Source organism: Chiloscyllium punctatum, chromosome 40 (assembly GCF_047496795.1).
Source record: "Chiloscyllium punctatum isolate Juve2018m chromosome 40, sChiPun1.3, whole genome shotgun sequence".
Lineage (NCBI taxonomy): Eukaryota > Metazoa > Chordata > Chondrichthyes > Orectolobiformes > Hemiscylliidae > Chiloscyllium > Chiloscyllium punctatum.
The window spans coordinates 35,363,181-35,906,586 of NC_092778.1; the positions used below are offsets into that span (position 1 = coordinate 35,363,181).

The following is a 543,406-nucleotide window of genomic DNA, read 5'->3' on the forward strand; positions in this document are numbered from 1 at the left end:
TGCACATCCTTTCTCAATCTTTTACACAATCACTAATCTCCACACCATTGTATGCCTGTTCTGTCAATTTGTTACCATCCTTAATTTGTTATTCATAGATGGTGCATCCTTCTGGTAGAGCAATTCTCCTACAATGGAAAACATCTTTGAGAATGATGAAGTGTCTCCTAAAGGTCAGTCATTGCAATTCCACTGTCTCACCTTTTAAACTATTTTCACAGTTCATATTGGCATACTGAATTTTTCATCTTAGTGTCTTTTAAGGCAGTAGTTATGGACCCACATTTCTCACACTTGTGTCCGTAGTTAATCTTAACTCATTACACATTGAGATCCAAGGTAGCCTGGTCATTACTAAGTTCTAGAACAGATTTAAGAAACTCTGTCACACAGGGTGGGGTTATGAATGCATCCTTCAGGTTTCCTTTGCCAATTTGATTGTTTTCAATCAACGCAAAAGCTAGTCTTTAATGATTATTGTAGTACCCTTCTTGGAAGCTCTGATTATTTCTTTACACATACTCTGTCCTACTGTGTAATGATAGTACTACTTCTCCTAATGACGAGGAGCAAATCACTGTAGATGCTGTAATCTACTAAAAACAAAAAATGCTGGAGATCACAGTGGATCAGAGCTCTGAAGAGTCATCTAGACTCAACGTTAGCTTTCTTTCTTTCCATGGATGCTACTTGACTGACTGTGATCCCCACCAATGACCATTTCCTTTGGTAGGTCCTAACTCCATCAAAACTGATTCTATTACTTGATCTTCTAAACCAAAATAATTTCTTGTTTTGATTTTTTTTTGTTATTGCTGGGGCTAACCTACCATGTTTTTCTTCTGTCCTTCATAAATGTCAAAAGCCCTTAAATTCAAGTTGCAGCATTGTCAACATTGCAGCTGTGTCATTGTCATATAATGTTGTAATAATTTTTTTGTAATAATGTTGTAATAATTAGTTTGTGCTAGCAATTCATTCCCACCTTAAGAATTTTGTGAGCATTCTGATGAAGAACCTTTAATTCAGACTCTATGATGTTATTTACTCTCGTCTTTATCAATATCATTACCTTGCACTACTGCCTTGTCCTTTCCTCTTTAATTTTCTACAACTTTCATATGTACCATCCTTCCCACTATATTAAAGCTCTTTTTACAGAATTAGACCAAGTAAGACACTTTTGATTATTCATTTTTATATAAAATGGGAGCAGAAGTAGATCACATGGCTTCTTGAACCTGTCCTAGTATTCAACAAGATTGTTGCTGATCAATTTGTGTTTTGAATTCCATATCCCTATCTACCCGCATTAACTTTTGGCTTCACTACCTTGAAAAAAAATCCATCTACCTACCTCTACGTTGAATATTTAACACTCTCTGCTTCCACCACATTCTTAAAGGTTGCATAGTAGCAAGCAGAGCTACCTCACGTGCCAGGGATCCAGGTTTACTGACCGTGTGGAGTTTGCACGTTCTCCACATGTCTGTGTGGGTTTCCTCCGGGTGCTCCAGTTTCCTTCCACAGTCAAAAGATGTGCAGGTTAGGTGGATTAGCCATGCTAAATTACATGTAAGTGTCCAGGGATATGCAGACTAGGTGGACTAGCCTTGGGAAATGAAGGGATATAGTCTCCTTCCGCACTAGGGATTCTATGAAAACGGAGAATTCCAAAGTGTCTCAAACCTCGGAAAGAAAAAATTTACTCCTCATTCTCTGCTCCAAATAGAGTGGCCCCAAGTTCTGGATTCGCAGGAAGAAATTTCTATCTTGTCAAGCCCATTCAGAATCTTGTACACTTCAATCAAGTCACTCCTTGCTTTTCTAAAGTCTGGTCTGACCAATCTTTCCTCAGAAGAAAATTGACTTTTCCAACGTCAACTTTGTAAACTGTCTCCAGTGCAGTTGTATCATTCCTTAAACAAGGAGACCAAAGCTGCACACATTTTGAGATCGTCTCATGAGTGTCTTGTTTACTGAAGCATAACATTCTTATTTGTATGTTCAATTCCTTTCACCCTATTCTTGATAATATTCTATACCTATGTACTAACATTTTGATATTCGTGCATTAAAATACCTAAATCCCTTTGCACCTCTGATTTTTACATCATTTACCATTTAATACTCTGCACTCATGACTGCTTTCCATTCTTCCTGCCAAAGTGAACAACTTTACATTCTCCCACATTATATTCTGTCTTCCAGACATTTTCCCCCAATCGCTCAACCTATCCAGATTCTTCTGCATTCTGCTTCCTACCCATCATCATATGCAAATTGAATTGCCATGCCTATTTCCCCACCAACCCCCAAATCTAAGTCTGCCATATCAGCACGGAAACCGACCCTTTGGTCCAACTCGTTCACGCCAACCAAGTTTCCTGAACTAAACTAGTCCCACTTGCCTGCGTCTGCCCAATATCGCTTTAAATATTTTCTATTCAAGTACCAATCCAAATCTTTTAAATGTTGTAACTGCACCTGCATCCACCATTTCCTCTGGCATTCGCGTTTTATCTTTTCAATCAAAAATAGCATCAGAATAAGACTTATAAACCGGAGGTTGTCTGCTCCATCCATTTCGTTTCTTATTTTTCTGCTTTTTTTTTACTACTACTTACCCCGGATATTGCTGATGCCTGCCAAGGATGGTAAAACCAGCGCAGACTCTCAGCCTCCAACACCTTGAAGTGAAGCCAGTGCAGACTCCTTGCCTTGAGGTGACACCATTGGTCTGGCGATATGGAAGGTGGTAGAGTGTATTTGAACCCTGGGTGGGAAGGGATTATTGGGCAAAAACCAAAAGAACTGCAGATACTGGAAATGTGAAACAAAAACAAATTGCTGGAAAATCTCAGCAGGTCTGACAGCATCTGTGGAGAAAAATCAGAGTTAACGTTTCGAGACCAGTAACCCTTCTTCAGAACTTCTGGCAAATGCTGCCAGACCTGATATTTTTCAGCAACTTCTGTTTTTATTAGGGATTATCAATTCTGGCAGGTTAGAATGTGATGACAAGATCAGGGGAAACAGGGTTGGGGTTATAGTTAGGGATCAGTGCTGTCTTGGGGGTTCTGTTTAGTAGTTATCCAGACGTTAAAGTAGGTTTTTAATCCGCTAATCTTTTAATTATCAAGCTTGGGTGAGTTGGAGCCCTCTAAATTGTCTGTCTGAATTTGTTACGCTACCAAAGTCCGGAAGGTTTGAGTTATAAGAATAGGCTGGGACTTTTTTCACTGGAACATAGGAGGTTAAAGGATGACCTTAGAAGTTTATAAAATCATGAAGGGCATAGATAAGAGTGAATAGCAAAGGTCCTTTCCTAGAGTGGTTAAGTTCAAAACTAGGAGGCATACTTTTAAGGTGAGAAGAAAGTTTTAAAAAGGGCATGAGGGGAGAACAGTGATTTGCCAGAGGAAGTGGTGGATGAAATACAGTTACAACATTCAAAAGGCATTTGGATAGATTACAAATGAGAAGGTTTTGGTGGAATATGGGCCAAATCCAGATAGATGGGGACTAGTTTAGTTTGGGAACATGATCGGTACAGATTATTTGGTCTACTTCCAAACTTAATGACTATTACAAGCAAGGGAATTACCTATTGGTATTGTCAATTTCCTGAGCAATTCTCTTGGAGTCAACTTGATCCTGGTGTGCAACTCCAGTATACACTGCTCTTTCTGCTCATTGGAGTATCTGAGCCATATTTTGAGGGGTGGAAAAATTTGCTTTAATGGTTACTGAAATATTTGTTTTGATCTTTCATCTTGCTACCATTAGATGGCGCATTTTAACCATGAAGCTGCTCAAACTCCTGAGATACTTTATGACAAATTCTCTCCTGAGAAATACTTTATGACAAATTACACTACCTTCGATGTGAATCATAGAAACAACTTGGCCTGTTCCAATTCTAATTTCTAACCTGTGAGTAGTTTTCCCTAAATAAAGCTTTTTTTTTGGAAAGCATGAGAAGAAAAGCTCTTGGCAAAATTAACAAATCCAAGCCAACAGTTAGGAGAATGTTAACATTTTAAAATAAACCTTTTAGAAGTATTAGGTGGTTACCAACAACCAATTTAATAGATTAATTATAGCATGCTCGTCAAAGTTATCATTTTGCAGTAATAGTGATTCGTAAGCATCCCTTTAACGTTCATGAACGTTTTTAGTAAATATCATGGATTCGTGATAGATAAAGGTAATTATAGTTTGTGTTAGAAGCAGTCTTGGTGTAAATATTATCATTGTGCAATTTGCATTATTAATATATCATTCAAATATCTGTAACATGGTGTTAAAAGACTTACCATAGAGCATTAATAAATAGAAACAGTGTAATTGTACAGTCTCATTGTATCCGTGGAGAGAGAAAGAGTTATCGTTTCGAATCCAAAGACAACTCCGGAACTATCACATTAAAATAAAATAAATATCCGCAGATACTGAACATGTGAAACAAAATCAAAAGGTCTGGTAATGTCTGTGGAGACAGAAAGAGTCTGAAGTCTAGCACCCATTCAGAACTGATTGTAGTGAGGAAAAGGTGGTATATGTGCTGATGATGGGGGCGATGGAAGGAATAAGCAGAAATATGAAACTGGGAGAGATATTAATAAAACACAACTGTAGTGTTGGACATCTGAAACAAAAATTAGAAGTGGATGTTCTGAAAAAGGGTTACTGGGATCGAGTTAAATATCACACACCAGGCTATAGGTTTATTTAGAAACACAAGTTTTCAGAGCGCTGCTCCTTCATCAGGTGCTGGTCAACATGCGGTGCATGCCGGGAGGTGTAGTGGTCTTGGGCGGTGAGGGGTGGAAGCAATGTATGCCGGGAAGTGGGGATGCGGTGCATGCCGGGAGGTGTGGCGTCCAACTCCAGGCAGGTTGGGGCTGGCAATGCGGTGCATGCCGGGAGGAGTGGCGGCGGTAGTGATGCGGTGCATGCCGGGAGGAGTGGCGGCGGTAGTGATGCGGTGCATGCCGGGAGGAGTGGCGGAGGGTGGGGTCGCGATGCGGTGCATGCCAGGAGGTGTGGCGACGGGGGCGGTGGAGAATGCGGTGGGAGGTCGCTGACAATGGCGGCGGTGAGTGGTTCGTTGCCGGAGCTCTCGGAAAACTTTAACGGTTCCCTGTGCCGGAAATGTTCTGGTTTGGAGCGCGCGGCTACTGCCGCTAAGTGGGTCCGTCTGAATGTCGGCGGCACCCGGTTCCTGAGCACCCGCCAGACTCTCTGCCGCGACCCCAAGTCATTCCTGTATCGACTGTGTCAAGCCGACCCCGACCTGGATTCTGACAAGGTACTGGGGAAGAAAGGGATGGACTGAGACTATGGGGATGGTGGGTGAGGAAGACCCTGAATTTTGGGCAGAGATTGGTCCCAGATAGAATATACTGATTTTAAAAAAGACATTCCTTAAACTTTCACCTAAAATGAGGGGTGTTTCAGTAATCTGGGGATTTATAAATGCTGTTAAAATCCCAAAACACCACCAACAATGAAGAAATTTTGATTGTGCTTATGTGCACCGGTTTTTGTATTCCTGTCAATTGTTACTGTGTTGTATGTGCAAACGATTCGTTGCAACTTGTGAGATCAGCCATCACTCCATGTCAATAAGGGAATTCAATTTCTAATTCAGAACGTAGGAATTCTTAATGTGTGTGATTGATGGAAAATAATTTTTAGGAAAGGGCGTACCTGCAGGATTAATATTGTCTGTAGACATTGAGAACCCTCTCTCTTGACGAGCCACAACATTAATCAATTGTTTAGTTTTTGATGTTATCAGTTTGCACTTTAAGGTATCTAGCATGACTACAAGCCATACAAAATACACAATTGAAAGAAATTTAGTTTAAAATGCTCCAGAATTTACCAAAAGTTTATTTCTCATAAAACATTCCCACTTTCTCCCACCAGATATTAACTGTGTGTAGTTTTCTACTGTTGTGCATGAGTTTGTGCTGGATATTACTTTTATCACTCATTTCAGTGAATATGGTGAATTGCCTTGGCTGGTATTGCAGTACAGCCCACTTACTGTAGTTTGTTTTGATTTGGGGCTTGAGCAAGCACGCTGCTGGAGAGATTCTGTAATCTGTCACAATCCTGTGCTATTTTAGCATGCAGACTAAGAAGGTTTGTCTTGAATGTAATAATCTGTAAAAATGCATTCAAGTCAGCAATTTCATTTTGCATGATGACTTCCCTAGAGAATAGATATCCATATAGCCAGGACTATCCTGAGCTCAGTCCCTGCCCTGTACTGTACTTAGTTACTGATAACAAATGAGATGTTGCAATTATCTTTGCTGCAGCAGAATATTCTGCAGCATCTGTATAGGATGGTATGAGCTGAACTGGGAAGACTGGACTTAGTTCTGATATCTGACAGCAATGACCATTTATTACTCACTTTTCAGATGCAAGTCAAGGGCCATGTTGGTACTGTACTCCATGATAAGTTGATATCTTTCACATGCAATAGTGGTAATTATTCTGAGTTTACATATTTAATGTAATTTGCGTTTAACTGAATTTGGTTGAATTTCACGACTGCATTTTTGGTGTGTCTGGAAGCATGTCATTTTACCATGTTAAAGGAGCGGTATAGTTGATTGCAGTGCTCAGTATCTTGTAAATCAATCCTGAGCACAGCTACACTTGAAGCTATTTTTCCATTGATTTTGTTTTATTGTGGATTGTGCATTGAATACTTGTCTGCTGACCAATCTTTCACACTCTGGAATGATGTCTGTGCTGTCTCCTGATAAACTTCTGTAACCTGAGATGCTATGAAACAGATTTTTTTAGGGGTGCATTTGTATTAGCAGCTAAATGATGAGAAGTTGAGATGAGCCATCGTTACAGATGTTTGAACCGATGTTCCATAAACACCAATGTTTACAATCTTTCAATCGACAATCTTTCAGTCTCATCTCTGCTTTTCTCCCTGTCGGTAGTAATTATGTTGTATTGCATCCAATAGTGCAGGTAGACGCGAGCTTGTAGAAGCTGAATTTCTGGGTCCATTTACCCATGATCTCGAGAGACCAGTGAAACCGTAATGCGAAAGGTAAAATATAGCTGGAATATTAGTCAACCTAATGGGTGGCACAGTGGTTAGCACTGCTGCCTCGCAGCGTCAGAGACCCGCCTCAGGCAACTGACTGTGGATTTTGAACGTTCTCCCCGTGTCTACGTGGGTTTCCTCCAGGTGCTCCCTCCCACAGTCCAAAAATGTGCAGGTTAGGTGAGTTGGCCGTGCTAAATTGCCCTTAGTGTTAGGTGAAGGGGTAAATGTAGGGGAATGGGTCTGGGTGGGTTGCGCTTCGGCGGGTCGGTGTGGACTTGTTGGGCCGAAGGGCCTGTTTCCACACTGGGTAATCTTAATAAAGTAGATGACAGCCATTTATTCTGGTTCATTGGTCAACCCATTGCCTCAAACAATCAGAGTCAACCTGGCAATTAGCTGTCAATCATTATTAACTGCCATATTCTTCATAAAACTGATGAAGGGCTTTTACCCAAAACATTTTCCTGCTCCTCGGATGCTGCCTGACCTGTGCTTTTCCCGCACCACCCTAATCCATATTCTTCATGGCGTTGCATCTACAAATCAGAGTCCACTTGCCAACCAAATCAGCGCACTTTTCAGATAGTATAAATGTTGCTTTCCCTTTGCATTAGTATTCGTACAAATTGTTCTCACATGGGACAAAAACTTTCGTCAAAATGTCTTCATTTTTAGCAATACTAAGGGTGAAATTAGTGATCATTAGCTATATGTAACTTCCTTAACAATCTAACCTACATTTTATAAGTAGTGTCATCTTACTCCTGCCTCAGTCGAAGCAAAACGCTCAGACAGTATAGTTTTGCCTCCATCTTTATTCCGGGCCCTGGAGGGAGAGAGAACGATCACCCATGTGCACAGAGACATAAGTTCTCGGTCTTCTCTAGAACAGTTTCTTAATAAATTATATAGTCATTTACAGGGAGGAGCATCCAGATAAGGCAAAGTACATATTGATTGGATGACCATTACAATCGGTGAGTGTCAATAGCAAAGATTAAGCCATCTGGTGTTACACAATGAATGCTCTTAACCTTAAATGACTTCATGTCATAAATACTTTTCACCTTGTTAAACTGACCTTATATACTGAATGCGTCCAATATTGTTAAATGGCTCTACAAAATGAATGCTTTTCCACCTTGTTAACCCATTACCATTGCCTCCGAAACCCCATTGTTAACTGCAAGTTATCTAATCTGAGTCATACTCAGCTGAACCTCTTGTTTCTCAAACCTTAACTCTTTCCCTACCTGCTCACACCCAATACACATTCTCATTAATTATTCACTTCAGTTGTGTGGACTTCTCAAATCAAGTTTTATAACCATCACAATGCGTTGAGCTGTTTCAGTCATCCTCGTGTTGTTATGTTTAATTAGTTTGATTTCCATTTGAAAACTCTAATCAGATGGGAACAGAAGCCCACAGAATATGGCATTTTACCCACCCAAATTTTACCTTTAATTTCATTCATTTGTCGAGTGACAATACATCTATCCCGTTAAGCGCTGTAGTTTCAACTGATGTTTGTAGCTGTCCTTATGTCAGAGAGGCTGCCAAGTTTTTCAGCATGGTTGATATATTGCATGTGCTTACACAATGAACACCATTTTGATTTCTGAAGAGTGAAATTCCCGCAAGTTTTAAAACAAAAAGTGCTTTCATCAAAAGATCTTTTGCTGATGCAAGGCAAGTAAATTTGTGATAACTCATCAAGACGCCTGACTGAAATTTCATTGCTAGTATTACCTGTTGTACTGGAACTTGTGTTCTAAACACTATGCCAAACAAGAAATGTATCAGATAACACCTTTGTTTAATGCTAAGAAGGAAATGGGAAACCTGAAGCAAGAGAGTTAAGCTAAAGGTGGCACAGTGGTTAGCACTGCTGCCACACAGTGCCATGGTCCCAGGTTCAATTCCAGCCTCGGGAGACTGTCTGTATGGAGTTTGCACATTCTCCCAGTGTCTGTGTGGGTTTTCTCCAGGTGCTCTGGTTTCCTCCCATAGTCACAAAGATGTGCAGGTCAGGTGAGTTGGCCATAGTGTTAGGTGCATTAGTCAGAGGGAAATGGGTCTGGGTGGGTTACTCTTCAGAGGGTTGGTGTGGACTGGTTAAGCCGAAGGGCCTGTTTCCACACTGTAGGGAATCTAATCAAAAGCTAAGTCCGAAAGATGAAATGGCAACTCAATGATTTTGGGGAGGAGCACAAAGCATTGCCGTGTAGTGATAGAAATGATGAAGCACTGGAGAATTACTAAGACAGAATTTATCGTATTTGAGTTACAAGCCCACTCTGCTGCCATCCTGTACATGCTTAATGTCAATCTGCTGAGTGAACTATCTGATTGTGAGTCAGTTGTATGTTTTAGAACATATTGATGTTTCATTCCTAAAACTAAATGCTTGCAACAAATATTTTCTTTATTTGAAAAGTTTAAAGTTTGCTTGGTCTATTTGTTTCCATACTTAATGTGATGTTTGAAGTCACATGTTTAATTTATTTTGTTAAAGCGACATTACCAAGCTCATACATTCTGATTAGTAGCCAAGCTGCAACACTGCAGGAGGCATCTATTTAATGGAAAACATATACAGGCCAGCTAGAATTCAGGTGGTTTGACAATGTTCAATGAATGTCATTTACCAGTCATTGAAGCAGGGGTATAATTGCAATGCGCAATAAGAATAAAAGGAGAAAGGGACAATAAACTTCATCGCTTATAACCAGGTTTGCATTTTGGATGAGTTGATCCTTTGGAATGTAGGAGACCAAGGATATTATATCAACAGTAAACGGTCTTTTAGAATTTCTGCCTGTGTTGTAGTTGGTCCTTATAGGATCACTACCCATGCATTTTCTTGAGCAACATTATGGATGAGAGGAAAAATTCAGTTTGGAAATAACTTTTTTTTTTGTCTCTGAGAGTTCATGCAAGTGCTTCACTGAAATCATTCTTGATGTAGTCATTGAGGACTACAGTAGAGAAAAAAAGGCCCTTCTGTCCGTTGAGCCTGCGCCAGTCAAAAACAACCATTTAACTATTCTAATTCTATTTTATGGCAGTGGCTCAGAGCCTTGCATGCCTTGGCAACACAGGTAGACATCTAAGTGCTACTTGAATGTTATGAGGGTTTCTGCTTCTACCACTCTTAGAGGCAGTGAGTTCCAGATTCCCTTCACCTTAAACCTGTGCCTCCCCCACCCACCTTGATTTCTCCACCAAGGGGAACAAATTTGCTTCCTGTCCACACTGTCTGTGCCCCTTTATAATTTAATGCCTTTCAATCATGTCCCCACACTCTGTCCTACTCCCAGGGAATCAATGTCACTCTATCCAATCTCTCTTCAAAACTAAAACTCTCCACACACAGGTAACATCTTGGTAAATCCTCTTTGAACCTTTTCTGGTGCAATCACATCTTTCCTAGAATGTAGATTTCAGAACTGCACACAATACGCTTGCTGTGACCTAACTCAATTTTGTACAGTTTAAGCATAGCCTCCTTGCACTTAAATTCTCTGCCTTAGCTAATAAAGGCAAGTTTATCTCATGCCTTCTTATCCACTTTATCTACCTGCAATCTTAAGGGACCTCTGGACATGAATACCGTAGTACTTCTGATCCTCAGTATTTCCCAAGATCTTATTCCCTTTCATGTTTGTCTTGCTCAGGTTTTCTTTTACAGGATTAAAAATAATGTTTGTTTAATCTGGAGAGTACATGAAGCAGCATGTGCTATAGGACTATAAATGGGTATCTGAATTTGAATGCATGCAGCAAGCAGGAAATCCTGCCCCTCTGTGAGCTGTGGAGTCCACAAATTCCTTCCTCAATCCCTTTTTTTCTTTGCTGATGAAGAAGTTGCAATAGAAACCAACCATATTTACAAAAAAAAAACTTTCTTAGACTTTGTGGAAGGTTGGGAAGATGTAGTTTAAGAGCAAGACATAGAACAAGTCAGTTATAAAAAAAAAAATCAGTTCTGTTGTGGCGAACATTTAGAACAGATTGGATTAGGAAAAGAAAAATGTTTTGGCTGCTGGAAATACTTGGGAAAGACCGCATCTGCAGAGAGAGAGAAAAGCATTAATGTTTCGGCCTTTGGATTCAGCACTGATGTCAGTACTTTGAGATCATAACTACTATATAACTACTTTTTTGACAGCAAGTTGATGTCATAATTCTCTCTTTTATTTCCACCATAAATCTTTGTATGACATCATTGTCAGCCCTTTTGGTCATTGAAGTAATTTCTGCCTTTTGCAGATCTTACCATCATTCTTCCTCTCTCTTTCCACTTCTGTTCGTTCTTAAAGTTGTTTCTCCTTTATATTTTGCCTGTTAAGGGAGAATTATCACTAGACTATTAGCAAACGTAGTAGGACCCGGGTTTGAATTTCACCATGGCAATTGGTGGAATTGGTATTCAAGAAGAAATATCCGGAATTAAAAATCTGGTGACCATGACTGTTGGAAAAACCCATCTAAATCACAAATGCCCTTCAGGAAAGGGAATCTCTGGTAGTCTGGCCTATATGTGACTGCAGACCCACAGAAATGTGATTGACTCTCAGTTGTCCTCTGAAATGACCTGGCAAGCCAATCAGATGTATCAATCAAGTTGAAATCTAAACAGAGAAACCAGATGGACCACCTAGCATCAATCTAGGCACCAGTAAAGACAATGGTGGAAACAGCACTGTTGACCCTGCAAAAGTCCTCCTTACCAACTCATGGTGACAAAATTTGGAAGAGCTGTCTCTCAGGCTAATCAAGCAACAGCCTGACGTAGTCATAGACACAGAATCATGCTTCACAGAAAACTTTGCAGACAATGGCATCATCGTTGAATATATTCTTTCCCACCAGCGGAGGCGGTAGCACAGTGGTATACAGTCAGGAAGGAGTTTCTCCGCATTGACTCGATCTCTTGTGGCTTCAGGTTAAACGTGGGCAAGGAAGCCACCTGCTGATTACCACATACTGTCCTCACTTTGCTGAAGAGCCAGTATACCCGTATGTTGAGCAGCACTTGGCAGTACTGAGAGTGGCAAGAGTGCAGAACGAACTCTGGGGCATTTCAATGTCCACTACCAAGAGTGTCTTGGCAGCAGCACCACTGATCAAGCTGGTCAAGTCCTAAAATATATTGCTGCAATACTGGTTCTGCAGCAAGTGGTGAGGGAACCATCAAGAGGGAAAAACATATTTGACCTCATCCTAACCAATCTGCTGAATGCAGATGCACCTGTGCATGAAAGTATCAGAAAGAGTGACCACCGCACAGTCCTTGTGGAGACGAAATCCCACCGTCACATTGAGAATACCCTCCGTCATGTTGTGTGGACCACATTAGGGCAAATGTTGTGCAGATCTAGCAGGTCAAGACTGGACATCCAGGAAGCACGCTGGGCTATCAGCAGCAGCAGAACTATATGCCAGCACAATCTGCAACCCCATGGCCTAACATATTCCCACTCAGCCATTGCCATCCAGCCAGGGAATCAGCCAATGCTCAATGAAGAGTGCAGGACGACATGTCAGAAGCAACACCAAGCAAACATATTTGTATTTCAATCAGCATAAGCAGCAAGTGACCCCACAACAAATGGATCACATCTAAGTTCTGCTTCAACCAGTTGTGAATTGTGGACATTTGAACAACTTACTTGGTGGAGGCGACTCCACTGGTATCCACATCCTCAGTTAGGGAATAGCACAGCGCTTCAGTGCAAAAGGTAAGACTGAAGCATTTGCATTTTCAGCCAAAAATGCTGATCCATCTTAGCCTCCTTAAGTGGTCCCCAGCATCACAGATACCAATCTTCAGCCAATTTGATTTACTCCACTTGATGTCAAGATACAGTTGGCGGCACTAGCTAGTGCAAAGGCTCTGACCCTGACAACATTCTGACAATAGTCCTGAACACTTGTGCTTCAGATCTTGCAACTCTTTTGGTCAAGCTATTTCAGTGCAGTTTCAACACTGGCATCTGCCCAACAATGTGGAAAATTGCCCAGGTATGTCCTGTACACAAAAAGACAGACACATCCAACCTGGCCAAGTAACTGCCAGATCAACCTACTCTTGATGATCAATAAAGTAATGGAAGGCATCAGCAACAGTGCTATCAAGCAGCACCTGTCAGCAATTACCTGCTCAGTGATGCCCTGTTTGGGTTCTGCCAGGGCCACTCACCTCCTAGCCTCCTTGCATTCTTGGTTCAAACATGGACAAAAGAGTTGAATTCCAGCGATTGAGGTGAGAGTGATAGCCCTTGAATTAAGGCTACATTTGACAGTGTGGCATCAAGGAGGCCTAGCAAAACTGTAATCAGTAGGTATTGGGACAGACTGTCCATTGGTTGGAGTCAGACCTGGCACACAGTAAAATGGTTGTAGTTTTTGGAGGTCAATCATTTCAGTTCCAGGACATCTCTGCAGGAGTTCCTCAGGGTAGTCCCATAGGCCCAACTATCTTCAGTTCATCATAACCTTCCCTCCATCGTAAGGTCAGAAGTAGGGATGTTTGAAGTGTAATCAATTCAGGTGTGGGGAGGCGATGGCCTAGTGGTATTACTGCTTGACTATTATTCCAGAAACCCAGAATAATGTTCTGTGGACCTGTGTTTGAATCCAGACATGGCAGATGTAGAATTTGAATTCAATTTTTTAAAAATCTGCAATTAAGAGCTGACTGATAGCCGTGAGAGTGTTGTCAATTGTCAGAAAAACCTGTCTGGTTCACTAATGTTCTTTAGAGAAGGAAATCTGCCATCTTTACCTGGTCTGGCCTACATGTGAATCCACAGACACTGCAATGTGGTTGACTCACAAGTGCCCTCTGAATGGCTTAGCAAGCATCAATTTCTAGAAAGCCACGACAAAGAAATGAAACCTGACAGACTACCTGGAATCGACCTTGAAATCGGAAAAGACAACAGCATAAACCACCCTGTTAACCTTGCAGAGTCCTCCTTACCAACATCTGGGGGCTAGTGCCGAAACTGGGAGAGCAGTCTCCGACTAGTCACGCAACAGTCTGACGTAGTCATTCTTATGGAATCATACCTTGACAGATAACACCCCACACACCATCATTACCATCCTTAGATATGTCCTGTCCCACTGGCAGGACAGACTCAGCAGACCCAGTGGCGGCACTGTGGTATACAGTCCAGAAGGAGTTTCCCTGCGAGTCCTTGACATCAACTCAGGACCCCTTGGAGTCTCATGGCTTCAGGTTAAACATGGGTAAGGAAGTGACTTGTTACCACATATTGTCCTCCTTCAGCTGATGAATCAGTACTCCATGTTGAACAACACTTGGAGCAAGCACTGAACGTGGTAGGGGTGCAAAATGTACTGTGGTTGGGGATTTCAATGTCCACCACCAAGAATGGCTAGGCAACAGCATTACTGATCGAGCTAGTCGGGTCCTAGAGGATATAACTGCTAGACTGAGTCTGCAGCAGGTGGTGAGGAGAAAACATACCTGACCTCATCTTAACTAATCTGCTAGCTGCAGAAATATCAGTCCATGACAGTATAGGTAAGAGTGACCATTGCACTGTCCTTGTGGAGATAAAGTCCTGCCTCCACTGTCACCATGCTAAGTGGGACAGACTTCAAACCAATCTAGCAGCTCAAGACTGGGCATGCATGAGGTACTGTGGGCTATCAACAATCTGCAACCTCATGGCCTTGCATCTCCCTCACTTAACCATTATCAACAAGCTAGGGGATTATCCCTGGTTCAATGGAAAGTGGAGGAGGGCATGCCAAGAGCAGCATCAGGCATACCTAAAAATGAGGTGTCAACTTGGTGAAGCCACCAAACAACAGGATTACTTGTGTGCTGAACGGCATAAACAGCAAGTGATAGACAAACCTAAGCGATTTCATAACCAACGGATCAGATCTAAGCTCTGCCATCCTTCCACATCCAATGTGAATGGTGGTAGACAATTAAACAACTCACTGGAGGAGGAGGTACCACAAATATCCCCACCTTCAAAGATGGAGGAGCTCAGCATATCAGGGCAACAGATAAGGCTGATGCATTTGCAGCAATTTTCAGTCAGAAGTATCGAGTGGATGATCCATCTCTAGCTCCTTCAGTGGTCCCCAGCATCACAGATATTATTCTCCAGCCAATTTGATTCACTCCATGTGATATCAAGAAACGTCTAGAGGCAATGGATACTGCAAAGGCAATGAGCCCTGATAACATTCTGGCAATAATACTGAAGGCGTGTGTTCCAGAACTTGCCGACCCCCTAGCCAAGCTCTTCCAGTACAGTTACAACACTGGCATTTACCTGACAATGTGGAAAATTGCCCTGGTATGTCCTATACACAAAGCGGGACAAATCCAATCCGGCCAATTATCACCTAATCCGTCTTCTCTCCATTATTAGTAAAGTGAAGGGGTCATCAATAGTGCTATCAAGCAGCACTTACCTGCTCAGTGACACCCAGTGCAGGTTCTGCCAGGGTCACTCAGTTCCTGATCTCATTGCAGCCTTGATTCAAATGTGGACAAATTAGCTGAATTCCAGAAATAAGATGATAGTGACAGCCCTTGACATCACGGCTGCATTTGATTGAGTATGTCATCAAGGAGCCCTGGCAAAACTGGAATAAGTGGGTAACGGGGGCAAGCTCTCCACTGGTTAGTGTCATACCTGGTACAAAGGAACGTGGCTGTAGTTGTGGACAGTCAGTTATCTCAGCTCCAGGACATCACTGCAGGGGTCCCTCAGGATTGTGACCTAGGCCCAACAATCTTCAGCTGCTTCATCAATGACCCTCCCTCTGTCAGAAGGTCAAATGTGGGGATGTCCATTGTACAATCATTAATGTTCAGCACCATTCGTGATTCCTCAGATACTGAAGCAGTTCATGCCCAACTTGTCAGATTTGGGCTGACAAGTGGCAAGTAACATTCATGCCACACAAATGCCAGACAATGGCCATCACCAATAAGGGACACTCTAACTACCACCCCTTGACATTCAATGGTATTGCCATCACTGAATCTCCCACTGTCCATGTCCTTGTGGTTACCATTGACCAGAAACTCAACTGGACTCAACACATAAACGCAGTGGCTACAAGAGCAGGTCAGATTCCGGGTATACTGTGGCTAGTATCTCACCTTGTGACCTCTCAAAGTCTATCCCCCATCTCCATGACACAAGTCAGGAGTGTGATGGAATCCTCCCCACTTGTCTGGATAAGTGCAGCTCCAATAACACTAAAGAACAAAGCAACCTGCTTCATTGGCACCATACCTACAAACATTCATTCCCTCCACCACCAGTGCTCAGTAACAGCAGTGTGCACTATTTAAAAGATACCCTGCAGAAATTCACCAAAGATCCTGAGACTGCACCTTCCAAACCCCACAACCACTTCCACCTTGAAGGACAAGGGCAGCAGGAACTTGGGAACACTACCACCTGCACGTTCACCTCCAAACCACTCACCACCCTGACTTGGAAATGTACCACTGTTACTTTACAGTTGTTGGGTTAAAATCCTGAAATTCCCCCTCTCCCGCCATTGTGGGTCAACCCACAGCAAGTGGACTGCAGCGATTCAAGAAGGCAGCTCACTATCACCTTCTCGAGGGCAAACAAAGATGGGCTATCAGTGCTGGTCTGCCAGCGATGCCTAAGTCCCACAAATGAATTTTTAAAAAATGGTCAGCACCATTCGCAATTCATCTGATAATGAAGCAGCCCATGTTAAAATACAGCCAGATCTGGACAATGTCCAGCCTTAAGCTGCAAAGTGTCGAGTAACATTGCCTGGACTTGCATGGCATGACCAAACCACCAAAAGACAATCTAACCACTGCCCCATGACATTCAATGGTGTTACCATCGCGAGGCTAGGAATATTGTGGTGAGTAACTCTCAACCTGACTCACCAAAAACTGTTCGTTATCTCCAAGACACAAGTCGGGAGTATGATGGGATCTGCAAGCTGCACGTCAGAAATTCACCAAAGATGCTTACAATCTTCCAAACCCATCACCACTTCCGTGTAGAATGACTAGAACAGCAGACATGGGATCACCACCACTACCATCTCACCAGCCTCCAAGTCACTTTCTATTCTGACTTGGAAATATATCACTGTTCCTTCAGTGTTGATGGGTCACAATCCTCGAAATCCCTCCCTAAGGGCATTGTGGATCAACCTACAGAAGGCAGCGTACCAATACCAAAAATGGACAGGTGATAAATGCTGGCTATTCAGTGACACCTGTGTCCCACAAGTGAATTTAATTAAACATTCTGACAAAGATTCATCAGGCCAAAGTGTTCTGTTTCTATTTGCAGAGTATCGCTAATGTTTCCTGCCTTGGAATAAGGAAGCTGTAAGTTGTGAATACAATAAGCTAGCTATCTGTCTACTACACTGGCTTGAAATTAACTTGCAAGCATGTTTAACTTCCTAGACATCTGGTTCCTTATTACGGCACAGTTGGAAATCCATGTAGGAAATACTATAAGTCCTTGCAATCTTTATTTAACAATTACCAATTTTTGATCCTTTTGTCACACATAAAGAGTAAGTCAAATGTGACTTTCCATATAAAAGGAAAGCTTCAATTCCAGATCATGACATTGAGCATGTGTATCAGGTATGAGCAGGTAGGGAAAGAGTTAATTTTTGAGTTGTATGAAACTAGGTTCAGCCGAGCATGACTCAGATCAGTTAACAATGGGTTAACAAGGTGGAAAAGCATTCATTATGTAGAGCCATTTGCCGGTATTGGAAGCATTCAGTATTATACGGTTAGTTTAACAAGGTGAAAAGTATTAATTACGTGAAGCTAGTTAAGGTTAAGAGCATTCATTGTGTAACACCAGATGGCTTAATCTTTGCTATTGACGCTCACTGATTGTAACGGTCACCAAATCAATATGTATGTTGCCTTATCTGGATGCTCCTCCATGTAAGCGTTTTGCTTCAACTGGGATGGGAAAATGGGATGACAACATAATTTGACTTAAGTCCTGGGAAGTGTTATAAGTGAGTTGCACTTATTGCTCTGTTAAAGGTTCCTTACCCTATGGTGAAAATTGTCTTCTGGAATATGATTCATCACTACCAACTATTTGGTGAATTGAACGTGTGGTAGAAATAATACACTTGAAGCTTGTGGCAAAGCAAGTGAGTAATGTGTAGAACTGGTACTAGTTCAAGCCTCTGATTAATATTCCTTCCTGATTGTAGGAGATTTTGGATCAAAGTTCAAATCATTTCATAATTTTTCAAAACTTACTTTTTCTTTTTATTTTGATGGTTGCCAACTGAAATCCTTCACTGCTAAGCGTAAGGAGAGCTAGGTCTGGAACTTTAGCAAGACAGGGTGAAGCTTAATTGAGGGCTACAGTATCCAGAAGAATGTAGACAAAATAATTATGCATCTTTGAAGCCCAGTGATTAACCAACCAGCTTCTGACATGATTTGTTCAGATTATATGCAGGCATAATTTTGACTATGCAGTTTTCAAATTAACACTCTTATTTCTGAAATGCAAAGTATTGTTTTTATGATGTGTAAAGAATGACCTCTGAACATCGTTATTCAATTTGGTCAGATAAGTGTTTGCCACCCTTTTTTGAAATGTTGTAACTGAGCTCTGTAATGGGTACATGCAGCTACATGTTAATGGGTATTTTGTGAGTATTATTCAGCTGTGAAAGACATCCGCCAGTGTAGTTAGGTTACAGCATCTGAAGAGAAATAGGCCACTTAAAGGCTACAGCCGTTAATTAGAGCTAAAGAGCTGAAAGACATAACAGGATTTTAATAAAATCAAAGCAGTGCAGGAGAGAAGTGAAGAAATGAGATAACATTGACCATGTACTTTGGTACAGCGCTTAAATGAAGAAATAGGTGGATTTTCCTTTGGGCAGTAGAAATAACAATATTTTCATTTGAAAATAAAAATGTGTAAATAGTTATTGCAGTGGCAAATAGGAAGAAGCTGAAAGTTATGCATGGAACACCTGTAAATTTAGTGCTCGGTTGAAATGTCAAAATGCTCACTTATTAAAAGGTTTGGGCTGGGAGAATGGATTCAGATTTGAAATTGAGGACACCAGGATTTCTCTGCCAGCAGTGTTCTGTTATGATTGTCTACCTCAGTGTCCCACAGACAGAGTTGTCTTCTACTGTAGAACAAATAGAGCCCTGAGTTTAAGGTCCTAAATTGCTGAAGTCAGTGCCCAGTTGGGGGCTGTATAAATGGAAATATAAAACGCTGTAGCTGGAACTTTTGTTAGCCTCTGGGTGACTGAAAATTGGGAAACAAACAATAGGACCGTGGACAGTGTGAAAGTTTCCCAACATAGCTGAGATTCTACTGAGTAGTGAACATGATGTGCTTAATTTAAAGGAAATACATCTCACAGTTTTTGCAGTACTTAATGGTGCTTTAGGAGATGAATGTAAAGGTCTTGCATTACCTTTTGTAAGGGTAGGTTGGTAGATGAAACAATTTGCAGTTGTTTGGTGCTAAATGTTTGTTATAAATATTGGATTTTATTTGGGAAATGTGAAGGCTGATGGATGGAAGATGAGAATGGAAATGAATCTGCTGAGGGATTCTCGAGTTATTGACTGTATGTTAACAAGGATGGATTACTGGTAGGAGTAATTGAAGACTAAAGAGTATTGGATATTGAAGAATATTGGTTGATGTGAAGTCTTTGATATTAGAATGACTATTCAGGCTTGAGGATTGTGAAGTGGTGCTTAATTCAATTCTGTGTCTAAGTATATTTGTGTGCATTTACCTTAATAGTAAGCTTGAGACATTTCAGGTTCTGCAAATCCAATATACAGCGTTAACCTGATTTTAACAACTTTTGGTTTTGCAGTTGGGATATTCTTGCATCTGGGAAGCCATTGTGAAATATTCCTGATGGCCCAGTGAAATGAGGATTAACCAAGACTGTTAAAAGCTGCTACTTGCCTGGTTAGGAGTGTGGTGGGAATTTTTTAGCCATTGAGTAGAATCTTGCTGAAACATTTTGGGCAACAATTGGGAGTCAGGCTACATGAGGCTTTGAATTTTACATATAAAATAGCTTACATTTTAGGAAAGACCTGTTTTCTGTGACTTTTTTTAGAGAAGTGTTAGCATTTTTTAGTTTAATTCCTCTTTGTAATCAGTTAGCTGATTTGTATCTTGCTGCTTTGTCATAGATTTTGCTTTTGAAGTTTCTTGCTATTCTTATGGCCTTGCTGTGTTAGTTTTGGCATTCTTTTCTCACTCAGTGGTGTCAAGTATTGATGCTTTGATGACCATCCCCATTTAACTAGTGACTTCTGTTGCGTGCATTTGAGAGAATTCTGGGTGAGATCCAAATAAAGTTTACTTTGGATACCTTCCGTAGTTAAATCCTGTCGCTGACTCCATTTGTTTTCATGAATGTTACTTGTAGTATTGGGGAGTATCAGTGTGTAAATGTTTTCACTCAGCTTTTAATAAAGGTTATTAGTATGATCAGCGAGGTAGATATTGTGTTTTTAAAATGTACATATCTAGTTAATTCCTGAAAATAGACTATTTCATCTGAGATGTGGCACATACAAAGATTAGAGAACTTGTAGTTCATTTCTATTTTATGGTATTTGTCTAAGTGGATGCATCCAGATACGCTTGGTCTGCTAAAAAGTGCAGATCACTGGTTTGTTGCAACAAGTATATTCATTGGATTAGTGGTGCTGGAAGAGCACAGCAGTTCAGGCAGCATCCAAGGAGCAGCGAAATCGACGTTTTGGGCAAAAGGGCTTTTGCCCGAAACGTCGATTTCACTGCTCCTTGGATGCTGCCTGAACTGCTGTGCTCTTCCAGCACCACTAATCCAGTATTTGCTTTCCAGCATCTGCAGTTATTGTTTTTACCAAGTATATTCATTGTACCAGCAGTCTGGCTTCCTTAACCTGAAAGAGTTCTTGGTCAGTAATTTGTATCACATTCGTCAGATCTTTTGATCAACTAACCTGGGAGTCAAAACCAAAACTTAGTTAGATACGAACATTCATATTCCGTGGTGAAGGTGCTCCAGGGAGGGAGTTACAGAACTTTGGCCCAACACTGAAGAAGGAAGTCATATGTTTCCAAGCTGAAATTATATATGTATTGGATAACTTGGTTCCCAAGAATCTGCTGTCTTTTGTCCATTTTAGTGGTAGAGATTATGGACTTGGACAATGCAAACAAAGCCTTGGCAAATTGCTGAAGGGAATCTTGTAGATGGAAAGCACTACAGCCACTATACTATATTCTGCTGGAGGAAATGAATGCTTAAAGTGGTGGGTCAGTGCTAATCAAATGGGCTGTTTTGTTCTGGGTATTGTCAAACTTATGTGCTATTGGAGCTGCAGACAAGTGGGAGATTATTTCATCATGCTGCTGGCATGCTTAAAGATGGTGGGACAAGGAAGTGGGATACTCTGTACAGATTTCTATTCTCAGCCTTTTTAGACAAAAGTGTTTGTAACTAGTCCGCAATGCTAAGCCCTGGTGTGTTAATAGTAATTCAATGTTAATTCAGTTGAATGTTATTTGTTGGGACAGCATTTCCTGGAATTTGTGACACACTATATCACATATTTATCAGCCCAACCTTAGTGTCTGGATCTTATTGCACATGAGCAAATAAAGGTGAAAACCTAGTGATGATATTGATAGACTATTAATGTCCAGGGTAATGCTCTGGACGAGGTTCAATTCCCGCTATGGCAAATGATGGAATTTGAATTCAATTCAAAAGAAATTTGGTTCACTCATGCCCTTTAGGAAAGGAAACTGCCATCTTGACTGGTCTGGCCTACATGTGACCCCAGACACTTAATGTGGTTGACTCTTAACTGTTCTCAGTGCAATTAGGCATGGGCACTAAATGCTGGCCAAGGCAGCGGTGTCCACATCCTGGGATAGAGGACCCAGGAATAAAAAGGACCATTTAATTATTTGAGAGGTTGCAAATGGAATTCAAAGCAGTAATCATCAAAGTTGTTTTTTCAAGCAGCTGAAGTTGATTACGTCCAGTACACCGTCATGCGGAACTCTTAAAGAACTGTGCTGGGTATGAAGTGATTAGCACTCAACACCCTCCATCATTGCGCTATGAATGATTCCAACCAGTGGAACTTCCCCCAGTTCTTATTGACTTCAGTTTTATAAGGGCTCCTTAATGCCGAATTCTGCGAACTGCAGTCATGACACCAAGGACGATTTGGATTGTTTGTCTATTTTTGGATCTAGTTTATAATGAGCTCATGTAATAAGGAGCCGCACTGTTCTGGCACGCCACAAATTGCACATCAATGTGTAGGTTTTTGCTGAGTACATGCTGCTTGATAACACTCAACAGCCCCTTCAATCACTCTTCTGATGATTCAGAGTAGAGTGATAGATGGAATTAAGAAGATTAAATTGATCCTGCTTTCTGCAGAAAGGGTGTGAGTGCCAGCTTCCTTGGTTAGGTTCCAATTTTTGCGCTGTATTGGAACAATTCAAACATATTTGGTATCTGAGGTGCCATCCCTGCTTAATGAATGATTGTTGGTCCCTATACGTTTTGCTTTTTTTTTTGTTACATTGGACCATTCATTCTCTAGAATTTAGCAGAAGAACTTTACAGCCTAATGTGCTGCTACCAAACCATGCAAACTGAGAAAGTCCAGAATTGTTAGCTGATCTCAAAATTGGAGGGCAATGCAGCAAAATCCTGTTCAGTGCCACGAGGAAGAGAAAAATCAGGTTGACTTTGATTAACTGTCATATTGAGTACTGTGAGAGGGTAACTGACAGATGGATTTGGTTCAGTAGTAGTACTACTCTTCCCTAAGGCCTCTTAAGAACATTAGAAATGGGAGCAGGAGTAGGCCAACAAACATTTACTTTTTCTTCATTTTCCTGTTCTCATCACAAAAACCATTGATTATCCGTGTTTCATTCTTGATGACTGAGCAGCCATAGGCAGTACTCAAAAGAAGTACAAAAGTATCCAACTTTGAGTGTTGAAATTTCGTAGTATTTCAGTACTAAACAATTGGCCACCTCATCTTCTAGATTTTGCATGACAAAAGATATAGCTTTGCACCATCCACCCTGTCAAGCCTTCTCCAGAATTTTGTCCATATCACTGAGATTGCATCTCATTCTTCTAACTTCTGAGAACTTGAGCCCATTCTCTTCAATATCTCATCAGAAATGCTTCTCTTTCAAGAAATCAATATTGTGAGCCTTTATGTATCCTCTTTAGGTAAAGAGACCAAAACTACGCACTACTCCATTTGAGGTCTCAAAACATTCCTTTCTAATTGCACCAGATTTATTTTCCATTGTATCATATACCAATTAAAATGATGCAATACTTGCTTTTCTAATTACTTTCTGTACTTCCATGCTGAGTTTGTGCTTTATGTGCAAGAACTACGAAATGTCTCTGAGTGCCAATATTTTAGTTGCTCACAGTTAGCTAAAGGAAAGTGGCTTATTTCATATTAAATCTACATTATATTCTACCACCATGTTCTTGTCCCCACTAATTTCCTTCAGAGCTGACTTGTTCCTGAATATTGTGTCATAGCAAACTTGAATGTTGTTGTTTCCCCCAATTTAAGTCATAGATTCATACAGCATGCCCTTCCGTCTGACCATAGAGTCATAGAGATGTACAGATGGAAACAGACCCTTCGGTCCAACCCGTCCATACTGACCAGATATCCCAACCCAGTCTCGTCCCACCTGCCAGCACCTGGCCCATATCCCTCCAAATCCTTCCTATTCATATACCCATCCAAATTCCTCTTAAATGTTGCAATTGTACCAGCCTCTACCACATCCTCTGGCCACTGTTGGAATATTGCATGCAATTCTGGTCTCCTTCCTATCGGAGAGATGTTGTGAAACTTGAAAGGTTTCAGAAAAGATTTACAAGGATGTTGCCAGGGTTGGAGGATCTGAGCTACAGGGGAAACAGACTGGGGCTGTTTTCCCTGGAGCATCGGAGGCTGAGGGGTGACCTTATAGAGGTTTACAAAATTGAGGGGCATGGATAGGACAAAAAGACAAAGTCTTTTTCCTGGGGTCAGGGAGTCCAGAACTAGAGGGCATAGGTTTAGGGTGAGAGGACAAAGATATAAAAGAGACCTAAGGGGCAACTTTTTCACACAGAGGGTGGTACGTGCACTCCAAGGTCTCTTTGTTCAGCAACACTCCCTAGGACCTTACCATTAAGTGTATAAGTCCTGCTAAGATTTGCTTTCCCAAAATGCAGCACCTCACATTTATCCGAATTAAATTCCATCTGCCACTTCTCAGCCCATTGGCCCATCTGGTCCAGATCCTGTTGTAATTTGAGGTAACCCTCTTCGATGTCCACTACACCTCCAATTTTGGTGTCATCTGCAAATCTACTAACTGTACCTCTTATGCTCGCATCCAAATCATTTATGTAAATGACAAAAAGTAGAGGGCCCAGCACTGATCCTTGTGGCACTCCACTGGCCACAGGCCTCCATGACAATCCTATTCCCTAACTATACTAGTCCCACCTCCCTACGCTTGGCCATAACACTCAATTTTTCCTATTCATGAACTTATCCAAATGTTTTTTTAAAATGTTGTAACTGTACCGACACCCACCACTTCCTCTGGCAGTTCATTCCACACACAAACCACATTCTGTTCATAAAAATTAGCTCCTCATGCGCTTTTTAAATCTATCTTCTCTTCCCTAAAAAAAACCCCCTAATTTTGAACCCCTCTACCCTAGGGAAAATACCCTTGTCATTCACCTTACCTATGCCAGTATTACTGGAATTACAGGCCAGTTAGTCTTACTTCTGTGGTAGGCAAAGTAATGGAAAGGGTACTGAGGGATAGGATTTACGCGTATCTGGAAAGACACTGCTTGATTAGGGACAGCCAGCACGGATTTGTGAAGGGTAGGTCTTGCCTTACAAGTCTTATTGAATTCTTCGAGGAGGTGACCAAGCATGTGGATGAGGGTAGAGCAGTGGATGTAGTGTACATGGATTTTAGTAAGGCATTTGATAAGGTAGGCTTATGCGGAAAGTCAGGAGGCATGGGATAGAGGGAAATTTGGCCAATTGGATAGAAAACTGGCTAACCGGTCGAAGGCAGAGAATGGTGGTAGATGGTAAATATTCAGCCTGGAGCCCAGTTACAAGTGGAGTTCTGCAGGGATCAGTTATGGGTCCTCTGCTGTTTGTAATTTTTATTAATGACTTAGATGAGGGAGTCGAAGGGTGGGTCAGTAAATTTGCAGATGATACGAAGATAGGTGGAGTTGTGGACAGTGAGGAGGGCATTGGGTCATTTGCAAAGGGACTTAGATATGATGCAGAGCTGGGCTGAGGAGTGGCAGATGGAGTTCAACCCTGCCAAGTGTGAGGTTGTCCATTTTGGAAGAACAAATAAGAATGCGGAATACAGGGTTAATGGTAGGGTTCTTAGTCAGGTGGAGGAACAGAGGGATCTTGGGGTCTATGTACATAGATCTTTGAAGGTTGCCTGTCAGGTGGATAGAGTTTGTAAGAAGGCCTATGGAGTATTATCGTTCATTAGCAGAGGGATTGAATTCAAGAGTCGTGAAGTGATGTTGCAGCTGTACAGGACTTTGGTTAGGCCACAGTTGGAGTACTGTGTGCAGTTCTGGTCGCCTCACTTTAGGAAAGATGTGGAAGTTTTGGAGAGGGTGCAGAGAAGATTTACCAGGATGTTGCCTGGAATGGAGAGTAGGTCGTACGAGGATAGGTTGAGAGTTCTCGGCCTTTTCTCGTTGGAACGGCGAAGAATGAGGGGTGACTTGATAGAGGTTTATAAGATGATCAGAGGAATAGATAGTGTAGACAGTCAGAAACTTTTTCCCCGGGTACAACAGAGTGTTACAAGGGGACATAAATTTAAGGTGAAGGGTGGAAGGTATAGGGGAGATGTCAGGGGTGGGTTCTTTACCCAGAGAGTGGTGGGGGCATGGAATGCGCTGCCCGTGGGAGTGGTAGAGTCAGAATCATTGGCGACCTTTAAGCGGCATTTGGATTGGTACATGGATGGGTGCTTAATCTAGGTTAGAAGTTCGGCACAACATCGTGGGCCGAAGGGCCTGTTCTGTGCTGTATTGTTCTATGTTCTATGTTCTATGCCCCTCATGATTTTATAAATCTCAGTAAGGTCACCCTTCAACCGCCTACCTTCCTTTGAAAAAAAAGCCTTTCTAGTCTGTTTTTATATTTCAAATCTTCCATTCCTGGCAACGTTCTGGTGAATCTTTTCTGAACCCTTTACAGTGTGATCAGAACTGCACACAGTATTCCACTAGAGGCCTCACCCACTTCCTGGACAGCCCTAACCTGACGTCCCAGCTCCTATACGCAAAGATGTGAGCATTGAAGGCAAGCATTGCTGCCTTAACCACTATCGGTGACGCAAATTTCAAAGAGTTAGGTACCTGAACCCTTAGATCTCTGTTCTCCAAACACTACATAGGGCTCTACCATTAATTGTATAAGTCCTATACTTGTTTGTATTACCAAAGTGCCATACTTCGCATTAATCCACATTAAACTCCATCTGCCACTCCTCAGCCCAATGGCCCAATTGATCAAGCCACTTTTGTAATCTTCGATAAATATCTTCACTGTTTGTTATACCACCAATTTTGGTGACATCTGCAAACTTGCTAACCATGCCTCCGATATTCTCATCCAAATCATTTATATAAATGACAAACAAAAGTGAACCCAGTTCTGAACCTTGTGGAAAATCGCTGGTCACAGGCTTCCAGTCTGAAAAAGAATCCTTCACCAACACCCCATGTCTCCTACCAGAAAGCCAGTTTGCATCCAACGTGATCTAACTTTACTAATTAGTTGTTGATATAGATTGTAAATTTTGTTTTCATTGCTTGACCTGGCAATCCATTACGTATTTTGCATGCTTTGCTTTTATATCGGTTCTATAATTTCCTTAATTAAAGTGTGCCCCATCCTATTTGAAAGTTTATTTTACACAGTTGACCGATGCTATGCTGTATCTGTTTGGTTTGGTATGGTTTTTTTTCATGTTAATTCACATCTTTGTTTATTTAAATATCTAACATCCAAATTTCTTCTTTCATTTCTCGTGATTCAGTTCTCTGTACTAGAGATCATAAGCTAATGAGCTTTAATGCTGTGCAAGATTCTTCACCCATCACCTTAAATTGTAGTCACCTCTCATTGGCAGTTATCTGGTGCTCTGTTGTAAGCTGAACATAGGTGAGTGGTTTTATCTACATACTATTAGGAATTATATAGGAATCAGGTGGACATGATGCCATGCTCTACTGGCATCATACTTTCCCCTGAAAGCATGAATTCAGGTTGGAGATAATGCATTGCTTTTTGATTTCATCAAAGTAGAAAAAAATCAAAGTCAAAAAATTGTCAGATCAAGTAAAGGTAGAATCCAGATGTGAAAATATTACTTTGTTTAAAGATTAAAATGTAAAGTCTGAGTAACTTGTCTCCGTACAGCATGAAAGGAACACAATGTGGTAAAAGATGCTGCATCCATTGTAAAGATTGGCAATCATTGACACAGTGGCTGAGTCGTTAGCACTGCTGCATCAGAGTGCCATGAGCCTAGGTTTGTTACCAGTCTTGGGTGTTTGTGTGAAATTTTCATGTTTTTGCTGGGTGCTCTGATATCCTGCCACAGTCCAAAGTTTGCAGGTTAGGTAGATTGGCTATGCTAAAAGTTGTGGACCGAAGGGACTGTGTTCATGCTTTACATTGCTATGTGTCCAGGGATGTGTGGGCTAGTGGATTAGCCATAGTAAACGTGGGCCTCGGGAGTGACTGATTCTGGGTAGGATGCTCTTCGGTGTGTCAGTGGGGTTTGATAGGCAGAATCCTTACACACTGTAGGGATTCTGTTCCTATTAAGATAAGGGCAGTATTTGATAACCAGAAAGTTTCTCATCTTCAGTTTATTAAGGAAACCATTTCCTATTTAAATGCTGAATATTTTGGTTAAAAAAAATTGACTGCAGCTACTATTGGGAGATTAGCAACTTGTGGCAAGAGGTATAAAACCAGTCGGAGAACATGTGGGTGCACTGGTTACAAAGGCCCAACAAAGTCCTCTCTTCCTCAGGCAGCTGAGGAAATTTGGCATGATGGCGAATACCCTTGACAGCTTTTATAGGTGCGCCATCGAGAGCATTCTGTCTGGATGTATCACTACCTGGTGTGGCAACTACACCATTCAAGATCGGAGACCGTTACAGAGAAATCCGGCCCAGACAATCACACAGGCCAACCTCCCATCTATAGAATCCATCTACCAGGCCCGCTGTCAAGGAAAGGCCGCCAGCATTCTCCCACCCTGGCAATGTTTTTCTATAACCTATACCATTGGGGAGAAGGTACAGAAGCCTGAACACACACCAGCCAGTTTCGTAACAGTTTCTACCCTGTTGTTAGAATACTGAATGGGCTCTCAAACTTTTATCATTCGCCTATAACTGTGTTTTTGTTTTTGCCGCTGTTTACCTATTATTTACTTATCTATGCTATTTAACTGTGATCTGCCTGTATTGTTCACAAGACAAAGCTTTTCACTGTGCCTTGATACACGTGACAATAAATTCAATTCAATTACATCAGTAATAATGATTAGCCAAGTGACAATGATATGCATTATTCAGCATCATCAAGACCAACAGTTTATCTGCATCCACATTCCCCATCCCCTCTAGTGACCATGTAGATACCCTTGCAAAAGGAAGTAAAGAAAGTGTCATATTCTTGAGCCCAACGGATCTGAGACTCCAGCTTTATCATCAGTCTGCGTTAGCTGATCTTAACTGATGCAGCATATGGGAATTCTGTATTTGACATTGATAGTCTGGGTTAGAGATGGAAAATCAGAGCTTCTGCAGGATCATTATCTCCTACCTTCACACAGCTTTTGTGGAAAGACCCATCAGATCCAAGCTATGATGTAAACTGAACAGGCCAGATGATTCTGTTCTTGGATTATCCCATGGATAAAGGTTTGTGTTCCATAGGCAATTCAGCTTGGTTAATGTTACTATTTAACTTTTACTAGTTGAGCTATTATTATTATTATTCAGTTGTTCCCAAATATTTCATCTTATTTCTCAAGCCTTTTTGCAAAAGCGGTGGTCTGAAGTTGGAATCTGATGTTGGTATCAAGAATTTAGTATCTTTCATCCATTTGATGCAAACGTTGCTATTTAACTCTGATTCAATGAATGGCATCATGCATAATGCTAAATATTGATGTTGTACTTCATGTCATCTAAAATTTATGTTTTAACTGTGTATATTCTTGCTATGTCTAGTTGCTGTCCCATTTCCTCCATCAGTTGAAGCAAAACGTTCAGAGACACAATATAGTTTTAGCTCGTGCATCTTTATTTCAAGCCCTAGAGGGAGAGAGAACGATTGCCCATGTGCACAGAGACATGAGTTTTCGGTCTTTGAAATAGCAGTTTCTTGATGAATTATGTAGTAATTTTACAAGGTGGCGCATCCAGATATGGAACATACATATTGACTGGGTAACTGTTACAGTCCTGATGAAGGGCCTCTGTCCGAAACGTCGATTTTTTTTTCCTGCTCCTCGGATGCTGCCTGACCTGCAGTGCTTTTCCAGCACCACTCTAGTCTTGACTCTGATCTCCAGCATCTGCAGTCCTTACTTTCACTTGACTGTTAGAATCAGTGAGTGTCAATAGTAGAGATTAAGCCATCTGCTGTTACACAATGAATGTTTTTAACCTTAACTGGCTTCACATAATGAATACTTCTCACTTTAAACTGACCTTACATACTGAATATTTCCAATATTGTTAAGTGACTCTACATAATGCTTTCCACCTTGTTAACCCATTACCCTTGCCTCCAACATCCCATTGTTAATTGCAAGTTCTTATCAGATCTGAGTCATGATCAGCTGAACCTCTTGTTTCACAAAACTCAAAAGTTAACTCTTTCCCTACATGCTTATACCCTATACACATTCTCATTCCCTCCTTTTATCGTTTTATGATAACCATGCAGATGGCACTACCAGCTTTCATAAGACTCTGACAATCAGTATTTAAGCAAGTTATTGACACACAGTATACAATGATTATAACAACAACAATTATTAGTCCATTTCAGTAAATAGAATTAGAAGAATCCTCCCACATGGTAGTTTACTCTTAGGCCATTAGTGACCGCTCCATCCCCTCCCTAAGTTGAGTGGAAACAGGTTCAGTTCTCTAATTTCCTTCAGTAACATCCAACCTGAAAACAAAATCCAGTCTATCCTTCTGCATGACTCCACAGAGAAATCTGAATTCTTGGATAAGGGCAGTTAAATACTTAACAAAGCTGAGAATTCTATCCTTGCGGGGTTGCTTCAGATGGAGGATACCAACGCTTTGAGTGTGCAGTGCTGCAGCTACAACTGCAGATTATGTGAATGCAGCATTCTTTGCTGCTTTCTGCTGTAAAATGTAACAAAGCCAACTGGCTGTTATAATAGCTTAGTCAGTGAACCTTCATATCCCTTAAATAATCGAAAGGCAAGTTAACGCACACGTGGTTTTAATGTCCACAGGAAGACCACTGGGGGAAAAAAAGCGAACCGACCTCCCCTTCACTGTTGTTAGTTTCTTCACTTTTTCATGCTCATGACTGAGGAGCTGATTGAATCCATTGGATCAGGTTGTGGAGAGGCGGGTGGTGGCCCGAAGGCATGCTTTACCTGTGAATGGAGAAACTCTAGAGAAGATGTTAACTTGTGAAAGTATCTTTGCATTTCCTCTCTCATTCCTTCCTTGCCAAGTTGGTTATCAGTATGAAGACAGTCACACATTTAACTACACTAAATTGTATCTGCCTATTTCAACATTCTCAGTTGTCTTGAAGTCTGTTACTCTGTTCACTATTTATGACATTATCAAGTTTTATACAATTCATAAACTTCTAAATTGTACTGCCTAAATAATTCAATCAATTATAAAAACAGTCAATCTTCTAAATTGTACTGCCTAAACAATTCAGTCAATTATAAACAGCCAGTGGTCCTAAATTCAAACCTTTAGGGGATTCCATTCAGGTTATTCAGAATTTATTTTCTTTTAACAAATTAGCCAAGTATCAATGTGAAAGCTGTCCGGAAAAGCATTTCAAAAGTCTTGATATGTGCTTTAGCAATTGAAAAGGCAGTTTTTCAGTTCAGGTTCAAATCTCAAATATTCGTGGGAAACAAATGCTGAATATTTTAAAATATGTTCTCCAAATGAAACTTCCCAAATAAAACAGTCAGAATTATAGTGGCAACTTTGGTAGAGATCAACAGTCTTTGAATTTGCAATATGAAGAAGGCCAATGAAGTCTTAACAATGATTAACAGAACTGAAACAGCTCACCCTCAAGTTCTGATATTCTCTAACCAATCTTAACAAAACATCAGACTAAAAATGCACTCTTCTTTTTGTGAACACTCTGCATTAAAAGCACAGCAGCAAAGATATTTTAATATAATACTCTCATATGGCTGAAGAATGACTACTGAAACCTATCACCCTCACCTTAACCTCCTTCCACCTATCGCATTCCCAACGCCCCTCCCCCAAGTCTCTCCTCCCTATCTTTTATCTTCGCCTGCTTGGCACACCCTCCTCATTCCTGAAGAAGGGCTTATGCCCGAAACGTCAATTCTCCTCCTTTGATACTGCCTGACCTGCTGCGCTTTTCCAGCAACACATTTTAAAGCATGACTACTGACCTAACTCTCTCTCTTTATGAACAGACGCTATAGAATTTGAAACAAATCAGGGGCTCAAGGCACTCGATCAATTTCTTTTAAGGTTACAAGTTTGACGATTTTAAAAATAACATAATGTGGTACAATTTCAATGTAAAAACAAAATCTGCCCCACTACATAGCCCACAAAACACATTGAGTTCTGATTCAAATAAGGCAAAACAGTTACTTAAAAGGATTTTATGAACCAGTATTTTAACAAACCTTTTTCAACCTAAGTATTAGTACACCCTTAATTTCAGCGTTTCTAGTGCTTTTTGCATCCTCTCACTGAAATTACACTTAGAAAAAGAGAAAGCCCTTTGCAGCAGACCACATGGCACTGCAATCCAAGCCACTGTCTTCCCCAAAGCAAAGACTCGCAGAGCCTCAAACTTTGCCATTAGAAGACTTTAACCCCTTTCTCACTTTACTCCTCAGGGGGGCTCGAACCTCACTCAGAAGCGGAGGGCTCGAGCACCTGCATGTCAACACACTTGTGAAACTGTCTCACTTGACTGAACTAATTACCGTTCAAGGAATCCTTAGCATTGAGAGCAATCGAGTTAGGGGACTGTCTCCGGCACAGGGGAATATCGGGAGGGACCAAAGTTTAAAATCTTACCTTGTGGACCCGTCCATCTCAAGACACCGAAGTCCTAGGTGACCGCTGACACCGTCAGATCATAACTATATTTGTTTGGCTCCTGCTGACTACGCCAGTATTGTCCTCCCATTTCGTGCCCTCAGTCAAAGCAAAAAGCTCAGAGAGACAGTATAGCTTTACCTCCTCCATCATTATTCCGGACCCTGGCTGGAGAGAGAATGATCAACCATGTGCACAGAGACGTGGGTTCTTGGTCTTCTCTGGGATAGCAATTTCTTGATGAATTACAAAGTCATTTTACAGGGAGGCGCATCTAGGTAAGGCAACATGCATATTGATTGGGTGACTGTCACAATCAGCGAGTGTCAGGAGTAAAGATTAAGCCATCTGTTACACAATGAATGCTCTTAACCTTAACTGGCTTCACATAATGAATACTTTTCACTTTGTTAAACTGACCTTGCGTAACAAATGTTTCCAGTACTGCTAAATAGCTCTACATAATGAATGCTTTTCCACCTTGTTAACCCATTACCTCTGCCTCCAGCATCCCATTGTTAATTGCAAGACCTTAACTGATTTGCAACATGCTCAGCTGAACCTCTTGTTTCACAAAACTCAAAACTTAACTCTTTCCCTACTTGCTTATACCCTATACACATTCTCGGAGGTTCACCTCTTTCTCCTCCCCAGGTCAAATAAATCCATGTGATGTTGTCAATGCCAGCTAAGCCCATCCCTAATTACTCTTGAGGTGAGCTGCTGCCTTGAACTACAGTAATCTACAAGGGATTGGTACACCTTCCATATTGTTAGGGAGGGAATTTGGGATTTTGACCCAACAGTGAAGGATCGGTGGTATAGTTTAAAATCTAGTGATTTTGAGAGCCATTTTTAAATCGCCTCTCAGCCACCTTCACTCCAAGAAGGATTAGTCCCAACCTCTTCAGTCTATCCACATAATTGAAGTTAAATTAAGCAGAAGATAAATCCAGAATTTGGCGGAGAGCGCACAACTAAAATTTTTCAATTAAGATTCCTCTACCAGGGCAGATGTAGCATTTTTCAATTTTCTAAACAAAAGCTGAAGTTGAATATAAATTAAGCTGTTCTTTGGATAATGAACTCTAATGAGTATCTGAAGTTTTGAAAAAGTCATTAGACTCAAAATATTAATTGTTTTCTCTACACAAATGCTGCCAGACCTGCTGAGTTTCTCTAGCAATTTCTGTTTTCATAGAATTTCTACAGTGCAGGTAGAGGCCATTTAACCCCTCCGAAGACCATCCCACCCTATCCCCATAATCTCTGATGGGATTTATACTCTGTGGCTAATCCACCTAATCTCCAGATCCTGGACACTAAGTAATTTGTTGATGGCAATTGTATTTCAGGTCTTCAGCATCTGCAGTATTTTGTTTTATTATAGATACAAAATGAAATACAAACTTAATGCTTTTGCTACCTTGGGAAGCTAGACCTTTGTTGCATTGTGAAGTGTTATATCACTAAGATGCCCTGCTCACGTGTTGGCAAAGGAAATCTTTCAAAGTCAATCTCAAAGCCTCTGTTAGTGTGCGTTCATGTTAATAGAACACACCCAGTGTTAAGGTTTGTTTGTATTATAGGGTAGGTTAGTAGTTAATAGACAGTTGTTGTATTGATTGTATTTTTCAATAATTTTACATGTTTGTAAGTTTAAAAGATTTGCTAATAAATTTACAAAAAAAAATGCAACAGGAGCAGATGCCTAATTAGAATCAAAATGACAATTTTTCAAAACTTCTGTCAAGATCAGTCAACAAGAGTAGCTACAAAGAGAGAATGGCAAAAGAGCTCAAGATGAAGCAGCAGCTCAAACCAACAATCTACCGCTAGCACCACTCATAATCAATGTCCTGACTGTCAGAGATCTAGCGATGCTAATTTAGGACTCCTAAGTCATTTGTGAACCCACAACCGATAATATCATCTCACTTCTATCTAATCATTCATCTTCAAAAAAGAATCATCCTCAGCAAGGGACATAGTAGTCTGTGTTTTAATGTGGGTAAATGCAGCAGCCAGTCTGTACTCGCAGTTTGAAGTTCCACAAACCTCATTGAGATTAATGTTCTTAGTAGTTGATGTATATCTGTTGGGACACTTGAGATTTTTCATGATCTTCAAATAATGCCATGAGATTGTTTGCAACAACCTGAGGATACAGATGGGGCCTCAGTTTAATACCTCACCCAAAATGTATATTTTATGTTGTCTTACCGATGTTGATCTCTCACTGGACAAGATATCTTGAATTTATAATCTGCAGTGTATGCATTTTAGTTATTCAGAGAATTAACTCAGAATATTTATAATGATGCTCAAACCGCACTAAAACACTAGCCCATCCCTTGTCACTTCTTGCAGCCGTTCCTCTGATGTTTCTCTCATGACCTTTTTAAGCACATCTTTCTAACTTTGGTTATGCCTCAGTGGGGTTGCACACAGGGAATCCAGCCCCACTGTTTTCAGAGCAGTTATCAAAATTTATAAATATTATAAAAAGTCGCAGCCTTTTAGAGTTGAAAAATGTGCTGGGAAAACACAGTTGGCCAGGCAGCATCCGAGGAGCAGGAGAATTGACGTTTCTCCTCCTCGGATGCTGCCTGGCCTGCTGTTTTTCCAGCACCACATTTTCTAACTCTGGTCTCCAGCATCTGCAGTCTTCACTTTCTCCCAGTTGATCGCAGCCTTTCAGACCCAACTTGACAAAAACAGCATGGTTTTCCTACTTATCAAAAATGGCTATTTATGCAAATAGAGATTCTAGCTAGAGGTAAACCATTATGAGCCATTGACATATACTTTAACTCGTTAAAATTCTAACTGCCATATACTACTCCTCCTGCATACACATGCAGTCAGAACCCAGAAGCATGGGTGTTATGGATTGAGGGAAACTGTGGGAAGACAATCCAATTGTTCCTGTCCTCAGGATTCATTCCGATGATCCTTTTTGGGTTGTGGATTTGCTGCTTTTTGATCTTTCTGCTCTACTGCAGACCATCTAATATATCCAGACTGTCCAGACCTTCAGCTTTTGGTTCTGTCATTTCCCAATTCTAGAATGAAGGACTTCAAGAGCAGCTTTACTACATGATCTTGATTTAACTGTCAATGGATTTTCCTGTTGGCTAACCCCAGTTTATAAGAGTTAACATATGGTGCAGTGAGTGTAGAATTTATACAAGAATGAGTTTGCAATACACTGATCAAAATATCAACGGAAATACAGCTGCAGCTTTGTGATGTGCTACAGTTTCCAAGCAATGCTCTCTGTTTCAATGTTTGTATCTATTATATGCTCAGAATCCATACCACTAACTTTTATTCTCAAGGAATAGTATCAAATAAGTCCCACGTACAGTTGTATGCCTGTTAACATACTTTGTACTGCAACCACTGGTATACACGGATATAAAAACAACTGAAGTTCGGAGAAGAACTTGTATTTAGCAAACAAAACTCATCCTATTTAGCTCCGTCAGCAGCAGATGCTTTAATGATTAGCTAATGTGCTATTTTAAATAAGTTGAGATAATAAACATTTTAAGGAGTGAAGAATCAACTAAAATGCTTTCCTTCAATATGTACTGCTCACTTGCTGATGTACAATGCACTGTTCATTAAATGCACGTTGAATTTCGCAATGTGGATAGTCCCATCATTAGACAGGTTTAATGTTGCTCTACATTATTCATGTTGGTTATATTACAGCTGGAAGTCTGTGGCAATTTCTTCTGCTGACTAGAGGCTAGAATTAAACCTGTGTAGTGTATTATCGGATGGAGTAAACACTGTTTGCATAATTCACAATTTTCCCATATTCCCAAAATTCAACCAGTTGATGTTTACCATTTTCTCAAGTGCATGTAATTTGGTAATGTGGATGTGCGGACATTTTGGAAAAAGAGCTGTTGAACAATTGCTCAGGAATGATTTTTTAAAACTATAATATCTGGTTGTATATCTGAAGCAGCTGAGACTTGTGCTTAATAATTGATGTTAAAGTCAGCAATTCTCTTGTTGCATAATTAATCAACCCAACTGAGTCTGAGCCATCATTTTTTTTTCCCTAAGGATGCAACTCACTATGCTACAGTACTTTACAAGGGCATGATAAACGGTTGCAGCGATAATTTCCTTTCCTCTAGGTTTCTTTACCGTGGAGGCTATATATCTTGTTTTGCTGAAACCCATCACCTGCTTCCTTTGCTACATATGGTGAACATAACAAAGTTAATTCTTTGAAGCATTCTTTAAAGGGTGTATATCCCATTCACCAGGAGATCGAATAGATGATGGACTATTTGAAAAATGAAATCCTCCAGTTTAAACTGGTTTTATTTCCTATTTATTTCCCTACCCCCCCAATTTTAATCTGTTTTCAAAAACAAAATGCAGACAAATGCCTGGAAAATTGCAGCTTTGATTTTTACAAAAGAAAACCTGAAAACGTGGAGTCCTGATAATAGAATAACTTAATATAGCATTTTGTTCGGTCTAGTCATTTTCTACAAAATGCTAATATTCAAATAAAGATTATTTCTAACCATGCATTTATTCTTTTGAGCAGTTGAAAGTTTTACTGTATGGAAAGTGTGATGTAAATGAGCTGAGCTTGGTTTCCGTGTGACTGACCACAGATACAGGATGTGAATTTTATACTTACACCTGTTGTATCTTGCATGCATTTGCAGCAATGGTCCAGTTCAGTCTGCAGAGTTTTCTTTTACACTGCTCCTCATTTTTTTGCTCAGCATTCTGACTTAATAGGTGTGTTTTTCATATTAACAAAATAATAACTGATTTGAAAAACAAAACTACTGTGTTAAGATGCATACTGAGTTGCTGCCATTCTTGCAAATGTTGGGATTTTAAAAAAATAATTTTGTAACTTCTGATCACTGTTAACCAGAGGAGATTGAAATCCTGTGTCCAGTTTATTCCTCACCTGGAAAGAGAATTAGTTACGTGGATGAACTACTGTCTCCTACCTTTTGGCTTTCTCATTATTTGTAATACTTAACTAAAAAACGTAACCTTGCCTTTAAGCCCCCACCTTGCAGCTATCTGTGTGTGTAGTCTGTAAAGGTCATTAACTCGCATTCAGCTGTTAAGCATGTTGCAATATCCTTCACAATTAACAAAACATCACTGCCCCAGAAACTGAAGATGCCCAAGGGATAAAAATAATTTGGAAAGATACTAGTCCCTCTGCAATAACTAACAGTCATCCAGATGGATTCAGCCTGCCTCTAATGCCCTAAAATGTACAAGACAAAAAAACATTCTCTGTATACATGATTCTCGCATGGCGCTGTTTCTGCTCAGTTGTATCTGGAGTACATCGTAATTTTCATTAAACTTTCCCTGCTGAGCCAGGAAGTAGAGTTGAAATGTGTTACCACCTTAACTTTACCTTATGTGTCCTCTCTAAAGGTGTTGACAGACCTGAATATTTCTGTTGAATTTCTTTGATACCTTTTGGGAATTTGTCTTTTGGGGAGGAAGACCTGGGTGTTATTATGACATGAGGGGTTTTCAGGCTGTCTCAATTCTAGGAATGGTTTGGTTCAGAAATATACCTACATGTTTCTAGATAGCCTACAGATTACCCACAGTGTGGAAACAGGCCCTTCGGACCAACAAGTCCACACCGACCCTCCAAAGAGAAAACCATCCCCCTCTATTTACCCCTGACTAATCCACCTAACACTATGGGCAATTTAGCATGGCCAATTCACCTAACCTGCACATCTTTTGGACTGTGGGAGGAAACCGAAGCACCCGGAGGAAACCCACGCAGACACTGGGAGAATGTGCAAACTCCACGCAGACAGTTGCCTGAGGCGGGAATTGAACCAGGGTCCCTGACACTGTGAGGCAGCAGTGCTAACCACTGAGCCACCATGCCCCCCCCCACTTCCCCCAGTAAGTGACATAAGGATTGTGTGCAGTCATTCAAAGTACAAACTCCATCATTGCAAATGACCTAAGCTCCCTTGGACTTTGAACCAGGTGAAAAAAACCCACTAATAACTCCTATTGTGAACATGCATAAATGTGAGACTGATAGTCATAATGTCCTCCTGTTCTCACTATGATTGAATAGTCTGCCAGCAGGCATAAATGTGGCTTCTGTGTGTGAATTATTCCAGTGAGATGATATTTATCTGTCAGCAATTGTTGGACCACAGCTTAGCGAAAGCCAATACTCAGGAGAAGAGATAAAAACTGGCAAAAAGGGCTACCGAATAAAAATGTTACTGTTGCTGACCATGCAGGGATAAGTCGAATGAATCTTTGTTACACTCCCTCTGAAGTTACACAATTCCTTAAGAAAACCAACTTCAGCACACTGCGTGATATATGTATGCTCTCAGCAAAGCCCCACTTAGTTCTGCAAGACATCCTTTCTGTAAACCTAATTACAGGGATTGGAGTATAACGTACAGTCAACCTTAATTGCTTGCTGCATCTGTATATTAACATTTGTGATGTGTGTACAGTGGTATTGAAATCCCTCAGAGTACCTAATCATGTGACTCTTCTCTGTGCTACCACAAACAATAGAATGTTTTCGTTGTTTTGAGTCCGCCCACAGTCTGAAGCAGTTAATTTGGAAAGGCATTTGGTTAGGGATAGTCAACATGGCTTTCTGCGTGGGAAATCATGTCTCACAAACTTGATTGAGTTTTTTTGAAGAAGTAACAAAGAAGATTAATGAGGGCAGAGCAGTAGATGTGATCTGTATGGACTGATCTGTAAGGCATTCAACAAGGTTCCCCATGGGAGACTGATTAGAAAGGTTAGATCTCATGAAGTACAGGGAGAACTAGCCATTTGGACACAGAACTGGCTCAAAGGTAGAAGACAGAGGGTGATGATGGAGGGTTGTTTTTCAGACTGGAGGCCTGTGACCAGTGGAGTGCCACAAGGATCGGTGCTGCGTCCTCTACTTTTTGTCATTTTACATAAATGACTTGGATGTGAGCATAAGAGGTACCGTTAGTAAGTTTGCAGATGACACCAAAATTGGAGGTGTAGTGGACAACGAAGAAGGTTACCTCAGATTACAACAGGATCTGGACCAGATGGGCCAATGGGCTGAGAAGTGGCAGATGGAGTTTATTTCAGATAAATGCGAGGTGCTGCATTTTGGGAAAGTAAATCTTAGCAGGACTTATACACTTAACAGTAAGGTCCTAGGGAGTGTTGCTGAACAAAGAGACCTTGGAGTGCAGGTTCATAGCTCCTTGAAAGTGGAGTCGCAGTTAGATAGGATAGTGAAGAAGGCGTTTGGTATGGTTTCCTTGGTCAGTATTGAGTACAGGACTTGGGAGGTATGTTGTGGCTGTACAGGACATTGGTTAGGCCACTGTTGGAATATTGCGTGCAATTCTGGTCTCCTTCCTATCAGAAAGATGTTGTGAAACTTGAAAGGGTTCAGAAAAGATTTACAAGAATGTTGCCAGGGTTGGAGGATTTGAGCTATAGGGAGAGGCTGAACAGGCTGTGGCAGTTTTCCCTGGAGTGTCGGAGGCTGAGGGTTGACCTTATAGAGGTTTACAAAATTGAGGGGCATGGATCAGATAAATAGACAATGTATTTTTCCTAGGTTGGGGGAGTCCAGAACTAGAGAGCATAGGTTTAGGGTGAGAGCAGAAAAATATAAAAGAGACCCGAAGTGGCAACTTTTTCACGCAGGGGGTGGTACGTGTATGGAATGAGCTGCCAGAGGATGTGGTGGAGGCTGGTACAATTGCAACATTTAAGAGGCATTTGGATGGGTATATGAATAGGAAGGTTTTAGAGGGATATGGGCCAGGTGGTGGCAGGTGTGACTAGATTGGGTTGGGATATCTGGTCGGCATGGACAGGTTGGACCGAAGGATCTGTTTCCATGCTGTACATCTCTAACTCTAATGCTGAGAATGCATTGATACAATTGGATAGTTTCTCTGAGACCTCAGGCACTGAGATCAGTTTTGTGGCTTTTGTTTGAATTGCTTGTTTCTCTTGTGTCCAGTTCTGGCCAGTGACATACCATTTCATGAAGCTGAAACATTTATAAGGCAATTGGAGATTTAGTTTGGTAGGGGTTAGGCCATATTTAGTTGTTTCCATGTCACTTTGGCTTTTTCTTTCTCTATCGCTTTCTTTCCCTGTCAATTTTGGTATTCAAAAGCTTGTTCGTCTGAAATTTGAATCAATTTCCTTTTTCTTTGCTGATTTTACATGATGTGTCTCCAGCATTTTCTGCTTTTGATTCTCTCTCTCATTCTTCTGATTAACAATAAAGCTGACAACAGATTGCTGGGCTGTCCTTCTATGTTATCTGTTTCATAAATACCTTGAAATCTCCTAAAGCAGCTTTCCCTTCTTATGAAGCAAGTGACCTTATTTATTTGAAATGATATGATGAAGAAACAAAAGGTGAAACGAGTACTTGGAGTTTCAACCATTTAAATCTGTATAGCTCTTCCACTTCATTAATTAAAAATTGAGTCATCCTAAGCGCATTTCAATCAATCCCATTGCTTTACCTCTACTGGTTTAGAAAAAGAAAAAAGCATATGTCAGGTTTAGACAGGAGAGATCGAGAAAGTCCTTAAGTATACTCCTACTGCCTTTATACTTTAAGAGGGAAATCAGGAGGGCAACAAGGGGACATAGCTTTGGAAAATAGAATTAAGGACAATCCAAAGGGTTTTTATAAATACATTAAGGACAATAGGGTAACTCGGAAGAGAATTGGAAGTGCAGGGAAGTTCACCCCAGGAAGTTCACTCAAAGATCAGCAGGTCAGGCAGCATCAAAGGAACAAGAGAATTGACTTTTCAGGCATAAGCCCTTCTTCAGGAAGAAGGGTTTATGCCTGAAACGTCGAATCTCATGTTCCATTGATGCTGCCTGACCTGCGCTTTTCCAGCAACACATTTTTAAGCTCTGATCTCCAGCATCTGCAGTCCTAACTTTCTCCCAGTCAAAGATCAGCAAGGCAGCCTATCTGTGGAGCCACAGGAGATGGATGAAATACTAAACAAGTATTTTGCATCAGTGTTTATTGTGGATAAGGTCATGGAAGACATAGAATGTCGGGAAATAGGTGGTGACATCTTGAAAAATGTCCATACTACAGAGGAGGTGCTGCTGGATGTTTTGAAATGCATAAAAATGGATAAATCCCCTGGACCTGATCAGGTGTACCCCAGAACTCTCTGAGAAGCCAGGGAAGTGATTGCTGGGCCTCTTACTGAGATAGTTGTATCATCAATAGTCACAGGTGAGGTGCCAAGTGACAGGAGGTTGACTAACATGGTACCACTATTTCAGAAAGGTAGTAAGGAAAAACCAGGGAACTATAGACAGATTTGCCTAATGTTGGTGGTGGGCATGTTATTGGAGGGAATCCAGAGGAACAAGAAAGGCAAGGACTAATTAGGGATAGTCACCATGGCTTTGTGCATGGGAAATAATGTCTCATGAACTTGATGGAGTTTTTTTTGAAGAAATAACAGAGGGTTGAGGGCAGATTGGGGTGGACGTGATCTATATGGACTTCAGTAAGGTGATTGACAAGGTTCCCCATGGGAGACTAGTTAGCAAGGTTAGATCTCATTGAATACAAGGAGAACTAGCTATTGGGATACAGAACTGTGCCACAAGGGTCCACCACTATTTGTAATTCATGTAAATGATTTGGATGTGAACATAGGAGGTATAGTTAAAGTTTGCAGATGACAGCAAAATTGGATGTATAGTGGACAGCGAAGAAGATTACCTCGGATTACAATGGGATCTTGATCAGATGGGCCAATGGACTGAAGAGTGGCAGATGGAGTTAATTTAGATAAATGTGAGGTGCTGCATTTTGAAAGGCAAATCAGAGCAAGACTTTAATGATAAGGTCCCAGGGAGTGTTGCTGAACAAAGAGACCTTGGAGTGCAGGTTAAAATTTCTTGAGAGTCGCAGGTAGGTATGATAATGAAGACATTTGATATGTTTTCCTTTATTGGTCAGAGCGTCTTCCCCAGATTTGTGTGTTCGAATGTTGATTTTTGTTTTCTCGCCAGTTACACTTTACCATTAAATAGCAATTAGCATTCTTTAATAACTTTATTTGGGGCACTGGCATTTTGGTTTTAAATATAAAATACTACCTTCAAGAGGAAAAGAAGAATGTTGCTCAAACTTGGATGCACAGTTGTTTGCTTGAAGCAATATTTCTGTTGCTAAATTTCTACCTGTGTCTCCTTGAGGTACTTACTTTTTTTCTTGGTTTTTAGTTTCCCGTTTGGTCCATTTCTGATATCTGACTCATAATGAAAGGTTATGAGAAATTCTTTTTTTTATGGATGTACAGTAGATGCAAATTTGGAAAAGAAAATTAAAAGACCATGAGCAAAGGATCATATTCAAAAAAATGGCACAGCTTTGTCAGCTGGAACTGAAAGAATGTTCAGGAATAGGCCTAGGATTTGTAACTAACAAAAGTCTGAAACTGTTGTGGTTCACATGCACGTGCTTTCTAATTTTTGGGCAGTGGGGAAGGTAAAGAAAAGTGAAAACAAACCCTTTAGATTCCACTCTAATCATTGATTTGGTTGCAGCTTTTCAACCAGAAATGTCAGCTATTCTGCTGTGGTATAATTTCACAAATGTATTGCCGTTAGGCAAGAACCTCTTAGACTACTTTAAGAAGTTTAGTGATGAAGTTATGCTGCACTGATTTGGCATGCTTCATAAATAAAACTTAACTTATTATAATTACTTTTTGGGTATTTTTATATATGTTTAGATGTCCTGTGCAACTTTTAATGTTTTTATTTTATTGATTATGTGAGTGTGTCACACACTTCCAGTGCATTGTTGTTTGCCCGAATGTAGTTTCTCTAAGGCTGCAAGACCTATGTTATAATTTAAACTCTAGCCTTCCTGATGGTGACCTTTTGTGGAATCTGACGGACTCATTATGGGGCTATTGAATGTAAAACTTTTTTTTTAGTATTTGTATTTTAATATACAAGTTAATGGTGGAATGCTGAAGGGATCGCTACTCAGCTGTTCACAGCCTAGCATAATAATTTAGATGAAAGGCAGATCTTAGCTTTGTTTTGTCAGAAAAATTAAGCAGTAAAGTAACTGAGAAGGCAAGAGAATCTGCAAGAAGTTATATCCAGGTTAATTGGGTGGGCAAGAAATGGCAGCTCTGAATGTAGAATAATGTGGGATTGTCTTTGGAAGAAGAGAAAAACAATTTTTTTTATGGTTTAAAACTATTAAATGTTCATCCTTGGGGATTTTCAAAGTTATTGTTAACATTTATGAACAGTAAATAAGTCGGAAAACAACTAGTATGTTTGTCTTTATTATAATGAAATTGAAATACAAGGATAAGGGCTTTTTGATGCAACGACAGAAAGGTTTGAAGCTATATCTACAGTACTCTGCAGTTTTAGTCTCAGTTACTTAAAGAAGGGTGTTGTTACCTTGAGATATGGTGTGGCTGACAAAAACATTCCTGGGATGAGAGTTTGATGCGGTTGGGTCTATACTGATTGCTTCTCATTTTTCTAAACTCCAATGTCATAGAAACAAATATTATTTATAGGATAGATACCCAAAAGGTGTTTCCCCCTTAACTGGAAAGTATAGAAGTAACGGCATAATCAAAAGGGGTAAATCATTTAAGACTGAGTTAAGAAATATCTTCACTCAGGTTTCTGAACCCGGCCTCCAAAGGCTTCATTGTTCAGTATTTCAAAACAGCGATGTAATCTTATCTAAGGAAATCAACATATGGTGATTGGGTAAGGAAGTTGAGGAAGACCAGCCATCATTTAAATATTGAAGCAGATTCTTAAAAAAAATCGATATCCTTTCTATAGTGTGGAGTTTAATACTTTGAAGTACTCAAGCTGTGGTCATATTGGGGTTTTTCAACAATACAAAGACCAAATGAGATTCATGAATATCGGTCTATAATCTCTTGAGGTAAAGTCTGGAATGTGGTCGCAGAGCAAGATTTAGCTTTCTTTTAATCTTCAATATTTAGCACTACAATACATTTCAGTTGCAAAACTTATGTTTTCAGCAAAATAAGAGAAATTGCTAAAGAAACTGACAGCATCTGTGTGGAGAGAGTTAATGTTTTGAGGCCATTGACCCTTCAAAATTAGTGTATAAATTCTAGATGGACTTGCTTTTTTATGTGCTTTGAACACGCTGTCGGGCAGTCCACTGTGAACAACTCAACAGCAGTGGAACTTCAGCTGTTGGGACAAAGAATCAGTGTAAATGTATTTTAATGTTGGGCTTTAATTTTTTGATGCTGGCCTTTATAGATCTTTATAGATATAAAGTCTTCAATCTTATTCTTCACCATTATCAACATCTCATTTATTCTTCCTACCCAATTTCCCTATCCACTTTCATGTTCAAAGCCATCAACACTTATAAAGTGCTCGAGATGTTCTTTGATGTAGGAGGATACTTGCCTTTGTGATACCTTTCATGTTTGTTGAATGTCCCAAAGGATTCAATAGCCCATTAATTAGCACTGAAGTGGTTGTCATTGTTCTTATAGTGGAATGTTCAATTGCTGCAATTAAATATATGGCTTGGACATTTCGAGTAAATATTGGCCAAAGAACCAGGAGACTGTGTCCTGTTTTCCTGCTAATTCTATTATAGGGTTATTTTAACGTGCACCTGAGGGCAAAGGGGACCCACAATTTAATAATGTGTCCAAGAAAGAGCACCTCTGGCATTGCTCAATTTCCTCAACACTGCACTGAACAGTAATTCTAGAATGGAGCCTGAGCCCACATCCTTCAACTTATAGGGCATAAGTATTACTAACACAGTTGATCTGGCATTTAGAAATTACATTGCTATAACTGTTAGATTACTGCTATGGGAGATTGTTTGCACTCAGTGTAATGCTGGCTCCAGGAGATTAACTTGTAAACCCTGATAGAGCTCAAAATGGAATTTCATATTGCTGCCAGCACACCAATTCCCTGACTGTCCTGCTCAGGGCCACTTTCCTGTAAGTGGAGTAGAAGGGTGGTGGCAAAGTTATCGACCCATAAGTGCCACGTCATCAGTTGAGCCTAATGATGAACAGCAACTTGGAAATTTAATTGGGTCTTTAGGTGCTTAAAGGCTTCAAGGAACCATACCACCAACTCTTGATAGGAAGAGAGGGCTGCTGTCCAAACAGGTTAGTGGGTCCGCTTGTGTGGCTTAACTAGCCACAGGCTGCCCTACTATTGGGTTTCCCCTCCAAAATAGTATCCCATTGCTCAGGGATACAGGCCTCCTCATGGCACCTACTCTCAGTAATGGGCCTGAAGAATCATAAGTGTGCCTGCATAGATCCCTGAAAGTTGCCACCCAGGTTGATAGTGTTTTTAAGAAGGCATAGGGTGTGTTAGCTTTTATTGGTAAAGGGATTGAGTTTTGGAGCCACGAGGTCATGTTGCAGCTGTGCAAAACTCTGGCGTGGCCGCATTTGGGGAATTGTATGCAGTTGGGCTCACCGTGTTATAGGAAAGATGTGGAAGTGTTGGAAAGGGTTCAGAGGAGATTTACTAGAATGATGCCTGGTAAGGAAGGGAGTTCTTATGAGGAAAGGCTGAGGGACTTTAAGGCTGTTTTTAAAGCAAATTGAGAGGTGACTTAATTGAGACATATAATCAGAAGGCTAGATAGAGTAGATAGTGAGAGCCTTTTTCCTTGGATGGTGATGGAGAGCATGAGGGGACATAGCTGTAAATTGAGGGGTGATAGATATTTTATAGACAATTTAAATTGTCATTGGATGATAATGGAATAGTGTAGGTTAGATGAGCTTCAGATTGGTTTCACAGATCTGCGTGACATCAAGGGCCAAAGGGCATTTACAGTGCTGTAATGTTCTATGTTATACCCATTAATAACAGTTGTCCATCCCCATCCCATAACTGAGGGCAGCTGACCACCACCAGCAAACCCTCCCTCCCCCATCCCACCCCCACTCAATTTTATTGGTGCTAAAGCCCATAGTGAATATTCTGCCTCGTAAGTTTTAAATCTAATAGGCGGTGGGTTTATAGCATCCTACCAGCATTCGACGTACAAGCATACGTATATTCTGTACAAAATAAGAGTAGACGTAAAACATTCAGTCCCTCAAGTCTACTTTACCATTCAATGAGATCATGGCTAATCTGTTTTTTTTTAATTCCACATTCCCAACCACCCCATAAAACTTAAATTTGTGTTAGGCAAGGATATCCGTGTATCTCAGCCTTTTCAATAAATAGAGCCTATATTAGTAAACCATTATGTGGTTGTGATCTGTTTGAAAATATATGGAAAATTGGTGAAACCCATTAAGACAAAAATTGGTTAGGTTCAGCAAATTAATGTTTGTAAGTATTTGCAAATGTGATTTCTTGCTTTCTAATCAGACTATTGTATTTGACATTGCAGGATGAGACTGGTGCCTATCTAATTGACCGAGACCCTACCTACTTTGGACCCGTGCTTAATTACCTGCGACATGGGAAACTGGTTATTAATAAAGATTTAGCAGAGGAAGGCAAGATCTATTTAATTTTTGTTTATATTTATTGCATCCTTGGATTATAGATAAATAAAATCCCTACAGTGTGGAACCCATCCAGACCCCATCACAGATTTTGTTGCAGACTTGGTCCAAATTTGGATGAATGAGCTGAACTTCAAAGTTGAGAGTATCTGTCCTTGACACCCCAAGGCAGCATTTAAATGGAATGGCATCAAAGACCCCTGGAAAAATTGAAATTGATGGGAATCAAGTGGGGAAACTTTCCATGGTCAAAGTAATACCTGCACAAATACAAATGTCTGTGCTTGTTCGGGGCTAATCATTTCAACTCCAAGACCATACTATGAGGAATTCTTAAAGTAGTGTCCCAGGCTTAACCATATTCAGCTGTTTCACCAGTGACTTTCCTTCCATCTAAGGTCAGATGTGGGAATTATAGTTGATGATTACATATTGTTTAGTAACATTTGAGACTTCTCAGGTACTATGTCTGCTTGCATCCATCAGGTTATGGACAACATTCAGATTTAAATTGGTAAGCAGCATGTGATTTTTATGTCAGCCAAATGCAAGGCAATGACTGTCTCCCCTTGACATTCAGTAGCTTTACCATTGTTGAATCCCCTACCATCATCTTCCTGAGAGGGGCATTAGTGACCAGAAACTTAACTGGTCCGGCAGTAATAATAATACAGGCTGCAGAGCAGGCTTGGAATTCTGCAGTAACTAACTCACTCCCTAACTGTCCAAAGTTTTTCCATTAACTACAAGGCACAGGTCTGGAATGTGATTGAGTAGCCTCCACTTGACTGGATGAGTCCAACTCCAACAACAATTAAGAGGCTCAACAAAATCTAAACTAAAGCAACCAGTTTTATTGGCACCCATCCACCATTTTAAGCACTCTGTCACTGGCATGTATACTGTCTGCATGATACGGTGCAGCAACTCATCAAGGCTGTTCTGCTCCACCAAAACCCAACATCTCTAACACTCAAAAGAACAAAGACAACATATGCTTGCAAACATCAACAGTTTGTTCCCCTTCAACATGCCCACCATCATGACTAAGAACTATATAGTCACTCCTTCAGTCATGGTGGAGGAAACTCTTAAAATTCTTTTCTACAGAACTGGATGTACCTACACCAAGAAAGTGGCTCAGCACTACCTTCTTAAAGGAAGAATTGGATAACAAATGCTGTCACATTCTAGGAACAAATAAAGACTTGCAAATCATTGATTTCATGGTTGAAAGGAATGCTGTTTAATCTGTGTGATATTATAGAGTGAATGTAGTTGATGGTAGTTTGTCCCTTTTCAGGTGTGCTGGAGGAAGCAGAATTTTACAACATTACATCACTAATAAAGTTAGTGAAAGACAGAATAAGAGAGAGAGACACCAAAACATCACAGGTGAGTGGAGAGAGACCATGTGCAAATATGAAACATTGTCTTGGGGAATTAATGAATTGAGGTTGGAAGCAAGAACTTAGTGCTGAAAAGAAATTGCGCTGTTTTCAGCAATCAAGACGTTTGCTCAATTTCTGGGTAGATCTTTAGATCTCATTCACTCAGTGGCATTCCCTCTTGAAAGCTGTCATTTTCCCTCACAATATTGATCATGCGATCTCCTTTAGCTGCTTTGGAAAGCAGTGGTTTCATGAGGACTATTGGAAGAGGAGTAGGGCATTCAACTTGCCTTTGACCTTTTCGCTATGTGCCATTACATTCTCAGACTCAGTGAGGAGACAGTCCCCAAGTCTATCCCAATTAGATGGAGAATCAAACCCATTTGATTTAAATCAGTTAGCATAATTCCAATCTACATTCCACCTAGCCAGCTGAACTAAATGGTCTGATATAGCTTGATATTCTTAGCTTCCAAATATCAATCAATCTTTGTCTTTTATAAGTTGTTTGAGTTGTTCCACCCGCCTTTAGACTTTTGGCAAGGGTTTCAAATTTCCAAAACTGAGTTGTGTGGAAATACTGCCTCCTGATTTTACATCTAAATGGCTTAGTTCTAATTCCAAGATTATGTTCCAGGCTTCTGGAGCTTCCACTGAAGGAATGAATTTGTCTACTTTTTATGTAAAATCCTTCAATCATTTTAAACGTACCTACCATTTTATAAACTTAAAAGTAGCATAACCAGTTTTAATTTACCCATCTGTCTGCTTTAATCCTCATGCCATAGTATCATTCTGGTTGATCTATGTATCTTCCTGAAATACAGTATCTAAAACTGAATTCAGTGTTCCAAATTAGAGTATGAAAAAGACTTGTAGAATTACATTCTCCCTTGGTATTCCAACCTTTTTGAGATAAATGCAATCATTCTGTTAGCATTGCTTTTTCTACCCATTCGTTAGATTTTAATGATTTGTATCCATGGAAACTACAATTCCTCTGTTCCTCCGCTGCTTCTGCTCTCTTGGCATGATTGCAAGCCCTTCAGTGTCATTTTGTGCCTCTAGCTATTAATACCACTGGACTTACAATGGCAAGGTTAGACAAAGAAACAGTATTCTGAAAGCTTGTGATTTCAAATAAACATGTTGGACTAACCTGGTGTCGTGTGACATCTGACCTTGTCCACGCCAGTACAACACCGGCACCTCCACCTCATGGCTACCACTGATAATGGCAGTTAACATTCTCATGACTCAAGTTGCTGTCAGTGATCATCTCCAACAAGAGACAACCAAGCCATCTTCATTTAATGAGCATTGCATTTCCACTGCTGAATCCACCACCATCAATATCCTGACCAAAAACTTTATGAAACAAGCTATATAAATACCATGACTATAAGAGCAGATCACCTATTAATTCTGCAGAAACAAGCATTTTCCTGTCTTCCCCAAGCTAGTCCACTATTCCACAGACACATGTCAGAGGTGTGATGGGAAGCTCTTCGTGTGCCTGGGTGGATACAACCCCAACAAAAGCCAAGATGCTCAATACCATGTCCATTCAGCACCTTAAATATTCAATCCCTCTCCCAGTGCACAAAATCAGCAATGTGTAATGTTGACAAAATAAAAGCAAATTACTGCAGATGCTGGAATCTGAAACCAAAAGAGAAAATGCTGGAAAATCTCAGCAGGTCTGGCAGTATCTGTAAGGAGAGAAAAGAACGGATGTTTCGAGTCTAACTGACCTCAGCTTTGACACAAGGTCAGTTAGACTCGCAACGTCAGCTCTTTTCTCTTTACAGATGCTGCCAGATCTGCTGAGATTTTCCAGCATTTTCTCTTTTGGTGTAACATTGACAAGATAGATTACATTATCTGCAAGTTGGCTCAGTGGTTAACACTGTTGCCCCTCAGTGCCAGAGACCCGGATTCAATTCTAGCCTCTGGTGACTCTGTGTGGAGTTTGCCCGTGTCTACATGGGTTTTCTCTGGGTGCTCCGGTTTCTTCCCATAGTCCAAAAAATGAGCAGGTTAGGTGAACTGGCTATGCTAAATTACCCATTGTGTTCAGGCATGTGTAGGTTAGATGCATTAGTCAGGGGTAAATATAAGGTAAGGGGAATGGGTCTGGGTTGGTTACTGTTCAGAGGGTCAGTGTGGACTTGTTGGGCCAAAGGGCCTGTTTCCACCCTGTAGGGATTCTACATAAACTCATCAAGACTCCCTCGATGCACCTTCTATCATGTGGGCTCTACCAGAAGATGATGCAAATGACTCCAAATCGCATGCCATCCTGAACTGTATCATTGTTCCTTCAGTGATGCTGGTGCAAAGTCCTGAACTCCCATAACAAAATTGGTGTAACTATACCAGATGGGCTATAGCAAGTTAAAGATGCCAGCTCAACACTTCCTCCTCAAGAGCAAATGGAGTAGTCTACAAATCCTAGCCTTGCCTATGCAGTCATCCCATGAATGAAAAAAATTGTGCATTTTTGTTGATCTTTTGTATATCAGCAAGTAATTCCCCAAATGTCTGTATAAAAATGAAGAATAATTCAACCACATAGAAAGATTTGTTGTTACTAGTGGTCCATGATGATTTAGCTGATTGGACTTGAAATATCTTTCAATTTCCATATATTCTTAATTAATGTTGAAAAAGTGAAACTTTGCACCAACTACTGGTATGAATAAAAGTAGGAGTAGACTATATTTCAGTGTGCATGTGCTAGGCTCAAATAGCCTGCTGACACTCATTATCTCATCTTCAAGTTGAAGAATGGTCACTTAGGCAAGGTGTCAGAAGATCACCATTGCAGTAGAATTGTACCACATGGAGAGGCATTAAGAGCATGAAACCGGAAGAGGAAATTGGAAGTGTGACAGGATTATGTGGAATTTGTTTGTTCATTCATGGGATGTATGTGCTGATGGATGACCAGGAATCTTACCCCTAGATACCCTTGAATTAAGTGGCTTACTAGGCCACCTCAGAAAGAGTGTAAACCACATTGCTGTGGGTCTGGAGTCACATGTAGGCCTGACTAGGTGAGGGTGGCAGACTTCCTTCCCTGAAGAACATTAGTGAGCCTGATCTGTTTTTCCTGACAATCAGCAATGGTTTCACTGTGATCAGTAGATTCTTAACTCCTGACTATTTTTACTAGATTCAAATTCCACAATCTTTCATGGTAGGATCCAAACCTGGTTCCCCAGAACAGAGTTTCTGGATTAGTAGTCTAGTGATTAATACCACAAGACCATTGCCTCCCCACAATCAAATTTCCAATGGTTTGTTCAAAAAAACAGTTTTGTTCTAAGTTATAGCCACGGAAAGACATGCTGAAAGGATTGTTAAATGTGTACCAATCCTCTCCATTTGCAGAGTGTTTACAGCATTATTAACAATACCTAACTGCTAAGCAAATGTGAAAATTGCAGCAATGGTTAACTATATTTGAAAAGTGCTGCAACAAATGTTTGTAAAAATACAGGCTGTTGTCAAAGATCTGAAAGAAACCAGCAAAGTTCTGAGTGCACAGATGGTGAGAATGTTGATAACAGTATGCTACTTTTGTTATCAAAAGGAAAAGCAACTGAGCTGCCAAGCCAGGCCTGCAGGTCAGTAATAACTGTAAATTCAACTCTGCATTGCTAGTTTAAAAGAAAATGTGTTCTGCAACTTCCTGCATGGTTTGGCTCATTTAGTATGACCAAGGACCGGAGTTCAATCTGTCTCTATTGAGTTAGCTGATCATGGATGCACACAGTAAAAATTGCTGGAATTTGTTTATTTTCCTGCATTAGGCAGAGGAAAATCAGCAAGGATTTCCTGTTCCTTTTTAATCTATCCAGAAACTCATGATGGAAATGCATGTATGTGGGGCAGGGACAGGTTGAGCTGTGAACGCTATTCTAAAATCATTTGTTTAGTATTACATGATAACTGACTAGTTGACAAGGTGCCAAAACAAAGAGTTTCTGATAGAGATGGGAAAAGCCTACCTAAAAATAAGTGCCTTTTAAGAAAATTCAGTATTGTTGTTTGGGTGAAGTATGATTATTTTTAAATTGAAATATATGCTTTTTATTTTTATTTGTGTATAATGGGATATTGCTTTCAGTGAAGACATATACACTGTATTCCAGTTTAATAATTTACAAACTCTGAAGTATAACTTATATAAAAAAAGAACCTTTTGTGTCTCTTCAGCTGCATTTTTAAATTCTATCTCAAGCTCTGATATGATTTTCTATCATTAGAAAAATCCTCAACAGTGGTTCATTATTTTCTTTAATGGATCTTTGATTTGATTCCTTTTACCTTGTAACCTTCAGATTCCAATGAAGCATGTGTATCGAGTATTGCAGTGCCAGGAAGAGGAGCTCACCCAGATGGTGTCTACAATGTCTGATGGATGGAGGTTCGAACAGGTAAAGATGTTAAAGCAGTCACTTAGATTTTTAGATCTGTCCAGCACTAGATTACGCTTAGGAATAATGTAAGAATTCCTTCTTTGTTCTTTGTGCACTACTTCATTAGAAACAAGTGTATTTCATCAATTTGAAGGCAGCATTGATCATTGGCCAAACCAAATTCAAATCCAAAAAAATGTGACTTACCTAATCAAATTCTCATTTCTGCATTTATGTATCCTCAATCAATGGATATTTTAAAACTGAAGCAATGTGTAAAATGTTAAAACAACTGGAAATGTACCTGACCAAAAGATGCATAAGCATTTAGTGATGTAAATTTCAAATGCTTAACGAATGCACTATTGCTGCAGGCTGTGACATTTCAGTATAATTCCTTCCAAATGTTTTCTTTGTTAGCCTAGGGATATGAGTAGTTTTTCATTCCAAGGGAATATTCTCTCCCAAAATAATTGTTTTTGCATGCTATACAGCAATACGCATAACTGGGCACCGTATTTATAATTCTGGCAATAGCTACATTTTATTCCCTGAATAAAAACGCCCCTATCATTTTAAAATTGCAAAAGGTCCACACTGTACTGCCAATTAAGAATAACATTGATGTTGCTGCACTGCTCCATTGTATCCTCTTAGAGGATGAAATTGTATCATAAATTTATAAATTGACTTTATAAAGTGGATCATTTTGTCAACATTTTCCATGATAGATTTGTAAACCTATAGTTACAATAGCATGATAGTAGAGAAGGGGTGAGTGTTTAGCTCAGTTGGCTAGACTGCTGGTTTGCAATGCAGAGTAATACCAAAAGCATGAGTTCATTTCCTGTACCATTTGGTATCACCATGAAAGTCCTGCCATCTCAACCTTGCATCTCACCTATGGCAAGGTGACACTCAGATTAAACTCACTGAGTTGTGTCTCTCTATTGTGAGAGTAGCTTAGATCCTCTGGGACTATGGCAATTTCACTTTAACCGGCAGAAAGATGGGCTTACATGATGAATTTAAGTAAATAATTTCCATTTAAATGTCAATATAGATATTTATGATAAACATAAAGTCAGAATGTTTAAATGTAAACAGACAAACTATCTCTGCTCTTTAAAATTCTTATAACATCACAGCTGAACCCTAGTTTGGCCTGAATGGGTAATTACAAATGAAGTTGTTCATTAATAGTTGCTGCATTTTGCTCAAGGGCAGAAAAACTGGTGGAACCTTCAAGAATCTCAGTTGTTAGGGTGCAGAAGAATAACATTTGGCCCATTGTGTTTGCACTGGTTCTGTCACCGAGTGCCAGTATCCTGACTTTTCCTGCACACCATTTATATACCAAAAAAATCCAATTTTAATCCCCCTTTACCCCCGCCAACAGCATGCACGCGCAGACACCCGTGTTCAGTGTTTTGAGGTCCTTACATGTAACATGATAAGAAATTGATTAATATATAAATATAGATCCATTGTCTTCATTTTTCAGAGGTTCTGGTAAGTTGGAGCATATCAGATAGATATAGCTTTTTTTGAACTTACAACATAATAAGGTTTTCATTTACATGATGTCAGATCCTATTTCTCAAGCAGGAGAGATCGTGGCATAGTGGTAATGTTGCTGGACCAGTAATCCAGAGGTCCAGGCTGTTGCTGTAGGCGCATGGATTGTCATCCATGGTGGAATTTAATTCATTTTAATAAATTTGAAAAACAAAGTTAGTTTTAATGATGGTGACCATGTTAACTTTGATCAATTGCTGTAAAAACCCATCTGATTTCTCTAATATCTTTCAGGGAAAGAAATCTACCATCCTTACATGCTCTGAACTACATGTGATTCCAGACTCTCAGGAATCTGATTAACTCTTAACTGGCCTATGAAATGATATAGTAAGCCACTCAATTCAGGGGCAACTAGGGGCAACATGCTGGCTATGCCAGTAAAGCCCACATCACATGAAAGAATAAAGAAACGCTTCAGATATTGACACAATAGTTTCTTGTTACTTTGAAGTGACCATTCTGTATGCAAAGCATTAGGCAATAAGAGCCAAAGATACTGAAGCAGGATTAAGCTATTCAGCTCAACAAGTCTGTTCTGTAGATTTGATCATGACTGATCTGTTTCTCAACTCATTCTCCTGCTTTCTCCCCTTAGCCCTTGATCCCTAACTAATCAAGAACCTGTATCTGTCTTAAATACACTCGATGACTAGGCCTCAATAACCTCTACAGCAATGAATTCCACAGAGAAATCACACTCTGGCTGAAGAAATTCTTCTGCATCTCTGTTTAGAAGGGTCATCAGTTCCCCAGGTCCTAGTCTCTCCTATATGGTGGCAACGTCTTCTCCATGTCCACACTATCTCAGTATTCTGTAAGTTTCAATTAGATACCTCATTGTTCTAATACAGGAAGCCAGAGCCCTAAATACCCAGTACCCACAACCACTCCCCTAATGACACACACTTCGTTCCCATGATCACTCTTGTAAGCTTCTTCTGGAATGCTTCCGATGCCAGCACATCTCTCTTTAGATAAGGGGTCCAAAATGCTCTCAGTATTTCAAATGTTGTCTGACCAAATTCTTGTACAGCCTCAGTAGTGCATCTCTGCTCTTGTTTTCTAGCCCTCTTGAAATGAATGTCAACATTGCATTTGACTTTCTAACCATCAATGGAACCTGCATGTTAACTTTGAGAATCCTGAACTAGAACTCTCAGGTCCCTTTGCACTTCAGATTTCTAAAGCCTTTCCCTGTTTAGAAAATACCCCTATATTCTTCCTACCAAAATTATACCCTTACATTTTCCCAGATTGTACTCTTTCTTTGCCCACTCTCCTAGACTGCCCATGTCCTGCTGCAACCTCCCGCTTTCCTCAGCACTACCTATCCCTCAGCACACCTTTTGTGTCATCTGTAAACTTAGAACAATGCCCTCAGTTCCTTTGTCCAAATTGTGACTGTATAACATGAATAATTATAATGTCAACACTGACCCCTGCAGAACTCTACTAGTAACAGGTTGTCTTATCGAAAAGGGCGCCTTTATCTCTCTTCTCTTTATCCTGTACCAATCAGTCAAGCCTCTATCCTTGCATTTACCTTGCCCCTAATGCCATGACTTCTTATATAGCAGCCTCCTGTGCAGCACCTTGGCAAAGGTCTTCTGGAAATCCAAATACATAAGAACAAGTAGACTATCTGGCCCTTTTGAGGCTGTTCCCGCCATTCAATAAGGTCATGGCTGATCTTTTCATGGCTGCAACTCCACTTACCTGCCTTCTCGCTATAACCATTAATTCCTTTATTATTCAAAAAAATCTATCTTAGCTTTGAAAATGTTTATTGAATAGTATCAACTACGTCACTGGGCAAGGAATACCATAGATTCACAACCCTCTTGAAGTTCCTTCTCAATTCACTCCTAAACCTGCTCCCCCTAATTTTGAGGCTATGCCCTCTTGTCCTAGTTTCACCTGCCAGTGGAAACATCCTCTCTCTGTCTACCTTTATCTATTCCCTTCATAATTTCATATGTTTCTATAAGGTTCCCCCTCATCCTTTTGATTTCCAATGAATATAATCCCAGTCTACTCAGTCTCTCCTCATAAGCCAACCCCCTCAACTCCGGAATCAACATAGTGAACCACTTCTGCAGCCAGTATATCCTTTTTCAAGTAAGGAGACCAAAACTTTATGCAGTACCCCAGATGTGGCCTCACAGCTGCAACATGACCTCCCTGCTTTTAAACTCAATCCCTTTAGCAATGAAGAACAAAATTCCATTTGCCTTCCTAATTACTTGTTGTACCTGCAGACCAACCTTCTGTGATTCATGCACAAGGATACCCAGGTCCCTCTGCATAGCAGCGTACTGCAACTTTTTACCATTCAAGTAATAGTCCTTTTTACTACTGCTCCTACCAAAATGGATGACTTCACAGTTATTAATATTGTATTCCATCTGTCAGACTTTTGCCCCACTCACTTCAAGTATCTATGTTCCTCTGCGAAATTTCACAGTCCTCTGTCCATTTTGCTGTGCCACTCATCTTAGTGTCATCTGCAAACTTTGACACACTAGCTGTGATCCCCAACTCCAAATCATCGATGTAAATTGTGAATAATTGCGGTCCCAACACTGATCCCTGAGGCACACCACTAGTTACTGATTGCCAACCAGAATTGCACTCATTTATCCCCACTCTTTGCTTCCTGTTAGTCAACCAATCGTGTATCCATGCTAATACTTTACCAGTAATTCCATGCATCTTTATCATATGTAGCAGCCTCTTGTGCGGCACCTTGACAAAGGCCTTTTGGAAATCTAGGTACTCCACATCTACTGGGTCCCGATTGTCTACCATACTCATAATGACTTAAAATTACAAAAGGTTGATTAAGCATCGGCCCATGCTGCGTCTGTCCAACGGAACAATTTTTATCTGGATGCCTTGCAACTTCTTCCTTGATAATAGACTCTAGCATTTTACCTCCTACAGAAGTTTAGCTAACCAGCCTATAATTCCCCATCTTTTGTCTACCACCCTTTGCTGTTTTCCAATCTCTTTGAACTACCCCCAGAGTCTGGCAAATTTTGGAAAATTGCCACAAGTGCTTTTGCTATTTCTCCCACCAAATAGACCAAATCCACTGGCTGTCCTTTATCTAACTTGTTACCATCTCAAAGCATTTGAATAGATTTATCAGGCATGATCTCCTCTCGATGAATCAGCATTGATTTTGTCCTGTTTTACCATACGCTTCAAAGTACTCTACAATCACGCCCTTAATAATGGATTCTAAAACCTTACCAAAGACTGAAGTTAGGCTAACCTGCCTGTAATTTCCTGACCTCTGCCTCTATCTCTCCCTATCTTTTTTAAAGGGTACTGTTACATTAGCCATTTTCCAGTCCTCTGCAACCTACCCTGACTTTGGTGATTCTTGAAAGATCACTGCCAATGCCTCTGCAATTCCCTTAGCTGTCACCTTCAGAACTCTGGGATGTAGTCCATCCAGTCCGGGTGATTTATCCGCCTTCAGACCTTTCAGCTTCCCCAGCACCTTCTCCTTAGTGATGTCCACTGCACTCACCTATTCCCCCAATTCTTTTGAAGTTCTGATATGTTGCTGGTGTCTTCCAGTGTGAAAGCTGATGTAAAGTTTCCATTCATACGTTCCATTTCTTTGTCCCCATTACTACTCCAGCCTCATTTTCCAACAGTAAATGTGTCCCCACTCTTGCCTCTCTTACCTTGTAGGTATTTTAAAAAAAACTCTTATAATCTTTTATATCGCTAGCCAGCTTCCTCCCATCTTCTACCCTCCCTTATTGCTCTTTTAATTTTGAAAGGCTTCATGCTAATCTTTACCACATTGTACGCTTTATCGTTTGCTTTTATGTTGTCCCTAAGTTCCCTTGTCATCATGGTTGCTTCATCCTCTCCTTAGTATGTTTCTTCTTTCTTGGAATGAATTTCTGCTATGCCTCCTGAATTGCCCCCAGAAATTCCTGACATTAATGCTCAACTTCCCTGCTAGGCTTTCCTTCCAATCAACTCTAGCCACCTCCCCCCTCATTTTTGTAATAACCTTTACTCAATCGTAATGCCATTCATCTTATTCAATCTTCTCCCCCTTCAAACTGCAAGATGAATTGTCATATTATAGTCACTTCTCCCTAGCGTTCCTTCACCTTCAGTTCCTTTAATCTGTCTGATCACTAAATCCAGAATTGCCTGTTCTCTAGTGGATTCTACCACAAGCTGCTCCAAAAACATGTTCCACAAATTCCTTTTCTTGAGATCTACTACCAACCTGATTTTACCAACTCACCTGCATATTGAAGTCTCATGATTATTGTAATAGTGCCTTTCTTACATGTCTTTTCTATCTCCTGATTTATTTTCTTCCCTACATCCTGACTACTGCTAGGAGACCCTTACGCAGTTCCCATCATCGTCTTTTTCCCTTGTGACTCCTCATTTCTACCCCCACAGATTCTATACCTTCCAACTCTGTCACTTCTTGCTACTGATTTAATTTTGTTTCTTATTAGTAAGGCAACCCCATCTACCTGTTCTTTTTAATAGGACCTGTATCCTCGGATATTTAGTTCCCAGCCCTGAACCCCTTGCAGCCATGTCTCTGTGATACCTAAAACATCTTAACTGCCAATTTTAATCTGTGCTACCAGCTCATCCAACATGTTTTGTATGTTGCGGGCATGTAAGTATAACACCCTCAGTCCTGTGTTGACTGCCCCATTTCACGTGGTTGTCCCCTTATCTGTTGTGCGTAAAGTTAGATCTTGACCCTTTCCCCACACTGTCGTATTACTTGTTCTGGGAACTTTTTTACCTCAGGTGAGCTCTTCAATTAGAAGAGTGCCAACTCTCTCTTCTTTTTTTGTAATCTTCCATGGAATGTACTCCCAAACCCTACCCCCCACCTCCCAACCCACCAAAACCCCCGATCTGAACAATTTAGTTTAAAGCCCTACCTGCAGCCCTAGTTATGCAATTCGCCAGAACTCTAGTCCCAGCATGATTCAGGGGAAGCCCATCCCAACAGAACAGTTTTGTCCTTTCCCAGTATTGTTGTCAATGTCCCATAAAGTCAAACTCAATTCTCCCTCACCAATCCTTGAGCCACGTGTTTACCTCTTTAACCTTGTTGACAGTATCAATTTACTTATGTCTCAGATAGTGATCCAGACATTACTACCTATTTCATTCTGCTTTTCAATTTAGCCCCTAACCTGACATTAGCTTGTCAAAGAAGAGAAGTCCCCTTTTCTGAGAGCACAAGTACATTCCCTGTTGGTTCATTGTTTGTTTCTGTTTACATTTCTCGACCCTGACCCCTTGCACCAAAGATGATTGTTTGACCCCTTTGTTCACCCAACTCCATTAATTCTTCCTTGGAACTGCTGTTTTCTGTTTGCTAGTATCTCTTGTACAATCCTTTTTGACAGAGTATGTATATACCCAAAGTGTGGTGTTTTGTGAACTGTAGAATTGGTTTTCTCTTGTTCAAAAATTTGATATGGCAGAATTGCTATTAAAGATCAAAGTCAATATTTTTGTGCCATAGAAGAGATCTTAGATGGTCCATTTGAAAAGCAATAATTTAATTAAATTCGTTTTCCATCTTAATCTTTTATATTGGGAGTTTTTAGTCTTACAAGTATTGTAGTACATCTCCCAGAAAGTGGCTATCCTTGATTTATGCTATTGTTTTCTCCTTGTACAATTTTCATCTAATGTACTGAACTAAAATGAGTTTACGGATTCCTACCAATTTTTGAGAGTTTCCTCTCTTCTGAGGATTATCCATATAAGGGCAGTTTTCATAGCTGCTGTGCATATTTGGAAGCCTACTCGTAATTGGCCATTCTTCAAACAAGTCAAGACCATGGTTTTCACAGGCTCTTCAGTTCTGTGAGACATCACAGTCATACTTATCCTGTTCTTGCCATAATATCCTTTCCAACAGAGTGTCAATGGACAACTAATGTAAATTTTACTAATTACGTTTTTCTTTCACTCAATAATCCAAGGATATCAAGGCTAATTTAACACTGCAGCCCTGACTAATGTGCTAACCTGAAGGCAAACCAGGAGTTGATCCTGAGTTAATTGGTAGCTTTCAACTTGTGTATGCTTTGAATGTGGGTCCATCATTCATCTCCTTTTCCAACCTGAACTTGCACTCTACCTGTTTAAGCAGATGTAGATAATATAATTGATGCATCGTCTTTTGAATGTTCTTCTGTAACTGGGTACTAGCTCTTTGTGTAGGATCACATTGATGGATGATTCTTTTCATTCCTCTGACCCATAAAAATGCCTGCTCCCTCAGTCAACTGTTATCCTATACGATGACTGCTACCAATGAACAAGTAATGGGTAGGCATCTGTGAATCATTCTGGAGTACAAGATTCTAGGACCTCATCAGAAAATAGGGATTGTTTGCTGATCAATATTTCTGTTATATATTTTGAATAATTGCCACACTCATTGTTGAAAACAACTAGTGAAAATATATTTGAAATGTTATACAAATCATTTTAAAATGTGTTTAATTTCCACTTTTTGTGAATTTGAAGTGTAAAAATTCCTTTAGCATACGTAGTATTACAAACTCTCTGCTCTGGTTGTTACAGCTGGTCAGTATAGGTTCCCCGTATGGCTATGGGCGGGATCATCAATCAGAGTTTCTGCTGATAGTGTCGCGGGAAGTGAAGGGGGAGGAGACCAGTTTCCACAACAGCACCAGCGAGGTCTGTCCCAATATACCCTCCACACTCACCCTAATAATGCACGGCCACTTTTTCCCTGCTTGTTACCATCGCTTGCTTTACATTACATCTTCCCATTCTTTGAAAGATTTTTCATGTGTTTCAATTCTGTGGTTGCTGCTATTGTGTGTTTGTGTGTATGTATGAATGTTATATAATGTACACACAGCACCTTTATGTACTGCAACTGATGGCACTGCTTACAACGTTGTTTTAGCTTCTCTAATGTACTTTTTTTTTACAGATTTCTTAAAGATATGTAGACCTAAAATACAAATTATGCAATCATATTTGAAAATTAATCTGTATAATGTTACATGCTGCTTTTTGATAATCTTCATTTTGCACAGTAATGATACCTGCATCAGGCTTGGTTTAAAAACTTAGCTATGAAGACAACTCTTAACTGTGTCCTTGCACGATGGTTGCTTTTCCATTGAGTTATATCTTAAGATTTGAGGGTAGCCAATTTTTTTTAAAGAAGAACTATTTTGCAAACCTTGTTGAGTTGGCCTTGAGCAACAAAGCTGAAGCCCTGGTATAAAAACAGAAAGTACTGAAACACTCAGATTGGGCTTCATCTCTGAAGTGTCATGTCAGATTAATGATTCCGGTCGATGACATTTTCTTCCTACACAAATTTCTGCCAAACCACTGTGTGTTTCCAGCATTTTCTGTTCATATTGAGTTCCGCTCCTTCAGTATTTTGCTCTTTTGTTTTAATGTAACACTGGTGCCTGGAGTGCAGAGTGGGTTTGATGGGGAGAGATTCTCTGTATTCAGACTTGTTCCAAAGTACTCCCTGAATATTTAATGCAAAGCACAGGCCTGCTGAGAACTCTTGAAAAAGGTAATTCCTGCTAATTTAGCTCCTATTTCAAAGTAGACTTTGGGACCCAACAGTACAAAATGTCCTGTGTTGCTGTCTTCTGATACAACAGACGATGCACTTTACATCTGTGGGATAACATTAGATTTTAAATCCCCAGGACAATAGCTAGACCAGGACTCCTGGGTACAATTCCTTGTCTCCACTCATTTATCTGATCTCTGTCAAGGTAACATTTTGACAGAGAGGGAAATCAAAACAGCACCTTGCTTCTGATCTATGATAGTATGCCCTTTTGGAAATGATTTGTTGAGGATGGAATCAGTCACACTGTTTATTCTCTGCGGATAAACAATATTGCTCAATCCTTATCCTTATTCACTCAGCTTGTGAGATTACCTGATAAAAGTAGTGGAATTTTTTTATACCTACAAAAGAGAGAGAAAATTTTTAAAAAAAGGCCTATGGTTAGCTTGGGTAGGACTCTCCAGCCATTCGATTCCCCGGCACTTGGTCTCATCATCATATTTTTACTCACTTTAAAACCTGAATTTGAGAGATCTTATAGGATAAAAATCAGCTGATGAAAAGACTTGAAACTTTTCTGGCTAGGTTATCACACAAGGCATCAAGTCACCAAAAGGAACATCCTGGATGTAACTACTGCCACAGTATGGAGAGAGAAATGATCAGGATCTGTCACTCATCATTCAGTTGCACTCCATTCTATTGTCTGTATACTCAGTATTGGTGTTGGTGTGAAATATCACTCTCATTGTCTGAGTGCAGGGCCAAGTAATAAATTGATACTTGAATATTTACTTAATTCCTGGAAGTTGAGCAGAAAAATAGCTGTATCCTTTTTGAAAGGCTCTTCCATAACTTGCATAGATATTTTCCTCATGAAATTTAATCAGTTCTTGGAAGAGAACATGTTTACACTTATTGTAGCCCTTCTATTTTATGTAATGATTAATAGAATGAAGTTTCCAAGATAAAAGAAGTGAAAAGGAAGGAAAAAATATACAGCAATGTATAATAGTTTGTCATTGCCATTGCAGTAAATCTTCTTATATTTAATATGCATAAAATCTAATTCAGAAAGTGTTTCTCAATTTATTTGCACCATTGAAGAACAATTGCTCATAAAATATATCACCACATGAGCTTGAACTGAAGCAAAAGCAAGTTTCAAAAATAGCTGGATGTTTGAGGCCAACAATAAACAAAGACTCAGCAATTATAACCTCGGCAAGACTGAGGCCACTGGGCAAAAGATTTAAGACCTAAATTTAGGGCTGTTTACCACAGGACAATTGAAGCTTCATAATTCAGTACAATAGAGTCTGTAACAGACTGCGGCTTGCATGAAATGTTTGTAAAGTATAAAGTACCAATTTATCAAATGCTAGACTAATGAGAATAAACTGGGGATGAGATAACATTTCCAAATCTAAATAGATCATGTGTCTTCAAATATATACTTGGCAAAAGATGCTTGCACTTCAGAACTGGTAAAAGCTAATTGCCCTGAAGCATTAAATTTTTCCTCGCTCCACAGATGCCACCTCAACTGAGTATTTCCAAAATTTTCTTTTTATTTTAGACTTCCAGTATCTATAGTATTTTGCTTTTCGCATTGGTGGAAATGTAGAAAAGTTGTTACTTGCAAGGTTTGTGATGTGAAGTGTAGCATATGGAATTGTTGATGAAGTTGATTGTCAACTAGTACTCATGTTATTATCTTTTGACAAATTATGGAACCAAACCTGGACAGTTCAAGTTGGTATTGAATTTAATGTTCAGTCTGTCTTATGATATTGCTAAACGATCCAAACTCTCCAATAAGAACACAGCAATGAAGGGAATCTGTGGAACATGCAATGGGCAATCATTGATTTTCTTCTTGAAAATAATTATTCAAATGCTTTATCTGATGTTGGCCATGTCTATTTTTGAGAGTCATATGCCCTACAGCATCCTCAAGGCTATTCCTTGAGACTTAACTTTATCCCAACCTTTATTGTTCAGCCCTTATTCAACAGGAGGTTATTTGAAATTGAAGAACTCAATGTAGAGTCCTCCAGGCTGTAGGCTGCCCAGGTGGAAGATGAGGGAAAGCTCAGCAGGTCGAGAAGTATCTGTGGAGAGAAATTAGAGTCAGTGTTTCAGGTCCAGTGACCCTTCCTCAGATGCTGAGCTTTTCTAGCAATTTCTGTTTTTGTTTCTGATTGCTAGTATCCACAATTTTTTTGGTTTCCATTATAATGTGACTTTTAGGTGACTTTTATCACTTAGGTGCTCTTCTAATCACTCCCTAAAATTAATATTTCCATTGACGGATTTTCTATTTTCTCAAATATACTGTTTGATTCTTGTATAACTATTGCCCCACATTTACCTGTAAGATATTAAAGGTATCATTACAGCTGCTGGTTTTCAGATTTTTGATACTTGATGCTCACCTAAATACATTTTTAGGGTTACCGGTATACTTAAATTCAAGTAATTCCTATCCCAGACAAGCCTATCCTTTAAGATCAAAACTGATGTTATTACTGGTCAAGTAAAATCTCAATGAAATTTAGCTTGCTTGATCATAAGTTTTTTTTTTGCAGTATGGTTACAGAGGTGGTCTTTCACTGAAGATATTGACATGAGGCTTCTTTTTTTTACTAAAAAGAATGCAAAATTATTAAGCAAAAACAAAGAGATATAAGACCACTTGGCACAAACAGGGAAAATAAAAAATTAACCCTTTTTACAGTGAAGTATCACTCCCATCTCGTTCACTTCTTACTAGAATGATTATTTCCAATTCGTTTGCTTGAGAATGCTGAAGCAACTCAAGACTTCCTTTCAGCCTGAATGCCACTTAGAATTCTGCATTTGAAGAGAAGAACAAGAACAAGAACAATTGCTGTTCTGGATGACTTATTTTAACTGAAACCTGATGATGGCCTGCTCTGTTTTTATGAATGTTATAAAAATTCAACTTTGCAAAATTTCATCAGTTAATTCCCAGATTGCTGATCAATTCATTTAACTTGAGTCGCATTCCTTTTTGGAAAAACTGTTTGAATACTATTCAAAATTGCTTTCTGACTTCTGCAAAAAAAAGGATGTCACCTTCATAGAAGTGAAGACAAATCTACTTTTTCTCCACTCTTGAATCCAGGTTCCCAAATAAAATACTGCAACCTAATAACAGTATAAATTAGATACTACAGATATGAGTAAGAACTAATTCCTGCATGTTGAGAAGTTTAAAAACAAAAAAAAATCTCAAAAGAGCATCTCCTTTCCCTCTGATAACTACTTCAACTCATCAAACACCCAAGAGTTCATTCTTGTGATGTTATCTTGAGCTTAAATGGTCTGAGAGGCAAACTGAGGATTCTATATTCATCCTGGGTGTGAAATAGTATAATTCCTGAAATTTAGCATATTTAAATTTGAATTGAAACCACCCCAGGAATAACATCAGTTATGGAGTTAGAAAGTTGAATGCTTGATCCACATGTAAAGAGAAGGCAGTTTTGCATTCAAATAGAGGGCTTCCAATTTGAAACACCAGTTTGCTCCAAGGGTGGGCTGGATCTGAACATGAGCAAGGTAGAAATCCATTTTATGCTGATGGATGAATAAAGATGAGAAAAGGCACTGGTAGAGCATTAACACCAGTGTGGACTGTTGCGTTCATAATGGAATCTTTCTCCTGAATGTACTGTTCTCTTTCCTACCTCAGTGATATAGTTGTACTCGTGTGTTAAGAATCCCGGCACTTTTTCTTTGCAGTCAGACTTCACCTTGCACCTTAATGAGCAGTTGCACGATTGATATTTGGTTAATGTGGCCTTAATAAACACCTGCTTCATGAAATCTGCTTGGATTCATACATTTAGCAGAAAATGACCAGGCAATTATCTCAGCATTTTTGATCTATGTGGACCTATTTAGCCATCAAAAATGGTCTTGGCTGTTTAGTTTTGCTATTTTTATCCTCATCATTAGGAAAGGGGTGGGTTGTCTGTAGCATCATTAAAAAATATGTCGAATGACATGCACTTGTAGGAAAGCTAGTAATCAGCACAAAAAATTATTGATATCATCTGTACTTTAAAGCATGCCCTGTTTTGGAAACTCTGCCACTGGCGAAGCACGTTCATTAACATTTCACAACACAGCCTTTCATTGAGACCCAGTGTTAACACAACAAGGTTATCCAACACTACTAAAATTATTTCCAGACAGGCTGATAAGCATAGCTAGGATTTGAGTTTAGTATTATGAGGTGACCTAAATAATCTGGTTAAGAATGAAAAGTATTTTGTTTTTGGTGGTTGTTTTTGTGCTCTCCAGTTACTGATCCTTGGCAGAGAGTTGCAACAGCTGGATATACACAGTGGGCTGGTGAGGCATGTCTAGGCATGTGTTGGTTTAAAATAAGACACTAGTATCTTTTTTCATAAGAGTTGTGTTTGAACTTTTCTTTTGGCAGCACAACCAGTTAAGACTTGTGAACTTTCATTACAATGTGCCCTATTCACATCCAGTCTTTGAATATTAGAACTAGGAACAACAGTAGACTATTGGTCTCCCAAGCTACCCTGCCATTCAGCAAGATCTTAGCTGATCATATGTTGGCTTCGCCTCCACTGTCCTGTTTGTTCCTCATAACCTTGGATTTCCCCTATTTTAAAAATGTCTTATTTCAGCAGTGAATATATTCTATACTCAGCTTCCACAGTTCTCTGGAGTAAACCATTCTGAAGATTTTGACACTTCACTGAAGTGTCTCCAATGCATATGTATTTCTTCATAATGTGGAGGAGATGGCATTGTAGTTTTGTGACTGTAGTAATCCCAGACCCAAGTAATATTCTGGGTCCTAGTTTCAAATCCCACCATACCGCAATTCAGTGAGAAAAGTGTATAATTGAAACTCTAATGATGACCATGAATCCATTATCAATTGTGGATGCCCATCTGGTTCATTAATGTCCTTTAGGGGGTAAAACATACTGCCATCCTCAGACCCACAGTAATGAGGTTGACTCTTAACTGCCCTCTGGCCAAATGTTCAGGTCAATAATTGCTTGCCTGAGCTGGCCTACATGTGACTCCAGACTCTCCATATCATTGACTCTTAAATTGTTCTCTGAAATATATCAATAATTTAAAAATCTCAAAGGAACAAAACCAGAAGCATGGCAGACTTCGCCCTTATGATCTTGCAAATTCCTCCTTACCAACATCTGAGGACTAATGTCAAGATTGGGAGAATTGTATCACAGACTAGTCAAGCTGACATAGTTATGCTCAGGGAATACTATCTTGCACACAGTCTCAGAAAACACTATAGCCATCTTGTGCATGTACTGTCCTACCAGCAGGACAGATTCTGCGGAGTTAACAGCATGGTGGTAAATATTAGATGGGAGTTTCTCTAGGAGTCTCAACATCAACTTTGGATCCAATGGAGTTTCATGGCATCAGGTCAGACATAGGGCAAGGAAACCTCATGCTGATCTTCTCTGCACATACTGCTGCCTCCAACCCCACTAACCCTTTAGCTTAAGGGCTTATAAATAACCCTAGTTGCTTGACTTTCCAGAACGCAAGTCCCCTAGCATTTTGCAAGTAAAGTCACTCTCAACTGAAAAGCGCTGTCTTTCCCCTATACTGGTTCCAGTCTTTTTATTAAAACCCATTTTTCCCACACCAGTCTTTGAACTTTGCATTCACTCTCTGATCTTATTTACCCTATGCCAATTTGTTCTTCACTCCACTCCAGTAGTAATCCAGACATGATTACTTTTGTGGTTGGCCTTTTTAACTTAACCTGTAAATTCTCATTCTCCCGCAAAAGAGCATCGTCTATGATCTTGCTTTGTCTTTGGCCTGTTCATACAGAGCAGAATCTGCAGGTTCAGTCTCCAACTGTACTGTTAACTGATTTCAGCTGGAGTGACAGACACTAATTGCCCTCAGTATCTTCATCAAAGTAGAATTTAAGGATTTTTGTCAATAATTGGGTCACCATATGTATGTACTGTGGGCATGGCAGTCTTGGACTTCATCATTTACCTTCTATGAAGAATAGTGTGTCAACAATGAATCTGGCTCACGTGAGTAACAAGCAAAAGTGAGTACTACAGATGTCGGAGATTAGAGTCCACATTAGAGTGGTGCTGGAAAAGCATAGCAGGTCAAGCAGCATTTGAGGGGCAAGAAAATCGACATTTCGGGCAGGAGCCCTTCACCAGGAATATCACTTTTCCAGCTCCTTGGATGCTGCCTGACCTGCTATGCTTTTCCAGCACCATTCTAATCTTGACTCTCATGAGTAATGGCACTTGTGTTGGTTGCTCGTGGACTATAAACCACAAAGACTTTGTAGTTTTCAAACACTATTGATTTTTGATATTGAAATGCATCCTGACCAGGCCACAAGTTATCCTTTCCTGTGCTAACCTGGTCACTCTACATGAATGGTAACAATCCGCTTCTGTTATCAGGTTGTTTCAATTTAATGTTCCCAATATTTTAACTAAGCTTCAATCTTCTTTTTTCTTTAAAAAAAATGCAAGTGATGTTGACAAGATTGCATTTCTTGTGCCCCTTAAACCAACATTGGCACCATCTTATAAGAATATTCTTGATCTGCAAAGGGGCCCTGGAATGAGACTTTGTATTGTGAGCATTGTGTTTGTGTATGTCTTCTTGCTGCAGGCAGTTGCTTGTTTTGGTTTTGAAGGTCGGATCAGAGCCAAGTGTTAGTGTCGTCGATGTAAAATCAAGCAGGAGCTGCTTCTTATTTACAGGCTGTACCTGTTTACAGTAGCTTTTATTCCTGGTTACCAGAAGATCTTCCCTTGAGACCTTGTTACAAAAATATTTCAGGTGCCAGTACTTTATTTTCCCTTTTCTTTTACAGGGAATAAAATAATTAAATAACTGTTTTAAAACATCCACTGTTGGATTGTTTTCGTTGCTCACTCTGGAAAAGCAGAGTTTCCGCTAAGATGCTCTAGCATGAACAGATGGTGTTGGTGTTTTTCTGTGCAGACACTATGGTCAATCTTGTGGGATGAGACTGAGAGATGGATTTGCTCCATAATTTTTATGAGCAGAGAAATTAATTCAAATAATGAACAGGAAAAGACAGAGTCCACCCAGTCAATGCCAAACAGTTGTGATGCCAATGTATCGCAGTATAGACCAGCCTGACCCAGACCTCCCAGAACTACAGAATAACCTCAATTATCCACACAAAACGGGCAGGGAGTATTTTGTTCGGATAACTGAGTTTGGATAACTGGTCGGATAATAGGTAGTGTTTTTACGGGACCTTGAAATCTCTTCTGATAATCTGAAATTCGGAAAATTGATGCTTGGCTAATTGAGGTTGTTCGAAGAGGCAAAATAAACAAAACTCAGGTCATTAAGGCGGGGAAAATTTTCCACTGACCCCTGTGTGCAGCTGTTAGTCCAAATCTCGGGTTCTGATGAATATTCTACAATATCTGTTTTTGTTTGAGGAGTCCTGTGACAGATTCAACACTTTCTTGAAATAATTCATCAAATTGAGCTTTTGATTGCTGGCCAAGCAACTGTATCTGTGAGGGTAAGTCAGCCAGGGGAACATCTGATGGTGTGTGAGCAAATTACTGTTGACGCTGGAAATCTGAAATAGAAATAAAATTACAAACCAATCAAGTTTGGTGTTTTGTGAAGAAAGAAAGTGATAACCTTTCATATCAATAACCCATTGTCTGAACTGCTTGGAGATGTAACACCTTTTTAAATGAGGCAGGGCAAATGGGAGGAGAGAACAAAAAGGAAGGTCCAACAATTTATGTTGCATGAGAAGAGGGTGCTGGTTGTTTAGTGAGTTTGGTAGAAGTGTTATTATGGAGAATGGAAATTAGGAAATGAGTTGATTACTGTAAAGCAAACCAACTCAGGAATGGGACTAAATCTGCTATCTTTAATCCTGAAAAATGCTTTCTGTACATCCTGACTACCTTGAAAGCATAAAATATCACAAAAATTTGAGCAAGAGGTGAAGCAAACTGTTTCATGTTACAACTATGCCGGAGCAATCAGAGTGGTGTTTGCCGGTAAAGTCTGCTACCGTCGAGCAAAAAATGTTGTGTACCACACAAATGAGTAATGTATACATGAATTTCAGCATCAATGTGGTGACAGGTATGTAGGCCATACATTCTAACACATGGTGGATCACATCAAGCAACACAAGTACTGACTGCATCCACCACCTTTATAAAATTCAAGTGTCTAACTAATCTGATTTATGCTAAGAGTTATGCAAACAACTAATTCTGATTATTGTTTGAGCTCATTAATGTGCTAGAAGCTACATATATTCACACACAAAGTCTTTTGCAAACAGAGCATGTCATCATTGTGCATTTATCACCCAAACAAAAGCTTGGTGGGTCACCCATTTGCTTGTGCACACTACTTGGTAATGCTTTGGTCCAATTAGAATTCCTCTGCCTCATTTGAATTTGAATTTGGTGATTAACTGTTCCTTGTTGTGGTTCTGTTCGCCGAGCTGGGAATTTGTCTTGCAAACGTTTCGTCCCCTGTCTAGGTGACATCCTCAGTGCTTGGGAGCCTCCTGTGAAGCGCTTCTGTGCTGTTTCCTCCGGCATTTATAGTGGCCTGTCTCTGCCATTTCCGGTTGTCAGTTCGAGCTGTCCGCTGTAGTGGCTGGTATATTGGGTCCAAGTCGATGTGTTTGTTGATGAGTGCCATGCCTCTAGGAATTCCCTGGCTGTTCTCTGTTTGGCTTGCCCTATAATGGTAGTGTTGTCCCAGTCGAATTCATGTTGCTTAACTGTTCCTTGGTGCATTCTCCATGGCAAGACCTTTGCCAATCAGAGTCTTTGCTAACAAATCAGCAACCTCTTCTCGTGCAGTAGAAATTGTTGTTCACTTTTGACTGTTCTGATGAGTGCAACACAGAAAGCTTTGGCAGCATCTCTCTCTTCAGCAATGCATAATTCCTGTACAGTACAACTATAACACCTAAAAGGGAAAGTCTGTGATCTGATGGGAAAGCATGAGAGATTAAACAATGATTCAAAGTAAAAAGCTATGGTAATGGAACATGAAAGAAAGAAAAGATGGGTCGAGAGGAGGTATAACCAGGAAAACCAGAATAATCACTAATAACTGCATTACAAAAATAGAAAGTAGAAAAAAAGCAAGGGAAAAAATGGGGTAAAGGTGATGAGATTGTTGAACTCAATGTCCAATCCTGCAAGGTTTTAAAATACTTAGTGGAAAGATGCGATGCCGTTCCTTTTGCTCATTGTTCAGATGCTGTGTATGTATAGTGGAAGCACTTGGTTAAGATATCAAAAATGATCACTGGCCAGCTCCTTTGTAATGGTTTGGATTTGGACTGATGAATACACTGCTGATCATTTGTAACCAGGGAAGTGCACATAGAAATTAAGTGAAAATTGCACTGGAATCATTTGGATGCTCTTGAAATAGTGGCAAGTTATGCAAGATAATGGACAAATTAAGTGATCACAATCCCTAACTTTTGTGGAGCTGAAAGGAAGATTGGGTTAAAATATTCATTAGTGGGTTCCATTCCGAATTTAATGAATAATAAATCAATGGCTGAATTATCTACTTGATATTTCCCCAAATTCCATGTACTTTTGGAAGCAGATGGCATTTGGTTCAATTATGAACCAAATTTGTGGCAAAAGCTTGAGTTGAGATCTTCATAAACTAGCACTGTAACTTGACATTGCCTGAGTAGGATGTTAGTGTCTGGCGTGGGGTCTTGTCTCATCTTCCTATCTCCTGGCGACTGTCAGCACCACTGGCAGTCACTGCAGTATTTGGTTCCAGGCTCCTGTATCTTTACCCTGCAGAGGATGTTCACAGGATCACTGCTGTGGTTCTGATTTAATCGCATTCACATCTGAGTCTTGCTCAGTTTCTTTTTGCCTGCTGCCACAGTTGTAACACTTTTTGATGTGGCAGTCACCAAACCATAAGCCATCTCAGTCTTTATCTGTAATATTATTCACTGTCTGGCCACACCACCGATCTTGCTTTTCTAAATTTAAAAATTAATGTATTTAATATATTTTGAAAAAGTGCTTGTTCATGTGCAGGTATATTTAATGTATTTAGCATTCACTTTCCTGCCTTTGTCCTGTAAAGCCACCGATAGCTTGAAGTTATTCAGCTAAGGAGGTACTGGACTCCAGTGTCTCATGTCGGACAACTTCCATTTTCCCCAAGCACTGAAATATGAGATGACAGAGATCGGAATGGTGGAAACAAAAAAGAGGTCCATATGAAAGGAAAGGGAAGGGAAGGGATCAAGATGCTGCAGGGTATGATGGAAGGAGTTAAATAAGGGAAATGAGAGAGACAGCAGGAATAAGTTAGGAAGGATGTGAAAGGAGTATTTTCAGCATTATCATTGCCCTTAGAGGCTGAAATCTTTTTTATCCTCCCAAGATTGACTTGGATTATTGCTTGTATGTAATGTCTGGTTGATTGTATCTATTTTATGCCATTATAATGATCAACCTTAAACTATAAATGAATTCTCCCTTTGCTCCTGAACTTCAAGACTTTGTTGAAACTAAATTGGTTGTGCCCATCCTAATTTGTTTCAGCCAGAGGCAGTAATTCATTCACACTTGCTGTTAAGTGTGCATTTTAAGAGTGATTTGTTGATTATAATCTGTGTCTGTTAAAACTTTCAGCACGTGGCATCTTGAGAAGCATGACCATATACCACCAAACATTATCCTTCCTTTTGCCTTTCTGTTGCTTATGCTGTGTATCACTCATACTGTAGGATGTTTTTATAATTACCTAAACTGATGTAAATTGAATTCAATTATTGATGCTTTTATGGAGCAGAGGGTATTGGGATTGGTGTCAGTTGGCAACTTGACATTATTACCCCGTTTCCCTGATTGCATGATAATTTGGGAACATGTCTTGATTGTTGACCTCTGTGAATGAATGTTGATTAATCAAATCATCTTATTCCCCTATCCAGTTAGTCAGTATTGGCTCTTCCTATAACTATGGAAATGAAGACCAGGCTGAATTTCTTTGTGTTGTCTCCAGGGAGTTGCATAATGCTCCATATGGCACAAACACGGAACCCAGCGAAAAAGCCAAGGTGAGTGAAATTGTACAAATTAACCCTCATTTATGGACTGAAAGTGCTTGTTTTCTGTGGTTCTGATCTCTGGCATTAATCCAGCACAAAGTATGACAAAAGTCATTTTGAAGAGTCCAAACAGAAATGAATTTGTGGAGTGTCAAATGGTCTTTGTCAGCAGTCCGTCATTGTATGCAGCATTCTCATATGTGCACAGGAGTGACTATTGTTTCTGTAAAATTAGATAAGGAGAGCACATTACAGTGCGGGCTGCATATGGGAATATATCATGCAAACATTGGGTGCAAAAAGTGATGTGCGCCAACACTCATTATGATAAGCAGAATAGATATTTAAATCTCTCTCTCAAGGTTACCATATACAACTGATTGGGCATTTCACATAATTTAAGTATGTAATAGATTTAACACTTGAAAAGAGGGGAAGAAGAGTAGAAGAAAGGGTCTGTGATAAGGTGAAGGGCAGGATAGATTGCATGATAAAATATTTTATGATTCAAAGCAAGAGGAAGTGGTATTGAGACAAGTAAAGGATCTCAAGTTGTCAAAAGGTGACGTGAATCATCTGGTAACTGCTATCTCAGCACAAAGTAAAGTAAAAATTTTGAAGAGGGGAAAGAAAAGTTTAAAAAGGCGGCAAAAAAACAGAAAACAATATGAGCAGAGATTATGATCTAAAATTAAATTCAGTGTTAAGCTCAGAAGGCTTTTCTTGAGCTTGTATATAGTTTTAATGGAATACTGACAAGTCAAAGTCAGAAACAGTGTGGGAGCAAGATGGAGACTTAAAATTACATCACTGAAGCTTGGGGGTAATACTGTGGACTGAGGTGTTTCACAAAGTGGTTATCCAGTGTGTGTTTGATCTTTCCTTTGTAGAGATCGCCACATTGTAAGCAACTAATGCAATATACTGACAAGGAGTCATAGAGCTGCACAGCATGGAAATAGATCCTTCAGCCCTACTCGTCCATGCCGAACAGATATCCTGGATTAATCTAGTCCCATTTGCCAGCATTTGGCCCATATCCCTCTAAACCCTTCCTTTTCATATAGCCATCCAGGTGCCTTCTAAATGTTATAATTGTACCAAGTTCCATCACTTCCTCTGGCAGCTCAGTCCATACACACACCGCCCTCTATATGAAAACTTTGCCCCTTAGGTTCCTTTTAAATCTATGCCTTCTAGATTTTGAATTCCCCAACCCAGAAAACACCTTCTCTATTTGTCCTATTCATGCCCCTCATGATTTTATAAGCCTCTGTGAGGTCACCCCTCAGCCTCCAACGCTCCAGGGAAAACAGCCCCAGCCTATTCAGCCCCTCCCTATAGCTCAAGCCCTCCAACCATGGCAATATGCTTGTAAATTTTTCTGAACCCTTTCAAGTTTCACAACATCCTTCCTGTAGCAGTAAGACCAGAATTCAATGCAGTATTCCAAAGGTGACTTAACCAATGTCCTGTGGAGCTGCAACATGACCTCCCAAGTCCTTCACTCATTTGCTCTGGCCAATAAAGGCAAGCATGCCAAACACCGGCTTCACAATCCTACGTATCTACAACGCCACTTTTAAGGAATATTAACCTGCGCTCCAAGGTCTCTTTGTTCAGCAGCACTCTCCAGGACCTTATCGTTAAGTGTATAAGTCCTGCCCTGATTGCCTTTCCGAAATGCAGCACTTCGCATTTATCTAAATTAAACTCCATCTGCCCTTCCTTGGGCAATTGGCTCATGTGATCAAGAAATTGAAAAAGTAAAAGTAAATTGCTGTTTCACCAGGATGGAATGGATCATTGAAAATGAGGAAGTTCAAGGTTTTGCATGTCATATGCTTGCATAAAAATAAATCTTTGTTCCCTTAAGTGAAAACTGAAACACTGAACTCGCTCCTTTGGGAGTCGACACTGTGTCTATATTGGAAGTCCTCCCAAATATCACCTTGGATCTCCATTTTCACAAGGCGAAGAAGATTGAAGTAAAAACAAATATTGGATTTCAAATTCATGAAAACAGTAAAACAAATTGTATAACTTTTTATTAATGGCCTTTCTCCATCTATTTCTGCTGAACCCTTTTTTTAGTGCTGACAGGATACTTGACTATAGTTTGAAAGTTTAAATTTCCTACAACATTCTTTTTCCTTCCTGTTTATATTTTTGCTGCATGTTGAATCCAGAGCGAAGATGAAGAAACGGATTGCGAAATGAATGATTCAGATTAATTTGAAATAAAATGTACTGGTGAGCATTGGCTACCTGTAGAAACCCATGAACCCTCTTATTTTCCCCATTTGCCCCTCACCCTTGTAGAACTGTAAACTGTGACCCTGCACTGGACCAGCCTGGATGCCCATGTGCCTGGTAGAATGATATTGTGCTATGTGTTGTCCTTGTGTTGAATGCTCTGCTGTGCTGCAGTCAGAGATGATTGGTATAGTCCACCACGGAGACCCAAGCTTCAATTTTGAGGACATCTACAAAATACATGCACTAAAAATCCAATTTCTTGTACCTTGTCCTGTTGCCATTTGTATATATCTACATAGTCCCTTTGCTGGGTGCTAAGATATTGATAATCAGAAACATGCTCCCACCTGTTTAGTTTACGTTAAGTTGTGTTTTGAGTTTATTGCTTACTGTGCATCTGATTTTCAGAATACAAGGTGGGAGGGAGGGGAGAACTGTTGCTGTTTTACTAATAACATGAGCAGATTGAAAACTCTGCTGCAATCCATCCTCAATTTGTATCATCAAAGCCTTTTGCCATTCCATGTCGTCTCTGATCCAATACAAGCAAGACTAGTCAGTCCTCGATCTTGCTGTGCTGCTGAATGAAACCTTGAGCAGATCGCCTAGGTATTGCCTCTGACACAAGGGAGGCTTTGGCAATTCATTTCAGCTCGTGTTGCTCTCAATAACTTGATTCCATTCTCAATTTTTAACTTAACGATATTAAGACTATTAATATTAGGATAGGTATATAGTCATTCCTTGCCTTGCTGGTCTGCTATTACCACTTTAATCATTTTACCTTCATTCTTTACTGATACTTCTTTATGACTAGCCCCATGGATCCAAAATCCTAAAAAATCACCGATGCTGTAAGTCAGAAACAAAAGCAGAAACTGTTGGAAAAATGCAACAGGTCTGTCTGGCAGCCTCTGGAGAGAAGGTAGAGTTAATGTTTTGAGTTCAGTGACCCTTCAGAAACCACAAAATCCTCTAATGTTTCTCTGCGGAAAAAGTTTTTAGATTGTTAGTTTCTTGGCTGTTGAAAGCTTGTCCCTGACTCCCAACATTATATTTATTCAGTATACAAATGTAAAAGGGGAATGGTTCTCATCTGACCAAGTTATAAACGCACTGCAGAGACGGTAAGTGGAGGTCAATGTCACTGCTGTCACGAAACACAATGTGAAGCATCTATTTCTCAGAATTGTACATTGTTACATGTGTGGACTAAGGTCCACTGTGCTGCACGATCCACATCCAGGCTTCATCCCTGGTCCTGTCTCTTATTATTGAACTTGATCTTACTGCCCCTAAAATTTTGATCAGCCTGTCCTACTGGAAAGGAGTATTCTTCCGTTAGTGAACATTGTCAGTGCAGGACTGGGCTTGGCTGTGATGCTTTCACAATTGGACTGCTTGATGGTACTTAATATTCCACCTTATCTTTGAGGAAAAAAACCTCCTGGCTAAGGCATTGGGAAAACCATACCACAGTGAAAAATTAACATCTTCAGGAGGGGCAGTTTGAATTTGTCTGCCTCTTTGGAATGAGTTTAAATGAGTTATTTCAGGATTGCAGACACTGTCCAAAATCTTATGCAATCTTAAGTACAAGCTATGCTTTAGTGCCAGTCAACAGCATCATAATTTAGCAGCCGCATTTTTTTAATTAAGTTGAATAAATTTCATAGAATTAGTCTGAGTGCTGATACCATTGTTGCTGTTCTGTGAAGCTGTATTCTTCATCACTTGAATGCAAAACCTAGAGGAACCCTGATCATTTAGATGTGCTGCTGGAAGTAGTACCTCTTAGCCAGTGTAATACATGCAACTTCATGCAACAGTTATTGTACTGATTAGAACATTTTAATATTTTTAATAATGCAGAGGTGTAAGGGAGCCAGACTATGGGATAAGCCACTTTCCTATCATCCCTTAATGTCTGTAAATGCTTTCCATGTTTGATTTGAGCCCAGTCCTCCTGTCAAGTAATGTGCACACATGCATTAGGGATTCCAATCACATTCAGGAGCAGAAACCTTAAATGATTGATTTCTCCTTGAGAGTATTAGAAAACAGCTATGCTGTGGCATACTTTCCCTCGTGTGCCTTCCAAGGCAGGAAGTTTTAAAAAAAGTGTTGTCTACTTAGTTGCTTTTGCTAATCTACTGACCAGACAGTTAGGCTAGATATCCAAACAGAATTTCAGTGTTGAATTTGTTATATTATGGGTGTGCTATCAAGGTGATGCTATCAAGGTGATGCATCTGTGTACATCATAGATTTTGCTGTCTTGTTGAGGTGAGGTGCCTGAAATCTTTGGTAGTTAGCTTTTTTATCAAGATGGCGTATCTGTGAACTGTGGTGCATTATGAGCTGTTTTGTCAAGGTGCTGCAGCCGAGTTCTATGGTATTGTATAGTCTGTGCACAGAGGTTATATATGGATCTTATAGCGGGGATTACAGTAACATATATGTTTACTTTCTCTTACAGATTCTGCAAGAACGAGGATCACGGATGTGATGTCAGTTCTGTATTGACCTATCAAGAAATTTTAAGTTATTTTACTTTCTGGAGAAATGCAAGAGGGAGCAGCCAGAACATTTCCTGCAAAGCCTTTGAACCTTGATCTCCCTCTCTGCCTCCACTGTACAAAGACTGAGTTTTCGTACTGACAGTGAACATTTCAAGAGTTTAGAAACCTTAATGCATCATAAAGACATCTGTATATCGAAGCATGTCTAGCTAGGGGCAACAGTATCACTTCGGCGATGGAGTACAACTGGTCAACAGCCTACTTTGGCAATGTTTTGCTCCTTGGATTAAACCAATAAATGCCTATTTGTAAAATAATTAGGTTAAAATAATATTTTGCAAAAAAGCCTGGAACTTGAACTGAGTGTAAAGCTGACGTATCAGTTTATTGATTTATGGAGTAAAGGCTGTGTCACATTCAACAGATGCGCTTCCACATGGCTCTGATTAAGCTAATTCCTTCAGAAATGTATGTAGGCTGCAAGAGGAAGCGCACACAGTGGCTGGGTAATCACCTCTCACTGTACTTCAAAATCAGCTGCTTCAGTTTGCTAAATGTTCTGTGGATGCTGGAGATGGACCCAAACAGTTCCAACTGACATTTCATGTTCTATTAAGAAAGATAGCCATCAGTGTCTACTGAAAGCAGCTTATCTTGAAGATCATAGGGAAAATGTACAAGGAACTGCCAAATTCTGACAGAATATTTTTAAAAGGTCGCATGGTGTAATGCTTTTTATTTTAATAATTGCTGTTTTCAACACTTGAGAAGTGGTTTGTACACTTTTGGATTCTCTCTGTCTATCACACACTCGCGCGCGCGCGCACACACACACACACACATTTTTAGGGTTTTTGTGTACTATTAAAGACCTATAGTTCAAGCTGTTAAATCTTTCCAGTATGTTTTAAACGTTTATATATCTATAAAAAAAAACTTTCTGAAGCCAACGCTTGGACTTGTTGCAATTCTGGCTGTTTTCAGAACAACATTTCAATTGATTGTACCTAAGTACAGTGAAATGCAAGCATTACAAGCACATCATAGTAAGTAAGGACATAGAGATCATAGGGTGAAAAGAACTTGGACAGAGTGAGGCTTGCGGGTTAGACTGCCCAGGATATACGTGAGGCAAGAACAACATTAACAAGATCAAGATTATTTGAAGTTAGAGTGTCCAATTCATCAGTCTAATAATGGCAGGGAAGAAGCTGTTCTTGAACCTGTTGGTGCTGTGTTCAAGCTTCTGTATGTTCTGCCTGACAGCATTTCTCATTGTTATAACTACTGATTTCTATTGCGCTTTTTAGTGTGTTTCACCCTTTCCTCAGGGACATTGTCCGTTATTGGCCAATTAAACAAAAATCACCTCAGTGAAACAATTTAGCCAGAAAACCATTTAAATTGAGCTGTTTGTGCTGAATATGGCACTCCTTTTCCCAATCCAGTAGGAGAGTTTAAGGGTTCTAAATCTCTCTCCCTTCATAAAGGTCAATTTTTCTGTTTCATTTGGTGTTTTCATCAGACATGGAAAATGTCTATGGTGTCAGTTAGTACTCATACCCTCTGGAAAACCTTAATGCCTAACATGGCCTCAACTAGGGTGACAATATAGACCTTGCAAGTAATCTCCACATTCCTGAATAATTGATGTAGGCTCAGTCAAAATTTCCACTTTGATGCACTATCCATTGACTCCAGCTGGAATGTACATGAATGGGCAATAGAAGTGAGAACAGGTTCAGTTTACGCTGTAGCCACATTTTGTTGTGAACGAGTCTCTTTTAACAATCCACCTGTAAACTTAGAAAATAAAATTAGACACCTGGGTGTCAGTGATGGGTAGCTGTAGAATTGAGCAAACAAAATAACAGCCAAGTGCCACTGCTTTGTACCTGTGTGAGCTGAACAAACAACATTTATATGTTCAGCCCCACACAGGATTTCCCATGTTTACACAGATCTGCACACTAGTTCTGCTCCTGTGTACATAGCACAACATACTGTTCACTTTGTGTATATCCAGTCTTTCACACCATTTCACCTTGTTTACACAGTCCACAAGCTGCTTTCCCTTGTGGTTATGCAGACCACGCGCTGCTTTTCCTTATGTTTACACAGTCCACGCGCTGCTTTCCCTTGTGTTTATACAGTCCACACGTCACTTTCCCTTCTGTTTACACAGTCCACGTACTGCTTTCCCTTGCATTTGCGCAGTCCACATGCCGCTTTCCCTTACATTTGCGCAGTCCATGCAATTTTTGCTTGTACTTAGTCTGCTGTTAAAACCAAAAGATTGGGGGTATTAAACAAATTTAAAATTATGTTGAACAGAACAAGGTCGCAAACTGACTTTATTCCAGTGTTCATATAAGATTGCATGTGGGAGATTTAGAACAAATATCAAGAGAAACTTCTGAGTTGAGACTGTAAAAGTCACTTTCAGGATTAGTGGTCAGTGCAGAAACTAAGATTGAGAGATGGAACAGAAAGGGAGGAGGAATATAGATAAAGGTGGATAAATGTGTTTACTTCCACAAAAAGTGTTAAAACACTGATATGTGTTTGTTGGATTGAACGGTCTGTTTCTGTGTTGTAACTTTAATGTATTTCTGTACATTTGTAGTTGGTGTATAAATGGTTAAACGCGTTGTTCTGATTTGTTTGTAGTAGGAGAAAGGAATTTAATAATAGTGAATTTACACCTTCTAGACTTTCCTTTGATTAGTCTCTAACTGCCCCATACAACTGTCCCAGGTTTTCCACCTGAACTGTGCAAACAAAGCGAATCTGAGCCAGAAAGGCATTGGTGGGCCAAATTAGACCCAGCACCTGAACTAAAAAAAACTAATGTATCTCTTGGAGTTTGTTTGCTTCTGTCAAAAGGTCTGCAAATACTTGTGGATGACGACTGGCAATTGGGATGAGGTATTTGTCTGATACCTTTGAAATTGCACATCAGCATACACTACTACCATCAATACATTAGAACAGAAAAATTGCATTTTACTGGTCCACTTCAGGTCAAGGCTATGAACAGCACAGTGTATGATCACTAAGTAGTCCAAGATTAGATGCAATGAGACAGAATCTTTTAAGGTCATGCCTATGTTCTGGGGGTGTCTGGTCCTTATGACAATTATAAAATCAGTTAATTTTGGGAATTTATTCCGGACACATTTATCAAAACATACTAATTTGGATTCCTAAGAGAGAGCTTTGGGAAGTGTTGTCAATTAAGCTGTGGTTTTCTGATCATTCTTCCAAACCAATTCAATTTTTGTTGTGATAAATCTGCAAAGGCTGAAAGCTTTTTTTTGTATATTGTTGCATTGGTTGAACACAATAAAAGCCAGTTCCTCACTGACTGCAATGATCTAAGACTTGTGTACATTGTTTGGTCATGTTGAAATGCTCGAAATCCCTTTCACACAATTCTGCAATTATCTTTCTATTCCTGCTTTCCATATCCAACAAGTAGGAAGTGAATCTGGCTTGGATTATGAATTATCTGAAGCATTGCAGTGCCTGAATTGAGCCTAACTCCACAATATTCTAAGGGTCATCGAACCCAAAATGTTAACTTTGATTTCTCTTCACAGATTCTGCCGGACCTGCTGAGTTTTTTTCCAGCAACTTCTGATTTTGGGCCCGGTAATAGAGTTACTAAGAGCATCAATTAAGCAGTGCCTATAATTGCCCAAGTAAATTTGGCCTAGCACGATGATTAAAGTCTGACTGCCAGCTTTGAATACAATGAGGGAAAATGTGAGGTTATGCACTTTGACAAGAAGTATATTGTTTAAATAGGGAAAGACTGCAGGAAGCTACAGCACAGAAAGATCTAGGAACTCTTGTGCATCCATCACAAAAAGTTAGCATTCAAGTTCAATAGGTAGGACAAATGGAATGTTGGCCTTTATTTCAAAGGAATGAAATATAAAAATACGGAGATCTTGCTCAAAACTATACAAGGCACTAGTCAGAACACAGCTGGAAAACTTTAAACAGTTCTGGGTCCCTTATCTAAGGAAAGATATGCTGGCATTGGAGACAGTCCAGAAAAGGTTCACTAGGCTGTTTCCCAAGTATGGAAGCCATCTTCGGAGGAGAGGTTGAGTAGGATGGGCCCGTACTCGTTGGAATTTAGTAGAATGAGAGATGACCTTATTGAAACAAACAAATTGTTAGGGAACTTGACAAGTTGTATATGGAGTGGTTGTTCCCGTGGTTTGAAAGTTTTGACCAAGACACCATAATCTCAGAGTAAGTGGTTACCCATTAAATAAAGATGAGAAATTTCTTCTCTGAGAGTAATTAAATTCTTTACCTAAGAGAATGGAGAGGCTGGGTTGTTAAGTATATTCAAGGCTGAGATGGTCAAATTTTTAATCGGTAGGGGAATCGAGGCTTGTGAGGAGAAGGTGGGAAAGTGGAGTTAAAGGTAGTCAGATCAGCTATGATTTCATTGAATTGCAGAGCAGATTTGGCAGGCTGAATGATCTGCTTCAATGCCTTATAGTTCTCTGCTGAATTAATAGGCTGGTGGGTGTAATGGATGAGAAGCGGCTAGTCTCTCCTTTTAAGAGACTAAGTTGAGGAACAGCTCTGGCTGCAATGGTTTCCTCGTGAGCTTCTAACACTCCATTTAGTCTCTCTGTTGTCTGTTGGAGGACAGTAACAAGATAAAGAAAAGGGATGAAGGTTAAAGAGTAATTTGAGTTTATATCCCAGAGTTGGCTCCATATTTCTGCCTAGGATTTAATTGTAAAAAACCTAGTAAAACTGCATTGAAACTGTCATCCTCTCTGGTCTATGTTTTTTTTAGTAACTTCATTGTGCCTCATCCTTAACCTCATCAGTAATTTGCTCATAAGTGGCTTGCCTGCCCAAGATAAAACCAACACTTCCATATATTGGCCAGTATGTTACTTCTGGTCTTGTGATTTGAGAGAAAATGAATACCTGGTTATGGAACTCCATTACTAAGTGGGAAGATTTCAGTTTCAAACTTTTCCATACCAGTTGTTCTCACTGAGTTGTGAATCCTCTGGAATTGTTGAAAGCTGTATGGAATGGGTAAGGATTCAATTGGGCTAAGCAGTGCCTGTTTTTGTGGTTATCTGTTCATACTTGATGTAAAGACCAGCAATTGGTGTCAGGAATTGGAAGTCAGCTTTTTTTTTCATTGGGCTTCCATTCAAGTAGAAAACATCCCAACCAGAAACAAATTTTCAGTTAAGATTTGGGATGGGCAATTGAATTCAGGGCACCTGGAAATAGGAACTGCTTCTCTCTTTCAAAGAACCAGAGTGAGTTAATTTGAAGTGAGTTATAATGGGTGGATTGGAATGTTAAATAAGCTTAGTTACTGTTGCATTAGTGGGAAACAGAATTACATGAAATGTTTTCTATTTTGTAAATTCATCCAAATCTTATGAACAATTGAGTTTAATAGCTATTGTATATGGGAAAATGATATCTGTGCCCCCCCCCCCCCCCCGACTCTTCCTTGTTTCGTGACCCAATGCATTGAATAGACAAGTATTATTTTCTTGGAGTTTCAGCAACTAAGAGAAAGTGAGGGCTGCAGATGCTAAAGAGTCAGAGTCAAAGTGTGGCGCTGGAAAAGCACAGCAGGTCAGGCAGCATCCATGAAGCAGGAGAATTGGCATTTTGGGCATAAGCCCTTCAGGAATGTCTTGAAGTTTTGTCTAGCTTGCTCCTAAACTACTTCCACGGATTTGGTGTATAGGTTGCAGTTCTTTCTTGCCTGTGAGAATGCGAAGAAAATTAGGATTGCAGAGAGTACACATCTTGATTCAGTACAGATTTGTTCAGTCTTGAGACACAGCAGGTCAGGCTAAACTCAAAAATTATGCCCCAGCAGAAAAGACAATTTACCTACAATCGAGTGCAGACTATGTACTCCTGCAGATGTTATTTTTCTTAAATTTCCTATCTGAATCAACATCTGTCGGCCTAATTTCCTAATCTATCCAAAGCCTATGTTTTTATTTACTTTTCCTTTTTAATTGATCAACCCTAAATGAATGAGCAATTTAGGATTGTTATACAATTCCAGACTGAACAATGTGTTGATTGCCATGTGTTATGACTCCATGAATCTCAAATGCCTAACCCTACCACACCATTGACCATCTTGTAGAGATGTGTTTAATTACAACATTTAAAAGACACTTGGCAGTTACATGGATAGGAAAGGTTTTGAGGGATATGGGCCAAACACAGGCAAATGGGACTAGTTCAGTTCAGGACAGCCAGTTAGCAAGGACGAATTGTGCTGAAGGGTCTGTTTCTGTGCTATATGACTCTGTCTCCCAAATGACACTCAAACGTTTTGCTAAAGTTCAAATAGAATAGTAGTAAGTTTGCAGAGGACACCAAAAGTGGAGGTGTAGTGGTCAGCGAAGAAGGTTACCCCTGAGTACAATGGGATCTTGTTTTGACAGGCCAATGGGCTGAGGAGTGACAGATGGTATTTAATTTAGATAAATGTGAGGTGCTGTATTTTGGAAAGGCAAGTCAGGGCAGTACTTATACATTTATAGTAAGGTTCTGGGAAATGTTGCTGAACAAAAACAGCTTGGAGTGCAGGTTCATAGTTCGTTGAAAGTGGAAGTCACAGATAGATAGTGAAGAAGGCATTTAGTAGGCTTGCCTTTATTGGTCAGTGCATTGCATATTGGAGTTGGGAGGTCATGTTGTAACTGAACAGGACATTGGTTAGGCCATTTTTGGAATACAGCATGCAATTCTGGTCTCCCTGCTATAGGAAGGATTATGTGAAACTTGAAAGGATTCAGAAAAGATTTACAAGAATATTGCCAGAGTTGGAGGGTTTGAGCTACAGGGAGAGGCTGAATAGACTGGGGTTATATTCCCTGGAGCATCAGGGACTGAGGAGTGACCTTAGAGATTTATAAAATGATGAGGGTCATGGATGGGGTAAATAGACAAAGTCTTTTCCCAGGGATGCGGGAATCCAAAACTAGAGGGCATAGGTTTAAGGTTCGAGGAGAAAGATTTATAAAGGATCTAAGGAGCAACTTTTTCCACACAGAGGGTGGTGAGTGTATGGAATGAGCTTCTAGCGGAAGAGGTGGAGGCTGGTGCAATTACAACATTTAAAAGGCATCTAGATGGGTAAGTGAATAGAAAGAGTTTAAGACAAATATGGGCCAAATGCTGGCAAATGGGACTAGATTTATTTAGGATATCTGGCTGGCATGGACGAGTTGGACCAAAAGATTTGCTTGTTTCCATGCTGTACATCCTCACGACTCTATAATATATCAATCTGGAGCCTTTTCCACTTAACCTTTTACTTGCCCTCAAAAACTTTCCCAAATCCATATGTGCACTTAAAATTTTATTATTCGTAAGTGGTTCTTTACTCCTCCTTCAAGACCTTGTTGCTACAGGGATTGTACTAAAGCCCTATTTGTAGTTGTGCATTGGCCTTATCCTGTCTTCGTTCATGCACATGTCTAAGTTTGCTAGTCACTTATAACGTAGAACAGTGCAGCACAGACAGGTCGTTCAGTCCTCAATGTTGTGCCAGCATACATACCCTTCATTGCACTAACTTCTATATGCCTATCTAGGAGTTGCTTAAATGTCCCTAATGTATCTGACTCTACTACCATTGCTGGCAGTGCATTCCACACACCCACAACTCTCTGTGTGAAGAGTCTACCTCTGACACCTCCCCTACCTTAAAATTGTACACACTCGTGATGGACATTTCCGCCATGGGAAAAAGACTCTGGCTATCCACTCTACCAATGCCTCTCAACATCTTGCAGACCTCAATCCAGTCACCTCTCATCCTTCTTTGCTCCCATGAGAAAAGCCCTAGCTCCCTCAACCTTTCTTCATAAGCCATGCCCTCCAATCTAGGCAGCATCCTGGTAAATCTCCTCTGCACCCTCTCTAAAGCTTCCACATCTTTCCTACAATGAAGCATCCAGAACTGAACACAATATTCCAAGTGTGGTCTAACCAGGGCTCTATAGAGCTGCAGCATAACCTTGCGGCTGTTAAACTCAATAACCTGGCTAATTAAAGCCAACACACCATATGCCTTTGTAACAAACCTATCAACCTAGGTGGCAACTTCGACAGATTTATGGACTTGGACACCAAGATCCATTTGGTCCTCTACACTACAAGAATCCTGCCTTTAACCCTGTATTCTACATTCAAATTTGACCTTCCAAAGTGAATGACTTCACACTTTTCCAGGTGGAACTCCATCTGCCACTTATCAGCACAGTTCTGCATCCTGACAATGTCTCTTTGCAACCTACAACAGCCCTCCACAACTCCTCCAACATTCGTGTCATCAGCAAACTTACTAACCCACCCGTCTACTTTATCATCTAAGTCATTCATAAAAATTACAAAGAGCAAAGGTCCCTGTGGAACACCACTGGTCACTGAGCTTCAGGCTGAGTACTTTTTGTCTACCACCACACACTGTCTTCTATGGGCCAGCCAATTCCATATCCAGACAGACAGGTTTCCCTGTATCCCATGCCTCCTTACTTTCTGAAAGAGCCTGCCATGGGGGACCTTATCAATTGCCATGCTAAAATTCACGTACGCCACATCCACTGCTCTACCTTCATCAACATGATTTGTCATATCCTCAAAGAATTCAGTAAGATTTATGAGGCATGACCTGCCCCTCTCAAAGCCATGCTGACTATCTCTAATCAAATCATGGTTTTCCAACTAACCATAAATCCTGTCTCCCAGAATCCTCTCCAATACTTTGCCCAACACTGATGTAAGACTGACTGGTCTATAATTCCCAGGATTATCCCCATTCCCGTTCTTGAACAAGGGAATAACATTTGCCACCTTCCAATCATCTGGTACTACTCCAGTGGACAGTGAGGACACAAAAATCATCGCTAAAGGCACAGCAATCTCTTCCCTCGCTTCCTGTAGTAACCCTGGGTTTAATCCCGTCTGGTCCAGGGGATTTATCCATCCTTACATTTTAAAACATTTTCAGCACATCCTTCTTCCTAACATCAACCTGTTCTAGCATATCAGTCTGTTTCATGCTGTCCTCTGAAATGTCAAGGTCCCTCTCAGTAGTGAATAGTGAAGCAAAGTATCCATCCCTGCCAGCTCTAACTCCAAGTGCAAGTTCCCTCCACTATCCCAAATGGGTCATATCCTCACTCCAACCATCCTCTTGTTCCTTACATAAGTGTAGAACGCCTTAGGGTTTTCCTTAATCCTACCTGCTCAAGCTTTTTCATACCCCCTTCTAACTCTCCTAAGTCTATTCTTCAGTTCCTTCCTGGCTACCTTGTATACATCTTGGGGTTTCAGTCCTGCTAGACTTGGGGGCTTGAACTTTGACCCTTATCACCTTATTAAACTTGGAATTTCTCACCTTAACATTTCATCATCGAGACCAAGAATTCTAACTGTGCTTTGTTGAAGGTGACATGACATGTGGTAGAACAACCATGCTCTTCAGCCATATCTTCAGATTAAAGTGCCTGGTTACAAATGAATATGTTTATAATACTCTCCTCTTAAGTGTTTCTATTACTGTGACCAGTGGGAGATGTATTGCTGTCCCTAACCCTCTGGTACTTTGCATAGATGATTTTCTTATATACAATGAGAGTAAATCTGATCACCAATCAAACAGGAGGATTAGATTAGATTCCCTACAGTGTGGAAACAGGCCCTTCAGTCCAACAAGTCCATACTGACCCTCCAAAGAGGAACCCACCCAGACCCATTTCCCTCTGACTGATGCACCTAACGCTATGGACAATTTAACATGGCCAATTCACCTGACCTGCACACCTTTGGATTGTGGGAGGAAACCGGAGCACCCGGAGGAAACCCGTGCAGACACGGGGAGGACTACAGATGCTGGAGATCTGAGTCGGAAGTGGGGTGCTGAAAAGCACAGCAGGTTGGGCAGCATCCGAGGAGCATGAGAATCGATGTTTCAAGCAACAGCCAGAGGAGCTGCATGGTCTTCACCTAAATATTGTATTAAAGCTTCAACATCTTTACCTGTCTGCCCTCTGGTGGCCGTCAGAAGTATACCTCAGCCCAGAGCTCACAATGTGACTACATAACTATAATTTGAATCAGATTCTAAGTTTATCTAGAGTCATAGAGATGTACAGCTTGGAAACAGACCCTACGGTCCAACCTGTCCATGCTGACCAGATATCCCAACCCAATCTAATCCCACCTGCCAGCACCCGGCCCATATCCCTCCAAACCCTTCCTTTTCATATACCTATCCAAATGCCTCTTAAATGTTGCAATTGTACCAGCCAATAGACATTTTCTTTGAATGGCTGCTGAACTGAGATTTGAGTAAACAAGATCTTATATTTCTACAGTACTTTATACAATCTCAGGATGTCCCTAAATGCTTTGTATCCAATAAGGCAGTGTTGTAATGTGGCAGCTATTCAGTGGAAAGTCAGCATCTATCAACACTGCAGGCATTTGTGACAGGATTATCCTGTTCTAGGATTCATTAAAAAAAACTCAACAAAAGGCACAAGAATAGGTAACGTAAAGGAGATAGTAGGAAGGATGACGTCTTGGTTTTAAGGGTAAGGAGAGGGGTGCACAGGTCATAACTGGAGCAGTTTAGGTTACTTATCCCATCAGGCCTGATGGATCATTTGCTGATGTGTTGTGGCCTTAAATCGATGTCCTGCCTGCCTTCACAACCCATGATGTTCAAAAGCCAATCTCAGTACATTCAACAGCACAGCCTCCACGGATCTATCTGGAAATGAATTTCAAAAGCCAATGACCCTCTGTGAGAAGCAGTTCCTCATCTTGTCTTGAGGTCATGACCCCGCTCCAGTCCAGAAGTAGAGCAAAGAATATTGGTGTACTTTGGTGTTGAAACCCTGAAGGAGAATAGAAATGGATATGTTAAGGAAAAGGCAAATGATTTGTGGGTATCTGCGCTGTAGGTCAGTAACCGCTGGGGCAATGGGTTTGGAATGGAATATGTAATGTTGGGTCAACTAAAATTGATGTTACTATATATTATTGTACACTTTCATTATGGGGTTCACTAGTGCAGGAAAAAGAGGCCTGATAGAGGTCTTTAAAATTAACGAAGTCAAAAACTACACGGCAGTGGGTTACAGTCCAACGTTTGGGGCCCCACTGCTTCCTCAGGTGAAACTGAAAATTAACAAACAGTGAAATTCACAATTAAACTTGGAGGAACTGTTGGGCGAAGTTCACAGCACAGAATCAGATAAGTTAATTGTTGTTTGAAGTCTGTCCAAGAGAAAGGCTGCAGTAGTGAGTATAGTGGATTCTTCGCAGCTACACTGGCACCACCTTTTCCTCCGCTTCATCGATGACTGTATCGGCGCTACCTCGTGCTCCCACGAGGAGGTTGAATAGTTCATCCACTTTACTAACACCTTCCATCCCGACCTCAAATTTACCTGGATCATCTCAGACTCCTCCCTCCCCTTCCTAGACCTCTCCATTTCTATCTCGGATGACCGACTCAACGCGGATGTTTACGATAAACCAACCGAATCCCACAGCTACCTAGATTACACCTTCTCCCACCCTACCCCCTGTAAAAACGCCATCCCATATTCCCAATTCCTTCGCCTTCGCCGCATCTGCTCCCAGGAGGACCAATTCCAAAACCGTACAACCGAGATGGCCTCCTTCTTCAAAGACCGCAATTTCCCCTCAGACATGATCGGCGATGCTCTCCACTGCATCTCCTCCACTTCCCGCTCCTCTGCCATTGAAACCCGCCCCTCCAATCGCCACCAGGACAGAACCCCACTGGTCCTCACCTACCACCCCACCAACCTCCAGATACATTATATCATCCTTCGTCATTTCCGCCACCTCCAAACAGACCCCACCACCAAGGATATATTTCCCTCCCCACCCCTATCAGCGTTCCGGAAAGACCACTCCCTCCGTGACTCCCTCGTCAGATCCACACCCCACCACCAACCCAACCTCCACTCCCGGCACCCTCCCCTGCAACCGCAAGAAATGCAAAACTTGCGCCCACACCTCCCCCCTCACTCCCCTCCAAGGCCCCAAGGGATCCTTCCATATCCGTCAGAAATTCACCTGCACCTCCAGACACATCATTTACTGCATCCGCTGCACCCGATGTGGCCTCCTATACATTGGGGAGACAGGCCGCCTACTCGCGGAACGTTACAGAGAACACCTCTGGGACACCCGCACCAACCAACCCAACCGCCTCGTGGCTGAACACTTTAACCCCCCCTCCCACCCCACCAAGGACATGCAGGTCCTTGGCCTCCTCCATCGCTAGACCATGGCAACACAACGCCTGGAGGAAGAGCACCTCATCTTCCGCCTCGGAACCCTCCAACCACAAGGGATGAATGCAGATTTCTCCAGCTTTCTCATTTCCCCTCCCCCCACCTTTTCTCAGTCCCAACCCTCGGACTCAGCACCACCTTCTTGACCTGCAATCTTCTTCCCGACCTCTCTGCCCCCACCCCCTCTCCGGCCTATCACCCTCACCTTAACCTCCTTCCACCTATCATATTCCCAACGCCTCTCCCCCAAGTCCCTCCTCCCTACCTTTTATCTTAGCCTGCTTGGCACACCCTCCTCATTCCTGAAGAAGGGCTTATGCCCGAAACGTCAATTCTCCTGTTCCTTTGATGCTGCCTGACCTGCTGCGCTTTTCCAGCAACACATTTTTAAACTCTAAATAGTGGATTCTTTCTTGATTATATGTTTTTGGAGATAAGTCTCTTGATTAAACTTAAACTATAAGCCATAGCTATTCATTCAACCTGGGGCAGTGTTTGTAGAGGAATAAGACGGTGTTATTTTCTGGGTCTGTAGATTGTGAAGGAGCAAAAATGGCCTTTGCAGTGATATGTACTTCTTGTCAGATTTGTGAGTTTAAAGAGAGTTTAAGGGTTACTGCAGATTATATCTGCCATAAATGCTGTTGGATGAGAATCTTATCAGATCGAGTGGATCGGTTGGAAAGACGGATAGAAACGATGAGAAATTTGTAACAGCAACAGTATGTGATGGATGGCAGTTATAGGAAGGGGCGGGAAGTCTCAGATACAGTAACATAGATGGGTTAACTCCAGGAAGAGTGAGAGAGGTCAGCAACTAGGGCAGGAGTCTTTTGTGGATATACACATTTCAAACAGGTATGCTGTGTTGGAAAATGTAGGGGGTGATGGATTCTCAGGGGAATGTAGCACAAACAGCCAAGTTTCTGGTATTGAGACTGGCTCTAATGCAACGAGGGGTACGTCGGCTTCCAAGAGATCAATTGTGTTAGGGGATTCTGTAGTCAGAGGTACAGACAGATGTTTCTGGGGCCAGCAGAGAAAAAGCAGAATGGTATGTTGTTTCCCTGGTGCCAGGATCAAGGATGTCTCAGAGAGGGTGCAGAATGTTCTCACGGGGGAGAGGGGCCAGCAAGAGGTCATTGTCCACATTGGAACCAACGACACTGGAAAGAAAAAGGTTGAGATTCTGAAGGGAGATTACAGAGAGTTAGGCAAAAATTTAAAAAGGAGGTCCTCAAGGGTAGTAATATCTGGATTATTCCCAGTGCTACGAGCCAGTGAGGGCAGGAATAAGAGGACAGAGTAGACGAATGCATGGCTGAGGAGATGGTGTATGGGAGAAGGAGTCACATTTTTGGATCATTGGAATCTCTTTTGGGGAAGAAGTGACCTGTACAAGGACGGATTGCACCTAAATTGTAAGGGGACTAATATACTGGCAGGGAGGATTTGGTAGAACTGCTTGGGAGGATTTAAACTAGTAAGGTGGGGGTGGGTGGGGGTGGGTGGGACCCAGGGAGATAGTGAGGAAAGAGATCGATCGGAGACTGGTACAGCTGAGAACAGAAGTGAGTCAAACAGTTAGGGTAACCAGGGACAAGGTAGGACTAATAAGTTAAACTGCATTTATTTCAATGCAAGGGGCCTAACAGGGAAGGCAGATGAACTCAGGGCATGGTTAGGAACATGGGACTGGGATATCATAGCAATTAGGGAAACATGGCTCAGGGATGGGCAGGACTGGCAGCTTAATGTTCCAGGATACAAATGCTACAGGAAGGATAGAAAGGGAGGCAAGAGAGGAGGGGGAGTGGCGTTTTTGATAAGGGATAGCATTACAGCTGTGCTGAGGGAGGATATTTCCGGAAATACATCCAGGGAAATTATTTGGGTGGAACTGAGAAATAAGAAAGAGATGATCACCTTATTGGGATGGTATTATAGACCCTCCAATAGTCAGTGGGAAATTGAGAAGCAAACTTGTAAGGAGATCTCAGCTATCTGTAATACTAATAGGGTAGTTATGTTTGGGGATTTTAACTTTCCAAACATCGACTGGGACTGCCATAGTGTTAAGGGTTTAGATGGAGAGGAATTTCTCAAGTGTGTACAAGACAATTTTCTGATTCAGTATGTGGATGTACACCTACTAGAGACAGTGCAAAACTTGACCTATTCTTAGGAAATAAGACAGGGCAGGTGACTGAAGTGTCAGTGGGGGAGCACTTTGGGGCCAGCGACCATAATTCTATTTGTTTTAAAATAGTAATGGAAAAGAATAGACCAGATCTAAAAGTTGAAGTTCTAAATTGGAGAAAGGCCAATTTTGACCGTATTAGGCAAGAACTTTCGAAAGCTGATTGGAGGCAGATGTTCACAGGTAATGGGACGGCTGGAAAATGGGAAGCCTTCAGAAATGAGATAACAAGAATCCAGAGAAAGTATATTCCTGTCAGGGCGAAATGGAAGGCTGGTAGATATAGGGAATGCTGGATGACTAAAGAAATTGAGGGTTTGGTTAAGGAAAAGAAGGAAGCATAGGTCAGGTATAGACAGGATAGATCGAGTGAATCCTTAGAAGAGTATAAAGGAAGTAGGAGTATACTTAAGAGGGAAATCAGGAGGACAAAATGGGGACATGAAATAGCTTTGGCAAATAATTTTAAGGAGAATCCAAAGAGTTTTTACAAATATATTAAGGACAAAAGGGTAACTAGGGAGAGAACAGGGCCCTCAAAGATCAGCAAGGCAGCCTTTGTGTGGAGCCACAGAAAATGGGGGAGATACTGAGTGAATAGTTTGCATCAGTATTTACTGTGGAAAAGGATATTGAAGCTATAGACTGTAGGGAAATAGATGGTGACATCTTGCAAAATGTCCAGATTACAGAGGAGGAAGTGCATGAAACGTTTAAAAGTGGATAAATCCCCAGGACCTGATCAGGTGTAACCGAGAACTCTGTGGGAAGCTAGAGAAGTGATTGCTGGGCCTCTTGCTGAGATATTTGTATCATCGATAGTCACAGGTGAGGTGCCGGAAGACTGGAGGTTAGCAAACGTGGTGCCACTGTTTAAGAAAGGTGGTAAAGACAAGCCAGGGGACTATAGACCAGTGAGCCTGACCTCAGCGGTGGGCAAGTTGTTGGAGGGAATCCTGAGGGACAGGATGTACATGTATTTGGAAAGGCAAGGACTGATTCAGGATAGTCAACATGGCTTTGTGCGTGGGAAATCATGTCTCACAAAATTGATTGAGTTTTTTGAAGAAGTAACAAAGAGGACTGATGAGGGCAGAGCAGTAGATGTGATCTATGTGGACTTCAGTAAGGCGTTCGAGACTGATTAGCAAGGTTAGGTCTCATGGAACACAGGGAGAACTAGCCAGGGAGAAGACAGAGGGTGGTGCTGGAGGGTTGTTTTTCACTGTGACCAGTGGAGTGCCACAAGGATCGGTGCTGGGCCCTCTACTTTTTGTCATTTACATAAATGGTTTGGATGCGAGCATATGAGGTACAGTTAGTAAGTTTGCATACCTCTTTTAGGTATGTGAAAGGGGAAAAAATGGTTCAGACTAAAATCGGGCCCTTGAAGACTGAAACAGGGGAATATATTACGGGGAACAAAGAAATGGCAGAAGAGTTGAATTGGCACTTCAGATCTGTGTTCACTGGGGAAGACACAAGCAATATCCCAGAGATAACAGTAGCTGAAGGACCTGAACTGAAGGGAATTTATATTTGCCAGGAATTGGTGTTGGAGAGATTGTTAGGTCTGAAGGCTGATAAGTCCCCGGGGCCTGATGGTCTACATCCCAGGGTACTGAAGGCTCTAGAAATCGTGGATGCGTTTGTGATTATTTTCCAGAGTTCGATAGATTCAGGATCAGTTCCTGCGGATTGGAGGGTGGCTAATGTTGTACCACCTTTTAAGAAAGAAGCGAGAGAGAAAGCAGGAAATTATAGACCAGTTAGTCTGACCTCAGTGGTGAGAAAGATGCTGGAGTCAATTATAAAGGATGAAATTGCGATACATCTGGATAGCAGTAACAGGATAGGTCAGAGTCAGCATGGATTTATGAAGGGGAAATCATGCTTGACTAATCTTCTAGAATTTTTTGAGGATGTAACTCTGAAGATGGACAAGGGAGATCCAGTGGATGTAGTGTACCTGGACTTTCAGAAAGCCTTTGATAAAGTCCCACATAGGAGGTTAGTGAGCAAGATTAGGGCACATGGTATTGGGGGTAAAGTACTGACTTGGATTGAAAATTGGTTGGCTGACAGGAAACAAAGACTAGTGATAAACGGCTCCCTTTCAGAATGGCAGGCGGTGACCAGTGGGGTACCGCAGGTATCAGCGCTGGGACCGCAGCTTTTTACAATATATATTAATGATATAGAAGATGGTATTAATAGTAACATTAGCAATTTTGCTGACGATACAAAGCTAGGTGGCAGGGTGAAATGTGACGAGAATGTTAGGAGATTACAGAGTGACCTGGACAGGTTAGGTGAGTGGACAGATACATGACAGATGCAGTCTAATGTGGATAAATGTGTGGTTATCCACTTTGGTGGCAAGAACAGGAAGGCAGATTACTACCTAAATGGAGTCAAGTTAGGTAAAGAGGCAGTACAAAGAGATCTGGGTGTTCTTTACACCAGTCAATGAAGGCAAGGTACAGCAGGTAGTGAAGAAAGCTAATAGCAATTGAGTATAGAAGCTAAGAGGTTCTTCTGCAGCTGTACAGGGCCCTGGTGAGACCGCACATGGAATATTGTGTGCAGTTCTGGTCTCCAAATTTGTGGAAAGACATTCTGGCTATTGAGGGAATGCAGCATAGGTTCACGAGGTCAATTCCTGGAATAGCGGGACTATCTTATGTTGAAAGATTGGAGCGACTGGGCTTGTATACCCTTGAGTTTAGAACACTGAGAGGGGATCTGATTGAGATGTATAAGATTATTAAAGGATTGGACACTCTGGAGGCAGGAAACATGTTTCCGCTGATGGGTGAGTCCCAAACCAGAGGACACAGCTTAAAAATAAGGGGTAGGCCATTTAGGACAGAGATGAGGAGAAATTTCTTCACCCAGAGAGTGGTGGCTGTGTGGAATGCTCTGCCCAGAAGGCAGTGGAGGCCCAGTCTCTGGATTCGTTTAAGAAAGAGTTGGATAGAGCTCTCAAGGATAGTGGAGTCAAGGGTTATGGAGATAAGGCAGGAACAGGATACTGATTGAGGATGATCAGCCATGATCATAATGAATGGAGGTGCAGGTTCGAAGGGCAGAATAGCCTACTCCTGCACCTATTGTCTATTGTCTATGACACCAAAATTGGAGGTGTAGTGGACAGCGAAGAGGGTTACCTCAGATTACAATAGCATCTGGACCAGATGGTCCAATGGGCTGAGAAGTGGCAGATAAATGCGAGGTGCTGCATTTTGGGAAAGCAAATTTTAGCAGGACTTATATACATAATGGTAAGGTCCTAGGGAGTGTTGCTGAACAAAGAGACCTTGGAGACCTTGAACCATGCAGGTTCATAGCTCCTTGAAAGTGGAGTCGCAGTTAGATAGGATAGTGAATAAGGCGTTTGGAATACGTTCCCTTATTGGTCAAAGTATTGAGTACAGGAGTTGGGAGGTAATGTTGCGGCTGTACAGGACACTGGTTAGGCCATTGTTGGAATATTGCGTGCAATTCTGGTCTCCTTCCTATCGGAAAGATGTTGTGAAACTTGAAAGGGTACAGAAAAGATTTACAAGGATGTTGCCAGGGTTGGAGGATCTGAGCTACAGGGTGAGGCTGAACAGACTGGGGCTGTTTTCCCTGGAGCATCGGAGGCTGAGAGGTGACCTTATAGAGCTTTACAAAATTATGAGGGGCATGGATAGGATAAATAGACAAAGTCTTTTCCCTGGGGTCGGGGAGTCCAGAACTAGAGGGCATAGGTTTAGGGTGAGAGGGGAAAGATATAAAAGAGACCTAAGGGGCAACTTTTTCACTCAGAGGGTGGTACGTGTATGGAATGAGCTGCCAGAGGATGTGGTGGAGGCTGGTACAATTGCAACATTTATGAGACATTTGGATGGGTATATGAATAGGAAGGGTTTGGAGGGGTATGGGCCGGGTGCTGGCAGGTGGGACGAGATTGGGTTGGGATATCTGATTGGCATGGAAGGGTTGGACCAAAGGGTCTTTTTCCATGCTGTACATCTCTATGATTCTATGTTTTCACTTTGATGTTTTGGAACAAGTCGGTATGAAGTTAATGGATCGAATGACGAATTTAATTAAGTGTCTTTGTACACCCCAGAAGGGGAGAAACTAGATACCCTGGACTGAAATGAGGGCAGTATGCTCTGGTATTTGGAATTTGTCTGATGAACACTGGCACCAGGAAGCACTGGTTATGATATGACTGCAGCGGGAAGTTTTATGCGATTCTCCATGTTTTCCGGGGTGAGGAATGGGCGGGATGTTTGTGCTGCTGAGATTCTATGTGGCTATATCAGGAGGAAATGGAACTCGCTGATTGATGTGTTTAGGACGCAGCTACACATCGGTGTAGCTCTGTCTTTTCTCACCTTGCTAGGGTAAATTGGGAGTTCGCTCCTGTGAAGATTAAAACGGATCACAGATTCACTGAACCGAATGGCCTCTTCCTATGCTGCAGTCTATGATACAAACGTCTCAGAAATATGTCAAATTGTTATTTAAAAAAAACTGAATCACCATTAAGTCGGGCTGGGAATGCCTGTGTCTTCAATCCTTAGGGGAGGGGGATGAGTAACAAGCTCTGGGCCAAACTGGACATTAAACAGCTGGGAGTCAACCTGTGCACAGCAAGATCCCAGAAAGGACCGGAAGCTGGGGCCAGAGTTGACCACCATGTCGACTTGCGCCATGCCTGTACGATATTGTTTGGCAAGGATTCGACCTTCCTATTTTTTTCCGATTCCTGTGCAGCCGCAGGTCCACATAGATGAGGCTGCAATGGCAGCGGGAAGGCTCAGGGTAACGATAACCCCTCCCCCGAGCGGAGACCTCATTCTGGGCAGGCGGCGCGCCGGACATCTCCCCGCGGGGTCCTTCGGGTCCGTTTGAAGTGCAGCTCGAGCCGGGCGAACCGGAGCCGCGGGAAAGACAACAAGAGGTACACCCGGGGGGGTACACCCGGGGGGTGGGGAAGTGGGGGTACACCCGGGAGGGGTGGGTAAGTGGAGGTACACCCGGGAGAGTGGGGGTACACCCGGGAGGGGTGGGTAAGTGGGGGTACACCCGGGAGAGTGGGGGTACACCCGGGAGGGGTGGGTAAGTGGGGGTACACCCGGGAGAGTGGGGGTACACCCGGGAGAGTGGGGGTACACCCGGGGGGTGGGGAAGTGGGGGTACACCCGGGGGGTGGGGAAGTGGGGGTACACCCGGGAGAGTGGGGGTACACCCGGGGGGGTGGGGAAGTGGAGGTACACCCGGGAGAGTGGGGGTACACCGGGGGGGGGGGGAGTGGGGGTACACCCGGGAGAGTGGGGGTACACCCGGGGGGTGGGTGAGTGGGGGAACACCCGGGGGGGTGAGTGGGGGTACACACGGGGCAACAACAAGAGGTACACCTGGGGGTGAGTGGGGGTACACCTGGGGGTGAGTGGGGGTACACCTGGGACAACAAAAAGAGGTACACCTGGGGGGAGTGTGGGTACACCCGGGGAGTGGGGGTACACCTGTGGCAACAGCAAGAGGTACACCCGGGGGGGGTGGATTTTCACCCGGATGGAGTGAGGGTACACAGCCTGGGGCAACAACAAGATGTACAGCCGGGGGAGTGGGGGTACACAGCCCGGGGGTGGGGGGAGGTACAGCACAGGAGGTGTGTATGGAGGTGGGGGGAGGTACAGCTCAGGGGGTATGTGTGGGGGTGGGGAGAGGCACAGCCTGGGAGATGGGGGTGGGGGAAATGCAGCCCAGGGAGGTGGGGGTAGGTACAGCCAGGGGGGGTGTGTCGGGGTGAGGGGAGGTACAGCTCAGGGTGGGGTTGGGAGTAGGTATAGCCTAAGGGGTGGGGGTGTGGGCACATTACAGCCCGGGAGGAGGGGTGAAGAGAGGGGTGGGTACAGCCTGGTTGTTGCGAGGAAGAGAGAGGGGCACAGCCTAGGGGTGGGGGAGGGGTGAGAAAGAGAGAGAGAGAGATACAACCTTGGGTGGGTGGGAGTTCTCCCCTGGGGGCTGTACCCTTCCCTTGGGATGTGGGAGAGAGGTACATCTCAGGAGAGGGGGTGAGGGTACATCTTGGGAGATAGAGGGATACAGCTGAGCGGAGGAGGGAGTGAGGGCTACAGCCTGAGGAGGCATGGCTACATCCTGAGGGGGTGGTGGGGAGAGAGAGAGAGAGAGAGGAGGAGGGAGATCTACACCCCAGGGGTACAGCCTAGAGTGGAAAGGCACAGTCTTGATTGGGGCAGGAAGGGGAAAGAGATGAACAGTGTAGAGTGGGAAAGAGGAGGAAAACATGAAATGGTTGGGGGTGGGAAGAAGAGTGGAAAGATACTTGAGATGGGGCTAACCCTGGCTACGGGAAGGGATGGAGGTACATGGGAATGGGTGTGCATTAGAGACGAGGTGCACTTCAGGAGAGGCGACCTGGAAGAAAGGGTACACCCCTGAGAGTGAGTGTGCAAGAGAGAGAGAGCTAACACTGGTGTCTGTGGGATGGAGCAAGTGAGGTGTGGGGCTTGGTGGATATTCATGGTGAAGCATATAACATTGTTGTTTGGGAAGGGAAGAATTGCAGGTAACATGGGCTAGGGTGGGCAGAATAATAGACAACACCCAGGAGTGGGCGTACAATTGATGGCACTAAGGTCCTGGGGAGGGTGCAGCAAGTAAACCCCCAGCCATGGCCTCTACTCCCAGGCTAGGGTGGAGAATAGGGCGACAACATGTATAATACTGCCCCTAGCCCAGGACAGCAGCTGGTATAATCCCAGACTGCAGTGGGCAGCTCATTGACATTAACCTGCCCCACCAGAAACTCATTAAGGTTTACCATCTTAGGCTGTTGGTGACAGACTTGCGTCAGTCTCTCTGGAGTGAGTGGGCTGAGGCTCCCCTTACTGTTTCCCTGCTCCTGACATCTGTGTACAGTTGGAATCCATTTAGATTTAATTGATGAATTAATTTATTAATTATAACTTGCTCCAGAATATTAAACAGTGGAGTCGTTGCAGTCTGGCAACTTTCATGATTACTTACATTTCTGTGGTGATGAAGCCAGTTTTACTTAACCTGAGTATGATAACTGGAGCCAGACCAGTAGCTTCCAATTCCCAGCAGTGGGCAGTCGTTTTGCCACCTTTGAATCCAACTGATTGGTTGCTAGATCACTTCAGAAGGCAGTTAGGGTCAGCTTTCTGTGTGGGTTTGCAATCGCGTGAAGGTTCAACCAGATAAAGACTTCATATGTGTTTCCAGTCTGCTCCACATTGCATCTAAGGAAAGCTTTTTTAATCTACTCTTGGGAAATGCGCACTTTGGCATTTATTGGCACTTTGGCATCCCTTGGTCGCCATTGAAAAGGTGATGGTGAGATGTGTTCTTGACATGCTGCTGTCCATGGCTGTAGGTAGACCCAAAATGCCATAAGGAGGGAATTCAAATAGTTTGACCCAACACCGAGAAAGGGTGATATATTTTGAAATCAAGATGGCGATGCACCTGTGGAGAGAAAGCAGAATTAATGTCAAGTCCAGGAATCAATCTGTTTTCAAAAGGTGTAGCTGGTTGGAAATTTGCTTGCCGAACTGATGGTTTTGTTCTCAGACATTTCATCACCATGCTAGGTAATATCATCAGAGAGCCTCTGGTGAAGCTCTGGCTTCACTGGAGGCTCACTGATGGTGTTATCTAGCATGATGACGAAAAGTCTGAGAACAAACCTACCAGCTCAGCGAGCAAACTCACAACCTGAATCTCAACCTGAACTACAAGTCTTCTCAAATCGCAAAGTGTAACTGGATTTGACACATTAACTGCTTTCTCTCCACAGGTGCTACCAGACCTACTGAGGTTTTCCAGCAATTTCTGTTTTTGCTACAAGTCATCCAGAGGTTTGAACGGTTAATTTGATTGTCTAAATCCGTGTGAAAGTGAGATGAGCATAGTTCAATATTTTTCTGGGAACTCTGCTCAATTGCGGCTGAAGACTGTGACAAAGCTAACAAACTACTGTTTAACCAGTAGGACCTGTAACAATCACCAGTTAGGAAGTTTTTTTTTCTATAATCACAGTCACTGATGGATTTTTGTTTGCCCTGCTATTCTTGCTTCTTTCTATGAGTGCAGGCAATCTCTTGTGAGCATTTGAAGGTTGTTTCGCGAGAGGAAGTTGTCACAGCCAAGCCTTGCCCAGATCTCTGAAACCTATCCATGGTGCAGTAGAATTGAGGGAATGTGGAGTAGGGCATGTTCGGGTATGAGAAACAATAATATTTATGCTGATAACCAGATGACTATCTGACCGTTTTCTGCTGATAATCTTCAGAAACTTCATTAGACTTTATAAAATGCCTCAACAGGGAAATCTTGCTTTCAATCTGTAGTATAGGTAGAAAGGCTGTGTCTGCTGTTTATGGTCTGCTTTTCTCTGTTCTTAAGGGCTCGAAGATGTCAGGGATTGCCTTGAATCGCCTCTCACAGGAAAGAAAGGCATGGAGGAAAGACCATCCATTTGTACGTATGTTTATGGTGTTACTGCTGTCTAGGGTAGCAGGCTAGAAATCCGGAGTCATCATAAAAATTGAAGATTTTCAAAGATTTTGAGTTCCTAATTTACCTGCCCCAGGTTGACTGAGAAACCAAGTCTGTGTTTTCTATTTAGGAAGGATGACATTTATTTATTACAAATAAATGGTTTCTCGCTACAGGTAAACAGTTATGAACCATTGACATGAAATTCCACTAGTTAAAACTCTGATCCCCTTGTAAACTACCTCATTATACACACATACAGACAAGAAACAAAAACATGAGTGTGATGGGCAGAGGGAAAGATTGGGAAAGCAATTAAATGGTTCCTATTTGTAGAGATGGATCTTTTAGCTTGGGACAGGATTCCCTGCTATTTGATTCTCAGTCTCCAGATGCTTTCTTTTGCTTGCAGAAAGTACCATGTGACTGATTCACATTTATAAAATCTCTAATTTACCGATTAGGAGTCAGAGCTTCTAGCAACTGATGAGGGGGAAAATGACTATCCTCAGGTTGAGATGATTCTTGCTGCAGAGCAAAAGCAGCTTTCTTTTTCCTCCAGAGGTTTGATGATTTCACACCCCCAAGCTACTTTGCAGCTAATCACAGAGTTGATGGGAAGAAGTCCTTTGTCATCAATAATCCCTCACTAATTCACAGAACAATTTTGTTTGCAGGTGAATTTGTACACATCCCTTGGCTGCATCTTGTCTGCAAACCAGGCTTCTACTACTGCTTGAATAGCAGCTGTGTAAGCAGTACTTGCAATGAGTGTCAGGTTGCTTTTAAAATATGCAGCAATCGTATAAATCTGTCTACAATAAAGAATACAGAAAATTTTTTTAAATTATGATCTTTATAAAGGCATATTACATTCTCACAGTGCTTAATTTCTGCCCCATAACACTTGATGTAGGTTTACTTTTACAATTTGCAGATCTTTTTTGTGAGAAGGATGAGAGACCTTGGATTCATACAGAGGGTGATCACATGATGTTAATGTTACTGGTCTAAGCTCAAGCTTGTTCCCCAGAGGCATGTGCTAACATCGCAGCAGGGCAAATGGAGAAATGTTAAATTCAATTAATTCATAAATCTAGAAATAATCTGTACTATATAGGCTGTAGTATTTCAGAAAGGTTATTCACCACCATCTTCACAGAGAATTGGAAATTGACAACAAATACTGCTTTTGCCAGTGACACTTAAATTCCAAGAATTAATTGAGAATAGAAAGCACACCCTAAGAACATCCTACAGTAGTTCACTGTCAAATTCATTCTTGAGGTGCATTTAGGAGGGTTGGGTGTGAAGATGTAAGGGATCAAGTGCCCTCGTACACAGATATTTGACAGGTCAAAGAGACTCGGTGATAATTAATGGGTCATTGTTCTTGTGTGTGAATGGACTAGTATTTAAGGGGCCAATATCTGTGGTACACAAGATGGAAAGATCTTTTGAGGAGACTGTGTTCATAGCATTACCATATTTTGTATGGCCTAATACTTTTTGACTGTTTTGTAGGGATTTGTGGCTGTACCTGTGAAGAATCCAGATGGTACAATGAACCTGATGAATTGGGAGTGTGCTATTCCAGGCAAAAAAGGGGTGAGTAAACTATCTGAAACTACATTGCACATAATCATTTCAGTCAATTTTAAAATAAATCTGCTTTGCCTTTCACTCTAACAGACAACTTGGGAAGGAGGCTTATTTAAACTCCGGGTGCTTTTTAAGGATGACTATCCATCTTCACCACCAAAGTGTAAGTATCGACAATAGACAGGCATTTTTGTGTGAAAGCAAAAATATGAAATATTATGTTCTTGGTACCTGTAAGTCAAGGCACTGGTACTAGTGCACAGTGTGGACCAATCATAATACATTACTGTCACCACATTATCTGGAGAAATTCAATTTAAACTATTAATTGTGTTGTAGCAGTGAGAACTTAGCAATTTGTTTTATTTGTAGATGAGATTTTAAATACCACTGACAAGGTCACAATTCATTGCTGAACTTTAATTGCCCTTGAAAAGATGATGGTAAGCCACCTTTTTGAACCATTGTATCCATGTGTTGTTGTGAACCTGTAGTGCTGGTACAGTGGGAATTTCAGGACTTAGGCCAGTCAATACTGAAGGAGCAGTGATGTATTTCCAAGTTGGTATGGTATGTGTCCCAACAGGAGTGTGTGTTTTGTAGTCCTATACATTTGATGGTGTGGTCCTTCTAGGTGTAATATAATGTGTTTAGAAGGAGACATAACGCTTTGCTGTAGTCCATCTTTTCATTGGTACACACTATTGCTAGTTGTTTATGTCCTTCTGTATATAGGCGCAAACTCTTTCAGAATTTTTCACGAATGGTACTGAGGACCACAAGCATCGTCGAACATCTCCACTTCTTGCCTTATGTCAGAAAAGTCATTGAAACAGTGAAGATGTTTGCATCTAGAATGCATTCGTGGATGTAGACCTTCAGTTATGTAGCTTTAAGAAATTAGATTGTTCTCCGTGGACAAGATTAAAAAGAGACATAATAGAAGTATTCAAAATTATTAGGGCCTGGTCAGTAGATTGGGCGAAAACATTCTTATTGGTAGAAGATTTGAGAATGATGGAACTCAATTGTAAAGAAATTATTTAAGAAAATTGGCAAAAGAATTAATGACAACGTGAGGAAAGTTTTTTTTTCATATAGATGGCCAAGATTTAAAATAGACTGCCTGAGAGTGGAAGGGAATTGGATCATTATCTGAAAAGGAAAACTTTGGAGGGTTATGAGAAGGGGGGGTGAGGGGGGAGCAGGGGAATGCATTGTTTCTTCAGAGGGCCAGCATAAACACAATAGGCAGTATGTCCATCTTTTGTGTTCTAACTATTCTCTGACCCTGAGGAACTCCTGGAACAATGACCTGAAACTGAGATGATTGATCCTCAACAACCTCCTTTGTTCTAGATATTAGAAAATATCTCAAACAATTTCACTTTTGGATTATTTTAATTTGTAATTTTCAACTGTGAATGAAACAAAAGACCGTATAACAGTACAGTTCAATGCTAATGGTGGCAAACCTCTTGTTCATGCCTCAAGTGCATTGCATCTGAATTAACACAACTGCAATGCGTGTGTGAGTTTAATGATTGACCTGTGTATGCATGTGATGGCCAATCTGCTTTAGTTAAGTTACTCTATCACTGCAAAACCTTTCAAATTTTTCTCTTTGTTTAAGGCAAATTTGAGCCACCAATATTCCACCCAAATGTATATCCGTCAGGGACTGTCTGTCTGTCAATTCTAGAAGAGGAGAAGGATTGGAGGCCAGCAATCACTATCAAACAGGTCAGCGTGATGTGAAAAAGGATGTGGCATAGGGTTTAATTACAACTCCACAGAGAACATTTCCACTAATAGTAACTGGGTAATTTAGAAAATTGATTTATCTCCTACTGGTGGGATTGAGGGATAATCGAGGGCACTTAAGTGAGTGTCCAGTCTAAATTCTGAGGTTTGAGATGAAGTGTGCACATTTATGAAACCCTGCAATGTTATGGCAGATTACTTTCTCAAACCTCAGTCAATTGATCGCAATGCAGTTCTCTTTTAAATGATTGTCATGGTTTAGGAATTTATTTTCCTGTTACAAGCTCTCCTTTATTTCCTGGGACCAACTTTGTTTTTGGGGCGCCACTGATGTCTTTCCAACTGGATGTTCTTCTCCATGTTAGTGAGTTATCTGCTTTTGGAGAAGGGTTGGAGTAGGACCTACTATATATGCTAATGTAAAAGTCAGATGTTGGGCCAGTTTTAAGGCCATGGTTAATGTTCTTGAGGGATTGAAATGCATGCATTCTTTGGCCCCTAAGAAAGGCCAAATAAAGTGAAATAAAGTAAAAACCAACAACACAAAAAATTAGTATGAACTCTGTAACACTTATTTTACGCTAACGTTTTATTACACGATAAACGACATATAAATTTTATATACTTACCATAGGAAATTCACTACAAGCTCTTCACTTAAATCCTTTCTGAATCATAGAAAAATTCATCCTAGTAGCATCTTTGTAAAACAATCATGCATCTTTCTCCTCTTTGTCATCATTGGTAGTACCAGGAATTTCAACTTAATTATCTTCAACATTATCAAGCACATTCAATGTCCCATATTTTAGAAGTTGATTTTGCAATATCTAGATCAAGTTTATTCCATGCATGTATGACCTATTGATACAATGTTTCTAGCCACAGTGCTTTCATTTCATTTTGAAAATGTTTGTCTTTCTTTAACCTGCCATCTTCCAGTTGTTTCACATCTTTCAGGAAACTGACCTTGAGGTTTATTTGTACACACGTGATCTTGGTCTCAAGTTCCATACTTTGATCCATTTCTTCCGAGCAACAACATCCAACAGGTCTTTCTGCTGAACGTAAATGACAACACTTACCTGCTTTTAAAATTGCCAACTGTAATTTTGTGCCATCCTGCATACACGAAAGCCACTTTAAACAAGTTTTCTTGTAGCCAGCTATCTTCACAAAGTGTTTTTTTTTAAACCAGTATTTGTTTTGTCTTGTTGGTTGGCATGTTAATGTTCATCAGTGTTTCACTCATATTTCCACTGAAGGTCAATTGATGCATGTTGGATGACAAAACCTTTTTCTTTCATTTTTTTTTAACTAAATCTAAACCTGAAAACTAAATCATACCTTTTCATGGATCTTCTGAGTCACACCTTGAATTCTAAAATGTCATTTTTCTTAAATTCTAAGGACATCCAGTTGGATCAATCTGCAGCTAATGTGACCATTTAGCAAATGCCTTTTATCTATTCTGCCACTTTTCTCTCTAGTTTACATTGAGCTGTGTTTTTGCTACTCTTTCATGAAAGCAATCTGATAGATCATGTGATACATGTTAGTCTTATTGATTGACTGGAAGATTGCCACTAGAATTGGCAGAGAAAAATCTGAAGATTCCACTGTGTGCCTTTAAGTGAATAAACCGTAATGAGTACATTAAGCAATTAAGAATATCAATGTAGTTTGATCCCTGATAAACTAGGTAAATGAAAAATTACATTTTTAGATTAGATTAGATTACTTACAGTGTGGAAACAGGCCCTTCAGCCCAACAAGTCCACACCGACCCGCCGAAGCGCAACCCACCCATACCCCTAACCTAACACTACGGGCAATTTAGCGTGACCAATTCACCTGACCTGCACATCTTTGGACTGTGGGAGGAAACCGGAGCACCGGGAGGAAACCGGAGCACCCGGAGGAAACCCACGCAGACACTGGGAGAATGTGCAAACTCCACACAGTCAGTCACCTGAGGCGGGAATGAACCCAGGTCTCTGGTGCTGTGAGGCAGCAGTGCTAACCACTGTGCCACCAGTCAGAGTCAATATTTGCGTTAGTATATATGGTAATGATATCTTTGCCCAGCATTCATTTGTTAACTGGTGTCCCAGATGGCGTTAAGTGGCTTTGGATTTCTCATGTTGTCCTTTTCCCTGCCTACACTGCGCATACCTGTATTTCTGCCTTGCTCAGATCAGCTAACAGTATAATTCTGATGTTTTCATGATCTGCATGGCTGTACATTTAGAGATGCTTCTCAAAAGAACATTGAGTTCTTCCAGTGTTTGTTCAACTTTTCTCCTTCATAGCAAGTAACCGTTCACATGTAAAACATCTTTCAGCTTCAGAGATGTGATCCTTTCTCGTCCCATCAATTGCTGTGAAAAACTAGATGATAGGATTAAGAACGTTAACAGTAGTTAGCATTTTCCCAAGCTGATGTTCAAGAAGGAAACACCCATTTCTTTTTGGTTTTTTTCGACATTGACATTCTGAGGTAGTGCAGTGTCTGAACTGAGAAGTTTGCACAAGGTGTTCACACTTTTTCATTTACTCTTATTGCCCAGATATTATTAGGTATTCAAGAACTTTTAAATGAACCAAATGTTCAGGACCCAGCTCAAGCAGAAGCCTACACAATCTACTGGTAAGCCTCAGCTACATGTGCTTTTTCTTTAAGGGAGCAAAGATTTGACATGCAAGATTCTGAAATGCTCTTAGCTAATTGTACTTGCACTAGTATTTCATGTCTTGTGTTTGTTAATTCTAATGAAAAATCAACCTGCATGCAGTTTAAGAACTCTCACTTTTAAACATCTTAGCTGCTGCAGCAGAATATTCCAATCACTCCATTGAGCTGTCTGCAGTGAATATTTAGTCCATTCATTCCCATTACACTTAATGGTAAGGTCCTCAGGAGTGTTGCTGAGCAAAGAGACCTTGGAGTGCAGGTTCATAGCTCCCTGAAAGTGGAGTCCCAGGTAGATAGGATAATGAAGTAGGTGTTTGGTATGCTTTCCTTTGTTGGGCAGAGTATTGAGTATAGGAGTTGGGAGGTCATGTTGCGACTGTACAGGACATTGGTTAGGCCACTTTTGGAATATTAGGTGCAGTTCTCGTCTCCTTCCTATCAGAAAGGTGTTGTGAAACTTGAAAGGGTTCAGAAAAGATCTACAAGGATGTTGCCAGGGTTGCAGGATTTGAGCTATTGGGAGAGGTTGAATAGGCTAGGGCTGTTTTCCCTGGAGCATCGAAGGCTGAGGGATGACCTTATAGAGGTTTATAAAATCATGAGGGGCATGGATAGGATAAATAGACAAGGTTTCTTCCCCTGGTGTGGGGGAGTCCTGAACTAGAGGGCATAGGTTTAGGATGGGAGGGGAAAGATATAAAAGAGACCTAAGGGGCAATATTTTCATACAGAGGGTGGTACGTGTATGAAATGAGCTGCCAGAGGAAGTGGTGGGGACTAGTACAACTGCAACATTTAAAAGGCATCAGGGTGGGTGTATGAATAGGAAGGGTTTGGAAGGACATGGACTGGGTGCTGGCAGGTGGGACTAGATTGGGTTGGGATATATGGTCAGCATGGACGAGTTAGACCCAAGGGTATGTTTCCGTGCTGTACATCTCTATGAATATTCCAGTGTGAATATAAGATGCTGTTGTATAAATGCACAGCTGTTCATGCAGCAAACAATCTGGATTTCTTCTCGCTGTGTTCAAAGAGAGTGTGAGTGAAGCTGATAGCAATTTGAGTATGAAATGTGGATGAAAGGTTAACATCTGAGGCAAGAGTCTGAGCCTATGTCCAGTGACTCACTGGCATGTTCATTGTTCTTTCTATGTTTCTAGCAGATTTTGGTGGTTTTCAACTGTGGGTTATTGTAATGTTTCCAACAATTAACAGAATAGGATTTGATTCATTTCAAGGTTAAATAATGGCATAGTGAATTATGTGTTCTTTTAATTGGATTTCTCATTGAGGACTCAATAAGATGAAAAAATCTTAGATAATTTGTTTGAGAAGAACCTGAGAGATGTGGGAAAGCAGCCAGCATCACTTATCCATTAGTAAATGGTTAGGGTTTCTAAACAAAATGAGGCCTTTTTATGCCTTTGTTAACAATTGTCTCTTGGTTGAGTTTCATTCACTTAACAGGGTCTTTTCTTGTCCCATTCTGTAGATTACTTTACTTTGCACATTAGTGGTCAGCCATGAACATTTGGTGGGTAACATTGTATTCTTTTCACAGCCAAAACCGAGTGGAGTACGACAAGAGGATTCGTGCACAGGCCCGACGATTTACACCAACATAAATGTGAACTAGGGTGGGTTATGGCATGGACAACAGCAGATGCCAGGGAAATTGCTCAGCAAGACCTTTTTTTTAAAACAAAAGTGACCAGGTTTTAAATTGGGCCTTAGTTTTATAAAGCCCCAGTATATTCTTTCCACCAGGAATCATCTGATGACTGACACATTGTTTATTTCCTCCAGTCCCAGAGTTTTGATTTGTTTTTTTCCTGTTGTTGCCCCCTGTTGTGGAAATGAACCTGGTCATTTGACAAGCCAGGGACTTGCTGACCTGACTTGATCCAAAATTCCTTCAGGATCCTGGCCAACAATTTGTATTTTTGATGGTATATGATAAAATATAAAGATGAAATAGACTTGCTTTTATTTTAATAAGGAAGAAGCTAATATTCTGAGTGCTGTAAAAAGTTAAACTTTTATACTTATCATAATACGCAAGCACATACAGTAATACCATCTTCATTTAATATTGTCGGTGTTTAAAGAGAGGAATATTGTTTATGTTGTGTTGTTTACTCAGAATTTGAAGGTTCATTTAAGCATCCTGGGCTTATTTTATGCTTCACCAGGAAGTGAGCTGGACTCCCATCTGACAGTCTGTTCTGCCTTCTCTCTATTTACACAATCTTGTATCCATATGTGTCTTAGAAATATAATAAAGGATTCATCCAAAATGTTCTTTTGTATCTGCTGATGTGTGCTCCTTTCATGTACTGGGTTACCTGTGGTCCCTGCTACACCTATGCCTGACAACTCTCAGGCTCTGTACCTGGCCAACATTACTCCCAGGGCTTCTGCTTCCTTTGTTGCCGATTATTGAATTGGGCAGGAATATGGAACCCAGTTAAAGTGCCTTGACCTAATAATTCATGCTTTTCTTAGAACACAGAAACAAATTGAACATGGCTGACAATGAAAATGGTCATTTGAGTAGGGTTACGAAAAAGAATGTAAAAATGGGAGTAGCATAACAACAGGGGCTAGGTATTTTTCTTTAACTGTGAGTTTGATTTCTGCCCTTGCGAGAGTTAGAGAAAATTGGAGAGGGAAAGGATTGAGATGGTGACCTCCATATTAAAACAACATAGGTAGAAGTGGTAATGATGTTTGCTCAAAAATATTTAAAGAACTAAGATTGAAAACAATTCAAAACATCACAGGTCTAGCTTGCAGCATGAATCTCACAAAGTGGTATTGGAATAAACTGATTAGAAGGTTAAATGTGTGTCTCAGTAGTGTGAGAGTTTCAATTCATGGGACACTGGTAATAGGTCTGCAGAAAGAAAGAACTACTTTATCTCAGTGGGATCCATTCAGACTGAACCAGGATTAATGTATTGGAAAATTGAAACTAGGTCAGTAGATAGGGCTCTGATGTACTGAGGGTAGGAAGCAGAATTTTTATTAACACAGAAAAATGCCCTTTGGCCCATCATGTCTGCACCAGTCATCCACCATCTACATATTCTAATTCCATTTTCCAGTAAATGATCCGTAGCCTGTAGACTTTTTAAATTTAATCCATTCAGAAATGTTATTACACACTACTGGAGTGGTTGGGATTTGAACCCAAGGCTTCTGATCCAGAGGTAGGGATGCAGTCACTGCATTACAGAATCCCCAGACTGTTTGCTGTGGCATTTTTAAGTGCTCATCTAAAAAGTACTTGAGTGTTCCTGTGTCTACCACCCTTTTAGGAAGTGAGTTCCAGATTCCAAATGATTGAAAATATTTAAAGGATTAATTCATAATTAACAACGATTCTATAATTCCCTTTAAAGAGTAAATAACATCTGGCTAAATGCTCCAACTATAGCTAAAAGAAAACTGGTTTTCACGACAACTGATTGTCTTGAAGTACTTTACAGCCAAGTAAGTATTTTTGAAGTGCACTGTCTCTTATAATGCTAATTTTGCATTAGGCAAATCCTCACAAACGTAGACAACTCTCTGCTTACGTTGTGTGAGGACCTAGGACATAAAATGCGGAACCTCAAAGGTTATATTCTCAGGATTGTTAACATAGCCACATGAAAATTGTTATAGTGTACATGAAGTTATAGTGCTGGTATTGTTGGGAACACATTTTCCTTAATAGCTGTGAAGGAAAGATTGGGATAATATCTAGGTTGCCAGCATGTTTACCACATGAATCCTTGAAACGGAAGTTAAAGTGTATTGTAGGTCACCCATTGTTTACAAAACGTTACATGTCTATATGGAAAGAATACAAGACAAAGCTTTTAAGAAAGATGAACACAGAATGTGGAACATTACAGCGCAGTACAGGCTCTCAATGTTGCGCCAACTTGTGAAACCAATCTAAAACCCATCTAACCTACGCTGTTTCATTACCATCCATATCCAGCTACAAAGATGTGTCTCAGCTTAAATATTATAGGAATTTGATAAAGAGAAATCTTAGGATTTCTATCTGTCTCTCATCCGAACCCCAGTCTGATTTGAAGATCTCATCAATTCTACAGCTATCAGCATTTCCATTTCGTCAGCAAGAAATTTAGTAGATCATGATGTCTTCCCATTTTTCGTCTTTGACTTTGAACTGTTGACCTATGGTGGGATGTTTTCCTTTCCGTTTTAAAAAAAATCATCTCTGCTGAGTTGTATTGTCTTGTCTGCTGTGTGTGTATGTGTGTGTTCAGGATTAAAGGGGTAAATTTGAATTGTGCACAGTAACTAACTAATATTGCCACTTATTGTGTATATGTATAAGTAAGTTTTGAGTTAATTACTCAAAGTCTAATGAATATTTCTTTTATTCTTGATTGTAGTACAAAAGAGTCAATTGGACTATTTGGTGATTAAATAAAATATTTAGACTCTTGGTGCAGCTCATGGAGTACTGCGCAATACTACCAGAACATTCTGCCAAGAGTTGTGACAATACATGGCTCAAGGTCTGGTGTGGGGGAACTGAGACCAATACAGGGGAAAGTGGGAAATATGTCAAAGAACAGAGACAGACTAAGAGAAGAAAATAGTAATATGGGAAATGCAGTTCAGAGAATGACCAGGTGGGACAGAGAAGAAAACATTAGAATATAGATCCCAGCATTGTTCAAGCATAGACTGCCTTAATGATATCACTCCCACTTTCCCCTGTACTGGCCTCAGTTCCCCATGAATTAGAGATACACCAACAAGCAAGACTAGATAGTTCAAGATAACAAAAAGACAAAACTAAAGGCTGAATGCATATACCATTCTTTACAAAGTAACTAAATGATATAACACACCAAAAAAAAATCTAATTGCCATTATAGAGACATGGCTGCAGATTGAAAAGTACTAGCTCCTGAATAATAAGAGAAGTATCTGACATTCAAAAAACATAGGAAGCTAGGTAAAGTTGGAAGAGTTGCATTAATAGATTGGAAGATGGCATTTGCACAACAGTTACAGATGGTTTAGGAAATCAGGCTGTCGAATCAATTTGGGTAGAGATGAGGGATTAATGGATGAGTAAGTTTTGGTGTTCTACTGACTGTCAAACAGTAACAAGGTAGGATAAAGTGAAGAAAATAAAGAACATTGACCACAGTTTTCCTCTATTAAACGTTTAGAGTAGGAAAGAAAGTTAGATACAGATGTAAAAATGAATGGCAAGATTTTATACAGGTTGTTCGAAGAGAATAAGAGTGAGCGTTGGCCCTCTGATGATCTTTGAGCATGGAAGAAGCAGGTATGATAAAGTAGATGTGGTGTATTTGGATTTCTAGAAGGCATTCATTAAGGTACCCTGGTACAGGGGATAGTGTGTTAGCATGGATTGAGGATCAGTTAACACACAAGACAGTTGGGATGAATAGGTCTTTATCGTGTTGGAAAAATTTAACTGGTGGAGTGCCACAAGAATTAGTCTGACCAACTCAATTATTTACTATTTAATGACTTGGAGGAAGGGACAGAGTGTAACATATCCAAATTTGCTGCTGATATAAATATAAGTGAGACAGCATATTGTTATAATGGATAGCAAGCCAAACCAAATCAGTATCATGATTACTGAATTCCAAACACAGTCAAATAAACATTCAGTGACATCTAAATTATTCAATTGTACCTAACCAGACTTTACAAATGGCAGATCTTGGACACCAAGTTCATAACTTTAAAAATTACTCATTATTAAGAATGTAATTTTAGTCATAGACATGTACAGCACAGAAACAGACCCTTTGGTCTAACTCATCCATGCCGACCAGATATCCTAACCTAATCTAGTTCCATTTTCTAGCAGTTGGCCCATATCCCTCTAAACCCTTCCTATTCATATACCCAACCAGATGTTTTTTAAATGCTGTAATTGTACCAGCCTCCACCACTTCCTCTGGCAGCTCATTCCATATGCGCACCACCCTCTGCATGAAAATGTTGCCCCTTAAGTCCCTTTTATATCTTTCCCCTCTCATTCTAAATCTGTGCCCTCTAGTTCTGAGCTCTCCAACACCAAGGAAAAGAACCTGTCTATTTATCCTTTCCATGCTCCTCATGATTTCATAAACCTCTATAAGGTCACTTCTCAGCCTCCGACGCTCCAGGAAAAACAGCCTATTCAGCCCCTTCCTATTGCTCAAATCCTCTAACCCTGACAACATCCTTGCAAATCTTTTCTGAACCCTTTCAAATTTTACAACGTCCTTCATATAAGAAGGGGACCAGAATTGCATGCAGTATTCCAAAAGTGGCCTAATCTGTCCCGTACAGGCGCAACGTGACCTCCCAACTCCTATACTCAATGCTCTGACCCATAAAGGAAAGCATACCAAGCATGTTCTTCACTATCCTATCTACCTGCAATTCTACATTCAAGAAACTATGAACCCACACTTTATTCGGAAGCTCTCCCCAAGACCTTACCATTAAGTGTTTAAGTCCTGCTCTTATTTGCTTTTCCGAAATGCAGTACCTCACATTTATCTAAATTAAACTCCATCTGCCACTCCTCAGCCCATTGGCCCTTCTAATCATTGAGGTATTTTCATTTAGCTTGTGTATACGAGGCTACAAGGACAAGTTACCAAACAGGAGTTAGGAAACCAGTTTTAAGGGGAAACTCCATCCTGACCCAAATGGATTAGCACAGATTGAAGTTATTATAAAAGTTTTGATAGGAAATAACTTAATCTTAACTTTTCCAGTATACCCACCTGATATGAATCATTACACTGCTTTATTTCATTTCAAATCTTGACTCGCCAAGCGTTTGTTCAAGTGTGCCTTTCTCCATGCCAGCACACAAATAAACTGCAATCTAATTAACTAGGAAAAAGTGAGGACTGCAGATACTGGAGATCACAATAAGAGTATGGTGCTGGAAAAGCACAGCAGGTCAGGCAGCATCCGAGCAGCAGGAGAATCAAGGTTTCAGGCAAAAGCCTTCATCAGGAATTCCTACAGTCTACAATCTAAGCACAATATTCTTTGATCGTAAGCCCCCAGTCAGACATTGACAGGCAGGCATAGTTAAGGGTTAAATTAGAAAAGAAGACAATCATAATTTGCTGGTTTGATTATCATTTCAATAATGAATACCAGGCCTTCATGAAATTTTTAGATAATTCTTACAGGCACATAGGACTATTTTTCTTGCTTGAATTCTAAAGTTACTGGTCAATGCAAACATCTTTCAAGAAGCTGAAGACTGACATTTCCTTACAGACTGGATTTTTTTCTTAGAACTTCCAACCAGTCAGTAACCTGAGAAGAACTAGAGAGGATAAAATCAAAAAAATATCCTTTCCAGAAGCATCTGCAAAAATAAAACTGTCTCCTGCTCAAAACCCAGTCACAGCCAGTGAACTCTTTTATTTCTGTTTTTTTTTCAACATTTTCTGAGGTTGGCTAGCCAGCTCTGGTCCTGTCTTGATTGGCCAATTCAATATCCAACTAGCTGTCAGTCCCTGAGCATAACAACATCTTGGTGTTAAAATGTCTACAGTGTATTCAGAGCATTAATTAACATGCATTATCTTTCCAGACTAGTTACCAACAGCAAACATCTGTCTTTTGTTCTCAGCTATTTTTCAAAACAAGCTGCTGTCTAAAGTTTAATGTTTAACTTTCAACTCAAAATTTCAAACTAAAAATCAGGAAAATAGAAGAAAATTAGTGATGATCTCAACAAGTTGTGAAGAGGATTTAAGAATTTGCAAGGGAACATAAATAGATTGAATGGACAAAAACTTAGCAGATGGAATTTAATGCAGGAAAGTGTGAATTTTGGTAGGATGAATCGAAAGCTAGATGATTAGTTAAATGGAGAGACTCCAAAAATGTACAGCTTGGGGGGGGGGGGGGAAGGGGGGGAGGGGATCCAAGATGGCGACAATTTAGGAGAATCGCGTTGCAGAGCTCCGCACCACAACACAAGTGGGACGAACTTCTAACCCGCCCAACCTGGACCATCGTGATATCCTGGGAATCTGGAAAGGTTGTAGAGTCCCAGGAAATTGTTAAAAGTCAACTTACTGGCATTTTCACCATCAGAGATGCCGTATAAAGGAGGAGGAGCATCCAAGGCCGGGCCCACGACCCAGCCTACAGAATTCTTGGACTCAATTATTTACCAGGCCCTGGTGAAGGAGCTTGCAAAATCTCACAAGATGTTGGCAAAGCAGATAGAGGAGAAGCTGGCCCTGGTCTTTATCATGCTGCAGAAGCATGAACAGCAGCTGGGAGGCCTGGAAAAAAGGACAGATGAGGTAGAACACAGAGTCGCAGTGGTGGAAGCTGATACCAGTTCCTCCAAGGATAGGATCCAAGCCCTGGAGACACATCCTTAATTTGCGTGACCAAGTGGTCGCTCTCAAGAACAGGGGCAGGACGAAAAAATATTCTGATTGTCGGTCTGCCGGAGGGTAAGGAAGGTGAGCAGCCAGCGGAATTTATTGAGAACTGGTTGCCGAAATTCCTTAACTTGGAGGCTGGAATGAGAGGCTTGAAGGTCGAGAGGGCTTACCAGGTCATGGTGCAGAGGTTAGATCTGGGTTAACATCCTCGTCCTCTCTTGGTGCGGTTTCATCATTATAGAATAAAGGAGAGAATCGTGGAAGCTTTCAGAATCCAGGGGAAGGATCCGAAGGCCCTAACTTAAGAGGGCTCTAAGATCATGTTCTTCCAGGACTTCTCAGCAGCAGTGATCCAAAAAAGAAAATTCTATGACGGTGTCAAGAGAAGACTGATGGAGCTTGGGATCCAGTATTTTCTGAGGTATCCAACGGTGCTTCGGATCACCTTAGATAGATCCGTACAGCTCTTTGACAGGTCGGAGAAGGCAAGAGACATTGTGGACAAATTAACTAAATCTGAACAATTTAGTACGTACAATTAGTAGTGTTGTTTGGGTTTTACTTTGTTTTTTTCTTTAAAAAACAGAGAGGTCTGGTTGGGGCTTTCTTTTCCTTTTTTTATTGGTATTATCTTGGTTTAAACTATGTTTGGCAACGGTTGAGATGTGTACTTTCAATTTCTAAGCTAAGTAATACCAAAGGATAGGTGGGGTATTTACCCCTTTTTTTTAAGAAAAAAGTTTCTTTATTCACATTGTAATTCCATGGTGTATTTTCTTTCTTTTCTGCTTGTGTTTACTGTGTGGCTCTAGCTAAGAGGAGGGAAAATGGTTGGGATGACTAGATGCCTACTTAGGGGCAGTTTATACCTGGTTCAAGTATTTAAATGCCCAGGCTGCAGTCTTGGCAGTAGGATGGAAAATTGGGTTTTGGGATGGGTAATTGCCCCTTTTGGGCGTGGGATGAGTTCCCCTATTCAATACCGTTGGCGCTTTATATGTTGGTTTGCTTTTTGGTTTTTGTTATATATAATCTTTGATAGCTTTGTACGTTTGTTAAGTGTAGTGGTTTTAGTTTCTGTAGTTTTATGTTCAATGAATCTTGTGTTACTAAGACTTGGCGACTTGTGGTTCGGGTTCCTCCTCTCTGGAATTTAAATCTTACTGCAGAAGATTATGGCTAATGACTTGATTAAATGGTTTACCTGGAACATCAAGAAGAGTCACTCACCAATTAAGAGGAAGAAGGTACTTTCAAGTCTTAGGACGGAGAAGGTGGATATTGCTTTGTTACAGGAGGCACACTTGGATGATAGGGAGCATTTGAAACTACAGCGGAATGGCTTTGATCGGGTCATCTTTTAATACCAGAAGTAGGAGAGTAGCTATATTGGTTAGGAGGAATCTCCCATTTCAGTTACTAGAATGTGTTAAAGACACACATGGGACGTTTGTATTTCTCAAAGCCCTGATAAAGGGAAGAATATGTTGTTTTAAATGTTTATTGCTCTCTGGCCCATCCCCTCAAATTTCTGGTAGATGCGTTCTCTAAACTGATCAGTCTTGAGTCCCAGCATATCATTATAGTGGGAGATTTTAACTGTCTCATGGCTCTCACAGTAGACAGGTTGTCCAAAGGCCCTGATAATCTCTGTGCAAACTAAACAATTAGTGGATGTGTGTGTAGAGTTAGGGTTGTTGGACGTCTGGAGGCATCTCCACCCTACAGGCAGGGATTTTATTTTTTTTCCAGTTCACACAGACGTGACACCAGGATTGATATTTTTCTGACCCCTGTAGCAACCCTGGACTTGGTGGCATCTTGTATGATTAGTAATATTACCATCTCTGATCATGCTCCAGTGTACCTGTTGGTTAAGATTAAGGACATTACAGTGGATCTGAGGCACTGGCAAATGGATCCCTTTATCCTCAAGCATAATAAGTTTGTGGAGTACTTCTGTAGGGAATTTTGGGCATTCCTAGACATTAACTCAGACTCGGTTCATGCAGGTCCTGGGCTTCCTCCATCACCCTCCCTTACTACCCTATGTCTGGAGGAAGAACACATCATCTTCCACCTTGGGACCCTCCAACTCCGTGGCATCAATGTGGATTTCACCAGTTTCCTTATTTCCTCTCCCCCACCTTCCCCCTGTTCTAACCTTCCAGCTCAGCACCACCCTCATGACTTGTCCTACCTGCCCATCTTCTTTCCCACCTATCCACTCCATCCTCCTCTCTGACCTAACACCATTACCCCCCACCTCCATCCACCTATTGCACTCTCAGCTACCTTGCCCCCAGCCCCAACCCCCTCCCCTTTATCTCTCAACCTCCGAGGCTCTCAGTCTCATTCCAGATGAAGGGCTTTTGCCTGAAATGTCGATTTCCCTGCTCCTTGAATGTTGGCTGACCTGCTGTGCTTTTCCAGCACCACACCTTTGACTGTAATCTCCAGCATCTGCAGTTCTCACTTTCACACAGTTAGTAGCCCGTCCGTCCTTTAGGAAACTGCCAAAGGCTATGCTAGGGAATTAGTTATTTCCTACTCTGCCAGTAGGAAGCAGCAGAAGGGTGAGCAGCAACATCTCCTTGAAGCGTGGTTGAAGGCAGCCAAGAAGGTTTACTTTGACAGGCCCTCATTGGTCAAGATACAGAGGATTTACGGTGCTGCGGTCTGCATTGAATTCCATGCTCACGCAGACAGCAAAGAAGGAGCTTACTTTCACAAAACAAAGGATGTATGAGCATGGTGACAGGCCAGGCAAATCTTGCATATCTTGCCAGGAAAAGGAGCGCCCCTCAAGCCATTACGGCAATTAAGGAAGGGTCAGAGAATCTAACATGTGACTCCAAAAAGATTAATGCGGCATTCCAGAGATTTTACTCTAAGTTATACCAATCTGAGAGTCGTGAGGAGGGGCGGGCCAAAATGGAGTCCTTTTTTCGAGGATCTGGAGCTCCCAGGCATGACCCTCGAACAAGAGTCTTTTCTCAATGCCCCTTATCAGAGCAAGAGGTGCAAGTGGTTGTGAAGCAGCTTCAGAGTGGAAAAGTGCCCAGTCCTGATGGACTTCACAGCGAATTCTAAAGGAATTTATAAACATATTGTTTGGCCCTATGCTCAACATGTTCAATCACTCATACAGCCATGATTGTCTCCCGCCATCTCTGAGAGAGGCCAATATTTCACTTATTCTTAAAAAAGGGAAGGCCCTGGAGGACTGTGCTTCATACAGGCCATTTCACTTTTAAATGTGGACTTTAAAATCCTTGCTAAGATTCTTGTGTTAAGGCTGGAGACTGTGTTACCTTCTATTGTAAAAGAGGACCAGACGAGCTTCATAAAGGGCCACAGATTCTCCAATAATGTTAGGAGGCTGTTTAATATAATTCAAGCATGTCAACAGCAGTCAATACAGGGATTGGTGATTTCTCTAGATGCAGAGAAGGCATTTGACCGAGTTGAGTGGCCGTACCTTTTTTTATACTCTGGAGTGGTTTGGCTTGGGCGAAGTCTTTATAAGATGGGTAAAAGTTCTCTACAGTGACCCTCTCGCTGTGGTCATCACCAATGCGGTGCAATCAAGCAATTTTAACATTTTTAGGGCCAGCTGGTAGGGCTGTCCCCTTTCACCACTGCGTTTTACATTGGTGATTGAACCATTGGCAGAGGTCATTCATAGAAATCCCAATATATCAGCTCCAGAAGTGGGGTCAAAATTACATAAGATTTCATTGTGCGCGGACGATGTCCTAATTTTTTTTGGCAAATCCAGCAGTTTTGGTGCTTCGTCTTATACAATGTATCAGTGTGTTTGGTGCCTTTTCGGGGTACAATTTTAATCTTGCAAAATCAGAGGCTATGCCTATGGGTGGTCTTACGAAGGAGCTGGGTCTTGAGGGCGAATATTGATTCCCCTTTAAATGGTCACAGGGGAGTTTTGTGTATTTGGGCATATTCATTACTCCAGTTCTGGATCAGTTTCTCAAAGCTAATTTTGTTCAATTATTTGACAAAATCATACAAGACAGTAAAGATGGGAGGCGCTTCCGGTCTCATGGTTAGGTTGAATAACACCCCTGATTTTCGATAAGCAAACATTCAAGAGACTGAATGGCTGGTTCAGCTCTTTTATTTGGCATTGTAAGTGGCCCCTTATTAAATTAGCTAAACTGCCTCACAGATTGGGGAGAGTGAATCTCCCGGACATTAAAAGCTGCCAATGAAGCTCGCTTTTATCCTACGTGAGTGAGTGGGGATGTTCTTTCAGTATGGTTACATATCGAAACCGCCCAGGCAAGGTAACCCCTTACTAGCTTGCTGTTTTTGGACAAAATGAGGACAGTTAGGGAATATTGCCATAACCTAAAAGTTATCAATACTTTTAAAGCATGGAGGGCAATTTGGCAGAGGGAAGGCAATATTGGCAAAACATCTTCTCTTACACCTATAGTGGGTGTGCCAGATTTTCAATCAGGGATGTTAGATTCAGGATTTAAACATTGGGCAGCTCGAGGTGTGTCTTGCATGGGCGACTTATTTGAGGGAGACACAATGATGTCCTTTGATCAGTTAGCACTGAAATATGAGCTATCTAAAAGGGACTTCTTTCATTTTTTTCAAGTTAGGGATTTTATTCAAAAGAAGACTACACTTTTGACTGATCCCTATAAATCTGAGAGAGAGAGGAGGGTGCTCAATGCTAAGAGTACACTTTCTGTCAGCTCTTTATATCATCAATTGGGGGGTGCCCCCTCAGATGAGCTCGATCGATTCTGCAGGATGCGGGAAAGAGAGCTAGGCATTGAGATTTTCTCAGAGGCATGGGGAGATATTTGGGAAAATGTAAGAAAGATGTTAATTTGCAATAGGACCCATGGTTTACAGTTGAAGATTCTCCACAGGGTACACTTGGCTCTGGACCATTTGTCAAAATTTAAACTAGGGGTATCTTCAACATGTCTCAAGTGCAAGGTCGGTAAGGGCACTGTTACCCATTGTCTCTGGTCCTGTGGTAGGCTTCAAACATACTGGAGCACTGTGGTGGGTGCAGTGGAGGGGATTTTGGGTGTAAGGGTGGAGAAGGACCTGATCTCTCTTCTTGGCCTGTCCAGTGTGTCTCCTGAAGATGCGCATAAGAAAAACCTTTTCAGCATCCTCATTTTCTGCGCAACAAAGAATATCTTGCTACGTTGGGTATCCAAAATTCCACTGGGCCTGTTGGGTTGGCGGAAGATTTTTATGGAGCATATTCCCTTGGATTTTCTCACAAGTATGGTACACCACACAACTGTGAATTTCTATAAGACATTGAGTCATAGAGATGTACAGCATGGAGACAGACCCTTCGGTCCAACCCGTCCATGCTGACCAGATATCCCAACCCAATCTAACCCCACCTGCTAGCACCTGGCCCATATCCCTCCAAACCCTTCCAATTCATATACCCATCCAAGTGCCTCTTAAATGTTGCAATTGTACCAGCCTCCACCACATCCTCTGGCAGCTCTTTCCATACACGTACCATCCTATGCATGAAAAAGTTGCCCCTTAGGTCTCTTTTATATCTTTCCCCTCTCACCCTAAACCTATGCCCTCTAGTTCTGGACACCCCCACCCCAAGGAAAAGCTTTGTCTATTTACCCTATCCATGCCCCTTATAATTTTGTAAAACCCTATAAGGTCACCCCTCAGCCTCCGATGCTCCAGGGAAAACAGCCCCAGCCTGTTCAGCCTCTCCCTGTAGCTCAGATCCTCCAACCCTGGCAACATCCTTGTAAATCTTTTCTGAACTCTTTCAAGTTTCACAACATCTTTCCGATAGGAAGGAGACCAGAATTGCATGCAATATTCCAACAGTGGCCTAACCAATGTCCTGTACAGCCACAACATACCTCCCAACTCCTGTACTCAATACTCTGACAAATAAAAGAAAGCATACCAAACGCTTTCTTCACTATCCTATCTACCTGCGACTCCGCTTTCAAGGAGCTATGAACCTGCACTCCAAGATCTCTTTGTTCAGCAACACTCCCTAGGAACTTACCATTACGTGTATAAGTCCTGCTAAGATTTGCTTTCCCAAAATGCAGCACCTCGCATTTATCTGAATTAAACTCTATCTGCCACATCTCAGCCCATTGGCCCATCTGGTCCAGATCCTGTTGTAATCTGAGGTAACCCTCTTTGTTGTCCACTACACCTCCAATTTTGGTGTCATCTGCAAACTTACTAACTGTACCTCTTATGCTCGCATCCAAATCATTTATGTAAATGACAAAAAGTAGAGGGCCCAGCACTCTTGTGGCACTCCACTGGTCACAGGCCTCCAGTCTGAAAAACAACCCTCCACCACCACCCTCTGTCTTCTACCTTTGAGCCACGGACTACCTGGACACAGATTTATCTACCACACTAATAAGGGCTTTTATGTAGCTGTAACAATTGTGCTTTACTAGTCCAATACCCAGGGAAGACGTATAAGTGTTTTGTTTCGCTGAGTTGAGTTATTACTATTTATTAGTTTGTTATTTATTTAGTTAAATAGTTAATTTTTTTTTCTTTAACATATATTTTTCTATATATAATTATACATTTGCACGTGAGGGCGGGTTGGGTTTTTTTCAACTTTTTTTAATGTTCTTCTTATTGTTTTGAATTGTATTGTTTTGTATTTATTGTAATATTAAAAAGATCCAATTTTCAATATATTTTTTAAAAATGTACAGCACATAGTGATTTGGGTATTCTTGTGCATGAAGCACAAAAAGCTAGTGTGCAGGTACAGCAAATAATTCAGAATGCAAATGGAATTTGGGTCTTTATTGCAAGTAGGTTGGAGTTTAGAAATAAGGAAGTCTTGTTACAACTGAACAATAGGTGTGGTCATGGAGAGTTTGCACCAATTGTACTTTGTAAAATTTTGGTCCCTATATTTAAGAAAGGATACACTAGCTTTGGAGATAATTTAAAAGAGATTCACAAGGCTGATTCCTGGGTTGACATATCAAAAATAGCTAAGCAGGTTAGGTCTTTATTCGTTTGAGTTTACAAGCATGAGGGTTCATCTTATTGAAATACACAACATTCTGAGGGGTCTTGACAGGGTAGATGTTGAGATTATGTTTTCTGTAATGGGAATCTTGAACTGTGGACAAAGTTACAGATTAAGGGAACACTCATGTCAAACTAAGATGAAAAGGAATTTATTATTAGAACTTAGTATTTAGCCCGTAAAATGTCACGACTCAAGAAAGGAAAACAGAAGAAAGAAGGCAGCTATAGACCAGATAGCTTGGCACTGAAGTAAAGAAAGTACTACAACCTCGTGCAGGAGACATAATGATAGGCATTTAATGTATAATAATATTATTGAGCAGATTTATGAAAAAGAAATTGTATTTATCACATGGTACAGATTGTGGAGAAACCAAAAGTATGCAGTAAGTTGTAGCATATTTGGATTTTCAAGAAGCATTCAAAAAGGTGTCACACAAAGTTATTTACACAAATCAGGGTCCAGTAGATCATACGGCAATATATTATTATTAAGTTTGGATTGACCAATGGACAGAAAACAGAACAATACTTGGACAGAAATTGCTGGAGAATCTCAGTAGGTCTGGCAGCATCTTTGGAGAGAAAACAGTTAATGTTTTGAGTCCAATGATCTTTCTTCACAACTCCATTCTGATCTGTGCCTTTGTACACAAGGGACAAAGGATTAACACGCAGTTACAGAAAACAAATAGGAAAGCAAATACTATCTGGATGTAGGTTTGCTTGCTGAGCTAGAAGGATCACTTTCAGACCTTTCATCACAATACTAGGTAACATCATCAGTGAGCCTCCAGATGAAGCACTGGTGGTATGGTCCATTTTTTATTTTCTGTTTAGGTTTCCTTGGGTTGGTGGCATCATTTCCTGTGGTGATGCCATTTCCTGTTCTTTTTCTCAGGGGGTGGAAAATAGGATCCAAGTTAATGTGTTTGTTGATAGAGTTCTGGTTGGAATGCCATGCTTCCAGGAATTCTTGCGTGTGTCTGCTTGGGTTGTCCTAGGATGGATGTGTTGTCCCAGTTGAGGTGGTATCCTTCCTCATCTGTATGTAAGGATATCACTGAGAGTGGGTCATGTCATTTTGTGGCATTTTGAACATCATTTTGATGTTCATGTATCCTGGTGGCTAGTTTTCTGCCTGTTTGTCCAATGTAGTGTTTGTTACAGTTCTTGTAAGGTATTTTGTAAATGACATTAGTTTTGCTTGTTGTCTGTATAGGGTCCTTCAAGTTCATTAGCTGGTGTTTTGGTGTGTTGGTGGGGTTGTGGGCTATGATGATGCCGAGAGGTCTGAGTAGTACGGCAGTCATTTCTGAGATGTCTTTGATGTAGTGGAGAGTTGCTAAGGTTTCTGGATGTGTTTTGTCTGCTTGTTTGGGTTTGTTGGTGAGAAATGAGCGGACTGTTGGGTACCCGTTCTTTTTTAATACACTGTATAGGTGATTTTCCTCTGCTCTTTGTAGTTCCTCTGTGCTGCAGTATGTGGTGGCTCGTTGAAATAATGTTCTAATGCAGCTTTATTTGTGGATATTGGGACGATTGTTTCTGTAGTTCAGTATTTGGCCCGTATGTGTTGTTTTCCTGTCGACGCTGGTTTGAAGTTCCCCATTGGCTGTTCGCTCTACTGCGGTGTCTAGGAATGGCCGTTTGCTTTCCTCCTCTTTAATGAATTTTATGCCAGTAAGGATATTATTGGTGGTCTTGAAGGTTCCCTCTAGTTTGTTTCCTTTAGTGATGACAAAGCTGTCATCCACATAGTGGACCCAAAGTTTGGGTTGGTTGGTTGGTAGACCTGTTTGTTTGAAACTATGCATTACTGCCTCTGCTAAGAACTCTGATATTGGTGATCCCATGGGTGTTTCGTTGGTTTGTCTGGAGGTTTTGTTGTTGAAGGTATCTTTCACTAATATCCTTACATACAGATAAGGAAGGGCACCACTTTGACTGGGACAACACATCCATCCTAGGACAAGTCAAACAGAGACACGTGCGAGAATTCCTAGCAGTATGGCATTCCAACTGGTACTCCATCAACAACACATTAACATGGATCCCATTTACCACCCCCTGAGAAAAAGAACGGAAAATGACATTACCACAGGAAATTACATCACCAACCCAAGAAAACCTAAACACATAAATAAGGAGTGGGCCTTACCACCAGTGAGCTTCATCCAGAGGCTCACTGATGATGTTACCTAGTATGGTGATGAAAAACCTGAAACTGAACCGTCCAGCTCAGCGAGCAAACCTTCATCCAGAACCTCAACCTGAGCTACAAATCATCTCAAAATCACTAACACCTATGGGCGCAATACACTAAAACTGGTTCAAAAATGGGAAACTAATATCATCCAACAGAGAGCCACCCATGAACAGTTGTACTTACTGCACGAATACTGCAGTTGTACTTACCTAAGGAAACAGGTACTACCTAAAAGTCTTAAATACAAATCTCCCCCTAACACCTCACTAGCCAGAAGAATAGCAGAGCAAAATGGCTGCAGAATGCTTAGTGAGATGATTAATGATCACCACAACAGACTCCGTAAATACAACTCGGAAAATTTGCGCCAAAAACACTTTACTCACTAATGCAACAGGCCATGAATGGACAGACACAGTACAACAAGCCATAGACATTAGGCAGCAACAAACAGAAAATGGAAAAAAACTAACCCTGCAGAAAAAACTAGACAAACTTACACAAAATAACAACACAGGCAATATAGAATCATGGATAAAAACATATCTGACCGACCCATAACAGACACTGAAAAAGCCGTCTTAGTAAGAGGATTAAACTTCCAGGATGCGGACGAGAAAGACATCTTAGCAGCTTTCGAAACAATACTGAAAGACAACAAACTCACAGAAGAAACTGATCAAACCATCAGACAGACAGTCATACCAACATTGAGCAGGAAGAAGGAAGGAAACTCACTCAATATACAAGAAAGGAATGCACTAGAAGGACTAAAAAAAGATAAAAACATTGTTATTCTACCCGCAGACAAAGGACGCTTGACATTCATTTTAAATCAAACAGACCACATTGAGAAAGCGAATGCACTGCTTGCAGATACCAACACTTACCACCAAGTGGCGATAAACCAGACCCCACAACTAGAGAAACTAATCACATCCCTACTAAAAAAACTTCAGAAATCTGGAGAAATAAATAAGATCAACTTTCTGAAAATGAAACCAGTTGGATCCAACACAGCACACTTCTATGGATTACCTATTATTCACAAACCAGGAGCCCCCCTCAGGCCCATCGTCTCGCTATCAGGAACACCAACTTACAGATTATTCAAGGAGTTACACCAAAGACTAAAACACTTAGTAGAAAACTCACGCTACTCCATCCACTCCACCTAAGAATTTCTGAAGACCGTCAAAGACACCAAGATAGAAGAGGATGAAATAATGGTCTCCTTTGACGTAACAGCCCTGTTCACATCTATCAACATCAACCTGGACAAGGAAACACTGACTACACTATTAGAAGAACCAAAGACACATACACCAAACTTCATCAGCAAGGACAATATCGTCAAGCTTGTAGACCTATGCCTTACCACCCACTAGAATCTTTACATACAACTGAGGAAGGACACTACTTCGACTGGGACAATACATCCATCCTAGGATAAGCCAGAGACATTCGCGAGAATTCCTAGAAGCATGGCATTCCAACCGGAACTATATCAACAAACACATTAACTTGGTTCCCATTTACCACCCTCTGAGAAAAAGAACAGAAAATGACATCACCACAGAAATAACATCACCACAGGAAATGATGTCACCAACCCAAGGAAACCTAAACACAGAAATAAAAAGTGGACCATACCACAGTGCTTCATCCGCAGGCTCACTAATGATGGTGATGAAACATCTGAAACTGAACTTTCCAGCTCAGTGAGCAAACCTAAATCCAGAACTGAGCTACAAATCTTCTCAACACTCGCTAAGCAAATGGTATATTAGCTTTTAGTATGCTGAAGTATGAAAGTAAAAATGTATTTTTTACTTTCATACTTCATGACCTCAGTGTGATCATTCCTGGAATACTGTGAATAGTTTTAGTCTCTTAACCAAATGAAGGACATTCTTGCCCTAGAAGGTGTAATGAAGGTTCAATAGGTTGGATTCTGAGATGTAGGGATTTTGCAATGAGGCAGATTAGATTTACATTCTTTACAGATTTGAAAAACAAGTGGCGGCCTTACGGAGAAATAAAGGTCTAGATTTCCCATGGACCAGATAGTCTTTATGCCAGCGTAAATGGGAGTTGAACTATAGGAACCCTGCCGAATCCTCATTCTAGCAGAATCCGAAGGAATTACCTGGGAACTTGAAGGTTCCATTGGACAATTTTTCTACATCTGTAATAAAAACCGAAAGAACTGCGGATACCATAAATCAGAAACAAAAACGCAATTTGCTGGAAAAGCTCAGCAGATTACTCTTCACAGATCCTGCCAGACCTGCTGGTTTGTTTCTACATCTGTAAATCTGCAAAAGTTTTTATTTAAATAGGAGAATTCAGAAGGTTCCAATGAAATTAAGTGAAATAGTTACTCAGAAAACAAAGATTATTAACTGCATAGTTTAACTCCTGAGTGATTATTCAACTGACCCTATATTTACCTCTTACAACCCCAATTATGCCTCCACCAGACTCCTTTTACACCCACTCTGCTGTGCACTGGCTCTCCTTTCAACCCACCCCACACCAAAACACTCCGTCCCACACTACTGGGCGTGGTCCCCGTTTCTCCATCTTACACCCAATGCCCCTTCCTCTGCTACTATACCCAGCTTCCCCCTCACTAGACCCAACCTTCCTCTTGGGACCCAACACCCAACCTCCCACCCCACACTTAATACGATCTACAATCTTTCCTGACCGACCCTAAAGCCTACATCACTAACCTGGCTCCAGTGCCACTTTGCATTCCATTCCCATCCCTCTTGGCATCCTACTCCAGAGTCACCCTACTGTCCTGGCATCCTACACCCAACCCAGCTGGCACCCTACTAACCTGGTACTCTGACATCCTACCTACTTAATACCCCACTTAGCACCCTATGCAGCAGGCACTCTCCTCTCCTACTCCTTAATATCACACTGACATTGCTGTTGTTGTCTGAATCTTTAAATTTCAGAATATGGTAGCTGACTGCTATGAAATGAGGATGTGGTTTGACATTTCCCAATGGTTCTGTGCTTCAAAAGAATTGTCAGAATGGAAGTATGGGTCCATGTTACTAAACAAACCCTGATCAGAAACTCCACCTCAACAAGGAGCTCCCTCATTTCATAAAAAAGAAAGAGCAGAATGGAAATATGCATGAGATTGCCACTCCTTAGAAAATGTGGTCCAAAATTCTGAAGAGGTTTGATAGGGGAGATGTTGGAAGGATATTTCTCCCGCGTGAGGAACCTAAAACTAAGGACCACAGTTTCAGAATACGGATTCGGTTATTTCGGATTGAACTGAGCAGAAATCTCTTCATTGAAAGCCTCTAGCATTCTCTATCGCAAGGAAATCTAGGTGTTCAGTTGTTGAATAAGTCAGAGATTGATAGATATTTTGTATAATTGATTAAATCAAGGAAGATGGGGATAGAATGGGAAGATGCATGTCAAGGTAGAAGATCAGCCATGATCTTATTGAATGGCGGAGAAAGGTGAGTGATTTGAGAAATCAATTCCCTTCTTTTTTTGTTGTTCTCATGAGAGATTTAAACTTGGCAACACTTATATGAAAGACACCCACAGCCAGGCAATATCCAGGAAACTCTTACACCAAGAAATAAATCCAGGGATCACTTATGATAAAATGGGAAACAAGGTGTCTCAGAGTAGACAATGGTCATGGTGACAAAATAAAGCCAGCTCCAGTAATGGCATAACCATGAAAAATGATAAAGATGTGACAGTGGCAATTGTACAGATCAAGCAACATCTCTTCACTTTCAAGCGACATCTTATCACTTTATCTGTGGCCAATATCTAGTTCGTGGTGCAAGCATTTTAGTATACACTGTATAAGTTTTCATAATTGAAGTTTAACGGTAGAAGATGAGATAAATGCAATTGAAATACCTTGAAACCTAGTTGTGCTAAAAGGTTTCATGTTATTTTAAGAGGTTAACAGTTAAGAGGTAAAGTAATTAAAATGCTAGTCTTTAGTGATTGCCAGAACACCTAAAACATATGGCAGTTCAAAGGGTTATTCATAGAGTCATAGAGATGTACAACATGGAAACAGACGCTTCAGTCCAACCTGTCCATGCCGACCAGATATCCCAACCCAATCCAGTCCCACCTGTCAGCACCCGGCCCATATCCCTCCAAACCCTTCCTATTCTTATACCTATCCAGATGCATTTTAAGTTTTGCAATTGTACCAGCCTCCACCACTTCGTCTGGCAGCTCATTCCATACACGTACCTCCGTCTGTGTGAAAAAGTTGCCCCTTAGGTCTCTTTTATATCTTTCCCCTCTCACCCGAAACCTATGCTCTCTAGTTCTGGACATCCCCACCCCAGGGAAAAGACTTTGTCTATTTATCCTATCCATGCCCCTCATAATTTTGTAAACCTCTATAAGGTCACCCATCAGCCTCCGATGCTGCAGGGAAATCAGCCCCAGTCTGTTCAGCCTCTCCCTATTGCTCAAATCCTCCAACCCTGGCAACATCCTTGTAAATCTTTTCTGAATCCTTTCAAGTTTCACAACATCTTTCCGATAGGAAGGAGATCAGAATTGCACGCGATATTCCAACATTGGCCTAACCAATGTCCTGTACAGCCACAACATGACCTCCCAACTACTGTACTCAATACTCTGACCAATAAAAGAAAGCATACCAAACGCCTTCTTCACTATCCTATCTACCTGTGACTCCACTTTCAAGGAGCTATGAACCTGCACTCCAAGATCTCTTTGTTCAGCTACACTCCCTAAGATCTTACCATTAAGTGTATAAGTCCTGCTAAAATTTACTTTCCCAAAATGCAGCACCTCGCATTTATCTGAATTAAACTCCATCTGCCACTTCTTGACTCATTGGCCCATCTGATCAAGATCCTGTTGTAATCTGACGTAACCTTCTTCGCTGTCCACTGCACCTCCAATTTTGGTGTCATCTGCAAACTTACTAACTGTACCTCTTATGCTCACATCCAAATCATTTATGTAAATGACAAAAAGTACCAATCCTTGTGGCGCTGCACTGGTCACAGGCCTCCAGTCTGAAAAATAACCCTCCACCACCACTCTCTGTCTTCTACCTTTGAGCCAGTTCTGTATCCAAATGGCTAGTTCTCCCTGTATTCCGTGAGACCTAATCTTGCTAAGCAGTCTCCCATGGGGAACCTTGTCAAACGCCTTACTGAAGTCAATATAGATCACATCTACTGCTCTGTCCTCATCAATCCTATTTGTTACTTCTTCAAAAAAACTCAATCAAGTTTGTGAGACATGATTTCCCACGCACAAAGCCATGTTCACTGTCCCTAATCAGTACATGTACACCTGTCCCTCAAGATTCCCTCCAACAATTTGCCCACCATCATCGTCAGGCTCACTGGTCTATAGTTCCCTGCTTGTCCTTACCACCCTTCTTAAACAGTGGCATCACGTTTGCCAACCTCCAGTGTTCAGGCACCTCACCTGTGACTATTGATGATACAAATATCTCAGCAAGAGGCCCAGCAATCACTTCTCTAGCTTCCCACACAGTTCTAGAGTACATCTGATCAGGTCCTGGGGATTTATCCACCTTTATGCGTTTCAAGACATCCAGCACTTCCTCTTCTGTAATATGTACATTTTGCAAGGTGTCACCATCTATTTCTCTGCTTTCTATATCTTCCATATCCTATTCCATGGTAAATACTGATGCAAAATACTTGTTTAGTATCTCTCCCATTTTCTGTGGCTCCACACAAAGGCCGCCTCGCTGATCTTTGAGGGGCCCTATTCTCTCCCTCATTACCCTTTTGTCCTTAATGTATTTGTACCCTTTGGATTCTCCTTAACTCTATTTGCCAAAGCTATTTCATATCCCCTTGTTGCCCTCCTGATTTCCCTCATAAGTATAGTCCTACTGCCTTTATACTCTTCTAAGGATTCACTCAGTCTAGCCTGCCTATTCCTTACGTATACTTCCTTCTTTTTCTTAACCAGACCCTCAATTTCTTTAGTCATCCAACATTCCCTATACCTACCAGCCTTTCCTTTCACCCTGACAGGAATATACTTTCTCTGGACTCTCGTTATCTCATTTCTGAAGGCTTCCCATTTTCCAACCGTCCCTTTACCTGCGAACATCTGCCCCCAATCAGCTTTTGAAAGTTCTTGCCTAATACCATCAAAACTTGCCTTTCTCCAATTTAGAACTTCAACTTTTAGATTTGGTCTATCATTTTCCTTCACTGTTTTAAATCTAATAGAATTATGGTCGCTGGCCCCAAAGTGCTCCCCACTGATACTTCAGTCACCTGCCCTGCCTTATTTCCCAAGAATAGGTCAAGTTTTGCACCGTCTCTAGTAGGTACATCCACATACTGAATCAGAAAATTGTCTTGTACACAGTTAACAAATTCCTCTCCATCTAAACACTTAACACTATGGCAGCCCCAGTTGATGTTTGGAAAGTTAAAATCCTCTACCATAACCACCCTATTATTCTTACAGATAGCTGAGATCTCCTTACAAGTTTGTTTCTCAATTTCCCTCTGACTATTAGGGGGGTCTATAATATGATCCCAATAAGGTGATCATTCCTTTCTTATTTCTCAGTTTCACCCAAATAACTTCCCTGGATGTATTTCCAGGAATATCCTCCCTCAGCACAGCTGTAATGCTATCCCTTATCAAAAATACCACTCCCCCTCCTCTCTTGCCTCCCTTTCTATCCTTCCTGTAGCATTTGTATCCTGGAACATTAAGCTGCCAATCCTGCCCATCCCTGAGCCATGTTTCCCTAATTGCTGTGATATCCCAGTCCCATGTTCCTAACCATGCCCTGAGTTCATCTGCCTTCCCTGTTAGGCCCCTTGCATTGAAATAAATGCAGTTTAATTTATTAGTCCTACCTTGTCCCTGCCTACCCTGACTGTTTGACTCGCTTCTGTTCTCAAATGTACCAGTCTCAGATTGATGTCTTTCTTCACTATCTTCTAGGATCCCACCCCCCATCTTACTCGTTTAAATCCTCTTAAGCAGCTCTAGCAAATCTCCCTGCCAGTATATTAGTTGTTTAATAGAAGCAGAATAGAAGAGATAGGGCTATGAAATCAGTTTGTTTAGCTGGAGACATGTTATCTGCAAAGCTTGTCATAATGGCAGTCCACTCCACCCTCTCCTCCTTGACCTATCACCTTCATCTCCTCCCCCACTCACCCATTGTACTCTATGCTACTCTCTCCCCACCCCCACCGTCCTCTAGCTTATCTCTCCATGCTTCAGGCTCACTGCCTTTATTCCTGATGAAAAGGCTTTTGCCCGAAACGTTGATTTCGCTGCTCGTTGGATGCTGCCTGAACTGCTGTGCTCTTCCAGCACCACTAATCCAGAATAATGGCAGTCCAGAGCAAGTTAGAGCTGAACTATCTTACAAACTTTCAGAAAATCCTAAAGATCAGGTTAAGGACAGGCCAGAATAGGTTACATCATCATGACAATGGTGGATCTCTGCTTTCTTTTATTTGGGTGTGTTTGCTAGAAGTTAGTTGCAGTTTGGATGTGGGAGAGTGCTGAAATAGAAAATACATTTTACTGTGAGCAGATTCAAGACAGTTAAGGATCAGGAGAAATCCTGAGGAGTGGTGCCTTCATGTTGTGGAAGAAGGAAAGGGGTAAATGGGAAGATGGAAAGGGCTTCATTGGGAGCCATTTTTTGTAGCTCAGAGTGAGGTAAAGAAAGCTGACAAGCAGCAATCGTTTAATCACTTAACTTAATGAGAGAAGTTAAAGTTTAATGAGATTCAGCAGCAGTTCAATAAAGTGAGCTGATTGGTAAAAGCTGAAACTATGTGGTTAGAGACTTTGGAGCAGTCTCAGGAGTCAGACAAAGTTGGTTTGGAGATAAGAGATTGAATTACCAAAGAAGGGAGCAACCATTGAGGAGTTTGAGTCAGGGAAACTCTTTTTAAAGGGAAGCTAAGTATCAACCACATTGCTAAGGATGCTAAAAAGAGTAGGAGGGCTAATTTGGGAACAAGAGGGGTTTACACATGGAGGCAAGAGTCATGGCTAGGTACTAAATGAATACTTTGCTTTTGTCTTTGCCTATAAGACAGAAACTAGTCAGGCCATTGTGACAGAGGAAGAAACTCAGTTATTAGAAGGATTTTAAAATGTTAAGGAGGAAGAACTGGGTAAGTTGTCAGCACTTAAAGTAGATATGATGCTGGGACCAGATGAAATATATCTGAGGATATTTAAGGAAATTAGTTTGGAAATTGCAGAGTGACAGCAATGATCTTTAAATCTTCTCCAGAATCAATGTTGGACGATTGCCAAATTACAAACGTTGAGTTCTTGTTCCAAAAAAAGTTGTAAATAAAGGCTCAGCAATTGGAGAACCAACCTGTTCAACTCTGGTGGTGGGGACATTTCTAAGAACAGTTATTCAGGATAAAATTAATAGTCACGTGGAAGAATATATATTATGGTAGAATTTGTGAAGGGAAAATTGTATCTAACCAACTTATTGGAGATTTTTGAAGATATAACAAAGAGGGTTAACAAGGGCAAGACGATTGATGTGATGTACATAGACTCCAAAATGTGCTTCATACAGCAGCACACAACCACGTTTTTGAAAAAAAGAGATAGGTCATGGAATAAAAAGAACAATAGCAATACAGATATAAAATTTACTGAGCAATAGGAAACAAAGTAAAGGAAAAATGGATATTTTTCAGGTTAGAGGAATATTTGTAGTCATATTCCCCAGAGGTTGATATTAAAACCCATGTTCTTTCTGATATATATTAATAATATAGATCTTGCTGTCCAGCATAAATTTCAAAGTTTGCAGGTGACTCAAAATTTGGAAGAAATGTAAACTGTGAGGATAATGTAAAACTTCAACTGGTGGACTGGTGTAGTATAGAATAGAATATAGAATATTCTTTATTGTCACATGTACTCAAGTACAGGAGTGCAGTGAAAAGCTTACAATGTTACCTTTCATGGTGCCATCTTAGGTACAAAGAAGTTAGATGCAAATCTTAGAAACAAAAAGAGGAATTAAAAAAGAAAATCAGTTGCATTATCTTAAAATGAAACATAATTGAAAAGAAACAAATTACAGATTAAAATCAATGAGGTAAACCCCGCACTGCCCAGTTTTACCTCCTTCCCAAGATCCACAAGCCTGACCACCCTGGCCGACCCATTGTCTCAGCATGCTCCTGTCCCACTGAACTCATCTCTACCTACCTTGACACTGTCCTATCCCCCCTAGTCCAGGAACTCCCCACATACGTTCGAGACACCACCCACGCCCTCCATCTCCTCCAAGACTTCAGTTTCCCTGGCCCCCCAATGCCTCATCTTCACCATAGATATCCAATCCCTCTACATCTCCATCCGCCATGACCAGGGCCTCCAAGCCCTCCGTTTTTTCCTCTCCAGACGTCCCCAACAGTACCCTTCCACCGACACTCTCATTCGTTTGGCCGAACTGGTCCTCACCCTTAACAATTTCTCCTTTGAATCCTCCCACTTCCTCCAGACCAAAGGGGTAGCCATGGGCACACGTATGGGCCCCAGCTATGCCTGTCTCTTTGTTGGCTACGTAGAGCAGTTGATCTTCCATAATTACACCGGCACCATTCCCCACCTCTTCCTCTGCTACATTAATGACTGCATTGGCGCCACCTCATGCTCCCGCGAGGAGGTTGAGCAATTCATCAACTTCACCAACACATTCCACCCTGACCTTAAATTTACCTGGACCATCTCTGACACCTCCCTCCCCTTCCTGGACCTCTCCATCTCCATTAATGACGACCGACTTGACACTGACATTTTTTACAAACCCACCGACTCCCACAGCTACCTGGATTACACCTCTTCCCACCCTACCTCTTGCAAGAATGCCATCCCGTATTCCCAATTCCTCCGCCTCCGCCAGATCTACTCCCAGGAGGACCAGTTCCACCACAGAACACACCAGATGGCCTCCTTCTTTAGAGACCGCAATTTCCCTTCTCACGTGGTTAAAGGTGCCCTCCAATGCATCTTGTCTACATCCCGCACCTCCGCCCTCAGACCCCACCCCTCCAACCGTAACAAGGACAGAACGCCCCTGGTGCTCACCTTCCACCCTACCAACCTTCGCATAAACCAAATCATCCGCCGACATTTCCGCCACCTCCAAAAAGACCCAACCACCAGGGATATATTTCCCTCCCTACCCCTTTCCGCCTTCTGCAAAGACCGTTCCCTCCGTGACTACCTGGTCAGGTCCACGCCCCCCTACAACCCACCCTCCCGTCCTGGCACTTTCCCCTGCCACCGCAGGAACTGTAAAACCTGCGCCCACACCTCCTCCCTCACCTCTATCCAAGGCCCTAAAGGAGCATTCCACATCCATCAAAGTTTTACTTGCACATCCACTAATATCATTTATTGTATCCGTTGCTCCCGATGTGGTCTCCTCTACATTGAGGAGACTGGGCGCATCCTAGCAGAGCACTTTAGAAAACATCTCCGGGACACCCGCACCAATCAACCACACCGCCCTGTGGCCCAACATTTCAACTCCCCCTCCCACTCTGCCGAGGACATGGAGGTCGTGGGCCTCCTTCACCGCCGCTCCCTCACCACCAGACGCCTGGAGGAAGAACGCCTCATCTTCCGCCTCGGAACACTTCAACCCCAGGCATCAATGTGGACTTCAACAGTTTCCTCATTTCCCCTTCCCCCACCTCACCCTAGTTCTAAACTTCCAGCTCAGCACTGTCCCCATGACTTGTCCGGACTTGTCCTACCTGCCTATCTCCTTTCCCACCTATCCACTCCACCCTCTCCTCCCTGACCTATCACCTTCATCCCCTCCCCCACTCACCCATTGTACACTATGCTACTTTCTCCCTACCCCCACCCTCCTCTAGCTTATCTCTCCACGCTTCAGGCTCACTGCCTTTATTCCTGATGAAGGGCTTTTGCCCGAAACGTCGATTTCGAAGCTACTTGGATGCTGCCTGAACTGCTGTGCTCTTCCAGCACCACTAATCCAGAAATTACAGATTAAGCCTATATTACAGTGGCTCAACGTAGGGGTTTCCACACATGGTCTGACCAGCCTCATGCCAGACTGCGGTCCAACAACTGTCTTCACTCCGTTCCAGGCCTCCAGCCCACTCTGCTCCAGCTCAGTTGCTCTGTGCCACTCCAGCCCTCCAAACCTTTTTGCTCTGGCTCTCAGCCAATCCAGCCCTCCAGCCTGTTCCACTCCACGTAACTCCAAGCCTCCAGCCTGCTCCACTCCACATAACTCCAAGCCTCCAGCCTGCTCCATTCCACATAACTCCCAAGCGTCCAGCCTGCTCCACTCCACGTAACTCCAAGCCTTCAGCCTGCTCCATTCCACGTAACTCCCAAGCCTCCAGCCTGCCCCACTCCACGTAGCTCCAAGCCTCCAGCCTGCTCCACTCCACGTAACTCCAAGCCTCCAGCCTGCTCCATTCCACGTAACTCCAAGCCTCCAGCCTCCTCTACTCCACGTAACTCCAAGCCTCCAACCTGCTCTACTCCACGTAACTCCAAGCCTCCAGCCTGCTCCACTCCACGTAACTCCAAGCCTTCAGCCTGCTCCATTCCACGTAACTCCCAAGCCTCCAGCCTGCCCCACTCCACGTAACTCCAAGCCTCCAGCCTGCTCCACTCCACGTAACTCCAAGCCTCCAGCCTGCTCCATTCCACGTAACTCCAAGCCTCCAGCCTGCCCCACTCCACGTAACTCCAAGCCTCCAGCCTGCCCCACTCCATGTAACTCCAAGCCTCCAGCCTGCCCCACTCCATGTAACTCCAAGCCTCCAGCCTGCTCCATTCTAGTTCTCAGCTGCTCTAAGGTAAGTTTTCTTATCAGAAAATAAAACACTTTAAAATTTTAGAAAAAAGGAAAGAGAGAAAGAAAAGAGATAAAAGCGGATGGATTGATGAATCCTGGCCTGAAGAGCCCAAAATCTGCCTACTCCACTGCTGCCATCTTAAATAGCAGGTGAAGTTCAGTGCAAAGAAGTGTGTGGTGGTGTACTTTGGGAGAAAAACAGTATAAAATAAGGGGTCAATTCTAAAGGGTGTGACATATTGACTGGTGGAATCTGTCTTGACCATTTGAGCATTTAAAATATATTCTATAGGACATACAAGTATAGTTTCAACTTAACAAAATAGGTATTAGCTAATTTCTCGTTAATTTCTAAGGGCTATGCCTTGATCAATCAGAGTCAAACTGTTTTAAATTGTGGAAAAAAAATTAGGTTTTCCACTTTGGTGGGAAGAACAGATGTGCAGAGTACTTCTTAAATGGTAAGAGGTTGCAAAACACAGATGTACAAAGACACCTTGTCAATAATTCACTAAAGGCAAGCATGTAGGTACAGGAAGGTATTAGGAAGGCTAATGGAATGTTACCCTTTATTGAAAGGCAATTTGAGTATAAGAAGAGTGAAGTCTTGCTTCAGTTGTATGGAAGCTTGTTTAGACTATAACTGAAGTATTGTTTGCACTTTTGGCCTCTCTATCTTGCGTAAGATATTATTGCCTTTGAGAGAGTGCAACGAAGGTTCACAAATTTCTTTTCCTGGGATGGCACAACTGTCCTATGAAGAGAGATTAGTCAAACCGGGCCAGTATTCTGTAGAGTTTTGAAGAATGACAGGTGATCTAATTGAATCTTTCAAGTTACTAAAGGGATAGACAGGGTAGATGCAGATAAAATGTTTCTTGGGGTATAGTTAAAAAGAAGGGCAATACCACTGAGGTCTGGGATGAGAAGTAATTTCTTTTACAAGACATTTGTGAGGCTTTGGAATTCTCTACCAGAGATGGCTGTGAAAGTTAAGGCTTTCAGTATTTTTAAGGTAGATATTATAGATTTCTGATTACCAGTTATGGTATAGGGATGGGGTGAGTAAAAGGCATTGAAGTGTCCAATCTGTCATGATCATGTTGAATGATAGGGTAGGCTAGATGGGTTGATTTTCAGAAGAAATTCATTCTCTTCTTCAGGCACCAAAGGCATCAAGACAGCATCATCCGCCATGTCTATCTCCGATTCCAATGTCTCTTCAATGCTTAATGGAGAGAGAGAGAACCCACAGGTTCCAGCAGCATTTCCAACTGTTCGGGGCAACTGGGCATGTTTCGCTTGCACATTGTTTACAACTTTGCAGCTTTCATATACCTCACATGCTTGTTCAGGACTGTCTCACTTACCTGAACTTTATACAACACTGGACCCATGCAGAAGCATTCCCTTGGTTCTTACACGAAACTCCTTTTCCTATGCTTGGTTTAAATTTAAACAGATCTTAGCAATTAACCATCAGTCATCAGCTAACCAGTGAATTTCCCTGACAACACCTCTACCAATCAGCACTCCCTTTTCGTACAGTACAAAATGTTGTTTCCCTCAAGTTAATATTCTTGCAAAGTATTCTGATAAGTATAAGATAACAAGCTTTGTCAAAATGTATTTTATCAGAAATAACTTTAGGAGTACAGGAGATTAAAGAGGGCAGATTCTGACCAGAGTGTTGAGTGTCTCAGTCTCTGACCCATTTTGACTTTGTAGCCTCTGTTAGCTCTCAATTTTCTCATACTCAACATTTATTCTAGGATGACAAAGATGTTAAAAGTTACAAAAGGTTGGAATGAATATAAAAAAGTAGACTGTTTCTAATAGTTGAGGTCAAGGAACTTTAGAGAGCAAGATTAAATATTTTAGACTTAGAACAGTGGACTGCGAGAAATGCATTTAGTCAGACACTTGTGGCAATGGAATTCACTTCCAGAGTTAGAAAAGTATGCTCATGACTTTATTTAGGTCTAGTCTTAATCCATCAATCCAAATATTGATGCTATGATATAACCGGAGAGATTCCAGATATTAGGAACAACAGTAACAGGGAATGGAATTTAAATATATAGTGCCAATATAGTTATTCTTAAACCATTACTCATTTAGTAACTATTGCTGAATGTAGCCCATACGAAAGACCAGGATTTCAAATTCAGAGACAAATGTAGGAAATGTATTTCATACATCTAAACAAAATATGAACTCAATAGGCAGTGAAAATGGGGCAATTGAATACTTTCAAGGTAGATGTAGGTAGATTCTTGTTAGCTAAGAGAAACAAAGGACATCATGGGTAAACAGGAATATCACCTTCAAAATATATACAGATCAGCCGTAATATTATTGAATGGTAGAAGAGACTCAAGAAGCCATATGGCCTATTTCTGTTCCTATTTCATGTGGCTGAGTTGGTCACTGAAATCAGCTAATGTAATAGCTAAATAGACACTAAATATCACCTGATCTCACTATATTCTCCAAACAGATTTTAAATTACTTGTATTACAAGTGCTGGGTCAAGAAAGGGACAAACACAGGGTTTTTGTGTCCTCATCTGAATAGTGTAATGAGAAATACATGTGAAGTGACTGCTTGGGCAACAGAGTAGAGACTGACCATGGGAAATATATCCCAGTAGCAGCAGCAGTTTAAGAATGAGAAGGTAGAACTTTGAACTCTCCGGCCTCAGAATCTATTGTGGCTAGAAGCATCTTGTTTTGTCTTTCTGATGTATTCTCTACATGCATAATAACTACCCACCTTAAGGTGTCAGTGTTGTACATTGTACATTTCGATGCTCGCTTTCTCACTTCCAGTTCACTATCCCCATACCCAGACCATCCAGCTGAATGTGCAACTTCCAGAATATTTTTGACTCCAATGTACAGCTACATATTATTCCAATATCCTTCATGTTTTCAAGACTGATTTTTTGTTTCTAATGAACGGATCTAAATGTGGGTGACCCTTTTAGGGGTAAGATGACAGCCTTGTGCTATTATTGCCAGACAATTAATCCAGAGTTTAGATCAGAGTGGTGCTGGAAAAGCACAGCAGGTCAGGCAGCATTCGAGGAGCAGGAAAATTGACGTTTCGGGCAAAAGCCCTTCATTAGGAATGAAGGCAGGGAGCCTCCAGGGTGGAGAGATAAATGGGAGGGGGGTGAGGCTGGGTAGAAGGTAGCAAAGAGTACAATAGGTGGATGGGGGTGGGGATGAAGGTGATAGGTCAGAGAGAAGGGTGGGAGAAGATAGCAAAGAGTACAATGAGTGGATGGGGATGGGTGTGAAGGTGATAGGTCAGAGAGTAGGGTGCAGCAGATAGGTGGGAAGGAAGATTGGCAAGATGGGCAGGTCATGAGGATGGTGCTGAGCTGGAAGGTTGGAACTGGGGTAAGGTTGGGGGAAGGGAAATGAGGAAACTGATGAACTCCACATTGATGCCCTGGGGTTGAAGTGTTCCAAGGCGGAAGATGAGGTGTTCTTTGCAGTCAGTTAATCCAGAGAACCAGGTAATGTTCTGAGGACCTGGATTTGATTCTTGCCATGGCAGATTCTGGAATTTGAATTCAATATTAATCTGGAAATTAGAGTCAAAGGATGACCATGAACCATTGTTGATTATCAGAAAAGCAAAATCTGGTTCACTTATGTCCTTTAGGGAAGGAAATCTGCCATCCTTAATTGGTGTCGCTGACGTGATGGCACAGTGGCTCAGTGGAGCTGCCTCACAGTGCCAGGCACCCAGCTTCAATTCCAGCCCCATGCAAGTGTCTGTGTGGAGTTTGCATGTTCTCCCCGTGTCTATGTGGGTTTCCTCTTGGCACTCTGGTTTCCTTCCACAGTCCAAAGGTTAGGTGGGTTGTCCATGGGAAATCAAGCATCACAGGAATGGGATTGGGGGTAGGTCTGGGTGCTTTCTGGAGGGTCAATATGGACTCTGGGCCAAATGTCCTGCTTCCACACGGTAGGGATTCTCTGATGTGACTCCACACCCATATAAGATAACCCCACAGAGGCGGTAACCCATCTCTAAGTCACCCTTTATTTACACGTGAAATGTCCTTGACTTTAATTTGGCTTCCTCAGAGCTAGCTCTCAGAGTGTCAGGATGTCTGGCACTTCCATTTATATCTGCTAGCCTGGGTTCCCTGATTGGATCAGATTAACAGTCCCATTTCTCTGAGGTCCATCTGGCTGATGTTGTTACATTCAATACATCCCTCCCCCACTGAGTCCGAGGTCATAGACCAGTTCTTTTTCTTGTAGCTCCTCCTGGGGCATTTTAGCACTGGGTCAGGTTCTTCGAATTTTGCCTCAGATACAGGCAGGCTGTAACATACAGTAGCTCGCCTCTTACGCCCGGAGCGTCTTGGAAGAAATTCATTCTCTTCTTCAGGCACCAAAGGCATCAAGGCAGCACCATCCGCCATGTCCATCTCTGATTCCAATGTCTCTTCAATGCTTAATGGAACAAGAAAACCCACAGGTTCCACCAGCCTTTCTGACTGTTCCGAGCAACTAGGCATGTTTCGCTTGCAAATTGTTTACAATTTTGCAGCTTTCATATACCTCACGTGCTTGTTCAGGACTGTCTCACTTACCCGAATTTTATATGTCACTGGACCTAACCATGCGTCAATCATGCCTCTTACCCATGCAGAGCCATTTCCTTGGTTCCTACACCAAACTTCTTCCACTAAAGTAAACTGTCTCTCTAGCTTAGCGGAGTCTTGTAACGAGCATCGATGTTCTTCATACTGTTTCATGCCCCCCAGGTCCAGAAAGGACAGATATAACCTGGCGCAAAGCCTTCTCCCCATTAGTAACTCTGCTTGAACTATCCCTCTAGTTGCATGAAAGATGGTGCCATAATCAGATAGGAACCAGGGCAGTTTAGTATTGAGTGAAGTTGTAATCTGTTTCTTTAAACATGCCTTCAAAGTTTGGACTGCTCTTTCTGCCAGACCATTAGATGGTAGATCCCATGGAGCTGTGCTTATATATCGAATACCATTTGACTTTTAAAATACTCAAATTCCCTGCAGGTAAACAATGGCCCGTTACCTGTGACCAACACTTTCAGGTGTATGTGTATTGCAAAAGATATGCACAGTTTTTCTATCGTCATCCCCAAGTTTGGTGAATGAACTCTGTGCGCATACAGCCACTTTGAGTGGGCTGCCACAATGACTGAAAACATTGATCCCATAAAAGGAACTGCATGTTTGTCATTTAACCAAGAGCAGGGTTTACCCAGCCTTTCCTATTAATGTGGTGGAGCTGCTGTTCCTATTAGCACCCTGGGCACGGCTCCATCAAAATGGCTACTTTTGCATTGAATCCTGGCCACCAAATATAATTTCTTGCCAAAATGTTCATTTTGGAAACCCCTGGATTACCCTGGTGGAGTTCGACCAGTTCTATCTCAGGACAATCACTCTTGCTCCCCATAATAATATGGCGTCTTCTACTGTGATCTGGTGTCTCCAGGTCCAGAAAGGTTTTTCCTTTGGTTTTCCCCATCACCACCAACTGTTTCAGTTTTGCCAAGGCTGTATCTTTCTGCATCCAAAGTCTGATATTGTCAGCTGTGATTGGAAGTGTATCAAAAAACTTTAAAACCATTATGGCCTCTTCTAGTGGCGGTACCACCAGTGGGGGTGTAACTTCATTCACGAATTCACCTCCTAGACCAACTTGTAATTATACACACTTAGTAATTGAGTCCACTGCTGAATTCAGCCTGAAGCTAGAGGTGGCACTACCTTGACCTCTTTAAGTAGACCTAGCAGGGGTTTGTGGTCTGTTATTATTATAAATTTACATCTGTAAAGATATTGATGGAACTTCCTGACTCCAAATATGACCACCAGACTTTTCTTCCTTATCTGGGTATATTTACACTCGACATTTGCCAAAGTCTTGGATGCATATGCTGTTCATCTTTCCTTTCCTATAAGCTAATACTACCCCAAAATTGTACAGGGAGGCATCACATGTCAGTGCCAGATCTTAGTGGATCATTGTGTGCCAAAATCTGAGACATTGATAGCTGTTTCTTCATTTCCCTGAAAGCTATGGCTTGGCTACATGACTGTTTCCAAGGCTGACCGTCTTTTAGGAGTTTATGCAAAGGTGCCAGGATGGAGACCAGGCTAGATGTGGGAGCCAGGACACCTTTGATTGTCCTCACTTTATCTTCCTACAGATATAACCTGATCTTGTTGACTTTAGCCCATTTGGATGTTGCCAACCGTATAACTGTTCAAAACCACATGTAGGTGGACTTTCCAGTGTATGCACACTCCTGGATACTAGCCAATGAGTTCTCTTACTTAGTTTAGGTCTAGTTGGACCTTTTTGCTGTCTCGAATTAACATATCAGCAGCAACTATAATAGTTTGCCGGCCTAGCTGCTGAAGAAAATTTGAATCATTTGGCTTTGTTTTAGGGTTTTACTGTGGGCCAACCTAGAGTCCCTCTATTCAGGACATGTCCTGAGTGAGGCTATGCAATTGCCTTCACCACACACTGCAGCACAGAGCAACTATGCAGAGCAGAGGAAAATCAAAAAGAACGGGTACCCAATGAACACAGTGCACAGATTTCTCAGCAACAAACCCAAACAAGCAGACAAAATACGTCCAGAAACCCTAGTCACTCTCCCCTACATCAAAGACATCTGGTAAATGACTGCCAGACTAGTCAGACCCCTTGGCATCATGATAGCCAACAAACCCACCAACACACTAAAACAGCAGCTAATGAACTTGAAAGACCCTATACAGACAACAAGCAAAACTAATGTTATTTACAAAATACCATGCAAGGACTGTAACAAACACTACATTGGACAAACAGGCAGAAAACTAGCCACCAGGATACATGAACATCAACTAGCCACAAAACGACATTAGGATCTTTTTGATTTTCCTCTGCTCTGCATAGTTGCTCTGTGCTGCAGCGTGTGGTGAAGGCAATTGCATAGTCTCACTCAGGACATGTCCTGAATAGAGGGACTCTAGGTTGGCCCACAGTAAAACCCTAAAACAAAGCCAAATGATTCAAATTTTCTTCAGCAGCTAGGCCGGCAAACTATTATAGTTGCTGCTGATATGTTAATTCGAGACAGCAAAAAAGTCCAACTAGACCTAAACTAAGTAAGAGACCTCATAGGCTAGTATCCAGATGAGGAAGGATACCACTTTGACTGGGACAACACAACCATTCTTGGACAAGCCAAGCAGAGACACGCACGAGAATTCCTAGAAGCATGGCATTCCAACCGGGACTCTTTCGACATACACATCGAGTTAGACCACATCTACCAACCCTTGAGAAAAAGAACAGGAAATGGCATCACCACAGGAAATGATGTCACCATAGGAAATGACATTACCAACCCAAAGAAACCCAAACATATAAGTAGAAAGCAAGACTTATCAACAGTGCTTCACCCGGAGCCCACTGAAGATGTTACCTAGTAGAGTGACGAAACGTCTGGAAATGAACCTTCCTGTTCAGTGAGCAAACCTACATCTACAAAGCTTGTTAGGAGTGAATTTACCAAAGCAATAGTGACTTATTTTGGTTACGGTTGGGACAAGGCCAAGTAACGTTACATCCAGAACCTCAACCTGAGCTACAAATCTTCTCAAAACTAACAAGCCTTATGCCCAGATTGACATTTGTAGCCCAAAAGTTCAGTCAAATAGTGCACAATGTTCTTCCCAGGTTTGACAGAAAATAACCAAATAATTTATGTATGCCATGTAATTACATACACCTTCTATTACTTTATTGGTTAATCATTAAAACATTGCTCATGCATCTTTTTCATTCAACATGATTTTTCACTAATAAATTCCATTTGGTGTTACAAAAAATGATATTCCTTTAGCTCTATCAATAGATGGGACATGCAACATAGTGGCTCAGTGTTTAGCACCTGAGTTCCATTCCACCATAGGGCAACAGTCTGTATGGAGTGTGGGGCTCCTCTGGGTGCTCCACTTTCCTCCCACAGTCCAAAAATATGCAGGTTCGATGGATTGGCCATGCTAAATTACCCAAAGTATCCAGGGATGTGTAGGTTGAGTGGATTAGATATGGGAAATGCAGGGTTACAGGAATATTGGGGGCAGGGGAGGGGGGGGGAGCAGATCTGGGTGGGATACTCTTCAGTGGGGCAATGTGAACTTGATGGGTGGAATGGCCTGCTTCCACACTGTAGGAATTGTGATTCTATGCCAATATCCTTTTAGCAAGTTAATTATGATGATGAAACATAGATACCCAAGTTATTCAATGCAGTTCTCCAATCTCAGAATAGGATATGAGTCCACTTTGATTACTGTGTTGCCTGTATTGTGGTAAAAACAATAACTGCAGATGCTGGAAACCTGATGAAGGGCTCTTGCCTGAAACGTCGATTTCGCTGCTCGTTGGATGCTGCCTGAACTGCTGTGCTCTTCCAGCACCACTAATACAGAATCCTTGTGACCTATTGGTTTCGGCACCATCACAATAGGTGATGCTGCTGTAACTCAGTTCTTAATGTCTTTGTCCATTATGAACTTAAACTCTTACCTCACTTGATCTAATTTCTCTATTTTTTGGGCAGTTTTGTTTTACAGGCCTTCTCACAAGAAAATCACAAACAGCCAAAAATAATTTATCTGTCTTATCCACATAAATTGATTTATCACTCTGTAATTGTCTTTGCAAGTCATTTTGATAGATTTCTCAAAGATAAAGCATTAAACTACCTAACCTTTTAAGCACTTCCAAATTATCGAATGTGACTGCTAGAAGGTCAACTTTTGAATTTTCAATTTCTGATTCATTGTTCAGATAATGTTGTTTCACTCCCCACTTCTTTCACTGCCTTAAATATATTTTTTCTCTATTCTCCCTGTTATAACATCTCTTTAACATGTTAACATGATACACTTACTAATCTTTCTCCTGTCTGCAGTACTCACTACATAATATACTTCATTGAGTTACTTTTTGCTTCGATAAGATACAATTAACTTTGCTTTTAATGGTTTCCGAGAACCAGGTAATGACATTAACACCTCGTCTTCAGCAGCAAAAGTTTGAGTTTTAGCCCTCTTATCAGCTCTAGCTTTTTATTGTTTGTTCAGCATTCTTCCAATGCTGTTAGGCCAACACAAGTGCTTTTGACATTTTCTCTTTGAAATTTGAATAATGCTGGAAGCTTTGGCCTAACAATTTTACTGTCATCATGTTACACATGTTAGTTCAAAAGGACTAAATCCTGTGGAGTCATTATGAGCATCTCAAATGGCAAATAGTAACAAAACAATTCCCTTATCCCAATCATTTGGACTTTCCTCTGAATAAGCACAAATCATTGTCATCAATGTTTGATGCTACCTTTTCGATGTAGCTTGAGATTTTGGGTAATAGGCATGAAATGTAAGTTGTTTTATTCTAATCCTAATTGTCAATTCTTTGAATATTTGTGATGTAAAATTTGAACTTTAATCTGATGATATTTCCTTTTGGTAACAATAACTTGTAAAAAATTGAACTAACCTTTCTAGCACTATTTTTGTGCTAGTGTTTGCTAAAGGTGCTACTTCAAGAAATCTTATGCAAACATCCGTAATTGTTTGAAGATATTGGTTCCCATTCCTAATTTTAGGTAGATGCCCCACACAATCTGTTAAGACTGCTAAACTGCTCTTAAGAAGCTGGTATGGAACTAAAATTGCAAGTTTAACATGTATGACTTATGGCATATCTGGCAAAAGTTTACCACATCTTTATGCAATCCAGGCCAACAAAAATCTTTTAATACCTTAACCTGTGTTTTCCTAATACAAAATGATTTGCCATTGGAATTTCTTGAGCTGCTCATAAAATATATATATGATACTCAGATGGGACTACCACACGATGGAGCCCATTCCTCATTGGTTAGTATTTGAAATGGTCTCCATTTCCTTAGTAGTACTTGTCTTTCGTGTAATTATGCCATCATATTATTTTTGATTCAATGTCTAAGTGAGCTGTTTGATATAACTCTTCCAATACAGAATCAATTTGTTGCATTTCAATTAAATATGTCCGGCTAAACATATCAGCCTTATTCTCTTTACGTTCATCCTTTTTAGTTAAATTTTCAGAAAATTTATCCAATAATTGAATTTCAAATTCATCTGTCTCAAATCACAGACTCATCGTCTTTCTATTTAATTCTGTGTGCCTGAGATCTAGTCACAATACAGTCAGAAAACAATCCAGAATGTCCCTCCTGTAACATTTTAATCTATTGTACCTTCACTGGTTATTTCACCACCTTAGTGAGGATAATATTCTTGAACTTGTCAGATTATCTCCCACAAAAATCAATTCCTTCCATGGGTATTTGTTTCATTATGTGCACCACAACTTCTCTATTTACTAAATCACTCTTGAAAATTCAACATTATGCATTGAAACTAATTTGTAACTTCCATGTATGCCCCAATTAATATTTTCTCCTTCATTAAACCCTCAGGCAGACAAACAGAATCATCAGCCAGGAACAGTGACTGACATGCTCCAACGTCTCTCAACATCTTTATCAATTTACCTTCTTAATTCAAAGCATAATGAAATACCTGCCCTTTGAAACAAAATGTTCAGAACTTCCAGCAGTCTGATTCTCCTTGTCAATATTTAAAGAAGAATTCTCATCTCTTCCTTCTTAATACATTCTAACGAAATATGTTCTCTTTGTACTACCACTACAGATTTATCAATACAACAGAGGTTTATTACACAAAAGGAATGATAAGAGGCCTAGGAATTACAGAGACAAAGAAGGATGCCAATGAGCACATTAAGGACATTCTGGTTGCCTGTCTGTAGTCAGTATCCTTCCTTCATTCTATCCATATTGCCCTGTAAATTTATTTCACTTATTGGTCAATCTAACTTCTTGTGAAATTATTTATCATCTCTGTTTTCATCACCCTCAGATTTAGCAAGTTCCAGATCATTACCACTTACTAACCATTTACTATTAGTATGTTGATTGAAGAATTTTGAGTTTTCCTATATGTTACGTTACTTTGTTCTCATATTCTCTCCTAACTTTCCTTCCCAACATATGAAATTTTGCTAGATTCTTGCTTGTAGAATCCATGGGACATGCAGCAAACATATTTAGTTTTTATTTCAGCATGTTGTGTATCTTCTTCAAAATGGATATGAATCTATTTCTATTTTGTTATGTTCATTCTTATCTTTTACTCTGAGGTCATTTCTTTATCGTGTCTCACTACAGATTACCAAGTCTAAAATAGCCTGTTCACAATTGTTTCCAGAACATATTGCTGGAAGAAACTATCCTAGATATGCTCTTTGAATTCATCCTCTGGGGTGTCTTTGCCAATTTGATTTATCCAAACTATATGAAGATTAAAATCTCCCATAAATAGCATGGCCCCTTCCTTATAAGTCCTGTTAACAAATGTGATGTCATTTATTTCTCTGTGCTACAGTAATGCTACAGTCTGAGTGTCTATAAACCACTCCCACCAGTGATATCCCTGTATTGGATATCTTATTATAGTCATTTATTTATATTTATACTATTGCTTAACCCATTTTGTTACACTTTCTACATGCATTAAACTAAAGGGCCTTTAATTCTGTTTTTCACCATTTCCCCTACTCTGAACTTATTTAATGAAGCACTGTTATGTCTATACTGTCTCTCTCTTCCCTAACTTAGGTTAACATTATGTGCAATGCTACCCTCCATTCCTGCACTATTTCCCTTTCACTGTCCAAATCTCCCTTCAAGACCCTTCCACAGCCCTAGATATATGATTTACCAGTGCTCTAGTCATTCCCAATGGTACATCTCTCTCTCTTGTCTAATACTTGTCCAGTGCTCCATGAATCAAAACCCAAACCAATATTTGAGCCATGCATTCAACCGTTTGATCTTATCTACACATTTCCAATTCACTTTTGGCTCAGGTTGTAATCCTGATATTATTACCTTTGTGATTCTGTCTTTTAGTTTAGCTGCTTCTATTCCCTCATTGGAAATTCTTTCTTAGTCAGACCCACATTTCTGTGACCCTGTGGATTATAACACCTGGATCTTTGCCTTCCCACTCCAAGTTCCCCAACTATTATGAGTTTATTGGTTCTACACTTCTCAGCAATTTCCCTAAATATTTATTCATCTCTCTCTCTTTCGGACTGCTCAGTGGTTTATATTATTTGTCCATTTGTGTGACTTTCTTTTTCTGTTTTTCCATTCAACCCATATGACCTAATTTGATTATTCTTCTAGCATATCGTCCCTCCTCGTAGCTGTGATTAGTTGTGCATGTCTCTTTTTGCCCTTTTTGCAAAGTGCTGAAAACAAGCTCAGTTGCATAAATCTGTGAGCTGTAATTAGGAGCCATGAGGATGAGATGGACTGAACATTGTGCATTAATGCAGAGTACAGTGCCAGATAGATCCATGAAGCTGTTGGTTACCAAGGTGACAGGCTGAAGACGAGACACAGCATAAGCATCAGAGCAAAGTATTTCATGTTTTTCTCAATCAAATTTTCAGGCAGAGTAAATTTGCATCAAAAAGGAAATGTTCATTTTCATAAACTCATCAATCACATCATTAACAGAAAATCATCAAGTATCACATGATGTGCATTTTCCAAAGCTAATCAGCTATTTTAATGTCAACTCCAACCTGGGCTGTAAGAATCCAAAAGAATGCCTTTGGTTGTAGTTGTGTTTCCTGATAATGAAAATAGAAAGAAATGGCACAAATCTGCTTTCAATGCGCTTTACTGAAATTTCAATATTTTTTCTACAATGTCCAAGTACTAATACACTGTACATTAACAAACTTACATTGAACACACAGAATAACAGTGCACAGAACACTACACTGTACCCAATGGGCAGCACAGTGGCTCTTTGGTTAGCACTGCTGCCTCACAGCACCAGGGACCCGAGTTTGATTTCCACCTCGGGCAACTGTCTGTGTGGAGTTTGCACATTCTCCCCGTGTTTGCATGGGTTTCCTGTGGGTGCTCTGGTTTCCTCCCACAATCCAAAGATGTGCAGGTTAGGTGAATTGGCTATGTTAAATTGCCCATAATGTTAGGTGTGTTTGTCGGGGTAAGTACAGGGTAGGGGAATGGGTCTGGGTGTGTTAATCTTTGGAGGGTTGGTGTTGGGCCAAAGGACCTATTTCCGTACTGTAGGGAATCTTAAAAAAAAACTGGGTGCATACTCTGTGTTTGACACACTGTACACCATCTCCTGAAATTCAATGCATGAAATAGACTTTGGTTTTGACATGTGATATATCAAGACACTGTGCACTGACAAACCTTGGACACTACACATTGATGCACTGTATACCACTACACTGTAGATAATTTGTGCCAATACACTGTGCATACTCTACACACCATCCAACAGTGCAGGGTGCACATGTGTTGCCACACGCTGTACTCATTACTTAACAATATACCGACTTACAACATACATTGGCACACTGCATATTACATGTTGACACAACACCAACACACTAAACGCATTGTATACTGGCATATTGTATTCATTATACACTGGTACACTGTACACAATATTCCAACTCACTGAACACAGTAAATACTCACACACTGTATACACTGACACACTGTATATCAGCACTTCAGTTTTTTCAGTGCTTTTGCTGATAGTAACATATAGAAAGTAACCTTTCCATCAAACTTCCAGATTTACCAATCCTATTTACCAACGTCCTGAAAATATCCTACTTCAATGCTCATATAAGGTTTTGTTTAATCAATTCTGAAAGACCATTTAATTGATCCCTCTCTCCTTTCCATTCAATGCTCCTTCAATGCCTATCAGTTACCAATCGTTCTAAGATTATTGATATAACACTGCCACCATTATCTAGCCAAATTCAAAATTTGCTTTTGAAATTGTTCAGTTAAAACAAGTAAAATTAATTGGCTTCCCTTATTAGTCAAAGATACACTTTGATGGCAATTCAAAGACATCACAAGAAGCAAATTTTACCCCTTCCATCTCCGCTCCCTTACACAAGTGAATATTATGCAACACTGTGAAACCAGTCTTTCATCTCTGACAGGATCTCAGTGACAGGATACGTGAAGCAGCGAGCAATTATTTGAACTGATATTTGAATCAAAATGCAAAAGCAGTTCATTCTTGTTCAGATATTCAATTTTTTTGAAATAATGAGACTCACTCAGTCCTTTGTTGCTCATGATAATTAAGGCTATTTTAGGGATATCATGGCAATCAACCAAGAATTTGTACATTATAGGATTTTTTTTTTCTTTGACTGACTGAAAATCCTCCCTAGCCAGCCTAGGCAAGCAGCAGGTAAAAGAAATTTGGGTGTGTTGTTTTAACAGTGGGACACCTCTACCATGTGAAGTGAAGCTAATATTGCACTAACTGGAAAAAAATCAAACAACTCAAATCTGAAGAAGAAATAAAACAGTATACAACCACAACCTAATGGTTTAGTCCTCTATTAGTCTCAGTCATGGAACTCAAATTTTTCCAACATCATCATCTTTTAGGAGAGAGATTTCTAGCATTCCATGACCTTCATGTGCTTCCGGATGACCCTTCTGACTGGACTAGCTGTAATTTAGAATTATAACCCCTCCTCACCCCATTCTTGATATTCTTGTTCCTTTTTCCATCAACTCTGTCAAATCTTTTTAACTTTTTGCACACCCCACCATTCTAAACTCAAGGAAATACAAACTAACTTCATGCAATCTCTCCTCATGATTTCGCCATTTAAACCTCTGTATTGTTCTAGTGAATCCACACTGCACCCCCTGAAAGACCAATATATTCTTTCTGAAATGTGGTGCCTCAAACTACATGCAATGCTCTGGATGGGGTCTAACTAATTCCATTTCATCTTCCTTGAATCCCAGCTACCCTGAGGTGAAAGTTAGCATTTCATTAGCTTTTTTAATTGTGTTTTTCTTGTCCTTGCGCACCATCTTTTAATGATTTCTGTTTTTGGACACCTGAATATTTTTATTTTGCCATAGTTACTACTCTTTTACCATTTAGAATAGATTGCAATTACTGTATGTGAAGTAGTTTCCCTTTGCACTTATACATCTTAAATTGTAGTCCTCACTTAACTTGTTATTGTCATTTTTCAATTTTATGTTCTATTTGTCCTTCTTACTGTCCTCCTCATCCAGTTTATTATACATTTAACTCATGTTGTACTTGCACAGAGAGTATTAACTGGAACAGTGTAATGGGGAACTTTACTCTTTATCTAAACAATGCCGTACCTACTTGTTGCCAACAAATGGCGCCAGCCTTTAAAGATTAATTTTTCTCAGCACTGACACCTATTTGGTGAACATATAAATTCACTCAAGAATGTAAATAAATAATTTCTTAAAAGATGCTTTTTAAATTTTAATTAATAATTATGCTTTTTCCGCTCCAATAAAGATCACAACGGTGACATTTGCACTAAAAGATCAAGCTGTGGTAACTGAGTAAGGAGATGTTAAATTATGCAGGTAACAGAATAATTAAAACATTAGCATTTACAAAGATGAGAATAGGGAAGGTCATTCCACAGTTTTAAGCATGTATTCTGATATTTAAACTATAACTTGTAATAATGCAGCCATTAATTATTGTACCTGGAACGGATGCCTGCAGTGGCTGCGTTAATCTGAGCTTGGATGTCTTCACTTTTGTCATTAACTCTCCACTTTCCTTGGTAGATGTGTACTTTATGTTTCATTTTAATTCCAATAGGCATCCTTCAGCATTAGCTTCTCACTGAGTTACAGTTACACAGTTTGAGGGATACAAATTGACTAGTTGTCCTCTGACACTCAACCCTTACTACAGCACAGTTTTACTGACTATCCTCTGGTACTGTCACTTTTCTGAGTCCAATCAGGTCCAATGTGGCTGCTACCAAATTTGCCAAACTGACATATATTGGAGGAATTAGCTATAGGAAAGATGGGAAGCTTGTGGTGTGAGTTTGGTGTCAAAGACTAAGGAGTTCTCCAACTGTGCCAAACATCTTTTAAAGCTCAACCAACTTCAAACCAAAATTAGAGCAAGTGCACATTTACATCACTTTGGTTTGATTAGAATAGATTAGATTACTTACAGTGTGGAAACAGGCCCTTCGGCCCAACAAGTCCACACCAAACCTCCAAAGAGCAACTCACCCAGACCATTCCCCTACATTTTGCCCCTTCACCTAACACTACGGGCAATTTAGCACAGCCAATTCACCTAACCTGTGCATTTTTGGAAATGTGGGAGGAAACCGGAGCACCTGGAGGAAACCCACGCGGACACAGGGAGAATGTACAATCTCCACACAGACAGTTGCCTGAGGCAGGAGCTGAACCCGGGACTCTGGCACTGTGAGGTAGCAGAGCTAACCACTGAGCCACCGCGCCGCCCTATGGAATCTTACTAGCTACAAACTTCTTGCCATCTAATATTAAGAACAATGTTAAGTTGAATTCAGCTGAATTATGTTGTTTTTTTTTCTGTACATTTTCCATTAAGAAGGGCTCTAGAGTTACGCTTTTGTTTAATTTTTGAGTGGTCTCATGTATTGGAGTCTGGATGTTTGTCATATTTTACTGAGATTTTATACCCTTGTGGTGAACAATTTGGTGTAATAAAAAAGAATTGAGAAAACAACTGTGCTATTGCTCAACAAAGGGGTCCAATAATGTAAGATAAAAGTATTAAAATCTTGAATGTCAGTAAGTCAAATGACTCACTGCCGGATGCTGGTTTTAGGGTACTCTTGCAGTTGCTTTGAAATTAAAGTAATAGTGAGTTTAGTTTGCAGTTTGTTTTAGGGATTTAGGGGAGAGATGCTACATGATGGGGAAGAAATCTCCCAGTGACTGCACAGAGATTGACTTATAGGAAACTAGTGGCAGTCATACCAGCCTGAAACTGAGCAAAGACCCTTAATAAGTAGACAATGGGTGTTGTCAGAAGGTTTGGGTGTTTGTTGGGATACTAGGGTGGGGGAGGGGGTGTTTGTGGTGGGGTGAAGGTGTTCGCAGATCAAAGTTCTTTGAATTTGAGAGAGATCTGTACATCCTTAAAGAACCAAGTATATGGAGGTACTGGAAATGGAAACAGGAAAGTTATCAAGATTTTTCCAACAGCAGAAGATGAATTATTATGGATTACTTGAAATATTTGTCTAAGGCTAAACTGAAGGAGTTAGCAGATAAATTGAAGGTAAAGGTAAAAGCAGGATCTTGTAATGATGTTTTGGCTAAAGTGATTGTCTAGACTTAAAGGAGAAGAAACTGAAATTAGAATAATGCAGCCGGAATAATCTAATATTCAGTTGTAAATTTTCAAAAAAACATAAAGGGGAAAAGAAAAATAATTTTTTTTTAAAAACTTGAATTATTAGAAAATAAAGAAGAGAATGGAACGAGGCCAGAAGACAAAGGAGCAAACGTAGATTATTCATTCTTTCAAGTCTTCTCTGCCATAAGATCATGGCTGATCCCTGAACTTTTGTCTTGCTCCTTTTTACTCATAAAGTCTAGGTAGCATATCTACACACAGTATACATGCATCCACTGTCTAATACTTCACAGTTAAAATGGTCTGCCACCAATACTTTTATCATTAGGCTGAAATTTCTTATAAGTAATACAATTCCCTCTCTTTGATCGTATCTTCATCTTCTTCTAGTCTTTCTCCTTCAAAGCCTCTGTTTTGTATTTGGTCTTGAATATATTAATGTAGTGTTTGGGATGATTCATACCATAGCGGTACCTTGAATCACACCTGAAACATTGACTGATTAAGCCCTGAGCATTTCTAGGGTTTATACATTTATTGTAAATCCAAATTTTCTTCACGACTTGAAATCTTCTATTACATTTCTGTCCTCTGTTCTATCAGTGACAGTTGTCCTTTTGCCTGTGACCTAGGTGACCTTGCTAATTTGTTAACAATATGCCTGAATTTTCTATCGTATCACTGCCCAGATTGTACTTGACTGCTTTCCGAGGACATTTTTTGTGCTTCTGACTTTCGTACAATGATGCATGTTTATCTACAAGTTTAACCTCTGTAAAAACTAGAAGTCTGAGAAGAAAGAAATACACAAATAAATGAAAAAAACAGAGAGAAAAAAAAGAGAAGTAGAAAATGGAAATGTGAAAGTTTGAACTCTAGAGAGAGAAGAACTGACACAACAGGCTTGGCCATAAACCAGTTTAGAGTAAAGGAAGGAAGAAACAATGGCAGTTTATGATTCCACTGAGGAATTTGATTTAATCTAAAATGTTGTTTAATGTCTAATTTTACAGAGAATGCGATTGAAAATTATTGTAACTCAATTAAAAGATAGCAGTGAAGTAGCCAAAAGATACCTAGATCTCAAAGTTACAGAGGGTCCTGATAAGTACAGCTATAAGTCAGAAGAGTTTGCAAATTATAAATGAACAATACTCAATGCTTGTGAACTTGTCCCTGAAAAATATCAGTTAAAAATTTAGTGCTATAAAACACAGACCTACTGTTATATAATTTGCAAGAGAGAAAGAGATGTTGTGAGATCAGTGGTTTTGATCAGAGAAGTTGGAAAACATTTTGAGAAAGTGAAAGAATTTGTGACATTGAGCAACTCCAAAATAGTATTCCATTAAGACTTAAGTAGATGTGTATCAAGTTTCAAAGATCCCAAAAGTGACAGTTCAGGCAGATACCGTTGATATTTCAAACAGACAGTTACATGTGGAAAAATGGTCATATGGGAATCCACAGGAGATTGGAGAAACAGAAAACCTGGAGATGGAAAAGATATTAGTTTAGAGAACAAACAAAAATACACAAAGAAAAGAAGAAAGGCTAGAACCTAAAAGTCATTTAAAGAAATAATAAAAATCTGTTTTAATAAGAATGGTCATACTAAAGCTAATTGCAGGAGATTAACTGAAAGACCAATTTCAGTGGTAGGAATTTATATGTAGTTTCCCATCTTTCCACTCACTGGATAGAAATTAGATTGCAAGAATTCCCAACATGAAAATCAGAGCAGTTACCTGGTGACTACGGCGTGCCACTTGTTTCTCCAGACCCCCATCTAGAACACTAATTACCAACATCTCAGGACACTCCATGGGCAGTGATCTTAAGACCAGACTCACAATACTTCCAATACATTTACAGTACACTTCTGCCCTTCAGTCCTGTACTTTTCAGTGCTCTGGCACCTTTCATTGCAATACTGCTACTAGGACATTTTCATGTAGAAATGGAGCAACCATCTGACAAATTGGACCAGGATGCATATCCACCAAGTGGATAGAGAACAAAGCAAGATTGTGCAGCAGAAATTTAGAGAGTTAGGTAGTAGATTACAGAGTAAGACTACTAAGGTTGTCTGGATTACTTCCAGTGCCACGTGCTACTGAGTACAGGAATAAGAAGATAGTCCAATGAACATGTGGATAAAGGGATGCCATAGGAGGGAAGAATTTAGATTTTTGGATCATTGGGACAATTTCTGTTATAGATAGGACCTGTACAAACTGGGTGGGTTGCACCTGGTTCAGAATGGATCCAACATCTTGTGCTGCTGCAGTGGTATTAAAATGATCTTGCAAGTATAGATGCAAAGTCAGGAACAAGGTCCAATCAGATATAGAAGAAATGCTCAGTCTAGTAGGTGGAGAAGACGGGCAGGGTAAGGCACATGGGAGGTCTGGAAAGCTAAATTGTATACTTTAATGCAAGGAGCTTGACTGGTAAGGCAGATAAACTTAGAGCATTAATTAGCACATGGGAATATGATAGTTTTGCAATCACTAAGACATGGTTAAAGGAAGAACTGAACTGGCAACTCAACATTCCATGTTATACAAGTTTCAGGCCTGACGTGAGGGACGTAGGAAAGCTGGGGCATTGTGTAATTGATAAAGGAAGTCACCACTGCAGTAATGAGGGAGGATATTCTAGGAAGGTCTTCAAATGAGGCCATCAGTGTCAAGCTTAGAAATAAAAAGGGGGCAATTACCGAGCTGGGATTATACTCCAGGCCTCCCAGCAGTCAGAGGAATGGATCTTTAGGACAATCACAGAGAAGTGTGAGAACATTAGAGTGGTAGGGATAGGGGGCTTCAACTTTGCTAATATTAACTCGGATCACCTTAGTGTGAAAGGATTAGAGGGATGGAGTTTTAAAGCACGCCCAGGAGAACTTTGTGTGTCAGTACCTAGATAGTCCTACTACAAACGGGATGGCAATAAACTTAATCCTGGGGAATGAAGCCAGGCAAGTAGTTGAAGTTTCAGTCTGCAAATTTCAAAGTCATTATAGAAAAGGATAAGGATAGTGCAGAAGTCAAATATCAAAATTTGGGAATGCCAGTTTCAATATAATTAGATAAGGATCCGGCAAACATAGAGTGTGAGCAGCTACTTGCAATGGTATGCCACAAGGATCGGTGCTGGGACCACTGCTTTTTGTCATTTACATAAATGATTTGGATGTGAATATAGAGGTATCAGTACTAAGTTTGCAGATGACACCAAAATTGATGGTGCAGTGGACAACAAAGAAGGTTACCTCAGAGTACAACGGGATCGTGATCAGATGGATGAAAAATGGCAGATGGAGTATAATCTAGATAAATGTGAGTTGCTATATTTTAATAGGGCAAATCAGGGCAGGACTTGTACACCGATTGTAAGGTCCTGGGGAGTGTTGCCAAGCAAAGAGATCTTGGAGTGCAGGTTCCTTGTTCCTTGAAAGTGGAGTCACAGGTAGACAACGTTGTAAAAGAAGATGTTAGGTACGCTTGCCTTTATTGGTCAGTGCGTTATGTATCGGAGATGGGAGGTCATGTTGTAGCTGTACAGGACATTGGTTAGGCCACTTTTGGAATACTGCATTCAATCCTGGTCTCCATGCTAGAGGAAAGATGTTGTTAAACTTGAAAGGGTGCAGAAAAAATTGACACAGATCTTGCCAGGGTTGGAGGGTTTGAGCTATAGGGAGAGCTGAATTGGCTGGGGCTATTTCACTGGAGTGTCAGAAGCTGAGGGGTGACCTTATAGAGGTTTATGAAATCGTGAGGGGTGTGGAAAGGCTGAATAGTCAAGGTCTTTCCCCAGGGTAGATGAGTCCAAAACTAGAGGGCACAGGTTTAAGAGGAGAAGGGAAAGATTTAAAAGGGAGCTTAGGGGCAACTTTTTCATGCAGATGGTGGTGCGTCTATGAAATGAGTTGCCAGAGAAAAGATGGAGACTGGTACAATTACAACACTTAAAAGGCATCTGGATGGGTACATGAATAGGAAGGGTTTAGAGGGATGTTAGCCAAGCTCACAAATTGAACTAGATTAATTTAGGGTATCTGATCAGCATGGTCGAGTTGGACCAAAGGGCCTGTTTCTGTGCTGTACATCTCTATGACTCTTAAGTCTGCATTTGATAAGTGAGAGTCTTTTAAAAGTAGCATAGTGAGAATTCAGTGCCAATGTGTACCTCTAAGCGTGAAGGGCAATAGCAGTTATTGCAGGAAACCCGAGATATCAGGGATATTAAAAGTTTGATAAAGGAAAAGAAGGAAGCATAAGTCAAGTGCAATGCATTAAAGACAGAACATACCCCTCAAAAGTATAGTGTTGAGGTTGCTTAAAAAGGAAATTAAGAGGGCAAAGTAACAAAATATCCTTGGTAGATATGGGGTCAAGGAAAATCTAGAGGTTTTTTATAGATACAGTAGAAGGATCATTACGAAAAAGTGAGACCTATTGAAAACCAAAGGGGCAACCTGTGCATGGATCCAATGGACATGGGTGAGCTCTTTAGTGAATTCTTATCATCTGTATTCACAGAGGAGAAAAACATTGTAGCCATGGATATCACTTGGGATGGTGAGGTTATAGGATATGTTAAGATTAATAAAGAAAAAGTATTTGATGTTTTAGCAGGCAAACATCCACGGGGTTTATCCACTGGAAAAGCTGCTGAAGCACAGGATTAATCAATACTTGGTAAAGCAGGGATTGACCAGAGATTCTCAGCGTGGAATTGTTAGAGGGTGATTCTGTCTGACCAAGCTAATTGAGTTTTTTGAAAAGGTGACTAAATATATTGATGAGGGCAGTGTAGTTGGTGTGGTTTACATGAACAACAGTATCACCTTTTTGAAGGCTGGTCCAAAAGGTGAGAGCCCATGGGATCCAAAGCAAATTGCAAACTGGATCTAAAATCGGTTTACAAATAGGAGGCAAAAGGTGATGGTGGAGAGTTGTTTTTGTAATTGGAAATCTGTGGCCAGCAGTGTACCATAGGGTTCAATGCTGGGACCGTTGCTGTTTGTTATCTACATTAACACCTGGATATGAATGTTGCAAAAACTCACCTAGGTTTAATTAGTAAGTTTGCAGATGACACAAAAATTGATGGGTGGTGTTGATAGGAAAGAGGATGATCTCAGACTACAGTCTGATATTGATCAGCTGCTAAATTGGGCACAGCAAAGGCAGATGGATTTAATCCCATTAAGTGTGAGGTGATGCATTTTGGTAGGTCTTGTCAGGGAAGGATATGTACAATGAATGAGAGGTTAGGGTGGTGCTGGAAAAGCACAGCAGGTCAGGCAGCATTCGAGGAACAGGAAAATCGACGTTTTGGGCATAAGCCCTTCATTAGCAATGAGGCTGCGAAACTCGGGGGTGGAGAGACAACTGGAAGGGGGTTGGGGTTAGGGAGAAGGTAGCTGAGAGTGCAATAGGTGGATGGAGGTGGGGTAAAGGTGATAGGTCAGAGAGGAGGGTGGAGCGGATAGGTGGGAAGGAAGATTGACAGGTGGGACAGGTCATGAGGATGGTGCTGAGCTGAAAGGTTGGAACTGGTTGGAACTCCAGCATCTGCAGTACCCACTTCTGCCTAATGAGTGGGAGGTCCCTAGGAGTACTGAGGAGTATTTAAAAGTATGTGGATGACTACTTAAAATGCTGGTGCGTAGTAGGCTATGGATCAGGTACAAGTAAATGGGATTAGTGTAGTTTGATGTTTTTTGGTTTCTATAGACATGGTAGGCCCGAAGGGTTTGTTTCTATGCTGTATGATGCTATAACTTCCCCCTACAGTGGTAATGATGTATGTTTGGGGCAGTGGAGCAAGAAAACTTGCTAGGCCTTTGATTAGATCCCCTACGGTATGGAAACAGGCCATTTGGCCCAACAAGTCCACACCGCCCCTCTGAAGAGTAACCCACCCAGACCAATTCCCCTACCTTATATTTGCCCCTGACTAATGCGCCTAACACTATGGGCAAGTTAGCATGACCAATTCATGTGACCTGCACATGTTTGGATTGTGGGAGGAAACCAGAGCCCCCAGAGGAAACCCATGCAGACACTCCACGCAGACAATCACCCGAGGCAGAAATTGAACCCAGGTCTCTGGCACTGTGAGACAGCAGTGCTAACTGCTGAGCCAACGTGCCACCTGATGGAGTGAAGCCCTCCATGAATCTCACCAAAAATGACACTTAGCCAATTTCTGGTAAATTTCAGCCTAAGGGCTTTCTTGTATTTTCCAGTCCCGAAGAAAATTTGAGACATTGTGCACCATATAGACATGAGTGGTTGCTGTCAGAAATTCATTCTAATTTCAGATTCTACTGGTTTCTTTGACAGCTTTGTCAGAGAAAGGTGAGAAATTCGAATGCTTGGAGGAGTGTCAGAGCAACTTTGACAGCTTGAAAGGTTTACTGATGACCAGACCTGTTCTAGTAGCATCGAATTATGCTAATCTAGGTGTTGATGATTGTGTGATAGGTGCTGGTGCCATTGATGGAGGTCACATGGGTAGCCAGTTACTTTTCGCATAAGTTAAATTTACTTTGATTTCTGCATCAGGGGAAAACACTTTTCAGTATATGCTCAAATGACTCATTTAACCAATTTAAGCACCTAGATCAGATTACCCCTCAGTACTCTAAACTCAAAGGATGACATGCTGCATTTATGCTGCCTCTTGTTCTCACAACCAGCCCCTTTAAATCCTGGTATCCAGCTGAATGCTCAGTGCACCTGCTCTCAGGCCATTGTTTCCTAAGGTGCAGTGATCAGGACTGAATAACTGATAGACTGCAAGTTTAGGGTTTGAGAAAATTCTTCACACAGGGAAATTGCTGTATGGAGTGAGGCAGAAACCTTTGTACTCTTTTCCTTAAACTGACAGAAGAAAGTCAGGAATATAGTTTCACAAAACATAAATCGCATTCGCTCAGATTTCTTCAGAGGGAAAATTAAAATGTACAGAATAAAATTAAACATAAATCTGATCCATTCCATGTAATTTACATTTCTTAAAAAGACTGAGAGGTTTCTGAATCTATCTTAGCAATTAATCAGTCGTTGATACTACTCAAGCCTCCCGTCCCCAATAAAATTGAGCTTGAGACTTTATAAAGATGTTCTTTTGGGGTACAGGATTCACTGACACTTAATCAGCTGCTTCCATATAGGTAGAGGCCAATCAGAATGCAATTACCAGATTAATGCATCCTCATGCTTAGTCCATCCAAACTTCTGCCTTTGGTCCTGTGTTCTTGTCTCTGATTCTGATCCCGAAGGATCCCATTCTCTTTACCTTCCTATTTGCACCAGAGCCATCAGCAGCCTCCTCGTTCCCCAGCATTCTCCTCATAAACTTCCATCCTCTTAGCCCTGCCCATGGTTTGTTTTCAATCATTTAATTTATTTTTTATCCATTTCTCTGCATTTCTAAAGCATTTGAACTTCCTGTGGTGTACAATTCAAACTCTGTTATTGACTTCTCACTGGGGTACAGTTCCTCTGGCATTTCTCTTGCATTGGCTCCTGTCAATGACAGAGTTCTATTGTAGATACTTTGGTCCTGACTCATGATGTTGGTCTAGTTCCTCTGACAGCAACTTCCCAGCAAAGGTACAGTTCTACTGTCCGTACACTAGCACCGACTCCTCTCTGGAGTAGAGTTCAATAAACTCCTCTCTAGAGCTAACTCCTCACCACAATATAGTTCCACTGGCTGTTCTCTGGCCCTGACTACTTGTTTTCTTTTATTATTTCTTGGAATGTGAGTGTTGTTGACAAGACAATCATTTATTGTCAGACGGTGGTAACAAGTTTCTTGTACACTGCAATCTGGGTACTCCCACTCGGCTGTTAACAAATCAGTTCCAGAATTTTGACTCAGCAACAGTGACAGAATGGCAAAAAATAATTTCAAAGCAGAATGGTGTGTGGCTTTGAGGCGAGCTTACAGGTGGTGATGTTCCTCTGCACCTGCTACGCTTGTCCTTCTTGATGGTGGAGATTGCAGGTTTGGAAAGTGCTGTCGAAGGCAAGTTGCTGCAGTACATGTTGCATGCACTACTGCCATTGTAGGTTTGTGGTGAAGGAAGTGAAAGTTCATGATGATACTGGGGGTTCCAATGAAACAGGCTGCTTTGGCCTAGATTTATTGAGTATTTATGGACCTGCACCCAACCAAGTATATGGAGAGTACTCCACCACACTCCCGACTTGCACCTTGTAGATGTTGAAAGATTTTTAAGAATCAGGAGGTGAGTTACTCAGCTCAGAATTCCAAGTCTCTGACCTGCCTTGTAGCCACAGTATTTATATGACTGGTTTAGTTAAATTTCTGGTCAACCAAGATGTTAACAGTAGATGGAAATGCATTGTAATGTAAAGGTGTAAAGGCTAAATCTCTGTTGTTGGAAATGGTCATTGTGATGCATACTTGCCACCGAGTATGCCCAAGCCTGAATGTTGTCCAGTTCTTGTTGCATATAGACACAATTGCTTCAATATCTGAGGTGTTGTGAATGGTACTGAACAATGATGGAGGGAAGGTCATTGATGAAACAACTGAAGGTGACTAGATATAGGACACTACCCTGTGGAACTCCTGCAGTTGTGTCCTACCACTGAGATGACTGGCTTCCAACAGCTACAGCATTCATGCCATAAAGTGTCTTCTTCATGATTCCTTTTGATTTCAATTTTACCAGGCTCCTGATCCCATCCCTGGACAACTGCTGTTGTGAAAGTCAGTGGTTCTCACTTGCACTCCACCTTGTGAGTTCACCATTTTTATACATTTTGGAATAAACCTGTGTTGAGATCAAAAGTCCATGGGCCCCAGTGGAACCCAAACTGAGTATCAATGAGCAGATGATTATTGTGTAAATGTGCTCTAATATTAGTGCCAATATTACTTTGCTGACAATAGAGAGGAGTTTGATGGGGCAGTAGTCAGCAAGGTATCCATCCTATTTAATCCTAAGGGTACGTACAGGTCCACCAGATGAAGGGCTTTTGCTCGAACCATTGATTTTCCTGCTCCTCGGATGCTGCCTGACCTGCTGTGCTTTTCCAGCACCACTCTAATCTTGACGGATCCATCAGAGTCTAATCTGTTAACCTAGCATCACCATAACATTCAGTTTCACAGAGATTTTGATTATCTGTTTATCCTTATTGTTGGAAGGTTTTAATCTCACACTTCAATACTCCCTGTGCCTCCAATAAATATTTTAAGATGAAATAAGCACGTACCATGGAGACCAGGACAATAAAAAGTCAAATGTAAATGCATCAATAACAGTACCCAAGTGTTAATTCGAGCATAAGACAACTGCAACCAGATATCTCGATTCTGATTTGAAAAAAACAAATTTGTTCAGAAACAAGTAACTTAAAGTTAGATTCTGTAGGAACTAGCCTGAATCCTGCTTGGTAAATCACATGGAGTTCTCTGAACAATGCACCTAGATGCTTGCCTGTTAAAGGTGGAAAGTCAGATGATGTTCCTTAGTCTCCATGATCTCCATGTTATCAGACTTAGAAATCATCACCTTACAATCACAAAAAGCAGTGGCCCTGAATATATGCCAGTTTCAAAGTCAAGGACCTCCAATTTTAGTCAGTGATATGAAATTGGCTCTAGTTAATACTTTCGGGCAGGAGGTGGCCTTTGGCCCCATTATCCACAATATCGACTCCAGCCTAACTACAGTATTCCTGGATCGGGTGGGACTGAAACCATTTTGTTAATTCAGCCTTCTCACCATAGTATTTCTTTCAGCACATTGAGGCCATTCCCCCCACCCCACCCCCAGTGTTCCCTCTGTCAATTGAGTTCCTCTTCACAATATTATCTTCTATCCACCAAGATCTCTCTCCAGAAATTCCACTTGAACATTTGAACCTCCCATCCACGATCCTTTCTGTCCATCCAGCTATTCTCCATCCACAGTATTCCCTTCAATAGGCACTGATATACCCAGGTAAACAAAAACAGAGTTGGTGGCAGTGATGGCTTAGGAATTTCATATAGCCCTCAAATAAAATGGAACCACAAACTAGCTTGGCAGGAGAAGGGAACCAGGGCAGGGTGTAACATTAAAAAGCAAAAACTAGGATTACCAAGAATTGGGGGAGACAGTAGCATTAGTGTAAGATATAGTAAAGCATTAGGTTGATCAGAGTAAGAGAGAATGCAGTAAGGTCTAAACCAGATTTGTTGCGCATTTATGTATTTTTGTGGAGTACAGTGTACAGTTCTGGTCACCCTGCTTTAGGGAGTATATTAATTAACTGGCTGTGACAGGCTGCTCCTTTCTTGAGGTATTTTAGGTTTTGGAGGTGATTTCCTCAAATTCCAGGAGCAGCAATTATTGTTTCTTAAGCTGTTGCATTGTTCTGTAAGTTTGAAAAAAAAGTCAAAACAACAGCACTTTTAAAAGGGAGAGGGACAGCAAAGGCAGCACATGGTAAGGTCAGAGCAGGAGAGAGAGAGAGAGAGAGAGAGAGGGAGAGAGAGAAAGAAATCCACACTGCTAACTGATGTAGCAGTGACCCTGCTCAGTTACTGCCTTTGCTGTATTGCTGGATAGCGAAGTGCATCTGGGAAAATTAACAACCAGTGAAATTCACAACTAATCTTGGAGGAACCTGTTTGGGAGAGGTCACAGCTCAGAAACAGATAAGTGAATATTTTTAAGTATGGCCTGCAGAAAGTCTGCAGTAGTGAATTGACTCTGTTCTTTCTTGATTATGTGTTCTATTGAGATATATCTCTTGATTAAACTTAAAAATATAATATGTGGATTCAATATGTGGATGTACCTACTAGACAAGGTGCAAAACTTGACCTACTCTTGGGAAATAAGGTAGGGCAGGTGACTGAGGTGTCAGTGTGGGAGCACTTTGGGGCCAGTGGCCATAATTCTATTAGATTTAAAATAGTAATCTAAAAGTTGAAGTTCTAAACTGGAGGAAAGCTAATTTTGACAGTATTAGGCAAGAACTTTCAAAAGCTGATTGGGGGCAGATGTTCGCAGGTAAAGGGACAGCTGGAAAATGGTGAGCCTTCAGAAATGAGATAACGAGAATCCAGAGAAAATATATTCCTGTCAGGATGAAAGGAAAGGCTGGTAGGTTTAAGGAATCTGGATGACTAAAGAAATTGAGAGTTTAGTTAAGAAAAATAAGGAAGCAGATGTCAGGTATGGACAAGATAGATCAAATGAATCCTTAGGAGTACGCTTAAGAGTGAAATCAGTAGGGCAAAAAGGGGACATGAAATAGCTTTGACAAATAGACTTAAAGAAAATCCATGGGGTTTTTACAAATACATTAAGGACAAAAAGATACCAAGGAAGAGAATAGGATCCCTCAAAGATCAGCAACCCGGCCTTTGTATGGAGCCACAGGAGATATGGGAGATACTAAATGAGTATTTTGCATCAGTGTTTACTGTGGAAATGGACATGGAAAGTATAGAGTGTTGGGAAATAGATATTGATATCTTGAAAAATGTCCATATTACAGAGGAGGAAGTGCTAGATGTCTTGAAACACATTAAAGTGGAAAAATCCCCAGGACCTGATCAGGTGTACCCTAGAAGTCTGTGAGAAGCTAGGGAAGTGATTGTTGGGCCTTTTGCTGAGATATTTGAATCATCGATAGTCACAGGTGAGGTGCTGGAAGACTGGAGGTTGGCTAACGTGGTGCCACTGTTTAAGAAGTGTAGTAAGGACAAGCCAGAGAGTTATAGACCAGTGAGCCTGACGTCGGTGGTGAGCAAGTTGTTGGAGGGAATCCTGGGGGACAGGATTTACATGTATTTGGAAAGGCAAGGACTGATTAGGGATAGTTAAAATTGGCTATGTGTGTGGGAAATCATTTGTCACGAACTTGATTGAGTTTTTTGAAGAAGTAACAAAGAGGATTGATGAGGGCAGAGTCGTGGTTGTGATCTGTATGGACTTCATTAAGGTGTTCAACAAGGTTCCCCGTGGGAGACTGGTTAGCAAGGTTAGATCTCATGGAACAGAGGGAGAACTAGTTATTTGGATACAGAACTGGCTCAAAGGTAGAGGGTTGTTTTTCAGACTGGAAGCCTGTGACCAGTGGAGTGCCACAAGGATAAGTGCTGGGTCCACTAGTTTTAGTCATTTATATAAACGATTTGGATGTGACCATAAGAGGTACAGTTAGTAAGTTTGCAGTTGACACCAAAATTGGAGGTGTAATGGATAGCGAAGAAGGTTACCTCAGATTACAACAGGATCTTGATCAGATGGGCCAATGGGCTGAGAAGTGGCAGATGGAGTTTAATTCAGATAAATGCGAGGTGCTGCATTTTGGGAAATCAAATCTTAGCAGTACTTATACACTTAAAGTTAAAGTCCTGGGGACTGTTGCTGAACAAGGAGACCTTGGAGTGCAGGTTCATAGCTTCTTGAAAGTGGAGATCGCAGGTAGATAGGATAGTGAAGAAGGCGTTTGGTATGCTTTCCTTTATTGGTCAGAGTACTGAGTACAGGAGTTGGGAGATCATGTTGCGGCTGTATAAGACATTGGTTAGGCCACTGTTGGAATATTGCATGCAATTCTGGTCTCCTTCCTATTGAAAGGATATTGTGAAACTTGAAAGGGTTCAGAAAATATTTACAAGGATGTTGCCAGGGTTGGAGGATTTGAGCTATAGGGAGAAGCTGAACAGGCTGGGGCTGTTTTCCCTCGAGCATCAGAGACTGAGAGGTGACCTTACAGAGGTTTATAAAATCATGAGGGGCATGGATATGATAAATAGACAAAGTTTTTTCCCTGGGATAGGGGAGTCCAGAACTAGAGGGCATAGATTTAGGGTGAGAGGGGAAAGATATAAAAGAGACCTGAGGAGCAATATTTTCACTCAGAGATTGGTACATGTATGGAATGAGCTGCCAGAGGAAGTGGTGGGGGCTAGTACGATTGCAACATTTAAAAGGCATTTAGATGGGTATATGAATAGGAAGGGTTTGGAGGGATATGGGCAGGTGGGACTAGATTGGTTTGGGATATCTGGTCATCATGGACGAGTTGGACCAAAGGGTCTGTTTCTGTGCTGTATATCTCTATGACTCTACGACTCTAAAATGTGGAAACGATGTAGATGAATAAATTTAAAGAAAAATTATGGAAAGGTATAGTTGTATAAGCTAAGAGTCTGAAAGACTTAAAGATCATGTTGCAGTGAGCTCCATCCCACCAGGTGATGCAACGTAGGGTTTGAGTGAAATTACTGCCCTGAATTCTGCATGAGTAGCAAAGGAAAGAGGATGTATTCTGTACAGCTTTTGAGAGTCCTTTGTAATTATCACTGACCTTGTGAAGTAAACTATACCTATTGCTATCATGCAATAAATTACTTTATTGTGTAAGACAAATGCCTTTTCTGTTTAGATTCTTCAGTGGTGTATCAACTACTATTGATAATTAGACAGGCCCTGGACTCAGCATGGAGAAAGGATTAGTAGCAGTGGACTACACTAACCAGATTGCCACATGCTGAAATATGATGTTGCTATTGTGTAGAATACCCTTGTTATGACATGGTGATCAGAGTGGGCAGATAAAATCCATTTTATTCTGAAGAAGGTAGAATATTTTAATCAAAAGTAAATTTACCATTTTAAAAGCATTACCATTTTAAGAAGACATTCAAAACAGCACAAAAGCCAGCAAGGGAATCAAAAAAAGAGAGTTCTGGCCTCTCAAAAACAAGCATTGTTGCCATCATTAACAGGCTCCATGAGGCACATCTGCAAAGGACAGTGACAGAACCAGAAAAGTAATTAACACCAGGCTGCAGATTCAGTGAGGCTTCAGAATTCATTTAAGATGGGAAAAAAAAACAAATTTAAGGCAATTTGGACAGAGTCTACAAGAAAAGGGAAAACCAGAAGAAATTTAAGATTTCAATGGACAGGAACTCAGTAATTAAACTGCAAATTCAATGGGAACATTTATTAAGGCTGTAGCTAGAAATTCTATTTAAATCTCTGTGCAGTAGAAAGTGGACTATTAACAGCAGAAAAATGGCCATGATGAAAGGGGAAAGCACAGCCTGGTTGCAGAAGATGCGAAAACCCGAAAACAAAATTCAGGAAGCCATTATTTTGATCATGCAAAAAAGGTGAGAAAATCCAATCGGCAGTACAGAAATATAGTATTATTGTAAAACAAAATTTAGAAGCTTAAAAGCAGTAAATTACAACAGAACAACCAACTAATAGAATATAAAAGCTATTTTGAAGAATATAATACATTGTATTGCTGTAGCAATGTTTTAAAAAGTCTGGGAGACAAATAAATTACTGCCCCATTGCCATGAGTACAGAATCTAGCAAATTTATGGCAACAGAATTTAAAACTGTATTGATGAATGCAAGAATGCAAGCTTAAAGAACAGTATTACACACAGTATTGAAATGCTACAGATTTAAAACATCTTTACAGTGGCAAAAATTAAAAAGCAAATTGAAAAGAAATGGAAAAAGAACTGATATCACCATAAAAATGCAACTCCGAAATGGACTATACAAGAGACAAGATTGGACATCTTAGAGGTATGAATTCTCAACATACAAAATTGTTTCAAAATTAAACATCTGAAAATGAACAAATTATTATATACAAGTTACAAAGAAGAGTCATACTGGACTCAAAACACTAACTCTATTCTTCTATCTCCACGGATGTTACCAGACTGTTGAGTTTCTCCAGCTTTCTCTGTGTTCTTACAATAATGTGTTTAGTAAGATCTAAATCAGATGATGTCATTAATCATTGAACTATTAAAGAGAGCATAGATACTTTTGACAATATCATTAAATGTTGAAAACAAATATAATTCTTGAATGAGCATGATTCAACAGAAGAGTCCAGCTTCCATGGGAAATAACATATTTGAAATCAGAATTCTTAAGGAAAAAGCAATCGCAAGAGCTTTTAATGAAAAATTGGCAGATTCCTTCCAATCCAAGTAGATTTAACTTTGGAGAAAGCTATTCAAAAAGTGCTAGAGGAGGAACCAGAAAGACACTCAAACAAAGGAGAAGAACAATCCCACCTCAAGAGAACAACGGAACCAAATCACTTAGCTAGTCTCTTCCACTCTCTTTCACCCTATTCCATTGGGCAGAATATACAAAAGTTTGAAAACACATACCAAAGATTTAACAACAGCTTCTTCCATGCTGTTATCATACTTATGAACAAACATCTCATATATTATGGTTGATCCTTCTCTGCACTTTCTCTGTACCTGTAAAACCTCTGTACCTCTGTACCTGCATTCTGTTCTGTTACCCTGATGTACTTATGTAAGGTATGATTTGTCTGTTTAACACATAATACAATATTTCTCATTATATCTCATATACTTGTGATAAAATTAAATCAAATCAAATCAAATCAAAAGAGGCATGTGAGAAGCCAACACAGTAAGGCAAAAAGCAGATGCTAAGAGTAAATGTCAGTGCTGTGGAACATTAAAGTATCACTGTCACAGTCATTTCCCAACCATGACAAAGGAATGCTATATTTGTGGAACTGAAGACGTGCAGAAGTAAGAAACAGTTTCAGAACAATGAAAGTACCGATAGTCACGGTGGAGCCAGTGCTATCGTGGTATTGTCACTGTACTAATAATCCAGAGATCTAGCAAAACCATCAGGGATTTGTGTTTAAATCCCATCATAACAGAACAGTGAAATTTGAGTTCAATTAATGAATCTGCAATTAAATCTAATCTAATGAATGCCCTGAAACCTTTTGGCAATCATTGTAAAAAAACCATCTGCTCATTAATGGTCTTTAGGGATGGAAAGTCTGTCCGTTCTCACCTACATGTCTTACCTATTCATGCCTCCAGATTCACAGCGATGTAGTTGACTTTGAAATGGACTAGCAAGCCAGGCAGGTGTATCAAATTGCTACAAAATCTGATAAAAGAAACAAAACTATATGTACTACCTGGCTGGGACAAAATCCTGGAATTCCTTCCCAAACAGCACTATCAGTGCACCTATACCTCACATGCAGCAGCATTTTAAGAAGGCAGGTGATAACTACATTCTCGAGGGCAATTAGGGATGGGCAATAAATGATGGCCTAGTCAACAATGCCCACATTTGTGAATGAATTAAAAAGAAGTGGAAAGAGAACTAGACATTAGAACACCCATCACTGTTAGAGGGGCACAAATTTGACAATATATCTCCATTAGAAAAGTTAAAAGAGGCAATCCTAATGGAATTCGTGATTTAATTGACTTGAGTTTCAGAGAGCTTGCAAAATGTCAATGGACAGTTTGTCAGTTTTAAGCTTGATACAAGAATGATTATCTTTATTCTGTCAGATCAAATATCCTGAAGAAATGGAGGTTAAAGAGACGAAACTACATGATTCAGGTGAAACAACTCCTAAGGTTAAATAAATACTACAAGTAACACTACAACATAAACAGTATTTGAGAGTTGAAAATGTGCTCACAATCAACACTTCACATTTGTGAGCGTACAAGCATGTCTTGGCCTCAATACCTTGAGGTTGTAGAAGGAGTTCAACTAACATCAAGTGAACAGCTGATTCAGAAATGGACCTTTGTTAATCAAGCAGCCAGGGAGAAACCAGCAGAAGATTATGTGGGCTTCTGACACTAATGGCAGAAGATTTTCATATTGCGTCCGAGCTAATGTTATTATAGGACCATCAGATCCCAGATTGAAACTTGGCTTGGTAGATCATATTTTGATTTGATATGGTTTTAACAAAATGGTCTCTCACTGGAACATGGGCACCCAATGATGCAAAATTTTGCTTTAGCAATAAAACTGGAGTTTATTATTGAAAGAAATAAAGATAAAATAGAATAAACCAAGCCATTTATTTACAAAATAAATTCAAATAATTTTAAGCACTTACTAAAAGTGTATCCCCTTATCCCAACGCACTCTTTTATAAATTGAAAAGAAACAAAACCACATTTGAATAGTACCCAAAGCACGCCCCTGGTTACAGTACCCATAACACAATCCGTACAATACTCACATTAGAGTTCTTGTGTTCAACACCCTAGTAAGTTTAAATTATACAGTCAGAGAGTCATTGAGATGTACAACATGGAAACAGAACCTTTGGTCCAACTCGTGCATGACAACCATTTATCCCAACCCAATCTAGTCCCACCTGCCAGCACCCGGCCCGTATTTCTCCAAACCCTTGCTATTCATATACCCATCCAAATGCCTTTTAAATGTTGTAATCGTACTAGCCTCCACCACCTCCTCTGGCAGATCATTCCATTCACGTACCACCCTCTGTGTGAAAAGTTGCCCCTTAGGTCTGTTTTATATCTTTCCCCTCTCACCCTAAACCTATACCCTCTAGTTCTGGACTCCCCCACCCCAGGGAAGAGACTTTGTCTATTTATTCTATCCATGCCCCTCATGATTTTCTAAACCTCTATAAGGTCAACCCTCAGCCTCCGAAAACAGCCCTAGCCGATTCAACATCTCCCACGAGCTCAAATCCTCCAACCCTGGCAACATCCTTGTAAATATTTTCTGAACCCTTTCAAGTTTCACAACATCCTTCCGATAGGAAGGAGACCAGAATTGCACGCGATATTCCAACTGTGGCCTAACCAATGTCCTGTACAGCTGCAACATGATCTCCCAACTCCTGTACTAAATACTCTGACCAATAAAGGAAAGTATACCAAACACCTTCTTCACTATCCTATCTACCTGCGACTCCAGTTTCAAGGAACTATTAACCTGCACTCAAAGGTCTCTTTGTTCAGCAACACCCCCTCGGACCTTACTATTAAATGTATAAGTCCTGCTAAGATTTGCTTTCCCAAAATGCAGCACCTCGCATTTATCTGAATTAAACTCCATTTGCTAATTCTTAGCCCATTGGCCCATCTGATCAAGATCCCATTGTACTCTGAGGTAATCTTCTTCACTGGATTAGTGGTGCTGGAAGAGCACAGCAGTTCAGGCAGCATCCAACGAGCAGCGAAATCGACGTTTCGGGCAAAAGCCCTTCATCAGGAATAAAGGCAGTGAGCCTGAAGCGTGGAGAGATAAGCTAGAGGAGGGTGGGGGTGGGGAGAAAGTAGCATAGAGTACAATGGGTGAGTAGGGGAGGGGATGAAGATGATAGGTCAAGGAGGAGAGGATGGAGTGGATAGGTGGAAAAGAAGATAGGCAGGTTGGACAAGTCCGGACAAGTCAAGGAGACAGTTACTGAGCTGGAAGTTTGAAACCAGGATGAGGTGGGGGAAGGGGAAATGAGGAAGCTGTTGAAGTCCACATTGATGCCCTGGGGTTGAAGTGTTCTGACGCGGAAGATGAGGCGTTCTTCCTCCAGGCGTCTGGTGGTGAGGGAGCGGCGGTGAAGGAGGCCCACAACCTCCATGTCCTCGGCAGAGTGGGAGGGGGAGTTGAAATGTTGGGCCACGGGGCGGTTTGGTTGATTGGTGCGGGTGTCTCGGAGATGTTCCCTAAAGCGCTCTGCTAGGAGGCGCCCAGTCTCCCCAATGTAGAGGAGACCACATCGGGAGCAACGGATACAATAAATGATATTAGTGGATGTGCAGGTGAAACTTTGATGGATGTGGAAGGCTCCTTTAGGGCCTTGGATAGAGGTGAGGGAGGAGGTGTGGGCTCAGGTTTTACAGTTCCTGCGGTGGCAGGGGAAAGTGCCAGAATGGGAGGGTGGGTCGTAGGGGGGTGTGGACCTGACCAGGTAGTCACGGAGGGAACGGTCTTTGCGGAAGGCGGAAAGGGGTGGGGAGGGAAATATATCCCTGGTGGTGGGATCTTTTTAGAGGTGGCGGAAATGTCAGCAGATGATTTGGTTGATGCGAAGGTTTGTAGGGTGTACCTCCGCCCTCAGACCCCACCCCTCCAACCGTAACAAGGACAGAACGCCCCTGGTGCTCACCTTCCACCCTACAAACCTTCGCATCAACCAAATCATCTGCCGACATTTCCGCCACCTCCAAAAAGACCCCACCACCAGGGATATATTTCCCTCCCTACCCCTTTCCGCCTTCCGCAAAGACCGTTCCCTCCGTGACTACCTGGTCAGGTCCACACCCCCCTACGACCCACCCTCCCATTCTGGCACTTTCCCCTGCCACTGCAGGAACTGTAAAACCTGTGCCCACACCTCCTCCCTCACCTCTATCCAAGGCCCTAAAGGAGCCTTCCACATCCATCAAAGTTTCACCTGCACATCCACTAATATCATTTATTGTATCCGTTGCTCCCGATGTGGTCTCCTCTACATTGGGGAGACTGGGCGCCTCCTAGCAGAGCGCTTTAGGGAACATCTCCGAGACACCCGCACCAATCAACCAAACCGCCCCGTGGCCCAACATTTCAACTCCCCCTCCCACTCTGCCGAGGACATGGAGGTCGTGGGCCTCCTTCACCGCCGCTCCCTCACCACCAGACGCCTGGAGGAAGAACGCCTCATCTTCCGCCTCGGAACACTTCAACCCCAGGGCATCAATGTGGACTTCAACAGCTTCCTCATTTCCCCTTCCCCCACCTCATCCTGGTTTCAAACTTCCAGCTCAGTAACTGTCTCCTTGACTTGTCCGGACTTGTCCAACCTGCCTATTCTTCTTTTCCACCTATCCACTCCACCCTCTCCTCCTTGACCTATCACCTTCATCTCCTCCCCCACTCACCCATTGTACTCTATGCTACTTTCTCCCCACCCCCACCCTCCTCTAACTTATCTCTCCACGCTTCAGGCTCACTGCCTTTATTCCTGATGAAGGGCTTTTGCCTGAAACGTCGATTTCGCTGCTCGTTGGATGCTGCCTGAACTGCTGTGCTCTTCCAGCACCACTAATCCAGTATTTGGTTTTCAGTATCTGCAGTCATTGTTTTTACCTTTTTAATCTTCTTCACTGTCCACTACAACCCCAATTTTGGTGTTATCTGCAAACTTAATACCTATACCCCTTGTGCTCACATCCAAATCGTTTATATAAAATGATGAAAAATAGTGGAGCCAGCATCGATCCTTGTGGCACTCCACTGGTCACAAGCCTTCAGTCTGAAAAACAACCCTCCACCACCACCCTCTGTCTTCTACCTTTGAGCCAGTTCTGTATCCAAATGGCTAGTTCTCTCTGTATTCCATGAGATGTAACCTTGCTGACCAGTGTCCCATGGGGAACCTTGTCGACCGTCTTACTGAAGTCCATATAGATCATGTTCACCACTCCGCCCTCATCAATCCTCTTTGTTACTTCTTCAAAAAACTCAATCAAGTTTGTGAGATATAATTTCCCACACACAAAGCCATGTTGACTATCCCTAATCAGTCTTTGCCTTTCCAAATACATGTAATTCCGGTCCCTCAGGATTCCCTCCAACAAATTGCCCACAACCGACATCAGGCTTACTGGTCTATAGTTCCCTGGCTTTTCCTTACCATCTTTCTTAAATAGTGGTACCATGTTAGCCAACCTCCAGTCTTCCAGCACCTCACCTGTGATCATCAATGATACAAATATCTTAGCATGAGGCCCAGCAATCACTTCAGAGTTCGAGGGTACATCTGATCAGGTCCTGGGGATTTATCCACCTTTATGCGTTTCAAGACATCCAATACTTCCACCTATGTAATATGGACATTTTTCAAGATATCACCATCTATTTCCTTACATTCTATATCTTTCATGACCTTTTGCACAATAAACACTGATGCAAAATACTCATTTCCTATCTTCCCCATCTCCTGCGGCTCCACACAAAGGCTGCCTTGCTGATCTTTGAGGGGCCCTATTGGCTCCCTAGTTACCCTTTTGTCCTTAATATATTTGTAAAAACCCCATGGATTCTCCTTAACCCTATTTGCCAAATCTATCTTAAGTCCCCTTTTTGCTCTCTACTTGTAACTTTTAGACTGGAGCTGCAGATAGCATCTCCCTGGATCCATTGTACACCTACGCTTAAATGTACCCAGCTTTAAGTAACCTCTTCAGGGTTTTATTGGATCACTTGGTCTGTGATTAGCACTAATTCTTCCACATAGGGTAACCTGGTTCACTATATACCCTTCCCCTTCCAGGAGCACTGGTTTATACAGCCATCCTATTTCAAAGACTTTACAGGAGTGCCCAAAAATCACAGTAAAACTGAAACCAAAATTCTCCCTCTCTAAGCTATGGTTGTTCCCTTAATGTTAAAGAAACAAGTTCTGGAAGTTTCTAACAAACTACAAGGCCTTATCATTTACCTTGCCGGGTCATAAAACAATCTAAGATAAACAGAAAAAACATTAGTGGTGCACAAAAATCTATTCATGCTCTAAAGCTAGGCCTCATAACTGTTTTAGAAAAAGTCACTATGGCTACAGAAATACTGACAAGTGAGTTGTTAACTACAAATGCATGGAAGACCCACAGGTTGTTAACTCAAAAACCCCAAACCTCAACTTCTAATAAATTATGTTAAGTATGCATATATATATATAATTCCATAATTTGCATGACAGCTAACAGCAAGAAAGAAGTCACAGATTTTATGATACTAACAGAAATGTTCAATCCCCTGTCATCTAAAACAGAACAGTTAATGAGAGTTACAAAAATATTCTGAGTGAGTGGCAGTAATCCAATGATGTGACTGATGTTGAGAAAAAAAAATAGTTTTCTAATCAAATAACCACAGAAGCTGACTGAAGACATTCAACCTGATTTGTTGATTAGTTGTCAATAAGTTTAAGTAAAAATCTTGTATACATCACGCCACCTGAATCAGCAGATTAAAGGTGATTCAGCAAAATGGAGATAAGCTTCATGCTACTCCACAGAAGTCAATTCAACAACCACAGATTCAGGACACAATATGACAATGTTCAGACAGTAATACTGAAGACTTGTCCTCTAGAACTTGCCACACCACTGGCTAAACTGTTCCAGTACAGCTACAGCATTGTCATGTGGAAAAGCACCAGGTATATCCTCTGTGCAAAACACAGATCAAATACCACCTGGCCAATTACTGTCATTCTACTTTTAATCATTAGTAAATTATGGTAACTGTGCGAGCAGACAGTACTTGTTTCTGCTCACCGATGCACAGACTAGATTCCACTGAGCAAAACTGAGGACTGCAGAGGCTAGATTAGAATGGTGCTGAAAAAGTACAACAGGTCAGGCAGCATCCAAGGAGCAGGAAAATCGACATTTCGGGCAAAAGCCCATCATGGATTCCGCTGATGCCACTCAGCTTCTCACTCTTTAAGAGGAACATGCAAGCTTTGCAGAGGGTGTAAGAAAAGAATGTTTTCAGATATGAGAGACTTCAATTTGAGAAGCAAAGCTTGAAAGAAGGTTTGAGAGAATGGCACAAAGTCACACGAGTTTGGATAACGTAGAGAGGAAGTGTTCCCATTGGTGGAAGGAGCAAACTGTTTTTAAGGTTCAAGAACAAAGATAACATGAGGGAAAACATCTTTACTCAGTTAGTGGTTATAACCTGGAATACATTGCCTGAGAGTGTACAGACAGTGGATCTATTCATGGCTTTCAGAAGACAATTGGATAATTATCTGAGAGAGAATCAATTGCAGTGTTTGTGGAAAGGACAAGTGAGGTAGAATTAGCCGAGTTGCTCTTGCAAATCCATTTGGAACACGATGGACTGAATGACATTATCTTATGCTGTAACTATTTTATTATTTTACTCTGGCTATGACTAATTCAGTGTCTGCACTGATTCATAGCCTCCTGATGTTTGCAAATGTGTATCAATAAATCAATTTCCTCATATAGTGTACCTTGGTTTATTTTTATCCAATCCAGATATAGAATGTCCCATTTCTTCTTTATTTCAATACTCAGTCCTTTTTTTTGTTAAAATGTACCACTTGAATTTACTCTAGTATGGAATGTAGAGGAAATAGAGAAAACACAAAAATATTACACAAATTATCATATTGCACAGGAGCTTGTCCATTGGTGTCCTTCAGCTCAACATGTTGTGTTCGCTGCTCCCTGTCTGGTTCTTCTTCCCAAAGGCATTCCTTCATTGGAACAATTCAGTTGTGAATACAGAGAGGCTATCACAGTTGAACAGTGTTAATCCTCCCATCTCTGCTACTCATGCATAATCCAGTTAAATCAAGAGTGAATAAGAAGCTCAAGAATTATAAAGTCTGGGAGTCTTTGCTAATTGTTCTCAGCTGAAGGGCCATGGGTGAAGAACAACTAATTCTGCATAGATCTGAATTTGAAGCTGAGATGTGTGAACTCTGGGGAGTTGCGTGTCAGAGCAGCTGATAGAGGTGACGTGAGAGCTATTGGTGTGCTTGGCATTTGAATTTTTGAGATGAGCTCTGATTAAAATCACTGACACAAGCAAAGAGTACTCGTCTCATATGTAGTTTCATTTCAGTGTTTTTCCAATTATTTCCTGCAACATTGAATTCTGCCTTCCTCAGACAGCCCATGCCCAGCTCTCACCCACGCACAGTCTCATAGGTGCTGTAACGACCTCAACTCTGATCTCATTTACCAGAAAGTAAGATGAAAGGAATGTATCTTGAAGAAAAGTCCTCTGATGCCCTTTCTGTTCAGACAGCTCAACAAAACAAGAGAACATCAAAACTGCTGCTGTCAGGGTTTAACCTTCCCAACTGATGTGGAAAACCATACAGTTAGTACAACATTAACCATATTCCACAGAGTCAGTAAAAGGATTTTAAATATATTTTAAAAGTACAAAGCCCTATTTTTCTGTGAAATATACTCCACTGAGTTGATACGGGATATGTGTAACTGAATCTTTGATATGTGACTCTTTAGGTTCACATTTTTCACAATATCTTGTTTTCTTGTCAAAACTAATAACCACTGGAAACTTTCATCGATGTTGTGATGGTGATCAGTGAAGAAGCATTGCTAATTTTGCTCCTCTCCTACCCAAAGTTCCACAGCATTTATTCTCAGAGGCCTGCTCATTGATCTGGAACAAGACATCTGTTAACTTACCACAGATGGGGGAATCAAAGCTGTGACCTTGTGAGCTACTCTTTGCCTCGTGCTCTTTATCACTCAATCTTAATCAAGAGGAGGTGAAAACAAGTTACTTGCAGTTTCTACACATGCATTGTAGAGCACAGTCAATGTAGCTAGATGTGGCCATTCCCGTGGCACATTCCTACAAAGATTAAAGACTTTGTACATGCAATCAAACAGAATACCAAATGCTACATCTTAAACTTGCTGTGAAGAGAGGTTGAGTGATACCCCTTCACCGGGGTGCACAATGAATCTTGAAGATAATTAAAGGATTTGAAAGAGAAGAAAGAGAGAAATTATTTTTCTCATTAGGAGGCCTAGAATAAAGGGACATAACCTTAAAATTCATTGGAGTTTAGAAGATTAAGGGGAGATCTAATAGAAACTTACAAGATAATACATGGCTTGGAAAGGGTGGACGCTAGGAAATTGTTTCCGTTAGGCGAGGAGACTAGGACCTGTGGACACAGCCTTAGAATTAGAGGGGGTAAATTCAGAACAGAAATGCAGAGACATTTCTTCAGCCAGAGAGTGGTGGGCCTGTAGAATTCATTGCCGCAGAGTGCAGTGGAGGCCGGGACGCTAAATGTCTTCAAGGCAGAGATTGATAAATTCTTGATGTCACAAGGAATTAAGGGCTACGGGGAGAATGCAGGTAAGTGGAGTTGAAATGCCCATCAGCCATGATTGAATGGCGGAGTGGACTCGATGGGCTGAATGGCCTTACTTCCACTCCTATGTCTTATGGTTTTATGGTCTTAAAATGAAAACAAGGCCATTTATGAGCAAAATTAAGAAGTACTGTTTTACATAAAGGGAAAGGAAATTCAAAACTCTCTTTTCCCAGATATTTACGAAGCTGGGGGTCCATTGAAAATTTTAAGATCATGAATGATAGTTTTTAACTTGTTAAGTGTAATAAAGGATCTGAAATAGAGGTAGAGTCATAGATATGTCCAGCATGGAAACAGACTCTTCGGACCATTTTACCCATGCTGACCACATATTTGAAATTGATCTAGTCCCATTTGCCAGCATTTGGCCCATATTCCTCTAAACCTTTTCTGTTCAAATACTCAACCAGATGCCTTTTAAATGTTGTAGTTGTACCAGCCTCACCTGGCAGCTCATTCCATACATGCACCATCCTCTGCATGAAAAAGTTACCCCTTAAGTCCCTTTTAAATCTTTCTCCTCTCACCTTAAACCTATGCCCTCTAGAATCCCTACTCTGGGAAAAAGACCTTGACTATTTACCCTATCCATGCCCCTCATGATTTTATAAACCTCTATAAGATTAACCCTCAGTTTAGACTCTCCTGGGAAACTAGCCCTGCCTATTTAAAACTCCCTAAAGCTCAAATTCTCCAACCGAGCAACATCCTTGGAAATCTTTTCTGAACTCTTTCAAGTTTAACAACATCTTTCCTATTGCAGGGAGAACAGAATTGAATACAGTATTCCAAGCATGGCCTAACCAATGTCCTGTACAGCCACAACATGATATCCCAACTCCTATACTCAATGCATTGATTAATAAAGGCAGGCATACCAAACCCCTTCTTCAGTACCTTGTCTACCTGTGACTCCAATTTCAAGGAACAATGAACCTGCACCCAAGGTCTCTTTGTCAGCAGTACTCCCCAGAACTCTACCATTAAGTGGATAAGTCCTGCCCTACCAAAATGCAACACCTCATATTTATGTAAATTAAACTCCATCTGCTACTCCTTGGCCCATCAGCCCATCTGATCAATGTCTCATTGTATTCTGAGGTGACCTTCTTTACTATTCACTAGACCACCAATTTTGGTGTTATTTGCAAACTTACTAACCATATCTTCTATATTCACATCCAAATCATTTATATCAATGACAAAAAACAGTGCACCCAACAATAATCCTTGCAGCACACCACTGGTCACAGGCCTCCAGTCTGAGAAACAACCCTCCACCATCACCACCCTCTGTCTCCCACCTTCCAGCCAATTTTGTATCCAATTGGCTCACTGCCCCTTGATACCATGTGATCCAACTTTGTTAACCAGTCTACCACGCAGAACCTTGTCAAACTGGAGTCCACATAGAGAATGTCCACTGCTCTGCCTTCATCAATCTTCTTTGTCACTTCTTCAGAAAACTCAATCAAGTTAGGTAAATGAAGTTAAGATGCAAAGTAATGATCTAATTGAATGCAGAGCAATCTTGAGGGGCTGAGTGATTAAATCCTGCTTCTATATTCCTGGATGTATTTACTAAGTTTCTCTGAATATATATGTGAGCTTGCAATCAGGTGCTTGAGGAACATTTGTTAATTAGACTTTAAAACACTAGTGAGGGATGGTGATGGGCAGATCTGGTTGGTTTCTGACCTATGGTTAGATTCTGACCTACTCCTCGGTGCTGGAAAAGCAAAGCGGGTAGGCAGCACCGAGGAGTAGGAAAAATCGACGTTTCAGGCAAAAGCCCTTAATCAGGAATGAGGAATTCCTGGTGAAGGGCTTTTGCTCGAAACATCGATTTTTCCTACCCCTCAGATGCTGCCTGACCTGCTGTGCTTTTCCAGCACCACTCTAATCTTGACTCTCATCTCCAGCATCTGCAGTACCCACTTATGCCTGGTTTTTGTACTAGACAACTAGATGCTCCTTTACTGTTTGGTCTCTCTTTTCTCACCACACATTATTGAATTTCCATCATTTACAGCTCCCATCTACCTGACCTTCTGTTGTAACCATGTTACAGTTTGAATTTTGTTTTTGAGTTCCTTGCTCTTTCAGTCTGAGATTGGTGAGTAATCATCACAACAACACTCCTCAATCCAAGTGTTAATAAACTTGTAAAGCAGCCCATCCATGACAGAGGCTCTGGCCATTTGTAGCTAGGCAACCACAGATAGCACATACTGATGTCACTCACAGACCTGCTTAAGCCAGCATAGGCTGATGAGGTTTTTATGTTCCAACTCCCACTGTGTAACAGGAAGAGCCACTGGGTCTGGAGCTGAAGTGCAGAAAGTAGCTAAAGAAAAAAATGTTTGAGTAAAATATCAGCATCTGGCAAGAATGCAGTATGATAGAGCATTGATGCTTTTGGTCCTAGATTCTCCAGTCCACCTACTTCCTCAGCTGTGCTGCTTTGGGGATGATGAGCAGGATGTAGGTACCCTGAAGAATCTTTACTGCAGGTTGTTGTAGCCCTGACTGATAGATGTTTTCCTTCTTCTGACTGCTTCACCTGCAGAATTTCAGCTTAATGACTGGGTGTCAGGTGTATACAGCTCTTTGTGAATCAGCATGAATGAGTCCAATCCTGGTCACATTCAATTTCCTGTGCTCGCCAGTCAATGTCCTACATTGTGCAGTAGGAGGCATTGGATCGAGTTTTGGCTCAAGCCTTCAGGGTTATTTTTTGCCTCTTACTGACCAACAGGGACTGAAGAAAATGGTTTCACCTGATTGTCTGTTGGGCTGAGTTCAGCTCACGCAGCCTCAGATTAGGGGCTTTAAGAGCTTGTACAGTTCCATATTTTGACCTCAGAAAGCAGTTCTATCAAAGTTGTAAATAGATAACTCCCTGAAGCTTCATAGTGGAAAAGTACAGTTTTCAATTGAGAAATCCAATAAATATTCATTACCAGCTTTATATTGTGTGCTGGCCAAGAGTTCGTATGCAGAAGGTTACTGAGTTTTATTAATATGCAAATAAGACTGATGGAAACTAATACATTTCACAGAAGCTATGTTCTGCTTCCATAAGCCTAATTAACGACACCAATTGTAACAGAAAATCTGCTTTCTTTCCTTAAAAACAGGAATTTGAAATCCAAACAATAGAAAACACTGATATATCCATTATGAAGGAGTCTTAGTGCAGGTACAGCACAGAAATAAAACAAAGAACTTCAGATGCTGGAAATGTGAAACAAGAAAGGAAATTGCTGGACAGACTCAGCAATTCTGTGGAGAGAGAGAATAAGAGTTATCATTTCAAGTTCAGTGACCCTTCATCAGAACTGCAGACTGTTCTCAGTGTTTTAAGGGATGAGAATGTAAGGAAGAGAACGGGGGTTTAGGGATGGAGGTGGGTGGTCATGGTGGAAATCAATTGTTTTCTCAAAATATTGCAATAAATTAATATGTAGATGCACAAGAGGCCAGAATTGAAGGAGAAAAGATGTCTTAAAGCATTGTGCCATTGGAAATCATTGCAGACATGGGAGAAGTAAGATAATGGAGGAATTGGATATCAAGAATGTGTAATTTTAAGTTTGACACATTGCTGTACTACAATCTGATTTGATCAGTGAACACACAGGGTCATGGGTTAGCAGCATTGAAGTGAGTTAAGATAAAGGCAGCAATATGCTGCTGACACAAAGAGAATGCAATAGCATAACAAGGTCCTAGTCTATGGAACAATTAGCATCATATTCCTGTCCCACATAGTAAGAGAGAGATGGCAGTATTACAGTAGTAACAATCAATGTACCACAGCATCACAGAATCTCAGTGCAATCTGACAGCAATCTCAATCTTGGATCCTATCACCTATGCTGGTTCTTTGATAAAGTTCACACACTAAACTTTTCTCCAAAACCTTCCAAACAGATCATCTACAAGGAAGTATCCAGTTGTGTTTTCAGTGTTCCTGTAGTCAATCATAACTTCAGTTAATATATTCCAAATCTTAACAACCCTCAGTTCTTCTATTAATTATTTTAAATCTATAACCCCTGGTTAAGGACCCAATTATCAGAGGAAACTCTTCTCCTTACTCTCTCTACCAAGTTCATAATTTTGAATAATTCTATCAAATCACCATTTAATCATCACTGCCCTAAGGAGAACAATCCCAATTGTCCAATCTCAGCACAAAACTGAGTCCTGTCATCCAGGTATAATCCTGACAAATCTTTGCTTCAAGATCTTTACATCCTTCCTAAAGTGCAGTGCCTTGAACTGACACAATACAGTAGATGACGCAGTTAACCAGTGATTTGTAAAGACTTAGTTTGTGTCATTTTTATAGTGAACGCCTTATTTTTAAAGCTAAGCATGCTTTATACTTTCTTAATCACATTCTCAACCGGCCTGGCCATCTTCAAGAATTTGTGAATATTGATGTGGATTATGCCTCTGGCAGGATATATTTACCTGAGGTGGTAGTGTGATATTCCTCATAACATAATAAACCAGGTGGACACTATATGTCAATGACAAGGTATTTTATTAAAGCTGGCTATTTTATACAATCGTTATGTTCACAGATAAATGAGTGTCTTGGCTAGTATTATGCTACAAGTTATTGTGCTATATGAAGAACATGCTTGCAGCAGTGTTTCATGCTTCAAGTGATCCCTAAGTGAATAACGTCTGAGATGCTTAGACCCACAAGTCATAACCTATGATACAGTAATGATACCGTGAACATATCTCTGACAGACTGTCTCTTAAACATCTATAGCATCAGTTAATAGCATCAATTACATCACACTAATCTGTTCCACCAACGTGGGAAAGGTTTGAATTTTATGAATTGAATGACACTGAGATATGTGTATACTGGATGTTCTGCCACTGCTGGATCATTAGTGTTTATCAGGTAGAAGATTTTGGGATCCAAGATGAGCTTGTGTATTGACACTGCAGTGTGATTTTGTCAATGCACAGAATTGGTCATATGTTACAACCTTTGAATGAGTTTCTTGTTGGCTAAACCAAGGATCATCACTTGCTGAGGCATATATCTTCCAGAATGTATGGTGGTAATCTGTTGGCATGTGCCTTTCTGTCACTTTTGCGGTATATCAACTTGCATTTTCAAAACATATGACATTAATACTTGCAAAAGCTTCTGATCACCTTATGCCATCAGCATGACGTGTGTGGTTAACAATGTTTACAGCTTGGTCATGCACTCACTTGGTCAATTGGACATCATCAATACATTTGCATTTAAATATCTTCTTAACAGTTTCCTTGCTCTGGTATTGTACCATCTTGTTAATCAGCTGTGTTTTTTTCTGGGATCTGGAATGATCTTTAAAACTAGATGTTCTGCACATGTATTCATAATGTCCCTTCCTGCCATGTGCTTTACAGAGATAAAGAAAAGCTGGACAGCACTTGGTTAGGTGCAACAAACCAGACTTTTTGCTGTGTTTTATTGGTTTGATGTGCTATGCTGACTATCGCAATAGTGTTGGTTGCAGCTAAAACATGCAATTTAGTTGGCCTGTCACAATGACTTCATACTTATGTTCATCTCAATGACTGCATGAACAGTATGGCCCTTCCTGTTGCCCAGCAGAGAATTATTACAGCTGACTATTTTATGTTATTGTTACATTCACTGACAAGTCACAGTAGACTAGTATTAGGCCATTTGGTTACAGGGGAAGAACATGCTTCGAATGATCCCCAGTAAATGATATCAAGACCATGATGACCTCAGGCCATATGCTATGATGCAATAATTATATCTTGACCATGTCTCTTCAAGGTATATTAACATACCATGTCTCTTGATGTATCCTAACATACCAATTATGAGATAAAACACAATATGAACCTTCAAGTTTCTCAGCTGTTGCATCACCTTAAACAGTATAATTTAGATTATAAGATGTTTCCACATTGTTTCATCAAAGCCTGCATAACTTCAGACTTACCAGCAAACAATTCCATCAGTTGTGTTTATTCATTATACCAGTTTGTATGCCTTCCTGGAGTCTGTTTCTGTCCTCTAGTTTACTAAGTTATCAAGTTTTGTATCATCTGCAAACTTTGAAATGATATTCTTATATCTAAGACCAAATAATTTATATAAAAGCAAGAAAAGCAATTGTTCTACTATTGACCCCAGGAAACTTCAATGTTCCCTTCACTCAGTCAGAAATATATTCAATTATTGCTATTCCCTGCCTCTGATCCCTCAGTCAATATAGTACTCAAAATATGATTATCCCTTTAATGCCATGTGCTTCAACTTTACAAACAAATCTGCTGTGTAATACTTTATCAACTGCCTTTCAAAAGTTAATATGCATTGTCCTTACAGAACAATCTTCATGAAAATGTTGTTATTTTATCAAATAAGTTAATCAAAGTAGTCAATCAAAATTTTCCTTTAACCATTTTATTACTAACCATGTTTCTTAAGTCAAAACTATTTCTGTTCTTGCAACTCGTCTCTTATAATTTCCCCATGATTGAAATTAGACTCATTGGCCTGTAGTTGCTGAACACTGTTGTTGAATGTTTGTCATCGTCTGGTACCTTCCTAATATCGAAATAGCAGTGATCTGAACTTCTACAATTTCCAATCTACCTTTACTCAGCAATGTAGTATCTAAACCAAATAGACAGAGTGACCTCCTGATTTAGAATGGTGCCAGCCTATTGAGCACTTTCCTCCGATCTATTTTTATCCAAGTTCATTATTCCTTCCTCCTCTAATGCAACTTTAATTACTTTCTCCTCTTCTGTGAAAAATGTCTTCTTAAACATTTAAAATGCATTGACTTTCCAGAATCTATCTGATGACTTCTGACTGAAAGGGGGCCTGGTAAGTTGAGTAGTTGCAGTCAACGAGGTAAAAACAATGACTGCAGATGCTGGAAACCAGATTCTGGATTAGTGGTGCTGGAAGAGCACAGCAGTTCAGGCAGTGTCTAATGCTTTTTACTCTGACAAAGCAGATCATGTCTAAAGTTTCAGACTCACCATAGTTCCCTTGCTGCCTTTCTATATCTTCTTCATGTCCATCAGCTTGCCTGATGTTCAAATTTGGTCCTAAACACACACACACACACACAGACACACACGGATGCACATGCACGTGCACGCACACGCATGTACACACACATACACACACACGCATGTATGCACACATGCACACACATGCAAGCTCACACACACACTCAAACACACACGTACGCACGCACACAAAAACCGCATGCACACACAATTAATAGAGCATTTTATTAACTGCAAAAATATTATTCTGTTCTGTTCCCAGCTCTCTCAAAATTTGAGATATCTTTAATTTAAAATAATTGATCAGGATTCTTGCTCCAGGATCCTCCCTAATCTTTACAGCTGAATAGTGACAGAAACAGACTCTGCAAACCTACCCTCATGGAATGAAGCATTTGGGATAAACTTACAGAACTTACTCAGTGTCCAGTTTGGCAATGCTTTTATTTATTTCCCTATTTCGTTTCAAAGGAGTTTGTTACTGAGTTACATTATGACTGTGATTTGCACTTAACTTCGGTTCACAAGGAATTAAATCCCATGTGTGAAAGCTGATTTATTTAATATGCTGTAATTGTAGATTAAGAACTTATCAAAAGTCTGTATTGTGACATGCTATAATAGTTTTCAGACAATCAGAAGACAGGCCCCTTGCTGAGATATTTGGATCATCGATAGTCACAGGTGACATGCTGGAAGACTGGCGTTTGGCTAATGTGATGTCACTATTTAAGAAAGGTGAGAAGGAAAAGACCAGTGAGGCTGACAGTCGATGGTAGGCAAGTTAATGGAGGGAATCCTGAGGGATAGGATGTACATGTATTTGGATAGGCAAGGACTGATTAGAGATAGTCAATATAGCTTTGTGCATGGGAAAGCATGTCTCACTAACTTGATTAAAATTTTTGAAAAAGCAACAAAGAGGATTGACGAGGGCAGAGGCGGTGGGTGTGATCTATATGGACTTCAGTAAGGCGTTCGACAAGATTCTTCATAGTGGATTGGTTAACAAAGTTAGAGCTCATGGAATACAGGGAGAACTTGCCATTTGGATACAGAACTGGCTCAGAGGTAGAAGACAGAGGGTGGGGGCGATGATTTGCTTTTCAGACTGGAGGCCTGTGACCAGTGGAGTGCCACAAGGATCGGTGCTAGCCCCACTGCTTCTCGTCATTTATATAAATGATTTGGATGTGAGCATAGGAGGTGTAGTTAGTAAGTTTACAGATGACACCAAAATTGGAGGTGTAGTGGACAGCGAAGAAGGTTACCTCAGAGGACAACAGGATCTTGATCAGATGGGCCAATGGGCTGAGAAGTGGCAGATGGAGTTTAATTTAGATAAATGCGAGGTGCTGCATTTTGGAAAGGCAAATCTTAGCTGGACTTATACCCTCAATGGTAAGGTCCTATGGAGTGTTGCTGAACAAAGAGACCTTGGAGTGCAGGTTCATAATCCTTGCAAGTGGAGTCACAGGTAGAAAGGATAGTGATGAAGATGTTTGGTATGCTTTCCCTTTATTGGTCAGACCATTAAGTATTGGAGTTGGGAGGTCATGTTGTGGATGTCCAGGACATTGGTTAGGCCACTTTTGGAATATTGTGTGCAATTCTGGTCTCCCACCTATAAGAAGGATATTTTGAAACTTGAAAGGGTTCAGAAAAGATTTACAAGGATGTTGCCAGGATATTGGAGAGTTTGAACTATAGGGAAAGGCTGAATAGGCTTGGGCTGTTTTTCCTGGAACATTGGAGGCTGAGGGGTGACTTTATAGGGGTTTGTAAAATCATGAAGGATATGGATAAGGTAAATAGACAAGGTCTTTACCCTGGGTTGGGGAGTCCAGAACTGTAGGGCATAGGTTTAGGGTGAGACGAGAAAGATTTATAAGGAACTTAAGGGGCACCTTTTTCACGCAAAGTGTGGTGCACGTATGGAATGAGCTGCCAGAGGAAGTGATGGAAGCTGGTATAATTACAACATTTAAAAGGCATCTGGATCAGTACATGAATAAGAAGGCTTTAGAGGGATATGGACCAAATGGGTCAAGATCATATTAAATATCGGTATGGGTGAGTTGGACCGAAGGGTCTGTTTCCATGCTTTACATCTCTATGACTCTGTGAATTAGCATGCTTTGAAGTTGTTTGCATATGCAAAGAATACTCACCCAAGGTATCTGGCAAGGGAATCAACCAACCAGATAATGTCTTTAAAAGCAAAATAAAGCAGTTGCTAGAGATCTGAAATAAAAACAGAAAGTGCCAAAGAGGTCTGGCAGCATCTGTGGAGACAGAAAGACAATTAAAGGCTCAAGTCCAAGTACTCTTCTTTGATGAATGTATTTGCTGTGTGCTGCTCACTTTTCCCACAAGATTCTCCCTCAAGTTTGTGGTTTTGCTTAGTAACTTAAGCAACCAATGCTTGGCACTCTGTGGGTGAGTGTGGTCAGTGGTCAATTTATTTTTTCTGTATTCTATTTGCTGCCTGAGTCAATCTGGGGTAGCTTCAGTCTAGAACAGTGTTAATTTTAGGGGGTTTGTGACCGCATTTACATGTTTATTGCAATTTTCTGATATTTTATTAAGAAGCAGCAGTTTCAATGCAGTAAATTAATTATTTAGGCAAAGAAAAAAAGTATACAACCCATGACAGATGAGAACGTTTGACTGATCCCAGAGCCATTCTGCAGAATGGAGGAGTAGATGCAGCATGCTGCCAAATCCCAGTAGTCCTACGCCCTCTTGTGGTGGTCTCTTGTAGTCGTTAGTGGACTCAGTGCCAGCAGTCTTTGTTTTCCCCTTGGGCTGATGCAGGAGGAACACTTGGTCTCTCCCTAAGGAAAATCTTGCCAACTTGGATATTCTTGCCCCTCTCTTCTTCATATCCCTGTATATATACTTTATTCTGGGGGCTGGCCATCAATGTAATGTCAGTCACATGTCTAACCCCTCTTGGCTGATGGTCATGGGACAGCTACTTGATGTCAGATAACCATTGTCCCTTTGCCAACCACTATCTGAATGTTAGTTTTCTTTCCTTCTGGGACCAAGAATCTTCTTATATCTTCCTCACTAATGCAATGGACTGTTCTTCTCCATTCCAGGCAATGCAGCAACAAATGTCAGAATACACTGATACTGGGGTATCTTTAATGCGAATCAGAACCTCAAAGGTTCTTATGACCTCTTCTCTATTTTCATATAGAGATTTATTTATATTGACAGAAGACTGGTTACTCATGTGACACAATTGGAGGAAGTCTCATACAAACATGAAATACTGAATTAACACAGGTTTAATTCTCAACGATAGTTCAAACAAAGAACTCTTACTCTCTTAAGTTTGTGCAGTCAATTCCACGAACACAGCGCATTGTAAAATAGGTTCAGTTCGCAACTAAAGTTGAATCAGTTGAAAATTAATATTACTCTATGGTCAGTCAAAACTGCAAACGTGAATGAGAATCCCATGAAAAAGGAAGTAGGCACACAGAAATTCCATTGTCCGTTTAATTATGCAACTTGCTGGTCACCTTGAAACAAACAAATTTTTACATCAAGGATACAAACAACTGATGAGCACTAGTGTTAGACATATTTCTTGATAAAGTTAAACTGCATAAAAACAGAAAATACTGAAAAAAACTCTGATCTGGCAGTCTCTGTAGGGAGAGAAGCAGGGTTCACGTTTTGAGTTTATTAGGTCTCATCTTCAGAACTGAAGGGTGATACTCTATAAAGATAAGGGAGTAAATTGGAGATGGACATGAGTCCGCAGTTGCAACAATGAGCCCATTGCTGAAAGGATATATGAGGCTCTGTGACTTCATGTGGAAGGGCACCTCAATCCATATTCTTGAGTGCTCTTTTTCCAGATAGTTACCCACTCAGCTATCTCAGCCTGAATTTTTAACATTTTCTCTGGTTTATTTCCCACTATGATCTCTTTTGCCATCTCCCTTTCATTCAATCATTGTCCTCACTAATGCAGTGGACTGTGCTTCTCCATTCCAGGCAGTGCAGCAACAAATGTCAAAACCACCGCACTCTCTGTCCTACTTTTGTCTCCATGGAAACTGATCAAACTCTAACTGGAATCGCTCCATATAGATCTTCCAATATTCATTGTAGACTGGTCTGCTGAGTTATGGGTATTCATTCAATGCCCTCAAATAGACCTTAGTCATTCAGCTTTGTGGCCTCGCCATCCCATCTCATGATCACTTCAGCCCAGTTCCTGCCTTGTCCTCAACAATGAGTCTGCTCTGGTCACTGTTCTAATTAATGCAGACTGAAACAATGTCAACATCTCCTTCCTTACAGCTTACAACAGGGTTGGGAACCTTTTTCTTCAAAGGTTCTCCACCTTCTCCACCCTCTCCACCTTTTCCTTTTCACTGCAATCCATCTCCATGTGGCTGCATTCTCATGTTTTGCCCTTCTGACTTGAAATTATTCCCTCCATCCCTCCAATCCTCCACCCAGTCATTTTTGTAAAACACAGCCCTTTTTCCCAAACACAGCCTTTATCTAACCTTGGCTGTTTGCAGTATAGAGATAGTGATGGGTGATGGAGATTGTAATCAGTCCTGTCAAATCCTGGCTGCTGGTGATGGCCTCCTTATGGTTGGGGCAAAAATAATAAAGATCTCAAACAACACATGCCTCTTGTTTCCATTTTCTTTCTCTCTCTCTCTTTTTTCTGTGTGCATACCTGTTTTTCCACCTCCATTTTCCTTTTTCTCTGCCTTGAACTGTTTTTCTCTTTGTTACTCTGTACTTCTGTTTGTTTTCCTCTATCAGTTGCTGTTTCCTTTTTCTGTTTCTGTGCTTCTCTCTGGCTGTCTTCCTTTCCCTCTGTTTCTCCTTCTTTCTCAGTTTCCCTTTCTTTCTCTGTTCCTTCCTGTCTGAGCAACATGTTCATTTGTTTCAATCAGCGCTTTCCTCTCACTGTTCTGTACAAGCCCTCATTTTAAATGGCCTGCAGTCTGCAATTGTTCCAGAAGCTTAAATACTAATGCAACAACCTGTCTGCTCACTAAAATCACTTGTCTTCATCTAACCTTTAGATAATAGTTTCTTCTGTGATTGTGGATCATTCATTTCCTGGTATGCAGGCTTATTTTTATCATAAACAATTGTTTGTCCAATTTCTTTTAATTGATGGTGCTTTTTACTCAATTGATTGTAAAATTTCAGGTGTATTGTCTGCTGGAGAAATCAACTAGACTGTAATTTCCATCGGGAATTGATTGTTTGCCTGACCTATAATGAAGTGGGAGTGTTGCTGGCAGCGATCCAGTTAATCACAGTCCTTAATCCTAACAGCTTTGTTGCTGGTCCAATGCCTAGAACATTGCACTTGCCACCATTTCAATTTGAAACTGTGTTCCATATTTACTGTGACTCTTGATCCTGGCTTGGATCCTTGAATGTGGTTCATCATTGTTCTTGACTCTGTCTGGGCTCACTACAACCTTTGATCTTTTAATATTGTCCTTAAACCTACTTCTTTCGTCACATTTTTGTTATCTATCCTAATATCACCTCCTGGAATTTTTTTAATCTGTAACTCTCTTGTGAAGTGTCTTATGATGTTTGTTCTACTTGAAGATGCTATATAAAGACAAATGGTTGTTGTTCATCCTGGCTAAATTTTCATAGTTCTACTCTGGCTAAAATAAAAACAAGGTGCTGGAGAAACTTTGGCTGAATTGGGTGCTCTCAGAATTCTGAATTGGAAATCCTACACAATAGCTTGGGTCCAGGCTCAAGTTGAGGTCTAAGGGAGTGCTATACTGCTGAGACAGCATACTGAAAAGTGCTGCACTGTTTCATTGGTAGTAGTAAGAGAGACTACACTGTTGGAGGGGCAGTACTGAAGGTAGGCCATACTGTCAGATGAGCAGGACTGAGGGAAAACTGCACTATCAGTGGAACCTTTCATTGTTAAAGGTTTCACATTTAGAGGAAAATGTAAACCAGAACTCCATTGGCCGTTTCTTGGATGTAAAATATTCCACAGTTCAAAGATTGACAGGAGTTCTCCACAATTCTTTAAGCAATATTAATCCCTGAACCAGCATCGCTACATGGTATGGACAGTAAACTTGTCTGTAACTTTCTCAGTTTAAACTAAAATCTACACCAATTAAAATTAGCTGTACAGAGACAAACCTGCTGTTCTGTCTGAGGATGGCAGCACTTATGTTTCCACATGAGCCACTCCACCAGTGTCCTTTCAGCTGCTTGTCAGTCAGTATTCTAGACTACTTCTCTAGGCCATTGCCCAAGACCACCTGCAGTGTTCGCCACTGAATGTGATCAGCCTTCCACCAACCGAACTGCAGTCACTGGGGTAGCATGGCACAACAGCAGTAAAGGCACACATAAAACAGCCAGTAAGGAAGTGCACACATACTGACCAATTTACTTTTGTGTGCATGAAAGTATGACTTAATTGATAACTTTCAATTAGATTCTGAACTTTTTCTCTCCTATCTTCCACTATGCCATTTCTGAGCTCATCTTGTCTATGATATCCATCTTCTGTTCCCTTGATCCAATGCTCACTGAATTGCTCATCACCCACCTTCTCTTTCTTGCCTCCATGTTAGCCACTATTGTAAACCAATCTTTATCTTTAAGTTCTCTGTCTCTCTTTGACCTTTAAATAAGGCCCCCTCCTCAATAAAAACTCCTTTACCCACTGTCCTTGCAAGCTAATCTTCCATCTCTCACCTCCCTTTCCTCTCTAAACTCCTTGGATGTATTGTTACCTCCCAAATGAACTCCTATCTTTTCTGAAAGTCCATGTTTGATTCCTCTAAGCAGATTTCTACTTCAGCTCATTGGAAAATCACAAATTTCATCTTGTGTGACCATGACAAAAGTAAACTTTCCCTCCTGTCCTTTTCAATCTGTTTATGGCCTTTGACACAACTGATCGCATGTCCTCCTTTGCCTCTCTGCTCTGACCCAGCAGGCTTGGGCTACTCTCACTATTATCAATTTAATTATAGACAGAGTATCATTATATATGTGTCCTTCTCCTATTTCTTATCTACATGTTCTTTTGAATACTATGTAGAATGCTGGTCACTCTTCTATTGGAAGGCTATTGTTAAACTTGAGAGGGAGCAGAAATGATTTACAAGGATGTTGCCAATACTGGAGGGTTTGAGCTATAGAGAGAGGCTGAATTGACTGGGTCTTTTTCCCCCTGGAGCATTGGAGGCTGAGAGGTGTCCTCATAGAGGTTTATAAAATCATGAGGGGCATGGATGGTAACATTTCCATGCAGAGGATGGTGTGAGTACAGTATAATCTGGCAGAGCAAGTGGAGGAGGGGAAGGTGTGTCTGTGTTTGTGGGGGGGAGCTGCTCCCTCCAAAATGTCAGGTAGAACTCTTGTCTCCACCCACAGATTGTGACACCAATAAAATGGGCCAGCCAATGCCACATGACCATTATCCCCTTCACGACCATTGCATTATCATCTCTGTAATTTCCTCCAGCATCTTCAAGATATCGGCACTCCTCTAATTCTAGACTCTGGGGCATCCCAGTTTTCATCGCTACATCATTGGTTGCCATGCCTCTGGTTTCCTAGGCCCCAGATTCTGAAATTCCCTCTTTACACCTCTCAGTTTCTCTTGCTCATGTGCTTCCTCTGAGACATTCCTTAAAACATATCTCTTCAACCAAATTTTTATTAACAGACCTAATATCTCAAGTGGTCCAGAGATATTTCTTGTTTATAATGCTCTCATTCTTGGGACATTTCATGATACTAAAGATGCCTAAGTTGTTGTTGGATTTTATTTTTGCTTAAAGGTTAAGATGAAGGTATGATGGTCATTCTAGCAGGGAAGGTAAGGAAACATAAATGAGGAATTTGATTTCAGTTACTGGTTTTGTGGTTGAATTAGTTCTTCGTATCTAACCTGAGTAGAAAGGGACTGTCTGGGGTGCAGCTGCCCTTTGATATTCTCTTTATCTTCATGGTCCTGCTCCTCAGCTTCTTACTTCATAGATAATGACAGAGGTTTTGCCTTTGCAATGGCAATGTTGTACAGACTCAACAGATCACAACAAATCCTGAGACCCACACTGGCAAACTGCAAGGTTGCTCCAGAGCAGTCATGACAATAGAATTACTGTTGGCAGCATTTCAATGGTACACTCTTGTCACCTTTATTGGGTCAACATGGCTCTCGTCATATGCATCATGAACAGAAGTACATGGATTGTGATTGCAAGTCACCATCCATATGGTCAGCAAATAGCCCTTGTCTGGTCAGGCAGCATCTGACGAGCAGAAAAACAGACATTTTGGGCAAAAGCCCTTCATCAGGAATGAGTCATTCCTGATGAAGGGCTTTTGCCCAAAACGTCGATTTTCCTGCTCCTCGGATGCTGCATGACCTGTTGTGCTTTTCCAGTACCACTCGAATCTTGACTCTGATCTCCAGCATCTGCAGTACTCACTTTCACCCAAATAGCCCTTACCATCTAGTAGTCATGTTCTAGTTAGCTCCAGTGACACAAATGCAGCTGGCACAGTGGTTTCCTGAAGAATGAAGGCATTATGTCTGCTACCAGAATACCAAGCATTGACATGCAAGATTCATAACTGTGGTCACGCACCATTGAGGGAATAGAATCTCTTGGTTCTGCAGAATGACAGAATTGACATGTGGCAGCTGCCATGAGATTGCTACACAGTCAATTACACCCTGCACCATGGGAAAACTGCAATCCTGATGAAGCAACATAATTGTTCTGCAAGCTGGCACGTCATGAAATTTCTACTCATTACATAAACAGTGACTTCACTATTACAGCAGTGCACCACAAACTATGAAATGTAACAAATGTCTCCAACAGCAGTCTGAAACAATCACATAAAAGTTGATGTCCACAGTCACCTTCACAGCCACTGACAGCTCTTTCCCTGCTGCAAAGCTGGAGTTGTAGCTGCAGCAGGTAGGTTTCAGTGAGGGCGTCCAATTGAACTACAGACATCTTGCATATTGTTTGTCACTGAGGTTTGGGCAGGAGGATTGGTCCCTAAATATCTGGAATGGAAATAGGACCAGGCTGAAAGCCCTTGCCCCAACCCATCTTCCTCCTCTTCTTCCAGCTGCTTAACCTAGCCCATATAGCCTCTCTGCTTTCTCCCACCCATGCTCTCCTCCAAAAGAAAGGATTCCCAGGCTGCCATGTCTGGAAGCAACCGGTTTCAGCATAGGTCTTTAAAACATAAAATAAAGTATTTCAGCACCAGCTAGACCACACAGTGAAGACTATTGAAGCTTAAGTTAGAAAAGCTCCAACAATGTGCAGAATTACACCTGCAGCCAACTGAAATTTTCAAGAAACTCTGTTATATTACCCTAATTAAAGAAACAAAGAGGATTGATGAGGACAGAGCAATAGATGTGATCTATATGGACTTCAGTAAGGCGTTCGACAAGGTTCCCCATGGGAGACTGATTAGCAAGGTTAGATCTCAGGCATACAGGGAGAACTGGCCACTTAGATACAGAACTGGCTCAAAGATAGAAGGTGGTGGTGGAGGGTTGTTCTTCAGACTGGAGGCCTGTGACCAGTGGTGTGCCACAAGGATCGGTGCTGGGCCCACTACTTTTCTTCATTTATATAAATGATTTGGATGTGAACATAAGAGGTATAGTTAGTAAATTTACAGATGACACCAAAATTGGAGGTGTGGTGGACAGCGAAGAAGGTTACCTCAGATTACAATGGGATCTGGACCAGATGGGCCAATGGGCTGAGAAGTGGCAGATGGAGTTTAATTTAGATAAATGTGAGGTGCTGCATTTTGGGAAAGCAAATCTTAGCAGGACTTATGCACTTAACAGTAAGGTCCTAGGGAGTGTTGCTGAACAAAGAGACCTTGGAGTGCAGGTTCATAGCTCCTTGAAAGTGGAGTTGCAGGTAGATAGGATAGTGAAGAATGCTTTTGGTATGCTTTCCTTTACTGGTCAGAGTATTGAGTACAGGAAGGTAAAAACAATGACTGCAGATGCTGAAAACCAAATACTGGATTAGTGGTGCTGGAAGAGCACAGCAGTTCAGGCAGCATCCAACGAGCAGCGAAATCGACGTTTCGGGCAAAAGCCCTTCATCATTTGCCCGAAACGTCGATTTCGCTGCTCGTTGGATGCTGCCTGAACTGCTGTGCTCTTCCAGCACCACTAATCCAGTATTGAGTACAGGAGTTGGGAGGTCATGTTGCGGATGTACAGGACATTGGTTCAGCTACTGTTGGAATACTGCGTGCAATTCTGGTCTCCTTCCTATCGGAAAGATGTTGTGAAACTTGAAAGGGTTCAGAAAATATTTATAAGGATGTTGCCAGGTTTGGAGGATCTGAGCTACAGGGAGAGGCTGAACAGACTGGGGCTGTATTACCTGGAGCGTCGGAGGCTGAGGGGTGACCTTATAGAGGTTTACAAAATTATGAGGGGCATGGATAGGATAAATAGACAAAGTCTTTGCCCTAGAGGGAACTAGAGGGCATAGGTTTAGGGTGAGAGGGGAAAGATATAAAAGGGACCCAAGGAGCAACTTTTTCACGCAGAGGGTGGTACGTGTATGGAATGAGCTGCCAGAAGGAGTGGTGGAGGCTAGTGCAACTGCAACATTTAAGAGGCATTTGGATGGGTATATGAATTGGGAGGGTTTGGAGGGATATGGGCCAGGTGCTGGCAGGTGGGCCTAGATTGGGTTGGGATAATTGGTCGGCATGGACGGGTTGGACCGAAGGGTCTGTTTCCAAGCTGTACCTCTCTATGACTCTAAATTAATCTCTAAGCACTCCATGGTCCTTTCACAAAGTATTGAATGGGGTATTAATCCTAGAATTGAACTTATGCTTAACTATAGGAAATTAAAATGGATTATAGGCTGGAGCATGGCATTCACAAACAGCAATACTGAGTCTGGGACTTTGCTGTGTGTAAATTGGTGAGAGATGTGATTATGGTGCTGTACAAATGCAAATTCTCTCTTACCTAACCCAATGTATTTAATCTATAATCCTAATGCAAATACAAAGCAGATGAAGTATAATGTGGATTAGTGTGAGGATATTCACTTTGGTAGCAAAAGCAGGAAGGCACATTATTACCCGAATGATTGGGAAAGGTGGAAGTGCATAATAACGAGATGCAATGAGACTTGGGTGTCTTTGTACACCAGTCACTGCAAGTAAGCACGCAGATTCAGCAGGTAGTTAAGGCCTTCACAGCAAGACGGTTTGAGGATAGGAGCAGGGACACCTTGCTAGAATTTTACAAGGCCTTGGTGAAATCACATCTGTAATATTATGTGTACTTTATGGAAGGAATGCAACAAGGGTTTACCAGATTGATTCCTACGATAGCAGGAATGATGTCTGAGAGAGACTGAATCTGTTAGGATTGTATTAATTGGAGTTTAAAAGAATAAGATAATAAAGACAGACAATAAGATGTAGGGGCAAAAATAGGCCATCTGGCCCATTGGGTCAGCTCTGCCATTTGATCATGGCTGATAGGTTTCTCAATCACATTCTCCTGGCTTCTTCCCATAACCTTTGGCCTCCTCACTAATTAAGAACCTATCTATCTCTGTCTTAAATACACTCAATGACCTGGCCTCCTTAGCCTTCTGTGGCAATGAGTTCCACAGATTCAACACCCTCTAACCAGAGAATTTCCCCTTCATCTCAGTTCTAAAGGATCATCCCTTCACTCTGAGGCTGTGCCCTCAGGTCCTGTCTGTCCTACTAATAGAAACATTATCTTCACATCCATGCTATTGTTATGAAGTTAAAGGTGTGTTCTGTACTTTAAGAGAGAGTGAATGCTATTCTGAAATGAGAGCTTACAAACACCTGTGTATATGACTAGATGGCAGCCGCAGAGTGTACTGGAAAATTGAAAATATGTAACATTTGGCAGTGAAATGGATACCTGAGTTGATTGCTGTTTTGACAACAATTCACATTTAACCAATCAGTTTAAATTATGCCCTAGGATACTAAAACCCATTCAAGTTTGAATTCATTGTTTTGCAAATTTCGAACCAATGAGATGGTCCGATTTTGTGGGTATAAAAATGTGAAACTATTGAAAATTGGAGAGAGAGAAACTGCTATTGTGACAGAAATACCTGGAGATCTACATCTTGCTTTCCAAGAAATTAGGAAACATTCTCTATCAAAGGTACCTTTTCATATGAAGCATACTTGCAGTAAAAAGAAAGAAGATAACCTAGGGCGATCTACAATTGGAAGAGTGAAATCACAGTAGGTGACAGCAGCTGTGTGGTTTTAAAATTAAATTGATGTAATTTTAATAAGTGTCTTATTAAAATTAAAATTCGATTGTTATCGAATTGGAGGCAGATAATAAGCAGTTAAGAGAACGGGGTGTCTAGAATTGTGAATAGTTGTTTAATGTTCACTTTTAGAGCAAAAAAAATGTTATTTTCATTAAGTAGTGGAATTTGTGAGTTCTCTGTCACTCATATTTTAACAGATTACAAGGCATGGTGAGCTTTTCTGGATGTTTCATTTAATTAACAAAGGGATTCACCTCTGTGTCATAACCTCTGTGTTGGGTGGCACGGTGACACAGTGGTTAGCACTGCTGCCTCACAGCGCCAGAGACCCGGGTTCATTTCCCGCCTCAGGCGGAGTGGAGTTTGTGGAGTTTGCACATTCTCCCCGTGTCTGCGTGAGTTTCCTCCGGGTGCTCCAGTTTCCTCCCACAGTCCAAAGATGTGCAGGTCAGGTGAATTGGCCATGCTAAATTGCCTGCAGTATTAGGTTAGGGGTAGATGTAGGGGTATGGGTGGGTTGCGCTTCGGCAGGGCGGTGTGGACTTGTTGAGCCGAAGGGCCTGTTTCCACACTGTAAGTAATCTAATCTAAAACTATCCAAGCCTCTTAGTATTCTGTAAGTTTTAATATATCCCCCCTCATCCTTCTAAACTCCATGGAGTACAGACCCAGAGTCCTCAACTGCTCCTCATATGATAAGCTGTTCATTCCCAGAGTATTCTTGTAAACCACACTGCCGGCTATTCAACCACAAACCACAACACCAAGTCATTGGAAATACTTCTCCCTTCCTTGCAGGAGAAGGTGGCTCACAATGAGAGGCAGCAAGAACTCTGGTTATGAAAGGGGAGTGACATAACTATATGTTCTAACTCCAATGGAAGAAATGGATATGACCATTACTCAAAGAACCATGGTTGAGCCCAAGGGCAAAAATGGGGTGAAACCATTGAGGATCATGCTCTAGCCTCTTCCTCACATCCCATTTCCCACCTCATCCCATACTCTGTCCTCACTTACACATTACAGATAGTGTGAACGCACCTCCTGCTTTCCTATTACAATCAAACCTTGTGATTTTCTCTTTTCAGATCCCAAAAACTGCAACTGACCAAGACAATAGTGGAGCAGGAGGAAGACATATTCTCATCTAATTTCAAATTTGTACCAGCATCTCAGGTACTGACATTGTGTGTATCTTAGGAGATAACATAAAGTCAGACAATTGATAGAGATAGCATAGTTACTACCTAGCTGGAGGCTGAGTTTGCACACTGATTCTGTTGAAGGTGAGGACTTTGGACTGAGATAGAGAAGAAGACTTATGGGTGTAAACAATAAACTTCTTGGCATATTATCAGGTTTATCAGAAGACCTGCATTCAATATCAGGGTCCATGGAAGGTCCAGAATCAAACTGCTTCAGAGTTTTGCATAGAGCTTGGAATCTAAATAATCCAGCATGGGAATAGTGATCTATTCTGTTACTATATTTATAGATGTAGCAATGATGCAGCATCTGATAGCCCATATCTCACTCCCACTGCAGTGCAAGCAATTTCCACCAGATATCTGGGGAGATACAATAGAAATTCAAACTGAAGTCACACAAATTCAATCTGTTGTCATTAGGGCCTGTGCACAGCAGCTTGAAATTAAGTTTGCAAGGTGTCCAGGAGACTATCCTCCAAGAGATGACTAGGATGTCTGTAGCACTGTCTCAGAGAGCTGCAGCGGTTCCATGTAGCATTAAACTTTCACCTTTGCCAGTCCATCAGTGCCCTTGTTGTTCCCTCTCAACTAGCCAGCCCAACTGCTGCTGCACAGGCTGAGATGATATAGGCTGAAGCCAGGCCTTCTAGGTCCAGAGCTACTTGAGATAATTTCCAAAACAATCTAGAGTCTCCCTCAGTGGCTGTCAGCAGTCTTCCATAAGGTGTGCTGCAGCCACTCAGGTAGCAATGCCAGGGTCTAGCATGATAAGGAGGGAATGTGCAGGGTGTTTAGTTTGCACATTCAATGAATTTTTTTTTTGTGTTGTCATCAAAAGGAGATAACTTGCATCAGAGGGCAGCTGGCAAGTGTGGGACTGTTGACAATTGCGGGATTGGGGTTGTGGTTACTGGCCTTGCATTTGAGTTACCTCAGGACAGCATTCCATTGTCTTGCTCCTCTTCTGCCTTCTCCTTTATCATACTCTCCACTGCCTGATCATCCTTCTCATGTGTTGGCTTCTTTGCTTCATTTCTGATAGCTGGTAACAAATATTGTTCCACTGCGATGATGAGATTTGCAGCATGCAGTAAACTAGCACTTAGTTTGAGACCCTCTCCTCCAGAATGGCCCAGGCTGTATTGTTTATGCAAATAAATACTGTGCTCTTTCACATTTCTTCTGCAATATGGTTTTGTTGTATGCATACAGCCAACCTTAACTGTGAACCAATGGCATGAGCCAAGTTCTCACCCAAAGCCACTTTTTGGTTCAATATGATGGAAGAAATACAACAGAAGACCACCATCAATTGAAGGCATCATGATTCATTTTAGAATACTAGACTCCTTCCAGGAATTTTGGGAAAAGATATGCTCCCACAAGTCACACACCAGCTGGAAATTGAACAGGTGAAATTCTTTTTGGCTCAGGTAGGTGGCAGAGTTGACATGTTGACATACACTTCCTGCAGCTGTTTGGAAGTTTAAATAATTATGAAAAGCACCAAATCTCTGTAGAACTATAGCAACAATTGAAATACATTAACCAGCAACCTGAAAGTAGTTGATTCTTTAAATGGTACTTTAGGAGTGAAAGGGGATTTGTGTTCCATAACCCATGTTCAGCTGTGTGAGGTTACGCGAAGGCATTGGCTGGAGCTTCAAACTCCCGTCTAGCTGACTTTGACATCATGTTCTGCCTGCTTGGCACACTTGGCATGTGTGCCAACATTTTTACGAAGAAGGAACTGGAATGCTTATCACCAGACGTGTGCGCACAAATCAAAGACACCATCTTGCAACTCCAAGGACACTGCAGCACACAGGGCAGAGGTGCTATTAAGCCCATTTTCACATCCCCAGTCTTGAGTTTTTACACTATTGTTAACTTTCATATATGTCTCTCAGAATCCCCTTATCAATATATACACTGTTGTTTCTTTTAAAGTTTTGTTGTTTAATATATATTTACTCTCTTTAATCTTCCTCAAAAACTCACTTTTCCCAGCACTAAATTTATCTGGCATCAACCTAACCTACTAACCTGACCTGAAATCTTTTTTTCGTCATTAGCACCTCCCAACCTGCACCCTCCTCCCAACCTCCAGGTTCTGTGTTGTCTGCAAACTCTGATAGTTAGCCTTTATACCTGAGTGGGTGCACCTTCCACCAACAAAGTTGTCTGGCAAAGTGTATACCAATTATTAACTTCAATACATACTAGTTTGGGAAGGTTGTGATAATTGTTGATTTGAGACATGATTGCAACAAATGTGGAAAATATAACAAAGAACTGTGGAATGCTGGAGGTCTGAAACTATCAGAACTGAGGAAGGGTCACTGGACTTGAAATATTGCCTCTATTTCTTTTTCCACAGATGCTGCCAAACCTACTGAGTTTCTCCAACCATTTCTGGTTTTTTTTAGCAATAGTGCAGAAATGTAATACATACACGTTTATGGCTGGACTGCAATATTTGAATTGTAATAAGTGTTGGGGAGAACAGATTTTGTTGTAAATACTGAAATGAAATCAAAGTATTTCAAGTGCTAGAGATCTGAAATCAAAACTCAAAGTGCTGGAGAAACTCAGCAGGACTGGTAGCACATCTGGAGAGAAAATAAGTTAACGTTTTGAGTTTCAGTATGGATCATCTCTGATTTATGTTGGACTGGAAACATTACCTCATTCTTTCTCCACAGATGCTGCCAGAGCTGCTGAGTTTCTCCAGCACTTTCAGATTTTATAATAAACGCTTGTATGGACAGGACCGTAGTAAACATACAAATTTCTTCCAGGGCCAAACGAAGGTAATTGCTGAGAAGCCATCATCTCGGGTTGGAGAGTCTAGAATATGAATCAAGATAAGGGGCCAGTGATGTTGACAAGGACCGAGAGAAGTCTTTCACGCAGTGGTTTGTGAACATTTGGATTCTCTACCCTAGATTTCTCACTCCTTGAATATTGAAATCGATATAGTTCGGGCCAGTTTGGGCAGTAGCGGATATGGGAACGTGATGGAAAATTGAGTTTAGATGATCAACTTTAATGATTGGTGGAGCAGGACCTGTTATAAGGGACATATGTCCCTTGGGAGTTCCGCGAGCTCCTGAACACTGGTTTAGGTTGGACTGCAAGGAATGCAGGTTAGGACGGGATTGTAATCATTGCTGGTTTGGACAGAAATCATAACGGCAGCTTGTGGGCTGGTCTGTATTAATTGTGTGGTGAATTAGGAAAGAAGATTGATAGCAGTCTTGGGCTGTGTGTCTGTAATTTTGAGTCGGGAAATTTTAGCTCCCCGCCTCCAGGCGACAGATTGATCAACCCAGTTGTGTTCTGATTGGGCTGTTTCAGGTCAGTAGGTGGTTCACCATGCCCAGCGTGATTTTGCCCGGAGCTGTCAATGTGCAGCGGGCAAGGAGCAGCAGCAACAGGTAAGGGTACCCGGGGTAAGGAGCGGCAGGAATAGGTAAGGGTACCCGAGGCAGAGGCAGTCAGTGTCACTGCCTCTGGTTTTCTGTGTCGCTTTGTTTCTGCTTCTATAGTAGAGGCTGTCCGTCCCATACTCTCTCTCTCTCTCTCTCTCACTCTCCTTTTCTCTGTCTCTCACCCTTCTCCCCAGTTCCCTGCCTCTGCCTGCCTCACTGTTTTGGCTGCATACCCCTCACTCTCCTCCCCACACTCTTTCCCTCCCCCATTCCTGTCCAGTCTGGGGCACAGTCTGTTTCTCATGTCCGAAGGCTGTGGGAGATAACTACGCCGATTTCACTCACTAATGTCCAAAACCGAGGCGGAAACAAGGTCCAATTCCTGACGTCGGTGCCTCTGCCTGTCTCTGCGCCTTGTTTTCTCGTTCTCTCTGTAGTTTCCTATTTCCCTCTCTCCGTCTCCGCCAGTTTGTTTTTTTTTGTGTAAATGCCTTTCTCACTGCAATATGATGTGGATTTGCTCACCCCCCGCCCCCCCCCCCCGCAATCTGCCGGTTCAAGTGCCGTTTACAGTGCTGAGGACAGTTAACCCGCTCTGTTCCAACTCCGTTCCCAGGTCCATTTCACTGCATCTGCAGTTTGTCAGTGTTTTCCGTTCGCACCCTTTCCCCTCTAACAAGGTGTTATTCCCACTGTGTGCCCCATTGGTTTATTTCTGTCCCCACCTTGCTCTGGTTAGTTTTACTCGCCTGTTTCGGTTGTCTGACTGCATCCTGTTTGGTTTGGTTTGTTTTTTGGTCTCCATCCCCACATGACGTGCTGCCTTTACTTTTTAACTGAACCTGCGGGCGGAGAAGCGAAGACAGCGAGTGGCGGGCGGGCGGCGGTGAGAAATGGGGAAAATCAACCGATATATCACCCCCCCCCCCACGCACACCCCAACCCCGCCCACTGAGGGGGTCTGGGGACCGAATTGGTCAACCGGGGGGCGGGGGGATGTGGTGGTGTTGGGGACGGGGGGGATGAGGTGCTGGTGCTGTCCTGGGCTCGGGGGATGGGGGTGAGGGGGAACTGATCTGGGGGGAATGAGGTGGTAGTGGTGGAGGGGGGATGTGGTGGTGATTGGGGGGGGGGAACCTGGGGTGAGGGTGTGGGGTGGGGCTAAGGTGGTGGGCGTGAATCTGGGGGGAAAGATGGGGTTGGTGAACCTGGGGTGGGGGTGTGAGGTGGTGGTCGTGGTGGGGAGGGATGTGATGGTGGGTGAGGGAGAACCTGGGCTGGGGAGGGGATAATGAGTAGCTGCTAGGTGCCAATCTGAGTGACTCCAAGCTTACATCCATGTGTTTGGTTAGAGCTTTCCTCAGGAGCTGTTTAATCTTTACCACTACCCCAACCCAGCCCAAACCGGGATTATTCTGTTAAGGAGTTGATTGATAGAAACTTCTCCCGCTAACTGTTTGGGGGATTTGGAGGGTGGAGGGGGGGGGGGTGGGGGGGTAGGATAGGAAGGTGGGGAGGTGTGGTTTGGAGTGTTACTTCTCCAAGAGTTGAAGCTGTTGGGCACTGGAACTGATTCCACCCCCACCCCGAGATCAGAGATTCAGGCGCAATTCGTCATTTTCAAACCAAGATCGGTGGGGGGAGGGGGGCGGGGGGTGCAGGTGGCTGCTGCCCGATGTTATACTCAGCTGTGGAGCCAAAACAGAGGCATGGAACAGCCATGTCCTCATGACATGGCGGATAGGCTGGAGGGAAGGGACTGAACGGCCTCCTGTTCGTGTGAAGGTGACAGTCTTCGTGCGTCCTGCTTTCTGTCTCCCGGTTGTTTTATTTGCATTTGTTGACCCTTTCCCAGCTCTAACCTGTGCTCCTGCTGTAGCTCTGTCCTGAGACCGGGCTGGCGTTTCCATCAGGGAATCCTTGGGTAACTCCAGGCCCAACAGACAGCTTCCTGCATTATATCAACTGCACGGAGCGGGGAACCTCGGTGCGGGACGGCAAGTAACAACATTAAAATAAACACATTCGAATATTTTAATCGGTTAAAACAGAAACAAATGATCAGGGTGAGGCATTTCACATAAAATGATTGGGAATTAATTATTTGGTGGTGATTGGAAACACACAGCGCCCTTGAACATAGTCCGCCTCGGCCGGAGTCCACTGTAGTCCCAGTCAGCCACTGTTCCCTCATTCAACCTGACAGTGCAGGCGAGACCCCCCTCACTTCTCCCCTATTCACACTGACTCCGCTTTCGGCCGTGCTCCATACCCTTGTGCCTTGTCCACTTGCAGTGCATTACCTTTCCTCTCTCGGGAAACTGTTCTCCCCCAGCAACTTCCTTCTTCATTCCGCTGGGTTAGTCTGACCCAGTCTCCAGTGAGACTCTCTGATGGTGTGCTACATTGGAACCGTGTCTCACCGAATCGGAACAGGAAATCCGAGATGTTTTACCTTTTCAAATCAATTCGGAGTGGTTACAATGAACACGTTGACGAGTCAATCTTCCAGACGTTTTCTTGCTGCTCACTGTTCCTCTGTCCTGCCTCAGTTCCCATTTCAACCTTACCGAGAAAAAAGGCCAGCTGTCAGAGAGCTGGACACTGGAATACCGCCTGTTAGTGAATTGTTCAACAGCTGGTCAACGGGTAGCCGCCGTCAGAGAGTGAAATACTTGCTGCAATTGAGAATTTCTTCCGCCTGTACAAATTCTGAAGAATATGGGAGGGTATTGTAAGATATTTTAAGAGACCGTGTAGTTTGGTAATCCGGAATATCCGAATCCAAAACATCCTGCACCTCTGTTTTGATGGTACTTTTGTTGTAAGTTTGAAATGCAATGCAGAAAGCGTGCGGTGTTTTAACCATATTCTGGTACAGCGGGGTGGTTCTCCTGGTTATGTATTGCTGGAACATGTTAGGGGTGGATGAAGCAGGTATTCAATTTCCGAGGCTCTCCTTAACGAGCGGGATAGTCAAGAATGAGAAAAGGCAGGGTATCAGAAAATGAGCCTGAGCAGCTTTGTAATGAAGCAGTAAACGCGCAGCCAGCTCATACAGACAGCTGTATATTGCAGCTTCCCTTTCTCGTTGTCATTTACTGCCAGTGTGTTCAGATAGATTTCTGAACAATGAACAGTGTTTTGCAAAAATGTTTTTTGCATCAACATTTCTCACCAAGAATCCCTACCAACTGCAACCTCATCAGGAACTCTCGGTCTCAGATATTCTACATAGAATCCCACCACCACCAAACGTTTGATTGTTTTATTTAATTTCAGACTGTAACACCTTCCCGGGCAATTGTTATTCTGTAGTACGGAGGCAGTCTTGTTTATAGCTGTCAGTACACTGGGTAAATTGTGGCGGATTTACAAAGTACGACTAGCCCCGCGTGTGCACTCCCCCCACACACATACTCGCCGCTTGGACTGACAGCTAAAGGCGCTATAGCACTGCAACCCGTAATCTGGGCAGCGGTAAATGTCACATGGGCTGTCAACAAAAACGAAATGCTCTGAGGGTGCTTTGAATGGACAATGTTGTGAGGGGCTTAAACAAACAGATTAAGAAAAGTGATATTTTTCTTCGAACTTCCAACGGAAGTTTTCATTCTGAGCTCCAATTCAGCCAGCTCTGAGAGTGAGAGACAGGAGGTGGTGTAATCTTTCCGGGACTGACACAGAGGGCTGATCTGGTTGGTGGGTGGTGGGTGGAAGGGGGGCGGGGGCAAGAGGGACTCGGCATCCTTCAAGTACAAAGGTGTGGGGGCGAGTTTACACCCGAAATATCTCCCTACACGTCATTTCGCGTCACTGTTGATATTTTGTTGAAAAGAAATGAAACCGTCGTCAAGGGAATTAATTGAGGTGAAAAATGATGCGGAAAATCTTCCTGACACCCGGAGCCCGCCCCAGACACAGGGTTAATGATACCCCTTCTCAAAACAGCGTACAAACACAGGCTGCAGCATCTTTATTGGAGAGGGCGTGACGGGATTAGTCCTGCCCGCAAATCTATGAACCCACCCCCCCAGGTTTTAATGGTGTTAATCTTGTCAATTGGGAGAATGTATTTAATGTCACTACAGGGCACCTTAGCCAGGCGGTGGATCAGACACTCAGCTCCAGAGGGGATGTTCAACCAGAGCGTTGTGAGAACATGCAAAGCTTCGCGCAGAGATTGGTTCAGTCAGAAATCATAGTATCTGTTAAGGGAAAGTTGGATGCAAACGTGAAGCTGCTGTTTATAGGAAAATAAGTGTCTAACACATCAGTGAGCGTTCTCCGTCTCAGAGGGTCAAATTCGCATCAGAATTCTTCATTACCCAATTACCTGGACAATACTTCATTTCAGATCTGAATTCTCTTGCAATAATCCTCTGTGTCGTTACAGAACCCAAGGATACTGTTGAAAAGGAGCAATTGACTGAGGTAAGAATTATTAACAGATCGTGTCCCCACCTCCTCGCCAAATTTGTCCCACGTTGTAAGTTTCAGAACATCTATTCTAACCCTGTCTGCTTGGCAGGAAGAAGCAGTCAGGGAGTTAAAGTGGTGGTTTGAGCTCACCACTGCTTTCCCAGCACACCCTCCAACAAGTCCATCACAAGGAGGGCATTCACTTCGATTTCCAAGTTCATCTCCCCACTGCATTTTGCGGAGAGATGGTGCTGTCAATGGACGAGTAATTCAGAAACACAGAGTCTAATCTCGGGACAGGGGGTCAGAACATCAACATGACAGCTGGTCAAATTTAAAATTTAATGAATAAAAGTTTGTAGTGGGAAGCAAGTCTCAGCAATCAGGAAACTACCATTAATTATTGTAAATAAAACATCTGCTTCATCAAAGCCTTTTAGGGAAGGAAACCTAATGTCTGTACATGGTCTGGTCCATATGTGACTCTAAATCCCCAGTGATGAGCTTGATTCTTAAACGACCTCTGAAATTTCTTAGCAAGCCATTTAGTTCAAGAGCAATTACAGATCAACAAGAAATGCTGGCCTTGTTAGTGACACCATGTAGCATACATTTAAAAATTCTATATTCTCTATGATATTGTTTTGAGCTTTTGCCTGAGTTAAGTGAATAACACACTTGTCTCTCAATCACAAGGTTTGAGTTCAAGTCCCACTTCAGGACTTCAGTACTTAAATCTAGACTAACAATCCAATGCAATAACAAAGGTGCACTGCACCATCAGAGGTGTTAGCTTTTAGGTAAGAAGTTAGACCAAAGCCTTCTCATAAAAAATGGAGAAGATCTCATGGTACTATTTTGAAGAAATGCAGAGAAATTATCCCTGGTATCTTGGCCAATACATGTTCTTCAATCAATATCACAAAATGTATATATTTTATAATATATCCTGCAGTTTGTGTGTAAATTAGTGCGAGTTTCCTACATTGCAATAGAGACTACATTTCAGAAGTATCTTCCTGGCTGTAAAGCACTATGAGATGTCTAATGGTTGTGAAAAGTACTATAAAAGTGTTTTTTTGTTTTTTCTGGGTTTGGTTTTATCCTTTTTATTCATGCAACAACCCTATAGTTTTCACTTTACAAAAAAAATCTCTAACTCTGTAAGTCTCATATTTGAACACATTCCGTTATAGATTCGTTGCTATTTGATAACCTTTCTGTTCAGTTAGTTTGGATTGGATCTTTTCTTATCTCAATGAACTCTGCTATTTCCTAACCTGACATTTGACAACTATGATTGAACACAGAGTTTATTTACTGCCTTGCTCCCTGTCTGATTTCCTCTTAGCTGTATCCTCCTCCCTAGTCTCTAAGTGCAGCTTCAGCACTTTCAGGCTGCTATCTGTCTTTGTGGGCTGACCTCTCTCCTTAGCTTACAATCGCTGGGCCATTCCTGACTGGATTGCATTGAGCCTCTCTCCATGGGATCCTCTCTCTGGCCATTTGCCTCTGGTGATGTTCTCTCTCTTTCAAATGAAGTTTTTGGGGAAACAAACATTGCCAAAGTCAACATGATAACCAGAGCTTTATCTGCATAGGCTTGATCCCAGACTAAAACTATTTGAGGGTCCTCTGACAGCCCCTTCCAAACCCATGAATTCCACCAACTCTACGTACTAGGGCAGCAGATATATGGGAACACCACCACCTTTAGGTTTATCTCCAAATCACACTTTATTTAACAGAAATATATTTCCTTCACTGTCACCAAATCAAAATCCTGAAACTTCCTCCCTATTAGCATTGCGATTGTACTTACAATGGTTCAGGAAGAGAGCTTATACTATAAGATATAGGAGCAGAAATTAGGCCATTCAGCCCATTGAGTCTGCTCTGCCATTCACTCAGGCTAATAAGTTTCTCAACCCTATTTTCCTGCTTTCTCCCCATAACCTTTCATCCCTTGATACTTAAGAACCTATCTATCTTAGTCTTAAATACACTCAATGATCTGGCCTCCACAGCCTTCTGTGGCAATGAATTCCATAGATTCACCGCTCTCTGGCTGAAGATGTTTCTCCTTATCTCTGTTCCAAAAGGTCATCCCTTTACTCTAAGGCTATGCCCTCGGGTCCTAGTCTCTCCTACCAATGGAAACATCTTCCCACCATCCACCCTGTCCGGCCATTCAGTATTCTGTATGTTTCAATTAGATCCCCCCTTCCATCCTTCTAAACCCCATAGATCATAAACCCAGAGTCCTCAAACATTACTCATGTGTTCAGCTTTTCATTCCTGGGACTTTTCTCGTGAACCTCCTTTGAACATGCTCCAGGGCTAGTACATCCTTCCTGAGATATGGGGGGCCCAAACCTGTACACAATATTCCAAATGTGGTCTGACCAGAGCTGTATAGAGCCTCAGAAGTACATCCCCGCTTTTGTATTCAAGTTCTCTCAAAATAAATGCCATCATTACATTTGCCTTCCTAACTACTGACTCAACCTGCAAATTTACCATGAGATAATCTTGGATTAGAACTCCCAATTCTCTTTGCACTTCAGATTTCTGAATTTTCTTCCCATTTAGAAAATAGTCCATGCCTCTATTCTTCCTACCAAAGTGTATGACCTCACACTTTACCACATTGTACTCCATCTGCCACTTCTTTGCCCACTCTCCTAACCTGTCTAAATCCTTCTGCAGCCTCCCCGCCTCCTCAATGCTGCCTGTCCCTCTACCTATCTTTGTATCATCTGCAAACTTAGCCAGAATGCCCTTAATTCCTTCATTTGGATCATTAATATCTAAAGTTAGAAACTGTGCTCCCAACACTCAGCCTTGTGGAACACCAATTGTCACCTGCTGCCATCCTGAGAAGGACCCTTTTATCCCCACTCTCTGCATTCTGCCAGACAGCCTACGCTTCTATCTATGTTAGCACCTTGCCTGTGACACCATGGACCTTTAACTTACACAGTAGCCTCCTGTGCGGCACTTTGTCAAAGGTCTTCTTGAAGTCCAGGTAGATAACATGTTTTGCCTATCCTTTGGTCTAATCTGCTCATTACTTCCTCAAAGAATTCTAGCAGCTTTGTCAGGCATGGCCTACCCTTGATGAAACCATGCTAACTTTGCCCTAGAACATAGAACATAGAACAATACAGCACAGAACAGGCCCTTCGGCCCACGATGTTGTGCCGAACTTCTAACCTAGATTAAGCACCCATCCTAGATTAAGCCCTGTTTTACCATATACTTCCAAGCATTCAGAAATCTCATTCTTCACAATGGATTCAGGGTAGGTTAATCGGTCTGTAATTTTCTGTCTTTTGCCTTACTCCTTTTAAACAGGGAGGTCATGTTAGCAATTTTCCAGTCCTCTGGGACCCTCTCTGATTCTATTGATTCCTGAAAGATCACCACTAACACCTCTCATATCTCTTCAGCTATCCCCCTTGGAACTCTCGGGTGTAGTCCATTTGGTCCAGGTGACGTATCCACTTTCAGGCCATTTTACTAGCACTTTCTCCTTGGTGATAGCCACCATACTCAGCTCTGCACCCTCACTCTCTTGAATTTTTGGGATATTTCAAGGACATCCCAAATATTGGATAGGTAATGTCAACAATACTTCACTTCTCAATGTAAAATATTTGAAAAAGTTATTTGGATTCTTGCTCTGAAGGTTTGCAGAGTGCAGGTCTGCAAGGTTCAGAGTCTTTTGAGTTACTTGTGAACTGTCTAAGCCTTCTGGGCACAGAGGAGGTAACAGTATCATTGCTTTATACATTCTGAAATTGACCTTGATTTTTCAAACCTATCCATTCCAAGTACATTTGTAGTTGGTAAAAGATTGATTCATCAGATCTGAACTTGTAATCAGGTAAGTACATTGCTGCACTGTACTCAAAAATGCATTTTACTCCACACTTGTTATAAAATTAGTCTTCTGTTTCTTAATCGTCTTTTAAAAATTTACACTGCATTTTAGTCCACACATTTTAAAAAATTCCACATTAAAACCATTGATCTGATTTTTAATCTATTGTCTTTTTTCTTAATCTGTGCTCAGTTTGAAAAAAGAGTTCTATGCTCTTATTAATCTAGGTTTTCTATTTATGTTCAGGAAAAGACTCGGCTGCTACCTCATCCAATTATTGCCTGAACCTTCAGGAAAGTCGTTATCGATCCTTGGATTAAGCAACTTGTTTGAGGCAAGTTTTTGAGAGATTGTCCTTTAGTGATTGCCCTTACTTAACAAGGTCCAAAGGCAGACAATAATTAATGATATCACTGACAAACCTGCTGGAATTGAAATCTTATGATACCCCAGAAGAACAGCAAGACAGATAACAAATTTGTGCCTGTCTGTTAGAGGGGTGTATAAACACCATGTTCTGAGGAAGGGTCATGGGACCCAAAACGTTAACTCTGATTTCTCTTCACAGATGCTGCCAAATCTGCTAAGCTTTTCCAGCAATTTCTTTTTCTCATATATCCACTTCACGGCTGTGAATCGATTTTGTCCACTGGTACAGTTTAATTGAAGGTAGTTGTGGCAGTTTATTGAGCAATCTCAGCATTTGGGGCATAATCCTTTCTCCCACCACCACTGGGACAATCCTGTTCTAAGGGGTGGGGGAATTACAAAGCCCATCAAATCTGTACTGAATTAATGATCTCTGGCCTAATTCAATGTACCCAGCTTTAATGCTTTTGGTTAATTAAAATCTAACAATCTTAGTTTTAGATTTAATAACTGCACAGCATCAAATTAAGTTTGTAGATAAGAGATCCACATTTCTATAACTCTTTTTGTGAAGAGATGTTTCCTAACTTCATTCTTTAAAGGATTAGTTGCAATTGCTCATAGATTTGGATCAGGGAGCACAGTGGCAAATGCAAGTTAATATGGGCAAGTATGACATAAAACATAGCGAGTGTAACAATGTGAGAGTAAAGACTCAGTGGGAAGAAACTGAAAGAGAAAGGAACAGATTCCAGAAGAACTCCATTTACTCGATGCCATTAAACAGTATATTAGAGATGCACGGTGGACCTTTCGGCACCTCCAAAGATAAATCAATCTTAGGAGAGTCAGTGAAGGTAGTAAATAGCTTGTTTCCTTTAGGCATTGACTGACTTGCAGAAAGTTTACAGCATGTTCTGCATTTTATTTTGGATTTTCAGTTCTGTCTGCATGTAAAGATGCTGATTAATGAAGAGTTAAAAGGCTGGGGTTAACCTCAAGGCTAATTCCAGGAATTTAATACATCCTGCCCTATCAGTCTGCTCTTGATCATCAGCAAAGTGATGGAAGGAATCATCTACAATGCTACAAAGCGGCACTTGGTCAGTAATAACCTATTCGCTGATGATCAGTTTGGGTTCTTCCAGGATCACTCAGCTCTTACCCTCATGATAGCCTTGGTCTAAACATAGGAAAAAAGAGCTGAAATCCAGAGGTGAGGTGACAGTGATTGGCCTTGACATCAAGGAAGCATTTGACCAAGTGTGACATCAAGAAACCCTAGCAAGACTGGAGTCAATAGGGGTCTCTCTCTATTAATTTCAATCTTACCTAGCACAAGGAGAGTTATAGAGTCATAGGGTCATACAGTACAGAAATAGACCCTTTGGTCTAACATGTCCATGTCGAGCAAGTTTCCCAAACTAAACAAGTTCCACTTGCCTGCATTTGGTCCATATCTCTCTAAACCCTTCCTATTCATGTACCTGTTCAAGTGTCTTTTAAGTTTGTACCTACATCTATCACTTCCTCTGACAGTTCATTCCACATATGAACCACCCACTGTGTGAAAAAAGCTGCCCCTCCGATCTTTCTTCACTCACCTTAAAAATGGTCCCCAGTATTGAATTCACCAACCCGAGGGAAAAGACCTTTGCTTTCAACTTATCAATGCACCTCATGATTTTATAAACCTCTTTAAGGTCCACCCTTCAACCTCTTATGTCCCTGTGAAAAAAGTCCCAGCCTATCTAGCCTCTCCTTATAACTCAAATCCTCCAGTCCCAATAACATCCTGGTAAATTTCCTTGTCCCAGGATATCACTGCAGTAGTTCTTCAGGGTAGATTTTTTTTAATTAATCTGTTCAAAGATGTTATTACATATCTTTGGAGCAAGTTGATCTTAAAGTTGGTCCTCCTGGTTCAAAGGTAGGGATATTACCACTGCACCACAACCGTGCTTATATGAGTTCTTCAGGATAGTGTTCTGCTCAACCAACTTTAGTTTCTTCATCAATGACTTTCCTTCCACCACAAGGTCAGAAGTAGGGATTGTCACTGATGATTGCACAATCTTCAGCACCATCCTCAAATACTGAAGCAATCCATGTCCATATTTAGCAAGACCTGGACAACATTCCAGCTTGGGCTGATAAGTGGCATGTAACATTCACCCCACATGATTTTCAGAACCTAACAACCTTCCCATGATATTCAATAGCATTACTATCACGCCCACAATCAACATCCTGTTGTTTACAGTTGACCAGAACTGAATTGGGTTAGCTATTTAAATACAAAGTCTACAAGAGCAGGTTAGAGGTTGGGTATTCTATGGTGAATAACTCGTCTTCTGTCTCCCCAATACCTATCCACCATCTGCAAGGCACGTGTCAGAACAGTGATGTAATATCCTCCACTGGCCTGGTGGGTGAGCCCAAGCAAGACTTAAGAAGCTCGACATCAATCAAGACAAAGCAGTCTGCTTGATTGGTACGCCATCTGCACTGTTGGGAGGACAGTACTGAGAGATGTTGAAGCGGCTATACTGAGGGATGCTACACTGTTGAGGAGATGCTAAGGAGGCATTGTACTATTGCAGAAGCAGTACTCAGGGTGTGCTAGGCTGTCAAATAGGCAGTATCAAGGGAATTCTGCACTGTTGGATGGGCAAATTGTGTGGCATGAATACTTGCCTCTTATCAGCCCAAGCCTGAATGTTGTCCAGGTCTGCTAAATTCAACATTCAATATTCACTCCTTTCACAACTGATTCACTGACAAAGACAGCAGTGTGCACCATCAACAAGATGTATTCCATTACCAAGGCATCTTTGACAGAAACCTCCAAACCTGCAACCTATACCACCTAGGTTGACGAGAGCAACAGACACAATCGAATACCACTAACTGCAGGTTCCCCTCTAAATCTTTCATCTGACTTGAAAATGTAGCTAGTGGATCAAAATCGTGAAACTACCTTCCTGACAGCACTATGGTTATAACTACACTACAGGATTTCAGTGATGATTCGGAGGTGCTGGTGTTGGACTGGGGCGTACAAAGTTAAAAATCACATAACACCAGGTTATAGTCCAACAGGTTTATTTGGAAGCACTGGCTTTCAGACTGCTGCTCCTTCATCGGGTGGTTGTGGAGTATAAGATCGTAGGATCGTAGGGTTTCAGTGATTCAACAAGACAGCTCACACAATCTTCTCAAGGGCAAATACAACTAGCCAATGACAGCCACATTCCATGAATGAATAATGAAAAACAAACAGACAGAGATTCCAGAATAGTACTGAATTGCTGGAGTGGCAGTACTGAGGAAGTGCTGCAATATTAGAGAGACAGAACTGAGGAAGCATTGCACTATGAGAAATTCAGTACAGTAGCAGAACTTCATATTTGAGAGGACAGTAGTCAGATGGTGCTGCATTGTTGGATGGGTACAGCAGAGGACACTTCTGGAGTGCTGTACTGAGGGATCAATGCATGATTGGAGTTGTTGTCTTTCAAAAGGAGTGTTGAGCCTTAGTGATTGCGATGCTGGATTGCCAACACTAACCTGCTTGGATTCTGGCTCTAAACTGACATTTTACAAGTTGGGAAATAAATGGAGGAATGGTTATATTGTTAATCTGTTTTGTTTAGAAGGTCTCTGCAGTCTCTCAATCTACTCCATGCTACTTTTAGTTAAAGTTAGTCTACACATATTCTGGGAGAGGATACTTTATACAAATTGCCACGGCAGCAGGTGGGACTGACTGGGCATGGAGCAACCTGACAACAGGAAGGAAAGCAACCACTGCCACAAGATCGCATCGCAAACATTAGTGCTCTTTGTATTTTGAGCATTTCATAACAAAGGTCAGTACTATCAGCGAATATTGCCCATGCTAAGATTTGCATGAATTTGTTTGCGGACTAGATACAAGGTAAAGGTTAAGCCTTGTGTTCAACATAGCGATAAACCGAGTGGAAGATAATCCATATATCTGTGTCATGCACATAGGGAGAAGTTCCATCTATCCATGCAGTGAATTCCAGGAAAGGTGCTCTCTCTCAGTATAGCGTATACTAGGAGAGGTACAGTGATTGGTATTGTATACCAAGAATGGTTCTGTGTGCCTGTATTGTGTACATTATGAAATATTCTGTGTACCTGTGTAGTGTCACAGCAGGAAATAGTTCTGTTTACCTGTGCAGTGTACACTAAGAGAGGTTCTGTGCAACGGTGTAATATGCAGCAGGAAATGTTCTGTGCAGCTGTGTAGTGTACAGCCGGAAAGATTTTGTGTGTCTATGCAATGTATGCCAGGAGAGGTTCTGTATACCTGTGCAGTGAATACCAGGAGAGGTTCTCCATTCCTGTGCAGTGTAAATCAGGAGATGTCTGTGTATATCTGTGTGTACACCAGAAGAGATTCTTTGGACCAGGGTAATGTAAATCAGCAGAGGTTCTGTATATCTGTGCAGTGTACACCAGGAAAGATTCTGTATACATGCAAAACATACACCAGGAAGAAAGTTTGTTTGCAGTACAGTGAGCAAGTAGGAAAGCTAAATGCACTTTGTATTTTTATTGCAAGGGTAATTGAATGCTAGTGTAGGAAGGTTATGCAGTTATAAAGGGAATGGAATGTCCATATCTGGAGTATTGTTTATAATATTGGGCACCATACTTGGGGAAAAATGTTAATGTTTTAGAAGTAGTTCAGATAAGGTTTGCAATATTAAAACCAGAAATGGGCAGATTGCTTATGAGCAAAGGCTAAACTGGCCTGTATCCTCCTGAGTTTAGATGATTTGGAGGTACCTTAATTAAAATATATAAGATCCTGAGGGGACTTGAGTGGGTGGATATTGAAAGCATGTTTCCTTTTGGGGGAGAATCAAGATCTAGGGTTACACTATAAATGTAAGGCATGCCCATTTAAAATAGAAATGCTGAAACAATTTTTCTCTGGGATTTGAGAGTCATAGAGTCACACAGCACGGAAACACACCCTTTGGTCCAACTCATCCATCCGCCAAGATTCTCCAACTAAACTAGTTCCACTTCCCTGCATTTGGTCCATATCCCTCTAAACCTTTCCTATTCACATACCGGTCCAAATGTCTTTTAAATGTTGTAACTGTATCTGCACCAATCCTTCCTCTGGCAGTTCATTCCACATGCAAACCATCCTCTGTGTGAAAAAGTTGCCTCTCCAGTCTCTTTTAAATATTTCTCCTCTCACCTTGAAAATATGTTCCCTAAATTTGAACTCCCTCAACCCTAGGGAAAATACTTTTGCTATTCACCTTATCTATGCCCTTCATGATTGTACAAATCTCTATAAGGCCATCCTTCAACCTCCTATGCTTCAGTGAAAAGAAAGTCCTAGCCTATCCAGCCTCTCCCTATAACTCAAACCCTGCAACCCTGGCAACATCCTGGTAATTCTTTCCTCAAAATGCAGTGGATGCAGGATATTTAAATATATTTAAGGCTACAATAGTTAAGTTGTTGATTACCAAGAGGATGAAAGATTATTGGGGATAGCAGGAATGTAGAGTTGAGGTTAAAATCAAATCAGCTATTGAATAGCACAGCAATGTTGAAGGGCTGAGTGGCCTTCTCTTGTTCCTTGTTCATGTGGTTATAAGTATCAAGAAAGGTACTGTATCTCTGTGTAGTAGTTGGATTGGAGAAGTTAATGCAAATACCATTTATATATTTTTAAATAAAAAAAGAGGAACAAATTTTACAGAGCCCAAAAATATATACCATTTGGATTTGTTACTCTGCTCCATTAGTGCAATATCAAATGAGATATCCTGAGAGTTAGACCCTTGATTTTGATCCTCAAGCCTCAGAACTCACAGATTATGTTTGTTTGGGAGTGGACACACTATGAACCTTCAATGCATGGCAAGTGCTGCAGATTACTAATCCAGTCTGTAACGACACAGTGGGTGGGTCACAGCTGTACATCTTACTAATTACTCGGTGTGGTGTCAAGGGCACTCAACCAATTTTGATTTCTTAACTATTTTTATTTCAGTTATTCTGCCTTCAGGTTTGCATCATTTCCTGCAGTTCACTGAATCCTCCCACTGTTGAGGCGGTTTGCAATTGTAATGCATCAGTTGCAGAGCTGCCAGTCTGTCCGAAGGACCACAGCTCGACCTGTGACTCCAGTAAAGAAAGCATATTCTACAGCCGATGAACTCAGGTAAGGGAAATCCATAACCCAGGCATCACAGCCTTTTCCACAGCACAAAGTTCGTTTGTTATTGATTATTAATTGTAGGAATTAGGAAACCCTCAGAGATTGACACTCTGTGAATTACAATATCATTGTTAGGCACGGAGTTCCTGCATGCAGAGAATTAACCAGAGAAAGTCCATATTCACTCACAGCAGTTATACAGCTTCGAGGTCACCAGTTTCTAATCCCAAAGGCAGAGAATTGGAAAATCAACCTTTAATCATTCTTTGGTGAAGTGGATCTGCAGCCTGTATCCCAGACTCTGGGTGTGAGGAAGGGGAAGGGCACAGTGCACCTTTACAGTGCCCTGCCTGTCCAACCCAGGGTTGGTGGGGTTGTGTAGGTGGGAAAGGGTTTGTGTCTGCAACATCTTTGTTATGCTCAGGAGATGGAAGAGGACTAAAGGGACCCACCAGTTCATTTTCTCTTGATGAATTTAGTGTTCACCAGGTTTGGAGCCAAGAATAAAAGTTGGTAGGCAGGCTTGTGTACCAGGCCAAAAGTTGCTTTTCAAAAACCTGGTTCATTTTAACAGTAAAAACAGTCATTGGACTGGCTGCAGATGTGCTAGCAGCTGTACCTAAATAAAGACAGTCCATGCTGCAATGATCCGTCCATTAAGCATCCAGAGTGGGCCAGAGCAAAATTTCTCAACACATTCCGCATAGTATTTCCCAATCTCTGCCTCTCTGGACAGCCTTTCATTTCATTTTCTGACAGAAATTTATCAAGCTCCTTTTTTTAAAAATAATTGATTGGCATAACAGTAATTATTTCTGTCAACTGTCAATTCTCTGTTGGGTTGGAGTTGAGTTGTGAATTCTGGGTATATTTTCACTATGAATCAGAGTGTCCTTCCTGGGCTTTATGTAAAGATGCTTTAAATAAATGCCTACTGTTATTGTATATGACTTCACCTGCCAATAAAATAGCTTCCTGATGCACAACTATCCTTCATGGGAGGGAGCCATCTGACCTTTCTGTAACTCCAGATCCAGATGAAATGATTAAACATTAGGGATGAGCAATAAATGGATTGTCAATTGTTATTAAATAAACAGAACTTGAGGTCATTCAGCGTTTTATTGTTATTTGACCAGGAATCATTGTGATTGAAATTCCCAGTAGTGTTAAGTGTCTGGTTTGGATAGCTCAGGTGGCTGGAAAGCTAGTTTGCAATGTAGAATAATGCCTTAAACATGTGTACAATTCCTATAACCATGAAGTGCTCTCCCTTTTAATCTCTCCTCTCACTTGAGGTGTGGTGACCCTCAGATTAAACCACCACCAGTTGACTCTCTGTAATGAGGGAGTAGCCTGTGGTCCAGTAGGATGATAGTTACTTCATGTCCCATGAGGAAAACATATATCATGAAAAATCATCTACACCTCAAGATTTTAAAGACAGGAATCACATTCTCCCTTGATCTTCAGTTAGCACCAGTTCAGTTGTATAAATATCTATTAATACGTTTGTACTAAACTCAATGAATTCCAACCTCTTTCTTCAACTTAGTTAAACTATTTGTAACTCTTAACAGTTATTTGCATTTTAGCTACAACACTGAAAAGTCAGTGTTCTGGTTTCTCAATACTGAGCTCTCTGTACTCATCCCTGCCATCCCCCATGTACTTCCTTTGCAATTCAGCTATTCTTTCCTCATCACCCACAGTAATACTTCTTGTTTTTCAAATTCCCTTTTTTCTCACTTTCATGTTAGACCTGAGAGATAAATGGATTGAATATATACTCAATGAGATCTTACACATCAATGGAATGAACTAGGGTAACTCCAATTCTGGAACAAAAACCTAGAAATGAACAGTGTGAGATATCAGGTGGATTGGAATGGGAAGCCAATCTGATTCACGATGGGACAGGAAACCAGCAGGATTGGGAATGGACAAAGGGAATATAATGCCAGGAATTAGGAAAAAATATACTAGACACTCAGAACAGTTACCAGACTTTGGGAAAGTTATATACACAGGGACTGCATCTGCATTTATGGGTGGCACAGTGGCTCAATGGACAGCGTGGTGGCTCAGTGGTTAGCACTGCTACCTTTCAGCGCCAGGGACCCAGGTTTGATTGCAGCCTCATGTCACTGTCTGTGTGGAGTTTGCACATTCTTCCTGTGACTGTGAGTTTCCCCCCACAGTTCAAAGATATCAGGTTAGGTGGATTGGCCATGCTAAATATCCCCTAGTGTCCAGGGATGTGCAAGTTAAGTGGATTAGCCAGGTGGAATGCAGGGTTACAGGATAGAGTAGGTCTGGGTGGGATGTTTTTGGAGGGGTGATGTGGACTCAATGGGCCGAATAGCCTGTTCCCAATCTACATGGCATGATGGCACAGTGGTTAGCACTGCTGCCTCACAGCGCCAGAGACCTGGGTTCAATTCCCGCCTCAGGCGACTGACTGTGTGGAGTTTGCACGTTCTCCCCGTGTCTGCGTGGGTTTCCTCCGGGTGCTCCGGTTTCCTCCCACACTCCAAAGATGTGCAGGTCAGGTGAATTGGCCATGCTAAATTGCCCGTAGTGTTAGGTAAGGGGTAGATGTAGATGTAGATGTAGGGGTATGGGTGGGTTATGCTTCGGTGGGGCGGTGTGGACTTGTTGGGCCGAAGGGCCTGTTTCCATACTGTAAGTAATCTAATCTACAGGGATTCTATTCTTGTACTGTAAGATTCTGTGGGACACCCCTAAGTTTTTGGACAATTAGTATTCTGGGATAGAATGAGTGTCTGGAAATCTGGTATTTGTAATAATAAGTAGAAGAAATTAATGGAATTTCTGAGCCAGGCTCCATCAAAACCAAAGATGGACTAAGAGACTTGTGACTGTCACTGATACAGTGACCTGAATCATTGGAAACAGTCATGTGAAGGAGAAAAAACTTTATCATAGGCGACAAAGATCACAAATTCAACAGTGGACAGGATTCTGAGACAGAGACACCAAAAGAACTGAGATTGATGTGACAATTGGGAGCCATGATATAGATTAGATTAGACTTACAGTGTGGAAACAGGCCCTTCGGCCCAACAAGTCCACACCGACCCGCCGAAGCGCAGCCCACCCATTGCCCTTACATTTACCCCTTAACTAACACTATGGGCAATTTAGCATGGTCAATTCACCTGACCCTGCACATCTTTGTGACTGTGGGAGGAAACCGGAGCACCCGGAGGAAACCCACGCAGACACGGGGAGAACATGCAAACTCCACACAGTTAGTCGCCTGAGGCGGGAAGTGAACCCGGGTCTCTGATGCTGTGAGGCAGCAGTGCTAACCACTGTGCCACCGTGCCGCCCACTAGTTAGAGAATCAAAAGACAATTTGACGTGGTAGATGAACATAATCAAACACTTAGGGGACAAATGTTCAGAAGAGATCGAGTAGACAGAATCCAGCCACAACTAGTTGTTTTACAGCACCATTGGGAAGTTTCACAATCTAAATTTTTATACCATTGGGCAGATGACCAAAACCTATCAAAGCGGTAGGCTTTACTGAGCATTCTTAAAGAAGGAAAGAGAGATAGAGAGACTGAAAAATTTGGGTGTGGGGTTAATATAATTGTGGAGCTTTGGGCGAGATAGCATTACTAGGGACACCAGGGTAGAGTGATAACAAAAGGCCAAATTAGAGAATGAAGAGATCTAAAAGGGTTGTGCAGCTGGAGGAGATATCAGAAGTCATAAAAGTTGAAGCCATGACCTTATTTGAAAATAACAAGAGAATTTTAAAAATGAGGCATTGTTTATTGGAATCCATGCAGACCAGCAAGTGCAGGGAGTGATATGTGAACAGACCATGGTATAGAGAGATTTCGGGAATGATTCTGCCTGCAGTATCCAAATTTTATCACTCACATAAAACAAAGAACTGCGGATATTGGAGATTTGAAACAAAAAAGTGAAATTGCTGGAGTTCTAAAGAAAGGTCACTGGACTCAAAACAGTAACTCTGATTTCTCTCCACATATGATGCCAGATCTGCTGAGTTTCTCACACAATTTCTGCTTTCCTTTGTTCTGAATTCCATCCTGTTCACTCTGTCCCCATGTTTCTGTCTTTGTCTTTCTCTCCATTTTTGTCTTTTTTCACTTTATTCTCTTCTCTTTCTTTGTCTTTTTCTCCCTCCCATTTGCCCCCCTCCACTTCCCTGTGTCTCTTTTCTTTCTTCCTCTGTACCTGTTTCTGTCTCTCTCCCCCGCCTCTGTTTTTCTCTTTTGCTATCTCCAGCAGCAGCAATTAAATTGATTTTCTACCTGCAAATCTTTGCTGACTTTATTGTTGAGAATTTATTTAAAACTCATGTCTGCTTTTGAATGACTGTCTCTTGCAAATCCTGAGTCTGACCATCAGGATGAGCTATAAGTGATGGTCTCCTAGCAACAGATCAAGGTCCATGGCGATGGAAATTTTCCAAAGCAGAATCCCCATCGACCTGTATCAGCTGCACCCTCTTTGCTGCTCAGCCCCTCCACTCTGTCTGTACCAACACATTGTTTGTATTAAGTAATTATACACCCCCAATGTCCGTGTGCCTAGTGAACCTCAGGTACTATCAGACAATAACAGCCCATTTCTTTAATGAGCAAGGTGGGTCAGAATTCATTATAGGGAGGGAGAAGACTGTCTCTATATGAGGTTTGGAATTCAGTATGGGGAGCTGTATCTGTATGTGGGGAGCTATGGCTATATGGAGGAAACTGTGTCTTTGAGGAAGGATGGTCAGTATTCAGTACAGGAGGGGGGAGGCTGGCTATAAAGGGGTGGAGGAGCTGTGTCTATCGTATGGAGGAGCTGTGTCTATGTGGGGTGCTGCGTCAGTATGGGAGAAGCTGTGTATGTATGTGTAGAGGTCTATGTCTATATGGATTGTGTGTCTATATGGGGATAGTCAGTATTCAGTAGGGGGGGAAGCTATGGGAGCTGTGTCTATGTGGGGGAGGTCTGTATACAGTATGGGAGATGTGTCAATATTGGGGGGCAGGCTGTGGCAATATGGGAGTGGTCATCATTAATTAAGGGGAGCTGTGTCAATATGGGGACAGGTTATGGTTATATGAGGGTGGTCAGTATTCCATATGCGGGGCTGTGTAATATGGGAGTAGGCTGTGGCTACATGTTGGTGCTGTGTCTATATTGGGTTTGTTTCTCTATCTGGGCCTGCTAAGTTGGTAGGGGTGATCAGAATTTAGTATGAGTGGCTGTATCAATATGAATTTCAGTATTCAGTACTTTAGGCTGGGGTATTTAGTATGGGAGTGCTGTGCCTATGTGAGGGGACCTGTCAGTAATTTAAGTACATTGGGGTAGTGTCTAAACAGTGGTGGTGGATGTGTCTATTTGAGGTGTCAGTATTCAGTATATGGGAGCTACATGTATATATAGGGAGAGTTGGTTTTCAGTATAGGTGGATATTTGTCTAAAACAATGGTCTTGAGTCTAAATGGGGTTGGGATCAGTATTCAGCATGGGGAGGCTGTGCCTATGTGGGGTGTGTGGCTATTTGAGTGGACTTGTGTCTATTTTGGGGGATGAAGTTGGGAGGAGTGTTGATATTGGGATATGTGTCCATATGGGGGGATCTGTGTTGATATTGAGGGGGATGTATCTGTATGGGGAGGGTGTCGATATAAGGGGGCTCAATATTCAGAACCAATACGTATTGTGTTGTATTGGGGTCCCTCAAGCTGGAGCGTGTTGCTGAAGCCCATTCCACCTCAGACAGTTTAAAAAAATCAATTCTCTCTCTTCAACAGGACTGTAGAAGAAGGTGATGGGGACTTTTTTGAAAAACTGATTGCCATTCAGCAGAAGCAGGAAAATATGCAGCATCATGACTATACACAGGTACACTGCTGTCATTGTCCCTCATATAGCCCCAGAATACCTGAGGAAAGCATTCAGTGGCCTATCTCAACTCACTGATCTCCCCTCCCAGGGCCTCCATTGTCACAGTTCCCCAGGATGGCTGCTCTCTGATCACATTGTGCCCAGGGGCACAGCAACACTGCATCGGCATGAGGGGGTGGGGGGTGGTGGTGGGGTGGGGGTAGCTGATTCTGTATAAGATGCTAGGAGTCAAAGAGTGGTCAGAGCCAGCATGTGGTCAGTCATTGTAGCCAGTGCCTGTGGCCAGTGACTGAGATTGATGTTTGAGGTAAATGCCCACACACAGTGTCTGTGATCAGCACCCAGACCATAGACCTCTAGCAGCATGTTTGAATTCTCAGTGAAATGTTATTGCATTATGTTCCTGTTCATCACAGCATCTGGGAGATTTAAGTGAGTCCCTCCCTCCTCAAGCAACTGGGCACAAAGACAAGCTGGAGATACCACATGGAGAGGTAACATTCATCTTCATCTTCAAGGAATGATGGGGTGAGATCGAAGGTTTAGGGTGGCTGGTGACCAGGGGTTATGGGATGGTTGTTGGGGAAGGGTTGACAGTCGGAGTGCATTATTTGGTGACCACTGTTAATGGGGTGATGTGATGTACGAGCATTTGACAATCGGACGACAACAATTCAATATTCACAATAATAATGCTGCTTCTGCCTCTGTAGTTGCTGTTGCTGTGTGAGAATGTGCTGTACACAGTTATCCACCGAACTGGTGTCCCCTCTACAACACATATCACAGACCAAGATGAGATGCTTCGCTATCTGCGGAAGGTAATTCATCAGTCCCATACTGTAACTCCAGGGATATGGACAATCCTGTATTGTAAGCCCCAAATTACAGACAGTCCTAGAGGTATGGGCAGTCTCATGTTGTGACTCTGGCGGTAGAGGTAGTGTGTCACACTCAATGTCAGAGTACAAACAGTACCACTTTGTCACCCTAGAGATATAGACAGTGCTGAGCTATAACCCAGCAGTACAGACAGTCCCATGATTTATTTGCAGTGCCACAGGCAACCCCACACTAGCCAGGAAAATAGTGTCACTTGTAACCGCAGGGGTTAGGTAGTCTCACAATATAACATCAAAGGTACAGGCAACTTCCCTCTGTAGCCCCGGAGAGAAAGGTACAGCCCAGAGTTACAGGTATTCTTACACGGTAACTCCAGAGTTATGTGCAGATTTCATACTTATCCAGGATTATTCCAGGAAACACTCCAACTGCAGAATCTATGGGCAGAATCTTTTCAGGATCTGAATGATGTGGGTTAAGGTAAGAAATGTGGCAAAATTACATACAACATCCACTGAGGTCTACCTCAATGTTGGGAACAACTTGTTGTGTCTTTCAACTAAGGCAAAGCTAGATTCTTGCTAGGCGGTGGTGAGTTGCCTATTAAGGGGATATTATTTGGTGCTTGCAACAGGCTATTCAAAATGTGGACACCATATCTGTGTTTACAGAGCAAGGGGTGTATGGGCTAATTATCCAAACTTGCAATATATTCATCCTTTTCATAGATGCCTACATATCAGCATCCTCTTGGAAGAACAATTTTCCAGAATTGGACAGATTGGCAGTTCAGAAACATTACGCCTTTGGGTCAGGAAATAGGATAACACTAGCAAGGGTTTCTGCTCCTGACTCCTGCAAGGAAATGCAAGGACAGCAATCTCAGTGGAAATATATAATGGTACACGATTGTAATGCCCTTGTATTTGAAGATGCTTACTGTCCTCCTGAAGAGTGACTGTCTGTAAGGGGCAGTGAAGCTGCGCTCAACATGAGTATATTCAGAGTGAGAGAGGCTGATGTGATTTTATATTTTACAGGTCTTCAGGCTTGATGAGAATGAATTTGAGGCTGTGATGCACCGAGTGAAAGAAGCAAAGGTAAAGATATCACTAAGTATTAGAACTCAACAAATTCAGTGTGCTGGCACAGTAAACCTGCTACTCCAATACAATCAGGAAACTAGTTACCAATAAACCTTGACCAAATGATCTATAGTAAACCTGTTCTGTGATGTTTACAGGAAATTAAGCCAGTTTGTCTGCCGCAAAGCTAGCTTCCTAACTTAAAACAATACATATCCTCGATTTGTACCCTCCTGATTAACACCCTCTGAATTTACAACCCCTGAATTACACCCTGATTTACTCACCTCAATTTACATCTTTCGATTTTCACCCCCAATTTCAACCCATGATCGACACCTTGCTGATTGAGCTCTCACATCCCTAACTTGAACTCTTTGACTTACACTCTGCAATTTATACCCTCTGATTTAACCTCCAAATTCTTCACCCTGATTTACACAGCCAGTTTATGACCCTAGTTTTTCACCCCTGACTTATACCCTGTCCTGATTTGCACCCCCAAATTTACATCCCAATTTACTCCTAGCTCATTTACAACTTTGACTTAGATCTCTCAAGTTCAATGTGGATTTCATCAGTTTCCTCATTTCCTCTCCCCCACCTTATCCCCATTCCAACCTTCCAGCTCAGCACCGCCCTCATGACTTGTCCCATCTGTCCGTCTTCCTTCCCACCTATCCGCTCCACCCTCCCCTCCAACCTATCACCTTTACCTCCACCTCTGTCCACCTACTGCACTCTCAGCTACCTTGCCCCTGGCCTCATCCCCCTTCCATTTATCTCTTCACCCCCGTGGCTCCCAGCCTTATTTGTGATGAATGGCTTTTGCCTGAAACGTCGATTTTTACTGCTTCTTCGATGCTGTCTGACATGCTGTGCTTTTCCAGCACCATACTCTCGACCCTGTGAATTTACACCCCAAAATACACTCCATTATACATTCCCAATTTACACCCCTACTGATTTGCATATCCAAATACATCCATTGACTTGCAACTTGCCCTTTACAACTTCCCTCATTCAATTGTCTTTGTAGTCAGCACTGTTCTTGATGCCAACATGTGCATTGCAGCAATCCTAATTTGGTTATTTTTGACCCCCAACCTGCTGTATATCTTTATGGTTCTTGCTCAAATGGGCAGCATGGTGGCTCAGTGGTTATCATGGCTGCCTCACAATACCAGGGACTCGGGTTCGATTCCAGCCTCGGACAACTGTCTGTGTGGAGTTTGCACCTTCTCCCCGTGACTGCATGGGTTTCCTCTGGGTACTTCTATTTCTTCCCATAATTCAAGAATGTGCAGGGTAGATGAATAGGCCATGTTAAATTGCCTATAGTGTTGGGTGTATTAGTCAGGGGTAAACATCTGGGTGAGTTACTCTTCAGAAGGTCAGTGTGAACTTGTTGGGCTGAAGGGCCTGTTTCCACACTGCAGAGAGTCGAATCAAAATAGAGAAATTTAGGCAACGGTTATAAACTGTTCATGTCAAACAGCAGCGAGCTGGAGCGGATATATATTTCAAGCTTCCAATTCACAACTGAATTTCTTTCAATACTAAATTTGCTTTTCATCTGTAGCAAAGTGTGTCACATTAATGTGCGATGCCAGGGAGTATGATGCCCATGTGTTGGCATGCACGCTCAGTAATGCTCAGGTGTGATGCTGCTGGCAATGTCAATATCCGATTATGATGGACACCGATGGGTCTAGACTTTTGAAACAAGTGCAAAGGAAGAGCCTGCTTGTTGCAGTTTCTGAAATTAAGGGTAAAGAAAATCATTTATGAATTTTTTTTTCCTGCTTTCTTTTCCTGACTTGGAGTAATGTAAAACTAGAATTACACAAATCTCAGCTCAAAAGAAGCCAATTTGCCCATTGTGCCAGTACAAGTGCTTCCTCAACATTAGAGCTCTCTGTTCTGATCCAGTTTCCCTGCCAAATTGCTAAGCCTTACATATTTTTTGTTTATGAGTGATTCCCTCTGTAACTGACTTGGCTTCTATCACCTCCTGTGGAAATCTTAACCACTTGCTGTGTAAAAAGGTTATTCCTTATGCTTTCGCTGGCCGTTTTGTTCATCACCTGAAATCTGTATCCTCTGGTACTCTATTTTCTTGCCTAATTTTTTGAGAATTTTAAATTTCTTGACACTAAATTTCATCTCCAATGATTCTGACCAATTTACCAATCTTTCCAAATGCTCCTACAAACTAAACTAGATCGCTTTCCTCATTGCTTACTTGATTGCTTTGTTTTGTATCATCTGGAAATTTCGTATACCCAATTCCAGGTAATTAATACAAATCTGATTTAAAAAAATTTAAGTAATGAGAACATTTCAGAAACGTTTCAGATGGGCAGCAGGATCCCACAGCAGTAACATAGGTCTTCAGAAAGCTCTAAACATGAGATATTAGCCGTGTTGTCTGCCTACTAATAGGCCTTTTGTGTACAGGTATTAGCTTCTGCTTTTACCAACAGTCAAATTAAACTGTTGGAAAGCACAATTTATTTTAATTGACAGTTTGGTTTGTACGCTTACTATTAATTTCCTCTCATGCAGATGTTGAGGAGGTTATGTTGCCATTTTCCTGCAGTCAGTATTAAACCCCATGCTCAACTAATACTACTTTTATAATGTCACCCACAGGTGCCCTCCTGGACCCTGAAAGTAATTGTTGTGGAGGCAAGAAACCTACTGGCCAAAGATGCCAATGGTGAGGAATCCAAAGTTTCCTATCTAGAATTAATCTTGTGAAGTGACACTTGTCCTCTATGTTCATATGTCTCCTGCAATTCTACATTAACCTTCAAGAGGAATGAGTTACTGAGCCTGTACAGTGAGGGAGCTCACATGTGGATCAATTTCTCACTTCCTATGTATTGGTTTATGATTGGGATTGAAAGTGGGGACATGGCTGTTTTTTACACAGCAAGGACCATCGAACAAAGGGTCCACATAAATGCCACGATTACTCAGTGTATTAACATGGCTTTTTCACCCCTGCTTTCTTTTCCTCATTGATTAACATCCTACACATGTTCAGTTCCATCCAGCATGATCTGCATGGCAGTAATCAGCTCAGGCATTGACTGTTAGCAGGTTATGGTGAAAGCACCTATGAAGTTGGGGTAAGGTTTAAAACTTTGCAGCATTAACAATGCGTTGCATGTTCCATAGTTTATCATCACACAGAATCCAGACTGAGGAAACATGTGGCTGGAGTGAGCACAGTAAACCACTCAGTACATTTCTCCATGTGAGCCTTTAGCCTCACACCAGCTTCTTTCAACGCACTTTAGCTGAATGAGTGCTAAACATTGCCTGATAGGTTTAAGTGGCGAATTGGGACGCCACAAATAATTTGCTGTCTGATTCTGTGGGTCACTGTAGGTTTCAGCGATCCCTACTGTATGCTGGGAATCACAATGGGTCAGACCACTCGGGAAACAGAAGAGAAGAAGGAGCGGAAATTCAGCTTTAGGAAGAAAAAGGATAGGATGGAAAAGAAGTCGAGCCTCAGAGAAGTACTTCCTGCCAAGTACATTCAGGCCACAGATGTCAAATCAAGCACTCTGAATCCAGTGTGGAATGAGAGCTACATGTTGTGAGTATTATGAATGCTGCATGTCAGCTACCCTATTGACAGAGAAATAGCAAGTGAATGTTATATTTCAATACTCAGGCATACCACCCTGTCAGAGGGTTAGGGAGTACCACACTGTCACCACACTATCAGAGGGTCAGTACTCGAGGAGTACCACACTGTCAGAGGGTCAGTACTCAGGGAATACAACACGGTCAGAGGGTCAGTACTCAGGGAGTACCACACTGTCACCACATGGTCAGAGGGTCAGTATTCGGGGAATACAACACTATCAGAGAGTCAGTACTCGGGGAATACCACATTGTCAGAAGGTCAGTACTCAGGGAGTACCACACTATCAGGGGGGTCAGTATTCAGGGAGTACCACATTGTCAGAGGGTCAGTACTCAGGGAGTATCGCACTATCTGAGGTTTAGTACTCAAGGATTACCACACTGTCAGAGGGTCAGTATTCAATGAGTAACACACAGTCAGAGGGTCAGTACTCAGGGAGCATCACACTGTCAGAGGGTCAGTACTTAGGCAGGGGTTGGGGAGTATTACACTGCCAGGCCTATGGTACTGAGGGAGGGCTCCATTGCTGGAGAGGTTGACCTCAGGTAATGATGCACTGTTAGAAAATCAGGTTAGAGGGAGCGCTGCTGTGACGGAATGGAAGTGCTATGGGATTGCTCTATGTTGGGCAGTTGGTACTGAGACATTGCTGAAATGTCAGAGGATTAGTAGTGAGGGAACTTTGCACTTTTAGTGGGCAGTATGGAGGGAATGCTGCATTTGTAGAAGGAAAATATTGAGGAAGTACTGTGCTATTGGGGGAGTGCTGCACTATTGAAGGGACAGTCTGATTTATTGCTGCACTTTTGAGGTGTCTGCGATGTCAGGTAGATGTAAGACCTCATGGTTCACTCGGTTGAAGAAGAACAGCTGAGTTATTGGTATCCAAGCAAATACTTACCCATCATTCGACATCAGTAACTCAGAAGGCATTGTGACAGTAGAAACAGAGTTAACGTTTTATGTGAAATATCAACTATTTCTTTTTTTGCGGATGTTGCCTGATCTGTTAGATTTTTCCAGCATTTTTTTCAGAGTCCACAGTATATTACTTTTTAATTTAGGAGGGCATTGAAATCATGCTATGCTCAAATTGGCTGCCACATTTCTGATACTACATGGCTGACTCAAGTATAAAAGCACATTGTAAAATGCTTTGGGATTTCTGAAGTCATGAAATATCTTCTGACACCCTTTACGTTGTTAATGAATATTGAATTGTTGAATATTCCCTGTTTCACAGTGATCTGGATGACCTTCATAGTGATCAGCTCCACCTTGATATTTGGTGAGTGTTACTGCCTCAGCCCTTATTCATTTTTGCACTTTTTATGTTCTCTTTTCAAATACTGACTCCTTTCTCTTCCTCTATCTTTACATTTCTCTCACTGTATCTCTATATTGCTGGGTCTCTCTATTTGTCTCATCTCCTGTTTTTAAATTTCTTTTTCCATTTCAAGCTGTTTTAACTGTAATTGAATTATCACTAACTCAAGTGATATATCAATTGTGCACTTAGTCCCTCTTGTACTTCCACCAGTCCCAAATGCTGTGTGAAAACGTTAATTATCTCTGCCTCACTACCTTTTGCAAGAAATTCTATATTTAACTCTTTTGCTAATTCTATGGCCTTAGCCTTTGTTAAAACTTGTGAAACAGTCAGGTTTATTTTCTTTATCCACTGGAAAGTTTTAGCTACTTCTAATGTCATATTATTTTAAAGTGTGCTGCCTGGTATCTGTCCTGTTATCAGTTGCCAATTAATTTCCTTCCACATCCAATCTCACGTTTTCACATCCAAAGATCCCAGGAACTTTTTTTCACAACATTGTGAGAATAGTGCACTGGAAATCAAGCCTCAGTCTTCCACAAGTTGTTGCAAGCATGAAATATGACAAATTTAATCACTAGGATGGTTAATATTTGACTGTGACAACTATCTAAGTTAAATTCACCCCTGGTTTTAGGAATTAACAAGAATTTAATACTTCTTTATCACAGCAAACTTATTCTTAACATGTGGCAAAAACAGATTATTCATTACTAATATCCAAATTTAAACCAAGCCCTCTTTAAATCCAAATGTACACACATGCATTCACATATAGGTTGGACAGATAGATGAGACAAAGTCTTTTTAGGAACATCATAAGTTGAACACATGCGCAAAGAGGCACAAAGTCAGTGGATTAAAGTCCAAGCCAAAGGTATGGACTGAGGACACTTCTTTTCTTTGTGTATTTTTTTGTGAATGTTACATTGCCAACCATAGTGATCCTCAATTCAGTAGCTGGTCAGTTAGACCTAGGCCTTGGTTTGAATTAGAAGTTTCCTTTATTTTTACTAAGTCTTTGAGTTACTTATTTTCCAATTTGAAAGATAGAGAGTAATTTCATTTGCTGCAGGATTTGTGGAAGCCTGTATCTCAATTGATCCCTCTTTTCTCAGTTCAGAGACAAACTATCACTAACAATCAATCCAAACCCTATGGCTGGACAGTAAAATCCAGCTTCCTCAAAATATGTCTTTTTGAAGCAATAAGTGACCACACAGTTCCACTTTCCTCTGAGATATAAAAATAGTTCATTCTCTGCAACAAAGCAGGTCAAACTTCCATTTTTGAGTTTATATTTCCATTACTCAGTGTGAGTACAGAACATCATGTGTACACAATGTGATGTGGTTTCTGAGTAACACATTGGAACGATGTGGCCTCAATATTTCCTATATGTATTAGCCCTTGTAACAGTTATCACAAAGATTGGGTGTTGAAGTTAACAAACAACACTAACCATTTACACCTCTATGGATCTCAGATTTACAGGTCATTCTGCTTTAAAGCGATAGTTGTGTCCCTCAGCAACCTTGTGCTTTAGAACATCGCGCTCTAGAAAACTGCACTGTAGAAGGTTGCTATAGAAAATTGCTCTACCCATTCAATAGAAACTTTGCATTATCCAAACAGCATCCATACATTATAGCCAATTCATGTTAATGTTAATGAAATACATGTTATACCAAAACAACTTGTACAGATGGTCTGGATTCTGCGCTTACTGACTATATAGAGCAAAGGTATAGTGACTGCATGTGAGCTGCTAAATTATTGCTGCTACTGAAAGTGAGGCAGATACCTTTTCTCATGGAACAGTATGTCATATTGCCATCTAACTGTCTTAATGCTACAGGCGTGTCTAGTTCAGGATCTGTGGAATAAAGCAACATCCCTTCTTTGTCTTTTAAAGATTGTGAACCATTTCCAATCAATATACAAGTATGCATATAAATATATTATCTTAATGTGGAGAGATAATGTTTTGGCAGATGTGCAACATTCTGTAGTTATACAGTTATCATGACATGGCTGTGTAGTTCCACTCTGCAGTGTGCTGACTGTTGTCACAATGGGAAAATGTACAATTTGTCATACATATCTGGTACTAATGTAAAACTTGAATATATCAGATTTGTCATCCTGAATAGTGAGAAGCTGATGATATGCATCTTGTATGTGTCACAGGATCCGACTATTGGTTATTAAGTGTAAAATGGCCTAGGATGTACGCAATGTCATAATACCCTTCCATAAATCATGTGTTCATATGACATTCTCAAACTCTTTTTCCCAACTTGAACCAGGACAAAGAATAAGAGTTTGAGAAAGTGATCTGAGCACATGATTTATGGAAAGGTATTATGACATTGTGTCCAGCCTAGGTCATTTGATGTTTGATAACCAATGGTGAGGTCCTGTGACCCATACAAGATGCAGATCATCAGATTCCTACCGCACACGATGACAAATCTGATATTATGCCAGTATCATACGAGTGAATGCTCTTTGATCATGCTCTAGTACCATTATCTGTCATCTTCCCAGCAATATGATGGTGCATGTATGATCAGATAGTGAGAGTGTGTGAGGGAGGAACTGTATGGATCTGTTTGACAAGCATGAAAACTGATGATGACGGTCAGCGATTGCTTTGAGGACAAGTATGTAGATTTAATATAGCTTTCTGAAAATCTTAAAATGCAGAATTTTTCAATTTTGACTTTATAATTGATTATCATAGACTCTATTGTATGTACAGTGCATTCTGCACTGAGGGTAGTGAAGAGGAGGTAATACTTTGAACACTGTCTTAGTGACTGAGACAAACCTCCCTTTATTCTAGATTTGGATGTTTTGCTGACCCTATTGATGACCTCAAGCTGTGTTAGAGGCTCTGGGAGGCTGGTAGCCCACAGCATTGATTTCAAACTTGCTTCCGTTATCCTTTAGTGCATAAATAGTACATCCTTTATGTGGTAGGTTTGCCCACAAGTGAGTTTTGAAGAACTTAATGTGTAGAGGCAACAGTCAGTTCCATAAGGCTTTCAGCTAAAACAGTTTCAGTGAAATCACATTCCATAACTATTGACACTTGCCTACAAACTGGTTGGTTATTTCACCTGGTTGTCGTGAATTCATGTTGTATTAGCTCAACATTTAAGCTGATCTTCTAAAAGCTGGAAAATGTTAGCATCTTTGCAGTCATCATTAGAAATATCAGAAGAATTGACTTTCCTTAATCATTTGTTTCACAAAACAATAACGTTTTTGGCTACCTTCAAGCTATTTATTATTCCTTGAAGAAAATGCTTATTCTTTGTTTAAATAACTGAAACTCTGATATGATGTCTGTGGATTGTCAAACCAGGCTTGAAATGTTTGTTTTTCATTTTTCGATATATATGCTCTTTAAAATGTCAGTATAAAAATCCTTAATGCAGTGTAATGCTTTCATTAGTGTCTCCTTTGTTATATTTTATTGTTGCTTTAAGAGTGGCAGGTATGTGCCTGTGCTTGGATCTCCTTCCAGAATAGAAGTTTTTCACATATGTCATCTTTTGTGACTTTCACACTGCTTGAGAGAAGTGCTCTTCGCTCCCTAATTCCAAGCCTCCTATTACTATCCTTTTATTGTTTCATGCCTATAGGAGACTCATATGTTTCATTTTATGTTAGGTGCCAATCTCTTTACATTCTCTGCCTGGCTTCTCTTATTTCTTTTCTCACTTCTTCTTTGAACTTCCTCATTTTTACTTACATTATTCACCTGATATCTGATACAACTTACCCTTTATGTTTTTCATTATCCAGAAACTCTGACTTTGTTTGTTTGTCTTTTCACCTTTATAAGAATTTATGAGGAGAAAGTGAGGACTGCAGATGCTGGAGATCAGAGCTGAAAATGTATTGCTGGAAAAGCACAGCAGGTCAGGCAGCATCCAAGGAGGAGAATCGACGTTTCGGGCATGAGCCCTTCTTCCGGAATCATTCCTGAAGAAGGGCTTATGCCCGAAACGTCGATTCTCCTGCTCCTTGGATGCTGCCTGACCTGCTGCGCTTTTCCAGCAACACATTTTCAGCTCTTTATAAGAATTTATGCCAATTATACTATCCTCTCTTTAAAGGCAGCCAGTTTTCCAGTTACAGTTTTGCCTCTATGTTCCAGATTCCAGTTTATCTGAGCCAGATCGAATCTCACCTTATTGAAATTCACTCTCCTCCAAATAACTGTTTGCCCATGTCCTTTTTCAAAGCTAACTTAAGTCTCAAGGTGTCTATCCTCCAAGTGTTCCCTGACTGACACGCGGTCCATTTGATTCACCAAAAGTGCATGCAGCTATGTCTCCTCTACCATTGAAACATACTGATGTAAAATTTCAAGAAATCTTTCCTCTCTTTGCCCTTGTGAGTAAAATCTGTGAGCAAGAAAGGAGTAATTGAGCACAGTGAGGGCACAGCCTGACCTTCTGAGCTTCCATTACCTTTGGCTGCCTTGGCCCTCTCCCTGCTTCACACGTAAGCCCAGGGTTATAAGATTAGACTCCCTACAGTATGGAAACAGGCTCTTCAGCCCCATAAGTCCACACTGACCCACCAAAGAGTAACCCACTCAGACCTATACCGACCCCTGACTAATGTACCTAACACTATGGGCAATTTAGCAATTCACCTGACCTGTACATCGTTGGATTGTGGGAGGAAACCCACACAGACAATGTGCAAACTCCACACAGACAGTTGTTGATGGTGGGAATTGAACCCGGGTCCCTGGCACTGTGAGGTGATAGTGCTAACCACTGAGCCACATTCCACCCCAGACATGAGCAGCCATTTCAAAGAATACTTTAGAATATGCCGATAAGAGTACACAGAGTTATGAATGGACATTTAAAAGAATATTTGAAAATACCCAGAATAGATGCATTCAATTAAAACAAAAAAGTTCTGAGGGGAGGATCTACCATTCATGGTTAACTGAAAAAGTTAAAAGTTGAATGAAAGTTAAAGACAAGCACATAATTGTGCAAAGATGGTTAACAGGTCAGAAGATTTGACAAAATATAAAAGCAACAAAGGAAGTCTAAAAGATGAATGAGGGAAGAGAAGTTGGAGTATGAGAAAAAGCTAGTTAGGAGTACAAAAATGGAGCTTCTGTTGACATATAAAAAAGAAGAAAAACTGAACCAAGTGAGTATTAGTTCTTTAAAATTGAGCCTAGAAAATTAATCATGGAAAATAAGGTGATGGCAGGTAAATTGAACAAATAATTTCCATTGGTCTTCACTATAGAAAATACAAGTAACATTCCAGATGTAGCTGTAAATTAGAGGGAGGAACTGAAGAAAATAGCAGTCACCAGAGAGGATACTGAGCAAATGGTTAGAGCTATGAGTTGACTTATCTTGATGGAGGTCATCTAAGGGTTTGAAAAGAAATGATTAATGACAGCGGTTTTAAGTTTGGAAAAGTCTCTGGATTCTGAGAATGTTCCATTAGATCTGGAAATAGCAAAGGCCAACATTTTTACTCAAAAAGGGAGAGAGAAAGTAGGAAATGACAGGCCAGTCAGGTTTACATGCATCATAAGAAAGACGTCAGAAGCTAGTTTATTAAAGACATTTTAACAGGGTTTACAAGAGGTTCAAGATAATAAGGCAGAGTGTACATAGTTTAATGAACAGGAAATCATGTTTAAGCAACATTTTGGAGTTCTTTGGCGAATTAATGTATGATGTGGGTAATGGATATAGATAGATTTCCAGAAGAAATTTGAAAAGGTGCCACAGAAAAGGTTATCCTGGAAAATAAGTGCTCTAACTATGGGCTTAACATATTAACAGAAATAGTTTGGCTAGTTAACAAGAAACAGAGAAGGCATGAATGGATCAGTTTCTGGTTGGCAAAATGCAAGAATTGGTGCATCACATTGATCAGTAATTGAATGCGCTGATTTTTTTTACCTTTTATATAAACGACTTGGATGAAAGTGACTAAAAGTATAGATGCTAAATTTGTTAATGACACAAAGACAGGTAGGAAAGTAACTTATGAAATGGAGATAAAGAGGCCACAAAGGATATAAATAGGTTAAGTGAGTAAGCAAACATCTGACAAATGGAGTATAATGTGCAAAACTGAGAAATTGTCAATTTTCTCAGGAAAGATAACTTTTTTTTATTTAAACAGTGCGAGGTTGCAGAACTCTGCCATGCAGAGAGATGTGAATGTCCTAGTGCATGAGTTATGTAAGGTTAATATACTGCTACAGCAAGCAGCTAGAGGTGTTAATACAATATTATTATTTATTGCAAAGGGAATGCAATAGAAAAGTAAGGAAGTCATGCTTCAGTTATATAGAGCACTGATGAGACCGCACCTGGAGTACTGTGTGGAGAATTTGTCTCCTTATTTCAGGAAGGATGTGGAAGCAGTTTAGAAAAGTTTATTGACTAATACCAGAAACGGGCAGGTTGTTTTATGAAGAATGGTTGGACAGGCTAGGCTAATATCTATTAATGTTTAGAAGAGTAAGAAGTGACTTAATTGAAACATGTGATCCTGAGGGGTCTTGACCAATGGATGTGGAGGTGAAGTTTCCTGTTGCGGGAGAATCTAAAATGAATAGTCACTGTTTAAAATGTAAGGGGTTTCTTATTTAAGACAGGCATGAAGAGTTTTTTTTCTCAGAGGGTCATAAGTCTTTGGAACTCTTCATTGAAAGGTGGTGGAAACAGAGTCTTGAAACCATTTTATGGCGGATCGAGATAGATTTTTGTTAAGTAAAATGTGAATGTTAATCAATGGGAGTCCGGATTGTGCTTCAGTGAAATTAGCCACAATCATATCGAATGGTGGAGCAAGTTCAATTGGCCTCTTCCTGCTCCTAATTCCTATCTTTATGTGTAAGTGATCTGATAAAGTGACCCTAATCTGTTTGAACTGAAGACTGCAGTAAGAACCAGGAATCCTGGCCTTCAACAATCCAGAGCAGCCAGCAACTGGTGAATCCAGTGCCAGGGTCAATTGTGCACTGTACAAGAGGTCTGTATCACTGTACACAAGTATCACTATCTAATAACTGTCATTGCATCACTTCCCAGGGACCATGATGATGAAGTCTCGGTGGTAGAGGCTTGCAAAAATCTAAATCAGATCAGTGGGCTTAAAGGAATGGGAAGGTAAGTCAATAACCTGCTTGGATTGGCTAATCGAGTCCATCAAACCCTCAGGGGGCAGGAAAATATCAACTTTATGCAATATCTAACCTCATGGGAGCATTTTATGGCATAATGGAGAGGATTGATTCCATACTGTTCCTAATCTGGGCGTGCTTGATAGAATAGTGGAAAGGGAGCTTTACTATGTATCTTACCCATGCTGCCCTTGCCTTTGGAGTATTTCTTGTGACAGTAGGATGGAAATCCCTACTGTTCAGAGTATTCCAGAGTATAGTTAAAATTTATACTCCATGTTTATTTGCTAAGGTACATCAGTGTTTAACTGTTATGATCAAACATAAAGATGCAGATAAATAAAAAAGGAAATGTTTAATTTAGGTTTAGATGAACCTTCCATTTAAGCATTTACTGTTATCTTTCTAACTCTGTATTGCAAATTACCTTTCTTTTGTAAATGTTAGCATTGATACCAGCTCTACTGTTGCTAAGAAAAACTTCAGATTCTCAGATAGAGACTGATAGCAATGATACCAGGAAGTGAGGAGCTTTCCCTTAATGGCCCTCACCCCAGCTGCTTTCAAGCCATACTGTCCATGCTCCCCCCCCAACCTTTTCCCCAATAATCAGGGGGACCTCAATCAGGCCTTCTTTTCTCTACAGAAACCACCCAAGCTTATCCAGTCTCTCTTCAAAGCTACACTGCTCCATCCCAGGCAATATCCTGGTGAATCTTCTCTACACTGCCTAATTAATTTAAACCACCCTGTATTTAATATTCCCTTTCTCAGATCTAATCCATTTTGCTGATTGTTATTCTGATTGTAAAGATACTTCAAACAGATCGTGAAGTCTGCTCGAACTAATGGCGCCATGGGATCACAGGAAGAAAACGATGATTTCCTCGGTTGCCTGGATATTCCAATTAGTGTAAGTTTGACATTCAAAAGAAGGAACGGGGCCGGGATGCCAGCGAGTTTAAAAGCAATCTTCTTTCCCAAACATCACCGTTACCATGGTCTCTGGGATGTTTCAACTGATGCAGATGCATACAAGACAAAAATAGACAGCAGCCAGTACACTCACTACAATTGCACTTCTCCATACATCTCATAAAAGCAAAATGCATACACTATCAAACCATTTTAACTTTCCGAAGTTACTCAATCTACATATAATTATTGTTAGTGATATATATATATATATATATATAATATATATATATATAAACGATGTAGATGAGCATGTGGGAAGGATGATAAATAAGTTTTCAAATGACACGAACATTGGACAGGTGATTGACAGTTAGGAATGAAGTCCTAGATTACAGGAGGATATAGACAATTGGTCAAATGGGCAGGTCAGTGGCCACTGGAATTTAACCCTGATATATGTGAGATGATGCACTTTGAGTACTCCTTTGTCTTATTACTTCTTCCAATGAATGGCAGGACATGAGGAAGCTCAGAGGAACAGAGGGATCTTGGGGCACTTGTCCATAGATACCTGAAGGTACCAGAACAGATGAATAGGGTAGATAAGAAGATCTATGGGACACTCGGCTTTATCAGCTATGGCATACAATATAAGAGCAGGGAGGTTAATGTTAGAACTGTACAAAACTTTGGTTAGACCACAGCTGGAGTATGCTGTGCAATTCTGGTCACTGCACCATCGGAATGCGTGATTGCACTGGAGATGGTGCAGAGAAGATTGACTAGGATGTTGCCTGGGATGCGGCAGTTCAGCTATGAAGAGAGGCTGGGTAAGCTTGGGTTTTTTCTATGGAGCAGACAAAGCCTGATTAAGGTGTATAAGATTATAAGGGACAAGGACAGGGTGGATAGAAAGCAGCTGTTCCCCTTAGTTGAAGGATTGGTTACAAGGGGGCATCATTTTAAGGTGAAAGGCAGAAGATTGGAGGGGATTTAAGGAAATGTTTTTTTCATTCAGAGGGTGGTGGGAATTTAGAATGCAATTCCTGGGAGGCTAGTTGAGGCAGGAAACCTCACAACTTTTAAAAAGTACTTGGATGAGCATTGGAAATGTCGACCAAATTCTGGAAAGTGGGGCTAGTATAGATTTAGAGGAATATTTTTTGTCAGTGCAGACTCAATAGGCCAAAGACCCTCTTCAGTATTTTATGTTTCTATGATTCATTTAGAAAAAAGCTTTCATTCATTCGCAGAGCTGAGTTAACTTGTCGGTTCCCTGCTGTAAATCTCTGTACATGCATTGTTTTTAAATCATGCAGATCTCCTAATGGTGCACACATTGTCATTGATTGTTCATCTCTATCTGCTGAATTGCCAGAGTAATGTTCCCTATCTGGGGAGTGTTATTCCCATGGTGAATGTTGTCACTGTAATGACTGTTATTCCTGATCCCCATTTCTGCCACAGGGGAATGCTGGACCTCTGGGACTGATGGCCCTTCTGTACTATGTGTGGGCATTCTGGTCAGCTGATTGCAGTGAGGGCACAATTGCTTTATGTAGATTTCTGCAGTTGCAGTGATACACCTGGTTATTCATGTTCACTCTGTTGGATGAAGATGACAATAGCTCTGCTCAATTCCAAATATGCTGTGTGAGTTGACTTTTGTTGAAAGTCCTCTGACTGGCTTTCCAGTGGTCAGCTTTGGCAATGACTTGGCAGTTTTATCAAGTAAAATTTGGATTTCTGTTATTTCACCATGAATTGATCACTCGCGCTTGCTCTACTTCTGGTTTCAATAGTTTTTTCGCTATTGGAGAGATAGCATTGGGTGTGACAGGATATTAGATTTTGGATTGGACTCTCAAGAATTAGTCTGTACAAATTTCTGCTGCATTGCTTATTTTCCTTCAGATCCGTTTGGTGATTTTCACTGATTCAGCTTTTCCATTTGGCCTGAGATAGTGTATGGATGATATATAATTTTGAATCTGTCAATTCTTTATAAATTCTTCACTTGTAAATTGAGGACAAATGTCACTTTTCTAGATTTTTTTTCAGTGCTACCCTGCTGCTGCTAATCCAATCTGTAGGAATTTGAGGGCATCTGGAACTTTCCTTGACAGTTGATCTCATACTTTAATCCACTGCAAGATGATATTTACCAGGATGATATCTGAGACTTGGAAAGATACCTTTGGTAATCTTTCAGAATTTATTCAGCTGTCAATGGCTTAGTGGCCAGCAAAAAGCTGCAGATTTCTTCTGGTATGCTGACAGATACAGTTTCAGGCTTGCTTCAGCTGAGATGTCTGGATTTTGCTTGATGTTCATCTTCATTCTTCCCAATGATTTGTCCTCTTTAGGTTAGTATTGTTCCATCATATAGCCTCAACCTCACTTTTTGAGGGCTTCATTTTTGGGCCATAGTCTTACATCATTTTGCATAGATTGGCAACGCCCATTATTTTGCACAAAGCTGTCTTGATGCTCTCCCTCTATAGTCATCATTCAGTAGTCTCATAACTTTCCAATATATTGTTCTAATTCCACCGAGAATGTGTCTCAATGTAATATCTGTTCTCCCATTAACACACTCTAGCTGATGATTGACAATCTCTGAGCTTCTTTGAGAGTAAGTTTATCCTCTTTGCGCAGACATGCTGTCACTGCACAAACATATATGCCTAAGACAATCCTGTCTCTGATGAAGTCATCTTTCAGTTATCCAAACTCACAGGATCCAGATAGATGTGTCTGTTTGGTCACATGCTGATCAACCACTCCTCTTGAATTTTGATGATAAAAAAAATTTATAAGTATCATATGGGGTTCAAAGCCTTCAACATAACTTCTGTGTGGCTTATCTGCTCCTCAGGAAGGTCTGAGCTAGAATATATCTTGACACTCTCTTTCACCAACACACATAGCGGAGTTGCTAATCTGATTTGTTCATTCTTATTTCACTCGGTAGCTTTTTCATATCTTTCCTGCTGAGAATGGGAAAAAGTAATCCCAATACTTTTTCGTATTTCTTTTGTATCTCCTTTCATTTCTATAGCAGCAGGGAGCAGAAATGCATAGCGATTTTGACTCAGCCAGTAATTCAAAGTTGCAGACTGCCTTTTTGAAACTTCTTCCTTGTTATTTCTTTTAGTAGCTGGCCCTCCCTTCAGCTTTCAAGCAATATCCTGTTACTCCCTGAGAGACTATAAATCTATCCATTCAGCTTGATTATAGTCACTGATGGAATACCACAATCTTTGGAGTGAGAATTGCAAAGATTTTAAACCACTTAAGTGAAGAATTTCTCTCAATTATTGTCCTAAATAATTGAAGACTCATCATGAGACTATATAACATGTGTTCTAGATTCCCAAGTTCTGCGGCAGCAATCTCTGCAAATACCTTAAGAATCTTCAATGTTTCAATGAAACAATTTCTCATTTTTTTCCAAACTCCTTCTAAACTTAGACAGTTTGGTTCAGTCTACTCAGCCTCTCACCTTTGGACAATCCTCTCATCCCAGAAAACAATCTGGTGAACCTTCACTGTACTGCCCTCGAGGCAAGCATATCTTTCTTAGAGTTGGAGTCTTTTTCCTAAACTGGAAATGTCAATTATGAGGGACATACGTTTAAGGTAAAAGAGGGGAAGTTTAAAGGAGATGTGAGAGGCACTGTATATGGTAAGTGCCTGGAATGTGCTGCAAGAGAAAGTGGTAGAAGCAGACTGTACTGTTCTTTGTCTCTGGAAACTGAAACAATATTTCGGATATGGACCACCAAAGTGCTATTAAATTGTCGCAATATTTTCTTATTCTTGTATTCCAATCGCCTTGCAATAGAGGTCAAAAGTGATTTGCCTTCCTAAACTATTACTTTGGTTGCAAGAAAAATTTCTCTGTTCCTTGTAGAAGGCACTCTAAATATTAACAATTAAAAGTATCATGCCTTTAAAAAATCCATTTTCCATTTTTACTACTAAAACACGTAACCTTACACTCCCCCACATTTAACACAATTTGCCAGCTTGTCTACTCAGTTAAACCCACCTATACTATTTTATAGCTGGCATGTCTCCTCAATGCTACATTTTCACACAGCTTTGTTTCAACTGTAAATTTAGATGCATTACTCGTGTTGTCTGTCTCTAAGTCATTAATATAGACTGACAAAAGCTGACCACCCTGCACCAACCCAGTTACAGCCTTGATGCCATCTTGCACACTAACCTTGTACATGACATTTTATAAATCATAGAATCCCTACAGTGCAGAAAGAGGCCATTCAGCCCATCAAATCTCTGATGAACATCCCACCCAGACCCCCATCCTATCTCCACAATCCAACATGGCTGTTTTTATCATAGCTAACTCACCTAACCTGCACAGTATAAGGCAATTTTTAAGCATTGCTAATCCACCTCACTTACACATTTTTGGACTGTAGGAGGAAATCAAAGAGCCCATATGTTGGGAGAACATTGTAAACTTCATACAGACAGCCACCCTAGGCTGGAATTGAACCCAGGTCCCTGGTACTACGAGGCAGCAGTGCTAACCACTGAGCCATTGTGCTGCCCCTTATCTGATGTGTTTTGCAAATCCAATATATTACATCTGCTGGTTCCCCTTTATTTGCTTAACAAGTTAACAAGTTTAATCTCAAAACACCAATAAATTTGTCAAATATTATTCATATTTTATGAAACTATGTTAAGATTTTTAAATGCATCCTTCAGACTTCCTTAATAATATTAACAAAGTAATTTTGGAAAATCATCAACATGCATTTGTTATCTCTTCAGCTATTTTTTTTAGAATTCTTGATGTAAACCATCAGGTCTTAGCGATTTCCTAGCTTTTATTTCCATAGGTTTCTCCATGACACTTTTGTCTGCTGCCATAATTATCTTGAGTTCCTCAGTCTTATTAGCTCCTTATTTATCCCCTAGTTTGGATGACAATTGCGGGGAAACCAGATTTCATATCGGTGAGGTGCTAACTGATTTTTAAGTTGAGAGGGTTAGGGAGTGTCAGGTAACCCAACTCCAGAAAATCCACCCAGCGACTCTGTAATATCAATTAGATCTAAACCAATTTATACCATGGGTTCATCTATGTTATTATCAATGCTTCATATGTTCAACGAAAGAGCATAGTTCTTTTTTTAACTATTCTAATACTTCCAATCTGACTGCATGCTTGGTTAGCTCAGTTGGCTGGGTTGCTGGTTTACAATACAGATTGATTCCTGCATTGACTGAGGTTACCATGAAGGGCTTTCCAGTTCAATCTCTTCCCCATGCCTGAGCTGTGGTGACCCTCAGGTAAAACCACCACCAGTTACCTCTCTCTGGTGACAGAGTAAACTATGGCAGCTGTATATTTGGTCTTTATCCTAAGGCCAGACTGTGACTCAGGCTTCATCTGAGGCTCCAGGCTGCAGTTGGTATTTCTCAGATGACCATTTATGGTACCTTGTAGTACATGTTAGCTCTGCCAGTATGTGGTACTGGGTAAGGGATATTTGAGGTAGTTAACTACCACCAATCCTACTTTGTGTTAGGCCTAACCAGTGATTAGTGACATACCAGCCTAGAATATCTGCAAATGAGGCACTATTCTTGGGTAACAAGAATATTTATGGTATTTATTTATAAGTACAACTACATTTTGTCAGGTGTACATACTCAGACTTTAGGGAGTTGTTACAGATACATATGCTTCCTCCAAAAGCTGGACTAGAACTTCTGGTCTCCACCTACAGACTGTGTATAATATCAGTAGAATGGGTGGAGCCAATGTAACATGAACATTAACCTTTTCAGAACCATTACCTAATGCAAATGTTTGAATTCTTTCCGTTCCATTGTCAGGACATTCCAGTCGGAGGAATCAATGACTGGTTTAAACTGGAGCCTCGAAAAAGCTCTTCTCGAGTACAAGGAGACTGTCACCTCATCTTAACACTGATCATGTCACAGGTAATGGGCTGACCAAGACACAAAGTTACATTAAGGGAGGTAGAGATAGAGGGTTTACCTTGAGTTATTGAGGTATTGTCAAGTGTTCTTAATAAGCCCATTCAAATAAGCTAATACAGAATCCTGACAGCATTCAGTTAGTAAACCTACTGCCTCGCAGTGAGAACAGGAAATTGCACTGTCTATAATCACACATCAAACAGAGTTACTTGTCTGAAGTATGAGATTGCCGATTGAAAAGTTCCCCAAGTGTCAAAGGAGGGACCTGTACCTCAGTAAGAGTCAGCACCTTTAGGAAAGGAGGGGATCTGTACCATAGTTTGAACTAACGCCTTCAGAAGAAGAGGAACCTGTACCCTACTGAGAGTCAGCACCTTCAGGAGATAAGGGAACATACATCCCAGTGACAGTTAGCATCAGAAGAAGAGAGGAAAGTAGAATAAAATGAGTTATGAAGACTGCTGTCACAGTTACCTGTTTTACAGAGAGATACGGAGCTGTGTAAGAGGATGTGTGGTATGAGAATCCATGAATTGTTGCTGAGGCAACTGTTGGAGATTGAGCACTCCGATTTCCAGGTAGGTATTACTTCATTACAATAGAGTAGAACAGTTGGAGCTGTGACTGGCTTAGGTGGATATTGTATACCAAAATACTTGGTATCTTTGACACTCCTATCCTTTAGTATTTGTAGTTAAATCCTTTGTGCAATCATCACGTGTAAAAATCCTTGGTTGTATCACATAAGATTTATAATCAAAGCATTATAGTTGACGGGTGGGTGTTGAGTGAGTTGATATCTCTTATTTGTTACTTTGTGCCCTTAACTGTGGAGACAGGGCCAATGGAGAAGGTGTGAGTCACAGGGGAACAAACTTAACTGTGGTTCCCTTGACCTGGAGAAGTCTCCTGCCACTCACTGACTTCATTCACATCTGTAGAATGGACACAGGGTGAGGGGCCAGACAGTTACTGGGACCCGGGAACTGCATGGGAACTCCGCTGGCTCAGACTGGCACCATCATAATGGTGTAAAACATCCTTGCCCCCAGAGTAACCTTGAGACAGCTCAGAACTAATTTTGTTACTTCTCCTTCACCACAGGATGACCAAAACAGCTGGTCTGGCAAACTCAGCAAACATGCTGTGACCATTCTTGCCCACCATGCCATGCAATTTGACCTTTCATTTCTCCAGAAAGCAGCTGTGTGAGTACAATCCCTATATTAACTTCCACCCTGTTGGCATTCAGAAATGTTTAACAAATAGCTTAGCAGCATAAACAGTTGAGGAACAATGGAAGATGTTTAATAAACTATTTCTTGGCTCACAGTAAAGATATATTCCAGTGAGAAAGAAGGATTCCAAAAAGGAGATCAGCTAACCATGGTTAACCAGGCAAGTTAAAGATAGTATCGACTTAAAAGATGACCAAAATGTACTAAAGAGAAGATAAACTTTGAGGGGAAACTTGCAAGTTTGAACCACTTCAGACAGCAAGAGCTTCTTTTAAATATATAAACATGAAGAGAGAAGCCAGAGTGACGGTCCCTTCGAGAATGAGTTTGGGGAAATAATAGTGGGGAACCGGGAAATGGCAGAGAGGTTGAATAAATCCTTTACATTTGTCTTCATAGTGGAAGACACTAATAGCATTCCAAAAGTACCAAATAATCAAGGGCAAAAGGAGAAGAGAAAATAAATACAATAATTATCACTAGAGAAAAAGTGCGAGGGAAATTAATGAGGTTAAAGGCTGGTAAGTCCCTCAACCAGAAGGGCTGCATCTGAGGGTATTCAAAGAAGCAGCCATATGCTCTGGTGGATGCTCTGGTAGTAATCTTCCAAGAATCCTTAGATTCTGAAAAGGTCCCAGAGAATTGGAAAACATCTTATTGTATCCAAGCCTCCTTATCCACTGTTAAGGCTGTTGTTACTCCTCTCTCTCTCCATGTCTTCTAATATTTCATAGTCCTCCACCCTGATATATACCTGTATCATCTTATTTCATTGTGAAGGACAATGCAAATTATTCATTGATGACCATGGGTCCATGTCTTCCAGTTTCACACAGGTTACTTCTATGTCTCAAATGGGCCATACCCTTTCCCTAGATATTCCCTTGCTTTTTATATATTTAAAGAAAAACCTTTGAGTTTTCCTTCCTACCTGCCCATGCTTTCTCATGCATTTCCTTTATTTTCCTAATTTCTTTTTTATCATACCCTCTTTAGCCTTCACCTACATCCTTTAATATTCCTTTAGGGACTTTGCATATTAAGCCCTCAGTACCTGTCATAAGCTTGCCTTTTTTTTTATTCTAACCTTTATATTCTTTAACAAGCATTCTTTTATCTTGGTTCCACTTTTTTTCTTCATGGGAACATTTTTGCTCTTTCCTTGTTAACTATCACCTACTGTTCTGACACAGTTTTATCTGCAAATAGTTGCTCCCAGTCCCCTTAGGCTGAATCGTATCTTAGTAAAATTAGCCTTTCCCCAATTTATTACTAGTATTCCCAGCTTATCCTGATCCTGTTCCATAACTATCCTAAATCTAACAGAGTTATGGCTACTATCTCCAAAATGCTCCCCTACTGAAGTGTCTTCCTGGGTTCATTTCCAAATATTAGGACCCGAACTGCATGCCCCACTCCACCTCCTCCTCCCTTGTTTGACTTTCTATGTACTGGCTGAAAAAGGTTCTCCTGGATGCCATTTAAGAATTTTGTTCCCTCTCCACCTTGCACACTAAAACCAGTCCAGTTAACATTTGGGTTGATAAACCCCTCCCCCCCCCCTCAACTATTACTGTCTTACTATTCTTACTCTTGTCTGAAATTTGATAACATATTTGATCGTCTTGAGATTTGACAAAGGGCCAGTTAGACTTGAAACATCAGCTCTTTTCTCTCCTTACAGATGCTGCCAGACCTGTTGAGATTTTCCAGCAGTTTCTCTTTTGGTTTTGATCCTCTGTCTTTCCCTACTGTTTGTTTGGGCACTATAGTACACACACAATAGTATGTGTGACCTTTTGTGTATTTTACTTCTCATGATATGGCCTCATTTGATGATTCTTTCAAGGTATCATCATTCCTTACTGCTATAATTAATTCCTTGATCAATTTTGTGTCTCCTTCTCCTTTGCTATGCCATTGTATCTTGATTGATTGGTCTGTAATCAGAAATATTGAATTGACAATCTTGCCCATCTTTCAGTCAAGTCTCAGGCATGGCTGTGATATTATATACTCATGTGCCTATCTGTGCCCTCAATCTGTTTATCTTAATTTTCAGGCTCCTTTGCATTGAATTACATGTAGACTTACTTCTATCTTATTTAGTCTGATTCCTCTGCCTTTGGACTTACGTGTATTTCAACTTCTAATTTGATTTCAACTTTTTCACATAGAATCATAGAGGCTGATAAACAGTTTGCAAATAAGATGCACTCAAATGTTCCCCCTCTAACCGACTGGTCCCCTTTTTCTGCCTGGGACTTTCCCTCTTCGACCTTCCGTGACACTCCACTCCCCTGGTATTCCCAATACTTCATAATTCCCCCATAGCACCTTCCCATGCAATCTTTGAAGGTGTAAGAGTTACTTTTTAACCCCTTCCATTCTCGCTATCTGAAGCCACAAGCACACATTCAAGGCGAAGCAGTGATTTACATGTATTTGTTTTAATCTAGTCCACTGCTCACAGGGAGGTCTCCTCCACATAGGCAACATCAAGCACAGGCTCGGTGACTGCTTTGTGTAACATCTGCGCTCTGTCTGTAAAGATGATTTTAATCTTCCTTGTCATGCTCATATTTCCACCTTCAGCCTGCTACAATGTTCCAACAAAGACCAGGGAGCTGGAGTAAGAGCATCTCACTTTTTGCTTAAGCAGTTTACAGCCTTCAGGGGTCAATATTATGCTCAATTGTATGATCTGTGTCCTCCATTTTAGCAACACTGCTATCCACTCCCACAGCAATACCCTTGCTTCCACTTCCAACCAATGTCTTGTTTATGTGGGCGTGCTCTCAACAAAGCTAAGTAATTTGAATTATCCATAACATGAATATCTATTTTATATAAATATGCCTCCTTTACTGCCCTTTTGCTCTAGGCATTCTGAAGATCTGTTACACTCACGGCTTCTCCCCTTTTGTCAACAACATTAATACCATCATTTTCCAGCATTGCTCAGTTCTGAAGAAGAGTCATGGGACTTGAAACGTTAACTCTGTTTCACTCTCCACAGATACTAGCAATCCTGCTGACTTTCTCCAGCAGGTTCTGTTTACATTTCAGATATAATATGAATGAAGGGGTTAAATTAGTTTTAGTTAGTTAAAGATTCAGTCATATTGAAAAAAATGAGACATACAGAAAGTCAAAGCTAGTAGTGTATAAACTGCTGTATCAGCAGGATAGTGCTGGCCTTGGGTGGAATACGGACAATGACTATGTAAACGGCACAACAGTAAATATAAACAAAAACAGAAATTGCTGAAAATTCTCAGCAGGTCTGACAGCATTGGTGGAGAGAAATTAGAGTTACCGTTTTGAGTCCAGAATTTTTCTGAGGAAGGGTCACTGGACTGAAATGTTAACTCTGATTTCTCTCCACAGATGCTGCCAGGCCTGTAAAAATTTTCAGCAATTTCTGTTTTTGTTCCTGAGTTCGAGCATCAGCAGTCCTTCCAGTTTTTTTTATTCAGTAAAAAACATAAGACACCAAGATGAAGAAACTAGGAAATGGAACATGTAATGTTTTGTATAAAATTTGGAGGTGTAAGGAGCCAGGCAGAGTTGCTTTTACATTGTTATAACACACAAAGACAGACAGCCAAATCAAATCAGCCTCCCTATCCCTGTATTTGCAACACAATAAAATTAAAACTTTCAATGATTGATTCCAGTATTGATTCCAGTAGTTCCTAACCTGACCTTTTGAATAAACAGTACCAGACCTTTGTGAATAACTGCTACTAGATAGCAGCTTAAACATAGGAATTAACAATTTATTAACATTACAGAAACTTCAGCAGAGCAAAGTTAAACAAGATAATCAAATTAATGTCTATGATTTAAATGCAATCTTCTTTGATTCTAGACTTCGCTCACACAAAGACAGATAGACAAACAGATTATAGTTAAGAGAGAAATCAAAAGAAAAATAAATTAGACATATCTGGCCAGCTAACTGAAGCAATGTCCACAATCAGTAATATCACAGACACGTGGGATTGTATCTTGCTTGGTATCTGAGGACACTGGCCATTGCAGATAGCTTCAAGTCTGAAGAATATTTATGTAGTACTTACAACTGAGAGTCTATTCTCTGATCTTTCAATAAATTGATAATGGAAGGATAACCAGAGAGCAATCAGATCTCCTTCTTTTAGCTTTACAAATCTTCTGACAAAACACACAGTTCAAAGCCAATTCAAGCTTTTGTTTCTCTTTCAACATTTTCTTTGTTAGTCTGATTGGCACCCGTTAACATTCAAACATCTGCCATCTGTTTGGGCATAATAACTCTCTCGTCAAAAAATTTAAAAATTACTTTTAACAAAAATCAGTTAGCAATTAACCTTCAGGCCTGGCTTCATAAACAAATATCAGTTTGTTTCTTCTGCTCTTTTCTTTAAAAAAAAGATTGATGCTCACAGTCCAAAACTCACCTTCAGTTCTCAGTTCACTGCTTCACGCCAAAAATGATAAAAATAAAAAAAGGTCAGTGAGGGTTCTAAGAACACTTCACAATGATAAGACTAGCCTTCCTTGCATATGCGTGAAAACAAATAATCATTTGACCCATCTCCTGAGTCTTCTATCAATTTTTCAAGTTGTACAATTATAATGATATAGAGGCAGATATAAGGTTCTTATAACATCCCAACAAACATCTTACATGTATATACTGAAAGATTAGGAGGAAATGAACAGGAGCTGCTTCAAATAAAGCATTTATTTCTTCTCCTTGCAGTGAGTGGCAGGCATACAGCAAGCACCACCAGCTCCACTTCATGGACAGTGCTTTCCTTCTTCAACTCCTTGAGGAACTGGACCAGATGTTCCACCCTGGTGTCCTTACCAAAGATCAGGTAAAACATTCATGTCAAAGCGCTTTTCCTCTGGAAACTATTACTCCCCTCACCCCCAGTTCTGTTCACTCCCTGGAAGGTGGTGACTTTTAATTCAGACTCCAAGTGTTGGGCATTCTTCAGTATTTCATACAAGTTGCAAACTTTCAACTGTGAATCTAAACAGTGGCTTTGACAAGCTGTGTGTCTGTGAAATAAAGCACAAGATTTGACAATTTTATGTCACTAACTATTTTTGACTGTTTTCGATCTGCATGTGTCTGTGTATGTGTGCATGTGTGTGAATCATGTAAATGTGTGCCGTAAGAATGCATGTGCACATATCTCCCTCACACACGCTTCCACTTTGAATATGGAAATATTACTGATCAAGATGTGCACCACGTGGTAGCTTTTATGTTCAGATTTCAAACTTTCTATGATTTTGTAATGTTATTCCAGTTCATGTATTTTTCAAATTACGTTTAGTTTGCGTTTGGGCGGTGAGAAATTTTGGTAAATAAAATAGGAACAGGAGAAGATCATTTAGCCCCACAAAATTACCCCTGTTCCTTGATATTCTTCTAGGTAACAAACAAAAATGTATCAAATTCAGATTTAAACTTATAAATTGACAGTGGTGTATGGATAATATAAGTGGATACTAATCTAGAACCCTGAGCTAATATTTTTGACACATGAGTCAAAATCCCACCACAACAGATAGTTACATTTGATGCCAATAGTAATCAGGAATTAAAAGCTAGCCTGATGGTGACAGGGTAGCCATTGTCCTAAAAACCCATCTGCTTCAGTCGCATCCTTACCCGCTCTGGCCTACATGTGATTCCAGACCCATAGCAATCTGGTTGATCGTAACTGCCCTCTGAAATGACCCAGAGAAGCATTCAATTCAAGGGCAATAAATGCCAGCCTGGGAAGTGACACCAACAGCCTACAAACAAATAAACAAAAAAACATGTACTATAATGGGCAGAATGCTGCTCACTATACAACGGCACCCATCTTCACCTCAAGTCATATCCATTTATTCCCAGCAAACACAATCTGCAGCAGTCTCTGATAGCAGAGGCCACGTCTCACAGATTAATGTCTCCTTTGTCATTGTTACTATAGTTATTTCATTCCCTTAACTTTGTTTTGTTGCAGGAGGAGTTCCTGAGTGACAGTTTTGTCCTCTTTATTGACTACAACTGGGAGCTGCTCCAGAGAATGAAGCAAGTCTTTCCCTTTAATTGTCCAACGGCATTACGACAGCTGGAACTGATGCTGAGGTAATACAGACGGAGGTGAGCCAGGCCAAACTGGGTGAGGCTAGACCAGTGTAGACACAGAGCCAGGTCAAACCAGACCAGATTGAGCAAGGCCATACTACATCAAGTTAAGCCAGGCAAAGCCAGAAAGAATCGGGCCAAGACCAGACTAAGCTTGGATAAGCCAACCTGAGCCAGGCAAGGACAGAGTCAGCTGAGTGAGACAAAACTGAACTACACTGAACTGGGCTAGACTGGGACAACTGACTCTCATTCAGGACATGAGTATGTTGGTCCATGTGCATCACACAGGAGAGTCTCCCAATTGTTCTCAAATGCATTGACTGTTATTGGACTTTAGTTCCATTTTATCAGATGTCGAATCAGACCTAAACTTTGAGTTTGTGCAAATTATTCCAACTCTCGGGAGGGTCTCACATCTGAACCAAATGCTTTATCTTCTGTCTCTTCACTGAATAGTGATCAGGAGAAAGAAATGTGGCAAATTGTACTGTTACCTCCTGAACTCAAGCATTGCCATTAATTATCTCCAACCCATTGTCAATCATCTCAACCGGCACAAACTGACGATTGAACCAAAGCTCATCCTGGTCTGAGTGCCTTAGCTACTATTGAGATACTATTGAGGAAGCTGCTGCAGGTGCTGATAAGGTGCCAACTCGAAGATTATTGCAGAATATAAAAGCTTATGGCGTGGAGGGTAAAATACTGATATTGATAGAAGATTGGTTAGCTAACAGGAAACAGTGAGTGGTATAAATGGGTCATTTCCTGTTTGGCAAGATGTAACAAGTGAATGTGCCACAGGGATCAGTCGTAGGGCCTCAGCATTTTTACAATTTATATAAATGACCTAAGGTGTGATAATTGAATTTGCTGATGTCATAAAGATAGGAGGAAAACTAAGTTATGAAAAGCATACAAAGGGTTATGGAAACATTAAGTGAATGGGCAAAGATCAGGAGTATAATTGGGAAAATCTATAATTGCCCATTTTTGGCAGGAAGAATAGAAAATAAACATGATATAAATGGTTAGAGGATGCAGAGCTCAGAGGTGCAGACGGTTTTGCATAAATTACAAAAGACAAGTATGCAGGTACAGTAAGTAGTGAGGAAAGCTAATTGAATGTTACTGTGTATTACAGGGGAAATTGAATATAAAAATAAAGTTATGCTTCAGTTGTACCAGACATTTCTAAGACTACATTTGGGGTATTGTGTACAGCTTTGGTCTTCTGATTTCAAGAAGAATATTAATTATTTAGAAAAGTTCAGAGTTTAGGAAAGAAAGAAATAACTTGATTGAAACATATTGGATTGTGAGGAGAAAGTGAGGACTGCAGATGCTGGAGATCAGAGTCGAGAGTGTGGTGCTGGAAAAGCACAGCATGTCAGGCAGCATCCAAGGATCGATATTTTGGATATAAGCCCAAAATGAGGTCATCAGGAATGAGGTCAGGAATATAAGATTGTGAGGGCTTTTTGACACTCTTGTGGGAGAATGTAGAACTAGGGGCCTTGATTAAAAGTAAGTAATTGTCCATTTAAGACAGATGTTGAAAAATGTTTCTCTCACAGATGGTCATGAATCTTTGGAACTTTCTTCCTCAAAAGGCAATAGAAGCAGAGTTTTTTTTGAATATTGTAAAGGAAGCAGTTCATAAACAATGGAGTGAAAGGTTATGGGGGTAGGCAGGAATGAAATCAGATCTGCCATTACCTTATTGAATAGCAGAACAAGTTTTGGAGGGCAAATGGCCCATTCCTGCTTCTAGTTTGTATACTGTATTCATATGTTTGTAATGTTAATGTAGGGAACACTGTTCAGTAAAGAATATCTTTGGAACTAAGAATTCTCTTTATCTGTATGTTTCTGTTTTTGTCTCTATTTCTGTCTCTGTCACTGCCTTCTGTATTTCTTGTGTTCCTTATCTTTTTACCCCTACCCCTCCTCCATCACTTGCTCTTATTGTCTCCCATCTTATCCTGCCTGACACTGCCTCTCCTGGGTCCTCTGTCTCCCCTTCTCTTTTCCTGTATTTCTTCCAATTCCTGTCCTCCTCTTTCGGTTTCCTCTCCGTCTCTGTGTAACTCCTAATTTTTATTTCTCCCAAATTATCTTTCTCTCTCTCTCTCTCTCTCTCTCCCTCTCTCTCGTCTGCTTTTTTCTGTCTGCGTTTGATTTAATATTTTTCAGGTGTTTATCGAAGATTTATTCCATGGAAGCCTTTAATGTGGTCTGTCCTTTACACAACCAGCTCCATGTGGAGATTGTTGCCATAGTGAAGGTACAGTGAGGGCTTCATTGTCAATATTCAGGAATCATGCCAGAATCTGATGATAATTTGCATTGATGACCTTGAAGAGAGCATTTTTAAAAAAAATACATGTTAATGTGGGGGAGGGCAAATTTGTTTGATCTAGTGAATCTCAATTTCCCAATGAGATTTGAGAAAGCAGATGAGGAGACACTTCTCCATTTACTAAACTCAGTTGGGTGAGACTGGGTGACAAAAATAATTGGTTGAATACACTGAAACAGCAGTTTATTATAAAGGTAGAAAAGCTTCAGTTGAAGGATGGCCAATAGATTTGCTTTGTAACATTACTTAAATTGATTGATAAATCAGAACAGAATTGTCTCAGAGGAGGTCAAGATCATATCAAAACAATTCACTTGGACTGCTTAGAGGAAATGAATTTAATGTGAACAAATGCAGAATATATGGAATATATGGAAGAAAATAAATGACACATGGAATCCTTGAGGAAATAGAAGTTATTGAAGTTCACAGGCACTATTGAACTTCTCACTCACCATCTCTATTACAAAGAAATAAAACACATTGCAGAATTTGTGCAAACCCCATGCAACCGTCATCTGTTGATTTACATGTCACCATCCACAAAACCTCTCTGAATGACACAACTTCCTGACTTGGAAATATATGACCATTCCTTCACTGCTGGGTTAAAATCAGGAACTCCCTTCCTTGGGAGTTCACACACCAGGTGGAAGGCAGCAGTCAGCAGTTTCAGAAGTCGGATCACTTCAACACTCAAGGACAATTGGAGTTGAGGAAAAAGTTGCCAGTGATGCTCACATCCCTTGAAAGAATTTTTAAAAATTAAATACAGGTCAGACCTTGTGTGGAGGCTCACAGAGTCCCAAGGTCTCTTGGACAACTGAATTGAGCAAACTAACATGATACCAATGTGTGTGTTGGACCTGAAACAAATTATTGTAGCGTTTCAAGTCTTAATGAACAAGAGTAAATTACTCATTGGGTTCAGTATAATCAGAAGATTTTCACTGAGATTCAAAAATACCTTTAGTAACTTTGTGCTAAGTGCTACTGAATAGGAACATAGAAGCAAGATTGGGTCATTCAGTCCCTGAAACCTACTCTGCCATTCTAGATCACAGCTGATCATCAACCTCTACACCAAATTCCTGCACTCTTCCCCATGTCCATTAATATCATTATTAGCTAGAAATCTATCAATATCTGTTTTGAACTTAATACCTTCTGGAGTAGAGTTCAAAAGATTCACCAGTCTTTGAGTGAAGTTCTTCCTCATCCTCAGCGCAGGTGATTCATCCTTTATTCTGGGACTGCCTCCTCTGGTTCTTGACCCACAGCTAGGGAAAACATCTTTTACGGTATCTATTTTTTATCCCTTTAAGAATTTTGTATATTTCTATGTGATTGCCTCTTGGTTCATTTTAGAGGAATGAGTGACATTATTTTAAGAGGCATTGTGTCAAGCAGCTTTGCATCAAAAGACATTCTGTTGAGTAGCATTGTGGTTTGATATTTCAATGTGTGATATTGTGTTGATTTTCACTGTTACTGTTACAGAAATTCATATTTGACTGGTATAAGAAAATGTGTGACACCTTCAAACCAAACCTTAAGGTATATCTGACTGAATAATGTAATCTGTGCAGATTAGCAGAAGTATTTGACTTTGCCATATTAGCATTGTTCTTGCTGTCTGTTTTGTTCATTACTGAGTTCATGATCCATTGTGCAATATAATCAATGTGAAAACAAGCAACACTCAGTTCTCAAGTTGAGTCACAAATCAGCTGAACTGAGCTGAATAGTTATAGGAGCAATTGCCTGTGTATGAATAACGAAAGAGAAAATTATTTTATATTTCTCTTCACGATTAAAATGATTTGGGAGGGGATATGGTTAGTGAAAAGTTGTGTTTTGGGACGTAATTTAAAGTAGTAGATGAGATGCCAATCAAGCAGGCTGCTTTGTCCTGTTATGGTAAGTTGGGTTTGGGGATGTTGTTAAAGTTGAGCTGGGTTTGAGGGAGATTTGTGATGATGAGTTGGATTAGGGGGTATTGTCAATGACTCTGTGTGAGGGGAGTACAGAGACTGTAAACTGAGTTTAGGCAATGTCGTTGTTGATGTGTTGAATTCAGAGACACTTGATGCATATTTGGGTTTAGGGGTTTTACTGACAATGAGTTTGGTTTGGGTGGGTTTGTTGACAGTGAGTTGGGTTCGGAGACATTGGTGGTCAGTTAAGTCTCTGAGGGAGGTGTTGTTAACAATGAGTTGGGATTTAGATATTGTTGACCGTGAATTGGGTTTTGGCGTGCTATTGACTGTGAATTGGGTTTAGTAATGAGAAGTTATCATAACTGATCTCAGGCCGACTTTACTTTGCAGTCTGGACTGACTAAGCAAATGAGACTGGTACAACTAGTCGATGCAGTTTGTACAGAGCTACATAAAGATCGAGAAAATTACAACCAAATATTTGTCAGGTATTTGACTTGTTTTTGATCTTACATTTTACTAATACAGTTATTTTGTTCAAATAGATTAAGGATATTGGTGCTGGTGAATAAAACTTTTCATTGCTCTGGAAATCAAATCTCCAATAACATTCCCAGGGCAGGTACAGGAAGAGACAAACACAGCGTATAGCTAGCTCAGCATTGTCCAATCAAACACTTTGGGTCAGTTACAGTAAAGCACCTCTATACATTTGCTTATAAAATGTTTCATGAGATCTATAAACACTCACTATGTTTTTAAAACACTTTCCAATGGATGTAGTATTGTTAGCATGGCCAGTATTTATTTCCTAATTGCCCTTGAGAAGGTTACAGTTAGTCACCTTCTTAAAATACTGTGGTCTGTTTGAGTTATGTAAACCCACAGTGATGTTACAAAGTCGGTTCCAGAATTTTGATTTAGAAAGAATGAATGACTGGTGATAACATGTCAAGCCAGAGTGGTGTATAGCTTAGAGGGAATCTACAGATGTGCTTTTCCCATGCATCTACTACCTTTGTCCTTCTAGATGGTTTAGCAAGTTCCTGTAGATTGGCAGCAGTGTGTACAATGTGTTTCCAATGCTGGAGGGAGGAAATGTTTAAAGTGGTGGATGGGGTGCCAATCAAGCAGGCTGCTTTGTTCTGGTTGGTATTCATATGCCTCACTGGGGTAGTCTACTGGAAATCAAACCTACTATTTCTGGAATCATCATACAAGATAAAGATTGTAAAAAGCATGTGGAATTCCCTAATTTATCTGTCTTTTAGATCCACATCTAGAGAAAGTATAGACCAAGTTTTCTGACCTTAACAAGAATGACAATTTATTACAAATAAATAGATTCTCGACAAACAATTATAAAACATCAGCATATATCTCTACTAGTTGAAACTCCAACCCCTTTAAACTCCCTTTCCACATGCATACAGACAGAAACAAAAACATTGAAGGAGGTTAAGAAAATCAGGCAGTTCAGTGATCCCTGTCTGCAGGGTTTATAGAGAATATCCTTTCATTAATCAGAATACTGCTTCTTGATGTTCCTTCTCCAGATACTTCCACTTGTTTACAGGAGGCACAGGATGACCACTTCCCACTTACAAAACATCTTTGATATACCAATTAAAGTTATAGCTTACAGGGACTGGAAAGGGAAATAAACTGGTTATCTTCGGGTTTGAATGCTTTTTACTATAGAGAAAAGAGACAGCTCTACCTTTGCAAAGATCTGGTTGTTTTTGCCAAAACATTCATACCTCCAAGCTGTTCTGGTACTCGGGAGCTAATTACCTAGTTGTTGGCAGGTAGAAGGCAACCTTCATCGATTATGGTCACCAGTCCATTGACGTGTTAGCTGCTTGTTGCCAGCTAAGCTTCAGTTATATACATCCCTTGATCCATCTGCAAACTAGACTTTTGTTACTGCTTGAACATCAGCTGTGTAAACAGTACTTGCAATGAGTGTCAGGTTACTCACTTTCAAGAAGTGCAGCAATCCTTTCACTTTCCTTGATATTTGAAACAGTTATCAATCCAAACTTGGATGTTGTCCAGGTCTTGCTGCATATATATGCATGCAGGCTGCCTCAGTATCCGAAGAGTCATGAATGGTGCTGAAATTGTGCAATCATTAGTAAATATGTCCACTTATGGAAGGAAATCTTTGATGAAGCTGCTGAAAATTATTGGTCCTAGGGCACTGTCCTGAGGAAACGTTTTCTGAGGTACACAAGATCTGGGTTGCTCACTCACTTGATAGCCCCAATGGGAGTCATCATTCAGGTTTATGTGCATTTCAATTTGTAACTCATTGCAGGGGACAGAAGAGAGAATGTGAGAAGGTTGACAGGGCAGAGCTTGCATTTGTGGAAGATTGACCAAGCCTTTGGCTGTACAAATTCTTGTGTTTTTGTCATGGAAAATTGAGCTCAATGTTAAGTATCCTGCCACCCCACCATCACCCTCCTACCCAACATCTTGCAATGAGGTGGTGTAAGTCAAAGGGCCATATCAGTATATTCTGTCGGTTGTATTCCCCCTGTTGTGTGTTGTCACTTCACTGAGCAGTTGCTTTTCACCTGCTTGGAATGATTTCTATCTTTTTCCAGTGTTTTGAAGATTGATTATTTCAGCATCACCTACCAACAGCTGGAGAAACTGGTAAGGAGATTATTTGTTTGACTCTTTAAGAGTGAGTTATCAGAGCACCCTCCCTGCCAAATACAAATGCCAAAGATTCAATTCCAAAAACATCAAGCCTCCTTTATTTTTGAGAATCTCCATATCCACTTCAATCTCACCACGTGTAAAACTCTAACCCCTGAGGATAAGCCTGTGCTGCCTCCTCACCCAACCCCTTTGCCCTAGCCCCAACCTCATGCTCAATGTCCTGCCAACACTGGAACTCATTGTGTGCTGACTCAGGGCAATAATCATGTTCAACAGCTCCTCCTGGAAAATGGGGACAAAGGCTCTCCCTCATCAACCTTTGAATGACCAGCTTCATTGCAGCACCTCATCAGAACCTCTTAGTTGCTGATAGGTCTCTCCCTCATTGCAGAGTCCTCAATGTGATCGGAGGAGCGAAGTCAAGGCTGTATGTAGGATTACCTGCTTAAAATGGAGCTAATTGGAATTGCCTTTTCCCTTTCTCCTGAACCCTTAAACTGTTTCCTTAAGACTATCTGCTTGGTGCAGGTCGCAGATGATATTCTCACGCTGATGGAGGAACTGGGGACAACCATGGAACAGGAGAGGTCAAGAATGACGCAGGAGATGGGGGAGACTCTATTTGAGCTGTACCTGTCACTCAAAGAGCTGAAACGATTCAAGGAATACCTTCAATTAAAGTGAGTCAACAGAAGCTAGAACTACTCACCCTAAAGTAGCCCCAGGAGATAGAGTTCGAAATCAGACACTGAGGAGGAATTATTGGGAGTGACTGGTGAAGTTGAAATGATGGGTTATGTAGCAAGGGAGAGAGGGATGGAGGCGATAAGAAATTAAGACAGTTCTGGTGCATAGTGGCAGTTACTTCAACCTCAGAATATAAGAGTTAGGACTGGAGAAATTTGAAGGTGTGGATAGGGCTGGGTGGTGACTTAAGCAATTCTCTGTAAAAACACTTGGATTCTGAAAACAACCTCCTGGATTGTCCCGAGCAAAGAACAAAATTTTATAGCACAGAAAGCGGCCAGTCTTTCTGTGTCTTTATGTCTTTATTTGGTAGAGCTGTTTAGAGCCAATTATCCCTTTCCATTGCATTTGTTCTGATGATGCCAACTTTGATAAAGGGGCCTCGAAATGTCTACCTTCTTCCTCAACTGAGGATTCCCCAGCACAGTATTTGACAGGGCCCTCAGCGGGTGCGACGTATTTCCTGCACTTCAGCCCTCAGCTCCTCTGTTCTCTCCCATAACAGTGATAGGGTTGCCCATGTCCTCAATACCATTCCACTAGCATTCACACCCAGAGGATCATTAGCTGCCATTTCCATAAACTCCAGCAGGATATCACCACTAGACACATATTCCCCTTCCCTCCTTGTCACCCTTTCACAAGGATATCCTATTCCACTCCTGCTTCACTCCCAATAACCCCCACAGGCCCATGGCACTTTCCCCTACTTGTTTAATTTCTTCCTCCTCAGTATCCAAGGGCCCGGACATACCTGCCAGGTGAAACAGTGCTTTACCTGCAATTCACTCAATCTATTTTACTGCATTCGCTGCTCACAATGTGGTGTCCTTTGACTGCTTTGCAAAACACCTACATTCTGTCTGCAAAAAAGACCTTGAACTTCCATTTGCCTGATGCTTCAACACATCACCCTGTTCTCTGGCCTACATCTCAATCTCAAGCTTGCTGCAACACTCCAGCAAAGCTCAGCACAAGCTGGAAGATAAGCACTCATTTTCCACTTAGTAACTCTCCTGCCTTCTGAACTCTATATCGAGTTCAACAATGTTAGGACTTAAGACACCTTCTCCTTTACCCCAACCCCTACCAGGTCGTGTTATCACATTGTCTGCTATTACACACAACCTATTGTAAGCCATGATTTGGAGGAACCGCTGTTGGACTGGGGTGGACAAAGTTAAAAATAACACAACACCAGGTTGCAGTCCAACAGGTTTATTTGGAAGCACTAGCTTTTGGAGCATTGCTCCTTCATCAGGTGGTTGATGAAGGTTCATTAACCGCCTGATGAAGGAGCGGCGCTCTGAAAGCTCGTTCTCCTGGCCAGATCATTATCCACTCCTTTGTCTGTCCAATTGTCCTTCTCTCTTCTTGGGCTCTATCTCCATCTATCGTTTACTCCTTACCCCTTTCCCCTGCCCTATCCTCTACATAAAAATCAACAAGGATCACAGGACCCAAAACAGTAACTTTGATTTCTCTCCACAGATGCTCCCAGACCTGTTGAGTTTTTCCAGCAATTCCTGTTTATATTGATTTTCAGCATCCGCAGTTCTTTTGGTTTTTATCTCACTCTTTTTTGCTTTCCCCTATAGCCCTGTATTATTTTTCCTTGCAAGTATTTATCCAATTTCTTTCTGAGTGTAACAGTCGAATTTGCATCCATCATCTCTTCAGGCAATGCATTCCAGATCAGAACAACTCACTGTGTAAAGCAATATTTTTTCTGAGAAACATAAAAAATAATTACAGGAGTAGGCTATTTGGCCCTTTGAGCTTGCCCCACCATTCAACATGATTATAGCTGATCACCAAACTCAGTATTCTGTCCTTGCTTTCACCCTACATCATCCTTTGATTGCTTTCACCTGAGGAACTAAATACATCTCCTGCCTGAAAACGTTGAATGTTTTGGCCTCAACTACTTTCTATGGCAGAGAATTCCACAGGCTCCCTATTCTCTGGGTGAAGAAATTTCTCTGCATCTCTGTCCTAAATGGCCTACCTCTCCAGGGGCTTCAGTACAAAATTTAGGCTGAAAGTCCAGTGCTGAGGGAGGGCACGTTGCACTTTTTGAGCAGATACTAAATGCAGGCTCTGTTTTCCTTCATAATAGTAGGGATTGGTCTAACTCAGGATTCCATCAAGCATGGAATGATCTAGCACAATGAATTTCATAAAACAAGGAATGGTCTGACACAATGGATTCTTTGAGCAGTGAGTGGTCTAACACATTGAATCCTATGGCCAGGGAGTGGTCTAACACACCTGAGCCCCCTGCAACTCTAAATATGTTTTGTTTCCCATCCCCTCCAGAGACTCGCAACTTCTGGCACTCACAAATTTCCACGATTGGTTTCAGATGTCCATTAACAAGTGGCTCCAAATTGTTTATGAGAAGTCTTGTGAACGTATTACGAGGGCAGTGTCAGTGGATCAGGTAAATGACCTGAGCAATCTCTGTTGCTAGTTAAGCATGTTCACATGCTGCAGGCGTATTCTTCTTGATGTCCTCTTCTATTTAGGCTAGTCAGTAACTGTATCTATATTGTCAGTAATTGGTACAGAGAAGGGATGAGGCGGAATACTTGAGTTAATTTTACTCAAGAAAGTCTCTTGTAATTAAATGTATGGGGAGGTTTTACAGGGGATGTTGAATGATCTTTTCTCAGAATGGTATCTCTAAGTTGACAATGGTGGTGAATGTTTGTGCATTTTCTTTTACCTCCAGTTTGAACCTGTTGACACATTGTCTAAACACAGCAGCTCAGCTGTCGATGTAGTGACTTGCTTCACTCAGATCAAGAGCTTCTGGTTGCAGCTGGCTTGGCCTGACCCAATGGGGGCATTTGTCTTTGTAACAAAAATTACTGATGTGAGTATCAGCATAATCCTCACAACTACTGCAGGTTTCTGGAAATATATTGTTCCTCAATGCAGCCTCAGCAAGTGTATTGGCCCTGTTCTCATCTTATTTCCATGGTCTCTGTGATCAATGAAGAGGCTTGTGAGTGAGTGGAAATCAGAGGTAGGGCATTGAGCTTCTGGCTAGAGAGCCAGATTAACACAGAGCATGGAAACAGACCCTTCAGTCCAACTAGTCTATGTCCACCATGTTTCCAAACTGAACTGGTCTCACTTACTTGTGCTTGCCATATCTACTCCAAACCTTTTCTAGTCATGTACTTATCCAAATGTTTTTTAAATGTTGTAACTGTACTTGCATCAACAACTTTCTCTTGTAGTTTGTTCCACATATGAACCACTGTCTATGTTTAAAATAAAAGTTTCCCCTTATGTTTTTTTTAAATATTTCTCCTCTCACCTGTAAATTATGTCCCCTTGTTTTAAATTCTGCCACCCTAGGGAAAAGACCATTGCTATTCAACTTATCAATGCACCTCATGATTTTATAAACCTCTATAAGGTCACCCCTCAACTTTCCACTCGAGTGAAAGAAGTCCCAGAATGTCCAGCCGATCTTTATAACTCAAACCCTCTAGTCCCAGCAAAATCGTAGTAAAGCTTTTCGGAACCCTCTCTAATTTAATAATATCTTTCCAATAGCAGGGTGACCAGACTGTACACAGTACTTTAGAAGAGGCCTCACCAATGTCCTTACAACTCAACATAACATCCCAACTCCGATATTCAAAGATCTGAGCAATGAAGACAAGTGGGCTAAATGCCTTATTAACCACCCTGTCTACCTGGCACACAAATTTCAAAAAAACTATGTACCTGAACCCCCAGATGTCTCTATACAGCAACACTAACAAGGACTCTACCGTTAATTGTATAAGCCCTGCCCTTGTTTGATTTATTAAAATGCAATACCTCACATTTATCCAAATTAAACTCCATCTGCCACTCCTCAGTCCACTGACCCAATTGACCAAGATCTCTTTCTAATCTTAGACAACCTTCTTCACTGCCCACCATACCACAACATAGTTCCAGAATGTATCACTCTCAGACCTTAAGGATGGTGTATGGCTACTTTTCATTTCAATTGTTCTCGTGTGAACATCTGTTCCATTCTCATTTCATGGCTCATTTGTGCCTCTCACCCCTGGATACTTGGCGTGACGTTAACCTGCATGGAACCTTCATTTCAATTTGTCTTTTCCTCCAACATAAAGTGGACCAGGATATTTTCAGTCTTAGGTGCACTATATTTAGCCAAATTATGTTAATGTTCAATTTATTAAAATTTCAGATTGTGTGATGAATATGTTTGTCGTTGGCACTGCAGGAGTAATTGCAGTATTCAGTTTAAATGTTCTGCAGTTTTTATTCGCAGGACCAATAGATATTTCAATGGTTTCTTGTAGGATATTTGTAATGCAGCTGTGATGTACTCAGAAAAGGTGAGACAAAAAGCAGACAGTCAAAAGAAAATTACACAACAGGTGAGTCCTGAGGAATCCCGTGAACTGTAGATACTACAGCCAATTGTGTCACAGAATCCAGATAGATTCCCATTGTGTTAAACTTCTCCCTGTTCATTCCTATTGTACAGAATTCCAGTGCACCGAATCTCTTCCTATTCAGTCCTAATATGAAGTATTCCAATGAACTAAATATCTTCCCATTCATTTATATATAGTTCCTATATGTCAAATATCATTCTATTTACTCTCATTGAAAGTCCCAAAGTACCAACTCCAAAGTGTGCATCTTTTGTCATGGACTGGTTCTGTGAGCAGAACTAATCTGATTGACAAGCTTGATTTTCATCAGATAGATAGAATTCCAGGGCAGGCTGGACTGAAGGTCTGATCTATAACCCCATGGAAAGAGGGGCTATGCTCCTGGGAGTGGTTTGATCTCAGACCTAACTGGAGGTTCTAATCCACTGCAAGTCTAATCCCAGCACAAGGGTCGTCTAAATTTCAATCTCGAGGGTTTATGTTCAATAAGGAGCCAGGAGTAAGCATTTTAATCTGCAAAAAGTACTGTTTAAGGCACTAATCTTCATTTTAAGGCTGGCCTGAGCCCCCTTCAATTGCTGGGCTTCCTGAGACCTGGGAAGTGTAACCAGGATTAAATCTGTAAGACAGAGGCTGCCACTTGCATTAAGCTATTCAGATTTACAATTTGTCTCCCCAGAAAGGAACAGCCATTGTTCCCTACTCCTGCCTCCACTGCTAAACTTGGACATCAGCAAAATGAATCCTCAGATTTTCTTGGATGTTAAAATTCAACATCACGTGTCAACACTACTTTGATCAGAGAACAGTTCTTTATTTCATCTTTCAAGTGTTGTTTGAAAACATCCTTTAAGTATTGGATAAGCATTTGTTTGGCTGCCGGATTAAGTTGTGGTAGACAAGCAGGAGGCCTGGAAGAACACAAGCCAGGCAGCATCGGGGGTGGAGAAGTTAATGTTTCGGGTATAACCCTTCTTCAGGACTGGGGATGGGTGTAAGGGCAGCTGCAGAAAAAGTGGAGGGAGTATAGTGAGGTAGGGATAGGTGAACACAGGTTGAGGGTTGGAGGAACAACACCTCATCTTCTGCCTGGGCAATCTATAGCTGGGAGGACTCAACATTGAGTTCTCCAATTTCAAATAACCTCCCTTCCCGTCCCCTGACCCCCTTCCAACCCCTCCCACCTCCTCTCCCTTCCAAGGTTAGTAAATTATTTGGAACACTGCAGTTCTGCCCATTGGTACATTAGGAATGAGACTGAACAAGATTCACTGCCATCAGCCATAACGTTAGACTAAAAACTGGCGATTCCATTCCATCACCGCCAGAGGGAGGGTAAAAAAAGTCACTGCAGACATACCAGGTGTCTCTAAGGTTCATCACATCCCTTGGAAAATTGACATGAATGGAATGGCATCATTTCAGATATTCCAAAGTCATGCCTGTGACAAAACTCATGTTCATTTCACCAATTCTGATCAATAATGTTATTTAACATCATTGCTATTGTTCTCCCACCCTGTTATGGTGGTTTTCCTTCTACCCCTCAGCTGTGCATTGCCTTGAATAACATTCAGCATGTACACTCATACACCTGGAATCTGCCGAAGGAATTAGACTGGCAGGGAGTGGAAGCTTCCATGGAGCAGCTCTGTGGGCTGGAAGGGAAGCAGCAGGTACAGAGAGCCCTGGGCACCCAACTACAAAGCATTGACGCAGGCATGCAGAGGCAGTCTAATTATATGATCAATCAGCTCGTCGAAAAGGTAATTACAACGTCTAATGATGGGTTAGTGCACAGCAATGGACTACGAGCTCCGTCTGAATTGGCAAACCTCTGGGCAAGACTGATATTAATTGGGGGGGGATAAAGTTATCTGTTTTCTCTGACGGAGATCAGTTTGCTTCAGTGGGATTCAGCTTGTTCCAGGAATGGGCCTGCATCTACACAACTCAATGATGTGAATGATTTTCAGGAAGTCGGAAGCACATTAGTAGCAAATGTATGCAATTCCAAGCCTCCAGTCTAATACTATGCTGTTTCCTGGGTTTGGCTTTTTACAGATGGTCACTGACTTGCGAAAATACATTCAGCACATCAGTCTATCACCAGACTCCATCCAGCCTGATGAGGTAGGTGTCTTGGAGAAGGTTTTGTACAAGGATTTGGGAATCATCACAAGACACTCTCTCTAGCACTTGGTACTGAGAAGGATAAAATCTGTAGCAAGATCTCAGTGAATTTAAACAGTGCAAGGCTAGAGAAGAATAACTAGGACAGCTCTGGTTTGATTTACGACCTGTATTGATCTCATAAGAAGTCAAAGGATCTCTATTTCCCTGGGCCCAAATGGGAGAATGGCACATGATTCTAATGGGTTTTGCTAATGTGTTTGTCATTTTTGGATGAGAGTATCACGGTGATACCCGTACTCTTGAATAGCTGTGTTGCATATGGTTACAGCTACACGTAAAACGTATGTGACCAGTTGAATTGAGACATGTGATACCACTTGCTGAAATAGTACAATGCTCCAGGATTAGACAATACCTCCAGGGAGGAATGACACAGATTGGGAACATTCTGAGAAATATTGTTACAAGGAAACTTTTTTTGACAGTGTATACCACATCTGTTCAATAACAACTGTTTCTGTGTTGCAGGCTGTCTGTCCTCTTATGAAATTCTTAGATGACAATCTAATAATCCTGAGCGAATGGCTTGTGATGGAGAATCTCAGAAAGTAAGTCAGGACAAGTCAAAGTTCACTGAAATTCAATCTAGCGACAGAAGGATGGATAAAGTGCAAAAGAAATCTCTGGCTTCAAATGGAACTAAGATTACAGATCTACTAAGATTACTAAAGTAGGCCTGATGTAGTCGAGAGTTGCATGGTATAATTGAATACGATCAACATTTCATTTGGCCTTAAGTTCTGTCTCTTGTAGAACTTGTGCTAAACTCCAACCTGGACTGAAAGACTCCTCACTATTTTGGCTTGTGTTTTAGCTGTATGTACCCAGCACTGCACTTGCCTTGAAAATATTTGATGCAACAGTGTAGAGTTAGCTTTATTCTTAAACTAATTTGTGCTTTACCTGTCTAGAAGTATCTGAATTACTAATTTAGAGAGAGAGCTTTACACTGTATCTAACCCTTGCTGTATTTGCCTTGGGGGAATTTAATTGGACAATGTAGAGATGGCCTTACCCCATACCTAAACTTTGATGTACAAATATCATTAACTCTCCTCAAAATTAAAAAAAACCCTGAACTCACTTTCATTCTCCTATCTCAGCTCTAACTTCCATTTTTTTTTGAAGAATTCCATGCACAGGTCCCGCCAGTTAGGTTTCCATCCCTACCCACGTTTACCAGAATTGCTCTTATGCAAGTCATGATAATACCTTATGTATCAGTGACAAAGGTAAATTATCCCTCCTCATCCTCATCACCTTTTCTGCAGCCTTTGAAACAGCTGGCAACCAACTGGGTCATCTAACCGGGTAACGCTGCTTTCACATGCTTCGATTCTTAGTCACCTAATTGTAACTTGTAATGGTTTCTCATTCTGTTCTTGCACTGTTATGTCTGGTGTCCCTCAAAAATTAATCCATAGCTCCCTCCTATTTCTCATCTACATGCAGCCCCTCAACACCATCATCAGAAAAGTGTTGGATTTGACTTTCATGTTAACAACACCCAGTTATATCTTGCGAGCAGCTCATTTGACTCTTGCTCAACTTATCACATCTCTTATCTGACAGAAGTAGTGGATGAGCATAAACTCCTCAAATTAAATACTGGCAAGACCAAAGCTGTTGTTTGCTTCAAACTCTATTCCTTCACTACCTACTCCTTCACTCTCTCTGACCATTGTCAAAGCTGAGCCAGACTGTTTGCAAACATGGCACCCTATTTTTGTTCCTGGGTAGAAACACAGAAATGGGATGGTTAGTAGCAAGGTGACCCTGAAACAAGAGCAGAAGCTGCTGGCTGTGCCTCCGTATACTGGCGCTGTACTTCATTTTAATGGAAAAAAGAATGAAACCACAACATCCCTCCTGCTCTCATCCTCAAATTCCCTCTCTTCCCCACTCCCATCCATTGCCATCCCATTCCACACTCTATGATATTCTGTGCCCTCGACACATTCCCCAGCCGATCATACCTCCAAACCCTCTGTGCCTCTACGCCTTCCAAATTGACTTTCATATTCTCAATGCCCCTGTGTTCACCATCCTGACTCTATATAACCCTAATGGTAATCTGCACCCCTGTATTCACAATTTTGGCCCTTGAAGATATCTAATGCTAACTTAGTGCCAACTCATGCAAGCCCATATCCTCCCACTACCTTTTGCTCTTTCACCAATCATGGCAACTAGTATCTATCATGGGCACACCTCAAGACTCATGCACAGAGGATAAAAATGAAAGTGTGTATTACAGATTCTACTTTACTGAAAAAAACACTCATTCATAAGAACACATTTAATACTTTTACGTTTCTTCACCTCAATAAAGCCTTGTAAAAACAAATATTTCATTCAAATTGCAAAAAAACTGTGGTATTCAAAGTTAAAAATCACACAACACCACGTTATAGTCCAACAGGTTTATTTGGAAGCACACTAGCTTTCGATTTTTAACTTTGTACACCCCAGTCCAACACCGGCATCTCCAAACTGTGGTATTCAAAAGTTCACATCTGCAAAACCATTTGAAATTGAAGACATCCCACTGTAATAATTAATCCTTGTAAAGTCAGTAATGCAGCTCAAATCCAGTAATGGAAACCTCAGGCTTATGATAGTTCCCTTGATCATTCTCTGGCAGTTCTATACATTTCTTTTACCAATTTGAGAAGTCTTTGATGGCTTGAAATATGTTTATTGGTTTGACAGTTCCAAAGGGCTTATGGACCTTTTTAGGCAGACTCATCTACTACTATTAGCAATCCCAAAGGGTAACCAATACAAACTACCTCCCTGCCCAACCCCCTCCCCCCCCCCCCCCCATCAAAGGATACCTGAAATCACCTCCTCACCCCAAGGTGTCCTGGGACCATATCTGCAGGAATATCTCAGCTCTCAAAAGGGATAACCTGAATAACCAATATAAATTTATTGAAAAAGACCTGCTTTCATTTGTTTTGCTCTGCATAGTCTTATTCCATACAGCAAGGATAACAACAAGAGATTTGAATAGAGAGTGATGATCATTTAAATGGCCAGCTGTTTCAGTGAACCATGTCTCTGGTGACTTGGGTACAAACCTTCTCTGCGAAAGGTGTAAATGGTGCATTTGGAGATGGGATTTCCGCTTGTCAGGGATATTTGCAGGAAGTAAGAGGCTTTCAGTTGTGATGACCATCTGAGTCTTGATGTCACATTTGACCCCTGAGATAAGCTTCCAGCAATGTTAATAAGACCATAAGACCATAAGACATAAGACCATAAGACATAGGAGTGGAAGTAAGGCCATTCGGCCCATCGAGTCCACTCCGCCATTCAATCATGGCTGATGCGCATTTCAGCTCCACTTACCAGCATTTTCCCCATAGCCCTTAATTCCTCTAGACAACAAGAACCTATCAATCTCGGCCTTGAAGACATTTAGCGTCCTGGCTTCCACAGGCAATGAATTCCACAGGCCCACCACTCTCTGGCTGAAGAAATGTCTCCGCATTTCTGTTCTGAAATGACCCCCTCTAATTCTAAGGCTGTGTCCACGGGTCCTAGTCTCCTCGCCTAACAGAAACAATTTCCTAGCATCCACCTTTTCAAAGCCAAGTATTATTTTGTACGTCTCTATTAGATCTCCCCTTAATCTTCTAAACTCCAACAAATACAATCCCAGTATCCTCAGCTGTTCCTCATATGCTAGACCTGTCATTCCAGGGATCATCCGTGTGAATCTCCGCTGGACACGTTCCAGTGCCAGTATGTCCTTCCTGAGGTGTGGGGACCAAAACTGGACACAGTACTCCAAATGGGGCCTAACCAGAGCTTTATAAAGTCTTAGTAGTACATCTCTGCTTTTATATTCCAACCCTCTTGAGATAAGAGACAACATTGCATTCGCTTTCTTAATCACAGACTCAACCTGCATGTTTACCTTTAGAGAATCCTCGACTAGCACTCCCAGATCCCTTTGTGCTTTGGCTTTATTAATTTTCTCACCATTTAGAAAGTAGTCCATGCTTTTATTCTTTTTGCCAAAGTGCAAGACCTCGCACTTGCTCACGTTAAATTCCATCAGTCATTTCCTGGACCACTCTCCAACCTGTCTAGATCCTTCTGTAGCCTCCCCACTTCCTCAGTACTACCTGCCTGTCCACCTAACTTCGTATCATCGGCAAACTTCGCTAGAATGCCCCCGGTTCCCTCATCCAAATCATTAATATATAATGCGAACAGCTGTGGCCCCAGCACCGAACCCTGCAGGACACCGCTCGTCACTGGCTGCCATTCTGAAAAAGAACCTTTTATCCCAACTCTCTGCCTTCTGTTAGACAGCCAATCCTCAATCCATCCCAGCAACTCACCTCGAACACCATGGGCCCTCACCTTGCTCAGCAGCCTCCCGTGTGGCACCTTATCAAAGGCCTTTTGAAAGTCTAGATAGACCACATCCACTGGGTTTCCCTGGTCTAACCTACTTGTTACCTCTTCAAAAAATTCCAACAGGTTTGTCAGGCATGACCTCCCTTTACTAAATCCATGTTGATTTGTTCTAATCAGACTCTGCTCTTCCAAGAATTTAGAAACCTCATCCTTAATGATGGATTCTAGACTTTTACCAACAACCGAGGTTAAGCTGATTGGCCTATAATTTTCCATCTTTTGCCTTGATCCTTTCTTGAACAAGGGGGTTACTACAGCCATCTTCCAATCATCCGGGACCTTTCCTGACTCCAGTGACTCTTGAAAGATCTCAACCAATGCCTCTGCTATTTCCTCAACAACCTCTCTCAGAACTCTAGGGTGTATCCCATCGGGGCCAGGAGATTTATCAACTTTAAGAATTTTAAACTTTTCTAGCACTATCTCTTTCGTAATGGCAACCATACTCAACTCAGCCCCGTGACACCCTTTAATTTTTGGGATATTACTCATGTCTTCCACTGTGAAAACTGACGCAAAGTACTTGTTAAGTTCTCCTGCTATTTCCTTATCTCCCATCACTAGGCTCCCTGCATCAGTTTGAAGTGGCCCAATGTCTACTTTTGCCTGTCGTTTGTTTCTTATGTACTGAAAGAAACTTTTACTATTATTTCTAATATTACTGGCTAGCCTACCTTCATATTTGATCCTCTCATTTCTTATTACACTCTTTGTTATCCTCTGTTTGCTTTTGTATCCTTCCCAATCTTCTGATTTCCCACTGTTCTTAGCCACTTTATAGGATCTCTCTTTTTCTTTAATACATTTCCTGACTTCCTTTGTCAGCCAAGGTTGTCTAATTCCTCCCCGGTTAATCTTTCTTTTCTTGGGAATGAACCTCTGTACAGTGTCCTCAATTATACCTACAAACTCCTGCCAATTTTGCTCTAGTGTCTTCCCGGTTAGCCTCTGCTTCCAGTCTATTTTAGTCAGTTCCTCTCTCATGCCTTCATAATTACCTTTATTCAACTGTAACACCATTACATCAGATTTTGCCTTCTCCCTTTCAAACTCCAGACTGAACTCTACCATATTATGGTCGATACTTCCTAAAGGTTCCCTTACTTTAAGATCTTTTATAGAGTCTGGTTCATTGCAAAGCACTAGGTCCAGAATAGCCTGCTCTCTTGTGGGCTCACTACACTGTGTTAATGTGTCCTCACTACACTGCCACTTTCTAGCTCTGCATCATCAATGGACCATATCCTGGTCTCAGCTTATCTGCTGCTAAATTTTCACCCTTTGTTAACCCTAAACTTGACCATTCCAGTGCATTCCCAAACAGCCTCTGCAATTCTATCCTCTTTAAGGTTATTCAGAACTTTGCTTAGTCCTAATATAACAGAAAATTCTGTAAATTCTCAGCATTCCCTAGCAGCATCTGTAGAGGGAAAAACATGAGGTTGTGATCTTTAATTAGAACTCCATTGTATTCTTTAGCCATCTACCTTAGTATCATCTTATACATTCAGTCATATTTTTCCTTTCAACATTTCTGTGAAGTATTGCAGGATGTAAATATGTAAATATCAAGATACTGTATAAATATGCAATGTACCTTCCCAGCGAATATTTGATGGGTCAGCTTAGAGGGAAACTTACACCATGTCTAACTCAAGTTGTATCTCCCTGGGAGTGTTGAACGGCACAGTAAATAGTTAGCTTTCCTTTGCATCCATAATGCACATGTCTCAGGAATATTTATTGGAACAGCATAGATTGACCTTGTCTTTAAGCTGCTCCTTTGCTTAAAGTTTCTGATTGAGTCTGTGGAGAAGCTTAAAACTCATGCTGAACCTGGTTTGTCACTGTTGCATGAAGTGTTAGCATTGCAGGCATCTTCAAGGGAAGAGAATTCTTTTTGATAATTTCAGAATTAAAATTACATTATGTGTCACTTTACTCTTGCAGCTCAGTGTCCACATTCTCCCCTGACTTCCCTTGCAATAATTCTTCTATTTTTCCTCAAGGATACTGAGTGCGTTGTGGACACTCTTGTTGGATTTGATCACTGAGGCATTGGCTATAAATACTGGAATGTCTACTGAATTCTACGAGCGATTTCACTTCACTCTGGAGGTTAGAACAAAGGGGCAAGGGGCATGGTTACCAGTCACCACATCATTACACTTTGTGCTCATAATTCCAATGCATTGCCTGATTTAATTCATTCTATCACATCCTACAATAAAAGCAAAATACTGTAAATGCAGGCGATCTGTAACAAACACAGAGAATGTTGGAGAAATTCATCAGGTCTGGCAGGATCTGTGGAGAGAGAAACAGAGTTAATGTTTTGAGTCTGGTATGACTTCTTCAAAAGTGAAACATTAACTCAGTTTCTCTTTCCATAGATGTTGCCAGACCTGCTGAGATTTTCCAGCATTCACTATCTCTAGCACATCCTATCCCTGTCTCCATTTGTGGAGACTTAACATTGAACTGTGGAGAAGGAACAATTTAAATATAATTGGTGATCTCCCCATCAGTAATCTCTTCCTTCTTGTGCAGGCTCTTCCAGACTCCTATGTCATGTCTCCCTGGGAGAGGCCTCGCAATCTCCTCATGCAGCATTTAATCCCATATCTTCATCCTCACTTGCTGCTTTATCTAAAAACCTTCTCACACAAAACTTCCATCACTGACTGTTGGTGTAACCCAAAGGAAGTTGGTTGTGCTAGTTAAGTCATCATTTAGCTAGTTACCCATTATTCTGCTGATGCTTTCCATTTGATTTTGTGGCTTATGTCCTATTGTACCAAATCTTCAGAAACCACAAAACGTAAAGCAAAACTTTGCACGTTGAGAAATAAGAGAATTTATATTGATACAATCCTACATCAAGGTTTCCATTCTCCTATTCCCAGTCTCTCCTTTTCTATATAAGGAGTGCCTGCAGAGCCGCGATATGTTGTCATTTACCCTAAACATCTCAAAGATCTTTCCTGTTGTTCAACAGGGCATATGTTGAGTAACCACAATCTGTAATATTTTGAAAAGGGTAGAATGTTGATCAGTACACTGTGAGAACTCTAGCTTTCCTTATAATAGTCCTTTTGGGCCTTAACACCAATTTGAACTTGCTTTAACATCTATGGCATCTTGAAAGCACAACACTTGCTCAGACTTACAATAGTCTAGTATCAGCCTAGACTATAGGCTTAATTGGGGCAGGAGTGTCACCAACTAAGTTAAAGAGAGTGGCTCAGGAAACAATCAAGAACCCAGACCCTCCAGCAAAGCATTTAAAATTTGCACTATTGAAGCTTGTTCTTAACATCTTACATTTACTGAATGAGTTGATTAAAATTTCCAAGGAGTCAAAGGCATTAGGTTCTTCTAAATAATTTGATCACAACCTCAGTAGTAGTCCCCAACTGCTGTGTAAACTGGTTGATGTGATGTTTGGGTGCTTTGCATTTCTAGAATGTTGAATTTGTCTCTTTTTAGGCTCTTGTGGTGTTTTTCCATGCAGAAGGACAGGGATTGCCACTTGACAGCCTACAGAATGATAAATATAAGGTAAAAAGAACTGATTTCACACTCAGCACTAACCGATCTCTGGGATCTCCTAGAAAGTATTTAACCAAAATCTGAAAAATTATGGGGACATCAAATGAAATGTTCAATTTTACCAAGGTGAACAGCAAAAGATTATTTTCAGTGAGTCATTAGCAGGAGGAACCTCAGGATTTGTGCTGGAAGTGTAAGTGTTTAACAGGAAGGATGACTGGAATAGGGGAGCCATTCCCACCATATGCTGAAAGCTGAGCCAGTCGCAGAGGTAATCAGAGAATCACTCCCCAGAGGAAAAATATTAAGGTATTAGGAGAAAATACTGAGAAACAGGACCAGAGTACAGAGCCCTGATGTGAAGGAAGAACCAGTGTTGGTACACTGGGCCAAATGCTCTCTTCTGTGCTGAAATTTCTGTTATGTTACCAGGTTTAAGAAAGCATCATTCTGTTCTTCCTAATGGCCCTCTGTAATATTTTCCCACTCTCCTTTGCTCCTTCTCCCTTTGATTCTTTCTCCTCTTCCTACGCAACAGGTTGCAGAATTTTCTTGGTGTCTCACCCATTAGAATTTATTTTCCAAATCCCACTGGTTTCTTAGTCAAAGTTTTGAGGTTGTCATTAAACTTCTGCCCCCACTTGGCATCTGCACCAGTCCTCTGAAGTACTTCACAATGTACACAAAGACAAGGTGCTATACATTAGTGTACAATCTTGAATATTTATGGATCTTCTTATCAAAGCATTGTGGTACTTTGGAATTCTGTGTAGCAGACAGTGTAAACCCTATCTTTTTGATGATTGATTTCACAGGCTCTGAAGGAAGAGCTGCGTCTAAATAAATGCTCAACGCAAGAGCTGGTTGAATACTCTTACCAGGCCAAAATCCGTCAACAGGTACTGTGTCCACTGTAACCAATTCCAAATAATAATGTTTACTTGTTTGTTTCTGGTCAGTGTTACGTTGATCATTATTCGTTCCGGGAAATGGACAGCCTCATTTCAGGAAAATAATTTCAGCAAACACTACCAGTGCAGGTACACCACGGGTTAGATATAAAGTTGCCTCCACACTGTCCTATCAAATACCATTTGGGCTGGTATAGCACAGGTTAGATATTAAGTAAAGTTCCCTCCAATTATTCAAGCATGATACCTTTAGTCCCACCGCCAGTTGTGTTCCATGCTCTGCACATTGTATAATTTTCGTATTTATTACAACAATCATCCTGAGCCTCTCTGAGCATGTTTAGCTGTGAGGTGAAGTTGATTTTTGTTTTCTGTTCACTGTGTGCCACAGCAAGATGGACTGTAGAATTTGGAGATACAGATTTAATAAGCCAAAGTCACAGATATACAGCATGAATTCCTGAACTTGGGAAAAAGATGAAGGAAATAATAAATTCACTTTATTCAAGGTAACTATGCTTTCAATCTCAGAAATCCACTGACCCAGGCCTGTATGGGATGCTGTGCATCAAATGTCACTATGACGCTGCTGAATCCAAACTGTGCATAGAGGTCTTACATGCTACAAACCTGATTGCCTTGGATGCAAATGGTGAGACTGCAATATTTATCAGCTCCTGCACTTCATCTATCGCATGCTATATCCAAATCAGGTTTAAAATAAAGTCAGCATCAGTACAGAAATACATAGATTAATGTGTTGCACTTTAAACATTATACAATATGAATGTGTTTAAAGGTTTAATCAAAGAAAGGAAAAGAGAGTATAAAAGAATTAGACTTATGTAGTCACTCAGTACTATTTGTGGGACCTTGCTATGCACAATTTACCTGCTTTGGAGTGCTTTGCTGGGGTCTAGGAACCACAGATTCTGTCATAGTGCATTGGACCCCAACTTAAATATTCACACAAGGCTCCTGTTTATTTTAGGATTGCTCATATTGAGTTGTATGATCAAGTTAAAACCATAGAATATGATTGTAAACTGCACATCTCAAATATATACTAAAGAACTGTCCACACATATGGCAAGCTACAGCATTAAATTCTACAATTCCCTCAGTTATCTGCAGTCTGTTCTTGGTTAGGATGAAGTGAATTATGTAAGGAGCTCACCAATTTTTAAAATTCTGTGTTAACAGGTCTCAGTGATCCTTTTGTCATCATCAAACTTGCTCCGCTCCACTTCTTCCCAGGGTCAAAGAGTCAGCAAACACAAGTCAAGAATAAAACGCTACATCCGATCTTCGATGAACTGTTCATCTTGTCAGTACTTTTGTTTCATTACCTTAATTCCCTGATTTAATTCCCTCCTGATATTCTTTATATATCTTCTTCATTTTTTATTACTAAACTATCTTGGGGACATTTCACAATTTGGCAGATGCTGATATGGTGGTAATGTGATTGCACTAGTAATTCTGAAGTCCAAATTAATGCATTTAAAGAAGTTCAATCCCATCACAATGGAATTTAAAATTAATAAATTCTGAAATAGGAAGCTAGTGTCAGCAACATTGACCATGAAACTACTGGACCATCATAAAAATCCATCTGGTTCACTAAGGTCTTTTAGGGAGTGAAATCTGATGTCCTTACCTAGTCTGGCCTATATGTGGCTGCAGATCCAAAGCAATGTGGTCAATTCTTAAATGTCCTCCAAAATGGCCCAGGAAGCTGTGGTTGCATCAAACTGCTATGGACAAGTTTAAAACAAAAGCAGATGGACCACCTGGCATCACTCTAGGCACTGGAAATCGCAAAGGAGTTCTGTGCTGAATCAGTCCAACCAAGTTCTCGTCATTGACATCTGGTGGCTTGTGCCAAAATTGGGAGAGCTGGCTACAGTCTAGTAAAGAAGTAGCCTGACACAATCATACTCACCAAATCATGTACACCAGTCTCTTAAGGTATCAGTACAGGTGGACAAAGTGGTTAAGGAAGTCTAGGATATACTTGACTTTATTAGTAATGATATTGTATTTAAGAGCAGGGAGGTTATGCTGGAAGTGTTTAGATCATTGGTCAGGCCACAACTACATTATTGTGCACACATTAGGAGGATGTGATTGCACTGGAGAGGGTGCAGTGGAGATTTACCAGGATGTTGCCTGGGTTGGAGAGTTTTAGTTACAAAAAAGGATTTGGTTTTCCTTCCAGAACAGGAGACTGAGAAGAGACATGACTGAGATGTATAAAGTTATGAAGGGCAATAATAGGGTAGACAGCAAGAAACTTCTCCCCTTGATGGAGGGATCAATGACCAGGGGGCATAGAATGAGGGTAAGAGCAGGTTCAGAGAGGATATGAGGAAATATTTTTTCACCCAGAGGGTGATGGGAATCTGGAACTCACTGTCCTGTAAGAATAATAGAGATGGAAACTTTCAACATTTAAGAAGGATTTAGATGTGCATTTGCAATGCCAAGGCACAGAAGAATATAAGGCAAGAGCTGGAAAATGGGATTCGAATAATTAGATGGGTGTTTTGACTGCACCAGATGTGATGGGCCAAAGGGCCTTTTATTATGCTGTAGATCTTTATGACTCTATAAATCATAGTTAACAGTTAATGTTCCAGACAACTCCATCAGTGTCCCTTAGTATGTCAAGTTTCACCAACAGGACAAACTCTCAAAGTTGGTGGCAAATTCGAATACATTCAGAAGCGAATCCTCAACATTTACTATGGATCCCATGAAATTTCATGGCATCGTGTTAAATGTGAGCAAAGACTCCTCCTGCAGATAGCCAGGAAAAGTCAAAATGAACATAGGCCCCTTAGGAAAAGGATCTGCGGAGTTATGGGGAAAAGGAGATATTTTGCATCAGTCTTCATGGTGGAAGATACTTCAAATATTAAGGAATATGGGGGAAGCATTAAGTTCCATCGCTATCACTAAAGAAGTAATATTATATAATCCAATGGGGCTAAAGGCTGATCAGTCTCTTGGCCCTTGTGGCATGTGCCTGGGGGCACTGAAAGAAGCAACGATAGAGATAGTGGATGCATTGGTTGTAATTTTCCAAAAGCCCTTGGATTATGGAGAGGTAATGGAGGATTAGAAAGCTGCCAATGTGACACTCCTATTCAAAAAGGGAGGGAATCAAAAAGCAGGTAACTTTATTACAATTTTGATTTGATTTGTTATTCACATGTACCAAGATACAGTGAAAAGTATTGTTTTGCGTACTATCCAGACGAATCATTCCTCACATAAGAACAACAGGGTAATACAACAGATTAGTATGACATCTATTGTTGGAAAAATTTGGGTATCAATTACTAAGGAATTCATTACAGAACATTTTGAAAATCAGAATCTAATCGCGCAGAAATGGTATGGCTTCATGAAAGGAAAACTCTCTGATGAATTTATTATTATTTTTCGAGGAAGCCTCAACCAGTGTGGACAGAGGAGAACCAATAGATGTGCTATATTTGGACTTCCAGAAGGGGTTTGACAAGATACCATCAAAAAGTTGTCATAAAATAAGAGTCTGGGGAGGTTAAGGTAGTATATTAGTGTGGATAGAGAATTGGCTAAGAGGCAGGAAACAGCAAGTGAGGAAAAAGAGTTCTTTTTCAAATTAGTAACCAGTGGGGTTTCATAGAGTTTAGTGCTGGGATTGCAACTGTTTACAATATATATTAATGACTTGAAGGAAGTGAATGTATTGCAGCTAAATTTGCAGACAACACAAAAATAGGTGGAAAATTGCGAATGAGATATAAATAGATATTGATTGTTTAACTAAGTGGGCAAAGAGTTGACAAATGGAATATAATGTAGGAAAATGTGAAGTTGTTCATTTTGGAAGGGAGAACAAAAGAATAGTATTATTTAAGTGGATAAAAGTTGCACAAAGCTGAAACACAAAGGAACTTAGAGTCATAGAGATGTATAGCATGGAAACAGACCCTTTGATCCAACTGGTCCTTGCCGACCAGATGTGCTAAATTAATCTAGTCCCATTTGCCAGCACTTAGTCCATATCTCTCTAAACCCTTCCTATTCATGTATCCATCCAGATGCTTTTTAAATGTTATAATTGTACCAGCCTCCACTAATTCCTCTGGCAACTCATTCATAGACACACCACCCTCTGCATGAAGTTGCCCCTTAGGTCCCTTTTAAACATTTCCCCCCTCACCCTAAACCTATGCCCTCCAGTTCTGGACTCCCCCAACCCAGGGAAAAGACCATGTCTATTTACCTTATCCATGCCTAATTGTGCACAAAAACAGAAAACTAGCACACAGATAATCAGGAAGGCTAATGGAATATTGGCCCTTATTTCTAGAGTAAGGAAGTCAGAATGCAACTGGACATGGTGCTGGTGAGACCACATCTGAGTACTGTGAGCAGTTTATTTTCCTTATTTGAAGAAAGATATCATTACATTGGATGCGTTTCAGATAAGGTTGACGAGAATGATCCCAGGTAGGGAGGGATCGTCTTATAAACAAAGGCTAAACATGTTGGAACTCACTGGAGTTTAGAAGATTAAGAGGTGATTTCACTGAAACATATGGGATTCTTAATAGGCTTGACAGGATAAATGCTGAGAGGATGTTTCCCCTAATGGGAGAGTCGAGGAAAAGGGCATAGTCTCAGAACTAAGACTGTGATGAGGAGTTGAGAGTCTTTGGAACTCCTTGCCACAAAAAGTTCTGGGGACATAATCCTTGTGATTGGTTTGAGTTATTGTTGTCACATGAACCAAAATACAGTGAAAAGTGTTGCTTTGCATGGTTGTGACATGCAAAGTGCATCAGGGCAGCAGAACAGAGTGCAGAATACTGTGCCACAGCTGGTGAGAAAGAGATCAACATTAACATCTGAAAGGTCCATTCTAAAGTCTGATAACAGCAGGGAAGAAGCTGTTCTTGGAACTGCTCGTATGTGTATTCAAACTTTTTTATCTTCTGCCCGACAGAAGATAACCAGGATGGGAGGGGTCTTTGTGTTGGTTGCTTTCCCTAGGCAGCGGAAAGTACAGCTGGAGTCAGTGGAGGGAAGGTGGGTTTGTATGATGGACTAGGCTGTGCTCACGAATCTCTGTAGTTTCTTGGGATCTTGGAAAGAGCAGTTGCTAAACCAGTGGTGCATCAATAAAAATTGGTAAGAGTCCTTGTGGACATGCTGAATTTCCTTAGCTTCTTGAAGAAGTAGACATTGTTATGCTTTCTTGACCATCACATCGATGTGGGTGAACCAGGATAGATTGTTGGTGATCATTACTCCCAGGATCTTGACGCTCTTGACCATCTCCACCTTAGCGCCATTGATGCTGACAGGGGTACCTTTACTCTGCTTTCTGAAGTCAATGACCAGCTCCTTCATTTTGCTAATGTTGGTGAAGAGATTGTTGTCTTCACGCCATGTTGCTAATCACTCAATCTCTTTCCTACGTTCGGTCTTATTGTTTGAGAGCTGACCTACAATGGTGGTGGTGTCAGCAAACTTGTAAATGGAGGTGGGGCAGAATTTGGCCACGTAGTCGTGAGTGTATAAGGAGTATCGTAGGAGGCTTAGTATGCAGCCTTGCGGGGCACTGGTTTTGAAGATTATTGTGGAGGAGGTGTTGTGAGCTATCCTTACTGATTGTGGTCTGCGGGTCAGGAAGTCGAGGATCCAGTTACAGAGGGGGAAGCCAAGACCACGGTCTTGGAGTTTAGAGGTGAGTTTGTTTGGAATTATGGTGTTGAAGGCAGAGCTGCAATCAATACGTAGGAGAAAATATAATGACGCCATGGGACAAACTGTTTCATTCCTGATGAAGGGCTTATGCCCAAAATGCCAACTTTCCTGCTCCTTGGATGCCGCCTGACCTGCTGTGCTTTTTCAGCACCACACTTTTCATCAATAAGTAGGAACCTTACGTAGGCATCCTTGCTATCCAGATCTCCAGGGATGAGTGAAGGGGCAAGGAGATGACATCTGCTGTGGACCTGCTATGCTGGGAGTCAAAATGCAAAGGATCTGGAAAACTTGGTAGACTAGAGTTGATGTGAGCCACTAATAACCTCTTGAAGCACTTCATAATTATGTAGGTCAGAGCGATTGGGCAGTAGTCATGGAGGCACTCTGAATGATTTTTCTTTGGCACTGGGATGATGATGGTCTTCTTGAAGCAGGTGGGGACTTCAAATCATAGTAAGGAGAGGTTAAAGATGTCTGCAAATACTCCCAAGCAGGATCTGAATGCATGGCTGGAGACTCCACGCAGGTCATTCACTTTCCATTGGTTCACTCTCAAGAAGGCCAGTCCGTGGCGGTTGTCATGCATCCAAGGCTGATGGGTCAGGTCATATAATGTTGCTGACATTCTGTTCAAAGTGATCATAGAATGCATTGAGCTCATCAGGATACTGTTGCCAGCAATTCTGTTTGACTTTTTTTTGTAGCCTGTTATATTATGCAAGCCTTACCACAAATGATGAGTATCCATGTGGTTGATCAGGGTCTTAAACTTAAGTTTGCTATGACCTCCTGGCCTTACTAAGGTCATATCTGGATTTCCTAGAAAGGTCAGGGTTGCCTGACTTTCAGATATTCTAGGTCTAAGGAGCAGTAACCCACCAGGATCACCAAGTCTGAACACCAGGAGGTATTGATTAGGAGGCAGATCCCACCTCCTGTCGCCTTGCCTGAGGACGAGTGATCCATGCAGTGAACTGAAAAACCCTCAGGTTATCGGACACAGTCAGGTGTAGCAGAGTGAGCCTTGTCTCTGTAAAACAGAGCACACAGCTGTTTCTCAATTCCCTTTGTAATATTTTGTACGTATTTAAGACTGAGATAGATTCTTGAACAACAGGGAAAACAAAGGTTATGGGGAAAATGTGGCAACGTGGATCTTGGGAATGTCAGAGCAGGCTCAAGGGGCTGAATGGCCTACTCCTGCATCTGTTTCTTATTGTGTTATGGTCTTACCTCATCCTTCCTCAACTAAACAATCAGTTCTATGGGACAGATCAGCCATGCAGAACCTGCAGCAGGTGGGCAGAGACCCAATTAGAGGGATAACTCTACTTGACCTGTTACAGATACATCTGACTACAATAGTATGGATAATAGATTAACCACTAGACAGGGACAAAGTTTGTAGTCCCAGTCGGTTGATCTCACACCTGTTCCAGGCTCTGTCAGTTAAGTGATCTCTTACAACCCTCCTGGTCTTCAGTAGTTTACTGATTGCTCACACTATGTATCGCATTCGCCTTTGTTAACATATATATGTTGCATTGCAATTTGCTTTATCTCTTTCAGCACTGTAACACAAGAGCAGTGCAGTAACAACACTGCCTGCGTTCACTTCACAGTCATGGACCACGACTGGCTCTCCACCAATGACTTTGCAGGAGAGGCTGTGTTGCAGCTGCAGGAAGTTCCTGGGTTCAATAAACCTGCTATTGCTGGAGGAATAAAAAATGTTTCCCCAGTATTTCTGAAACTGACGCATCCTGAACCCAGCGGTAAGAAAAACTTCACTACCCATCCATTGTAAAATGTTTAAAATTTCCATCTGCATGAAATTCAAGTTCATTATTCTTTCTTAAAAAAAAGCCCATCTTTAAATTTGACACTGACCAGTGGTGATGATGTAGTTTAAAACATATATTACAACCCAAGATGCTGATAGCGTTTCATTGGAAATGTTGATACAGGGATAAGCATTGAAGAGGGTTCATTTTTAGCAGTTTGTCCCATGGCGTCATTATATTTGCTAATTAACCCATTCAAAGATGCTACTGCATACTTCTGGAGCAGGTGGATCTTGAACATGGGCCTCTTAGCTCAGAGGTAGGGAGTCCATTATAACTTTGCCAACAACCCTGTTTATATTAAAATTATACCAGTGATACAGGAAAAGCAACTCTCAGGAGAATTCCCAGCCTGATTTTAAAATGAGGATTGGATGTATGTATGCACTGGTCCGAATAACACTGACTGCTAACCTGCTTCACCTGAAGACTACACATAACTTCATAGGCTGTGTGCAGTTCTATGTAAGATTTGCTAATAGATAATTAAGGGGGTTTAGTCACCAAAACATAGAAATGATCTGAATCTGGCCCAAATGCCAATTTCAGCTCTTTATTTAAAAATTTAACTTCTTCCCCTGTGGGTTGCAGCTTATCATCACTTACTCAACCCCACCCCTCAAAGATAATCACCATTCTCCAATGGCTTTTATTATACCGCTGTGGGCACTATCATCGGATGATTTGACAATGGAGGGGGGGGTTAAAGCTGAATCAGATTCCGCCCTTAGTAATGCCCGTACCCTCTAACAGGATTTACTGGACAACATCCACGAGTAAGAATTCTGACTGGTTTTTGTTCCCCATACTTACCAAGATCAGAAGTATCTTGGAGTCACATTTGTAATATTCCTGCCCTTACAACGCAGTTACCACCTCTTGCAATACACAAAATCTGAGGATACACAGTGCTGTCAATTACAGGTGTTTATTTTTGCAGTGATGAAACCAATCATGAAGATGCTGGAGGGCCGGGCCGCTGATAGAGAAGCACAGGACTTTGTTAAGATGATGAAGGAGCTGGAGGTGTCTCCGGATTAAATTCAAGCCAACTTGGAATAAGTGACTGCAATATGCGACTATACATAAACATTCAGAATTTCAGAATGTCAAGTGTTGGAGTGGTACTTTGTTGTGATGATAGTAAAGCTATGCAGGAGCTCCTCAGCATTGGAACATTATTGATCTGGCGCTGTGGCTTCTCACTGTCACCATTGTGGAAATACTGAAGTTGTGTTATAGTTCCTCAAACTTGTGCAATTCTGGAACTAATGTGGAGCTCCTTAAATTTGTGATGATATTGGTTCAATGCTGTAGCTTCGTTGTCGTGGTGATACTGATCCAGTGCTGAAGCTGCTCACTGTTGTGTGATTCACACCCTGTGCCGGACGTTTCACTGTGGTGACATAGATCCTGTATCAACTCACCTAACCATCATTGTGATATGGATCTTGTGCTGCAGTAGTCACTCTTGTCCCACAAATTTTTCATAATCCTATTTTTTGTGTTTTTTTTAAATTAAGTTTTATGACCCCTGTCTTTGCTCTTCTAAGTATTACAAAGAAATATTGTATAGTTGTGATAATTTTGTCTGTCAATTTTTTGTAATTGTAACTTTGAAAACATTTAAAAGAATAACACCAAGTGAGATGTTCTCTTGTTTTGTTTTCCCAATGAGACTTAAAACCAAGGTCTCAGCTGTTCAGTCTAGTCTCATGACCATATCTTTAGAATAGTAACTTTTCCCACTGCCTGGGCCAACATTTATCTTTTAACTAACTGGTCATTCAGTGCACTGCTCAAGGAGTCTTCATGTGTGCTAAAATGGCCACATAAGCAACTATACTTTCAATAGTACATTGTACATGAGGTGCTGCAAGGTATTTTTGAAGATGTGCTATTTAAAAGATCAGACTTTCTTTATATATTTTAGCATGACTAACACTTTGGAGGATGTTCCACAACATCTTTGTTGGAACCACTTTCATTTCCTCCAAATATAAGATATCAGAATATGTAAATATTGAATTTGGATGACTGGGATTAGACTGGGTGAGATATTAGAAAACATGAATGGAATAATCATTAAAAAGAATATAACCTGGTCATTATCTTGGATTATGGGATCCTCTCATGTGCCACATTATAACAATGATTACACTTCAGAAGTATTCCAGTGAATGTTATTCCCTTTGGATTATCCTGTGTCTGAAAGGTAAATATCCAAGTTTAAATATCCATTAAGCATTGCATTCTATACAGATCCTATTTTATTTTTTCTTTAAGAAAGAAGGCCCATGAGCAGGGAAGATGATTGCTTCCCCTTTGCATTCAGCTTCAAACCTTTGCATTGCTGATGGTTTTTACTGTTGGTTCCTCCTCTCTGCATGCTGTGTAGTCTCCTTTTAGACCAGGAACATCTGCTGTATTCTCCTCATCAGATTCACTATCTTCATCTTCCCCCTCAGAATCATCATCACTATCACTAATATCTCCTTCAGTCTCCACAACTCTGAAATAAATTATAAAGAGAATTGTGAAAGCCTCAAATTCTGCAATGAAAATATAAAATCATGGAAAATGCAATAGGTCAGGGACTATCGTAAGATTAATATTACCTGTTGTTGTTTTATTTAACCTGTGCTGTACATATCTTCAGTGTGTTTGATGGGACAGAAAACTCCTTCTCTGTACTGAAGCCTATAGTTAATCGGGCAGTGTACAATATTTGAATTCTTCATCCTCCAGGTCAATTTAATGTTTCTCTTTGAGATAAATGCAGTTTTTGAGGAATTAAGTGGTGAAAATGTGCTGCTAAGATTTTACAGGAAAGAAAACAATCGACAAATTCCTAATTGACACTGGTCTGATGTTATTAAAAATTGAAGGACGAATTGAAGTGAGACAACTTTGCACTTGTTCCCAACATATCCTGGTCTATTCTTATCCATTAAAATTTTTAAACTGTAAGGTTAAAGGCCTGGAGTTTGAGGATTAGAATATACAAAATTTGCCTGACATTGTACTACACTTGCTGCAGAAAACAGAATCCAATTTCTACACAAATTTGAAAGTATTTGTGATCACCTACACATTAAACAAAATCATTGACATAGGATTGCTTGAGGTGCATGAGTATAAAAGGAAAAGTTTAATTCATGTTGCCAACTAGAAGGCAAGATGCAAGCTTTAAATAGCTTTATCAAGTAAACTGAAACTCACTGATAACTTCTGCTGCACCAGAACAATGGTTGTACCTGTATCTAGTCAGGTGATTAACACTATAGATAGATGAACTCAGCAACCCTTGCACCACAGACCTTGAGAGCATGACGTGATGAACCATCTCCACCAATCCATCTAGTTAAGAGAACTAACTCACGAACCTCACTTTTCTAACAAATAGGCTTCACCAGTTTTGCATTGAAAAACGCGATTGAATAGTTCCATCAATTTAATTTCACGCTGAATAAGTTGTCTTCGAAGAAAACTCAATTTCCAAATTTTAAACTCTCATTTTGTAAAGTGTTACAAAGCCACTGGAAACCTGCTGTCCATGCCATCATAGCACCACCAATAGGAGATTAGTAGCACTGCAGCACAAGAACGATTTTGTTTACTAAATTTTTCCCAGGACGTGAAACGCTTGTGTTTCTAAACCCATTATGGTATAAAGCATTCTACTGGAGAAAACAGCCCAAGCTATAGCAGATGAAATAGAGTTGAGAAAATTTATGATTGAAATGGTCAGATTTGAGGACGAGGCAAAATCAAAAGGTAAAGAGAGAGTTCTCCAGAGGTAAGAGATAAACCCGTGGAAAAATATATCTGATTGTGGAGCCAGTGAGGGGAGGAAGTGCAGCAGTTTTGCCTGGAAGTCTGATCGGTGTATTAGGCTGTAGATTGTACTGAGTAAGCAGGGTAAGGCCATGGGAATAGCAAATGTGGTCAAGAATGTTAAATTAGATGAACTGTCAAATCTACATCCATCTGTCCACAACCACATTTGAGCTTTTCCCAAACAAGTATCCATCCCACATGCAGCAGAAACAGGCTTCAGTAAACTCATAAATAATATTCTGTGACTGTGCCCTCTCCAAAAACTTTGACGTATTTGATCTTGCCAACTTTCTGGAATAACAGTTCCCACTGTTCAGCTTGGTAGGGCTCCCCACATTTGTTTTACTGACCAAATTTTTACCAAACCATCTTCACCAACTATCTCTCTTCCCACATATATTCACACGTAAAGCGGCAACACCTAACTCTACTTCTCTCAGCTCCTTCACTATCTCAGTTTCGTCACATTGCTTGTCATATATCAAGTCTTGGATGAACCATAACTTCCTCCAACTTCCTTGGCAAGTCTGGAAGAATTGTTTTCAGTCCCCAAACAATTCTGTACCATCAGCTGTCTGTGCTCAAATTCACTGCCTAAACCCCTCACCTCCGAAACCCATCAAAACCCATGACTTTGAACATGCTCTTGACCACCTCTGTTGTTTTTCTATCAAGATGCTGAAGTAGTTGGTGACCATTATCTACACAAAAGCTGCTTTTTGTGGTTGGTGACCTGGAAATATGTGTACATAAATTGCTGAAGGTGGGCAAGCAGGTTAAGAAAGCAGTTTAAAAAGTTATAGCTAATCTTAGGCTTTATAATTATGAGAATAGAAGACAAAAGCAAGAAAGCTACAATGAATCTTTGTAAAACATTACTTCAGCCTCAATTGGAGTACTGCCTACAATTCCAGACATCTGACTTTAGGAAGGATGTGAATGCTTTAGAGAGGATGAAGAAAAAGAAATAGAAATTGTTCCAAGGATGAGAGGATTCAGCTATGTGCATACATTGGAGAAGCTGGAATTGGATTTGGTCTCCTCAGTGAAGACAGGATTGACAGGAGGTTGGTCAAAATCATGAGAGTGCTAAAGAAAGTGAACCCAGAAAAATGATTCTTATTGGTTGAATGGTGAGAACCAGAGGACACCAATAGAAGGTAAATGGCAAAGGAACCAAAGGAAGACATGAGGAAAAGCTTTTTTTTCAACGCTGCAAATGATTAGGATCTAGAACACACTGCCTCAGAGTGTGTTGATGGCAGATTCAACTGTGACTTTAAAAAGATTAGATATATATTTGAAAAGAAAAAAATTGCAAGATTATAGAAAAAAGGTAAAGAAGCGGGACTAGCTGAGTTGATCTTGTAGAGAGCCAAAAAAACTAGCCGAAAGGCCTCCTGCCCCACTGTAAAATAAAAGCAGAAAATGCTGGAAATACTAAGTTAGCATTCATGGAAGGAACAGAATTAACATCTCAGATCAATGACTCTTTTTGAGAACATAAGTCTGATGGAAGGCCATTAATCTGAAACATTAACTGTTTCTCTTCATATATGCTCCCTGACTTGCTGAATATTTGCACTATTTGTTGTTTTGATTTCAGATTTCCAGCATCTGTAGTATTTTACTTTTGTATGATTCTGCAAGACTTTCAAATTCAACAGGATATTCACGTCACTGTAAACATCAAATACACAATAAAGCTGCCAAGCAGGTTAGTGGGACTGAGGCTGGACAGTTATTAGCAGGAGCTGAATAAGGCGGCTTTGGTTTTCTCAATATTTATTGGCAAAAACATAACAAAATAAAAATGAACTATGAGATTTTACCTTCCAAGGTTGGGTCTATTGGGATTACAGAATTCTTTCCCCGAATCAACATCAAATGGATCTGAAAAATTAATTCTTCTGCAATTAGAAGACAACTAAGAACTTCAACACTTTACTCACTTTACATTTAGACCATTCTCCCTAAATTAACTGCTCTCATCAAGTTCCATGTTACATGCAGGCTTTCTGATCTTAACCATAAGCCAAGCGACATCATCTAGAACATAATCAAGCTTGAATACACTGTCAATGTTCAGTCCAAGTTGAAAAAGGAAGGGCCTCTTGAGAAAGGGCACCTGACAAGGAGCAAATACCTTAAGGATAAATTACGTGCAAGATGAGATTTTACCCTCCTGCTCCTCTGGTTCTCCATCTGAAGCCAGCCACTCCTGTTCAGCCTGTAGCACCTCTGCTTCGCTCCTGCACGCACGATACTTCTCCAGCAATGCTTGGTTTAGATTCAAAAACGTTTTCCCCCATTTGAATTTCTTTAGTAGAACCTCAGCCAGCTCTGGAAACCCTATTAGAAAAAGACACTGGGGTTAACATGGATGAACCTCTACCACTCCAGATTTCTTCAAATCCATGCCGAAGGTTGCTGCCTCACCTTAGGGCTGACGAAGGAGCTGGTGTTTGACTGGGGTGGACCAAGTTAAAAATCTCACAACACCAGGATATAGCCCAATAAGTTTATTTGGAAGCGCTAGCTTTCACAGCGCTGCTCCTTCATCAGGTGGATGTGGCCACCTGATGAAGAAGCAAATTTCTGAAAGCTAGTGCTTCCAAATAAACCTGTTAAACTATATCCTGGTGTTGTGAATTTTTAAACTTTGTCCACCTTAGGGTCGTTACTCTGTTCTGGCCCCACCCACCCTCAATAATAACACTCAAAAAAAAAAGCAGAAAATGAGATTAGATTAGATTAAGCTGTTATTTTTTTTCCACAGTCTAACAGTTTACTCTTCCCATCTGCACTTACTTATAAAATACAAAAGGCAGGAGGGTGTAAGGGTATTACTGGATTCCATGAAATGAAAAGTCAGTATAATTCAGTGACAATAGGAGGGAACTTTTCAAAATAAAGAAGTCATGACTGCATAACACATCCTGTTCTCAATTACCACAAACTTACCAACAATACAGAAAGTGGCAGCAAATGCCTCAACACAGGAAAGCTTGCAGGGTCGTCCATAATTCACTGGGTTAGCAGCAATGAGGTAAGGTAATAGTCTGGGATATCTTCCCTTCATTTTTGTGAATGGAGTGTCATCTAGTTTAGCCCAGGAGCAATCGATGACAGCCACACCACCTTGTGCCACAATCTCTCTGGAGAGAAAGCATGTACCCATTCAAAAACATCAAAAGAACATTGCTTTCATTCCTTACTTATCAACTTCTTGTCACTAGGAATAATCCTCAACAGAAGGACTCAAATAGAAGCAGCTTCTAGTCAGGGAGAAAGGGATTTTACTCTTTATCTAATACAAGGTGTACCTGTTGTGGGAGTGTTCGCTAGGACTGTGCAGACTCTATATTATTTTATTCTACATTTGTACCTGCACAACCTGTGCTGTGTTATTAAAAAAATTAACGAATTAGAATTTATTCATAAACAGAGAAAACATTTCTCAATTGAACATATTATTACATATTTCTAGTTAACACAGTCTTTCCTCATTTCTTAATCCAGATTCTTATTTTTAACGTTTATTTTACTCAACATTTTGCTTACCTGTCCATAGGGGAGACGTATCTGGTTCCCATGGGAGTGAGAACTAATCCACTGAACCTTTCACTGATACGCAAGTTGCGGACAAACCCTTTGCGAGCAAGCTTCCTGCCTGTACATCGCTTTGTGTCACAGTGCCCTAGTTCCCACATGGCCAGTGGACACGGGAACTGAAATGTGGGACACGACCCATCCTCAGAGACTCCATTATCAACAGCTGCAAATCAACCATTCCCACAGGTTATAGAACAAACAAATGTAAGCTCAATCAACAGTTAAGATGGTGTATCAAACTGAAGGTCATTTACAGGAATCTGAAAACTGCCCACATTGGGTAAATATTAACAGTAGGTTCAGAGTTTTTAACTTCCAGTCTTGTTAACGTACTGATAGTGTTCCACTGTCCTAGTGAGTTTTTGACCAGGAAGTAAGAAAGCAAGCAACCTAGAGTTCAGACTGAGAGAGAGAGAGAGAGAGAGAGAGAGAGAGAGAGAGTGTGACAAAGAGAGAGGGAGAATGAAATAGCCTCCCACTTACAGTAACAGACTTAGGCAGTTTACTCCTTCTAGGGCAACAATCACCCACCTTGTACAGCCTCATGAACATCTTCAGTGAATGACTCCAAGGAGCACCCTTTCTGCTGATGACGAGCATCCTTCCATTTTGGAGCTGCTCGCTTACTATTCTGTGTCTGTTTCTTCCGCCTCATTTGAACAAGGGTTAATGTGAAGCTGTTAATGATTTAGTCCATGGTGCCTGACAAAAACAATTATAGCCAGACAAGAATTATCAGCATCATTGTGTTATTTCAAATACAAACAACTTTGATAACACTACCAACATTTCCAGAAGAGGAAGCCTTGTATGTGCTAGTTCTTCACTGGAGCAGAACCAAACTAATCCTACTAAATGGAGGAGAAAGTGAGGACTGCAGATGCTGGAGATCAGAGCTGAAAATATGTTGCTAGAAAAGAGCAGCAGGTCAGGCAGCATCCAAGGAACAGGAGAATCGACGTTTCGGGCATGAGCCTGAACAAGGGCTTATGCCCGAAACGTTGATTCTCCTGTTCCTTGGATGCTGCCTGACCTGCTGCGCTTTTCCAGCAACACATTTTCAGCTCTAATCCTACTAAATACCACTCTTATCCCAAATTAATGCCACTGGGCCACTCTCACCCAAACTAATGCTAGTGCCTCACTCTTTGACAGCCCTGATCTCATGAAAAACCAATCCAGTGGACCCATTCTCAATTTAAACTAATCCAACAGCCGCGCCCTCTCTTTTGAACCCTATATCTGTGTTTGGAAGGTTCCACTTACCTAAATGCTATTTTCAACGTAAAGTTTGGCTTTCTTTTAGAATGAAGATATTCCTTTGCTTTGATGACTGCAGGATGTTTGGGTAGAAACTTTCTCAAAATGCCTTCAATCAATAAGATTAATTGATTTTTGATTGCATCAAAGGTGGCTGTGGTAATGTCATTTGTGCCAACATTTTCCACAACTGAAATATTTTTGTGATGAATTCACCACATTAGATTTATGCACATTTCCTTTGTCCCAAATGCTATATTTTTGCAATTAAAATTAATAAAACTGCTTAGTTGCTGAATAAAATTTTATTTTCTCATGCAAACAATTAAAATAATAAAGATTTCCCTAACTTATCTGTTGGGGTGTTCAATTCCAAACAATGATTTTCACTCTTAATGTTTTCAAATGTCACACTATCATCTTTTTTCTGACGAATTCTCTTAACTTGCATATTGATAAATTTTGCTATCAAACAAATAAACTGAAGCTGTAAATAACTACCAGAAGCCTTAACTCTGCTGCCCAGCTAAGTAGTTACAGATTTTTCCTCTGAGGTATCAAATTTGCTTTGGGTGTCAGGTAATTGGCTTCTTTTCACATCTGCTTGATCCCCTTCACTGCTACTGTGCTTTTAGTGCTGACACCGCATTTTCTTTTCCTTTCAAAGTTTGTCCCCTTATTTGTAGCTGTAAAAGGCTTTTATTAACTTACAGTTGTCTTCACTTGTTTCCCTGCAAGAGCTTTCTGGTCAGAGATTTTTCCTTCACAGCAGCTGTTCAGTTCTATGGTCCTTCTGACTGCTAGCTGGTCTAAAAGACATTTTGGAAAAGTGATTTTTCAAGGTCTTCTCTTCAAATAATTTCAGTTCTGTGTTTTGATCTTCACTATCGCCACGATTTTCTAGGCAGTGGATCTGGTGGCTGCCACCAACTTTTGTTGTGTGGTTCTATGCGAGAGTTTGTATTCAAGACAGGCTGACCGAAAAGGCAAGATTGTCAGGTTAGATTTTTATAGAACTATTTAACTGCATATCCATACTAAATACAACTATACATGATAACATGAGATATGCCAGGCTCTAACCTTACTGTTATATTGTTAAGACTATTTTCAACATATGCTTCAATCGACTTGGCAGCTCAGTGCTGCCTCACAGCACCAGGGACCCAGGTTCGACTCAGAACCTTGAGCGACTGTCTGTGTGGAATTCGCATGCTCTCCCCAAGTCTGTGGAGGTTTCTGCCAGGTACTCCGGTTTCCTCCCACAGTCCAAACATGTGCAGGTTAGGTGCATTAGCCATGGGAAATGCAAAGTTACAGGGATAGGGTCGGGGGATGGGATGTTCTTTGGAGGGTCGGTGTGGACCTGCTGGGCCAAATGGCCTGCTTCCACACTGTAAGGATTCTATGATTACCTGATCCTATGATCTCTCACACACCCATCTGCTATCTTCTAGCTATCATTTTATTTCTGCCTACACCTTGCTATTTATGCCCAGTGGCAGGGCGGTTCTGTGACATCACAGTTTGCTCCAGGGTCCTAAAATCTATGCACATCACCATAAACCCAAATTCATTCCATTACCTTACTGTCACCTCAAAAATTGCAGCACACTATTCTCATCAAAAACTAACCAATTCATCCTAACTAATCCCAATGCCCCATTCTCTACCCTAACATCTGTCTCCTCCTGTTTGGAATTTATATTTAAAATTTGTCTTTAATATTCCCCACAGGAATATTTTCAGATTTGCATTTCCTAGGGTCCGAGTCTACTCTTGGACCCGCATGCTTCTCTCCTCATTACCAGCCAAGCCTCAGGGCTGTCCTTTGTCAAATGACAGTGAGAAGGGTGGAGCCACAGAGAGAGGAAAGGGGCTGAACAAGAGCTTCCACTCAGGAAGCAGAGACAGAGATCTGCCTTCCCAGAAACCTTTCAAGGTTAATTTCCTACCCGATGCCGAGTGACAGATGACCGCATCAATACCTCTCACCATTCATCATGAGCTTATATCACATTACACAACTGGATACCATCACAATTTTCCATCTATTTCACCAAATCTCACTGACCATCAAAAAACGGATTCACCTTTCTTCTCTATTATAATTTTCTATACAATCAAAACGAATGACATCACACTTCCTCACATTATACTCATCTGTCACTCAGTTGCCTGATTACTTGGCCTGTATAAAAGTCTTTGTTGCCTCTTGTAAGTTGGGGTAAATTGTAACTGCAGGGTATATAATAGCTGAGGAATCTTTAAAAAGTGTGCTAAGGGATTGACAGTACTGAGATGAAGAGAAATTGCTTCAGTTAAAAGATTTGAGGAGAAAGTGAGGACTATAGATGCTGGAGATCAGAGCTGAAAATGTGTTGCTGGAAAAGTGCAGCAGGTCAGGCAGCATCCAAGGAGCAGGAGAATCGACGTTTCGGGCATCAGCCCTTCTTCAGGAATCTAGCTATTCCTGAAGAAAAACGTCGATTCTCCTGTTCCTCGGATGGTGCCTGACCTGCTGCGCTTTTCCAGCAACACATTTTCAACTCAGTTAAAGGATTCTCTACTAGAGAGCCTCATGGCTTTAGACTTGTTACATCCTGCCAACTTGGAAAATCTCCTGGATATCTCTACTGTTCACTTCCTGTTAAATAATACATTATTACTCTTGATTCCCATTAGCGCCGATCATGTACACCAACTTTTCACATGGCACCTTCTTCGAACCCAAGTACATTATACAACTAATGGTCTTATAACCCAAATTAACAGTAACACCCCTTTAAACATCCAAATACATTTGTCAAATTCAATTTTCTTTTTGTAAATCCACATTGACTTTGTCTGGTCATACTGTGAATTTCTAACTACACTGTTAAGACTTCCTTTAAAACATATCCCACTATTTTCAGTAGAATGGTGCCAGACAGCTCTCATTCTTTTTCCTGATTTCCTCTCTTCTTGAATAGTTGCTAAATTGCCAGCTTCCAAACTGCTGGCACTGTTCTAGCATCTAAAGCACTTTGGAAAATCGTAGCCAGCGCATCAAAATCTGTGCAGGGTTCTCATTAATCCCTTCAACGAACTGCGAGAAGAGGGATAGGCTCAAGGCCTGGAGCCAGACCAAGGAGTGAACTCCAGGAGTAGGCCCTTCAGGCAGGGGCTGGCACCGTCTCCAGTGAATGAGGCCCCGAACTCACGGGCTTCGCTCCGATCGGATCCACTCCTTTGGAAAACTGTGAAACCGAACCTTCACTCCGTGTACCAGGAGGGGACGCGCGGTTCCGGGTTACCCGGATACGGTGGGGTAGTTCCGGTTCCGGGTTACTTGGGGAATTGCGCTGTGGTGGTGGTGGTCGGGAGGGAGAGAGCGAGCGCGAGCGGTCACCATGGCGATGGCCGGCTCATGGCTCCTCGCGCTCTGGCTGCCGGGTGAGTGTCTGCCGCCCCCTCCGGGGACAAACAGCCACTTGGTTGGTCACGGGATGCTGCACAGCTGACCCTGGTGCGGCCGGAGTGATAGCATCCCCTTCCACCGCGGGGAACACTGAGGGCAGCTTCGACTCCTCACCCCGCCCTCAACGACGATTCACCAACTCTAGGGTCTTCCTTCCCCTCGAGCTTAGGCCTACAGGACATTTTGATCAATGTCATATTTTGATATGAGTTATTTTGATCAATGTCATAACTCCATTCTTTCAGATAATAACTGGCTGTATTTGTGCTTCTTTTGCAGTTTTCATCGTCTCAGCTGGTAAAATGAAAATTGTGGATGAGCCAAACACTTATGGGTAAATACAAGCGTAGCTCAACTTAAAGGCTTAGTTAGGGCAGCAGTGAATAAGAACACGAGAAGACTTCGTGTAAAATTAATGCTACTAAAGAGTGACAAATCCCCAGCATTAGATGCTTTCCATCCCAGGATTTTAAAAGAAGTGGATGACCAGAACAACTCATACCTTACAATTAAATGATTATTACTATTTTCAAGAGAAAACCCAACCATTGACATTATTGTTGAATTCCCCCACTGTCAACATCTTAGCAGTTACTTTTGAGAGGAAATCGAATTGTACCAGTGATAAAATTATTGTGGCTACAAGGGTAGATCAGAGGCTGGGAATTCTGTAGTGAGTAACCATCCGATAAGTCCTGCAAGCATACCCAGGATTTACAAGGTTTAAGGTAGGAATGTGATCAGGATAGCTGCAAAACATTCAAAAAGACAGAGACCATCCAGGACGATGCAGTCTAGTTGATTAGAGTCTGATCCACCAATCTAAAATTTATTTCCTTCAGCACTGACAGCAGCATGTACCATCATCAACAAAGCTCTTTCACCTTTCCAACCTATGATATCTGTCATTGATAGGGACAAGGATATGAGATGCATTTAAACACCTCTGTCTGCAACTTCCCATCTAATATATACACCATCCTAACTTGGAACGATTTCACTGATTCTTCACTGTTCCTGAGTCAAAATCCTGGAACTCTCTAATATTACTGAAGGTGACTAGAAATTGAAGTTTTTAAAAATCTTGCACTCATTAGAACCAAGATGCAGGAAACAGATTTGACACACCGTTTTATTTTATTTTTTTCTCAGAGTGAACAGCACGTCTGACACTCGCTTTTTTTCCTCCTTTTTTTAACCCCACACTACCACCTAATTTTTGCCCCAGCACCCATGTTGTGTGTGGACACACCATTTTATATTGCATGGGAGAGGGTGCTGATTGTTTGGGCCATCGCTGGCATGGAAATATAGCAACAACAATTACCTTTCAATCTTGATTTTCATTTGGATAGATTCTAATTGTCAGTCTGCTGCCACAGGAATGACTATTACCATGACGCCTAATTTTGAAGAAATAATGTATTTACAAATTCCTTTTGCTGACGTAATTCATTTTTGGTGTAATTCAGCAGAGTCTGAATGATAATACATGATTTTCAATAGTTGAATCACTTCTAATGATGTGTTTACTTTTCTGATGCTTACAAACATGGGCTGGTTGACTTTGAACAATCAATGGGACCAGTTGTTTGATAAAGTTTACATATCCTGACATCATACTGGTACTGAAGCCCATATTTCACATTACTCATTAATGTGGTAAGCAAATTAATGTCTATTTGGCTTGACAGCAGCATTTGGTTGGTGGAGAAAAGCTGCTGACAAACCTGAAATACATTTATATGTTAATGCTGACCCAACCAATCAGAACTCTCTCAGCCTAGTTTTGATAGTTTCACAAGAAAAGCTTCAACTTCTAAATTCCTTTCAACAATGTTTAAGTTCTCTAACAGCACTTGGTGTACACTACTTAGAGTGCCATGGTTCAAAGAGGTGGCTCAGCATAATCTTCTCAACGATGATTAGTAAATATTGGCATTGCCAGGGAATATGATCTTTCAAAGTACTTTTGATTCAGATCTCATTCCTTTAGATGGAAAATTGTGTATGTCACTCTGCTATTGAAGAAAGGATAACAGGCCAGTTGTTTTAACATCAATTGTCTGGAAATTACTGGAGTTTACAATTAAGATATCGATAATTAAGGAGGGATTAATTAACAGCATGAAAATTTACAGGTGATTGAGAAAGATAGGTCATGCCTGATGAGCCAGATCTTTTTTTGAAGAGGTGACCAAAGTTGCAGAGAGGAGAATACAAATGTATTTTATAAATGTCTTTCCTAGGAGATGGCCTGGTGGTTTTATTGCTGGACTTTTAATCCATAGGCCCACATAATGTTCTGGGGAGGGGTCCAAAACTCACCATGACAGATGGTGGAATTTGAATTCAATATACAAAAATTTGGAATTAAGAGTCCAATGGTGACCATATCTCCATTGTTGATTGTAGTGAACCAGAAAGGTTTTGCCTAATATCCTTTAGGGAAGGAAACTGCCATCCTTACTGGTCTGGCCTACATGTGACTCCAGGCCCACAGCAATGTGGTTGACTCTTAATTGCCTTCTGGGAAATTAGGGACAGGCAAAAATGAAAAAAAAAACGTACTCAGAAAAATAAAATACATCTTAATTTTTATTTTCAGGCTAAACAATCCTTTCCTGTCCCAAGTAAACAGACTTCAGCCGAAAATCAATCCTGCTGCGATTTCAGGTAAACAATATTGATGGGAGTCTTCCCTGCTGGATTGGGGGCTCAGTTATTTACCTGACAATGGCTGGTGACTGTGAGTGTTTCCAGAGAAGAGGCTGATGTATACATGATTTTGTATTGGGGTGGGAATGGATTTGTGACTCTGCTTGTTTGTGACTGAGTTTCAGCATCAGGGGGGACTAAGTGATTCTGCCTATGCAAGGAGCTGGGTTTCTGATTACAGGACTGAAGTACTGAGTTTGCCAGTGGGAGAATGAGGCGGATGTGTAAGTGATTGCCCACAAGAATTGTAACTTTGCTGAGGGGAGGAGTTAATGGAAGTGTGTTTGTTGGAGTGCCTTGTTCCAGTCAGGAATTGACTATGCTTTATTTTAATCTAGGCCCAGCTCATCTGCACAGACTTGCTGGGAAATGCTTCAGCATGACAGAGTCTGTGTGAGTATCAATTTAAGTTATTGCTGTAAATATAGTGTAAGAGGGTGGATTTTATTGGTGTTTTATGTAAAAGATTTTTAGTGATAAGGGAATCTGTTATCTAAAGGGAATTATATTTGTAAACAGTTGGTGTGACACATGTTGAAAGAAGGCTTTGGGTAATATAATGAGGCCAAAGTTAAAATCAGAAGAAATATTTTTATGCAGCAAGTTGTTATAAACTGGACCATTCTACACGAAAGAATGATGAAAACGAATACATTAGCCTTTAAAAAGGCAGCTGGTACATAGAATATATAGGACAAAAACAAATCATTATGTTCCATTCAAAACTCTCCCCACACTTCTTCATTTGTCTTATCAATATTATATTCCTTTCTCCGCCATATGCTCATCTGGTTTCCCCTTAAATGGATCAATAACTAGTCACCTCAATTACTACCTGTGATAGTGAGTTTTGCATTCTTGTTGCACTCTTGATAAACACTTTTCTTCTGAATTCCTGACTTGATTTCTCAATGACTGTACTATTTTGGGGAAATATCATGAACCCAAGCCTTTGCAGTGCCCACTGGTCACAAAAGGAGGCTCATTTTATATCAGTAGCCTTGGGTTTTGCTTTTCATCACATGAAAGAAAGACTAATGTAGTCATTAAAGTTTTCAATAATTTTGAAGACTCTTATTACATATAACGCTGCAAGGTCATTAATAGCATTTCTTTAAAAGCCTTCTCGCTGTCACTATTCCTCCCTATTTGGTATTCTCTGCAAATTTAGAAATTGTATTGATTTCAAAATCTAAACCAGAAATATGAATCTTAAATTCTGCACAGTGGTCCTAGCATTAGTTGTTGAGGGACCTCATTTCTCTAGTGTAAATAGATACCCTTTGCCCACTTATCTCTGTCAGTTGGTATACATTTTGCTACTTGGCCTAGCACCCTAGGGTCTGACCATATTCATTAGTCTATCATTTTGTACTTTTATTGAAAGTCTTTTGGGAATTTAGATTACACCTGCAACATCACATTTATCTGCTTGAAGAAGAAAATTTTAATAGGACAAGAGCAGGTGTGAAACTAACTGGGCAGTATTTAAAAGATCTAAAGTAATCATAATGAGCAATAAACCACCTAGACTGTCTCATTCCATTGTTCTTATTATATCTTGTCCTTTTTCTTTGCAGATACAAGTATGAGTTCTGCCCCTTCCATAATGTCACTCAACACGAACAGACATTCCGCTGGAATGCTTACAGCGGGATTCTAGGGTATATCCACCATTGGGAGTTGAGTGGGAAGTTGGCTGGCTGTGTGTGTGTGTGTTGTGGGGTGGGGGAGAACACAAGATAAGAGGGGCTGGGAGGTAGAGTGAGCTGCTTGCAGTGTGGAGGAGTATGCACGGAAGTACCACAACAAAGATTACTGCACAGAATAAGAGCTCATGGTGTAAGTAACATAATAGAATCGATAGAGGATTAGTTAGCAAACAGGAAATAGGTATAAATGGATCATTTTCAGGTTGGCAAAATGTGACATAGGAACATAGGAAGAGTAGGCTATTCAGCCTCTTAAGTCTGTTCCACCATTCTAAATCAAATGCAGCATCATAGGGAGTAGTGCTGGGGGCTCAAATATTCAATTTATTATCAACTTCTTGGTTGAATTAAGTGTATGATTGCAAAATTTGTTGACAACACAAGGATAGGCAGAAAAGTAAATTGTGAAGGGAACATATTGAGTTGCACAGGAAGACGTGAGGGGGCAAAGATTTGGCAGATGGGCAAGTGTAATGTTGGAAAATGAAAAGTTGTATACTTTGGCAGGAAGAATAGAAAAGCAGCATATTATTTAAATGGAGAGAGATTGCAGAGAGGCTGGTGTGGCACGGAGAGATTAATGTGTTTTGAGAAGATTTGTAGTTCAGGTTGAGGTTCTGGATGTAGGTTTGCTCACTGAACTGGAAGGTTCATTTCCAGACGTTTCGTCACCCTACTAGGTAACATCTTCATTGGGCCTCTGGACGAAGCACTGCTGATGATTCCTGCTTTCTATTTATATGTTTGGGTTTTTTTGGGTTGGTGATGTCATTTCCGGTTCTTTTTCTCAGGGAGTGGTAGATGAGGTCTAACTCGTTGTGCTTGTTGATAGAGTTCCGGTTCGAATGCTATGCTTCTAGGAATGCTTGTGCGTGTCTCTATTTGGCTTGTCCAAGGATGGATGTGTTGTCCCAGTCGAAGTGGTGTCCTTCCTTATCTGTATGGAAAGAGACCAGTGAGAGAGGGTCATGTCGTCATGACCCTCTCTCACTAGTATCTTATACAGGTCTTATATGGGACAGTCTTCTACACTCTAAAGAAAAAGATCCTAGCTTGTCCAACCTCTCCCTTTAACTCAGATTACTGAGTCCTGGCAAAATCCTTGTAAATTTCTTCTGCACTCTTTCCAGTTTGATAACATCCTTCCAATAACAAGGAGACCAAAACTGAACACCGTACTCCAATAGTGGCCTCACCAACATCCTGTGTAACTGCAACATAATCAAATGCAATAGGAATAGAATATAAAGATGGGGGTGTTTTGCTGTAGTTGTAGTGTTGGTGAGGCCTTATCTGGAGTACTTTATATAATTTTGATCTCCACATCTAAGAAAGTGTGTTAATACATTACAGGCAGTTTAGAGGAGGTTTGTTTGATTGATACCCGAGACGTGGCGTTCTGTGGCTCGCCGTGATCATTTAGTGGTTAGTACTCTGTGTTGTGGCTACAGCAACCTCGGATCGAATCCGAGTCATGGTAATAATTGATCTTTCTGTTCCGGTATTTGTCAGTGGGCGACACAGTGGTTAGCACTGCTGCCTCACAGCGCCAGAGGTCCGGGTTCAATTCCCATCTTGGGCAACTGTCTCTGTGGAGTTTGCACATTCTCCCCGTGTCTGCATGGGTTTCCTCCGGGTGCTCTGGTTTCCTCCCACAGTCCAAAAATGTGCAGGTTAGGTGAATTGGCCATGGTGAAGGGGTAAATGTAGGGGAATGGGTCTGGGTGGGTTGCTCTTCAGAGGGTCGGTGCGGGCTTGTTGAGCCAAAGGGCCTGTTCCACACTGTAAGTAATCCAATCTAATCTAAACAGACTGATTATCTTCAATTGAACAGGATGGCCCCTATAAATTTTGTTTTACATCAATCAGCTCAGACATATTATGACTGACCTCTGGAGCAGGTGGAATTTAAATCTGGGCTTTCCAGACCAGAGATAGGGACACTGCTATGGTAGCACAAGACCCTTTTTAGGCTGGGTCTGTGTGCATCAGAATCAAGATTAAGCAGTGATCTTATTGAGACATGAGACACTGATCTTGAGAGGACTTGACAAGGGGGATGCTAACTGTAGATTTTCATTTATGGGTTGAGACGAGAATTGAATTACATTACTTTAAATCAAAGGATCTTCCATTAAAGACAGAAATTGGGAGATATCTTATCTCTGAAGGTCTTTGGAATCATTCTCTCCAGTGGTGGAGGCAGATTCATTAATATTTTTAAGACAGAGAAAACAGATTCTTAATTAAAAAGAGTATCAAAGATTATCAGAAGTAGGTGGGGAATATGGAGTTTAGGCCACAATCAAGTCAACAGTAACAAATACAATGCTGGAATAATTCAGCAGTTCTGGCAGTTGAGAAAGAAACAGTTAATGTTTCGAGTTCAGTCATTCTTTGGACTTATATTCTTCTTCAGCCATGATCTCAATCAGTGGTTAAACAGGCTGAAATGGTGAATGGTGTACTCCTGTTTCTAATTTTTGTGTTCCTATGAACACTTGCCCCATTTCACAAAGTGGATAATTTAAGTACTACTCTCAACTGAAACATTTCTGCCCTATACAGAATAATGCCCATTTAAAGAGCTCTTGTTCACAAAAGAAGGACTCCAAGGATTTTTTTTAAAAAACTAAATTGGGCGGCACGGTTGCTCAGTGGTTAGCACTGCTGCCTCACAGCACCATGGTCCCAGGTTTGATTCCAGCTTCAGGTAACTGACTGTGTGGAGTTTGCACATTCTGTCCCTGTCTGCATGGGTTTCCTCCGGGTGCTCCAGTTTCCTCCCACAGTGCAAAGATGTGCAGGTCAGGTGAATTGACTATGCTAAATTGCCCATAGTGCTAGTTGCATTAGTCAGAGGGAAATGGGTCGGTGTGGACTGGTTGGGCTGAAGGGCCTGTTTCTACACTGTAGGTAATCTAATCTAATCTAAATATATACTAAGTCTGTAGCGAAGTCCAGCAATTTATGGAAGGGGAAGAGTAAAAATAAAACTTTAGGTTTCAATACCGGTAGATTCAAGAAATGCACCAAGGACATACTGTGCATAGGGATGCACAATAGGCTGGGGGAATATAGAGATATCAAATTTGAATAGTATTTTGAATTCCACAAACCAGCTGTTGGATTAGTTTGTCACTCCTACAATCTGATGAAATGTTCACATTTGTTGGGATAAGGATGGAAAATAGGGTCACTCTTTAAAGTGCAGAACAATGTTGGACTGAATTAGGATTAGGGTGTGATGAAATAGAGTTGAATCTGAGAGTTTCTGTTTTGTAGAATATGGCAGGAATGGGAGATTGAGAACAACACATTTGTGGGAATGTGGATGAAGGAAGGAGATTCCTGTGGCACCAAGAACAGACAGACCAAGGTACGCATTCCCTGTTTTCCTGTGCCCAGGCTCTTGACTCATTGGTAGCATCTTTGACGTTCTTCCCGTGTAAACCTAAACAATATTTTACTAGGGGTACTGTGCAGTAATCGGAAGCTGGAACCCAATGAATTTCCACACTCTACTGCCAAGTTAATTACAACTTTTCCTCAAGATCAGTTGTAATAAAAAGTGTTAGAGAGACTCATGTGGTTTCAGATTTACAACATTCACAGTATCTTTCTTGCGGGATTTATGCTGCGAGTCATTTGGCAAGTAACGACTTTTTCCCCTGACAACTCTCGTAAGGGGATACTAGTCTATGCCTCATTATCTCATTGACCAATTCCTGGGTCACTCTGGCAAACTGAACCATGTAATACCCATGTGGAAACTCATCTCTTTTCCACAGGTTCTTCTTAAATGTGGACCCAGCCACAAATTGATCCATGTTTCCGAGCCCCACACTTGTATCTACTGGCTCAGTTTCGAGACGCCCCTGGTATGCCACCCCTATTCTTTACTGGGTGAGTAAGGAAAATGCAGCCATTTGCAGCGAGAATGAGGCTGTTAGGTGAAAGAATATCAGCCTTCCACATGAAAAGCAGCTCCTGCATATCCATATGATCTGTACGAAACAGTGCTTGGAGGCAATTGGGGCTACTATCAACCTTAACTCACACTGGGTTTGCAAACTTGGAAACATTTTTGAGAGGAGGAATGAACTTTATTGTTGAAGAGTATTTTGGGCAGGGCAAGCGTTTGGAATAATTTGAGGGGGTTGGGATTTCTGGGCTTTTTGAGTGGAAGAGCACTTACTTGGTTTGGGTTGAGGGCTGCAGGGGGAAATGGGTTGTACCATTTCTGCTCAGACTTATTTATTTTTGCAGTTTATCCAAGTCTGAAGCAAGAGTTGCAGAATCAGTGGAACCAGGCAGAACAATCACTCTATGATGGCCTTATTACTCAGCAAGTAAGTTTGATGAAGCCTGGGCTATTTTGATAAATTATGTGAATTTGCTGTTCATTGTTGAGGGGCATTGCAGAATTCAAAAACCAGCCTCAGGTGAGGGTTGCTTTGCACCTCTTATTTTCGAGTGAAGAGAACACTGTCCAGATGTTGGATCAATATAGCCTCTGATCAAGTTAATTTTTGTTCTGTATATTTCAGGGTTATAGGAAGTTACTGCGAGCGATATTTGAAAACGCAGGTTACCTAAAACCCACCGGAGAAAAGCAGACTCGACCAGAGATAGAAGAGCAGAACCAGTCGCAGGAGACCACCTTGAGCAGGTGTAATGAGGTAAAAGAAAATTGATGCTTGCTGAGGGGTAATGGAAGGTACGTGATGGGTTGTGATGTATTTATTGCTTTAAATGGAGGCAGCTGTCATTTATTTTATTTGGAAAGTGAAAATTTATTCCAAACTTTACTTCACACCTACGATTACTTTTTTCAGTTAAAGCAAAGCACGAGTGGAGTGGTCTGTTCTCTACTTTTGTATCACATTGATGCCTCCTATATTCATTCAATGCAATTTTTTTTTAAAGCTGGAATTTCCAGGCTAGTTATTCTAGGATCTGTCATAATGTTACTTATTTTGTTCACTATGTGTGTCTTCTCAATTCAGGAGCGAAATAAACTCTCCGCAGAGATCCAACGACTGAAGGATTTACTGACCCATCACAACATATCTTTTTTAAAGCCAACTGGTCAGTATCATTGCTGAGCTGTTTGCAAAGCTTTTCCTTCCTCACTACCAGCTGAACTGTCCCAGTGATACAAGTGGTCATAATTGAGCTTAATCATACTATTTTCCTGAATTCCTACTGGTGTCTGAGCAGCTGGTTTTGCTGTTAAATTTGCAGAATATTTTCAGTGCCTGGTCCACTGATGTTAATTTCCTGCAGCTGTGTCCTGTCCCTCAAATTAACAGATAGGTTTGAAAGGCTGCACTTTGTTTCTGGATATCTTACCTTAGCCCAAGCTCCAGCTGAACCCTTGGTCTTATTTCTTTCCTTTTTCTGACTGGACTATGACAAGGAATTTGAGAGGATTGAGAAGGAAGATGAAGAGTTACCGTAGGGGATGATTTTTGCTTCCTCTACTTGTGGTTTTCAAATGTCTTGTGTTGTCCTTTCAGAGAGTGAAAATAACCCCACCATCACTGGTCAAACTCCGAGAAGCCAAAAGTTGCGTGGAGATCTGGGGCTCCGAGATGACGGAGTGTGAGCAGTATGCAGTGGATGGTCTGGCATGGACCACAACATGAATTGTTTATTCTTGACCAAGCCCTTTCAGAAATATTGTTATAAAATGCCTTTGTCACTGGAATATTTCTCATGTAAATCCTGCTTACATTAAATGTGAAATTGTGAGTTTTTTTAAAATTCCTATTCTGACTGTATAAAGTATTGTATTAAATAGAGGATCTGCACCAGTTTTAAGAGTTGAATAAATATGGAATTGATTTTTAAATTTCTAGATATAAACTGTTATTCCCTGATTAGAGCAGCAAAAAGAAATGTAATAGAACATAGAAAAGTACAGGCCCTTTGGCCCTCGATGTTGTGCCGATCCAAGCCCACCTAACCTACACTAGCCCACTATCCTCCATATGCCTATCTAATGCCCGTTTAAATGTCCAAAAAGAGGGAGAGTCCACCACTGCTACTGGCAGGGCATTCCATGAACTCATGACTCGCTGAGTAAAGAATCCACCCCTAACATCTGTCCTATACCTACCACCCCTTAATTTAAAGCTATGCCCCTTCGTAATAGCTGACTCCATACGTGGAAAAAGGTTCTCACGGTCAACCCTATCTAAATCCCTAATCATCTTGTACACCTCTATCAAGTCACCCCTAAAACCTCCTTTTGTCCAATGAAAACAGCCAAGGGCCTCAGCCTTTCCTCATACGATCTTCCTACCATACCAGGCAACATCCTGGTAAACTTCCTCTGCACCCGTTCCAATGCCTCCACATCCTTCCTATAGTATGGCGACCAAAACTGCACACAATACTCCAGATGCTACCGCACCAGAGTCTTATACAACTGCAACATGACCTCAGGACTCCGGAACTCAATTCCTCTACCAATAAAAGCCAGTACGCCATATGCCTTCTTCACTGCACTATTTACCTGGGTGGCAACTTTCAGAGATCTGTGTACATGGACACCAAGATCCCTCTGCTCATCCACACTACCAAGTATCCAACTATTAGCCCAGTACCCCATTTTTTTGTTACTCATACCAAAGTGAATCACCTCACACTTACCCACATTGAACTCAATTTGCCACTTTTCTGCCCAGCTCTGCAGCTTATCTATATCCCGCTGTAACCTGACACATCCTTCCTCACTGTCAACAACTCCACCGACTTTCGTATCATCCGCAAACTTGCTCACCCAACCTTCTAGTCCCTCTTCCAGGTCATTTATAAAAATGACAAACAGCAATGGTCCCAAAACAGATCCTTGCGGAACACCACTAGTAACTGCACTCCAAGATGAACCTTTACCATCAACTACTATCCTCTATCTTCTTCCAGCCAGCCAATTCCTAATCCAAACCTCCAACTCACCCTCAATGCCATACCTCCGTATTTTGTGCAGTAGCCTATCATGGGGGACCTTATCAAACGCCTTACTAAAATCCATATACACCACATTTACCGCTTTCCCCTTGTCCACCTCCTTAGTCACCTTCTCAAAGAATTCAATAAGGTTTGTGAGGCACAATGTGCCCTTCACAAAACCATGCTGACTATCCTTGATCAGATTATTCCTATCCAGATGTTCATAAATCTTCTCCCTTACAATTCTCTCTAAGACTTTGCCCACAACAGAAGTGAGGCTCACCGGCCTATAGTTACTAGGGTTATTCCCTACTCCCCTTCTTGAACAAGGGAATCACATTTGCTATCCTCCAGGTCTTCTGGCCCTATTCCTGTAGACAACAAGGACATAAAAATCAAGGCCAATGGCTCTGCAATCTCCTCCCTTGCTTCCCAGAGAATCCTAGGATAAATGCCATCAGGCCCAGGGGACTTATCTATTTTCACCCTTTGCAGAATTTCCAACACATCTTCCCTACATACCTCAAAGCCGTCCATTCTAATTAATTGTGACTCAGTATTCACATCAGCAACAATGTCCTGTTCCTGAGTGAATACTGACGAAAAGTATTCATTCAGTGTCTCCCCAATCTCTTCAGCCTCCACATGCAACTTCCCACTACTATCCTTGACTGGACCTATTCCTACCCTAGTCATTCTTTTATTCCTGACATACCTATAGAAAGCCTTAGGGTTTTCCCTAATCCAACCAACTAAGGACTTTTCATGTCCCCTCCTTGCTGTTCTTAGCTCTCTCTTCAGATCCTGGCTACCTTATAACTCTCGATCGCCCCAATTGAACCTTCACGCCTCATCTTTACATAGGCCGCCCTCTTCCCTTTAACAAGAGATTCCAATTCCTTAATAAACCACGGCTCCCTCACACGACCCTTTCCTCCCTGCCTGACAGGTACATAGTTATCAAGGACACTCAATAGTTGCTCCTTGAACAAGAAACCCAAGTAAATGTAGATTGATAAGACAGCAAATTAATCCAAATTCAGTAGCAGTGGGAAAGTACATAATAATTGGTCATCAGGGAGATGCTAGTCAAAGATAGGTAGGAAATATCTGATTTTTGAATTGAAAGAATGTCTGGTGTGGATTCTCCTACAACTGCACATCTTGAATCAACAGATTAGAAATTTAAGGTCACTTCACTAAACTGTCGGACTTGAGCATGTTACTTTAATTGGCCTAATGCACTGGTTGTATGGATCTACTAGAGCCTCCAGCCTACTCCCCCCCCAGAAGTCAACACCCAGGGCTTCTCTGTTAAAAAGCTAAGTAATTTAGCAGCCACGACAACTACATCCAGATTAGAGCTGGACGTATAGCATAGCGGACAGTGAAGAAGATTATCTAAGATGACAAAGAGATCAATTGGGCCAATGGGTTGAGGAGTGGCAGATGGAGTTCAATTTAGATAAATGCACTTCAGTAAAGCAAACACTGACATGACTTATTGATAAGGCCCTGGGTAGTGTTGTGGAATAGAGAAACTGCAGCTTCCAGGTACATTGTTCTTTTGAAGTTGCATCACAAATCAACAGGGTGGTTAAGGTGGTTTAACATGCTTGCCTTTATTGTTCAGACTATTAAGTATAGGAGTTGAGACATCATACTGAGGTTGTCCAAGATGTTGGTGAGGCCACTTTTGGAGTACTGTGTACAATTCTGGTCATTATGCTGGAGAGGGTTCAGAAAGGTTTTACTAGGACACTACCAGGACTTGAGTTAAGGAGAGGCTGGGACTTCTTCCACTGAACCGTAAGAGGTAAGGGGTGACCTTCTAGAGGTTTATGAGGGGCACTAGGTAAGGTGAATAGAAAAGGTCTTTTCCCTAAGGTGGAAGAGTTCAAAACTAGGGGGCATATTTTTAAAGTGAAAGGAGAAAGATTTAAAAAGGATCAGAAGAGCAACTTTTTCTCACACTGTCAGAGGTAGTGGTAGACGCAGGTACAGTTACAATTAAATGATGTTTAAACAGGTACATGAATAGGAAGCGTTTAGAGGGATATGGGTCAAATGCAGGCAAGTGGGACTAGTTTAGTTTGGGAAACTTGGTCTGCATGGATGAGTTGGCCAAAGGGTCTGTTTTTGTGCTGTGTGACTCGTGGCTGCAGCACACGAATGACAGTGTGATTGATTGTTGCTACTATCAGGAGTGCAGAACCAGCACTACCTACAACATTCAAACAGAAACTGCAGATCTCAGAGGTTGAATTTTCTCTTAGGCTGCCAGAGATTCACTTCTGATATGAAATTATACATTTCACTAAAGATGGGCAATAAATGCGAACCAACTAGCAATGCTTACTGTATGCAAGTTTTGGTGATATTTGATTAACAACCGATGAAATACAAAACTGCATTTCTGGTCACTGGCTTTGGGTGAAACGATAACCTCCAATCTGTCAAACAAAATAGACATTATGTTGAAGCCTGCTTTTCACAATCTGAATCACTTTCTCCAAAGCTCCATTCTACTGCCCGTGACAAAAATGATGAGCTCCATTCTACTGCCCGTGACACAAATGATGACAGACTGTTATAGCAAGATGGTTACCTCTAATGTGACAGATGGCTTAAATATAGATAAACTTTGCATTAAAAATATGTTTGTGGTGCATTGTTCTCAGTTGAGGGCAAGTAACTATAGCTGAGATTGTCCTTACCTCTAAAGCCTTCATTAAATTTGCAAAGGTTTCCAGTAGGATAGAGGTTGATAAAGAGAACACAGATTTCAGATTAGCAAAGCACCAGAGTCAAAATGAGGATTTTTAAAAAAAAACACCGTTAATGATATGAAGGGCATTAAAAAAATGTTCATCAGAAGGGAATTAAACAAATACTTGCTGACTGTTTCTCATGAATACCGAGGAAAAGAACTGGTACTACTGTACTTAGAAGGCTCTTTCAAAGACTGAGTAATTACTGTATTACAGACAGCGGGTAGCAGAACACTGCTGCCCTCTTGTGGTTGGAGACAAGTTCTACACAGCCCAATTGAGTTCCTCAGCCAAGACCAAAACAGAATCTATTCATTCATTTCATTGTGTGAATGTGCTAAATGCAAACTGCTAGATTGGTTTGCTGAATTATCAGAATGAAAGGATTTTTTTTGATATGCTGCAAGTGGTATTTTAATGTTATTCTTTAGATCAGAAACTTGCCCCATGAGGGAGCTACAACTCTTGCCATAGCTTTCTGATGTAAATATCTCAAATTCACAAAAACTAGAGTCAAACTAACTTTTTCATAACTGTCAAGATGGACTGAATGAAACTATTAGCTTATGCCAAAGTATGGAAAATGTGCGTTTGACTTGGGTCACAAAGAGAAGCCATTGTAAACATTCAACCATATGGTGCCCAAAATATGTACATCCAACAAATCAGCAATGCATAAAAATCCCTCAGGCAAATCCCTCAATACCATTGCAGAGCATTGCAGTTCAAAGAGATGATGAAAATTGTGATGTAGTTTCAGTTGTAAAGGGCTGTAGGTGAGAAGAAATGACGTCTTGGTGAAAAAGGAAAACAATATATAATGGAATATTTTGAGGATCAAAAATTATTTTAATTCCCATATTGATAATAAAAATAATTCCATGAATTCTGTAAACCACTGCATAAATGCTATAGTGTAAAAATCTTAAGTGTTAACAATTTAAACAATGAACTAGAGTAAAATGATTATGCATTTATAAATACCTTCTAAAAGAACATTCCATTCAGATCACCATTCTGTTTGTATACACTCACCTAGACCGCATACAACAGGCTTTCATAAATTAATACACAAAATGAAAAAAGTTCCCATAATATTCAATTAAGGTCTTGCTTTGACCACACAGAAAATTAATATCAAGACAATATTTCAGTTATATTTAAACACGAGTTAAGATAGGAGCTATTCCACATCAATACATAAAACACGGAGTTGGGATATGTTACTGTTGTAATACATTTTTTTTGCCAGTAATGTCACTCAACTCTTGCATCTCCTGTGATTTTTCTTGAATGTCAAAATTCCTAGGAGTACACAGTGGATGAAGTACTCGATTACAGGTCTGAAATAACTATTCACTGGTTTGGCTGTATGCTACCCGTGCGATGAAATTTGAAATTAGTCAAATTTATATGCCATGATAAAATAATGCTGCAAGACACAAACATGATTATAAATGGGATAAAATGGGCAGAGTCATATTGGATTTGTGCTGCATTTGAAGTGATGTGCACAGCAACTGGCTGCAGGATTTTCCAACAGCCCCTCATTACTGTTGCCCAGTCATAACACTATTCCCTTTCAGTGAGCTTCCAAAAAAACAGATAAATAAATGCAGCTCAACATCCATACAATACTTCACAAACTCCCATTACAGATTGTTCCTTATACCCTGAGAAAGGAGTTTTACTTCCTGTTTCACTGCTCTTCCGAGGCTGAGGAACTTGCATATAAAGAACCTGAAAGTGTGTTCATATAGAAACAGTCCCCATTAAGGGAATTTTTAAAATAAATTATTAAGATCTTAACACTATTAGAATGATTTGTGTCAGTGTTTTGAAGAAGTTCAATCACAGGCCCTTGGTCATCATGCATTACACTACATTCACCTTCTGACAATGATGACACACCATCACATGCTGAATCCCAGCAGTAAAAAGTTAGAGGTAAAATAAAAGCTAAAATCTTTGCAATTTACTGATGGTTCACAATATTAAGATACAAGTTGTCTAGGCTCGTGTGCCCAATACAGTACCAGTGTTGGGTGGAAAGATCAGGGCCAGAAGTTAATTTCTTGCATGTGACCTTTGGTGAAGTCTAGCATTTTTTGTTCATAAGCTTGATCAGATTTAAGTTTGCTTTATAATCCATGAACGAAATAGTTTGGTACTAACAGCCACAGAAATTTAATGCTTGATTGTATACAGTAGCAAGTTATTTCTGTTGTGAATCACTAGCTAATATAATCACAGTTTTTGTGCCTTGAAGCACTCACTGACAACAAACTGTCACTCTGAAAGAGAATTCAGGTTTATCATACACCTAAGCGCAGTAACTCCACTGAGAGCTCAGGGTGCCTGAGTACAGGCTCTCCAGCAGAGTTAAGAACAGAATGACACTGAACTTCAACAAAAGAAGCAGAACAAAGGTCCAAATACATGGGTGAGAAATGTCAATGGCATTAAGAGGCGCTGTGGTATTCAGTATATCAGGAATGGTTAACTAAATCTGTTGTATTGCTCATCCATTAATTGTGAAAAATCAGTTTGTTAGTGGAACTGTCTCTTGCAAACGACACCAGCCAGATCTTTAAATCTCCATTAATTCTTGCTTCAAGAGAGCTCATAATGATGGAGACATCTGTTAAACAACTCTTCCGAATTCAGAATTCTGTTCCATTCTAGAAACAAGAAACCTAACACTTTTGTTAACTGTAATAGAGGGAAATAGTTTGTATACAAACACACCTTCAGTAACTTCACACACCTGGGGAGAGATTAATTTCCACTTCTACAGCAATGACAAGCTATTCACTATGGGAATTCCATCAATTCACTCGTTAGCATACTGCATGTAACCGCACCACCTTCCTGATCATGAATGATTGGACTTTACTTTTTGTCAATTTATTACAAAAGATGCCCAGTGATCTTTAGGTTTCTTTCCCTTTCAAATATGTTTGTAATACTGTTGAACTACAACTAATTATTCTGTAAAATGATTTGTGGGGGTAAATATTTGGCATTTAATTGTTTGAATGATCTTTAAGGCAGTTTTGGCACTTTAAGTTACTTTAAAAATGGTCTTTGCTGATCTTGATCATTTACACTTTCCTACTGTTTTGGCACCATTTATGATAAGCATTTTCTTTGAGTTATTATGTGCATATTTAACAGTTAATGTCTACTAGAAAGTATGTGGACAATAAAATCTATGGTTTAATCTATAAGTATATTTACTTTTCACTAATAGCATTGTGGAAACCTGATAAATGGGAGAAACGTTGAAAAAATACTGATTTACTGTGTAGTTTAAGAAGGAAACAGCTGTACCAAATTGTAGTTAATTGAGATATTTTTGTGTTCCATTTGTATGCACTGCAAATTTCTAGTTAAGTGCTCTGGTATCTTGATTTGTCCAGGTGTGTGTGTGTTTGTGTGCATGGCAGAGACAAGAGAGCAAGAATGCCAGTAAAATGGTGCCAAGCAGTGCAACAGTCAGAAATGCAGTGTTCCTGTGGGACACTGTGAGGCACTAAGCTCACAGTGCGGGCATTCACAATCCCAAATAATTCATTCAATGACTTAGAACAACTGGAAAAAAAGTGCACCAATAGAGGGACAAAGGTCTTGTTCCAATATAATTTCACTTCTATAAAAATAAAAAGAATAAATAAAAATAAATGCCAGAAGTGAGCCAACGTTGGGACCATGCCTTCCCTTGCACAATGATTCGTTTGTGGTAAACTCCATTCCTCTAATTTTGACCATCCATTCCAAAGTCACATGATAAATATAAACAAGAGAGACAGACAGAACAGCAGAGATAGAATGAGAGATGAATACTTGTTTGCGATAACGGGTGCAATAAACACAATGGTTATTTGAGCTCAAAGCAGGTATTGACTGTGTTTGTACTGTGGTAAGGAATCTGCAGTCTGTATTTGAAAACTCCAGCAGCTAAGACTTCCCCAAGTTGGAGGAGTTAGACTGAGAAATCTGACTGTTTACACACAAAGTTTATTGTTGCAGTGATAATAACAGTGCCAGTGCAAACACACCCTCAAAAAACAAAAATATTTGATTCAGGTAGGACGACTGAGGCTTGTAGCTCTGACGTCTCCAAAAAAAGGTAAATTTACCTCCACAAGAAGATTCATGCAGAATACTGATGGGAATACAGCCAAATCCTAAGCAGCCAATTCATGGTAGCACAACTTTTGAAGCATAGGCCAATAAAAATAGACTTCCAGGTGGCAGATCTTTAATTCTGGAGATTTTAAACAGATTTGAGACTGACTGACTGTTGCTAAAGAGCTCATGATCTGTTAAAAGTAATGGTCTACAATTTTCAAAACAGGAGGGGGAGGAGAGTAACAGGGTTGCCAACAAACTGAATTTTTAAGTTCAGCAAAATACTTCAAAAACTTTGGCATTTGGATCTAAAGGAACAGTACTTGGAAGAAGTGATTGCAAGTTCTTCCTCAAATTGAGAATTGATTATATTTTGACAACTTTGTTCTGATGTGACAATGAACCGTTCAGTCAGATTTACATTTGGTTTTGTTTCTATGTCAATAGTTTGCACTCAGAGATTTCATTGATTACTAATGCCTGGCTGGGTTGCCAGGCTTTTGTAAAGGGTTGAGCTGTGATTAACTTAGCAAATGTACATTTAGTGCTGCACATCATCCTATAGGGCCACATCCTAGCTCATAGTTGTGAATGGTGATTTTCTTTTCAAAACTAATGTTATTCCATGATGATTATGGCAGAGTACAGTACATGCAGTAAAGAACGGGCTAGTTTTCTTAACAGTTCTTCAATGCCAACAGTAGTGCACAAGCATTAATATGTAATAGGCTTACCATTAACGTGACAAATTTCAATAGAACAAAAACCTATAAAATTTTTATAAGCAATTTAACTGAGCATTGATGCATATGGCCACTATACTTAAAAAAAACAATACCAAGCAAAATCTTACTTCACAATAACCTTGAACAGAAGTAAACCTTGAAATCTGGACTGCTTTTATGTTGTATATTTTTCCCCAATACAATGTACTTTATAACTGTAGAACTTCATACATTCCACATTCTTTTTAAAGAAATGTTAGCAGTCTGTGATCAAAGAGCATTTCATGTAATAAGCGTGATTTTTATACAAAAAAGTGGAATCTCTTTACCCTTACTGAGAACACAACACAATTAAAATTTCTAATTTTGGTCACTGTTTCAGTAATTCTGCCTATAACTAGCTACCGTTTAGTATTTACATGTCTTGTTAAAACTACAGATAATAATAAATTGCTATACAGAGAAGTTCTTTGGCAAAGACAACATGTGGTCTAGAAGTCCATTATAACTCCTCAGCAAAGTGCAGAATTTTCTTTTGTGTTAAGTGCAGATCACAGTCAGAATGTTTATTCAGAGGCATTTTGCAATTTGTTGTGTTATTAAAATTGACGGGCAAACAGAGATCTGACATCCCAAAGACAAGAATTTCATACTGAAAATGCTGGCTTTTTTATGATTAAATGCAGTCTCTACCACAGCGAGCTTGAGCATAAATTACTCAGTTTACTGCATTAAGTGTGAATGCATCCCTATAGTACTGGACAATGGCAGTATGCGTTACTCATTGTGAAGTTGGTCCTTAACCGTTGCATTAACTTCTTCATCCTACAGAGTTATAGACATTAGACTTCCACATAACAATGGCCCCAACCTTTATTACGTGTTTATAAACTTAAGACATTACAAGTTTGAAAAGAAGCATTTAAAGTAGGAAATCAGTTCAGATTAACTTTGATTTGGCCATACTAATCCGAATATAGCAATGGTGATGTAAGCTTGGAAAGAGTTTTCTAACATCCAACAAATATGAGCTCATATTCTGATTAAATGATCTAAAAAAAAAAATAAATTTCTGCTCTTGATTAGATTGGGTTTCTGCTACAGAAGGAACAAGAGTGTGGGGCAAGTTTACACACAGTATTAAGGTTTGTTGCAACTGCACTGTTCATGAAATTAACTCATTTCCATGCTTAAATGGACACTTCTAATGCAACATTTCAAATACTGTTTGCATCAAGTAAATGTTCCAATTAGGATCAGAAATATTCCTCATTTGTACATGGACTTTGTAATGGTGAGGCTCACTATAAATTTAAGATACATTCAGATTTGCACCAATTGGCTGATGACAGCACTTACATGATTTATTACTGTTTCATTCACTCTAAACAGTTCAATGTAAATGAACCAGTTTTTTTTTCTGTATTTTTGAAAGTAAACTAGTTTCTTTAAACAGCAGGTATCTTTCCATCTCTAACTGGTGCTTCCACACTTTGATGGTGATGCTATTAATGGACTTCTGATACAGAATGACAAGAAGTGAAGATAAATTGTTTCAATTAACACAGTAATAGGTCAATTTTTCATTCTTAATCATAACCTGTACATATTATGCTGTTCAGTCAAGTGAAAATTGTAAGAAAGGGAGAGCACAGGTTACACTCTCTGGTGCTGACTATATTCTAAATCAGACAGAACAAGAAACTGGCAATTTCAACATCTATTTTCAATACGAGTTCATCCTGAATTTTATGCACCTAACTTCTTTACAGTAAGAGAGCTGGTCTAAGATTTGCATTAATTATATATTTAAATATATATGTGTGTATATATAATCAGTGCAAAGATTTCTCAAAGTACCTTTGCCTGTCTGACAGAAGTTGTCATTGCAATTTAGGTTGAGGCAAGGCAGAAGGCACTTGGTAACAGTGGCCAGAAATTAGACATTGTCATTTTAAATGATTACAAGGCTAGGAGTTGCACCAACTGAAGAAAAAATATTCATTAAAACTTCGATGATACTAGCTACAAAAATCTCCAACCACATGCTGGTCAACGCAGCTTGTTCCAGAGAAGAAACAAAAAATAAGCCTGGTTCATTTTATTATATAAAATAGCAAACTTTTCTTCGGACTGCTTGTTTGCTCAGATTAGCATTATGTGCCATTATGAAATTGCTGCTGGTTATTCTTTTAAGCATTAAAAGTTTGCACTTAATTTATAAATTGAAAAATGTAAAAATCCTAGCAAGTTGCACAATACTAATATTTATAATTGTACTTAATTAGAATAGGAAATCTAACAATATTCACTGTACTATGATTTAACAGTAAGAATCTGAATACCAAATATCTATTAACAGGTTTCACAGTACACATACAAAGCTTTATATTATCACATGTTCTGGAAAAAAAAACTACAAAGCAGCTTGAAAGCAATTTATTATAACCTCTAAACAAAAAAAAAAACCCAGGTTAACAAAGTGCGTTACAGGAAATTAAACCTCTTCACATAACCTAGTAATTTTTTTCCTTTTTAATTTTATATGTAAAATACTAGAACATAAAAATGCTAAAGCTGCAGTGCTCTGCATGCAATATTCATTGGAAATACACAGCAAGTTGATCCTACACCATGATTCTGAAGTGCCTTGAGTTTACTTCAATTTTATTTCTGAATGCATGCGGTAAGGAACCAGCTGTAAACACAGGGCATATGCAAGTGATGGAAATGCAGCAACATTGTGAAGCACGTCAGTCAGATTAAACCGTATGGCTAACGTGCTCAAGAATGGACTAAATAAGTCACTAATAAACTGGTTTACCAAGATGCATGTGGCAAGTTTTCCCCAAGGGAAAGAGCTTATACATATTAAAAAAAAGTTTAAGAAAAAAGTACAGACAAATGTTGTATTTTGTAGGGTAGGATATACTCACTGCGTAATTTAAAATATTTCCGACATGAGGGGGGCACTACAGCTTTGAATTGTTAGGATAGTGTAGTCGTTCTTCAAAAGGCTAGTCCCATGTACCTAGAATATATTCATCACCAATTCATTACTTTAGTTTTGCAATAGGGACATTCAATTTTGTTAGGTGCACAGTGCTCACAGAGGACATAATGCTGGCAAGGCTGAAGTAAAATAGAACGGTCCCGCTCCTGGCATACAATGCATTTCTTCGACTGGAGCTGATAAATTACCTGTTTTGAATGGAAACGTAATATGTGATCTGTATGTAATAATTTCTTTTGTCAAATTTGTAACAATCCCAACATTTGTACTCAAGTACTTTTACATATAGTTCAACCTGACTAGGTTTTAAAAGTCACAATCAAGGTTTTTACACTGTGTACACAAGACTACCTTTGATACCTTCAATGAATAGTCTATACAATGACATGGTAGTAGATCTGAATTTCCCAGCACACAGAGACTGAGGGATGTTAGGAAAAAGAGGTAGGGGGATTGCTCTATCAAGATAGTTTACTAATACATTCCTGCCTCAGGGAACTTTAAAAAAAGGATTAGGAACTGTCCAGCTCCTCACTCTACAGAGACAGCTGGCCAATTTGTCCAATGGAGGCACCATTAAATCATATTCCAATGACAATGCTATATTCTTGTCACTGGAGAGGTTTTCTGTTAGCGGAGGCCACCAGCTTACTCAAGGTGATCTTCAAGTGGCAGACAGAGGGTTATCAGAGACAGAGCCTCTTGTGACCAATGTCAGAGCTGCAGGTGATAGGATGAAAGTCTGTGAATAGGCCTGTATTATGGCCACTTGTATTATGGCCAACAACCAAGGATACCTCACATGCAGCTGTGGGTCTCCTTTGGCAGTGATCAGATCTGGTGGATTGATGACCCAATATTGCTGCATTTACAAGAAGTCATTTGATTTCAGCTAAATGATCAGCAAACCACCTGGGAGGATAATTGCTAAAGAGTTTTATGACCAGTGAGAGAAAAAAAGGGGCCATAAGAAAATTTAATCTGGAGAAGGGTGGCCCACATAACAGAGGTGCTGTTAATAAAACTTCCAGTCTCAAGGCAGCTTTCTCTCTGGGTCAGACACATCAGTATTACCAATGGACTTATCTCTAGGTCTAAATTCTGGAATTCCTTGCACTGTGGGTGTCCCTAAACTCCAAGAGCTGCAGAGGTTTACGGCAGCAGCTCATCACCAGCTTCTCCAGGGCAATTAAGGATGGGTAATAGATACTGGCCAAGTAGACAATGCTCATACCCCATTAACAAACTTTTAAAATTTTAAACAGTAGAACCAGGCATCATTTTGTACTTGATTTTTGTAGCTGATTTTCATGTTTACATGTCAAGACTGTAAATTGTAATGTTATTCAATCACTGAAGGCACACATACTATTAATTACTGTAAATGGAGTGGAAAATGTAAGAATCCCAGACTGAGTTCCTTTTCTACTTCAGGTTTGAAATGGTCAATTTAATTGGCTCAGTATAGATCACTGATGAAACCAGATTGTCATTTATTCTTGGAACGTGAATGATGGTGACATGGCCTGTGTTTATTGCTGGAGGGAATTTTGAGATTTTTGACCTAATGACTGTGAAGGAACTGAGAGATTGTTCAAGTTGGGATGGTGCATGACTTGGAGGTGAACCTGCATTTGGTCTTGTTCACATGCTACTGTTGTCCTTCTTCTTGGTGATTTAAGTTACAAAGTTATCGATGGTGTTGTAGCAGGAAGCTTGGGAAGTGTTACAGTGCCTATTATACGTGGTACACACTGCTGCCTTTGTGCTGTTGATGGAGGGAATGAATACTTGGGTGGTGGTAGGGTACTAATCAAATGAGCTGATTTGACATAGATAGTGTCAAGCTTCTCCAGTGATGTTGCAGCTGCACTCATCCAGTTAAGGGAAGAGTATTCCATCACACTGTTTGTACCTTATAGATAATGAGACAGGTTTTGAGGAAAGTTATTGCAGAATTCCAAGGTGAGATACTGCAGAATTCCAAGCCTCTGACCTGGTCTTGTAGCCAAATGTATTTATGTAGCTTAGTCCATGCAATGATAACCCCCAAGATGTTGGCCAGGATTAAACAATGGTAAGTAATTCCACTGAAATTCATGGGGAGATGATCAGAATTTTTTTTTCTTGGACATGGTCATTGCCTAGTACTGTATGACATAACTGCTGTACATCAGCCCATACTAAATGTTGTTTTAATATTCTTGAGTGTATATAGGGTATATTCTACAGCAGACTGTGTTCACACACAGTTGAAAAATTCAACAAAACTTTAAATGGGGTGAAGGTAATGGTAAATTTTAAAAATTCTCTGCTCGTTTCCTACATGCAAAACCCAATTTCCAACTCACCCCATCTACAAGGTCCAAATCTGCACGCAATTGACTTTGTATAGAATGAAGCTTTGGTAGTGGAAGCTTGTCTATATCTCCATAGTTTCTTAGAAGGGGAAAATTTGGAGATCGATATAAAGCATCAAAGTCCTCCTGTAGCTTTTTAAGCTGTTTATCCACTTCTTCCTTTTGTTGTAATACTACTTGCCGATCAGTATCCGCCACTTTTGCTCTCTCTTTGGCCTCTTGAGCTTCCTTCTGCCATGCATCACATGCCTGATCACAGAACATTGTAAATGTGCACAGGAAGAAACATTTAATTAATTCATTTCCAAACTGACACAGCAACAACTGAATCAATAAAAAAGCAGCCACTTACAATGCACTCCTAGTCTTGTCAAACGATCAATACATAGAAACACACAAAATAGGAGCAGTTGTAGGCCATTTGACCCAATGACCCTGTTCCACCATTCATTAGGATTATGGTTGATAGTGACAATACTCCGTTCCAGAAATCCCCATCCTTAGATCCCTTCAGCACCAAATAAAATATCCAACTCCTTCATCAAATCATACAATGATTGGCCTCAACTGTTTTCTGCGATGGTGAACACACAGGCTCATCACTCTCTGGTGAAGAAACTTCTCATCTCAGTCCAAATGGTTTACTCCCATACTCAGACTGACAGCATTGGCTGTGGATTCTGACCATCGGGAACATCCTTCCTGTATCTATCCTGCCCAATCCTGATAGAAATTTGTAGGTTTCTATGAAAACCTCACCCCCACCTCCCAGATTCTTCTGATTCAACTTCTCAAACATCAGTCTCCCATTCCAGAAATCAGGTTGGTAAACTTTTGCTGCATCTTGCTGGACAGCAAGGACATCTTTTGTCAGATAAGGAGACCTGATCTACACAATATTCCAGGTCTGGTCTGACCAAGGCCCTACATAATTGCAGCAAGACATCCCCTGCTCCTATTATTAAATCCTCTTGATATGAAGGCGAACATACCATTTAACTTTGTTAATTGCCCGCTGTACCTGCATGCTTATTTGCAACAACTAGTGTACAAGGACGCCCAGGTCTCATTGTACATCTCCCTATCAATTTATAGTCATTTGGATGATAATTCTTGCTACCAAAGGGGATAACCTAACATTTGTCCACATGATTCTGCAGCCGTCAAGTATTTGCTCACTCACTTGGCTTCTTCAAATTGCACTGGAGCATTTCTGCTTCCTGCTCGCAGCTCACCTGCCCACTCAGCTTTCTGCCATCTGCAAATTTGGCAATATTACATTCAGTTCCCTCATCCAAATCATTGACATACATTACGAATATCTGGGCTCCTTGCACTGCTCCCTTCAGTACCCCATTGGTTGCTGTCTGCCATTCAGAAAAAGACCTGTTTATTTCTCCTGTGTTTCGTATTGGCGAACCAGTTTTCTACCTATTTCAATACGAGACCTCCCATTCTATGTGGTTTAATTTTACATATTAAACTCTGACAGAGGGCTTTGTCAAAAACCTTTCTACAAGTTCAAATAAACCACATCTGTCATCAACTCCACAAGTCACATTGTTGAAAAATTCCATTAGATTTGTCAAACATGATTTCCTTTTGTAAACACATGCTGACTCTGTCCAATCCTGCCAATATTTTCCGTTAAATCTTTTTAACGGACTCAAACTTTTTCCCACTACTGATGTCAGACTGAATGGTCTATAATTCCCAGTTTTCTCTAAATCCTCTTTTAAATAAAATTAACTTGAGCTAACTTCCAATCTGTAGGAACCGTTCAGAGTTTACAGAGTCTTGGAAAATGACCATATACTCTGGGTTGGCGATTAACTGCCCATCAAGCCCAATTTCCCTTCTAATCGCCTTCAGTTTCTCCCTCTTACTAAAACCTGTGCTCCCCACATTCCTGATATTTTGTCTCCTCCCTTGTGAGCACAGAATCTAAGCATGCATTTAGCTGGTCAGCCGATTCTTCATTCCCTATTATGAAGTCCCTGTTTCGGACTGTAAAGCAGCGACATGATCTTTATCAAACTTTGTCTTCAAATACTAATGGAAACCTTTATACAGTCAGTTTTTATCTTCCCTACAAACTTAATCTTGTAATTTATTTTCTGTTTATTAATCAATCCCTTTGCTCTCCTTTGCTGAATTCTAAATTGCACCCACTTCTCAGATCTGTGTTTTTTCTGGCTACATCGTATGCCTCGTCCTTGGATCTGATGCTCTCTTTAATTTCCCTTGTTTGGCCACCTTTCCAGTTTTATTTTTGTGCAAGACAGGAAAGAACAATTCTTGCAGTTCACCCATGCATCCTTTGAATGTTTGCCATTGCTTTTCCACCATCATTCCTTTAAATAATGTTCCCCAATCCATCATAGCTAACATGCATCTCATACCACCACAGTTTGCTCAGTTTAGATTCAGGACCTTGGTCTCAACAATCAACTACCTCACTCTCCACCTTGACGAAGAATTCTATTATGGTCGCTCACCCTCAAGGGGCCTCGCACAACTCAATTACCAATTATTTCTTTCTCATTTCACAATACCCAGTCTGTGATGACCTGTTCACCAGTTGGCTCCTCAATGTATTGGTTTAGAAAACCATCCCATATACACTCCAGGAGTTCCTCTTCGATAGTATTATTAATTTGAATTGCTAAATCACCTATTATTACAGATTTTCCTTAAATGCACATCTCAAATTTCCTGTTCAATGCCATTCCCAACAATGCCCCTACAGTTTGAGGGGGCTCTATGCACAACTCCCACTAATGTTTTTTGCCCCTTGTTATTTCTCAGCTCTACCCACACAGATTCCACATTGTCATAGCGAATATCTTTCCTCACTACTGCATTAATTTTCTCTATAATCAGCAATGCAGCTCTACTGCCTTTTTTCTTTTCATCCGTCTTTCCTGAATACCCTGGATGTTCAGTTCCCATCCCTGGTGATATATGAGTCATGTCTCCATAATCCCAACTATATCATACCTGTTTCCCATCTATTTGTGCAATCAATTCATTCACTTTTTTGTGAATAATCTGCATATAAAAGGTACAGAGCCTTAAGGCCTGTCTTTTTGATTGTTCAATTCTCATTATTTTTCCACTGTGGCCTGATTGTTCTTGGCTCTTGATTTCTCTACCTATCTCTTTACCTATTCCCCTTTCTGTCTTTTGTTCTTGCCCTTGATTCCCCTTTTTTGGACTCCACACAATGACAACTACCCTCCCTGCCATTTTAGTTTAAAGCCTCCCCATTCACTCTTAAAAATACACCTCTAGAGCATCAATCCGGTCCTGCCTAGGTGTAACCCATCTTATTTGTGCTAGGCCCACCTCCCCCAGAATCAGTCCCAATTCCCTTCAGTAAAGTCTTTGACAAGGTCCCTCATGGCAGACTGGTCCAAAAAGTGAAGTCTCACGGTATCGGGGTGAGCTGGTAAGATGGATACAGAACTGGCTTAGTCATAGGAGACAGAAGGCAGTGGTAGAAGGATACTTTTCAGAATGGAGGGTTGTGAATAACGGTGGTCCATAGGAATTAGTGCGAAGACGCCTGCTGTTCGTGATCTACATAAATGATTTGGAGGAAAACATAGCTGGTTGAATTAATAAGTATGTGGACGATACAAAGATTGGTGGAGTTGTGGATATTGAGGAAGATTGTCAGAGGATACAACAGGATATCGATCAGTTGAAAGCACGGGCAGATAAATGGCAGATGGAGTTTAATCTGGACAAATGTGAGCTGATGTATTTTGAATGGTCAAAAACAGTTGGAAATTATACAGTGAAGGGCAGAACCCTTAGGAGTATTGATATGCCGAGGGATCTGGGTGTACAGATCTGCAGATCACTGAAGGTGGCAGCACAGGCAGATAAAGGTAGTAAAAAAGAAAGGCTTATGGCATGTTTGCCTTCACTGGAAGGGGCACTGAGCATAAGGGTAAACGAGTTATGCTGCAACTTTAGTGAGGGAAACGTCGATTTCGAAGCTACTTGGATGCTGCCTGAACTGCTGTGCTCTTCCAGCACCACTAATCCAGAACCCAACTTAGAACAGTTTAAGAGATATGAGAGAACTGAGGTTTTCACACAAAAAAGAGTGGTGAGTGCCTGGAACACATTGACAGAGGTGTTGGTGGAAGCAGACACAATGGCAGCATTCAAACAGCACCTGGACAAATACATGAATAGGAAAGGAATGGAGTGGTAAAAATCCTGAAAGTGAAGTTAGTTTTAGAATGAAAGGGCAAAGTGTGTCGGTGAAAGCTTGGAGGGCTGGAGGGCCTGTTCCTGTACTGCACTGTTCTTTGAATCTGAAACCATCCCCTTCACATCTCTTCAGTTAAGTATTCATTTGATAGATCCTGCTTTTTCTTCTGACTGGTACATGGCACCAATCCAAAGAACACTACCTTCAACACCCTATTTTTCAATGTGCATCCCAACTCCCTATATTCTGCTTTCAGGACCTCATCCCTTTTTTTAAAAACCTATGGCATTTGTAATAATATGTACCACAACAAATATCTATTCCACCTTCCCGCTCTGTAGCCATTCCAAGACCTCCTTGACCCTAGAACCAGGGAGCCAACATGCAATTCATGATAGAAATATTGCTGAATGCCAAGCAATTACATGGCAAGTACATGGTAGACATTTGGAAATGTTCAAAATCAGATAAAAATCAATTTCTTTGGTAACTGTCACATTAGTTGGAATGGACTTTTGCTTAGCCATGATCCTTTGCTTGCAATGATTTGTTACAGTGGATTCAGAGTAGGGTGTCATGTGCAGTAGGTGATATGTAATAGGACCAGCACACTTCCAAAAGTAATTGATCATCAGTAACCTAACTAAACTCGGAAAATGAAGAGGTCACTTGTCTATTATATCATCCTTACAAAGCAGTCAATTATAGGTGAAGCCACTTTTACACAAAAATCCCAAACTGACATTAACAGTGTCTGAACTTCAGTCTGCTTTCTTGATTTGGACAGATCGAAATTCTTTAAGCTCAGTGGATCCACAATTTATAGGTTTTTCAGTAACTATTCCTCATATTCACAGTGGGGCCATTATTACCTATAACCTTTTAATATTTCACATACATTTCTTTGACACTCACCTGCTTCACTTGCTGCCATGAATCTTCCCATTGTTTGATCTTTCGCTTAGCCTCCTCGAGTTCTCTTCGCACTCTGGCCAGCTCACTGTTGCTGGAGCCAGCAGTGGTTGTTGTGGCACTACTACTGAATACTGGAGATGGGCTCGGAGAGAAATTCCCACTAACAAAATGATCCCAGATACTGCCAGAAACACCATTCAAACCTAATTGATGCAAAACAGATGACAAGAAGTGTCTAATTAAGTATGGTGATCAAAATGGGCTTCTCATATCAGTTATTACTGCCCAACATACAAAATCCAGGTCCTAAAGCAAATATATGGCAGCAATTGTATAGAATTCCTGATTCCACTTTGCCTCAATTAGTTTATCTAAATTCTTTCCCTTATTTCTTCACTTTAAAGTTACTTTTCACGTCCTGTTCTTGATACATCTTTTCTGAAGTTATCTTCTCAATTTTTTCAGAACGTGTTTTGTCATTGATTTTGACTTCAGGAAAGAGGATGGATACGTCAGCTTAAATGCAGCATACTTTGCCAAGTCTGATTGCTCACAGCTTTGACAAGTTGAAACTGGATCATTTCTAAACGTTTTAGGTAATCTAAAAGAGTAGAAATTGCCACAACTGTTAAAAATTATAGCACAGTGGGCAAGATTATCAAGTAGAGCGCTTTAGGGAACATCTCTGGGACACCTGCACCAATCAAACACACCGCCCTGAGGCCCAACATTTCAACTCCCCCTCCGCCAAGGACATGGAGGTCCTGGGCCTCTTTCACTGCCGCTCTCTCACCACCAGACGCCTGAAGGAAGAACGCCTCATCTTCCGCCTCGGAACACTTCAACCCCAGGGCATCAATGTGGACTTCAACAGTTTCCTCATTTCCCCTTCCCCCCCCCCCACCTCACCCCAGTTCTAAACTTCCAGATCAGCATTGTCCCCATGACTTGTCCATCTTCTTTTCTACCTATCCACTCCACCCTCCCCCCTCACCTATCACCTTCATCCCCTCCCCATTCACCTATTGTACTCTATGCTACTTTCTCCCCACCCCCACCCTCCTCTCACTTATCTCTCCATCTTTCACCCTTCTGCCTGTATTCCTGATGAAGGGCTTTTGCCCGAAATGTCGATTTTACTGCTCCTCGGATGCTGCCTAAATTGCTGTGCTTTTCCAGCACCACTCTAATCCAAGATTATCAAGAAACAATCTATTGATTCAACAACCAATTTGCAATGCATTCACAATAACATGCTCAAATTTGTTTTTACATTATTTGTTCATGGGATGTGACCATCTTTTGGGAGGCAAAGCAGGTTTCATTACTCAACTCCAATTGCTTGGCAAAGTTCATGGTGAGAATGAGGACTGCAGATGCTGGAGATCAGAGCTGAAAATGTGTTGCTGGAAAAGCGCAGGTCAGACAGCATCCAAGGAGCAGGAGAATCGGCGTTTTGGGCATTAGCCCTTCTTCAGGAATGAGGAAGGTGTGCCAAGCAGGCTAAGATAAAAGGTAGGGAGGAGGGGCTTGGGGGAGGGGCGTTGGAAATGCGATAGGAGGAAGGAGGTTAAGATGAGGGTGATAGGCCGGAGAAGGGGTGGGGGTGGAGAGGTCGGGAAGAAGATTGCAGGTCAAGAAGGCGGTGCGGAGTCCGAGGGTTGGGACTGAGATAAGGTGGGAGGAGGGGAAATGAAGAAGCTGGAGAAATCTGCGTTCATCCCTTGTGGTTGGAGGGTTCCTAGGCGGAAGATGAGGTGCTCTTCCTCCAGGCATCGTGTTGCCACGGTCGACACCTGGAGGAAGAGCGCCTCATCTTCCGCCTAGGAACCCTCCAACCACAAGAGATGAACGCAGATTTCTCCAGCTTCCTCATTTCCCCTCTTCCCACCTTATCTCAGTCCCAACCCTCGGACTCAGCACCGCCTTCTTGACCTTCAATCTTCTTCCCGACCTCTCCGCCCCCACCGTCTCTCCAGCCTATCACCCTCACCTTAACCTCCTTCCACCTATTGCATTCCCAACGCCCCTCCCCCAAGTCCCTCCTCCCTTTGATCTTAGCCTGCTTGGTACACCTTCCTCATTCCTGAAGAAAGTTCATGGTGAGCCATCTTCTTCAACTGCTGGAGCAAAGTGCTATTAGGTAAGGCAGGTGCTGGATTTTGATGAACACAAATAAAGAATGGCAGGTCTTTCAATCCCTCACAGAAGATGCTGATTTTTGCTGATGTCTGGTCCCACTGGTGCTCAAATTCCAAGATTTCAATGGGACTTCTCGTGTTCACACAGTAATATACCGAAGAGTTCTTTCATTCACTATAATGATGATATATCTAAAGTTTAGCCAAAATATTCTGTACCAGTGCAAGTTCTGATTTTTTAAGACTATAAATTGCTTTAGCCACATTTATAATAGTACCAGGGATGTGGAACTTAAAGAGAAAAATCCGAAGAATTAGTTAAGGGTAATTTTCAATGACATATTCAAGATCACAAGGGCATTGATTAGGTAAATAAGCAGAAACTATTTTTGGTGGCAGAAGGATTGGTAACCAGAGGCACACACAGAACAACAAGGAGGTAACAGATTTGTAGACAGAGCAAAAAAATTGATTTGCAAGGATTAAAATATCAATGTGTAAAAGTTAGTACATGTAGCAGTCTCAAGACGTCTATGGTTTTCATGAACAATCTTCATTTAAAATTTTGAGCTCGTCATCTCAATAATTAGTTTGCTTGCACACTTCCAAAATAAAGAGCTTAAAAAGCATCTTCTGTTCCTGCCAGAGGTATAGCCAAGGCTTAGATTTTTGTTTTAAGCAAAGTTATTAATATAACAAAGTGAAGAGAGTTAGGGTTTTGTATTTTGAGAAAATTGAAAATTCAAAACATGCTCTCCAACAGATAAGGAATAAGTTATAGATGTATTTATTTCAGCTCTTTTAAAACATGCCGAGAGGTTATTAAATTTCAGCTCCAGGAATAAGTAGAGAGAGAGAGAGAGAATATAGATCTCTGTCCTCATGAGATATGACAATTGTCTTGTGAAATGCCCTGTTGGGTCTCTCCACAGTTTATTTCTCTTTAGCACACTATTTTTTTCTTGGTAGTTCTTGCAACACCATACTGTCAGAGTTAAGTAGCATTTGTAGTGTCAAGACGTAAAATACTAGAAATTTGGAATAAAAACAGAAAATCCTGGACGTATCAGGAAGTCAGGCAGCAACTGTGAAGGAAAATGAAAATGAAAACACTGACACCAGACCAAAATGGAATGCTGCCAACAGAAAAGGAGTAACTGCTGAGTCCAAGTAGCATGATTTAGTAATAGGAAGAACACTTATTATCTCAGAGAGAAGAATAGTATGACTGCTCTAATTCTCAAGTGCAAATCCTCTGCAATGTGGGAACTGCAGATTACTTCCCATGTTCTAGACAACCATATGTCAGCCATGATCTTACTAAATTGCACAGTACGCTTGAGGGGCAAAATGACCTACTCCCTCCTTGTATATGTATGTGCACCAAGGGACAGCAGCTACAGCACATGCATGAAGTTATGTTGCACAGATAGCAGCCTTACGGGTGCGGTCATTCCATAGCTTAACAATGCATGACAAGAGAGGGGAATTGGTAATCATCAGGCAGAAAAGGAGGGTGTGATTATCCGTAATACAATTTGGCTGCTGCGCATGCAAAGTCTTGGCCAGTAACGTCACCCCTCTATTTAAGAAAGGAAGCAGAGAAAAAGACTGGAAATTATAGACCAGTCAGCCTGATGCTAGTGGTGGGGAAATGCAAAAGTCAATTATAAAAAATTAATAGCTGAGGATTTGGAAAACAGGCAGGATCAGATAGAGTCAGCTTGGGTTTATGAAAGGGAAATCATAATTGACATATCTACTAGAATTCTTCAAGAATGTAACTAAAAGTTGGGGAAGAAACAGGGAGGAGGAGGAGGAGGAGTCAGTGGATACGACTTATTTGGGCTTTAGGAGAGTTTTTGACAAAGTCCCACGTAAGAGGTTAATATGCAAACTTAAAGCACATGGTACTGGGGGCAGTGCATGGAGATGGACAGAAAACAAGGTGGCAGACAGGAAACAAAGAATAGGAATAATCAGGTCTTTTTGTGAATGGCAGGCTGTGATTTCTGGAGTACCGCAGGGATCAGTGCCAGGAGTACAGATATTCACAATATATGTGGGACCTATTTTGAGTCTATTTGGCTAAAGCTAAGGAACCATATAAGTTATTATGTTGTCTGGTGCAGTCAAGAGGCCACCAGCTAGTGGAAAAGACAGAAACAAAAGTAAAAGGAATTTACAAAGAGGTACAAGAATTATTCAATAATTACAATGGAGGACATAAATTATCTGCGCGTAGATTGGGGTAATAGTAGTGTAAAAGGACAGCGAAGTGCTCAGGACAATCTTCTATAGCAGAACGTTTCCAGTCTAATGATAGTGGTCTAGCAATAAGTCATCTCTTGGGAATGAGGCAGGCTGAATGAAGAACAGCAAGGAGAATAGTTAGGGGACAGTGATTATTGTTTAATAAGGTTTAGGTTGGCTATAAAAAGAAATAATCGAGTGTAATTAATAGGAAAGCCAATTTCAGTTTGCATGAAGCTGACAGATAAGTTAGAATCAAAGGTTTGTAAATAAAACTGTAAATGAACAATGGATATATGGTTCTGGCATTTCTCCTTAGAGGAGAAAAGACAGGGCAAACAAATCAAGAATTCCACTGGTGTCAGAAGAGTTAGTGATTCAAGTGAAGAAAAAGGTATAGACAGGATTGATGTCAAGCAGATGAGACAACCAAGAACCAGGGTGAATATAGAAAGTTTAGAGGGGAATTAGAAAAGCACATCTGGTAAGAGACTGGCAAGTTAATATAAAAAGGGAATCCAAAAGTATTGTTTAAGCACATCAATAGTAAAAGTGTGCAGTAAAATCAGTGGTGGGAATCATTAGAGATCAAGGAGGAGATATACACATTGAGTTAGGAGCATGACTCAGATATTAAATGAATACGTTGCATCTGCTTTGGCCAAGAAAAGTATTGAGCAGGTCAGGACAAAAAAAAGATGATTGTTCAGGTACCTGAATACTTAAAAATAGATAAGGAGGCATCATTGGATAGGGTGTCTGTACTTAGAAGTTGGTAAGGTGCAAGGACTGGAGGAGATACACTCCAGGATATGGAGACAAGTGAAAATGGAAATTGTAGAAGCACTGGCCATTATTTTCCAATCTTCCTTAGACTTAGGGTAGTGCCAGAATCCCAGAGAATTGTGAATTTATCCCCTGATGTAAAGATGATGCCACCTCACAAAGCCTAGTCATTTTAACCTCTATGGTGGGGAAGCTTCTGGAAACAATAATTTAGTACAAAATGAATAGCTGCTTGGACCAGTGTGGGTTAATTATGGAAAGCCAGCATCTTATTTATTTTGGGCAAATTGTACTCAACTAACTAATTGTAGGTCATTAATGAGAGTGCAGAGGGAGTTAATGAGTGCATTGGGTGATGATATGTGGACATGGCCTTCCAAAGCACATCCGTTAAACAGCCATAATTCTGAACAATGTTAGAACTCATGAAATAAAAGGGACAGTAGCAACATGTAGTTAATTTCGTATACATGATAGGGAACTTCTTGTGGATATTTTTTGAATTGGAAAAGGTTTGCAATAGCGTTCTCCATGCTCAGTACTAGGTCCCCAAGAATGAGCTGTATTATAGCCAAATTTGTTTATGACACGATGACAGGTTGGAAAGCAAGTTATGAACAGGAAAGAGTCTGCAAAGGGATATACACAGGTTAAATGTGTTGGAAAAGATATGGCGGATGTGAGAGTAATATGGCCTGGGAACTTAACCACTTTGGTAAAAATAATACAAAAGTGGAATAGGATTTGAGAGAGAATACTGCAGTACAAAGATAAATAGATATCCGGACACAAGAATGCAACATTAGCATGCAAATCTAATAAGCATTTATTGAAAGGGGAGGTGTATAAAATCAGAAGTCTTGTGTCAAGTGTACAAGCTATTGCTGAGGCCACACCTTGAATATGGTGTATAGTTTTGATCTCCTTAAGGAAAGACGTAATAAAATTGAAAGTAGTTTAGAGAAAACGCATCAGGGGTTGCAATAAGCGTTTGAGTAGGTTGAAAATATCTTTATGGAATTGAGAAGAATGAAAGGCGATCTTACTGAAACAGAAGTTTCTGAGGGTGCTTGATAGGTTGCTTCTTGTGGGGTAGTCCAAAATATAGGAGTATAAGAATAAGGAACCCTCATTTAAACTAGAGATGAGGAAGAATTTCTTCTTCTGAAGGCTGTTAATCTTTGTAATTCTCTTCCCTAATGAGCAACAGTTTTGAATACATTCAAAGTTGAATTAGTTAGCTTTCGACTGACAAATCAGTCAAGGGTTATGTGGACAGGCAGGAAAATGGAGTTAAGATCACAAATCAGATCAGCTTTGATTTCATTGAATGGCAAAGCAAGCTGAAAGGGTCAAATGGCTTATCCCTGCCCCTACGTGTATATTAGATTAGATTAGATTAGATTAGATTAGATTACTTACAGTGTGGAAACAGGCCCTTCGGCCCAACAAGTCCACACCGCCCCGCCGAAGCGTAACCCACCCATACCCCTACATCTACATTTACCCCTTACCTAACACTATGGGCAATTTTAGCATGGCCAATTCACCTGGCCTGCACATCTTTGGAGTGTGGGAGGAAACCGGAGCACCCGGAGGAAACCCACGCAGACACGGGGAGAACGTGCAAACTCCACACAGTCAGTCGCCTGAGGCGGGAATTGAACCCGGGTCTCAGGCGCTGTGAGGCAGCAGTGCTAACCACTGTGCCACCGTGCCGCCCACCTTATGCCTTCTATTCTTATGCCTTCTACTCTTCTAGATATATAATGAGAAACACCAGTGAAAACCTTTCATATATTTAAAATGATACACAAGTCAGAAAGTCTTTTCTACAGTTCTCAGGAAAATTCATTATCTCAATTAATTTGTGCTGCCACGACAAGCAGTCAACCTTGTGTCTCCATTAACCCCATGTGCCGCCATGATGTTTAAGGCATTCTTTCCAGGCACAAGCCCAATTTGCAAGGACAATGTTGATTTGAGGTTAGTTCCTGCTGTTTCATCATTATAAACTATTCAGTATGTCACAAGGACTATTTAAAAGTCCTTGAAAGACAAATTATAGAAATATTACTTCAAAATGTCCTCAGTTCAACTGCAGATTTTCTAAAAAATTATATTAAAAGCTACTTAAATCAAAATGTGCAACATATCTGGGAAAGTTTTCCAAGACTTACCTAAGGAACTATGAGAGGAGGCTGATGTACCCAGAAGAGCATGCTCAGACTTTGATGACTGCTGGGACTGTTGTTGTGGAGCCATGCTCGTTGAAAGAAAAGACTGAGAAAGGGAACCAAGTGGAGAAGCAGATAAGGAAGAAGAAGAATGCAAGGATGAAGAGCGAGCAAGTGATCCTGGAATATTTACAGGTGCTGAACTGCCCAATAACCTCTGACCTGTGAAAATAAAAATAAATTACTTTAAAAAAATACATTCTTACACGAGAAGGCATGATGCATTCCAAAGGTTTATCTTCCTTTAATTTTGGGGCACTAACAGTTGAAGACTTCAAATTTGTATCACTGCTTCCTCCATCCTATACTGTTTTGCTGTTCTCAATCTAACCTATAAATGAGAGAACAGGGCAGGATTTCCTTGTGGAAACAAATCTGTAGCCAAGACAGCTACGAGGAGGATGTATACCAATGGGATTCAGAAAAAGGAAAAGACTGCTGAAAGGATACACTAAGTGTGTCAGAGAAAAAGCAATTTTGACTTCATAACTTGCTGAAGGATTTATAGTTTTGGGATCCATACCAGACTTGTCACCATATACTCTCAGCCAACATGCTACTGCAGTAATGACAGGCTGCTCCACTGACACGGAGGGACACATTGTTTGGATATTGTGCACGGATTTACTTTTGGACTTCCCCATGAAATATAGTGATTACATTTCCAAAGTAAGTCCTGGGGAACACTTGAGAATGTCCTAAACATGTGAATTTTCTTGGATTGATAGAGCACCTTTCTTAAAAGCTCTTTGGAATTTAAATTTTATTTAAAGCTTGTTATTTTAAGGGTAGGCAATGGCCTAGTGATATTACTGTTAGATTTGTAAACTAGAAACTCAGCTAATATTATGGCTGGGGGGGGGGGGGGGGGGGGGGGAATCAAATCCCACCACGTGGTGAAGATGCTGGAATTTGAATTCAATAAAAAAAAATCTGGAATTAGAATCTATTGATTACTATAAAACTATTGTCGACTGTCAGAAAAAACCCATCTGGTTTACTAATGTCATCCAAGGAAGCAAGTTTGCTAACCTCACCGGGTCTGGCCTATATGTGCCTCCAGACCCACAGCAATGTGGTTGATTCTCAATGGCTGAACAATTCACTCATTTGTATCGATTATTATAAGTCTTAAAGAAACGAAACTGGACAAATCACCTGGAATTGACCTAGGCACCGAAAAACAACCCTATCAACCTTGCAAAATGCATACTAACATCGGAGGGGCTAGTGCCAAAACTGGGATAGCTGTCCCAGACTAGTTGAGCAACAGTCTGACAGTCATACACACAGAATCATTCAATGCCCCAGACTGAATCATCACCATCCACTGACAGAAATGGCAGCACAGTGGCCTACAGTCAGAAAGGAGTTGTCCTGGGAATTAATATCGACTCTAGACCACAAGACCACCCATGGCTTCAGGTTAAACACAAACAAGGGAACCTTCTACTGATTACCATGTATCGTCCTCCCTTGGTTGATGAATTGATGCTCAATGTTTAACAACATGTGGAGGGAGCACTGGGGATGGCAATGGCACCAAATACACTCTGGGTGGGGGATTTCAATGTCCATTACCAAGAGTGGCTTAGCAGCTGCAAGACTGATCAAGCTGGTTAGATCCTAAATGACAAAGCTGCTAAAGTGAGTCTGCAACAGGTGTTAAGGGACCCAATTAGAGGGAGAAACATACTTGACTTCATCATTACCAATTTGCTTGCTGCAGATGTATCTTCCATAACAGTATTGGTAAAAGTGACCAACACACAGTCCTTGTGGAGACAAAGTCCTAGCTTCATATTGAGAATAACCTCGATCATGTTGCGTGGCATTATCACTGTGCTAAATGGGACAAACTTTGAACAAATGCAGCAACTCAACACTGAGCACAAGACACTGTGGGACATGAACAGTATGATACTTCAGCATAGTCTGCATCCACATGGCCTAGAATATCCCCTCAACTATTACCACCCAACCAAGAGATCAACCCTGGTTCAAATGGAGAGTGCAGGAGGGCATGCCCGAAAAATGAGGTGTCAGCCTGGTGAAACCAAACAGACTACTTGCATGATAAACACCATAACTGCAAATGATGCACAGAGCTAAGCAATCCCACAATCAACAGATCGGATCGAAGCTCTGCATTCCTGTCGAGAATGGTGGTGGACAATTAAACAACTCACTGGAGGCAGTGGCGACTCCACAATTATCCTCATCCATAATGATGGAAGAGCCCAGCATATCAGTGCAAAGGATAAGGCTGAAGCATTCGCAGCAATCCTCAGATAGAAGTGCTGAATGGATGATCCATTTCAATCTCCTCCAGTGGTCTTCAGCATTACAGATGCCAGACATCAGTCAATTTGATTCACTCCACATAATATTAAGAAATGGTTACAGGCTCTGGGTACTGCAAAGACTATGGGCCCTGACAACATTCTGGCAACAGTACTAAAGACTTGTGCTCCAGAACTTGCTACTGCTCAAGCAAAGCTGTTCTAATATACTTACAACACTGCATCTACCAAACAATGTGGAAAATTGCCCAGGTATATCCTGTACATGAAAAACAGCACAAATCGAACCTGGCCAATTACTATCCCTTCAGTTTACTCTTGATCATCAGTAGTGTTGGAAAGGGTCATCAATAGTACTATCAAGCAGCTCCTGCTCAGTGACACCCAGTTTGAGTTCTGCCAGGGCCATTCAGCTCCTGATCTCATTACAGCCTTGGTTCAAACACAGACAAAACAGCTGAATTCCAGAGGGGAGGTGGGAGTGACAGCCCTTGACATCAAGACTACAATCAGTAGAGGGTAGCATCAAGGAGTCCCGGCAAAACCAGAATCAGGGTAAACTCTCTGCTAGTTAGAGTCAAACCTGACACACCTGAAGATGGTCGTGGCTGTTCATCTCAATTCCAGGACATCTCTGAAATAGTTCTTCAGGACAGTCTTCTAAGCCCAACCATCAATGCTGCTTCATCAGTGACCTCTCCTCCATAAGGTCAGAAGTGGGGATGCTCGCCAATATTACATGTTTTAGCACCATTCTCAACTCCTCAGATGCTGAAGCAGTCCATGTTCAAATGCAAAAAGATCTGGACAGTATCCAGACTTAGGCTAACAAGTGGCAAGTAACATTCATGCCATGTAAATGCCAGGCTATGACCATCATCAATAAGAGACAATCTAAACACTGCTCCCTAACATTCAATGGTGTGACCATCACTCAATTCCCCCACCAGCATCATGTTGGGGGTTCCCATTGATTAGAAAGTGAACACATAAATGGAGTGGTTGTAAGGGCAGATCAGAGACTTGGAATACTGCAGCAAATAACTCACCTCCTGGCCCCACAAAGCCTGTCCACCATTGGCAAGGCATAAGTTAGGAGCGTGATGGAATACTCCCAACTTGCCTGGATACGTGCAGCTCCAACACTCAAGAAGCTTGATACCATCCAGAACAAAGCAGCCACCTGGGTTGTCATGACATCCACAAGCAACTACTCACAGTAGCAGCAATGTTTACTATCTAGAAGATGCACTGCAGAAATTCAAAGATTCTCAGACTGCATCTTCTAAACCTACAACAAATTTCATTTGGAAGGACAAGGGCTGCAGATACATGGGAACACCCATGCTGGACAGCCAGCAAAGCACACATCACACAAAAAATGAATTTAGAAATAAATGCTGTTTAGTGCCTGAAAAATGCAAAATTTATTGGTTTTATATTGCACCTTTCTTAAAAGCTTTTTACTTGGGATTTAATCTTTTATTTCAATTCTGTTATTTTAGATAGCCATCCTGTGGAACGTGATTACTGATGGGGTCTGGGACAAGGTTTTGGAGCTTGAGCTCCAATCCGCAATGGCAGCTGAAATGTGGAGAACCTCAGGGAAATGGTAGACTGGATGTATGCGCATCTGACTTTTCTTCCCTAGAGGTATAAGACTGAGAGGAGCGAACCACCTTCACACAGGCAGCCTCAATGTCTGCCTTAAATGTTTCAGATTTTGTTTCCCTTGGTTTCTGTTCAAAGGCAGGGCAATGAAGACATTTCACACAGGCAGCCTCTTTGTCTAGAGTGCGCGCAATAATTTTATCCGGCTTCAAAGCTAGGCTACTTCAAAACTTAAGATCATCAATGTAGTTTTAGATTCGCAGTCATATGGGGCTCTGCCTAAAAATGAGCCTATTTAAACTGACTACTACAAATCATTGGAGATGCTTCGTGTTTTCAGCATCTCTTACTCAGCCTTAAAATATAGTAACCTGTTTCCCAGAGACTTAACGTTATTATTTGATTTAGATATTATTTTGCCAGTTTAAAGGAATGCAGAATTATCTTTCATTTGACGCAGTGTACAAAACAACATTCTCATGAAAAACAGAGCTTTATAAAATCACGAGGGGCATGTATAGGGTAAATAGACAATGTCTTTTCTCTGGGGGGTGGGAGTCTAGAACATGAGGGCATAGGTTGAGGGTGAGGGAGGGGAAGATTTAAAAGGGACCTATGAGGCAGTTTTTTCACACAGAGGGTGGTGCGTGTATGGAATGAGTTGCCAGAGGAAGTGGTGGAGGCTGGTACAATTACAACATTTAAAAGGCACCTGGATGGGCACATGAATAGGAAGGGTTTAGAGGGATATGGGCCAAATGCTGGAAGTTGGGACTAGATAAGGTTAGGATATCTGGTCAGCATAGACCAGTTGGACCAGTTGTTTCCATGTTGTGCATCTTTACGACAGCTTAAATATCAAAACAGATTTTCACATGCTTAATGTCTGTGGGAACATTAATAATCAATACTGAAGGCGACCAACCTTTTTGCTTTGCTTTATTTTGCTCCTGCCACCACTTAGCCAACAAAGAAGGGCTATTCCACTGCCATACCCACCAGCTCACCAAATTTTCACTCTGGGCACACAACAAATCCGAGGCAAAATAGGGTAGCAACAAGAAAAAGCTGGTAACCACTGTTGAAGTCTCCCAGAATTTACCAAATAGATGAAGGATGTGGTACCAGGATTAATCTCTATCTCTTTAGTGAAGACGACAGGTAAATAGTCAGAGATCCTGCTGTTTATTAACTAGTAGGCCTGCTCTAAGAACTGGATATGTGACGAGATAAAAGGCGCGTAAGATATAATCTCCTGTACAGTCAGTCAAATAACTAGCTGTGATACACAGTGCATTCACAGATGAATTTAGGCAATTAGTTAGTCTATTGGTGGTATTGGTTTCCACACTGAATGAGAGCAATTAGCACCACTGATCAGATGGGTGTCAGGGATCGCTTCGTGGAATCACCAATTTTTGGGATCAATATTCAGTGGTACTGAACGTTACTTTCGTGGCTACAATGAAGAACAGGTCAGTTAAAAAATGCTAAACTATTTACATGTATAACAGGAAGATGAGGTTACTGCAGTGGTAGAAGTACTGTACAGTCCAAGGTTACTGTCACAACTATTCCTCCATTTTCCTAATCTTTCTCCATGGTCATGTGCACGGAAACTTCAAATATGCTCCACTTTCTTCCGATGATGACTGAAAGAGCACTTAGTTGGGAGAAGAAACTGATACACTCCTTTCCTAGATTTCCACACTTCAATAAGTTTGAAATTGTTCAATCTGTGCTCCATTAAACCATTCCTGCTCAGCATATTCCAACTGCAGTCCAGTAATAGGTAATCAATATTAAGAAATTTATGCAACAATTTTTTTTTATTGGAAGAAATTTTCACTGGTCTAATTAATTCAGGAACTCATGGCATTCAGCTTGGTGCATCACATTCCCCTTTGAAAAGCCCCTGCAAAGCCCTGACCCAAAATGATTTTTGCTGTCCCTTTATTTGGAAGATTATGGTAGCTGAATTTTAATTAGCCTAATCAACTCAGGAGGTCAGGATGGTCATTTTGGTACATCACAGTTCACATCAGAAAGTCCAGTCAGGCTCCACAAAAACATGCTTCATTCTCACATATGCACCCTCATCCATTTACAGTGGAAGTAATAGACCAGTTTCACTTGTCAAACCCAAGTTTGACGTGAAACAAAAATAAAACACATAGGCAGTGTATTAGTAATCTATTTAGCTCTGAAATTAGGTTTTTTTGGCTCATTTGCTGAATTCAGCTATGTTCTTGATTACCTTTTAATCCTATGTCACCAGTATCTTGATCCTCTAATTCCTTATCAAGAGATGCAACATTCACGTCACTAAAATGAAGATCTAAAGCAGAACCTGGAATAGAAAAAGGAAACTGCATTATTCAGTCAAAGCAAATTCACATCAACGGGTTGAACATATTCTGTGTTTCTATCATGGGCAATTCATGTGTTGAGCTATCAACCTTAGTCATACCATTATCAGAAATGACAAGCAATTATTGACATTAGTAAAAGACTTAGTCTCAGAAGCTATTTACACAGCCTCATTGCGATAACAATGTGAGATAGAAAAAGTTCAGCAAATGTAGATCTTTCAGTTCTGAAAAGTCACGAATCTTGAAATGTTAACTCTATTTTCTTTTTCAGACACTGCTAGACTTGTTGAATTTCTCCAGCAACTTGTTTTTGTTTTAGATTTTTCAGTACTAGATGTAAACTCAAAAAAAACTGTTCACCTCTTTTAGTATACGAATGACTAAAAGTTGTGAAAAGCAGGTAATGTATAACACATTTTAGCAGCGCAACAATTACTACATTGTACTGCAAATCATTACAAAGTTTCTTGTACATATGAAGGCTGTGATTGAAAAAACTGTCACAGAATTTTATGGAACTTTGTACTTCTGACACGAAAAGTGTCAACTGCTTTCAATAAACTTAAAATCACTACTTTTCTTCAGAGCCACCAATACTGAATTACGCAGGGAAACCTAATACATTTCCTTTAGAAAGAAGAATCTCCAAAAAATAAAACCTGAAGCTCCCCTGATTCTTCAATTTTGGTAAATAGTATTGAACTATTGGATGTAGGTTTGCTTGCTGAGCTGCAAGGTTCATTTTCAGATGTTTCGTCACCATACTAGGTAACATCTTCAGTGAGCCTCTGGATGATGCACTGCTAGTGTTTCCTGCTTTCTATTTATATGTTTAGGTTTCCTTGGATTTGTGATGTCATTTCCTGTTCTTTTTCTCAGGGAGTGGTAAATGAAGTCTAACTCTATGTGTTTGTTGGTAGAGTTATGGTTAGAATGCCATGCTTCTAGGAATTCTCGTGCGTGTCTCTGTTTGGCTGGCCCTAGGATGGATGTGTTGTCCCAGTTGAAGTGGCGTCGTTCTTCATCTGTAAGTAAGGATACTAGTGAGAGACAGGGTCATGTCATTTTGAGGCTAGTTGATGTTCATGTATCCTGGTGGCTAGTTTTCTGCCTGTTTGTCCAATGTAGTGTTTGTTAGAGTTTTTGCATGGTATTTTGTAAATGACATTAGTTTTGCTTGTTGTCTGTATAGGGTCTTTCATGTTCATTAGTTGCTGTTTTAGTTGCTCAGTAGCGTCCTTACATACAGATAAGGAAGGAAACCACTTCAACTGGGACAACACATCCATCCTAGGACAAGCCAAACAGAGACATGCACGAGAATTCCTAGAAGCATGGCATTCCAACCAGAACTCTACCAACAAACACATCGAGTTGGTCCCCATTTACAACCCCCTGAGAAAAAGAACAGGAAATGACATCACCATAGGAAATGAAATCACCAACCCAAGGAAACCCAAACCTAAACAGAAAACAGAAAACACCAGCAGTGCTTCATCCACAGGCTCACGAAAGATGTTACCTAGTATGGTGATGAAATGTCTGAAAATGAACCTTCCAACTCAGCGGGGAAACCTACATCCAGAACCTCAATCTGTGTTACAAATCTTCTCAAAACTTGCTAGTACTGAACTATGCCAACCACAATCTCATTCATTGTGCTGACCTACCCAATTTCAATTGGAGCAGCAGACGGGTTAACACAATTGGGCTTTTAATGAGATTCAGCTCATCACAAGCCAGTGCACAAATAGATGGTGTGAGCAGATGGAATTGTGCCGAGTTATATTAAACAGGTAATGGACATATATCAGTTGGAATGAGTTATGAAGAATGATAACTTACAGAAGGGAATGGAGGGAAGAGGGAGGAGAATAGTAATTGAAGGTAGCAGTCACGCGCAATACAAGAATCAACACAAAATAAATACAACTCTTCATCCATGCCAAACTTCACGAACCTGTCTCTTATTAGCAAGTTGTCCACTCTGCCGTTATTATGAAGGGTGAGATTCCTTGCTGCAGTACAGTTCCACAGGTCCTGTTAACAACCAAGGATCTCACCCGTAACCACAAGTTAGTGATGACAATTTTGATCTTCAGTTGACATCCATTTTCCTGCAATACCCATGGAAGGCCAGGTCACGTACAGTGAGACAGGAAACCCAGCTGCTTACCTCTTCCTAACTCAAATGCTGAGGCCAACTATAAAGAACCCTTCTGACTGAGATAACAGACTCTATATTGGACAAGGAACAGAACCAGCATCTTCACAATTCAAACAAAATAAAACTATTCCTAACTGAATCCACTTGGCAAAGAAAAGGTGTTCCAAAGAAAAACAAGTGGTTAGCACTGCTGCCTCACAGCGCCAGAGATCCGGGTTCATTTCCCGCCTCAGGCGACTGACTGTGTGGAGTTTGCACATTCTCCCCGTGTCTGCGTGGGTTTCCTCCGGGTGCTCCGGTTTCCTCCCACAGTCCAAAGATGTGCAGGGCAGGTGAATTGGCCATGCTAAATTGCCTGTAGTGTTAGGTAAGGGGTAGATCTAGATGTAGATGTAGGGGTATGGATGGGTTACGCTTCGGCGGGTCGGTGTAGACTTGTTGGGCCGAAGGGCCTGTTTCCACACTGTAAGTAATCTAATCTAAGTGTAAACTTTTTATTTTGAATGTATAGGTTGAAATGAAATGTTAACTGCCAAAGTAAGATGCTTTCATAGCTACCAACACAAGTTAGGTTACAACCACCAACAATATTAAACAATTTATCAGTTTCTTCCACATGGATAATAAAGGTTAAAAGTTCACTGCTATAACAGTCATCAAAGAACACAGCTTGCACCAGGTATTTTAGAAACAGAGAATATGCCAACCCAATTAGTACAGTGTAAGTTCACGAGCGATGCAAAGGACTCAGTTATTCTCATCTGTTCTTTTCTTAACTAGTAAAGCACAAGACCAAGAACATAACCTGAAATGTTACATAAAGAGTTGAATGAATATTATTTCTTAAAGTTACATTGGATGGGTACGCCAAGGTGCAATAATTGGTTACAAAAATAAAATGCCTTCACTAAGTATTACTAGCGATCTTGGGGCTGCTGCGAGTCGAATTTTATTCGCATCATTGCCACCTGAAGGCGGAAGGGGATGATGCTTGAACACTGTCAGTGTCTTGTACCTTATCTATGTGGCTATTATTTGTGCTCAAGCCTCCGTACTGAATATTGATGACTACTAAAATGCTGAGAATGTAAATTCTCTAATATTCATACATACACTTCCAGTATAGTAAGTTGTTGTGACTTGGACTGAGCCTTCCCCATCCCCAACCTACAATGGCTCAGTGGTTAGTACTGCAGCCTCACAACGCCAGACCTGGATTTGATTCCAGCCTTGGGTAACTGTTTGTGGAGTTTGTACATTCTCCCAGTGTCTGTGTCGGTTTCCTCCCAAAATCCAAAGATGTGCAGGTCAGGTAGATTGTCTATTCTAAATTGCCCATAGTGTTAGGTGCTTTAGTCAGAGGGATATGGGTCTGGGTGGGTTACTCTTCAGGAGGGTCGGTGTGCACCTGTTGGGCCCAATGGCCTGTTTCCACACTGTAGAGAATCTAAAAAAAGAAGTTCTATTGTAACAGCTCAGAGATTCGGCTGACTCAACAGATATGAACTTTACCACCAAGCCATCAAGCATAGCGAAACATAGTTGCAGGATTTAATTCAAAAGTGTGTATATCCCAACCACTTAATAACAAACCATGCAGTTTTTTTTTCAGTCAACACATCTGTGCACAAACTAAGCTGACACTTCTTTGTACTTGAAGGTTGCATTGACCACAAGCAGGCTTAAATACAAAACCAATTTAAATACACACAGTACAGAAAATATCACGTTCCTTCTCAAACACCACCAGAACTTTGACCTGTTCAAGCTCTGGTTTTATCACCTACCAATAAATTCAAACCATTAAGTTATCTTCCTTATTATGAGTTTTCATTATCATCCAAACCATTAAAATATACACTACAATGCTGTAGTAATAATGAAATGTTGCTGTTAAAAACTTAGCAGAAAGACAATACAAAAATTTGTGAATTCTCACAGTAATTGTGTCCTCAGCTTGGCGGAATAAACTGTGCAGTTCAAGACTCGTGTTGGCCTTCTGACTGCTGAGTCACTCTGCACCAGCCTCTATTCCACACCCATTTCTTGTTCAACACCCCCTCCCTCTATACAAACTGACTAATCACAGCAATTTACATCACGTGTTCACAGCAGCCTAACACAGCAGCCAGAGCAATCTGACACCTCAATGGAAAAACTGGCTGTATTTAACACTATAAATGCCAAGCCAGCTCAGTACTACAGTATCACAATGGTTCCATACATGCCCAAATAGTGAGATCAGCAAGTCTGCTCGATATTGCAGCACCAGCACAAAACAGAACACACTCAGATTACATAATCAAGCCAGCTCAACACTGCAGTATCACTAATATGAAGTGCATACCCTAATATATTATTAAAAGCAAGAATTTAATACACCTGCTTACTGTGGAATGGATGCTTAAAAATATTTTATAAGTTTAGCCTTTTAGGGAAGAGAATTTCAAAGGTACACAATTCTAAATAAATTACTGCTCGTCTTAATAAGAACCAAAAGAACTGCAGATGCTGTAAATCAGAAACAAAAACAGAGGTTGCAGGAAAAGCTCAGCAGATCTGACAGCATCTGCAAAGAGAAATCAAAGTTAACGTTTTGGGTCCAGTGACCCTTCTGCACAGCTATCTGATGAAGGAGCAGTGCTCCAAAAGCTACAGTTTCCAAATAAACCTGTTGGACTATAACCTGATTTAGGGTGTAGGTTTGCTCGTTGAGCTGTAGGTTTGACATCCAGACGTTTCACTACCTGGCTAGGTAACATCATCAGTGGCGACCTCCAAGTGAAGCGAAGCTGTTGTCTCCTGCTTTCTATTTAAGATATAAATAGAAAGCAGGAGACAACAGCTTCGCTTCACTTGGAGGTCGCCACTGATGATGTTACCTAGCCAGGTAGTGAAACGTCTGGATGTTAAACCTACAGCTCAACGAGCAAACCTACACCCTAAACCTCAACCTGAGCTGCAAACCTTCACAAACCTTGCACTATAACCTGATGATGTGTGATTTTTAATTTTGTCCACCCCACACCGGCTCCTCCACATCATGACTAGTCCAAAGCAGTCTTGACCATCCTCCAGCTTTTTTTATCCTCTTTAAGCCTCAACAGAATTCTGCCATTTATGTCCTGAATTTCACTAAGAATTGTTCATCCATTTCACCTTGTGTCCATAGATCTACAATGGCTTTCAGTTTGGCAAAATCTCAGTTTTTAATTTCTCACTACTGTTGGTAAATCCCTCCCTGGTCTCGCCTCCTCGCTATCGGTGTGATGTCCGAGAGCATTCCACAACAGCAATCTTTCAACTTCAGAGCACCCCTGACTTGTACTCTTCTATCAAAGTTAGTCGTGTTTTCAGCAACCAAGGCTAAACACTGCCTCCTCTTCTTTCTATGATGTTCATTCAACTCTCTCTTTGACCAAGCTTTTGATTATTTTCCCTAATAAATCTTTACACAGTTATAACACTCCAATGAAAAGCCTTGGGTGTGTTATTATGTTAAAAGGTGCAACGTAGGTATACAGAACAGCACAGGAAGAAGCCCTTCAGCCTATCTTGTCTGTGCTGACCATGATGCTATGCCAAACTAATCTGATCTGTCTGCACATGATCCACATCCCACTACTCTGTACCTGTTAACGTATCCAGATGTCACTTAAATGTTGCTATCGTATCTGCTCATACCACTTGCTTTGGCAGCACCTCCAGGCACCTACTACTCTCTGCACAAAAAAAACTTTCCTCGTACAGCTCCTTTGATCTATCCCCTCTCACTTTAAATCTTTGCCCCCACCTTGAATTTGACATTTCCATTCTAATTCCCACCATCCTCCCCATCCACGCCCCTCAATTTTATACACTCCTTTCAGATGGCCCCTCAGGGGAGAAATGTTGGGGTCTAGAAATACAAAACATAATCAAGCACAGCCAGTACAGCTCCACCGAAGCCACCAGGATTTCCCAAAAAGCAGGACAGGTAAAATGGAACCAGTAGATTTCCATAAGGCATTCATTATGGTACTGCACGTAAGGCTGCTCCACAAGGCAAGAGACCATGGAATTTGGCGTAGTACGCGAGCATAGAGAGGACTGGCCAACGAACAGAAGACAGTAAGAAAGTTTGCGTTTTCAAGAATGACAACCTGCAACCACTGAACCAGCACCACAGGGATAACACATAAATGCGTTGGATGATAGAAGACTATTGTTAAGTTTGTGGATGACACAAATATAGGTGGGAAGGCCAGTAGTGAAGATAACATCAAGGAATCTACAAAGGGACACAGGCAGACTAAGTGGGCAAAAACCTGGTACATGAAACATAATCTGAAGCAAACAGACTGTTGCCGCTTATTTCCAGGGGAATGGAGTATAAAAATAGGGAGGTCTTGCTACAATTATACAATAGCACTTATCAGATGGTACCTGGAAAAGTGTGAACAGTTTTGGTTCCCTTATCAAAGGAAAGATGAAAAGCAAGAAGTAACTTTAAAGCAGATCTTGTCCTCAATTAACATACAATCAGGAGCAGACATGAGAGCTCATTGCTATGCTCCACGCTTGCATGTCAGAGGCCAATTATAGTGCATCCACTGGCAGCCTAAATGGTACACAGATGATTTCTACTTAATACAACTCCCAAATGATTTCTAAACATAACCATCAGCTACAAAATGAAATTGATAAATGAGATCACAAAAACCTAGAATCAACAAGACAACTTCTCCTGTCACATCAATTTCAAATTTGGAGATCTTAAAAGAAATACTTTATTAAGATTCAATTTGAATGAATTTATATACAAAAATATACGAATAATAAAACTTTGGCACACGTACTCAGAAGAGGTACCTTTCCAAAGGCTTGCAAAACTTCAGAATTAGTACCGTGGAGTTGACAAACGGATCAGGCAATCCAAGAAAACCATTAACCATATTTTGGGGATCTACTTCTGCATATGTTTATTGATGATTGCACAATATTTCACATCTTTCATGATTCCTCAGATGGTGAAGATGCCCATGGCCAAATGAACCAATACACAAATAAAATCTAGGCTTGGCTGACATGGAACAAGTAACATTCATGGTCTATGTCAGCAAATCTCCAAATCTAAGCATCACTTCTTTACATGCAATGGCATCACTATCACTGAAAACCCCACTACTAAGATTCGGGGGTGGGGGGGCGCCTACCACTGACCAGAAAATAAATACTGCATATAAATACTGTGACTACAAGAGCCAGTCAGAGGCTAGAAATCATGTATTGAGCAATTTACTTCCTGACCCTCCAAAGCTCGTCAATGATCTTCAAGGCATGAATTAGAAGTGTGATAGAATACTCCTCACTTGCCTGGATGACAACTCCAACAACACTCAACAAACTTGGAACAATCCAGGACACAGCAGCCATTTGGTACCACATCACTTCCTCCAATACTGGAATTCATGGTCAGAACAGCAGTGTTCCATTAGACAAAGTGAGGCTGGAGAGACCAGTGAAATATGTTGAAGTGGTGTTGGGAGTAATAGAGGAATTAATCAGTTGCAGAAATCCATTTTATCCTTGATAATAATATTGCTGAATCACAGATGGGAGTGATGCCCACTGCGGTTGAAAGGCCAGTGGAAAATCAGGAACTGAGCTGTTATACAAAGTATATTCTGGCATTTTTCCTAACTGTATGTTAACAAGGTCACAAAACCACAGGTTGAAGCAGGAGGAGAAATCAAAGAATAAAGGTAAGGAAGCTCAAGTTTAAATATCAGAAACCAAGCTTGATTAAATGGTTGAGAAGAAAACAAGAGTAGATGGAGGACAGGATGGACGTTTTTAGTTTGGAGAAATTAGCTGAATTACAACAGAATGATAAAAAATGAAAGCAGTTTTCAGGAAAAAATGACATACACAGAAGTAGAAACTGAGTGCATCCCAGAATGTTGCATCTTAAAATGAAGTCTTGATGAGGAAACGGAGCCCATCACATATTCAGGCAGATGAAAAATGGGCAAAATTTTGTCAAGTGGCATTACCGGTGGCTTAAAGAAAAGAAGCACTGCAGGTAGCACATAAATTACCAATAGAATATCATTTGGGAGTAAAGAAAACACAAGCCAAAATGAAAAAACATTTTATTGGCCTGGACTGCTGAAGAATGTGGTTGACAGTTGTCAGACATGACATGTGAAACGTATCAGGTAATTGCAAAACCTCAGCCAGTGATAAAATCAGGACCCTTAATATTCATGCCTGCATTTGAGGAACTTTTACCAGAGTCTAAATTGATTGCACAGGAACCCTATCTAAAACAAAAAAAGTGGGAATCAGAATTTATTGACCATAATGGATGCATCTAGTAGATTTCCAGAGGCCACTCCATTACACAGTATCATGGCTAAAAACATTGAAGAGTTATTCAAATTTTTTCTTTGAGATACAGACTACCCACAAAGATACAAGCAGATTAAGGATCAAATTTTACATTCAAATTATTGAAGGAAGTTATGGATATTTTAGGAATAAAACAATCCAAATCCACTGCGTATCATCCAGGGAGCATTAGAACGGAGGCATCAAACTTAAAAGACCATGTTGAGGGCTTATAGTCAAGACTATCCAGAGGATTGAGATAGAGGAACTCCATTTGTACTGTTTGAAATTCGGGATGCATCAAATAAATCAACTAGGTTCAGCCAATTTGAATTAGGTTTTGAGAGGAGGTGAGAAGACCACTGAAATTAAGGAGAAATTGGTGAGTCAGAGTTCAGAGACCACATATTTGGACTGTGTGTCAAATTTTAGGCAGAGATTAAAAAGAACAGGTGAGTTGGCTGGTGAACCTTTAAAGGCAAGGTTTAGTGGGCCTTATCAAATCGACAGGGAACTGAGAAAGGCAAATTATTTGATAAGAACATCAGATAGAAAGTGGGTCATATGAATATGCTCAAAAGGTATTTTGATAGGGAATGAAAACAAAAAGAGGATGTGTTACTGGTGACAACAGAGTGAAGAACCCAGCTCAGACTATTCTGAATTGGACATTCCTCAAAATAAATTGGACAATGAGGAAGTTCTCAAAAATAGGATAAATTACTGAATTACTTTCTAAGGGAAAATTGAAATGACCTGAAAGAGTCATTACAATCACACAGAAATATGTGGGAATAAGCTGGAAAGTACCAATCTAATTATGTAGATATAAGAAATGCTGTTCCAATTAAGCAACATCTTTACAGAATTAGCCTTCTTAAGATGCCACAAGTTCAAAAAAAAATTGAACCCATGTACCTCCTTCACAATAACATTCAACACTGGAGCCTCCCAAGGATGCATTCTCAGCCCCATACGGTATTCTCTTTACACCTGCAACTGTGTTGTCAAATTCCGAATGAATGCCATCCACAAGGTCGCTGACAGCACCACCATAGGACGAGTATCTAACAACAAGTCAAAATACAGAAAGGTGATAGAGGGCTTGGTGACATGGTGCAATGAGAACCTCTCTCTCAACATCGGCAAAACTAAAGAACTGATCATTGACTTCAGACTTCGACATCAACAGAACTGAGGTTGAGAGGTTGCGGAGCATCAAATTCTTCAGAGTAACGATAACCAACAATCTGTCCTTGACTTCTCATATTGACGTGATGGTCAAGAAAGCACAACACCACCTCTTCTTCCCCAGGTGGCTCAGAAAATTTGGAATGTCCATAATGACCCTCACCAACTTCTACAGATGCACCAGTGAAAGTAGACTGTCCGGGTGCATAACAGCCTGGTATGACAACTGCTCTGCCCAGGGCCGTAAGAAACTACAGAAGATGGTGTGTACAGCCCAGTCCCTCAAAGAAGACAACGTTCCAACCATGGTCTCCAGTTACACTGCTCGCTGCCGTGGAAAGTCTGCCAACATTAACAAAGACCCATCGCATCCCAGGTAATGATTTCCTACAACCTCTTCCTGGCTGTTATCAGACTGATAAATGGACTCGCGCTTCAAATAATGCTGATCTTGATAACACTGATCTCGCTTAGCACATGCCCTGTGCAATGTAACCTGTATACCTCCAAGTCTTTTTGATCTGTCTTTCCTTGCTTATTATGATCTGCCTGTACTGATCATAAACAAAGTTTTTCACTTACTTGGGTACACACGACAATAAATCAAAGATAATATAACTGAAGTGGGCTGCAGTGAATGGAGCTCATCCACAGTGATGGTGCCAAAACCAAAATGGTACCCAACGATTATGTGTGTACTATCATAAAAGTCAATGTAGTTACAAAATCTCATCCATATTTTGCACTCTGCTTGGAAAATTTTATTGGCAAAGTGGGTCAAGGAATTTATATTTCAAAATTTCAGAGTACACTGGCAAGTATCTTTATCCAAAACAGTGAAAGGAAATTTTGGTTTTCATGACACTGAATGGACTGTACCAGTTTAAAGTTATGCAGTTTAGTATGAAAGATACACCAGCCACACGTTAAAGAATAACCAAGAAGGTCATTTCTGGATTCCACAATGGTGTGGTGTACATTGATGATCTGGTAATTTTTAGTCACACTGGCAAGGAATATTTGGAGCATCTACTGGAAGTGTTCAACTGACTTCAGGAGTGAGCTTGGTGATAAACCTGGCTAAGAGTGAGTTCACAAAAGCCCAAGTCACATTCCGTGGCCACGTCACTGGACGCAGACAAAAGTACTTATGGGATGTGAAAATAAAGATTACTGGGGAGTTTCAGATACCAGGGAAGAAGAGGTAAGTACTACAATTCCTGGGATTGAGAAGTTTTTAGTTGAATTTTGTACTGAATTTTAGCAGTGCAGTTGCTCCACTGACTGACTTGAAGAAATGCAGAGAACTTCAGTGGACAGAAGAATGTCAGAAGGCATTTGACAACCTCAAAAACTGTTAACACTGCCCAAGTGTTAGCTACATGTAATTATGCAAAGCCACTCAAGGCTGCTATCAATGCAAGTGATGTAGGTGTCTGTGCTATACTCTTGCAAGAAAATAAGATAGAAAGACCTATCAGGTATTTTTTTTAAAAAACTGAATAGTCATCAACATAAGTATCCCACAATTAAGACGACAATCTTGAGGTTAGTGTTGGCATTGTAACATTTCAAATTTACATTGTCAGTAATGTGTCTGAGACAACTGTACATTGATCATAATCCCTTAATGTTTTTAAGAAAATTACAGATGTAGATTGAGCTTATTATTGCAGCAACTCAATTTTTAAATTATGCATGTGGCAGGACAAAAGAATGTATTTGCCATTGCATTGTCACAACTTTGAAGAAGAAAAATGGAGGCATTCAGTGGCAGGGAATAAATGCATTGAAATGGACTGTAGTCACGAACATTTGCAAGCTTAGAGTCAATTTAGTGTGTCTGTATTATAGTCTACTGATAGCATAAAACTAAAAGTTTTGAAAATTAAGCCATCTTTGCATATTGATGGGGTGTCGGAGGTTATGAAACTATGGTTTATAGAGGTGTATTTTGTCTTTTTTTTTAACAAAGAGAGAATGAGAGAGGCAATGAGAAACCTGCTTAAAGCCAATAAAGTAAACAGCTTGAGAGACCTTGCGTTTTTTTTAAAAAAACTGAAACAACAGAAGCAGCCTGAATGGGTGGGGTCAAGCACCCACAGAACCAAGCTTTCAGCTTTCAGTAGGAGTTGCTGGGGTCTTGATGTGGAAGCTGTTTTTCCTCTCTCTGATGCAGCTAAAAGCTAGGGTTCTCTTCCTGCTGCTGGAATTGTATGTGAGACTATCTATTTTACTGACTTTGCCAAGGGTATGTTTATAGGATGTTATTACATTAGAACAGTTAATAAGTATGTTATTATTTTAAGGATTTCAATAGTTACAGTTCGTCCAACTTCTATTTTCATTTTGTCTGCATTTTAACTGCAGTGTATGATTAAATTGTGCTTTGCTTCAAACCTGGTAGTTTGACCAATCAAACTGCATATGGAATGCAATGCCTGGCATTTGCCTTTGAAACAAGAAAATGTGAACATCTAGGCCATCTCCTTGGCATCTTTTGAGAGAATTTGGTCTGGTCCATAACAATGTTGGATACATCAGGTAATGGTCCAGATTTACTGGTAAAATGAACCTGAAAATTCCATTCAATATTTGGGTAAAAACAACATCTGGCAGGAAATCGATGGCATACAGGAAAGTAAAACTGGAACTGGAAGCAAGCTCCAAAGCAATAACGCAGCCATAGTCGTTCAGTCCTGAACAGTCTTGTCTAGCCAGGATTAGAAACAGTACTTAACCAATAGAAAACTTTAATATATAAACTACAACTATCCTTAATAACATGCACTTTCAGTAGGGGTCACTGTACATAAACTGAAAGTTTGATGTTAATACCACTTCTGACATTCAATACTCCCCAATGTAGCTGAGTAAATGAAGCAACATAATCAGCTCAAAAACAGTTCTATTATCAAGATAGTAAATCTCAACCACCAAGGTTACTACAAATAATTCAAAATCACAGCTCTACAGATATCCAAATAGCTCTCCAAATTAAATTAGAACTTACCAATAACGGATTCTACTGTATTGCTAGCAGGGTAAAATGGAACTGCTTTGGCATTCATAGTTGACAAAGTCGAGGGAGATGAAGTATCAGATCCAATACTAGATGCCAAACTGGATGTTATACTGGAAGCCAGTGGATTTACCACTGAAAACACATTTAAAAGATTCTGCAAAAGGACAGAAACAATTTGGTTAGAATAAGAATGATCTTATGAACAAATTAATTAATAATAATTAATTTCTAATTGCATTTAATAAATGCAATCATTTTCACATTATGGAGTTTCATAAACTCCATTGTGAGAAACAAACAATTTATAAATCACATTTTTCCAAAAACTATTGATTGTTGATTTTGAAATTGAGCTTTTCCCAGTTGTGGGAATAGCACAATGTTACAAATATTTTTCAGTCAAATTATTCAGGATCTTATTAATCTGTAATCAAAGGACAAATGCTCAATTGCACTTGCTGCATGATAACCGAAAAAATAATTTTTGTATCATGACTGCCTTAAATTACAACATTTCAAGTTAAGTGCGGAGTAGAAATTCTGTGGACAATCTCAATTCCTAATATTAGATTAAGCAGAAGAACTGCCTTCTTTCTTGGCCAGCAAGACCCAGGCTAGAGAAACACTAAGTGCGATTCAAATTCAGTCAGTGATCAGGACAGTAGGGTCTGATTGCAAGCGAGGCAGGTGGGGGGGTTTCCGAGTTCAGGAACGGAGGAGCCGCAGCTCTTGACCTTGTCCAACAGATATGAGTTACTTACCCCCTGTGTAGATGAGGAAAAGGGTTGTGGGGAGGATGAGCCAGCTGACCACGGCACCATGGTGCAGGAGGCCAATTGGGGGGGGGGGGGGGGGAAAACAGTGAGGGAGTAAAGACAAGTGATAGTTAAAGGGGATTCTATAACTAGGGGGAACAGATAGCATCCTTTGCAAGCTAGATCGAGAGTCCCACACGGTGTGTTGCCTGCCTAGTGCCAAAGCGCAGGACATCTCTTACTGGCTTGAAAGGATATTGGAGTGGGAAGGGAAAGATCCGGTTGTTGTGGTCCACATTGGGACAAACAACATAGACATGGCTCGGAAGACCCTTCCAGCCTGCTCCGCTGTTCAGTAAGGTCAGGGCTGATCTTTTCATGCATCAGGTTACCCACCCATAGATTCACAACCCTCTGGGTAGAGAAGTTCCTTCTCAATTCAGTCCTAAATCTGCTCCCCCTAATTTTGAGGCTATGCCTGCTTGTCCTAGTTTCATCTGCCAGTGGAAACATCCTCTCTACTTTATCTATTCTATTCATAATTTTATATGTTTCTAAAAGATTGCCCTAATTCTTCTGAATTCCACTGAATATAATCCCAGTCTAGTCAGTCTCTCCTCATAAGCCTCAATCCAGAATCAACCAAGTGAACCTTCTCTGCACCCAGTCGAGCACCAGTACATTCTCTCTCACATAAGGAGACCATAACAGCATGCAGTACTCCAGGTGAGGCCTCACCAGCACCCGATACAGCTACAACATAACCTTCCTGCTTTTAAACTCAATCCCTTTAGCAATTAAAGGGATTATCAAACACTAGGAATGAAATTGTGACTGAACAGTAGGATATCTTCAAAGAGGAGCTAATTGAGGTATATTTAGAGGTGTAGTCCCTGAACAGAAAAATGGCAAGCAAACAGATCCAGAGCTCCCCAGATTTTAAAAAAGATTAAATTAAAATGAAGAGTGCTTATGACAGGTGTCAGGTATAAAATACAACTGAGAACCAAGAAGGAAAAATGGAAATGGCGAGATGGGGCAAGAACCTTATGAGACACACAAAACATTTATATAAATGATTTTACTGAGAATATAGGAGAATTGTTCATAAGTTTGCAGATGATATCAAAATTGGTGTACAGTGGACAGTGAAGAAGTTCATCTAAGATTACAAACAGATCTTGATCAATTGGGTCAATGGGCTGAGGAGTGGCAGATGGAGTTTAATTTGAATAATTTTGGTAATACAAACAAGGACAACATTTAATTAATTAACGATAAGATTCTGGGTGGTGTTGTAGAACAGAGAGAGACCTAGGGGTTCAGGTACATAATTCTTTGAAATTTGTGTCACAGGTAGACAGAATGGTTAAGGCAGTGTTTGGCACATATGCCTTCATTGCTCAGAATTTTGAGTAGAGGAGTTGGGACATTATGTTGAGGTTGTGCAGGTGGTTTGTGAGGCCTTTTCTGGAGTGCTGTCAGCAGTTCTAGTCACCCTGTTACAGGAAGATTAATAAATTGGAGAGCGTTCAGAAACAATTTACTAGGATGTTGCCGGGAATACAGGGTTTGAGATACGGAAACATATGGGAAAGACTGGGACTCTTTTCATGGAGCATAGGAGGTTCAGGGCTGGTCTTAAGAGAGGTTTATAAAATCATGAAGCGAATAGACAAGGTGGATGACAAAGGTCTTTTCTCGAGAGTAGGGCAGTTCAAAACTAGAGTGCATATTCTTAAGGCGAGAGAAGATAGATTTAAAAAGGGAGATGAGGGGAAACCTTTTACACAAAGAGTGGTTTGTGCGTGGAATGAATTGCCAGAGAAAGTGGTAGATACAGGCACAGTTACAACATTTAAAAGATATTTGGAGAAGTTCATGAATAAGAAAGATTTGGTGGAATATGGGCCAAGCTCAGGCAAGTGGGATTAGTTTGGTTTGGGAACATGGTCAACATTATCTGGTTGGACCAAAGGGTCGGTTTCTCTACTGTATGACTCAAAAAAGAGATGGTGGTCATTAAGTAGAGAAAATCTCAGAGCATTCGTGAGGCATATAAATAGTAAAAGAGTTGCAAAAGGAATTGTGCCTTTCTGGGAACCAAGAAAGGAGAATTGCACATGGAAGTAAGAAGCTTGACTGAGGTTTTAAATGAAAATATTGCATCTTTCTTGATCTGAATTTACTATGCAGGCAGTGGTGAAAAGGAAGAGTTGAGTGTGGGGTGCTGGAAAAGCACAGTAGGACAGGCCCTAAAATCAGGAATGAGCCTTGACAGCCAAGGGGGTAGAGAGATGATTCGAAGGTGGTGGGGTGGGGGTTGGGGGGGGGGGGGGGTTGAGATGGGACTGTGGGGGAAGGTAGCTGAGAGTGCAAAAAGGTTGAGATGAAGGTGAAGGTGGGGGTAATGGTGATAAGTCGGAGACGAGGGTGGAGCGGATAGATGGGTAGGTCAGGTCAGGTCATGAGGGTGATGCAGAGTTAGAAGGCTGGATCCGGGATAAGGTAGGCGGAAGGGAAACGAGGAAACTGTTGAAGTCCACATTGATCCCATATGGTTGGAGGGTCCCAAGGTGGACGATGAGGCCTTCCTCCTCCAGTCATCAGGTGGTTGGGGTTTGGCAATGGAGGAGGCACAGCACCTGCATGTCCTTGGTGGGGTGGGAAAGGGAGTTAAAAGTGCTCGGCCATGGGGCAGTGAGGTTGCTTCATGTGTGTGTCCTGGAGATGTTCTCTGTAGCGTTCTGCAAGTAGGTGTCCTGTCTTCCCAATGTAGAGGAGACTGCATTGAGAGCAATGGATACAATAAATGACATGTGTGGAAATGCAGGTAAATCTATGATGGATGTGGAGGGGTCTTAGACAGGCGTGGGGGGGGGGGGGGGGAAACGTGTGGTGAGAAGGAAGCTGTGCAACAAGAAGGATTGAAAATTGAGCAGCAAGTGTTGGTATATACTATCAAGACTTGCTGTTAAAATGTTAGGACTGGATGAGATGAACCCAAGGATACTGAAAAAGTGACAGTGCAGTTTACATGGTATTGGGCAGAGTCTTTCAGTCTTCCCTGGACTCAGAACTGGAGAATTACAGGCTTCAGCTCTTGTTCAAACATAAGCCCAGCAATTATAGTCAAGTCAGTTTCATATCAATGATGGAACATTTCATGAAACAATTACTTACGACAGAATAGTAGTCACAAAGAAAAGATGGGTTGTTTACGAAGAGCCAGTATGGAATTCTAATGCTTGATTAACACCATTATCCCCATTGACCTTTTCTATTCCCTCTTCCAAAACTCCAAGCTAATGTAGTGTACATGGATTTTCAAAAGGCATTGAACAGATGTGTAAGAAATTATAACTCATGGAATGAAAGTAACAGGAGCAATGAGATACAAAATTGGCTCACCAATATGTAACAGAGTAATAGGCAATGGATATTTTTCAGGCTGAAGGGAGGTTTGTGGTAGTTTCCAGATGTTCAGTATTGGGATCCTTGCTTTTCCATATATCTTAAACATTTAGTTCTTGATTGTACAGGGGAAAATTTCAAAATTTGCAGATGATACTAACTCTGATTATGATATGAAACCTGGAAGCAATGTTGGCTGTGAAATCTGTGTAGAACATTGAAAGGACATTGACAAGTTGGTGGAATGGGTGAATAAGCTCAATGTGAAGAACAGAGAAGTGTTGCATTTCGATAGGCCGAAAAATGAAGAGATAATACAAACAGATGGCACACTATTTAATGGGGTGCAGAAACAGAAGGACCTGGTTGTAGGCATGCATACATCACCAAAAGGTAGCAGGACAGGTGAAGCAAGCTGGAAACAAAGCATACTATCCTTTAGTGATAGAGACTCAAGGTAGAAGAGCAAGAAGGTTTTTCTGAATTTATACAAAACAAAACATTTGTTAGATCTCAGCTCAAGTTCTGTGTACACTTTTGGCTCCCACACCATAGGAAGGATGCAAATACATTGGCAAGAGTACAGAAGAAATTCACAAAAATAGTTCCAGGGATGACAAATTTCAGTTACAGGGACATATTGGAAAGGGTCAGACTGCTCTCATTGGAGATAAGATGACAAAGACAAAATCTAATAGGTGCTTTCAAAATCATAATAGATCTGGATAGTAGATAGGTAGAAACAGATCACACCTGTAAAATAATCAATAGCAAGTAGAGACAGTCTTAAAGTGGTTTGAAAACACAGAAAATATGATGGGAGAATTTTTTTCAAACAGGAATAAACTACTTAGAAGTGTGGTGGAGGCAGAGTCAATCAAGATATTCACTGCAGCATCAGATTAGGATATGGGAGAGGAAAAAAAAAAAGAGGAAAATGGCACCAAGTCACAATGCTCTTTGAAGAGCTGTTGCCAACATGATGGGTCAAATGGCCTCCTTTGGTGCCATAACAATGCTGGGTATCACTGGGCCACTCAATAGGGAAAGTGCTTGTTTTTGGTTATAAAAGTTGAAGTTGGCAAAGTAGTTGTTCACATTCCTATCATCTGCTAACATGCACTGCCCACGCTCTCACAAGACCACCATTTAAAGTAAGGTACTAGATAGCTGCAAGCAGTATCAGAACAATGTGCCAAGATGAGAGGAAAGGGGAGAAACACAAAAGATGTTTGTGGAGTGGGTAAGAAATCAGCATTAGTGCTCCCAGAAGATCCTCTGTAATAAAATTCATATCACTTTAATGTGAATTAATGTTTTCTAAACAAAATAATATTTTTGATCAAATTATAAAGTAGTTCAGGCATAATGATGGTGTTCTAGTTGTTTAAATTTCTCTGGATGAAACAGTGTACTGAAACCATGTCAAATATTCAGCGAATTGTTTTCACTGTCTTTCACGGGATGTTGGTACACTGACAAGACTTAGCATTTGTTGCCCATCCATAACTGCCAATGAACTGAGTGGTTTGCTCGTTAATTTAAAACAGCAGTTAGGAGTTAACCACATTTCTATGGGTCTGAAGTCACATCTAGACCAAGTCAGGCAAAGACAACAGATTTCCTTCTCGAAAGGATAACAGTGAACCAGATGCACTTTGACAAAAAAAGATATTTTCATGACTAACATTTCCTTCAATTCCAGATTGACTAGTGAGCTGAAATTAAATTTTGCCAGGTGCAACAATGAAATTTGAATCAGTTTCCCCAGACCTTTAGTGTCATTGTGACAATGTCAGCTCCTTAATTGACAATCATTTTTTCTGCATTGAGCAGCTCCCTGGCAATATCAATGAGGCCAATCTATCAGTCGTAGAACCATCACATTCAAGATCAAATTTAAATTTCATCTCTCACTCACCTGTTTACTATCATGTTCATTTAATTTCTGGTTGCTCTCTAGTGTTTGATTCTTATGTTGTTTTGCCTGCACGTAATCAAACATTTGTAAGCACTTCAGTTCCGATTCAAATATCTCAGCCAATACAACCACAATAACATCTTACTTCATCAGTTTTCAATTCTATCTCTCCACCCTAGATGGCAGAGTGAAGATATTGACCAACAAATACACATCCATACACTCCCCAATCTCTGGAAGGGCCATAAACATATTCTTTCAGACAAACAGCTGGAAGATATGCATACAGTCATCTCACACAGTATATGTTGCGATATACTGCACTGATCTTACCATGCTCACTTGCACACATTTAACAGAACATCTGGGAAGACCAAAGATAAATTGAAAGGAAAAAGACAGACATTGTCCATAATTTCCAGTAGTGGTAAAAGCATATTTTGGCTCAAATTACCAGAATAATTAAGTTCATCAATGATACCTGAATTATCCACTGAACGGATTTATGCAAGCTCTTGCTTTTTGTGACAGGTTGCAATATATCATGTGCTGCCTGATCTGTTATTGTCCACACAATTTGATCACACCCAAAGGTTACAGCAAATCAATTTTTTAAAACATATTTTATTTTCCTTCCTTACGACACTGACAGAAGATGAACAACACTGGAACATCCCAAAACACAGCCTGCAGTTTGCAGTGGTGACACACTTCCCATTAAATTATCATAGCATAGGAATACAAAGACGTGGAAGACAGAAACAGGCCCATTCAGTTCAGTCCAGCAAGCCCATGCTTGTGTGCGCCATCCAATGAGCAAACAGTCTTGATTACAATTACTAACCCTGCTTCCCACACATAGTTCAGGCTTTTCTTTCGTTAAGATAATCTGGAACGTTGACAGTACCTGCCTCAAATCAATAAGCCTGGAAATAAATTCCAGTCACACAGTACTGTGTATGTGTGTCAGAGAGAGCAGACAGAGAGAGAGGGCAGAGAGCAGACAGAGAGAGAGCGCGAGAACAGAGAAAGAGAACACAGAGAGTGCACACAGAGAGAGAGCACAGAGAGAGAACACAGAGAGAGAGAACGAGAGAACACAGAGAGAGAGAACGAGAGAACACAGAGAGAGAGAACGAGAGAACACAGAGAGAGAAAAGAGAAAGAGAGCGCACCAAGAGAGGGGGAGGGAGCACGCACCAAGAGAGGGGGAGGGAGCACGCACCAAGAGAGGGCGAACGAGAACAGAGAGAGAGAAAAAGAGAACAGAGAGAGTGCACAAAGAGAGAGAGAGAGAGAGAGGGAGAGAGAGAGAGGGAGAGAGGGAGCGCGCAGAGAGAGGGAGAGCGCAGAGAGAGGGAGAGCGCAGAGAGAGGGAGAGCGCAGAGAGAGGGAGAGCGCAGAGAGAGGGAGAGCGCAGAGAGAGGGAGAGCGCAGAGAGAGGGAGAGCGCAGAGAGAGGGAGAGCGCAGAGAGATAACGAGAGAGCACAGAGAGACAACGAGAGAGAGCGCAGAGAGAGAGAGCGCAGAGAGAGAGAGCGCAGAGAGAGAGCGCGCAGAGAGAGAGAGCGCGCAGAGAGAGAGAGCGCGCAGAGAGAGAGAGCGCGCAGAGAGAGAGAGCGCGCAGAGAGAGAGAGCGCGCAGAGAGAGAGAGCGCGCAGAGAGAGAGAGCGCGCAGAGAGAGAGAGCGCGCAGAGAGAGAGAGCGCGCAGAGAGAGAGAGCGCGCAGAGAGAGAGAGCGCGCAGAGAGAGAGAGCGCGCAGAGAGAGAGAGCGCGCAGAGAGAGAGAGCGCGCAGAGAGAGAGAGCGCGCAGAGAGAGAGAGCGCGCAGAGAGAGAGAGCGCGCAGAGAGAGAGAGCGCAGAGAGAGCGAGAGCGCAGAGAGCGAGAGCGCAGAGAGCGAGAGCGCAGAGAGCGAGAGCGCAGAGAGCGAGAGCGCAGAGAGCGAGAGCGCAGAGAGCGAGAGCGCAGAGAGCGAGAGCGCAGAGAGAGAGCGCAGAGAGAGAGCGCAGAGAGAGAGCGCAGAGAGAGAGCGCAGAGAGAGAGAGCAGAGAGAGAGAGCAGAGAGAGAGAGCAGAGAGAGAGAGCAGAGAGAGAGAGCAGAGAGAGAGAGCAGAGAGAGAGAGCAGAGAGAGAGAGCAGAGAGAGAGAGCAGAGAGAGAGAGCAGAGAGAGAGAGCACAGAGCGAGAGAAAGAGAGAGAACAGAGCGAGAGAAAGAGAGAGAGTGTGAACACACAGAGAGAGAGTGTGAAGAGAGCGAGAGAGCGAGAGAGGGAGAGAGGGAGAAAGAGAAAACAGAGAGAGCGAGAGAGAGTGAACAGCGAGAGAGCGAGAGAGTAAACAGCGAGAGAGAGTAAACAGCGAGAGAGAGTAAACAGCGAGAGAGCGAACAGCGAGAGAGCGAACAGCGAGAGAGCGAACAGCGAGAGAGCGAACAGCGAGAGAGCGAACAGCGAGAGAGCGAACAGCGAGAGAGCGAACAGCGAGAGAGCGAACAGCGAGAGAGCGAACAGCGAGAGAGCGAACAGCGAGAGAGAGCGAACAGCGAGAGAGCGAGAGAGAGCGAACAGCGAGAGAGAGCGAACAGCGAGAGAGCGAACAGCGAGAGAGAGCGAACAGCGAGAGAGCGAACAGCGAGAGAGCGAACAGCGAGAGAGCGAACAGCGAGAGAGCGAACAGCGAGAGAGCGAACAGCGAGAGAGCGAACAGCGAGAGAGCGAACAGCGAGAGAGCGAACAGCGAGAGAGCGAGAGAGAGCGAACAGCGAGAGAGCGAGAGAGAGCGAACAGCGAGAGAGCGAGAGAGAGCGAACAGCGAGAGAGCGAGAGAGAGCGAACAGCGAGAGAGCGAGAGAGAGCGAACAGCGAGAGAGCGAGAGAGAGCGAACAGCGAGAGAGCGAGAGAGAGCGAACAGCGAGAGAGCGAGAGAGAGCGAACAGCGAGAGAGCGAGAGAGAGCGAACAGCGAGAGAGCGAGAGAGAGCGAACAGCGAGAGAGCGAGAGAGAGCGAACAGCGAGAGAGCGAGAGAGAGCGAACAGCGAGAGAGCGAGAGAGAGCGAACAGCGAGAGAGCGAGAACAGCGAGAGAGCGAGAACAGCGAGAGAGCGAGAACAGCGAGAGAGCGAACAGCGAGAGAGCGAACAGCGAGAGAGCGAACAGCGAGAGAGCGAACAGCGAGAGAGCGAACAGCGAGAGAGCGAACAGCGAGAGAGCGAACAGCGAGAGAGCGAACAGCGAGAGAGCGAACAGCGAGAGAGCGAACAGCGAGAGAGAGCGAACAGCGAGAGAGCGAGAGAGAGCGAACAGCGAGAGAGAGCGAACAGCGAGAGAGCGAGAGAGAGCGAACAGCGAGAGAGCGAGAGAGAGCGAACAGCGAGAGAGCGAGAGAGAGCGAACAGCGAGAGAGCGAGAGAGAGCGAACAGCGAGAGAGCGAGAGAGAGCGAACAGCGAGAGAGCGAGAGAGAGCGAACAGCGAGAGAGCGAGAGAGAGCGAACAGCGAGAGAGCGAGAGAGAGCGAACAGCGAGAGAGCGAGAGAGAGCGAACAGCGAGAGAGAGCGAACAGCGAGAGAGAGCGAACAGCGAGAGAGAGCGAACAGCGAGAGAGAGCGAACAGCGAGAGAGAGCGAACAGCGAGTGAGAGCGAACAGCGAGTGAGAGCGAACAGCGAGAGAGAGCGAACAGCGAGAGAGAGCGAACAGCGAGAGAGAGCGAACAGCGAGAGAGAGCGAACAGCGAGAGAGCGAGAGAGAGCGAACAGCGAGAGAGCGAACAGCGAGAGAGAGCGAGCGAGCGAGAGAGAGCGAACAGCGAGAGAGCGCGAACAGCGAGAGCGAGAGAGAGCGAACAGCGAGAGAGCGAGAGAGAGCGAACAGCGAGAGAGCGAGAGAGAGCGAACAGCGAGAGAGCGAGAGAGAGCGAACAGCGAGAGAGCGAGAGAGAGCGAACAGCGAGAGAGCGAGAGAGCGCGAACAGCGAGAGAGCGAGAGAGAGCGAACAGCGAGAGAGAGCGAACAGCGAGAGAGCGAGAGAGAGCGAACAGCGAGAGAGAGCGAACAGCGAGAACAGCGAGAGAGCGAGAACAGCGAGAGAGCGAGAGAGAGCGAACAGCGAGAACAGCGAGAGAGCGAGAACAGCGAGAGAGCGAGAACAGCGAGAGAGCGAGAACAGCGAGAGAGCGAGAACAGCGAGAGAGCGAGAACAGCGAGAGAGCGAGAACAGCGAGAGAGCGCGCAGAGAGAGAGCGCGCAGAGAGTGAACAGAGAGAGCGAGAGAAAGAGAACAGAGCGAGAGAAAGAGAACAGAGCGAGTGTGAACAGAGAGAGAGAGAGAGAGAGAGAGAGAGAGAGAGAGCGAGAGCACGAACAGAGCGCGAACAGAGCGCGAACAGAGCGCGAACAGAGCGCGAACAGAGCGCGAACAGAGCGCGAACAGAGCGCGAACAGAGCGCGAACAGAGCGCGAACAGAGCGCGAACAGAGAGAGAACAGAGAGAGAGAACAGAGAGAGAGAGAACAGAGAGAGAGAGAGAGAACAGAGAGAGAGAACAGAGAGCGAGAGAGAGAGAGAACAGAGAGAGAGAGAGAGAGAAAAAGAAAGAACAGAGGGAGAGAGAAGAGAACAGAGAGCGAGCGAGAAATGGAAACAGCCTGTGTTTAAAATGCCCAGTGCCTTTTCTTCAGAATTTGAAGCAACCAACATTATCTTATAATCTTGGTTGTTCCGAATTGTGGAAGATGTCAGTTCAATGAACAGAACTAATCACCTGTGCATTTTCTAAGGGCTAGTTAGGCCGCACTGGAGCAGTCCCAAATATAGGTCAACTCGACACTCATATGAGAAACATGCAAGTAATATGGGAAGCGAGTTGAAACCAGTCTTTTTAAAAAAAGGATCAAGAATGAGAGCAAGTGTTGCTTTATTTCCTTTTCAAAATATTCAAACACAGAATAAACTTGAAGGTATTTTGCTTAATCTTCATCAAACAGTGCTCCGAAAATCTTTTAGGTTTCAGATTAATTCACCTTCACTGAGTTCAAAAAACATTCAACTGTCTTTGAATACTTGATTGACAGACACCGAAGCTCAGGTATCAGAGACATCACTTAGTGGAAGTTGACTAGTAAAATTGGATCCCTCCTATTGTATACAAAGGTTACACAGACTGGAATTCATGGCATAAAGTACAGGAACAAAATAGGTTTTGGAGTGCAAGACTACAAAAATGGAATTGGGAAATATATGTTGTTTCAAAACAAAACAAGCCTTTCACCCCAATTATAACAAGATAATTTTGAATGAGAGTTACCTGATCTTCTCGCTCAAATCCTGGTGCTTTTGGATATGTAGATGTTGGTGATGAAACACTGGATGTCGCAGGATCTGAACATAAACTATCATTAGTGAAATATTTGAGCCTACTTATTGGTTCAATAGGAGACAATGAACTGCTACTACCTGAACTTGAAGTAACTGTTGGGCTGCTAGATGATGAAACCTGAAAAGGGGAAAAACATTTAGAGAAATAGAATTAATTCTGACTGCCAAAAAAATGACAAGACAACACACTGACAGCCAGCTAATTATAATGGCCTCAGAATTGGGCAAATATTCAGCATAAATTTAAATACAAAACTCATCAAGTAAATCGCAACATTTTTTAAAAAGAACATTCCAATGTTTCTCATGCTGGGACACGGTTATGTGGGGTATAGGAGGTTCATTGACCTGCACTTAATGCACAAAAGCCTGTTCATTCATGGCTGCCAATATCCTAACTCACACCAAGTCCAGTTTACTCATCAGTCCTGGCTTTTTGACCTACATTTTGGTGCAACGACATCAATATTGAATAGGTGGCAAGAGAGTATGGCAAATCAGGGACAAAAACGGCATTTAAATTTGGAGGCAAGAAGCATGACTGAGATGGTAAAATGAATATATTTCATCAATCCATACATATAAGGCATGTGGTGCCCAAGCCGTGGCAACTGAGGTGAAAACGCAAAGCACTAGAAGGGTTTAAAAGTGATACAGCAATGGTATTGAACAAGCGGTCAGTACTAAATGGTGATAGGTGCTGGATCCACATAAGATACACCCAAGAATATTGAAAAAAATGAGTGTGGAAACTGCAGAGGCTCTGACAATTATCTTTCAACCTCTTCTAGATTGGGGTTGGGGCTGGAGAATAGGGAAATTGCAAACATTATGCCATTGCTCAAAAAAGGTTGCAAACATACAGACTAGTCAGTTCAACTTTGGTAGTGGGGAAACTTGTAACAATAATTATTCAGGACAGAATGAATATTCAATTGGAAAAATGTGGGCTAATTTAAAAAACATAGTATGGATTTGTTATGGGGAAATCATGTCTAATGAATTCCAGAAGATTTTTTTGAAGAGTTAAGAGAGGGGTGACGAGGAAAAGGCCATTGCTAAGGTATACTTGGATTTCCAAAAAGCATTTGATAGATTCACACAACGAGCTTGTGATAGGTCATAAACTAAGAGAGACAGCAGTGGACACAAAACTAACTGAAAAGGGAGGAAAGATTGTATCCTGCTTGATCTGGAGTAAGTTTTGAATTGGATATCTCCATTGTTTGTTATTGGGATCGTTGTTTTTCTTGATATACAAAAATAATATTAGTGTTGTTGCGGTTCTGTTCGCCGAGCTGGGAATTTGTCTTGCAAACGTTTCGTCCCCTGTCTAGGTGACATCCTCAGTGCTTGGGAGCCTCCTGTGAAGCGCTTCTGTGCTGTTTCCTCCGGCATTTATAGTGGCCTATCTCTGCTGCTTCCGGTTGTCAGTTCAAGCTGTCCGCTGTAGTGGCCGGTATATTGGGTCCAGGTCGATGTGTTTGTTGATAGAGTCTGTGGATGAGTGCCATGCCTCTAGGAATTCCCTGGCTGTTCTCTGTTTGGCTTGCCCTATAATGGTAGTGTTGTCCCAGTCGAACTCATGTTGTTTGTCATCTGTGTGTGGCTACTAAGGATAGCTGGTCGTGTTGTTTCGTGGCTAGTTGGTGTTCGTGTATACGGATCGTTAACTGTCTTCCTGTTTGTCCGATGTAGTGTTTTCTGCAGTCCTAACAAGGGATTTTGTACACTACGTTAGTTTTGCTCATGTTGGGTATCGAGTTGTTGTCTGAGCGTGGCTGTTGAGCACCCGAGCTACAAATCTTCTACCAAACTATGATATTAGTGTGCAAGGAACAAACTTGGGAGTTTGTGGTTGGAAAACAAAATAGAAAAATGGTAAACTAAGAGGACAATAAGGATGAAGTTGAAGTGGAGAATTGCAAGATGATGCACTTTGGTACAAAACATGAAGAGAGAGTACAAAATAAATGAGTCCAGACTAAAGGGTGTGCAGGAGCACAGAGGCCTTGTTATGTGCATAGCTCTTTAAAAGTGGCAGGATAGGTAGTGAGTACTGTTGATATAGTATTTTGTCATCTTGCCTTCATTAATATGGGCTTAAAATACAAGACAAGGGAGGTTATGGTGAATCTATATCAGACACTGTTTAGACCTCAGCTGGAATACTGTGTACACTTCTGAGCATCACAATACAGGAAACACTGTGAATGCACTGCAGTGAATGTACAAGAGGTTTACAATTACTGTTCCAAATAGACATTTCAGTTATGACGATAGATTGGAGAACTTGGGCCTGCTTTACTTGGAGAAGGGGAAGGCGAGACCTGTTACAAGTTATCAAAATCATAAAGGGTCTCGACAGGAGAAAATGGTACTTGATTGTAAAGGGATCAAGAATCAGAGGGTGCAGTTTTTCCCAAAGTAGTAAATGTGAGGCGAGAAATATATTTTCACAGAGTTAGTTTGGAATGAACAACTTAGCGGCAGGTTAAATTGAGACAATTAAAATTGCATTGATTATTTAATGAGATCAGTTGGCTGGACAGATGGTTTGCAATGCAGCGTGATGCCAACACCATGGGTTCAATTCCCACACCAGATGAGGTTATCATAGAGGACTCTTCTTGCTCAGGTTCCCCCCTTACCCGAGGCATAGTGATGGCAAGGTTAAACCTTAGCAACCATGTCTCTCTAAGGACAAAGGCAATTTTACTTCAAGATTATTTGAATAGAAACAACACAGGTTTTTGGGGAAAAGGCAGGCTTTTGGCTTTATGCAAAATAATTAGATAGCTAATAGTACATGAGTCAAATGGTTCATTCTGCACCATAACAATTCTGTGATTTTCCATCACAACGCAGAAGTATCATTGGTGAAAATAAAGGGAGGCTGTGTCTTTAAAATTAAGTTGGCAAAAACAATGTGCAATTTTGTTTGAAAGGAACTCAAATGAGGAAACTAATTAAACATTCAAGCTTAGATCAAGAAATAAGTAGCAACATGCTCAACCCGCAACCCATTCATTAATCACAAGGCTGTTTTAAGCTGCACGAGGTGCATAACAGCAGTGATCATATTTAGGTTATTTTGGCATCGTACTTCAAGATTTCATAACATTAAAACACTGACAACGAAACAAGATAAAATATTACATGAAGAGCATCAAATTCTGTCTCGTGTAGTCATGATTCATGTTGTACATAGATAAGGAGTTTGATGGCACTGAGATAATAATACATAATAGAGTGAAGGGGTTTACTTACATTTCCTATCTGTCCATTATTGCTGCCTGAGTTAATACTTGAGCCCCAATCACTTGCAGGTCCAATACTTTCTGTAGAATAAAGCCTAGCACTTTGCTTGGACTGAGTACCTGCCGCAGCACCTGCCTGCATCATAGAGGCGACCTGATTCATAATCTGCACTTCCTCAGTAGAAGGGATTCCTACAAAATAAAAAAGAAAACTTAAATTCACAACAGAAAATTCATACTGTACTTTATTTAAGAGTTCCAGTTAATTAGGAACAACTACCAGTTATTTAAGTGTTATTAATATGGAGTAATTAGCACAAATATGAAGTTGAGTATCAAAATTGCTGGCTGCACGTGCGCAAACAAGCCTGGTGATGCAGATTACTAGTTACAGTCATCCCTAAGCCAGAATGACTCTGGATGCATGATCATGCTACTACAGTTCATGCATAATAATATCACACTAGCAGCGTGTGCTTGTACGCAGATGACTGTTTGGAGGATTCAACTTCATTGAATAACCAAGGTCTGACTCAGGAGAAGACTATCCTTACAGTTGGAAGGCAGCAGGGATCTGTTGCTCGTTAGTGACACTGCACAGCCAAATGTAGTTTTTGCTCCTGCATGCTTCTTGCACTATATAGAGGTGGCATGCCTACAAAATACAGTAATTTCAAGGATATCAGAATAACCTAGACCATGTAAATGATGGTAATTGAAGGACTTCACTTTATAAACCTCAAGCTCATTCACCATGAGCTTGACTGTATGTTCACCACTACAAATCAGTTGTCCCATCACTGATTTACTTAATGGAGAAAATTCTTGAAGCATTGAATGCTTTGCCACAAGAACTCATTGAGAAAATGACAACTGTATTTTAAAGGACATTGAACAAAAGTTCAAAAAAAGCTTATATTTCTCTAGCACCTTAAGATTAGATTCCCTACAGTTTTGAAATATGCCTTTCAGCCCAACAAGTCCACACTGACCCTCCACAGAGTAACCCACCCAGACCCATTCCCCTATATTTAGCCCTCACTAACACCATGGCAAGTTAGCATGGCCAATTCACCTGACCTGCACATCTTTGGACTGTGGAAGGAAACAGAGCACCTGGAGGAAACCCACGCAGAAACAGGGAGAATATGCAAACTCTACCTAGACAGTTGCCCAAGGTGGGAACTGAACCTGGGTCCCTGGCACTGTGAGGCAGCAGCGCGAATCACTGAGCCACCATTTACCCCATAATAAAATTCCTCAACCCACTTCACAGGAGCATTATAAAACTAAATGAAACTGGGTCACTTAACTAGACCAATATTAAATCAGATACCCAAATGCTTCACCCATGGATTTAAGGAAATCAACAAGTAATTTGAGAGTCTGTGAAACATAGGAAAGATATGGCACAAGGTTTCAGGGCTATGAAACTGAAGGTTGAATATCATTCGAGGAATGATCAAAATCAAAGATCCTCAATAAGATAGATTTAGAGTGCAGATATTTTGGAGGGATTTGTACCTGGAGGGGATTGCTAAGATGTAAAGGCCATGGACGGATTTGAAAACATGAGCAGGAATTTGAAAATCAAGTTGTTGAAATTAGCATTAGTCAGCAGCTACAGAATTGGACTAGATGCAAGGCAAATCACAGGCTAAGTTTTTCATAACCTCAAGTTTAAAAAGGTTTGAACTAGTTGGCTAGTTAAGTGCTGAAGTTGTTACATTTAGAGATCACAAAGGCATGGATGCAAGTTTCAACAGCAGATGAGCTCAAGCAGAAGCAAAATCAGGCAATGGTAGGAGGTGAAAATACGCAGCCTGAATGATGATGAGGATATTTGGATGGAAGCGCATCTTGAGGTCACGTTTGACACCAAGGCTGTGAACAGGTATGAGCCAGAAAGTGAAATGGAGAAAGTGGTAAGACAACAGTGTGTATTAGGAATTGAAGACAACGACTTCAGTTTTCCTAACAGTTAAAAAAAGGAAATCTCTGCTGATCCAATACTAGATTTGACCAAGCAGTTAATTAAGCAAAAGAAATAGAGAAGTGGTGGTGAGGTAGAGCCACAGTAAAGCTCGGTATCATCAACTTAGTGAATTCTGTCTGAAAATCATCAAGGACTACTTTTGTGGGGGCTCTTGTGGCACAGTGGCAGCATCCGTATTGTTGAGCAAAGAGAGCTGGCTTCAAGTCCCAACTGCTCTAGAAATGTCATAATATGTCTGAACAAATTGAATAAAAATACCTTGGTCCTTCATTTATCTTCAGAAAGCTCAAATTTGTGTAGTGCAGCTTTTCTCTAATCATGCAAGCAGCTTTGTTTTGACCCTGCAATTCTAGATGCATTTCTGATCAAAAATAGTTCTGAGTCAACGTGATAACTCTGCAGCCACTAACAACTTCAAATCTAAGCTGAACAAAAACCTCAAAATGGAACAATGTGCGAAATATAGAATGGCAACGTACTTTCAACATGTGCAAATGCACAGAAAGGCCCTCGAGGACAGTATCCTGTCTGCCGCATATCATTACATTTTGTAGACTTGTAGATCTAGAAAGGAAGAAAAAGATTTATGACAAGAAAAATTGATATGTCATTTAGATGTTTAATTTCTCATTTAAACCATATTGACCAATTTCAATGCTCTTTGATTCGGCCTTGAACCCTCCACACTGACCTTGAAATTTCTAACACTTGATAGAAACAGAAAATAGAAGTAGCAGCCCTTGGACCCTACTCTGCCATTCATTTCTTTGAGCTTACGCCACCATTCATTATGATAATGGCTGACTTCCCAGCTCAACAGCCTGTTCGCATTTTTCACACCATTTCCTTTAACCACCATTGCTAAATCCAACTTCTTGAAATCATACAATGTTTGGCCTTGACTGCTTTCTGTGGTAAAGTTGAAAAGTGTGGTGCTGAAAAAAGCAAAGCAGGTCAGACAGCATCTGAGGAGCAGGAGAGCAGGAATTTCTGATGAAGGACTTATGCCCGAAACGTTGACTCTCTTGTTCCTCGGATGCTGCCTAACCCGCTCTGCTTTTTCCAGTGCCACACTTTTGGATTCTTGACTCTCCAGCATCTGCAGTCCTCACTTTCTCCTAGTTGCTTTCTGTGATAAGTGTCACAGCATCACCACTCACTCAATGAAGAAATTCCTCCTCATCTGAGTTTAGATTAGATTAGATTAGATTAGATTACTTACAGTGTGGAAACAGGCCCTTCGGCCCAACAAGTCCACACCGCCCCACCGAAGCGTAACCCACCCATACCCCTACATCTACATCTACCCCTACCTAACACTACGGGCAATTTAGCTTAGCCAATTCACCTGACCGGCACATTTTTGGACTGTGGGAGGAAACCGGAGCACCCGGAGGAAACCCATGCAGACACGGGGAGAACGTGCAAACTCCACACAGTCAGTCGCCTGAGGCGGGAATTGAACCCGGGTCTCCGGCGCTGTGAGGCAGCAGTGCTAACCACTGTGCCACCGTGCCGCCCACAAACGTTCTAAACGGTTTACCCCATATTCTTAGACCGTGACCCCTAACTCTGCTTCAAATTAAAAATGTTTGTTGCATTTAAGTATGTGCATGACTTCACTCGCTCCCTGTTGCTTTAAGCCCTAAATATCTCCAGAACACTCCAGCCTTTGTGTATCACTCACTTTAGACTTGAAGCAAATTTTTATTTGAGTGTGCGTGAAAACAAGCTATATATATATAGGTAATGTGCAAAAACTCATCTCATCTGATATGTAGTATTATTAGCTCCTCTTCCACATCATAGCCAGAATGGGGAGAGCTCGGTGCATTTTTTAAAATCAATTTTTCAATTCAAAGACATCTCAATATATATTGTGTCAGGAAATGTTCTGACTAATAACTGGCATTAGTAACCAAGTCATAGGCTATACTGTATATCAGTAAGTCTGACCAATGCGGAAACAGCAAAATGCTAAATGATCTTTCTCAATTAAATCTAATTTCTGGGGCTTTTTTTTTCAAAAATGGATAGGTTAAAGTTGCCGAAAAGTACCAACAGTCCTTCATTACTCAACAGGTTCTGGCTGTCCTTCAGTTTTATGTCTCAATTCCATCTCTGGATGTGCACATAAGTTATATTTTTATCACTTCCATTTTAGCACTCAGAGTTAAACATCTTACACCCTTAAAATGGAGTAGATTCACTGACGCAATAATAAACCATGAAGAATAATTATATAATATATAATCCAGCTTTGGATCAGAGAGCAGGAGCAGAAGATTTGACAATATTGCTGATTCGTGTTCCTGAAACAAATTCTCTCATAAAATAAAAACAAAAGAAGCTGTAAATCAAACAAAAACAGAAGTTGAAGGAAAAGCTCAGCAGGTCTGTCACAACTTGAATCACAGCTGCAAGTTTGCACCTTCAATTGTCATGCAGTGACAAAGCAATGTGTTCATTTTAAGATGCCCAGAGTAGGTTGCACACATTTCGAAAGTGTGGAATGTGCAGGAAATCTCCAAGTCTTTGCTTGCACTGTAAAGAATTTATTTAGCAGACAAAATAAATTAAGAAGACTAGCACAAGCATTAGCATTGGACCTTCCTCACACTGAGTCCAATAATTCTTAGACTAATGATCAGACGGAATACAGCTAATTGGTCAACTCAATCAACTGGTGTATTACTTTGCAATTCCTATTGGATTTATGAACAAATATTGCATGTGATGAAATGAAAGAGACTGCACATTTATATTGCTAGCTTCAGATTTACTGGGGATCACAAATACTATGCAGGTAACAAGTTACTTCTGAAGTGTAGTCACTACTGTTTTTATTTGGGGGAGAAAAGGGACAGCCAATTTGAAATCAGCAAGGTTTCACAAACAACAGTGAAATGATGACCAATGATTTTTTTTTGATGACTGTGGTAGCAGATGAGCCAAAGCAGAAAATTCATCTGTTCAGAGCCAATGCTGTTGCATGTTTTGCATTCTCTTGAGAGAGCAAAATAACTTCTACTCCAGAAAGCTGGCAGTAAAAGGTTAGAACTGGGGCCAACCTTTGCACAATTTTATAAGCTTTCATTGGCTGAAATATGCATCTCCAAAGCCAAACGCTACAGTTTCAGTCTGTTCTTATTTATAATTCTTTAATGGCAATAAATAAATTCCCAGTGAATGTCTACTACCTGCATGCAATTAACAGAACCAGTGTCTCATCTGAAAGAGGGCTTCTGTGACAATGCAGGACTCCAGTGAAGTGGAAGGGGAAAGTACTTCTATCTGCAGGCCAGTTAGTTCAGTTGGCTAGCTGGCTCGCATGCGTTTCAGAATAAAACCAACAGCACAGGCTTGATTCTTGCCCTGGCTGAGGGGCACGAGACCAGACTCCTCACCAAGCCCAAGAGAATGTAAGAAAATGGCAAACCATCACTGACAAAGAAAGAAATTGCCAAGGAAACAGATCAGGATGAAGCATCAGCATATAATAAGCCAAAGATGAGTGAGTAAGTGTGGAATAAATGGTTATTACCATGACCAGAAAACTGTACCCAAGTTATCTCACATCCATGTCATAATTCATCATCCTTAATCAAACTTCTCAAACTGTACATTTTACAGTCCTACCTCTGGATGAAATTGCTGCTCAGTGCGGGAGTGACAGTACTGGCAGTTATCTCCACTCTCACATTTTGTTGGCTCTCCCCATTCATCCCCATGTTTGACATTAGGACATGGAGTTGACCTACAAATGAAAGAAAGGAGGAAATTATTCTGTAGTGTACAGCAATTCAATGCATCCTGAAGAGGAATTGTAGAGATTGCCATTTGTGCATAAGCACAACTTTCAGTGTATGATTTGATGATATCTAATATCTTACACGGAAATAAATTTACCAAAGGAGGAATTTGTTAATATACTGATATCTATCACACTTTCTATTAGTTTACTGTCACCACTCATTGTGTGCTGGAAATTAATCTCACCATTCCTGGAGTTGTTACAAACATGGAAAGAATTAATCAAGCCACCGAAAGTCCCATTTTACCTGACTGATGAGCCCAGGTTAAAATATTCATCAAGCTTCTGTACTCAAAAAAGAAAAGCTATTTAATAAACAATGGCATGAAAAGAAACTCATTACGAACATATGTTACAACACAGCAGTGAACCTTTCTATTAGTTAATCCAAACACCCAGAAAAGCTCACCTCGCCTCATAATTTGTTAAAATATGAGTGACAGAGATCTCAACAAATTCCACTATTTTAAAAAAATCAATTGAAATTTTTTTTTCTCTAAAAGTGAACATTAAACAACTGAGCCCTCCTTTCTCTTAACTGCTTATTATCTGCCTCTAACTCGATAACAATATGCTATTTCAATAAGATACTTAATTTCAAAACCACTCAGTTGCTGTCATCTTCTGTGATTCCACTCTTCTAGCTGCTGAATTCACTGGGTCGTCTTTTTTTCCTTTTACTGTGAATGTTTCATATGAAAAGGTACCTTTGATAGAGAGAGTTTTCTGATTTCATGGAGAGCAAGATGCTAGATCTCCATGTGTTTCTAACTCGATGGCAGTTGCTCTCTTTACAATTTTCAAAACGTCTGCATTTTTATACCCCCAACATCGGATTGTCTCATTGTTTCAACGTTGGCAAAACAATGAACTCAAAATTGATTGGGTTTAAGTACCCTGGAGCAGAAATTAAACTGATTGGTTAAATTTGAATTATTGTCAAAACAGCAATCAAAACTCAGTTATCCAATTCACAGCCAGATGTTACATATTTTCAATTTTCCAGTACAATGCCATCTGGTCATATACACAGGTGCTTGTAAGCTCTCAGTTCAGAACAGCATTCACTTTCTCTGAAAGGTGCAGTACACACCTTCAACTTCATAACACAACTTTCTATAATTAAATGTAGCCTGCCTCTTACATACACAAACAAAAAAAAATGATAAATGGGGAAAGAACTTCAAAACACAAAAATAATCAGGAGAGTGTAGTTCTGACACTCGTCTGGATTACAGGCATTGACGGGATGTTTTCTTTCAGTTCCCTTCAAGTTCTTCTTAATGTTTCCACAACCTTGTTAAAAAATTATTTTCAACCTTTTGTTCAACAGTTGAGAAGTTGTGCTATGACATGGGAACAACAACCAAATAAAATTGGTCTCCCTACAGTATTCACAATACAGTAGAATTAAAACCTTTGGAGACCTTTAAAATTGACCCCAATGGTAAATAACCAAGCTTTGTGAATAATCATATCCAGACATGAGGCTGGGAGATCAAACAAAAGACTTAGCAATTTATTAACAATACAGCAACTTTAACGGAGCAAAATTAAACCAAGTAATTTGATTCGTGTCTATGACTTAAATCGAATAACTTCTGTTTTCAGCCCCATTCACACAAAAGACAGAGGCAAACACACAGTTAAGGAATAAATTTTGAACAAAGATCAAAACTGGCAGTTACTTAAGCTGTTTTCATGATGCATTCTTCCATAAACATAGATGATTATTTCCTGGTTGACTTTGTGAAGACTTTGCAGTTCACTGAAGTGGATTCAGTAACTTATAGTTTAGTTTCTATTCTTGGAACTTCTAATAGCTGATAATAGGGAGCTTTCAAATCTTCATGCTGTAGCAGCAACAGCTAAACTCCTTGCCCAAACACAGTCCAAAACTCTAGTTCCTTCCTCAGTTTAGCCATTAAGCTCCCTCCCTGGCTTGCTGGCATCAATTCCCAGGCACTGACCTTGTTAATAGCTTAAATATCTGCTTAAACATACTGCTTTCCCAATGTCAAAAATGTCTTTGGGATCCTATGAGCGAGAACCAACAGGTAATTAATACCAGGTCTGTCCTGACAAACAAAATGACAACTGTTTGTTTCTTTTTTGTTAACATAAAGCTACGGCCCACAGTCCAAAGGTTGTCCTCAGTTCACATTCACAGCTCCAAATCACAAAATTCAGAACAGAGTAAAACAAAAATAATGAACACTTAGTGCAAGTTCTAACAGTTGGAGTACACCTGAACAGCCACCAGACAGACAGACACAGTTCCAGCTTGAAAACAAATTACAAGTCCATCACTTGGTTAAAATAAAATGCCCCTGGAGACAACCAGAGCGCCAAATGTCTACCAGCTATTCCACTGCTTGAATTAAGCCATATTATACAGCCAGTGATTCCCAGTACCTCTATTTTAAAACTGCATCATTTTCCACAATCCCACATTTCACCAGTCTTCTCACTGGCATCTACATGGCAATATGGAATATTGCCCAACTACATTATGTTCACAAAATCAGGTCAAATTTAACCTGCTCAATTATCACCGAAGTGATGGAAGTTGTCATTAACAGTGCTACTAAGTGGACCTTTTCAGCAGTAACCTGCTCATTGACATTCAGTTTTGAATTCATCAGGGCCACCCAGCTCCTGACTTCAATCAAACCTTCATCCCTCTACGCTCCCAGATTAATGAGTTCGACACACGGAAATCTCCTTCCTTGATCTAAGCATGGATCGAAGCATAAAGCTCACCTCTAACGGGAAAATGAGAATGATTACCCTATGCTTCAAGGCCACACCTCAGTGTAGCATCAAACAGCCTATATAAAACTGAAGTCAACGGGAATAAGAATGAAAATTCTCAATTACTTGACTCAATGGAAGATGACTGTGGTTGTTGGGAGAACAATCATCTCAGTCCCAGAACTTTGCTACACGAGGTTCTCAGGGTTTTCAGTTTCATCAATGACTTATCTTTCATCATAAAGTCAGAATTGGGGACGTTCACTGATGATTGCACAATGCTCAGCAAGAGGAGTGACTCAGAATCACAGATGTACAGCACAGAAATAGACCCTTCGGTCCAACTCGTATCTGGTCAGCATGGTGGCTCAGTGGTTAGCATTGCTGCCTCACAACGCCAGGGACCTAGGTTTGATTCCAGCCTTGGGTGACTATCTGTGTGAAGTTTGCACATTCTCCCGGTGTCTGCGTGGGTTTCCTCCAGGTGTTCCGGATTCCTCCCACAGCCCAAAGGTTAGAGGAATTGGCCATGCTAAATTGCCCAGAGTGTTCAGGGATGTGAAGGTTACTTGCATTAGTCAGAAGTAAATACATGGAAGGGGAACAGGTCTGGATTGGTTACCCTTCGGAGGGGTTTGGTGTGGACCTGTTTGGCCGAAGGGCCTGTTTTCACACTGTAGGGACTCTAATTCTAAGTCTAAATTAATCTAGTCCCATTTGCTAGAATAAACCCTTCCTATTCACATACCCATCCAGATACCAGATACCTTTTAAATGGTGTTATTGTACCAGCATCCACCACTTCTGGCAGCTCAATCCATGCACATGCCACTCTGGAGAAAATGTTGCCCCTTAGATCCCTTTTAAAACTTTCCCTTCTCACCTTAAAGCTATACCCTCTATTCTGGACTTTCCTTTGTAGATAGTGAAACAGTTGTGCCCACTGTAAGAAGACATGGGCAACATTTGTGCTTGGGCTGACAAATGGCACACATCATATGCACCATACAAATGCCAGACAATGACCATCTCCATCGAGCCATAAAATTAATATCACTGACATGCCAACCATCAATATCCTAGGAGTTAATTGTTAATAAGAAACTAAACTACAGCAGCTTAATAAATATTGTAAATAACATCTCCGGGCTCTCCAAAGCCTATTCATTATCTACACAACACAAGTCAGGGGTGCTATGGAACACACTCAACTTGCTTAGATATGTACAGCTGCAGACTATAAACTAATTTCATTGAGAATTTTTTTTTGATTTTAACAAAAAGTATTTTCTCATTGATACATAAATAAAAAATTGTCTGCTTATTTACAGAACGTCAATGTCACTCAGTAGGCCAGCATTTATTCCTCATCCCTAATTGCTCAGAGGGCAGTTAAGAATCAACCTTGCTGGGAATCATATGCAACTCAGAACAATGTAAATATGGCAGTTTCCTTCCCTAGGACATTAGTGAACAAGGTCAGTTTTCCTAACAACTGGCCATGGTTTCACGGTCATCACTGGGCCATCACTTCCCCTGCAATACTACAAATATTATATATCCCCCAAAAACAGTAGTTTATTAACAAAAACAATGAAGATAAAATAAATTAAACCTAATTATCTACTTTGAACACAAATTCAAAAGATTTTTAAACACACAGTAAAAGTATAAATTGCAAAAGCAACACCTTTTGCATAGCGCTCAAATCACACTCCAGGTAAAGTGCCTCAAAATACTGAAAAATATCATTCGCACATCACTCAAACCAGAGTTCCTGGCTCAAGAACTTTAACAGGTTAAAATCACTTGTGATTTTAACTTATACACTGGAACTGCAAATATCTTTTCCTGGAGCTATTATATATCTGAACATAAAGTACTCAGCTTCAAGTAAACTCTTCAGGGCTTTATCCCAATACTTTTGATCTGGAATTATTCTTCTCTTCAGATCCTAGTCTATAAAACTACCTTCATCCAAGGATGTCTCAGGACAGCTCAAAAAGTCAAAGCAAAATTAAAAATAAATCTAAGCTTAGTGTTTCCTTTACAATTAAGAAAATCTCTCCAAAAAGAAGTTTAACCGTTCTTAAATGTTGTTTATTTTGTTCAGTTATAACATACTACCCTTGTAAGTACAAGCTACTAATTCTAAAGCTAGGCCTCAAGAATGGTTTTCATAAATCATGACCACAGAAATATTAAACAGTTAATTCTTAACTTTCAACACAAAATCCACATTACAAACGCAAAAATCCAAAAAAAACCAGAACTTTCAATAATTCATATTAAAATACAAATAAATCTCAGTCTCCATCAATCCTCCCCTAATATTTACAGACTGTTAAATTTCAAACCAGAAATTTCCATTTTCTGTCCTACTCTTTGACAGTGAATGGCTTCCCATTCAGCCGTTATAGTTACTACTTTAACACATCAGAATTGACAAAGCTTTCCACTGAGGTTTATGCCCAGAAAATGATGTTGAAAGTTGCAGACAAAGCCACTGAACAGTCAGTGAATATGATAATTTAATTAAAATGGAAACTTTTAGGATAGGCAGTTAAAAAGTGCCTAACCAGCTCCCTGCCAGATTCTTAACAAGCTCCCTGCCAGATTGCACAGAACATATGGTTGTGTTTTAATTTGGTATAAAAATCACAATTTGAAGTGATACTTCAAAATCTAAAAATAAAATCACTCAACATATGCTCTAAATATTACAAATGGATATACCTTGGCTGATAGTGGTGAGGGGTTAATGGTCAGATACAAGTCAATGATTATGAGGAAACAAACAGCCCTGCCTGCAAGAATAAAATAGATTCTTTACCTGTATTTAAATTTTCTAGGGTTCCTTCTTCTGTCCCGACTGTTATGATAATGAGGGCAGGCATAGCCTTGTCGACAGAGTCTAGGTGGCTTATTACACTGTTCGGTCTTATAATTTGCTAGTACAAAGTTTGTTTCTGTAAAATAAATATATTTTGTCATAGCTAAAATGTCCAAAATATCTGAAGTATATTCTGCACTTTTGAAAACTGAATTTTGTCGAAAAATTAAAAAAATCCATACAAGTGCATGAACCCACCCAATATCTCATATTTAAATATTCATTGCATTGCACTGAAGCCTTTACTTAAGTACATTCCAACATCAATATAAAAAAGTGGTATTATAATGCTTTTCATCAGCTATCTTGACAACTATACATTCTGCCAAGGAAGCATAAAACAAAAATATCATTCCATAAGAGCTTTCTTTAATGGAAAATGCAAGTGGAAGAAACAGTTCTGACCAATTTAAAAGAATTCTAAATTGCAAGAATAGAACTACGTGGTGTACAGATCTCACTAGATTGGTTTGGAGATGCCGGTGTTGGAGTGGGGTGTACAAATTTAAAAGTCACACAACACTAGGTAATATTCCAACAGGTTTAATTGGAAGCACACTAGCTTTTGGAGCACCGCTCCTTCATCAGGTGGTTGTCATCCCCATAACCCTCATCACATTTCACCCTACCACCTAGCTTTGTGTCATCAGCAAATTTGCTAATGTTATTGCTGATACCATCTTCTATACCATTTACATATATTGTAAAAAGCTGCGGTCCCAGCACGGATCCCTGCGGTACCCCACTGGTCACTGCCTGCCGAGTTTTTCCAGCAATTTTGGTTTTTGTTTCTGATTTCCAGCATCGGCAGTTCTTTTGGTTTTCATAGTTTCTTGCAAGGTTTATATTAATCTATTTCTCTAATTATTAGCAAAAGTTAACAAAGAAAAACATTAATATACACTGCATCACTTCAACAAATCAGACTTGCACTTACTGTTGTTAATAGCATGAAGAGACACAAAGTTTTGTTTATTATTGCATATTAATAATGGAGGCATTCTTACTAGACTCACCTATCCAGCAGATGGCAGTGTTTACTACTTGCACTGTTTATTGACTGACTGCACTAGTTAAAACCAAAAATTCAGCCACAAACGTACATGTCTCCTAATCAATCTCAACAATCTTTGAAAGGAGCAAGACCGCAATATTTCATGCACAAATGATTTTCAATTATGACGTGAACTCCCAAATTAAGTCATATCAAAGCGAAGCACTGCAGATGCTGCAAATCTGAAATAAAAACAGACAATTCTGCAAGCACTCAGCATCTGACAGCATTTGGAAAAGGAAAACACAATTATATGATACATTTGTTTATTTTAAAATAATTTTCTTCCTCTTGCCAATTTCCCCCCCCCCCCCCCCCCAGTGACCTTTTACGGCATTATTGCACTAGCTCTCTTGGCTATCTCCCAACAGTGGACATTTGTGTGCTTCAATCGTCAACTATAGCACTCTTTAACAGCAGGAATATCAGAGCAAACACTTATTCTTTCAAAATTCAAGACATAGATGTGCTTCTGCTTCCACCAGTAGGTAACAGGGAGTTAGAGTTGGCCTCAGCTCCACAACCCACATTGTCTCAGCAACGATGAAGACAACTCTGCAAGCAACTAGAATCAAAACTGGCTCGTATGTATTAGTTACCTCTTTACCTCTAGACCAGTACTTTGCAACTGCTCCTGAGATTTATTAATGGTATCTACATTTTGCTGAGTTTTGAGGTATTGGAATCACCCCAATCATTCAAGTCCTCCTGGTGGATACCTACCTTGTAGATTCTAAGGAGATCAAAAAGGTGACAATCTCCAATTATATATTAATTAATGCCAGAGTTATTCAATGGAGAATTAATCCTTGTCATTATTTTAAAATAAACATTAAATTATTCATGAAAGTTAATTGCCCCCAAGTAAACTTTTTTTAAAAAAATGTGTTATAATCAGTGATTTATCTAACATTAGAAGCATGCTGCAAAACATTTTCATAATTGTGCAATTCAGTTATGCTATAAGACATTTTGAAAATATCTTTTCTTCCTACTTATTCAATAAAAGTAATCATTAGTGGAATGGACCAGCATGCAGATTTCATGACCAGGTAGGAACATGGAATTTGGAGGATATCAGGACAAAAAGGAGAAGAATTTTGACTGAAGTAGGGCTCATAGCAAGAGATTTTTTGGGAAAAAAAAAGTGGTATTTTGAACTGAACAGGGAAACACATACATACACAGCACTAAGTAAGTGGCTCACCACATGACTTTCTTCATACATTAGTGAATCAGTTCTATTTTTATGGCAATCTGACAGCTTCACAGTCTGTCATTCTTAGTGATTTTTACGTACATAAACTTAATTCTCTCAAACTGTAATAGGATTTGAATTCATACTCTCGATTATGAATGAAGATCATCTGGATTATTTATACAAGTTAACTGTACACTTGGCTTAAAAGAGGTTTTAATGTGATAAAGAGCTGTACAAATATAAAATTTATGTTGCTTTGTACAAAGAACTAAGAAGATGAATACATAAAACTATTGAATTAACATGGAAAATACAATTGCACCTAGAGACAAAATAAGCTTGAAATGACATTTCATAAATGCTCCCAGCTTAAATGGGTCAAACACATTCCTTACCCTGCCATCTTGCATCTTCAGACAGCGTTTTTTCTATCATGGCTTGACTAGCCAGCACACCTGGCTGTAGATCAGGAAGGCCCTCTCCTGCCCCAAGCTGACCATTCTGCAGTGCTTCCTGTGCCTGGAGTTCCCTATAAATAAAATAGTGCTTTAAATGATTGGGTATTGGATTTTAAAATTGTGTGCTCAAATGGTCACAGGACTGAACTCATCTGGGACATACCTGGTCTACGTGGAAATTCTTAAGAGTTGGCAGGGTGGAAAATGGGGGTTAAGCATTTGGATGAACACAAATTATGGAACAAACATCCAGAGTGGATGCCTGTAGGGTTTTTTTCTTCTGGGGACTTGAGATAGGGAGGATGCTGCGGAGTATCAGTATTTTGGGTTCTTCGAGGTGGATTTACAAAGACCATGAAATCAGTCGTGTAAATTTTCTTTTATGACTAATACTTTAAGCTTCAAAGGGAATTCTAAAAATTCAGGGAAAAAGTCAATTATAGATCCTTTGACTACACAACATCATTGTAGTGGATTCTCAGATGTACAGAAGTTAGCAGAACTTTGAAATGAGTCTATTAAACAAGCTTGAATATACAAACACATTTCAATCTAATGATTGTTACAGTATAACTTGTCGTCATTCACTGAAATCACAATCCCAATCAGTAGCCACAACAATACATATTCAGGTACACAACATAATGCCATGCTGCATATAAAATCTACAATCCATGTTTTAACGTTTCTTTTTAACAGTGCAAATCTGCAAACAACCAACATATTTTGCATGGAAAGAACTAATTATCCTTGGGACAGCATTTTAAAATTAGGCTTGCTGTTTTATGGCCAAGAGGAGGAGGAGTTCTTTTGTTCATCAGATGATTGAAAGACTTTGGAAGGACTGGAGGTGCAGTCACTAAATATTTAAGGCAAAGGTATATATAATGTTGTTTGGTAAGAGAATCAGGTTATTGGGGAGAGGGAGATGGTTGATGGGAATGCAGAATTTGAAATACAACATCAGTCATGAACTTTATGACTAGCAGAACAGGTTCAAGGAGCAAAGAATCACATAGTAGGCAAACTAACCCTCCAGTCCAACTTATTCGCTGTGAAGGTAGAAGACAGAGGGTGGTGGTGGAGGGTTGTTTTTCAGACTGGAGGCCTGTGATTAGTGGAGTGTCACAAGGATCAGTGCTGGGTCCTCTACTTTTTGTCATTTACATAAATGATTTGGATGCGAGCATAAGAGGTACAGTTAGTAAGTTTGCAGATGACACCAAAATTGAAGGTGTAGTGGACAGCGAAGAAGGTTACCTCAGATTACAACAGGATCTGGACCATTTGGGCCAATGGGCTGAGAAGTGGCAGGTGAAGTTTAATTTCGATAAATGTGAGGTGCTGCATTTTGGGAAAGCAAATCTTAGCAGGACTTATACACTTAATGGTAAAGTCCGAGGGAGTGTTGCTGAACAAAGATACCTTGGAGTACAGATTCATAGCTCCTTGAAAGTGGAGTCGCAGGTAGATAGGATAGTGAAGGTAGCGTTTGGTATGCTTTCCTTTATTGGTCAGAGTATTGAATACAGGAGTTGGGAGGTCATGTTGCATCTGTAGAGGACATTGGTTACATCACTGTTGGAATATTGCGTGCAATTCTGGTCTCCTTCCTATCAGAAAGATGTTGTGAAACTTGAAAGGGCTCAGAAAAGATTTACAAGGATGTTGCCAGGGTTGGAGGATCTGAGCTACAGGGAAAGGCTGAACAGGCTGGGGCTGTTTTCCCTGGAGCGTCGGAGGCTGAGGGGTGACCTTATAGAGGTTTACAAAGTTATGAGGGGCATGGATAGGGTAAATAGACAAAGTCTTTTCCATGGGGGCAGGGAGTCCAGAACTAGAGGGCATAGGTTGAGGGTGAGAGGGGAAAGATATAAAAGGGACCTAAGGGGCAACTTTTTCACACAGAGGATGGTATGGGTATGGAATGAACTGTTGGAGGAAGTGGTGGAGGCTGGTGTAATTGCAACATTTAAGAGGCAGTTGAATGGGTATATGAATAGGAAGGGTTTGGAGGGATATGGGCTGGGTGCTGGCAGCTGGGACTAGATTGGGTTGGGATGTCTGGTCAGCATGGACGAATTGGACCAAAAGGGTCTGTTTCCATGCTGTACATCTCTATGACTCTATGACCAGACATACCAATCTGACCTTGTGCCATTTGCCAGTATTTGGCCCATATCTCTCTAACCCCTTCCTAATCATAGACCATCCAATGTCTTTTAAATGTTGTAAATGTAACAGCCTCCACCACGTCCTCTGGCAGCTCAATACATACATGCAGCACCCTCTGCATGAAAAAGGTCTTTTTAAAATCTTTCCCTTCTCACTTTAAACCCATTATTTCTAGTTTTGGAGTCCCCCCGCCTTGGTAAAATACCTTGACTATTCACCCTATCCATGGCCTTCATGATTCTGTAAACCTCTACAAGGTCACCCCTTGGCCTCCAATGCTCGAAGGAAAAAAGCCCCAGCCGACTTAGCCCCTGAAAGTCAAACCCTCCAGTGCCAGTAAAGCTTTTCTACACCCTCTCAAGTTCTTATAGAAGAACAACCAAAGTTGTATACATTATTCTAAAAGTGGCCTCATCGATGTCCTGAACAGCCACAACATTAGATTAGATTAGATTAGATTACTTACAGTGTGGAAACAGGCCCTTCGGCGCAACAAGTCCACACCGCCCCGCCGAAGCGTAACCCACCCATACCCCTACATCTACATCTACCCCTTACCTAACACTACGGGCAATTTAGCATGGCCAATTCACCTGGCCGGCAGATCTTTGGACTGTGGGAGGAAACCGGAGCACCTGGAGGAAACCCACGCCGACACGGGGAGAACGTGCAAACTCCACACAGTCAGTCGCCTGAGGCGGGAATTGAACCCGGGTCTCCGGCGCTGTGAGGCAGCATGGCCTCTGAATTCCTATACTCAGTGAACTGACCAATGAAGGTAAGCATGCCAAATGTATTCTTCACAACCCTGCCTATCTATGTCTTCACTTTCAAGGAACTAGGCACCTGCACCCCTTGGTCTCTGTTTGGCAGTTCCCAGGGCACTACCATTAGTTGTATAAGTCATGCCTTGATTTGCATGACCAAAATTTAACACCTCACATTTATCTAAATTAAACCCCATCTGCCACTCTCGATCCCATTAGACTCCAAGATAACCTTCTTCACTGTTCACTACACCACCTATTTTCGTGCCATCTGCAAACTTAGTAACTTAAAAAAACGTGGACGTAGCACTGAGCCTTGTGGCACACCACTGGTCACAGGCCACAAGTCCAAAAAGCAACCCTCTACCTCTCTGCCTTACTATCTTCAAGCAAATTCTGTATCCAGTGACTAGCTCCCCACGGATCTCATGTGTTCTAACCTTACTATCCAGTCTATCATGCAGAACCTTGTGGAATGTTTTACTGAATGGTTTACTTCTGTTCCTGTTTTATATGTTATTATGGGATGCAGTCCACTGGTGAATTCATAGGCATTACAGCACAGAGGATTTGCTGGAGACAAACAAGAAATCTGCAATGGATTCATGTAGTGATGTAGTGGTAACGTCACTAGATGAGTAATCCAGAGGTCCAGGCAAATGCTCTGATGACATGTGCTCAAATCAGACTAAAACAGCTGGCATAATATAAAACTGAAAGCTCAACAATGGTGATCATGGCAAGTAAAATTAATTCTATTAACACAATCTGATTCTTTAATTTCCTTTAGGTAAGTACCCGACCAGTCTTACCTGGCTTGGCCTACATAGAATTACCAATCTACAGCTGACTCTTGAAACTGTTCGCTTCATGACCTAAGAAGCCACTCTGTTCAAGGTATTTAGGGACAAATAACAAATGTTGGCCTTGCCAATGACACCAACACCCATTAAAGAACAGGCGGTTTAAAACAAAAAAAAAAGAGCGAGAGAGAGATATGGCTAAAATCAGAGTGAATTTTATTTGCGTAATGTGTGTAATTTGAGGAACAGAACCTGAAGACAATTCAGACAATATATTACAAGCACGAGTATATGAGCTAACAAGTAGCCAGAATATAATTGTAATTGTATAAACTAAAAGTACCTTATGTCATATACTGGGGGACGTAAATCATGTGGACCATGAGCAAACGCACAGTGAAGCCCATTTTTCACACAGTGCCCACGAGCATCTGTTTCATGGATGCATGTACCAGTTTTATAATAGCGTAGATGGTATTTTCTTTCTGTGTCCCCAGTCGTTCGATGGAGATATGGGCAACTATAAAAGAAATACAGTTTGATCACATTATCTGCAATTCTCCTGTACTTGTTCTATACAAATTTTAAACACTGCATAGACATGACGACAAATACATCACAAGATAAACTTGACTTTTTTTTTGTAACAATTCAAAATGATAGATACCCCTCATTTTCCAGTGTCATTTATTAGGAAAAACAGTTTCATGTTCATGTGCCACTGAATCAGAAATTCATCATCTCAGGTTCCTTGGATGTTTAAAGATTAAGAACAGCATACACATTTAAAAATGGATTAGCATTCCACTGAGACCACAAATCAAGAACAAGAGGGCTGGGACTGGGAAATCTATTTGGCTGTTTGTACAATTGCATCAGAGAAGAAAAAGCAAATTAACTTCATATCAAAGAAAATAACGTAATTGGTTCACAAATCGAAAAGTTGCACAATTGGCTACTATTCAGCAAGTTTGCATTCTCTCATACACACTCATCCAAACTTTATCCCACTTATAGAAGATGGGTTCATTGTGGCCCATTGCTAATTTCCATTGACTACACAGCATGGTTAGCCATTTCAGAGGCAGTCAAGAGTCAACAAACGTTGCATGACCCTTCATTTTGTCAGCACTTAGTTGACAACTGCATCACACACACATTAAGTTCATCCCCTCTTCATGACATGATTTGAAGTGGATTAGTGTTGAAAATGTACATTCCAAGGCCTGAACTCTTTGGATATAATCAATATGATTTATAGGCTTCAAATCGCAATGTTATTTTTGGATCTGCCTTGGAAACATATAATTAATATATGTTAGGTAAGGTTGTAAGGTTGATGCAAGGTTGTAGCTTTTCAAAGACAAACATTATTCTCAGGCTAGGCCAGCACTCATTACCCATCCTAAACTGGCCAGTGGGCATTTAAGTCAACCACATTGCGGAGGGTGTGGATCACATGGAGGAAAGACCAAGTGATTCCCCTTCCTTTAAGGACATAAGTGTACCAGCTGGTCATCGTATATTCTTATCTACAGATATATTTACTGAATTCAAATTTCACCATCTGTTATTATTGGAATCAAAACTAGGTCCCCAGAACATTGGCAGAGTTTCTAGATTAATAGTCTAGCAACCATACCACTAAGCCACTGCCTCCCATAGTGCAAGAATATGTCCTTCTGTTTACTTCAGCAACTTAAAAAAGTTATGCCTTTAGCCTAAAACCTTTCTTTCATACACATTTATGGAAATTCATGTTTATGGAAACAAGATCTAGCCAAAAATATCCCTTGATTCAGTGACGTATGAAGTTCTAGGTTTTTGATGAACCCAGAAACATTTTCTATCTTCTTCCCCAAAACTTCACATATTAACGATAGTCAAAATGCTTCCTAACTCATTCTTCCAACCTTTTCCTTCCCATCGTCAGGAATATGCAACTCCCAAAAGCAGCTTAAGGGGGAAAAGTTTGACATCAAAAACTGGCTCAGTGACATATAATAATACATTGGCACTTTGATAATTTGTGTTGCTGTTTTGACAGGTAGATATTATCAATACAGTCATTCCAGGAAATGATGAATGCATGTTCAACATGAATGAACAGCTAAACAGAATTACAAGCAAATATTCACAATGTAGTGGTCCCAATTTTCAGGACCTTTAGTGGAATACCATAGGGTTCGGTGCTGGGTTCTTTGCTGTTCGGTGCTTAGTAACAATCTAGACATGAACGTCAGCAACATGATCAGTAAGTTCACAGATGGCATAAAAATTGGTGTGGTAAACAGCAAGGTGGAAAGCCCTAGACTAGAAGATGACAGGCAGACAGGTGGTAGAACAATGCCAAAACAAAATTTATTCCTGAAAAATAGTCAGACTGTTCCAGGACAGTTACAATGATGGCATCTACCTGAATATGGAAAATTGTCCAGGTATGTCCTGTGCACAAAAAGCAGAACAAATCTAACTCAGCCAATTACCTCCCCATCAGTCCACTTTCCATCATCAGTAAAGTGATGGAAGGTGTCACCAACAGAGTTACCAAAAACAACTGCTCTGCAATAACCTGCTCAGTGATGTCTAGTTTGGTTCCACCAGGGCCACTCAGCTTTTGACCTCATTACAACCTTGGTTCAAAGCTGGACAACAGAGCTGAATTCCCGAGATGAGGTAAGAGTGACAACCCTTGACATCATGTGACCAAGGCACCATGTGACCATCAAGGAGCCTAGCAAAACTGAAATCAAAAGGTTATCACTAGATTAAACTTCTGATTGGGTCATATCTGATTGGAATTATACCTGCCATCAGTATAGATGGATCCAGGCGTACAGGTCCACAGTTCTCTGAAAATGGCAACACAAATGGAGATGATGGTTAAGGCGGCATATGGCAAGCTTGTCTTCATCAGTCATGACAGAGTACAGTATGTTGCAGGTATGTAGAACCTTAGTTAGACCACATTTGGAATACCGTGTACAGTTCTGGTTGCCATACTACCAGAAGGATGTACAAGCTTTGGAGAGGGTACAGAAACAGTTTACTATGATGTTGCCAGGCTTGGTGGGTAATAGCTAGGAGGAGAACAAACAAACTTAGATTGTTTTCACTTGAATGTCAAGGAACGAGCAGCAACTTAACAGCAGTTTACAAAATTATGACAGGCATGCATAGAATGGATGGTCAGGACTTTTTCCCAAGGTAGAAATTTCTACTACTAGGGGACATAGGTTTAAGGTATAAAGGGGTCAGTTAAAAGAGCCACTGTGCCACCCATCTTGGTGGGATGAAGGGCATGTTCCTCTGCTGTACTATTCTTTGTTGTGCGCTTGGTGCTGTTATCCTTTCTGTCTTGGCATCAACTTTTGTTACACCTAAGAGCATTTGGATTTTTCTTACATTAAAAAGGTGCTAAACCATATTGTAGACCATGAATATTGTCACCAGGAGTGGGGGAAAAAAACCAAAGAGGGTAGCAAAAAGTTCTTTCACAGCATTGTGAAGTGTACAGAATGCTCAATAAATTTTAAATAAATATTTGAATCAAGAAGAAATGTTTCCACACTAGAAGCTGAGATCGTTTGGACAAATGTTAATCAGAGATCCTAGATTCCCAGGCAAAAATAAAATAAAGACCCCACTGTGCTATTTTTAATTAGAGGAGGGGAAGTTATCCTTAGTCTCCAGGAGATAATGTATCCTTCAATCAAAAAAATCACAACAGCAGATTATCTGGTCATTGACATGATGCTCTTGTGGAAATCTGCTGTCCATAAATTGGCTTACTTTTTTTTAAACAAGAGAACAATTTCTTTACTGCAGAAAATATATTATTAACTAGAAAGCACTTTGTAACATCCTTAGTATGAAAATCTCAATTGGCTGGATAGCTGGTTTGCAATGTAGAGTGGTTCCTGCACCAACTGAGGTTACTATGAAGGACTCTCCTCTATAAACTCTCACCTCACCGGAGGCATGGTGACCTGCAACTTAAACCACCAACAGTCATGTCTCTCTAGTGAGAGAGAAGCCCTATGGTCTGTTAAGACGATGGTGACTTCACTTACCTTAGTTTACTTTATCCAAATAGAAACAAATACTTATGCCTCAAATCTTTTTACATCATTGATTATTGGACTGTAAAAGGTTACGTACAGGAGGCAGTCCCTGTTAACTCTCCAAGATCAAAAAAGCAATTTCAGCAACTACAGAATCGAACAATTAAGGATGAAATGGTGAATTTTAAAAGTTCGCTGTCAAATCCTTGCTTTGAAGAGAGGCATGTTGCTGAAGGCTTTTGTCTCACCAAAACAATGCAAGAGTGTCAAATTTTGAATAATGACAGCAGTTCATAATGCATGAGAAACCTGTATGCTTAATTGGTTAAATCTGATAGGTCATGGTTTTGTTTTACTGGACCAGAAACTTTCTTTCCAAAGATTTGAGTTTATCCAAGCTGCTGAGTTTATCCAATAACTTCTATTTTTGTAATGAGGAAACAGGAGGTAAGTTGCTTGCCACAGAATTCCTGGAGTCTGACACAAAGGCACAAGAAATAGGATGACTGGGCCATTTCACCCTCGCAGCCTGCTTCACTATTTAATGTGATCATGGATGATCATCCAACTCGGTATCTCAAACCCATTTTCTCCATGTTTCCTTTGATCCTTTTATCCCCCAAAATTATATTTAAATCCTTTTTGATAACATGCAATGCTTTGGCCTCAGCCACTTTTGGTGGCAGAGAATTTCACAGGCTTCAACTTTCTGGGTGAAGAAAATTCTCATCTCAGTGATGAATGGGCTACCCCTAATCATTAGACCATGACCCCCTGGTTACTGGGAACCTCTTCTTGCACATGCTTTGTCTTGCCCTGTTAGAATTTTCTAAGTTTCCATGAGATTCCCTGCAATCTTCTGAACTCTCGTAAATACAATTCTCAATGATCCAGGCTCCCGTCATAAATCAGTCTTGCTATCCCAGGAATGAGTGTGACCTCCTTTTGTAGCTCCAGTATTTTTATGACTGTTCATAGTTCAGTTTTGACAAGGCTCTTTAATGCCACACTCTGATGAACACTGCCTTTGTGTCAAGTAAAGTTCAATTCTCTGGTCCACATTTTAGTCAAGGCTGTCATAAAGTGAGATTTTAAGAGAATCTGGGGAGTCCAAACTAAGCACTACTAAGCTGGTTATTTCTGAGTAAGTGCCATTTGATAGCACTTCCACTCATTCCTTTCATCATAGTGCTGGTCCAGTTCAGTTCTGGTCAATAGTAAATACCTAGGACATTCAGTAATGAAGTTGTTGTTGAATTTCAAGAAGAGGTAGTTCGATACTCTCATTAGAGATGATCATTGCCCGGCACTTGGGGTGGGATGTTATTTGTCAATTATCAGCACAAGCTTCAATGCTGTCTAGGGCTTGCTTCATATGGATATGGACTACAGTATCTGAAGAGTTGTGAATGGCATTGAACATTGTGCAGTCGTCAGCAAGTTTGACCTTATGAGAGTGAAGGTCACTGATGAAGCAGTTGAAGACAGATGAGCCTCGGACACTCTTAAGGAAACAATGGCAGTGAAATTCTGTGGCTAAGATAACCGACCTCCAACAATCACCATCTTTCCTTATGCTTGATATGATTCCAACCACAGAGATTTTTCCCTATTCCCATCAATTCCAGTTTTGACAGGGCTCTTTAATGCCATACTCTGATGAACACTGCCTTTATGTCAAGTTAAGTTCAATTCTCTGGTCCATATTTTAACCAAGCTTGTCATAAAGTGAGGTTTTAAGCGAATTTGCCCAGTACAAACTAAACACCACTAAGCTGGTTATTTCAGAGTAAGTGCCATTTGATAGCACTTTCATTCATTCCTTTCATCACAGTGTTGATAATCGAGTGTAGTGGGGTGTAAACTGGGTTTGATTTGTCCTACTTTTTGTAGCCAGGCTAAACACAGCAATATTCCATATTGTTGGGTAGCTGCCAGTTTTCTAACCATATTCAAACATCTTAGCTATGAGAGCAGATAGTCTTAATTTGCCATGATGTTGCATGACCCACAGCATTGCCATGTCTAGTACCTTCACTTGTTTCTTGGAATGTATTGCATTGGCTGAAGACTAACATTTGTGATGCAAGGGTCTTCAGAAGGGGGTTGAAATGAATCATCCACTTGGCACTTCTGGCTGAAGATGGATACAAACACTTTTACTTTGAATTTTAAAATAGTGTTCTGGCCCTCCCCATCATTAAGAATGGAGATATTGGCAGAGACAACACCTGCTGCTTAACTGTTCATTATTAGAGGGTTGGATGTGGCAAAACAACAGAGCTGAGATGAGATTGTTGGCTGCAGAACCATAAAGCGCTATACTTTGGTATGTAAGCACAACAATGTTGCACAGTATGTCTAGTGCTACTTCTAGTATGCTGTCCTCGACTTTTAATGAAACAGAGTTGGTCTCCCAGCTTAATGGCAGCGGTGAAATGGGCAATGTGCCAGGCCATGGAGTTACAGGTTACATATGAATGAAGTTCTACTGCTGTTAATGGCCCACAGCACCTGATGGATCTTCAGTTTTAAATTGCTGATTCTTTTCAAAGTTTATCCTATTTAGCATGATGATAGTACCAAACAACAAAATGAAAGATGTTTGACGCGAAGATAGACCTAGTCTCCAAAAGAACTGTGCAACGGTCGGTCCTACCAATACAGTCATGGGCAGATGCATCAGTACCAGCATACTGTTGCCTCTAATTTCCAAATAATATTTCCTTAACAGAAATGATCAAGATCACTGTATATTTATCATGTGTAACATCCCAGCTCATAATACATTCTGAACAAAACAATTCGCAAATGTTGACTTGCTTTAGGAAATCCAAATTCTATTTACAAATCTCTGTTTTGGGAAGACAGCCTATTTAAATTAATTATTTAGGAATTCAATATAAAAAATAAAAAGCAGAGTGGTTACAGAATATTAATTTCACTGCTATAAAGTAATATACTCTGGATAAAATGGAAGTTTTGCATTTAGTGCGTCATTCAAAAAGGCAACAATTTATACAGAAGCCTATGAAAGTTGTATGATGAATACATAGATAAATACCATAACAAACAGTCTATTAGGTCCAGCCAACTCATAAAACATCTGTGCTCTACTCGGGTCCCCACCTATCCTTTATTTATAATGTTAAATTTATATTACCTTCCCCCCTCAAAAACTTAGTTTGATAAATTCATATTCATTTTCTATTCCCTCACTCTCAAGAGGAGGAAAATAAGTTCTATTCCCAGTGATGATTATTGTTTGATGCCTTCTAGCTTTGCACTTGCCCGAGTGGAAAATCCCTGCCATTACTCTTAACAAAATCTTTTATCTTTTAACAAAAACCTATGATGGGTCACCGCTCATCCTTCAGCTTGTAAGAGTTCAGATACCCAGTTAGTTCGTGTTCTGAGTTGATAAAATGTCAGTTTATACTTTGCATTGCCTCAAGTATCCCCCACCCTCTGTTTTATAAAACAAGAACTAAAAGTCTTCATAGTACTCTCAGTGATCAAACTCAATGTCTCACAACCAGAAATAAATTAACATACAATTAATATGCCAATCAGCACAACATACTTGTACCAGCCAACAAAAAGTTTTTTTTTCTTGCTTAATCCCCCTTTCCAGCTCTTGGTTGGAATTGCTGTAAATTTACAATTGGTCATATCCACAAAGTACCATAATCATCTTTCTCTCATGAAGAGAAAATTGAAGTTTGAAGGGCACCACTCGAGATCAAGCATAGGTCAGGTATGGAGGCAACAGGCATAAATGTCAGTGGAGAGGCAGGTTGGTCATAGTGAACATAACTCAGTCAGATTTATGTTTGCAATGATAATGAACAAAGATGGCCTGGAAATAAAGGCTCTGAATTAGGAGACAGGTCAATTTTAAGTATGTTAATACAGGATCTGTTGAAAGTGGAATGGAAGCAGCTACTTGCAGATACACCAAGTGCATATCCAAGTAATAAATGAAGGATTTCTGCCACAGCTATCTTTTCAGGCAGTCAGTTCTAGACCCAACTGGAGTTTAAGTAGAAAGATTTTGCAAACATCACCTTAATCCTTCTGCGAAATACTTTAAATCTACATCCCTGGTTGAGAACAGCTCCAAAAGGAAATAGGCATTTATCAACTCAATTGTACACACTTCAATGAAATTTCCACTCAGTGTCCCCTGTATCCCAAGATAAACAACCCCAATTATCTAATATCTACATACCTTTCAATAAAATCTCATTTTCCTTGTTTTGTTTAGATTAGATTAGATTAGATTACTTACACAGTGTGGAAACAGGCCCTTTGGTCCAACAAGCCCACACCAACCCTCTAAAGAGCAACCCATCTAGACCCATTCCCCTACATCTAACACTACGGGCAATTTAGCTTGGCCAATTCACCTAACCTGCATATTTTTGGACTGTGGGAGGAAGCTGGAGCACCCAGAGGAAACCCACGCAGACATGGGGAGAATGCGCAAACTCCACACAGACAGACAGACAGTTGCCTGAGGCGGGAATTGAACCCGGGCCTCTGGCACTGAGGCCACTGTGCCACCTTGTTACGAGATGACCAGAACTGCATGCCACACTAAATCTGTGGACTAACTAGCATCTTACATTGTTTCAATATAACCTCATGACCTCCTGCTCTCTGCAACTGCTTTCTTGCTTTTGTTAACTCAGACAGAGTTAACACGGGTAACCCAGAGACCCAAGCGTTTGAAGAACATGGGTTTCAAACTCACCATGGTGAAATTTTAATTCAGTAAAATAACCTGATGATTTTTAACCATTATTCAATGTTCACTAATGTCCTTTAGAGAAGGAACCTGACACTTTCACTTGGTCTGGGCTACATGTGACATCTGACTTCTTACCCATAGACACATGGTGGTCTCTTAAATGCCCTTTAAAAACACTCACAGACAAGCCACTCAGGTCAAGAACAATTAAAGATAGGCTCAACCAGTGATACCCACATGCCACTGAAAAATTTTTGAAATTCCCAAATAACTTGTACAACTTGCTTTGCTAGGATCAGGGATCTGTGTCCATGAACTGCAAGCTCCATCTGTTGCTCTGCATTTGTCAACAGCTTACTCTTTATTGTCTATCCTTTTGCCTCATTGGTTTAGATTTGAGGTCAAGTTTTTTTTTTAAAAATGTGAAGACATTTCTTGAAAACTCAGTATTTCCTCCTCAATACTTACCAAGACTCTGGCACCAACTTCCTGTCAAGTAGCAACTTCAAGGTCAATTTTTTCCATCTCCAAACTAGTTTGTCTCTTTCCTCAGAACTATAACTCAAACTAAACCATAACGCTTCTAGCTAGGAAGCAGCATTGCTGGACCTCGTTCCAAAGAATCAGACCAGTGGATCAAATGTTAGTAGAACATCACTTTGGGGATTGAGCTTAAAGTACCCTATGGCCAAGGTTAGCTATGAAAAAGTTCAGAGTAAAAATAATTCATTGATGAAGGGCCAATTTCACTCAAATAAAAAAAGGATCAAGACCAGGAAAAGTTGGATTAAAGATTAACAAGCAAAACTTCAATATAAAAGTCACCTGTGTTTAAAGAGGTAGCTTCAATACTATCATAATGCTTAAATAGGGAAAGGTAGAACATAGGATGTGGTGGAGGCTAGTACAGTTGCAACATTTAAGAGGCATTTGGATGGATATATGAAAAGGAAGGGTTTGGAGGGATATGGGCCAGATGACTTCACCCAGACCAGACCATTCTCAAGCAAGTACCACCAAACATCTCCTATCCTGCCGGAGGCCCATTCACCCTGGAGCATTGCTACACAACCAAAGACACCTATTGTTAAATCCTCCAACTGGATTTTCATAAAAGAACATTAAGGTTGTGCTCTTTCGCGCAGCTTGCAAGCAGAAAAAAAAACAAAGCGTGAGGATCCGGTACAGAAAGTCTTACAGTGCTGGTCTGAGATAATGGACGAGTTCCTATGTGACTGCTTGGAGTCAATAGACTGATCCGTATTAAAGTAGTCAGCAGTCAACCTAAAGGAGTATGCGACTACCATCACAGACATCAATGTGTAGAGGATCACGTGCCAAAGAAGTTAATCCAAGTGTTCCCCAACTGGAAACTTTGAATGAACCAGAAGATACACTCTACAGTGAAATCCAGGTCTCAAGCGTTCCAGTCAGGCAACCCTGACCTGTCTAGGAAATCTTGGTACGATCTTCTCAAAGCCATCAGGTATGCCAAGAGGCTATGCCAGACTAGAGTCCCAGGCTAACCACATGAACACACAACAACTGCAGCAGGTCTTACACAATATAATGGGCAACAAAGCAAAGTCAAGCAGAAATGCTGATAACAATGCATCACTCCCTGATGAGCTCAACATATTCTTTGCTCATTTTGAACAGAACGTCAGTGAAATGATATCACCTGCCCTGACAGCCTCAGGTGCATCTGTACCCTGTGGCACAATCACTGCCACGCCCTTCGTGAGAGCGAATCCACGGGAATCAACTGACCCGGAAGGAGTCCCCGGCTGTACACTCACATCCTGCACAGACCAGCCGGCAGGATTATTTGCAGACATCTTTAAACTTTCCTTACTCAATGCAAGGTTTCCACCTGTTTTAAAGAAGAACACTATCATCCCGGTGCCAAAGAAAAGTCAGGTAAAATGCCTTCATGACTGTTGCCCGGTGGCTCTGACAGCCAACATTATGAAGGGCTGCAAGAGGTTAGTGATAGCACACATCCACTGAAGCCGCCCAGTCTCCCTCGATCCACTATAATTGGCCAACTGCCGCAATTAGTCCACGTCAAACGCTATCTCCCTGGCCCTGCATTCACCCCTGGAATATCTGGATAACAAGGACATCTACGTCAACTCGTTTTTGTTGACTTTAGCTCCACCTTTGACACCTTAATTCTAACCAAACTCATCTCCAAGCTCCAAGAGCTAGGACTAGGTGGGACTAGATTGAGTTGGAATGTCTGGTCGGCATGGACGGGTTGGACCGAAGGGTCTGTTTCCATGCTGTACATCTCTATGGCTCTATTTAAAGTGTCTCACAAAAAAAAACATATATGAGCGGAGAAAAAAACTTTTTCACACAGCAAGTCGTTATGGAACGGAATGCATTGCTTGGCCATGTGGTCAAGGCATGTTTAATTAAGTATTCAAGACTGTATTACATGGTGGTTATTTAAACAGAAACAACATTCAGGGTTATGGAGTTAAAATGCTCAGAGCCGATGCAGACACAATGGTCAAAAAGCCTTGCTCTGCACTGTTACAATTTTGGCTTGTTGAGGATAATGCAGTTAATGTGACATACATTGACTTTCAAAAGATGTTTGATAAAGTGCTACCTAACAGGCTTGTCAGCAAAGCTATACTCAAAAGGAATACAGGGCCAGTGGCAGCATGAAGACAAAGTTGGCTGAGTGACAGGAAACACTAGGGGCGAATGATTGTTACTCTTAACTGGAGATAAATGAGTCTCCATTGCTTTTCTTGATTTACAGGAGACCCCTGGTTTGCAAACAGGTTGCTTTTGAGCTTGTCAACAAGTCTATTTCAACAGTAGTTGGAACACAGTGCAGTACATTTTTAAGAACGAAGAAATACTCCCATATCATATCCTTAAAAGTAATATTAATACACACCCATACAGGATCTCATTCACAAGTGAGATGTTCTGAAATCAGGGACCACCTGGAAATTAATGACTCCAACCAAACTGTAAATGGCACAATTTCAAACTCTGACAACATGAAACTTAAAAGTGTCATGAACTTGCATGAAAAGCATTACCACAGAAGTTGAAGGCTTACACTTGCTTTTTCAAGTCTCACTCCACCAACAGTCACAACAAAAGTCAATTTTAACCAAGTTGGAGATGTAGCCAGTTATGTGTCAAACTCTGTCAGGCCCAAGTTTTAAGAAAAAGTCAGGCAGACTCGTTAACAACACATAACCAACTAAGTTTGATTTTGGTGATAAAGCAACAATGCAACAATTATTCAGCAGGTCTGGCAGTTTCTGTGGAGAGAGAAACAGTTAACTCTTTGAAGCCAATATTGCCTCTTTATCAGAACTGAAAGTTCATATCAGATGTGAAACATTAACTGTTTCTCTTTGGAGATGCTGTCAGACCTGCAGAGTTTCTCCAGCATTTGATTTATTCCCCAGGATTTCCAGCACCTGTAGTATTTTGCTTTCATGCAAAAATCGACAGTTTGGATTATGCAACTATAAACATCTAACCCTTGGAAACTAACACACAAATCTGTGAAGAAACAATAAAAATTAAGACTATACAAATATGCCAACTTTAAAGCACTTGGCCAAAATATAGTTTAATTCATGAAAGAAAGGATAAGTTACAGATTGACCAAAATACAGTTCTGATTCTGAAATTTTCTACACTCAAGCCACTGGCTCAGAGCTGCCTTTCTAGAATAGTTGTAGCTGTTCAAATTTGCTTTCTGGAGATGGTGGTGTAGATTTCAACAAATCCTCCATGAGTGGCAAGAATGACATCAGCTATGCTTTCATGTCATTGTCTTTGCAACTCCTGTCAGCAAAGTGTGAGAGGAAGCAATCAGGTGTTGCTTCAATTTCTCAGATTCGCTCTCTCCCCCAGAGTTCAGGAATGCAAGAGTCATATCTCACTCACAAACTGGGCCATGTGGCCGATCCCTGAAAGTTCTTCAAGCACCATCATCTGAACTCCCTGCTCTAAGTACAATATTGTTATTGTATCCAGTGCCTTTTTCTTTTGCAAAGTTTCCATTGTTTAAAAAGGTAAAGGCACATCTATATAAGTACACATAATCTCTTCAAGATTATTTGGATTACATCTCTTCATAACAATAGTGACAGACTAAAAGAGAGCATTGCCAGGTTGGGTGTTCAGTGGACATATAGCAGATGGAATTTAATGCAGAGCACTGTGAAATGACAGCTCTTTATACCAAGAACATTACAACATAAATTATACAATTTTAAAAATAGTTGCAAGAGTAGAAGAACCTTAGATGCTCAAATAATTGAAGATACAGGGCATACTGAGAAATTGGTCAATAATGCACACAGGAGTCTGCGTTTTATAAATACTGGTAGAGTGCAAAATCAAGGAAGTGAAGGTGAACCTTCATAAAACATTGATTCAGCCTGAACTGCAGCAGTGTGTTACATTCTGGATAGCAGTCTTAAAAGGAGGATGGAAAGAGATTGTAGAAAGAAGGTTAAAAAATTTCAGGAGTGCTTTTTGGCATTAGACAAGAAAGTAGAGTTCAAGCAACAGTTAGCCATGATCTTACCAAATGACAGAACAGGCTTAAGAGAATGACTGAAACAAATTCATACATACATATATAGTGTGCGCAGGTGTGTGTGTGTGTATGTCCACACATACGAGACTCCTTGGTTGTGTGGATAGATCAGAGAAGCTGGAGTTGCTTTCCTTGGTCCCTGATGAAGGGCTTTTGCCCAAAACATCGATTTTACTGCTCCTTGGAAACTGCCTGAACTGCTGGGCTCTTCCAGCACCACTAATCCAGAATCTGGTTTTCCAGCATTTGCAGTCATTGGTTTTACTACCTTTGAGATATGATGGTTGAGAGAAAACTTGATAGATTTATTTGAAATCATGAGGGAACTGGACAGAGTCATTAGAGAAACTTACCATTGGAAGAAGGGACAAGATCAGCAAAAATGTGAGCAGAGAAAAACAGAGATAACATAAAGAGTTGTGACTTGCAGGGTTTCCAATGTATTTCGGAGGCGGGGGGGGGGGGGAAGCATTTTCCATAGCCACACAAAGCAAGGATTAAAACAAGTTTTGCAACACTTTACAAGTTTTCATTTTATGTCCCTCTGGACTTTAGTCATTATGCTTTTGTAATGGCATTTTGACCAACATTGCAACTTTCAAAAATTTTTTTTTTTTTTGATTCAATCACTTGGTGACCAGCACCGCCAAAGCCAATATTCATTTCCCAGCCTGAACTGTCCTTGAGAAAGTGACTGTGAGAAGACTTCTTAAAACACTGCAATCTAGCAGGCACAGGTATATTAACAATGTTGCAGGAAAATTTTAATCTACCAAAAAAAGGATCAAGTCAGCAATATAGTTTAAAGTCAGCAGTTGCATGGCTTGGAGATAAACTTTCAAGTGTCCTCATGCAACTACCTCTTTATTCCAGTGGAGAGGTTAAGGTTTGTAAAGAGGCCTGGCAATTTATTGCCGTACATCTAGTTGAGTGTGCACATTGCGGTCACTATCTTTGCTGTCAGTGGTAGAGGTAGTGATTGATGAAGGTAGCAAAGGGGTTACAAATCAAGTTGACTATTTCATCCTACATGGTGCTCAGCTTCTTGATCGTTGTTGGAGCTGAACTCCTCCAGGTCGTTTCATTAAACTCCTGATCTGGGTATCAGGTGGCGAGATTTTGCTCAGCAGAATCCTACCCTTGAACCTGCTCTTTTAGTCAGAGTATTTAAATATCTGACCTAGTAAAGTTTCTCGTCAATGTCAACCAAATTGTTCATGATGGGAAATTCTGCTATAGTCATGCTGTTCAAAGTTAAATTTGCTCCATCTCGAAATGGTAATTGCTTGACAATTCTGTCGTGCAAAACGTTGCTTGCCACTTAACAGTCAAAGCCAAACTGTTGCCCATGTCATGCATACATGGATAGCCTCAGTATCTGAAGAGTTGTAAATAATAGTGAACAACCAGCAAAATCCAAAACTTATGATCAAGGGAAAACTGTTGATGAAGCAACTGAATATGGTTGTACAAAAGACTCTATTGTTTTATCTGTGTCACAAATGTACGACACCATGCTGAGATTATGCCCTTTAATTCTAGACTCTCCCACAAGGAGCAACATTTTTTGAGCATCTAGCCTGTAAAGCTTCCTTATAAATCTTCTTATTTGATTACGGTCACCTCTCGTTTCTCAAAATTCCACGAGCACAGGCTTAACCTACTCAACTCCTCCTCATAAGCCCTCCATGCCAAACATCAAACAAGTGAACCTTCTTTGAAGTGCCTCCAATGCCTCTGTATCTTTCCTTCAATAAGGGTGCCAAAGTATGGTCTAATGAGTGCCTTATGTAGTTATCACAAAATTTTCCTAATTTTATACCCCATTTCCTTTGAAATAAAGGCCAATATTCCATTTGTCTTCACTGTTACCTGCAGAACCCGTATGCTAGATTTTGATTCATACACGTGATCCTGGAAATTCCTGTGCTAAAACTATCTGCAGTCTTTCTTAATTTAAATAATATTCAGCTCTTCTACTCTTCCTGTCAAAGTGCATATTTGCATATTTTTCAACATTATGTTCTATCTGTCAAGTTTTGCCCACCCAGTCAATCACTCTTTATCCCTGTCTGTTCTTGGTGTCATTCTCACCACTTGCCCTCCCACATCCTGCATAATTTGTAAACTTGGCAGTAGTAAATTCACTTTCCTCATTCAAGCATTCAATACCTATTGTTAATAGTTGACAGCCCAGCACTGATTCTCATGGCACTCCATTAGTCACAGAATGCCACCTTGAAGAGGCTTCTCATCAAAAATTACAACATTTTTCCAATAACAGATGTTAAACTAACTGACCTCCTGGTTTTATATGAGTGGTTTACCAATCCTCTGGAACATTTTCAAAATATATGGATTGTTGAAAGATAATGACCAGGGCAGTCACTATCTTTGTAGCTATTTCCTTTAATACCCAAAGATGCAACCCATCTCTCTAGCACATCTTTTCTCTAGTGATCATTATTAATTATTACTCGCACACATCCCAAAAAAAAGGATCTAGATCAGTTGTTTATTTTAAATCCAAGACAGGTAGATTTTTGTTCAGCAAAAATGATAATAAAGGATTATTGGCCAAAAGGTAGGTTTATGAAGTTAGGTCACAATTCAGCTGTGATCTCATTGAACAGAATAGGTTTGAGGGGCCGAATGGGCTACATCTGTTCTGATGACCTCAAGGAAATGCAGACAATGATTCACATGACGCATCTGACTAGAAATTGCAAACACTTCAGCCTCATTTTGTACAAACATGATGAACTTCCCACGAAGAAGGGGGAAGTTTTTAGGATTTCCTCCTTCAGTCGGACACTTAATTGTCCACTTGTGACTGAAGGTGATTGCGTGACTCAACCGCAGTTTTCTCATCTGTTGGCTGTGGGATCATTTTGCCTCGGCATTTGGCACACATACTATCCTATTTTGTTGCTTCACCAGAGCAACTAATTTTTTTGATGTATTTAGTGCTGCTTTCACTATGCTCTTCTGCACTCTTTAATGAACCAAGGTCTTGGTTTAATGGTAATAGGGACATGGATATTTTGGGCCTCAGAATACAATTCTCTAGTTACTGCTGGACTACAGAGCCACAGGGATGTTTAGCTTTGAAGTGCTATATTTGTTCTAAGTGCATTCAGCACCGTGCTCTAACCCCAATTTTAATGCCATACAACATGAAGCAGCAGGTCCTCACTGTGAAGATAGGACTTGGTTTTCACAAGGAGACAAATGCATCTGCAATAGGTAGCCTGGTGAGGACAAAAGTCAAACACTTTTTTTCCTTTCTGATGCTGCTGTCACCTGATGACAGACCCAGACTTGCAGATATGTCCTTTAGGAATTGGCTAGCCCTAGTGCTACTGAACCCCTCTTAACAATGAACATTAAAGGCCTCTATCCAGTGTATGTTCTGTTTCCTTGCTATCCTTGGTGCTTTTTTTTCAAATGTGTTCAACATAACAGGAAGATTGTTTCATCAGCTAAAGGGGGAGTAGCAGATGGTAATCAGCAGGAAGTTACCTTGCCCATGTTTGACTTCATTCCATGAGGCTTTGGGAGGTCAAACGTCAAAGCGAGAGCTCCCACAGTCACCCCTTCTCGTCCGGGTACCACTGTGCTACCACCACATTGTCCTATTACACAAATAAAATAGACCCATACTCAGGAATGGTGATGGGTGAACTTGGGACATTGCTATGAAAGCATAATTGCTGTGTATGACTGTCAGGCTGTTGCTCGACCCATTTGTGGAAATAGATGTCTCAATTTTGGCACCTGCCCCCAGATTTAGTGAGAAAAATGTAGCAGGAACAACTGACCAGGTGCACTTTTTGTTGTTTTCAATGTCTAAGGTGATGCCAAAATGGTCCATCTGGTTTAATTTTATTAAATTTTCTACTGTCATTCAATTCAACTTGATTGTTTAGCAGGAATCTTCACATAGCAGTTAAGAGTAAGCAACAGGCTGAGTGTCTAGAGTCATATGTTGGTCAGTCCAACTAAGGAGCACATATTTATTTTCCTGCATGAGTGAACCTGATGGATTTTCATAACAACCTAATCATTTCATGGCTAGGTTTTTCCATCTACTAACTTTCAATTCCAGGTTTTATTAATTAATTCAATAATTTCTAATGATTCTGACAGCATTTCCAGCAATCGTAAATGTTGAGTTATTGCTGAAATTACCTCCCTTTTTCACCTGGACAAAGGCAACCCCAATTCCAGCTTCTCTGCTCGTTCCAAAAGCTTTGCCTTGCACAATTTTCTATAAAACTCCCGCAGTGACTTTTTCTGTCCCCCCCAAACAAATTTTCGTGACTGAAAGAGCCATCACTACACAAGGCACACCTTATCTAAACCAACTGAAAGCAACTCCCAAAATAAAAAAAAACACCTTTGATTCAAATAATCCTAAACCCGACCTGGAATTAGAGATTTTGATTGTGACAAGAGCCCCCAATTTGTTATGCACCAGATCAAATCCCATTAAAATCTATAAAAAACATAGCTTGAAAATAAGAAAACATTAGCATCTAGACTAAAGTAGAAGGTGCTGCATTCCAAATGCAATTGCATTTGTAAACTATTTGATGTTAAGCAAAACACATTTTATTTTCACAATACAGTTAAATTCAGAACAAATTAAAAAAGGAAAAGAATAGGCTTAACAATAACTATCAAAATGCTAAACAAAATAATATACGTATTAATTCCTACTAATTAACTGTTCAACCTGGTCAAGCATATATAGAGTTTGAAAGGATCAAACAAAGTAATTTTGATAGATAGATAAGGAGATTGATAATAGAACAAACATATGATGCTCTCAGATTATTATTCTGGAGGAGTTGAAAAATTCATTTCATGAAATAGTGAAAACTAAAGTGGAAGAACAAAGAGTTAAGACTAAGGTTAGCAGCAGAAATAGCAAATAATTATGAGTTGTTTCTTAAAACAAAGTTTGGCTTCCAAGATCAATTTCAATCTGTAAGGGACAGAAATTGAGAAGAGAAATCCTCAGGTAGTAAGAAAAAAGGAGATCTCATTGAAGATAGTAAAGATAGTTGACCACAGGTTAAAAAAGAAATCCATAATGGGGAAAGAGAAGTGTAAAGCTCAGGTGTTTTCACAGTTATAAAGTAGGCCATAGGTAGTTTAGAAAAAGGGTGGAGGTTGGAAAACAGTGAGTTTTGTTGAAGTGGTAAAGGAAAGTACAGTGGAAGCAAAAAAGCCACAAAAGTATGCACTGCCAGGTCAGAGGTTGATTGAGAAGAAAAAATGCAGATCTCTTCAAAAGAATTTACTCGCATGGATAAGGTGAGCTCAGGTATGCTCGGAGGAGCACAGAAAGAAATTAAGATTTTAAGAGATACTGGAGCAAGTCAATCTTTGATGGTGAATCTTCATAGTCAGAAGAGCAGTATTCCACAATATAAGGTTAGGCTGGATAGTCTAGTGAAAAATGGCAAAGTGGTGCTAGGAGTAATAAGGAAATCCTCAGTTGCAGAAATAGTTTATCCTTGGTAATGATAAAGCTGGATCACAGGTAGGAATGTTGCCTACTGTGGTTAAAAAAGGGGTGGCACGGTGGCTCAGTGGTTAGCACTGTTGACTCACAGCACCAGGGTCCCAGATTCAATTCCAGCCTCAGGCGACTGTCTGTGTGGAGTTTGCACATTCTCCCAGTGTTCGCATGGGTTTCCTCCAGGTGCTCCAGTATCCTCCCACAGTCCAAATATGTGCAGGCTAGGTGAATTGGCCATGCTAAATTGCCCACAGTGTTAGGTACATTAGTCAGAAGGAAATGGGTCTGGGTGGGTTATTCTTTGGAGGGTCGGTGAGGACTGGTTGGGCTGAAGGGTATTTTTCCACACTGTTGAGAATCTAATCTAATGTAAATCTAAGAAAATGAAAAATCAGGTAATTGAGGTGTGACAGGAAATATATCCTGGGATCTTTCCTGACTGTGTGGCATCATGGTTGCAAAGTTACAGGTTGAAACAGGAGGAGAAATCAAAGAATGAAGATAAAGAAATTGAAGTTCAATGGGCAGAAACTACGTTTGACCAAATGGTTGAGAAAAAAATACAAGAACAGGTGGAGCACAAAGTGGATATTTTTGGTTCAGAGGAATCAACTGAATTACAACAGAAGGTGAAACACTAAAGCATTTATGTCAAAAAACACACAGAAAAAGAACTTGAGTATATCTCAGAATGTTACTATTTGGAGACCAAGACCTATTCAGGCAGGGGAAAAATGGGCAGAAGTTCATCAAGTTGTATCACCAGTGGATTACAGAAAGGAGGTGTTGTATGTAGCAAATGAATTACCACTGGGAGGTCATTTGGGAGTAAAGAAAACTCAAGCCAAAATACCAAACATTTTATTGGCCGGGACTGCATAAGGAGGTGGTTGAATTTTGTCGAACATGTCATATGTTCAGGTAATTGGAAAATCTCAGCCAGTGATTAAACCAGGACTCTTAACTATTCATTCCTGCATTTGAGGAACTTTTAAAAGAGTTGTAATTGATTGCATAGGAACCCTACCTAAAATTTAAAAAATGTGGGAATCAGCATTTCCAGAGGCCATTCTATTACACAGTATTACGGCTAAACATATTGTAGAAAAGTTGCTCAAACTTATTTTGCACCGACCGAGACGAAATCAGATTAGGGGTCAAATTTTACATTCAATGTTATTCAAGGAAGTGATGGATATATTAGGAAAAATACACAAACAAACAATCTAAATACACTGTGTACCATCCAGAACTGCAGGGACCATTACAACTGTGGCATCCAACTTTAAAAGACCATGTTGAGGCTTATAGTCAAGAATATCCAAAGAATAAAGATAGAGAAACTCCATTCGCAATTTTTGCAATTAGGGATGCACCCAATCAATTAAATTCAGTCCACTTGAATTAGTTTTTGGACACCAGGAGAGAGGACCACAGACTTTTTTTTAAAAGGAGAAATTGATGAGTCAAAGTTCAGAGACCACATATTTGGACTGTGTATCTAATTTCAAGAGAAAATTAAACACAGCAGGTGACTTGACTAGATAGTATTTGAAAGTAGGATAACGTGATAAAATAGGAAGCAGACAAGAATTCAAGATAAAAAGTGGTAGTATTATTCCCAGTGGTAGGTGAGTGTTCAAAAGTAGGCCTTATTAAATAGATAGGAAACGGAGTTAAGTGAACTGTTTATAAGAATGCCAGGTCAGACAAAAACAAATCTGTGTTGTGTGAATATGCTCAAAAGGAATTTTGATAGGGAAGGAAAAAAAATGGAAAATGTGTTACTGGTTACATCGAAGAGTGAAGAACCAAGTTCAGATGATTCTGAATTGGACATTCCTCAAACTAAATTGGACAATGAGGAAGTTCTTAAAAATTGGGATAAATTTTTGAATTACCTTCCAGATGAAATTCGAAATGACCTGAAAGAATTATCAATCACATAGGGCAATGTGGTAATAAGCATGAAAGACAACAATAAGAATTGGTCTGAAAAGGTCTGAACCTGGAGGACTCTTCAGTACAAGCAGCCTGCAAAACTTGAATGAGGTATACAATTTTCATTACTTGAAACTCAAAGTGTGGTTATTCAATCAGTCAGAATTCAAATCAAGAAATCAGACCCTATTTTTCCCTCTGGCTATGTGACCCAATGTATTTTATCATTACCTTATTTTCTGTTCTGCAGATAAATAGCTGTCCATCCTGCTACTTACCATCTCCTTGAGCTTCAACCTTATTCACCAGACTATTGTGTAGTTCCTAATTGAAGGCTTTTGGAAATCTAAAAACTTTACTCCATTTTCTTTGTCTAAACTTTCTGAACTCCACAGTTGGCCATATTGTGAATATGTAAAGTCCTGAATGAAAATTTGTATCTGGATAAAAATATGCCTTGATCTGGTACATGTGCATGCAGAATCAATTGCTCCTGTCATCACAGCAAATTATGCACTATTCTCTTGGAATGGTTTGACACTTTTAGAAACAAGCTTGCAACATTGTTTAAAACCACCAAGCATGCATTTTAACATGAGAAACAATTACCAAACAACACCAGGAGCTTTTATGGAGTATTATGGTTATACACCCAAGATGATCCAAACCACATAATCAAATGTGAAAATGTCTTCCCTTTCGTCTCTCCCTATCTGAAAGGTTACCTTGACTAGGTACACAGGGGGTGACATTATACCCAAGATTATCTGCCCTTAACTTTAAAGCTACTGAAACATCCAGTAAAAAAAATGTTTTAGTTGTAAGAAGTTGGTCAGAGGCACACAAGAGAGAGAACACACTCGTGGTATGGGAAGGAGAAAGAAGAATAACTAAAGCTCCAGAGTGACAGCTCTGCCAGTCTCCAACAGATTATAATGCACATAATCTACCAGTTCATCAACAGATTAAAAACAAAAAAGGTTACATGTCCAGTTTTTCACATCAAAAAGAGATTCTGAGATGTGCCATCTGTTGCGGCACGAGGTAAACCCCTCTGCTAATTTAAACCCGACACACAGAGAAGCTCACCTCGTGCTGTAACCTGTTAGATTTCAAGAGGCAAAGACATCCCAGAGGTCACTATCTTAAGTAAAAATTAACAATTTTTTTTTAAGTCCAACAGTGAACATTAAAACAACAGCTATTCACAACTTCTTTCTCTGAAACCTATCTTTTACTTCCCACTATACAATAGTGGTCCAATAAATTCCCTCAAATTTACAGTAAATCACTTTCAAACCCAGTTGTCATCTTTGGATGTCGAACTTTTTCAGTAGATTTCTCCAGGTCAACTTCAGTGTTCTGCTGCACAAATTTCTTATGGACAGGTACCTTTCAGAGAGCTATTCTGCTGACAGTTGTTGCTTGGCATCTCTTTGCTGTTCTCCCCCTAACTGTTCAACATGTCCGGTTTAATACCCGAAAACATTGGATCATTTCATTTGTTTGACGTCATCCCAAACAGTAAAATTCAAATTCGACTAGATTTTTCTATCTGGGGCATAATTTAAATTGATTGGCCAAATTTGAATTTGTTTTTGTTCCATGGTAATACAACTCCAGCTATTTGTTTCAACCAAATGTTATATTTTAAATCGTTCAGCATACTGTGCTTTCAGTCAATCCATGCTAGCTTCTTCTCTCTTAAAAGGTACAGTACACATCTACACCTTCATAACACATCTTTCAACTTGTATGTGCCACAGATTGACTTTTCCTCTGTTCAAATCCAACTACTTTTTCCTTCAGTTTGAGAATTTCGAGATCTATTGAAAAGCAACTGGCATAGGATTATTTGAATTTTTCTTTTAACATGGCAGGAGCAGAAAGAAAATAGAATGAAAAATAATCTGCAGTTCCAATAAACTGTGACACAGTTAGATCTTATTAAATCAATGAACTATAATCATGAACTATAATACTATTTTCTGATATATAACTGCTAACTGTCATAAAAAATGCACGATAGAAATAAGTAATGCTGAATAAAAGACCTAGCACCTGCTTCCTTGTTCATTTGTTTCTGTGAAATGTTGGAGATTTTTAAAAAATCGAAATAGAAAAGACATGAACAGAAATTTGTGCTACCAAAACAATAATGTTCGGCACAATGAATACATGTCAAATTTGAGTGTCTTTTTCTACCCAACTGCTCCATAGAAAATCAACATTACAGAAGCTTGCAGCTTTAACTTTTATAAAAAGAAGGTAACTTGAAAAAGACGGATGCTAAAAATACACAGCATTGTGGTCCAGTTCTGAAAAAGAGCTTTAGTTTGAAACTTTATTTCAGTTCTGGTATTAGATTATGTATTTCCTTCTCTAAATTTAATAAGTTTAGAAGTCTCAGTTCTACACTCACATTTCTCCTTTCATAACAATGCCACTTGAACTGGACTACATCATCCAAAGAACCTGCGATGGGATAAAAAGGAAGAAACAGGAAAGCCACACAAACAGACCAAGTCCTGAACTACGAAAGCAACCACCCCAACACACACAAAAGAAGTTGCATTAGGACACGATTCAAAAGGGCCACAACACACTGCAGTACACCAGAACTGCAAAAAGAGGAGGAAGAACACCTACACAATGTATTCACCAAAAACGGATACCCGCGCAACTTCATCAACAGATGCCTAAGGGAAAGTCAACGGAACGAGGACGAGGACGAGGACATGCCGCAACCCAAAGGACTAGCCACACTACCATACATCAAGAGCATTTCTGAATGGACAGCCAGACTACTGCGACCACTAGGACTCCTAACAGCACACAAACCAAAAGCCACACTCAGACAACAACTCACCAGAACGAAGGAGCCAATACCCAACATGAACAAAACCAATGTAGTGTACAAGATCCATGCAAGGACTGCACAAAACACTACATAGGCAGCTAACGAAGACAGCTAACGATCCGCATCCATGAACACCAACTAGCCACGAAACGACACGACCAGCTATCCTTAGTAGCCACACATGCAGATGACAAGCAACATGAGTTCGACTGTGACAACACTACTATTATAGGACAAGCCAAACAGAGAACAGCCAGGGAATTCCTAGAGGCATGGCACTCATCCACAGATTCATTCAATCAATAAGCACATCGACCTGGACCCAATATACCGGCCACTGCAACGGACAGCTGGAACTGACAACCGGAAGCGGCAGATTTAAACCACTACAAATGCCGGAGGAAAGATCACAGAAGCGCTTCACAGGAGGCTCCCAAGCACTGAGGATGTCACATAGACAGGGGACGAAACGTCTGCAACACAAATTCCCGGCTCGGCGAACAGAACCACAACAAGAAACAAATTATTTTGAAATGGATACTTTAAACTGATGATTGGGAAAATAGGTCATTTAAAGTTGAACACAAAATCCAAATATATTTTTGGTAACATTTATTCAATCTCAGCATAACCATTCTTGTGTAGCTTCTGGAAAGACTAACAGCAGATACAAATTACAACCAGAATCACTTTTTAGTTTTTTGGGACAAGATAACCTCAAAGCAGACTTCATTTCAATGCTGCAACAAAGATACACAATAATTTTTAAAATGATTAACATATGTAAAGAGTCAACTTCCTACAGCCAGGGCAGTCTTGTCCCTTATAACTTCATTGCTGCACTCAGTATTGCCCTTTACTCACTAGCAGCATCAGAAATTCATTCCTCCATCTCAGAGTTAATTATATTCAAGTTCTAATATATCAGCGGTTACTCCAGCCATTGCTTCAACAGTTTAGACTTAAGAGCAAATGGATTAATGGCTTGGCAGAAGTAACAGGCTGAGAACTGCACTACCTGGTTTCAGCTTTCTGTGTATATCTGTGATTCTTCTTTTCTTTCTCGCATATTTTCAATTGCTTTCATCTCTCCTCACTTCCTTGCTACGCCTTTCCTTTAATTGAAAGAAGGATAACAGTAACATTAGTTTCTTTGTTAATACAAAAGTCTCGCCTTGTCTTATTTTCAAAAAGGTTCTTACTGTTAACTTTGTTGCCTCAATTCATTCTTTCCATTATATATTCAACACAAATTACTCAGATTAAACTATAATGATTAAATTACAAGATTAAACTGCAATTTTCCTCCTTGATTTCTGAAGTTCATTTATCTTTCGCTTGCTCGGAATTCCTTGTAGAGTACAGAAGATAGAAAAGCAAAAGATGAACAGCTCTCACTACTCCACTAAGTCAGTCAACAATTGGGAAAAAGACAAAACTTACAAGCAAAATATTCAGAGTAACTAAACTTTAAAAATACAATTAAATGTTGAAACCTATAACATTTATGAAGACATGAATACAGAACCACTTAACATCATAGCTTGGTTTTGGAGTTTCAAAAACCCTACATTCATGAAGCGATCCTTGTTTAAATTATATGCAGCTTTCTTTTCTTAGCAGTGAAATCATTAACCTTCATACAAAAAAAATTTATGATCCTACACGAGGATGACAGAGCAAGATTGACAAGGTTAGCTATGGGCGTTATCTACCATAATCTAAACCAGCATGCATGTGGAAAAAAAAGGTTCTTACACACACAGTAATTATGAAAGAAAAAAAAACAAATACTAATCAATTTGCATTTAATTCTATGTGAAGTCTCAATTCCTTGACCACCTCAAGTAACTGGTGAAATAGGAATCCAAAATTATAGGAATGTAATTTATTTGTGGATGAGGTGTCAATTTATATATTTTAGTTATACTAGACTGAGCAAAGGTATGAGAACCAGAATCAGCTCTGAATTCTGGTTGCAAAATGAATGGCGTTTATAAATGCTGGAAAAGTACAACAGGTCAGGTAGCATCTGAGGAACAGGACAGTTGACATTTCAGGCATAAACGCTTCACCAGGAATGGGTTTTTTTTTAACTCTAAGAGACCTGCTTATTTTTTGTCTGCTTCTTGTTTTGGATTTAAAAAGTGTTACTATTAGTCGTATTTCAATCTTCTGGCACTTTTCCAGAATCCAAAGATTTTTGGATGGTTGCTACCAGTGTATACACCGTCTCTGTAGCTAGTCATTTTAATATCCTAGGATGCATCCCATCAGCTCCAAAGAATTAATTAGTTTTTAGCCCTATTGGTTTTTCTGTTGATCGTTCAAGACATTTATTTCCAGTCCTATTTATGCTACTTGAATATTTAGTAATTTTTGGTTGTTAATAGTGTCTTCTACTGTGAAGACTTCCCATTCCACCATTAACTTAAGCCAGGCGATGAACCCTGGTTCCAAGAGTGCAGGAGCAGCAAACATTACCTCAATTTTTAAGATATCAACTTGGTATAAAAGCTACAACACAGGACTACTGGCAACACTGTAGACTAACTGATCAAACAAACAACAGATTTCACAGTGTTGTCACATCCATGGTGGTTTATGATTATGAAAAGGGGGAAACTGCTCCACAAAGATGTTTACCCTAGATGTGTAGGGAGCCAGCAGATCCATGCAAAAGGATAAAGAATTTTCATCCATATTCAGTCTCGCACACTAACTTAATGATCCATATCAGTCTTCACCTGAACTGTCCCGCACTACAACTATCAGTCTTTAGACAACTTGGATTCACTCCACGTGCTGTCATAACATGGTGGAAAGTACTGGTTACTTCAAAGGCTATGGGCTCTGATAATATCCTGGCAGTAGTATTGAAGACATTGGTTCCAGAAATAGCCACACCTAGGCAAGCTGTTCCACTACACCTTCAACACAGGTATCCACCAAATAATGTGGAAAATTGTCCAGGTATGCACTGTCCAGAAAAACCCCTAGGAGAAATCCAAAGTGACCAAACACCACCCCAAGTGATCAAAGTCATCAACCAGTGGCAATGGAATAACCTGTTAACTGACACAGTTTGGATTCTGTCAGGTTTAGGTTCTACTCAGCTCCTGACCTCATTACAGCCTTGGTCCAAAAAAAAACTCCAAAGATGGAATGAACGTAACTGCTCTTGACATCAAGGCAGCTTTTGACAGAGTGTGACATTAAGGAGGTCTGACGAAGTCAGATTCAGGAAGAAAATAGTCTTCACTGGTCGGAAAGTGGTTGTGGTTGCTGGAGGTCAATCATCTCAACTTCAGGGCATTACAGCAGGAGCTCCTCAGGCTAGTATCCTAACCCAAGCCATCTCCAACAAATTCATCAACTGTCTCCTCTCTATAAAGGTCATAGCATGGAAACAGACACTTCGGTCAACTCGTCCAAGCCGAACATGGTCCTAAACTAAACCAGTCCACTTGCCTGCAATTGGTCCATATCCCTCTAAACTGTCCGTATTCATGAACTTCTAACATTTAAAAGACATTTGAATAACTGTACCTGCATTTTCCACTTGTCCTGGCAGTCCACTCCACACATGAACCACTGTCTAAAAATAGTTGCCCCTAGTGTTCTTTTGAAATCTCTTTCCTCTACCTTAAAAACATGCTCCCTAGTTTTGAACTTCCCCACGCTAAGGAAAAGACTTGCTATTCACCTTACCTATGCTCCTCATGATTTTCTAAATCTCTCGAATTCCTCAACCTCCTTTGGTCCAGTGAAAAAAGTCCCAGCATATCCAGCCTATTTTAATAACTCAAACCTTCCATTCCCAGGAACATCCTGTCAGATGTGGAGACATTCAATGATGATTGCACAATGCTCAGCACCATTTCAGTTTCCTCTTGCACATGCAGCAAGCCCTCAACAATATGCAGGCTTGGACTGGGAAGTTGCAAGTAACGTCTGCAACACATGGGTGCCAGGCAGTGTTCATCTCTTAACCTAACCATCACTCCTTAATATTCAATGGTATTAGTGTTGCTGAATCCCCCACTATTAACATCCTGGGAGTTAGCATTGACCATAAATTGAACGAGATCAACCAGATTAAATTCTGTGGCTCCAAGAGCAAGCAAGAGGCTACAGAATCTGCAGCAAGTATCACACCTTCTGTTTCCCTAATTCCGGCTATCTACATGGCACAAGTCAGGAGTGTGATGGAATACGCCCCACTTACATGGGTGCGCAACTCGAAAACATTCCAGCATCCATCACCCCATCCAGTCCCGTCTGCACCAATCCAGTGTGTACCATCTACAAGTTGCATTGCGGTTACTCACCAAGGCTCCTCCAACTGCATTTTCCAAACCCATGGCCTCTACCATCTACAAGTATACAGGTGGCAGATGGATGGGATCACCACTACATGCAAGTTCTTTGCTTTGAAATGTATCACCATTCCCTCACTGTCACATTGTTATTCAGAAGGAAATTTCACATATTGACACTGTGCAATCCCTACATCTGAAGGACTGCAACAGCTCAGCAACACCTCTTCCAAGCCAAGTAGGGATGGATTATAATTGCTGGCCTAGCCAGGGACACTGACATCCCATGGCTAAATGTAAAAGGTTTCTTCTCACTACCACTTGCAATGTTAATTTAGAGCCTAGGATCCAACTTTCGAAACCTTGGAGTGTCCAAATCTCTTGTAATAATTCTGGAATAAATTGGACAATTGTAGTCAATGCAGCAATTGAAGGCCTAATTTAAGAGTTCAGCCCCAATCGAAACAAGTACATGCCAGTCATGCAAAACAACCAGTACATTCTCCAAGTGAAATTTCAGACACAAGCGAAACATGAATAGTGTTTCCAGCAAATAACATTCCATACATTGACTGAATTAATAATGTCTACTCGTGGTTTAAATTTAGGGGAGGTCTCCAGAAAGCCCAGCTCACTGACAGGACCTCAAACACTTTCAGCTGCAGCTGGATACTTCATCCAGTTACCCAGAAGCATTGCTCATTGTACAGCTCTACTTTCAGTTATTAAATGAGGTGATTACCCAGAAAATTGGGCAATAACCTTTACAGGACAGTAAACATCTTTGTTCCAACTGTATTTGTAAATGTTGCCACAAAACACAAATGGAAATCAAACAAATTGAAATCAAAAATGCTTATTTTCCCCTCCCATTTTAAACAAGGAAAACAGATTTTAAAATGTACCAACAAAATGGAAAAGCAAAGAATAAGGAATTTCAACTCATGGTGCAAACAATACTTGCAGGAAGAAAAGAATTTGAACTTTGACATTGTTGTGCAGTTTACTGCCAACATGAATCACAGACAAGTGTGTTATTAAATATAAAAACTGATCAGGTTCAGTTTGTTTGGTCATGACTAAATTTCCCTGGTTTTCGGACATCAGGAAACTTGCCCAACTACTTTGTAAATAGAGGGAGTTGCTTTCATACAGTGAGCAACATTGCTGATACCTTTTGTGCACAGACAGACACGTTTCAGTACCTATTCTAGTCACGGTCATTTTATTAAACTTAAAATACATAGAGAGAGAGAGAGAGAGAGAGAGAGAGAGAGAGAGAGAGAAAAAGAGAGAGGGGGGGGAGAGAAAAAAAAAGAGAGAAAGTCTATTAAATCAAAAACAGGGGGTGAGGCAAAAGCTGCAGTGGACAATTTGGTTTTATTTGTTTCTTCCACAGCCAAGGCATTGCAAAGTACATTAACTTAGGAGGAGAGTAGCGCTCAACACTAATTAGATTAGATTACTTACAGTGTGGAAACAGGCCCTTTGGCCCAACAAGTCCACACCGACCCACTGAAGCACACCCACCCAGACCCATTCCCCTACACTTACCCCTGCACCTAACACTATGGGCATTGCCTTCTGACTAATGTACCTTACACTATGGGCAATTTAGCATGGCCAGTTCACTAACCTGCACATTTTTGGACTGTGGGAAGAAACCGGAGCACCCGGAGGAAACCCACGTAGACACAGGGAGAATGTGCAAACTCCACCCAGTCAGTCGCCTGAGGCGGGAATTGAACCCAGGTCTCTGGCGCTGTGAGGCAGCAGTGCTAACCACTGTGCCACCGTCCGCCCACTAATCTTCAAACCTGGGCAAGCATCAATGTGTGTTGAGATTTTGCTTAACAGCAATAGATTATGCAATGTCTGGCTCACTTAAAGTGCTTCAAAAACAAAATAACTTTCCTCAAGTTCTACTTCAAACACAATCTTTACATTTTGATTACTTGTTTGTTTCGAACTAAAAGCAATTGTTAAACTTTGCATTCCAATGGGTGGATTTCAAATTTAATTTCATTGCAGTCAACCATGTTCTAAGCACTCATAATATTTCTCAGTGGAAGTTGCACCCAAAAATAAGAGCAATAGCCATTGCTAAGAACCAACAATAAACAAATTTTCAAATATTTATCCAAGTATCAAAAAGAGTGATTTCCCAGTTTGCATTTTGCTAATTTACAATGTTTAAAAATTACTGCTTTACACCAATTCTTCAATGCACAAAATACTTCAGGGGAACTTTCCCCATTCATTTTTGTGATGGTGGTTTTGGGGAGAGGGTTGTATGTATCGGAGTAATGGAGTCTTTTACACTAGTATCCAAATGCTAACATTTGCGTGGGGCACAAACCACTAAGCTGCTGCATAGATACAAAATACTCCTGGAACTTTGGCCTTAATTTCAAGGAGATTTGGTTTCAGAACAACAAGGTTTAACTTCACTTGTATAGCTGGAGCTCAGTCAGATCCCATCTGCAGTACCGATATGCAAATGATGGATATACAATCGCAGACACACTAGGGGAAGAAACCATGTCCTACTCAAGTTAAACCATAAAGGCTTATTGTGATCTACCACTCTCTTTCAGGTCAAGTAACAAATATAGAGAGGTAAAGTTATTGTTCCACAGGCTTTTTTCCCCCCCTCTTCTCTCTCAGGGTTTTCTGCACAAAGCAGCAACTCAAACTGAGCTACAGCTGCTCAGGCCATCCTTTAATACTTCTGGCCTGAATGACAGCAGCTTGACTGGACATATGGAAACTCCCCACAGCACAGTTTTGCCAGATTCTCACCCATAAGCAATGGAAGATATACTCTCAAGTAGAGGTTATTATTTTTAAGAACAAGAACTCAGCTGATATTTCTCACCTTCTAAATTATGAAGATTTGCTTTAAAAATTTATCTTAATGGAAAATGCATGTGGAGATATTCAGGGGGACCCGAATCAGATTTGGCTGCAAACCCAGCCAGGGTCCAGCAGACGGTTGATATACACTGATTAATAAATGGTCACGTTGAATAGAAATACCCTCAATACACCCACGTCTGAATCATATCTAAAAATTACCTCAATTGAAGATCAGCACAATTCAAGCATTAAACCCAAATTTTCCCCTCTGCGTAGTTCAATGGTACCTTAAAAGCAGAGCTAATTTAATTGCTACAAACTTAAATCAATTGGCAAAATTCTACAGTAGCATGCAAAAAATAATCAAATCACTGGATGCTAGATTTATAAATCTCTTGGCCCAGTTCATTACCTGAATAACCAAATCCTATTTACCTATGTACAATGCTTTTTCAACTCCTAAATCAAACTGGGACTTCTGAATCTTTCACTGAATCCATTTAAAGTTGCAATGTATGGAGAATCTGTTCATTGGACAGAATGGGAGGCAGCCCTCTCCAAGAAGCATTTGTACCTTGCCCTTCCACATTATAGAACAATATGCCAGAGGAAGTGGCGAGGCAGGAACAATTACGACATTTCAAAAGCCATATGGATGGGTACACGAATACCCATATATGAATAGGAAGGGGTTGGAGGAATATGGGCCTAAAGCTGGCAAATGGATATCTGATCAGCATGGACAAGTTGAACCAAAGGATCTGTTTCCATGCTGTGTAACTCTATGACTCTGTGGCCCCTACCTCCCTAACGATTCCAGTGATTTCTCCACCAGCCCCAAATGAATTTTCTATCAATGAAAACAATGTAAAAGATAGCAATACCATTCCATGAAGCAATAGGTGAAACATATCTTCCTGCATAGTTCAAGCCATGAACCATTACTTTCTGTTGCAGTACAGTAACTTAACCACATTTATGGTGATTTCAATCTTGGTTCAAAGATCAAATGCAAGATAAACCACAAAGATATGATGTTAGAAACAGTGTTTACAAAACTCAATTTTTTGTTGCTCAGAAGGAAATCTTATTAAATCATGCTATTAGATGCAGTGATACATCAGAAAGACCACATCAAGCAAAGGATGAGTCATATCCAATTAACATTTGGGTGAGGAATACGAAGACAAAAATATATATAAAACTATGTTGTGGTTCTGTTCGCCGAGCTGGGAATTTGTGTTGCAGACATTTCGTCCCCTGTCTAGGTGACATCCTCAGTGCTTGGGAGTCTCCTGTGAAGCGCTTCTGTGATCTTTCCTCTGACATTTGTAGTGGTTTAAATCTGCCGCTTCCGGTTGTCAGTTCCAGCTGTCCGCTGCAGTGGTCGGTATATTGGGTCCAGGTCGATGTGCTTATGGATTGAATCTGTGGATGAGTGCCATGCCTCTAGGAATTCCCTGGCTGTTCTCTGTTTGGCTTGTCCTATAATAGTAGTGTTGTCCCTACATAGGACAAACAGAAAGACAGCTATGTAGGGACAACACTACTATTATAGGACAAGCCAAACAGAGAAAAGCCAGGGAATTCCTAGAGGCATGACACTCATCCACAGATTCAATCAATAAGCACATCGACCTGGACACAATATACCGGCCACTGCAACGGACAGCTGGAACTGACAACCGGAAGCGGCAGATTCAAACCACTACAAATGCCGGAAGAACGATCACAGAAGCGCTTCACAGGAGGCTCCCAAGCACTGAGGATGTCACCTAGAAAGGGGACGAAATGTCTGCAACACAAATTTCCAGCTCGGCAAACAGAACCACAACAACGAGCACCCGAGCTCCAAATCTTTTCACAAACTATATAAAACTATTTTATGAGGTGTTGGTACTCAGATGAGAAACGTCAGTAAATGCTCAAAATAAAATTCCATGATAATTTACTGGTTAAGTTAATTGAGAAGGCAACTCATATCAGAACTAGTTAGCTTAATGTAGCTTAATGCCCATTATGAACAAAGTTAGTCTCTTGGTCAGCCATAGGTTAAAATAGACAGCCCTCAAGGAAAGTGGTTCACACTTTGCGTTCAAATGGAAGAGGACTTGCAATGCACGGGAGTAAAATGCCTTCCAAGGAGTGTCATGTTACCAAACAAAACAAGTTCTCTCAAGTAATCCAGAATCAAAACACTTCAAAAGCTTGAAAACTTGTGATTCGACAGAGTAAAACTCAGCTAACAAAGCGTTTTTAATGAAAGATGATATGTAGGTTTACAAGGCAAAATAATAAGCCAAATCCTACGACGGTCTCTATCACAAGAGACAATTTATTTCACAAACTAACAGGCCTCCAGGGAGTCATGTCGAGACCAGAAGGCCTACACCCAAGGATTTTAAATTAAGAGGTTGCAGAGATAATGGTCAAGACATTCCAGCAGTCACTGGATTCCAAGTGGGTTGCAGTGGACGGGAAACTGCTGATGTGATGCTCATGTTCAAGAAAAGAGGGAGACGGAAGCAGGAAAATTATACAAAAATGAGAGAGAGAGAGAGAGAGAGAGAGAGAGAGAGAGAGAGAGAGAGAGAGAGAGAGAGAGAGAGAGAGAAAACACATGTTGTGACGAGGACACAAGGAATTTCCAAGGGGATACAGATAGGTTGAGTGAGTGGACAAAATCTTGGCAAGCAGAGTTTAATGTTTGAAAATGAGAGGTCATGCACTTTAGTGGGAAGAATTGAAGGACTTACGTAAATTGAGAGAAATTGAAAGTAAAATGGAATGTGGAGGAATCTGGATGCTCTTGTGCACCAAACACAAATGTCAGCATGCAAAAAAGGTAAGGTATTGGAACGTTGGCCTTTATTTCAAAGAGAATGGAGTATAAAAATACAAAAGGAGAAAGTGAGGACTGCAGATGCTGGAGCTCAGAGTCAAGAGTGTGGTGCTGGAAAAAGCACAGCAGGTCAGGCAGCATCAGAGGAGCAGGAGAATTGACGTTTCGGGCATAAGCCCTTCATCAGGAATGAGGCTCGAGAGTCTGGGCTGAGAGATAAAAGGGAGAGGGGGAGGGGGAGGGGGAAGGTAGCTGGGAAAGCAATAGGTGGACGAAGGTGAGGGAGAAGGTGATAGGTCAGAGGGGGGAAGTGAAGAAGAGTCTGGAGGGCGGTGCCAGGTTGGAGGCTTGGGACTGGGATAATTGGGGGGAGGGGGGTAGAAAGAGAGAGGAATGAGAGAGAATGAGGAAGCTGTTGAAATCCACATTTATCATGTATACTTGAAGGGTCCCAAGGCGGAATAGGAGGCATTCCTCCTCCAGGTATCAGGGAGTAACAGTTTGGCGGTGGAGGCAGGCCAGGACCTGCTTATCCTTGACAGAGTGGGAGGGGGAGTTGACGTGTTCAGCCACGGGATTGTGGGGTTGGTGGGTGCGGGTATCCCAGAGATGTTCTCTGAAATGATCCGCAAGAAAGTATCCTGTCTCCCCGATGTAGAGGAGACCACAACGGATACAGCAGATGACATTGGCAGAGGTACGGGTAAATTTGAGGGATGAGGAAGGATCTCTTGGGGTCTTGGATGGACATGAGGGGACTGGTGCAGACGCAGGTGTTGCACTTCCTGCGGTGGCAGGGAAAGGTGCCAGGAGTGGGGTGTGGGATGGTGGGGTGTGTGGACCTGACGAGGGACTTGCGGAGGGAATCATCTTTTCGGAACATTGATCGAGGTGGGATGGGAAATATCTCTCTGGTGGTAAGGACCATTTGGAAGTGGCGGAAGTGGCTTGAATGATGGGTGGAAGGTGAAGACCAGGGGGTTCTGTCCTTACTGCGTTGAGAAGGGTGGGGTTCAAGGGCGATGGTGCATGAAGTGGAGGAGATGCGCTGGAAGGCATAGTCAACCACGTGGGAAGGGAAGTTGCGATGGTGGAAGAAGGTTGCCATCTGGTACTTTGAGGTGGAACTGGTCATCCTGGGAACAGATGCAACAGAGGCAGAGGAACTGGGAATAAGGGATGGCATTTTTACAGGAGGTAGGGTGGGAGGAGGTATAGTCTAGGTAGCTGTGGGAGTTGGTGGGCTTGTAGTATATAAAAATACAAAGTCTTGCTAAAACTACACAAGGCATTAGTTAGAACACACCGTGAATGTTGTGAACAGTTTTGGTCCCCTTAGCTATAGGGGCATTGGAGGCAGTCCAGGGAAGTTTCACTTGAATGATCCCAGGTATGGAGGGCTTGTCCTATGAGGAGACATGAAGTAGATTGGTCCTGCAATCATTAGATAAAAGTAAAAGGATGCCTTATAGAAAGATAAGGTTCTTTGAGGACTTGACAGGGTAGATGCTTAGCGGTTATCTCTTCTTGTGGGAAAAGGCAGGACCAGAGGGGATTCGTCCCTTAAAGGGTAGTGTACGTGTGGAACTCTTTATTGCAGAAGGTTATTAAGGCTGGATTGTTACATATATTCCAAGCCGAGATAGGCAATTATTTTTAACATAAAAGGAAACGTGGGGGAAAGGCAGGAAAATGAAGTTAAAGATTATCAGATCAGCCATTATATCACTGATTGTCTTGATGAACCAAAATATTCTACTTCTTTCCCATACCTTAAGTATTTTTTTTACACTTATGACAAACTAAGAAGCAAAAATAAGTTCTTCAAAATCAATAGTGAAACAATAATAGTCAAATCCTGTCCTCGTCCATTCCCAGTTTCATAATCATCACTTCCATTTTGTGATAAAGTGGAGGGGAAGATAGAAGCACACAATTTAGGAGGAATAGGCCATTCAGGCCTTGATCTGCTCCACCATTTGATAAGATCATGGCTGATCGAACTGAAGCAGAGAAGTGAGCACATGTGCAGAGAAACATACAGAGCGCATGCATGTCCATTGTCTCTCCCTCTTTCTGTGCACACACATGCTGTCTCTGACTGTCCAAATGCCCACACTCCACATGTACTGTCGCCCCAAACCCTCACACTCAGTGCATGCTCCCTCTCTCCATCCTCATCGTATGTACTCCCTCTTCTTCCCTCCCTCTTCCATAGTTGTGATTCCTGCTCTTCCTCAGCACAAGTGCTCTCTTCCCCTCTCCTATCTTCCTCATCCTCAGTGCACTTGCTTGCTCTCCCTCATCCTCATCTCAAGCGCTCCCTGGCCCTTTTCTTCTGCATCTCATGCACTCCATAGCCCATAACCATCATCTCGCAGGTGCTCCCTACACCCTCACCATGCGTACACCCCATTCCCCATCACACTCACTCCCTCGCCCTTCTGTGAGAGAGCGCTCTCTTCCCTGCCCCTCACTCCTCCTTGCAGATGCTCTCCACACTTTCTCCTCCTCAGTGCGATCTCTTTCTCTTATCTACTCTCCTCGCATTGTGTGCTCCCTCCCACTGATATTCATAGCACATGCTCCCTCCCCCCTCATTGCACGTGCTTCGTCTCCACCCCCATCACATGCATTCCCTCACCCTCACCCTCAAAATTCTTTTGATAGCACTTTCAAATTTGCAAACTTTACCACCACAAGGACAGTATGGGAATACCACCACCTGCCACTTTCCCTACAAGAGACACACCAACCTGACTTGGAAATATAATTGCTATTTATTCACTATTCCTACATCAAAATCCTACAATTCCCTTCTTACCAGCATGTCAATGCACCTATACTCCAGTAGCTTGTTACCATCTTCTCAAGGGAAATTGTGGATGGCAAGTAAATATTAGCTAAGCCAGCAAAACACATGTCACACGAATGAATTAAAAATATAGAAGTTGCATAGAGCAGAATACACTATTTCTATTTATTTATACAACACAATCACAGCTTTTATTCATAGTCGATTAGATTAGATTACATACAGTGTGGAAACAGGCCCTTCGGCCCAACAAGTCCACACCGGCCTGCCGAAGCACAACCCACCCATACTCCTACATTTACCCCTTACCTAACACTACGGGCAATTTAGCATGGCCAATTCACCTGACCTGCACATCTTTGGACTGTGGGAGGAAACCGAGCGCCCGGAGGAAACCCACACAGACACGGGGAGAATGTGCAAACTCCACACAGTCAGTTGCCTGAGGCGGGAATTGAACCCGGGTCTCTGGCGCTGTGAGGCAGCAGTTCTAAACACTGTGCCACCATGCCGCCCACAAATAGACGACACATAGATCCACGCTGTTCTTCTGAACCAACTTTTAACAGGGAATGGCTCCTATGGATAGTCCTAAATTGTCATAAAAATATACCATTTACTCTTCTCTCATATGTTCCCACACTAACATTCTACTTTTTATAAACAGATTGTGAGAGTCCCTGATGTGTCAATTAAGCAACAAAAGTTGAATCTTTTACTGTTTTAATACATATTCACTGATTTTATTTTTGCCTTGTTGGATGAAGCAGAATCAAGGGAAAAGGTGAAAGAACATCAAAAGATGGCATTCGATTGAAGAAACTGCATTAAAATTATGCCAGAAAAATCATAACCCTGAGGACTGGACGTAATTAGAACCCAGTAAAAGTGACTGAAAAAACTGATTAAGCAAAGGAAAACAGAATATGAACACAAATTAGCAGAGGACATAAAGATGGAGTATCAAAGCCTCTTTAGGTATTCAAAAATTAGCAAAGACAAGTGCAGGCACAGTACAGGTGAGAACAGAAGAACTTATTGGGGTGAGAATGGGGGCATGCAGCAGCTGGGGGGGGGGGGGGGGGGGGGAGACAGGATGACAGAGGAAGACAGAGAAATGGCAAGAAAACTAAACAGTTAATTTTCATTGTCACCTTCTGTCAAGATGAATGCAAATTTTCAAGAAATACTAGCCAACCAAGGAACTTATAAAACTGAGGAACAAATGGAAATTCTCTGGTTTAAAGGTAGTACTTGAGAAGCTAACTGGAATCAAGGCTGATAAATCCTTAGGACCTGATAAGCTTCACCTCGGTGTTTAAGAAATAGTGGATGCATTGGAAGTTCTATTTCAGAACTCTACAGATTCTGTGAAACGGAATTCAGCAAATGTAACCCCACAATTTAAGAAGGGAGAATGACCCACATTCGACAGTAAATTCAATATTAAGAGTAGGGGAAATGTTAACATCTATATCAAAAGTACACAATCACTGGACATTTAGAAAAAGTTATAGTGGGCAGAATGATTTGTGAAAGAGAAATCATAATTTGACAAACTTGGGAGTATCTTTTGAGAATTTAACTTGTAGCATTTAAGGAGAATCAGTGAATGATGTACATTTAGATTTTCAGAAAGTATTTGATAAAGAGCCACACAGGATGTTAGCAAAGAAGGGGAGGTCTACAGATTGCAAGAAATAAGTATGGATTGAGAATTGGTTGTCGAACAAAAAGACAGTAGTAATAGACCATTCTCAGAATGGCAGACTGTTATAAAAAGGGTTACGACAAGGATTGGTGCTACATCTACAAATATTCAAAATCTAGATAAATGATTTGGATGAAAGTGCCAAATGTAATATTTCCAAATTTGATAATAAGAACAATATGGATAATTTTTGAGAAGAATGCAAGAAGATTTCAAAAGAACTTCAATAGGATACATGAACGAGGAGAACATGACAGCTAGATTACAATATGACTAAATTCAAAATTATTCAGTTTTGGAGAAATGAAAATGGAAAGACAAATTCTTAAATGGCGACGTTAGCATGTCAAAAGGGACTTTGATGCCCTTGTTCATGAGTCACCTAACGTTAGCATGCAGGTCCAGCAAGCTTAAAGGCAAACACTAGATCTTTTAATCAACCTGTTCAGCCAGGTTATGACATACCTCTGTGACAGAAAAAACTTGAACTCAAACACTTCCACTGTACCACAAAACCCAAAAGGTGACGGTATGCTGGCCTTCATGTCAAGGAGACGAGAGTAAGTTTAAAAATGTCTTGCTGTAGTTGTGCAGAAACGTGATATGTCACGTGGGAGAATGGATACAGTTTGAGCCCTGTTAACCAACAAGGAATATTCCTGTCATAGAGGGAATGTGACAGGTTCACCAGATTATTGCTTGGGATGGTAGGATGATCAAGAAGCGATGAGGACTACGGTTACACGTCCCTAGAATTTTCAAGTAACTTACAAAATTCTTCTATGATAGATGTCCATGTTACCCCTGATGGGCAAGTTCTGAAATCAGGTGACAATCTCCAAATAAGGGGTTAGGTCATTTAAAACTGAGATGAGGAAGATTCTCTTCACTCAGCAAATGGTGAATCTCTAATCCTCTACACAAAGGGCTATGGATTCTCAATCTTTAAGCAGGTTCAAGACAGGAACTGATCAGTACCTGGAGATTCATGACATCAAGGGATATGGAGATATATCTAAGTTAATGTCACTTTCCCACACTAATTGAACAACAGAACAAGCTCGATGAATGGAAAAGCTTACCACTATCTTGATATTCCTGCTTTATATTTTACAGGAGAAATTTTCAGTTTAACGAATACTGTGCGTCTGATAAGTGGTCTGATAAGTTGCAACAATTAAAGTAAAGTATCGACAGATGTGAATCCCTTGGTGAAACACTAGATGAATAAGTTGTTTGCTTTGATGCCAAAATCAACTTTGACTTTGCAGAATTCAGAAAAAACAAAATTTTTAATCAGTGATGTATCAAAAACTGATCCCTCAAAGTGAAGTAGCAAAGTTTGATCATCAGCATAGATAGAAATATTGCTTGCTTTGTTAATGGAGCTGGCCTTGCAATGGTTAACTGTGATATCATTGAACTTCATGGGAGGAAAACCAGCAAAATTCCTTGATCTGGTTGGTGGTATACAAGATCATTAGGTGTATCAAGCCTTGAGACTACTAACTGCAGACGCTCGGCAGGCAGCCCAGGGCAGCCAGCGGTGAGAGAGAGCAGGCAGCTCAGGGCAGTAGTGGGGTGGGGGAGGCGAACCCTATGAGGAGTGTAGGCCTAGCATGGCTACATGCACATGGGCTCTGGTGTTAAACTGTTACTGGTGTTTGTTTGTTTCCTACTTCTTAGTAAGAAGGACTTGGGCAGTACGGTGGCTCAGTGGTTAGCACTGCTGCCTCACAGTACTAGGGACCCACTGTTCAATTCTCGCCTTGGGCAACTGTCTGTGTGGAGTTTGCACGTTCTCCTCGTGTCTGCATGGGTTTCCTCTGGGTGCTCCATTTTTCTCCCACAATCCAAAGATGTGCAAGTCAGGTGAATTGGCCATGCTGAATTGCCCAGTGTTAGTTGCATTAGTCAGGGGTAAATATAGGGTAGAGGAATAGGTCTGGGTGAGTACACTTTGGAGGGTCGGTGTGGACTTGTTGGACCAAAGGGCCTGTTTCCATACTGTAGGGAATCTAATTTAAAGTCGAATGTCGGCTCTAATATTTAACTTGTCAAACTGTTTATTTTTATGCTTTGTACAGATAGACAATCATTTATCAGAAATCCTGAAAAGCTCCAAATCTGAAGGTTTTTGTGAAGTTTTTTTCTCATTAACAAGTCTGTTAGGTGTGCAACTAGTTAACTCAAGTCAACACCCACTTGATCTCTTGATCTGTGTGACATCGGCGACTGGGGGGTGGGGGGAGAGGAGGAGGAGGGGGTGGTGAGCAGTGGCCCGGCAGTGGCAAGCCCCTATTCTGTTTCAAGGCCCCGTTTTATTTAGTGAGTGTGTTCTTCTCATATGATTTTTAAAAATTTCGCCAAACTATCACTTATTCTGAAATTCGAAGAATTTTGAATTCCGAAAACTAGCTGGTCCTGAGCATTTCGGATAAAGGATTGTGCACTATACCAAGATTCTGTGCCTAGGTACGTTTGCACTGAAGATGGCACCATTAGTGAGGGCTTGTAAACTTTTCACTGGACTCACGTGAGTACATGTGACAAATCTAAATTATTTCAACATGGTAGTTAGGTAAAGCTGGATATCAGTGTCACAAACTTCAAATGTGTCCACAAAGTAGTCAGCAAACTGAATCAACATAGCTTGTTTATCCCCAATTTGAAAAGTTATAATGATTCGAAGTTATAGTAGACCACCACTCAAGGTTTTGTTCAAATATGATAAGTTAGTTTACAGCAAACAATAACTCATTATTCATCAGGATCCTTCAGTTAAAGTAACATTTATGGATACCAAAAGTACCAACAAAATAAAAAAAATTATGAATGTTCCAATAAGTCTATGTTGTAGTGTTGGCATCCACAGCTTGAAATAAAGCAGCTAACAGTGCAGATTTTATTGTTTGTGTTTGTGTGTGTGTGTGTGTGTGTGTGTGTGTGTGTGTGTGTGTGTGTGTGTGTGTGTGTGTGTGTGTGTGTGTGTGTGTGTGTGTGTGTGTGTGTGTGTGTGTGTGTGTGTGGGGGGGGGGGGGGGGGGGAGAGAGAGAAAGAGAGCAAGAGCGAGAAACGTGTCCCTTTTGTGATTAAAGGATTAGGTGAAGGAGGTGGTAACAAGCAGGACAGATAACAGCAGAACTGTGAATGTAATATATTTAATTTTCTAGAAAGACTGATAATGTGCAACACGGTAGGCTACTTAATAAGATACTTTCTTCATCCAAGCCGTTAACATTTTGTAAATAATTGTGGCATCAGCACTGAACCCTGTGGCACTCCACTAATTACAGACTGCCATTTTGAAAATGCCCCTTTTATCCCAACTGTCAGTTTTCTAATACTTACCCAAGCCTGTGTCAGCACTAATGAACTACCTCCAACATCATGGGCTCTTATCTTATTAAGTAGCCTAACATGTTGCACATTATCAGTCTTTCTAGAAAATTAAATATATTACATTCACAGTTCCGCTGTTATCTATCCTGCTTGTTACCAACTCAAAGAATTCTAGTAAATTTGTCTCTGAGCAAAATGCTCAGAGACACTGTATAGTTTTACCTCCTTCATCTTTATTCCAGGCCTTGGAGGGAGAGAGAATGATCGCCCATGTGCACAGGAGTTCACTGTCTTCTCTGGAACAGGAGTTTCTCAATGAACTATATAGTCATTTTACAGGGAGGAGCATCCAGATAAGGCAACATTAATTGGGTGACCGTTACAATCAAGAAGTATTAATAGCAAAGATTAAGCCATGTGGTGTTAGACAATGAACGGTCTTAACCTTAACAGGCTTCACATAATTAATACTTTTCTCCTTGTTAAACTGACCTTACATACTGAATGTTTCCAACATTGTTAAATGGCTCTACATAATGAATGCTCTTCCATCTTGTTAACCCTTTACCCTTGCCTCCAGCAACTGCAAGTTCTTATCTGATCTGAGTCATACTCAGCTGAATCTCGTTTCACAAACCTCAGAATTTAACTCTTTCTCTGCCTGCTCATACCCGATACACATTCTCAATGTTGACTCTGCTTGATCTAAATGCTCTGCTATTGCACTATTTATAATAGACTCCAACATTTTCCTAACAGACATCAAGACAACTGCCCTTTTGTTACTTATGGAAACCGAACTAAACTTTCACAATTCGTATACATGCAAGTTTATGTTGACTCTAAACACCAACTAACATTATATTTCCTCTGCACTTCAAAATTATGAAGAGATGTTTGAAGGCAGATTCATTCAAGTAGGTGGAGAGTCAAGAACAAGTGAGCATTGATACAGAATTAAAAATAAAATGCTTTAGAACAGTGGGCAGAAGTGAGAAATAGAATTGACTTTCATGATTAACAGTTGAAACAAAAAGTGTCAATATTCAAGGGGTGAAACGATGAACAATTACTCACATTGACAACGAGTCAACTCACTGAGCAAAATGGCCTGTAACCATTTAATAAATCCTCTGCATTTGTGCAGCTAACTAGCAAACATCTTTAACATTGTACATCATTGCTTCAAATCCACAATTTTCGCTGTGCAATAAACTAAACATCACAACCATAATTCAAATACTTTTCCAATCAATATGTTACAACTTCAAGAATTTATTTTATATGAAGTCATACTCCAAGATGAACGGAGCACCTAAACAAACTATTGGCTAAAATTTCTCAATTCGTTAAATATTTTGGTATAAATACATGAGAATAATTGGCCAACCCTTATACGTAGGTGAATCTCATGACCTCGGTCTGAAGAATCTATTATGGAATGACAGCGTCGCCATACGAATATCACAGGACTACCCATCTCTAATTAAAAACTAGTTCCAATACTCGTGACCTACTAAACGATTGAATAAAAACATCAGGTGACTCCAGATTTACATTAACATATTGATTCTTGACTGTGCTCTGAAATGGCCATTCAAGCAAAGTTTGTGTCAAACCTGAACAGAGAAAAGGCATCAAAAACAGTACACCCTGTCAAGGCAACATCGAACATCCATCTGGTGGCTTTGTGCCAAAGTTGGGAGCTGTCCAACAAACCAATTATACTCAAGAATCTCACCTCACAGCTCTGACCCTCCCAAGGTGATGACAATGGCATTCAGAGGGAATTTCTGTGGGATTCCTCAACAGAATCTCTGGACCCCAAGATGTTGCTTAGCACAAGGTCAAATGTAAGCAAGCAAACTTCTTGATTATCTACTGCAACCCAAATGGACTGATGAATCAGTATTCCTTTATGTTGAACACTGGAAAGAAGCACTGATGGGCAAGGGTGCAGAATGTATTAAGTGTCAATCACCAGGCCTCATTACTGCCCTCAGCTGGCCAAGTACAAGACAGTATGTTGCAAGATTGGTCTGCTACAGGTGGTGAGGAACCAAGAAGGAAAAACCTGTTGACCTCAGCTTCATCAATCTACAAGTTCCAGCTGCATCTGAGACATCATCAACAGAAGTGACAACCATGCAGCATATTTGATAGATGTGATGACCATGCAACATATTTGGAGATGAAGTCATGTCTTCACATTCAGCATACTCTTCATAGTACTGTTCATTACTAATGGGCCAGATTTCAAATCAAGCTAACAACTCAGAACTGAACACCCTGGAGGGCCTGGGAATCACCAGAAAATGCAGGTATTCAAACACAAATTGTAACCTCATGACTTGGCATATCCTCCAGTCTATCATTACCATCAAGCAGGGATATCATCTCTGATTCAAAACAAAGTGTGAAGCATGTGCCAGGAGCAGCACCAAGAATAACTAAAATTAAGTATCAACCCAGGACTATTTGCAAGCCAAACTTCGATGGTAGGCAATTGAACAATTAACTGGAGGAAGAGATTCCACAAACATCCTGTCCTGAAAGATGTGAGACCCCAAAATATCAATGCAAGGCAAGGATGAAACATTTACTTCACTTCAGCCGAATGGACCAAGTAGACGACTCATTTCAACCTCATTCCAAAGGTCGAAGCACCACAGACGCCAGTCTTCAAGCAATTCAATTAATTCCATGTCACACCAACTAATGGTTGAAGATGCTGAATACTGCAAAAGCGAAAGGGCCCTGATAGCTTTCAAACAGTTGTATGAAAGACTATTCGCAGCAATATAAAGTACAGCTACAACACTAATATAATGATAGGTGTGTCCCATCAACAAGATACACTGCAATGCCTTTGAAACTGGCAATCTCAACCACCTTGAAGTACACGGCATCAGATGCAGGAGAACATCACCACCGACCAGTCCCCTCCCACTTAGACAAAATCTGCAACTTCCTTCCGAACAACACTGTGGATACACCTATCCATAACAGAGTGTAGTATTCTCGAAGGCAGCTCACAATCACCTTCTTAAAGACATTTTAGGATGGGCAATAAATGTTGTCCTAGCCTGTGACATGCCCATGTCCTGTGAAAGAATACGAAATGGACATTTACTTGCTGAGTTAAAATATCAAATCAATTCCCAATGGTTATAAACTTTACAAAAAAGGCACAAATGCAGATTACCAAAAATTTATGCAGTTAGAGCTTAAGAAAAATGTCAGTAAGATCCTTCAAAAAGGACAGGTAGTGAGTGAAAACCGAGCCAGAAAAACATGCTCAAAAACTTAACAAATAAGTAAGGGAAAGAAGGAGAAGGAGCAACATGTCATCCAAGACTTAAACTCCAGAAGCAGCCTAGAAACAAAGGATAATTGACTTGCATAACGGAAAGGTGGACTTGGATGTTAATGGTAAAAAGTGAACCCTTATCTGCAGATAAGGTCATTGAGGAGTTGTAGAGAAGTGAAGAAGGGATCAAAACTGATTCATTGGGACATCCAGGTGTTATCTGGAGAAGGCACAGAGGCAAAAGATATTAGAGAAGAAGAAACTCGAGGCCTGACAGGGTACAGGGACAGTAGTGTGATGTGCGCAGGGTATGGGAATTAATTGGACACATGGATGAACAAAATCTAAAAGTGCACCTTAAATAAAGACAGAATTAAATGAGGAAAGGGATTCATCAAGATGGTTTGTCAAACAAGGTCAAGATTGACAGGTTGAGCAATTAAATGTTATAATGGTGTTAGTCACAGTTGATCACTTCACAAAGTTTAGCTTTTTTTATCCTTAGGAAAGCATCTCCGTTTTATGTTAACGTGGCAGTTAATCAACATAAAGTTGCTCAGCCATATAGATCTCATCTCAAGCATGTACTGCTTTGGTCATCGACTAAGACTCTTCCTTTACGTCCCCTTGAACAATCGACATCCTCCACTCTTATTAATCTTAACATTGAACCGGAGTAGCATGTGCAACAAAGAACCAGCTTGCCATTGGAGCAGTTCCTCATTGGCTGTCAGTTTAACATATTTTTATCTAATAGTCTCCCTATGAATGAATTTTGCCAGGCATTTTGGGGATTTCAGGAGCAAATTTCCCTGTGCACATGTATTTAATATTGCATTCCCGAGATCCAAGTGCATCTAAGCTGGCGCTTTGTTTGCAATATCGAGGGAGAGTCGTGTATGAGAGGTTATATTTTGAGCAGTTAGATATGGCCCTGGGTGCCCATTCCCATGACAACATGTCCTCCATCTGAATCGCAGAATCCTGGCCAACACTCATCTTTCAATCATCATCACACTGCTATTTGCTCTCAGTGGGATCTTGTAGTAGCCAATTTAAATATATTTCCTAAATGACAAAGTGAGTCCATTTAAAATACTCGACTTTTGTGTTTTGCGGAACACTCTGTAACAGCCCAAGGTTCTACAAAACACTACACAAATGCAGTCATTGCCCAAGATGTCCCATTAAAGTTAGATGAGGTTGAGAGGGACACATCTTCACTATTGCCACTGGAAGGTGTTCATCAGAACAGCATCCAGATCAGTTAGAATGAACTCTGTGCCAAAACAAGATAGCCAACATCAAGAACACAGGCACTTTGAAAACATTATCTTGAAATATATTACAATGACTATGATGTCAACTATTGGACCGTTGTTTTTGTGTCACTGCATGTGTCAAAATCTACAACCATTCTAATCTTCTCATGTCAGAAGCAAAGGTTCATGAAAATTTTCCCATTTTGTTTCACAAATTCAACAGAAAAGATTTCTGCTTAAACTTCACTTTTTACACCCACATCATGTACATAAATATCAAATTATTCACCATAGCAGGGAGACCAAAATTGAATGCAGTACTCTGAAAACAGCCTAACCAATGTGCTGTACAGCAGCAACGTAACACCCCAACTCCTGTACTAAATGCACCAAACAATGATGGCAAACGTGCCAAATGCCACATTCTCCGCCTATTCGACCCTCAACTCCACTTTCAAGGAATTACGTACCAACACCCCAAGGTCGCTGTTTGAAAACACTCCCAGGACCCTACAATTAACTGTATAAGTTCTGCCCTGATGTTTTACCACCTCATATTTATGGACATTAAACTTCACTAGCCATTTCTCAGCGCATTAACAGAGATCAAGGTCCCACTGTACTCATAACCTGCTTGTCCACTCCACCAGCAATTTTAGTGTCATCTGCAAAAGGATGGACAGTGGTTAGCACTGTTGCAGGGACCCGGGTTTGATCCCGGCTTTGGAGAACAATCTGTGTGGAGTTTGCACCTTCTCCTCATGTCTGCATAGGTTTCTGCCGGGCACTCCAGTTTCGCCCCACCGTCCAAAGTTGTGCAGGTTCGGTGGATTGGCCATGGTAAATTATCCATACTGTCCAAGGGTGTAAAAGGCAGATGGATTAGCCAGGTAAATGCAGGGTTAAGTGAATAGGCAAGGGGCCTGCGAAATGGTTGGGGAGCTCTTCAGAGGGTTGGTGCTGACCTGATAAGCAAAATGGCCTCTTTCTGCACTGTAATGGTTCAAGATCATACCTCCTATATTCAAATCCAAATAATTTATGTAAATAACGAAAAGCAGTGGACCCAAAACTGATCCTTGTGGCATACCACTATGCCAAAATTCCAATTTCTCTCCTGCAAGTTCTCAGTAGTAGCTGTTGCTTTCTTCTGTGACATACTGTAAAAGGTGGTAAAACTGCCACTTGACAACCAACGGAGTTTCTATTTGAATTTCTTTCCCACCACAATCAAAGACCACATGGACATTTCTCCAAACTGAGGTGACAGTGTCATACAGCACAAAGACAAGCCCTTTGGCACAAGCTGGTCCATGCCAACCAAAATGCCCGTCCACTCTAACCCCATATCCTTTTAATCCTGTCCAATCCATGTATTTGTCCAAATGCCTTTTAAATGTTGTTAAAGTACCTGTATAAACTACTTCCACTGGCAGTTCATTCCATATGCGTAATATCCTCTGTAAAAATAAAGTTGTCCCTCAGGTTCTCTTTTATTCTTTCCCCTCTAGCCTTAAACTGATGCCCTCCAGTCTGTGATTCTTCAACCCTGGGGAAAATACTGAGTGCATTCACCCTCTCAATGCCTCTCATGATCTTATACACCTTTCTAAAAGGTTCCCCGAAGTTTCCTATATTCTAAAAAAAAATGTTCTATCTTGTCCAACCTCTCCCTGTAACTCAGACCAGTGGGTTCAGGAAACATCCTCAGAAATGTCTTCTACACGCTTTCCAGTTTAATAACATTCTTTCTCTAACAAGGTGACCAAAACTGAACACATGCGGTCTCATCAACATCCTGCATAATTGCAACATAACTTCCTAAATTCTATACTCAATGCCCTGACTTGAAGGCCAGTGTGCCAAAAGCCTTCTTCACTGCCCTATCTACCTGTGACTCCACTTTTAGAGAACTGTGAACCTGAACTCCAAGATCCCTCTGTCCACTACACTCCTTGATAATCAGGAAACTACCATCTCACTTTTTAAGAGTGAATTATTTGAATTTAAATTTAAGAGGACAACTTGAAACAATCATCTTGTAAAGTTCATGGCAAGAGATTTAGAATACAGGGTGGGAGAAATTTCAGAACAGGATCGAAATCAGATGGGCTGAGGAGTGGCAGATGGAATTTAATTTAGATAAATGCAAGGTGCTGCATTTTGGAAAAGCAAATCAGAGCAGGAATTATACACTGAGGTCCTAGGGACTGTTGCTCAACAAAGAGACCTTGGAGTGCAAGTTCATAGTTCCTTGAAAGTGAAGTCGTACGTAGATAGAATGGTGAAGGTGGCGTTTGGTATGCTTTCCTTTATTGGTCAGAGCACTGAATATAGGAGTTGGGAGGTCATGTTGCAGTTGCACAGGACATTGGTTAGGTCACTTTTGGAATACTGCGTGCAATTCTGGTCTCCATCCTATCAGAAAGATGTTGTGAAACTTGAAAGGGTTCAGAAAAGATTTACAAGTATGTTTCCAGGGTTGGAGGATTTGACATATAGGGAGAGGCTAAATAGGCTGGGGTTGTTTTCCCTAGAGTGTCAGACGCTGAGGAATGACCTTATTGAGGTTTATAAAATCATGAGGGGCATGTATAGGATAAACAGAGAAGGTTTTTTCTCTGGGGTATAGGTTAGGGTGAGAGGGGAAAGATTTAAAAAGGGACATAAGGGGCAACGTTTTCACGTATATGGAATGAGCTGCCAGAGGAAGTGTGCAGGCTGCTACAATTGCAACATTTAAAAGGCATATGGATGGTTTATGAATAGGAAAGGTTTAGAATATATAGAATATAGAACAATACAGTGCAGAACAGGCCCTTCAGCCCTCTATGTTGTGCCAACCTGTGAACTATTCTCAACTCGTCCCCTTACACTATCCCAAAATCATCTAAGGAGTGTTTAAATCTCCCTAATGTTGACTACATTAGCAGGTAGGGCATTCCACGCCCTTACCACTCTCTGCGTAAAGAACCTGCCTCTGACATCTGTCTTAAATCTCTCACCTCTCAATTTGTGGTTATGCCCCCTCGTACATGCTGACGTCATCATCCTAGGAAAAAGACTTTCACTGTCCACCCTATCTAATCCTCTCATTATCTTGTATGTCTGTTTAGAGGAATATGGGCCAAGTGCTGGCAAATGGGACTAGATTAGGTTAGGATAAATGGTTAGCATGGACGAGTTGGACCGAAGGATCTGTTTCTGTGTAATACACCTCTAAGACTAAGTTGAAACACAATGGAATTACTTTGAGGGTTAATGATGAAATAGCAAACTCAGTTTGGACAGGTGTGCAAAAGGAACATGGGAACAAGGCAAGTAAATGTGAATAGAACTATTTGACTGCATAGCAGACACTTGTTGGGCTGAACAGCCTAATTTTAATTGCTCCTGAATTGGTGGCCATGCTTGTGCCTGCCAAGGCGCTGAGATCCAAAACCGCCCATGTATTGCTGTTCAACAGCATGAGATAGCCCATTCTTTAAACAGAGAAAGGTGGACTTTTAAAGAATCAAAATTTTGCAAACAATGTAAGTTTGTACTGCAACAAAATATTAGTCTCGGCTGAAGGAACTGAAGCATTCCTTTGGAAAACTGGTATAGGCACAATCAGCTGATGTCAAGATTAAAGTGGTGCTGGAAAAGCCTCATTCCTGATGAAGAGCTCCTGTCCGAAATGTCGATTTTCCTGCTCCTCGGATGCTGCCTGACCTGCTGTGCTTTTCCAGCACCATTCTAATCTTGACTCTGATCTCAGCATCTGCAGTCCTTACTTTCACCTACAATCAGCTGATATCCTGCTTCTGTATTCTAACAATTTTGTTAGATGTATTTATTGTTCGATGGTATATTGCATGTATAAATTAAAGCAGAACTATTCATAGTTGTTTTAAAAACTTTCTTAATAAATCATCACAATGACATACTGTAGGCCAGAGTACAAATTCAGTCGCACACAATACTTAGATGGCAGTTCAATATAAAATCAAATTTTTGCTATCAAACATAAATAGACCAAATCAAATCAAAACAAAATCACTCGTGTCACTTACATAAATAATGAACCAAAAGGAATTAAATTGGAATAAAAACACATGTGGAACAGGTCCACAGAGTTTGATACAATCCTTTAATAAATTAAAATAACTTGTTGCCGATAAAAAGATTCAGTTTAAGCAAGTCAAGACATTTTACCATGAAATCTGAGCAATGTGCCATCCCACAGTTCACTCATTGCAAACTTCAGATCATCCAAAATAAATGACCAGTGTTCATTCACTGACTGGCTTCCAGTTAGAAATTCCTTAATTTTACAATTCTCATTCATTATTTGAGTTCATTCCAGGATCTTACCGTCTCCCATCACTGCCATCTCCTCCAATCCCACCACCCTGCAATACCTGTCTTCTTCTAATTCTGGTCACTAAAGCAATCCCAATTTTTGGGATTTGTTCTGCCATTTGGAAGCTATAACTTTAGCTGCCTAGTTTCCAGAAATTCTTCTTGAACCTTTTTCCTCCTTAAGGCATTGCCGAAAAATCTACCTATTGAACCAAGCTTTTTGCCATTTGCCTGAAAAATCAAATGTAGCTCAGTGTCAAATTTTGCTTTCCACACCCCCTTTGGGCATTGTGATACATTAAAATTGTTGTACAAATATAAATTTTGTTGGTGGTATATGTGAAGGTAAACATTCTGAACTCTGAGTGTCCCATCCTTTCTTTAAAACATAATGCTCAGCGAAAAATAATTTTTAGTAGCTTTTTCCACAAAAATTAGCAGAGACCCTATTCCACAGTAGTTAGCAGAAAGCTTATAAATAAACTTAAAATTGATTAAATGTAAAACTTTTTTTGAACTGATATTTTACAGCAAAACAGAATGGCATATGTTAGCCATTATAGAATGTCTGACCTATTTAAAACATTCAACTCAATTCCAGTTAACATTAATAAAATTTTTAAAGGGTGATATTTTCAAAGATTTGGTCTGAAATTAGTTATCCAGATAGTCTAGTTTGACAGAAGGTTTTGCCAGCATAACCTAACGTGTCATTGCAAAGGATCCAAATAACATTTCAAATAAGTTCAATCATCTCAAAACTTGCTAACATTTCAAATATGTTCAAAAGGTATATAGTTGGTGCTTGTCACAAATAGTTTGCAAATAAATCACAATTTCAATAGCCATGACTCTTTAAATGGATGTGAAGCAATTTAGGACATCCTGAGATTATGAAAAACACAATATAAATTTCCTTGCTACATATTTCCAGAAAGGATTACCCCAGCTAAGCTCTGAAGCACTATGTGAGTCGTGAATGCATGACATCTCACCAAAGAAACCCTTGAAGGTTTACATCAGTTTACTAATTTATATTTGATTAACATCTATCAGACTCCATGAATGTTAAAACTTTGAACTTCAGAAAAAAAAACACCATTTCAAATTCTAATTTATACAGCTAGGGTGCAGTCTCCATTGCAAAAATAATTACCTATAAAAAACATTACAATTAAAATATGATGACTTCATTAAACTTAAGCATCAACATTCAAAAAATGTCAAAAGCTCCAAATGCAATATACATTTATATTGCACTTTCACACAGGAAATGTAACATGAGAATTAAAGAGGCATAAGGAAAGAAACTACAGCAAAAACGAGAAAACAGCTGTCGGAGCCAAATACAATAAAGAGAACCACACATGAAAAGAACTACTGCAATCCCTTTATGTCAATGTTGCTCAGGGAAAGAAAATCTGACTATAACCTCTCCGATCTCTCACCACATGGTATAGAACTAACTGCTTTGAAAAGTGATAATATATAGGCAAACTGTTAATTCTGATATTTCTTTTAACAGAAAATGTTAAGAAGCCTAAAGTTTAAAGAAGTCCTACAAAACAGTAAATTCTCAACTACAAATCATTTACAAGCAAGAATTCCTCCCACAAAATAAAAAATGTATACACGTAACTCTGAAAATATCAGCCTGATACCAGGCAAACAAAAAGATACTGAAACCAAAACTATATACGTTCTACATCTCAAGTTTCATCTGTGATCAAAAACTATACGTACATTGCCAATTAGTCACGTTGAAACAAAACAACTCCCATATCTCAACGTCTAGCCTTGAAAGTTTGCCACTACAAGCTTACCTCTATTCAGTCTATATCAAAGGTCGCTGCGAATTAAGAAATGAACAATCTTAAGCAATGTTAGGTTCGTTATCTATAGATATCGTACGGTTTCGCATCGAAGTAACTACATTTCCAGAATTTACGAATCCGCTCTCCCAGAACTCGTGCATTGAAATACAACCCCAAGAACATGGGGACTTAAGGAAGATGTGAACTCCAGTCTCCACACGAACCAACATTCAAAACAAATATACAATATAGTGAGTCTCCCGCTCAAATACCGTGGTCCGCGGCCCACTGTATATAGCTGTGACAGGAGTGAGTTATCCTCAACTACAAACGTTGCCCGCCAAAACAAACACCCACAGCCTTCGGCGACAGGAACACAACAACCGAGGGAGCGAATTCGGATTCATCTCCCCATTCTCCGAAAACACCATCCGCCAAAAAGCAACACCCATTCGACTCACTCGTCTCCGTCCGGGCAGATTCCGGTTGTCTCGTCGTATTTGGTGCAGTAGACGTCCGGGCTGTAGTTGAAGGTGCCGTCCCGCCGCCTGATGGGCCTCCGCCGCCGCTGATTGAGGAAATGCCAGTGGAAGCAGGTGAAGGGCCTATGCTGGGCGCACTTGTGCTGCAGGAAAAGTGGGCATTGCTCGGTCCGGAACTCCTTCAAATACCTGAGGGGGGGGGAAAAAATCCCCAAGATTAGCAGCTGTCGGTTGGGCCGGACAGGGGATCTGGGCCTGATGGGCCCGGGGCCTGGGCTCCGCTCCGTGCGGGGGAGGGTCGCTGCTCCGGGGCTAAATTAAATGGTGGGGGCGGGGGGGGGGGGTGGTGGTAAGGATGGTTGGTGTACTTTTTTGCCGTTATCTTTTTAGCATCGGGCAGATATTGGCTTGCGCTGCATGCAGTGGCGGTGAAACTGCTGCGGGCGGGATCGGTACTTACGTGTAATGAGACGGTTTCTCCGTCTGAGGAGAAGCGCTCGTCGCAGCTTTCGAAACCGACGGCATTTTTAGTCAAAACAATGGACTGCGCATGCGCAGCACGGTGCGCACTGGGTAATTGGCGGGATGGTTCAAATGTTTGTCCAGGGACATGTGGTTGTACTGTAAATATTTTCGAATGGACCTGTGTCGAAGTGTTCTTCTGGAATACACCTTTGAAGCAAGTGGCATTTGAACCCCAACCTTCTCGTCCAGAGATAGTTACACTATAACTGGAGCACAAGAGCCCTGACGTGTGCATGCAGTTTTGGATCATCTCACAACCAACAAAAGACCCTTTTTCGGGGGAGAATTTAATACTTTCACTTAGTTTTTTTTTAACGTGAAGAATCCATGGATTCGCCAGGATCCATGAATAGCATTTATTTAATTTTAAGGTTAATTACTATATGAACAGGAAGGGTTTGGAGGGATATGGGCCGGGTGCTAGCAGGTGGGACGAGACTGGATTGGGATAGATATTTGTACGGGTTGGACCGAAGGGTCTGTTTCAATGCTGTACATCTCTCTGACTCCTCGTCCCTTTTTTTGTAAATCTACTCCGTATAATCACAGATTCAAACTGAAGGCAAATTTAGAATTGATGCTCACATGAAGTATTCCTTACATTAAAATAGAGACTGTGCTGCAAGAAGTCCTGAGGGTATGAATCACGCTGCAGAAATGCAAGTCTTGTAACAATGATTCAGTTTTTGGAATGCACTTCCGTGCCGCTCAGAAGTGGCAAATTTCAGTGTCGAGTGACAGTGTCCGTTATTTCTAAATGAATTAACAAATGGAACAAATAGCTTACCGCAACAAAAATCAGCTTTATATGCCCTCAGACCTATCGAAATCTCAGTCCCGACTTTCAAAAAGAAATTACCCCAGCAAAATTGCGTCTGTGTTGTGTGGCCAGCTTCAGGAAAATGTAAGTGACATTATTAATCCTCTGTTCTGTTTCGACCGCAGCCTTTGTTGACATATAATAAACCTCATTTAACCAGTGAATTGCGACTGCGTTCAAAGTGGCACATCCCACTCCTTCGATGAGTCAGTAGGTTGTCATCCAATGGCTAACAGCAAATAAAATCTTATGATGCAATAATATTGCAAACCTCTTCAGACAATACTTAGAAATGAGGTGGTGTTTGTTATTCGATAAACCATTTCACAACTATTGAAGTACTAAAAATGTCAAAAAGGTAAATAAGCAGGGAAAACGGTTTTGTTGATTTCGCTGAGGGAAGAATATTTCGAACTCCAGGAGAATTTTATGATCTTCGAACAATACAATGGGCTGACGCTTTAAATGTCTAGATTAGAGTGGTGCTGGAAAAGCAGGAATGTCGCCGAGGCACCGTATCCTGAACAGCAATTACAGCTGTGAAAAAAAAATTTGCTGTCCAACCCAGATTCCGAATTTAGTCACTCCAGACCCCGAACTTGGACTGAATGTGTTTATGTACAAGTGAACAAATCAGCGAACCTACACGTTTCAAAATTGTACATTAGACCCCATACCTGCCTGTTATCAAGGAGACCAAGTATAAACTGTCGGACATTCGTAGACTCCTGCAAAACTCCGGCGTCCACAGGGTTTAATTTACAATTTTAACCGAATTGTATCTTTGGCAAATCAGTCTGCTCTTATCCCTGGATCCTCAACAGTATGCACCTCAACTGTGATTCTTTACCTTGAAAAATTACCAATAAGTACTTCCATAAGGACCAAGCACATACTGGCACTCCCCCACTGCAACTCAAAACTGTAGTCAACATTTCTGGAAATGCTTCAGCGACTTTGCACGGCTGTATACGCAACAGTGTTTCTTACCGATTCCACTAGAAATCTGATGGCCGAGTCACCTATTTAACGGATGTCCGTGAGGGCCGAAGCAGGTACCCTGAAGTTTTTATGTATTCCACAATTCCAAACAAACCCGATATCTCAATTTGAACACTGAAAGTTCTGAATGAAACAATCCTTACTCGTGAACTAGAGACACGGCCCAAGATTTTGTGACATATATTTCCCGCTAATGCCGACCTTTTTCAGGGCTTTTCTTACCTTTGAATCCCGAGATCACCGCGATGCTGATCTTAGGTCACCGTTTACAAATATTTTAATTCCTCCAACAGGAGTTCCCGAACAAACAGCAACCCCACTTTCGGGAAATATTCTAAATGCCAATATACAATAGGATATTTTCATAGATTACAACCCATTTTAACATGTGGAGCTAAGATTACTTTTGAACGTTCACATCTCTGTCTGGATGAGTTAACAAGTAGCAAAATAATAATAACATTATGATACAATAATGTTTCGAATCACTTCACGCGTCTTTACCGTTTGCTTTTGCGATTTGGTGGCCTTCCCATTCCAATTCACAACTCCAAAGCCTGGTTTAGAAAAATGAATATGAACACTTTGGTAACAGTGACTACAACTGCCTCACGTATACCATAACCTTGGTTAGGAAAAGGAGCAGTTACCGAGGGAAGATATTTAATTGTGGGAAAGGGAATTATAACGCTGTCAGACGGGAGTTGGAAAGTACAGATTTGGAGCAATTGTTTCACAGAAAGGGCACAACAGACATATGGAGACTGTTTAAGGAGCAATTGTTGGAGTGGTGCACAAATTCGTTCCTCTGAGACAGGTAAGAAGAAGTAAGATTAAAGAGCCTTGGATGACAAGAACAGAGGAGCTTCTAGTCAAAAGGAAGAAGGCAGCTTACATAAGGTGGAGGAAGCAAGGATCTGGCACAGCTTTAGAGGATTACAGGCTTATTAGAAAGGAGCTCAGTAGTGGACTGAGGAGAACCAGGAGGGGGCACGTGAAAGGCTTGGCAAGAAGGATTAGGGAGAACACAAAGGCATTTTACTCATACATGAGGGATAAGAGCACGATCAGGGAGATGGTAAAACCAATCAAGGATAGCGTAGGGCACTTGTGCATGGAGTTTGAGCAGATAGGGGAAGCCCTAAACAAGTTTTTTGCTTCGGCTTTCACTAAGGACCTTGTGAATGAGAACTTCGAGGAGCTGGGAAACAGCCTTGTACAGATCAAAATTGATGAAGTTGATGTGCTGGAAATTTTGGAAAATATTAAGATTTATAAGTCCTCAGAGCCAGACCAGATTTATCCTAGGTTGCTCCGGGAAATGAGAAATGAGGTTGCTAAGCCACTGGCAAAGATCTTTGCTTCCTCACTCTCCACGGAGTCGAACCAGAGGATTGGAGGGAGGCGAATGTTGTTCCTCTTTTCAAGAGGGGGAATAGGAAAATCCCTGGCAATTACAGAGCAGTCAGTCTTATATCTGTGGTCAGCAAGGTTTTGGAAAGAATTCTGAGGGATAGGATTATGACTATTTGGAAAAGCATAGAGTGATTAAAGGCAGTCAGCATGGCTTTGTGATGGGCAGATCATGCCTCACAAATCTTATTGAGTTCTTTGAGGAGGTGATGAGACAAATCGACAAAGTTCGAGCAGTGGATACGGTATATATGGACTTCAACAAGGCATTTGATAAGGTTTCCCATGGTAGGCTCATTCATAACGTCAGGAGGTATGGGATACAGGGAGATTTTCCTGTCTGGTTTCAGAATTGGTTGGCTGACAGAAGGAAGAGAGTGGTTGTAGATGGAAAGTGTTCCGCTTGGAAGTCAGTGTTGAGTGGGGTCCCGCAGTGCTCTGTTCTTTAGCCTCTGCTCTTTGTAGTTTTTGGATGAGGAGATTAAGAGGTGGGTTAGTGGGCAGCACGGTGGCGCAATGGTTAGCACTGCTGCCTCACAGCTCCAGAGACCTGGGTTCTATTCCCGCCTCAGGCGACTCTCTGTGTGAAGTTTGCACATTCTCCCCATGTCTGCGTGGGTTTTCCCCGGGTCCTCCGGTTTCCTCCCACAATCCAAAAATGTGCAGGTTAGGTGAATTGGCTATGCTAAATTGCCCGTAGTGTTAGATGAAGGGTTAAATGTAGGGGAATGGATCTGGGTGGGTTGCTCTTTGGAGGGTCGGTGTGGACTTGTTGGGCCGAAGGGCCTGTTTCCACACTGTAAGTAATCTAATCTATCCTGACTGGTGTTAGTAAATTTGCCGATGACACAAAGGTTGGAGGTGCTATTGATAGTATCGAGGGCTATTGCAGGCTGTAGCGCAACAGAGACATGATGCAGAGCTGGGCTGAGAAATGGCAGATGGAGTTCAACCTGGATAAATGCAAAGTCATGCATTTTGGAAGGTCGAACACGAATGCTGAATATAGGATTAATGACAGGATTCTTGGCAGTGTGGAGGAACAGAGGGATCTTGATGTTCAAGTGCATAGATCCCTCAAAGTTGCCATCCAAGTGGATAGGGTTGTTAAGAAAGCAAAAGATGTTTTGGCCTTTATTAACAAAGGGATCAAGTGTAAGAGCTGCAAGTCCCTGGTGAGACCACACTTGGAATATTGTGTCCAGTTCTGGTCACTCTATTATAGGAAAGATATGGAGGCTTTGGAGAGGGTGAAAAGAAGGTTTACCAGGATATTGCCTGGATTTGGAGGGCTTGTCTTATGAAGAGCGGTTGACTAAGCTCGGACTTTTCTCTCCGGAGAGAAGGACAAAGAGATGTGACCTGATTGAGATATACAAGGTAATGAGAGGCTTGGATAGAGTCAATAGCCAGAGACTTTTCCCCAGGGCAGGATTGACTGGCATGAGACGTCATCATTTTAAGATACTAGGAGGAAGCTGTAGAGGGGACGTCAGAGGTACGTTCCTTATGCAGAGAGTTGTGAATGCTTGAAATGCATTGCCAGCAGTGGTGGTGGAAGCAGAGTCATTAGGGACATTTAAGCGACTGCCGGACATGCACATGGACAGCAGTGACTTGAGGGGTGTGTAGGTTAGGTTATTTTATTTAAGACTAGGAATAATCCTTGGCACAATATCATGGGCCAAAGGGCCTATTCTGTGCTATACTTTTCTATGTTCTATTCCACTAACCAAAGGATTCCTCCTGATTCTTCTGAAACATATCAAATAGACCATCTATTAAGTCTGTAATTTTTCTTACTTCTGATGAAAGTTTTCAGACCTGAAATGTTAAGTCCATTTAATTCCACACAGATTCTCCCATAACCTGCTCAGCATTTCTCGCCTTTTCTTTGTTTTTATTAACATTAAACAGACAAAATTTCAAATATGTAGTAAATGTATTAAATGAATGTGAACAAATATTTTCATTTAAATATCCTTTTAGCAAATTTCTTAAAAAGGGAAAGAAACAGATTACAAATCTTAAGCTTTAACCTCTGTGGATATCTTCTGAAGAGACAGGACTTCTCTTTTACCAGACCTGCCAAGCTGTTTCTGCTGAGTTTGTCAAACAGACTCGAGGTATTTTTAACTGGTCAGAAATTCTTTTGCTGCTCCCTATTGCTCAGAAAGGAAATGCTGGATACCCTTAATGTTGGTGTTCATGATTTGACTTTTCAAATTAAAAAAAAAGGAGTTGCCATCCAGTTACAAACGAAACAAGTCATCAGCTTTGTATATAGAGTCTTAGAGTCGTAGAGATGTATAGCACGGAAACAAACCCTTTGATCCAACTTGTCCATGCTGACCAGATATCCCAACTCAATCAAGTCCCACTTGTCAGCACCCGGCCCATATCCTTCCAAAGCCTTCCTATTCATATACCCATCCAGATGCCTTTTAAATATTGCAATTGCACTAGCCTCCACCACTTCCTCTGGCAGCTCATTCCATACACGTACCACCCTCTGCATGAAAAAGCTGCCCCTTAGGTCTCTTCTATATCTTTCCCCTCTAACCCTAAGCCTATACCCTCTAGTTTTGGACTCCACCACCCCAGGGAAAAGACATATTTATCCTATCCGTGCCCCTTATGATTTTATAAACTCAATAAAGTCACCCCTCAGCCTCCGACGCTCCAGGGAAAACAGCCCCAGCCTATTCAAACTGTATCTATAGCTCAAATCTTCCAACCCTGGCAACATCCTTATAAATCTTTTGAAGTTTCAAACATCCTTCTGATAGGAAGGAGACCAGAATTGTTGTTCAAATATTGTGTTCAACTCCGTCAGGAATTCACTTCTGTGGAGATCACAGCAACAAATGTAGATCTGATAACACGCCAATAATCTTCAGACCTCTGTTCAATCACTCAGCTTCAACGGGACATCACAAAATTAGAAATTTAAAAAGTGCATATTTTTGCCACAATCTTACATAAGTTACACGTTTTGATTAAAATTTGGAGTTAAAGTTGAAAAGGAGCATGGGATTGGTCTAAAGTGCTATTGCCCTGACTCTCCTCTTTCTTGATTATTCACTTTTATTTTTCAGTCTTCTGCTCCATACAATGGAGGAAACACCTTTTGCACATTGGAATTATGCTCTTGCTCTGAAGGGCTCAGTGGTTGATGAGGCTAACTTAAGCAAGTATATACAGAAAAGAAAAAAAAGCTTGAATCTGTGCCAAATAAAATGTTTGAAAAACCTTATTTGTAAACACAGTTATGATGTGTCCAGTATTAAATATTAGACCTCCCAGCTCCTGGATCAAAATTTTGTCCTAGAATTTTCCACAGAAAAAGGACAATATTAAAATCTTTGTTGATTTAAAGATGTACCCTGCCTATCGAAAACATCAAAGTGAAATAAAAGATACAATTTTCTTGTAAAGTTGCACTCAATTTTGTGAAATCCTGATTATCGGCATAGTTTGCAAATTCTTCTCAATCATTTGAAGTTGAGGTGACTGTGGAAAAACAAAACAAGTCACTTTCTAAACCATTTTTATCCAATCCCTTGAGTAGATGATTTAACAGCTACTGAAGTAACTTGTTATTCGCAAGATGCTGGATGATTTTAGAAGGAGTCAGTATGGAGTCAGTTGGCCAAATTGGCCTCCTGTGTTGCTATTAGTATCTACAATAAGTATCGATATCAAAGTAAACTTTCCTTGGTGAACTGTTCACTGCGGTTAAATTCTCATGGTTTATCCTGTAATCTCTAGCTGGAACCTGTCATTCTTATTAATGACACATTTGGTTACTGGTGCCTATGGAACCTGTATACATCAGTGCCATGACTCAGTTGAGGTATAGTAGCTTCATCTGCATGCTTATATTCTGGTTAAGATCCTGACATCAGTAGTCGATTTGTCATTAAAAATAGTTTTAATCCGGGTTTGTTGCCCTTCCTTATGTGAAGTAACTAAAATATTGTGAACAATTTACAAGACTTTATTGTTAGAAGGATATAGTATTACTGGAAAGGATGCATTGCAGATGCATTGGAAAGCCATCAGAATACAAGTTTACAATTATAAAAGAGAAGAAATTTGTTTATTTTTTTCTACTGAAGCTAATGAGGTTAAAAGGGTCAGAACTAATTAGTGATGTTTTGTTTTCATGCATCAGTGACTAGGTAACTAGAAGAACAAGTTTAGAGTGCACTTTCAGGGAAATCACAATACTGCATGTGTACAACAGATTTTCTGAATACATGGAGGGACATAGAAGAGGAAGATGGAGATAAATTGATGAGAATTGCAAAACCACTATGGCAGTAATAAAAATATATTGTTTCAACACAGATGCAGCGAGTCAATTCAAATCAACCTCCCTCTCCCTTTACTTGCAAAACATAAAACAAAAAAAACTCAATGATTCTCAAAGTTGCCCCAATGGTTTCTACCCGGACTTTGTGAATAACTGACACTTGATGCAAAGTTTATTGCTTAAACAAAAGAATTAACAATGTATTAGTAATACGGTAGCTTTAGCAAAAAACAAAGTTAGATAACAAGGTAATCTAATAAATGTCTGACTTAAATACAATCTTTGATTGTAGGCCCCACTTACGCATATATAAAGAGATACAAGTAAGAGATAAATTAAAGAAAAATAAAGGAAATGTAACTAGCCAGTTCACTTAAGCAGTTTCCACAATCTGTAATATCACAAGCACATGGGATTTCATCTTATTTGGTGAACAAAGACATTGGTCAATCCAAATAGTTTCCAGTAGACTCTGAAGAATATTGCTTAATACATAACTGAGATTCTATTCTCTGAACTTTCCATAAGTTGATAGTGAGAGGATAATCAGGGAGCAACTAAACTTCCATCCTGTAACTTTGGCAGTCATACACCTTCTGACAAAATGCACAGTTCAAAACTAGTTCGAACTTCAGTCTCTCTTTGTTTGACTGGTTGACACTGGTCTCCCTCTGAGACCCCTGTTAACATTAAAATATTTGTCATCTATTTGAGCATAATTCATCTTTGAAACTGATATGTCGACAGTATTCATCAAGCATTAACTTGCAATTAACTTCCAGACCTGACCTCATTAAAAAAGTCTGTTTCTTTGTTCTCTTCTTATTTTAAAAAAAGTTGCTGCTCGTACTCCAAAGGTCACTTTCAGCTCTCAACACACAATCGGCAGCACCGAACCAAAACTGATAAGCATGAGAACTAAAATAATAAAGATTTCAACAGCATGTCAATTACCCTAATATTAATTGGGTTGATATCACTATAAACGTTTCAGAATTCTAAATTAATGCATTAAATGGAACTTTGGTTTGTTGGTCTATAACAAGTTCAGCATGAAAATGGGCAGCTGTCATTAAGTTGTAGAGATAAAGCTGGGCATATAAAGGGATAGCAGCATTAGAGCATTTGATAGTCATGACCATAACTCAGTTCTATTTAACATAATTGGGGAATAGGACAAAGGTGAATCAAGACTTAACTTTTTCATTCGAGGAAAGAGTCAATTTTACTAAGTTGAGGGTTGATTTAAAAAAACATAGACTGGAAACAACCACTTGCAGATAGACTGGTGTCAGAGCAGTGAAAGCTGTTGAAAGAGGTTTCAGAAGAAATACATTCACACAAGTGCAGGTTGGAATCACATATCTAGATGATCCTGGACATCAAAGAGCATACAGAGTACAGAGGATAAGGCAAAAAATGGAAGCCAAAAGGAATATAGAAATTGTCAAGGTGACAATTGACAGGGGTGGTACGGTAGCTGGGTAGTTAGCACTGATGCCTCACAGTGCCAGGGTCTCAGCGATTCCAGCCTTGGGCGACTGTCTGTTGGAGTTTGCACATTCTCTTCATATCTGCGCAAGTTTCCTCCAGGCGCTCTGGTTTCCTCCCATCGCCCAAAGATGTGGGGGTTAGGTGAATTAGCTATGCTAAATTGCCCATAGTGTTCAGGGATGTGTAGGTTAGGTGCATTAGTCAGTGTAAATATAGGGTCAGGGGAAAGAGCCTGGTTGGGTTACTCTTTTTGGAGGGTTGGTGTGGACTTGTTGGGCTGAAGGGCCTGTTTCTACACTGTAGGGATTTTATGATTCTATGACATTAAAGAGAGAATTCAGAGGACAAAGAATTTGGCTAGTAAAATTAGGCAAAACCCAAAAATGATTCATAAATGGATAAAAGGCAACAAAATAATTTAAAAAGAAATATAGCCTATTGGGATCAAAAAAGGAACCAGTAGATGAAGGCATGGTGTGGGCATGATTCTTAAGGAATTGTCTTCACATAAAATGGAGACAATTGTATTTAAAAAGAAAGAGTGTAAAATATTTGATGACATAACCATTGAGATGGAGGAAATATTAAGATTTTGACATTTTGAATAAATGACCAGACATGCATGAAATGTGTCACAAGTCACCGACAGAAGCAAGGGAGAAAAGAGCATAAGCTCTGACCATAATTTTCCAATCATCTCTGGCTACAGGCATGGTGCCATAATGCTGCTAACATTTTATCACTGCTAAAGCAGGACCAATGAATAGAGTAAGTAATTATAGGCCGATCAGCCTAACCTTGATGGAGGACAAAATTGATGAGATGTAATCCATGCAGATTAAGGCTTTTAACGAAGTCCGCTGTGCAAGAAGTAAAGGTCCTGGGAATCCAACAGAAAGTGGAAAGGTGAATTTCAAATTGACTTAATGGCAAGAACCAAAGTGCAAAGGCCGATGACTGCTTTTAGCCACTGGGTTCAGAACTAGATTGTTAGGTTTCTATTGTATCAATGATTTTGATTTACATACCCCCTACATTTATCGAAGTTTGGAGCTGATTCACATAGTTGACAGTGAGAAATACATCTGTGGACTGCAGGATGTGAGCAATAAATTGGTTAGTTGAGCAAAACAGTAGCAAATGAACTCCATCCAGTGAAATGAGAGGTAATGCATTTGTGGAGGGCAAACAAGGCAAGGGAGCATAGGTACACAATAAATGAGAAAAAGGAACAGAGGGATTTGGATCCTGACTGTAACAGGCCAGATAACGTAGCATACATGATCCTGACCATTAGTAATTGAGGCATAGAAGGGCAAACAGGTTATGTTATCACTAGCTGTGACTTAACTTGTGTTTTTATCAGTGATTGTACATTATAGAAATATGAAGACTTTACCACAATTAAAATTTTAATTTCAGGAAGATTAGTTTTAACCTGGTTTGGAGTATTCTCACCATTAGCAACTTGACTGGAGTTATCTCTATGGTTGCGTGAAGGGTAATAATATAATCAAACAGGAACCGGGACAGTTTGGTATGAATGAAGTGAAAGGCTGTTTCTTTAAATCTGCCTTCAAAGTTTGGACTGCTCTTTCCAGCAGACCATTGGATGAAGAATGGTATGGAGCTATCCTTTCATGCCATTTGACTTAATGAAATATTTGAATTCCTTACTAGTAAATGATGGCCTGTTGTCTGTGACCAACACTTTGGGGAGCTAGTGTATTGCAAAAGATACTCACAACTTTTCAATCATCATTCCCATGTTTGACGAATGAACTCTATACATGTCCAATCACTTTGTGTGAGAGTCTGCATGACTAAAAACATACAGCCCATGAAAGGACCTGCATTGTCGATATGTAACCATGTCCAGGGTTTACCTGGCTATTCCCACAAATGTGGGAGGAGCTGCTGCTGCTGGTGGTGGTAATTTTTGTCCTTGTTGGCACTGTGGGTACTGCCCCATCAATGTGACTATGTTGGCATCCAATCCTGGCCACCAGACATAATTTCTCAACAACACTTAATTTTTGAAACTCCTAAATGACCCTGGTGGAGTTCAGCCAGTTGCTAGCAGCAACCTTTGCTCGGGACAATCACTCTTACTTCCCCATACTAATGTGCTGTCATCTATGGTGATCTATTCTCACTGGGTCCAGAAAGGTTGTGATAACCTTTTGCTTCCTCATCACACCAGCTGTTTCAGTTTTGCTAGGATGGGGTATTTTTGAGTCCACAGTCTGATATTGTCAGCAGTGACTGGAAGGGTGTCCAGAAAGTTTAAAACCAGAATGGACATTTCTCATGATGGCACCATCGGTGCTATATCCACCAGTGGTAGACAGTTCAATGCATCCTCATTTGCCACTTGGCAAATTGGACAGTGTTCCAACTTGTAATTGTACACACTCAAAATGAGAGCCCACTATTGAATTCAAGCTATGGCGGCACGATCTTGTCCTTTTTGAGTAGCCCTAGCAGGAGTTTGTGGTCTGCTATTATTACAAATTTACATCCATAAAGATATTGGTGGACCTTTGTCACATCAAAGATGACTGCCAAACCTTTCTTCTTTATCCGGACATATCTTCGATAGGCAGCAATGAAAATCTGGGAAGCATGTTCTATCAGGCTTTCCTCTCTGCTGGGCCATCCGTGAGCCAACAGTACCCTGAACCCGTATGGGGAGACATTGCATGTCAGCATCACATCTCGCTTGGAATTGTAGTGTGCCAATACCTCTTACAACTGCTTCTTCACTCCCCTGAAGGCTACATTTTGGCTGCAAGACCATTTCCAAAGCTAACCTTTTTCAACAGCAGATATATAGGTGCCAGGATGGAGACCAGGTTACACATGAGTTTTCTGTAATAATTCATCTACCCAAGGAAAGACCTAAGCTGGGAATGGACATGGTAACCAAAGCATCTTTGATCACCCTCACATTTCCTTCCATTGAGTGTAACCTTGTTTTGTCGATTCTGTAGCCAAAATAGGTCACTTGGAATGCCTGGAGCACACATTGTTCCTTCTAAAGGTGTACATCTGCCTTGGAGAAACATTTAAGCACTTTGTCCAAGTTTTCTAAATGCTCTTATTGGTCTTCCTGATTATTAGCATGCCCTCCAGATAAATGCGACCTGGTTAGACCTTGTAAAATATTCTCCATTGTCTGCTGGAAAATGGCACAGGCTGATAATACCCCAAAAGACAATCTCGTTTATTGATACAAACCCTAATGGGTGTTAATTGTAGCATACATCTGGTAATCCTGATCTGATCACAATTGCAGATATGCTTGGCTCATGTCCAGCTTCATGAAGAACAGCACCCTGCCCCCGCCAATTTTGTGTATAAGTCCTCTATGCAAGGGATTGCTGGGTATTTATCCAGCTGTGAAAAGTGGTCAACTGTTTGTTTAAAATCCCCACAAAGGCAAACTGCCACATTGGGCTCCATAATCGGTACGACTGGTGCTGCCCATTCTGCAAACTGTACTGCTTTAATGATTCCTTTGTTATCTAACCTCCTGATTTCTGCCTCCACTTTTGCAGCTAAGGCAAATGTCACTGGGTGGGCCTTGTAGGACCTTGTAGACCATTTAACCAAATGTTTATTTTGATTGGTTCTGATTTAGATGTTGCTAAGCAAGGTAACTGTTCCAAGCCAGATATTGGTGGGCTTTCCAGGGTGTGCACTCTCCTGGATTCCGGCCTATGACTTCATTTACTCAGTTCAGGTCCAGTGGGACTCTTTTGCTGTCTCAAGTCTGGATATTGGCAGCAACTATAATGGCCTGCCAGCCTGAATCCTCAAGAAAATCTTAACCATTTAGCCGAGGCTTGGCTTTGTTTTGGGGTTTTGCTGTGGGTTACTGCGAGAGTCCCTCTATTCAGGATATGTCCTGAGTGAGGCTATGCAGTTGCCTTCACTCAAATGGTGTTCCCCCAAGCTCAGTTGGCCTGACGAGGCTGTACACTTCCATTGGCATACCTTGTAATTCGTATGCTCCACTTGTCATATTTTCTAATGACAAAACCAGTTGGAGTGCCTGTTTGAAGTCCAGTTGGGCTTCAGCTAGAAGGTGCGTTTGCTTGATCATTAATACCACATACCAAACGATCTCTCAGCATCTCACTGAGGGTTAAACCAAAATTACATGCCTCTGTCTTAACCTGATACAGATTCCCCTGGATCACGAACTGACCAATAAAACCAATAGTGTCTCAGAATTAGAGGAGGCTTGGGGTTGTAATATTCCTTAACTAAATCCGTCCCTTCTTGAAAGGTTTTAGTATCTGGTACCTCAGGGAAAGTTAGGCTTCTAATAAACAAAAAAGCCGTGAGCCCACAAGCTGTCAGGAGAATTACTCATTGCTTTTCATCTGCCCCATGTTACTTGCCTAGAAAAATTATTTCTACATTCTGGACTTAGCCTTTGACAGCAGAATTAAATGAGTCAAGCCTTCCAAATAGCAGCATGATGCCAGAAATTCTTGCCCTAACTCAAAAACAACTGTTGCAACTGAATTTCTTCAGGGGTGATCCCACTCTCATTGACACAGAATTAACTCCACGAAAGCTGGTATCCTATCTCAAAGTCGTACTTTATTTGTACGTGCACAGTAGATGACACTAAGTTAGCTCAGAGCTGGCTCCTAAAGTGAGCAGAACTCTGACACTTGTGTTTGTATCTGTTAGCCAGGACTCCCTGATTGGACCAGGTTGAAAGCTCCAATCAGGGAACTCGTATTCTTCGTGATCCACCTGGCTGACCTTGTTCCAATCACTATTGCCCCATTCCCCTTTATTGAGCCTCCCGCTGTTGTATAATTCTATAATTTAATGATTCTATTGATCTCATATCAGTAGCCCCTCATTCTGCATCCTCATATATTCTGTTTGTATTGACTGAAACCTATTGTCTCTGAATGCAGCAGGTGTTTCCTCCCAGTCTCAGTCTTTCCTTCAGGGCAGCTCCCTCTTTTGGTGCAAACTTGCAATTACATTGTGCTTTGTGACATTAACAACAGTGAAGACAATGTCTCAAACCAATTAATGCAAATTTGATTTTTAAATGCTGTCACAATTATTGAAGTGAAAGCACACATAAAGTATTCACCAATAAGTATATGATAAATGACTTGTTAATCTGCTTTGTTGATCTTCAATGAATGAGAAATGTTGGCTCAAGACACGAGGAAAACTTCTCAGCTCTTCAAGCATCATTCATTTGACCTGCCAGATGGGGCATCAGTTTAATGTCCAATTTATTTCTACAATTCTAATAAAGTGAAGACAGACGCAGAGGGAATCAGAGAAACACTCAGGATTCAGGGAAAAGATAAAGGAGCTGTGACCTGAGAGAGAGCTTTAATGTGGCAGTGCACGAGCATCAGCCTGTATCAAACAACTTCTTTCAGTCACCAAATTGTATTTAATGTTCCATTTTGAATATTGATCACTTTTAACAAGCTTGTTTCAACTCCTTTGTCACATTAACAAGATATTGAAATTTCTTTTTGATGGCATGTATTAGACTCGACAGGAATCCCACTGTTAGGGAGCCAGAGCTAAAATTGCACTTTCCAACTTATTCTCCATTCTGTACCTCCTGGGCCTAATTTAGACCACAGTTCCGATTGACTGTTAAATACTTATTTTCCACACCCACACCTTGCTTCCTCATCCACTTCCCCTTCCTGCTCCTGTCAGTATTTTCCCCTGCTCCATTTCAATCCCCAAATTAATCTGTAATTTAGCTCAGTTGGCTAGGTAACTGCAGTATAGTGTAGAATAATGCTAACAATGTGGATTCAATCCCCACGCTGGCTGTGGTATTTCATGGAGGCCCTTCCTCCTCAATTTGTCCCACAGTTGTGGCGCCCCCCCCCCCCCCCCCCCCAACCTACTTATGACCAGTTTTCTTTCTCTAATGGAGAGAGATGCCAATGGTTCTTTGTTAACTATGGCTAATTATCTTACCCAAATCCATCAGTAAAAACACTCTGATAGTCCTGTTGTCACTGTTGCATTGTAGGAAACAAGGCATCCCCTGACACATAACAAGCTTTTACAACCAACAATGAGATTATGATCAGATAATCTGTTTAGTGATGCTGGATCGTGGAATTATCGTCGAGAGTGTCAATGGCTTCTCTGTTTTTCAAAATAGTGATATGGGATCTTTTGCATCAACCTGAAGACAAAAGTGGACTTTCTATATAATGTCTCATCTAAATGATGGCATCTCGGCCGGTGCAACTCTCCTTAATGGCTGAACACAATTTTTAATAAAGGAAACAAAAATACAGGAGGCAAGTCATAACTGGGAGCTAACAGGGAAAAGAATAGTTTTAATCTGGTAGCAGAAAAATAGTTTGGGAAATTTATTAAAGGTGCAAGATTTTCCTGATCCCTCACAATTAACCAAACTAAGCTAACATATTCTGATGCAATTCATAGACAAACAAGTTATGATTGCATGTGCTGATAGTTCCTTTCTTGGCCCAGCAAGCAATTTCTTTTCAAAAAAAACCAAAGAACTGAGGATGCTGAAAATCAGAAACGGTTCTGGGTCACTAAACCTGACAAGCTAACTATGTTTTCTGTCCATAGATGCTGCCAGATCTACTGAGTTTTTCCAGCAATTTATTATTTTGTTTTTAAGCATTTTCTTTCCTTAGCTATCAATTACATTTTCCAGATCTTATTATATTGTCAAAATCATTACATAAATTAAGTTGTCAGAATTAATCTCAGTAACGAATTATAGCAAATGCACTAAGGTGGCGTGAATAAAAATGTTATGTGTCAAATAGCAGAATATCAAGTGAAATCCAAGCAGAAAAAAATCCAATGTGCTGTTTTGCTCCAACACCCCTTTTGGAAGCTAATTAAAAGCTGCATAGGCTGAACATTAAGATCAAATTACTTGCTATGTAGTTTCAAGAAAAAAAACATTTAAAATGAGGGAATACAATGTCGTAAGCGTAGACAGTAACTTTCAAAGAAAATAAATTATTTCCATACCAGCAGAAGCCTGCAAAACATGTAATTTGTGTCTTTTATTGCAACCATAGTACTTTAAATTATTACCCCATGCTATTCCCTTCATGCCACACCCATCCCATTCCTTTCATCCCTTTGCATTTCATTCCTATCCCTCTTCAATGTCATCCTCATCCCTCATTCTGTGGCACTTATGCCATTTCCAATTTGTCCCTTTTTCAGCTGCATCATTTCTCCTACCCCAATTCCTCCAGCAAGGTAATTTTGGTCTCCCATTTTTATTTTGCATGGCACCTTTAAAGTTTGGAAGTGATTGATTTGACTTGAATTCAATACCAATAACTGGCATTCACTGGTATATAATTTGAATAGAAATTTATCTGATTGTAAATTTTTCTTGGATCTTGCTTCAGTTTGATTTTTTTAATCAATCTATTGAGACATATAATAATACTTCTATTTGTCAAGTTGGACTGAAACCCAGACCTCTGGCCAAAAGATACAGACCAAGGTACACAAGGTACAGACCAGGAGCAGAAGTAGACTATTATCTGCTAATACTCAATGCCACTTTCCTGCCTTTGCTCATAATCTTTGATTCAAAGTCTGTTTGTTTGAGCTGTGAATATACTTAACTGAAGGTAACTGGAGAAAGGTGGAATTTATGTTGATGTGGGAGGTGGGGGAAGGAGTGTGATGGGAGAAAATAGAGTACATGGAGATGGGTGCCCAAAGAGAGAGAGAAAACAAAACAGCATGGGGCCACAAAGATATCATGATGAGTGAGGTTCAACATAAGCTGGAAGAACCTCCAGCTAGGCACAACACCATTAGGATGAATTTAACAATTTTAGAATATGAACACTCTGTCCTTTGTTGGTCATTTGTACATTAAAACAACCCCGAACACTACAACCGCAATCACAACCCTAGGTCGTGTCCTGTATGGGCTGAGCCTAACACAGCCAATCCATTTTCAAACATTTAGACTTCTTGTTAACACCCTATCTCTGTTCCTCAGCTTATCATCAGCTCTTTATTTACCTCGCTCTCTCCACTCACTTCTGCCACTGCCCTCACCTGTTTTCTCACATCTCACTTCGCCCATATATTCCACCCTTCTCCATCTATCTTCACTTGTGATGAAGGGTCACTGGACTTGAAACATTAACCGTTTTCTGCCACCCCGTTAAAGGAAGGGTATTATTAAACTGGAGAGGGTTCAGAAATGATTTACCAGGATGATGCCAGGAATGGAGAGTTTGAGATATAAAAATAGACTGATATGGCTGGGACACTTTTTAGTGGAGCACAGAGGGTTAAGGACTGGCTTTATAAAATCATGAAGGGCATAGATAAGGTTAATGGCAGGTGTCTTTTCTCACGAGTGGGGGAGTTCAAAACGATGGTGCATATTTTTAAGGTGAGAGGAGAAAGATTAAAAAGGACATGAGGGGCAACTTTTTTACACTGAAAGTGGTTTGTGTGTAGCATGAACTGCCAGAAAAAGTGGTAGGTGCAGGTACAGTTACAACATTTAGAAGATATTTGGATAATTTCATGAGTAGGAAAGATTTGGAGGGATATGTGCCGAGCACAGACAGGTGGGACTAGTTTAGTTTGGGAACATAAGCAGTGTGTTCTGGTTGGGCCAAAGGGTCTGTTTCCATGCTGTATGATTATATGATTTGCTGTTGATATAATTCATATTTAATGATGCTGCCAGATTAATATCTGCAGAATTTCAATAGCTTAATGATACCATATTTACTCTATCTAAATCTTGCTGCATGGAACAATGTTTCATCTGACATGCGCTAAAATATTGTTAAGTTGTAATCTTGTGAGGTACGAAGACAGGGCTGCTCTGTTGACTGGCAGTGTTAAGGAAGGTCTGCGTCTCCTAGTGTAATTCCTAGGAGAACTGCACTAGTGAAAGTGGGCAGTGCTGAGGGCAGTTCACTTCAGTGGCAGGGAAAAGAAGTGCCAAGGTGGTACTGCAGCTTCTGGAGAGGATAGAACCAAGGGAGCACTGTTGGAAGTATGGCTTCAGATGAGATGATGAACTGGGGTGGCATGGTGGCTCAGTGGTTAGCACTGCTGCCTCACAGCACAAGGGACCCAAGTTCGATCCCTGCCTCAGGTGACTGTGTGGAGTTTGCACATCTTCCCTGTGTCTGTGCGGGTTTCCTCTGCGTATTCTGGTTTCCTTCCAAATAATGTGCTAGTCAGGTGCATTGGGCATGCTAAATTGCCCATAATGTTAGGTGCATTAGTCAGGGGTAAATATAGGGTAGGGAATGGGTCTGGCTGGGTTAATCTTTGGAGGATTGGTGTGGCCTTGTTGGGCTGAAGGGCCAGTTTCCATTTAGTGAATCTAAACCAGTTATCTGCTCACTCACGTGAATGTGATAGATTCCCATGACACTAAGTAAAGAAGGACAGAGTTTACAAGATGTCCTGGATAACATTCCAGCCTATTCAAACATCATATAAAACAAAAAAAGCTTTCGTTTATAGTGTCATACAATGAGCCAGACTTCCACAATAAGTGAACTTCAAAGTAATTAATTTGTTATAAAATGCTGGCTGGCATCAAAGGGATAAATGTTTGATTTCAATACAGTGCAAAGTCAGGGACAGTTGGTAAATGGCTTGAAGAGAGCCATTGAGGGACCACTGTTGGGGTCAGGCTAGATGGAGGTAGGGAGTGACATTTGAAGAAGTAGTGGTGATCAGGCGAGGGAGGCAGCAGCTACTAGGAGAACTATTAACTAGGGCAGTTGCATAGACTACAGAAGCACTGACTGGGGTAATCACTTACTAGAAGAACACTGATCAGAGGAGAGAGCACTGATGTGGTAGAGACAGGAGGTGAGGGAGGAGGTAAATTGGAAACAAAGAACTGGTGACTTCAATATCACATCATTCTGAGTACTGGCTCCTTGAACTCTCATCATTCCCTCTCCCCAGCCAGTTCAGCTCTCAGTTCTGACCTTCCAAGTGGCCTCTGTTTTAAAAAGGAAATTGCAAAAGGATCCTACAGCTTCTTACACTTTTCACATGATGGTAGGCCACTATGTTCTTCAGTCCACCATCCCATATCCTACAGAAGAATCTTGCCAGTTCTCCTGTGATTTTGTCAGGGTCCAGATGTCACTTCTGTATTGAGTATTACGTGTAAACTAGCTTTTGCACACATACACAAATCAGAAATTGTTCACCACTTATTACCCAGAAAGGGCCTGCCCAGCTTTACATGATGTGATTAATGGAAGAATTGAGTTTTATCTTTTTATCTTTTGCTATTGATGTCAAATAACACAAGATGGAGTGTGATAAAACCATACAAATTGCCCTAGGCACAGTGAAGCTAATTACCTAAGAGAATGATTGTAAACATTGCCACATCCAGTGCAGTGGTTGCCAAGTTCTACTTGGGTACACAGAAATTACAGGAGGGTTTAAGATTATGCACCGGTGCGCGTCAAATTTGGTCAATAAAATCATTCCAGTTCAATGCCAATTCAGCTAGTGATTCCAAGTTTGTTCAAATCAAGCGAGGAAAAAACATTGGAATAACGAGCTAGATTCACTGTAAAAGTCCTCACATAGAGCATGGTCACTTAACTTCAGTAAGAACTCAGGTCTGACAGATCTGTGGAGAGAAATCAGTTAACGCTTCAGGTCCAGTAACCCTTCTTCAGGGGCTGCCAGATTGCTGAATTTTGCCAGCAATATCTGTTTTTGTTTTTGCAGTTTCTTTTGGGTTTCATTTAGCTGTTGTGTTAAGCCTGCCACCATCTTGAGAGAATTTTCTCACTTGGAATGAACACGTTAAGTAGATGAATGGAAAAATAAATCTGGAACATCCTCCAACAGTGCAAACTAAATCAGTCTGAGCCCCGTGGTCTTATAGACAGCTATAATGGAATCTGGCATTTCAAAATAGTCTGAAATTTCCAACCCAAAACCAGAATTCATGGTTCTGTTCCACATTTCTAAAAAAAATTTTATATTTATGTTGCATCTAGTTGCATTCTCATGACTTCTGAAAGTGCCTCTGACTAAATGAATTACTTTTGAAGCAGAATTAACATGTCCTGAAACCATCAATCAACTTGAAAGATGAACTTTTTTCCCCCACAACTGCTGCCTGATCTGCAGAATATTTCAAGGCTTTATTTTAGATTTCCAGCTGCCACAGTAATTTAGTTTTGAATAAGTGGCACTTTTTTTTACATAGCACGGATGAGACAGTATAAACAGTCAAGAATCAGCACATTAAGGCACAATTATTAGAGAAATTAATATGTAATCCAAATAATGTCTTAAAGTTACAAGAAAAACAAAATTAATGTTACCAATTAAATTTGAATGCCATTACACATTTATTTGTAAGCCACACTATATTCTGCAATAACTCCTAAATGTGGATGCCTCATATGAACTGGTGGACCATTATGCTTACTTTTCTATGCTATCCTGGCACGATTTGGAAGTGCCGGTTTTGGACTGGAGTGGACAAGGTCAGAAGTCACACAGTAGCTTTCGAAGCTTGTGATCATTCTTGAGTGAAGACTAAACTGCCGAAAGAGCAGCGCTGAAAAAGCTTGTGATTTCAAATAAACCTGTTGGACTATAACTTGGTGTCGTGAGACTTCTGACCTTAACTTGGCATGAAGCAGACCTCTGGTTTATCCATGAAACAAAAAAAAACTCCTGGAGAAATTCAATAAATCTGGCAGTATCAATGGAAAGGAAAATAAAATTAACATCTCAGGTATAAAATGACTCTTGAGAACGTGGAGTCTGATTTATCCATCCCCTTCGAGAGTAGCTACCCGGGACCAAAAGTCAGAAGTACAGGAGTACCCGTGAAGGAGGTGAATAGGAGCTGAAACCTTACAGGTGTTCTGGGATTCGGCCTCCTTTTATTCCTTTAATTGGACAATTCAGAAGGATGATCATAATAAAATAAAGCAAACACAAGTGTCATCTTTTTGAAGAAGTGGTCTTTTTAAAAATCATAATGTAAAAATTGTATGTGTAATTTAAATGTAATGGATCATTGTGCTAAGCATTTCCCGAACGTGAACATTTTTCTTTCATTAAAATTGTATTACCTATTAATATATTTAAGCTTTTTGCCCTGCTACACAATTTAAAATGACTGAACTCTCAATAATTAAATTTATTTAAAATATTTTAAAGTGGTTACGTTATCCATAAATAAGATCCAGATGAAAAATTTGAAACAAACCACGAGTGCTGTATTCGTCATGCTGTTACGATATTCACATGTTTCACGATCAGTTCCGGTTGATAGTAAATTTGTAAACCACTGAAAGCTAAAATATTTTCTGAACCTTTATTTGAAGGTACACAAATGTCTTCACCACAATGCAAACCGGTTTGAGCTGAATGAAATCTCAGTGGGAGTAAAATGAGTGGGCGAGAGAGTTGGCTTGAGGACAAGTCCTGTGTGTACATGCAATTAAACACGAATACTGCCTCACCCTCCCCGCCATCGTCAAAAACAAAAGTACTTTATTTTACCAAGGACCAAGAAGGATTGCAAGAGGATTTTCATTGCAAAAGGCATTTTAAAATTCTTAATTTTAAAATATCATTCTGGAAATGGAAACAGTCATTGATTTTGGAAAAATGGACAGATGGTATTTGCACTAAACCGGTTAATTTACACGAAAATCAGCTCTTCACTGCTGCAATAATTCTGTTGTTTATGTGCATGAACGTGAAGGAGGAACTAGGCAGAATCCAACAAGGAACAAGGAGGCGGAGCCAACACCGCTAATTACCATACTACAATAGCTACAAAGAACACTGACCAATGAGTTTCAAGGACAGGCTGTTGTGTGACGTTGACCCAGGAATGACGTTAAGCAGGTTATAAATAATGCTGTTTGAAGAGCCGCCAGTCACAGTCGGATTTTTGTTGCGAGTAGTGTATCTGGTGAGTGGTGTGAAGTTGCGTGTCATTGTTTTTATTTCGACTGAAATTCGTTTGGAATTTGTTGTAATTGCTAGCGTTTATCTTTGGTTTTGTCGCTGGGTTGTATGTTTTCTTGTCGGTGAAGCATGGGGTGCTTGGTTCGGGGCAGTGTATAAGCTCGGGTTCTGGCCTCGGCCTGTGTTTTGTTTGTATTACTTGGGGCGATCCGGAGTTCGGGTTTGTCTTTGAGCGGCGCTGCGCTGCGAGACCCGCAGTGGAAGGGAAAGTGGAATCGCTAGTTCTCGCATCAGGCACGGAAGGGGTCGTTCTCTTTCTCCCCCCCCCAGTTCCCGTTGGCTCGGCTGGAGCTGTAACCGGACGGAGCGTTGTTAAGTGAAATGATTGCCTGATCGCTGTGGGTGGGCCCCAGGGTTAGGTGGTTTCCCAGCCACTAATTTACTGAAGTATCACACGGCCGCCATTTCGTTGTGTGAATTCGGGCGTGCATAAGTACCGCCCCCGCTCCATACTGATTGGACTTGGTGCTCGTCACTCTACACAGAGCGGGAGGCGAGCGGTTGAGTGACCGCTTCTGACTTTTACTCCTCGTATAGATCCTGTGAGCGGAGATGGCTCGTACTAAACAGACCGCCCGTAAATCCACTGGTGGTAAAGCGCCCAGGAAGCAGCTGGCCACCAAAGCAGCCCGGAAAAGTGCTCCGTCCACCGGCGGAGTGAAGAAACCCCATCGTTACCGGTGAGTGTGACTTATCTCCTTCAATAACTAGAAAGCCTTTGCTTGATTTCCCTGAATACACTTGTACAGGGTTTCCTATGCCTCACCGGCCACGTTTCTTTTAACTTTCTCCATTGTTTTAATGCCTCCATTCATAAAGCTAAGCATAGGGTTCGACTCATGTGGATCCTAATACCCTTCTCAGTAATGGAGTAGAAACATACTGCTACATCTGTGGCTTGTTCTTCGGGCTGCCTTGACCTATTAACTAACTGGTGAATTCGTTTCTCATTAACTTGTGTTCCCACAATTAGGCCGGGAACAGTCGCCCTCCGAGAAATCCGCCGATACCAGAAGTCTACGGAGTTGCTTATCCGTAAGCTACCTTTCCAGCGCCTGGTGAGGGAAATTGCTCAGGACTTCAAAACTGACTTGCGGTTTCAAAGTGCTGCAATTGGAGCTTTGCAGGTAGGACGCGTAATGTTTGAGACCTTGAGCTCTGACACTAGCAGATGTTGCGACTGCCCGCTAATATCAAAATCCTTTCCTGTTCATTTTTGACATTGAATGCTGTTCCTTTAGCTGTGGCTCTGCTTGCCACAAGGATATGAGCCAGGATGTGGCAAAAACTGACTTTTGATTTCTGCTTTATAAAATTTCTGCTCTGGAACTTAGCTTGCAGTTTCTGTATGCATTTTATCATTACTAGTCCACTTGTCTCCCTGCTACCTTCTACAAATGCACACTCCTCTGGATATGAGGGGGATTTGAAACAGCCAACCAAATCACTACAGGAGTAATGCAAATATAAAGTGGGGATTGAGTGTTTAATAAGTCTCAATGACAGTGTATGACTGAACTTGCAACTTTTCTTTTTAAAGATTTAATTTTTTTTTGTTGCAGGAAGCCAGTGAGGCTTACTTGGTTGGCCTGTTTGAGGACACCAACCTGTGTGCCATCCATGCCAAACGAGTGACCATTATGCCCAAAGACATCCAGCTGGCACGGCGGATCAGAGGAGAGCGTGCTTAACTCTGCTTCTTGACTTTTTCTCCCAACTATTTTGAAGTGACATTTAAATGATTTCTAAAGCATTATTGGACTGTAAACTTAGCTTCTTGTGGAGGCTGGGCCTTTATTTTGTATTTTTGTTAGTATTGAGTATTGTGACTTAGTGTGGAACTAGTAAAATGTTTTGTAAACATTCCTTCAGACTCTTGGCTCAGGTTACAAAATAAAACATTTGTATCTTTTGTCCGTGCTACCTCCTGATTTTATTGTATACAGCCGGACTCTTAACCTTGCATGAATTTTGGGGGGGGAAGGGGAAGAGAGAAACTGTAGGTTCATTCTTTGCAATTTGCTGATTTTCAATGGGGTTGTAAATAAAACTTTCCACTACCTCAGCTGTTTGAGTCTCTAAATTTACAGTATTTTAGATGTTGCTGTTTCCATTTCAGAAATGGAAATTGAGTTCTGAGACTTGTTCTGTAAATTTAGTAAGTCATATAATTCAAGTGGACTGGACCATTTTAGGGTTTTTATATCCCTCAACACTCCAACTTGGATTTGAGAATTAAGTCAATTTTATCAATAAAGACAAACCTTGCTGTACAAAGGTCATCTCTTAAATTTTGAATCTGATTCTGCTGAGATGGACCTTCTGTCCTCAACCCCCAACTCCATGGTTGTCAAAATTTATAACACAATCACATTTAATCTTCAACATTGTAATTTTACAGTTAGTAAACTAATCTGAATGCATAGTAATGCTGGTGCAGTTTCATAGACTGGAAGATATACATTTAATACACAGGGCCTATGCTGATGTTAGTGCAATTTCTTAAACATTTTGATTGTTTCAAATTAATAGCTCAGAAATGAAACAACCTATTAAATAGTGGGCTTCAATTTTAAAGCTAAGATTTCAGTTATCTAATTGATTTCTCAATAAGACCTGTGACTGTAAATATTTTCCTCTAAGACTTTTCATCTTGTATTAGGACAATTTGCAAATCCTAAGTGTTTTCCTTTTCAGCAATATTTGATTTCTATTACCAAATAGCTAATCTAAAATGAGGCTTAAGTGATACATCCAGAAGACTGTATTGTAAGAATCATAAAATACCTATAGTGTAGAAACAGGCTCTTTGGCCCCAGAAGTCCACACTAACCCTATTATTCTTAATTTACCCCATACTAATTCAGCTAATCTACACATCCCTGAATAGTAGGCAATTTAGCCTTGCCAGTTTACCTAACCTGCACATTTTTTTTGGATTGTGGGAGAAAACCCACACAGACAGAGGATGTGCAAGCTTCACGCAGTCACGTGAGACTGGAATCAAACCAGCGTTCCTGGCACTGAAACAGCAGTGCTAACCACTGAGCCACCATACTGCCACAACGAAGTAACATGAGGGTGTAGATATAGATGAAAAATTGTACTTCAGGTTAATTTTTAAAGGAGATATTCATTTCTGAACAAATGGAAACCCTCTCATTAAGCTTGCAGGAGATCCACTGAACAGCCTGTTTCTAAATCATAGAGATAGAGGTACTGGTTAGCTAATTTTAATGCAATGATAGCAGAAGGAAGTTTTTTATACCTATCAAATGCTTAAACAACTAATATGCTTGTTTCTCAAAAGATATTAAGGACTCAGTCAGTTTTTGAAATAACTGATATAGTAGATACATAACTACATATCTTTCCAACAAGAGCTGGACCAAAGGTCATAAATAATAATTCACTAAATTAATGTGAAATCCTTCTACCTAGCCTTGGAGGAATTGTTGGGCGAAGTTCACAGCACAGAATCAGATAAGTTAATTGTTGTTTTAAATCTGTCCAAGAGAAAGGCTGCAGGAGTGAGTATAGTGGATTCTTTCTTGATTATATGTTTTTGGAGATAAGTCTGTTGATTAAAATTAAAATATAAGCCATAGCCATTAATTTAACCTGGGGCAGTGTTATTTTCTGGGTCTGTAGATTGTGAAGAAGCAAAAATGGCCTTTGCAGTGATATGTACTTGTCAGGTGTGGGAGTTTAAAGAGAGTTTAAGGGTCACTATGGATTATATCTTCCATAAATACTGTTGGACGCAAATCTTATCAGATCGAGTGGATCAGTTGGAGAGACAGATAGAAGTGATGAGGAATTTGCAACAGCAACTGTATGTGATGGGTGGCAGTTATACGAAGGGGGGGAAAGTCTCAGATACAGTCATATAGATGGGTTAACTCCAGGAAGGGTAAGAGAGGTAGGCAGCTAGTGCAGGAGTCTTTTGTGGATATACCCATTTCAAACAGGTATGCTGTTTTGGAAAATGTAGGGGGTGATGGATTCTCAGGGAAACGTAGCATGAACAACCAAGTTTCTGGTATTGAGACTGGCGCTCTAATGCAACAAGGGGTATGTCGGCTTCCAAGAGATCATTTGTATTAGGGGATTCTGTAGTCAGATGTACAGACACATGTTTCTGTGGCCAGAGAAAAAGCAGAAAGGTGTTGTTTCCAGGATCAAGGATATCTCCGAGAGGGTGCAGAATGTTCTCATGGGGAGAGGGGCCAGCAGGAGGTCATTGTCCGCATTGGAACCAATGACATTGGAAGGGAAAAGGTTGAGATTCTGAAGGGAGATTACAGAGAGTTAGACAGAAATTAAAAAAGGAGGTCCTCCAGGGTAGTAATATCTGGATTATTCCCAGTGCTACGAGCTAGTGAGGGCAGGAATAGGAGGATAGAGCAGATGAATGCATGGCTGAGGAGCTGGTGTATGGGAGAAGGATTCACATTTTTGGATAATTGGAATCTCTTGGGGTAGAAGTGACCTGTACAAGAAGGACGGATTGCACCTAATTTGGAAGGGGACTAATATACTGGCAGGAAAATTTGGTAGAACTACTTGGGAGGATTTAAACTAGTAAGGTAAGGTGGGGTGGGGGGGTGGGATCCAGGAAGACAGTGGGGAAAGAGACGGGTACAGCTGAGAACAGAAGCGAGTCAAACAGTCAGGGCAGGCAGGGACAAGGTAGGACTAATAAATTAAACTGCATTTATTTCAATGCAAGGGGCCTAACAGGGAAGGCAGATGAACTCAGGGCATGGTTAGGAACATGGGACTGGGATATTATAGCAATTACAGAAACATGGCTCAGGGATGGGCAGGACTGGCAGCTTAATGTTCCAGGATACAAATGCTACAGGAAGGATAGAAAGGGAGGCAAGAGTGGAGGGGGAGTGGCATTTTTGATAAGGGATAGCATTACAGCTGTGCTGAGGGAGGATATTCCTGGAAATAGATCCAGGGAAGTTATTTGGGTGGAACTGAGAAATAAGAAAGGGATCATCACATTATTGGAATTGTATTATAGACCCCCCCCAATAGTCAGAGGGAAATTGAGAAACAAACTTGTAAGGAGATCTCAGCTATCTGTAAGAATAATAGGGTGGTTATGGTAGGGGATTTTAACTTTCCAAACATCGACTGGGACTGCCATAGTGTTAAAGGTTTAGATGGAGAAGAATTTCTTACGTGTGTACAAGACAATTTTCTGATTCAGTATGTGGATGTACCTACTAGAGAAGGTGCAAAACCTGACCGACTCTTGGGAAATAAGGCAGGCCTGGTGACTGAGGTGTCAGTGGGGGAGCACTTTGGGGCCAGCGACCATAATTCTATTCGTTTTAAAATAGTGATGTAAAAGGATAGACCAGATCTAAAAGTTGAAGTTCTACATTGGAGAAAGGCCAATTTTGACGGTATTAGGCAAGAACTTTCGAAAGCTGATTGGAGGCAGATGTTCGCAGGTAAAAGGATGGCTGGAAAACGGGAAGCCTTCAGAAATGAGATAACAAGAATCCAGAGAAAGGGAAGGCTGGTAGGTATAGGCAATACTCGATAACTAAAGAAATTGAGGGTTTGGTTAAGAAAAAGAAGGAAGCATATGTCAGGTATAGACAGGATAGATTGAGTGAATCCTTAGAAGAGTATAAAGGAAGTAGGAGTATGCTTAAGACGGAAATCAGGAGGGTAAAACGGGGACATGAGATAGTTTTGGCAAATAGAATTAAGGAGAATCCAAAGAGTTTTTACAAATATATTAAGGACAAAAGGGTAACTAGGGAGAGAAGAGAGCCCCTCAAAGATCAGCAAGGCGGCCTTTGTGTGGAGCCACAAAAAATGGGGGAGATAATGAATATTTTGCATCAGTATTTACTGTGGAAAAGGATATGGAATAGAAAGACTGTAGGAAAATAGACGGTGACATCTTGCAAAATGTCCAGATTACAGAGGAGGAAGTGCTGGATGTCTTGAAATGGTTAAAGGTGGATAAATCTCTGACCTGATCCGGTGTATCCGAGAACAATGTGGGAAGCTAGAGAAGTGATTGTTGGGCCTCTTGCTGAGATACTTGTATCATCGATAGTCACAGGTGAGGTACCAGAAGACTGGAGGTTAGCAAACGTGGTGCCACTGTTTAAGAAAGGAGGTAAAGACAAGCCAGGGAACTATAGAATGGTGAGCCTGACCTCGGTGGTGGGCAAGTTGTTGGAGGGAATCTTGAGGGACAGGGTGTACATGTATTTGGAAAGGCAAGGACTGATTCGGGATAGTCAACATGGCTTTGTGCATGGGAAATCATGTCTCACAAACTTGATTGAGTTTTTTGAAGAAGTAACAAAGAAGATTGATGAGGGCAGAGCGGTAGATGTGATCTATATGGACTTCAGTAAGACGTTCGGCAAGGTTCCCCATGGGAGACTGATTAGCAAGGTTAGATCTCATGGAATACAGGGAGAACTAGCCATTTGCATACAGAACTGGCTCAAAGGTAGAAGACAGAGGGTGGTGGTGGAGGGTTGTTTTTCAGACTGGAGGCCTGTGACCAGTGGAGTGCCACAATGATCGGTGCTGGGTCCTCTACTTTTTGTCATTTACATAAATGATTTGGATGCGAGCATAACAGTAACAGTTAGTAAGTTTGCAGATGACACCAAAATTGGAGGTGTAGTGGACAGCGAAGAGGGTTACCTCAGATTACAACAGGATCTGGACCAAATGGGCCAATGGGCTGAGAAGTGGCAGATGGAGTTTAATTCAGATAAATGCGAGATGCTGCATTTTGGGAAAGCAAATCTTAGCAGGACTTATACACTTAATGGTAAGGTCCTAGGGAGTGTTGCTAAACAAAGAGACCTTGGAAGTGGAGTCGCAGGTAGATAGGATAGTGAAGAAGGCGTTTGGTATGCTTTCCTTTCTTGGTCAGAGTATTGAGCACAGGAGGTGGGAGGTCATGTTGCGGCTGTACAGGACATTGGTTAGGTCACTGTTGGGAATATTGCATGCAATTCGGGTCTCCTTCCTATCAGAAAGATGTTGTGAAACTTGAAAGGGTTCAGAAAAGATTTACAAGGATGTTGCCAGGGTTGGAGGATCTGAGCCATAGGGAGAGGCTGAACAGGCTGGGGCTGTTTTCCCTGGAGCGTTGGAGGCTGAGGGGTGACCTTAGAGAGGTTTATAAAATCATGAGGGGCATGGATAGGGTAAATAAGCAAAGTCTTTTCCCTGGGGTCAGGGAGTCCAGAACTAGAGGGCATAGGTTTAGGGTGAGAGGGGAAAGATATAAAAGAGACCTAAGGGGCAACTTTTTCACACAGAGGGTGGTACGTATATGGAATGAGCTGCCAGAGGATGTGGTGGAGGCTGGTACAATTGCAACATTTAAGAGGCATTTGGATGGGTATATGAATAGGAAGGGTTTGGAGGGATATGGGCCGGGTGCTGGCAGGTGGGACTAGATTGAGTTGGGATATCTGGTCGGCATGGACGAGTTGGACCTTGAAGGGTCTGTTTCTGTGCTGTACATCTCTATGACTCTAACACTGTGTTGAATTCAATCAGATTAGATAAAGGTATTTCAGAGTTGTAATTACACATGCCTGGAGGAGGTGGGATTTGAATTGGAATTTCTTGACCCTAGTAGTAGGGACATTACCACTGTCCTTATGAGCCCCTCACTCGGGACATGAGGTAAATGAGAAGTAGCAAAATGTGTTCTTGGGAAAGCTGGGAAAAACAGATAAGTGGGAAAGGAATAGAGGGAAACAAACTGAAAGCAAGATAAACTCGAGTCTATCATGGAAACAGACCCTTTCGCCTAACCTGTGGAAGGCACTCAGTTTTCACAATTAATCTAGTCTCAGTTGGCTGCTTTGGATCCATTTCCCTTCATGTCTATCCCATCCACGTACCGTCAAAATGTTTGTTAAATGACAAAATTGTATATGCCTCTAACAATATCTCTAGCAGCCTGTTCCAGACACTCACCACCCACTGAAAAAAAGTTTACCTCTGGACCATTTTCTATTTCTCCCCGATGCTCTCTAGTCTTAAGACTTCCTATCATTGGGAAAAGCTGTTGGCTATCTATCTTAGATATGCCTCTTATAATTTTATAGACTTCCATAAGGTTACCCCTCAGTCTCCTACATTCCAGGGGGAAAAAAAGTCTTATCCTATCCAGCCTCTCCTTATAATTCAAGTGTTTCTGATGAAGGGATCCTGCTCGAAACGTCGATTTTCCTGCTCCTCGGATGCTGCCTGACCTGCTACGCTTTTCCAGCACCACTCTAATCTTGATTCGAATGTTTCCATCAAGGTAGCATCTAGTAAATGTGTTCTGCACTCTTTAGGTTAATAATATCCTTTGTTCAGTAGAGTGACTGAACTGCATCAGTACTCCAAATGTGGCCTTACCAATGTCTTGTACAGCTGCAACAAGAATTCCTAATTCCTATAATCAGTGATCTGACCAATGAAAGCAAGCATTCCGAAAGCCACCTTCACCACCCTGTCTACCTGTGACTCCACGTTCAAGGAGCTATGAACCTCTACCCTTGGATCTCTTGGTTCTAGAACACTCCACAAAGGCCTACTTTTGACTATACATCCTGCCCTGGTCTGACCCACTAAAATGCAACATGTTGCATTTATCTAAATTAAACACCATCTGCCAAGTCCCAGCCCACTGGCCCAGTTGATCAAGATCTTACTGTATTCCCAGTCAACCACCTTCACTATGCACTTTATTACCAATCTTGGTGTCATCGGCCAAAATACTAATCAAACCCCTAAATTCACATCCAAACCATTTATATAGATATGAATAACAGTAGACCCAGCACAGACCCTACGGCGTACTACAAGCCTCCAGTTTGAAAAACTAAGATTAGTGGTCTTTCGTTCTTGATCATTTTGCAAGTTGGGAACAAAATTTTCCTTAACTTTCATAGCCTTTTGATTTTGAATACCTCTATCAAATCTAATCTCCTCAGCCTTCTGTTTAAGATAAATGGCTTCAATGTCTCAAATGTATCTTCATAACTACTTGCTCATCTCTGGGCGTTTTCTTCACTCTCTCTAAAGTCTCACATCTTAAAGTTGAGTATCCAAAACCATACATGAGTATGCTAGGCTGAACTAGTCATTTATACAAGTTTTAATATAAGCTCTTTTCTCTTGCCCTCTATGACCAAGCTGTCTCATTCTTTTCAATCAGTCATACACATACACCACGGACCTTCTGTTCTTGCATCTTTTTAAATTGTAATCACTCTTTACAGAAGAATATCAATTATCCAAATATCGGATTATCCGAAGGAGATCTTGAGGTCCCGTTAGAAACATTACATCAAAGACGTGTTTCCAACACTGATCACGTCTTTTGTTTACAATGATTAAAAGTGAACTCAGCTTACTGAAATGCTGCAGAGAACAGTCCTGGACTGATGGGAGTCCAGGCATCGTCTCCAAATGACCTACTGCCTGCCCTCTCTCCCTGTCCCCACACACTTTCCCTGGAGTTCTACACAGGCGTGTAACCGAACCACGAACCCCCCCCCCCCCCGCCGTCTCCAGATAATCTTTACAACATTCTCCTGTACAGGGCAAAGGTGGAACCCATCAAAAGATTGCAGTAAAAATTTTTAATGTGTTGCTGTGTATGTGCGCTATTTGGAGACTCCCCCAAAGGTGGCAGCAGCAGCATTGTCGTTGTTGGTGTCCAATCTGACTGCCCTGGAGAGGGGGGAGAGTAGGGAGCGGTTTTGGACACTTTGGGGGCAAAGGTTGGGGGGGTGGGGGCGGATAAAGGGCTGTGTTAGATGGGGTTGGCAGATTGGTGCGGGCGGTATTGGGTGGGGTTCAGGGTTTTGGGTGGGTGCAGTTTTGGGCAGGGGGACAGGAGTGGGTACGGTTTTGGACGGGGGCTCACACATGATGTGCTGCTGCCTCAACTCCTGAACAGGGAGCGGAGCGGACTTACCAGAAAACTCTGAGCCCCAAAAGGAAAGGCATTGAATCAATTAACCAAATAATCAATTATTCGAACGAAATAGTGCCCACCTATCCCGTTCGAATAATCGAGGTTCCTCAAAATATCAATTTGTTGATCCTATCAAAATGAATTATTACAAACTTAAATTTTAACAAGTTTTGTCACTTGCCTATCTATTGCTCAACTTGTCCAAGTCCTTTTGCATGTCTACATTTTCCTCATAGTTCAAGATTTTTTAAAGTCATTAACATATTTTGAAAGTGCTGTGTATATCAAGATCTAAGTCAATATATAATCAGGAAGCAAAGGTCTCAACACTAATCATAGAACATCCATTCCAAATCCTCCTTCAGTCAAAAACTCATCAATTAATCACCATTTTCCAGCATTCAACCAATTGTGCATCCATGTTACTATTTTTATCCCATGAACTGTATAACCTTCTGGCAGGTCTATTTTATGGAACTGAAGTACTAACCTAATCAAACCCTGCTGTCATCTCTTCAAAAAATTATTTGATATTCATAATTGTCTCAATTGCTAATTTCAGGAGAAACTTCCAAATCTATATCGCTGTTTTATAAGTGTTTTCTAATTTAATTCCTGAAAAATCTGATTAACAAGTGAAAATAATTTTTTATTTACCCTATCTGCTCACCTTAATATCTTACATTTTCGTCAAATTGCCACTTAACCATCTAAATTCTGGGAAATATATCCTCTGTTTGTGGTCTTATGATTTAACCCTTGGAGGTTAAGCATCATTTTGATGAACATATGCTCTACTCTCTCGGCAAGTACAATTTACCTTTCTGAAGGTATGGCACCCAGAATGGCTCACAGTACTCTAGGTATGGGCAAATAGAACTAGTATGAGCAAAATAAGATTTTTATTCCCTTGTATTCTAATCTCTTGAAGGCCAACATTTCATTAAGCATTTTGATAATTTTCAGTACATGTTCAAGACATTTTAAACTACCATTTGCACTGCTAACAATTCCACTTTTATTCGTGACATTTCAAATTTAGATATGTGGCATTCTAGCTCACTAATTTGTAAATAAATCTAATTGTGACCTGAACACAGATCCTTCCTAGACATCACCATTCACATTCTGCCAATTAAGAGTATCTTCCCATTATGCCCACACTTCACTCTCTTGCCACTCAGCTAAGTTCATAACAAGGCCAATAACTTTGTTTCAATTCAACTTTAGCTCTTGGTCTCATATGGGAGATTATGAAATGCTTTCTACAATTCTATATAAATAACATCCAGAAATATCGTTGCAAATAGTTTTTCAGGCTAGAAGGTATACAGTACAGTGGGGAATTACCTGGTGTCTGTATTAGACTATTGCTTTTCTTAAAATATGTTAAATAACCTGGACTTAGGTGTACAGGGCACATTTTAAACATTGTCAAATGACACAAATATTGGAATTATCAGAATGATGAAAAGGACAATGGTAGATGTCATGAGGACATAAACTGGTAGAATGAGCAGATCTTGTCAGCTTACCACTCGTTCCACCTCCTCAGCTTTGAAGTCATTTTAACCTAGATCACCTAGTGCCACGGCTTCATTTCTACCAATTCCCTATCTTCCCTGTCAACGTTATCACCTGATAGCACCTAGCAGCTATCTTGAAGGAGTTAGACCTCCAAAAGAATTTGAGTCTGCAATTCATTCAATACAGTTATTTCGTATAAGTAACATTTAAATTGTATAAAGTCTAACCTACCTGATAATTGTAATAGTTTATTCAGTTCTTATTTATGTTTGTTTACAGGTCAGTCTTTTCTTCACTTGTTTCATGAGAGCCCAATCCCATTGCCTTCCCATTATTAAAGTGGTTGCCCATTTATCCTTTTCAAGTGGACTCTATGCTAACCTTATTCAGCTGTACCCTGTCTCAACTTGCAATGCCTTCCTGTTCCAAAACTGCTGACAGCATTCCAATGAAATGGAACCTCTCCTCCTAAACTCTCTCCTTTAGAATCCATTGTCAATTGTCAAGAAAACCCATCTAGTTCACTAATGTCCCTTAGAGAAGAAAACTGCTGTCCTTACCCTGTCTGGCCTACATGTGACTTCAGACCCAAAGCAATGTAGTCGATTCTTAAATGCCCTCTCGGTGATTAGGGATGGGCAATAAATGTTGGCCCAGCCAGAGACACCCACATTTCGTGAATGAATAAAAAAAAGTGTTCATATTCCCAAGTTGTCTATTCCATGTGACTATGCATGTGGAGGGTAATACTCAGAAATGAATCATTGGATGTGGGCATTGCTGGCTGGGCCAACATTTGTTACCCACTCCTAGTTGCCCTTGAACTGAGTGACTTACGAGGAGATTAAACCTATATGGCATTTATGTGTCGTTTCCACCACATTGCTGTGGGTCTGGAATCACGTGGTAATTTCTGGAAATGATTGCTGACTTCCTTCACGAAAGGATATTAGTGAACCAGATGGGTTGTTATGAAAAACTTCAATGTTTTTGCAGTCATCAATAGACATCTAATATATCTTTGAAAAAACTGAATTCAAATTCCATCATCTGCTGTGATGGGATTCAAACCCAGGTCCCTATACTATTACCTCAGAATCTAAATTACTATACTGGTGACAATACCACTCAGAAATTCTTGATCCCATTTCCCCATTTTGTTGGTCCCAACATGAACCATAATAAATGGATCATCACCAACCTCGAATCAATATTCTTCCATACTGATTTGACATGTCCCTCACAATGGGCTTTAAACTATTGAAACCTGTCCATATATAGAGTATATTTACATATTGTATTTACCACAGAATACTGCAAAACTGGAACAGAAATATCAGAGGAAACCATCACTTAAGAATGTTAGTAGGTTGTGCAGACAGAGGTCAACATAGTGTTTATGTTCACAAAAGGACAAATAATTCCTCTGGTAATAACTTCATTGATCAGGCTCAAATGATGTGCAATATCACAATCAAATTTCAGGATTATCCACATAATAATGAAATACACAGCTAGCAGTCAGGTTTCAGAAAAGGGTGCTATTTTCCTTGAGGCATCTATGAGCTGTGTAAAACAGACGGTCTCAGGTGGAAATTATTATCAGACATTTATTAGAGATCTAACAACTTAACAGATTAATAAAAAAAAATTGTTCCAATAATCCTTTAAACTGTGCTAACATATATATATATGAAATAGCACAGATTCAGGCCTGGGAAGCTGTGGTGTGACAAGATGAATTCTTAGCATTGTAATCCCACTTTTGAGGTAATGCTAAGTGTGTTGTTGTGGTACTTTTGGGAAGGTGAAAGGGAGAAATATTTGTATTTCATCCACTTGAACAAGACATAGCCAACGAATTATCAGTAGTGTACCTGATCTTCAACTCAGGCCATTACACCAGAGAAGATCATGTTCTCAGATGATCAAGGTATTCTTTCTAACAAGATTCAACATTTAATATTCAGGTGAAGAACCCCTGTACTAATTGTCACACTCCTTTAGAAAAAACAGGATCAAGATTGAAGACCAAATCGAGGCACACGCACTCTGGTGGGCATTGAACAAGAATCTAGTCTGGAATCTTAGCATCAGTATAGCTCTGGGGGCTTGCAGTGTGTAAAGACACAAGCTTTTTACTCATGGTGGAAATGAATTAAGAGCATAGTAGATGAAGTGTGAATGTGTTGACTTGATAACAATGGCAGAATTATATTCCTGTGACAACATAATTCTCTGTTGGTCTTTACATTTCCATTCTTCATCATTCGTTGTCCATGGCCTCACTCAGAGAATTGTCTAGGTTTAAACCTGAGGTTTAATTTATTCATTTTCTCCTCAGTAGCTTCTTCTCCTCCTCCTCCCCCCCACCCCCCACCGAAGATGAAATTTCTGTATGTGGAAAATTTGCTAAGGAAAGACAGCTTTCCACATGGCCCAAAATACTTTCTCTCAACACCTCGCAGGATGAGATCAGGAAATTCAACTGGTATTTTTGTATAGCCCAGGGACAGAGGAAATCAGCAACTGCTGCAGCTAGAAAAGATTCAAATCAGGCAAGTGAAGACAGAACAGGATCAAGCATAAACTATTCCTGGTCTGGAAAGCGGAAGTTTAGGCTTTTCCACTAGACCCATACTGTTGAGTGACCATGATGTTGGCCTAACTCTTAATCTGGGAAGGCCTCACCTTCAAACCCTGTTTTTGATTTAATCCCAGAATCTGCTGCAATTACTCAATCAAGTTTGACCCGGTCTAAATACCAATTAAGTTTAAATACTCTGCAGTTACATCAACTGTTCTTTATCCTTTGTTCAAGAAATTTTGAATATGGAGCAAAGTATTTGACTACTTATGTAGAAGGCTTTCATTGTTTAATGGTTATAAATTGATGGAAGTTCATTGATGTGACCAGTTGATGTTATTTTTTTTCAACATACGCCGCCAAACCTGGTGAGTGGTTCAGAATTTTCTGCTTTTATTTGAGATTCCCAGTATCAGCAGTATTTTGCTTTTGTGCCATGTTTCTTTGCTTGTCGTGTTCTTTCGGTTCAAGTGTGAGCTGTTTTAATTCAGGGAAATGGTCAAGCAATGTATGTTCCAGTATTTTATCAACTTCAGTCTCATCCCGTAGGAAGCACCAGAGTAAAAATGCAATTCCAGCAAGGCTCAGAGGAAGAACCTTCCACCAAGAGTTCTGGTAATCACTGCCCATTGACTTGCCCACTGTCCAAATACGATGGCTTGCCTTACTGGTGCTAAATTTTATGGTTCCATCATTGCCTTTGTTATCATTTGGTGAAGACTCGTGGTCACCTGAAGTTGTAGAGAAGCACGTTTTTACTTCGTTGTTGCTCCTAAGAAAAAAATCTCAGTTAGTCAGAGGCAGCCCAGAAGCTGTAGCTTAGATGACACTAGAATACAGATCATATTCATTGCTGCCTCTTCTCTTAAAAGGTGCATCTAAACCTCAATCACTAATCAATAAATCAGATTCAAAGCACAATGCTGACTGTCCAGATCAGGCTGGATTAAAGTAAAATCATGAGAAATAAGGAAAGAAATAGGTTCTTGACTCAGGGTGGTATGTTGCCTTCCTGATGCCAGGGTCAGGGATATTACTGAATGGCTGAGGAGCATTCTGAAGTGGGAGGGCAAACAGACAGTGATCATGATAGTGATATATATTGGTACCAATGAAATAGGGGGAATAAGAAATAAGGTCCTGCTTAATTGGGGAGCTAGGAAGTAGATAAAGAACAGGACCGAAATTAATTTCTTGATTATTTTCAGTGCCATGTGCTGATGAATGTAGAAATAGAAAGTTAGTCCAGATGAATGTGTGGCTGGAGAAGTGGTGCAGGAGATAAAGCTTTAGATTTCTGGGACATTGGCAACATTTTTGGGGCATGGTGAGTCCTGTATCAGGTGGACAGGTTGCCACTGAATCAGAATGAGACCAACATCCTTTGGCAGAGATTTGATAATGTTGTTGGGGAGATTGTAAACTGACTTGGCAAAGGGATAAGATTGCCTGAGAAACTTCAGCACAGGGAAATGAATGGTCAAATTAGACACAACAAGGGAGCAATAAGGCATAGAAATTATAGGCTAGTTAAGGCACGGGGGCGTTTGGCAAGGTTGGGTGGTATTTACCTTCATGCAAAGAGTGTGATGGACAAATTAAAATAAAGGGCTGGTATGATATACTTGCTATCACTGGGATATGATTGAGAAAGGGCCAGGATTGGCAGCTCAATATTTTACGAGATAGAGTCTTCAGACAAGCTGGGAAGGAGGTAAAAGCGGAAGTGTGTTACAATATTGATCAGGGAAACAATTGCAGGAGGGATGACATCTTAGAGGGCTCTTTAAATGAAGCCAGATGGGTATAACTTAAAAATGAAAAAAAAGAGAGCAATCACATCACTGGGGGAGGGTACTATGAGCCTCCCCCAACAATTCGAGACAATAGAAGAGCAGATATGTAAATATAATAGGGTGGTTCTAGTAAGGGATTTCAACTTCAGCAAATTTAAATTGGAGTCACCTACAGAGAACAAAATTCTCAGGAGAACATTTTAAGCCAGAATGTAGAAGGGTCTGCAAGATAGGGCAACCTCTTGATTTAATTTTAGGTATTGATGCTGGGCAAGCAGTTGAAGTATCAGTGGGGTACCATTAGATTCAATATTGTTATGGAGAAGGATAAGTATGGGCTTGAAATCAAAGTTCTAAACTGGGAGAAGAACAACTTTAAAAAGATCAGGTAAGATTTGGCCAGGGTGGACTGGAAACAAATACTTTTAGGTAAATCCATGTCAGAGCTGTGGGAAATCATGTTCCAATAAAGACAAAGATTGGAACAAACAAATCCTGGATATCAAGGGATTTACAGGGTATAATACAGAGAGAGAGAGAAAAAAAGAGGATTATGGCAGATACTGAGGGCTCAAAACGTCCTAAAGGAGTACAAAATATGCAAAGGGAAACTTAAAAGGAAATTTGGAGAGCAAAAAAGGACTTTAAAGAATGATGGAAAATAAAAGTGGAGGGAAGGTTTTATGAGGAAAGGCTGAGTGACATGAGGCTGTTTTTGTTCGAGAGAAGAAGGTGGAGAGGTGACTTAATTGAGACATATAAGATAATCAAGAGGGTTAGATAGGGTGGACAGTGAGAGCCTTTTTCCTCGGATGGTGATGGCTAGCATGACGGGATATAGCTTTAAATTGAGGGATGATAGATATAGGACAGATGTCAAAGGTCTACTCAGAGAGTAGTAGTGGCGTGGAACACCCTGCCTGCAACGGTAGGAGACCCGCCAACGTTAGGGGCATTTAAATGGTCATTGAATAAACATATGGATGACAATGCAATAGAGGAGGTTAGATGGACTTCAGATTAGTTTCAAAGGTTGGCGCAACATCGTGGACCGAAGGGCCTGTACTGTACTATGTTTTAGACAAAAGGGAAAATTCTAACTTATAAGTGCAGTAAAGGTAAAAGGATAATTAGATAAATTGAGTCCAGAGAGGACCACAGAAGTAACTTGTATGTGGAGCTAGAAGACGTTTATAGGGTTCTGACTGAATAAGTTGTGTCGGTGTTCACTCGTGAGAGTGATAATGTGGGTATAGAAATCAGGGAGAAGGATTGTGATATATTTAAAGAAATTAGCACAGACAGAGAAGAGATTCAGAGTGGTCTGGCAAGCTCAAAAACATAAATCTTCCAGACCAGATGAGTGAGATAAGGGAGGAATAGCAAGGGCACTGGGAATTAATTTTCAATTCTTCCCTGGTCACAGGAGAGGTGCCAGAGGACTGAAGAATAACCAATATGGTAGAAGAAGTGAGCAAGGGATAAAGCAAGAAACTGCAGGTGAGCGAGTCTAACCTCAATGTTGGGGGTACTATTGGAAACAATTTTGAGGGACAGAATTAATCTGCACTTGGAGAGCCAAGGATTATCAAGAATAGTCAGTATGGTTTTGTTAAGGGAAATTCATGTCCAACCACTTGATTGAATTTTTTGAAGAGATAACCATATTTCCACATGAGAGAAATCCATTTGACGTGGTCTACGTGGATTTCAGCAAGGCCTTTGATAAGTTCCCATATGACTCATAGCAAAACTAAGAGCCCATGGGAACCAAGGAAATTTGACAAATTATATCCAGAATTAGCAGAGTGGCAGGAAGCAGAGGGTGATAGTCTGGGATGTTTTTGTGACAAGCCCATGTCCAATTGGGTTCCATGAGGATCAATGTGGGGGCTCTTGCTATTTGTCGTAGAAATAAATTATTTGGATTTGAATGTACGAGTATTGATCAGTAAATTCACAGTTGATACAAAAAGTAGTGGGGTAGTAAATAGATGGGCTGATCAATGCCAAATGGAATTCAATTTAGCTAAGTGTGAGGTGATACACTTGGACAGGACAATCAAGGCAAGGAATATATAACTAACAGTAGGACCCTGGGAGGCATCATGGATCAGAGGGTATTTGGTATGCATGGTTCTTCAGGTCAAAGAACTGATAAAGTAGTTAAGTAAGCATATGGGATACTTGTTTTTATTAGGCAAAGCAGTGAGTTTAAGAGCAAGGTGGTTATGCTGGAACTGTGTGAAAATTTGGGTTAGCTACACCTGGAGTATTGTGTGTAATTCTGGAATCCATAATATTGAAAGGATGTACTGGAGAGGATACAGAGATTTACCAGGACGCTGCGTGGGCTGAAAAGTTTTAATTAAGAAGTGAAATTGGATAGGCTGGGTTTGTTTTCCTTGGACCAGCATGGTGGCTCAGTGGTTAGCACTGCTGCCTCACAGTGCCAAGGACCTGGGTTCGATTCCAGCCTTGGGCAACTGTCTGTGTGGAGTTTGCACATTCTTCCCGTGTCTGCGTGGGTTGCCTCCCACAGTACAAAAGTTGTGCGGGTCAGGTGAATTGGCCATGCTGAATTGCCCATAGTGTTAGGTGCATTAGTCAGAGGGAAGTGGGTCTGGGTGGGTTACTCTTCAGAGGGTTGGTGTGGACTTGTTGGGCCAATCGGACATTTCCACACTGTAGGGGAATATAATCTAAATGGGCGGGGGAGGGTTCAATATTCAAAATTATGAGGGACGTAGGCAGGGTAAATAGGAAGAAACATTATCCTTTGGTGGAGGGATCAATGAACAGGAGGGACATAGATTTAAGCTGAGTGATAAGAGGATAAGAGGGAATGTAAGGAATTCTTTTACACCCACAGGGTGGTGGAAATGTGGAACTCATTGTCTGTAAGGGTGGTAGAGGCAGAAACCTTCATAACATTTAAATCTTATTTAGGTGTCCATATGCAATGCCAAGGCATACAAGGCAATGGGCAAAATGCTGAACAATTGAATTAGAATACAGTAGTTAGGCAGTTGTTTTTGCTTGGTGCAGACTCGACAGGCTGTAAACCTCTGTGATTGTGATCTCTTGAGCCTGTTCCACCACCATTCAATGAGATCAAGGCTGGATTTCTCATTCAGCACATGATCATCACCCAATCCCAATATCCTTGGAAAATCACAATGCACAAACATTTCTCTCAATGTTGTGTACATGTAAATTGACACAGGCTTGAGGCAGAGAAATCCAATGATTTATTATTCTGTGACTGAAAAAAAAACTCATCTCAGTTTGAAATCTATCTCCTGACACTATACTTGGAGACTTCCCAACCAGGAAAACAGCCTTTCCATATCTACCCCGTCACATCTTTCAAGAATGTTACAATTAGATAACTGTTCATTCTTCTAAATTCAAGGAATCGATGCAATTTATTCTCTCCCTCCTTTTCTCCCAGGAAGTATTTCTTCAAAGGCTATTATATTCTTCCTTAGAAGACACTACCAAAAGCTTTTAAGATCCTTTCAGGTTTGGTCTCAAAGTCCTTTATAATTGCAGAAAGGCTTTGTTGCTCTCATATCTCTATCCCCTTGAATGACTGAAGTTTACCAGTCTGTCAACACTCATTACTGAAGATTGATCAAGTTATTTGAATATGGCCCAGCAAAGTGGCTGATACATATTGACAGTAATGGTATCTTCAGAAAACTGCCTACCTTCAGATGGATTGGACATCATTTAAAGCTTTTAACATAATTCTCCTCTCTTAACCATATTTTCTGATGATGCTGATATCATATGATCAGAAAGCTGTGAGATTCCATCTTTATTCAATTCCAAATTACACTTGTAAACAAAGTCCATTGTTGATCACTTTCTAAAGACAGATTTTGAGTAATCCAAGATGGAGGATGGGAAAATATTGTGGCTCTAAGAGCTGCTTTTTTTTCAGGTAGTTTGGGTGTTGGAGGTGATTTTCTTGAATTCCAGGAGCAGTAATTACTGTTTTATAAGCTGTTGCATTGTTTTGGAACTTTGTGGAAAAAAGGTCAAAACAACGGCACTTTAAAAAGGAGGAAGAGAACAAAGGCAGGGACCACTTGTTCAGTGAGAGAAAGAAACCTACACTGCTGTCTGATACACCTGTTTGAGTTCAGTTATTTCTGGATATCAGAGTGCATCTAAGATAAATTAACAAACAGCAAAATTCACAGCTAACCTTGAAGGTACCTGTGTGGGAGAGCTCACAGCACAGGAGCAGATAAGTGCATGGTTTTTCAGTGTAATCTTGCTGACTTTTTTTGACAGTAAGTAGGGTGGATTCTTTTTGGTAATATGTTTTATTGAGATCTGTCTCTTGATGAAAATTTAAAACTATAAAACATAGATACTAAGTTAGCCTGGAGCAGTATTTTTAGAGCAATAAGACTGTGCTATATTCTGTAGATTGTTAAGGTGCAAAGATTGCCTTTAGTAAAGTAATATGCTCTTCCTGTCATGTGGGAGATTAGGAGAATTTTATGTTACCAATGACTATGTCTGCAGTAAGTGGTTGTGAATCCTATCAGATTGCATGGACCAGTTGGAGCGGCAGTTAGAGGCAATGAGGAATTTATAGGAGCTAGGGGGTGTGATGAATGGCAGTTGAAGTGGGAGTTGACATGGGCATGCTGACATGGGGCACATAAACACAAGATGGCCACTGAGCCATGAATTGTTCACTTAGCACACAAGATGGCTGCTGAGCCATTACATGGAAAGATACAGCAGAGCATACACAGATACTGCCCAAGGCTAACAGGATACCAGCACCACAGACACAGAGCATAGATGATTAAGGCAGATGGGGGAGAGAATACACATCAGTAACGTCTACTGCCTGCTGAAGTGTCTTGAGTCCAGCCACCACCTTCAATAGAAATACTAACTACCTGAGGCTGCTTGTATACAAGTATTAATACTTGAGATCTGCAGTAATGGAAAACGATGTTCCTTCTCAGGAAGAATGATCACGACCACTGAAACTGACAACGATTTTGTAATTTTTTTCTGTAAACAAACTATGCTGTACAAAAAAAGACTTGATACTTGAACTATTGTACTACAAAATGTATAAAATATTGTGATGTTCTCAAAGAATGAGGGGAGGCTCGTAGCTGAGAACCCTACTGACGAACATCTCTCTCTCTCGCCTCGGAGCCCTGGTTTCTTTCTACAATAAACTTTGTTGTTGGATCCCGATTCTGACTCAGAGACTGGTGATTTTCTCCACAATACAGTTATAGGAAGGGATAAAAACCACAGATACAGTCAGGTAGATGGGTTACTGCCAGGAAAATTAGGATAGGGAGGCAGGTAGTGCAGGATATCCTGTGGCTATCCCTATCTCAAACAAATACACTGTTTAGAAAATGTAGTGGGTGATGGACTCTCAGGGAAATGTAGCACGAACAGCCAAGTTTCTGATACCAAGACTGGCTCTAATGTAACGAGGTGTATGGTGGGTTCCAAGCAATTGATTGTGATAAGGGACTCTCTAGTCAAAGGCACAGACAGTCGTTGCACGGCCGAAAGCGAGGAGTCAGAATGGTGTGTCGCCTCCCTGGTGTCAGGATCAACGATACTTTGGAGGTAGTGCAGAATATTCTCAAAGGGGAGTGGGACCAGCAGGAGGTCATTATAAACATTGGAACTAATCACATTGGAAGGAAAAAAAAATTCTGAAGGGAGAAATATAGGAAGTCAGGCAGGAATATAAAAAGGAAGTCCTCGAGGGTAGTAATAGCTGGATTATTCCCAGTGCCATGAGCTAGTGAGGGTAGAAATAGTAGGATAGAGCAGATGAATGTGGCTGAGGAGCTGGTGCATGGAAGAAGGATTCACATTTTTAGATCATTGGAATCTCTTCTGGGGTAGAAGTGACCTGTCTAAGGATGGATTGCACCTGAATTGGAAGAGGACTAATATACTGACAGGATGATATGCTGGAGCTGCTTGGGAGGTGTGTGTGTATATGTGTGTATATAGTGAGGAAAGAGAGTAGTCTGAGACTGGCACAATTAGGAAAGGGAGCGAGTTGAACAGTCAGGGCAGGCAGGAACAAAGCAGACAATGAGGTAAATTAAATTGCATTTATTTCAATGCAAGAGGCCAAACAGAGAAGGCAGATGAACTCAGGGCATGGTTAGGAACGTGGGACTATTAGTTTTAAAATAGTGATAGAAAAGGATAGACAGGATCTAAAAGTGAAAATTCTAAATTGGAGGAAGTCTAATTTTGACAGTATTAGGCAAGCACTTTGAAAAGCTGATTGGGGGGCGGATGATTGCAGGGAAAGGGAAGACTGGAAAATGGGAAGCCTTCAGAAATGAGACGAGAGTCCAGAAACAGTATGGTCCTGTTAGGGAGAAAAGCAAGGCTGATAGATGTAGGGAATGCTGAATGAGTAGAGAAATTGAGATTTTGGTCAAGAAAAAGGAGGAAGCATATGCCAGGTATTGACAGCAGAGATGGAGTGAATCCTTAGAAGAGTATAAAGGCAGTAGGAGTATACTTAAGAGGGAGATCAGGAGGACAAAAAGGGGACATGAGATAGCTTTGGCAAATAGAATTAAGGACAATCCAAAGGATTTTTACAAATACATTCAAGCCTAAAGGGTAACTAGGGAGAGAATAGGGCCCCTCAAAGATCGGCAAGGCAGCCTTTGTGTGGAACCGCAAACAAGATGAGGGAGGTACGAAAAGAGTATTTTGCATTACTTTTTACTGCGGAGAAGGACATGGTAGATGCAGAGTGTAGGGAAAAAGATGGTGACATTTTGAAAGATGTCCATATTACAGAGGTGGTGGTGCTGGATGTCTTGAATCTCAAAAGGTGGATAAATCACCAGGACCTGATTAGATGTAACCTAGATCACTGTGGGAAGCCTGGGGAGTGATTGGTGAGATATTTGTATCATCGATAGACACAGGTGAGGTGCCGGAATATTGGCGGTTGGCTAACGGAGTGCCTCTATTTAAGGACGGTGTTAAGGAAAAGTCAGGGAACTATAAGCCAGTGAGCCTGACATTGGTGGTGGGCAAGTTGGAGGGAATCCTGAGGAACAGGAGTTACATATATTTGGAAAGGCAAGGACTGATTAGTTAACGCGGCTATCTGCATGGGAAATTATGCCTCATGAACCTGATTGAGTTTTTTTGAAGAGCGGTGAACGTGATCTATATGGACTTCAGTCAGGCGTTCAACAAGGTTCCTCATGGTACATTGGATAACAAGATTAGAATACAGCAAGAATTAGCCATTTGGATACAGAACTGGCTTGAAGGTAGAAGACAGAGGGTGGTGGTGGAGGGTTGCTTTTCAGACTGGAGGCCTGTGACCAGTGGTGTGCCTTAAGGATCGCTGCTGGGTCCAGTGCTCTTCGTCATTTACATAAACGATTTGGACGTGAACATAGGAGGTATAGTTAGTAAGTTTGCAGATGACACCAAAATTGGATGTGTAGTGGAAAGCGAGGGTTACCTGAGAGTATAACGGGATCTTGGTCAGATGGGCAATGGGCTGAGGAATGGCAGATGAAGTTTAATTTGGATACATGTGGGGTACCGCATTTTGGAAAGACAAATCTGGGCAGGACTCATACACTTAATGGAAGGTCCTGGGGAGTGTTGCTGAACGAAGTGACCTTGCAATGCAGGTTCACATTTCCTTCAAAATGGAGTCTCAGGTAGATAGGATAGTGAAGGCAGCATTTCCTTTATTGGTCAGAACATAGAGTATAGGAATTGGGAGGTCATGTTGCGGCTGTACAGGACGTTGGTCAGGCCACTTTTGGAATAGTGTGTGCAATTCTGGTCTCCCTCCTATAGGAAGGATATTGTGAAACTTCAAAGGGTTCAGAAAAGATTTACAAGGGTATTGCCAGAGTTGGAGGGCTTAGCTCTAGGGAGAGGCTGAAGAGAGTGGGACTGTTTTTCCTGGAGCATTGGAGGCTGAGGGGTGACCTTACAGAGATTTATAAAGTCACGAGGGACAGTGATAGGGTAAACAGACATGGTCTTTTCCCTGGGTTGTGAGTCCAGAACTAGAGGGCATAGGTTTAGGGTGAGACAAAAGATTTAAAATGGACCTAAGGGGCAACTTTTTCACACAAAGATAGTGCATGTATGTAATGAGCTGCCAGAGGAAGTGGTGGAGGCTGGTACAATTACACCATTTAGAAGGCATCTGAATGGGTACATGGATAAGAAGACTTTAGAGCATTATGGGCCAAGTAATGGCAAATAGGAGTAGATTAATTTAGGATATCTGGTCGCCCTGGATGAGTTGAACCAAAGGGTCTGCTTCCATGCTGTATATCTATGAATCTATGACTTACCAAATGTCAAAAAATACTCTCTGCAGCTTGCATTTGTAATTCTTTAATTATGACCAATGAGAAGTTCCATTAACTTGAACATTTCAAAAGCTTTTCCAATTAATACACAGTAGGAACACTTCCAGGGAAGCTTTCAGGTATGTTAAATCTACAGACTAAATTGTCCAAATTTTGGACGAGCATAGATCCACATTTGGTTTTTAAAACACATTGATCCCATCTTCCCAGTTGCCATCAGAAATTGATTTTAAAATTACTATCTCCGGACAAGGAAAAAAACTCATACCATCTCATCCAATCCCATTCACAACCTCGTTTCACCGTCTCTTATTTGAACTCATTTTCCCCAAGCATTTCAATGCTTTGAAACATTTAACCCCGTCTTTCTGCCTACTTGTGGCTAGAACTTTGAAAATCCCTGCAATATTCGCAGTTACTGACAGAAAACTGACCCGGACTTGCAACGATATAGTTTTATGTCAATGGGATCTTCCCGTGTATTCTAAATCATAAAAGCAGCAGTGCTTGAATTGTCCAGCTTGCAGATTTTCCATCGCTAAACGCACGATAAAAATAGATTTAAAAAGGTTAACGGGTTTTAGGAGGACAGAGGAATGAAAATTTACCCAAATTGTACCTCAAGGTCTAAGATAACTTCATGATGTTTTGTTACCATAAAATTCAGTAATCATTCAATTTTAACAATGATTTAAACAAAATCAAAATCAATCAACCTAGCCAGTATTAAATTCCTAACTACGAAATGGCCCTAATTTGAGATTTGTTCTACAAGAACAAATTCACCAGGGAGGAGGGTGGAGTGGATAGGTGGAAAAGAAGATGGATAGGTAGGACAAGTCATGGGGACAGTGCTGAACTGGAAGTTTGGAGAGGTGGGGGAAGAGGAAATGAGGAAACTGCTGAAGTCCACATTGATGCCCTAGGATTGAAGTGTTCCGAGGCGGAAGATGAGGCGTTCTTCCTCCAGGCGTCTGGTGGTGAGGGAGCAGCGGTGAAGGAGGCCTAGGACCTCCATGTCCTCGGCAGAGTGGGAGGGGGAGTTGAAATGTTGGGCCACAGGGCGGTGTGGTTGATTAGTGTGGGTGTCCCGGAGATGTTCCTTAAAGCGCTCTGCTAGGAGGCATCCAGTCTCCCCAATGTAGAAGAGACCGCAACGGATACAATAAATGATATTAGTGGATGCGCAGGTAAAACTTTGATGGATGTGGAAGGCTCCTTTAGGGCCTTGGATGGAGGTGAGGGAGGAGGTGTGGGCACATGTTTTGCAATTCTTGCAGTGGCAGGGGAAGGTGCCAGGATGGGAGGGTGGGTTGTAGTGAGGTGTGGACCTGACCAGGTAGTCACGGAGGGAACGGTCTTTGCGGAAACGGAAAGGGGTGGGGAGGGAAATTTTTTAAGTGTTCCGAGGTGGAAGAACAATGTGGACTTCAACAGTTTCCTAATTTCCCCTTCCCCCACCTCACCCTTGTTTCAAACTTCCAGATCAGCACTGTCCCCATGACTTGTCCTACCTGCCTATCTTCTTTTCCACCTATCCACTCCACCCTCCTCCCTGACCTATCACCTTCGTCCCCTCCCCCACTCACCTATTGTACTCTACGCTACTTTCTCCCCACCACCTTATCTCTCCACCCTTCAGGCTCTCTGCCTTTATTCCTGATGAAGGGCTTTTGCCCGAAACGTCGATTTTACTGCTCCTCGGATGCTGCCTGAACTGCTGTGCTCTTCCAGCACCACTAATCCAGAATCTGGTTTCCAGCATCTGCAGTCATTGTTTTTACCTAACAAATTCACCAGTCAAGCAGAACCTGTGACCTTTCATCAAAACTTTCGTTTTCCTGACACGTTACCTGTTTCCCTTCACAGATGACTTTTGAAATGCTCAGTTTTGCTAACTTCTCTGATCTTATTTCGGATTTACAGTCTCAATATTTCATTTTTAGACTTTCTACTGAATTAGGAACATTCCCAAGATCCTGGGTTTCATTTAATGACGCTTGGGAGCCACGGAAAGCCCATAGCGTGGACACCAATGCTGCGCCTTCCCAACCGACCTTGCAAGACTCAGCGCCGAATGTTCCGAAAAGCCGATAATCAACGCACCTCTTTGCCATTAAGCCAGTGAAAGTTGGTCCAAACAAGTGCCGGGTTGAGGGTGAAGGAATCCCAAGAGCCCGCACAAGGCCGACACCAGCCACCACCATCCTCATCCCCAAGATAACACACCTGATTCACAAGATTTACCCTTCCCCAGCAAACAGTTCATTGGCCGTCACTCCCCGCAGAACCCAGTCCGACTGCCTCGCACTTCCCCCGGCAACCGGTCCGCCTGCCTAAAGGTTCCGCTTGATACGACAGCAAAAACGCGGCTACACAACACAGAATAACTACAAACACTGCCAAGTTAATTACTTTGATTTATAAACGGCTCCACGAAGACGAATCTCCATTTGAAATGGTCTGCGACCTAAACTAATCTTTTCTTTCAGTCCCTTGTCAACAGCATGATTACGACGTTTTCCTAGATGGTATCAGTTGCGAAGAGGGGTCACTGGCGTTGAACACACTGTCCACAACGTTACCAGAACTGCTGCGTTTCTTCAGTAAATATCTGTTTTGTCTCAGATTTCGAGCATCCGCAGCTCTTTTTAATCAAGTAGTGACAGATTAAACAAACACCGTGATGAGGTACATCTCTATGACATGAAATAAAGAATATTTTTTTTTAAATAACCAAAGTTTTGTGTATGGCATAAATCTGAACCTTAAAAAAACGGTATAATCATGCTACACATCTGGCAGCATTGAGACAAGAACAACTTTTAAACTTGCGACAGTTAGAACCGTTAACGTCCGCACGAGCGGGCGACTCCGCTCGCCTCGCGCTGTAACGCATGCGCCTGGTCGGTATCGGGAATGGCGCTAAGTTGGTGCTGGAGGGCGCCATCGTGATGGGATCCGTGCCGGCGACGATGCCTCACTCCAGCTCGGTATGAAATCGGTGTTGACCAGGACGATGAGCAGCGCGGTGGGGCGGCTGCTACAGGCTCGCCAAGTTTTGTGTGTAGCTGAGAAAAATGACGCGGCCAAAAGCATCGCGGAGATCATGTCGGGCGGTCGCTTCCGAAGGGTAAGGGGGATAAACATTGACATGTTCCGTGAAATACGTCGCTTGTCACATGTCACCTTCACCGTCCTTGAAAAGGCTTCGTAACTATCATTATAAATCAAAGAAATGTGGATGCTGGAGATCTGAAACAAAAAAGAAATTGCTGGAGGAACTCAGCAGGTATGGCAGTATCGTTGGAGAGAGAAACAAGAGTCAACGTTTCGAGTCCAGTGGCTCTACTTCAGGCCTGCTGGTTTCTCCAGCCAATTTTTGTTTTTGTTCCAGAGCATCTATTCTGGCCTATTACGAAGTCCTGGTTTCGCATATAGCACCTCCTTTGATCTAAGTTTGTGTTGTGTTTTGTCCTTTGAAGTTCGACTGTGGAAACTCTGAAGGGTATAGTACTGTACGGTATCAAACTTGTCTCAAAGCAATCCTGATTTGTATTTATCACCTGCCAGCTTTTCAAAATCCTTCTCTTTGAAATCGAGTAACTCTTCACTTTACCACTAAGAATAACTTCTACATAATTGTGATTTGGAAATGCTGGTGTTGGACTGGGGTGTACAAAGTTAAAAATCACCCAACACCAGGTTATAGTCCAACAGGTTTAATTGGAAGCACTAGCTTTCGGAGCGCTGCTCCTTCATCCGGTGGTTGTGGAGTACACAGTTGTAAGACAGAATTTATAGTAAAAGTTTACAGTGTGATGTAACTGAAATTATATGTTGAAAAATACTTTAATTGTTTGTGAGAATTACCATGTTAGTTTCACTTCTTTCATTTGTAAATTGCAAAACGTAATTTAAAAGTTACATTCTCAGTTACATCACGCTAAACTTTTGTTATAAATTCTGTGTCTTACAAGTGTGTACTGCACAACCACCTGATGAAGGAGCAGCACTCCGAAAACTAGTGCTTCCAATTAAACCTGTTGGACTATAACCTGTTATTGTGATATTTAATTCTGAATAATTAATATTAAATAATTGTCCCTGCCATTTTGCTACATTTCACCAATTCCATCACCTCATCTGCTATCCTATGCCGTTCATTCTTCTCGTGCTCACCAAAATGTCAATTCTGATTAAGTTGGTCACAGTTAAAAATCACACAGCTTATAGCCCAACAGGTTTATTTGGGAGCATTACCTTTCAGAGTGCTGCTCCCACATCAGGTAGCTGTGGATCAGGATCATTAGACACAGAATTTAGAGCAAAAGATTATAGTGGCATGCAACTGAAACAATATATCAAACAAACCTAGCTTGCTGTTAAGTCTTCCATATTTTAGAATGGGTTGCAGGTTTCAGTTCATTAATATGTAAATCCCAGAACTACTTCTAAATTACATTCTCAAGATAACTTATAGTTTTTTTTAAAATGTGATATCTCAGGTCAAACAATTAAAAGTGCGAGATTAGAGTCTTTCTGTATCCCAATCTTGAATCAGACTGGTTCTATTTTCAAAGTAAGAATTTACAAAATGTAGCATGGATTGACTGCCTGCAGATTGTATGCTTTTTGAGCAAAATTGAATATCTCTGCAAATACAATTATGCAAATGTGTATGCATGTGCATGAGCGTGTGTGTGCGTATGTGCATGAGTATAACAGAGTATAAGCCTGTGAGAGGGTGTATGAGAGAGGGTCTGCATGAATGTGTGTATGTGTGAGTATATTGTGTAATAGGGGTTACCTGTCGTGTGACATGAATCCAAGGTCCCAGTTGAGGCCATCCTCATGGGTACCGTACTTGGCTACAAGCCTCTGCTTGGCCATTCTGCATTGTTGCATGTACCGAAGTCTGCCTTGGAGGATGGTAACCAAGGCCGAATGTCCCTGACCGCTGAAGTGTTCCCTGTTTGGTAATTGTGCGCTGAATTTGCAGACATGTTCTGTTTTGCTTAAAAAGCATATAATCCCGCAGGCAGTCAAACCATGTAGCATTTTATGAATTCCTGCTTTGGAAATAGAACCAGTCTGATTCAAGATTGGGTTACAGACAGACTCTCACACTGTTAATGCATTGTCTGCGCTTAAGTTATACCTTAAGCTATCTTGAAAATGTGACTTAAAAGAAGTTTGGGCTTTACATATTAATGAACCGAAACCTGCAACCCATTCTAAAATATGGAAGACTTCACAAAAATCTAGGTTTGTTCAATATATAATTTCAGTTGCATGACACTGTAATCTTTTGCCATAAATTCTGCGTCTTATGACCCTGCCCCACAGCCAGCTGATGAAGGAGCAGTGCTCTGAAAGCTAGTGCTTCCAAATAAACCTGTTGGACTATAACTTGGTGTTGTGTGATTTTCAACTTTGTTCACCCCATTCCGCCTCCATATCATGACTAAGTTGGTAGTATCCTTGTCTCTGAGTCTCAGGAGTCTGGGCTTGAGTCTCATTTGTCGAATTGATACATCAAGGCTGACAATACTGAAGGAATCTGCACTGTTGAGAGCTTCATGTTGTCTTTTATGTTTGGTATTAAATGGAGACCTTATCTGTTTAACTGATGGATGTATTTATAAAAGATTCCATAGCACTATTTCGAAGGGCAGTAGGTTAATTAAATTAATCCTGGTGACCTGGCCAATATTTATCATTACGAAAACAATGTATCTGCTGATTATTACTGTGGGAGGATGCTTTGCAAAATTTAGCTGCTACATTTCTGAGATTATTACTATTCTTAAAACATGCTTAAATGGCTGAAAAAGTGGTTTTGGTTGTTGTGAAAAGCACAGCATAAATGCTGGTCTTAATTTTGTGTCATGTCATTCGTCCCATGACATCCCAACATTCTTATCAATCCTCTTCCAAATCTTCCAGAAACTATTTGGCTCTCTCAACCTCCTACATGTGTTTTCCACGAATGATCTCACTTCACTGCTGCTGCCATTGCTATACAGTATTTGGTATTTGCACATGCACCAAACACTCCCATCTTCCAAATGCCTCACATTTCTCTGTACACCTGGGAACCACTCCCCAACAAATGTGCCCTTAAACTGAATAATCCAAACAGACGGATTATTATAGATTAGGTAGAATTAGAGCAAGAAGAATGAATTTAAATCTAAATTAGGCTTGTTGTATTTGTACATTAATGCACAAAATGTAGTAAATTTAATGAGCGGCAGACACAGCTAACAGTATGGGAATATGGTGATAACAAGATGAATTGTTGCATCTGGTTCTGGGAAATAGATTGATTAAGATCTCTGCAGGGGAACATATAGAGGATAACTACAATTAACCTCTGTCTTATGATAAATCTATGGAAAATGTTATAAAGCTTAAGGCGTGTATTTTGCATTTAAGGGAGAGAGAATGCTGTCCTGAACTGAGAGTTTACAAGCACCTGATGGCAGTACCAAAGTGTACTGGAAAATTGAAAATATGTAACATTTGGCTGTGAAATGGATTACCTGAGTTTTGGTTCCTGTTTTGACGACAATTCAAAAAACCCAATCGAGTTTGGTTTGATGTTGGCAAAACAATAAATTCAATGAGGCGATCCGATGTTGGGGATATAAGAATGTGGACATTTTGAAAACTAGCATGTTTTGAGAAGATTTGTAGCTCAGGTTGAGGTTCTGGATGCAGGTTTGCTCGCTGAGCTGGAAGATTAGTTTTCAGACGTTTCATCACTATCAGTGAGCCTCCAGATGAAGGTAACATCATCAATGAGCTTCATTTGGAGACTCACTGATGGTGTTACCTAGTGTGGTGACGTAACGTTTGAAAACTAACCTTTCAGCTCAGTGAGCAAACCTACATCCATTTTGAAAATTGGTCAGAGAGCAACTGCTGCGGAGAGAGAAACTGAAGAGCTAATTACCCATCTAGTGTGTTGCTCTCAAAGAAATTAGAAAACACTTACCATCAAAGATTCCCTTTCATGTGAAACATACTCACAATAACAAGAAGGAAAACGACCCAAGAAGATCTGCAACTGGAAAAGTGAAGACACAGAAGAACTCTGAGACTGTATGGTTTTGAAATTAAGTTGTTGTAATTTTTTTAAGTGTCTTATTGGAACAGCATATTGTGATAGAGTTGGAGGCAGATCATAAGTAGTTAAGAGAATGGGGTGCTTAGAGTTGTGAATACTTGTTTAATGTTCACTTTAGTTAAAAAAATGATGTTATTTTCTTTGAACAGTGGCTTTTGGAAGTTCTCTGTCACTCATATTTTAACAGATTTATGAGGCGAGGTGAGCTTTTCTGGGTGTTTGGTTTAATTAACAGAGGGGTTCACCTCTGTGTTGTAATAAAAAGAACAACAAACAAGTACAAAAAACTTGACCAGAGGATGGCTAATTTGAGTCGTGTAAATTTGCATGAAAAATGGCAAGCAAAACTGTATGTGGACAATGGTCTGGTTTTAATGAGATAATGGTTAGAGTTGTGGGATCGTGTTCAAATAACAACTGAAATCAATGAGTGGCGAAAATAGATTTTATTCAGCAGTCGCAGCACAATTTTGAGGCGGCAATAGAATCCCGAAATACAGTTCGTGCAAGAGCCCCTCATACATAGTTCTTACATATATTAAAATTTTATTGGTATCGTGTTTTTTTTAATCCAGCATACACAGGTTTGAAGGGCTTGTGTCTTGGGAAACAGGAGATTGGTTAAAACGTGCTAAATGCTAGCTGCTACTTCTGATGGGATGTTTATCCGCTCTGCTTGCATAAATTAAGAGGTGTTAGTCCTTTTGTCTTTTTAAAGTTGGTAATTGTTAGTAAAAATAATTGGTCTATATGCTCTAATTAAGTTAGAAATTGAACCCATACTTAATAAAAGAATAAAAAATATTAAACTGATTACTGCAGCTGGGTTGTGAGATTTATTTACAATTTGCCTGTATGAGTTACTTACTAATTGGGGAATCTATTCAGGTTCAGGAGATGGTTGGTAAAGGCTGATTAGTATTATATGTTTTGGAGGTGCTGGTGTTGGACTGGGGTGTACAAAGTGAAAAATTACACAAAACCAGGTTACAGCCCAACAGGTTTATTCAGAAGTACTAGCTTTTGGAGCACTGCTCCTTCATCAGGTAGTTGTGGAGAATAAGATTGAAGGACACAGAATTTATAGCAAAAGTTTACAGTGATGTAACTGAAATTATATATTGAAAAAGACCTGGATTGTTTAAATGTCTCATCTTTTAGAATGGGTGTGTTGGTTTCAATTCTTTCATATGTAAATCCCAGAACTTCCTTAACGTTGCATTCTGAAGTGAACTTAAAAATAGATGCAATGTTGGCCCAGACAATGCATTGAAGGTGTGAGGTACCCTTGGTGAGGCTGTCTGTGCTCCAATGTTCAGACTGATTCTAATCTAAAAAAGGGATTAACAGAATCTTACATGGATTCCTGCTGTTTTTGAGCAAAATAAAATGTAATTCTGCAAGTACAAATTCACCCCGCAAATTTGTGTGCATGTGGGTATGTTCCCTATGCGCCCACATCCCACATACAACGTGCTAGAGAGTTATCATTGTCCAGTATTACCATAGCTGGGATTGTGATGCACTCTTGTTCAGGAAGAGTACAAGGATAAATTCAGCAATTCACTTAGCCTGAATGGAGGGGATGCCTTTAGAAAAGGTAACCTGTGACAGCATTAAAAGTCACTTGACCAAATTTGTTAAGGTAGATTGTGTTTAGTTAATTTAATTGAGCTTTATGAGGATATGGAGAGGTTAGGTGAGAGTAAATACTAAACAAAATAAACCCCAAAGAACTGCGGATACTGGAAATCAGAAACAAAAACCAAAATTGCTGGAAAAGGTCTGCTTCTGTGGAGAGAAAGCAGCGTTAACTTTTTGAATCAATTGTCTTTTCATCAGAACTGATTACAGCTAGGTTGATACATATGTTGAAAACGAGAGGTTGGGGGAGGGGAAGGAATCAACGATACATGGAGACGGAGTTCAGAGAGAGAGAGAGAGAGAGAAGAACGGTTGGGCAGACTTAAAGAATGGGTAAAGGTCAGTCTGAGAGAATGGATAACTGCTAATGTGGACAATGAGTTGTTTGTGATAGTAGTCCATATGATGATAAAATGTACCAGTTTCCTCATCTCTCCTCCCCCCACCTTATACCAGATCCAACACTCCAGCTCGGTACCACCCTATTGAAATCTCTTGCTCCTCAGATGCTGCCTGACCTTCTCTGCTTTTCCAGTGCCATACTTTTCGACTCTGATCACCAGCATCTGCAGTCATCATTTTTTCCATGTGATAATAAGGCCTGGTGTACTGGGGTTGTGGTAAAAGATATTGGTGTACTGCAGGGGGTATACACATCACTTATACTTTATTTATGGCATAAATTACTCAGGCTCTAAAATTATTGAACTCAACATTGAGCCCAGAAAGCTGCAGAATGTCCGAGCAGAAACTGAGGAGGAGTTCTTTTTAGCCTGTGCTGAGTTTTGCTGGAGCACTGCAGCAAGCCCAAGGCAGAGATGTTGGCTGAGGAACACATTGGTATGTTGAAATGGCAGGCAATTGGAAGGTCAGGGTCATTTTTGCAGACAGAACATGGGTGTTCTGCAAAACACTGGCCTGGTCTGCCCTTTGTCTCCCCATTGTGACCTGTGAATAGACTAGATTGAGTGAAGTGCAAGTATATTCCTGCTTCACTTGGAAAGTGTGTTTGGGGCCTTGGATAGTGAAGAGGGAAGGAAGAAAATGAGCAGGTGTTACACCTTCTGTGATTGCATGGGAAAGTGCCATGGGGTTGTGGAGATGTTCAGGGAGAATTGGATGGAAGTCCTGGAGGGAATGGTCTCTGTGGAAGACTGACAAGAGAGGATAAGGAATATTTGTTTGGTAATGGCATCTGCCACCAAAGAGAGTCACTGGATCTGAAACGTTAATTTTGCTTCTCTCCACAGATGCTGCCAGACCTCCTGAATTTTTTGAGCAATTTTGAGCAATTTCTGTTTTTGTTCTAGATGAGGATAATGCAGTACATCTGATGTACTTGATCTTCCAAGATGCATGTGATTATGTACTCCTTAATTGGCTTGACAACAGATTAAAACCCATTGAGTGACGCATGGAGGGGAAAAAAAATGACTGGGTGACAAGAAACAGAGTAACATTGTACAGTAGCTTTCAGGCAAGAGGAAGGGTTACCCCATGGGTTGGTACAAAGGCCACTAATTTATATTAATGACTTAGACTTTGCTATATTGTTGTCCTGTTTCCCTAACCCCGCATCAGTCAAAGCAAACAGTCAGAGATGCAGTATGGCCTGACCTCCTTCATCTTTATTCCGGGCTCTGGAGGGAAAGAGCACGATCGCCGATGTGCACAGAGACATGAGTTCTCGGTCTTCTCTGGAACAGCAGATTCATAAGGAATATATAGTCACTCACAGGGGGCAGCTTCCAAAAATGGCAATATCTGTATTGATTGGGTGACCGTTAAAATCAGCAAGCATCAACAGTAAAGATTAAGCCATCTGGTATTATACAATGAACGTTCTTAAGCTTGTTAACTGGCTTCACATAATGAATGCTTTTTCACCTCATTAACCCACTACCTTTGCCTCCAGTACCTCATTGTTTACAGCAAGTTCTTATCTGATCCAAGTCACGCCACTTGAGCCTTTGTCTCACACAACCCAAAACATAACTCTTTCCCTACCTGCTCATACTTTACACACTTTCTCAATATCAGATACTATTTCCAAATTTTTAGAAAGCACAGAAGTTGGAAATATTATGATTAGAAACCAGGATGGTGATAAACTTCAAGAGGACGTTGACTAGTGGAATGATTGGATATGGGGAGATGAAATTTGATGCAAAGAAATGCAAAGTGGTGCTTTTTTTGTAGGTGAGTGTTGAGCAGTAAAATGTTAAAAGAGTGCAATTACAAAGGGGTGCGAAATAGAGAGATCTGGGGGTCGATGTGCACTCAAAAGTTGAAAGTGTCAGGGAAGATTGGGAACGTGGTTAAACATGCATACCTGAGCTTTACGAAGAGAGAATATGGGACAAAAACCATGACATTGTTATGAACCTTTATACATATGACATTATGACTCGGTCATTTTGTTCTAGAGCCTGCTCCTTTGCTCAATAAGATCATGGCTGATCTGGTGACTCCACATTCCTACCTGTCCTTTATAATCTTACCCTCACCCACTTGATTAACTACCTTTGCCTTAAAATATTCAAGGAATTTGTTTCCACCACCTTTTGAACAAGAGTTCCAAGGATTTGAGCTTTAAAAATGTTGCATTGGCCTCCACTTCAGTAACTCCCATTACATATATTTTTTCCCTTAAAGCTGACGCTGTTACATTTTTGCTGCCCCCAGAGGATGTTTCTCCAGCAGGTATTGAAGTCTCATTCACTGCTTGTTGATTTGGCTAGTTGATGTATTCCCCATATTCAAAGTGGTCTGTTCATTCAACTGCATGTATTTTAAGTTAGTTGAAATGGTTCAAGTGCTATTGACATTGGAGTTTGATGTGTCAATTCATTATCTTGGAGATTTTGCATAGTTGGATGATCAGCTTTTGTGATTGAATGAAGTGATGTAAACAGGGCATTATTCGCATGTTATAGTTTTGATTGACTAGTCTTGCACCATGGAAATACCATATTCCATTGGTCATTCACTTGTACAAAATTGTTGGGAAAACTTACCAAAGTCTATCATAAAACATTTATCATAGAGCAGCAAGGAAAGTATGGGCAATTCTCATCTGGCCCAGGAGATTCTCCAGTGTGTGTGGGCAAGTCCAGCACTGTGCTTTGATACTTTGGTATAGTTTAATTTCAGTTTAAGTGAAATTACCAATATTGTTTCTCATAATCCTCTTGTTTATACTTTAACTAGAGAGAAGGACTTTCAAAATTCAACAAGATCTATGAGTATGACTATCATCTGATCGGTCAGGTATGTCTTCAGAATCATGAAATTTTCTTAAAAGAACTTTAACTGAATTTCCTTTTGTCTCATCCCTTTTCTCACTGTGCTATCTGTTATGAGAGGTAGGGTTTGAGAGACTGCTGTCATGCCTCGTAGTTTGACTGATCAGACACAAAGGAGTTACAGGGTGACTTGATGTGATTTGTATGTGGTGAATTGCTTCAACTATTTCTGCCACACCATTTCCAAACTGCTCCTCATGCTGAAGTTTGGTAGACAGTACGAATGTGTCACATGTAGTGAGTGTCTTACAGTCTGTATTGTTATACACCCGAAAGCCAAATGATGAAAGATCAAACTTGTGCCAACCTTAATACTTATTAATGTTTTCTGCAAGAGTTGCAGATTATGTGCCTGTCTCTTCATCTAAGTTCCACAGTTTCAATCCATGCCAATTTATAGGGGCACAAATGAATTTCCAATTAATGCTTGCCACTTGCACACAGTTGAACATACAGTATGCTGCTCCCCTTTGAGTGTAATAATTCCTGAAAACTCTTCAAAATGAGGGTTTTGGGCAATAGAAAGACCACTAGCAAACTCACATTTTTGTTATTTAAGTGGACTGTTTCAATAGATGTACGTTGCACCATAAAACTGACCTTCCCAAGCACTTAAATTGTGAAAATTAGGAACGGTCTCTTGACAAGCAAAAGTAGAATAGGGAGAGGGAAGTGTTACAGTTCTGCGAATTGCAAGTAGAATGTTTTTAAAACAAATGCCTGCTTTACTCAAAGAAATTACCATGAGAAGTGTAGTGCACTTCTTCGTCGAAATAGTATTGCTCCATAAGGCCAGATTCAAAAGCCTAATCCACTGATAGAGGGAAACCGACACCTTGCTGTTATCAGTTCCTGTTTCAGCTGAGTTTGTAATCATGATGATAATCTCATTATCATTCGTAAGCAAGTAATTGAAAAAGTATTTTTTCTTTCATTGTCTCTGTGCAAGAATGAGCCAGAAAAAAACTTAAAATGAAAACTTACACTTATGTGAGGAATAAGAGAATGGTCAAAGAAAGAGTAGGCCTGATCAGGGATAGCATAGGGAATTTGTGTATGGAGTCTGAGGAGGTAGGGGAAACCCTAAATGAGATTTTTTGCTTCTGTCTTTACGAAAGAAACGAACTTTGTAGTGAATGAAACCTTTGAAGAGCAGGTGTGCATGCTGAAATGGATAGAGATAGAGGAAGCTGATGTGCTGAAAATTTTGTCAAACATTAAGATTGACAAGTCACCAGGCCTGGACCAGATTTGTCCTTGGCTGCTTTGGGAAACGAGAAATGCAATTGCTTCTCCATTTGCGAAGATCTTTTCATCCTCGCTCTCCACTGGAGTTGTACCTGAGGACTGGAGAGAGGCAAATGTAATTCCTCTCTTCAAAAAAGGAAATAGGGAAATCCCCGGCAGTAAGTCTCACATCTGTCATCTGCAAGGTATTAGAAAGGATTCTGAGGGATAGGATTTATGACCATCTGGAAGAGCATGGCTTGATTAAATGCAGTCAACACGGCTTTGTGAGGGGCAGATCATGCCTTACAAACCTTATTGAGTTCTTTGAGGATGTGACTAGAAAAGTTGATGAGGGTCGAGCTGTGGATGTGGTGTATATGGACTTTAGCAAGGCATTTGACAAGGTTCCCCATGGTAGGCTCATTCAGAAGGTCAGGAGGAATGGGATTCAGGGAAACATAGCTGTCTGGATACAGAATTGGCTGGCCAACAGAAGACAGCGAGTGGTAGTAGAAGGAAAATATTCTGCCTGGAAGTCTGTGGTGAGTGGTGTTCCACAGGGCTCTGTCCTTGGGCCTCTATTGTTTGTAATTTTTATTAATGACTTGGATGAGGGGATTGAAGGATGGGGTAAAAACAATGACTGCAGATGCTGGAAACCAGATTCTGGATTAGTGGTGCTGGAAGAGCACAGCAGTTCAGGCAGCATCCAAGTAGCTTCGAAATCGACGTTTCGGGCAAATGCCCTTCATCAGGAATAAAGGCAGTGAGCCTCAAGCGTGGAGAAATAAGCTAGAGGAGGGTAGGGGTGGGGAGAAAGTAGCATAGAGTACAATGGGTGAATGGGGGAGGGGATGAAGGTGATAGGTCAGGGAGGAGAGGGTGGAGTGGATAGGTGGAAAAGGAGATAGGCAGGTAGGACAAGTCCGGACAAGTCATGGGGACAGTTACTGAGCTGGAAGTTTAGAACTAGGGTGAGGTGGGGGAAGGGGAAATGAGGAAACTGTTGAAGTCCACATTGATGCCCTGGGGTTGAAGTGTTCCGAGGCGGAAGATGAGGCGTTCTTCCTCCAGGCGTCTGGTGGTGAGGGAGTGGCGGTGAAGAAGGCCCAGGACCTCCATGTCCTCGGCAAAGTGGGAGGGGGAGTTGAAATGTTGGGCCACGGGGCGGTGTGGTTGATTCGTGCGGTTGTCCCGGAGATGTTCCCTAAAGCGCTCTGCTAGGAGGCGCCCAGTCTCCCCAATGTAGAGGAGACCGCATCGGGAACAACGGATAGATTAAATGATATTAGTGGATGTGCACGTAAAACTTTGATGGATGTGGAAGGCTCCTTTAGGGCCTTGGATAGAGGTGAGGGAGGAGGTGTGGGCGCAGGTTTTACAGTTCCTGCGGTGGCAGGGGAAAGTGCCAGGATTGGAGGGTGGGTTGTAGGGGGGCGTGGACCTGACCAGGTAGTCGCGGAGGGAATGGTCTTTGTGGAAGGCGGAAAGGGATGGGGAGGGAAATATATCCCTGGTGGTGGGGTCTGTTTGGAGGTAGCGGAAATGTCGGTGGATGATTTGGTTTATGCGAAGGTTGGTAGGGTGGAAGGTGAGCACCAGGGGCGTTCTGTCCTTGTTACGGTTGGAGGGGTGGGGTCTGAGGGCGGAGGTGCGGGATGTAGACGAGATGCGTTGGAAGGCATCTTTAACAATGTGGGAAGGGAAATTGCGGTCTCTAAAGAAGGAGGCCATCTGGTGTGTTCCGTGGTGGAACTGGTCCTCCTGGGAGCAGATCCGGTGGAGGAATTGGGAATACAGGATGGCATTTTTGCAAGAGGTAGGGTGGGAAGAGGTGTAATCCAGGTCGCTGTGGGAGTCGGTGGGTTTGTAAAAAATGTCAGTGTCAAGTCGGTCGTCATTAATGGAGATGGAGAGGTCCAGGAAGGGGAGGGTGGTGTCAGAGATGGTCCAGGTAAATTTAAGATCAGGGTGGAATGTGTTGGTGAAGTTGATGAATTACTCAACCTTCTCGCGGGAGCACGAGGTGGCACCAATGCAGTCATCAATGTAGCAGAGGAAGAGGTGGGGAGTGGTGCCGGTGTAATTACGGAAGATCAACTGCTCTACGTAGCCAACAAAGAGACGGGCATAGCTGGGGCCCATACGTGTGCCCATGGCTACCCCTTTGGTCTGGAGGAAGTGGGAGGAATCAAAGGAGAAATTGTTAAGGGTGAGGACCAGTTCGGCCAAACGAATGAGAGTGTCGGTGGAAGGGTACTGTTGGGGACGTCTGGAGAGGAAAAAACGGAGGGCTTGGAGGCCCTGGTCATGGCGGATGGAGGTGTAGAGGAATTGGATATCCATGGTAAAGATGAGGTGTTGGGGGCCAGGGAAACGGAAGTATTGAAGGAGGTGGAGGGCGTCTGAACTGCTGTGCTCTTCCAGCACCACTAATCCAGATTGAAGGATGGGTCAGCAAGTTTGCAGATGACACAAAGGTTGGAGGTGTCGTTGACAGTATAGAGGGCTGTTGTAGGCTGCAGCGGGACATTGACAGGATGCAGAGATGGGCTGAGAGGTGGCAGATGGAGTTCAACCTGGATAAATGCAAGGTGATGCATTTTTGAAGGTCGAATTTGAAAGTTGAATACAGGACTAAGGATAGGATTCTTGGTAGTGTGGAGGAACAGAGGGATCTTGGGGTGCAGGTACATAGATCCCTTAAAATGGCCACCCAAGTGGTCAGGGTTGTTAAGAAAGCATATGGTGTTTTGGCTTTCATTAACAGAAATATTGAGTTTGAGTTGTGAGATCTTGTTGCAGCTCTATAAAACTTTGGTTAGACCGCACTTGGAAGACTGCGTCCAGTTCTGATCGCCCTATTAAAAGAAAGATGTGGATGCTTTGGAGCGGGTTCAGAGGAGGTTTACCAGGATGCTGCCTGGACTGGAGGGCTTATCTTAAAAGGAAAGGTTGACTGAGCTCGGACTTTTTTCATTGAAGAAAAGGAGGAGGAGAGGGGACCTAACTGAGGTATACAAGATAATGAGAGGCATAGATAGAGTCGATAGCCAGAGACTATTTCCCAGGGCAGAAATGACTAACACGAGGGGTCATAGTTTTAAGCTGGTTGGAGGAAAGTATAGAGGGGATGTCAGAGGCGGGTTCTTTACACAGAGAGTTGTGAGAGCATGGAATGCGTTGCCAGCAGCAGTTGTAGAGGCAGGGTCATTGGGGACATTTAAGACACTCCTCGACACACATATGGTCACAGAAATTTGAGGGTGCATATATGAGGATCAGTGGTCGGCACAACATCGTGGGCTGAAGGGCCTGTTCTGTGCTGTACTGTTCTATGTTCTATGAAAACACAAAAATATGTAAAGCTTACTTGAGTTTTCCTCTTTCTCTCCCTTTTCTTACCACCATAAATACAGAATGTTGCTATAGTAATGACTTCTGTCTCAGGTCACCTCCTTGAGTTGGAGTTCAAATCACCATTTCAGAAATGGTAAGTTTTTATTCAAATATAAATTCATGCTAAAACTCATTTAATTTCCAACTTCAGTCAACAGCCAGAGAGAGGGTTGATGCAGCATTGGCTAAGTGTGTAGCCTGTTTTCATAATCCACTGATCTGATGAATTTATAGAAGTTGTGAACTACATGCCAATCTAAACTGATCTAGTTTGAACATTATATATAGAAAATATAATGGGAATTTTATTTATTCACTCAATTTCAAAAGAATCTAAAAATCATTCTATCCTTGTTTTAAACAGAATTCAGAAAGATTTCAAGAATGTGTGTTGGGTAGTCTGGATGTTGCTCATTGAAGCTTTTGTTTTTAATATCTATAGGCACAGTTGTAATCCCGTGACTCTCTTTGATGCTGAGGTGGAGAAGTACTGCCCAGAAAGCTATGTGGACATTAAGGTATAATGTTATAGGAGGCTCAGGATCACATGCTGCACATATGTTTTCTCTGCATCTGACTTATGCTGTACATAGGTTTGGAGTTCTTGATGGGACAGTGTAGAGTGTGTTTTGCATTGTATCTGAGATGCTGCATCTGCTGTAGCAGTGTTTCATGAGAAATATTTGAAAGAAAGAAGTGCTTCATTCAAGCTGGATTATCACTTTCATGATCCGAAAAATGCACAAAAAATATAAATTTCAAATATTGAATCTGTAAATGAAAAGATGTTTTTTTACCAAGAATTAATCATGTTGCAGTTGATTTTTGGCTTCTGTTTTTTTATATAGAGAACTCTGGAACGAGAGGTGAGGAAATGTCAGGCCCTGATCCTTTGGACTGACTGTGATCGTGAAGGGGAAAACATTGGATTTGAAATCATTCATGTGTGTAAAGCAGGTATGTGTACATTGGCATACACAGCATTAGCCATGTGAATTGTGCCTTTCAGTAATTACTAAGATTGTATATATAATGTTTTGATTTTTGGGTGGTGAGTGTAAAGAACATTTGCTCTTTAGCTCAGGATCTTTGGATCTCTGTCAGCCAGGTAGTATTTGAAAGTGGACAACATTCTGATGTCTGCTAGCCCTACCCTAAACTAACCAACACAATGAAGAATGAGGACATATTGGCTATGTTGAGACTAGAAGCTCCTGGCAATGGAACAGTGTGGTATAATGTGGTAATGTCTGATCTGTGCCAGATCTCTCAGCATTTATTTAGAAAATAACTGATGAAGTGATTGTATTCAGGAGCCCAGCTATAGTCTAGTGAGTGCAGCATTACTTGGTGTAGCCCTGAGGGCTACATGTTAGCATGTTGATGTTAGCTAGGATAGCACAGCAGTTAATGAGGTGATGAGAAATCAACTGCTGATCTCTGTCAGGAAATTTTGGCATGCTGGCATCTAGCAAAGTCTGAGAGTGCATGAAGCTATGATTTTCTCCTGGTTTTCTTTTAAAAAAAGGTTATTGTCTTGTTGCATGTTGCTCAGAATTTCTTGTCTTTTCCTTGGCAGTAAAGCCGAATATACAAGTACTGCGAGCTCGATTTTCTGAGATTACACCTCGCGCAATCAGACAAGCCTGTGAGAATCTGGTAGAACCTGATCAGAAAATTAGTGATGCTGTCGATGTAAGGCAGGAGCTGGACTTGAGAATAGGTAAGACTCATAGAATCAGACAGATGTACAGCACGGAAACAGACTCTTCGGTCCAACTCATCCATGTCGACAGATGTGCAAACCCAATTTAGTTCCACCTGCCAGCACCTGGCCCATATCCCTCCAAACCCTTCCTATTCATATTCCCATCCAGATGCCTTTTAAATGTTGCAATTATACTAGCCTCCACCACTTCCTCTGTCAGCTCATTCCATACACGTACCACCCTCTGCATGAAACAGTTGCCCCCCAGGTCTCTATTATCTCTTTCCCCTCTCACCGTAAACCTATGCCCACTAGTTCTGGACTCCCCCACTCCAGGGACAAGACTTTGTCTATTTATCTTACCGATGCCCCTCATGATTTTGTAAACCTCTATAACGTCACCCCTCAGCCTCCGATGCGCCAGGGAAAACAGCGCCAGCCTATTCAATCTTTCCCTATAGATTAAAAACCTCCAACCCTGGCAACATCCTTGTAAATCTTTTCTGAACCCTTTCAAGTTTCACAACATCTTTCCAATAGGAAGGAGATCAGAATTGCATGCAATATTCCAACAGTGGCCTAACCAATGTCCTGTATAGCTGCAACATAACTTCCCAACTCCTGTACTCAATACTGACCAATAAAGGAAAGCATACCAAACGCCTTCTTTACTATCCTATCTACCTGCGACTCCACTTTCAAGGAGCTATGCACCTGCACTCCAAGGTCTCTTTGTTCAGCAAAACTCTCTAGGACCTTACCATTAAGTGTATAAGTCTTGCTAAGATTTGCTTTCCCAAAATGCAGCACCTCACATTTATCTAAATTAAACTCCATCTGCCACTTCTCAGTCCATTGACCCCTCTGATCAAGATCCCGTTGTAATCTGAGGTAACCTTCTTTGCTGTCCATTACACCTCCAATTTTGGTGTCCTCAGCAAACATACTAACTGTACCTCTTATGCTCACATCCACATCATTTATATAAATGACAAAAAGTAGTGGACCCAACACCGATCCTCCACCATCACCCTGTCTTCTACCTTTGAGCCAGTTCTGTGTCCAAATGGTGAGTTCTCCCTGTATGTAATGAGACCTAACCTTGCTCACCAGTTTCCCATGTGGAACCTTGTCGAGCGCCTTACGAAGGTCCACATAGATCATATCTACCACTCTGCCCTCATCAATCCTCTTTGTTACTTCTTCAAGAAACTCAATCAAATTTGTGAGACATGATTTCCCACCACAAAGCCATGTTGACGATCCCTAATCTTTCCTTGCCTTTCCAAATACATGCACATCCTGTCCCTCAGGATTCCCTCCAACAATTTGCCCACCACCAATGTCAGGCTCAGTGGTCTATAGTTCCCTGGCTTGTCCTTACCACCTTTCTTAAACAGTGACGCCATGTTAGCCAACCTCTAGTCTTCCAGCACCTCACCTGTGACTATCAATGATACAAATATCTCAGCAAGAGGCCCAGTAATCACTTCCCTAGCTCACAGAAACAGACCATTAGATCCAACTCGTCCATGCTGACCAGATATCCCAACCCAATCTAGTCCCGCCTGCCAGCGCCCGGCCCATATCCCGCCAAACCCTTCCTATTCATATACCCATCCAGATGCCTTTGAAATGTTATAATTATACTAGCCTCCACCACTTCCTCTGGCAGCTCCTTTCATACACGTACCACCCTCTGCATGAAAAAGGTGCTCCTTAGGTTCGTTTTATGTCTTTCTCCTCTCATCCTAAACCTTTGTCCTCTAGTTCTGGTCTTCCCCCACGCCAGGGAAGAGATTTTGTCTTATTTGTCTTATCCATGCCCCTCACGATTTTATAAACCTGACCTTTGAGGGGCCCTATTCTCTCCCTAGTTAGTCTTTTGTCCTTTATGGGCAGCACGGTGGCACAGTGGTTAGCACTGCTGCCTCACAGCGCCAGAGACCCGGGTTCAATTCCCGCCTCAGGCGACTCTCTGTGTGGAGTTTGCACATTCTGCAACCCGTGCCTGCGTGGGTTTCCTCCGGGTGCTCCGGTTTCAAAGATGCCCACAGTCCAAAGATGTGCAGGTCAGGTGAATTGGCTGTGCTAAATTGCCCGTAGTGTTAGGTAAGGGGTAGATGTAGGGGTATGGGTGGGTTGCGCTTCGGCGGGGCGGTGTGAACTTGTTGGGCCGAAGGGCCTGTTTCCACACTGTAAGTAATCTAACCTAATCTTAACATATTTGTAAAAACCCTTTGGATTCACCTTAATCTATTTGCCAAAGCTACATCATGCTCCATTTGTGCACTCCTGATTTCCCTCTTAACTGGAATCCTCCTGCCTCTATACTGTAAGGATTCATTCCATCTATCTTGTCTACACCTGACATATGCTTCCTCCTTTTTCTGAACGAAACCCTCAATTTCTTTCGTCATCCAGCATTCCCTACACCTACCAGCCTTTCCTTTCACCCTAACAGTAATATAGTGTCTCTGGACTCTCATTATCTCATTTCTGAAGGCTTCCCATTTTCCAGCCATTCCTTTACCTGCAAACACCTGCCCCCAATCAGATTTTGAAAGTTCTTGCCCAATACCATCAAAGTTAGCCTTCCTCCAATTTAGAACTTCATCTTTTGGATCTGGTCTATCCTTTTCCATCACCAATTTAAAACTAATAGAATTATGGTCACTGGCCCCCAAGTGCTCCCCCACTGACACCTCAGTCACCTGCCCTGCTTTATTTCCCAAGAGTATGTCAAATTTTGCACCTTCTCCAGGAGGTATATGCACATATTGAATCAGAAAATTTTCCTGTACAAACTTAATAAACTGCATTCCATCTAAACCCTTAATACTGTGGCAGTCCCAGTCTATGTTTGGAAACTTAAAATCCCCTACCATAACCATGCTGTTATTCTTACAGATAACTGAGATCTCCTTACAAATCTGTTTCTCAGTTTTCCTCTGACTATTAGGGGGTCTATAATTCAATCCCAATAAGGCGATCATCCCTTTCTTACTGCTCCATTCCACCCAAATACTTTCTCTGGATGTATTTCTGGGAATATCCTCCTCAGTACAGCTGTAATGCTATCCCTTATCAAAAATGCTGTCTTGCTTCTCTTTCTGTCCTCCCTGTAGCATTTTTATCCTGGAACATCAAGCTGCCAGTCCTGTCCATCTCTGAGCCATGTTTCTGTAATTGCTATGATATCCCAGTCCCATGTTCCTAACCATGACCTGAGTTCATCTGCCTTCCCTGTTGGGCCTCTTGCATTGAAAGAAATGCAGTTTAACTTATCAGTCCTACTTTGTTCTCTGCTTTGTCCCTGCCTGCCTTGACTGTTTGACTCGCCTTTGTTCTCAACTGTATCCGTCTCAGATTGAAATCTTTCCTCACTATCTCCCTGGGTCCCATCCCTCCACCTAAATCCTCCCGAGCAGCTCTGGCAAATCTGCGTGCCAGTTTATTAGTCCCCTTCCAATTTAGGTGCAATCCGTCCTTCTTGTACAGGTCATTTTTACCCCAAAACAGTTTCCAATGGTCCAAAAATGTGAATCCTTCTCCCGTACACCAGCTCCTCCGCCATGCATTCATCTGTTCTATCCTCCTAATCCTGCCCTCACTAGCTCGTACAACCGGGAGTAATTCAGATATTACTAGTCTCGAGGACCTTTTTTTTAAATTCCTGCCTAACTCTCTGTAATCTCCCTTCCGGATCTCAACCTTTTCCCTTCTACTGTGTACAATGACCTCCTGCTGGCCCCTCTCCCTCTTGAGAACATCTGCACCCTGTCTTAGACATCCTTGATCCTGGCACCAGGGAAGCAACACACAATTCTCTTTTATCGCTGTTGGTCACAGAACCGTCTGTCTGTACCTCGGACTAGAGAGTCCTCTAACACGATCAATCGCTTGGAACATGACAAAGGCCTACATATCAATTTTTTTTGCCATGTTTTTTTCCCTTGTGAAAATAACTAGTAAGCTGCGCCTCACAGTAACATCCCTTCTCCACCGCCACCGTTCCCTAATCCTTAAATACCTCGTTCTTAACTTAATCAGCAGTTTGTGTGTAGACACATAATTTGTTTTGCTGGTGTTAAATATTAAATATTGAATTCTAATCTGGAGAACTCTCTTGTCCCCTTTTGCATTTAGAGTTTCTTAACAATGCAGTGCATTCAGTGTTATACGAAGTTATCAGCATAGATTGTGCGTGTCAGCCCCTGGCATGAGGTTCGAACTAGTAATTCAGTCACGAATGATGCAAGATGATGATAATGCATTTTGAAATTGATTTTGCTGTGCTGCTTGGACTGATTTCTGTAATTTTGTTGGTATAGGTGCCTCATTCACCCGGTTTCAGACCTTAAGACTACAAAAGATATTCCCAAATGTGCTATCAAATCAGCTGATCAGCTATGGTAGCTGTCAGTTTCCCACTCTGGGTTTTGTGGTTGAGCGTTTCAAAGCGATCCAGGCTTTTATTCAAGAAACATTCTATAAAATCAAAGGTATGCTATCGTTGTTGATGTTTCTGAACAATAGTGGAAGTGCATGTCTGCCTCTCTGTAGTTATCAAGTGACAATGTTATCAAGCTTGACTCCTGTCTGCTTACATAGTTGATTAATACATTCATGCTCACAGTAAAAAGTGATAATTTGAAGACGAAATATGTGAACCTTAGAGTAAGTCTCTGGCTTTAGGGAAGATTCAATATTGTAGATTCCTATGAATACAATGCTTTGCATTATGTATTAAAGGGCTACTATTAAGTATTAGTGCTGTAAATTAATTGGCAGTCAGATATTTCAATAGGTTAAATATAAGCATCTGCAAAGGAAATGTTAAGCAATAAGAAATGTGAAAATTACAGTATCCAAATTTGAAAAGGGTGGGTTTACTGGGTAAACACCTTTGATGACAGGTTCATTTTTACAGATTTTGCTTATTTTTGAGTCACTAATGGGCTGGTGATCACATTTTAGGATAGTTTTGCGAACTGTTTTTTCATACCAAATGTGCCAAATATTATTAGCAGTTTTTATGTCTCAGTCACTCATGAAACGGAAGATGGCAGTGTAGAATTTAACTGGAAAAGACATCGTCTCTTCAACCACACGGCATGCCTTGTACTTTACCAGATCTGCATGGAGGTGAGCACGTGTTCCAATCTGATGAACCTGAATCCCCAAAATATTTGGAATAGAAGGAGGATAGCAAACTAGATTTAAAAATTAATGGAAAATTATGAGTTATATTTCACTGGTGTTTGAAGTGGTTTATGGTGTCCCATGTGTTCCTGTTCTGGAACTACTTTCCATTCAATATTTTCTTTAAGAATTTGGATACAAGGGAGAGGTAGTGGCACCTGTGGTCATGTTACTTGGCTAGTAATCCAGTACTCTCGGCTAAGGTTCTGGGGACATAGGCTTAAATCCTGCCATTACAGGAGGTGAAATTTGAATTCAGTTTTTAAAATGCCTGGAATTAAAAACTACCTGATGGTGACTATGTAACATTCAATTGTTGTAAAAATCCATCTAGCTCACTATTGTCCATTAGGGTAGGAAATCTGCTGTCTTTATCTGGTGTGGGCTTATTTTCAGCTCCAGATCTGCAGTAATCTGGTTGACTCTGAATTTGTAACCACTAATGCCCACATCCCAAAAAAAGACAAATGGGTCCAAAGGCATGTAGATAATACAAACGTGGGTATCATTAACTCTTTAGAAGAACAAAGAGACTGCAAAGGGATATTAATCATAAGGCAGAAAATCTAAAAAATGTTAAATGGATTTCGATGTGCAAGAAGTCTGATTTTGATCTTGAGAATGCTATTTCCTATAATTCTACCTAAATAGAATAGGTTCACAGAATATTATTGACAGCTAGGGGTTGATGCATCTATGGAGTAAAATACCCAAAATAATATGTAAAATACTGGAAACAACAGTTCAGGAGACATCTGGAGGAACAAGAAAATTACATGTTTTCAAGTTTATATAAATGATTTGGATGTGAGCAGAAGAGGTATAGTTAGTAAGTTTGCAGATGACACCAAAATTGGAGGTGTAGTGGACAGCGAAGAAGGTTACCTCAGATTACAATGGGATCTTGATCAGATGGGCCAATGGACTGAGAAGTGGCAGATGGAGTTTAATTCAGATAAATGCGAGGTGCTGCATTTTGGGAAAGCATATCTTAGTAAGACTTATACACCTTAATGGTAAGGTCCTAGGGAGTATTGCTGAAGAAAGAGACCTTGGAGCGCAGGTTCATAGCTCATTGAAAGTGAAGTCGCAGGTGGTTAGGATAGTGAAGAAGGCGTTTGGTGTGCTTTCCTTTATCAGTCAGAGTATTGGGTGCAGGAGTTGGGAGGTCATGTTGCGGCTGTACAGGACATTGGTTAGGCCACTGTTGGAATATTGTGTGCAGTTCTGGTCTTCCTAACGGAGAGATGTTGTGAAACGTGAAAGGGTTCAGAAAAGGTTTACAGGGATGTTGCCAGGGTGGGAGGATTTGAGCTATAGGGAGATGCTGAACAGGCTGGGGCTGTTTTCCCTGGAGCGTTGGAGGCTGAGGGGTGACCTTAGAGAGGTTTATAAAATCATGAGGGGGATGGATAGGATAAATAGACAGTCTTTTCCCTGGAGTGGGGGAGTTCAGAACTAGAGGGCATAGGTTTAGGGTGAGAGGGGAAAGATATAAAAGAAACCAAAGGGGCAACTGTTTCACACAGAGAGTGGTACATATATGGAATGAGCTGCCAGAGGATGTGGTGGAGGCTGGTACAATTGCAACATTTAAGAGGCATTTGGATGGGTATATGAATAGGAAGGGTTTGGAGGGATATGGGCCCGGTGCTGGCAGGTGGGACTAGATTGAGTTGGGATATCTGGTCAGCATGGACGGGTTGGACCTTGAAGCGTCTGTTTCCGTGCTGTACATCTCTATGACTCTAACACTGTGTTGAATTCAATTAGATTAGATAAAGGTATTTCAGAGTTGTTATTACACATGCCTGGAGGAGGTGGGATTTGAATTGGAATTTCTTGACCCTAGTAGTAGGGACATTACCACTGTACCATATGAGCCCCTCACTCGGGACATGAGGTAAATGAGAAGTAGTAAAATGTGTTCTTGGAAAAGCTGGGAAAAACAGATAAGTGGGAAAGGAATAGAGGGAAACAAACTGAAAGCAAGATAAACTCTGGAGTCTATCATGGAAACAGACCCTTTGCCTAACCTGTGCAAGCCACACAGTTTTCACAATTAATCTAGTCTCGGTTGGCTGCTTTGGATCCATTTCCCTTCATGTCTATCCCATCCACGTACCTGTCAAAATGTTTGTTAAATGACAAAATTGTATATGCCTCTACCAATATCTCTAGCAGCTTGTTCCAGACACTCACCACCCACTGAAAAAAAGTTTACCTCTGGACCATTTTCTATTTCTCCCCTATGCTCTCTAGTCTTAAGACTCCCTATCATTGGGAAAAGCTGTTGGCAATCTATCTTAGATATGCCTCTTATGATTTTATAGACCTTCATAAGGTTACCCCTCAGTCTCCTACATTCCAGGGGGAAAAAAAGTCTTAGCCTATCCAGCCTCTCCTTATAATTCAAGTGTTTCTGATGAAGGGATCCTGCCCGAAAAGTCGATTTTCCTGCTCCTCGGATGCTGCCTGACCTGCTATGGTCGGGTTGGACCGAAGGGTCTGTTTCCGTGCTGTATATCTCTATGATTCTAAGTTGATGACCTTCCATCAAACTGGAAACCAAAGTAATTCTAATTGTATAATAGACCGCTTTTGCTGCAATCCCAACTGTAGAGGGCGCACTTTGGCATCTCCACAATGCAGCATTCTCCTGAAACTTCACTTGTGCATAACTATAAATCTAGGTTTCTGCTTCAGTCCAAGGACTGGGATCTTTTTGACACGGCAAAAGTTATTATGTGTAAATATTTTTATACGTTTTACGTACACAAGTTAACTAAATAACTTTCTATTTTCAAACTACTTGAGATTTTTGATATCTTGTATTCGTCCTTCCTCTCATTTTCAGAGGTCAGTAACAAAGTTTATTAGTCTTTTGTATCAGCTCCAGTTTCAAGCCGTGTTCCCTTGCATAAAACCTCAGTGCTTCTATTGATCTGAAATTTAAATCTTTAAAGATGTTTAATAAACCAATAAGTTAATAGGGCAGCACAGTGGCCTAGTTGTTAGCACTGCTGCCTCACAGCACCAGTGTCCCAGGTTTGATTCCAGCCTCGGGCGACTGTCTGTGTGGAGTTTGCACGTTCTCACCGTGTCTGTGTGGGTTTCCTCCAGGTGCTCCGGTTTCCTCCCACAGTCCAAAGATGTGCAAGTCAGGTGAATTGGTCATGCTAAATAGCCCATAGTGTTAGGTGCATTAGTCGGAGGGGAAATGGGTCTGGGTGCGTTACTCTTCGGAGGATCAGTGTGGATTTATTGGGCCGAAGGGCCTGTTTCCACACTGTAGGGAATCGGGAAAAAAAAATTTCGCCAAATGTAGTTGACTGCCACTCTGCCTGTCTTTGTGGATTCTCTCACTGGCCTGCTCGCAGTGAACAAAGTGACAAGCTGAAAGGGGTTTTATGAATCAAACATGGATGCACAACAAAGATGTCAGTGCCACCATTGTTTGAGTGTATTGGTCAGCCACACTTACATACATAAGTTTTGAGTGTAAGTTCAAGATATGTTTTTTTTCAAGAAATGTTGTCATTGCTGCAAAGCCTGCACTTGCTGCCCAATGTGAATTACACTTTAATGGGATGACTTCGGAGGGCAAATAAGAGCCTATGTAGGTCAGGTGTTGCATGTAAGCTAGACTGTGTAAGGATGGCAGATTTTCATTCCTGAAGGGCATGAGTGAACCAGGTGGGTTTTTTTACATCACTGAGATTAGTTTTATAATCCCAGATTTATTGGTTGAATTGGGATCCTTATCCCCAGAGCATTAGCATGGGCATCTGGATTACTGTACAGTGACATTACCACAACATCATCATCTCTGAGAAGCTTATATTAACCTTAATTAGACTTAATTGTGAAGTATTGGGCTCCACTCTGCTAGCCGACTCAAATGATTTGAGACTTAGAGTCATAGAGATGTACAGCACGGAAACAGACCCATTGGTCCAACTCATCCATGCTGACCAGCTATCCCAACCCAATCTAGTCCCACCAGCCAGCACCTGACCCATATTCCTTCAAACCCTTCCTATTCATGTACCTATCCAGGTGCCTTTTAAATGTTGCAATTGCAGTAGCCTCCACCACTTCCTCTGGCAGCTCATTCTATACATGTACCACTCTCTGCGTGAAACAGTTGCCCCTTCAGTTTCTTTTATATCTTTCCTCTCTCACCCTAAACCTATGCCTTCTAGATCTGGATTCCCCCACCGCAGGGAAAAGATTTTGTCTATTTATCCTATCCAAGCCCCTCATGATTTTATAAACCTCTATAAGGTCACCACTTGGGCTCCGATGCTCGAGGCGAAAACAGTCCCAGTTTACTCAACCTCTTCCTATAGCTGAAATCCTCCAACCCTGGCAACATCCTTGTAAATCTTTTTTGAACCCTTTCAAGTTTCACAACACTTTCCGAAGGAGACCCGAATTGCATGCGATATTCCAACAGTGGCCTAACCAATGTCTTATACAGCCGCAACATGACCTCCCAACTCCTGTACTCAATACTCTGACCAATAAAGGAAAGCATACCAAACGCTTTCTTCACTATCCTACCTACCTGCGACTCCACTTTCAAGGAGCTATGAACCTGCACTCCAAGGTCTCTTTGTTCAGCAACACTCCCTCGGACCTTACCATTAAAGTGTATAAGTCCTGCTAAGATTTGCTTTCCCAAAATGCAGCACCTCACATTTATCTAAATTAAACTCCATCTGCCACTTCTCAGCCCATTAGCCCATCTGATCAAGATCCTGTTGTAATCTGAGGTAACCTTCTTCACTTTTCACTACACCTCCAATTTTGGTGTCATCTGCAAACTTACTAACTATACCTCTTATATAAATAGTGAAAAGTAATGGACCCAGCACCGATCCTCATGGCACTCCACTGGTTGCAGGCATCCAGTCTGAAAAACAACCCTCCACCACCACCCTCTGTCTTCTATCTTTGAGCCAGTTCTGCATCCAAATGACCAGTTCTCCCTGTTTTCTATGAGATCTAACCATACTAACCAGTCTCCCATGGGGAACCTTGTCGAGTGCCGTACTGAAGTCCACATAGATCACGTCCACTGCTCTGCCCTCATCAATTCTCTTTGTTACTTGTTCAGAAAGCACAATCAAGTTTGCGAGATATGATTTCCCATGCACAAAGCCATGTTGACTATCCCTAATCAGTCCAAATACATGTACATCCTGTCCCTCAGGATTCCCTCCAACAACTTGCCCAACACCAATGTCAGGCTCACTGGTCCATAGTTCCCTGGCTTTTCCTTACCACCTTTCTTAAATAGTGGCACCATGTTAGCCAACCTTTAGTCTTCCGGCACCTCACCTGTGACTATCGATGATACAAATATCTCAGCAAGGGGACAAGCAATCACTTCCCTAGCTTCTCGGGTACATCTGATCAGATCCTGATGATTTATTCACTTTTATGCATTTCAAGACATCCAGCACTTCCTCTTCAGTAATATGGACACCTTTCAAGATGTCACCATCTATTTTCCTACGTTCTATATCTTCCATGTCCTTTTCCACAATAAACATTGATGCAAAATACTCGTTTAGTATCTGCCCCTATCTGCGACTCCACACAAAGGCCACCTTGCTGAGCTTTGAGGGGCCCTATTCTCTCCATAGTTACCTTTTTGTCCTTAATGTATTTCTAAAAATTCTTTGGATTCTCCTTACCTCTATTTGCCAAAGCTATTTCATGTCCGCTTTTTGCCCTCCTGATATCCCTCTTAAGTATACTCCTCCTGCCTTGATACACTCCTAAGGATTCATTCAATCTCTGCTGTCGATACCTGGCATGTGCTTCCTTCTTTTTCTGAACCAAGCCCTCAATTTTTTTAGTCATCCAGCATTCGCTACCCATACCAGCCTTTCCTTTCACCCTAACAGGAATATATTGTTGCTGGACTCTCGTTATCTCATTTCTGAATGCTTTCCATTTTCCAGCCATCCCTTTACCTGCAAACATCTGCTTCCAATCAGCTCTTGGAAGTTCTTGCCTAATACCATCAAAATTAGCCATCCTCCAATTTAGAACTTCAAATTTTAGATCTGGTCTAAGCTCTTCAATCACTATTTTAAAACTAATAGAATTATGGTCGCTGGCCCCAAAGTGCTCCTCCACTGACACCTCAGTCACCTGCCCTACCTTATTTCCCAAGAGTAGGTCAAGGTTTGCACCTTCTCTAGTAGGTACATCCACATACTGAATCAGAAAATTTTCTTGGACACACTTAACAAATTCCTCTCCATCTAAGCCCTAAACACCCAGTTGATGTTTGGAAATCCCCTACTATAACCACCCTATTATTCTTACAGATAACTGAGATCTCCTTTCAGATTTGTTTCTCAATTTCTCTCTGACTGTTAGGAAGTCTGTAATACAATCCCAATAAGGTGATCATTCCTTTCTTACTTCTCACTTCCCTAGATGTATTTCCAGGAATATCCTCCCTCAGTACAGCTGTAATGCTATCCCTTATCAAAATGCCACTCCCCCCTCCTGTCTTGCCTCCCTTTCTGTCCTTCCTGTAGCATATTTATCCTGGAACATTAAGCTGCCAGTCCTGTCTATCCCTGAGCCATGTTTCTGTAATTGTTATGCCATGCCCTGAGTTCATCTGCCTTCCCTGTTAGGCCTCTTGCATCGAAATAAATGCAGTTTAACTTAACAGTCTTAGCTTGTTCTCTGCTTTGTCTCTGCCTGCCTTGACCATTTGACTCACTTTTTTTCTCAACTGTACTAATCTCAGATTGAAATCTATCCTCACTATCTCTCGGTGTCCAGACTTTACTAGTTTAAATCCTCCCAAGCAGCTCTACTGAAGAGATAGTACAGTGAAGATTTATTTGAATGCTGCCAAAATTAATTTTTTTATTAGAATGATGCAGTTACTATGGAAGTGCTTAAAATTCTGAAGGGACGGGACAGTGTAGATAGAAATGTGTTGCTTCCAGGAGTTGAAGGGCCTAGAATGAGAAGCTGCAGGTATAAGATTGACTATAAGCCAGTTGAAAGAACAGAAGAGAAGTACAGCTGTGAGGCCATGAGATTCACAGGGTGGGTTGAGGCAGAAACTCTGAATAATTTGGATAGGTGCATGAAGGAAAACTGCATAATTGCAAATGGGAACTGTCTGGATAAATCCAAACTAGGAGTGAAACAGATTTGTGTGGCACTTTTAGATTAGATTACTTACAGTGTGGAAACAGGCCCTTCGGCCCAACAAGTCCACACCGCCCCACCGAAGCGCAACCCACCCATACCCCTACATCTACCCCTTACCTAACACTACGGGCAATTTAGCATGGCCAATTCACCTGACCTGCACATCTTTGGACTGTGGGAGGAAACCGGAGCACCCGGAGGAAACCCACGCAGGCACAGGGAGAATGTGCAAACTCCACACAGAGAGTCACCTGAGGCGGGAATTGAACCTGGGTCTCTGGCGCTGTGAGGCAGCAGTGCTAACCACTGTGCCACCGTGCCGCCCACTTGTAAGCTTACTCTGGGGATGCAAGGAATGACAGGGCTGAGAGTGGTACCCTGGTTAACGAATAGGATTTCACTCTCAGCCTCATAGCTGTTTGCGTGAAATGTTATTCTAGTAAATGCAAATATTGATAATTAACTCTTCAGTTTTGTAAAGATTAGTATGTTTTTTTTTAACACTGTCTTGATGTTATTTGTTTGCTGATCACAGGATCCAGTTGCGACTGTACTTGATGTCTTTACTAAACCAAAGAGCAAATGGAGGCCTTTACCCCTTGACACTGTGGTGTGTATTTCAAAGTTGCACAAGTTATAGACAAATTGCTGCCTTGGTTTTCAGCTTTTTAAAAAAGACATGAAGTGGACCTATATCAAAATATAGCTGTAACATGCTGCTGTGTGAGTTTCTGATGTGTTCATTTCTGGTTTTAATTTGTCCATGCTGAATGCTTACATTCTGTTCTTTAACATTATAATACAATGCAAACTGTTACTTTAGTTCAAGGGATTTATGCAGTGACATACAAACAATGAAAGTTCAACCTTCAATCCCTGTTCTTGGCTGAGTAAGCTGATCTCTGCTCGGTTAGTATATTGGTCTTGGTGTTCAAAGGGAGAGATGAACTCGGACTTCTGATCACTGTCTAGGGACCTTCAGTCACAGTGGTAGGATGTTTGGCAAGATCTGGAGACAACATCCATCCAACCAACCAACTAATTCCCTGCCTCTTGTAAAGCGTGGAAAAGACACTAAAAGATTTAATGGTGGACATGCAATGACAAGTATTTAAATAAGTACTACATATATTACAAGAGAAAAACACTTCTCTAAGGCAAAAAAGCCGAATGGTAAAAGTGAATCAACCTTGGCAATCAAAAGATGTTCAGCGCCAAGGAGTGGCGGATAGAGTTCAATTTAGATAAATGCAAGGTAGTGTATTTTGGAAAGATGGACAAAGACAGAACTTAATAGTAGGTCCCTGGGGAATGTCGTCGAACAGAGAGACAGGGTTCAGGAATTTGCTTCTTTGAAAGTGGTGTCACAGACTGAGTGGTGGAGAATGAATTTGGTATACTTGCCTTCGTTGGTCAGACCATTGAGTATCTGAGTTGGGACGTCATGTTGCAGCTGCACAGGATGCTAGTGAAACCACATTTGAAGTACTGTGTACTGTTTTTGGGCGCCCTGTTGTACAAAGTATATTATTAAATTGGAGAGGGTGCAGAAAAGTTTTTAAAGCATGTTGCTAGGACTGGAGGATTTCAGTTAGAAGGAGAGGCTGGATAGGCTGGGACTTGTTTTCCTGGAGTGTAGGAGGCTGAGACGTGACCTTCTAGAGATTTATAAAATCATGAAGGGTATAGACAAGGTGAATAGCAAAGATCTTTTCCCTCGTGTTGGGAAGTTCGAAACTAGAGGGCATATTTTACGGTGAGGAAAGGTTTGCTCGATTGATCCTGGGTATGGAGGGGTTTTCTCATGAGAGGCTGAGCAGTTTGGGCTTGTGTTCATTGGAGTTTAGGAGAATGAAAGGATTAAAATGTTACTTATTGGAATATATAAAATTATTCAGGGACTTGACAAAGTAGTTTGGCAGGGTGGTTGTTTCCCCTTGTGCTAGGTCTATGATCAGAGGGCATTATCTCAGAGTAAAGAGTCACCCACTTAAAACAGGCATGTGGAGGAATTTCTTCTCTGAGAGTGGTGAATCTGTGAAATTCTTGACTGCGGAGAGCTATCATGGCTAGGTCAATAAGTATATTCAAGATTGAGAGAGTTTTAATCAGTAAAGGAATCCAGGGTTCTGGAGAAAAGGCAGGAAAATGCAGTTAAAGATGATCAGATCAGCCATGATCTTATGAAATGGTAGAGTAGACCCAATGGACCAAATTATCTATACCTCCGACATCTTCAGTCTTATAGCATCTGAAAAATTAAATAATGGCTTTAAATTGAATTTGAATTAGCTTGATTGTTATGTGTACTCAAATAAGTACAGTGAAAAGTTTATAAATAACCACTTACAGCACCATTGTGGGTATAAAGTACTAGATACAGCTTCTTCAGTAATAAGATTAATTACAAAGCACTGTCTTAGGTCAAAGAAATTAAGAAAAAAAGTTACATTGGTCAGAAAAACAAGAAGCAAAGTTAAAAAGACGAACAACACATAGTTGCCATGATTGTAAAGACTGGCACAACACATGATAGGCAGGAAATGTGTTGTAAAACATCGATTCTTCATCTCCTTTTAAATGTATCTTCAGTTAACTTTGCTAGTCCTTCTAGTCTTAATGCTTCACCGTTATCATTGCTGCTCTGAAACATTTGGTGCCCTTAACTGCATTAAGGGCAAATGCAGGATTGGTTGTTCTTGAATGACCTCAGTAATTTGAATTTTTAAAAAGTACATATTCTCTTTTACAAAACAGGAATTGGAGAAATTGGTTTCAAGAAAATTGAAAATCAATGCAAAGGAGACAATGAGGATAGCAGAGAAGCTCTATACACAAGGGTGAGGCTTGGTGTTCTGTTGAATGCAAGCTGTTTTCAGCATATATATTTAACTGTATCAGAAATGATTAAACCTTTATAAGGTATTAGGGAATCTCCTGCATTCTCAATTCTATTCTCAATCCCTTGCGTAAGCCTTGTTATACACCTCACCAACCTTTTTAAGATCTTTGAATTGTTTCTTACATTGTCTTTGGTAATATTTTCTCATTCTGCTACATTGCATGGTATCTGCTTCTGCTGATATACTTTAAGCCACTTATTGTGTTGAATCTGCTGTATAAATATGAATTTTGTGAGTATTTTCATGAGATATGGGAAGGGAGTCTAAATTTTATGTTCATGGACTTTATATTTGCTTCTGCTGAGAGCTACCAAGGTGTGAATGGTGGGTGAAGACTAGGTTTAGCTTTGCTGTCCTTACCAGTATAATTATATTGTTTTCAGAGACTTCCTGATCAGGTTCATGCTAAAAATGAATGGTTTGGATGAGAAACAAAGGATTGCTGCCAACCTATCTTTGACACAAAAGGCTTTAAAGTTTGACAATTCTTGTGATCTAGAAGACCTCGCTCAGTTTGCAAGTACATTACACTGCTTCTCATTTCTGTTTTGTGCAGATACATCAGCTACCCTCGCACGGAAACCAACATTTTCCCCAAAGATCTGAACCTTTCTGCATTGGTGCAACAGCAAACTGTGGACCCACACTGGGGGGCATTTGCTCAGGGAATTTTGGACAGAGGTGGGCCAACACCGCGAAATGGAAACAAGTCAGACCAGGCCCATCCACCTATCCATCCGACTAAATACACTAACAATCTGCAGGTAATTACACTGTTTTGTAATTTGCACTATTAACAGTGCACATTTCATCTATTCTTTTAACCGATGAAGCCAGCTTGGAAAACCTTTTTTGCAAATAACTATAAATGGTGAAAACTTCAATTTTTATCAAATTAAAAATTTGTTTAACAAGTTTTATAATGGGAAAGGTAATATGGGCCATGGCGTTTGAGGGGGAAAATTGGGAGAGGTATTCCCAAATTTTGCTCACACTACTGAGTCAATAGCAGTGTGACTACTTCCAGCTTCTATAGAGAGAGATTACAGGTGGAATGTAATTACATACTATTCAGAAACACAGGCAACAGACAGCACTAGTATTGCCAATTTGGAAAATGCAGCTCTTTCTTTCAGGGTGGAGAATCACCTGCTATCATAATTGCTGAGACAGCAAAAATCATGCAGCAAAATGAGCCAGTGATTGAATAGCAACTCATGGAGTAGGGTGAGCCAAACCGTGACCTGTGGGGTTGGCAGAGGACTGAACTGTGGCCCTGGAGTGGAAGGAAGGCTGAGCTGTGGCTGTGGCATTTGGAAGGGTTAGCTGTGGCCCATAGGGTGGAGGGTGGGTTGAGCTGCAGCCAATAGAGCAGGAGGAGTGCTAAGCTATAGCTTGTGGGCTGAACGGGCATAAATGGCTCAACTGGTACCTGTAAGGTTGGGGGAGGACTGAGCTATGAGACATCTGGGGCCAGGGAAGAGCAGTTCTAAAATTGGCAAAAGCTGTGATCTTTAATTTCAATGATACAAATTTAAGATCAATTACATTTTGAATATCATGACTAAATCATTTCTTTTCACATATTTAGATCTTATAAATATTTCCCTTTATTTTTAGGGAACCGAGCAACGTATTTATGAGTTTATTGTGCGTCATTTTCTGGCATGCTGCTCCCAGGATGCACAGGGACAGGAAACCACAGTCGAGATAGACATTGCAGGAGAGCTCTTTGCTGGTCATGGTTTAATGATTATTGCACGGAATTATCTGGAGGTTTATCCATATGACAAATGGAACGCTAAGGTATTATGTGTAAACCGAAGTTAAAATCATTATTCTCTTGTTTTTCTGCCCCAATCTGATCTCAGCAAGAATGGTTTATTGTATAGCGGGTTGGGGTAAATAGCTATAATTTCATTAGAAACCGGATCAAACTTATAAAACTTGATTAGCCAATTGAGCAAATCAGTAGCAAGAGTTAAATTATTTGCAGAGATTGCAATTAGCTTCCAAATTGCTGGATTTGGGTGGTGTTTCTGCTGCTGCTCTGGTTAGACATTTTGTAACGTTCAGCTGATAAATCTATTGGACCTAGTATAGGTCAGTGACTCAGTGTGCCAATTGGTAACAGGACTGTACCTAACTTAGAATTTGTTTGCTGTAAAAAAAAAACTACTGAACCCACTCAAGGCTCACCCGCAGAGGGAGAGAAGAGTAGGTGAAAAAAGTAATAAAAGCCTCGAATGATCCCAGAGTTTATCCTGATCCTCGGTCAAAGGATATCAGGAGGATTGGGAAAAATAAATGACTGTTCAGGAGTTTGTGTCTTTAAACTGATGAGATCTTTGTTCCAGGTTATGCCTGTGTATGAGAGAGGCAAGAAGTTCCAACCCACCACTATTGAGATGGTTGATGGAGAGACAAGTCCACCTCAGTTGCTAACTGAAGCTGATCTTATTGCTCTGATGGAAAAGCATGGCATAGGTTAGTCTGAAGCCCAAGATTCCTTTTGTTAAGTTGCCTCCCATTGCTTTTTGGCTGAAGGCACTGTGTGGTGTGATACCAAATCATGTTAACAAAAATCTTGGATTTGATGCACAGTCTTTTCATAATTAGAGAGTAGCCACAATAGGGAGGGACTGTTAAGTAATTTCTGCTTCCAGTTGCTCCTGCTGGGATTGGTTTGTGTGGACATCTGGTGAGGACACTTTTCAGGGTTTGAATGCGACACTCTTATCTCACCGTTAATGTTTGATTTTTTTTCCCCCCATTTTTCTAGAATGGGTTTTGGTTTAATTGTGTTAAATGCTGTAAAGATTTATTCTATTCACAAAGGTCAAATCCACAGAGTGGTATAAGCCAAGTGCAGGGATCAGAAATTCCAAATGCTTTTGTCACTTTAGGTGCGTCCTCTCGTTCCTAATTCACGCTGTTGAGCACAATTTAGAGCTGTTAACCCATTCATGCCAGAAGGATGTTTATTTAGAGTGTCAACAGGGACCTCAGCTGAATAAGTCCAACCAAAAGGGTTTTTGCAGTTGAAGTGGTAACTAATCTGAAAAAACAGATCTGAAGTCAGAAGTCAACCTTTCCCTCTTTATTTCTAGAAACATAGTCTTTGGCTGACTTACGATTGTACTGACCTGGGAATGCATTTGACCTGTATGTAATAGACTAGTGCGAGTCAGTTTACAGATTGCTATTTTGTAAACTAAGTTTGGTCCACAAAAGAGAACTCTTTTTCTAATGTTTGAGGAGGCATAAAAAATGGAGGCAGCATGGTGGTTCAGTGGTTTGCATTGCTGCCTCACTGCACCAGGGTCCCAGGTTCGATTCTGGCCTTGGGCGACTGCCTGTGTGGAGTTTGCACATTCTCCCCGTGTCTGCGTGGGTTTTCTCTGGGTGCTCCGGTTTCCTCCCACAGTCCAAAGATGTGCAGGTCAGGTGAATTGGCCATGCTAAATTGCCCATCGTGTTGGGTGCATTAGTCAAAGGGAAATGGATCTAGATAGGTTACTCTTTGGAGGATCGGTGTGGACTTGTTGGGCCAAAGGGCCTGTTTCCACACTGTAGGGAATCTAATCTAAGCTAATCTAATATTTTGTACTGACCATTTCTTTTTGCATTTTGTGCAAATTAAACAAATCTGTTGGAGAATGGTTGGCCTGTGTTATGACTGATTTTCAGTTTGCCTCCTGAAAAAAGAGGAGAGTGCATGTGACAATGCGCGCATGTGGTTAGTGTCAGCACATGTAAGAAAAAGGTTATTACAGTTCCTGTGTTTTTAAAAATTAATTATTGAGCCATAAAGTTGCACTTTGGTTCATAAAGATCATGGGATCTACTTACAAGATGACCAGTAACACGAATGAACAAAATATCCAATTCAGACTCATTGTGGTGTTCCATTCTGAAAAGATGTTTGTTATCACAGACTGTGTTCAAGCATTGTGCATTTGTTTCTATTGCCACTGATATGTATATTTGTTTCCTTCCAGGAACTGATGCTACTCATGCAGAACATATTGAAACTATCAAATCCCGAATGTACGTGGGCTTGACAGCTGATCAGAGATTCCTCCCAGGAGAATTAGGCATGGGCCTCGTAGAAGGTGGCACAAAGTTCTGAAAATAAGCAGTTTAATTAATGGAGCATTTTTATTTTCTGAATTCATTTTTTTCAACGCTTCTTAAGTTTTGAATTAACTATAAATCTAGTTTCTTCACTCTGTAACCTCTAACCAGATTACCTATTGTGATGTTAGCTCACATGTATCATTTGCTTGGTAGCATACTACTTCAGTATTGATTGGAAAAAGGGATATGTTGAAGCTTTTTGTCTTGTACTTATTAGGACAGAATCTCAGGAATACTAAAAGGGAACAATAATATATCCTGATTGTTTGGCAAGTGGACTACACCAAGTTGTGATTAATAAATGAAGCTTCTAGTGAGCTTCTAGGCAGTCTGATTGTTAATGTTACATTGGTTGTTAGTGTAAGCTGCATATATTCATATGCAGTGGACAAGTGTGGCGCTGGAAAAGCACAGCAGGTCAGGCAGCATCCACCAGCAGGAGAGTCCTGCTCCTCGGATGCTGCCTGACTTGCTGTGCTTTTCCAGCGCCACACTTGTCGACTCTGATCTCCAGCATCTGCAGTCCTCGCTTTATCATCTGCAGACCTCTGTTATTTGCAAACAAAAAAAAAGAGACATTGTGCCTTTTTGAACTAAACATCAGCCTGGGAGACAACTGTTCCCTGGTGCATTCCCCACCGCAATACCCAAACCAATCCTAGGTGAGTTGCCTGGTGTGAATTTAACCACAAGTTTGGGGACTAACTGTTCTTTGATATGTTAGCGATGATCTTCATTAATCAGAGTGTAATAGAATCCACTTGTAGCCATTTTCATATATGTATATAAGACAAGAAACTTGATTGGTTCAGGTTGACTCTGCATGTGCTGCACAGTGTTGTGATCTTATCAAGAACGACATCACATTTGGCAATAAATTTGTGATTGTGGATGTTGCTAGCCAAACAAATTTGGGTTATATAAGCTTCCCACAAGCCAGTAGAGAAATTGAGTTTTGTTTTCCTGAGAATTAGTTTTAAAAATCCAGTTTTTGTGGAAAGGTTGTTTGTACATATAGGTAGAATGGTCTTAAAAAGGTGGCTGCTTTACAAAGTATTCGGACTAGAAAAGTACAGTGGTGATTCAAGGCTTTCAATGCATATGTGGACTGTCTTGAGATGTTTTTCACTGCTAATAATATCCAGGATGCTTCTGATAATCCAGTTGTTAATCAGGCAGTGGGTGAAAGGAACAAGGTGACATTCTGACTGAAGCAGGCCCAGAAGAATCTGAAATGCACAGGTATTTGCTTGAACCTTCTAAACAAAATGACCAACAGCTGCCAGACACTTTGAGTGAACTTGAGCAGCAGTCAAGCCACTGGAGATTGCAAAAAGCTTATCATTTTGGAAGCTGGATCAGTTACCCAATGAGAGATTAGCAAGTTTGTCATGGCTTTGAAAAAGCTCTCCATTCATCATAATTTTGAAGAATTTCAGGAGAGTATCAGAGGACTGATTTTGTGTGCACTTTAAGAAGTGAAGCATTCACAATAGATTGCTGACATTGACAAACTGAACTTTCAACATAGCTTGGTAAACAGCATTTTGTGTGAAAATGGTGGAACATAAGTTAACAATAGCTAGTCATTTGTTGAAGTACCTAAGCTGAAGCTGAGTAAGCTGAAGGTGACAACAAAGGAAGTTACAAAGTCCTGTTATTTGTGCTTAGGCCAACATTGGAAACAGTATTGTCCACTTGTGAAAGCAGAATGCTACAGCTACAAGAAGTAGTGCCATCTCGCCAAGGCAGGTTGAGAGAGGTACGTGGAGAAAACACTAACAGAAAGAAATGATGGTCAATGTAAATGGCTGTTGAACAGCAGCAATTTAATACCGGATCAGGTGAGATACAAACAATAAGAAGCATCAGGGTGCCCAATGAAAAATTCACAGAACCTCATAATTTAAGTACCATTGGATGGAGTTGCAGACCAGTTGAGCTTCATTCATTGTGATTTCTGAATTGAAATTCTGAAAAGCTGCAGTCAGCAAAAGTTTGAGAAATCATGCAAAGAATTAAGAAGTTGGGGAGAGTGGAAATCCCAGTAAAGAGAAGGGTGGTGGCTCCAGTCACCTGCAAGAGAAAGTAGTCCTTGTGAAATTATCATTGTGATGATTCAAAGGAAAAGAACTGGCTAACAATGCTGAAGTTAAACTGGAATGTGATTTTCACAAACTCCCAATATGACTTAATGATTTTCAAGTATTCAATGAATTTGGTTACCCAGTTCCAGGATATAAATCCAATATAAGGTAGAGGGACACCAGATTAGTTTACTGCAGACCTTGTTCAGTGTCCTATGCTCAGGGAGAAAGTAAAGCAAGAGCTGAAAAGGTGGAAACAGGAAATATTAATATAGAAGTTGAAAAGGATTATTCCCATACTGATTTTACCAAAGGCAAATGGTTCTGTAAGATTATGTGGGGATTAAATGTAGCTATAAATTGGGTGCTAGAATGTAATCCACCCAATATTTTGCCAAAATTTAAGGATCTGACCATTGATGTAGGAGCAGAAGTTGGCTATTTGGTCCATCGAGTCTGCTCTGCCAGTCAATGAAATAATGGCTGATCTGATATTCCTAAACTTTACTTTTCATATCTTTTCCCCATAACCCTTAATTTCCTTACTGATATAAAAGATCGTGTTTGCTGACATCCACAGCTGTGTGCACTTACGCATGTGGACTAATCCGGAAATGTGTATGCACATGGTACTAGGCACAACACCATCACATACTGTGCATTCACATTGAAGTTTACATGCTTTTGAAATGGGGCTCAGTTGCACAGAGTTTCAAGATGGGGAGAATGAGTGGGGCGAAAAGAGAATCTAAGGGTGGTTGACGAAGAGAAGGGAATCTGGATGGAGGGAGAATGAGGTGGCGGGGGGTCGGGGGGTAAGAGTGAATTGGCGAGGTGAAGGGAGAGACCCCTCTCTCCCAGGTCTCTTTCCCACCCTCCGCCCTGTCTCCTTGGTCTCCTCCAACACGTTTTGGTTCCAATGTATTAATGCATTGGTGCCCTCTATGAACTTTCTACATGTCAGAGTAAACTAGTGTATTTTGAATTGACTCTCGACTTGCTACATTTTGTTTAAGTCTGTCCTGAAAGATGTTAAGCTTTCATACAGAATCCATTTGCAAACTAATCAGCACTCTCTTCTAATGCAGTACAAATTATTCTTCTCTTTGAAATTTTATATTCTTGTGTTTCTGTCCTGATGAATGCAAGGTAAACATTTTTGACAGAATGTCTGTTTTCACCACTCTAAGATGAATTAGTCAATTAAACTGTTTGAATAATAATTGAGTGAGAGAAGAGGAAACAGGTCAACTTTTTTTCATGTTATAAGAGGTGCCCTCACCAGTTTAGAACTAAACCCACTAACAAATACATAAACAATGCCACACAGATGCAGGGATGTGATGGAACTCACTGTCCCAGGCAATCACAGATGATGAATCAAGTCAGGTGTTTAAACGAGAGAAATATTTGTTAAAGAGGAAGGTATTTACAGAAATGGCAACAGGCCAGTGAACTGGGATGAGAAAAATTACTGCCATAATAAAGAAAATTATTTAGTGACTGTTACCTGGGATGATAGGGGGATTAGGGAGAAAAATCTCTTTAAGCTTTCTGTGTGTAAGCTTGAGAGGTAAGGAAAATGTTAAGTCCCAAATCAGGCCACCTGCACTTGCAAACCTATCTACCTTCCCATCCCCATGTAATGGGTGCTGGGATTTGACCTCTGCTGTTCCAGTTGGAGGACCAGTGGGATAAGCTCATATATGCAGATATTTCAGCTTAATCATGCACAATAATGCAGATATTTTTATCTTATTGTATCAAGCTGTAAGTGTCTGGAGTGTTGACTGTTTGTGCTTCTGCTGCAGGGTACGATTCCATGGGATATGAGATGTCAAAGCCAGATCTACGAGCTGAGCTTGAGGCAGATCTGAAGCTGGTTTGCGAGGGCAAGAAGGACAAGTTCAGTGTGCTTCATCAACAAGTTCAGAAATATAAGCAGGTGTTCATTGAGGCTGTGACAAAGGCAAAAAAGTAAGTATGTTTCAGTTACTCATTCTTGGGACGTGGTTGATATTAGTATGATTGTCATTTATTTATCTGCACCTTTATTTAATTAATTTGTGATATGGGCATCACTGGCTAGGCTGACACGTATTGCCTGTAGTTAATTGCTTAAAGGCCAGTTAAAAGTCAGTCACATTGCTGTGGGTCTGGAGTCACATATAGGCCAGACTGAGTGAGGATGGCGGATTTCCTTCCCTGAAGTGCATTAATGACCCAAATGGAATTTTATGACAGTTGACTGGTTATATGGTCACTCTTATGTAAGCTTTTAATTTCAGATTTCTATGAATTCATATTTCACCATCTTCCATTGTGGGATTCAAATCCATGTCCCCTGACCATTGTTGTGGGGTTCTGGATTCCTAGCCCAGAAACCTTACCACAACAGCACGATCTCATTGTTCTGTAACCTTTAGGTTCAACTGTATGTTGCTTGGCTACTTTGGAGCAGTTAAGAGTTGACAAGTTGATGCCATGTATAGGCCCAGACCAGAAAAGGATGACAGGTTGCCTACCTTAAGAGATGCTAGAGAACTAGTTTATTACATGATAGATTTAGCGTCAGCTAATTTTTTTTCCTAAGTTCTAATCACTGAATGAATTTCTCACCTGAATTTCTCAAATAGAACTTGTACTTGAATTGATCAAGTTGTTGGTCCAGGCTACTGAGGACAGTACTAAATTTTGGAGCATTTTATTTTGAGCTACCTTACACTGAAGTAAATATACTTGACTACTTAGTGACATGTTTTGTTAGGCTGGATGAGGCTCTATCCCATTACTTCGGGGAGATGACTGAAGTGACACAGTCTGAGGAGTTCCTGATGGAAATTTCAGAACCTGTTCGAAAATGTCCTCAGTGTGGGAGAGATATGGTTCTCAAATCAAAGAAAGGTGGTGGGTAAGTATGTCATTTTGCACAGGAATAGGAGAAGGCCAATAAGCCTCTAGAGGCTGTTCTGCCAAGAAGTTAGATTATTGCCAAGCTGTACCTTAACTCCATTTGCCTGTCTTTACTGCACATCTCTTGATGCTCTTACCCATCAAAGATTCTTCTCTCCCCCCCAATTCTACTTGCTTCTTGTTACTATAGTGCCCTGCTGCTCATATTGGCTGACATTGTCGCTCCAGTCAAATGTTTACTCACTTTTAGCCTAATTAGTTAGCAGTATAAGAAATATGGTATATTCCAAAGAGTTCACCACCTGTTTAAGAAAGAAAAATCAAGGAATTCAAAATCTCTTATTTGGATTGCCACAGTCTACCATAAGATTAAAATGCCCTACGTCTGCACAATGCTGTGGCATTAATTCTTTGTTCTATTCCCACTGTCATCTATTCCTTCTGTTCTCAATCTGTTGTGCCAGAGAATGTAGTCATGCAGCTAGTTCTTTCTTGCTGTTCAGTAGAACCACTTTCACTGGCAAAACCAGTCAAATCCCCATCAGCATATGAATCTACCCTGGTAAACAGGACTACGCATTTCCATTGTGAAACTTTCCTATTGTGTTTATTTATGGGCTCAAATCAATTAATACCTCTACTTCTTGGAATTTGATTTACAAATTTCTCTGCACTTCTCTGTTAACATGCAATCAAGCTTTGGTCACTGGTAGAAAAACTTTCTTGTGTGACTTGGTCCCACATTTTGTGTGTTGCTCCCATTAAAATTCTTGGGATGTTTAAAGGCAGAATGCCAGGATGGACCAAAATTATTTTTAAAATTCCTTTCACCATTTGTGGAGGTAGTTAACCAGCTTTTTTGGTCATCCTTTCTTGCCTTTGTGATATTGGTGATTAGTTGCGCAAGTGTTATGGTGTAACTGTATTTCATTCTTGTTCACTACAGGTATTACCTTTCATGTACGGGGTACCCAAATTGCAAGTCTGCAGTCTGGTTTCCTGATTCTGTTCTGGGGGTCAGCAGAGATGAGAGCATATGTCCCATGTGTAAACCACACCCTATTCAAAGGTAAGAACTATACCAGCAAAATGTAAACCCAACAACTGTTCTTATTTTGAGAAAACATAAACATTTCATTTATTCTAAACTTCTAGGTTAAAGTTTAAGTTCAAACGAGGTAGCGTGCCTCCGCTGGTCCCCTTGGAATTTGTTGGTTGTATTGGAGGATGTGATGAAATGCTGAGAGAGATCTTGGACCTAAGGTATTTACGGGGAGCATCACAATCAAACAATCAAATTGTCAACCATGTACCACAGAGAAGATCAGAGAACAGATCGTTCCGGGATCACAGGAGCGCCCAGCCAAAACCTCAGGAAGTGGCTTTCAAGCCAATGTCCAGAGTTGTCCCTTCAAATATGGGATCTGACAATAATGCAGTTGTGTGCAATTGTGGCCAGGATGCACTTCTACTGACTGTTCGGAAAGAGGGACCGAACCAGGGGCGGAGGTTTTATAAATGTAATGTTGGCAGTTGCAACTTTTTCCTGTGGGCTGACCAGGATGCAAGTGACTCAGGTTGTGGAGGATCGGTTGGTAGAGCGAGTTCAGCCTCTGGTGCAGGGAGCTTTCGTCAAGCTGGGAGCAACGGAGCTTCAGGTGGAAGAGAAGTAATGTGCACTTGCAATCAACCAGCAGTGACACGCACAGTGCAGAAAGATGGACCTAACAAGGGTCGGACATTTCACACCTGTGCCAAACCCAGAGACCAGCAGTGTGGCTTCTTCCAGTGGGCTGATGAGAATATTCCACCAGGTATGTGACTACAGTTAGTCTCATCCTAAATTTTATCATTGATCACCCTGTCCACTGCAGATCAAGTTGCAACTCTATAATTTACAGGGATCCAATGGTGTAGGGCATAATTTGTGATTTAATGTGGATAATGTTTATACATGAAGAAAACGTTGAGTTGTTTGGAGGTGTAAAAGATTTATAAATCTGGAGTAAATAAGATTTTGTCTTAGTGCTGATGTGCTAAACCCTGGCTATGATTTGACCAGGGAGAACTGAGAATACTAAATGAAACCACCCATTAGATACCTAGAAACAATTGTTTAGCTTGTAGTGAATGGAGTGAATTACTACTGCTTCCTGCAATGATTTTACATCCCACTCACAGGAGAGATCATTCAGTGTGTTCAAAGTTTCCAATTTAACGTGTTATTTCTGATTATCTCAGGGATGACAAATAAACGGAGTGATGGAAACTCCTCCAGAAATGGTCCAACCGCGAAAAAGCCACGAACATGTGGGCTGTGCCACCAACCAGGACACACAAGGACTAAGTGCCCCCAAAATCGCTGATTCTACCCCAACACTGATGTTTGGTAATGAACTGGAAAATACTGGTTACAGAGAAAGCTGCAGCTTCACTGGTCTCTAACCTTTATGACCGAAACCAGCTGAAACCATGTGAACAGCTCTACTTGAGTGCTGGCAGCACATGAAGAGTGTCCTCCTGGATTCACTAATACAGAACTTGGAATGGTACCTGTTGATAAGCTGCTGAAGTACAGCTACATTGCTAGTCTGGGAGATGAATTTGCAGTGTGAGGTGATTGTGAACTTTGTGGGCCTCATTTGTGTATTGTTCTGGGTGCCCAGTTGAAGAATCTGAAAACAATATGGACCCCATTATAAAATCCAATAATCAAAAATTTCCTCCATTTGTGTATTTAATTCCTAAAAATGATGATAAATCAGATAATTCTGGAGATGATACATTTTACATTTTTGAGAATGGGAGTTGGATATTTGAAGGATAGTGGATGAACTGAGATTGAAGGAGAACAACATATTTTTTCAGATACCCTTTTGTCTGAATTCTAACGGATATTGCTGCTCAGGAGATAAGGATTCTATTTCAGCTTTTCATGTTAAGATAGGTTAATGTTTGTCATATTTCAGAGTTACCTGTCACTTGCAGTTCCAATTCAAAATGTTCATATCTTAGTTGGAATCAATCATCAGGAAATATCACCCATAAAATTAAATAGCTTTGTTTCTGAAACAGGTTGGTTGCATTAGTACATTGCTGTACTAGCTGCTGTGAGTTCCTTATCACATTAGAGGCAGCCTTACTGATTTTCGTGTGGTGCCTATATGAAACTCCCCTTCCGTATTCCTGTGATTTGTGGGAAAAGAAATGACTAAGAGTCTAGCTTTCTGGGCTTCATTTGTGGTTGAGAAGAGTGTTTCTGCTTTACAACTTTGGGATTCAGTTCTTATGGATGCAGGGTTCACTGTTGAGATACAGATTTATTGGATACAAATCTACAGTAAAGCACTGGGGGACTTGCATACCGAAATAGTTCTCTGATGGGCGCAAGTCTGTTACTGTAGACGAGGGCATAGTGCACACAGGTAAGTTTCATTGCATAATACTTGCCGATAGCACTTGTGGGTGCAGCTTTGTTCGTGACAATCTGTCATATCGAAACATGCTGTCATGTTTTCCTCTCTGTTAATTGAGTGATAATACTCCCCTAGTTCTGCTTAGTGTTTATTCTTATTCTGTATTTCTGCAATGCTCACTTTGTTAGGTTTCTTCCTCTGTTCACATGTAGCTGTTTCTCTGCAGACATGGCCATTGCAAGATGTGACTGGCTGTTCAGGATTTTGACTTGGGTCTTAAGCTCTCTCTGATGAGCTCTGAATATTAACACATGACAATTATTATCATCATGCAAGAACTTGCAGCTGTCACTTAAACATGAGATATGTTCAATTATAAAGCAGGTAGCAGACAACATAGCTGGAAGCATATAGAACCTCTAGAATAAATTAAAATATTGAAAATCGGTTATATTTTAATACTAAAATATTGTGTACTCTGGTATTATTTTTAAAATTCTAATATTATAGATGAAGTTTCTTTTCCAAAGAAGTTGGTTTGTTTTCTTGACATTTGATGTGAAAGTGTGATGTCCAGGGAATGTAATTGTTAAACTATCTGTCTCTTGTATGTTTATTATATAGATTCCTCCCAGAGTAGAACATTTTGCTAAGGACGTGAAGCCAATTTGTAATTCATTGTCATAGTATCAGCTTTCTCAACTTTACAGAAGAACAGATAAGACCATTTAGCTCCTTGAACCCATTTTACCTTTTGATGAGATTGTGGTTAATGTCTATGTTAACTATTTACTCATCTTCGGTATTGCCAGTTTCAGCTGCACATGTGATGCTGCATTAACTGTCCATTGCATAGTTCCCTCCAATCTTCACTCAGATTGACAGCATTTTAGTATATAGGCATTTTTAATTATATTGAAAGAATAATTGGCAAAGCAGCATACCACTAGTACATTACCTTAAATTGTTTTAAAATAGTGTTTTGATTCTTTACATAAGCCTATTGAGGTCAATTTGATTTTGAAGCTAACCAAATCAAAACAGGTAAGCATCTTGCTGTAATCAGAACACTTCTCTGATATTAAATAATATTCAGCCTTTAGTTCTTACACTAAGTAGAAATTGAACCTTTTTTTGGCCATTTATTTATAATTGCATTATTAATGTTCAACATAATTGCAACAGATTTACCCTATTATGAATTTGGTCTTTGATAATTTAATACAGATCAGTCACGATCAAACTGAGTGATGGAGTTTGATGGGGCTGGGTCTGTCCTGGTGTTCCCATGATTTTGTCTGAGCAAACACAAACCTTTTGTCATCAATTTTGTTTCTTTTGACATTGGAATTTAAGTCTTATGGGTTACTGGTTGTTCTGTAACTGAGTGGTATGTCTGGCAAACTTTGAACATTGTGTTCTGTTCTTGCATCATGCTATCTGAATATGTGATGACAAGTGTTTGTTTGTTCTCTTACTAGGAGAATAGAGATTTAATTTTGGTTTAAGACCTTCCCTGTCAGTATTTATGCATATGTATTCTGTTCATACATTATATGTCAAAACTGGAGAAGTTGTGAGCTAGCGAGGGCAGGAGCACTGTCCATGAGCCAGTTCTGGATTATCTATTTATGCTGAGGTTGATTAATTAACTGTACTCCTCATCGAAGTCTTACCCTATCATACAACTAAAAAGGTGGAGGAGGAGCAGGATATTGGGAACATAATCCTGACAGACATAAATCACCATTCCTTGATTGCTGCTGGGTAACTGTCCTTGTATTTTCTCCCTAATACCACACCGTGAGCATACGTTACAGCATGGACTGTTGTGGGTCAAAGAGAAGGCCTACTGCTACCTTAAGCCAAATTAGGTTCAGCAGTGAATATTAATGTTGCTTGTTACTTTCCAACATTCTGAGAACAAAATTTAAATAATTTACACCAAGGGCCAAAAACATAATTAATTCCAATTACAGTTTATTGATGAATAATTGATTAATATTAATTGTGCACTTAAATAGTGGCTGCTAAGTATGGTAATTGTCAATTATGGTGACATTAGTTTGCCCAGGTGTTATAAAAAACAAACTTAATAAAAATAACCATTTTTTTAAAAGGAAATTTAAATTATTGTTTTCTGTGCCGACAATTCACTGTACGTCTACCTTTGTACATTTGTGTATAATTTGTGTAACTGGTTTATCTTCTGCGAACTTTCAAAAGAACAATTATTTTGTATGGATATTTATCAACCATCCAGCATAGACCTCCTGAGCTTGTTAATGGTTAATTCACAAGATGTTGATTATATAGCAACAGATTTCTTTTTCCTCATTTAAAGTATCTGATTTTCTGTTGTAACGGAACTGTCTCTTTAAAGCTAGATTATGATTATAAAAATGTAGGCACTGACAAGAATGTTGCTTGGACAAAGCGTATGAAATATGTGTTTGTTTTATTGTGAAATAGTTGAGATCTTCAAAGAATCTCTGTGTCTTGTCCAATACAAACTTCTCTTAGTTATAAAGAACACCCCTCATCTATTATCAATGTTAAACAAACTATCCCCTATAGCACTGGAAAGTAACAAGCATTTGATTACTCCATAAATAAGTTATCTTCTTATTTGCGAGCGCACATTCTTTCTCCAGAAGTAGCAGCAACAGTTTCAAATGCAAAAGGCTCTGTCATTGATCTATTCCAGATGACTGATGTAGATTATATTGTCCTTATCAAAACATGTTGGAAGATGCAGCCTTTGATTGCTGGGTGGAACATTCGTTTGATCACTATCTAGTTAGCGCAAGAGGAAACGGCTGAGTGATGATGAGAAATGTTAAAATTGATCTGTGATAGCCAACTAGTTACATCTAACTTTCTCAAGTTAAATAAGTTGTCGTAAATTGGTTAAATGACAAGTATCACAGAACTATGCACTATCATGAAACATATCTTTATAAAGGCAAAATTTTATATGTGAGCTGAATAAATATACTGTGACTGAGAGTAATGATCTTGTGGATGAGATAGAGGAATAGAATTTTTCACTTCTTTAACTTGGTTTTCTCATTCATTCATATAGTGGTGAGCTACCTTCTTGAACCTCCATAATCACTTTGCTGCAGACTGGGCTTTGTGATAATGATTTAGTGCAACTTGATGAGTCACTAGGAAATTTTCAGAGCACAGTTTAAAGTGAGCCACAATGCAATAGTTTTGGAGTCACATTGGAAAGACCAGGTAATTGCAGCCAATTTCCTTCCCTAAAGTGCATAAGTAAATCAAATGGATTTTTCGATAATCATGGTCTTAGTGAAGTTTTATTTCAAATTTTTAACAATTCCCCAGCTGCTGTGATTTGAATTTAAGTTTTGGATCATTAGTCTAAACCTCTACATGATCAGTCCAGTCACATAACGACTGTGCGGCCATTTATTCGCAATTACTGGTTTATTGAATGTTTTGTGCAATGTTAAATTATCCTCGACTTGCTGTCTCTGGTTGTTGATAATTGGTTTCTATACGCTCAAAAGTGTGGCGCTGGAAAAGCACAGCAGGTCAGGCAGCATCCAAGGAGCAGGAGAATCAACATTTCAGGCATAAGCCCTGATGAAGGGCTGTGCCTGACTTACTGTGCTTTTCTCGACTCTGATCTTCAGCATCCGCAGTCCTCATTTTCTACTTCTATACACTCAAGCTTGATGTCCACTCAAGCAAGAATGGAGATAAAATTCCCTCTGCTTGTATGGTTTTCTCCCTCCTGAAATGACGCAGGTTTATCTCCAATTCCATTGAATCCTGTAGGTTTTCTGCTGCCAGGTCTTGAGAACCTGAACAGTGAAATAATTATTCTGACTGTGGAGGATATCTTAGAATCATTCAGTGCAATTGAAGCTTATTGTTCACTATGTCCACGTCAAGCTCTTCAGTTGAGTTTTTAGTTCAGATATCCTGATCAAGATCAGAAACTCTACTTCATACACTGATTGGATTAAAAGTTACCCAGTTACCTTTATATATTTTTTGCAACTCCTGGAAACTCCTGACAGGGGCCTTGTGTTATGAGCTTGTCCAGAAATGCATAAATCCAACAACTCAGGAGCCTTTGTATCAATCATGCCCATTTTGCATCAATGTGTCATGAATGTCAAGTGATTGGATTGTTCAGCAGGACAGCCTGTCACTTTGACATCTCCTGTGTAGAGTTAAGGTGGATGGGAAGTGTGTCATAGATGTGAGATGCCAATAGGTGGAGTACCAGAGCTGAAGGGGTGAATTAGTAAGGGTTAAAACTTCAGCCAAATTGTTAAGGAAGCTAGAACTAATCAAGAGGCATCCAGGCTGTCCAAGTAAATAGTTATCAAAGGTCTCAGATGAAGAACAAATAATACTTGGTGAGACATGGAAAACAAAGATAATATGGGACACATGGACACTGAATATGGCAATTGTAATATTAGATTAGATTATTGCATGCTATAATCTGTATAAAGCTTGAAGGAGTTCTTTAATTTAGTGCAAATTTTGACCCTGTGTTAAAGCTACTGTCCATGTGTGCATGAAATAAGTGATAGACAACTCCACAACAGATAACCATCAATTTGTCAAGTACCCCTACAACCAAGGTGCCAAGAATGAGTGCATAAGTCAAGTCAGGAGAGTGGCCCATGGTGTTGATTTGGGTAGCAGAATGTCTCATCAGGCCAAGGTCTAGTCATGTGTACAGTTGGTTCTGCTATAACTAGTGTTTCTTCAACACAAATTGGCTATAATGCGATTGAAGAATTTAGACCATTATTGGTAGAACGTGAAGTTTCCTTACCGATATTGGCTTTAACACAATTCTCGTCCTATTGGCTTAAATGGTGCTGCTGTTATGTGATTTTCTTATAATGTGGGATTGCACAGGATCAGAATTATTGTGTTGTATCAGAACAGACTGTAAGGGGGTTTTGAGAAGATTTGTAGCTCTGGTTGAGGTTCTGCAGTTCTGCATATAAGTTTGCTACTGAGCTAAAAGGTTCATTTTCATTCATTGAAAACGAACCTTCTAGCTGAGCAAGCAAACTTACATCCAAGGGGTAAGGGGTTTGCGTTCCAACAAGTGGGAGGGGTTGTTGAGTCAATGGTAGAGAGAATGTTGGTTCAGGCAAGAGGGAGTATTGTCTTGGGTTGGGGTCCAATTGGAGATGAGCTATGTCAAGTCTGAGCGGGATAGATCAGCCAGCAGAGATTAGGAAATGTGGTCCGGTTAGGCAGATGGTTGTCAGGGATTCAATTGTGGGGGAGAATTATCTGTTTAATAGTCATCCACGATTTAGAGTAGATTGTTAGTCCTCTTAAGTTTTTTATGGATAATTATTAGGCTGAACTGAGTTACAACCCAGTAAAGTATCTGACTTTAAGGGGCTTTTTGTTTGAGGGTTCCAGTATGAGGGAATTGCCAATCATAATTTTCAATTACCTAGGCAATTCCGATGAAATTTGCTGCGTGGGGATTCTGCACAGTGCCAACAGGCACATCCTGTCTGCTGTAAGGATTTTTGTGCTTTTTAAAATTGTGGACTGAAATGAGAAAACTGTTGTAAAAAATTGTTTTAAATAATTGCTACATGCTTTGCAAAGAAAGTAGCCTCACACTCATGGAAAACATTGTATAAATAGCTGCTTGAACAGGCAGTAGTTGAGTTTAGATTGTGGATGAACTGGAGTCAAGGTATTCTTCACAGATGATACTTTGGTTGGCAACAAGACGTTGATTGTCATAGATAATTGTTCAGTAGTCCACGGACCAAAAGCCTTTGGCCTGAGAAGAACTGTGGGATTGGTTCTCAGGTAACTCAAGCTTGGGCCTGGAATAAGTTGAGTTGGGAATAACCTTCTTTAAACCTTAGGAAGACCATTTTATCTTTTCTTCAGGGGTTACTGTAAGCTTTGACTTCTAAGTGATAAGTCAGAGGCCTTTTAGAAGAGAACTGACCACCCTGTGCCTTTTGCCAACCAATGGAAGCATTTGGAAATGGAAGGTTGAAGGTAAACCTTTCGATCAGCAAGAAGCAACTCAACAGAACTTGTGAACAAAGACTACTGAATTTCTTTTTCCATTTTTCTCTTGTCCATCTTGTACGTGTGGAAGGGGATTTGAGTTTTAATTAGTCATAGAAATCTACAGCATGGAAACAGACCCTCCAGCCCAACTTGCCATGCCACCCAGTTTACACAATTATACTAGTCCCACTTGCCTACATTTGGTCCATATTCCTCCATATCTGTGCCATCCATGCACCTGTCTACACACCAACAATTAATAACTGTTAACAGGTAGCTGGACTCTAATTACCTGTAATAAATAGTGATGCTTATAAAGTACAGAAACCTGGTGTTTGCTTAAGATAAACCTGGGCCTAAAAACCGGGTAAATTAGAGAATCTTTGTGTTCTTCTTAAAAAAACTTTAATTTTGGGGATGACTTCAATAAGGACAGGGCTTGATTTTCAATGTGCTCCCCTAGTGTGTTGTGACACTGCCATTGCTCCCATGACTCTGCAAATTGCAATATTCAAAAATGTAGCTACTCGCCCACCTGCTTTCAGATATCACTTAACGGATCACAACTTGCTATGTTTTTAAACAAAACCTAAACAACCTTATGGTTCTTTTTTTTAAATCTTATTGTGCCTCATTTAGTTTATAGCAGAGGACATGGCGAGTGAGGAGGATTAAGAACTCTCTTTCTGGCTCATTCCTGGGAAAAATGATCTTTTAAATGTAATCTTATTAATAAGTCTGAATCCCAATTGTATATCTTTTTTTTAAAAAGTTCTAACGTCTTGTATGGATCCAAAATACCAAGCGGAAATATTACACAATGGAAAAAATCGCATTGGTGGTTTCTCAGCACTGAACAAAATAGCAGTACATATGTGAAATAATTAACCCCTTTAGAATATTACAATTAATACATTCATCTCCCACCTACAATGAATTCGCCAATTTTAACTTAAATACTGTTGTTTGCATGGAAATTGAGAAATTGAAAACATGGTGGTTTAGTGGTGGTGCATGAAAAGTCCAGGAGTGATTTGATGGTGGGATAAAGCCATTCTGTTGTGTGTGATAACATTTCTGATAAGCACAAAAAATTAGATACTCTGTAGCTGTTGTGATGCAGTGTTAGTGTCTTTCCCTCTGGATTAGGATGCCCAGGTTCAAATGCTACAGGTGCTGGAGATGTGCAAAAGCATCTGAACAGGGATGAGAAAATATTTTAAATATAATCATGTTGACTTTAAATTTCTCGTGTTTGGTGATAACACTAGCGGTACCAATGTCAAATTCCTTGGTAGATTACAATGCTGCATCCATGAGAACATTAATGAGGGAGATAATAACAGGAATGTGGGCTTGGGATTCAACAGGAAAATCAGAAGTGGATGAGATCTTGTTAATATCAGTAAAAGGCTTGGGAGCCTGAACACACTTTCCATAAAAACGATCCATTACAGTTGATTAAACCTAGGCTATGAACACTGCTGAACAGGGTTGTTCAATCTAAAATGTAGACTGAGGCTAGTTGGTAAAAGACCTAAAAGTAGGGCTGTTAAATTGAGGTATCAGATGAGGATTCAATTATAAAGTATGGCCCAAGGGCTTAATCACTTCTCAATTCAGGCTTTACTTTTCTGTACTCTAGTTTTAAAAGAAACTGAACCCATACATCCGCTTCTGCAGCAATGAACAGGAAGCCCAAGCCACTAAGCTTTCCTACATTTAACTGGTGGAGTTTGCACTATATATAACTCGGTCTTTAGTTGCCAAGATAGAGAAACAACTAAAGGACAAGAAAGTAAGGTGAATTTATAGTGTGCCTTTCAAATCTCCAAGTTCTTTACTGTCAATTAAAGTTGGTAATGAAGTTTAGTCACTGTTGTAACATGGGAAACACAGCAACCAGTGCAATTGCTATTGCAACAGATGGTAACTTTGACAGAAGTTCCTTCCGTGCAAATATGGAAAAAGAAATGCTCAGTGAAAATAGCTTTCTTTGTTTCCGACTAATCTGAAGCTTGTTGATTTTATCCAGTACATTTTAGAGACTGTAATTTAGTTATAAGCATGAACTTGAAATCTTTCTCTGAAAAAAATTATCTTGCGAAGTGAAAGCTATATGGATTTAATGGTTCCATTTAACACTACAAATCTCAAAATATCTAAATTATACTTGGATACATGATTGCTCAGATACATTTATGAAGTGTTTTGCTGGAAAGGTATAGTAGACCACGTTCCTACACAGTCTGGTGAATTTAATTTATAATTAAAGGGACTGTTAATCCCAGAGTCATGGTTTTGAACCCACATTTTTTTAATTAAAAAAAGTGAAATCACAAATATTAATTGACTTGGATCACTAAAATGTTAGGCAAAAGTGAGGACTGCAGATGCTGGAGATTAATCAAAAGTGTGGTGCTGGAAAAGCACAGCAGGTCAGGCAGCATCCAAGGAGCAAGAAAATCGACATTTTGGGCAAAAGCCCTTCATCAGGAATCAGAAAGGTGGAGCAGATAGGTGAGAAGGAAGATGGACAGATTGGACGGGTCATGAGGACGGTGCTGAGCTGGAAAGTTGGAACTGGTTAAGATTGGGGGAGGGGAAATAAGGAAACTGGTGACATCCATGTTGATGCCATGGGGTTTGAGGGTCCCGAGACTGAAGTTGAGGCGTTCATCCAGGTGTCGGGTGGTAAGGGAGTGGCGATGGAGGAGGTCCAGGACCTTCATGTCCTCTGCAGTGTTCGGCCACGGGGTGGTGAGGTTGAATGGCGCGGGTGTCCCTGAGATGGTTGCCTCATGGCCGAACACTTCAACTTCCCCTCCCACTCTGCCGAGGAGATGCAGGTCCTGAGCCTCCTCCATTGCCACTCCCTTACCACCCAACGCCTGGAGGAAGAACGCCTCATCATCGGCCTCTGGACCCTCCAACCCCATGGCATCAAGGTGGATGTCACCAGTTTCCTTATTTCCCCTGCGCCCACCTTACCAGTTCCACCCTTCCAGCTCAGCACCGTCCTCATGACCTGTTCTACCTGTCCATCTTTGTTCCCACCTATCACCTTTACCCCCACCTCCATCTATCTATTGCACTCTCAGCTACCTTGCCCCGAAACCCACTCCCTCCCATTTATCTCTCCACTCCTGAGGCTCCCAGTCTCATTCCTGACGAAGGGCTTTTGCCCAAAATGTCAATTTTTCTGCTCCACAGATGCTGGCTGACCTGCTGTGCTTTGCCAGCACCACACTCTCTAAAATGTTGTCAGTCAGAGTTTGTTACGTTTTGAAATGAGATACTTAAATGCAGCTACACGTTCTATTGCTGAATTATAATGGTAAAAGCAGACTGCAATAAGAAATCAGCTTGCAAAAGACAATGAATAATTCAGTGACACAAAGCTGAAATAACCTTAAACATAACTCATTTTGATTTTGCATTTGTACAACTAAGAATTGCTACCCTGGTAGCACAAATAAACATAGCTATTTGCAAATTGTGTAATTGTACTCCTGGCTACCTTTACTTCCAGAAGGTAGAGCAACAGAATCCACTACAGAATAGAAGCGATCTTCAAATGTAAGTAACAGGACGTGGCGATAGACCTTTTTTTAAGTGTTTGTCATCCTTAGTTATATGGAGGTGGTGGAAGTGAGCTGCCTTCTGAACTGGAACCACTGGTATCCGTAAGGTTTAGATATACTGACTGCCCCATTAGGAAGGAAATTCACAATTTTTACAATGAAAGAAGGTGATGCAATTTCAAGTCAGAATGGTACGTGGCTTGGGGTTTGTAGGTACTCCTATGTATTTGTTCGTTCTGTCCTACCAAATGGTAGAGGTTGTGGTTTGGAAACTTGTGACTTGCTGTACTGCACATTGTAAATTGTACTTAGTACTACCACTGTGTTTTAGTAGCAGAGGGACTGAATGTTTTAAGGTGATGGATGATGTATCAATCAAGCGGGCTGCTTTTCCTGGATGAGTATTCTTCATTGTTAGAGCCCTGTAGACCATGACCATGCTTTGATAAGTCAGGAAGTGAGTTACTTGACACAGAATTCCAAACTCTGACCTGCTCTATAGCCAAAGTGTTTACAGGGCTGGTCCGATTCAGTTTCTGGTCATTGGTAGCCCCCAGGATGTTGATAGTGAGTGATGGTAATGTTGTTGGATTACTCTCTTTTGACATGGTCATTATTAAACAAGGCCCTTGAGAAATGTAAAGGAATTAGAAAATAAACAAGAAATTACAAAGTGTTAGAAGTGGCCATTACAGGACCTTGACAAGTAGGGTCAAGTAGATCATATTAGATGTATACTAGAAGCAAGAGGGTAACTGGGGAAAGGGTAAGTCCACTCAAAGACAAAGGTGGGAATTTAAGCATGGAGCCAGAGGAAGTGGGTGAGGTACTTCATATTGGTATTCACCAAGGAGAAGGTCACAGATTATGGTAATTTTAGTGAGGGATATATTGTTACTCTGGGGCATATCAATATTATGGAGGAGGAGATGTTGAGTGTTTTGAAAACATTAAAGTAGATAAGTCCCCAGGGCCCAATATGTTCAGATACTGAAGGAGGTAAGGGAGGAGACTGCTGGGGCTTGACAAAATTCTTTGTATCTTCTTCCTCCACAGGTAAGAAGATTAAAGAATAGCCATGTTCCTCCCTTTAAGAAGGGCAACAGGGATAATCTAGGAAATTATGGGCCAGTGAACCTTACATCAGTGGGCAGGAAGTTAATGGAGAAGATTCATAGGGACAAAATTTAATTGCATTTGGAGAAGAATGGACTCTTTAGGATAGTCAGCATGACTTTATGTAAGGGGGTGTCTTGTCTCACAAACATGATTGAGTTTTTTGAGAAAGTGGCAAAGATGATTGAGTTAGGGCACAAGATGTTGTCTATGTGGACTTTACTAAAGTATTTGACAAGGTCTGTTAAGGGAGGCTGGTCCAGAAGATTAAATCACATGGAATCCATGGTGACTTTGTAAGTTGAATATGAATTGGCTTGGCCATAGAAGATAGAAGGTAGTTATGGATGGATGTTTTTCTGACTTAAGAGTCTGTAACCAGTGGTGTTCCATAAGGATCCATCCTGGGACACCTGTTGTTTGTAATAATTATAAATGATTTGGATGATAACGTAGGTAGTTTGATTAGTAAGTTTGTAGACGACACAAAAATTGGAGGAATTGAGAATGGTGAGAAGGGTTATCAAAGGTCACAGCAGGATATACAATCAGTTTAAAAAGTTAGAGAAATGGCAGATGGAGTTTAATCTGGACAAGTATAAGGTGATACATATTGGGAGGTCAGATGTAAGAGGAAACCATACAGTGAATGGCCGGATCCATAGGAGCACTGTTATACAGAGGGATCCTGGAATCCAAGTCCATAGTTTCCTGAAAGTAGAAACAAGTAGATAAGGTGATAATGAAGACATACGGCATGCTTGCCTTAATTGATCAGGGCATTGAGCATAAAAGTTGGCAAGTCATGTTGCAGCTGTAGAAGACTTGAATTAGGCCACATTTGGAGTCTCGTGGCAGTTTTGATTGCCATGCTCTTGGAAGAATGTTTGGAGAGAGTGCAGAGAGGTTTACCAGGATGTTGCCTGGTTTGGAGTATATCAGCAAAGTAGAGGTTGGACAAACTTGGATTGTTTTTGCTGAGGAACAACATGATAGATGTATATAAAATTGAAACGGGTGAGTAGAATGGACAGTTGGAATCTTTTTACCGGTGCATAGATTAAGATGACAGGGGAAAGGTTTGAAGGAGATGTGAAAGGAAAGTTTTTTTACAGAGTGGTAGGTGCCATAAACATGCTGTCAGAGGGGGTGGTAGAAGTGAATACATTAGCAAGGTTTAAGATACATTTAGACAGACACATGAACAGGTAGGGAATGTAGGGATTTGGACCATGTTCTGGCAGATTGGATTAGTTTAGAAATGCATCATCGTTGGCACAGATATGAGGTGTGAATGTCACTTGACAATTATCATCCCAAGACTGAACATTGTCCACATCTTGCTGCATATGCTTACCCACTGCTTCATTATCTGAGGTATTATGAACAGTGCTAAATACTCTGCAGTTATTGAGTAACATCTGCATTTTTGACTTTATGATGGTGGTGGGCTCACGTACAATTTGGAAGAAGTTACACCCCTGGTGCATTCCAAAAACAAAAAGTAATTGTTCAGAGTATTGAGTACAGGAGTTGGGAGGTCATATTGCGGCTGTACAGGACATTGGTTAGGCCACTGTTCGAATATTGTGTGCAGTTCTGGTCTCCTTCCTATCGGAAAGATGTTGTGAAACTTGAAAGGATTCAGAAAAAATTTACAAGGATGTTGCAAGGGTTGGGGGATTTGAGCTCTTGGGAGAGGTTGGAAAGGGCTAGGGCTGTTTTCCCTGGAGCGTCAGAGGCTGAGGGGTGACCTTATAGAGGTTTATAAAATCATGAGGGGCATCGATAGGATAAATAGACAAAGTCTTTTCTCTGGGGTGGGGGAGTACAGAACTAGAAGGCATGGGTATAGGGGAAAGATATAAAAGAGACCTAAGGGGCAACTTTTTCAGACAGAGGGTGGTACATGTGGAATGAGCTGCCAGAGGAAGTGGTGGAGGCTCATACAACTGCAACATTTAAAAGGCATTTGGATGGGTATATGAATAGGAAGGGTTTGGAAGGATATGGCCAGGTGCTGGCAGGTGGGGCTAGATTGGGTTCGGATATCTGGACAGGTTGGACCGAAGGGTCTGTTTCCGTGCAGTATATCTCTATGATTAGATTAGATTAGATTAGATTAGATTACTTACAGTGTGGAAACAGGCCCTTCGGCCCAACAAGTCCACACCGACCCGCCGAAGCGCAACCCACCCATACCCCTACATCTACCCCTTACCTAACACTACGGGCAATTTAGCATGGCCAATTCACCTGACCTGCACATTTTTGGACTGTGGGAGGAAACTGGAGCACCCGGAGGAAACCCACGCAGACACGGGGAGAATGTGCAAACTCCACACAGTCAGTCGCCTGAGGCGGGAATTGAACCCGGGTCTCTGGCACTGTGAGGCAGCAGTGCTAACCACTGTGCCACCGTGCCGCCCACCGTGACTCGATAACAAGAATTTTTAAGAGATATTAATCATTGTTTGCC

At 40.9% G+C, this 543,406-nt stretch overlaps 8 protein-coding genes and 1 long non-coding RNA gene across 25 annotated transcripts; 6 read left to right on the forward strand and 3 right to left on the reverse strand.

The window, feature by feature from the left end:
• Positions 1 to 5,077: 5,077 nt before the first annotated feature.
• Positions 5,078 to 81,563, forward strand: LOC140464459 (BTB/POZ domain-containing protein KCTD5-like). The gene is made up of 7 exons (XM_072559528.1): positions 5,078 to 5,314; positions 47,115 to 47,223; positions 48,536 to 48,627; positions 52,973 to 53,068; positions 61,244 to 61,360; positions 73,285 to 73,410; positions 78,140 to 81,563. Exons 1-7 carry the CDS (start codon positions 5,093 to 5,095, stop codon positions 78,167 to 78,169), a joined length of 792 nt encoding a protein of 263 aa, XP_072415629.1. The 5' UTR covers positions 5,078 to 5,092; the 3' UTR covers positions 78,170 to 81,563.
• On the reverse strand, positions 69,420 to 97,414 carry LOC140464460 (uncharacterized). Its single transcript, XR_011954930.1, has 3 exons — positions 97,296 to 97,414; positions 89,024 to 89,122; positions 69,420 to 69,897 (listed from the first exon to the last, which is right to left on the reverse strand). It is a non-coding gene; the product is annotated as an uncharacterized lncRNA (long non-coding RNA).
• A 131-nt stretch (positions 97,415 to 97,545) lies between these two features.
• Positions 97,546 to 109,668, forward strand: LOC140464458 (SUMO-conjugating enzyme UBC9-B-like). Of its 2 annotated transcripts, XM_072559527.1 has the most exons (8): positions 97,676 to 97,716; positions 100,603 to 100,663; positions 101,211 to 101,285; positions 102,828 to 102,911; positions 102,996 to 103,068; positions 104,539 to 104,648; positions 107,240 to 107,319; positions 108,929 to 109,668. In XM_072559527.1, exons 3-8 carry the CDS (start codon positions 101,220 to 101,222, stop codon positions 108,990 to 108,992), a joined length of 477 nt encoding a protein of 158 aa, XP_072415628.1. In that variant the 5' UTR covers positions 97,676 to 97,716; positions 100,603 to 100,663; positions 101,211 to 101,219; the 3' UTR covers positions 108,993 to 109,668. The 2 variants fall into 2 exon arrangements, with proteins under 2 accessions (XP_072415627.1, XP_072415628.1); XM_072559526.1 differs by lacking the exon at positions 100,603 to 100,663 and having other exon boundaries at positions 97,546 to 97,716.
• A 93,506-nt stretch (positions 109,669 to 203,174) lies between these two features.
• On the forward strand, positions 203,175 to 284,385 carry baiap3 (BAI1 associated protein 3). 4 transcript variants are annotated; one of them, XM_072559532.1, is made up of 37 exons: positions 203,177 to 203,254; positions 207,645 to 207,682; positions 211,803 to 211,890; positions 215,582 to 215,797; positions 217,978 to 218,148; positions 223,962 to 224,052; positions 224,472 to 224,549; positions 224,769 to 224,876; positions 225,939 to 225,998; positions 228,639 to 228,705; positions 229,383 to 229,596; positions 230,894 to 230,938; positions 238,087 to 238,164; positions 238,992 to 239,091; positions 244,977 to 245,084; positions 245,570 to 245,662; positions 246,189 to 246,292; positions 251,073 to 251,190; positions 252,340 to 252,464; positions 254,664 to 254,754; positions 256,330 to 256,386; positions 257,160 to 257,257; positions 259,382 to 259,433; positions 259,971 to 260,122; positions 262,509 to 262,632; positions 262,924 to 263,067; positions 264,527 to 264,604; positions 266,176 to 266,391; positions 266,690 to 266,758; positions 267,290 to 267,369; positions 273,265 to 273,373; positions 274,745 to 274,816; positions 275,623 to 275,706; positions 276,250 to 276,370; positions 276,922 to 277,045; positions 283,057 to 283,262; positions 284,272 to 284,385. In XM_072559532.1, exons 5-37 carry the CDS (start codon positions 218,054 to 218,056, stop codon positions 284,370 to 284,372), a joined length of 3,462 nt encoding a protein of 1,153 aa, XP_072415633.1. In that variant the 5' UTR covers positions 203,177 to 203,254; positions 207,645 to 207,682; positions 211,803 to 211,890; positions 215,582 to 215,797; positions 217,978 to 218,053; the 3' UTR covers positions 284,373 to 284,385. The 4 variants fall into 4 exon arrangements, with proteins under 4 accessions (XP_072415631.1, XP_072415633.1, XP_072415634.1 ...); XM_072559530.1 differs by lacking the exon at positions 215,582 to 215,797 and having other exon boundaries at positions 203,175 to 203,254; XM_072559531.1 differs by lacking the exons at positions 203,177 to 203,254; positions 215,582 to 215,797 and adding an exon at positions 205,801 to 206,072.
• tsr3 (TSR3 ribosome maturation factor) lies at positions 277,022 to 295,375 on the reverse strand. 9 transcript variants are annotated; one of them, XM_072559535.1, is made up of 10 exons: positions 295,250 to 295,375; positions 292,758 to 293,020; positions 292,053 to 292,155; positions 291,318 to 291,488; positions 290,736 to 290,949; positions 290,136 to 290,329; positions 289,353 to 289,523; positions 289,004 to 289,064; positions 285,675 to 285,843; positions 284,244 to 285,539 (listed from the first exon to the last, which is right to left on the reverse strand). In XM_072559535.1, the coding sequence occupies exons 4-10, from the start codon at positions 291,439 to 291,441 to the stop codon at positions 285,450 to 285,452; spliced, it is 1,023 nt and encodes a 340-aa protein (XP_072415636.1). In that variant the 5' UTR covers positions 291,442 to 291,488; positions 292,053 to 292,155; positions 292,758 to 293,020; positions 295,250 to 295,375; the 3' UTR covers positions 284,244 to 285,449. The 9 variants fall into 9 exon arrangements, with proteins under 9 accessions (XP_072415644.1, XP_072415636.1, XP_072415641.1 ...); XM_072559540.1 differs by having other exon boundaries at positions 292,758 to 292,855; positions 295,250 to 295,370; XM_072559543.1 differs by lacking the exons at positions 284,244 to 285,539; positions 292,053 to 292,155 and adding an exon at positions 277,022 to 282,113 and having other exon boundaries at positions 295,250 to 295,373.
• Position 295,376: 1 nt separating this feature from the next.
• On the forward strand, positions 295,377 to 305,793 carry gnptg (N-acetylglucosamine-1-phosphate transferase subunit gamma). 2 transcript variants are annotated; one of them, XM_072559544.1, is made up of 11 exons: positions 295,377 to 295,481; positions 295,786 to 295,840; positions 298,115 to 298,182; positions 298,563 to 298,617; positions 299,805 to 299,888; positions 303,222 to 303,315; positions 303,728 to 303,842; positions 304,206 to 304,288; positions 304,487 to 304,618; positions 304,946 to 305,027; positions 305,459 to 305,793. In XM_072559544.1, the coding sequence occupies exons 1-11, from the start codon at positions 295,439 to 295,441 to the stop codon at positions 305,545 to 305,547; spliced, it is 900 nt and encodes a 299-aa protein (XP_072415645.1). In that variant the 5' UTR covers positions 295,377 to 295,438; the 3' UTR covers positions 305,548 to 305,793. The 2 variants fall into 2 exon arrangements, with proteins under 2 accessions (XP_072415645.1, XP_072415646.1); XM_072559545.1 differs by lacking the exon at positions 299,805 to 299,888.
• Positions 305,794 to 314,683: 8,890 nt separating this feature from the next.
• Positions 314,684 to 437,526, reverse strand: unkl (unk like zinc finger). 4 transcript variants are annotated; one of them, XM_072559547.1, is made up of 17 exons: positions 437,442 to 437,526; positions 436,961 to 437,170; positions 384,489 to 384,665; positions 380,338 to 380,471; positions 377,628 to 377,763; positions 371,866 to 371,983; positions 368,706 to 368,790; positions 366,241 to 366,422; positions 363,049 to 363,088; positions 362,900 to 362,973; positions 357,591 to 357,656; positions 351,489 to 351,654; positions 338,631 to 338,723; positions 332,403 to 332,621; positions 325,043 to 325,245; positions 319,891 to 320,148; positions 314,684 to 317,727 (listed from the first exon to the last, which is right to left on the reverse strand). In XM_072559547.1, the coding sequence occupies exons 1-17, from the start codon at positions 437,504 to 437,506 to the stop codon at positions 317,572 to 317,574; spliced, it is 2,382 nt and encodes a 793-aa protein (XP_072415648.1). In that variant the 5' UTR covers positions 437,507 to 437,526; the 3' UTR covers positions 314,684 to 317,571. The 4 variants fall into 4 exon arrangements, with proteins under 4 accessions (XP_072415648.1, XP_072415649.1, XP_072415647.1 ...); XM_072559548.1 differs by lacking the exon at positions 357,591 to 357,656; XM_072559546.1 differs by having other exon boundaries at positions 362,900 to 363,088.
• Positions 437,527 to 459,420: 21,894 nt separating this feature from the next.
• On the forward strand, positions 459,421 to 461,515 carry LOC140464466 (histone H3.3A). The gene is made up of 4 exons (XM_072559550.1): positions 459,421 to 459,547; positions 460,141 to 460,283; positions 460,577 to 460,730; positions 461,166 to 461,515. The coding sequence occupies exons 2-4, from the start codon at positions 460,156 to 460,158 to the stop codon at positions 461,292 to 461,294; spliced, it is 411 nt and encodes a 136-aa protein (XP_072415651.1). The 5' UTR covers positions 459,421 to 459,547; positions 460,141 to 460,155; the 3' UTR covers positions 461,295 to 461,515.
• A 24,779-nt stretch (positions 461,516 to 486,294) lies between these two features.
• Positions 486,295 to 530,643, forward strand: top3a (DNA topoisomerase III alpha). The gene is made up of 19 exons (XM_072559551.1): positions 486,295 to 487,027; positions 495,884 to 495,943; positions 500,628 to 500,701; positions 501,050 to 501,125; positions 501,456 to 501,564; positions 502,187 to 502,330; positions 506,650 to 506,820; positions 507,363 to 507,463; positions 515,253 to 515,327; positions 517,475 to 517,557; positions 518,177 to 518,384; positions 519,241 to 519,426; positions 519,978 to 520,107; positions 521,622 to 521,735; positions 525,659 to 525,824; positions 526,615 to 526,758; positions 527,707 to 527,829; positions 527,916 to 528,574; positions 529,002 to 530,643. Exons 1-19 carry the CDS (start codon positions 486,890 to 486,892, stop codon positions 529,124 to 529,126), a joined length of 2,886 nt encoding a protein of 961 aa, XP_072415652.1. The 5' UTR covers positions 486,295 to 486,889; the 3' UTR covers positions 529,127 to 530,643.
• Positions 530,644 to 543,406: the final 12,763 nt, after the last annotated feature.

Bases quoted from the DNA above. Each gene is read 5' to 3' on its own strand.
- unkl (XM_072559546.1), bottom strand. From the start codon at position 437,506: ATGCCGTCGGTTTCGAAAGCTGCGACGAGCGCTTCTCCTCAGACGGAG. The intron at 366,423-368,705 runs GTACGTTGCCAT...TTTATTTTGTAG, and splicing joins TGCATTTGCACATGTTGAAA to GAATCCCTTCTACTGAGGAA. The intron at 317,728-319,890 runs GTGAGTTGGAAA...CATTCAAAACAG, and splicing joins ATTTGGACCTTGTAGATGGG to GTAATTTATCAGCTCCAGTC.
- gnptg (XM_072559544.1), top strand. From the start codon at position 295,439: ATGGCGATGGCCGGCTCATGGCTCCTCGCGCTCTGGCTGCCGG. The intron at 303,316-303,727 runs GTACGCATTCCC...TCTTTTCCACAG, and splicing joins CCAAGAACAGACAGACCAAG to GTTCTTCTTAAATGTGGACC. The intron at 303,843-304,205 runs GTGAGTAAGGAA...TTATTTTTGCAG, and splicing joins CCACCCCTATTCTTTACTGG to TTTATCCAAGTCTGAAGCAA.
- tsr3 (XM_072559535.1), bottom strand. From the start codon at position 291,441: ATGAGGCGGAAGAAACAGACACAGAATAGTAAGCGAGCAGCTCCAAAA. The intron at 290,330-290,735 runs GTAAGCAAAATG...CTTTCTCTCCAG, and splicing joins TACGTCTCCCCTATGGACAG to AGAGATTGTGGCACAAGGTG. The intron at 289,524-290,135 runs GTAAGTTTGTGG...TTTTTCTAATAG, and splicing joins TGCCACTTTCTGTATTGTTG to GGTTTCCAGAGCTGGCTGAG.
- LOC140464459 (XM_072559528.1), top strand. From the start codon at position 5,093: ATGGCGGCGGTGAGTGGTTCGTTGCCGGAGCTCTCGGAAAACTTTAAC. The intron at 47,224-48,535 runs GCAAGATCTATT...GTCCCTTTTCAG, and splicing joins TAAAGATTTAGCAGAGGAAG to GTGTGCTGGAGGAAGCAGAA. The intron at 53,069-61,243 runs GTAAAGATGTTA...TGGTTGTTACAG, and splicing joins ATGGATGGAGGTTCGAACAG to CTGGTCAGTATAGGTTCCCC.
- LOC140464466 (XM_072559550.1), top strand. From the start codon at position 460,156: ATGGCTCGTACTAAACAGACCGCCCGTAAATCCACTGGTGGTAAAGCG. The intron at 460,284-460,576 runs GTGAGTGTGACT...TCCCACAATTAG, and splicing joins AAGAAACCCCATCGTTACCG to GCCGGGAACAGTCGCCCTCC. The intron at 460,731-461,165 runs GTAGGACGCGTA...TTTTTGTTGCAG, and splicing joins CTGCAATTGGAGCTTTGCAG to GAAGCCAGTGAGGCTTACTT.
- baiap3 (XM_072559530.1), top strand. From the start codon at position 218,054: ATGCATCAGTTGCAGAGCTGCCAGTCTGTCCGAAGGACCACAGCTCGA. The intron at 238,165-238,991 runs GTAAGTCAATAA...CTGATTGTAAAG, and splicing joins GGGCTTAAAGGAATGGGAAG to ATACTTCAAACAGATCGTGA. The intron at 251,191-252,339 runs GTAAAACATTCA...GTTTTGTTGCAG, and splicing joins GTGTCCTTACCAAAGATCAG to GAGGAGTTCCTGAGTGACAG.
- LOC140464458 (XM_072559526.1), top strand. From the start codon at position 101,220: ATGTCAGGGATTGCCTTGAATCGCCTCTCACAGGAAAGAAAGGCATGG. The intron at 101,286-102,827 runs GTACGTATGTTT...ACTGTTTTGTAG, and splicing joins GGAGGAAAGACCATCCATTT to GGATTTGTGGCTGTACCTGT. The intron at 103,069-104,538 runs GTAAGTATCGAC...TCTTTGTTTAAG, and splicing joins TCCATCTTCACCACCAAAGT to GCAAATTTGAGCCACCAATA.
- top3a (XM_072559551.1), top strand. From the start codon at position 486,890: ATGAAATCGGTGTTGACCAGGACGATGAGCAGCGCGGTGGGGCGGCTG. The intron at 501,126-501,455 runs GTATAATGTTAT...TTTTTTATATAG, and splicing joins AAAGCTATGTGGACATTAAG to AGAACTCTGGAACGAGAGGT. The intron at 525,825-526,614 runs GTAAGTATGTTT...ATGTTTTGTTAG, and splicing joins GCTGTGACAAAGGCAAAAAA to GCTGGATGAGGCTCTATCCC.